The following is a 502,582-nucleotide window of genomic DNA, read 5'->3' as shown; positions in this document are numbered from 1 at the left end:
AAAGAAAGAAACAAAAAAAGGCCGGACTCTGTCAGCCCTAATCCTGCATCAACACTTGTTTTCAAGCCAAGTTTACAGTACATCGATAAAAACACTGCTGCAGTGATTAATGCGTTGTTCTCCATGGCATAATGATGATCAGTATTTACTCTCTGAGCAGCTCCAGTGAAAACCTCAGCCTTCATAACTCACACTCAAGGTTGTCTGAGAATATGAATTGTAAATCAAGTCCCCAACTGAAATTTGTAAGACGATGATTGCTGCAGCGTGGGCTTTAAATGGTATTCACTGGAGGTTGATGTTTACATAGACATCAAATTATTTTCCTGGCTGTCAGAAGCTGTAGGGAGATACTTTGGCTGCCACTGACTGACAAACAAACGCTGGTTTGAGTCGAAGCTGCAGGCTGTGGCTGGGTGCCAGCAGCTGCAGCTGGGGTTGCAGCTGACTGGTGCTGGCTGTAAGTTGAAGCTGAGGCTAACTAGGGCTGTAGGTGAAGGCTGATGCAAAGGGCTATCTAATAGATTTGAGACAAGGGTTGCTACACTCCCTGGAATTTAATTTGTGCTATCCCTGTCATTCTGGGTGATCCACAGTCCTCAATATGAACAGTTCTCAGAATTTTATTTAAAAGTTAATTAAGAAGTTTATTAAAGACTCAAATTAAAAAAAAGTACATGAATCATATCAGCAAAATGATCATGTTCCTGAGTTTTAGTTTTGTGACTTCTTGTTTTATGTTAAAAGTTTAACCTGGTTTACCTTCCACTTCCTGATTTCCTGACTGTCTGTTTTCCCGCCCTTTTTATCCTGCTCACTTGTGTTCAATCAGTTAATCAATTCCGGTGTTTTTAAACTTGTGTTTTCTCCTCATTCTTTGTTGGTTCATCTGTGTCTCGTGCATTTCTGTGTCTGTTCCCAGGACCTCTGTGTTCCTGTGTTTCCCCATGGCTTTATGGTTTGTCCACCATTTTTGTATTACTGTTTAGTTTTCTTGGATTCTCCTTGTTGCCTTCTTTTTGCACGCTTTTTTGTCACCTGCCTTTTTCTTACTTGCATTTTGGTTTTGGGATTTCAGCTTCGTTATTAGACCTGCCTGCCTCTGTGTGTCTTGTGTTTGGGTCCCTTTTTGATAACTCTAACAAAAATGGACTTAAAGCTAATATATTCCCTTGTGATGTAAAAAATAACACTACATTTAGCTTGTAACCTTGTATTAAGTTTCTTTAAAATGGAGATACTCAAGTAAAGAACAAGTAGCTCAAAACTGGACTTAACAGTACTTGAGTAAATGTACTTAGCTAGATTCCAACACTGTGTAACCCTATCTCAGATCAACTGTTGTACATGTCCTCATATGATTATGTTGGTTTTGCAGTTAAAAAGGATTTGCCCTTTATGCATGATCAGGAAAAAATGACAGATAATGTACAATTCCATTTTAATAACCATCAATGTTCACTAATTATTCTTTAACCGTATATTTAGCGGAAAAAATAACCTGAAGAGTTACACAAAGGATTACTGTATGTGGGTCTTTTATAGCACCTTGTGTTTCTTTTTATAGATTGTCTTTTGTACTTTGAACTGCCTTATTGTTGAAGGATCCTATGCAAATGAACTTGCCCTGCTATACAAGTAGAGGGCTGAGGCTGCAACTTACAGGCAGTGGCTGTTGGAAGCTGAAGATGGCTGCCCAAGGCAGAGGGTATTGGCTGGGAATGCAGATAGCTGTCAGATGTTGAAGGCAAAGGCTGCAATCGGAGGCTGGAGGCGGAGGGAGCAGGAACCAGGTGGTAAAAAAGGTTGCTGATGTGTGGCTTCAGGTGCCAATAGAGGCTGCAGGCTGCGACTGGAATGTACTGGCACTCAGGTACTGTGACAGGCATAATAAAACACAGAAAACATTAAATATGTTTAAAGCAAAAACAAAGTATTATCATCAAATTTAGGCTTGATCTGCTTTGGCATAATATGAAGCTGCTGACAGAGGTGGGGGCAGGAGCTCGCTGACAAAGGCTGTGATTGGATGCTGGCACTGTGGTGCTGAAAAAAAAAGGGATTGAACACAACAAACCTAATCAGCACATCAGTAAAACAGCATATTGGATGTATCCTGTTTAACTGTGTGGTAAAGATACACTTGTTATTAAACTGTTAGTGAATGTCATCTTACAAGTGGTAGTTGCAGGTGGATGTTGATGTTGGCTGTTGGAGGCTATAGGTGAAGGATGGAGCAGAGACATGCAGAGGCTGTGGTGGATTCTGGCTACCAAAGGTTCAGGTGGGGCTGTAGCTGTAGATGGTTACCAGTGGCACCAGGTGGACACTGGGTTTTAAGATAACTAGCAAATGCTGCTCATTTCAGTTGAGGTGGGTGATGACAGCAGTAGTTGGAGGTTGGGGATGCGGCTGGTTGTCTGCAGCTGGAGGTTGCACGCAGCACAAACTGCTGGCAGAAGGGGAGGCTTTTGAAGGCATTGTGTGGAGGCAGTAAAGGCAACAGATGGAGTTTGGTGAACCTGGCTGCCAAGGCCTGAACACAGAGGCTGTAAGTGGCTGGTGGAGGCTGTGGTTGCTGCTAGCGGGCTGTTGATGCAAGGCTGTAGATGGAGGATGGAGCAGAGGCATACAGAGGCTTTGGTGGTGTCTGGCTACCAAAGATTGAAGGTGGAGGATGTAGCTGTAGGTGGTTGCCAGAAGCACCAGGACACTGGGTTTAAAGATAACTAACAAGCCTGGGCCTTGGACTCAGGCTGGAAGTGGCAGGCAGAGGCTGCAGCTGGCTGGACAGGCTTTATATTGAGGTGGAGGTTGGAGCTGGCTTTAGAGGCTGGTTGTGGAGGTGGCTTTTTGAATGCTGAGACCTTAGGTGGAGAACAGGGCTGAGACTGCCTGCTGAAATGTTCAGGCGAAGGCAGAGGTGGAAGCAAAAGCTGGTTGGTTTATACTGTAAGCTGTATCTTGGCATCCCCAACATACTGCGTACAAGATAGCTGGCTGTCATATGGTCATGGTGGTGGTTGGGGTTGTGGCTGGCCCCTGGAAGATGTTGATGGAACGCCCGGGCCATTACTGAAATTCAGGATGCACAGGGTTGAATGGTTGAAGCTGACTTCTTCTATAGGCTGAGGATCATCCTGGAAGTGTTTTGTGTAGGTGAAGGCAGGATTTTGAGACTTATAAGTCTCATCTTATAAGACTTCATGTGTAGACTGTGGCTGCCGACACTACAGGTCGAGGCTGGATCTAGACTGGTTGGATGACAGAAACTAAGGCTTGGGCTGCTGGTTGTCAGATGCTGTAGGCTGGTGTTCAAGTTGCAGTTAGCTGCTACAGGACTACAGATGAGTGGTAGTGGCTGGACATTATTATTATTATTATTGTTTTATTTGAACAGGGACAGTGCACAATAAAACATTAACCCTGTATATAACAAGGAGAGATGCATTGCATCGGGTTCAAGCAAGTTGCTTTTTTCCACCCGTAGTCCCTGGGCAGGTAGATGGAACACACAATAAATTAAAAACAGTTATTAAATATTTAAAAATTCACAGTTGTGCAAAATTTCAATTACAAAGTTATGAATACACACATTCCCACATCATTAAAACAATTTAAAACAATTAACCCCCCTCCCGCCAACCTTTATAAATAAATATGCCCCCCCATCAAATACACACACATACATCCCCCCCCCCCACACACACACACACAAACTCACAAATGCCAGATATGTACATGTACATGTAGCCAGATCAGGCTGCAGCTGGCCTTCTGGAGGTTGCAGGCAGCACAAACTGCTGACAAAGGGTGTAGTTGGATGCTGCCACTTTGGTGCTGTAGGCTGATGTTCAAGTTACACTTTGCTGGTGGAGGCTACAGGCGGAGGCTAGTGGCTGGAGATGGAGCTGGCTGCCAGATACTAATGGTGGCAAGTGAGGCTTTGTTTTTTTTTATATACGATTTTATTTATATTATTCAATTATACAAGACAAGACAAACAACCACAGACTTGAGGACAGAACAAAACAAAACAAGAAAGGCCAAGCCAAAAATGAAATAAAACAAAACCAAACAAAAACACAATTGCTAAACACATCCAACAAACAGGTTCAATATCAGTGTCGTCATCTAAACCTTCAATACAGGTAGGAGTACATTCTCGCCAAATATCATTCCTCTTTATGGAACACCCCCATCTCAAGACCAACAAATTGATTAATTAATAAAAATTAAAAAATTAAATAAATAAAGAAAATAAATAAATATCATGTCACCCCCAAAATATTAGGTATTAGTATTCAGTGCCTGTAATACTTCCACCCATATGATTTCAAATTGGGTCAATGTATTTTTTTCCATGGCGATAGTTTTTTCCATGTTCAAATAATAACACATTTCTCTTTTCCAGTGTAGCAATGTAGGAGGGTGTGTGGATTTCAATCAACTCCCAATGTTTAAGTGGCAAGTGAGGCTTTGGCTGGATAACTTAAAGTTGAGGATGTATATCACAAAATGAGTGTGGCGTACAGCTTCGCAGAAGCTGCGATGGATTCTGGGCTGCAGGTGTTTGCAGTAAAATGAAGGAGGCGTGTGAATCTGTATCCAAGTTCTACTGGCTTCTTTGGAGTCATTATGAAACTAATTTGGGTTTGGATCTCTGAGAGGATCTGAATAAACATGTTTCTTCTTCAAATATTTACATTTCATGTAGTAGAGCTTCTACATTCAGCTAGCTTTGTTTCTTTTACTTCTAGGCTCCCATGGGCCTGGTTCACCTGAGATGTCCATGTATATAAAAGGAGGAAAGATTCCTTCTCCAATCAGTTCATTGACTTTCAGGAGTCCATCGTTTCTCTCCTCTTCAGTGACTCATGGACAGTTCAGTTTCTCCCACAGGCACTGTTCAGTCCTTTGTCCAAGACAGAGGCTCACCAGAGGTGTCTCACTCTGTAGGACAACATGGTCGTGGACACCAAGTGGACTCAGCTGAGGGGTGGCGGCCTGAGGAGCGGGGAATCAATTCCAGGACCTGAAGGAGGTCAGGAGCAGTGGGCGATGATTCGGTCTTTGGGATGAACTCTTGGACCTGCATAGGTTGAGGTGTAGGTTTTGACTCAGGCCAGGGTATAAAATTCTGACCTGAAGAAGGTGAAGAGCACACAGTTGCTGTTAGAGAGATGTCTCTACACATTATTAACAGAATACTTTTTATATTTTTAATACACTCCAAAGCTCCATTATGTTGGATTGAAAGACAACTCACAGGTTCTGTCCATTTTAAAGGTTCAGCCATTTATATTACTTTTGTTCCACTCAACAAACTATATAAGTAAGTGTAAGTGCATTTGATTTTAGATAGGTTAATAGGTTTAATAGGTAATAGGTTTATAGCTAGTATTAACCTGGTCAAAGCTGCCTGCTAGTTTTTCCTGAAGCAGGGTGGTCCTCCTCCTGTTCCTGCAGGGAGTCCTATCCTCCAAGCGAACAGGCATGAAACACTGCAACAATACATACACATTTACACACATAGCAACCAATAATTGAATTCACTATTTCCTGAACATACAGCATTTTGCCATGGACTGCATGGAAATGCCATCTGCTGGAAATAATTAAGTGCAAGTACTTAAGAATCATACTTCAACTTAATTTCATATAATCACTACATGCCATACCACACACAGGGCAGGAAGACCACATTTTTGGATATATTTGTGATGATCATCTGAGGAAGGCATAATTCCCAGCATGGACGTGCTTTTTATTGCTCTATATTTGCACTTTGATAACTGTAAGGAAGCTAAAACAGTCCAAGGCAGTTTGACTACAGGCCAGATTAACTACCGGGCTTGAGAGTATTGAAGATCAAAGTAGCATGGGATCATGGGAGTTGTCTGAATTGTTATACAACCATCACTGATAATTAAAATCTATCTACATGACACAGAAATGTTTAGTGACGAGGTCATGTATTAAAGTTTAATTCAAATTGCATTAGGTCATGTTCACCAGCTTCCTTCTTCACTCTCTGACTCTCGTGGAAGTTGTTGCGACAGACAGCCAGATGAAACGCACCGTTAATCTGAATGAATTATAGATTTTTATGGATCTTAGTATTGTTGGAAGCATCTATGATAATTTAAGTGCACAGCTCATTAAAATTTGTCTAGTAGTTTTTAGAAATTTCAATGCAGAAATATTACATAGCATATCTTTAATCAATCTCAGTTGTGCTTGTTTTTACTGTCTGCACCTCTGAAGCACATTTCAAACTTATATGGCCTGAAAGTAAGACCTGCACATGATCTTAAGGCTTCATATTGTAGAGGTGCCCTGAGATAAAGTCTGTCTCTGGTTTTGATATTTGATATTTAATATTTGATATTTAATATTTTTATTTATGTAACACTTGATACACTTGTGCTTATTCAAGTTATCACAAACATGAACCCATAATACATTTACAATGTACAGAGAGGGGTTACTAGGGGCCCACGGTAATTTTAGCCCCCGGGTCCTCTGATAGATTAGACTGGCCCTGGTTTGACAAACACCAGCATCACATCTAAGAAAGTTCACCTGGCAGCTACTTAGAGGAATATAGACCTACATTGTTCATTAAATTGGCAAAATCAATTTTTATATACTGTAGTTGTACATTTACGAATGTTTTTGGTCCATTACAACAAATGTTAAACACCTGAAAACAGGCCCTGTGCCAGACTATTAGTTTGAGCAAATCTTATGGTGTTTATTAACAGCTTATTATCAAAAGGCTAAAGTATGTGTGAATAACATTAATTAATCATCTGTCCCAGCTACAGACTACTGAAATATTGAGCCATATATAGATATACTGCACATGTCCTTTACAAGTTTTTGCAAACAAACATATGACCACGACCGTAATGTGATGGTGATATATATGCTACCAGTACAACAACAAATAGCACAGTCAAAGTCAACAATTAGCTGGTGAACAGAGTGGGACATTTAGCAGCTAAACAGCCAGATAATTCCCTCAGGAGTTGGTGCAGACTAAACCGGAGCTTTGGGAAAGTGAATATTGGACACAGATTCATCAGTTGGACAGAAACATGCATATAAATGAATATTTATCTGTATCTGCTGGTTGTAAAAAAAGGCAACTCTTTGCTTACAGGCTAGCTGTGTCCCTGGAGAAGGTGATAAAATGTCAGTGTTGCGTTTACAGCTTGTTTCAGCTGGGCCAATCTGTTATTGCAGGTTTTAGATCCCTACCACAGTTTATACTGTGCTTTTAGGGTGCATACGCTGTTCCAAAAAAATGCAATTATCACAAACTGAATGCCAAACAGTGAATGTGAATCTTTGAGACCCCCCTAAGGATCACCAGTTTCCGTTGGCAATCCTTGGTAATACAATGCATCACAAATTATCAATACAAATGTTCAGCTCGATGAGGTAAACTACAATTATTACATGATGTTCGCTGTTACATGATGATTGTGCTGTTGCATTGTTGGATATTTTAACAATGTGCAGAAGCGACAGATATGCTTTGAAAGCAGCTTTTTATACATTACTGTATCTGACAACCACACTCTTATTAAAACCTACCAAACCGCTTTGTCAATAATTAGCTTTGAGAGATATAAATTATCTCCGTGTTCATGCAATTCCTCTGTAATTGCCAGCAGCTTTTCCTGACAAGATAATCGATAGCCACTTACACAGGTACCTATTCATTCATGACTGTACAGGCCTCATGGAGTAAACATCCTCCAGACATGTCTCCATTTACCCTTGATCAATGAGTTCATATTATACTAGACAACACCCAGTCAATTGAATGAATGTGGGTGTCTACCGTGTGTGTCTTCCTCCCAGCAAAATGAATGTACATGACGCATGGTGAGAGACTACCTGCACCAGTGTCAGCAGGTTAGGGGAGTGAGATTTTACTTTGGCACATAAACACTTGACTTCCTTCCTTACTTACTGTTAGTTTCTTTTATTTACCAGCAATTGGCAAACAAACACAACTCTGCTTCCACTGAATAGAAATGCTCACCATTTTTTCCTGAATGGAAGACTTGATAAACCACATACACATGAAAGAGAGAGACTGACAGAGACAGGGCATGGGGGAGGAGAGGAGGGAGATAAGGGCTGATTGACCTTGACCTCGAGTTTTCAAGTGATGTGTTCAATAATGGTGATGTCACTTTGTATTTGAGAAGACGGACGCTGGAAGGATTTGTGACACTTGAGGCTCGGCACACACACACACACACACACACATAATTTGTATTTATACACACACAGGCTGGTGATGAGGCTGGAGCTCAGGCTCTGTTCTCTGGAAAGACTGGAGCTCGATGAACAAGCCCACACCGAAGCATGAGGAGCATTTCCAGTATCAGTGAACAGTCACTGCTGTTCACCTTCCCGAACACAATGAGAGGTGTGGGTGGTGTCGAGTGCCTGGGTCTGAGGGCAAACCATTACAGACCACTTCAGTTGACTGAGATGTTTTTTTGTCTCTTGAAAGGGCAGGCTGAATTGAATCATCATCTGAACAGAGTGAATGTTATGAAACCATGCAAGTTGACATTACAGCTGTATGACTATAGTCTCTAATGAAATTCTCTGACCCTCATCTGTAGTGTTTTTCTGATAATAGCTGTCGAACCGGAATATGAAGTGTTGTTGAGTATTTTTAACAACTCAAGGGACAAACCGTGACAGTCCTCTGCAGATTTCTTTCTATCTATATCTTTGTGCAATTCTAATGGCACAACAGAAAGCATAAACGAGTACACAAGAAAGAAGCATACAGCCTGTCCAGGCCATAACACATTGGCAAGGCTGCCCGAAGCGGGGCCTTTGGGCCAGAGTTGGCCCATCACAAGGTTCATTTTGGCCTGCCAGATTTCAGAAGAGAAAGGAATACGAAAATTAAAAAAAGAAAGATATGAACTGCCACTGCTTGCTGTAATGTGGCTGCTGGTGGTGGTGTTGTCGGCATACTTCAGTGTTCTCTTGGGTGCAGTCATGGGTGTACAGTGTGAACAGGAGGGGGCTGATCACACAGCCTTGGGGGACTCCAGTGTTGAGCACTAGCGTAGAGGAGGTGTGACTGCCAATCCAAACACTCTGGGGTCTGTTTGTGAGGAAGTCCAATATCCAACAGCGTTCTGATGTAGGTGTTCTTATTCTCAAGATAGGTTAATTAACACTATTCCCTAATTATGTTATTAGAAAAGATAATCCGGGCAGTATAATGCATTTCGTTCAACACAATCATTTCTTGCATAAAAGCTGTATATAATGTTATGTGCTCCACCACCCAGTGGCTCTGCACATGAGCTGCTGAGGCTTTGCTGCACACACAGTGAGGAGTGTCCATCCTCAGCATGCATCACATACTCAAGTAGTATCACTTCACTGACCTCAATTCCGTCAAATACAACATTTCAAATTTTAAAAGCAAAAGCAGTAAATTGGAGTCAATACCACATTAGCCCTGGCGGGGGGGGGGGGGGGGGGTCTAGGCTCTTGTACAACTGACTGGATGTTTTATATTCATGCGTAGCTGTATAGCTTAGTAAGATAGCTAGATAACAGACAGACTCCAACGTAGCTAAGTGAAATTAATTTGAGGAGGTGTAATCTCTGCTTGACAACAGTAAAGATGAATAAGAAATGAGTGAATGAACAAAGCATCCAGAGTCAGATGTACTCTGTAAGGGGCTTCAGAGCGAGCGCCTTGTAAAGAAACAGGGAGAGTGTCAAGTGGCCTTGCATGCAACATCAAAGATACATGAAAAAAGCAATATCTCAGGCTGATTTAAGGGATTTGCTTCTGAAATTCAGATTACACTGGCTCACTTGTCATTGCTCAAGGTCTTAAAAGCTCACACATGCGGAAAATATAACAGAACAAAGAGCAATCTAACACATGCTGCACTCGAGCATTAAACAGAATTGGCCCATACTGGTTAAAAGGGATAGTTATAAATTACAGTCCCTTACGGTGTGATTCTGATGGAAATCAACAGTCTCCCTTATTAGTATTTAATTGAACGCCATTCCGGTTATTAAGTGGTTGGTTTGTGAGCCCAAACGTGCCTACAAATGACACTGGTGCTGATCAAAAAAACCCTCTGCGTCTGTATTATTGATGAGCAGTTCATCGCTGCTGCTCATTTGTTGTATATAAATAAACAGTAACGTACAACACTGAGATCTCTCAGCTTTGCGCCACTATAAATAATGTAAACCGTTGAAAGCAAATCCAAGGCAAATATGAATGATGATGACGATGTATTTCAATTAACTGTGTGGAGAATGTGACACTGACATACAGATAATGAAGTATCTTACCTCCTCCTTGAAACACACCTGAAAAACTGCCAAAGTCACAAAAAGACATTTATCACTGAAGTGACAGCAAACAAGGCTCTGGCAAGTTTTCTTCTAATTTGAGAAGAATTTAAGGCACAGACAGGTAAAACATTTTTGTCCCATGTTCTGTTCACTTGCGATTCAAGGAACCTGAAGTGTTGATGAAATGTCCTCCACTTTTTCCCTCCCTGTAAACTAGGTCCACTTCAACCTCAGTGAAAATTTAATCTCCTTTTGGGAGAAATAACGCCGCACAAAGGAGGGCCGTTGCAGAGAAAGTTGTATTTTACAAGGACGCTTTGGTCACTTGATGTAATTGAGAGGGGATGTGCAGAGAGCTCACTCTCCCTATTACTCTCTTCCACTCCAGCCCCTTCTGCTTTACAGGGTTTCATCTTCACAACGTTATTGAGTCCTAAAACACACCTGCTCCCACAGTGCCATGGCCTCACTCTGCCACTAAACGATAAGTGCTTCAGCTTGTCTTTAAGACCGCGAGCTCTGTGGGAACTGTTGCTCCATTATAGCACTGTATAAAATTTTAGAAGGCTTAATGTTTATTTCTGCCTGCATGGTGCTGTCGTGCGCCTCATAATGGGTCTGATTTACGAGTGTGTGTGTTTTTTAGATACCACTGGTTAACACAAACGGTGACATTTTCACAAGCAGGGAAAAAGTGACCTTTCTGAAGATAAATACAGTGTGTGGTAATGTTACAAGCCCACTCCACACATACACTGAGGCTGTGAGACCTATCTTAGCAAAACAATTAACTATTGGACAAGATTATGTAAACCCTATTCCAAAGTTAACACAGAATGACTATGATCAAAACCTTGTTGAGTTTATCTGCACTGAGACAATTAAAGAGTCTGTCAACATTCAGACCTAAGGCTGCTGTGTGCTTCACTTGAGGTGCTTGTTAGATCATCTCACAACTTTAAACACGCTCTTTCCCAATGGAATCAGGAAAAGCTTTGTCTAATTTGCATAACTTTTCCAAAAAGACAGTCTAATTTTCTGACCCACTTTATGCAGTGATTTTGCAGAGGTGTAACCAGGATTTGAACTCAAGCTCTCTTTTTTCAGTCTTCAGAGACTATTTCCATTACTTTTCATGTGCGGCATCATTAACGCCTTTGACGGGAGAGTCTGTCCAAAAGTATGTGATTTTTAAAATTCATTCTGTCTATACAGGCTACAGAGACGCATAGAAGACAGAAGAATTCTTGCGTTCGGAGAGGCAGTTTGATGCAGACATTTCCAACCTGTAAAACACTTTTGCCTGCACAGCACACAAGAAATCTGACTTCTCTGGTAGAACATGTGTTTACATAGACTGTAAACTCTTTATACCAAGTGTAAACCAACAGTGGAAATAGAGAGGAGAAAGAATATTAAAACAAATTCCAGACACCCCAATATAAAGTCTTAAAGGAAAGGGACTGTAGCATCTGGCAGATTGAATTTTCTGCCAATCCCGGTGGGTTGCACCCGTTAATCCCTATTGAGAGGTTGGCAAAGACGAGACATTGGCGTGCGCATGACGGAGCTTCGGTCTAAAGAGCATTTAAATAAATGAAGGAATGAAAGTGATAAATAATACTTTATGCCACAGATTTAAGCAGGTTTACGCTAAAGGGCTAATTATTCTACAGTAATGAGTGTTTTGGAGCCAGAGGTGACCATACTTGGACAAGAGGAGACTATCCTGATTGGATCTTGCTGAGAACCCGCTGACATGTCGTGGTAATGATTCATCAGTGGAACTGAGGTGGAGTAGGTGAACAGTTTTAGGTTCCTGGGAATGGATTGTAAAAGACAACATCCAGCCCAGCCACAGTCTGTTTACCCTGCTTCTGTCTGGCAAGCAATACAGGAGTATCCACTGTCATTCTGCCAGACTACAGAGCAGCTTCTTTTCTCAGGCTGATCTGAATTCTTCTTAAACACTCCATCTTATATTTTATTTTAATGACCCACTCATTCATTCATTCATTCATTCATTCATTCATTCATATATATTTGGTTTTGTAAAGTAACAAGCATAAGGACTGCAAAATAATTTTGTGATAAAACCTTGTGTTGTAAAATTATAAATAATCCCTTGTGCCTTGTAGTAATGAACTTGCTTTTTCAATAAGAACTACGAGTAATAGATCATATTTTTTCAAATTATGTGTCTAACATTGCTGAGGACTGATGATCAGACAAAATGTCAGAGGACCTAGTTTGTTTGAAGAATACTGAGGCCTTTCATCATTAAACCTTGCTTTGGAGTGTTTGCTGTGTCAAACTACATAATAAATCTTTGAGACTGGCATGCTGTCACTCCTCTTCCCATAGAGCAAAGGAAACACATTATTCCCATGTCTCTCACACGGGCCTTCTGAAAAAATAGAATCATCATTTCAGTCAGTCTGATGTTAAAGACTTAACCCACTTCCTCTTTTGGACACATTCTGGCCACGATCTTGTTGAGGTGAAGCCCTAATGCGGAAAATGTTATTTCTGGAGGGAGCCCAACAAGGCCGACACAAGCGGCTTGATGAACAGTGCTGTCGCAGCAACAGCATTAATGTGCAGGCTTTGGAGAATTATGATGAGGTTAGCTTAGCGCCTAGTGGAACGCATAATGCCAGCGATATTTGTTTATATCACTTTGAGTTTTAATGAGAGGGGAATAAGTTATTGAATGGCTCTGTGTTGTGGCTGGACATCAATATAACAATGTTTCAGTCTGAGAAGTTAGGAGCAATCGATTATAGTTTTTAAGGTCAAGCCCGCATCGTTCAGTCCTGTGAGTCTCCTACACACATGAGGTGTGGAGGGAAATAATACCTCTAGATTAAGTGATTTACAATGTTGTGTGTGTGTGTGTGTGTGTGTGTACATGAGTCCGGATGAATGTGTGCATATATGAATGGATAAACTCCTTGAGCTTCTTCCGATCTCGTCCGTTCCTCCTTGCTGTCCCCGGTGGGAGTGGATTCATTGCAGCACACTGCACTCCAGTGCACGCGTCCCATTGGACTGACTACCCCTTCATCTCCCTCTCTGTGTGACGGTTGAAATGGAGACGTCAGTGCAGCAGAGTCAGTGGAGCTGCTGTGCTCAGGCTCCAGTTACCTGGCAGCACATCTTAATTCTCAGCAGTCAGAAGTGAGGCGGTGAAGTGTGTGCAGGGGGAAAGTAAAGCTTACTCTGTGGAACCTGGACAGAACAAACAGAGCCAGTTAATAGATTTAACAATTAAATCTGCAGTTCCTTTGAACTGTAAAAGGAGAATGAAAGAGGATTCTGATCAAAGAAAAGCAGGATAATGATTTACAGTAGAAAGACAGTTGATGGTGTTACATCTCTAGACAAACCACATACTCCAAAGAACACCAAAAAACAGCCTCCGCCCAAACTATAACCCCCCTTGTTTTCTTATTTTGTTTGTGCTACCCCCCCTCCCCACATCATCTCTCTCTGCTATTGCAGATGCTGTATAAATAAGCAAGCAGTTTGCTGCCAGTGTGCGAAATTGTTCTTATCTGTCTCTGCCATTAGAGAGTGGGTTCTATTATAAAGCCTTGCATTATTCAGTGAGCCTGAGAGACTGATCATTATGGATTTCAGCCCTTTTCCACACCAGCCCCTAGAGTCCAGCTCAGGCTGCCAGCTGATGCATGCGTAGATCTGACCTTGTGCTCTGTAACTTTGAGTGGAAGGGGGAATGGGTAAGCTCAATGCTGCGTGTATTCCCGCCAAGCATGGAGGCAGAACATACCAAAAACTGGCTGCAAACTCCCTCCAATGTACTTTGTTTTTTTAAAATCAAATCAGTGAGTTTGTGAAAATAAAGTCGACCTTAACAATATTTCTACAAGAGTACTGGTTTCCAAAAGTTCCTGGCAACAGATTCAATTAGTAACACTCTGGAAAGCTCAGTAAAAGCTGATTGACATATAATGCAATTTTTTCTCAGTGTTACAGCAGACTTAGTGGCAGGCACATGGTGAGAATGAGAGAAAACATGGCTGAACATATGGTGCTGCTGCGTGGGATAGGAGATGAATATTGAATATATATACTGTATATGTTGCACGCTGCTCATCACTTACTGTAACCTGACTGTATCAGAGAAGGGCTGTCTCCTGGGGAGCACTGCTCAGCTTGATCATCAACATTAAATCGTGCATATCAAAAGCATTGAGAGCTGCTCTACTTGCACCCATTTGGTAAACGAGCATTGCATTACTGCTGGTCTGCTGCAGATACTGAATGAAGCATTACCTGTTGTTCTGCACATTTCAGACTATGAGCATTAATGACAAGTATTGCTTGGTCTTTAATGTGCATGTGCTGAGATAAGGATTTGTGAGGCTACATGTCTGTCATGGGCCCCAGCAATTAGACTCTGCCATTAACCATTTGTTATATGTGCTGTTTCTTGCCTTCAGCTTGGCACCTTGCTGATTACAATCAATGATTAAACAAATTAAGGCGGACTGCTGGGTCAATGTCCACCCAATCTTAGCCAGCGGCTGCCGCAATGTCATGCACAAGTCTAAAACCCCTCTTGAAAAGCAACGCAACAAAATTAAAGACCTGCTAAAAATGTTCGCCTTGCACATTTGTTTCCTGGGTTCCGCTTGACGGCACAGTTTTAAGCAGCGCTCTGCCACACTGATGCGACAGAGAGGGAGAGGTCGTTTTTCTCAAAGGCAGGCGGTAACTCTTCGGCTGGCAGCAAACCTTTGACTGTTATAGATAGACACCATTCTGGGACAAGCAGCACAGTGGTTAATAACAGTGAATATAGCCTACTTTTACTGCCAGAGGTAGACAGAGACAGCGTAGTGGGCATTCAATAGAGCCTGAGCCTGATAGTCATACAGGAAATTTGGCATTTTACTTTTTTACTTAAATGAGGTTTCAAGTAACAAGAAGACCCATCATAATTTAGGGCCTACTCACTCCATTTTAAAGAATTAGTTTCCAATATTTATACTGACTTGCATATAATCTATTTGGTTTTTACAAAAAAGAAAAAAGGCTTTAAGACATTTTAAAGAGGAGTTGATTTGTGTTTTATAAAACTGTTAAGGATTTAGATACGTTTCCTGTCTTTAACAACAGCTGGTCATCAAATACACTATTTCTAAACAGTATAGCCTATTGAGCTTGCTTGAAAAGGAAAGATGACACACATTTCCCCACAAAAACACACATATAATGTAGCTCTTAGGGATGTGTTAAAAAATAAAAAGTGTTGTCCCTGAGCTAATGCAGTACATGCCTTAAAATTTAAATGTAATTATGTGTTGTTTTAAGAAAAGATGTGTTCAAAACAACACATTTTAAATAGGTTCTGCATCAGCTCAGGGGCAGCACATGTTTCTTTTTATTCTAACACATCCCTACAACCTTTTTGGTTTGTTAAAAAAAAGTTGACTCATTTCTACTGTCTGTCTCTGGTGCTATGAGTGATGAGGTAAGAGTGCTGTTTCCTGCTCATATTGCTTCATTTTTACAATTTTTTAGAGGTAAAGAAAGAAGAAAGAAGTAGTAAAATATAAAAATAACAATAACAAGATGAAGAAGAAGAAGAAGAAGAAGAAGAAGAAGAAGAGGAAGAAGAGGAAGAAGAAGAGGAAGAAGAAGAAGAGGAAGAAGCAGAAGGAGAAGGAGAAGAAGAAGAAGAAGAAGAGGAAGAAGGAGAACAAGAAGAGGAAGAAGCAGAAGAAGAAGAAGAAGAAGAAAAAGAAGAAGAGGAAGGACAAGAAGAAGAAAACGAAGAGGAAGAAGCAGAAGGAGAAGAAGAAGAAGATGAAGAAGAAGAAAGAAGAAGAGGAAGAAGGAGAACAAGAAGAGGAAGAAGCAGAAGAAGAAGAAGAAGAAGAAAAAGAAGAAGAGGAAGGACAAGAAGAAGAAAGAAGAAGAGGAAGAAGGAGAACAAGAAGAGGAAGAAGCAGAAGAAGAAGAAGAAGAAGAAAAAGAAGAAGAGGAAGGACAAGAAGAAGAAAGAAGAAGAGGAAGAAGAAGAAGAAGAAGCAGAAGCAGAAGAAGAAGAAGAAGAAGAAGAAGCAGAAGAAGAAGAAGAAGTTAACAGTATTTCAGAGGTCTTCAGTCTTTTACCCATCCTGCACTGTAATGCCCAATAAAACTACAGCGGAAGTTGATTGCAGTGTTGCGCGCTGTGCGGTGTTCTCCTACGTCACTGCCATCACTGATGATGCGTTATGATGATCTCTCCTCCACCTCATTTATTCATGAGGGAGCCGCGGGGGTCGTTAACTAACAGGTTGTTGAATTATTTGGAAATCTAACTGCTCTCTCTTGTGGCGCTTGCGTCTTGCTGTGGTGAGGCTTCTGCCATGAACACATGAGAGGAGCCCAGCTGCTCTGCCAGGCTGTGTGCCGCCTCAGAGCCACTTTGTTCGGCTTTTTCTCTGACATACACCTCCTCTGTGTCTGGTTCTCTGCGGTCAGAACCAGCGGGTTGTTCTTACAGAGCGGGCCCTACACAAGTCAGATGTGACACATGTCAGTAGCCTACGTGTTGTGGGAAAAGTGAGTGGCTGCTTGTATTGTAACCTCACTGACAAGCACACGTTGCAGCCCCGTAAGCCACACTCTCCGTAACGATGACTGTACGGAGAGAGGAGGGGGGGGGGAGGGGGGACTCCGACCGTGGGACCCGCTCCTCCGGACGGTGAGGAGCGGCTTTCATTTAAGGTGGACCAATAACTCCGCCACATGACGCGTCCATGGGTTACTAGAAACCCATTCTGTTAGGCTGTATTAAAGGAGCACTATGTAGTTTTGGGGAAGACATTTTACTCAGAAGAGAAAGATCTTCATTGGCTGATAAATAAACTCTTCCGTTTCATGACTGAATGTGGACCCTGCCACCTTTCTAGCTTCAAACTTTTTCCCTCTGAGAACAGCTGTGTTTTTCAATTATGGGGGAAAAACCCACACTTTTATCAAGTCATTGTAGTCTGGGGTCCTTTAAATTTCATTTTGCTGTCAAAAAGCAGAATAATCTGTGTAATTAAACCTGATTTCAGCGCTTGTTTCAAGAATTGTGTTGATCTCTATTAAATCCAGTGCCACAACCTGCTTTTATTTCTTTGGATGTTGTTCACACATTAATCCATCAGTGACAGCAGTTTATATGTAACACTGAAAAGTGCATACTGCTGCTTTTACTTTCAGGAGTACAGTATGCTGATAAAAGTTCTTTACTTTAGCCTACTTAAGTAAGTTATTTTCATTCGTGTACTACTTTTACTTCATTAAAAGACTTCGTTTGTTCCACCTCCACTGCAGGAGTAGTAGTCCACAAATCCCCTCTACTACACAGCCGTGGTGTGTAGGCGCTCTCCGCCAGTGGGAACTGACTGTGTGGGTGCTTCGCAAACAGTGTGGACGACCTTAAATAAGGGGCTGGACTCTGTAGGTACAGCAGAACCCGCTGCCTCCCCTCAGTGATGCAGTGAAGCTGCGCTGCCTTATGTCCGCTATATAAAGTGCACACAGCGAGCAGAGCCCACAGCTTCAGTGGACAGCTCCGTGGTGCTGAAACCTCAGAGACGCCTCACGTTCACCGGCACACTCCAGCGGCGACACATGACCGGAACCATGGACGGATTCTCGTGGAAACTTTTTCTACTTTCTTGCCTGGTTGTTGTGGAGAGCTCCGCGCAAGACTTCGGACAGACGCAGTTTATTTGCACGTCGGTGCCCAAGGATATGGACTTGTGCACGGCCACGATGCAGAACAGCGGTCCGGCGGAGGACCTGAAGACCACGGTCATGCAGCTGCGGGAGACCGTGCTGCAGCAGAAGGAGACCATTATGAACCAAAAGGAGACAATCAGGGAACTAACGTCCAAGTTGAGCCGCTGTGAGAGCCAGAGCCTCCCTGCGGCGGGACCCGGCGGGAGACGGCCGGGGTCCAAGAACACGATGGGGGACGTGTCCCGGGGCACCACGGACACCCTGGCCCAGCTGGGACAGACCTTACAGACGCTGAAACAGAGACTGGAGAATCTAGAGGTAGGCGCGCAGCAGAGGGCAGGGCTGAGCAGGTCAAAAGTTAATTAAATTAGCCCTCCTGCTGTTAATGAGAATTCATTCTCTTATACAGAGCTGCGATGTTGTTCTGGCTCCGTGCACCTCTGCTCGGAGCCACATGTGTTTTAGTGCGTCTTTTTTCTTGAATGAGAAGCATCATGTAAAGTAAACCCAGCGCAGAGCAGCTGCCTTTTGAATAATGTGACGCAGAACATACAAACAAACAGACAGTGAGGTTAGGACAAGCCTGTGAGCTTCACCCAGAGCAGAGTGTGTCAGTGAGTTTAACACCAGGCAAAGTATTGAGTGAAGTCCTCTAACCCAGTGTGTGTCTCTGTGTCCGCTGCAGCAGTACAGCCGAGGGAACAACACCGCGCAAGCCAACAGCCTGAAGGACCTGCTGCAAAACAAGATAGACGATATGGAGAAGCAGGTTCTGTCCCGGGTCAACACGTTAGAGGAGACCAAGCCGGTCTCCAGGAATGACTCCGATCAGCGGAACAGAGTGGAGTCCACGCTCACCTCTCTGCACCACCGGATCACGGACCTGGAGAAAGGTGCGTTTGGATTTCGAGGGCGAACAGAGTGCGAGCACGGGACGTGTATGGCATTGGATGAGGCTAAACAAGATTAGGGGTAATTTAATTGGTTTTTAAGCTCAAGGACGCGCCAGACTTTAGGAGAAAAAGAACTCTTCAGTCTTGGAACCGTTTACGGTGCCGCAACATTCCCGGTGCGCACAGATAGTGTGAGGGAGGAGAGGAGAGCTGCATTGCTTTGCATATCTCAGGACCTGTTAGCGCTTGTGCTTCGCTGAGTTTATGTTTTTCACAGCCAAACTTGCATATGAGCCTGTATGCAAAGGAGGGGGGGGATGATTTGGCAGGGGTCAGGGGCACAGAAAGTTTGCAGGGTGGGCCTGGCACTGGCGCGTTCTGGAGGCTTGTTCAGCTTTTCTGCACATGCAAAATGCGCGTGCGTAAATTGAATTTCAGAGCTAGGGAGAGGCAGGAGAGAGAGAGCCCTCCTGTACAGGCGAGAGACAGAAAAGCACAGTGTTTCATATTTTATGAGGTTAATATGCTGAACAACCTGTTAACTCCTCAAAAAGCTTTGTTTTCCCTCCATTAACAGACACTTTAATCATATAAACCCCTTAATCTTCATCACACCCTCCACTTAATCCCTGAATACATAAACCAGATGCTGAAAAATACTCCCTGTTTTTAAATAGCTGAATGTTAAATATGACACACGTGTAACCGACTGATCTCACCTACAGGTAAAGAGACCAGGCCGACTGATAAGTTCCAGCTCACCTTCCCCCTGAGAACCAACTACATGTACGCCAAAGCCAAGAGGAGCCTCCCTGAGATGTACTCCTTCAGCGTGTGTCTGTGGATCAAGTCCAACGCCTCGCCCGGGGTCGGGACACCCTTCTCCTATGCCGTCCCGGGTCAGTCCAACGAGCTGGTGCTGATCGAGTGGGGGAACAACCCCATGGAGATTCTGATCAATGACAAGGTAATGAAAAAGTGATTATCGCGGATGAATACATTTCTTTACCTATGCGTGGCACCATTGTGGCTTTTTGCGTTTACATGTGGCGTGCTGATGTGCGGAGCGTTGTACAGTTAGTGCAGGAAGTTATTACACTTTGTGCTCGGATGAGTCAGAGTTAGCCGACAACTCCCCTGTGCCAGAAGTGGAAGTGGAATAAAAATAGGTGCTAAGGTGCGCAACAGAAGGCCTTTTTATAGAGGACAGAAGTGATTCAGCAGGAAGAAGAGAAGGTGTGGAAGGGATGTGTTTTCAGACGGGGAGCGACTCTGCTACTCAAGTGTGATGGGGGGGATTGTTAACGGGTGAGAATAATATGTGACTGATGTAACGTCTCTGCTGCAGGTTGCAAAGCTGCCTTTCCTCATCAACGACGGGAAATGGCATCACCTGTGCATCACGTGGACCACCCGTGACGGGATGTGGGAGGCTTTCCAGGATGGCGTGATGCGAGGCAGTGGGGAAAATCTGGCACCTTATCACCCAATCAAACCGGAGGGAGTGCTGGTCCTGGGACAAGAGCAGGTGGATACTCATATCAATCAATGATTGCAAATAATAATCATAATCCTGAGATGAGTATTCATTTAATTTTGGACAGAGATTAACCATGGGAATATTTATTTATAAGGAGATTGTGGAGGCATCATAGAAGTGCCTAATTAAGGCGTTCTAGCCAAATGAGTGTGCAATTTACCATCCCAAGGTTGGAAAAAATAACAGTGCGTCATCGGGTTGTCTGAATTTTAACAGGGAGACGCTACTTGAGATTTATTTCACAGAGATAATCGGTTTGTGGCAAACATGGAAGGCATATTCATTATTAACAGATCTTTATGTGCTCAAGCATTTGGCCAAATTACACTGTTAATTTAAAATCACTTCATGATTCCAGCAAAATATAAGATAGGATTTTTTTTTCTCCATCCAGATAACCTTTGCAGAATAGGCTGCTGACACTTACACCCTGCACAGCTTTCATGTACACTGATGACCAACACTTGTCTGCGTTGTTCCACAGGACACGTTAGGAGGAGGCTTCGACGCGACACAAGCCTACGTCGGCGAGCTAGCAAACTTGAATATCTGGAGTAGGAAACTTTCTATCGCCGAGATCTACAACTTGGCGACCTGCAACAGCAAAGCACCGGCCGGGAACGTGTTCTCCTGGACGGAGAGCAACATCGAAATATTTGGCGGAGCGACCAAATGGACCTTCGAGCCTTGCCGTTCGCTCAACTGAACTGCATTTCACCGGTCAAGAAAGGCCTCTCTGTATTTCTGAGCTTTTGTCGTTCATGTCTTCATTTGACGTTTGTTAGAGACTACTTAAGTTATTGGTAAGCTTAAATCTGGGATTTTTATCATTCTTAGGTATTTATGTGCAAAACAACACTTTTCATCTTGAGGGAAAAAAAATCTAATTCGTCTGGAAGACCTCGGTGAGAAAGTACTGCTATTCGTTGCTCCTTTTTTTCCCCCTCGGACGTTCAGTTGAAAGCACACCTAAGCTTTTCATTTGGCTTATTTTGGTCTTGGACTGGCAGCTGGCAATCTGCGCCTTATGTTTGGACAATTCACAATCCAAGTGAGGAATTACATAATCACTCCCACCCCCTTCCCCTCTGGTGAGTGGGAGATTACGCTGTCCATCCAATTCTTGTCAGTGTTTGGCGCTGTGAAGTGATGTCTGACGCGGTCCAGCTCCCTGTGAAGACCCCCACCCCACCCACCTACTCTCACTACCCCCACCCCCACCACCCCCACCCCTTCACTCTGCCCCGCCCCTCCGGAACTTGCACTGTGACTGACGAAGAGATCGCCAGGAGAGGAGGGTATGTTGAAGGACACTGCAAAGTCAGACTGTGGTACAAGTCAATTTGTAATCGTTGTTCGCTTCAAGTGTTTCTGTAAGAATGTCGTTAACTTGCCAACATTGCTACAAAGCCTGGGTGCCTTGGGCTGGTACAAATATTCAGCACATTTCAGTATGTTATAAGTTGCAATTTCAATGTTTATTGGTTTCTGTTTTCTTTTCTGAGCTGGGTTGAGTTCCTTGCTCCTCTGGTAAATGTAATTTAATTACAGTTTGTTATCTGACATGATGTGTTTTGGCAGGTGTTTGTACTACTCTGTATTAGGAATGTTACAGTATTTGTATAGTAACAGCATGAATGACAGAGTGCTGTGAAGGCATTGTTGAAATCTGCTTTACTATCTTCTCTGGGTCTGGGTTTTTTACTGTATTGTTATATGCTCCAAGCATGGCAAAACTGAGAGATGAAGAATTTAATTTTTGTAATAAAATTGTGATACTTAAATGTCACAGTGCATTCCTGCTTTGGTTGTGTGCATGAAAGCATGCGAGGGAAAAGAGTACGAGGTCGTAAAGGGAGGGAAGATGAGAAAGGTGACGCAGAGAGAGAGAGAGATCAGATACAACATTTTTATCACGTTCAAACTTTACACAGGAGAACTAATTGCCCGATGAGTGAAATGTCCAAAGGCAGTGAAGGTCACAAAGAGGGCGCTGGAGACGAGAGATGAACCGGCGTGGGTGCCTGTGAGTTGTGAGCGCAGTGACTCTTTTCAAGCCGACTCCAGAAAGAGAACCCACTCGCTGCTTTGTTGTTGTTGCTGCTGCTGTGAGATGCAGCGCCCGCACTAAAGACAGCGAGGCTGTCGGAGGAGAAAAGTGCTTCGTCATATCAGCCGGTTCAAGTGCCGCCTCATCTAAAAACTACAGCCTGACTCTCATTATCAGTCTGTTCAGACCTGTTGCGGTAGCACCTAGATGTTGACAGTTCCTGCATTTAAATGAGACACTTACTCAAGTGTCAAGTGGTGAAAGCAATACATCAGAATAACACAATGTGTCCTTCCACTATAATAACACGTTGAGGTGTTTCACCATGAGACATTTCAGGAAAGCTCCTCACAGGGGCAGCTTTTATCTGTTTTACAGCAAGTATTCTCTTCATTTAGGAAACCTCTAGGTCCGTTAAGTGACGCTGAATAATGTTTGTTTTATCTAAGAAGTTCTCTCCTCAGATTCTGCTTCTCAATAAAATAATTGGGCCTTGACTGAGGTTTTGGGTTAGGGAGCTGTAGCTATAGGTTCTTGCAATTTTTCTGTTCAACTAACTGTTGTCTAAAGCTTGACTTAGGGGATTTTCTGTCATTTTCTTGAAGAGAAAACACAAACCGACAATTAAAATGCCGACAGGGCTCACACTTGAAAATAAACTTTCATCTCTTCCACTTTAATGAACACTTCAAACATTTTCAGTGTTTCATATTCAACCGACATTTCAACCACTTTCAGCTTTGATACTGTACGTCGGCTTCGACACCGCAACGCATTTTCACGCTTTAACCGACACTTCAAGTGCTTTCGTTGCTTGCATACCAACTGAAACTTTACCGTTTACAGTGCACACACCTGTTTAAACTTCATCGGAAATTTAAATTGCTGTCATTGTTTCCAGTTGAATTGACATTCCAGCTGTTTCTTTTTTCTTCCTTGCTCTCGACAGTTCAATGCCTTTAATGACATACACTTCAACTGATACCTCAACTGATGTCTCTGTACTCTTTAATGCTTAGTTCAAATACAGTAAATACAACTGCCTTAAGTCTTCAATTGAAACCAAAATTTAAATGACTTTTTAGCTCTCAAACATCGACACTTCAAACCCTTTCAGTGCTTCAACTTCTTGTCACTACATTGAGTTTTTAGGGAATGAAGTTCTATACCTCGGTGTGGTTAGCTCATGAACACATTATATGATCTGAAACTTTATTGGGGGTTTCAGTTCGATACATTTCGGTCTTGACCTTAAAGTGGATTTTCTTTAGCTCAGAGAATCTGTATCACCTGCATCTCCCATGATGCACAGCGGACAGCAGCTAGGGTCAAGAGCCTTCAAAAGTCTGACAAGGCATTAATACAAAGAGCGAATTTCTGTAGCAGCATTAAAAACACACACACACACACATACACAAAGGCAGAAAGCTATTCATTCTGTCCCTTAGCCACATGGGCAGATGGCTCCCAAAACACTTGGATTTATCAGCCAGTAACATTTATAGAAAATAACAGGACAGCTAAAGATGGCTGGGTAGCAGCCAAAGTGCCTGTCCAACCATGCTCATGGTTTATTAGAAAGTTTTGGATAAAAAAGTGCATGCTAAAAGTCTGTTACATAAGAGAGGAAAACCCTTCTGTCTTTTTAGTATTAAACAGGTTTTTTTGCATGCACGCTATAAAGGAATCCACATATTAAAAAACTTTTAGACCAGCAGGTTTTTCTATGACTGTTGAGTGAATACTGGCTCAAGCATTAGCAGAGGGGCGGATAAACCACGGTCAGATAAGCCTGCCTGTTATTTTGACGCCGCCACACCCAACACCACTCAATGGTCACATAGTCTTAATCGCTATGTCTGCTTACTACACTCAGCTAATGCCCTGCCGGCATAATGCTGCTGAGCCCCGACAGAATATATTGCTGCAATGCAATTGCATTTGTGCCCAGACACTCCTTTGTGCAGAATTTAAAGCACATAGACTAAAATAGATCCAGGTGGCCTTCAGGATGATCTTATGTCTTGTATAGACACAAAGATCAAGCCACCTCTTACATGAACGCTCTAGACTGAAAACATTACATGATGAAATGGTTGAGGTAACACCTACCCTCGCTGGCACAGAAAGCCAATCGATTACAGTTTAATTGCTCCATACAGCCTTGGCATAAGGTCTATGGAGGCCACATAACTAAAGGTACAAAGCAACTTCTTAAGGGTTGTTAGTAATGTTTCTGTTTCGAAGGTACAGTAGTTTACATAATGTTCTGCTGGCAGAGCACATATTTTAGGGCACCCGCTGAGCTGGCAATATACAGTCAACACATACTGTAGGTTATACTTGAGATGAGGAGAAGGTGTCCTACTTTACTTAAGACATCACCTTATATCTTTATACGTTTTCATAAGAATAAGAGTCTACAGCGATGTTAGCTGCTCTGTGAGACTGTACTAATGTACAAAATAAATTGTCTGTCACTGCTTACATACCAACCGAAACTTTACTACTATTTAAAGCAGCATTATGTAAAAATCTGCATTTTGTGTGATTTGGCGTTCCCCACAGTTTCTGAATGCAACACCACTGTCATAAATACAATGCTCAGGTCTGTATCAGATTGTCAGATGTAATCTAGGTGCTTACTACAAACAATAGTCATCACATCATAACAATGTTATGTCTTGAAAACTTAAAGTAAACATGTATGTAACACTGTGATCCTACCCTACCAGTCACCCTTTTACAAGACTCTGTACCACTGAAATGATTCTGAAGCTGTTATTTTAAGGTGAAAAAGTTGCATCATATTGCCTTAAAGACCTCATGCTAACTTTCACCCAGAGCACACTGAATGACTTCACAAATGTATGGCAATCCATTGAATAGTTGTCGAAATATATGTCTGGACCAACCAACCGACAGATAGACCTGCACTGCTATTTCTGAGAGCTGGTTAGCATGCTAACTTCAGTAAACATCTCTGCAGCACAAGACACAGATGTCTCTGACATCACGTCAACACTCTTGTTAATTCATTTTTTTGAATGTTTTAAAACTAACATTCTGGCCACATCTTACAAATTGCCCCTTTAATCAGAGAACTTTAGAGGCGCTGGTGTCTCACAGCTACTAATTAGTTTATCAGAGTGATCAATCTCGGCAAGAAAGCAATTTCATTTCCAAATATTTCAAGCTATTCTCAACAATAAATTCATGTAAAATAAATCGGCTATAAAACAACTTGCCTGTTTGAGCTAAGAAAATCTTGAACCCAAATACATCAAAAGCTAAAATTACAACACAGCCCCTAAACCACTATGCATGTAGCTGTTACACATTACCATTTTATTATTTATTGTTGGATAACTTTACTTTTAAAAGCATGTTATAAGATTACTGTCATTAAAGAGTAACTTGGTACGTTACTGCGTTATCCACTGAGAAAAGTAAAGCGTTAGAGTACTTTAAAGTTACCAAAAATTACGGTAAAAGTTGTCCAGTTATATTGTCCAGACAGTGTGTAGCCAAATGTACATATACCTTTGAATGTACTGACTCCGCAGCCTAACAATAGAGAAGACAGACACATTAAAACACTTACAGCTCTTTATTTTGCCAACAATCTGACAGTGAACTGGGCAGAGGCATTCAGTATTAGGCACAGCTGTCTCAATGAAAACAATATAACACAGGCCTTATAGCCTAGTTTATGATGTTTACCACCAGTATTGTGGAGCTGTGTTCAGCCTGCAGATGATTCTTCAAATCTGAAGTAGAGCTGACGAGCACTTATCCTCCAGGCACGACTTGTATTTCACTGTGGTGTTGTTCTTGTCCTTTTCGTCCAAAAATTCTTAATAATGGGAATATTTCCACAAGGTTAATGCAGTCCTCTCTGCCATCTCACATCACATCACTCGTTACAACAAAAAAGTGATCCGAATACTCTAACGGATTACTTTGTAAGAAGTTACCCCCGACACTGCACATTACACACATTAAACCGAATCCCACATGAATTGTGATTAATTTCATTCATGATGTCAACGTAAGTGGATTCCACAGATTTATTCCTGTCCTTCCTTTATTCCAGATGTACAGCCGTCATAAGAAAACATGAGGAGCGAGCATTTTCAGAGATGAGGCCCCCGGAGTCAAGCCACCAGAGACAGATAAGATTCATGGTGCTGCGTTGTATCAATTCCTCCATGGAGGTTGTTTTTTTCTTTTGGGGAGATAGAGTGGATAAAGACGTGACATCTCTGCTGACATCTCATTAATTCATAAGCTGTCCCCCGTGGCAGAGGCAAGACAGGAATAATGTTACAGTTCAGAACTGCAGCAGTTTCTCTTGTTAACGTAGGGGTGACAAAGCAGTAACATGTAATGAGACTTTGGGTGTGCCATGCTCAACAAATAAAACCAAAGTGAATGTCTGCTGAAAGAGCATGTGTTCCTTCAGACATCAGTAAAATGGTGAACCCTTTGGAGTATCGACAGCTTGCTTGTTTCCGCCGCTGGAGCTGTTTCACGTTGAGCTCCAACACTTGAAATGGGAAAAGGGATTTGACTCACAGCAGATTTTGTTGAGTGCCAACATCAAGCCTTCTCCTCAGAGGAGAGGGAGAAAGAAAGAAAGAAAGAAAGAAAGAAAGAAAGAAAGAAAGTCTCATCTTCTTCCTCTTCTCTCCTCCTCTATGTTCTCCTCCCTTGGCGAGAGCTCCCAGGGACAGCGGGGAGTGGAACTTGTGGCATTTACTGATCAGCAGAAGCTTCCAGGAGGGGTGCAGGGAGGATAATGAGGCTTCCTGGGCAGGCTGAGATCAAGGTGGATGTAGGCCACGACAGGAGGCGGCTCCACTGGTCAGGACTCACCGAAGGACCAAAGACTCTCCTCTAAACGATGACCTGTCATACAAAAAGCCCCCACTTTTTTTGGCCAGCTACTTTGAACAACTAAGGAGTTATTGCTATCTGTATGTAGCCTGGATATCACAGGCGTGTCTCAGTGGGTTTTACAGGTCCACATAAGCAGCTGTTTGCAAACCATTCCGAGGAGAAAAAAGAAAAAATGGTTACATCGTTAGCACGTGTGGAGGATCTGGAGGTGGGAAGTGACACGCAAGAAAAAAAAAAGAATTTTATAGCGGTTAATAAAGATACAAAGTGCAACGGTAAATTGTTTATTGTATACAACACTGATATAGTTCCCTTAATATAACAGCATACTTTCACTTAATCCAGTCCAATCCTTCTTTCTGCACCGTGCTGGCCTCCATTAGCTCCTGAGGGAACATCTGATTTTGTAGCTTCTAACTGAATCTATTTCGTTTCTCTCATCCTGGTTGCACTTTAAACACCTGCCGTGTTTAACTGTTTCGTCGTGTTCGATGATGCTGCTTCATAATTAAACCTTTTAAATGACTAAATAACAGGGGGGCTTTTATTGTGAAGAAGTTACAGGCAATGAAACTTGTTTGTAACTGAAATAGTGGACCCACTTTGCTCGCTGTGATTCTTCGATAGTACTGTGGGGATCAAGACAAGTGTGCCAGCATACATAGATTTGATAAGTGACAAAATATGTTACCGATATACAGATGTATATGTCTCATGCATATGCTTGTAGATGTGATGTATATCACCATATACTCATATTATATACCTAATCAAAGTGCATCCAGAAGACATTAAAGCTGGTATTTTGTTTGTTTTGTTTTCAATAACATTTTTTAATTAGAAACATGGTTTACTCCAGAGCTGGACGTAGCTATCGAGTGAGACATCTCGCTTTCTTCTCATCTCTGTTGAGAGTTGCTCATGCTCCTTACCGATTGGCCAGAAACATCAGGCTATTGACAGTGAAGTGCTTTACTAAAAATATGTCTCAGACCGTCAATCCTGAAATATAAATTTGACAATGAAAACCATTGGTTAAACCATGCATGGACTGACAAGTACTTGTTTGTGTTATGGTCATCTCCAAATGCCAAGGAATATGTTTAATTTGCAATGGGTGGGTTGCAGCAATTAAAGAATATAATATTCGGAAAAAAACACCAATCTTTGTGGTCAAACTTTCCTGAGGGTTTATTAGATTTTCAGAGCTCACAGTGATTTACTGTGGTTCCTGAAAGCAACCTGTAACTGTTGTGTGCAATGCTTGTGCAAACTTTAACCACTGCATGGCAAAGAATTCCTTAGCGTGCATGTTTTCTTCATTCTTCATATAACATTGATATGAAATGCCAAGTTTTGTTTTTTGTTTTTTTAGCTGCTGAGCTGCAGAACTGTGGACCGTCAGAGTCAGGGCTGAACATCGTGGCGGTATGAATGACGATGGGTTCACTTACAGTTGTACATGACATGCATTTGAATGGGGATGCAATCGGTTCGCTTAGAAAAAAGATCTAGATAATCAGTGACTAAAATTTAATTTAAATGTTTTAATTAATATCACTAGATAACTGCCCCAGGGCTCCAGGTCCAAATGGAATCGTTTGCCTCAGGGCCCCCTTACAGGGTAATCCAGCTATGTTCCCTCATAACTGCGCTGTATAATATATAATAAAAGTAAATTAAAACAACAAAATTAAATATTATAATCACTTTAATGAGAGAACTATATAAAATAATAGAAACAGTAGTACAGTTTTAGTGTAGTTTGCACTAATAAATAGCCCAAATGTATAAATGAACTAAAAGAGAAAATGAGGCTGGTTCAGTCTGTGTGCAGCTTCCCTGAGGTTGGTTTGCCTGCCACCATTATAATTTTATCCTAATTTGACCTCAGAGCGTTGATTTAATGGTTTGATTGAAGTCAACACCTCACATTATTGTATCAATCTAATTGTGTTTTTGCTTATTAACACTGTTGATACTACTGCATGTGGTTGTAGCTGTCAACCTCATTTAATGACCCACAGGTAAACTTTGTGAATGTGGGATAGAGTGCTTTGAGATATCAGTATCTATGTGAGCTTGCTTGCATCCCAAACAAGTCTGGACAATCCTGACAATTCAGGCCGCTCTTTGAGATGTGGAAGCCTTTTGAAGTGTGCGTTTGATCTGAAACCCTGCTGAGTTATACCCGGCTCTCCATAGACAGACGCTGTTGCCTGCGGTTCTGGGGGCTCTCAGGTGTTTCCTCCCTATGTTTGTAATAACTTTCTCCCAGGTGAATACAGGTTTCCTCGCGGTCTCTGTACATCTCTAAAAAAGTGTTTTTCATGAATTTGAGCTCATTTTCCATTCGATTCAGTTATTTTTTTTTCATTTTACGAAGGACATATCAAAGGACATAAAACAAACACACATACATGAACGGTTTGTTAAGTTCAAACAAAAAGGAAAGAAAAACAACCATTCGGTCTTGACTGCGTATGAAGTGCCATCATGCCACTTCCGATCTGCTTTGATTTATTAATGTGCCTACCCTTAACCTACTGCCACTTACCCCTCGCTGAATCCTCAATGAAATATGTATGGCTGACGCACGACAACAGGATGTCAAAGAGGAAGCCTGAGGAACACTGGGGAAGGTGAAGGGGAGGAGTCTTTATCGTCAGGAGTCCTGATCTCATTTGAAAGGTCGTCTCGGGTGAACTCCCTCATGGAAATAATACTCTGTGAGGCAGACAAATGTGATGGACTCATCAGAGGAGAAGGAGTGATTTGCACTGGGAAACTTTTCATCAAATCCAAATAAAAATGAATACTTTAAATAAAAATTGATAGAAGTAATAAAAGAATACAGATTTGAACTATGAAGGCAAGATAATTAGTAAATCAACATTGAGTAATGTAATTTTAATGAGACAATAAATGACAACTATTCATGGGACTCACCAAATATACAACTCAGCTGTAAGCTTTTTGATTGGTCACAGCCTATAATTGAATTAGATCATCTTTACACTTGGAGGACTCTAAATGCACTACAAGTAACCTTAACCTGGTTATGAGATAGTTTCAGTTTAATTCTGATACCTCTATATGACCTACGTTGAAAGCAAACAAAACCATCAGTGAGAACATAGGCTATTTCCATAAAGTTATTAGAATTATTCTAATTGCTAGTCACTGGGTCGGATTCTGACAGTTGGATAAGTAATAAAATAAAAAATATTTGAATGGCGGATTGCTGAGGATGAATTGTAGAAGCATTAGAAGCATAAAAGTATTACCTCATCACCGTGAATCCTGCTAACAGTTGTGTTGAAAAAAGAAAAAATAGTCTTAAAAACACATTGTGTCTTTCTTTCATTTGCTTTCAAAACAAATGTATGTATTAACCAGATCATCATCTTTACGACAGGAGGTGGTGGTGCTTATGCTTTTGTCCACAGGGGCTGCCAGAATCAACACAAAATGAAAGTTCCTTGTAGCTGCTTTAAATGTACTCATTTAAAGTTAGATATTAACAGCAAACAAGTTACAAGTTACAAACAAGTTATTGTTGCATTCAAATGTACTTAATAATGCCTTTGTCTCTAACTGTAATGGAGTGAGCAAGTTGATTGTAAACAAAATCCTGTATATCTTTCGTGCGCAAGGCAATTCAAAGTGCTTTACATATGCAATACAAACAATAATACTAAAAATCAGATGATAAAAACAATAATACTAAAAACAGATGATAGTCAGCAAGCAGCTAAAAGGACACAAAAAAATAAAGCAGTAATCATGGTACACAAAGTAAAAGCAATAAAACTAACAAATTTGATTTATGAGAAAATTAATTAAGAGAAATGGAAAACAGGTGTTTCTTTAGCTTAGATTTAAAAGTAGGCAGCATAGTCCTCAGCCTTAGCTAAGTTGGCAATTTGTTCCACATTTGGCCAACATATACGCTAAAAGCAGCTTCACCATGTTTGCTTTTGACTCTGAGATCAGCCAGTATTCCAGAACAAGACGACCTAAGAGGTCTGAAGGGTTCATACTGAGTCAGGAGATCTGAAGTATTTTGGGCATGCACCATTCATTGATTTATGGACAAGTGACCAAATTTTGAAGTTGATTCTGCAGGAAATGGTAGCCAATGCAGTGATCTGAGAACTGGAGTAAAATGCTGAGCTTTTTTGGTCCTGGTTATCACCTTGGCAGCAGCATTCTGGATCAGCTGAAGCTGTCTGATTGCTGATTTAGACAGACCTGTAAACAGTCCATTGCAGTAGTCCAGCCTGCCAGGGATACATGCATGTACACATTTCTCTAGATCATTTCTAGACATTACGTCTCTGATGCTTACAATATGTTTTAGGTGATAGAAGGCTCATTTTGTCATGGATTTAATGTGACTGCTGAAATTAAGTTCAGGATAACACCAAGGATTCTGACTTGATTTTTACACTTCAAGGACTAACTATAAAGGTGAGCACGGGCTTTCCTCACATGCGTCCCTCATTAGCCCCCAAAACAGTGACTTCAGTTTTATCCTCATTCAGCTGGAGGAAAATCCTGGGACATTCAGCTGTTTATTTGTTCAGTGCACTGTCTCAGGGAGTTTAATGTGCCAAAGTCATTCGGTGAAACTGCTAAGTAAATTTGTGTGTCATCTGCGTACATATGAAAAGAAACAGTGAATTAAAAAAAAAAAAAAATCAACTAATGGAAGTATGTAAAGATTGAACAGCAGGAACAACAAGAATTGATCCGTGCGGAACTCCACACGTTATTGGGAGATGCTCTGATGTGTGGCCAGCAACTGATACAAACTAGTCTCTGTCCTGAAGGTAGGACCTAAACCAATCGAGGACCACATTCAAGAGACCAAACCAGTCTTTAAGTCTGTCAATAAGTTTGTTGTGGTCAACTGTATCAAATGCAGCAGTAAGGTCGAGCAAGACGACTACAGAGGGAAATATTTTATCAATTCTTAAAGCTTGGTTAGAAAGTGAACGTGTGATCGTCTCTGTCAGGTGCTGAGGTGCAACGAGCTAGGTGCCAGTTGTGTTACACTCTCTTTGATGAATAGATTTTCATAATAATACATCACTCATGCTGTTAGAGTGTGAATAAATTACTCAAGAAAAATGGTTTGAAGAGGGCAGATGTCATGGTCCTGTCATTTCTGTTTTCTTTTATTTGTGTTTTGTGTTGTCTTGCTCTGTTTCCCTCCTGTGTCCTTCTGTTCCCGTGCTCCTCCCCAGCCTGCTTTCCTCTCCCTTCACTGCTCTGCATTAGCTGCATTAGTCCTGCCCTTTTTCCTGTGTTCTTCCCAGTCCATCCCAAGGAACCTAAAAAAGAAAGGGTTATTACATCAACAAATCTTGCTTAGGGGCCAGCTGTGGTGACAGCTGTATTGAAGTCAATGGGAGATGCACGGAGAAACACACTAAAACCCAACATATCCACATCGTATGAGTTAGGATAAGACAACGCCTGAGAAAAGTGAAAGAACACACTTCAGAGAGTAAGTTAACAACTGATTTTTTTTCTTTATCAACACAGTTGTCCCTTGATTACATTTGGGAAAAGCTCTTGTCTGTAGTGTATTTGCAGTCACATCAGCAATATTTGGTCAAACCTGCCTCATTTGATCACAGTATTTTCAGTCTTGTGTGTTCTTTCATTTTCTGGAGGCATTTCTTCATCAGAGGTCATACGACGTAGACATGTTTTGGTGTGTTTCTCCATGCATCTGCCAATGACTTAAATACAGCTGTTACCTGCACCTCATCCCTGTGTTAGTTTTTGTATAAGTAAAGTGTTTAGTTCAGTCTTTGTGGAGTCATCTGTTGTGTTTTCCTGATCCTGCTGTTCAGTTATCCTTTTCCCAGGGTTTATCTTGAATAAAGGTTCTGCAACATGGCCTGCCGTTTCTCGTGTTTGGGTCCACCTTCTTCTGCTTCAGTTGGAAAAGGGTGATGTCACATACTTCCAATCACCAATCAGGCGTGGCGACATCTGAATCAGAATCTGATGACTGTTGGAGTTCAGTCACTGTTGATCTATTCACCTCAAACTCAGTGCTGATTACCTCAGTGCTGATTAGCTGATAAGTTCATTTTTGAGTGTTGAATGCTCAGTACATAATACCTTAAGGTATTGATCTTTTAACTATAATTGGTGCTTATTTCGTCATGAATATTTCATGTTATAGAAAAATACCTGAGGCAATATGTTTAGGGGCTTTAATATCTTATAACTGACATATTCATTTAATTCATATTCATGGATCCACAAAGCAAAAACTTCTATGATGGAAATTATAGATAGAGATGAACAGTTTAAGGAGTAAAGTGACACACTGCTCCTGGTTCTGCACTGTCTTCTGTACTTTCAGACTTTATATTCCTGTTTCTCTCCAATCCTCTCTCTCATACTCCCTGCTCCTCCTTCATCATCTTTATTCCTCTCACTGTGAACCCAGCTAAGCAGGGATATGCTTTTTCTTTATTTCCCCCTCCCGCATGTTCACCCTCCCACATTCCCCACATTTCACTCCCTCTCACATGTTCCCTCCCTCACTGCCTTCCCCTCTCTCTCCCTGTCTCTGGGGAGCCAGTTACAGCCCATATCTCACAGAAACAGGCCATCCACCAGAGGAGGCCAGTGATTTCCATATCGGGGAGGGGGGGAAGCCTCACTGTGTTCTGCTGCATTGACAAAACCTACAAGAGAAAAGGGTGTGGACAAGAAGATCACAGAGGGGATTAAAAGTAAAAGTAAGGGAGACAAGAGAAAGAAAATAAGGTACTTCAAGATGAGAAGGTCAAAAGGTCTAAATATACGTTCTGGACTTGTCTTTTACTGCCCCCTCCTCCCTCCCAAAGGAGCTAGTGAGGTGTAGGATGAACTGTAAATGGGATGATGTAACCTCCCAGGGGGGTTAAGTATAGGGAGTGATCACATATTCAAGGTCAGCACTTATAAAGTGTCCTCGGATGAGTTTTTGCGACCTCAAGATTAACACCGCAGCTCTCCCTTGAGTTTTGAGGACTCTAATGTTAGGGCTCGCCCTGTGATCAGCGCCCCGAGGAGGGGGAAAGGGATAGTGTCACAGAGGGGGAGAGAAAGAGGAAGATGGTGGGGGAGAGATCCGTACATAAAGCAGATAGAGAACGACAGATGAGGTGAACGGGAAAGACGGAGAAAGAATGAGAAGGCGTGAAAGAGAAAAGGCAGATCAAGTGGAGCAAAGCGAGGCAGACAAAAGGCAGGGGGAGAGAAAGAGACGGGAGAGGTTATGAGAGGCAGCGCATCAGGACGACTGTGAGGCAGAGTAGATGCTGCCACTGGGAACACATACATATTCCATCCCTAAAGCTGCCTTTCTTAGGAAACACCAGTACCCCTCCTCTTCTCTCTATTTCTCACCCTCCCTCCCTCCCTCCCTCCCTTCAGCTGCCTCACTCCTCCTCCATCTCTCTCTCTCTCCCTCTCTCTCTCTCTCTCTCTGAGAGCACCGCAATAGCAGTATGAATAATTGAACAAGCCTGAATCGGGATTGAGAATTTCTGTTGCGGTTGTGTCTGCTGGTGCGGCAGGCAGGCAGGCAGGCAGGCAGGCAGGCAGGCAGTCGGGCATTCATGACAAAAACAAAACAAAACAAAACAAAACAACAAAACATACAAACACTATCACTGACTCTCCTGTTTGCTTCAGTATAAATGTGAGAACATGTAAACACACTCTTTCACGCACACACGGCCAGAGCTCGCACTCAGTAAGTAGCCTGTGTTTCTGTCTCACAGTGGGGATTTAAGTAAAAGGAGAATATTCAGCTACAGATGTAGTGGAGCCTTTTTCAGCCTTGTGTGACATTGAGCTTATGTTCAGAGTCAGAGTCTGCGAGGAAGAGAGAACAGGAGTTGTTTGATATGAATATTCCCAAGCAGATTTCCACTGAAGGGGGATATCCATGCAGGATAGGATCAATTGGTTTTCCCAGTGGAGAAGAGCGAGAAAAAAAAAAAAAAAGCATATGTAAAGGACAAAAGTTAGAAATGCACTGCATGAGATATGTATGTGAGAGGAAAGAAGAGACAGGAGTGCTGCAGTGTGTGTGTGTGTGTGTGTGTGTGTGTGTGTGTGTGTGTGTGTGTGTGCGTGTGTTTGTGTGAGTGAGGGACAGAGAGCTGCAGTGGATGTGTAAGCACACAGCCTGTGTGTTTGTGTGGACAGAAAACAGACTGAGTACCTGCTTAAGTGCCTGTGAGACGTGGAACAGAGGGAAATGTGTCTGTGTGTGTATGAGCAGGAGGGTGTATCCGCACGGTGTTCTCAGGTCGGGCCACAGCTACAGCATGTGTGTGTGGGAATTTGTGTATGCTCCAGTTCTAGCTTAATTGGCCCAAATCTGCCATTCAGTGAGACCGGTTCCTCGCCCCTCCATGTGGCCTCCTGGGAGAGATGGAACATAAGTGACACATTAAACTAGCTCTCTCTCTCTCACACACACACAGAAACACACAAACACACATGCACACCTGCCCACTCACCTTGCCTCCACCTGGGAACAACGCCAACGGGTGTGCAAAGTAATTAGGTCAACTGTGAATTGTTTAATGCATATTTACAAGTATATATTATACACACACACACGCACACACATACAAATTCTTTCATGATATAACATTTTACCTGCAAACATTTGAATCTCAATGTTTGAAAATAGGAATTTTACATGAGGAAGTTGTGAAACTTCATCAAAAGTGAGTTAAAGTGATGAACAGTATGCAGGATTACTTTTTCCTCATAGATGTGGTTCTCAATCCTACACACCTTTCAGCAAGACTTAATGGTATACAAGAACTTTGTCATGATTACTATCAACATACATTAAAAACCAACAGTACATGCGTGCATAAATACACAAACACACACATACACAGTGGCACATGCACATGTATGTTTTAATACTCACGATAGTGCAAAGACAGTATTACCCATGGCTGTGGCACAGGAGGTAGAGCTGTCATCCACTAATCCAAGGGTTGGTGGTTCAGTCTCAAGCCGCTGCAGTTTACATGTCAAAGTGTCCTTGAGCAAGATACTGAACATCAAATTGCCCTTGGTGTCTGTTCCATCAGTGTGTGAGCATGCGTTTAAATGGATATGCGATGAGCAGGTTGCACCTCGCTGGTAGTCTCTGCTACCATTGTATGAATGGGTGAATGCTGACTTGTGATGTAAAGCGCTTTAAGTGGTGGATAAGACTGGAAAAGCACTAAATAAATGCAGTTGTTTTACCATCCATCTAACTCTGCAGGTAAGTCCAAAGAGTGGTCTATTGGAATCTTGGTCGCAATCTGTATTACATTGTACAGTGCTCAGTGGTGCAGTGGTTAGCACAGTTGCCTCATAGAAAGCTGGGTTGAATCCAGGCTGGTGCAGGGCCTTTCTTTGTAGAGTTTGCATTCTCCTTGTGCTTGCATGGGTTTTCTCTTGGTGCTCTGGTTTCTCCCGCCATCATAACATTCATATTAGATGGCGATTATGTGATATAATTTAGAGCAAAAAATTGTATCTTCAGGATCTCAATCACAACACATTCTAACAGCATCCATATCATTAACAATAAACAGTTAGCGGATTTTGATTGATTTACTAATTGATTTACTTACAGGTGGAAACCGAAAAACACAGATCTTAACATTATGATGTGTACCGTCACAGCTCTTTTGGTTCTGCAACGCCAACATGCTGTGTAAACTGACACACTGGAGCAGCTTTATGCCGGCACTGCATTAGTTAGCAGGTGCTATAAACCAAAGTACTGGACAAATACAAAGTGATGCGATGTGATGATGATAGGAGAAACCAAACTTTATCGCCATCCATCTACAGTAACAATTGTTGACACATTACATTTGAAACAAAAATGTCAACCTCATGGTGGCCTTGAATGAAATGTGGAACGATTACTAAGGTCATTAGGCTTCATCAGCGTGGAACCATGGATGTCAAAATCTTATAGATTTCAAGACATTTCACAAGATAAATGAAACTTTAACCTGCTGGTAGTGCTAGCTGAAAAGTCAGGGATCATCAAAGTCATTACAATTTATCTTCTGAGCACTGATCAGTAGCACATTTCATGGAACAGACATTTCACTCAAAACTACAACCCTGCTGGTTGGGCCAGATGAAAGGTGCATCAGAGGAAGGATCAACACAGGTAACAGAATTCATCCTCTGGGAACCATGAATATCTGTACAAAATGTCATGGCAATCCATGTACCGAAAGACCAAAGTGGTAAACCAACTGACTGATTGACATTGCCATTGCTTGAGCCACACCGCTAGCATGACTAAAGCAAGAAAAAAATAAAACAAGATTCGGCTGTTCTTTTAAAAACCTACATTGTAGATGTGCAATGTTAATGTCTGCCAATGTATTCTGCGTAATGTCAAGTCATATTGCTCATGGTTAGTTTGTAAACATAGCTAAGAACTCCTTAATCTCAGAGTTTTGAAACAGGCTGTCTTTGGTTGCTAAACCTCCACATCATCTATTGGTGGATATGTCTCACAGTGAATGTGATCAAGGACCATTTTTGGACAGAAAACTAAAGATTTTAGAGTGTTTCTCTCCTGACTGCCCATTTATGTCTGGGAACAACCCAAAATTGCATAGTGTAGGAGGCCTTAGTGAAAGAGTGATCAAAACCCATGCAGCAGAGAGCAAGATATCCTGACTTAACCTGAACTCAAAAAACACCTGGTCCTACATTTTTACATAATGGCTCCCTGGCTTCTCTTTGTTAGATCCCCCCTAAACAGCCATGTCTTTCAAAATTCCCAATTTGTGAGGCAGCTCCTCTGTTATGCTTGTTGTCTACAAACCCAAGTTGAGATGTGATATTTTATTGTTAATCCAGTGTAGGTGTTTAAACTGAACAGAAGGTGAGTGATTAAACTGTACAGCAGCATTACAGCTGCAGATGTTAGGCTACTCTAAATCGGACATGTGTTGTATTTAAATACTAATGCAAAGCCAACAATTAGAGAAATGAAAGCAAATTCCTGCTGCTGAATGAGCTTTTTCTAAAATGCATGCTGCATACTATTACGCTAAATCGACGAGGGCTAAAAGAGCTAGCCAGCCCACCAGTGCAGCTATAATGCTAATGAATGCCCTCGTGGTAATTACAAACACATTGCAGCTCATTAGGTGTGAGGACTGTTGGCTTCACATGATTCATCTCTACATAGAGCCGTACTGGCAAGGATATTGTTTTGAGTGTTGCTACTGCAGCAAAAACATTACATAATATAACATATAAATAAGTTGGAATTACATAAGCAAGCAGAGAGATGCAGCAACTTTTTCTTGGATCAGCGGCTAGGGACTGAGAGCTGGCAGATGATGGAGGGAAACAGACAGAAAGGAGGGAATCAAAGCGATGATTCAGCAACTGTGTGAAAGCCAAGCCAAAGCCATGTGGCTGCAAAGCTCACAATGACAAAGGAAAGGGAGCGAGAAAGCGACTCTTAAATGTAACCTAGAGGAAAGGACGTAGGTTCTCCTTGGATAGAAGAGCTTCATGCTGAGAGACTGAAAACATGAGAGGAGATGGAAAATAGAGAGGGATGCACAGAATGAGGGAGTGGAAGACAAGAGAGGTGGTAAAGAGGGAAGATATAGGACAAGACAATCCATACTGATGTGTGTCTAATATCACGTGCTCACCCACTGTATGCATGCTATACTGTAATGGATGAGAAGTTCATTTAGGCTGAGAGAGGGACAACGAGACAATCAGTCATCAGTCATGTGATGGAGAGGGATATAGTTACAGTATCTTACAGTGAGGTCTCTGCATTATTGTAGTGCTTTACATCACGGTCACACAATGCTATATGTGATTATATGATATGTTATATGACACATTTACTATTTTTGCTCTGTCTTGGGATATGACACCAAGCACTATGTACTCTACGGCCTGAGAGAAAATCTGAATTGATTTTACCAGCAAATGTTGCCTGTGTAGCCAACACCTGATATAGCTCGTACTTCTGTGCTATAGAGTGCCATTGTTATAATGACACATTAGTGAGTCACTTTGTTGGATTGGGTTACAGTTTTCCACATTGTGATGAACATGGACACTGTGGTTTGAGTCCACATACATTGTCCTACTGTAAATACTTTAGTGTATTAATCCACTGCAGAAAATAGTCCACAACAACTGCTCTACAATACAACTAATTGCAAGGAACTACAGTGTAAAACTACAGCTACCCAGCTGTTTTATACAATTATTCAGACTTTTTAAAGAGTGAAACTACACTTTTTTTTTGTTTGCCTGTTTTTACAAAAATCTTCAGGAACCAAATGTGCTCGTGACCAGGGAGGGAAGTGGTGGGCAGAGTTGGGTTAAGTAGCCTAAGACTGTTCTCATGTAAAAGTACTGTAGCTTTTTTATAAACACTTACTTGAGTAGAAGTAAAAGTAGTCATTATATAATTTATTTGAGTAGTGAGTTATTTAAAAAAGAAAAGTCTTGTTTGTTGTGGATCTGACTGGAATGATTTCAACCACAGATGATGTTCATCAGGTAAAGAAGTGAACAGACACCTGTATTTATTTGTGACACCATAACAAATCATTACAAAATCTGCCGCATATACACCAGGACAATATTACCAGTCTATATCTCTCGAGTATGATCACAAACTATGACAATATTATACACTATTATAAATAAAGTTTCTTGTTACATTATTTGGTTGTTGTCTCCTGTTTTATCTCATGATTTGGCAAATAAATCAGCAAATCTTGTGTATAGTAGAACGTTCCTGTTGTGTCAAAAAGTATAAAAGAGTGTCCACAAGTTATAGTGTCCTTAAGTTCAATCATCAGCACAGATCAGGTGTGAGCCCCCCAAATACAGGTCTGTCCAAAACACTATATCAGTCATGTCCACCTTCGTGTGCGTAATTCGGTCTCTACTTCTTCAGGTTACACCAATAAGCATGATGCATGGCACTTGGCACTCACACACCGATAGCTTGAATATTTACATTAGGGCAGAAAGCAGGAGCAGTAGCAGTAGTTTTGAGGCATGATATACTGTGTGTATATATTTATTAATTATAAATGTATTATTATAAATGTATTGCAACAACAGACACACTCACAGCTCTCTGTGAGCAATGGGTTCTCTGATCTTCTACTGACTTCATACATCTGCAGCCCACTGTGCTGTGCACTATTAATTCAGCTGTGAAGATTAGCGGGTAGCGCGATTTGAAAGCCATACTCCTGCTGCTTTCAACGGAGTCATGTGGAGGCGTGGCTGTGGTAGGATCCATAACAGAGCACCAGCAGACCTAGGACGAGCTGACCACCTGCCTCTTAACGGAATGTGCACCAACGCATAAAATAAAAAATAAAAATAGTGTTATGTTTTGTGCCATCGTATCCAAATGTATCAGAGTAAAAGTACAGATTTTTCTCAAAAAACCTGCTCAAGTAAGAGTAAAAGCTAAAAAACTTTAGAAAACTACTCCAAAAAGTACAGTTTACCAAAGTTACTCAAGTAAATGTAACCCATTGCTACCCACCTCTGGCAGTGGGACTAACTTTCTTTTGGTAGTGGTATATAATGTATTTTTGGGCATTTTTAGGATTTTATTAGATAGTAAGAAATAATAGGATAGATAGGAAATAAGGGAGAAAAAGACATAGGGAAGACAGACATAAGGCAGAGAAAGCTAATATTTTGATAGCCATGCTCCACTTTGAGAACCACTCCGTTAAGCCACAGAAGCACTCCTTGCTCCTGACTTTTGGATGGGATTTTTTGATGGTAAGCAAATATTGAATAATACATGTAAATAATGCCTGATTCATCCTTTAAGTTCATGGACCACAGCTGGCAGGGACATGTTACTTTTGTACGCCTGCCAAAACATTTGCTATTGTTTGAAATATATTTATGTTGGAGACGGACACACTCATGAGGACCCCCTGATCCCTCAGAGAAGAAGGACCTGAAAGCTCTTTGAGTCATGAAAGTCACATTCCAGTAGAGCATTGTTTTTTTAGGTCTATCTGCTCGTTATGACAGGAATACAAACTGCATTACTACAGAGGGCTTTGAAAATCACTGGAACCCTCCATGTTACAATGACTCTGATTACTCTTGATCAACACATTAATAACCCTATCATGTGAATTAAGTTTTTTTTTCTAATATTAATGATACACTGCAACTTTGACAGGAACAAGCACCAGCTCCTTATACACAGCAATGTACTATGACAGAGATGAATGAGCCCGAGCAGAATGACAAAAATGATTTAAAAGTATCTTTATCCACAATGCAGGCATAGATTTCAGATTAAAATCAAAGGGAGTAAAATCCTAAAAAAAGAGCAAAAGCATCCTCATGTTGCAACAATCCTCTAGGAGTGTGTTGATGCTCTGCAGCAGAACATGACCTCATGAACCAGAGACAGCTACACATGGGATAAAGGCCAGCCTATTCCCTGTTTGGTTTCTCCCAGACCCCCTTACCAATTACTGCACTGATATCCCAAGGAAAGACAACTTGAGCCCTATGCACACTGCAAAAATCCCTCGGCTCTCTCTAACCACACACAGGTAGTTCACAGATTCATTAAAAATCCTTCTTCTGGTCTTCTCTCATGTGCACATCTCCCTTAGGGGACCTCTGAGAATCTCTTCTCCTCTCTACTCCACTTAACTGCACCTAAAACTGACCTTCAAACTGAAGAACAAGCAATAGAGTCTCCTTACGAGGGCGTTCACCAGCATTCAAGACACAGTTTGTCATGTACGGTCATGGAAATGAAAATCATGCACTTTTATGGAGAAATGATTAGTCTGAGCAGAAACTTTTTACATACAGAAAAAGTAATACATGTATAAAAATGTAGAACATGTAATAAGAAACTGAGAAAAACTGTTAAAGGAGAGTTAAATATTCAAACTTAACAAAAATATTATATTAAAATGTCAATGATTTTACAGAAATTTCAACTTGTCATAACGGGACAAACAGGTGTGAGTAATGATATTAATTACCTGCTGGCTAGCTGAGCCTCTCTGTGTAGTGTTTGCAGGTTGTCTCCATGTCTGCGTGGGTTTTCTTCAAGTGCTCCGGCTTCCTCCCACAGTCCAAAGACATGCAGGTTAACTGGCAACTCTAAATTGCCTGTAGGTTTGAATGTGAGCATAAATGGTTGCCTATCTCTGAGTCTGTTCAGACCTGGTATCAACATCCATCCTGAGTAATCAGACTACAAGTCGACAGCTCTACTGTAAGTAGCCCTAAATGCACCTTAGGGGTGTTTCACACCTGTACTTGAGAGCCAATCATTCAGACCACATTCGGCAGTGGCCTGGGACCACATTCTTTAAGCAGCGTGTACGCACATTTGTCCTGGATCACACTGCGGTCGGCCTACTCAACTGACCTCCTCTCAGAACAACCACAAAAAGCCACAATAACAGGCAGAGAGGATTACACGCTACTTTCCACATAGGTCAACTGTAATGTAAATGACATGTTTGGGCTCTCTTAATCTGCCAACGTTGGCAGCAGATGTTTGTAAACACCCTGAGTGTTTCAACGGAGCACTGAACAAGTAGCTCCGGATTCCCTTAACAAATCATGTGGTTTTAAGAGTTGTTGAGTGTGGACAAACATAACAAAAATTTTAAAAGGGCAATGACACATTTTTAAGTCATTTATGTCTTCTTGTAAATTTGGACTTAAATGCAATACATTAAGTTGTATTACTTACCCCCTTTTTCCTGCTCACCTGTGCTCCTGTGCTCCTCTTTAGCCTGCTTTTCTCTCCACACCTGCTCTGCATTAGCTTTGTAAGCCCAGGCCTGTTCCCAGTGTTTTTCCAAGCATATCAACTCCTTCCCTACTCTTGTTTCCTCTACTCATTCCCCTCACCTGTGTTTCTCTGCCTCTCTCCATCTGCACTTCATCCCCTCGTTGGTTGAGTTTGTATAAATCCAGTCATTAGTTCAGTCTTTTTTTCTATTCATCTGTTGTGTTTGCCTGTTCCTGCTGTTATTTTGAACAAAGGTACATCCATTGATCTGCCTGCCTGCCATCTCCTGCATTTGGTTCCACCTTTTCTGTTCTGTGTGACAGGAATGACTTATTTGCACACTTAATAGCACCAGGCCCTTTTTAATGTGATTAGTTTCCGCTGTGCCTTTCTTGCTGCGACATGTCAAAATATCTGCTGTAAAAAAAACTTCTATTAAATCAATGAGTTCTTGATTGTCCTCACAAGAAAAACAAAAGCATTCATTGCCTAGAATTACCCATGTTTGTGTGTACCTGACAAGGACCTCAGGCAGCTGTGGGAATCATGAACATTATTTGTCAGAAACAAAGCTGGAAGTAGCGTGAGAGACTCTTACTGTATGGAGGAGGTTGGGGTGGATGGTTGGGCCAGCAGAGTGTGCAACTTGTACTCCATGTAGGTCTTGATTTAACTATGGCCTGGATATGGATATGGATATATGTTTTATATCTAACCAAACCTTAAATCTGCTTTAACCATAATTAACACATATTTTATATATCAAAACTGTGTGTATATAAAGGTGTCAAAGTGGTGAACCTATAGATAATTATCAGCCATCTCTGCAGTCTCTACAGAACATTTTATTGTCAGTTCATTGTTTTGGTTTTTTCGGTCTCAGCTCTGCTGTTTAGGTTCACTCTCTCAGCTCTCGTTAGCCTCATTTACACACACAACAGGCGGCTGTTTATAGTGATAAAGCCTTGATACACCCACTGTGTACCCACAGCAGACAGATAAAGTTAGCAACAAGCTAATGAAGATGAAGAAGTAGCTAAGAAGCCACATTTCCCTCAGGAATCGGTGGAAATCAAAACAGTGTCTGCTCTGTGTCTGCTTGATGTCTAAATAAGCACCCGTGTGCTGACAAGTACTACTTGATGATAAGATGTCAGTGTCATGTTAACAGCTTGTTTCTGCTGCCTGACAAATGCAACACTATCACTGGAAGCGAATGTTGATATTTGCCCACTGTGCAAAACCCTGGAATAGGTTCAGTATCGTTTTTAAAATTCTTGCATTTTATTATACCTGCATAAGGCCACCATGATTAAGGTTGGGCAAAGATCTTTGTTTCGATTATTTTAAAAGGTTAACCTGAAAAGTTAACATTGATTTCAATTAATCTATCACTCTAACCTCCACATTTTCTCTGTCACTGAAGGTCATACTTCCTGCACTGGACGTAAATCAGATACACTTTTGATTCCAGAGTCTCCCATTATGGACGTAAATACTAGAAATACTTGGCTGAAGAACCGAGGCAGCCATCAAATAAGAAAATGCTTACGTGGGTTATTTGGAAGTGACAAATGATGTTTTTTGTTGTTTGGAGGACCTGTTACCAGGGAACATTCAAAGAAAAAGGGGCATCCCTGTGCCTTGTTCATCTTCTGTGAAGCTCTTCATTATTTGCGTCTTTGCCACTTTAATCTCTATCCAGCTGAAAACCAGCAAGAGGCCCAGGTATACTGTAGCCTCTACAGGAGAGAGGCACAGACAGACATACAGTTAATATTTCATGTCTGTAGAGACTTTGAGCTCACAGAGAGCTTGGGACCACATGAAACACTGTTTGATGGTTAAACCAAGTAGTGAAAAACCAGCTGGAGAAAAACCCCCTGGGATAAAAGGGACTGAAAGCACTTTGTCTTTACTTTCTCTCGGAAGTCATTCATCTGAGAGAATTGGAGATCTTTTTGGACCACAGAAAAGGAAAGTGTAAATCTCTACCCAGTCCCCATGAGTCTGTGCAGTCGGGTATACGGTATGTGACAGTTTGGCTGCTTACATACTCACCAAAATACAGAAGATGCTGTTTTGTTTGTGTTATGTTAAAACTTATTAAATCAATCAACAAACCCAGGATTAAAGGTCTGGATGAATAGCAATGAGTTACACAGAGCTAGTTGTTGCTCGAGACTGTTCGTGTACAGTGTGAAACCAGAAGTTAACATTTAGAACTTTTAACTTACTAACCTAGTGAAGTTACATCACTTACATTACAGTGCCTATAAAAAGTATTGGATTTTTCCCCTTTTATTGCTTTTATAAATGAAATCATGGTCAATATAATTTGGCTTTATTTGACAAAAAAAATGCAAAAATAACCTTCTTTAATGTCAAAGTGAAAACAGATTTCTACAAAGTAATATGAATGGATTAAAAATATATAATGTAAAATAAGTGATTGCACAAGTATTCACCCCCTTTAAAGTCACTGACCTAATTCAACAGAGGTCCAGCCAATTGGTGCTAGTAGTCTCACAAATAGTGACATGGATATCTCCTGAGTGCAGTGAATGTGTCTCAAGTGATTGTACAGTAGTATAAAGACACCTGTGTCTGAAGGTCCAGTCACTGGTTAGTCAGTATTCATGGCTACAGTAACACCATAAAGACAAACAACACTCCAAGCAACTCTGTGAAAAGGTTATTGAAAAGTATAAGTCAGGGGATGGATACAATTTCCAAGTCAGTGAACATCCCACAGAGTTCAGTTAAATCCATCATTAAGAAATGGAAGGAATATGGCACATGTGTAAATCTGCCTAGAGCAGGCCGTCCTCACAAACTGAGTGATTGTGCAAGAAGGAGACTAGTGAGGGAGGCCACCAAGACACCTATGACTACTCCGAAGGAGTTGAAAGCTTCAGCAGCTGAGATGGGAGAGACTCTGCATACTGTCACAACTGTTCCCCAGGTTCTTCACCAGTCAAAGCTTTGTGAGAGAGTGGCATAGATAAAGCCACTGTTGAAGAAAACTCATTAAATCTCCACTAGAGTTCACCCAAAGGCATGGGGGAGACTCCAAGATCAACTGGAAGAAGGTTATTTTGTCTGAGGAGACCAAAATGGAGCTTTTTGGCCATCAGACTAGACGCTATGTTTGGCGGACACTAAACACTGCACATCTCCACAAACACACCATCCCCACCATGAAGCATGGTGGTGGCAGCATCATGCTGTGGGGATGCTTCTCATCAGCAGGCCCTGGGAGGCTTGTAAAGGTAGAGGTAAAATGAATGCAGCAAAATATAGGGAAATCCTGGAGGACAACCTGATTCAGTCTGCAAGAAAACTACGACTTGGGAGAAGATTTATTTACCAGCGAGACAATAACCCAAAGCATTCAGCGAAAGCTGCACAGAAATGGTTTAAAGACAACAAGGTGAATGTTCTGGAGTGGGCGAGTCAAAGCCCAGACCTCAATCCAATAGAATTTGTAACTGGACTTGAAAAGGGCAGTTCACACCTGATCCCTGTGTAACCTGACAGAGCCTGAGCAGTTTTGCAAAGAAGAATTGAATAAAATTGCAACGTCCAGATGTGTGCAGGCCTGATTGAGACCTATCCACACAGACTCAGTGCTGGGATTGCAGCCAAAGGTGCATCTACTAAATACTGACTTGAAGGGGGTGGAAACTTATGCAATCACATATTTTACATTATATATTTTTAATTACTTTGTAGAAATCTGTTTTCACTCTGACATCAAAGAGGTTTTTGTTTTAAGTTATTTGAGGCTTAACTTGAACTTAACCTGAACTGTCTTGAACCAGTGACAGTTTACTTGAGACTGGACTTGAACTTTCTTGAATTACCTGAGACATCTGAGAAACTTATCTTGATTGATTTGAGACTTGTCTTGGAACTTGGACTTGATTTGAACTTGTTGAAATTAATTTGAGACTAGCCTTAGACTTTTGTCAATTGCCTAAAACTTGACTTTAAAGGGGCTCTGTGTAACGATTTGTAACAATTAACATGTATTAATCACTTTTTTATTGGCCATATGTGAGCGGATTGTACTGTGACATGAAAAACAAGACCTTTCCCGTCTCTCTTGGTTGCCTACACATGCCTTTGGATTTCTTTGTGAAAGACTATGCATGTTCTCGAGCGCTGCGTCTCAAGTGCTGTTGCTCTCTGCTCCGCTAACAGAGAGCAACAGGAGCTAACGTTAGTTTAGAAATGGTGTCTGCAAACATAAACTAACAACCACAGTTTCACAGAACCTCTTTAACTTTTTCCTGTTTTCTACAGGACATCAGAGGTCATTCTGGGAAATATAAGAAATCACAGGCTGAGGCAGAAAGATATAAGACAAGTTATTACGCAAAGAAGTTGAATTTCCAGATTGATTTTTTTTTATGAAAAACTTGCAAAGGTTTTTTTCCCCTTAAGCTTTCCTCTGCTTCTCAGCATTGTTGTGTCTCTTCAAAGACTAAAGAAAAGTATTTTCAGATTAATGCAAACTCCCCTGCAAACCCTCTCAGTCTGTCTCTGGAACTCGTTGACTCCAATCAAAAGAGACCTGAACACTTTTCTTTTTACAGACAGTCACGGCTCTGACCTCTGTTTCACTTGCTATTTGGTGTTGCTGCAGATCTGCTAAAAACTTCCCAAGGGCAGCCACGCTTTTGGGCATCATTTGTCCTGGGCAGAGCTTCAAGAATTCAACTGATTGCTGAATCATTTATTTGAGTCTTGTCATTGCTTTCACAGACTTTATTTCCCCATGGTGAATGGAAATGATAAAGATGGGAGAGGTCTCTGCCCTTCGTGTTAAAGACAATAATGGTACATTAATCAACTGGATGGACTTCTACAATTTCTCATGTTTTTTTTATCTTGTTTTACTCTCTCTTTGTATGGACATTGAGGGGCTTCTCCCCATAACAATGATTTTTTTCCTTTGAGAAAGCACTCATCATTATGTTTCTGCCTATTATGATTTGCTATATTTTATCTTGTGTCAGTGGAAGAACAAAAATCTTAAAAATGGTCTTAACTGAACTGCTACTTGGCTAATTTAATTGAGAACATCACTGGTGTCGAATCCATTAATGTTAAATCTATGTCAGCATTATGAGCACAAGCTAAAACTAAAGTTGCATAAAGTATTAAATTACTTTTAATCCACTTTACAGCAAGTTACAGAGATCAAGGCCAGAACTTTTAAAACACAATTTTCATCCACAAAAGACAAGGGAAAAAAATAACTTTTCGACGCCAAATGAAACCCGGGGACAGGCAAAGAACATTCATAAAGATAAGAAACATATTTAAACCTTTGAATAAGAAGACGATAAAACGGAGGTCATAGTTGATTGTGAGCCAAAACAAGCCAGCTTTTGAATGGAGCAGACTGCTGAGACTGCTGCTGAGAGAGCAGTGGCAGAGCTGTCAGAGAAGGACAGCAGGATCGCTGCCCTCTGTCAAAGACCTCAGGCTCTAAATAACGAAAAAGCAAAGATGTCCACCCAAGTTTCAACTGCTCAGGGCCTCTGGAACTCACAAAGTGAAAGCGAAGACAGAAAGGAAGATAGAGGGATGCAGATGGGAAAACTGTGGAGCAAAACAGAGAACAGGAAAGAGAAGCAGCTGTCAGATTCCTTCTCTGAGTGTCAGTTCCTTATAGACCAGTGAGATAGATAATTAGAACAGAGATCCAACCAAAAGGTCTAGGTCTGTGATAGGTAATCTATCACAATAGAAAATCCTGTAGCATTAATACTGCTTAGTCATTGCAGTTCCTGAATCCATGCTGTAGCGGGTACACTCTTAATTTAATCTCCATTCTTTTCTAATTCTTTTTAGCGGTCCATCCAGCAAAGGACAAATGCCCTGTGTTATGCACAGTGACATGTAGGACTACTCTTGCAGATTTACTTCACCCAACAATGACCCAGCTGTATCTGCACGTTGTCACTGGGCTTCTGCTGCTTGACTTCAGGGAGGAAGGATCATTATGAAATTAGCATTCGCAACAGAAGAGGGGCACATTTTGCATTTAATAAAGGCCCACAGTCTATAGGGTGAAACAGCTACATAATTACACATTTTGAGTGAACTACTCTCTATTCATCACTCCATCCACACATTAAAATTGACAGCTACTCTCTTACCTAATGGTCTATGGACCAGTAGTTTTTTGTTAACTGTCTCTTTTAACAGCTGATCAGATGGTGTAGGCCACCATTGTACAATTAACATTATTTGTCAAAGGGCAATAGTGCTGGTTCTGCACGGGCCTAATGCATGAATATTACTTACTGTTTATTAAAGATGAGGTAAACATCTGTAGCTGTCTTTTCTGGACCAGGGCTCTTTGATTACAATTTCAATTGAGCCAGATTTAAAAACCAGGAAATGCAGATGGGCCAGACTACAACACTACTACAACTCCCATCTTTAGCTGAGTGAAAAACAATGTTTTTAATTTGGAGCATTATTGATTTAGACATGGGGTTTTTTTTAATGCAGGGCCTCTTAGAGGTTGCTTCTGGGCAGGATGTGGCCCACATGCCACAAATTGAATATGGCCAGACCTAGACTGTCTGTAGCTCAGTTTAGACTCAGACACTGCTGTGAAAAAGTTTACTTAATCCAGTGCAATCAAGTTTTGATGAGACATATACCCTATGTGAAGAAAGTCATGTTAACTGGGGGAAAGGGAGTGTTAATCATATATACTCCATTGCTCTCTTCTATTGCCATATCTCTTCTGTCTATTGCCCTGGCCCTGTAGGAAAAGGTCATGTTAATCATGTAGCTGTTTTCCATTCCTTCTCTCCATTGCTCAATCTTCTCTCTACTGCCCTGACCAGAAGAATATCTGGTTACAAATTACATCAATAGAAACGAGTCTCGGTGGGAGTGTTTTTTAGAGAATAGAAGAAGATCTCAGAGAAAATAAAAGCAAGCGTCCTGAGAGCTCCGATTCAGTGGGGCTCCAGAACCCATTCAGGTTTGTTGGCGGTGCTGACCAGAGAACACAGTAAACTCTCTTTACAGAATCAGAACATTTTCCACACTTAGCTTTAGCTGTGGGTCAGGGCCAGCCTATCTATTAAATTATCAATCGATCAAACTGAGAGTAAAACCAGACTACAGTTTTTGGTTCAGATTTTCAGCCTTTACATTGGGAAACCAAAATGTTTTTCATTGCTGTAATCAAACATTTAATCCCTGATCACATCAGTGAACACTTGATCAAACTGTTTAAAATAGACTTTTGGCGCAAATGTCTGATTAAAATATTCCTTAGTTGGCCTCAGTTACCAAGCACTTCATATGATATCAGCACATTTTATGTATAGTGCAGCATGTAATATAACCTGCCATCCTTCTCAAATGCCCCAATCAGTCCATACTGTATCTACAGTATTTGCCCAGTGACCTACACTATGTATATCCCTCTGATGTGGGACGGGACTGCGGTCTACACCAGCTGATCCTCTGACCCCTCCTGCTGATCAATACTGCCCCATCTGACCGCTTCTATTCCTGGCCTCCATCCCTGCAGAGTCAGCCCCCGTCCCCCCTGCCCTTCTTTTCCGCTCACCTCGCTGGGACCGGCCTGGCACTGTGGTGCCCGCTGCCAAGTCTGACTCATTTAAAGAGAGACACTCAGTGACGACACATTATACGCAATATGACCCGTGACTCTGTGTGTGCGTTACATTGTTTCCTATTTCCATATACAGTCATATGGTGACATCTTACTATATAAGTGAACATAAAACACAATCCAAAGCCCGCAGATATTAACAGATGACCAACACTCAGAGCAGATCAGAGAGATATGATTTATTTACAAAGTTCCCAGTGTAAAAAGCTGAGTGACCCAAAAATCTAATGAGAACAGTGTATAAAAAGAGGCAGTCTGACCCATATCCAGTTTAAATATGGGGCAAGTACATAAAAAGACACAGTTAATATGACGGTGTCTTGGCCAAGACTAAAACAGCTGCGCTTTTAAAAGCACTTGAAAGTTACAGAACGCACTCTCTCTCTCTCACACTAAAACACACACTCTCTCAAACACACACTCTCTCATCCAAAACACACTCGCACGCACATACACACATAAATGCCTGAGCAGTGGAACAAGTAAAGCAAATGAATCCCCATTATCTAATTAGTAGGAGCCAAGTTATGTTTTTTCTACCCCACTGTTTATCTTTATAAAAATGAACTTATCATCGTACAGTCCCTACAACCAGGTGATTATATTTAAGTAGCCCATATTAATGATCAAAGAACTATTTTTAGCAACTGATGAAAGCAGTTAAAAAATAATCATCAGCAGCAGCATGCTCTGACCGTCAATCACAGTGTTTACAAAACTGAGGATTAACTTAACTGTGATCATGGACTCAAAATAGAACGAGGAAAAGATAGGCTAAATTATACAGTAGTGAATGACTCCAGTCGAACTTTATTAGCTAAAAGTAGGCTTGTACTCTCGCTGGGGAGCTTCATGATTAATGAATCAAAATTAACTGTATAGGCCAATATTTGCTGTAAGCATTTAAAAACATTTTATTGCAAAAGTATTTTGGTATATGATAGAAATAATTGAATAAATGGGAATTCTAAACTTTAAAAAGTATTTTACCTTCTCTCTGCATAAATTGCACAAAACGGTGCGTCTGTCATGTTTTTTTGAAGCCCCACTGCAGTGTATTTTGGTATTTTTATGATCTTTCCTGACCATGTTTTATATTGTTTGACAAATCAATTTGTGCTTAAACTTAAAAAAATGCGAGTTGGTTACGTCAGGCCGGTGTTTGCCACCTGCAACCTGCAATGCTTCCAAGTGTACCAATCACAATTGTTGCGGTCTGCGTCACTGTGACATGCAGTTACATTTCCGGCGAGGTGCACATCAGGCTACAGCATAGTGCAAGCGGCTATGCCGTGGGTACCGCGTCAGCTCAACAATTAACCACATCCCATTCTTGGTTTGAGAAAGAATGTTAACAGTTAGAAACTGGCTACAGTGGGACTTTTAAATTCAGTGGGCCGATGCTCAGCACCATCTGGTCATCTGCCTCCATCATGTTTACAAGCTGCTAGTCAAGGGGTGTCATGGTGAGTGCTTTATAACGCGTTATATTGATAGCCGTAACTCTTGCTGAAATATTGGACTGATTTGCATGTCAACATTAGCTTTCTTTGCCAGCCTGCTCACCTAACATACGCTTGCTGATCTGACAGCATTCAGTTGTGGAGTTTTAAGTGTTTTATGACACACACAAAAACACACACACACACACACACACACGCACACACACACACACACACACACACACACACACACAGATAAATTACTTTCTGGAGGTTTCTGTAATTGCTGGGATTGCTGAGTTCCTGAGATCCTTTTGCTGCATCGTTTGCAACCTGAGAAGAGACAACAAACAAACAATTAATGCACTAAATATATACAAAACTTATTCACCATATCTACAATATTCACAGACAAAAACGAAACATAGTTTTAAAGCTGTTATTCAGCATACAGCAGCTGCTCTCAGCTCAAATTACAGCTCAAAACATCAGAGATATACAGCCTGGGTCCATATCTCTGATGTTTTGAGCTGCAATCTGAGCTGAGATAAATCTCAGAATCCCAAAACCTCAGAGTACATCTTGAGACTTATTCCTGAAAGTTTTATTATGAGACAGTGGTAAAATCTGGAGTGTGGAAAAAATAACCACTTTCCACACTTCACACCTACTTGTGTAGGTTTTACCTCTATAGGGTGTATGTATAAAGATGATATTTACAAACATCACACAATTTATATAGGGGACTGTAAAATCAGCACTGATTTCAACACTGAAATCAGCCCCGTCCTACATTAAAGTTTCACAGTAGAGATGCACAATATGGATTTTTTCAGCCGATACTAACAACCAATAACTTCACATTTTTGTATTTGAAAAAGGAGTTCCTAACCTGTTATTTAAGCACAACTGAGGGTAAGAAAGGATAAAATGTAGTGAGCAACGATGGATGATTTAACATTTCATAGCTCAAATAAGATTTATCGTGTTAAAACCAGACTTTCTCTCTCATCTCAGAACCCTTGCAGAATATGTATTGAAAATTGCAATCATGTTGTTATTGACTTCTTTTTCTTCTCTGTTTTTATTGTTAGATCGTAAACCACCTTTAAAGGTCCAATGTACAACATTGAGCTTCACTAGCTGTCAGGAAACAAGTATTTGCAAAGTAAAGATACAGAGTAAAAATGTCCTGAGCAGAGACTGACTCTCCCTCTCTGTGTGTTATTATAACGAGTATTATTATTATATTATTATTATTATCATTATTATTATCATTATTATTATTGAGCTTCTCTGTTTTTTGTTGAGGAGCCAGTTTGGCCGTGCTTGTGTGGGTGCATGTGCAACCCCCTCCCTTTGGAACTGTTGGACTGCCTCATTTTTAGAAACAGTGAGCATGGTTGTGTGTGTGTGTGTGTGTGTGTGTGTGTGTGTGTGTGTGTGTGTGTGTGTGTGTGTGTGTGTGTGTGTGTGTGTGTGTGTGTGTGTGTGTGCGTGTATGTAGTCTGACTTATGCCACTTTTGGGGACAAACACCAGAGTCAAGATTGCATCTGCATGAAAACAGCACTGGAGTGCGTAGATGTTGCATTTGTTAAGTCATGAAAGCACTTTGGCTAAATATAATTGGCTCCATTAATTGGCTTTAATTTCACCAACACCTATAAATAGCAGATCGTATAAATGTCCTTATATCGGGTCCTAATGATAAATTATCAGCCTGATATATATTGTGCATTCCTATCTACAAAATTGCTGAATCTTACGATATGAGGCTCATGTTGCATATCCTTCATGGAGAACATTGGATCTTCTCATCCACTGTCCAATTTCTCTCTTAACAACACACTGTTGCATGCAATGCACCATAACAATGTGAACTTACAGTATTTTGTTAAAATGCATCCTGTTCTCCCCAGTATTATAGCCTCACTATTACTTGAAACAACCTAATTAAAAAATAACAGGATGTAAGACCCGATAAAACATTTTACCTGTTGTAATAAAATTGAATTATCTTCCATTATACAGCTGACATCCATCCAGGACGACATGATTGTACAGGTTTTAGTCTTCTGTCACTGAGGACCTTCGCTGTGGGCGTCATCTTTATGACATGCACAAGAACAATCAAAGTTTGATTTATGACTGCCAAAGTTGTTGGCTCTGACAAAAATCATCACTGTGGCACAGCAATACAATAAAGTGTAACACTGTGAGGACATGGGGTTTCTGCAGGGACTGCATGAGTCCTCCTCCACATCTTGTACAAGGTCAGTCTCAAATATTATTCATTTTTGTCAGTACAATCTTTCAATAAGCTTACCGTCATCAAGCATTCCCAAAACATCTCTCTTCTTATAGAATCGCTCTGCCAGACATACGAGTAGAGACGTCACTCTGAGAATGATTGGACATTCAGGAGTAAGTGTCTGTGAGACGCTTCATAAATACAGGCCCAGATCTGTTTCTGGGAAAGCATCCAGATGCAATAGTATGGAAGATGTTTTTAACCAGTGACTCTCATTTACTTATCAAAGGTGTTTTGTTGTATACTTGTACTGTTTTGAGTACTTCTGTAAAAAAAAAATCTGTAGTTTGACTTTTACTTAACTAATTTTATCACAAGTAATGTGCTACACATTGGTTACAGAGAATAAACAAAAGTCACAATAAACTGTATGAGAATGCAACAAATCAGCAGCTGCAGCAGAGCAGAAGCTACTAGTGTGTCTGTGGATGCAGGAGCACAGAGCTGCAGAGAGAAGACACTCTGTACTCAGCTGACACTCAAACACACATGTTGGTCGAGTGTCAGAGGGGTCATGTTTCAGTTTGTGTCATCTGGGTCCTCACATACTTGTCAAACGTAACAGCAGGGTGTGTGGAACAGCTATCAGTTCAAGAACATGACAAAAAATTCACAACAACACTATATAGTTAAGGATGACGTCATCATGGGTTAATGTTGCACACATAATTGTGCCTTGGCATAGTTACAAAATGGTGCATCTACCTTGATTAATCACTGGATTAGTGCACCACCCGGCAAGCACAGTAAGTGACCTAAATGAAACACACCCGCTATGCTGGTGAGGCCAACAGGTGCATGCTGGGTCTAGCTAAATGCTAAATGCTGCCTGAACTTTAACCTTCACAGGGTGTGCTGCGTTGTAAGTGTATGCTGCGCGGTCTGTAAAAAACTGCAGTCTCTCCCTGGCCCATATATGTGTGTGTTAGTAGCTGCAGCCACTGTGGACTTGATATAGTGCGTGCATCTCTGTGTTGTCTGCTTTGGTGATGTTTTATTCTACTGTTGATTCTTTATTCAATTTATGTATCATAATAATGTGCAGACTTCATAGTTTTGTCCTCTTCTTGTTAATTCTAGTTTATGGTGAGCAGACTTGCATTTCCATAGCGCTCTTACAGCCTACTGACTGCTGAAAGCGCTTCACAACACTCGTCACAATCACACATGCATTCACACACTGGTGGCAGTGGCTGCCATGAAAGGTGTCGACCTGCAACCAATCTCGAGAGGGCCTTTAGCGTTTTCTTTTTTTGCATTTTTAACAGCCATGGTAGGGGAGGGTGAGGCGAGGGGTGTTCTGTTGGCTGCTATCTGCAACTTCACCACTAGAAGCCACTAATTCTTACATACTGGTCCTTTAATTTAACATTTAACTGACCTGCTTTTTACATTTAACTCAGTACATTTTTTACACCTGTGCTTTTAATTGAGTCAAATTGCTCTAAAGTAACAGTACTCTCACTTGAGTACAGTACTGTAGTTCTCTTTTCATCCCTGATTTTAGCTTAGAGGTGAGTTTACACCAAGGGGTCCTCATCAACACAGTACCACACACATTATACTACCATGCCACAGCTATTTCTGTGCTGTAACAGCAAAAACTGGAGGCTAACAGCGTGGCCCATTAGCAGCCTCCATCATTATTTTTCCCCAAACTGTGGAGGCCTCAGCCTGCCTCCCCAGTTCAGTTAGTGTGGGCCCTACAGCAACACAACACAAAGCAATTTGCTCTGAATAGCCACCCAGGACATTTTCAGTACATTACAGAGGCAATCAGCATCAGCAAGTAAACTGGAGGAGAGCGACACTGAGCGACAGAGCAGCAGAGAGAAAACAGAATCGGGGATTGTGAGAATGATGGATAAAGAAATAGAAAAAGAGAGAGGCAGATGGAGAATGAGATGGAGAGCTGTTATCATGTTGCAGACGGCCACAGTGCCGGTCAGGGGCTGAAGGGGCAATAAAAGGGCAGCATAACACAGTCGTAATAGCAAGAGAGCGGCCATTACATAAGGCTGACTCAGGGTCAGACGAAGATGAGGCCCCCTTGCTGTGTCCACAGCAGCCCAGGTGCTGGAGGGGCTCTCGGTAGACCCGATGTTAATATACTGCAGGACATATTAGTTATTAGATATAGACACATTATGTCATGGCTGGTGATTATGGAGCACTATTATTAGTTTTGTTGGTGGGATTTTATGTGTGTGTGTGTGTGTGTGTGTGTGTGTGTGTGTGTGTGTGTGTGTGTGTGTGTGTGTGTGTGTGTGTGTGTGTGTGTGTGTGTGTGTGTGTGCATGTGTGTTTGATGACTCAAGCAGACATATTTGTCCTGAAAACTCATCTCTGCAGGTGAATATACACAAACACACAGCTTGTTTCTTCACTTTTCATACAAGTAGCAGCTTTGTGCTATGTTACCAGCACTGTTAAGTCCTTTCTTGTATTACCATGCAGCTCAGTAAATAGATCATGCTCCTAACAATACCAGCGTTAAAGATGATTCTGGTTTATCACAACTTGGGTCTCACTGTCATATTTAAGGCCATTGTTGTATCAGTACATTTAAAGCTGAAGTAGACAATTCTACAGAAAGATAGTTGATTAATGATTCCCAGGTCATCAAATACTGACACTTGGTTGGTCAGTGTCCCGGTGACCATACAGTTCCATAAATGCTGCGTCTGTAACTGCTTGTGGTCCTACTGTATGTACACAGCCGTCTTGACACCCAAGGTAAAATGGATGGCACGAGATCATCCGATGTCCAAAGCCACGAGTTCAGCAGGAAGAGACACTTTTGGTGTAGTAACCAATAGTTGTTCGTCAGAGACTCCACCACCTCTGGACTACTCTGTTCCATACACACAAATAACAGACAAGGACTCAGATGGTTGGACGGCTCAATCTGGGCCATGTCCCAGTTAGACAGAGGATGCCACAGTCTTTCATGTCCAGTTGGAATCCAATCCTCATCCGGAGATCATTCATCCTGCTCCTGACTGGTGATGCTCACACCAGCTCATCTTTCCTGATGATCATGGCCGTAGCCAGCCACTAGGTCACCAAGGTCCAGACCTCGGTAATTATTTCACAAAGAAATAGAAATTTTTTTTATACATAAAATGAGAATTCAAAAGATGAGCTCTGTACATTATAACTGTACAATCAGGAGTTGAAAGGTCTCATCGGTCCTTTAAGTGTCTGTGTGGCAGCACTACTTTTATTAATGTAATATTTTTAGAAATTCATGCACATTACGTTAAGAGACTGTTGTTAGCTGGTCCCAGGTCTGCTGGCACTCTGTTGTTCTACCACAGCCACGCCTCCACATGACTGTTCAAAGCAGCATAATGGCAGAAGCTGCAGCAGGAGGACGGCTTTTAAACTGCACTGACCACGAACATGTACAGATGAATTAGCAGTGCACAGTGCAGCAGGCTGCAGCTGTGAGGTCATCAGAGCACCCGGCAGACAGAGAGCAGTAAGTGTGTCTGTTGTGTTAAAACTTATAAGTTTAATATTATAAATCATACATGCTTCAAAACTAATGGTTCCTGCCTTCTGCCATAATGGAGCTAAATATTCAAGCTAATGTGCGTAGTTAATTATTAACACTCATTGGTTTAGCCTGATGAAGAGACCAAATTATCCACATGAAAAAAACTACTGATGTAATGTTTCAACCACAGAGGGTCTTCATGTAAAAGTGAAGACATGAAGTCACATGAGTCATTTGATATGAGACATTTTCAGAAAGATAACAGACTGATGTGGACACATCTCTAATCTTACTGTCTTCATGTTACTGGACAGAGCTAGATGCCAACATTTTGAATCTCTTTATATATATTTTCTGACATGATAGACATGATCTATAATGCTCACACAAAAAATTTGCTAAACTATTTTCCAGATCATAATATAATATATGAGACAACAAGCAAACAATATCAATTTTAACTTAACAGATTAAAATAATAATGTAATATTGTGTTCACCCTTGAGAGATACAAACTGGGAATATTATCCTGGTGGACAGTCGTGGTCTGCAGTTTATGATTTCTACGGTTCTCAATTTTCTGTGATTGAATGAGTTGAACACAAACTACTATTTTACAAAAAACATTAATGAAGTTTGGTTGACAACAAATAAGCCTACCTGTTTTTGCAAAGTAACAGTACTTTTACTTGAGTACAGTTCCACCTCTTCCTCCGCTGACTCAGCATATTAAACTGACAGTTGTCAATAAGACAGCTAACTGTGCGGGAGAGACTAAATGAAGAACAGAGATGAGGAGAAACCTGACTGTGGATTTTTTTTCCCTAAAGAATAGGTAGGTATTAACAGATAACAGCTCAATAAAAAAAAAAAAATTTCTAAACCCTGACTACAGCCCTGCTGATGATCAGCTGACTGCTTGTTGTTTGCACCAAGGAACTGTGTTGTAGTGATTTCACTGCATTGCCAGATCTTACAGCACAGCACTATCAGCAGTTTCATTTCGGAACTATTCTTTCTATCGTACCACACCCAACAACTTTATCACCGTGCATAAGGAAGTGTGCATCTACTCATGGACGACAGACTTGTGCAGCCCGTTCTCAATACCAACAAGTCAAATTGAAGCTAAACGTCACTGACCAAGCTGCTGAATTTGACAAGCTGGGAGTGAGAACTCGTGAAAGCCTGGGATGTTAACAATAATGCCATCCTCCTTGGCTGAGCTTTAATGGTAGGTAGCTTAATTATCTTTGAATAGATGCACGCTTCCTTCTGCACGGTTATATGGAAAGAAAATAGTTTTACATGAAAATGCTCTGTGGATTACCTTGAATAACTGGGTCATGATTTCTGGAAAGAGACATTGCTGTTGATTTTTTCAAATGTTTCTGTTTTCTGTGTTTTCAACACCACTAGAGAAGGCAGACATCTCTACGACATGATATCTTCAAAACTTGGTAACCGACACCAAAACAATCTAGATGGATAAACAGCACTACAAGTGAGAGTAAGATCATGTATATTTGAGGTGAACGTTTCCTTTAAGACCTTAGTTGTCACTGTCACCACAAGTGTTTCCTAAACAACCGAGCAAATGGCATAACTGGGATTTCTGCTGGTGAATAAGTAATGAGGTGAATTGCTGATTTGTAGTGGTTTCCCCAAACATTTCCTGTTGTCACAGAATAAAGACGCTGCAGCTGCTCTGCATCTGTTCTAACAGAATGCAGGAGGCGGGAGAACAAAGAGGAAAAAGAAAGAAGAGGGCGTCATCTCCTGCTTCTGTGAAATATGAATCTGACAATGAATGATGATCACAGAGAAAGTATGGTTTTTACTTATCTGTATTTCATAGAGGAACTTGATGTCTTGTTTTGCTTTTCAACTCGTTATGTCGTAGCAGACGTAAAGCTGCTCAAGCATACGACGCTGCAAACCCTTGCTTTTGAAAATGTAGCACAGACAATGTCAGGTTGACACTGACATGATGAAAAAATAAATTGACCCAGTCCAATTTCTTTCTCTATTTCCCCTCTGTCCCGTCTGGTCTTAAAATACACACTACTTATTGTAAAAAATATCCTCACTGTGAACAGTGGCCTCATTTTTTACACACATGCTTGTGGCGACACATTTGTGCTATTAAAAGCTTATTGTTGCTAAAAAAACAGCGTTTGACTTCTGGAAGCGACACCTTCTTGAAAGTGTACAGCAGGGCTTTGGTGACTTATGACTCAGGCAATTAGAGTTGGGGAGTGTTATTCTAATAGGCTATTATGCATCTTTTCTAATTAGATATAAGAAATGATGCATGAGGGGGGTATTACAGCTCTAATTATAGGCAGGGAGCATTTTGAATTATAAAAATATATTCAAGGATTATGTATTTACAAACACACATACATGAATATTAGTTACTTACAGATGATTTTCTGTTCTAATAGAAGGCTGCAACCAGTGTGGTGTCCTCCACGCTCTGCTGTCAGACACACCATGAGCTGTGTGCCAAGCGATATTGTGCCTTCAAAAAGGAAAGCTTCTAGTTCTTTGAAGGGTCAAGAAAGAGGAACTCTATTGAGTCCCAAATTATTGAAGTCGTGGCTACCAGTAACCTGCGAAATAAAATAGAAACTCAAATAAACAAGTGATAGAAAGATGCTGAACTGCTGGCCACAGTGTCCTGGCTTAATGTGACCATCTTTAACTTGAAGCTTCGCTGTGGTGTGTTCATTTCTATCACATAAGAAAGATCTAAGTATGAGAGCAAAAAGCCACAAAATGTCCCTGATGAATTAAAAGAAGCACAATCACTGGTACAGTCGTAGCTGGCACCGAGTTGAAAAATACACACTAACAGCATAGCTACTAAAACCTATTTCTACATAGTCCTAATTTAATACTGACAACTCACAAGTCTTGATATGAATAGACTGGATTGCTGCATTTCATTCGACTAAAGTCACTCATGAACTGCAGCTCATTCAGAGTTAGCCTCAGAAACCTGCGTCGGCTATTTGTTACTTTCCATCTTCAGAGTTCAATTTCAGTTCAATTTCCTTCTTTTCATGTCCAAAGCTTGTCTGGCTCCACAGCACACATCAGACATGCCTTCAGCTTACAAACCCAGCAGATCTCTCATGTGTCATGGTACCAGCCTCCTCCATCTCACCAGAGCTTTCTCCAAATCTAATGAGAGAATTCAGATCCGAGCAACTTGCACCAACGTTGTTAATCTGCCTGATGTGTCTCATATTTCCTTCAAGATAGCAGATTTATAGGCTCGATTTATTTTAAAGCGTCCTTTCTGATCCTCTTGATGAGGAATTGAGCTTTGAGCTCCTCTGGCTTAGACTTTAATAGGCTAGTTTGTGTGTACGGTATGTACTTTATTTTGTCTTACACTGAAGTTAATCTACAGTAAAAACAACCTTTACATTCATTTTATTGATCTCATAAAGTAAGCAGTGTTGTTCTTCTATATTCATTTTCTTTTTCTCTAGGGCTCGTGTTTTTTTCTCCTTCTCTACCCTTTTTGTTTTAATGTTTTATTACCCTTTCATGCACTTTAAAATGCATTTGTATTAAAGAGCACTCTATAAATAAACTTCAAACCGATTGCATCTTGATTTCATATTAAAGGGTGGCGTTAAACCACTTCAAAAGACTTACAGATACTCGGAGGATTAGAGCTACCTTCCATTAAGCAGTTAGGGAGGCTGGGCGATGCAGAGATAGAGATGAAAGGTTTGACCTTTGACCTTCAGCAGTCAGGTGTACCGTCATCTCTGCTGACCTGTCTGACCCGTATGTCTGCGCTGGACGGCCAAGGCCAACTCTGCTTTCATTAGCCAGCCACAGTCAGTTGGTCTTTCCGACACACAACATAGATGAATAACAGAGAGTGAGAACAGCTCAGAGGGAGCCAGTAAGGATCTGTGTGTCACTGAAAGCTGATGGGAACAGTTTTATATGGGTTTAAGGCGTACAGTACATACAGTACGGCTGTAGCAAATGTTTTTCTCAAACAAACTCAATGTGGGTTCGCTGGTCGATCAACGGAGGGTAGAAACAAGTTACATTTACTCCATTACTTGTATTATTGAAACTTTTAGGGGTAATTTCAATGCAACATACTTTTTAGTATAAGTATTTTAGAGATTTTAAAGTAAAATAATTTATTTTACTCCACTTACATTTTGGTACATTTGGATACATTCATCGTGCTTTATTATTTTATGCATTTATTCACATTACGTTAACAGGCTGGGGGTCTGCTGGTGCTGTGCCAAGCCTCCTCATGTTCATAGCAGAATAATGGCTGGAGCTACTGCGAGAGACCAGGATGATTCGGAGGATCGTGGCCTCACTTTTGTCTTTACTCTACTGCACAATTCTGGCTTTCAAATAGAGTTGTTATGATACTGATACTATACCCTATATATTACTACATTTGTGTTCTTTTTCAGATATAACTGACAAACCTAGATAATTAAAATAAAGTTCAATGACATTCATTCTCTGTATGTATTTGGTCATGTTTTACAAAGGGTTTAACCTGAGCCGGGCCATAAAGACCTGCACTAAAACTGAATTGATAGAGAGCAGTAAGAGTGTCTGTTGTGTTAACGCTATTAAGTTTAATATTATACTATATGTATACACACACAGTACAGTATATCAAGCTGTAAAACTAGTACTACTGCTGCTGACATGAGATAAATATATTAGAGATAACTGTGTGCTTCTTTGTCACTACATTAACCACTAAACATGAGGTGAAATCAGGTATTTCCTGGCCACGTCTGATACAGAGACATTCATTCATGCCATTGTTTCATTCAGATTTGATTGTTGCAGCTAAATTTCACCATACTACACGTTTGAGCTTCACTTCAGTGGCTTCCATGTCAGATCATACATTAAGGTGCTTCTGATGACTTATAAATTTGTAAATGGTCTCATCCCTTCATATCTGTCTGATCTCATTATACCTCATATCAGATCCAGTGCTCTACTTTCTGAGAATACACTGCTCCTATCTGTCCCCAGAGTTAAAAAAGAAGCCAGCAGGCTGCGGGGCCTTTTCCTATCGTGCCCTTTTTGTCTGGAATAATCTCCCTGTTTTTATTAGACAGTCTGACTGTCTGTTAGAAACTCATCTTTTCATCCTAACTTTCAATTAGCTCATCCAACTATACTTCAGGCCTTGTCCTTGTTACTACTATCCTTTCGGCAGTCCTGTCTCAGTCTCAATGAATCTGTTAACTTTGGTATCTGTGGTCCACAGGTTTTATTCAGGATTTTTCATTATTTGAATCGAGGGTCAGTTGGTAGGGCGTGCGCCCCATGTGCAGAGGCTGTGTCCTCATAGCAGCAGCCCAGGGTTCGAATCCAACCTGTGGCCCTTTGCTGCATGTCGTCTCCCCTCTCTTTCTGCCCTTTCCTGTCATAATCTCTGGCTGTCACTATCATAATAAAGGCACAAAAAGCCACAAAAAAATGTTTTAAAAAAGAAAATGTTCACATGCTAATACACTAAACTCTATGGTGACAATGGCTAACATTACTGTCACTACCCAGTCTGAGAATTGCCACGCCATGACAGGCACCGGTACCCCAAAATAATCATTAGCAACTGTAATCATTCTTTTCATTCATTTTTTAAGAAATTATGCAAATCCTCTTGTGGCACAAAGCCCTCAGACAGACAATGTGAAGAATCTGCTGGTGGTGGTGATTGCTGCATCGCCACCATTATTATTGTTTATCCACTGATCTCTGATGGTTTTGGTGACAAGTGACAATGACAACAATGACGTCGGCGTTAACCTGTGTACTCTTATTGATCACTGTATTTACAATTGGCTGCTGTCTGCAGCCCAAATTGCCCCTCAGGGACGTCAAAGCTTTACTTTACCTGCCAAGGTAAAGGTACCAAGGTAAAATCTTTATGCTAATTAGGGGGGATTGAGCTGAGAGCAGTGTTGAAACAGATGACCCTACAAATCATTAAGAGATAATGAGCCAAACCTACAGTATCATTTACATGATATGTGCAAATAGCCTTCATTTAGATTAGCATATTACTGCGCTTCCCTCTTACTGAGCATAGTAAGTGATCAGTCCTACCATTATGATTTTATCTGTTGGTAATTTAAAACGGGGCCTCAGTGCTGTTGTGGTCAGAACAGAAATATGAGGCCAACGAAAAGAGAAAGAAGTAGGAACACGAAGAAACACAACGTGCTGTACAGGCCTGTACAACAGCTGGCTTCTGGCTTTATTGATGTGAAAAAATACATTTACACATCATGGCACACCCATGGCCACACACACACAAAACCACACGTAGGTACTTCTGCAAACGCATGCATACAGAAACATTTGCACACAAAACCCCCTGAAGTCAGCACATTTCTAGATGGTAAACAAGCCTGGGAGCTGCTTAGCCATGCTGGTCAGGCTTCAGGCATTACTAGTGCACATAACATGAACCCCCCCCCCCCCACACACACACACACACACACACACACACACTCACAGGGCTGTAAAGATTAGCAATATTTTCCCATTTCCTCTGCAGGGCAGACGGGAGAGCAGTAGATCTTCAGGGGGGCTGAGCCCTTCACTGGTAATAATCTCCTTTACACTTCACACTGCCAGGGAGATGAATCACGGTGGATGCTATCACTGTGTGTAAGGGAGGGAAGGGGGCCCTGATGTGCCATGTGAAGGCCAGCCGTTATGTTCCTTGAATGTTTGTGTGCCTTTTGTGTGTGTGGATTCTGGGGGGCAGAGAGAGGCCAATGATCTTGTTCAGATATCATCAGAAGAGCTATTTTCACTAATAAAACTACAAAGTGAAGGAAAATCTCAGAGACATACCTTCTATATAACAGCTTTACTCAGCTTTTCAGATGGATACACACATTGGACTTTTCTTATAAAAGAGATAAGGCAGGCCACACGTCCTGATAGGTATGTACACATGTATTTTAGTGCTTTCTGCCACCTACACATCTCATGCAAAAAAATGCCATTAACTATCTCTTGGGGATAGAACTCATCTGAAATGTATAATCCTTCACAATAGCATAATTCAGTGTATTTACTTTCTGTAACTACCTCTCTAAATGGTAGCTTTAATTGGCTGTGGCAGAGTCCGACGTTCCTGTGCTGGTCTCAGAGATTCACATGAAACAATACAGCATGTCACATCTTCACCGTTTGCTGTTTGCTGTTTGCTGTTCACTCTTACTGCTAATGCTAACTAACTAATTTATGGTAGGGCTGGTCGACAAGGTCTTAGTTTTGAAAATATATCCAGATGCAGTGGTGGCACTTGCAGATTTTAAGTATCATAAAAGGGACATTCATAATATTAAGTGTGCGAACCAAACCATGGCTCTGCTGCACATCACAATATTCAGTGGCATTGTTCTTGGATTCATACTGACGGTCAGAATGCAGTCAAGCTCATTTTTCCCCGGGCTTTACATAAAACACATGCGTACTGCAAATGCTTTAGTGTGGGGATGCATCTATGTGCCATTTAGATTCATATAAACCTTTTTAAAATGTGTGCACACGCCAGGGACTGGCCTCAAGGTCTTTTCTTTTCACTCACATCCAAAACCTTTACAACTTCATTAAAGTTTACACTTTTTTACTCAACCTTTGACTAAACAAATATTGAGTTAAGTTAAGTTAACTTGTCCTGAGTTTCTTCTGGGCTCAATATTCTTCCTTTGGGAGCAGTCTGATGAAACAGAATCTCATGAAAATGCAGACAGCTGCTTTGGTCTCATATTCTTACCGTCTTATCATTTCCATAATAATTTTATTATTATATGAGTCTTACTCGCTTTCCCCATCACCACATTAAACATGATATTGTAGGTTAAATCATGAATGGATAAAGAGGAAGATTGTGATAAACTCTTGATTAATTTGAAATAACTGTGCATGCAGATTTACTACTGAGACGTCAGCAGCGATAAAATGGAATTGACGAACATGCCACATGATGTAGTTTGCGGTCTCAGATCCACACTGTGTGACGTTAGCGGTGACCTGACTGATGAGGACATGGCAGTGTGACAGAGACACCTGTCATCGAGCCGGTCCCCAGGAGACGCTCTACCTACGCAAACCGCTGACCGACTTCTAAAGGAAAAAAAAAACAGAAACACAAAAATTTATGGGCAACATCTGCGGTGTGGTGACAGGCCGCAAGTCAAGATCAGAGGGTGAGTTTTAAGAACTTGTGCCTTCATGATTCAAACTGACATCCACAGCATATGTCTTAGGAGGTGACATTTCTATTTATGACAGACACTTATAGCCTCGTAACACCACTACATTACAGTACATTTACTCAAGAATTTAAGGACAACACTGTAATTGTTACTTTATTGTTACTGAGTATTTATATTTTATGTAAGTTTTAGAGAGATGTTCATTCAACTGTGAGGTCATTTTGGAGGCTGCAAACCGCAGCCTGCAGCATGCTGATGAACGGTTTTGTGTACTGTAAGCTGTTTCTATTATTTACTCCTCACTTATTGATATAAATTGGGTGGACAAAACCATTGGAAAAATGGTGTATGCATATGCATTAGAAAAAAAAAAAATTATATAATTTATATTAATGTAACACTCTGAAAGGGGACATTGTTTTTAATTAGTACATTTTGCTGATAATATCTTTAGTTAAAGTTCCAGTGCGAAGGATTTAGTTTCATGTAGTGGTGAAGTTGCAGTTTGCAGCCAGCTCAACACCCTTGCCGCACCCTCCCCTATATGTGTCACGACCCTCTCTAGAGCCGGTGTTTGGTTTGTTCGTTCTGGGCTACTGTAGAAACATGGAGGTCCAACATAGCGGACCCTGTGTAAGAGGACCTCTCTAAATGTAAAAGGGTCATGCTATGGTAACGAAAACCCAATGATTCTTAATTTACTAATGAAAACATAATTTTGAAAATGTTATTATTTTTTTTGCCCTCAGTCCCCCTAAATCCTACACATTGGACCTTTAAAGAGTAGCTTAAAGCAACATTATGTAGAAATTAGCTTTTTGTGCGATTAAGTGCCCCCCACAGAGTGCAACACCAGTGTCATAAATACAAATCCCAGGTCTTTAACAATTTGCCAGACGTAATGTAGGTGCCACAGGGACACAGGGTGTGTCAGTGCATCATGACATTAAAATGTTGTACTTATACCTGTTAGGACTACTTGACATTGTGGTGCTGCTACTTTTACTTAAATAAAGGATCTACATCCTTCTTACACAAGTGTGTAATAGCAGCACAAGCAGGTACTAGTCTGTGAATAATATGAACTTGTTAAGGACCCATTGAAAATGAGTTAATGCATGTTACTGAGCTTATCCTGCAATGGAAGTGTGCAATGGTAGTATTACTCCTTAATCCCACTGGGCACATATGACCTCGCGTATGCAATGTATTTGTGTTCTGTCCGCCACGTGGCTTCATACCCTGATGAGAGTGTTTCAGAGGCGGAGCATCAATCCTGCCTGATATTGCTGACTTTGTCAGACTGCGTTTATTTTGTCATTTTCCGATGATTTTTGTGCTTCTGTCATGGATCAGTAAGCTACATAGTTAAATGGTTTCTTTTTATTTGACTGGTTTTAAGTGTGTTCAGTGTTGTTATTTTCTACTTTGTTGTGATGTAGATCCTGAGTCTGCTGAGGATGCGCTTTGCCATTCCTGTGACTTCCTGCCTTGCTCGATCTGCTCTAGAATGGCCACGATCAGCTTTGGAGGCCGTGTTGCAGCCAGAGTGCAACGCAGATGTGCCCGGTGGAATATGGGGTTTAGGGTAGTAGCATTAGTAATTGACAGATCGTATCAGACGTCAATAAGATGAATTTGCAGTTGTAGTAGTAGCAGTCATAGAAATGCATACATCACACAGTGAAAAAAGTCTGTATTAATGGCATTTTCAGTGATTGTATAATATTTCATTCTGACACACCAAACTCAAAGTCAGCAGCAGAGACCAAACCCTGCTGGCAGTGTTAACAACAACAGCTTGCCTGCTGAAGCCCACTGGCTCTTTCCCCAAGAGAAATTATTTGCAAAAATCTAATATTACCCTCTCTTCAACCAGTGGAAGTGAAAAGAGCAGTCTGTTATAGTGGTGGCTGACAGGCACTGGGGGGTTGTAATTTCTCTGTACTTTTAATATCATATCTCAAATGTTCATGGAGGTTCATACTTTATACACTCAATTCGCAATCATTTGTTTCAACCTTGACGAGAATCTTTGCCCTGCTCTCATCATCTCCCACTGGCCATTAAACTAACCTTCATCAGAGCCATTTCTTTAATGACGTACACTGACCTCAGACCTAGCTAATCACATTTGACTTAACTGTCCCTTTAAAAACAGCGAGACATCCAGACTTATCAGGGATTCCACAGAGAGAGAGAGAATCAGTGAACAGTGAGAAGTTGAGTTCTTGTTGGCTCTCGTCTGTCCGTCCATCCATCCGTCCGTCTCTCTCCCTGGTTTCTGATTGGGTCAGCGCGATACGATTCACTGCCATGCCTGACAGCTGCGTACCACAGTGACAAGGTGATGGAGTGAAGGCCGATTTAGAGAGAGACGGAGCAGGAGGGATGAGAGAGAGGAAGGTACAGGCAGGTGGACATAGAATATCAAGGTGGGATGACAAAAGAAGCGAAGGAAAGTGGAGGAAGAGAGGAAAATAAAGAAAGAGCAAAAGGATGTCCAGGAAAGGAGAAGGTAGAGGGGAGGAGGATGTGGGAAAGATAGAAATCAGACATGTACAAAGAGAGATACAGGAGGTTTGAATTTGCCTCTCTGACAGTAAAGCTTTATAAGGCAGCTGAGCCTTGACACTGAAGGGTAGGATGAGGAAGAGGAGGAGAGACGAAGGTTCCCTCTGCTGCACCCCGTCAGCGAACAGAACTGACATAACGAATAGTGCAATCTGTGCACCTAACAATCTGCACCACTGTCTATTCAACAGCCAAGATTTACCACCATCTCCAGTGTGCTCTGTATGTTCTGTGACTATGTAGCATTATGCCAGGCTGTCGTTCATTATTTATGAACATAGCAGATGTGCATGCACAGAGAATAAAAACACATTTGTGTGACATTTGAGTTTGAAGTCAAATATTTATCATTGATTCACTTCTCATCCTGCCAACAAATCACACTCTTGCCTCGCCTGTAGTAAAACACCATATTACTCTGATGCAAATGAGCTGTAGTGGGTATGATGCATGGAATTGGATGCAGTATCTTCGGGAAACTCGCAGGTGATACAAGCCGCCACCACTCGTGTTGATGTACTCCACACCGAGACGCACATTACGCCTTATGAATGGCCTGGGAGACGAGGCATTACGGTGGGCTGCGGTGAACAAGCCCAGAGGCCACGGTTTCTTTATAGTGAGTAATGATGTGTGTGAGTGAGCGGAGGCGTATATGCGTGTGTATGTGTGTAGGAGCTGATGCTTTTCCCACAATGACGAGTGAGCGTGACGGCATATTGGAAAAAATAAATAAATGAATAAAAACCACCACATACTTGTGAGCACTAACACACAGATACAGAGATGAGTATTTCTGGGGAACGGTGTGAATTGTGAGTGATTAAGAACGCATGTGAGAGGGATAACGACACCGGAGCTACTGATCAGAGAACTGAGATGAGAGGCTGATGCTGCAGATCAGCATGTGATTATTTCAGGGCTTGAACCTGTGAGCTGCATCCATTATTTTCTCAGGGGTTATGGTGAGTGTTTGTGGCCATAAGTATGTATGTAAATAAATATGACAGACAGACAGATAGCAAGAAGAGAGGAAAATCAAGTGTAGAAAACTGTTAGAAGGACCACAGCCAGATCCAAAGAACTACTGAAGTCCAAGTTTTTAAAATTTTCTTACGGGTAGAGCTTGACTCAACTCAACTCGCCTTTTTTTCTCCATTGTGGATTATTGATCGAGGTTCCAAGCGAGCAGCCAATACTGAAAGGTTACTTGAAAACACTGCTGACCACTGACTGTAAATCAAACGCGTGTTTCTCAGTCTCTGTGTGGTAAATGTGCTGGGCAACCCAACACAGAGGCAGAGTTCACTGAGGAGGTGCTCGGGAGTGCTCTGGGCAGATGCCTATCGAATGCTCTCTGTAGGAATATTAATATTCATCAGCCAACTGTGATCAATAACACAAACACACTCACCCACTCACACAAACATATGCACTAAGTTAAACAAACCAAAAAAGCCCCCATCTCTCCAGGTATTATTTCCTGAGATCTCAGGAGAAGATTGATGTGATGAAAGAGCTGCTTACTTTTCAAGTAGTAAAAATAAAGTAAACATGGCTTTAAAGAGTCCAGAGTCATCATAACTGACTGTGTTGTCTGAGTATTTTTTAGAGGTGTACCCTGGAATCATAAAGCAGTTTGAGGGAGGGTAGAAGATTTTCCGAGGCAACTACTGTATCATCAAAACTCTAGACTTGCTAACAGCCCCATGAGACTTCAATGCTCATTGAGCACCATAATACATTAATTATAAAGTAACATCATACAACAAATTCTCCATTTGGCTTTACAACTTGTAAGAAAATATCCTGAGGGTTGCACTTTGGTTGCCTGGAGGTGACCAAAATCATGAAGGTGTGAGCCATAATTATACATTTACACATCTGGCCAGTAGTTGTGGGTATATTCAAGGCTGGATTACCAATCAGCTGAAATGGGCAACTGCTCTGGGTGACCCCAATGGACACAGACTGTGTAGCAACTGGTTTGTAGCAATTCAGTTGTAATGTTGGGATTATGCACCACTGAGTTACAATATCTACAAAATGGATAAAGACCTTAAAAGAACAGTTCACACAAAATTTTAATTTTGTCATAGCTATTCTCCCCAATGCTGAAGATTGGGGGAAATTCTCATAGTCCAAAAACATTTCTGGAGCTTCTCCTTAACAACTGGGGCCGGTTGTACCAACAGGACCAAGTCGGTCAAAACTTGTCGTTCTAGCTAACCTGACACGCTGGTTCCACCATGGTTGCACCATCTACACAGAATACATACACGATGACGTACTATCAGCTAAGATATTGGCAATGATTTGTCGCCACAAAACAGGGCTGGAGATGCCATGACACTTCCCTCGAGACCCACTAATAGCAAAATTAAACTGCAGTAGCCAGGTTTCAAAGTGTAGAGGGCAGTCGCTCTGAACATTAATAACACAATATGTAGAATTCAAATACTGTCAAGATATGAGCCTGAATCAATCAACAACACTACCAAACACCCGTATGCATTGTTTTTCTGCTTTAACAAGACATGTAATTTATCTACTCACAGGGTAGCTGACACATCGGTTAATAAGACAGTGGGAGATTGTAAACATTGTGACATCACTTTTCAAGCAGTTGTGAAACAACACGGGAGATTTTCTTTGGTGTTGAGAAGCTGCAGCCTGCATTCACTGACAAACACAGTACATTTACTGTTAGAATGACAACTTACTGCTTAACTTTCTTCTCTGCTCCGCTTGTATTCCCCGGCACTTTCTGCCACTCCTTCTCTCACTCCACCACACACTCGCTATGCACATGAAAATATGCACTGCCCTATTCCTTAAAGGAGCTACACCACTCTTAAAACAAATGTGTCCTAGTGGCACACGCTGCTGCTACGCAACAGCCATAGTCACGTAGCATTCACGTGGACACACATCGCTTTGACCAGGTGTTGCAAGACTAGCATAGAGCAACTGATGTAGGAGCCATTCTATCCTATGTAGGTCCCGTTTTATTACCTGATTTTGAGGGCCCCATCTTGAGAAGGCGGTGTCAAAATATAGTTTTAAGACTTGCATTAGATATTAAGATATGCAAGTGTTTGTTTGCAGCAAATTGGTGAATTTCATTACGTTTCAAATTAACAGCAAATCTGAGTTCTATAATATGTCAGCATAGGAATACTGTAGACAAATGCATAAAACTGCAGAGTGTCCTGGGTTTTAGATCCCTGTTGGACTAACTTCCAAACTAACAGCTAAACTAGTGGCTGTATATAGAACATACAATGAGGTCTTTCAAAAGTGAATTTAACATTCTGATCATGTGTACAATGCACACCTGGCAAACAGCTCTTGAATAGTTTAACACATAGTTTCAATGTTACATCACAAATCTAAGGTGAGAATCTCATTAATGCCTGAAGCCTGCAGTCAGTGGGAAAAGGCTTCCGAGAGCGTTAATCCCACTCCTGACGAAGCCGAGCATTGCTGCTGACTGAGGCACCTTACAAGCGGGAGCCAAGCGGCCTGCTGGCAGCGATGATGGAGTTACTAAGCAGGGGTGGACTTCACATAACAGCCACTCAATGAAAACAAAAGCCCTGGCCCTGTCTGCTGAGCCTCTCTTCGCCTCGCCGGAAAATCTAATAACCGATGTTCGCAGCTTCTCCTCTGGCTCGTCCAAGGCTGACGCGTCCTTATTACAATAGATCGGCTACAATTGATTTGTCTTTAGGAGCCTAAGGGAAACAAAAAGGCCCCATTGATTTTCTGGTTTATAGCCAGGGCATGTAAGAAGTTCAAGCTTGTGGTGAAGTGCATGGCAAGACACTTGGACGCCTAGTGTACGCACGGGAGGGCTGCAGGGGTAAAGACACAAAGGTGGTATGTGGGATGTTGGTGTGAGTGTGTGCGCTTTGTGCTGAAGCATCTATTGGAGATAAACAAGGCCATTTGTCTGGTACTGCAGCAGCTCACCTGTCGTTATAACTCAAGTGGCAGGCAGTGTCAGCCCGGTCATCTATCAATCACACGCACATCAGGATGCTACAACAGAACAAGACGCTACTGACAACGCTGGTGATAAGGTACAACAGTGTGGGGGGGGGGTTTGTTAGTTTAGAGTTAACAGAAAGCACAAAACACAGGACACACACACAGTGCTTCTGTTTGGATTTAACCTTGAAGACAGAGTATTGAATCTCATAAGTGGATTAATAAATGCTAAGCTTCATTCAAGGACACTTCCTGGACACTCTTCTCTGGTATACTCTACATTTTCACATTGCAGCACTGAGACTTAGCTCTCAATATTTGGTAACACTTTTAGCATTTATACTTTTCTTTTTTTTTTTTGTGCCTTCTGAGAGAACATCACCATCCGTAATCAATTAATTACTCTCTCTCCTTGAGGTAGCTCTCCGTCTCGAAAAGGTTGGTGACCCCTGCTCCAGACCCACTCCTGACACATTATACAACTGGCTGAAAACTGGTGGGTAAAGTGACCGACATGTGTAAAATTGGCGGAGGACCCCTCCCTCATCAGTAGAGATGTTCCAATAATATTTTGCAGCTTATGAATACTAGCTACTTGTGCAGCAAACAATTGGTGAAGTTGCAGGTGTTACTTAATAATTCAATTATGTGGTAACAGATCAGTGCATATATTAGTGTACTCCAGTATTTAAGGAGGTATCGGAGACATTTCAAACTCTGGTAGCTGTATCAGAACAACCCTAGTTATCTATGTATAAAGCTCCAGGCTCAGTGTGACTACCCCTCAGTGACATCATCTGCCAGTCGTAAAAAGGCCACAGGAAAAGGTCAAAGCATGATGGGAGCACAGAGAAACAGACAAGTGAACATCCTATTGATTAACTCGTCTATGTGTCTTTCTACAGCTTTGATTCATCTCCAGACCTTTCTCGTGCCGTCTGAACACAGCAGTGTGCTGCTTGGATCCACAATGTGACTCACACAACTGCCACAGGTGAGATTTACAGTAACATGACTGCTGGAAATGACAGCATCGTTACGATGGGCTGTTTGTGGGAAACAGGGACACTAAAAATGACCACTGTCGGGCAGCTAGAAGGATTTTTCAAGTTTCAGACTCGTGTCCGAGCACGACTCCCTAGGTTTACTGAAATCCACCTGAAGCTACAAAAGTATCTGACATGAAGTCAGTACAGGCATCAAACTGAAAATGTTATTTTAGGAGTACTGATATTTGTTTTGTGTGGAAGCTGAGAGCTGTTTATCTCAACTTCACAAGCTAATTATTTTGTTTTCTCACCATAACAGGTACATTTATTACATTAACTCAAGAAAGCAAAAAGCCAATTTCTTCAGATAACAAGATCATTTATCCCAAGAAAACAACTTTCAGGAGGGTTAATGAGGCGACTTCCCATGAAGTTGTAGCTGGGCTAGTCTTCTCCTTAAATGATGAGGACTGAATTAAATGTTATCTCTAATTTCTGCCTGTGTTAGACCTTGACTGAAGCCCGTCTGATGTGTTGATCAATAATGGCTACTCCTTGGTCTGACAGCTTAAATCAGTTGCGAGAGTTGTCAAGACACGGTCTATACATGTTGGCATGGCAGTCCTGATCTCTGATAAACAAACTTTTGCTTTCCTGTGATAGTGGGTTGATTATGTTATTATCTATATATTATATATATAACTATATATATAATATATATATATCTTTATATTATCTAAAAAAGCTTGTTTTTCGAGATAATGAAACAATTGACTCATGATCTCAAGATAATGGCATAAAAATGATTGTGAGCAGGGCCATTCTTGGCTTCCATAGTTTTATAAAGTAAAAAGTAAAATAAAACTGAGCTCTTACTCTTCAGTGCACAGAGATGTTGTCTTTGGCAAACTGTCTCTACCTGTCAGTCAGAAACTAAATGAAGCAATGTTTGCTGCCACTTGTTTTCTTCATCTGCCCCCTCCCCAGACCCCAACCATTCATTCCTCCACCCGTTTGCCCTCTCCCTCTGTCGTCCCATCTCTCATTCCTGGGGCTCAGCGATTGTTCTTGTTATCGCTGAGGAGAGCACGGGGGCTTTGTGTCAGTGCGTATGTGTTTGACGACGAGGCGGCGGTCTTGAAAAATGAGGCAGATGGTGGCAATTTATCAACACTTGAGCGGCGCTTGGTGGCGTTCTGGCAGAGGGAGGTGAGGCGGCACAAAACGCGACACTGAGGGTTTTTCTTTGTGAGGCTGGCCATGATGAAATGGATGCGGTTTCTCCTCCGCTGCATCAAATAGACAGGGGGGGGGGGGGGATAAAGAGAGAAAAGGAGAGAGAAGGGGAGAGGGAAGGGTCTTTCCTCTGTCTGCAGGCTTCCACTTCCACATCAAGCAGCGGCTTTTCTCCCTCAGCAGTTCCCCCTACATCATCTCCATCACCCCCCTCCTCCTCCTCCTCCTCTCGTCCCAGGGAGTAAGACTTTAAAGGTTTGCTCTGCAACTGTGCAATGCGCACTTTTTCCCTCTCCCCTTTTTTTTCTCCTTCCTTTGCAATTTGTATCTCTGTTGGCGTGGAAACAGATGACAGAATGCCGATAGAAATGGGGAATGAACAGGGAGAGAAACTTTTTCACAGTCCAATGATGCCATGTCAACTCTCGCTCCCACCCACCCCTTACACCAACTTTCAAATCATCTCTTGATTAATCGTCCTCCCTCCCTCTGTGCCGTCTTCCCCGTAAATCAGCATGCAGACACACACAACCCCCCTAACCACCCTTACACTTTCTGACCTTCTTGCAATTTATCTCCTTCCCTATCTTCCTATCATCTCTTCCCCCAATTCCCCACTTCAATGCGTAAACACACAAATACACACACATAGGGTACACTACTGGCCTAACTCAATGCCTGCAGCCGCCTCAGGCACGCTGTCGAACTCTCCCCACTGGGAGGGACGCACTAGGGGAAAGACTTGTCGTGCCGACTGAGGGTTCAAGTGATGAATAGCAGCCTAGAAAAACAGAGAACGGGTACAAAAAAACCCCCTCTTGGCCGAAAGTTGTCCTTCACTATTTCAGAAAACACTAATGACTCCATCTGGTTAATATCTCAACAAAAAGCAGAATGTGCCCATGATTTCATCTTACTGCCAGATAAGGGAGGAGTCTCACAGAACAGATTAGAGAGGGCTGTACATATACAAAACACAAACAGATTTTTGATGAAGCCGAGCCAGAGAAACTGGAACAAATGAGGGAACAATAAGTGGGGATGGTAAAACAAGGACAAAATAAGAAAAGGAAACGAATCAACAGAAGAAACGCCTGGGGAGAAACAGAAAAAAATGGCTTTATCATAACTCTCAACTCACAACATCTAATAGAACAGGGAGCATTTTGTGTTTTGTGTTCATGAACATACAAACAGAGAGAAGAACAATGAAAAGACAAACTTTGAAAGGTAGCACAGAAAACTGCAATGATGCGGTCACTTTTAAATTACTTTGCACTTAAACGATGAGCTGGGCTGCTTGACTGTGGTCACTGCTGCATACAAAACAGGTTGACTTGATATTGCCTGAGTTAATGGATTCTCTATGTATTTGTTTTCTAGCTAGCAGATGTGCCAAAAAACTGAACTTCTTTGGCCAAAACTGTGGATTTACAACTGAAATGAACATGTCAGCCACAAATGGCCTGTTCAGCAGAACAGAGCAGTCGTGTTTCTGGGCTCCTCCTGAGGGAAATGTCTGGCTCTTAGGTTGCTAAATGCTTGACATGTCACCAGCTAGTTTCTAACTTTGTCTGTGTCTGTTGGGCAGGTCCAGTACAGTGGGTTTATCACAGCTTCTTCAATGACACAGCTGCTGCTGGGAAAAGGGTTGACGAGACGGATGAGACGAAGCCAAAACAGTGTGTTTAAACTGACAAACCTGCTAGAGCTATGAGCAGCTGAAGAGTTGTGTGATAACTGCAACATAGTCTCATAATCAAACAACTGAATAAGTTGACTGCCGCTGACCCCCACGACATATCACCGTTCCCGAAACAGCATGACTGAGAGCGTACCAGTGTCAAACTGTGCCGGACCTTTGTGTACACTTTCAGTTTGGTTACGTTTAGACTCCCAACGCAACTGGTCGAGGCAGATGACCGCCCACCATTTTCACTTTTCATGTCATTTGATTCAAAGTAGAAGCTGAAGCTTTATAGGACTACTCTGATTTAATACAAGTTCCATCTTATTTTGGCCTTTTTGTAAATCACTTCTGACCACTAATTGCTGAGATCTGAAAACGAGGCCAAATCCAACACAGAAAGCAACACAAGCAATCAGACAACCAGATATTTCTTAAGGTACTGGTGTGCAGTTTAGCTATATCATCTAAACCGCTTTATTTCGAGGTAAAATGCCAGTGATAATCTTTAGTTGCACATGAAAAGTAAATGGATAAATTAAGGTTTGGATAGGTAGTTGAAAATACCCTTTTCTCAAGAAAAGTTGGATTTTCTGAATTCACAGTGTGCGTGAGAGAAAGAACACGAGTGCAAGGAGAAGAGAGACACAGAGCTGGAGACAGACGGAGAGAAAAAAAATATCATTAAAGCTTTGTGCCCCTGAGTCACCTGAACATGTTTTATTTACTGTCCCTTAGAAGCAGAGTTGGCGTCAGAACTGTTTGCTCCACAGTCTGGGTCAGTCCGTGCCCAGCGCCTGATACACACAGCCAGAGGCTATGGTCCTTCAGGACACACAGGAGCCACACACACACACACACACACATACACACACACACACACACAATGATTTAGATTACTTTGAGATACCCTAAAGCGTGACTATGTGTATTTTGAAATAAGAAATAACACATTCTGTCTCTTACTAACTAAAAGATGAATTTATAAGTAATGTAACCAACCATAATAGATTCAGGGGTGTTGCTGTCATAGCCTTATGTGGTTGTGTGTGTCGTTTGTATCGGCCACACCGTAATTACATGTTGTTACATTGTTGATGTTACATTGTGTAAGAAGCGGCTGTAAAAAGTGTATACATTTTTTGAGCGTCACATCCCCCATGAAACCACTGGTTTAACTATCATCATTTGAGCCATTACGTCCAAGAACATTTGGAGAGTCTTGAAGAGCTGCAAGATTAAACCAGAAAGTTAGCCAGCTCTGTTGGTGGAAGTTTCTAGTACGCATGCTCTATCAGCCCCACAACGCAGAAGATCCGGGTGATTTTATAGCCGGGAAGTCAAGCCATCTTGGCTGAGCAGTTTTTATAGGAATGAATGTGGCTCTGCCTCCAAAACTGTTTCCAGGTTTAAATGTAACGTCCTTGGGTTTGACCGATAGCTTATGGTTGCTAATGTTAGCTAACTTACGGATAATGAAAATAACACCGTTGACTCAGTTTTCTGACTCTTCTCTATTTAATTTATCATCATCCTGTAATTTGTTGCTACATTAACTAAACCCAACATATCAAACCAATTAACATAACGCTAAATAAAGCTGCAGCTACATCCGTAGTGCCCAGTACAACTAAGAAGAGGGGGTAAAGAAGCCAACCGGAAGTCCAACATGACAAGACCTATGACCAAAAACTCATGCACACACATCTTCATTTATCGTGGCCCAATTTGTCAATCAATCAACCTGAATACCTCTGAGGTGATGTAACGTCAGTCGGACAGTCAATGTCATACAGTGGTGAAACATAATGGTGTTTCTGAGAAGGAAGAGAAGCACAGGCGATGAAACATTCACTGCCTCTGCAAATCAGTCCTCCAGTTCATACTGAGCTGGATAGTACCTCCAGCAACAAGCTGTGTCCTTGTAGCACTCTAACTTTTTAATGAGAGTGTCTGCTCCCAACAGAGTGCATCGGTCCAACCTTGGGCCGACTGCCTCTGCATCATTTTCGATGACATTTGAGAAATGTATTTGAAAAGGGCAGTAAAGTTTGTATAACAGCATGAAGTTGATTGAAACAGTCTCCATGGTTCAAACTGAACACTCCTGATGACTTATTAATAGTGTGGGAATATGTGACGATGGTATTAAAACTGAGATAACAAACCGTGAATAACTCATACATAATAAAAGCAAAAATAAAGTTATTGTTTTTGGGGGCGTTCTGGTCGTCCGGTGGTTCAGGCGCATACCAAATCATATTTTTCCCAGTTCCAATTCCAGCTGGGACCTTTGTTGTGTATCATGTTTCATTATAGTACTGTTTAATAAAATAAAGTGCCAAAAAAAACATTTTTGTAGAGTTACTTCAATATTTTATGAGTCAAATTTAATTGAATTATCATCTAAATATAAATTCGACCAAGTGCAAAATCCAAATCCAAAAGCAATTATTTGAAGGTGAAATATGTGAAAAACAGCATTATAATGAAGTCGTGCAGCGCTGCAGAGATGCACTGGCCCATCAATCTTGTTCTCCAGATGTGAGTCTACATGTTTGTTTGGTACAGACCCCAATAGATGTCACATCATCATGATTTTAACTGTTTGGGGTTTTTTTCAGTGAAAATGAAAATTGTGATAGCAAAAACTATAATTCCCACAAATCATGAATCATATTACAGTCACAATATGTGTCAAAATAATCATTTTTCTTTTTTTTTACAACTGTACCATGAGGTGCAGCCCTAGTCAAAAGCTACAAATTGTTTTTGTGTGTTTGATAAAAGGGCAAATAACACTGCGATAACACTGCCTCTTACACTCAACTAAAATCACTCTCACAGCAGAAAAAACCTACTGGTTAAAGATAATACATTAAAATATAGTAAAAGACAGAGCGCCCATTAGCTCAGTTGGTAGAGCAGGCATCCCACGTACAGAGGTCTTGTCCTCGCTGCAGCAGCCCCGGGTCTGAGTCCGACCTGAGGCCCTTTGCTGCGTGTCACCCCCATCTCTCATCCTGTTTCCTGTCATCTCTGAAGCTGTCCTATCATTAAAGCTGTGTAAAGGCCAAAATAATAATAAATTATTCTTTTTTAAAAATAAAGGAAAAGAAATAATGAAAAATAACTTGAATCAATTATTTCAAACAAATTTCTTTTACTTCCTAATTTGTGTTTGTTTTTATTTTATCATTTCTTGGACTTTTGTTTTAGTTAGAATGAAAGTCTACATTGTGCTAACATGTTGCATATGTTATTACTTTAACAAGGTACGGAGAAAATAATTATTTTTAACAAGAGAATGATAAATGACTAATGTGTTTTTTTCCTGTTGTTCTGAAGATGAAATGCAGGTTAAAATATCTAGCAAACTGCAAAAACAAAGAGCTTCCATCTTTGTTGTTTTATCAATGTAAACTAACGAAATTCAAAAGGTTTTACGTAGACAGACGGAGAAAAAGTATTTTCAGACTAAACAAAAAGTCATGTTTGTTTAGTCTGAAAATACTTTTGGTTAAATAATAACTGACTGCCTTTGTAATTCCAATGACTTCTGGTCTGTAAGATAAAAGAAACGCTCTTTTAAAAAATGTTTACTTTGTGCTGTTTTTAATTAAACAAATCATACAACAAAGACAGCATAACAGAGGAAAGGGGTTGTAGAACTCTACTGTTTCTATCTACTATCAACTGTTATTAATGTAATCTACTGAAAAGTACAGTTTTTCTACAGGGTCATTCCAGACCAACTCCTACATATATGTATATTGATAATGGGAGAGTCGGTTGATGGCTCATGTTCACTGAACCACTCTTTCACAATTTGTCATCTTGGAATATGTCCGTGCCACCAGGGAAGAAATCCATTGATGTAAAAACCTGGTCATTCAGTATGTTCAGGTAGTCAGCTGACCTCATGTTTTGGGCACATAACGTTGCTGAACCTAGACCTGACCAACTGAATCAACATAACACGGCCCCCACAGGCTTGTACAGTAGGCACTAGGCATGATGGGTGCATCACTTCATCCTCCTCTCTTCGCACCCTGATGCCCCCATCACTCTGGAACAGGGTAAATCTGGACTCATCTGACCACATGACCTTTTTCCATCGCTCCAGAGTCCAGTCTTTATGCTCCCTAACAAACTGAAGCCTTTTTCTCTGGTTATCCTCACTGATAAGTGGTTTTCTTAAGGTTACACAGCTGTTTAGTCCCAATCCCTTGAGTTCTCTTCACATTGTGCGTGTGGAAATGCTCTTACTTTCACTATTAAACACAGCTGTGAGTTCTACTGTTGATTTTTTTATGATTTGATTTCACCAAATCGACCACACTTCTCCCTTGAAGATGATGGTTCACCACTGTGCTTCCAGGTTTTAATAATGCGTTGGACAGTTCTTAACCCAATGTTAGTGGTTTCAGCCTTAGCTGTGCTCTTTGCTTGATGCAGGCCTATAACTTGACCCTTCTAGAAAAGGATTAACATCTTTTCCACGACCACAGTTGTTTAAGAAATGAGAAGCTACTCGCTGCATCAGTTAGGGTTAAATAACCTGTTGCCAGCTGAAACATACTAATCACTGCAGTAATTATCCAATGGAAGGCTCTTACCAATTTGCTTAGTTAAATCCAGGTGGTGATTTTTTTTTTTTTTGGCCAGCAGTGTATTTATTGTAATTACATTCAGTAGTTTTATTTCGTAAGACCTGTACTGTATTGTCTTCAAGGTTATCTATCTGTGTGCTACCTATATAGCTATAGGATTACAAGGTCCCATTAGTTTAATAGAGGTTTTTACATGATTTCTTTCAAGAGAATCCGTGACATGAGCTGGGAGGGACCCGGTGAGTTGGTGTGGGATGACCCTATAGTGTAGTTATCAGCAAGTAAGCAATCAATAGCAGTAGAAGTTAGATCCTGCATATCACTCCATCACTCGAAGCACTGATAAGTTTTTATCCCGCTGCCTTGACTCCTCGCTTTTTCTCTCCAACACATGCATTGATTTTTCACACTCTTGCTCCTTCCCTCCTCCCTTCTCCACCCCCGTTGTTTCCCTCCTCTGTTCGGATCTCTTCATCTCCTCTCCTGCTGCTCCGTCTTTCATGTCTCCCTCCTCTCTCTTTGACAGAGACAGAAACTCCATTTCTCTTCCTCTGCCACCCAGGGGCACAGGCCTCTGTCCGCTGTCGAGCTCCCTGAGACTATCTGCAGGTGAATGCTGCAACGAGCTCGGCCTGTTACTGTAGAGCTCAGAGCTACAGTAAAGATTTTTAACCTTCTTCTGTCTGAACAAGAATAAGTGTCTTAACTCACAAAGAGCCAGTGGCCTGTCCGAAAACAATTTAATGCAAGATTGCCCACATATAGAGGGCTCATGAGGAAGATCCATGGTGACAGACAAAGTAGACGTCTTCAAAACAATAGAATGATTTAGGGTAAAGAAACCAATGATCTACTGTTTCAAACTGAATATTTTATGAACCAAATTAGTAGGAGAATGGATGACATTTGAAGGAGGAGTGCTGGTTTCTTTAGGTAGAAATAGGAGTGGTTTCTAGTGATAGATTTGTCACACACCAGGGGGCAGATGTATAAATGATGTGTATGCGCAAAAACCACACGTATTCCTTTTCCCACACATAAGCTGGTATTATAAGAATGTGCGATGAGAATGTGTGTACCTCGTGCGTACTTCAGACCAGCGTTCACATGCTTTTCTACAGACAGCTTGGAGCAAAGTGATGACGTGGACATGAAGTATAAGAGGAGATGTAACATTGGAGCAAAACATTGTTTGAGTTGTTTGTCAGTCGATTGTGTTATTATGTTTGCAGTCTACAGAATGTTCAGAAGAATCTCACTCAGCAGCCCATTTATAAACCAAGTTATTAAATTATATAAATTATCTATGACTGATCACTTTGGTCTTATGTTTTTTATTTACATTGGAACCATTACCTCCCTGTTAATGATCTTTTTTCACTTGTTAGTTGTTTCAATATGAGCTCTATAGAATAATCATCAATCATCACTCTGACGTTTAATAATGATGATTGAGATATTACTGCGATGAAGGTTTACAGCGCTGCTAGAATCCTGCTGAGAGTACGCAAATATGAGCACATCACACCCATTCTCCACTCACTACACTGGCTACCCATCTCCGCTCGGATCGACTGCAAAGTCTCCCTCCTCACATTCCAGTGCATCCATGGCAATGCCCCCCAGTACCTCAAAGAACTCCTCACCCCCCAGACCTCAGCACGCTCACTCCGCTCCACCAACAGCTACAGACTTCTCCCCCCAAGGACTAAGTGCCGCACACTGGGAGATCGAGCCTTCTGCTCCTCTGCTCCTCCACTGTGGAACACCCTCCCAGAACACCTGAGGGTTCCACAGTCGATTGATTGTTTTAAAACGGGCCTTAAAACGTACCGTTTTAAAAAAACTTTTAATCTGTAATCTTGCTTGTGTTACTTTGATAACTGCTTTTAACTCTGTTTTAACTTCTTTTTCTTTTTTGTTGCTGTTGTAGCACTTTGAGATTTTTGTTAAATATAAAGTGCGTTACAAATAAAATGTATTATTATTATTATTATTATTACAGGTACCTGTGCGGCAGCCATGTGAAATGGTCATGCATAATCACAGCTGTTCTGGTGCTGTTGTACATCGCTGATGAAACACAGTTGTTTAACTGCAGCGTGCTTCTATTTTTCCATTCTTCTAAATCTAATGAGGTAGAGCGGGCACAGGTATTGACTGACAAACATGTTTCAAGGTGTGTAAAGTGTGCCAGTTATCACGATGAATCAAGCGAAGCGGGCAGTCCCTGCAAACTACACCTACATGTATGGTGTTACTCTCCACGGATTTTCACTGAACTATATTAAGTCGTTTTTGAGGGAATCCTGCAGACAGGAAAACAAACCTTCCTAATTAGTCCTGTACCTGCCAAATGTTCAGCTAACTGTCTTGGTGATGATGATGCACAGATACAAATTATAGTCCCGCTATAATGTAAATTAAAGGCATCATACACAGTATTTTGTCGGTTGCTGTTTGTAAACACACCACTCAAAGGCACAGTTAACGATTATGGAGAAAGATAGATGATTTTTGAGTCTCATTCCCCAGGCGTCTTTGGGCTTAGACACAAAGATCAACTATTTTTCACCAGAAACACTGACGCCCAGAAATGTCCTCACACAGCATATTAATAGGAAAATAAGGGAGCTGAGTCAGAGGGCAGGGTCTATGCTGACACTGACACCACAACACACTTCTAGTGGTACATCAGTGATGATAGAGAGGCATTATATTTGGATGAAAATCCTGCATAGTATATCTTTAAGGGATCACATGCCTGACGTGTATAGCTCACCAGCTGTAGCTGCAAAGGTACAGTGTGTCTGATCGAATGTGCCTGCGGCCTGGTGAGAGTGAGAGGGCAAAGCTGGGATAAGGCCTATAGGAACCTGCTGCAGCCCTGCCTACTCAGCACAAAGCCTCCCTCCCTGTCTCAGTCTCTTTGTAGAGAGGCTGATCAAAGACCCGGGCGCGCTCAGAGGATTCACCACATCAGGGAGCTCCGGAGCGGATGAACACGGACATCCCATTATGTTTCCCAGTGGGGTACGCTGAGGGATGTGAGAGCGCACACACCCTTGTGGGCCTGCGTGTGAGCAACTGTGAACAAACCTGTGGGTGTGAGCTCACACGAACAGCTGCACCTCGGCCTTCTTCGTTCGATTCTGCGCACGTTTGCAAACACTCGGGTTTGGAGGGTGAGAGTTTTTCGAGGCATCTGAGTATGCCAAGGGTCTGCGGCTTTGATCGGTAATGAGGAAGGTAGGGTTGAACTGAGCGGTGCTGCCTGTTATTTCAGATGAGAATCACAGGATCAAAGGACTTTGCTCTCCACATCGCTCCGTCTCTCTTTCTGCCTGTGTGTCTCTGCTTAACCTCAAGCGTCCTTCACTCACCTCTGCCCCGTCACACCCCTCCGAAAATGCAGAGAACTTGTCAAAGGCTCTTACACCCTTAAACTTCCCTCTCTGCTGCAGTGGGGTGGAGGAGTGGACTGTCAGTGAAACGCTTCAAGCTCCCATCTTCGAGTACAAAAATGAATCCCAAGCAGCTGCAGCATTGCTGCTCTGTTGCTGACCTCTGACCTCCCTGCTAAGGGATAAAGTTAAAGAGAATGTTTTGCTTACAGAGACCAGAACCTGTGCTGTGTGGACTACACAGTGTTTGTGATGTGTACGTTTAATTTCACAGGTATGATTGACTATTAACTATTTATTTTAACCTACCTTTGCCCCTACAGTGCCCCAGCTAATGAGGCAGATAGAAGAAATTTAGAGACAAATAAATGAAATCCTCAGTTTTCTGGAGACACCAGAATGTTGATCCTCATCTAAAATAAATTTGCTTAATTTAAACAGCAAATTAGATGAGAATGATTAGGCTTTCTATCAGGCTTTACTTTAGGATTTGGGGAAAATCCTCAGTGAGTCACTTGCTGTGGCTTTTAAGCCTATTTTAAGACTGGGTAAATCACTCATCTCTCACCATGTGCTAAGGTATCACACATACAAGTTATTTCTGTGTGAGTGTGTACATCAGAGTGTGAGAAGCCACTTGTGTGTGATGTATTTTGTCACTTACCTCATTGTTTGACTCATGTATCTGCAGCTGGGAAGTGTATGCGAAGGTATTCTCTGGAGCGACAGTCGGCCTGTGGATGAGGAGAGGGAGGGCGAGGATGGAGGGAGCCAGACACGGAAAGTGAGAGAGAGAGGGAGGGGTAGATTCACATTTAACAAGTTGTCAAAAACTGCTCTTGGTTGCTCAGCTGCATGAGCATGAACACCCTAACACACTGAACATGTTCTTCTGAAGCTGAAATTAAAATTAAGTGCCTTGATCCTGACTTTACACAGAACAAACAAGCTCCTCTGTTTGCTGCCAAATATGACAAACAACATAAATCACTGCGTGATACAGTCGGCTGTTTGTAGAAATGTTTTCTAAGGTTCCGTAGCCCCTCTAAAAATCATTATGAGATTACAGTGTCCCTGCTCCTGTCCCAACAATTTTATGATGATGGTTCCACAAATGACAAAAATGCATCATGAAAGTGTTGCTGCTGGTTACTCAATGGTTCTGTACAAACCAAAACTCATGCTTTGAAGATGTGAACATCAATACAAGCAACATGGCACGAAAGTATTAAAATGTAACTTAAGTTAATTGAGGGATTCTACTCACAGTAAATGGGTCACACATGAACTCTTTACCTATTCATGTGGTGCTGACGCTTATGTCTCATGAAGTCATCACAACTTTGGTTTGGGTCATCAGTCAAGGACTTTGTGACCGGGACAGGGTCAGAACTTAAAGATGTTAATGGGATTCCCCAAGGCTCCATATTAGGGCCTCTGCTTATATTTTGTTACCCGTAGCAGAACACCCTCTGCTGACCCTGATGGGACAAATCTTTTTATTGTCTAATAATTTAATTAAATTTGATTTGTCTCATTCCCGACTCGTCAAATCCTGATGAATACTAGGACCTATCACAGAAGCAGTTTTGACTAATTTGCCAGGTGTTTACCTGTCTGTCTTACTGTCTGTTGCCAAATTTTGTCAGCACGATAGCGTCACAACCGTCCAAGATGCAGTCACGAAACTTAACAGATGTGTAGCTGAGATCAAAACTGGTTTGAAGATGGGTCTGGTCTGACCCATGATTACTGAGTACTCATGAAGTAATGATTGATTAGTCATGGGTCAGTCATGGGCTGGTGTGATCCCATCCAGGTTTCTGTTCAAGTTTGCAAGGTTTTTTACTCTTCCACACCCCAGTCTCTGCCATTTCCGTCCTGTAGGTATGATCATTATCTAACTTTCATTTATAAATTTCCTGGACACATTTAATTTAGTTCCATTTAAAATTGCTTAGCTTTCAGTGCACATTTTGCCTGCATTAGGCCTATGTTAAAATTAGTGGAGCAACTTGGATGTTTGATAGCTTAATAGCACAAAATATCACCTGCATTAGAACTTTCTTTTAATGGTTTCCTATGATATTGTGTACATTGTCCTATAGTGTTTTGTAACCCTCGAGACTGCTTAAGATAATCTGCCCTGCTGAATACTTTTGTTCACAGCCAAGAGCTCTGTTTGGTATACTGGTCTATATACTGAGAAATAGTCTGTCATTAAATATCAATCTGACAAAACTATTCTTTTCATTCTTGGGACTATGTTAAACAATTAGTATTCTCACTTCATCATGTTATGGGTGTGTTTTATAGATCAATAAGTAAACAATAAATCAAATTAAATCTCTGCAATTTGGAAGACGCGGACAGTTTGCTACTATTAACTGTCACAATGCCAAAAGCCCCAAAAAATAAAGCCTAGTTTGATTACATTTGGTCAGTTTGTGCTGTCTTCTTCCTAACAGCATCAGAAACAAGTTGCACACACCAGCTGTTGATCAATGTTTTGATTCAGTGAAGCTGTTTGAGTTCATAAACCTGGTCTCATCTGATCAAGCTGCCTTACTCAGTCATTTGATGCTGGCTATGCCATTAAGATGTGAATTACTGGCAAGAACTTGTGTTTGTGTGTGTTAAAGAGTATGTGTATGAATGTGTATGAATGTCACACACACACTCTCCATTATAGTCTGATGAATGTGTGTGTATTTTGTAGAGAAACACTTTTGTATCATTAAAAGTGAAGCTGCTATATCAGATAAACCACACACAAACACACACAGAAACACACTAATTGAATCAACTCTTTGCTGCCTGGAAATGCTGAATCATACCGATTACAGTATGTTTGTTCAGACCTCCACATATGAAGTGCCTGTGGTGATCACAACAAGTGTGGCAAACAATGTTAAACCTGCAGTGGCTAACAAGCTAACCTGCTGTACTGTTCTCTGTCTGCACAGATTAGTGCTCTCTGCTTAGTGGGAAAATTACTCTTGAACCATTGGATCGGGGCAAAAGCTACAGCTGGAGAAATGTTGGAGACCTAAAAACAGAATGGAACAGAAAAGCCAGCTCTACACTGCTGATTTACATCATGGCAAGGTGGAAAATTGGGACCCCATAGATGCTTGAGCTGGGCATGGATGTGGACCGACACACAGCAAGACCAGAGACAACAACAGTAACACCGGGCCATCCGCCTCATCTGTCATTCCCTGATTGAGGGACACAAAGTTTAATTCATGAGCAATTAAATGCACCCTTGCTGAATGTAATACACCTAAAGATGCAATATGTAACAACTGGCTACCTGTTGAAGATCACTCCAAACAAATATGGGTCAGCAAATCACCAGAGTAACCACAAACTGCTGCTCACTATTAAGGGTTTCACCAACTTGTCAAGTAGTCGACTACTATAACCACTAGTCGGCGCTGTAGGCAGCACTCAACTAGTCGTGGAAAAAAATGGCAGCTACCACAGCAGAGGGCGCTGATGTGCAGCTGCAGGCTCCAGCTAAACATCTGTACGTATGGAAGTACTTCACTGAAGATGACACCAATTCCACAACAAGAACACGTCTGCTATGCATAACCACCTAAAGATGAAACACCCGCTGCCAAAAGCTAGCAATTAATGTAACTTTATATACCGTGCCAAACATGGGTATAAGGAGTCAAAATATGCGTACGCGTTTATGGTGTTTACGTGTTTACATCAGTCATCAACCTAGCTGCTAGCTGAGACAAGCGGCTACATCACCTGGATGACAACTGCTTATTCTGTTCTTCTTTTGTTTGGAATAACTGCTATTTCTGTTCTTGTTGCTTTTATAAAATGTGATCCTTCATAGTATGACATGTCACAGGCTTGGACTGTCTGCATTATAGAATAAAATGTTTTATTGTTCCTCTCTCTGTGTCTTTCTTACATAATGACAACTCAACTAGTCAACTGCTCTCATGAAAAACTTGGCAACTAAGTGTTGTAGTGCCAGGGTGATTTACAGTGGCTCTGACCAGGACTCTGAGTCCAGGGACAATGAAGACAGACAGGCAGGCAGACGGGGACATGAGGTGTGAAGCGTGAGAGGATCGAGGATTCTTATTTAAATGTTGGCCCTTTTAAATTAAAATTCTTACATGGATATTACATATTGCACCTTTAAGTAAGTTCTGGCAGTGACAAGTTCTCACACAGGGCTGAATGACTTTTGACCTTGCAGGCAATCACTGTCGGCAACCCAAGTTCACTGGATTTGTCAAATTCCATTCTTTTTTCTCTTAAGCCTCTGTCTCAGATATGAAATGAATCCATCCTATGATATAGCTTTTTTCCTCACAGTATCACAGTGTCTGACTTCACTTACAGATATATACATTTTTCCACGTTGGTAATATGCCAAAGATATTGCAGAATCAGTGACATCTTTTAAATCAATTCTCAAACCTTTTTACACACTATTCATTTAATTATTTCCAACATATCCTATCTGTTTTATTATTATACTTGTCATGTTGTCCATTATCTGGATAATAAAGCAAAAGGCCTTTATCACTTTTACGCTTTTTTGCTGAGAGTTACAGAGGATGAGAAGATCAATACAGCTGTTATATCTGTCTGCTAAATCTCAATTCAGCCAGCAGCCAGTTAGCTTGGGGAGTTAATTACTGAGCATTAGAGGAGCTGGTCAGGGGATTTAGTTACTTGTTGTTAACTGTTTCTCCCTGTTTTGAGTTTGTTTGCTATGCTAATCTAACAGACTGCTGGCTCCAGCTTAATACTTTAGGTACAGACTTGAGGGGGTATCCATCTTCTCTTCCAATTCTTGGCAAGAAAGCAATATAAGCTTACTTCCTAAAATATCCAACTATTCCCTTAAAGCAAGAGGGAATGTCACCAAGGCAGCTGCTCGAGAAAAAAAAAACCTCAAGACAAAAAACCCCAAATGTTTAGACTTGTCTTTTCACCAAATCCTCAAATCTGGCAAGCTGACAAAAATCTGTCCAATAAACCAGCAACTTCTCATCGCCAGTAAAATGTATTTACACGCCTGCTTGGCTTGTAATTAGGCAGTGTGAACCTGAACAAACCTTATAAAAAATGCAATAAAGAAAATTGCTCACTCTGGTTTGAAGCGCCATAAATTATCGCTCTGCACCTGACATAGAAAAACTGGAGGGAAAAAAGACGGTGACGGCTATGCTGCTGCAGAACAAAGAAAACCTCCAACTGATGTGTGATCAGTTCAGAGCTGGCTTCCTCTGGCCACGGTCCCGGGCAAGGTGGGAATGCACAGGTGAACAGATGTGCATTGCTGGCTCTCTGCAGGGGCTTTTGGTATATTCAGGCCACACACATACACACATGTAGAGGTGTCTGAGTCCTGGCTTTGGTCCACTGGCCTGGGGCAGGTCTTTATCCTCCAGCCCCCCAAAGCCTGTTAAGCCCTGCAGCTATGCCAGTCTGCCCTAACCATTCAGCCTTTCTATATCCTTCATTCCTTTTTCCAAATCATTTTTATAATTCTCCTTCTCCCTGGAATCCACCTTCCCGCTCCTTTCTTTTTTTTGCACCAAATCCTTTTTTATCACTCTAATCATTAAATTTTTTTCTCCAGATCTCTGTGCTTCCTTCACACACCTCTCATGCACACCTCTCTCTCTCATATCCACCCCAGGGTTGCTCTTTCGTTTCCATCCAACTTTCCTCAAATCTCTCTGTGGAGGTCCAGAGTCCAGTGACTGCAGCACCAGAATGTCAGACAGCCATATATTAACATTTAGACAGCCTGAGGGCCCGAAGGGGAGCTCCAGTTTAAATCAGTCACATCCTCTCTTCACGTTCAGAGAACTTCCACAACCTGACTGGTACAGCTGGCACCGGTGGAGCGCCGGTGTCAATCTTCATGGATGTTTTACCCCGTCAGTTGTCCAATGTGGCTGTTTTATGGCTATGGAGGCTTCTCTTTTTCTCTCCCTCTCCCACTTCTTCCTCTAAGACCTGCCTGTTTTCTTCAAACTCCACTAAACACATATTGTTGTGTTGTCATCAGTGTCAAGTCAATGTGACGTTACAAGTTCTCCACAGAGAATTTAGCTTAAAAGGAAAAATGGTACCATATGTGAACCATTGCTATCACTGTGGTCGGACCTAGCTTTTATTCTCAACATTGATTAATCCATAGATTATTTTTTCATCAATTGTCTGTAAAACTTTCAACACATTGTGAGGAACCTGTCAAAATTACCCAACATAATTTGCCCGAGCCCAAGGCAGCGTCTTCAAACGCTAGTTTTTGTCTGATGGCTAGTTCAAAACCCGAAGGTGTCTGAGAGCCCAGGGCAGTGTTGGGCAGTCAGTCAGTTTACAACGGTCCAGACTGAAACATTTCAATAAATACTGGATGAACTGCCAAGAAATGTTGCCCTAAGAAGATGAATCCCAATGACCTTGCCATTTTCTTGACTTTTCTGCTAATGCTTCTAGCAGGGAAAGATTCCAGTTTGTCCAGTACTTTGGTTTATGACCAAATACCTGAACGCTAATGACATCAGCCTCTCTAACTGTGAGTCTGTGAACAAAGATGATGAATATGGTAAACAATATACCAGCTAAAAATTAACATTAAAAGTTAACATTGTCGTTGTGAAGTAAGTAGCATTTAGCTTTAAGTCTACAGACTTTTAGTCCTGTTGCTTCACAAATAAAAACAAATAATCAATTGACAGATCAAAATTGTTAATGGTTGAAAATGGATGACTTCTAAAACTGCCTTGATCAATATTCTTTATAGACAACTGATTAAATGACTATGTGACAACCTCACAGAGAATTAGCACCCAACTCTGCAGATCCACTCAGCTCTACAGAGGGTTTCAGCATCTTTAAGCTCATTGTTTTGGTTTTCCTGCCCACAAACTCTGCTCTACTAGCTCTTGACTAGCTAGTGAACATAGTGGAACATCAAAAAAATACATTTTCGAAGCTTTAAAAGAGGCATCTGTTGACACCTGACGCCCCATGGATGTAGTGATCTCTTGATCTCTGTGGGAATATTGAAGATAAATAATGATTCAACTAGAATTACCACCTTGTGGTTCTTTGCCTCTGTGCACCAGTCAAGTTGCTGTTCGTGAGCATTGGTGTTGAATAACGGCCAGACATTTTTTTGCAGAATACAATGATGTCACAGTGAAGTTGACCTTTGAACTTTGACAACCAAAATCTAATCAGGCTATCGGTGAGTTCAAGTAGACATTCATGCCAAATTTGAAGAAATTCCCTCTTGAGCTATTGTATTCACAAAAATGGATGGGCAGGCAGATGGCACAATTAATAAAATCATATAATGAGCCCCAAATTTATTCCAGTAACTGCCTCCTCAAAAAACAGAAGAGAAGGGGGATCCGTGTGACCAGAAAGAAACACTGGAAATTTCTAGTTTCCAAGTTGTGTCTTTTCTCTCACACTTTACAGTCAAACTTTGAGTGAGTGTGGAAAATGCAGCAAAGTGAGACATATTAATATTCACTGCTGGGATAGCAGAGCAGCGACAGGGTGGAGCTCAGTGATGGTGTGAAATCCCTGTAAGGATAATCCTTCGTAGTTAGCACATCTCAGTGGCCTCACCGAGTCTCGTACTGTTTGTTGCAGTCACGTTTGTGTGAGCTGGTGTGTGTGGACGTACGTGCTGGCATGGCGGCATGTGTGAGTGCGTATGTGTGTGTGTACTCGCTAATATGAGCTTTGTTTGTGTTACTGCAGAGGTGACAACAACCAAAAATACACTAGCTCTGCAGGCCTGAATTATTCAGAGAGGGGAGATGGAGCAGCGGGGGGTGGGGGTGGAGATAGATGGATGGATGAGAGAAGGCGGCGAGAAGAGAGACTCCATACAGTGAGAACGTACAAAGTTGGGGAGAACGAGGAGGTGAGAGAGAGTTGAAAAAGCGGGGACTCATCAAAAGCAAGCCACACACACAAGATACACACATACTGGTTGTGGTGACATATGAGAGAACACACACACATTCGGAAAAACATACATTTTGTTATGGCCTGCTGGGGTGCACAACGCAGTCGTGCATCTGCAGACTGCAGCGCTAAAAACAAACACAAACAAAACAATAAAACCAAAAATCCTTGCTTCTTAACGGAAATATATCCAACTCTTCACAAAACACAAATCAGCAATAGCTCTCTCTGAAACACACACACACACACACAATGCCTTCTCTTTTTCCCCATATACACACACACACAATGCGTTCCCCAATCTCTTTTATTCTGGGCATGCAGGCTCCCCATCGCCTATCACTCACATTGAAATTCCATCTGTTTTTGCAATCTGGGAGTGCAGCTGTGGAGCTTTTACATTTCCTGGGGGTTGGGGGTGGGATATGTACACTTTCTTCTTAGCAGGAAAAGTGTACACAGTATCTAAAGAACTGTACAGTACTGTGAAGAAGATGTTTTAAGCATGGGGGGCTCTGCAGGAAGATTGTTTTAAGGCTGCCATCGATGAACGTCAGCCACACAGAAATACAAGTCAAAGCCTTACTACTACTACCATACTTCCAGAAAACAGAGTGCTAGAAAGCTAGACAATCTTTTAACTTTTAACACTCTCATATGAAGTAATTTAACAGAACCAAAAGGCACACGTGAGGCACAGAGAGCCCGCAGTGTACAGGTGACGGCTGTAGAAGGGCAGGGCAAATAATTAGCGACTTCCGCTCAGTGCAAAGCACTCAGACAGAGAGGAGAGGTCTGGAAATAGGCTGTTACTGTACGTCTCAGGCAGCTCCTCAGAGTCCCATTACGAGTAGATGTTTTCCCATCAGTGTGTGTGAAGGAGGAGGAGGAGGAGGAAGAGGAGGGTAATGGATTTTAGGCCGGAGATAATGACTGGGAGACCACATGTAGCGCAGGATGACACATATGACACAACAATGTACAGAAACTTGCATCAGACTGAAGCTCCATCGTCATCCAGATTGTTCTGCAACACGGTTTGCTATTTTAGTCTAGAAGATTTTTCATCTGAGGAGGCTTTATCAGTCCACTAAAATGACAAAGCCTCCTGAATGAGAGGTCAAGTGTGTTCAAGTGGAAGACATTTTTACCTCGAGATTCTCATTAATCAGTCGCCTTGTAGAAATCATTATGAAACAGGAACGTTGCCAGTGCTGAACCAGCTTTGTAACACTACAATGTTGGTAGTTAACGCAACGGAACGATGTTAAACTTTTCTTCATTATGCCTGCATCATGAGCCAAATGATGCAAAGTGTGTCTTCTGGAGGATTTTCGTGCTGATGTAGGGGTTTTGGAGCTTTTGTTCAAAAGGGAACACCACAGCCTTGTTCTCGGTTTTCTCTGATCATGTAGCACCAATTTCATACACATTGTTTAGACTTGTATACTGTTTTTTCAGCGTTGAAACACTTCTTTAAGCAACATGACTGAGAGGTAGTGGAATGGAGCCACAAACAGGAAACAATGTAAATGTTTTCTGGTAAGCTGTTTATGTCTTGTTTTTACTTTTGAGATAGAAACCACTGAAGTATTCATCTTTGACATGTTAGAACATTCTGGGACAGTGGCACAAATGAAGAGAAGTGTTGTAAAGCCAGCAAACGGACTGACAAGAATGTCACTTACAAAGCAAGATCCATCTGAAGTTTGCTGACACTGACTGACACACTCACATCACACTAGGTGAGGCTAACGCAGCAAAACCTCTGAGCGTACGGAACTGAGCGAGGGAGTGTTATACAGATCATCAACTCAACATTTCATTTGTAGGAGGAAAATTGTGTTACTGTTTTATAATGTGATGCTGGAGCTGTAGAATCACTTTCAAATCTATTCTCTGATGTAGAGAGCACAGTTTGATACATTACATGAAAATGCCAGAAGGAAGCGCCTCGGCAGCGCGGTGGCTACAACACATGCTGCGTGGCCTTGGGTACATCGCAGTTTAATTTCTGCCGGTGACCTTTGTTGCATTTCATACCCCTCTCTCTCCCGTTTCAGGAAATATTTATTTTTCTAACGCCTCGTATTTTTGGACAAATGCAACTTTTTTCCTGCTGTCGATGTTTAGGCCATTAAATATTTGTTATCACTGTATTAAGACTTTACAAGAAATGTACTTTTTGTTTATTTTGGCCCCTCAAGAGCTACCTGAAGCTGCTAGATTCATAAGCTTTTAAACTGCAATCCATTACAACCATTCTTTGCTTTATTATTATTTTTTTTTACCAGGTCCCTAAAGAGCCGACAGACAAGCCCGCTGATTCTAAGTGAGCAGCGCTGACAGAGCAGCAGTGTGTTTGTCAGGGAACATTAGCTGAGAGAGAATTAGGTTTCACTTCTACTGCTGTCCATTAGAGCTTTTAACCGACTGACTGAAGGAAGGAAGGAAGAGCAGGAGATGTGTGTATGCGTGTGTGTGTCTGTGTGTACACAGTCTGTGGGAATGTGTACAGGTTATCATGTGCGTCTATGAATGGACACGTTTTGTGTGTCTGTGTACAGCAGGTCTGAGCAGGCGGATAGTGTGACATTTTGTCCGTATTAAAAGGAAAACTAAGCAAAAGCTCTGAGACTGTTGCTGGTGTTAAGTTTGATATGTTGAGTTTGAATACAGTTTTTGACTTCCACAGGAATTTATTTAAAAAGAACAAAAAAATATGTCTTCACACCTGAATGTGTGAAAGAGGAGTCGGAGGGAATCACAACTTGAATAAAAGTCTAAAGACTTGCCGCTCTTATATAAACCAGCTGCGACAGCAGGGCTGGTATTGTTTTTAGCCTTGTGAGACTGTGTGTGTGTGTGTGTGTGTGTGTGTGTGTGTGTCATCACCACAGAATGTGGTTCAGGAGATACTAATGCAGCAGGAACTATCACAGAAGCAGTTCTGAGTGTTTTTACCAGGTGTTTATACGTCTGTGGACAGATGTTAGTCAGTGTGATGGCGTCTTCATTCTGCAAGATGCAGTCGAGAAACTTTACAGGTGTGCAGCTGTGATCGAAATGAAGGCTGAGTTTCAAAGACGGAAGTCATACACATACTGTATGATAAAAGCTGACCATGTGAGGATGAGTATACTGAATACATCCGGCCATGTTGAACTTCAGTTTGTAAAATGTCAGAAAACAGTGTTGTGTGTCCATCTGTTTCTCGTAGCTTAAGGCAACATCCTCATGTGCCCTGCTTTGCCTAACAAATGATAAAAAAACAAATAATCCCAAAGCTCAAAATGATATACAACTGAGACAGCTATCAAATCTTTGCATGAGAGAGGCAGAACGCAGCAAAGATTTGGCATCTTCCCTTGAGAAATGCTTGTTATGTAAAAGAGTGCTAAAAATGTTATTTAAAGAAAGGTTTCGCATGGTCTGACTGGATCATTTATCCAGCATCTATGCTTAGAGTATTGAAGGATCTCTTATGATGCTTGTGAGTTTTTTCACTTTGATTCCGAAAGAAACTTCTTTTAAAAAACTGCTCGGTTTAAACCCAAATCAAAGGTTGTTCATCCTTAATTTATTATTGCAAACTTTACTCTCCGTGTATGTTGAGTTGTCTCCCTGACTGCAGACAAAGTGTATGTTTTTGCATGTTTTTTTATAGAGCTTCAGAGGAAGCTTCCTAGGGAATATTTATAAAATCATGGAGCTGTAAAATCAGCGTTACAGTGAAGCCGGCAACCTCAACAGAGCCATGCATGAAAAGAGCACGCAGGCTCAGCCAACGACAGCACCTTAATAATGTCGCAAACCACACATAATGCTTCTACATGGACGGGATGGGCGGCTACGCAACACCTCTCTGATGTGTCAGCTTCCTCTCTCTGACCTTTGCTCATCACCGTCTCACTGTGACACTGACCACAGAGTAGAAAAGCAGAGGATGAGTTGAGACAGGTGTCTGCTCGTCTTCTGCCTCCCATAGCATGCTTCTCTGAGGCTTCATCGAGGGAAGCGCGGGACACAAAAGGAGTGTGAGAATTTAATGGTGTGAGGGAGCACGGCCGAGATGGGGCGTGAATTAGTTTGAGCCCGCGGTATATAAGATTCTGCTGCAGTGCTTTCACACATGAGCCTTGACTGCAGGATCCAACCATGATGTCATCTTTTTCTTTCATCTGTCGCTCTCTGAATCTCTCAAGCTGTGGAAGGCGGAGTTTATTTCAGTCAGGATGTGAAGGGAGAGTATTTTATTAGATAAAGAAGAGAGGGCTGGAGGAGAACGGAAGAAGAAACAGAGAAGGGTTCATTTGCACTCTCTGTTTTAGAAGAACATCCAGCTGCTGTCGCTCTGTGAAGAAGATCACTTTACTTCTGCAAGGCAGGATTACTGAGGGGTAAATCTACAATATCTGACATCCTGTACTGAACCTAATAATCACATGTACTGTCAAATAAATCTAATTTCCAACTAATATTTTAAATATTCTTCAGGGTTAAATATTAAGATGTAATTTTAAGGACAAAAGCAGAGCTGAAACATTGTCAGTTAATTGATTAGCTGATCACCAGGACACTGAATGATCATGGATTATCACATTTATCGCATTTCTGCAGCTTTCTTACATTTTATTGATTATTTAATATGAATAGAACAAAAAAGTCAATCAATCATGATCTATTAAAAATGTAATATGCATTGTAAATTGATTTCATGACAAAAGATTAAAAAAAACACAATGCTTTACTATCTAAACACGAGAATGGTTCTCAGCAGAGCACATACCTCCGTTAATTAATTCAAGCCTAATCTAATATCAAACTCACTTTTAATTTTGAGCCAACCATAACTGCTTGACCATAATTCAAGATCACACAATCTGTAACAGCCCACTAGAACAAAACAATGCAGATAGAATTATAATCTCCAGTATGGAGAATAACAGGTGTTTAGGAGCAGCATCAAATTGTACTCACTCGTACCAGCCACTTAAATATGCCAGATTTTCTTCAGCAAGCTCCATGCATTATTCCCTGAGAGAGTGGAAATGAAAAAGCTCTCTCTCTAGAAAGTGAGAAAAGGGTCGAGGATCCGTCTTTTATCTGGATCTGGTCTTATTCACGTTTTACAGGGTTGGAGTTTGGTTGCTGATTAGCAAACCAGACCAAAGTAGCAGCTGCAGCAGTGACAGTGAAACACAACTCATGAAGGCAATTAAAATACTTGAAATAGCAAAATGAAATGAATTTTTGTATTTGGGTCATTCCATGCCGTTCAGTTCATGTCATGGATTTTCTCCATAAAAAAAAATCATGTTGAAACTTCTATTAAATTCATTGGACCTTGAAAAATCCTACAGCTGTACTCCAAGTATGTTGTAAGTTATGGATGTTTGAAGTTCGGCCCTCTGAGCTAAATGTCAGCATTTTTGTGATTCTTTGAATGTGTCTTATAAACTTCATCATTTATTTTTCACTGGACTGGCTTGAAATTTATCCGAGCTGAAAAACACACTTCCAGGGTTTTTTTGACTGTAGATTTTTACAAGAAGGATTATTTTAATTTCCTTGAAACGGTTGTATGTGGAAGTGATGATATTCATTGAATATATATCAAAAATTCTAAAATGTTTTATCACTCCTTCATCGAGTGTGATTTTTTGAAATTGACATTGTTTTCAAGTTTGTTGTAATGTCACAATCAGTAGACATGTGCACTGTGTTGACTTCAAGGTTTTCTATCTGTCTGAAACTTATTGAGACCATTTTTCATTGGGTTCATGAAATCTGCATGTTACAGCTTGTAATTGCTTGCTTCACATCACTATTGCATATAGGTGATGTCATCCTGTTCTGTGTGTCTGGACAAAATATTAATCACTGAGCTCACCGCACATATAATGTGTCACAATTTCAAACTCTCTGAGCTCACATCACCTACAGTATACCTACACCTACTGTATATGCAACAAGCTGTAACTTGTACATTTCCAGAACTCAATGAAACAGCCTCAAAACTTTTTCTTTGTAAGACGTAGACATCATCACTGTACAAATATCTACTCGTGAAATAAAACCAGTGAATGTAACATTACAGCCAGTGAAAAGTGTGAAAAATGAGCTGATTTAAAAACATTATTAATGATGAAGGAGTGATATTGAATGTTTTATATTTATATAATGAATATCAGTCTCAGGGAAATTAAAATAATCCTTCTTGGGAAAATCTACAGTTTTTCAGCTCAGAAGCTGTGTTTATATATCTTCTGGATGTGACAGAACTACATTAATACTACACAACCAACCAAAAAAAAAAATTCTTCTGTAACCATTCAGCAAAAACTATTTAAATGAATGACTGTTGGCAAGTTTAATTAGGGTCTTTGGATGTTCGGGACAAATTTCAACCCAATCCAGTGACAAATGAGCAGCTGGTGAGGTTCAGAATACAGATACAAGGAACCACAAAAATGCTGAAATCTAGCTCAGAGGACCAAACTTCAAAAAGTCACAACTTCAAAAGTATTTGGAGTACAGCTGTAGGATTTGGCATGATATGACCCAATTTTATTCTCCAAAATCCAATCTGAGATGATGACATCATCTGGGTTATTTTCTGAGATTTAACACAGCTGAGCAGTACTCACAATAACCCAGCCCACCTCTGCTTGTCCTGGCGGTGAACCTTAACTAGACATATACCCCAGCTCAATCTTCTGTTAGCGGATCTGCACACCTGTGTGTGAATTACCCTCAGTCTATCATAATGAGTGTCTGGACAGAGGGGCAGAACACTGCAGCTCTTCTCGTATCTTCAAACTTCTAAAAGACAACTGTTCTGTAATTCAGACAGTGTTCCTGTCAGTTTGAAAGCTTTTGGAGTTTTCTCTGCAAGTTACGACTGAGGTTCCACAGGCCTGAGGGATGTGAATCTCGCTCTACCCGCGAAAGAGCGACGTAAAAACAGGGTTCAACTCCAAACATGACACTCGTCAGAGGTAGATCTGTGAGGGGTTTTTTCTGTGATGTCAGCAATAGAGAGAATAGAAAATATCTGTCAGAGTGAGGGGGAGAGAGCCCAGGGAAAGAGTGGGAGACGGGGGGACAGATAGTGAATGTGGAAGTCAGGGAGAGAAAGGAAAACAGTTGGATAGAGAGGAAGGTGCCAGCGATGGGACAGAGGAAGGTGAGAGTGTCCCCGGTTCTCCCTGGTGTCCACATTCAGACCCTGCTGCGTTCCTCCTCCTCCACCAGCTTAACACATCACACTCTCACTTTGATGAAATAAACACACGCAGGAGGGGATGAGTTAGCCACTGCTGCTGCAGCGCCCCTAGAGAAAAACTGATTTTGAGATATGTGTGTGTGTGTGTGTGTGTGTGTGTGTGTGTGTGTGTGTGTGTGTGTGTGTTTTCTGTGCAGTGGAAGTAAAAGCACACTGAGCAGCAGCAGCACAGCACAGCCTAGTGGCAGACAGAAAACAGAGCCTGAGGCAGGAGGAGGATCGGTTCAGGTACAGTTAAGGTTTTTTTCTCCTTCACCAACGTGACTTGTAATAAAGTTTTTGAGCCTAAACTTTTAAGACTGTCTAAATATTACTCATTTGACACAACTCACGTAGTGGCAGATTGAGAAGTAGTAGAACTATTTTTTGTACCTACTTATTTATCCCAGCATGCTCTTGGGGCAGGGTATAGTATAAATGGCAAATACTTTTAAGAGATACCTAAACAGTGAACTTCAGTTCATTTCAGTTTATCGTTTTGTCTTAAACTCAGCCAGAAACAGGAAGAAAAAAACAATCAATTATAGCATAATGAACCTGATGCAAGAACATTTTTATACTCTTCTCCTAAAAACCTCTCACTGTTGTTGTCAGGCTTGTGTTCAAAGTTGGATGGCAAAGTCTCTTTAAGGGAACCGATTTTGCACATCTGTTTAGTATTCATGGGAAGCTCTACTACATTAAGTGTGTGATAAAAGTTGTATATAGCCTTTTATGTGTCCAGTGGGAGTCAGCATCAGCTGGGTCAGAAGACTACAAGTTGACAATGAAACAAATCTCCAGATGTGGAGGTAGACAGGATTGAGCTGACCAGAACTCAGTAGCCCGCCCCTCATCTCTGATTGATGCTAGCAGCTCGAGGATTCATTAGCTGCTACTAACATAACACACCCAAATCACCGAAATAACTGTCAGCAGCAGAGTTGCATTGTGGTTAATGTGGGAGCCATATTTTGGCAAGGAAGAATAATGTGTGGATTTAAAAGACGATAAGCTTGTGTGAGATGAACTGGGCCTCGACTGGACAGTGGAGGTGATCAGACGGCGGCAGCAGGGGGCGGTGACAAAAAGCTGTGGACATTTTGTCAGCAGCCTTCAGTCTGTACAGGAAGTCACAGAAACACTCACATCCTGTTAGATCTGATTCTGATGTATTAAAATGTTATCAGACCCATATATCAGTTTGTAAGCAGTCTCAAGTTGTTTTCATTCAGGCCACTATGGCCTTTCACAAACTTGCTTGCGAACGCTCATATGGATGTGCCATCCTGGAGGAGCTGGACTACCTGTGCACCCTGACAGGGTTGCAGGTACGGCCTCATGCTACCAACAGTGACAAGGACACTAGCAGAACAAAGACACTAGAGAAGAATCAGTCAGGAAGGATAAAGAGAGAGCAACTGTCTGTGGCCACCACGTGTAAAACCAGTTTAGACAGTCGTGGCTTCACATGTACAGAATCATCACATCCTACTTCCTAGAAGTTTTTGTGTTGTTAAATCCTTCTAATTAAGTCTAATACACAATACACGTACAACAATGAAATAAGTTTTAAGTTGAATGTATTCAGTCTCTCTGACTACTAGACATCACCATCAGCCACACAACATGCATTCTGCTAACAGAGAAAAACCTTCAACATCAGACAAGATCTTGATAAAGTTAAAACCTCCCTATTGTCGAGTCTTTCAGTCATTTAAAAGCAACTGCAGCGCCTGGCACTAAAAGCAATGGCCGGCTCGATTATCGTTGCCAACGTGTGCATGGCGTCAGAGCAGGTCGGGATCGAGTCTGACACATATCTCCGGCTCTGTGGCATCAGTTTGAGCCTTTTTTTAAAATGGTACTTTACGAGTTTGATAATATTACAATAGTGTAATGCTAAATCAGAGAAGTTCTCTTTCAATAGCACAAACGTCATAAATGGCTCCTTTTAATATGATGAATGACACCTCTTCATGAGCACACATGCATTTGTGAAATTTGGTCATTAGCAGAACTGACGTGTCACCTAGAAGTAAAAATAAGTACTACACAGTGAGATCAGTGTCTGGGTGTTGAGAATCAGCAGACAAAAACGTAACTACTGTGAGTAGTGTTTCAGGGGACTCACAAATTAACTAAATATATACAGCTATCAAGGCTGCGTCATCACAGAGCTGTACCCTGCCAGATATATACAACAGTTTGACATGAAGTTATACAACAGAAAATGGCCATAATTTAAATATAACGCTATCAAGAAGAGGTGATGAAAGAACACATTCCATTATAATGTACTTGATGTTGTGGTGTTTGGTGCTACAGACGATGTTCAACGGGACAGTGAGCTGCGTAAAGACCCTCAGCTGCTGGAGTGAGACGACTACAGGAGTGCTGGAGTAGTTACACCAAAACACTCAGCACTGGACATAAAGGGCTGATATCAAAAATCACTGATATGATGAATACAAATCTTATATTAAGTTCTGTTTTAATGAAGTAACATTGCCAGATTAAACCTTATATTCATTCAGGTGAAGGTATTTGAATTCCTCAAGCAAACAAGTGTTTGCTGTAAACCTTAAAGAAAGGCCGACGATGTGTGCATGGACAGAAGTTTTATCACTTTAGCCAAGATAGGGATAAAATAAATGATCTGGCAGAGAAAACCTATTTGCTACATGAGTCATGAAATCCTGTTGCAGCCTGAACCCCAGGAACTGTTACATGTTACACAGGGAATCAATATTTTACAGACACCCGTGTTCCTGTGAAAAGCCTCAAAACAATGATTCCACAGTTTGTCATCGATTGTCTCCACTGGACAGACGAGCGTATTCTTCCTCAAGATATTCCCTCTTTGTTTTGAGGATGGTGATGGAGACAGCTGTCTAACGTCTCACATACGTACGTAGCTCTTCACTTGGTTTATTTATACAGGTTTTGAAACACTCGTCTGTATTTTAGATTTGAAAATATCAAGGACTGTCTTGTTGGCAACAAAAAAATGGAAAACACACGCACAGCATTATGAGAGCAAGTATTTTTATGAGTATTGTTATCAGAACTGTTCACACAAATACTAATGTTGCCAAAACAGACACAATTTTGAAACAATAGCGGTTGCTCTTTGGACCAGCCCCTGTGTTATTGTCAGAAACATGGTTTTCTGTATTTCTACTGTAATAAAAAATGAACCACCCCCAAACAGAGCGTCCCTTACTTGGCTGTGTTTATTGTTCCCTCCATTTTTACAAGTCTGCAGCTGAAAAGCACCACATAGCATGATGCTCGCACCTCCTCCCTCACAGCAGAGCGCTGTTACACAAGTCATGAGCAATGCTCGCTTTCCAACTTCTACAGTCAGTGTTTCCAACACAACACAAGGAGTTCAACATTTGCTTCTTGCTCAGCCTTTTCTTCAGGACGGACTTCCCTGTAACCACCCTGATTGTTGAATTCACTGTTGACTCGCAGTGTGTGTGTGTGTGTGTGTGTTTGTGTGTGTACCTGTCTGATGGGCTCTGGGACCCGGTAGCGGCAGCAGGAGTGTGTGAGGCGTACAGCTGTGTCCACACTGATCTTGTGGCCGACGGACACATACACGGGCTTGGAGCTCTTGTCGGAGCTCCGCAGTGCCTGGACACAAAGACAAACAGCTCCAGTAACTCTCTCTCTCTCTCTCTCTCTCTCTCTCTAGTTATCGTCGCACACATTTTGTTGAGTTTGACTTTTAGTTGGGTGGGTGTTCTTTGAAGTCAGCAGCAATAAAACAACACCTCCGTTAAGAGTATTTGTTTCTTTTTTGTGTGCGTCTGTCCTTTGCCGCACCTTTCCGAGCACTTTGCCTGAGGCGGCTGTGAGTGGGAAACTGTCTCCTCCTTTCTGCAGAGCAGCTATCTGTGGAGGCAAAGAAACACAAAATCAAAGTCAAAGAAGATGTACAGCATGCCAACACGAACAGCAGTGCACTGGAACAGACTATTAACCTGCTGTGGAGGCTTCACGCTCGTCTTATTCTTTAAACTCAGTGACTCGACTGTCCATATATTTGGAACAGTGGTATGTTTCAAAACTCCACGTTTAGAACAAATATAGTATTTTCTGAAGGATGCCTTTATATTTAAATGTTGGATTAAATACTTAAAGGGGACTGTTGTGCCTTGGCAGAGGTAAACACTCTACTGAGTGCCATTTTAGTTTTAGATTTAAATGATGAAACTTTGTCCATTTAAAAAAAAAAAAACTTCAAGTACAAGTCAATGTTTTTTTTAAAAACAACTTTTGTCACCTTTTTTCCCCAAAATGCTTCAATTATGTTTTGTTTTATGCTCAATAAAATCATCTAGATCTATGAGTGAACGAGCTGTACCCCGACACAAAACAGAGTAACTAAAAACTGTAATTATCAATATTAATTCATAGATGTGAGCATTTTTAGTGCTTTGATTTTGTGCATGAAAAATGTTAATTTTTTAAGGCTTTTCTGTAACCTGACAGCTCAAAATATTAGATTTACTATCCAACTGCTGAATTTATTCCAGAAACCCTGAACGACTAATGCAGATTTTGTCTGTTTTTTGTTAATATCAAACCCAAACTTTGAGATTAAAATCAGGAGAGATAATCGCCTATATAGGTTTCATATCAAGGCTGATCTGGCCATATTCTGAAGGATCGTATCAGCTATAAAAGAAACAGGACAAAAAAATCGGATCCTTTCTTTACTGTGTTTTGTCCACCTCAGCCTGCTGCTGTTGCAGCACACTGTATGGCAGTAGGGATCTACAGATGAAAGAACGTCCACAATAGTGCCAAAACAAGGTGTGCATAAGTCAGGCTGTTATTCCCATGTGTCAGCTAATCAGCTGTCAGTAAATATAAGCATCAGATTGGCCTCGGTAGATATCTATATACTAATATTCATTTGTTTCCATAACTGAATAAACAAGCTGTTCTCAGAGGAAAATAAGGTCCCAGAACACTGTTTGAAGCTAGAAAGGTGGCAGGGTCCAGCAAATATAAACTGAGTAAAACAAGTTTCAGTCAATAAAAATTTCTCTCTTCTGATTAAAATGTTTTTGCTAAAACTTCATAGTGCACCTTTAAAGGACTCAGGATCTGGATCAAATCAGATGTGGAAGATTCATTATATAACTAGTGGATGAATTTATGCTCTATCTCTCTATCTATGCTTTGGCAACGTAGTTCTTGTAACAGTCATGCCAATAAAGCAAAAGGAATTGAATTGAATTGAATTGAATTTAAAGTAACTTCACTTTAAAAAGATCTCTTCCTTTTATTTCGATGGGGACTGAAAGTTTTTGTCTCACAATCGAAGAGACAGTGCAAAGTCAGATGTGGTGATGTGGGCCGCTGTTGACAGGTGTGCTGTGGGTTATGGGCCAGAGCGATGAAGGGAGCTTAGCCTCCATGATGGATGGGGTGTCTGCTCTACTATGACTGATTACAGCAAGCAGCCAGCGGGGAGACAAGAGGGGCCGCACAGGGCCTCCGATCCTGGCTGGGATGAGGCCAACAGTGTGTGTGTGCGTGTGTGTTTGTGTTTGTGCATTTGGTTCGGTGAGGGAGAGGTTTGGCTCCTGTGAAGCGAAAGCAGGCCTGAAGCCAGAACAGCAGAAGTCGGAAAGACAGAGCAAGTCATCAATAACACACTAGTTTGAGTTACAGCCAGGCCATCAGTGAGAGAGAGAGAGAGAGAGAGAGAGAGAGAGAGAGAGAGACAAAGGCAAAAGGTGGAGAAAAAGAAAAAAGATGAGATGGGAGAAAAAGAAAGTGAGGGGGAGAAATGGGATGAAGGAGAAGAGAAGGAGGGAAACACTGCAGGTGAAGAGAGAGAAAGACAAATACAGAGGACAACAAGAAACTTCAACAACAAGCAGGGAATTTATCACAAGTGTAACAAAGAGGACAAAGAGGAAGAAAAGAAACATCCTTTCTCCTCTTTCACCCTCTCTGTTTTGTCTCAGACTCAGATTAAAACACACAGCACTCCCTCTCCTCTATTCGAGCACAGACAAATGACTCTTACATCTTCTGGGCATTCAGCCTCAAGTAACATAGAGCCACTGAACAGGTAGAGGCAGGCTGTTCTGCTCAAGGACACTTCAGAAGGATGAAATCATCCTTTAATGGACACATTGTCTGTTGAGAGGACCTGAAAAACTAAAAAAAGCATAGTGTTTCCATCTGTTTAAAGACTCAAGTGTCATTTTCCTGCACTGGAGAGTTTTCTGTAACCCCAGTTTCCTTTTTTTCTTGATTTAAAGGTCATACTGATAGCATTTCTTCCCTAAAAACATGAATATGATTGTGAATTGACAATATAAAACATTATGTCTGGTCCAAAACGATTGTTTTGTTTATGTCTGTGTAAGAATTCTGACATTTGGTTCCAGCTTCTAACAAGGTTTGTGAGCCAATAGCATAACACCATTGGTATCACGTGGTAACTGTGTTTCGTCAGCATCAACGTCCGTGTAGTGGCCAGTTTGTGGGGAAAAAAAACAAAAAAACGAAAAGATGGCTGAGCTCTGAAGCGTACTGTGCTGCCCTATTCAAAAGAAGCTAAAGTTTGCTTGTTAGTGAACCGCTCAAAATCTATAACACTGCAAAACTAGCTCTTTAGATGATGTTTTAAATGATGTGACTACACGGCTAGCATTGCAGGTAACCACGTTTGAATATTTCGAGATTTATATCATGTTTATTCATTTCAATCTTTGGAAGGAGGTAAATAAGTGTAAGCACAAGTTTTAAAATCGGTCAATCGGCACAATTACCAAAAGTACAAAAAGTAGGTCACGTGGCTGTGACAGTGAGTCACTGTGGCTGTCCGCTGTTTGCTAACCGCTAACCGCCTGCTGGCTCCAGCTCCATACTTATTGCACTGAGAGACATGACAGTGATACAGATCCTCTCATCTCATTCTCAGAAAGAAATCATGAGCATACTGAACTGATACATACAGAACTCTTTTGTAAGAAGAGTTATGAAGGCTGAATATAAGCCTGAAATTAACTTAAATTAATCCATAGCAAGACAGTCTCTCTAACCACTTGGTCATTGTGCCAGGACTGTGTCTGTACTACACATGCACACAATGCCTGTGTCTGATAAAGACATCACAAACACCTTTACTCTCAAAGCACGCACATTTAATTACAGCGACTGAGAGAACTTTCTCTCAGTAACCTTCAGAGACACTTCTCAGACTGCTTATTGGTTTTTAAAAAAATTCTGGCTTTTTTTAAAACCCTTTCAGATATCTAATTGAGTACGGCAGCATCTCGCTCGTCAGAGGTACGTGCTGGTGTGCGTGTTCATCCGCTGAAGGCTAATCTTATTTCTCAATATCTAATTTTGTGAAATTTGGTAGGGAGCCTGACATGGCTTGCGTTTCACGGATTACTTCACAGCTAATTTCCCACCAAGCGCTCAAACGCCAAAACTGGTGTTGACTTCAGTTCTGTGCGCGCCTGTAGACAAATTAGGTGGAGCCCCAGAGAGCGACAATTACATCAATATGGACGGGAGGGGGGGTTCTAAGATGTCATGCACAGAGAATGATCCAAAGCTAACAGCTTGAGTCCAAACGACTTAAAAAGCTGACGATACCTGATAGCTTAAGTGAACATGTCCAAGCCACTCAGATTTTGGCACAGATAGCATCAGTGGATAAGTGAGACCGCCTCCTCAGAGGTGACCATGTTCTGTGTAAACAAAGAGATCAGGTTCGTCCCCTCAGCAGAGACGCACCAACATTTTCTGACGCCAAAGCCACCAGCACTAATTGAGGGAGATTGATACACTCCTATGGAGAATTGGATTAGCATGTTACATTAACTTCATGAAGACTGCTGGGGTTATAAGCAGCGAGTCTTTGTGCCTGCTAATTGAGTTAGCAGTGAATTGGATGATCGCTACAGTCGTCCACGCTGGTTCCCTTTGAAACCATTGAGTAGTGCTTGTCATCAGCATTACAGGAAATGTCCATCACGACTCTTCTACATGCCATCAATAAATCATTAGCATGATGACATTAACCTCAGGGAAACACTTGAGCTCAGTTATTATCAGTCACCTCAGAGCAAAAAAACAGGGTTCAAGCCCTTTCTGTTTCTCTAGTTTCTCTTGTTTCTCTCAGCATGTTTGTGTTGGTTTGCTTCAGGCATGCGCCCCAAACACTGCAGATACAATTTTTAGCCATTTTCCAGAGGGATGACAGACGTGTGTTGCTGCATCTCAACCTAACTGCCAGAATAAATGTTGGCAATGTACATTACTGCAAACCAGATCTGTTGAAACTTTACATTTCTCTATGTTGCACCTTTTTGTGTTTTTAGGTTCAGTTTTCTAATTCATGTTGTTATGGTTAAAACACAGTCTCGAACAGCAGTCACTGGCTTGGCTGCTTTCTCACCTGTAACCCCACCACCCCCACCTCTGGTTATGACAGTCAGGTCATAAACATGTAATGAATATATGATGACACATTTTGTAGAAACGTCAACATGGCAGGTAGCCTATGACACGTACGAATGTGAACGCATCAGTGGTTTGCATAAATGTTAACTTCCAATGTTTCATTCTGGCGACCGGGCTGTGCATACGCATATAAGCGAGTGTACAAATCTAATCAGAAAAAGAAAATATCTTTAATAGAAATCATGAGCAGGATTGAAGAGTGTGACAGTCTGAACATCAGCTGCTCAAATCAAAGCTCATGGCAGCAAATAAAAGTGTTTACTCTGTAACTTTAGACTCCAGCCAGACGCCTGATAATCAGGAAGATTTAACTTTAACTTGTTTCCATTCTCTCCCCAACAGGTCACTGAGGCTCCACACTGAAACAAAGTGAACATTTGCATATTAATGAAACCCAGTTCCTGCTGTCCCCCAGGTATACTTTGACCAAAAGGTATTTGCTGCAGCTTGATTTGTATTCAAAAAGTCACATTAGCATTAGCTACACATGGAGGCCTCGGCTTGCAATAAAAGTCACACTGTCAAAACAGCATACACACTAACACACACACACACACACGCACGTACAGAGAGCAGTGTAAGTGTTCCAATGCACGCACACACACACACATTTAAAAAAGTAATTGAGGATTCTGTCCTTTCTTTGCTTTTTTTTTAGAATGCAGGCGGCAATAAACAAAAGAAAGAAGAGATTTTACTTTGATAACTTATCTTGAATAATTTATCTATTGACTCTTGTCAAGGGTGGCAGCTCTTTTACAGACACAGCATATGTACACGGCAAGAGAGATCACATAATGAACACATAAAGCTGTGCAGCACAGCACGGAGAAAAATAGAGTTAAAAAAAAACCAGAGTAAAACTGAGGTTAAAAGGTAGTCCTAAGTTTAGTCTCACCTGTGACTGGTGTTCTTCGTTCTTGTACACACCCTGCACCTGCAGCAGGTTCTTGGCCACGCCCACACACGGCAGCCCTGAAAGCACTCCCAGATGACACGCCAGGCCGAACTCTGCACGGTCCACAAAGTGACATGTCAAATCCGGACTAAAACCAAACTCAAACCCAAAACTTGGGTTGCTCTAGACACAAGTATTGACTTGTTGTTATATAATAAATACATATTTCATGATTGCACATCGCCAGCCTGACAAGCATAAAAGAACTGCTGAGCCTTATTTTAAGAGAAAGACAAGACAGCTTGCAGAATTTATCCAACTGACCTACACAGCTTGCTGGGCTGGCCTTGAATTCTTAATTATTTTTTTTAAAGAAGCTCATTGTTGGATCTGAATCTAAATATTCAATGTAATAAGATGACATTAACTACACATTCACACTGAAATGTTTGTCAGGTGTGTGTCAGACACACTTAGGATAAGACGTTACTTTGTCTTGCTCTCCTCTTTGCTCAAAGGAAAAGTCTGTGTATTTTGAGAAATATGTTTCTTTGCTTTCTCACCAAGAGTGAGATGAGATTTATTTCAATCTCATGTCTGTGCATCAGGTACAGAGCTCAAATGAAGCGGGTTAGTCACGCTGAGCATAAGGACTGAAAGCGAGGGAGACAGGTAGCCTGGTTCAGTCCAACGTGGACCAAAAAAAAACACCTTTCTAAATATTATGTCTTGTTTGTTAAATCCATACATCAACACACAGAAACAAGATTTATATCATCTCACTCTCAGAGAGAAAGCAAATTAACATATTTCCCATAATATTGAACTTTTCCTTACTTGAGGGCTGCTATCGGGACCACTTTACATTTTACTGAACAACCTGGGTTATTGTAAACAACTTCAGCCACACATGGCTCGGGGGATCTGACAGCATTAGACATTTCCCCCTGTCAGAGTAGAACAAGTGTGAATATGTTTTTAATGATAGCTTGATGTCAAGTGTCTTTGTCAGCCATTACACTGAGCCAACAGAGATATAGTCATACAGCTGGCAAATGTTGCATTCACATCATATCGTTTAAAACATAATTATGAGCAGCCGAGTGGGGTATGACGTTCCCGTCAGCCTCTGGCACATCATTCTGAGTCTGTAATTTCTGACAACGCCAGTGAAAGAGCATGTCAACAAACCGTTGGCAGAATTGCCAACAGTCTACAATAGATTTAGCAAATTTTACAAGGGCTGCACACTGCTGTTTTATCTCCAGGGTTAGCACTTCAGCTAACGACTGTGTGAACAATCCCAATTCAAAATGATGGGTGATTTTTCTGTGAATGCATCTTAACACTGAAATGGAATGTGCATGTTGTTATTATCATTGATATGTTATTAATTACAACCACGTTTTGCCAAGAAATATAAAAATGTTTGTTGTAAAAATGTCTAATGCACGTTTCTCTGTATGTCAGTGAACGCATGCTGCCATAAAATCAAAGAGAAAAAGCACAGGACAGCTTGGCTTACCTCTGTAATGGAAGAGACCATTCCCATCAACAAACACCACCTGTTGAGAGGGCACACGACATTTATTTCCCTGTAGTACGAAACAAAGCGTGGCATGTAAAGTATGTGTTTGTAAAGCTCTCTGAGCTGCTGCACTGTTCTGCAGGTTTAATGAGAACGGTTCTAAGGTTCTCGACCTTTTGACGAGTCGTACAGTCGCAGGAGCACGAGCACAGCTGTAATGAATAATGTTAATCAAGGCTGCTCAGAACCTTCAGTGGAGCAGAGGCATCGTTAACGTTATTAGTTCCACCTGTGTGAGTCCTGATACAATAAGTTAAAGTGCCTGCTGTTGAACTTGTTTTCTCCTCATCTACAGTCTACTGCTTCCTAGTTGAAACCTCCAGCTGCTGACCTCCAAACATTCCAGCTGCACGACGACAAGCGTTAACAAAAAACTTGGCTGACTGTAACAAAATGATGTCTCTTTGGAAGGTGTGCACACAGATGAACCCTCAACAGTGAAGCCTCCTTGCGAATATAACTGAAATGGAGGAGGGGAACAACACATGAGGTAACAGACGCCAGTCTACATTTTATTTAATGGCACTTTTTTACTTGGAGATGTGTGTAAATGTTACATTCACTCACCGTAAAACAAATACTGTAGCCTACAAATGAGGGGTCAACAGATACGGCTTTATCAGGGCTGATACCGATACAGATTATTAGAAATCATATTCATTTTCAGTAAAAATGAAAATCTTAGTGTCAAAATTGATGGAAGTGATGGAATTTACCAGAGTACAATTTACTCAAGTACTGTTTTGAGTACTTTACATCTTCTGCTACTTTATACTTCCTCGCCGCTACATTTGTTTGATACATTTAGTTACTAGTTACTTTGCAGAGTCTGATTATTCAGTGTTTATAGTTTATAAATTGCGACGTGTTACCAATCAGATAGTGTTGTGGATGGGACATTGTGTGAGAGGAGACTGCATCAGAGCCAAATAAGCACATTTTTAAATTAGTTTATTTTATTAGCAATCTGAAAAATCACCTATATTGATAATCGGAAAAATGTTTAATATCAGCCTGATAATCGGCCTGGTACAAATATCTACTACCGTACTAACATGGGTGATGCCACTGTTGTGTGACTTCAGACACCTGCTCCCTCATGAAGTTGAGGTAGATGGATTTGCCCTGCGTTTACAAGTCGGAATTCTGACTTCGCGTGGCAATCCAACTTTTTCGAGGAGGAAGACAGAAAATGTTCTCGTCACAAGTTGTCTGGAACGCAGCATATGACCCCAGCTGCTGAGGTAGAGTGCGAGACAGCAGAGTCTTTAGCCTGAGCTTCAAAAGTTAAAGTTGGTTAGAAACAAGAGCCTCAAACTGATATTCTGACTCCTACAGCTCCCGATGAATTCCTGAAGCCAAAGGTGACCCTACAGACATATTTCATCATCAAATCGTAAGTCACCATGAAGAAGTCACTTCAAAGGTTGCAGATAAAGGGAGCAGTGACTGCATCTGTCCAGGGCTAAATGTCAGGGGAAGAAAAAAGCATGTGCGTGTGTGTGTGTGTGTGTGTGTGTGTGTGTGTGTGTGTGTGTGTGTGTGTGTGTGTGTGTGTGTGTGTGTGAGATAGTGCACATGGTGGATGCAGGCGTGTATGTGTGTGTTTCTGCATACCTGTGTGCACGGTGACAGAAAGAGAGCGATAGAGTAGGAGGAAGCGAGGGAGGTGTGTGGGCTGTGACAAACAGCAGTGAGTGGGTGAGGATGAATCCGAGGTGTCTCTTTGAGAAACAGTGAGATGGTGAGAAGAGAAAAGCTTTGAAAAAGTAGCTGCAACTCATTCTGTGGGTTTTAATTCAAAATGAAACCAACCAAGGTTTACACCATTTAAATAGTGTCAGTGAGTTGTCAGTCTTGTTGTGTGTGTGTAATCAATAACTCAGTCTATAACTAATCTCTTCAGTTCATCCTGAATGCCCCAAATATTGAAAATGACCAGAAACCCCAAGTCCTATCTGTACTTTAATGATTGAGGCTAGCATTTCAAGCCAATATGCTAATCTTAGCATGCAACGTTAGCAAGCTTACAGTATGCTTTACAGTATGTTAACATGCTATGAGTAAAACTAATACTGGCACTGATACATATGCATGTTAGCATGCTAGCTTTAGCATTATAATCAAAGCTCACGCATTTGAGAGATGTATCGTTCTTCTCGTCTCTCGTCACTCACTCACTTCACAAAATGTTAAAAATGTTCTCCTATAAAGTTAACAAATTTGAATCCACATTACAAAAGTGAAGACAGGGCTATGTGCACACACAGGTTGATGACCCGTTTAAGGACTTTTCTGCACCTGAGAAATCATGTGTGTCATCAATGTGTGTGTGCAGAAGCTGACCTGAGGCAGAAGTTCAGGCTGGTTCCCCTCCAGCCGCTGCAGAGCATCCAGGAGGAAGGGGGTCTCTCTGAAAGCCAGGAAGCCAGCTACATAGGGGGCCGTCAGGGTCACCATCTGACTATCCTCATACAGCACCTTGGGAAAAACAGGGGACAGAAACACACTGCTGAGTGGTTATAGACTCTGCGGTGATCATAAAGCTATTATTTTTTCTCCATGGGTCCAACCAAACCTGTTTGACTCCTGTAAACTGCCCTAAAGGCAGTGAGTTTGGAAACATCTGTGCTCCTGAATGGCGCTCAGACAGTGTCAGGGGTCAGGTGCCGCATGCTTCGGACAAATGCGTCCACCCCAGTGTATATGTAAGGGTGAGTTCACAGACTCACACAAGCTGTGCAAGATAATCACCAACATCCCCCATCTGGCACAAAATGGAACATCTGTTGCTCATTTCATCCAAGGCTGTGAAAATGTACAGAAACTAAATGCATCTTTTTAGGTTACCTGCTTAAAATAAATTACATATTTTTTGTCAGCATACATATCTGCTCTGTAAATCTGATGTCCTGTGTTCTCCTATGAGAAAATAATCAATGGTCCATGCTCTATATTTTTGGTTTCACGATGGCGTTACCCTGTCTGTGCATGTACCAGCTGCAATGCCCGTAGCCCTCCCTCAACACAAAACAAAACTTATTTTTGTATAGCCAATCAAATCTGCATATACTTACACTTTAACATATTAGCTTTATCGCTAATGTGCTTTCTAGCTAATGTCTCCTCCTACTCTAAAAGCATGTCTTGCGTTGAACAATTGCATACTGAAACAACAAACAAACAAACAAACATCTACTGGACAAAATATTCCACAGCTGATGTAAATTTGGCACATTCAGCACACTGAGCACAGTGAACAGCATAAAGCTAACATGCAAATGTCAAAGTTGGCTAATTTAGTTACTAAATGAGTCTAAAGTGTGTGGTGGTCATCATTCAAAAACGCTGCTGCTAACAGGACACTGTCTGTCCATAGCTCTAAGCTGTAGTCACCAGTTAGTTTATTACCTCCACAAAGGAGGATATAACACAAAAACTACAGCACAGATTCACATGAAAACTTGGATGAAGGATAGGTCTCAGCCCAGAAGAGACCATGTAAACTATTGGTGCGGATCCAGATAACAGGATGGATTTCTCTTACTTTCTTATCATCGTGTGGGGGCTTTTTTTTTTTTTTTTTTTATTTCTCGAGGCATAATATCTGGATCTTGATGAAAAAAATCAGGTATATTTGGGGGGCTGGTATCTGTGAGTGAGTACAGAGGGGGACTGTTGGGCCTTGGTGGAGGTATGAGCTCTGCTGAGTGCCTTTCTAGTTTGCATTGTGTCTTCGTGCCCCTGCCTCCTCAGCTGTCAATCAAACATGTACAATGGCTTTCCTATCAAAGGCTTTGGGGCTAAAGGAGAATATCTGATGTTTATTTCCAATTTAGTGTTTCCCCTTTCAAATTAAAAATATTTAGTGTAGATTTGACAGCAAATACAGGGAAGATTAATTGTGAGTTCAGTTGAACCTTAATAGATGAAGTTTGATTCTATGAGACTAAACCATGGTTGGTGATAGTATTTATAGAAAGTGCTAAAACAAAAAAACGACTGTCATTTCCAATGCTTACAACAATGAGATTGCCAAACTGACGAGACTCTACAGTGGTATGGTCTCTTTGGGGTTTTGCGAGCACAGCCTGCTGGATTAAACAGTTTTAATGGAAAAAATACATTTGTAAGTATAATCAAAATGTTCCAAACACATTGTGATGCTCTGGAGCTCGAGCTGTCACCTTTGGCACAATTTTAAATCATTTCCTTTTCACAATGAGATTATTTGCCAAGGTCTCTATCATCCAGTACAAAACACCTTTTATTAAGGCCTGCAGCAGCAGCTACAAGAGACATGCCATCAGAAATGTTACCTTCCATTCAGTATATGTCAATGTCGTATTTCTGACTGCAGCGAGCTTCATCCCTCTCTGCTGTGAGAGGTTATTGGCAAGGATTTTAACAACTAAAGTTATTCTTATATTTATTCTTCTTATTCTTCTATTTATTTTATTTGCAGTGTGCTGATGTCATGTTTGAGAGTAGACTGTGCAATAAAATCACTGCAGCAATGTATACAATGTGCATCATGTGTGCAGTATTACTTAGTGTCACACATGGCCTCAGGTGGCAGTGTTGGAGTAAATTGAAAGCAAGCAGGGAACATAATTCCATTATTGGACAACATTTCTGAACAACATTTCATTAGCCTCGTTGGCTTCATGCATCAACAACGTGCAGTGACAAATGTCATTAATTATAATGGGCTGTACGATGAGAAGGTGCCAGCAGCCCATGTTAATGCACAGATAAATAGCAGGAGCGATGAATGCTTGTGAAAGGCTGTACAAAAAGTAAATTAAATGAAAATTGGGACCGCCAAGGTCTTGTCACCAGCCACTTCAACAAGACTTGACCTTGAGCTGTAGTGTATATTAAACCTCAGCTCTGCTGTGTATTAATGGGGCTTTTTTTGGTGCTATAATTTAGTAAGATTGGATTAGACATCCACGACTATTAAAGTAAAGAATATTAAAATTCAACACACTTTTGGGACTAAACATTCACATTCAAAAGCCCCTTTGAGTTTTGTCGGGTTTTTTTAATAGATATTTAAAAAAAACCCGACAACAGGTATTTCATAGTTCTAAATGATATTGAAAGGTACATTTACAATGCATTTTGCATTACTTCAGCATATTACTACGTATTCTATATTATTTCTATCCTCCTCCCAAATACAACTTCAGATAGAAGAGACAGAAAAAATGACTGCACCTGAGGCCTGCACTACGGAGCAAGTTCACTTTAAGTTTATCTCAGGTTAAACTGGGGTACATCACGCTTGCTCCGCAGCAGGTTATGTTCAAGATAACACATCAACACTTATAAAAGCACTTGCCATCTGACCAATCAGTTCTCAGGAAAATGGCATTATCATTCATAAAAGGTCCTGTGGAGCTCGGTGCGTAGATCGTGAGAGGTGAACTTGTGCTTTTCCTGTTGACTGTAAGTAATGTCAAAGCCATTTCATTGTGCTGTTTTATACCAACGTGATCCTACAACAGAGACGGATTAAAGCACGAAGCCTCGTACTTGTTTTACCTAAAAGACATGAAAGTATCGCCTTGAATTATGTTTTTATGTAATTATGTTGTTGTTGCCAAGTCCGTTTGACACAGCGGGGATTGCAGCTGTAAGAATAAGGCTATGAATGTCATACATGCCACAAGAATACATCCAAGCAACACATTAATTTAACTGAATACACAAAAAAACAGCCCAAGTGGCGAAAAAGGTTTTAAGTTAAAGGTTATTTTAAGATGATAAGCCCAAAATACAAAGATTACTTTGAACATTTGTTTGACATATAGGTTACCTCAGTTTGCTCAGTTGTCATCACATAACGTCAGCACAGGGCTGAGATGTTCATATGTAGTACAGTGAGCTTTTTAGCCAAAAGTCTGTAAATGGACTTTGAGTTTAGATATTTGTTGGCAAAACTTTTTATCGGACAGTTTGTCTCTTGTAACATGTCATGCAGGTCAAGCGTGAATGTATAAAGCATTTATTTGTTTCTAATAGTTCCTGTTGTTACACGCATCCAGTTAATCTGGTCCAAATACTGTCAGGCTATACAGAACAAGTAAATGAGTACTATGCCAGATTTAAAGTGATGTGCCCTACTGTGTGTCATGTAAAACAGTAAAGATAGCCCTCAAGTAGCAACCTGAAAAGACATCAGGAGGAAGCAGAATGATAAAAAAATATATATCTCCTTCCAGGTTTTGACAGTGCTACTGCTGGCCATTGCTTTTCAAAAACCCTTTATGAATGAACAACAAGTGGAAATAGATACAGGACATCAAAAAACATTCATTTTAGGAGTCAAATATCCAGGAAATTCATACAACTATACGCAGGATCACTGGAAAGGCAATAAACATGAATTAAACATCTTTTTTTGGGATAAAAACGTTCATGATCAGAGGGTTGCAGTCAGAATCTCATGGGAGAAATGATCTTCTATGGTGAGAGAAAAAAACAAGCTGGCAGCCTTGGTGAAAGTATGAGTAATTATCTGAAGTGTGCTCACAGTCCTGACACAGCCAGCCTTCAAGAGCATACACAAGTATTATATGAAGTGATGACGTGGCAGCAGGAAACAACTTCCTGTGACCTTGCATTCAACAACAGTTAGACTTTTGTAACAGTTATTTAGCAAGACTACTTTTAGGGGAAAAGAAATGTTCTGATGATATTCTGTATTTCACATCATGATTCATTGGTATATCTTCATTGTATGTGTTTAATACATTCTGAGATTGTGTTTCTTGTCTCTATCGTGAAAACATGACTTCTGTCGATACTGCTGCTCTTCCCACCTGTCACCATGAGAGGCCGACAAAGCTCGTAGATTGTCGTGTGGGAGCTCACCTCCAGGTCGGGGTAGCTGAGCACCACGAGCTGGGCGCAGGCGTTGACGTCGTCCCCTTTGATGAAGGAAAGATCCACTCCTCCAACTCTCTCCAGGCCCGAGAAGTCTGGACTCCTCTGCCAGTCCTCAGTGTCCTCCTCCACCACCTGCTGCCTGAGACGGGCCTGCTCACTGCACAGAGAGCAGAGGACTGAGTCAGAGAGTGTAATCACAGGACAAACGCAGGGACACTTTACTCAAACACAGAACAAACATCTAGTCAAAATATACAATCTGTACTTTTTTATTATTTAATTAATATAGTGACTTCTGAGACCAGGAATTGTGAGCTAGGAGGCCTGTGTCCTGCATTAATACCCACGGCTGTGCATGTCAACACACAGTGTCCTCAGCACACACACACACACACGTTTGCACATCTATACTTGTGAGGACCCTCGCTGACATAATGCATTCTCCAGTTCCTTATCCTGACCTTTACCATCAGAACTAAATGACTAACCCCAACTCTAACCTTAATCTAATCTTGTACTACTGATAGCTGTAAAAAGTGCACGCACACACACACACACACACACACACACACACACAAACACATAATAACACAAATATTATGACATAATATGACAAAACTCTAATCTTATACAACAGATAGATGTAAAAAGACACACACACACAATGCCACAGATCCGAGCTGGAGATAGCAGTGCAGCATAAGACCATAATATGGGACATGATGTCATCAGTGGCCTTTGCCATTACAAACTCACAAATCAATGGCTGCTGAGGACTGCTGACACACATCCAGAGCTGCTGTCACAAGAGTACAGTCACAAAAGCACAAACACAAGTCTAACTGTCAGCACATTAAGGAGCACTGCAGGTCTACATGTTACACCGAGCTGCTACTTCAGATTAGCGAGTGACAACAGACAGCTACACCGTGGAAATACTGTAAACTCCAGTGGTGTCAGTGTGAAGTTACTGTGTATTTTGAGTTCAGGTGTATAAATGTGTATAAATGTAGGAAAAGCAGTCCGACCTCTCCCACTGCTTCACCAGATCCTCTGCAGGAGAAGCAAACATCTCCATCAGCCTGCTGAAGGCTTTGAATGACGAAAATCAACTAAGAGGAGTAAACGTGTGGTTCACCTCCAGTCGTGTTTTGCTTCCGTGTGTGACGTCACGATGAAGGCGGAGCCTACGTCCGGCGTCAGCGTGGTGTTCCGCGGTTCAATCCTGCCATCTAGTGGTCTGAATGGTACATTACACTGTAAGATGACACCAACATTTTGTCATACTGATACTGCAGCTCTATGTCAGCTGTGTTCTGTGAGCTGGACTAGGCTGCTGAACTTGTCTGTCAATGTCAGGACAGGACACCTGAAGTAGCCTCTGTTTAGATCTGGAAAAGCATGTCACAGTTTAGCATCACTGATAAGACAAAACAAAGTATGATCTGATAAACTGGCTTATTTGTGATTAAAACAACAAATAGATTGTGACAACAAAGGTACGGGGGACGTGTATTTATTCATTTCAGCAGACTTGACTGCAAATAAAATCTCAACTGATGATCTGTAAACTGTAGGAAGGAAAACAGATTGGAATATGAAAATGTGTTTTTTCTTTTTTAAAAGGAGGATTAGTGATCCATTAGACTAGCAAGGCTTGTCAAAGGGCAGGTATGCTGAGAAAGAAAGGTAACTGAAAGACAGGAAATCTGTATGGTCTGACACCGACATGCCCACTCATGGGAATAATCCATCAGAGAGAGGAGACACTCAAAATGCTTGATGCAATCAGGTCTGACATCTAAAGGTAATATATAATGTGATGGATATAGGAGAATCAGGAAAGGATGTGGAGGCAAAAGTGAGCTTTCAGTAAAACCATTTTAGCAGTGAGAACTGTTTCAGCCATGGTTGTCAAATGGTCAAGGTCTCCTCAAATTTTTACTTTCTCTTTACACTATTAAATAAAGGCAAAAATGCCTCAAATCTTGAAATATCTCTGTTTAGTATGTGTACCTCAGCCCCCCGCTCCTCTTTTTATGTCATCTCCAAACATGGAATTCATACCTTCTTCCATGTGGGCGATACTCAGTTACATGTGCCTTAAGGCAGTACATCAATCAATCAATCAATCAATTTATTATTTAAAGTGCAAAATCACCATGGTACATGGTCTCAATACACTTTACAGTAAAAACAAGAACAATAATAACAGACATAAAAATAAATAAAACAATAGTAAAATAAAACAATAGTAAAACACCAGAGGAGAGTGATAAAATTAGTTAGTGTTAACCAAAGTATTGGGTAAAAAGGTGTGTTTTAAGACGAGACTTAAAAATCGCAGTGGATGTAGCGTCTCTGATGTCTTGTGGAAGGCCATTCCATAAGAGAGGAGCACGGTAGGAAAAGGCCCTGCCACCAGATGACTTTTTACTGATATATGGGATGACCAGGAGGTTTGAACCAAGAGAACGAAGAGGACGTGATGGAGTGTAGGGAGTGAGTAGTTCTGTTAAATACAGTGGTGCAAGTCCATTCAAGGCCTTATAGGTTAAAAGAAGAACCTTAAAAACAGCTCTAGCTTGAATGGGCAGCCAATGTAAGGATGCCAGGACCGGAGTTATGTGGCAAAATTTACCTGTTTTCATTAAAAGTCTAGCGGCTGAGTTCTGTACAAGCTGGAGAATCCTGGTAGTGCAGATGGGGAGGCCGGAAAAAAGGACATTACAGTAATCTAAACGGGAGGACACAAGGGCATGGAGAACCACCTCGGCGCTACGCAGGGATAGAGAAGGGCGGATTTTGGCAATATTCCGCAGGTGAAAGAAAGCTGTTTTGGTGATTTCTTTGATGTGGGACTGAAAAGTCAGGGTTGGATCAAAAATAACACCGAGGTTTCTGATGAGAGTGCTTTCAGAGATAAAACAACCGTCAATATTGAGACCAAGACCCTGGGATAAGTATTTATAATTATTTGGCTTGATTACCATCAGATCAGACTTAGTAGTATTGAGCATGAGAAAGTTGTGGCTCATCCAGATCTTGACTTGATTTACACATGTTTCCAGATTCAGTATTTGAGAGGGGTCATTAGGCTGCAGTGGAATGTATAGTTGTGTGTCATCGGCATAGAAATGGAACTGTATACCGTATTCAGCAATTATTCTACCCAGAGGAAGCATGTAAATACAAAACAGCAGAGGGCACAGGACAGACCCCTGAGGCACACCAGCTATAACTGTAGAGCATTTGGACAAGGAGTTATTAAAACTGACGCATTGTGTTCTGCCAGATAAGTAGGACTGGAACCATGAGAGCGCCAGCCCATGAACACCAACATAATGTTCCAGTCGGTCCAGAAGCACATAATGATCTACAGTATTGAAGGCCGAACTTAAATCAAGAAGCAAAAGTAAGGAAGCTGATCCAGAGTCAGCAGTAACAAGTAGGTCATTTACTACTCTAGTTAGGGCAGTTTCAGTAGAGTGACAAGAGCGGAAACCAGATTGTAATTTTTCAAAGAGGTTGTTGGCAGAAAGGTGGGCAGTCAGTTGATCAGCAACAACTCTCTCAAGTATTTTGGAGAAAAAGGGGAGAGTGGAGACAGGTCGGTAATTAGCAAGAACCAGAGAATCGCTATTGGGTTTCTTGAGGAGTGGTTTAATGATAGCAGATTTATAGGATAAGGGGACACACCCCTCACATCACACCAGTATTAGGAAATTGTAGCCTAGCCTGACTGCTGTGAAAAAATGGATGCTGTATGACTTCCTATGTTTAAATTCTGGTGGGTCATTGGTGCTGCTCCACAGATGGAATTTCAGACAGCTTTTTGCTATGAGGAGATTCAGGTCAGCAGGGACAGATTATCTTGTGTGATCATTACTGAAGTCAGTGATGCAGCAAACACGAAACCCATTTTCACAAGTCTCATTAATTAACAAGTCATTAAAAAGTGGATGCAGCCAGCAGCAAAGTGATTACTAAATGTAGGGGGACACATTAACACGATTTCAAGCAATTAAAATATTTCGACAAATTGGACATGCCACAGGTTTGGCGACAGATGCATTTTTTAAGTTCACCGTCTCAGTTTTGTTAAAAGTTAACTCAGTCTTGACTTCATTCACCATTACATGAGCAGAAGTAGCAGACACATAGAAAATGCAAATAAATGAGACACAAGTGCATGTATTTTCTCATAATTCAAGTTTAATGTTTTCAAAAAATGTAAAGGCGCCATATTCTCAATAATTCAACAATGTACTTTACATAATTCCTTACATCAAGGTAAAGAGAAGATATGCAACGATGTCAGAAAGAAAAGCAGAGAGACAGACAAATGTGTTGAACAGACAAGACAAACAGTTATAGCCCTCATTTATCAATGAGATCTGATGAAAAATGTGCATGTTGTAAGAGCTAAAGTCAGAGAAACAGGAGACAGCAGACCATGGGAGTTTTATGTTATTTGTAACAATGAATTTAAGCAGAAATTAAATAAAAACATCCGATCTGAGTACACTTCTTTATGCCTATGGTTTCAATTAGGGTCCACTCTGCTCTCTAAGGTATACACAATGAGAAGTGTTTAAACACAAAACAGCAAAACGGCAAAACTGCGAGTGCACAAGTGACAAACAGTAAAGACAGAAAAAGAACAAGAGACAAAAGGAAGTCTAAGAAGTACTTAAGTCTGGAACTGATGTTACCTGTTTCATCATCAATCAAACTACTGGAGAAATGTAGAATAACCAGATGAAGGAAAGTTAGTCGTGTGGTTCTAGACATGCTTCAAAGAGTGAGAAGAGGCCGAGTGGAGAAACACACCTGCCGCAGAGGCAGAGGGAGTGTTTACACAGATTTTACAGGCATATCTTTAATCCCCAACATTTCTAACATTCATTCTTTTACACCATCACACACACTTAATAGCCCACAATCTGAGCAGGTCCTTTTTCTCAGTAAAGCATTTCATGTTATTGCAGTTTATGACATAAAGTTACCACAAGTTAACCCTCGACCTTTCATTCATATTTAAAAACAAGCCGTTTCATGTATCAAAAACAAGATTCAGGGCCAGTATGTTCAGGAGTCTGAATGCCTCTGTCTTATCCAGCTCGTTTGTTTTCTTTTTGCCATCAGCTGCACTAGGTAACCATGGCAACAGCACACGATGACTCTTGGCAATGGTGAGCATTTCTGCCCTCTACAGGGAGTCAGATCTATGTGAAGTCATCAATGCTTACAAACCTAATAAAGTCTTTTTAAAACAGTTGCATGGATGTGTTGCATTTAGAAATGTTCATTAAGTTCACAATCACTCATCTATTACAGTGGTGACCTTGAAAAAAAAAATCAGGTACGTTTCTAAGTGATGCTTACAAAGGCTAAAATGGTATTTTTATTGACACATGACTCTTAAAATGGCTATATCTTAATCTTTAAATAATAGATCTGTAAACCCAACCACCACGTGAGCATGCAGTAACGCACCACACTGCGTCACCCCATCAAGTACTCATCTCCAAAACACAGTAACAAACTCCAACCAACACTAGCACGTATACAATATCATATGTTGTCTACTGGTGCACCATCAAATGATAATCACAAAATAACATTCATCCCTAATGCACACTGAAATCTAAATCACTCTGGAAAATAAGTAGAGAATGATGGCAGTTCTGCCCAATTACATCACAACCCTCCAAATTCAGGCATCAGTAGCACATTCACAAATCAGTAAGAAGGCATTTCCTTTACAACTTGATTTTGACTAGAGTTTCTCAAATCGCGCAGACCCTGGATAGAAAAGCAAACCAATTGCTGTCATTTCAAGGAAAATCCGGAGAAAATCTGGCAAGTTATTTTGTTTCTCTCCTAACAGAATGGCAACAGAAACAGGAAGCGATGATGTTCAGCTGTTTACTGGCTGTTTGCTCGTCGGCCTGCCTGTACGACAAAAAGTTCACCTGCAATCAGCACCCACGATCCTCCACAAACATCTCAATGATAAATAGAAATATTTCACACAGTAGAAAGTCAAACTCGTGTTATTGCTTTTAGCGGATTTCTTCGCCAAGAGTCCGACCCAGGTCAAATATCCAAATGCTTTTCAACATGTGATAAAGCCCTCGTGAGACAGACGGGTGGGGTGTGCCACATTAAGATAGCAAAATGATTGACAGAAAGCTCACACAGCCACGGGAAAATATCTGAATGCCATTTTCTCGTCAACTGGCGGCTCTGCTGACACCATCTGCATCGTCATGATTCAGTAAGCTCCACCCGTTCCGTTGCACCATGCGGTTTGAAAAACAAAATTATTTGCAGGTGATATTCGACCCAGGTCTAGTTCAGAGTTTACCTCGCCCACACACACACCTGACCTATAAACAATTTACCAGATTTAACAAACCCTCTGGTAATATGGCAAACACTGTAAATTTTTGCATGTTATCAAACGTCCATGTGTTTATGTGTGTGTGGTGTTGTTTGTCTGTAACAGCGCTTCCAGTTTTTCAGCAAGCACACAAGAATGAGGTATGTGTCATCTCAGTGCTGTAAACGTGTCTGTAGATGTAAATGCATATATGTAACAGCGCTTCCAGTGTGTTCATCCGGTCCCGTAGCTCCCAGGATGAGAATATTGCTTCTTTCAGTTTCCGGTGCCACAAAGGCACCGAATTCATCTCCCGACCTTTAACCTTTCCCCCCCGCACGAGACACCACGAAAACAAACATTCTGCTAATGTTTTGATTCAAACAGCTGCCCAGCAGAGATGCCAGGCACAAAAAATATATGACCTTTGTGCAAAAATCAGCCCTTTAAATGTACACACAGTCTGTTTTTTAATTTTTGCCTCAGATTTTTAAAATTCTTTGTCTTCCGTTTGTGCAAGCATGCTTCAGTTCCATAGAGACTGGCTGTGCAATAGGAACAGAGTCCAAAGACGATGAGGAAGGGCAGGAGGAGAGTTGGCTTCTGTGTTGATGGTAAGGGCAGTGGAGGGAGGGGGGATTGTGGGAACTGAAGTCCTCGGCTTCCAGTTTCTACCTGGAGATCATCGAGCTGGACTGCGACTGGCTGGAGGAGGTGGTGGCGGCGCTGAGCTGAGAGAAGCCGCTGTGGCTCGACTCCAGGCTGGTCATCGAACCCCTGAGGTGAGAGACAGAGATCCAAAGAACATGTGAGCGGACACACTTCACACTCTGCAGCTGGCTTTACAGGTATGCAACAACAGAGCAACTACAGTTTGCCAAAGACTAACTAAGTGCATTCTGTGTGCACAACTCGTGCTCATGATGCAGAACCATGCAGCCAGGTCAAACATGATTCACTCTGTGTGGCACACAAGGCTCAGGCTCTGCCATAGGCTGTAACAACCAACAGTGTGTCAGGTAGAGGAGGGTTGAAGAGTGAGAGCACGTCAAAATGACAAATACTTTGCTTGTTCCAGTGTTTTCAATCATACTATGGAGAGGAAAAACAGTTCTTGTGGAAGTTCAAGGTGTTTGGTTGAGAGCAGTAGCAGATCCACTCCATCTCATATATTAGACAAAAAAGCCTTGCATGCTATGGCTTCATTGCAAGTTTTTAAAGGTTTAAGCTGCCTATGGCAAAGCATGAAGCATTTTGTCCTTTTCTGTATTTTTCTACATCAATTTCACAAGTTAAACTGAGTTTTGATGCATTTTTAACAATGTATGTAGGCTGCTTGGTTTTAGTTCGGAGTCAGTATGAGGACAAGATGTACATTTTGTACTAGATTGTAATTTTAAGTAAGTCCATGTCTATAATAAAAGATATGTTCCTACATGGTGCATGGCAACACATGCATTAGGATGTGTTGTATAAAGTTTTAAAAGGACATTCAGCAGGCTTCTATTGTTTCAATGTGTAAATACATATTTAATTAACATCTGATATCTTCTGGGTATATCTATTCAGCTGTGTGTCTTATATATATATATATATATATATATATATATATATATATATATATATATATATATATATATATATATATATATATATATATATATATATGTGTGTGTGTGTGTGTGTGTGTGTGTGTGTGTGTGTGTGTGTGTGTGTGTGTGTGTTTTGTATACACAGTATCTTAGGCACAAACTTTCTTTCAGGATGAATTAAGCTCCATCTTTTCTAATTTTCCAGTTGGCAGAAAAACCCAAACCCTAATTTCAACAGCCAAAAATTAATTATTAGACTCTATGGTATTTAAAAAGGGCAGCATTCGTGAAACACGATACAAGCCTTTCTTTGGTTAGGTCCCAAATAGATCTTCTGTTTCAAAATGTGCTTGCATCTTATGCATACTGTATGTTCATAGTTGTAAAAGCAAGAGATGAACGGATGTTATTTCTTTAAAAAATATGTAGCCATTCATTTTCAACAATGCTTGTCAAATATTTCATGTTGTTGATGTGATTATAAACAGGTATGATACTTGAATCTGTACAGTATTATTTCAAGCTGCAGCTAACAACTATTTCTATTATTGAATAATAGGATGCTCGGGTTGTTTTTTTTTTTTTTTATATGAATCAATTAATTGTTTAACCTAAAAAAAAAGTAAGAAAATGGTTGAAAAAAGTCAATGGAAAGTTCCAATGTGGGTCTTTTTCTGTCAGAAAAATGGTAAAAAACCAACCAAACAAACAAACAAAAAATAATATCGCTGCTGTCCTGTCATATTTTGAGTGTTTAGAATGTGTTTTTATGTTGCTGAGCAGTTACATTACAGACATGGCTACCTAAATTCCAGATTTTTAGTTCAGGTTGGTGTTTTGAATATTATGAAATGTCAGTCTCAACCAGAAATGACAACCACTAGCAAAACATCCTGTTAAATGCTACTAGAATGAGTTAGATGATAATTTCAAGTATGTTCAAATGAAACGGTAGGTGCACTGAAAGCAAAGTGAGATTCAGTAAGTTGGTAGTACAAATGGATGAGTGCCGAAAAACAATAGAAATGCCAGCAAATGTCACTGTGCTGTGAGTAGGTATAAAACTGCATATGTTGGTACTGAGAGCTAGTGTGTAAAACTTAACCCAGTCTGGGATTCTTGATATTATTAGTCATGCAGGCAGGGTGACTGAAGCCAGCAGCTCAACTACAGGATTCTATCTTCATTGTGAACAAAGCAACAACATCCTGTTAGCCAAGGCTAACAAAATCCATAAGCAATAACAGATGCAAACAAGCATCTCTTTGCTGCATTACAAGCGTGACTGCCATGAGGGGGGCCATTCAAATTAGCAGGGATAGCAATGAGTGCTAGTGCTAAAGGAGAAGGGGCAAACACTGAGCCACTTACAAACTCTGCACATCACAGCAAGCCGTTCTTCACAGGAAGAAGACAGAGCAGGAGGAGGGGGAGGAGGAGGGGTGGTGAGCGATATTGGACAGAAAAGGCTGGATTAAAGGAGTCTACAAGGGAGGAAAGCATCCTCATCTCAAATCACTGGGGCTAAAAAACTCATGATGCTCCAGAGGCTTTCCATGGTGTCATTTAAGCAACATTATAGACTTAATCCATTCAAATACCAAATGTCATACGTGGCACTATGTGGTAGATTGTAGAGGGGAAAAACTGAAAGAAGGCAGGAGTGAAAAATGCAGTCATAAAGAAGTAATGTTGGAAATTAAAACTATCACAACATCATGGTAAAACACCTTAAAACAGCAAAAATATGGCCACAAAAATACACTTCACATGTATAGCATGGACACAAATGTATGTCTCTGTATTTTACACTTTTACACACACACACACACACACACACACTAAGAGTTACTAACCTAAAGTCCTCAGAGCCCAACACCTCGGTGTAGTACATGACTTTACACTTGTGCGACGACACTTGCAGGGTGGCGAGCACGTCGTCCACTCGGGGCAGGTTGGTGGCCGAGCAGGCTGGCATGTTGTGGAACTTCCACTGGAGGATGTAGAAACCTGGCCACCGTGTGATGTGAGAACCCTGAGGACAGGACAGATTAAAAGTATACAACGTCAAAGCCTGACAAGCAAAAATAACCCCGGAAATATATTTAAATTGGCATAACTTCAGGACCATATTAGCATCAATTCATGATCCTGCCATCTCACCTGCACACTCTCGCCCTCCTTGCAGGTCAGCGGGGACTCCACCATGCTGTAATCCTGCCCCAGCGTCCATGACTTGTCGATAAGCTGGACATTGTTGCCTCCTGGGGATGTGATGCCGTGGGCTGCCAGGGCTTCTTTACGTGGAGGCTGAGGGGCCCGCTTGGAGTGGTAGATGTTGAAAACCACATCGCCTTTGCACATGTCAAAGTCCCAGGTGATTACTGAGGAGGCGTCGATGATCTCAATCAGAACCTGGTTGGTGAAGAGAAGAGGGAGGGAAGACAGACAGAGTTGGAATTAAATGATGTTTCAGGAGAGAAACCCAAGAACTAAACCAAAGCAAGGAGAAACATTGTTTTTCTCTCTTTAGCTCTTATTTTTCTACACACATCCTTTTTTGTTTAAAGAAATAATGAAGAAGCACTATGGCTATGAAACTCAATCATAACACTAGATTTTTACCTATAACTCAGATTATTTGATTCCTTTTATGTTGAACCAGTTAAATGTGGCAAAGAAAAGGCAACATCTGTAACAAAAAAAAACAGTTTTCATCTGTTTGTGAGGTTCTGGGCTCATTAAAAAAACATTTCCAGAAGGGTGATTTTGTATGACGATGCATCTGTGCTTTTGGTACATATTATGTACCCGATCACATTTGTGTCACATCTGAATTCAAAAACCCCAAAGAAATCATCTACCACATACAACCACTAGATGGCAGAATGTTCAACAAAACCATCAGAGAAATCATGCAGCTCTCTAATGTCCTGCCCTACATATTCAGTTCAGACCTCACCGCAGGCTTCCCATCATTTCCTCTCACTTTGGTGCTCTGTGTTAAGCCTCACCTCGTGTGGCGCTCCCTTGAAGACGCTGGCGCTCTGGTAGATCGTCTCGGTCCACAGGCGGACATCTTCGTTCTCCAGCTCCTCGGCCGTGCGGTACATCGACTTGGGAACCAGGCCACCTTCTGGTACCTCACACTGCAGAGGAAAAGCATGCGCGCAGACAGACACACATACACAGAACTGGGTCAGTAAAGGAGATCTCAATGTGGGTGGTGTCATGTCCCAGAAAACTTTTATTCAAAATTAAATCATATTCTCAAATGATAACTATAAATCTTCATCAGACACTCACCATACACTCTCCTCCCAGGAAGTCAGGGATAATCTCCTTGTCTATGTAGTCCACGAGCCCTCCAGGACCCTGGTAGTCGTTGCCTGCATAGATGAGGAACTTCTTGCGGGTGTTTTCATCAATGAATGGACTCACCTAAGGGTAGAGGCAGATGAGGATATTGGTTATGGACACACCAAATTAGTAGTAGCCTAGTTATTCCATGGCAAAAATGTAGGAATTACAGTGATAAGAGCGGAGCAGAATGTGTGTTTGGTGTGGATGTATCCTGAGTTACCAGTTTATAAAGCTTGTGTTTTCACTTCATTTTATGGTCATTTTAATGGCTATTGTTATACATCATACTTATGTCAAAATTTGTGAAAATGAGGGTGGACTGCCACTGAGAGAATAATCCCCTCCTGGTTCTCACCAGTGTCCAGAGGACAGGGAATACTCTGGGAGCCCTCAAGATAAGCAGCCGTCCCAGAGTCTCTGGGTAGTTGGCCTCCACCACCTCGATGATCCTCAGCAGCGCCTTGACTCCAGGTCGCCACAGGTGACGCATGTTTAGCCCTTCCAGGTCCACCAGGCACGTCCAACAGCTACAGAAGAGGAAGAGAGAGGATTAAAGCATGGATAAATGCATGCCACAAACACACACTCAACACACACAACTGGGCTGCAGCTTCCTTCCGACACTTAGCACCTGTCATCCTGAAGTGAGGCTTAAGTGGTGAAGGCAACGCTTGCTAATTCTGGAGCCCCCCTTCCTCCCTCTCCCTCGATCTGCTCTGGCTGAGGACTGTGTGACGTGACAGCCATTCATAGTTCACATGCCTTCCTGCTTGGCTCTTATCCCAGCCACCTCCCCCTGTTTGAGAGGGCTGATGGATGACAGATACCATCTCCGTTCTCTCCTTCTCACTCTCTCCACTGCCATCTCAATCAGGGCACTCAGGGAAGAGCCTTGTGCATTCTTTCCATTTTCAGGGAGATAATTCTCCTCTGGCCTTACTCCTGCTGAGTGTGCATCTGTGTTGAGGCTACAACAGCTGAACTCAATCCAACGAGCTTGTATGCTGCCTCATGGTCAAAAGAAGAGGATGCTTTTCATCTCCCATTTAATTCTGTATTTCTATTGATGTACAACCACATTTAAAGCTTTTACAATTTACTGAGAAATTAATGATTGATATAGGGCTGCAGATGAAGACCATTTTCATTATCACTGACTAGTGCATGGAGCCTATTGAAATTGTAAGAATTATCATCTATATTTGTACAATTCAATCGCATTTGTGAGGGGCTAAACATGCTCAAAAATCATCAAACTTTGCAAACACATCAGAAGTGGTGAATAATTTCATGTTTTATGGGTCTGTGCATGGGTGTGGCAAAATGGCTCCATACCGGCTCTATAAAATTTAAATAAGGGAGCCCTCGCAGTAGGATTTGCCTATGAAATTTGGTAGGTATCTGTATCATGTCCAGACTTATAATATAGCTTCTAATAGCCATACCCTAAACCCAACAGGAAGTCAGCCATTTAAAAATGTACAGCTCAACCTTTGCACAGTTTTTGCCATTTTTCAGTTTGATCATGACTTTTCATTGGACGTTGTAGTGGCAACATATTATTCACCATGAAACAGAAAGTTGTTGTTACCCAAAAAAAACAGTTTATAGTCTGAGAAGCTGAAACTACAGACTGTTGGCTTTTTTGTTTGATAAATGGTTTGACTAATTAGATTTTTTTTTCCAGTTCTACATTAATGTACTGAAGGATTACCTGATGGGTCGGCCAAACACCTTGGTGTTCTCCTCGCAACGTCTCAGACCCTCCTCATTAATAGACAGCACCTAAAATGACACACCATGAACTCAGTGATCTATTGGCATCTTAAGTTTCAGGCATTCATCTCACACTGGTAACCGGAACAAATCATAAACAAGCAGGCTATTTATATATGTACTGTACTATATACATCCTGGTGTTAATTCACGTGTCAGGTCGTGCCAGTGCACATTAATTCCCCAACCTGTAATCCAACCACCAACGGCCTGACCTATAAACTTATTGACCTACACTGTTACACACAAGCTAGAAGTGTGTTGCAACTTGTGTTACTTACATGTCTGAGAAGAGACTCTTCTCCAAGAGCACGGACAAGTCCTTTGGTGTCCATCTGGCCCAACCTCAGGATGTACAACGGACGACCATCTAGAAATAAAGAATAAAAAGGAATAAAGCAAATATTTACATGACGTATCACAGTATTTACATTTTGCAAGGCTTCATGTTACATGGAAAGATTTGCACAGTTTGCCTGTCTGTTCTTGTGTTGTCTAAGACCATAAGTGACAGTGTACACTGAGAAATGCTTTCATGTTTGGTCCCCGTCAATCCCTCACAAATAGAAAGACTGAAATGAGAAGATAAATTGTTCACTGATGTGGGAACATAAAAGTCCCATAAATCTGATTTATAGTGTCAACAGTTACTCTCTGTTCCAAAAAAGGAATCCGCAGCATGCAGCAGAGTATAGAATGTGACTTTGTGTGAGTGTGTAAGCTACTGGGGTAACCAAGTAGTGCCGACAAATTGGACTAATGTATAATTCACTTGCATGGCTAAAGGCTGTGGGTTTCTACGAATGACTTTAGATCAAGTGTGTGTGTGTGTGTGTGTGTGTGTGTGTGTGTGTGTGTGTGTGTGTGTGTGTGTGTGTGTGTGTAACTCGAGTCTGTACAGAACTGGAAGACTGAGATCTTCCTCCAGTTAACAGTGTAAGTATAGCCAGCTCTGACATATGTGTATGTGTGTTTGCTAATGTATGCACACGTGAGATTGTAGCATGTTTAAAAGTTCAACTGTCTTGAAGTATGGCCGTAGATGTAGATGGGATTTTTTTTTTTGGCTTACACAGAAAGCACACACTGGTTCCCTCTGTCAAGGCCTACCTCTATCATGGTGGTGCCAGCCCCCGGTGTAGTAGTCCTGGAGGACCTGTGGTGAGGTCCAGGTCTCCAGCAGGTAGTCCACCTGGTGCTGCTTCCTCCAGGTCAGCGACTGGCACAGGATCTCCCGGGCCTTGTCCATGTTGAAGTCCCTGGCGCGCAGGAAACGCAATATATGTTCGTCCTTAGGGATCTGGAAAGTAAGGGGAGTGTTTAGCTGTACTGGGTTTGTAAACAAATTAATGACAAAATAATAAAAGAACAAAACCTTTCACAGCTGTCACCACACTGCCAAGGTCACTGTAAATTGGCTAAATTAAATAGAATGCCAGCAAAAAACAGGTCAGTCAGCCATATAAGCATGTAAAAAGTTGCCTTCCCATCAGACTGAATATGAATCAAAACTTACTTCAACCTGACTTCGGTCATATCATGTCACTGATGATGATTACATTTGGAGGTGGACAGTAATGTCTTAGGTCATCATACTTCAAAATTCCTATTTTATTTTCATCATAATTACAAACACTGCCAAACACAACATTACCTTTCCCTTGTGTGTCTCCTGCAGCCATTTGCGAAGTCTGATTAGACAGCTCTCCTGCAGGGGGGTCAGGTCACCTAGGTAACGTTTGATATAGTCTGCATCCAACTTATCTGCAACACAAAAACACAAATCCTCCAATTAACATTATTCAGTCAAACACAAGGTGAATTAACATACGGTATACACCTTTAATGAAACCAAAACCACATAATGTTTTAATTTCTGTGTCAATTCAAAAAAATAATAACCACCTTTTTTAGAACTATTATCCCAATGTGCTTTTCCTCCATAACTAAGTAATTAGCCATGTTTAAAGTGCTACTTTAGTGTTAGTACAAAGATTTTCACAATTTGCAAGAAGTGATGGCCCTAATTTTTTAATCATCTGTTGGAACAGACCTTCAGGTGTACCGGCCAGGATATCTGTCAGGCTGTCTGCCTGAAGTGCGCTGTTGTCCTGCTTGGTGTCCTGAGAGCTGCTGTCCTTAGCGTCGGTGGGCAGCGGGATAGAAACAGCGGGTGTGACTGCGAGTTTGGGAAGGACTGGTGGGCTGGTGGCGAGGCTGGTTGGCCTGGGGAGAGGCAAGGGAAGGGAGGAGGGAGTCCAGCGTGGCACATGGGTGATCCCTTCATCTTCTAGCTCCTTCAGGTAGAACTCTATGATTTCTTTTCCCTGTGAGAAACACAAGTGAAGAAGAGTTACAGTTATAGCAAAATAGCGGAATAGGCTGTGAATTCAAGAAAATAAGATTGAAGAGAAGGGTTTGGAAGACAGACCAAACAATACTCCTAATACTATATCTTCAGATGTACTTCATTCAAACCAAGAAAGGCTAACCATTACCAACTAAAGTGTCAAGTAATGGAAACAGAGGGAGGAAATAAAGGGATGCATTCAACATTGCCCACATCCGTTCTGAACGAAGGCAGATGACTCACTGAATCCACAGCAGAAGACCCCTGTCCACTCAAAGAGATTATACAAGCTTATGTATGCAATTATAGCATGAGACGGACTGACTGACTCATGCTTTAGAAACACTGTAACACCTAACTTGATAAAATAGACTGATGCCAGTTCTCAATAATCCACACAGCACCCATAATGCTGCATTATGTAACCATCTCATCTGCTGTTAACTAATGTTTCTGTGCATACACAGAAAATACAAAGGAAACATGTACATGTAATGATTTGGTTTAACAGAACACACAGACACACACACACACCTTTTTGATACTGCTGGCGTACTGCTTCATAGCAATCTTTTCCACTGTACTCTCAAAGCCGAAGAAGGACTTGATGTCCAGACTCGCCGTCTGCTCAAAACACGTCCAGTCCTCATTGTCCGGATGAACCTGTACCAACACACAATAACATGCACTGTATAATATACTGTATACACATGCCGAAACAACATGTTCAGGTTACTATGGTAACCACACACCCAGCTTCATGGTGACGCACACAGAGAGCAATTTTCACTCTGTGCACTGTGAGTGGGAGTGTGTGTGTCAGTCTGTCCATACAAAATTAGCCAGTCCTTTACACATGAACAGTTGAACAGAGCTAAAAAGGACAGCGTGAAAATAGACAAGATAACACATGTTTCTGGTGTGCAAAGGTTATGAGAGGCGATGTTAAATGAACAGAGATTCTGTATTGGTGCTGGGCAATGTCAATAATATAAAGTTGAAAAATTTCCATCCGTCTTTCATTTGATTATAGCTCTGCTATTGCCACTCTATGGGTAAGGTGCTTGAGATGAAAATGTGTGTTTTATATGAATGTCCTGAGCCCAGGGCTGATCCTGAAATTTATTGATGGATTGTATCGGCGAAAATAAAGCTGATCAAAATCCAAAACATTCAGGTGGCAGCTGCTCATTTATAGCTTGCACTGTATAACCATGAGTGAGTGTTTTTGTAGTCCCAACAAGTCGAACAGAATGGTAGGTCTCTCTAGCAGGTAGCTTGAAGTCACTTTAATTCAGGAGCTGCAATTCAGTAAATTCAACCTTTATTCATATATCAATAATTTAAGCTCTTCAGCGTCATAGTTTTGAATCAGAACCTTCAGTATTTGGACCAAGAAGCTGGTCAGAAATACGGTGCGTCAGATTTCGTATGCTACATGTATTATTTCAGTAATAGGATCGACCTCAGAATCGGCAGATACCAGATATTAAAGGAGTCTGCTCGGGATCAGGGCCATATAATTTGACATCCCAAATAATTTGAACCCATTTTGATTCGGGCAACTACATCATTAAATTAACAAAGAAGTCAAGAGTTAAATGAATTCTGAAGGCACTGTGCTGGTAGCTTTATTACCCTTGGCTACCAAAATATTTCAGCTTTAGCCAGGTCCATTAGCTCTGTCTAATTGAGCTGTCCATTCTGGTTACCATTAGCACAGTGCGCTAAAGCACACAATAAGAACCTCTATGCGGCATTGGACCTAAAATTAGCACTCTAGTTGGTTGGAGGCTAATACGATGTGCTTGACCTCATTAACTCAGAGCACATCCATTCATGAATACGCAGATCTGAAGTTAGAGTTAAGCATGCAACGCACAGCGGGGTCAGGAGAAAAGCAAAGACATGCTGATTTCAGATCTGCATTTTAGCGTGGTTTGGCAGAAATTAAGGGGTACTGAATGATTCAGACAGAGATGGGCTGATACAGCGAGCAACATACTCAGTGCTAGTCATAACATGGCTTTCTCTGCAGGGAAGCAGGGAGGAGATTAGAGAAGGCACAAACATTAACATGGGTGTGCTGCTGGCCATTCAGCAGCTGAACAACTGCTTTTCAGAATGCGAGCATGTTTGCTCATTTGTCTGCGAAAATATACGTGTGGTTCTGTATATATACATATAGATGTGTGGTTCTGTATAATGCAATGGGCTGACTATGTCATGAAAACTGCCATGGTCAGGGTTTGATTTTCTCTTTGGGGCCATCTGTAATACAAATATACAGACTTGTGTGTTGTAAGCAGATTTTGGACACAACCTGCACTAAAGGAAACAAGGGTGTGAATGCTACTGACCGAATAGCAGCAGGTCTCATGGATGATGACCCTGTTGGAGAAGGTCTCATTATGGGACTCGATGTGAAGTGTCCTCTCATTTCGGTTCAGCGTGTTTTTCTGGATGAAGTAGACGTAGTCCACACCCGCAATCTGTAACACACACACACACACACACACACAGTTACAAGATACTAAATTGACATGAGACACCAAAATTAAACTTAAGGTTGCATTTTAAAAAACTACTGTATGTACCTAGAGCTAAAATGTAACACATACAAATGCATCATACCCTTTTGAGCAGGCGCGGGGCGTCAACATCCAAGGCACAGCGGCGCTCAATCTTTTGGGTAGAACCGTCCTCGCTGTTTTCCTCATCCACCACGTCACTCGCCACAAACATGGGGATGAGGTGACAGGTGGGGAACCGGCGCTCATAGGCCTGAAAAGAGGAAAGGAGACTTATCAGAATCATCAGCTGAAAAAGTGGTTTTCAATCTCGGGAGATATCTTTTAGGTTTCAAGTTTCATTCTAGCAAATGCAGTAGAAGAAAGACAGAGGTTTCAGTAAGTGCAGTGTCATCTCTCTCCATGCTGTGCAGAGGGAATAAATATCTGACAACAAAGCTTTAAAAAAAAAAAAAAAAAAACCTTATAAGAAGGGTTGTTACTGTATGTGGTCTACAGTGTATTAGTCAAGTAACTTGATGCTTTATCATTCTTTTCTACATAGCGTCACAGCAGCTCACCAAATTAAAAAAAACAAACTCTCGCTGGGCTGGTTAAATTTAAGGGTTAAAAGAAAAAAGAAACCTTATATGGCTGCTCATGTTCCATTTTGGTATTACAACAACACATTTTCTAATTCAAAAACAAGGTGTTTCAGCAGGGGGTAAAGTTTAAAACTGCCTCCTAAACATGGTATTCTGCATTTGGTTAAGATTTTATTTATAAAAGGCAATGCTGATGTTTAATTCAATAGGCATTACTGAAAGGCTCAGGATAAATACAGCCTAAAAATACCACACAGCAACAACGGGTTTTGTAATGCCAGCTCACATAAAATTCATTAGAAAAAGTTCACAGACTCCTAAAGTATGCAAGTATTGAGCTTAGAAGGACTGAAGAATCTGAATAGGTGGGCAGAGAATAGCTCTCTGCAGCAAACAAGTAAGAGGCAAAACAAAAGCTCCTTCAACTTTGCACCGTTCCAAACTTCTCTTGAGCTAAGCCACAGCAAAAATGGCCCTGACTCAACAAATGCACCTCTTAATTCCTTTACACAGAAAAGGGCTGGATAGACAATAAGCGGTGCTGAGCCCAGGTGCAACACTCCTGTCTCGCAATTATGTGTTCTTAAAATTTTGCATAACATTGACAACCTCAGCTCTTGTACAGAGGCCAGCCAGCTGTTATGCAACAAGGCTTCGGCTGGCATAATGTCAGCAGCAGCACCCATTTCTTCCTCTTCTTTATCGCTGCCATTCCATTCCTCCATCTTGGATCTGATTGCTGTGCTTGCAGAACTGGTACATCTAAAACACTACACCAGACAGTCAACAGCCAAGATTAAACTGAGTGATGTTCTTGATAGCGTGTACTGGAGACACAGCCAAAGTTAGTCATAACACTGAGCTGGTCTGAGGCGGTTATGTCATGTCTCCCAGCTGCGAAAACCAACCGCATATTTCCTCATTTTTAACATCTTGTATGAATCAATGTTTTTATCTATGAGTGAATGATGGAGATTTTACAAAGAAGCAGGGAAGAAAAGACATCAAGAAAGACGAGAGAAACTACCAAGATGTGGGCAATGTGACGGTACGATCACATCAGTTGCAAAACTTCCATCATCAAGGGGGACAAAGACTGGAATTAAACAGTATTGCTGAAAATAACAGTGCCTGAAAGATGAGAGCAGGGACAGATTGTGAGAGATCAACTGAACGAGTGAGTGCTGCTCACAAGACTTTTGGGGTCGGCTGAGTTGGTGTCAGCTGAGCCTCACTGATAAAAGAGCTGTGTTCTAAGGAGCAGAGGACAACCCATGTGTCTTGGAGCTTGTGCGAAAAAAACCCCAAACAGAAATCAATGTTACACATACACAAACCTAAGATAGAGCTTAAAATTCAACAAAGCACAACGGAAAGCTGAATATTTGACTATCAAGAACCACTTGTATCAATTGGTCTGACAATAAAACATTTTCATGTTTACACATAAAGAAACAAACACAAGAGTAGGTTGAGACTGTTTTGCATGTGGAACAGCAGCCTTTGTCCTCTGTCAGAGTAGGCAGTCAGTAGGGTTCAGCAGCTCCTGGCATACCGCTGCCAGGGCTACTCAGCTGCCCACTGTCCACTGACTGAGCGAATGCTGAGCTCTGTTTTTCTGCCCCGATGCTCTGGAACACTGGGCGCAGGCTTTGTACTGCCGTCAGCACAACAGCACTGACTGTAAACATCAGTTTCAACCATTAAAAACAACCACAGGTCAACAACAAACTCAACCTCAAATGCCATGTACAGTGAAAAACACCACCACTTTTCATTCAAACAATGGGCTTACATACTGTACGAAAACATAGGGTTCACTTCACATGAAACAGTAAACCATAAAGAGGAACAAAACGCCTCCATCAGAGCCTTGCTCTGCTTCATGAATAACAAACTAAATCAAACAAAAGGTACAACTTTAAGCGGCCTCTTGTGCACCGATAGCCCCCACTGTTTCAGTGTTAAAAACAGGAAACAGGAAGGTCAGGATACCAGGTTATTGCTCAACAAGGGAAGGGCATGCAGTTGGTTTCTCGAGATACATAGTGACCCAATCTGGTCACGCATCTGATCATTTGACTGACTTGGTTGTTAAAAATGTACTATTAATTGATGTCCAAAAATTCTCTGAATCAAACTAACAACTATGAAATTGGTCTGGACAACAGGCGTCAACAGGTGCCTTGTTCATTTTTTGGCCCTCCGATTGCTTGATTGACTTTGACTTTTGAAAGCATCTGTTGCACAGTTTTCATTTGACCTTGTTTTAGTCAACAAACCTTGACACTACAGTCCACCTAGGATGTGTCAGCTCATCTTTAACAGGATCTAGTCTACAGCCATCTTCTTTGACGCTCTCTATAAAACCAGTCACACGTCATGTTATTAAGTGTTCTGCAGACATGACCCAAAATACACAGATAAATGCAAATACAACAGTGTCAATATTCAGGTCATTTAACTTATCCAGGTAATTACTTGAGTCTATATTGACCTACAATCTAATGTTGCAAACAGTGTTGACACTGTATTTACTGAAAGAGTATCACAGAAAGACTAGGCGCAGATGACTTGGGGGATGGAGTGAAGCCCTAAAACCTGGTGATTAATCGGTTGAATTCAACCACAGATAATGGATTCAACATTGCCGGGTGTGTGCTTAACAAAAAGCTAACAACAATGAGCTGTGTACCTGAGAAATGTGTTGCTTTATTAACTTTATGGACATCCACACCAGATTTGACGTAATTTCTGAGTAAGCATCCAAAGCAGCAGTTTAAAAGCAAACACGGACCTGCCCTGTGGTCGGTGGCATGAGGAGCAGGCATTGATGACACATCAACCCAAACAGACATGGTAACCTAACTCCACCACGGTACATATTCATCCTGAAAGGCTTTATCACGCTAACACAGAGAACAAATAACAAAACCTTTTTCGTTGGGCAGCTGGAACAACTGTGCATGTATCCTCCAGTCACCATGGTGATACATTTGGACGGACACACCTCAATTGGCCAAGCCATGACTAACGGTTTCTGGAATTTGGCTGGGGATTTAATGTGCTTTCCATGGGGCGCATGAGAGAAATTGTAAAAAACAATACATGGTTATGTAATCCCTTCCTGCATACACTGAAAACATTTTCCCATTCGGGCAACAGGGAATGTGACTAAGGGCATGGGTATGGAAAACAAGATGTGTCTGGCTCAGGGAGGTAGCTTCAGGAAACCCAGGAGTTCCAAGGGGATTCATAATACATTTTAAGACTAGTACAAAGGGCTGCATGGTGCATGTATACGTGTGGAACGTACTACCGGGCAAGAAAACAAGAGCGCTGGCAGGCAGCCCAGCCATTATCTGGCTTGAACTTACGGCATAAATAAAGAAACTTAAATATAGTTGCAAGCATGATCCAAACAAATACAGGAAAAAAAGCTCTCTAGGACATACCAATGCTTTTTTTAGGTTTGAGTAATACCTCAACTTAACCTTCAACAAATTAAGTACATGAGAAGTGTTTTGGACATTTTTCAAAAAGGAATTCCTAATTATCTAATTCCAGCGCCTTTGTGGATGTGCTGCTTTTCTGTTTTATATCACTGTAAAGAGAACATCTCTGGGTCTGGGAAACTCCATTGAGCATTTTTCACAATTGTTCGATGTTTAATTGACCAGCCAAATAAATGGACAAAATGTGACAATTGCCATTAGCTGAAGATATAAAATAATGCTACTTTTTTTTACATTTATGCAAAAATCATTAAAAAATGTCTTACAGGAGATGTACGATATACAATTGGGAAGATAATTTATCAGCCTGAAATTGGGAAATTGATATTATTGGGTATTTATTGTATTAGTGAAATTTTAGCTGATTAATATCAATAATAATATGAAGCCAAATTGCTTTTGTGGACTTAACAAGGTCAGCATCTACACACTCTGACACAGTCAATGGCAGTATGTACCTTTACAGTTGGTTTGCTATCTGCCAATAAACACAGAGAGGAAGAAGAAGGAGAAGAAACCCAAGTGCTGCATGCAATACCAGTTTCACGAGGGTTCTGAAAAGAGGGAAAAAGTCTACGTGTTTTAACAACACATCTTAATAGAGCTACGGAATATTAAATCTGTCATCCTTGCTCTCGATATCTCAGCCTTTCTACCCCCAGGTGTGTATCATCTACAGGTTATGAACTTCTTTCTAAAATACAAAAATGTGAAATTATCGGTTATTTTCTATTTATCAATATCCACCATGAGAAGCAGGTAATTACCAGTTATTGGTAGGAGCAAGAATGAGTTTGCACTAAGCATTTGAATGGTTGACCTGGTTTCACTTGTACAGGCTGAGAGCAAAATTATATATTTACATCTACTGTAGGATATGTAGCACATTATTAGCCAACTACAATAAGTGTGCGGGAACACTTGCTGGTAACAATGCTGCTGGGTCATATTGATAGCCACAACACAAGACAGTCACAATAAATACGGGCCTACAAGATAAATGAACTGACATTTACAGCATAGGCATGCAAGAGCAGAATTTATTTGTAACTCTACATTTATTGTAAACTGTATATGCATGAAAAATTTGATGCAATGTTTCTATCCATGTACAAGGAAGTAGAGGGAGCCTCAAGTTCCAGAAACATGAACGTACTTGATAATAAATTATCTGGTACATCGGGTTTCAAACGGCTGTCGCATGGAGTTCAGTTACGCAACCAAAAACCACTACCACAAGGCTTCTCAGTATTTGTGAGAAGGACTGTTCTCCTGTTACTGTCAGACTGCAGCTCGTTGGGTGTGTTGCAGCTTAGATAATGCCCTTTTCTTATCTAGTCAATCCTTAAAGTGAGATGCAGGTCAATCTCTTATGGGTAAGATGAAAATCCTTGTCCTGTAGGTCTCCTAGGACCAACACTCTGACCGCAGAACACTTCCAACTTCCTCAGCAGCAGTGTCACATCTCTGGAGCTTATGAAAAAGGTTGTGTAATAGAGACAGCAGCCGCCCAGAGGTCAACCTCTGCTATTTTTATCAGCTGACTTTTCTGGCGCCCGGGAAAATAGGAACATTTTGGTCAGGAGCACTTTCAAGATTAAGATACTTGATGAGGACAGCTTAGAGATGAAGACCAAACATACCGCCAAACAAAAGAAAGTCGATACAGCTGCATCTCCAAAGTACTCATTCACAAGAAGGAGAGTAATTAATTTTATAAGAAAGCATTCTATTTAGTAGGTTCAATCATTTTAATGAGCAAACTATGCCATTTGTATCTCACACATGCAGTCTTGCTGATAAATGAGGCCCACTGTCAGACAACATTCATACAGCCATGCATTTAACTGCTGCTTTTATCCAAAGTAACTTACAAAAGGTGCATTAGGTGCATACATTGCTTTAAGTGCTAAATTCAGAACATTTTGCAACTAGAATACTATATAGTACTGTAATACAACTAGAATAACAGTAGAGAGCATAACTCGACAGTCCCTTTTAATTCAATCTAGACCTATTCAATAACAAACTCGATAGCCTAATATAATTCGTAAATTTTAAACAACCCATAACTGCTAAACTATAATTTATGCTCACCAGATCTAAAATCTGCGTCATATCGTGCTCACTCATAGATACCAGCCACCAAAATATGTATCTTCTCCCCATCAAAATCCATACAGTATTCCTTGAGAAATTAACGAAAATGTTGAAAAACAACATACAATGCTAAATTGCAATGGTAAAGAAAGTGAGAAAAAAATCCTGGAACCATCCCTTTATTTGGATCCATGCTTAAAGTTAATTAGGTCTATTCTGAGCCAAGACCTATCCTCCATCCAAAGGGTTTCATGGAAAGCTTCAGGGTTTTTTTTGTAGTCCATCGTTTTTGTGTAAAACCTACCAACCAACAAACAGACAGACAGACCGACACAGGTGAAACATAACCTCCTTGGCAGGGGTAATAACAGATAGAGGGAGGAAAAGGGAGATTTTTCTTTCATTTTTTTGATGGGCCAAGGTACAGTTTGAACAGGTGACTTTTCAGTTTGGCGACGGAAGATTTGTCGAGTTTCTGCTGTGAACATTGTGAAGCCAGGACTGCAAAGTGTCATGGTTCTTTTGAGCAGTTTATGAGTGTTCCTCATAGTGAGCAAGCTGAATGGCAGTGGTAAAGCGTAGAGGACAGGCTGGGGTGTATGTTTGACCATGTCCTGGATGGAGGATGGTTCAGCAGACAACCAACAACACTGGGAGTGCTGCCACACTTTAGGATTTCTCTGATGCTGTTCTCTGATTTTTCTCTGAAATGCCCAAACGCTTATTACATCACAAATACACAACACCCTTGACGTCAGATGCAAACAAACCGGGCATTGAGTGAGTGCTGCTGGCAGGGGTGTGACGTCATTAAGCCAATGTTTGTTGAAAAAATCATTATGGGCTCCCACCAACCACCTCAGGCAATCCAGGCCGCTGACCTGTTGGGAACGTCATTACAAAGGTTTAGATCAGACACCAGCCCAATCAAATATTTATATTTTCGTTGGGCATTGTCCGCAGTGCGTGTCCAAAAAATAAATTTGACATACTCAATGTTGCTTGCAAAGAGGATGTCAGGATGCTATTTGGTGGACACTCAGGGTCACAAGAACAGAGACCATCAGGCCTGCATACAAGTGATCCACTCCTGGCTGTCACTGGGCACCTGCAGGATTAAGTGCGGGCAAATGACAGATAACACATTCTTTCATGACAAGTTGTCTCACATACACCACCCGCTTCTGTAAATAATGGTCCTTACGCACAAGACCTTGCTGGTATTTGTTCACATAATATCAGGTGAACAGGTTATAGAGTGTGAGGTATAGAGAATGGCATATGGAGAGGAAAATTCCTCCTGGTTTTCATTTCAGAGAGCAAAGCTATAAACTCCAAACTAGGTCATTGACGAGGATGGGGGGGAGAGGAGGAGGGAAGTCACTGAACAGGCAGCTTGAAAATTCTGGGTTTCTTCTAACTAACTCGGATACACAGGGAAGTGTGAAAGACAAAACAAAAAAACCCAATGGTGTTACGTGATTACTTAAGATATATTATACATCAGAATATGTAGAGAAGACAGGTTATTCTGATTTATCAGGGTATGAGCAATGATCAGGAAGAAGGATAACGTCTCACCTTTTTTTTCCAGTCCAGCTATAGGATTGGATTTCATTTCCTTTCCTTTCCTGACATTTCAATTACTTTATTAATACAGTACAGTTAATACAGCTTCTCCAGAAACGTCACAGTTATCCAGTGCCAAAATCAAAACTATTTGTTTTGACTGTAATTTACGTTTTTTACTTGTGCACTTAACTGTGCCTTTTAAGAAACCTCATTACGTTTTAACATGCCGTGTTGTCAGGAAAAACATTTTAAAGTTTCATTTAAAAGACTGGGCCATTTCGGTACAACAGCCCAAGGAAATTAGGTATTTAAATAATAAATACAGACAAGTATCATGAGAAAATGATTTCACTAAAACATTCTGCTCCCAACCCCTAGTCATTTTTCAACATATGTCTGAATGGAATTCATATAAAGAACAAAACCAAATTCTGTGCAATTCACAGGCTTTACATGAAAACATTAACTAGTAGGTCATTGTCACCCAAAGCATTTTTTAATATTTCAATACTTAATAGTGAAAAACTGACCCTCACTTTAGCATCAACATTTACAGCTGTGTTCATATCCTTGCCATAGCTTTGGCTAGCTCAGTAGGACCTCAGATTGGTCCATTAAGCTTTTTAACAAGACTGGTTTCACTGCAACTCATGTCACTTTCTGACTCAATGTGTATAGACAAAGCATTTGAATAGGAAGCCGTCCATGTGAGCTTAAAAGAGGTGAAACCACTCCTGGGAAAACATCCTGTAATGTGTGCGCAGCCTTGTCCCTATTCTCCATAGCTGGACCAACCAGTTCAACACACTGCACTGCAACATGATAGGGGCCATGGACCCAGCCTCCAGTGTTTTTATAGCACTAAAACCTAGTTATTTGTACAGTGCTTAACAAGTATTTGTTCTATGGAAACAGACTTAAATGTTTTGAGCAGCTGCATCTAAGGAGAGAAATGAAAATGAAAGTGACTGTGATGTAAAAGGTACGTCATGGCAAATCAACAGTAATCAAAGCACTACCTATAAACAGGCATGATGAATATTTTCTCCACCCACCAGGTCAGCATCTGAGCGTAGGTGTAAACTGGATGTGTAGTAGGAGAAAGAACAAGCTCCTGATTGAACAGATGCAACAATAGAGCCTTTGGTCACTGCATGCCATATCACCCACTTCTCTCCGTCCAGTGATCTCACTACTACAGTGTGCATTGTAATGGCAGAGCTGCCTGGAACTACCAACTTGGAAAGAGGAGGGGGAAATTCTTCCAAGTACACAGACCTTATATAAATTCAACGGCCCAAATATTTGGTGGGCCACGCAATATGCTAAACTGTAGCACTGTAGGTTATGCATGCATGACTGGATATATGTACGCACCAGGGAATAGAAAGCAGCAGGACGACCATCTGTCGGCTATCAAAAAGTCATCACAGTAAAAACAAGAAATGCTGAACTGTATGCATTTTTGCTGGTGAAATGCTTACTGACACATAATTCTGTCAAAGTAAGCAGCTCATTAAAAGTTAGCTCATTAAAAAACATACAAGACCTGCTGAGAAATTGATGCTTCCAAATGATGAAATGGAGCAATGTCCAAGGACACATTTCAATGCCTGAGGACACTTTTCAGTGGGATTCATTTTGATTTAATCAAATCTGAATGCAGTATGGAATCTGCTTATTGAATACACAACCTTTTCCAGTCTCTTATCAAATCTATTAAGGTTTCGGTTTCAGCAACTATCACTAACAAATGTGACTGACATTTAGAGAACAAACAATAGAAATAAAAGAACAAAAGTGAAGACAACATCTGTAATGTTATATATGTAAAAATGATGTGAACACATTATCTCTTCAGACATTCAAGATGATAAACTGTGTCCATAAGTGTGCAGCCCTAATCATCACTCTCACTGGATCAAACCACTGCATACAAGTCTACGAGAATTCCTCACAAGCAACGGGGAACAGGAAACTGTAGCATTATTATTATCCGTCTTTACAGTAAGGGAAAGAGAAGTGCTGGCAGAGCATAATAACTGCCTGTTCTACCCCCACTGTTAAGAATCATTTTATTAGTTGTGATGAAACTCTTTTTGGTTTTGGGAAATGCTGCTCAAGATTCTTGAGCATCTTTTCATAGTAAGATTGAGATAATAGCCGTAAACATAGATTCAAACGAGGGGAGAGAGGAGGGCTGCATAACTGTTGATTTTTGATCACTGCTCTTTAGAAATTAACAGATTTCTCCGTGTGAGTATGGGATGTGTGGTGAGAATGTATACATAACTGAAGGGAAAAGAAATGTAATAGGGAAGGCTACTAAGTCTGTATGAGGGTTTACACACTGTCATATGATTTCAGATTAGTCCTGTCTCATGAAAGGTAGTGTTACCTTTCCGCTCTATTTGTGTGACAACACTCTTTTTGGATAAACATTAAAACCGCCACATTATCAGAAAAACACAGCAGCAGGCACACAGGCAAAGAATGTCATAGTATACTGTATACATCCTGTTAACGTCACAGAGCTGTCGCATTGATATGAGTCACTATCCATTGCCACACTGAAGCATAATTCAGTGTAAAATACAGTAAAGGGTCATTGTGTAAGAGAATGTGCGTACTCATTCATCTGTGTCTAGCAGGGTGAAGCAGTGTGGGGGTGGGGAGCTGTTCGGGCAGCATCTCGACCTTGCAGCAGGAAAGAGGGTGAATGAGTGTCCTGGTGATCAGTGAATGAAATCAGCTCCACAATTTTTTATAGGCTCTCAGAGTCACGTGGTGAGGGCGGTACAGTCCTTTATTAATGCCATTTGAAGCAGCACGCCGGACGATAAGCTCCTCTCCCCAAGGCAGGCCATAACTCTTCCCTGATTTTGGCACACAGCATCTAGCTGAGTAAGTGAATTACACACTGCAGGCAAAGCTCTGACAGATTCATTCAGAAGAGTGGATGGAAATTCTCTGAATCAGAAGAGACAGGTGCAATGCTGAGAAAAACTACCAAGGAGAAAATGGTACATAAACAGCTAAATCAGCAAACGTTTCACAGGAACAGGAATACTAAATATCCTTGTTGATATCAAATATCCCCTGTGGAGCTCTGTCTGAATAACTAGTATGAATAAAGTGTCATCAGGTTTCATTCTATTTGTCTGTGCTCTCTTTTGCAGGGGGCCCTGCTGCCATGCTAATAAGGATGGTGTGAATTGTTAAGATGACCCCATTTCTCTGTTCAGGCAAGGCTGACATGACGGTGAATCTATGCTTGTATGAGTATGCGGTTCTAGAATTGAGACCATTAGGAGAATACGAGCGACAGACAAGGAAGTAGCTCACAGACGGATTAAAACAATAGAATAACACCCGGGATGCTTCTGTGCCAGAGAATTGGGCTGCAAAAGCCTTAACCAGACCTGGCTGTAAGTGGGTCAGGACATGGTGGGACAGGATGTCACCCTGGCAAGGCCACTCTGCGCTTAGCCAGACTAGACAGAAAGAAGGGGGACAGCAGGATGAGCCAAGTTTAGAAACACTGGCTTGGCAGTAAACAGGCACAAAACAATCAACACAATCCGACACATAGAAAAACATGCTAGGGATGATCCACATATACTGTAGTCAGTTATAGGAGTCATGAGGAGCTCAAAGTAGTTCAGCTCCCAGCCATTATTCATACTCCTACAGCTGCTTCTTCAAACATAGTAAGCTAGCAATGCCACTTTGCTCCCACCCATTATTCAAGCAATGCTAGAGTGAGATTTTTTACCAAACTTTTAAAATATTCCACATCTTTTATACACCATTGGTATTATTAAACTTAAAGCCAGCAATACAGTTTAGCATCAGCTATACAACATCCAGCATTCACACCTATTTTGCATGATGGAAGCTCAAAATTAATTTTTAAACATTTCCTGTAATCAGCCATGATCCAGCATGAATGCTACTCTCATGTGGCTTGCTGACAGAGAATGTTGCATGAACCAGTTTTTGAGAGACTAGATAATTACAGAAAGCATGCTAAAATGCAGGTCAGAGCAGCGGCCTAAGACATATTAACAACAGCTGGTCAAGGTTTCTGTTAAAAACGGAATTCCACTGTTGGTCTTGTTTCTTTCACCTGCCTAAACACCTCATACATGAACTGTGACACAGAGTAGCTCATGGAACCCTGGATTATGAGACACAAACATTTTCAGTAATACACTGAGGGCCTCATTAATGAGCAACTTGTTATAGAGAGAACATGCCTCAGTCCACCTGTGAAGGAGGTGTTTGTAGTGCCCTATGTTAACTGTTGCTTTCACCTTAGGGAAACTATGTGTGGGCCCCACAAAAAGGGAAACTTTGAAATCCAGACACTCTGAAGTCGCACAGTTGTTTCCCAGAGGCTACTGTGTTGGTAGACAGAGCTAAGCCTAATAAGTGGCTGCTGCAGTCTGGGTCACTCTGCCTTACCCTTTCATTCTCTTCTTTTGGCCTCTCTTTTTGTGGCAGTTCAAAACAAATGCTTTTTTCAACATTACAAAGTTTGTCCAATGACACTTTTGTGATTGCTATTTCAAGACAATGTAATCTGTGTTTGAGACTTAGTCTGTTGCCATGAAAACATTTAGTATCCAAAGTATATGATTTGTTAACATTAATGCCACTGATAAAGAGGATTTGGTCACTAAGAAGGAAACATACCCTATTGCTGATGGTGCCAACAAGTCCAGCAGGAATTACACTACCATGGCACATCCTGTTCCTTCGCCCGTAGAAACTCTACTGGGACAGGGGCAGGACCAAAGCGCTTTGTCCTTGTGGATTAGCTACAGTCCCATACGTTTCCATGGAGCAGGTTAGGCTTCGATAGGCTTTGACTCACTTAATACCCCCTCTCTGCAGCATGCGTACTAATCTGGGAGTTTAGGAACTTTAGGGATAGTTATTGTCTTTTATGTTCAAGTGTAACAGACGGCATCAAGTTAGCAATTTTTTCCTATTCCAGGGCCAGCCAATTTTTTATTCCTGTTGCGGCTACTGAAGTCATTCTTCATGTGTGGATGTGTTCCAGAAGCAACTGTCCCTTCAGGCCTGAAACAACAGCGAGAGGGGTATTGTGTTGTGCTTTTGACATTCCTATGTGACTCCCCGAGGATAGACTAGAGGCTCTGAGACTGGACTGCTGCGATAATAGCAGTAACTGCATCGACTACATTTCCTGTTATTGAGATGCAGCAGCAGACTCATGGGACCGTGGCTGCTGCTGTACTTCCTTACTTCAGTGATACTCCACAAAAAAAAACAAACAAGCCAACTTTAGTAAAGGTCAATACAAGAACACAAGTGTATTTGGGTGCTTTTGGGGCTGCTCGTACAAACCCAATAAGCTGTTGTTGGTACACAGCTATCGACTGGCACAGCTCTCGGAAGGATGAGACTGCTGTTGACCGAGTTAACGTTATCTACAAAGGAAGTTCAGAATTTCCTATTAGGGTACATACTGAAGATGCTATGATGTGCATTTTACTCTGGCACCATTCTAATTTAGTCAGTACTTTCAGGCGTTGGCCTCTTGACATGCAATCCTCAACATCAGGCGTTCCTGCAATAAATCACTTAGTGGAACATTTCAGCAGAAGCTTTAATTAAGTGTCATGTCTAGTCCTGTCATGTTTACTTTTTGTTGTTGTACGCCTTTTATCACTCTTGCATTCTCAAAGCACTTTCCAATAGCCACTAGTCAACTGTAAACAAGTTCAGTAACCGCACCCAATGACGCCCAAGTTTTTTAAATGGATTATCTTGCTTTATTAATGTCCATATTACAGTACACTTGATTGTCTTTAAATTCAATTTTAGATCAATCAATTGTATTAAGATAAAGTATGTCATAATTGTTGCAGTTAAAAACACAGACTGTAAAACCATTAACTGTTAGGTTTAAAGAAGACTGTCAAATGTGCCAAAAGCTGTCAACAGCGGGAATACTGGGAATACAGTGTTCAAAGAAGGGTACAATAACAACTGCAGAACAAAAACAGCTGAGGGGCATCTGAGATCCAAGCATGACTTATGCAACGGTACATTCAAGCCACGGCAGTGTTAGCCAGAGGTTGAAATACTTTAATAGCACCTGTCAGTGGGCCGCGTGGTTCCTCAAGACCGAGTAAAGAGAGGCTGGATTTCATTTAGACTAAGAGAATGCATTCAAAGACATAAACAGAGGAATGTAGAGCCTTGGTTTTCATTCTCAGGAGAGTAAATGGGATTTCAAAGCACTGACAGTATCCAAACAACACAGTCAAGAGGAGAGAACACCAAATTCCTCAAAGCTAAATGTCAAATATAATCCCCCAACAGACGAAAGGGAGAAGCCATTACTGGCAAATTTTCAGAAGCCTCTGACAGAGGAATAACAGGGTTGAACTGAGTTATATTGCCCAATCAAGTAATGTGTATTATTATCTGCATGATACTTAGGCCTGACTGAACTATATGTATGCCTCATACACACCAAAAGTAAAAGCACTCTTGACATTAAGCAGCTCATTCTTGTTAACACAGTACATAAACAGTACACTGACTATGTCAATGCTTACTGGTGGTTTCCCACAAATACAGGATGTTGTTACACTTCTATGCTGCAATGGTGACAGGCCTGCTATAGAGGAAGTGAGAGGGTTGAGATTTCACTGGGTTTTCAATAAAAAGAGCCAGCAAGTGTTGTGACGCACCATTAAGTCTGCTCTGCAGTGTCTGCAAAAATACTCACTGCAGAGAAAAGTCACAAGTAAGGAGAATAATCCAAATGCACCAAACTCAGTTTCAAACTGACTGAAATGTACATTTGATTCTTTATTCACAACAAAGTCCGACCACATTGCTTGTGTCTTAACCATTATATTATACATCGCAAAGCAAACATTGTCTTTTCTATCCAACTTTTAACATACACCTTATCCATTGCTGACCTATTTAATAAAAAAACACAAAGGGCAACTCCATTAGTTTTCCAAAAGTAGGCCTGTTTCATCCACAAAAAGCCTGGGAGGTAGGTCATCTCCAGCTTACAAATCGTGCAAGTCAGCTTTGTTATTATCACCGTTTCCCCCTCTTCAGCTGCATGTGTAAACCCAGGTGTGTAGGTACCAGCCTTCTATTTATAGTCAGCTGTTCGCCCAGTGCTCAATCCAGTCTGTGCTAAGCAGATTTAGTCTTACTGCATCCTATTTCTTGTCGGTGTAGAAAGCTGATTTCCATTTAAAGAAAGCAGCACCTGTCTGAACCGTGCCACGCTAATGACATGACAGGCTGCTAAAAGGAAGTATTTCCTAACTAATCTACAGACGATCAGAGGTCATTTAAATGAATAATTCAGGAGCAGCCACACATTGGTGAAATCTTTTGACTAGTTAGACGGTTAGGCTGAAATCATGGGTTGCATAATCAGTTCAGGACTCTGCAGGCGTGCTCTCACACCACAAACAGCAGCTGAGGTCAAAACATTGCTGAGTAAATTATCCGTCCACTGTGTGATTAGTATAGCATCATACACCGTAGCCTGTTATCCTTTTCTTTTAGACTGTATTTTAAAATACTAGATCTCACTTAAACACAAGTGTGGAAACAAACGGATAATCTATTCTCTCATATTCTTCCACACGCCCAGTGTCAGCATTAAACTACGGTAGGAAGAGACAATACACTACAGGGACTCAATCTGCATTTTCTATTTGCTGGTAGCTGGAGCATTTAACCACTGAATCTGCCATAACTGTCCTACAGCACAAAATTTTAAGCAGCAAAAGCATACTAAGAACACTGTTGAGAGGGCCATTTGAAAAAAAAAGAAAAAAGAGAGGGATATGCAAACCCACAGTCCCTCTCTCTGCACTCAACACTGGCACTCATGCTTGAAAGGGAACAAAAACATGCTGCAAAGCAGTTGCTAAAAGCAATTCAAGGAAAGCACTGAATTTTTTACACTGCAAATGGTCTACCATCACCAAGTCTGTGGCAGGACCCCTGTTTGACATAACAGCACAGCTATGTTGTATATTCAGATGCTGAGTGTGCAGATGTACAACACAATAATTTTACACCTTAGTGAACAAAGGACAGGTGTTAAACCTTGAGATGACAGAAAGCTAGGTGCTATTTCACTAGCCCACATGACCTAAGAGAAACTGTGTGCGCGATGTGTGTCGGGGGAGTATAGCCTCTTCATCTACACAGATAATCACTGGTGTCCTTGTTTTTCATATTTCAACTGGAAAGATGTCTTTAAGACACCTCTCTCATTGTAGTGTTGCTGCAGGTCTTTCAGATCACTAAAACAAAATTGACAGTGCAGTGAGCAAACACCTGCTTCAAACTTGCCATGAACATTAGAATAATAATGTGGGAACACATTTGCCTTCACCATTTTGGTTCTGTGAGCCAATCACATGCAAGCTGTGTAATTCATTCAACGACTCCTTTTTTCTGGGGGTGACCTCTGAAGCGCCCACCAGCCAGCATTACATAACGCTGCATCTACGAAATTGCAATATTCATGTGGCCACAGGGCTGACTGCGAGTACAGGTAAAGACACTTACCGCCATCACCAGCTCAAAGGGATGCTTGTACACCCGCACGGGTGACTGATACTTCTGCACCATGGTGGGGATTACAGTAACACCAACAACCTGAACAAAAATGAGAAGAGATCGATCAGAAAAGAAAGAACACGCTATCAGAGCTGCAATGATTAGTTGTCAATCAAGCGTCAACTTTATAATTAAGACTAATCAGTTTGAGTAATTTCTTCAAGTAAAAAAAGTCGAAATTCTCAGATTCCAGCTTCTTAAGTGTGAATATTTCCTTTTTTCTTTACTCCTCTATGAGAGTAAACCGAGTATCTCTGAATTTAAGGACATTGTATTGGGCTGTGGGAAACGCTGATCGACATTTTCCCCATTTTAAAAGGACCAAACAATTAATTGATTAATCGAGAAAATAATCAACAGATCAAGCAACAATGAAACCAATTGTAGTTTCAGCCCTAAACTCTATAATCGCAAGCATTTGTGAAAGATAAAAAGCTGATACAAGGGGCTGCATTTCATTCAGTCTTGGCATCACCAAAATAACTGTGTGCCGAGTGCCGAAATGGCAACATTATAGCTGCATCTGCCCCTGCGACAGGACACACAGCATGTAATTACGCAAAGGTGTGTTTTTGGCACACTGCTTGAGTGATGCCAGGTGCTTGTGTGTGACTGTGTGTGCTGGCAAGCAGCCCTATGAACTACAAAACCATGTATAGTGATGGGCTGTGGAGGGGAACTCTCCTGAGCCATGACCGAGGAGCTCACTGATCAATGGATGCAGCATTTCCCGCTCATTTATCAAACAGACTGTCCCCCTGCAATGGCTGTTCACTGCAAACTACTGGGGCTAAAACTAAGCCAAGACCATCTAACATCTCTGCAGAAGCTCAGGTCACAGCTACACACCACATACTGCATAATGATAATAAAAAAAGGGGCAGGAGCTGCTCATTCTTTATCATGTAAACAGTACATTCCACATAATGGAGCATTTGGGCAGAGGCTAGAGAAAAGGATGAGACAGAGTCAAAACATATGCATCAAAGGAATCTTCTAGTCAGGTTAACATGAATGCGTAAAAAAAAGACTGATGCCCAATCTGTATGTTTTCATGAAAAACAAACAATGTGGAGTACAGACAGGGTTCTGCTAACTCCAGGCAATTTAGGAGAGGTGCAAAGTAAAGTGGAACTTCATGTTCTGTGTGTTCAGCATGCTGACACATGCCTGTTACTCCAGCTATGCAGTGATGGGTGCATGGCTGCAAGGAGGGGTGTGAGCTAACGTCCCAGCACTACTTACAGAGGGATCAGGGAAGACAGACTAATAATAACCGGGCGACACAGAATACAAACAGGTCGCCACAGTCTTCCTCTCTAAAACAACACATATCTAACGTTTGCTACTGCAGCACATTATTACCGTCATGCTTCAGGATCTGTCAGCAACTTCGGAGAAACGTCAAAACAAGACATTAACGTTAGTTAAAAGCAGCGGTGTTCATTAAAAGACCTCAGGTGGCACACGTTCAAAAACCACAAAGCATCCAGCGAACAAACCGTTCAGCACAATGGTGTGTTTACTGAATGCTTTGTCTCTCTCTGAATACCTGGCGTGATAAGCATCAGTTAATAAGGTATCCCATTATTGTTTCGAGTGTTTGTGTTTTGGTGTGTTATTTCCTCAGGCTATCCTAGTGGTACATTTAACTAATGCCTCGTGTTTTAACTGCTTTCGTTCTTTCAGTCTTCTCCTCTGATGTACGTTAACAAGAGTCGGCTCAAGCGTTTGACAGTTAAACCGACTCACGTCTGGACAAACAAAATGCTTGTAGTTAATCTCTAAATGTTATTTTGCTAGTCAAAGATGAAAAAGAAACTGACAAGCAGCTATTGTTATTTTAACACAACCACCTTGATAGTGTTTAACAACACTTGCCACGCCGACTTGTTAACGTTAGCTTACACAACAGTGTCGGCTAAGCCCACAAGCTAGCGCTAACTTTACAAATCGCTGTTAACTAGATGACATACAAATCAAAACTGGTGCTTACCGGTGGATCAAAGAACTAAATAAACGGAGGTTGGTTCAGTCTGGTTAGTCGTTGTTTCTCCTGAAAGGGCTATCCGAGTAAACTCTTGCCATTCCCCTCCTCGGCTCCTCACTTCGCCGGGTCCGGATGGTAAACTGAAACCAGAAGCTAACGATAGTTAGCTGTGTTGTGCTAGCTGGTCATGTAGCCGGCGTAAGGAGAGAAAGCTAGCCGCAGGACAGTCCCCCTGATAGCCCAACACTGACTGGCAGAGTCGCAGGGGTGATATACTAAATGTGCTCAACAGTCCACTGTTCAATCTCGCCGAAACGGATGAAGTGTCGGTGCAGGAGGACAGTATCCTCTCTCATACTCTCCTCCTCCTCTCTAAGTCATGCCTGTGATGCCATCGCTCCTCCCCGTTTCTCTGAGCTCAGTTTTTTTCCACCTCTCAGGGCAGCGCAGGCTGTCGTGTTCACAAAATCCTGTCTGACCACATCTGTTCAAGTGAAGGACAGGCACCAAGGGACGGTCCTCTCTAAGCAAAGCAAATAACCAGGGGAAAGGAGAGTACAGCTAAAGCCATGACAGCATTGTTTTATTAAAAAAAATAACTTAATAGTGCCGCCGTTATAAACAGTGTGCACAGATTATTTGTAGTTTGATTTTGCTCAGCAGATTAATATCCAGCGCAGTGTGATGAATGTTGCGTGTCTGTAGATCACGGCACAGATTTACTGAGTCACCAGGGGGAAACTATGTGACACTGACATTTCACAAAAAAAGGTAAGGTCCATAGTCGACACTGAGGGTGACGTCGACCTACTTAAAGGGTAAGGCCACCAATTTTAGACATTAAAGTGTGTTTACAGGTTTTGGGGAGTACTAATGCCTTAATGGCTCCAGATGAAGCTGTATGTAATCTGATGAATTGCAGTGATGTCACTCAGTGGCAAAATTGCATCATGGATAATGTAGGCACCAGGTTTTGAAAAGCAGTCCACTGGTCTCCCGTTGTACTCCTGCAACACTGTTGGACTCATTATCGTCACAAACAAAATGTTAAAAACTGATATAGCAGAAAAAGAGATATCGCCTTTTTCATTCAAATCCATCTTCTTCCTTTTCAATTCTGGTGCCTACATTTACCCACAATGCAATTAAGCCACTGAGTGACATCACTGGAGGCAATGTTTCAGATTACATGCAGCTTCCTCTGGAGCCACAGATGGCTTTATAATGCCTTTATTCGCCATATGCAGTAGTACTGCCCAAGACCTGTAAACACATTTTCATGTGTAAAATTGGTGGAGTTACCCTTTAAAGGGGCATTACAGTGATTTAGATTTTTTTCGGCTTTCGGTCCCGTCGTAATCTAACCTTTACATTTAACATCAGTGTACATTTTCTCCAAATGAGACACATCTTTGTTTATGAAAATGCTCCAACCTTATTTGTATCTCTTGAGTTAGAGTTTAGAGCTTTACTTATAAGATGATGGAAAGCAAGTTTTTTGTTTGTTTGTTTTTTTAGCTGTACAAGATGATATGAAGTGGTGTGTCTTTCCCAGAGGAGCATCTTTGGTTTCAACTCCCCTTACAAATGTGTGACCTTGGCGAGCTACTAAACCCCCAAGTACCTTGTGTAAATGGAGACATTCCATAGGTAATCAACGCTTGTGTTGAAATCTGATAGTTACTGTATCACTGACATGTACAACGAGTAGAGTTAACAAGTCATCTTGTATATGAACCAGCTAATTCACACAGCTGAAACACAAGACCTCTGCTGTTGTAAACCTTTAAACAGGAGTTAATTGTAAAACGTTTCCTTGCAAGCCACCCGTATTAGAATAATAAATGTAAAAACTAAAAAAATAAAGCAAGCAATTTATCAATTAACACATTAATACATGTAGAAGTATAGACCAAAACATTTGTATAAGCTGTAAGATGTCTTCATTTCAAACTGCTTCCTCTGTTGTTGCACAAATATGTCTGGACTTTGCTGTGGCCTGTAAGCTTATGTGTAGTTCTCAGAGTTAAATACACTCACATCCTAATTATGTAAGCGGTTTAGCAGCGATGGCGGTGGATGATAGCATTAAGGCGATTGTGTTTCAAAGGGCATGCTAGTTGAGTTTGTACAGCTTAAACAAAGGTCTGCAACAACACCAAATGTTAAAGAACAACAGCAATAACAATAACAAAAGTGATTGTAAGGTTGCACAAGGTCTGACTGGACAATTTGTCCATGGAGAAAGTGATCCCCCACTGGGATTCCATTATAAAACAGTAAAACTTACGGTGGCCCTGGAAGTCAAAACACAACAACATTTGTTGTTGTGCTTTGCCAAATGTTGTTGTTTTTGGTTAAATGTTGTGTTTTGTGAAATGTTGTTGTGTTTTGGTAAACATTGTTGTGTTTTGACCCTCAGGGCCACCGTAAATACATCATTATACCCTTACTATGAAAACAGGCTGTGCCAGTAAATACCACAGCTTTGGTTTAGATTGAATCAAGGTCACAAAAGGTCATCATGTAGTGTGTTGTTCAGTGGTTCAGTGATTTTCACTTGGGCACATAAACACAACATATGTATCATTAAGAGGAGTGACATCTCGTGTTCATATACGATTCTTCTTCACAGCATCATTCCCTTTTCTCTTGTATTACTATTCTCTTTACTACCTGCACCTTCAACTGTCCGATTAATGCAGGAAGCAGGGAAGTCATGTTTATACATCATTACATGAGGTGCATGCAACCATCTGGAAGTCTTGTCCTCAGTGTGCTTGGTTGTTGGAAATACTATACATGGTGAGTTCAAGACCTGTGAAGGATCTTTCAAAAGCAAAGATACTTATTCATGATGGCTTAATGTATATATCTCAATGAGAGTCATTTGGAGAACAAAAACTGTCAACAGGTGCTTGCATATTTTTTTTTAATTTGCTGTGCAGTTTGTGACCTTTCAAGAAGACAAAAGAAAATATTGCATGTTTGTATTGAAAAATAAATGATCCATGGTATCACCTTTTGAACATTTTAAATGGATGTGTGCTGTCCCCTAGTGGACAATGGCTGCATCTACAACAACATGGATTTAAGAAGGTTATAGAAATAATGAGTTCAACTGTCATTCCTTTATGTCATCATTTCTGAGGTGTCACCTCTCTTTCCTATCATAAATGATCATCTTCAATCCACTTTACCTGTTTTTACTCTCTCTGCTGTTTTCGCTGTCTCAACTGCCAGTGTCAAGGCCCTGTCTACACCCATCCACACTCCATCACTCAGTCTTAAACCAGTTTATGTTTGTAGTCATGCTTGCACCGTGGTTACAAGAATGACAGTGTTGGTTTATCCACCAACCTCAATATTTATTAGACAGATTAGACAGATCCCCTGACTTTCATTAAATGCCACCGGTGGGTTCGAGTTTCAATTTATTCAGTGAAATTTATCTGTTGGTGTAAGAGACATTCATGACTCCAGACTAGTGCCATGAACAGGTTGGCATTAGTGGTTTGAGGTAAAAATGTCTAAGCAATTATTGGATTGGATTGCTATGACATTTGGTGCAGACATTCATAATCCCCTCAGGATGACTTGTAATAACTCTGGTGATTCATTCAAGCTCAGTTTTATCTAATACTTTATCTAATAGCCTCAGCTAGCTTATACTTTACTTTAAGGACCAGTTACCGAATGTTAGCATGCTAACACACTAAAGTATGGTGAACATGGAAAACATCAGTATGTTTTTGTAAGCATGTTAGCATTTAGCTCAAATCCCCACTTTGCCAAGTGCCTCACAGAGCTGCCAGCATGACTGTAGGCTCTGTCTTGTTTGAAGCAGCTGTAAGCTTTGTTGACATTTTTGCTGACTTCCTGTCTGTTCTGCAAATAGAAACCCCCTCGCTGCTCTCTACGTTACCACATGAAGGTGTAGCTGTAATCACCAGACATAACAGCAAACAGGGAGATCCTGCATATTGAGTTCTTTGTTCTGATTGGATAAAGTGGGCAGGAATTTTCTTTTCTCTTTTACTGCTGGAGCAGGAGTAGAGACACGGGATACTGACCCATCACTCTTTAACAGTGATTACTGTTGGAATATAGAGAAAGTTGAAAATGTATCACTTACAGCAGCTTTAATATAAAACAAATCATAGTATTTTACAGATAGGAAAAGGCAAAAGGTAGACGTGAAATATCAAATTCTGAGACTAAATTTTAAATCCAATCTGTGCAAGAGAAACACAAACATTTGTTTAATTAGCCTAGAGTTGGTGTTGGTAGTGATGGCGATGATAAAATAATGATTACTTGCAGTTAATAAGGACTGCAAGTAATGTAGCAATTATTATCATTATTGATGACTCAGTTGACTGTCTTCTTGATCAGTTCATTAATTGGTCTGTCTATAAAATGTCACAAAATACTTGAAAGTTCCCTAAATAATTTGCATACACCATGTTTGTCTGACCAAGAGTCCAAAAAATCCCAGAACTTTCTGTTTACCATCATGCATGACAAAGGAAAGTACCACATTCTCACAAGTTGAAGCCAGTTTTTGTTTGTTTGTTTGATTGTTTGTTTTTTGACTAAATTACTGAATAATTTAGCTGAAATTATTATTCCATTATCGTAATAGTCACAAATTTTTCTGTCTATAGACTAATTGATTGCAGCTCTGCAGCCAAAGCACATTTCAGTATCATTTCAATATCATTATCAATATCAAAGCACAGCCACCAGGGGGACTCAATAATACAAGACAACAATGTAATTTCCAGTAATCTCAGGTCGATGATTCTTTAATGATATAAGCAATTATTAATGTTTGCAGAGTGGTTCAGAGTGGTCATCATTTGTAGCTTATTTTGAAGTAACTTAAAGACTGGACCAGATGAAACACAAAGGCAGTTTTAAAATCAAAAGTCCTGCTTTTTAAAAATTAAAATGTCTAGATATTAGATATAATATGGAGAGGGCTGAAATGGCATCAGAAACTTGTCCACTGGCAACGGCTGACACACACATCTCGCCACAGTGGGACACAGTGATCCTGCAGGTGTACGAGCAGAGAGCAGCATGAGAGCAGGAAGTGGTTTTCAGAGTACGACAAACCGATCTCAGTAGGAAGCGCAGACGCGCATTGACAGGAAACTGCTCTTAACAGTCAACAGCCCTTACACCCACAGGTATCTGATAACATGTGGACGCTGTCTGTCTTTCACTGAAAGACTACTTTATTGATCACAGGCAGAGCTTTACATTACACCTTTGTTGGAGAGCAGAGATGTTGTCCTTGGTTATTTATGTCATTCAAATTCATACAAGTATACTTCTGACCCATTTATCTGTTAGTCACTCTAAGTATATTGATAGATTTCCCTTAATAATGAAGATTGAAGTGTGAATAGGGGTTGTACATGTATTCAGTAAAACACTATCGTTTTACTGAATATTAAACCACATTTCACACACTCATACTGCGACAGACTAAATGACTCAAGAACTGACAGACAAACATGTGTGTACGTGCTGTTGGGTTTGGGTTCTATGCCAGAATAAGTCTGATTTTTTTTAAGACATCCTGGGTCAGGTGTTTAAGAGGACATCCAAGGTGAATCACGGATTAATTTGGAGAAAAACCTTAGCCAATAAAGCAGAACAGGAAGTGAGGAAGAAGGGAAGTATTAAGTGAAAACATAAAGAGCTGAAAAAATTGTGACATTTCTGTTGGTAAGAGAACTTCTCTGTGCCATCGTGAGTGAGAGGAGCTGGAAGGTGCAGCAAAGCAACCACATTCAGAGCAGCCAGTCGTGTGCTGTTTGCCGGATGACGTTTTGCAAGACAGGAAACGAGAGAAGCAGTGAAATAGAACTAGTGAAGGCAAAGAGTCATTTGTCGTCCTCAGCAACCTTCAAGATAGAATCAGAAGAAAAGCAGGCGAGGTCTCCTATGAAGGTATTTGAATTTTGTCTTATGCAACCTTGAGTCGAGAGACAAAACTTGGAGTCTTGAGTCTTGCACACACAAAAAAAGTTTAAATGGGCACCGAGGAGAAAGATTTAGAGCCTCCAGCTCAACAACCACCAAAGGAGCAGGAATCACCAGAGAAGGAAAAGGAATCTTCTGTGGAGCCTCCTCAAGGTCCAACATCTGAGACTACCGACCCCCTCAACACATACAAGTGGCACACCGGTTCCAAGGCAACGCTCGATGAGGTGAAAGAAGAAGGAGAAGGAGGAGCAGCTCCTTCCACATCTACAATGGATAGGATTCAGAAGGCCTCCACCAACAAATGGAGCAAAATGCAAAACTGGCGTAAGGCCCTGAGCGAGGACAATGGAGACAAGAATTCATCCAGTGGGAAAGGTGGAGAGGGAGCCAAGTCGGATAAAGGCGCCAGTGGAACCAGAAAGAACCCCTTCAGAAGGGCCCTGTCCGAGCCTCCTGGGTCACTGTTTGCAGCCCTGACTCCCTCCTCCAACTCTGCCAATTCAGCTCAAGCAGCCTCATCATCAGCTGCTGCAGAGGCCTCAGGGGTCTCCTCCACCGACCCTTCACAGAGAGCAGGCGGAGGGGCACTCTTAAAAAAGTACCTGCGGACTGTGTCCCAGAAGCTCAAAAGGCCCAAGCTGCAGACTCGGAGCAGCACTCCCAACTTACTGCCAGGTAATGCCAAGTTATCTCAAAGTACACACTCAAATTTTATTAACCTTGTCCTTGTCTCAGTCCTTCAAGTTCATGTTTGAGATGAGCACAGTAGTTGAGATGACAAATCTTGATATTTTGAACAACAAATAAGAGGAAGTAAACAACCTTTTGCTTTCACGTAGCAATACGGTTACCCCAGGTGGTTCAAGCATGATTTCCTTAAAAAACTAAAAGCAATGTAGTTACTCCAAACAAGCAAAAGAATCAAAAACTAGGAAGGAATTATTAAAAAAAACCTTTATTGCAGTTTTACATTTACTGTATATAAGAACATTCAGTGACTACAAGAGGTGGGTTGTGTGTGACTTCCTTTATAGTGACACGTGGTAAATATCTAGTGCCATAAACAAACTCAGAAGATAAAATAAATAAAACACTTCACAACAAAAGCTGGCAAACTTAACAATAAGATGACCTTAAGGATGAACTTAATAACTAGGTAAGGTACTGCATCAAAGTTAAAAGAATAAAACATAGAATGACATTTACAAATCTAGTTGCAATCAGTTAAAGATTATTGGGGTTAAATTTGGGGAAACTTATTTACTTTACTTAAATTCAAACTGGAGATAATGGAACATTTAATTTGAAAATCATTATTCAAACAAATTTCAAGCAAAAGAGCAGAATATAAAGATCTTGAAAGAAATATTAAGAATTCCCAGACATCACTGGCTTGACCTATCATTGAATTAGAGCATGAAAAACAACTTTTGTAATTGTGATGGCATCTTGAACAACAGAATATGCTGGTTTCTAATTTTTCTATTTTGGGTTTTCTCTGTTAGTTGAGTGAAGTTGTGATCACACATAATAAACTGAAATGGGGATAATGGTAAAAATGACACCTGCAACACGTCAGCATGTTAACATTGACATAGTGAGCATGTTTGCATGCTGCCGTCGTCATTTAGCCCAGCCTCACAGAAAACACTAGTGGGGTTCTAGACTCTTAATATACACCCCTCACCCCACAAGGTTTTGGACAGAGCAGAAGGCCAGATATAGGTAACAGTTCGCCCCTTTTTGAAGCCAATATTGACATAAACACAAATAAATGTAAACTTAATGACTGCACTAAAACCTCATCTTTAAGATTTAAACGCAAATCAAATGTTCAAATCTGAGCATGACAACAGATCTGCTTCACTGATAACTTCAAGAAGCCACTTACTAGTATTCTTAATTCTTAGTATATAATACAGTTTTCAACCTAACACACTAATATGTACTCTAAATATTCAAAACTGTAAACTGTAATCATCAAAATAAAGACAATATATTTATACTACTCTATACTACTTTTCCACATATGCAGTAGAACTCCCCAAGTCCTGTAAACACACTTTGATGTGGAAAAATGGTGGAGTTACACTTTAAGCAGGGCTGTAACCCCACTCTATTCAAACCATTACTGGACAGTACCAACATCTACTTGTCTCACTTCTTTAGGCACAGAAATTAAGTGTCTGTTAAATGCAGATGATCTGGTCATTTTCTCTTCCACTGAAAAAAAAACCTGAGACCTTCTTCATCGATCAGACTCTGATGGCTCACATTAAAAAGACCAAAACCATCACTCTCTAAAAAAGGTCAAAACTGAAGAGAAGTTACCAAGAAATGAAATGTAGCTGAAACTGAAGAACAACAAATCAGCATATCTCGATTTACAAACCACTCCCCTGGGAAACTTCCGCTCTGCCGAGAAGGAACTGCACTGTATGATACAGAGATGTGTGGCTCCTTATTAACAAGAGACGCAAAAAATCAAAGTAAAAACCCTTCACACAGAGTTCAAGAGTGTTAAAAGAAATAAAAACATTATTTCAGGACTCAATTAGGTCAATATTCTTTACTTTTAAGTACCAATAAAAGATTGGTCCAAAGTCCCTTCAGCCAGCTGGTACTGAGGCCTGTTGAAACTAGGCCAACATGGTGGCAACTACGGGAAGAGATATGAAAAGTTAACAGCAATACTAAGTGAATATTTGGGCCTCAGCTGACAGTTTACTATGGCAGACTACCTGACCACTTAACTGAGAGAAACATTAGCAACACAGACAACAATCATCTGTGCATGAGATTTTATTGGTTTTATTTATTTTATTTGACTTTACTTTTATTGTTGCAATATTTCATTGTCTATCTTTCCTCCATTGATCATAACTCACATTTCATTGCTATTTGCAGTTACTTAACTGTTATTTAATTAATGTCAATCTGTAAATTATTGTTATTTAGCAAAATATGTCAACCATCATGTCATTTAAGCTTATGAAAAAAAAGAAAACCCAAAGTACCATGAAAATACATGTTGAAGGGCATGAACATAAAACTTTTTTTTTTTTAAAGCGACAGAGTAACCACAGGATGTGCGCAGCTCCTCCTGGTGTGTCATAAAAAGAGAACGATAGCATCAGAAGCTCTGGCAACTCCACAAATAGGAGTGGCCAAGTGCTGTGTAAGATAAATGCCATCATGCCATAATTATATAGAGTCAGTTCTCCAGCGTTAGGGAAATTATATCATTTATTTTGCCAAATGTCTCTACAGTGTGATTATATGGTGTGGATATAGCTCTTGCAACAGTGTCAGTTCTCTGTAAGCTGTGCAGTAATCATATCTGTGTGTTTGTGTGGCAGAGGGGGGTGAAACACCATCACCTGCACATGCCAGCATTACCCTCCAAAGACTCCCATGGGCCCCACCTCAGGAGGTCCCCTTATGGGACATTAACAACTGCATGCTTGAAGATGGACAAATTCTCATCTCTCCAGAGGAAGAGGTACCAACACACATACACACCCATCACCAACTTACATATTTAACTGAAAGAGCGTGTGAAAAACATAACTCAGTCGAAAGGTGAAAACATTTCCACTGACAAGGGCACAAACAGTTTAAAGACTTCAGTGTGTGTGTGTGTGTGTGTGTGTGTGTGTGTGTGTGTGTGTGTGTACGTGCATGTGTGTGTGCATGTGCATGTGTCTTTCTCAGCCAATGATGTGGACCCGAAACCGTGTCAGCAGTTGCCTGTCCAACCTCAGCATGCAGAACCTTGTAGATATCGACACAGGTTAATACATCACCCACACACCCATACATGTAAATTAGGCAAAATAAAAATAAAAAATTATGTATTTTAAATTCAGTGAAGACCATCAGGAGCTTGGGCATATATGGAAAGTGCAACAACTACTGACATCATTACAACACTAAGTATGATTCCGCAGGCAGCCACAGAGGAAATAGCTGAATGTTTATGCGTGCGAGTGACTGTCAAATTGCTTCCTCTAAGTTTTTGGGGAAGATAACATCGCGCCTGGGTGTTCTAGCAGTCCAATAAATGCTCAGAGAGAGACACGGGGAAGGCTTAGTCAGTATCTGCTTCCATTCAACTCTGGTGTTTTGCATAGAAGAGCTCTGCAACTACACTGTGGAAGTGACTTATGCTGGATTGACCGTGTCACCAACAACATATGTTAATGAAGAGAGGAGGGCATAATTTAACTTAAAGGGGCAGAGATCGAAATAACAAGACTGTGGAACACCTCTGGGCTAAATGATGGGATTTAGACGCTGGATTGTTTGTGGTGGGACTTTGGGTAAGCAAACGAGCGAAAATCTGTCTGACAGTACTCTACGCTGTAATCTTCTACATTCACTGTCTGATTTTAAAGATATCTTTCCCTTCAAACTGAAGGCTTTAAAAAAGTGATTCTTAAGAGACCACTCATGGGAAATCCTGGCTGAATGTAATTGTTTTAACTTAACAACTTAACTAACTTTGAAATGGGTTTTAATGATAGAATTTTTGCTGGTGAAGTTTAAACAAGATGTATACTTTATTCAGATAGCTGCAGTTCCAGCTAAATACCACATCCTGTATGACTTAATCTTGAAGTATTTGCACATCTTACAGCCTTGACTAATGTTTTAAGGGTTTACTCTGTCTTCTTTGGAAGTGCAGAAATGTTTGCTGGCAATGGTTGTGGAGCTGTGATAACATAGATTTGGATAGTTGATGGCTGGATGACTCAGAAAAATATAATAGGAACATACAAAGTATCGACGACAAACCCTACATGTAAAAGACATGAGTTGGAATATTGGAAAACACTGACATAAAAATGACATTTTTGGTTCATTATCAATATTACAGAATTCATTTTTTTCCTGATAATTAGAATGCAGCCCTGACCACATGGGCCTGCCGGGTGGGCCTCGACCAAAGAACCAAGATGGCGGTGTGAGGGTGAGTATTTTACACACCAGAGATAATAATCATTCTGCTTGCCCTGGATTTCCTGTTTATTTAACACATAATTGCTCTCATACACCGTGCTTGCCTTCTTCACTCTTAGGGACTGATCAAACGACGTCTCGAGAGCAAGGCTAAGAGGAACAGCAACACCCAAATGAATCCAGGACTAAGCAAAGGAAGCAGGTAAAGTTCATCATAGGCTAAAGATTGTCAGCTTAATCATCTGGGAACCCTGGATATCTGTTCTGAATTTTATGACCATCCATCCAGTAGTTGCTAAGACATATCACAAAAAACTCCATAAATATTAACTTCATGGTGGCACGTGAGTAAAACTCACAGAGCTCACCAGAGTCAGTAGGCTACATCCTCCCAGGACCATGAATGTCTGCACAAATATAATGACAATCAATTACCCCTTTTCAACCAAAGCAGTTCAGGTGCTGGTTTGGAGCCAGTGCCAATCCTGGAACCAGTTCTTTGTGTTCGGACAGCCAAAGAACTGGCTCTCAGTGTAAAACTAGTTCCAGAGTAGCAACACAGTGCTGAAAGAACCACTTCTGTCAGGGGCTGGGGCAGGGTTATCATGACCAAGGACCAACTACAATCAATGTAGTCCGCCATAGTTGTTCATAGCAATAATGGGAAATTGGAGATTTAGACTTAGACTTTATTATCCCAAGAGATAATTCCTTTCCACAGCACCGTACCCATCAGACAGACAGTACATACAACAGAGGGTTTACAAAGACAGTACAAACGACAACACACAGTCAAAACGCAAAAATACCAAACAACAGCAGATGTATACAGTGATTGAATGCTGTGACTCTCCTGTGGCTCTCATGCCCGTGGAAAAGAAAACTGGTTCTTAAGAGGTTCGCAGGTTCAGCCAACTCTGAACCACCACTAGCACCAGCCCAGAACCAGCACTTGGTTAACTTTGGTTGAAAGGGGGTACATGTGATCTTCACATGATGTTCCATTTTGGACTTACCACAATGACAGGAAAGAAGTGACTCTAATCGATCAATACATACAGCTGTGGTCAAGTTTACATACACTTGTAAAGAACAGATTTCAGTTCCAATGATTTCTACTGCTCTCATTTTTTCTGTGATGGAATGACTGGAACACAAACTACTTTGTCACAAATAAAATGTATGAAGTTTGGTTCTATAATGAATTTATTATAAGTTTTCTGAAAATGTGACCAAATCTCCCTGCTCAAAAATATACATACAGTAACTTGAACGATCAATTTAGGTGATTATAGACAGTTGTGTCAATCAAATGTTCTTTGCAGTATGGCCTCTTAACTTCTTCTGATCGATTCTGATCGATAACAGCTGGTGACTTTTCTGGGCCCATTTTAATAGAGCTTGTTTGATACACACATTAGACTCAGCCACAAACACTACGAAAGGAAAGTCTAAGGAGCTCAGCATTAATCTGAAAGATCACATTATTGATTTTAACAAGTCAGGAAAGTCACTTGGAGCCAAATCAAAGCAGTTACAAGTCCCAAGATCAACTGTGCAAACAACTGTTTGTAAGTATAAAGTGCATGGCACAGTTGTGTCTCTACAGTCAGGAAGAAAAACGAAACTATCACCTGCTGCTGAGAGAAAACTGGTCAGGATGGCCAAGAGTCAACCAAAAACCACCAATAAGCAAGTGTGCAATGAATTAGAAGCTGCTGGAAGTCCACAGTCAAGCGTTTTGCATTAACATGGGCTGAGAGGCTGCTGTGCAAGAAAGAACAAAACACCTTATAGCTCGACTGAAGTTTGCTGCTGATCACATAGAGAAAGAAAAAACCTTCTGGAGGAAAACTCTGTGGTCAGATGAAACAAAGATTGAGTTGTTTGGCCACAATGAGCAGCAATATGTTTATATGTGAGAAGGTGAGGCCTTTAACTCCAAGAACACCATACCCATTGTCAAGCATGGTGCTGGTAGTATTATGCAGTGGGGCTGTTTTGCTGCCAGTGGATCTGCTGCTCTAAAGAAAGGAAATGGAATAATGAAGGAGGATTATCTCCAAATTCCTCAGGAAAACCTAAAATCATCAGCCAGAAGATTATGTCTTGGGTGCAGTTGGGTGTTCCAACAGGACAATGATCCCAAACACATGTCAAAAGTGGTAGAGGAATGGATCAATCAGGCTAGAATTGAGGTTTTGGAATGGACTTCCTGAATGAACCAAATTTCATGAATGTTTTTGTGACAAAGTAGTTTGTGTTCCACTCATTCCATCACAGAAAAATGATAGCTGTGCAAGTGTATGTGAACTTTTGACCATGACCGTATATCAGGTGTGTGAATACAATGTAACTTTTAATATTACCAACGCTCTGAAGTTCTACATAGTGCTAGTGTCCCATTGGTGTGACAGTGTAAATTTTATTACCCTTGACAAATCATGGTATTTGACACTTATCACTTTTATCAATTCCCTTTTGGCTGACATTTCTACTGTGTTTATTTCTAAGGCACTATGGTTCCCGGGAGTCTGTGTCAATTCCAGTCAGTCCAGTGGGCAGTCTGGATCTGAGTGCAGACACGAGCACTGTCATCAGGCCAGTCCACAGCTCCATTTTGGGGGAGAAGTACTGCTTTGAGGTACACTTTGACTTGTGCTCCCTGAGGTTTCTCAAGAAGCATCATACACTGGCTTCCACTGTGTCAAGATAAGGAAATTCCCTAGTAAGGCTTACAGGATTCTGTTTGTTTCAATGTACTTATAGGTGATAAACTCTGAGAACACCCACTGCTTTGGCTGCACCTCAGCTGCCGAACGTGACCGTTGGATTGAAGACCTGAGACGGGCTGCCCAGCCCAATAAGGTAAGTCATTAGCTATCTGTGCTAAAAGATGTGTTATGCAAAATCAAATTGCAAATAAAAGGAGCTAAATACATTATTGTTCACAGGATAACATCGAGCGCACAGAGAACTCTCTGAGTCTGTGGGTAAATGAAGCTAAGGATCTGCCACCCAAACGGCGTTATTACTGTGAGGTACACCTGGATGGGACTCTCTTTGCCCGCACCAGCAGCCGAGTTGTCGGCAAGCCGTCTAACCGATCCAGCCTGGCAGGGGACAGCTCTACAGGATCTTCAGGAGGCCTAGTGGCAAGCGGAGGTGTAGCTGGAGGGTGTCAGTTATTCTGGGGTGAATTCTTTGAGCTGGACAACCTGCCGTGCATCTCCCAAATCGCCCTGCACATCTTCCGTGAAGAAGATCCCAAGAAAAAGCGTCACTCCAGGGACGAGTCCAGTCTGCACCCTCTGGGCAGCGTGGCCATACCTTTAGATGAGATCAGAGGGAGGACCTATCAGGAGAAGTGGTATCCCATCACTCCATTCAAGGCTTCGGGCACAGGAGGGAACAAAGAACTCCTGGGGCCGCAGGCTTCTCTCCGCATCAAGGCCCGTTTCCAGAATTTGCAAGTGCTGCCCATGGAGAAGTACAAAGAGTTTGCAGAGTATGTTACGGTGGACTATGTGGAAATGTGCACAAGCCTGGAGCCAATTCTGAATGTGAAGGGAAAGGAAGAGCTGGCAGGAGCTCTAGTCCATGTACTACAGAGCATCGGCAAAGCCAAGGTGGAGATTCAGTCTGAAATAAAATGCATAGTTTGGAAATCCCACAATGGGAAAACACAAGTCAAATGTAATTTAATTTAAAAAATAAAACGACAAAAGAATAACCACGTGTTTTTTTCATTAAATGTGTCTGCTTCAGGAGTTCCTGATTGACTTGGGCGGTGCAGAAGTGGAGCGTCTTGGAGACAGGGAGGCACTGATCTTCAGAGAGAACACACTGGCGACTAAAGCCATTGATGAGTATATGAAGCTGGTTGGCCAGAAGTACCTCATTGACACACTGGGTAGGGAAATCAAAGGTGGCTTCCTGTGAATGGTGTTGGTTTTTGCTTTGTTTTCACTGTACTTTCTTTTTCACTGCAGGGGACTTTATCACACGTCTCTACGCCTCGGTTGAGAACTGTGAAGTTGACCCGCGTAAATGCCCTGCATCTGAACTGTCAAACAACCAAAAGCACTTGATGGAAGCTTGTGAGGAGGTGGTGCAAAAGATTATTAAGATCCATGGGTGAGAGAAGCGAGGTCATCATAGACAAATATATAAATGACAAACATGAAATGTTTAGGTTAGCTGATGAAAAAGTCAAATTCACAGGTCTGATGCTTGGCATGTTTCTCACCTTCAGATCCTTTCCTGAAGAGTTGAACAAGATTTTCTCTAGCTGGGTGGAGCTGTGTGAAGACCAGGGCAAACCAGAGATTGGCCAGCGTCTCATCTCTGCTTCCCTCTTCCTTCGCTTCTTATGTCCTGCTATTCTCAGTCCTTCTCTTTTTGGCCTGACACAGCCTTATCCAGAGCCAAACACCCTGCGTACCCTCACCTTAACCGCCAAAGTTATCCAGAATCTGGCCAACTTCACCCAGTGAGTATTGTCATATCTGTTGAGACAAGATTGAACACATCACTTTGGTGCATTTATAGCTGAGAAAAACATATTTTGACAAGCTGAAAAACAAGTATTCTACAAATGTATAGACATTTTCTTAATTTACTTGAGGTAAGTTAAGTAAATTAAATTTTTTGTTCGGATTCAGGTTTGGAGAGAAGGAGGAGTACATGCTCTTTATGAACGAATTCCTGCAGCAACACTGGGATGGAATGAGAGGCTTTCTACAAACAGTGTCCAATTCAGACACCGAAATCCCAATGACTTCCTTCGATGGTTATGTGGACCTGCCTCTGCGCTTGGCTGTGCTGCATGGCCTGCTGGTAGACATCATCTATCAGAAGGATCAGGTAGGACAATACCAACGAGTCCAGTGTAGTAGTTAGTTGTAAAGGTTTGTGTAACCCTCAACGCATTATCATTTGTGTGTACTTGTACTTGTGCATGATTGGACCAGAGGACAGTTAAGCATATAGTTTTCCATACACATGGGTCAGTTTGGAGAGTCAGATGCACAGGAAATATTGCAACCTTGACCATTTTAGGTGTGGCTGCTAGCTTTACTCTATTGGGCCTGAATGTGCTAGAAAAGAGATACTTCATATAACATTTTGACTGAAATGTCACAAGGCAAAAGAGTTTGTAGCTGTTCTGAATGGTGGGGTGAAAAGGCAGCCATCATAGATCAAGGTAATACGCAACAATCTTTAAATAATGGCTCACATTTTCAGACATTCTGTCCTAGAAGTATTCAAAGTGTTACACTCAGTTGTAAACACAAAAAGTGTCAAAAAATGTTGTTGTGTAGTGAGCAGAGAAAAAGACCTAGAGAGTTCAACCCCTTTTTACTCTCTCACATCCACACACCTGACCAACCCCTTTGTGTGAATGTTGAATTGGCAGTTTCAGAAAGTAATGGAATTATACGTTTGGTTTGGATTCTGACTCAGGTTTGCATGTACAGCTTGCCTAAATGACTTTTTCCTTATCCATACAAGGTATCAAGATACTAATGGCATCCTTAAAGAGTGTACTTAATGGGAGCTAACATGCAGCTTGTTTCTTCCTCAGGACACAATTGACAAGCTGCACCCTCTGCCTTCAATTCTGAACCAGATAACAGACTCCCTGGGCCCTGAAGCACCTCGAATCCTAGTTAGCAGGTATGTTTTAGACCTGTATCTTGTTTGGCTTGTCAGCAACTTTTGATGTACTACGAATTTGAACATGATGCTTTTACATGTTACTTAAGCAACATGTTGTTGAAGGTTCTCAGTCATCCAGGTCATGGTAAATCTAGGTGCTGTATCGTAGGCAACTGGATTTGTTTTAGTTTCTTGAAGACATTTCACCTCTCATCCAAGAGGCTTCTTCAGTTCTAACTAACTGGAGGGGAGTTGCAGGCTTTTAAACTATGTGTGGGAGTGTCCTTACAGAGTTGTTAAGGACACATGTGAGCTCTGAGTTCCAGAGTCCTTAGGGCCACTTGTGGGTCGTTGACCCAACTGGCCTTCATGTGGGTTGTTAAGGCTAGGTGAGCCCAGGTGTGAATGGTTGTTAAGCTGTCTGGGGAGTGAACTCAGTACTGCATTGTAGGTGGGTGATAAGTAATGTCTTAGGCCACCTCCACTGTTCAAAGACTTAAGCAAGTGCTTTCTTGCAGTGAAATGGGACAAGCCAGGCCAGTGTACATTCCTCCTAAAGACTTGGGCAAATACAGCCCTCACCAATCATCCCTTCAGCAGCTTCCTGTGGACTCCAAGGGCCTACGAGATGGGTATGACTTCATGTCTGTAACAATGTCAGATTGCCCCTTAATTTTTTGTACCAATAATCCACCTTGTCATACATTCAATTTCTGCCACTTATCCAGTATGGCTCGTGGTGGCTACCATGCAGGTAGGCCAGACTTCCTTAGATACTAGATCTCCAGCTATGTACCCCAGATCATTTGGTACTCCCAAGCCAAATGGCATATGTAATCCTTCCAAAAGGTTCCTCGGTCTCCTCACAATTGGACCTGCTCAGATACCTCCACAGGGAGTGTCAGGGAGACATCCTAATCAAATGCCGAACCTTAACTGGTCCTTCTCAATGTCAAGGTGTAACTGTTCTATTCAAAGCTCACTCTGGTTGTCTGAGCTGTTTACCCTATCCAGTCACATGTGTCCACAGCCACGTTCTTTACACAGAGGTTAGAAGTAGATGAAATGGTAACTAGCATTGCATTCAATAGAGTGCTGACTCAGCCAAGGCCCAACAGTTTAATTCAATTAAGCCTAATCCGATATCAAACTCAATTGCCCTACATCACTCTAAATTTTACACCACCCATAACTGCTTAACCACAATTTAAGCTCACAAGATCCAGGATCTGCATCAAACGTCACCCAGATAGATACCAGCCACCTAAATACACCTGCTTTTTTAAATCAAGATCCATGCATTATTCCCTGAGAAGAATCAACATAAATGAAGGGAAAAAAATCAATGTTAAAGAAAGTAAGAGCAAATTCCTGGAGCTGTACCTTTATCTGGATACGCACCAAAAGTTAATGGGGTCTATTCTAGGCTGAGACCCATCCTCTTTCCAAGTTTCATGTAAATCCCTTTAGCAGTTTCTCTGTAATCCTGCTGACAAACCAACCAACATACAGACATGGGCAAAAACATGGGCCTCTTGAGAGAGACCAGTACAACAATCACTTCAGCAATAGTAGAAGTGATAAACTTAAAATTAAAAATTTAAATCCTAAACAATTATCATAGAAGGATACTCCTGAAGAAACTTTAAGCATTTAGGACATTATATGCACCATGTGCAAAAGAAGTTTCACTATATTTTACTGCAACAAGTCTGTGGTTAGTATTATCAGTAGACAACACTGACTGGCAGGTAGCCTTTTATTTAGTTCCAAATACATAAATTCACATAGTGTACAGTACAGTAAATGTCATCATTTGATGTAAGCACTGAAATGATTAATAAATTAATTTATTTATTTAACAGGGATGTCAGGACTCGGAGAAGTGTAAGAGAGAGAGAGAGGAGGCCAGTAACCAGAACTCAGAGTGCTCCACACAGACGTCCTGGTCATGCAAAACATACCATGAAGAGGCAGACAAGTTCTGAAGCTCTGCCTACAGCTGACCCGGAACAAGAGATGGAGCCCAACCAGCCACATATCTCATCACCAGAAACTGTGAGTAAAAGAGGAACTGTGACTCTCTGCTATTTTGGCTCAGATCAGATCATGTGTTCGTCCCATTAGAAAGAATCATGTAAACAATCTTTGTTCTTGTTACAGAGAGCCAGTATCAAACGTACACCTGCACCAGTTCCCTGGATCAAAGTCAACCAGAACAGGGAGTCAAGGGAGATGAAGACTGAGAATGAGCAGTTAAGCGTACTGGACAGAGTATGTCAAAACTTCTTCTCTCTAAAGTGACATAATTCTGTCTGTATAGTGTATGCCTTCAGTATTGTTTCATTAAATGTCCATTTTTAATTTACATACCAGCATGCCCAAGAGCTGTCAGAGCTTCGTCTGGGAATAGAGAGGGTGACAGAGTGTGAGCTGGACATGGCAAAGCGTCTGGAAGACTTCATCATCCAAAGCCAGGACCAGAATGCAATGCTGCAGGCTGAGGTGAACGAGCTCCAGCAACTGCTGGCTGTCCGAGAGGAGCAGCTCGCCAGTGCCACCTTCAGGTGAGATAGTAAATGTTCATGTTTCATTTGTTCACATTTGTATCCAGTTTTAAAGGAAATATATTCATTTTACATGCATTCTTATGTGCTTTTTATGCACATGTGTCTTCATACTCTGTCAAGTCTACATTTTATAACTTTCATTCATCTCATAAAGATTAATGAAGCCGTTGATGGTTGATTTGGATTGGGTACAGACAGGCAGTAGGGAGGGCTGTGTTTTGATGGTTATTACTAATTATCAGTAAATTATTTTATGTTTCCATATAATTTGTCACTAAGGTGTGCTTCCCTTTTCTAAGTAAGTTTCTCTTCTATGTGTTTGTCACAGGCTGGGTGTGATTGAGGAGGAGAGGGAGGACGATGAGAGGAAGCTAAGTGTTGCCATTGCAGCAGCCGAACGAATGAATGTCCTGGTAAGACAGACAGAGAAAGCCAGTTACCGAGCTTTCTTAAAGAAAAAGTTCAACTCACAATTCACTTTTTTATCAAGTCAACCACATGTCAGTCAAAATTGACCATCAAACACCGTAGCTTATCCTGTGTGGTTCATTACTATACACCGGCTAACTTTATCTATTAGTAATTTTAATAGCTACAAGTTGAAAAGGATTTAATTGTCTTCAAACAAACACAAGGGTTCTGAAGCCGAATATTTGCACTATACTTGTATCCGACGCACAAACAGTTTTAGTGGGGAGAATATGGAAGATAATGAAATAAACAAATATTACACATTTTGGCCCCACAAACTTGGATCATGCTGCAAAAGCCATTGAAGACACCCAATGTGATGCTAATCTAGGGTCCTGAAATATAAATCAAATTATCTGAGACTTGAACTGTGGTTGAATAGATGATGAACTAATTCTAATTTTGGACTTTACTCATGTACTCTATGTTCATGCAGTTGTTATCAGTTTAGATGCAATGCATCTTTTTGAGTATATTTACTGTGGAGGTATTCATAGGTGTGTTTTATGTTTTAACAGGAGGAGCAGTTTGCAGGCCTGGTGAAGGACCTCCACCAGCTCACTGAGGCCTACAATGGTGGTCAAAACAACATACAGCATCCTGAAAAGCCACACATAAACAGCAACTGAACCCTGACAGTAAAAGATATGACCCAATGTGTAAATAAATACATACATTATATAGAGTTAATGTGGAAACCACTGCCTCAAGTCACAATTATGTATTTTTCTGATTAGATGTAGGCTTATTTTATGAAGATATTCAGCATGGATGTAAGTAGACAAACTCTGACTGAGTTGAACATGAATGCGACAGGATTTATCTGCATTTCAGCTTCACTGTATCTTAGCTACAGATGTGTTTGACTTGTAAACATTTCTGATGAATAAAAGAATTTCAACCTGGTGTGTTTATCTCAGTGCATTCTGCAGTGAGTTACTTTACTTTAGTTTTGAGGTGTTTTTAGCCCACTTTAATTGAATTATTATCATTATAAGCTGAGAAAAATGACTTCTGTTGCACTTAACACTGTAAAATGGGACCACCACGAGAAAGCGATAGTGTAATAAAGTGACTGTAAATGTGATTTGCTTTATTGTTGTTTTATTATAATTTAAATAAAAGTCCAAGAGTTAGATACAGCAAATCAAAACATTTGTTACATACATTTTGCAGTTTTGATTAATTAAGTCACATCATCATACTTCTAATTCAGCATCTCATAATTCTGACAAACTATTTATGAAATCTTGTTCTATCATTCTTGACATTTCATAGCCCTTTTATGAGGAGAATGAGCCCCCATATTTTGGTTTCCAGGATAGAGTATGTTTCACATGAGCATTTTACTATCTTTGGCAAGTGCTATACAAGGACATTACATTAAAGGTGCACTACGTAGTTCTGGCGAAGACATTTGAATCAAAAGAGAAAAATCATCATTGACTGATTTTATTTTTTTGCCTTAACAAACTAAATAAACAAACTATCTTCTTTTTTTGTGACTGAATAATCAAACAGACCTTGAAGAGCAACACAACTGTTTCACTTTTATATTTGACGGGTGAGGACTGTGCTGGGGACCTTATTTTCCGCTGAGATCAGCTTGTTTATTCAGTTATGGGTACAAAATATATTTCTGAGTTTGTATTTTTACCTCAGAAATACTGCAGTTTTTAAATTGTGAGTTTGAATTTCTTCTCAGAAAAACTACATAGTGCCCCTTTAAAGAGTAGCTTACTACGACGCTGTGGAAGAGAGACAGAGAAGGCAGCGATAGAGAGACAGAGGGCGGGAACAACCTGTGACTCGTCACAATCTCGATACTGGACCAGTGCAGTGAAGTCACCTCAGTGACACCTCACTGTGGGAAGCTGAGGTCCGGCGTCGTCGAGCTGGACTAAGTTACGCACCACTCACCGTGTACTCGAGGATTTAAGGTATTGTGGAAGATTTCGTCGAAATATATGAACGCGTTTTACTTTGCGAGGTGACTGTTCGCGTTTTTAAATGTGTGAATGTAAATATGAATGACAAACTCGACGCGAAATGTTAAACCTCGTCTCGAGATACGTTCAGGGATTCACCGACTGCTTTAATTAACATTAGCCGACTACCTTGCTCACAAAAGTACGACAAATAAGAAGAAAATCACCGACACCGCATGATATTTTGCGTTGGAACTAAATTGAAACGTTAAGTCTGTACTTTCGTTTTCTTGTAACCTACTTGATAAGTTAAGTTTCGTTTTTCCCTCCCAGCCTCTGACGTCTCATCATGGCCGAAAAGGAGTTTTCTCTGATGAGTCTGGAGGATGAGCTGACCTGCAGCATCTGTCTCAGTCCCTTTGACTGTCCGGTGACCATCCCCTGCGGACACAACTTCTGCCAGGACTGCCTCCTCGCCACCTGGAAGGACACCTACAGCTGTCCTCAGTGTCGGACCCTCTTCGCCACCAAACCGGAGCTGAAGAAAAACACGGTCCTCAGCAGCGTCGTTCAGACCTTCAACCTGAGGTCGAGCAGGAGCGAGGCCAACCTGGTCGTAGAGGAGAGCAAGGCTGAGAAAGCTGATGTGGTCCGCTGTGATACATGTATGGAGGCAGAAGCGTCCCAGACCTGCCTCACCTGCATGGCCTCTTTCTGTGAGGAGCACCTGCGGCCTCACCGGGAAAACCCAATTTTCCGTCTCCACCATCTGAGTGAACCTGTCGGGGACCTGTTGGAGCGCATCTGCCCAGACCACCACAAGCTGATGGAGTTCTTCTGCAGCCAACATGGCCGACCAATCTGCAGCATCTGTCTCCAGCAAGTCCACAAAGGCTGCACCTTCATGTCTCCTGAGGAGCAGAGGAACCTGAAAGAGGTGTGTGTTTGTCAGTTAGTTTAAAGGGGCAGTTTACCCAAATCAAGGGGGGAAAAAGTCTAATTTACCTCTAGTGATAACTATGTGTAGTATAGTTAAGGTGTTTTTGGCCAGGTTATGACATATCCACCTCTTGGACTAAGCTCCAAATAAGTTAGTAATTAGTCTTTGTAAGAAAGGATTCTGTGCAAAAAGTAGATCACCATCCACTCTGAACTGTATCTGGCTGAATTAACTGAATGTATCATATTCTTCTGTTTGAAGTCGGACCTGAGAGGCAACTTGGGTTTGCTGGATGGGAAAATTAAAAAGAATGAGAATGTTGTCTCTCAAATGAAGAACATGGAGAACAAGCTCAAGGTAATGCTCAACATTTGACAGTTATTGTAATATTCACATACATGGGAAAACTAGTGCATTGAAAGAAGAAGAAGAAGACGCTTAACTAAAATTAGAAATACATGAGTTGAAAAAGACTGTACACTAAATTTGACATGATTATTATTGACTGATAATGTAGGAGGGATTACTGTAACGGCTTCTTACTGGTGTGCATACTTAAACACGAGGATCCGAAAACCATTGAACAATTTATTGAGTGAGGAGTGGGGTAGATACATGGATGAATAATTTTTAATACTGTGGATCCTCTAAGCTAAGGAAGGAATCCTTTAAGCCTTCACCAGGATCAGGTTTAAACTTTTTCTCACAGGTAACTATACTTAGTGGCTCCAGCACAGTGCAAAATGTACCTACATAAAATTCAGCAATACTCATACTCAAACAGCTGTAAAACATTACATCATGATTGGTGTGGTAGCATAGTCTTAAAAGGATTGAACAGAACACACCCAGTCCTTACATAACCTCCCCGTCTCTTATCTCCTACTCTGTGCACAGGTGAATTTCTCCAACCACTCCTGGTCGAACAGAATTGACATTCAAGCATGAAACTCTTAAACCATGATTCCTGTTCATTTTCAATCGATAACAATGAGTTTCTGTATTGTGTTTAAATAATTTTGTCTTGTTACTGATATGTTGGTGGATCCTCTCATGATCCTCCCCTAGGACTCGGCGACCAACAGGAGGAAGGCTTTGGCAGCTGAGTATCAGCAGATGCGGGATATGTTGGCCCGAGATGAGCGAGATGCTCTGAATGCAGTGGACCGTGAGCTGGAAAGTGGTCAGACCAAACTCAAAGGTCTCGTGAAGAAGTTCACTGAGAACATTGATATTATGAGCAAAGCTAAAGAAGATATCCACAGTCTCCTGAGTCAGTCCCAAACTCTCGCCTTCCTACAGGTGAGACACCTGTGATCAATTTGCATAGTATCGCACATTTTTTTAATAAAAACTATATAACCAGTCCTGTATAATGTCAGTTAAGTGTTTACTAGTGTTGAAAAATGTTCACACTAGGGATAAGATTTTATCTACAAACCATGGTATAAATAAGGCACAAGAATATCTCATTAAAACTTTGAGGATTGACCTTATTTAATCTCTGCATATGCATTATCTAGGCTGTTGTTAATACATTTTTGCTCCAGAAAACAACATTGTATTCCTCTCCTCACAGGCTTCATTCAACCTGCCCGCAGCCACTAACTTTGAACCTCACACTCCTCGAATCAACCTGGACTCCAAGAAGGTGACAGCAACGCAAGTCTTTGCTGCTGCACTGAAGGAGCATCTGACAGAGATCTTTAAACAGCCTGTTGAGGCCAGACTACTCAAACTTAAACCAGGTGAATCTGCAGGAACATTTTTAGTGAGAGATTATACCTGTTGAGAGGTAAAATGAAGCCAACAATGTCCAACTTAAACCAGGCGACAAATAGTGGTCAGATAGTACCAAATACATCAAATGTCAATTTTATATGAGAAGATGTATTACGAAAGTATAATGAAGCCAATCATCATCATTTTTTTTGCAGAACTTAACACCAGCGTTGTTGTATCAGGTGAGATTGTGTAATGGAATACTGGAAATTAAATCAAAAGTTGACTTTAGTTTTGTGTTTTTGGACTAACCGTTTGAAATTCAGAGAAGATAAAAATGTGTTGCCTTGTGTAGTCATTGTACCTGGGATCTTCAGGGACAGCTGTAACTCAGCAGGTGGAGCAGATCGCCCACTTCATGCAGGGTTGGTGGTTCGATCTCCAGCTCCTCCTGTTAACATGTGATGTGTTTATAAGTGTATATAAATCCAGTCCATTTACCATTCACAGATGAAAAAGCAGTTCCTGCCTCAGGAAGTACTGGATCTCAGCAGGAATCTGGTATGTTCACAACATGTACCTATGTAACAAAATGTTTGCCAATGTGTATGACAAAAACATTTGTGGATTTTTGTATGTCAGTACATAACTGCGTTGTGCATACTGAATCTCTGAAGTTTCAATAAGATACCTTCATATGTCTTTGTCTAGCATATATGCTCTTTGAGAGGGTTAAAAAAAAAAGTCTTAACAAGTTTAGTAACACATGACTCTTCACAATGTGATAAATCAAAATGTCTTCTCACTACACCATCCTTGTTTTATAACTACCAGAGCCTCAAAAGCAGAAAAGAAAGCCCAGGTCCCACAGTCCTGGTTATCCACCCAACCTGCGACCATACCAGCCATTTCCTGTGCCTCTTTATAGGATGCATGAGGGCTTTCATCCACCCCCGTATTATCAGGGTAAGTCACCAGGCTCTTATAGTGGTCTTCCATTTAGGGCAGGACAAAAGACAAATAAGTAGGGAAAAAAACTTATGAGAAAACACAATATGAGTAGTTATGGAGGAACAACTCAGGAATGCTGTCATAACATTTTTAATGAGTAGTTCCTGAGTAATGCTTTATTCAAGGACTCTCAGTAGGAGTCATTACTTGTTTGCACTGCTCTGTGGCGGATTCACTGTTAATCAGGAATAACTCATGAAGACAGAACACACTGAGGGATACTATATTAATAAATCATTCAGCAATGAGTTGTTCAGAAGTACCTGTGACTCCAAGAAAAGAATACTTTCTTGGTGAGCTGCTTCCTGATAAACCACAGAGTGGCACAAACTAGCAATGACTCATTAGTAATTACGTAATCATTAGTTATTCTTTTTACTACTGCTAACTACTCATACTGAGTAGCTACCAAGTGGTCCCTTATTACCTCATGATTACCTTACTATTACCTACCATTTTTAATAATCATGAAGGGGTGTGGCTCATCATTAACTTCTATATATTCCTCAATTCAGAGATCTCCAGGACCTACTCATTAACAATCCATTAATTGTAAAATAATTCCTCAGTCATTCCTCAGTAACTACTCACATTTTTGTGTAACGTATTGTAAGACTGGACTGGTTTCAGTTGAATGAAAGGTGAAACCTCTTCAAGAAACTGAATGTCCAGTTGCCTACAATATAGCACTTAGAATAGAATTGCCATGACCTGGCTGACTGAGAACCTTCATCAATGTATTGTAAGATGTTGCAGATGTTGGTGCATGTGCAAGTTTTAGTTGGAGATGTCCAATTTTGGCCCTTTCTTTTCCTTATTTCCATTTCAGAGGCACACTGGGCTCCAGGGCAGCCCATACTTCCCAGACCCCTCAGTCCAGGTTCTCAACCCCAAGCTCAAGGCTCAAAGAAGAAACCTCAAAGTGAGAAATTGTCAATTCTGTAATAGACTTATAGACGATGTAACAATTAATGACCAGGTTATTCGGTACATCTAGCTGTAATCAATGTTCTAATGCAATACATCCTTAATAAAGGCTGCAATGTTCTGTTTTTGAAAGATAAGTTAATTCAACGTAACCGTCATATTGGAGGCTATAGTTTTGGTGCTGCTAAATTGTATTGTGTTATACTGAGACATGTGTATAATATTTTGTCCACCCCATTTATATTAATGAATGAAGTCTCCCATGCAATGTGTTACTGCAACTACCTGGTAATAGATAATGGCTGAATTTTCATTTTTGAGTGAACATTGCCTTTATTTTCACTGCAGTTAAAAACTAACATGTTTTTTATTTTTATTTTATTTTAGAACAGACCAAAAAAGCACCCCAGTCCACTGAAGCCAATATGGGAAATAAGAATAAATCCCAATCAATAGAGAACCTGTTGGATTTTGGAGAGAAAGACAAACCCAGAGGCTGTACTCCTGGAGCTGAATTACTGAAACCAGGTAGACACCACTCACCATCCACTGAAAAAAGCTCTTCCTCTGATTTAGCATTGCAACATTGTCGGACTAATGATGGTTATTAACAGAATATATTGTATATCAAAGTCTATGCAGCAGAACCTAAGATATTTACTGGACGCAAAATCCACGAAAGGCTTCACACAGCTGTATTCACAAATGAATGCTTGCATCTAGTCATGCAGGGTTCATTGAGTTGCTGGACAGCCTGAAAAAACGGGTTGAATTTTGTGGAAGTTCAGCTCTAAATGAGGACGGAAGAGTTGGCTGTGTTAACAGTGTAGTTTTTCTCAGTTAAGTCTACTTCTTTATGATGCCTGCGGAGATGTCCTGCCACAGTTGTCGTGTTGCCTGTGGACGGGTATGCTACACGCGCATAGCATAGCTTACAAACTGTGGTTTTCTTGTCGACAACGCAAACGTTGTTGACATAACTCACCTGGAACGCAAAATATTTCCACAAAGTAGTTCAGCCAACTTCGCTGACATTCATCACCGGAGCAAAGAGCGTTGAAGAAACCAACAGACTGGTCCTTCCTCACGCTGTCCGCCATCACGCTTCCCTCCATTTCTATCAACCTTTTCTGCTTCAGTCATTGTTACTCTTGTGGTTTGCGGTTATTTTGTGACTTGATTTGTACAGTTTACAGCCTTCTATGCTGTTGCTCCTGGATTTCTTTTTGTATAATGATGCAACTAATAAACAAAAGTGCGGTGATTCGACTGACATAATACAAGTCGACTCGAAGTCTTCACGACTGATGATTCGAATCAATTCAAGTTTTAGGGGGCATCCTTACAAATGCCAGACATACATTGATGACACAAAGTACTATTATTAATTTAAAAATGCAGGTTTTCATACCAACATGCATCCCAAGTTGCTAGAAAATGCACCTTGAAAATTTGGATTAAACATGATATGTAAAACTGGTAGTTACCCTTTTAATTTTTGAAAGCTTTCACTTGAAATCCATGATCCTGATGACTCCTTTTTCTGTCTTCTGTTGTAGAAACTTCCAACATTCCACCAGACATAACATCTGCTGAGAAAAGAACTGAACTTCTGAAATGTAAGTAGATGAGTGTAGCAGCTATATTTCCCTGTTAATGATAATAGCAACCATGTTTTTTATGTAAATGGTCTTTTCTTTCTGTCTCTACCAGATGGCACGGTGCTCACATTAGACCCAAAGACGGCCCACAAACGCATCTCCCTGACTGAGGACTTCACTAAGGCCTCTGTGTCAGATGAGCACATAAACTACCCTGATTCCCCTGAACGCTTTGCAGTCTGCTCTCAGGTGCTCGCCTCAAAGGGTTTCTCCAGAGGGCGCCACTACTGGGAAGTCCGACTGAGCAGCAACAACTTCGTTGGCATCGGCTTGGCTTACAGCAGCATTGACCGCAAAGGTCCCACCAGTCGACTGGGCCGCAACGCCCAGTCCTGGTGTGTCGAGTGGTTTAACGTCAAGCTGTCCGCTTGGTATAACAGCAGTGAGACCGTGCTGGTCAATCCCAATCCAAAGCGTGTAGGTGTGCTGTTGGATTGTGAGGAGGGCACTGCTACGTTCTATAACGTTGCAGACAGGGCATATCCCTTCCACTCCTTTGTGTTCCCCTTTGCTGAAGCGGTGTATCCAGCTTTCTGGATTTTCTCAAGTGGCTCTAACATTACATTGTGCAAGCTGCAGGCATGAGGAGCATATGTACATAAATGGCATATGCAAGAGCACAGTCAGCTTGTTGTTCTACCTTCTCTTATTAATAATGCAAAAGAAAGCTTTTCAAGTTGCATTTAGAAATCCAGTCTTGAATGGTTTTAACAGTGAACACTTGAGAATATATATACAAAAAAAATATGCTGCACATACCCAACGTTTAAAGTGGAAAACCAATGTTGTCTGTGCAGTTGCAACTGAATGGCATATTTGTGGTGTCTGGATGGGTTAGGTGAAACAATGATTAACTCCACTATTAGTGCTTATTACTGCTAGTACCATTCTGTTAGGTCTGCTTTATACCAAGGAAATGAAGGAATAGATGGTGGTGGTTATTCTCAACAGTTACTGGCATCATGTAGCTTATGTCCTTAGCTGTTGTTGTTAGTTGTGCTTGCTGTGATTTACAGCTGCTGACTGTGGGTATGTGACCATAAAAGTGCTTCTCAAAACAGAGTAAAAGCAATATCCTTCTGTTTTTAAGTCAAGTCATTGTGACTCACTTATATGTGTGTCACTTCATAAAAAGTATTTAGAAACTAGGTAAAAAGCTAGGAAAAAGCTCCTGTTTAGAAGGAAACAAAATGCTGTATTTCATGGCATGAGCAGGGTAAATGATCAGGATGTTTTTTCAATAACCTTTATTGTAACAGATACAGAAAGTATTCATCAAGCAACCAACAATATAACTAACTACAATGGATATCAGTAGAGTGCATACCTCCGCCAAGGCCCAGCAGTCCTCTTTTGTACTCACTCATAGATACGAGCCACATAAATGCGCCTGATTTCTTTTTAGTCAAGATCCATGTACTACACCTTGAGAAATTATTGAAAATGTCAAAAAACACTCAAATACACGTTAAAGAAAGTGAGGAAAATTGTGTCCGTCCCTTCATCCAGATCCTCACCAAGAGTTAATATGTTCTATTCTCGGCAGAGACCCATCCTCAATCCAAGTTTCTCGAAAAATCTATTCAGTACTTTTTGTGTAATCCTGCTGACAAACAAACCAACAGACCCGGTGAAAAACATATCCTCCTTGGCGGAGGTAAAAACTCAGGCGGGCTGTCAACAGTTAGTTTCAGCCGGGTGTCTTGATGGAATGAAGCTGGGAGGAGCAGAGATTTGATCTACTTCCTCCTTTTCAATGCTCATAACAGAACGAACACACACACCCACACTGTTCACTTTCTGTACAGCATGTGTGTGCTAGTGTGTTTCCTGTATTTATATGCAGATTATTTACACCACATTGTAGAATGGTTGGGAATACGACTGGATAAAGAAGTAAATCAATCACATCCCTCTCAAACATAGGTCATTACAATTGATATGATTGGAATGATTGCTTTGGTTTATGTTGGAGTTCGAAGATATTTTTTTCATATCGGTCCATTTCAATATGTGTCACGATATGAATAATTTCTGGAGACCTTACAAATTCCCTTAAGCTTAATATTCTCTAATAGTAGATTCGGAAATTGAAAATGACTAAGAACTGTACAAGCTGTGAACAAAAACATTGAATTCTTCTTGGTTTTTGCCGACACTCAAAAGTTTCCTCTGAAAAAGTGCTTGTTTATTCAAGCTATCTGTCTGACTTTTGATATAAAAACATAACATGCAGTTAAGCTAACTCAACTAACCCCATTAAATGGGTTTTACATTCCCTAAAGATTCCCTTGTGAAGGGCCAGAAATCGAGTTGTCGGGCCAATGTGATTGGCTTTCCATTCTGCACAAGCAGTGTACCCTACAGACGTATTGAACCTTCTAATTTTCATCTTGATGATTTTTTTCATTGATATAAGCAAATGTGTTGATTGCATCACCCAGCTCATTTCCTTAACTTTTTGACTGATAGGCTGATGAGAAAAGAAGTCATATAGACTCTGTTCTTATCAAGTTTTGACAGTCTCTTTTTCTTCCTTTTAACTATTTTTCATGGCATTTTGCCTTGATTGGTGGAGTTTGAGCCAGGAAATAATAAGAGGAGAAGGAAGGGATAACATGCAGCGATAGTCCTTGATTTGAACCTTGGATGTCATGCTTGCATGGAATGCCCCATAGAATACAAAGCTGTGCTATTTATTTTATGTCAATGGCAGGCATTAGACCAGCCCAACAAGCCATCAGAATGCTCTGTTGGCTTTTTGTAAGGTGGTTGGACGCAAGTTAGATGTTTAGTTTCACAGGGGTAAATTATTTGTTGTTATACAAAGTTTACTCTGGCCTGTAAGATGTGTTTGCTAAGGCACACTGGTGACATTGGTTACAGTGGCTCATTTCCTGCATTCGGCAACACTGGAGCACATCAGTGGTTGGTCAGTGTCCCTACTGGTCACTTTGATTTAGACTTACTACGAGTGTGCTCATCTTGCAGGTGCTAAATGGTGTACTAAGCTGTGGTTGTCAAGCAGTATAGATCTGTCTATGCAACATACAGTACATTAACAGTGAAGTCGGTTTGAACACAGTTTGAAAGCAGTTCTCTTTGTTCGTTCTGACAAAGGAAGCCTAAGTACTAACCTCACTGTATTTAAAGCAGCACTAGGTAGTTTGGACTCATTACTACCCCCAGCTGGTTGAGAAGCACAATTATCTGTTACCAGTGTCGTAAATACTGTCGCTGTATGAGCATCCCTGGGTAAAATGAATACACGTGAATTTGTTGACGGAGCTGGCATATCACGAAACACGCCGCTTGGGCGTGAATGTGTTTAGTAACGTCTGAAAATATAACTATGTTTTCAGGAGTTACTAAATACAATCGCAAGTTGACGTTGTGTTTGGTGTAATAACTACAACCAACTTGGTACGACAACAGTAAGTAGCGTGTTAACATTACTGATAACTACAATAGCCTAACGTTACCTCCCGACCACACCGTTCAACAATTACATTGGTTATCTGCATGAACTAAGGAATCTGCAAGCTTTCAAGACAAGACGATCATAGTGTTTTAGTAAGTTAGTCATCGTTTACAGTCACTACATGAAAACGTGCAAGCTATCTGAACGGACAGTTTAGATTATCTCCCGGCTTTATTACGGTTATAAACTGTGGACAAATAGTGCCCCACATAACAACAAATCAACTCAAAGTAAAAGTCGGTAAGATAATAAATATGTAATATGTAATATGTAATATATGATATCCAGTGGCATCAAGGCTAGGTCGCCATCAGTCTTGAAACCCATTTCTTCTTTGAGCTTGCAGTGCTTGAGTGTAAGCACTTTAGGTATGAACCTTTATTTTCAGGTGACATGCCAATATTTAAAGGTGCAGCACATCACCCCAAAGTCTGAAGTCTAAACCTGTATAGTGAAATCTACTGTTTTCACTTTGCCGTTGCTTATCACAATAGAGAATTCTGGTTTGCGAAGCTTTGTGAACCTACCGAGAGCATTCCCAAACTATAATCAGTGTCTAATTACAGATATTGTGTTGACACTGGTTTACTCTCACTACCAACCATCATTTTCACAATGGGCGTGTCTTTGCATAGCAGACTACAAATAAGATAACATTCTTCCTGCAACATTTGACATTATTTCCTATGGCTTCTGTTATGGCTTGTAAAATATATCCTAGATCAACCTCTGACTCCTGTGGCTCACAGATCATTTTGCTTTTTGTTGTTTATGCTGATCTTCAACTGAAATATCGTTCATGGTTCTTTATCTTCATCTATTTGGGTCCCATTGCATTGGATTTGACTCTGTTAAGTTAACATTAAACCATCCTATGTGTCATAGACACAGATTAGATTAACTATGAATATATGTATGTGAATGAGTATTGATATATTAGATGTAGTTTAATTGACATAATTTGTATTACACATTAAGCAATGATTGGTATCAATAAAACATGTTTTTCTCTTTCGCACACTTGTCTTTTGTCTTTGTTAGAGGCACAGGTAATTTAAGGAGCAGTCCAACATTTGAGGAAATTTGTCTTTTGCTGTCTTACTAACAGATGACAACATTGACATCAACTGATCCACAGAAACTACATTTATTTCTCAAAATTATTCTTTATTCTGATGAAGATTTAGAGGTCCATATTCCAAACCAGCCCTCAGTGCTTCAATATCCTGGAATATTGGTTTTACTGTCGCTATCAATAATATTCCCCAGAGGTCTGACACTGTTGAGGGATTCATACACACACACACACACACACACACACACACACACAGAGTTGTTGCTTTGTAAGTGGTCATGAGTCATCTAGTCAGCGGCAACACAGTTACTGTCTGAATGTATGGCAATGAGCTGGTGGCAACTGCACAAGCACAAGGTATGTGGGGGTAAAAGTAAAATATATACAGTATATACATATATATTGTGTAACGTTAGTGAACGTCCTGTATATATAGATAGTACGTGTCCGATGCTCTATACGTTTAATTCTATAAGAAAGTGATCAATTCTAATCTGTTGTTTTTCATGGTTATTGATTTTATAGGTATTTCCTTAAGTTTCTGTTTTTAATTTGCTAGTTTCCTTTTGTTTAGGCCTGATGCTTTTATTTTGAAAGCGCCACGCAGCCGTGTAAAAAAGCGCGCGCAGTAAACAACCGGTGTGTCGGAGCTGCGTGATACGCGAACGGAAGGAAGAGGTTTCGAGCTAGCGATCTTGGAGCAACTTCTTTGACAGGACCGAGTGATAGACAGGCGGATGGCGGCGTCGTCAGCAGGAAGTGAACGAGGGAAAAGTAATCGTTGAAATGCGGGAAATTCAAACCGAATTGAAGATACTTTCTTGACGGCAGTTGAGCACGACTACTCCGTGAATGGATCAGAAGTAGACAGTTGGGCAGGCATGGATTATGATGAAGGGAGAGATGAAAGGAACGAGGGGAATATGAGGGGACGGATGAATGAAAGAAAGCAAGGAAAAGGGAGTAAAAGAGTAAGAAATGATAATGATGAGAGATCTGAAAGTGAGGAAGAAGTGCAGGAACAAGTTCAGAGGGAAAGGACTGAGAAGTGTATTGTCATAATAAGGTTTAATGAAAAGGGTCAAGAAAACATGAAGAAAATCAACCCGTTTGTGTTAACAACAGCTTTGGCAAGCAAGATAGGGGAGATAATATATGCCAAGATCCTGAATGATGGCAACCTATTTGTGAGATGTGCGAATGAAGAACAACTTGAGAAAGCACTTAAAATAAAGGAGATAGGGAAACTTAAGGTGGCAAGCACATGGAGGGTGGGAGCACAAAATGGTGGTGGATGTAAAGGAGTAATTACTGGGGTGCCAATGAGTGTGAGTATGGAGGAACTAAAGAGAAGTCTCAAAGGAGGAAAAATAATGAGTGCACTAAGAATGAAAGCGACCAAAGAAGGAGTGAAAAAGGAAAGTGAAACGGTACTGATTGAATTTGAAGGAGAGAATATACCAAAGAAGGTGTTCCTGGGTTTTATGAGTTACCCAGTAAGAGTATATGTGCCAAAGCCACTGAGGTGCTTTAATTGCCAAAGGTTTGGACACACAGCCCAAAACTGTAAAGAGCAGAGGAGATGTGCTAGGTGTGGGGGTGACCATGAATATGGAAAGTGTGGAACAGGGGTGCAACCAAAATGCTGTAGCTGTGGAGGTGCTCATAATGTGGCATATGGTGGATGTGAGGTTATGAGACGGGAAAATAAAATCCAAAAAGTAAGAGTGGAAAGAAGGATCACATATGCAGAAGCTGTGAGGGTGTCAAGAGATCAGAACAATGTTACAAATGAACAAGGAGCAAGGGGGAGTCAAGAGCTACAACAAAGCACAGAGGACAGGGTTTATGTGGACAAAAGGGCTTTAGTAACATTCATTGCAGGAGTGATTAACAGTACGGCTGAAGTAAAATCAAAAAATGATGAAATTCAGCTGGTTGTCAAAGCAGCAGTGAATCATTTGGGACTAATGGGACTGACATGGGAAGAAGTGAGGGAGAACCTCACTAATCAGTCAAGCCAGGAAGCATCATGGATTGCTTAATACTAATTATGGTAATTCTATTACAATGGAATGCCAGAAGCTTACTGGCCAATGGCCAGGAATTCAAGCATTACATTAGAGAAATGGATGTAAAACCGGATGTGGTATGTATACAGGAAACCTGGTTAAAACCAACCTTAGATTTTGTGGTACATGGATATGCAGTAATAAGGAATGACAGGAATCATGGAGGAGGAGGAGGTTGTGCAACACTCATCAAACAAGAAATCGCATATAGGGTATTGGAAAAGGGAGATAATCAGGAATACATAGTTGTGGAAATTTGGGAGGGAGAGGAGGAGGTGGTTATAATTAACTACTACAATCCATGCAAAAGGTTGGATTTGGATATGTTACTAGGGATACAAGGACAAAACAGACGCAAAGTGATATGGTGTGCAGATTTCAATGCTCACAGTACAATGTGGGGGGGTTCACATACAGACTCAAACGGGAAAGTAATTGAAGAGTTGATGGAAGATAGGGATTTGGTCTGTATGAACGATGGTAGAGGAACAAGGGTAAACATAACAACAGGCACTGAATCTGCGTTAGACATCACATTAGTGTCTAATCCCCTGGCTGGAGTTAGTAACTGGGAAGCTTTGACAGCTACAACAGTAGGCAGTGATCACTATCCTGTATCATGCTCTGTGGGAGAAAGAGTGGAAGTGAGCCCAGGTGGTAAAATCTCAAAGTGGGTTTTTGGGAAAGCAGATTGGGATAAATTCCAGAAGTTGAGTGAGGAAACAATGACAAGGATTGACATTTCTGGAGAAATAGATACATTAAATAATCAGGTAACATCAGCAATTATTATGGCAGCAGATGAATCTATACCCAGGAGTAAAAATAAGATGAAAAGAAAACTGGTACCATGGTGGACAGAGGAGTGTCGTCAGGCGGTAAGAAACAGAAACAGAGCATTCAGACAAGTTAAAAGAACCCATAACATGCAGCATTTGATTAACTATAAGAAGGCACAGGCAGTGGTCAGAAGAACGATACATCAAGCTAAAAGGGGAAGTTGGAGGAATTTTAGCAACAAAATAGGAAGAACAACACCGGTGGGAGAGGTATGGGGAATGATAAAGAAGATGGGAAGAGACACAAGGGAATGGGAATATCCAGTTGACATCTGAGGAGGTAACAGCGGTCTCCAATAGGGATAAGGCAGAGATCATGGCCAAGTCATTCACAAAGATACACAGTTCAGAAAATTTGTCAGAAGAAGGGAGAAGAAGAGAAACAACAAAGAATCAACATCCAGGTGTGTTAGACAGAAGGGAAGAAACAGGTGATATAATTGATAAAGCATTCACTTTGGCAGAGATGGTGAGAGCAATAAATAGATCAAGACCAACGTCTCCAGGGAAAGATCAGGTATGCTATGTTATGCTGAAGCATCTAGGGGAAGGAGGGCTCTCGAAGTTGCTGTACCTTTATAACAGAGTGTGGGAGGAGGGAAAACTACCAAGCACATGGAAAGAAGCAGTAGTGATTACAGGCCAATAGCACTAACATCAAACATATGCAAGATAATGGAAAGGATGATAACAGAAAGATTATCATATGATATTGAAAAGAGAGGAATGCTGGCAAGTTATCAGAGTGGGTTTAGGAAAGGAAGACACACCATGGACTCAATAATAAGGCTAGAGACTGAAATAAGAAAGGCCCAGGCAAATAAAGAATCAGTAATTGCAGTGTTTTTTGATATAGAAAAAGCCTATGACATGATGTGGAAGGAAGGATTGTTAATCAAGCTGCACAAAATGGGTGTTGGTGGGAGAGTTTTTAACTGGATAAAGGATTTTCTGTTTGGAAGGAAAATTCAAGTACGGATGGGATCAGACTTGTCAAATCAATACACGGTTGGAAATGGCACACCACAAGGTAGTGTGATAAGCCCGCTACTTTTCATCATTATGATCAACGATATCTTCTCTAAGATACCAGCGGACATAGGTAGATCACTATTTGCGGATGATGGGGCCTTGTGGAAAAGAGGAAGGAACATGGAGTATTCAATCAAGAAAGTACAAGGAGCAATTAATGAGGTGGTGGAGTGGGGTTACGATTCGGGATGTAGGTTTTCAGTAGAAAAAACTCAAACAGTCTTTTTCACCAGGAAGAGAATTAAGGAAGGGATGAAACTAAGGATGTATGGGAAAGAATTAGAAAGGGTTGGATCATTTAAGTTTTTGGGAGTTGTTTTTGATTCACGGTTAACATGGAAAGACCATATCAGGAGAATAGAGGAAAAATGCAAAAAAGTAATAAATGTGATGAGATGTTTGACTGGTAGGGAATGGGGAGCAAGTTGCGCATCATTAAAAAGTATGTATGTGGCATTGATAAGATCTGTGTTGGACTACGGAAGTGTTGCATATGGATCAGCAGCCAGGTCTCATGTAAAGAGACTGGAAGTGATACAGGCACAGGCACTGAGAGTATGCAGTGGGGCTTTTAAAACATCACCAGTGCCTGCACTGCAAGTAGAAATGGGAGAAATGCCATTGGAAGTGAGAAGGATGCAACTGATGGCAAATTACTGGGCTAATTTGCAAGGACACAAAGATTCTCACCCCACAAAAGGAGTGTTGCAGGAGTGCTGGGAGAATGGGAGAAATCAGAGGGATAGTTTTGGTCGAGTAGGGAATGATATTGCCAAAGAATTTGGAGTAGTCGATATGAGGATAAGCCCTTTAGTAGTTTATCCGGTGGTGGCTCCATGGATGCTTGTGTGGCCGGATATAGACTGGTACTTGTTAGAGGTGAAAAGGAAAGGTAAAGGAAAAATTGATTTGGTAAGTGCATTCAAACACCATGTTCTGAAAGAATATAGTGATTTTACACAGGTGTATACTGACGGTGCTAAGAAACCTGAGACAGGAGTGACAGGGTATGGGGTGGCAATACCAGTAAAAGGAATTGGAATCAATAGAAGAACATCCAATAAATTAGGCGTTTACACAGTGGAGATGTTGGCAGTATTGGTTGCACTACGGTGGGTGGAAAAAACAAGACAAGATAAGGTGCTGATATTCTCAGATTCAACCTCAACCCTAGCAAGTATAAGGTCATTCCATTCAAAAAGCCGTCAAGACATACTATACGAAGTCCTTTAGTCAGTCACAAGAATAGCAAATCAGGGAGGTCAGGTAAAATTTCTGTGGGTTCCAGCGCATGTAGGAGTGAGGGGGAATGAGAGGGTGGATGAGTTGGCAAAGAGGGCCCCAAAGAAAGGAAATATAGAAATGCAAATTAATATCAGTAAAGCAGAGGTTAAATGTGTAATCTGGGAAAAAACCAACCAAATGTGGCAAGAAAGGTGGGATAGAGAGGAGAAAGGGAGACATCTGTATCAGATTCAGAAGAGTGTCAAAGTAAATAGGGTAGGTAGTGGAAACAGGAGAGAGGAAACTGTGTTAACAAGGTTGAGGTTGGGGCATTGTGCACTAAACAAAACACTGAAAATGATAGGGAAACATCAAACCGGTTTGTGTGAGGGTTGTCAGGAAGAGGAGTCAGTGGAGCATGTGCTTCTACAGTGTAGGAAATACAGGGCACAGAGAGAGATGATGAGGAATAATCTGAGGGAAATAGGGGTGCAAGAATTCACATTAAAAGGATTACTGAGTATGGGTGAGAGAGCACAGGTCCGGATACTGTTAGCTTTCTTAAGGGATACAGGGATTTTTCATAGGATATGATGGATAAGTAGGAGTAGGGTGCTAGGGTGACTGACTTGATTGTAGTTCAGGGTGTGTGTGTGTGTGTGTGTGTGTGTGTGTGTGTGCGCGCGCGCGCGCGTGTGTTCTATCATTTATTTATTTATAGTCATTTGGTTTGGGGTTTGTTTTGTTCTTGTTTTGTTTTGTTTAGTTTTGGTTTTGAAGGGAATCAGATTGTGAACCTAAGTCTATTGTCTGATCCACACTCCGGAGCAGAAGGTGGCGGTAATGCACCATTAAGCTGGATGCCAACCGCCGTAAAACCACAAGAAGAAGAAGAAGAAGAAGAAGAAGCAGGACAGCTGTCGTGCCAAAAAGTGATCGTCTGCCAGAATCTGATTTCCGGCCGCGGGAGCGCGCACAGCAGCCCGTTGAGCGGTAGCGTTTAAACGTCTGGTTTTCTCTGGATGAAACGGTCATGATATGCAGATACACACAACTGTACGTCCGCAATTATAGCAAAGGTATGTGTCTTAGAAAGTTTAACGTTTGTTGTTACGTAATTATCACAACTGTGGCCAAAAGAAGTGGAGTTTGTAGCGAAATCAGGCCTGACAATTACGTGATAGACATGTCCCTATGTGCTTGGTATGTCTGATGCCTTTGTTTAGCCCTGTCTTATGAATTAGACTGTAATGAATGTGATTTATAGGTGTGGATTTTCAATAAAGAAATGATCACTTTTGCAATTATCCTCGTGACTCTGCATTATCTTTTATCTGATCTGGGCTCTACATTTGCTTCCCATGTTTGGATGTGTCTTGTACATCTAATATTCTTGTTTATGCCTACTCTTTGGAGACAATACTATGAAAGACATGATTAGGGAGGGTTACATAAGCCTATAAAATAACAGTTTTCACCTGCCAAAAACTGATTGAAGGCATAGTAGAGCTACTGAGAGGTTATTTCTGCCTAAATATGACTTGATCTCATTCTTGAGCTTCATAATATAAAGATCTGAGCTCACAGGACAGCTTGAAAATCTTTTAAAGGACCATTACAACAGAAAATGTGCCTTTTCACCTGCCAAAAAGTGATTGAAGGACATATACAGTTATTGAAAAGTTATTTCTGCCTAAATATGACTTGATCTCATTCTTGAGCTTCATAATATGAAGATCTGAGCTCACAGGACAGCTTGAAAATCTTTTAAAGGACCATTACAACAGAAAATGGGCCTTTTCAGCTGCCAAAAAGTGATTGAAGGACATATACAGTTACTGAGAGGTTATTTCTGCCTAAATATGACTTGATCTCATTCTTGAGCTTCATAATATAAAGATCTGAGCTCACAGGACAGCTTGAAAATCTTTTAAAGGACCATTACAACAGAAAATGTGCCTTTTCACCTGCCAAAAAGTGATTGAAGGACATATACAGTTATTGAAAAGTTATTTCTGCCTAAATATGACTTGATCTCATTCTTGAGCTTCATAATATGAAGATCTGAGCTCACAGGACAGCTTGAAAATCTTTTAAAGGACCATTACAACAGAAAATGTGCCTTTTCAGCTGCCAAAAAGTGATTGAAGGACATATACAGTTATTGAAAAGTTATTTCTGCCTAAATATGACTTGATCTCATTCTTGAGCTTCATAATATGAAGATCTGAGCTCACAGGACAGCTTGAAAATCTTTTAAAGGACCATTACAACAGAAAATGGGCCTTTTCAGCTGCCAAAAAGTGATTGAAGGCCAAATACAGTTACTCAAATGTTATTTCTGCCTAAATATGACTTGATCTCATTCTTGAGCTTCATAATATGAAGATCTGAGCTCACAGGACAGCTTGAAATTCTTTTAAAGGACCATTACAACAGAAAATGTGCCTTTTCAGCTGCCAAAAAGTGATTGAAGGACATATACATCTTTATAGATCTTTATATTATGAAGCTCAAGAATGAGATCAAGTCATAATTAGACAGAAATAACCTCCCAGTAACTGTATTTGGCCTTCAATCAGTTTTTGGCAGGTGAAAACTGTTATTTTATAGGCTTATGTAACCCTCCCGAATCATGTCTTTCATAGTATTGTCTCCAAATAGTAGGCATAAACAAGAATATTAGATGTACAAGACACATCCCAACATGGGAAGCAAATGTAGAGCCCAGATCAGATAAAAGATAATGCAGAGTCACGAGGATAATTGCGAAAGTGATCATTTCTTTATTGAAAATCCACACCTATAAATCACATTCATTACAGTCTAATTCATAAGACAGGGCTAAACAAAGGCATCAGACATACCAAGCACATAGGGACATGTCTATCACGTAATTGTCAGGCCTGATTTCGCTACAAACTCCACTTCTTTTGGCCACAGTTGTGATAATTACGTAACAACAAACGTTAAACTTTCTAAGACACATACCTTTGCTATAATTGCGGACGTACAGTTGTGTGTATCTGCATATCATGACCGTTTCATCCAGAGAAAACCAGACGTTTAAACGCTACCGCTCAACGGGCTGCTGTGCGCGCTCCCGCGGCCGGAAATCAGATTCTGGCAGACGATCACTTTTTGGCACGACACCTGTCGGTCGGGCATCGTACTTTTTGTTTGTTTAGCAGCTGACCGACAGAGATAAGAGCACAAGGTTTGTCGATATTTCGTTTCTCATTGTGGTTGATATTGAGTCACATTATGACGTGTTTTTGTAGTTTTACTCACTGTGTGTAAGCTAGCAGGGATGCTGCGCTGGCTCGATGGACCTTAATTTCAACCCCGTTAACAAGCAATCAGCATTCCTCAGCTTAGCCAGGTGCCCAATTAAAGGAAACCCGAATAAATGAGTGTAAAAGCAATGGATGCAGATGCTTCCACCCAGATCACGGCATAGTAGGCCTTCAATTAAACAATTAACATCCACTCGTGTTATGTGTGTAACAATGCAGAGCAGGTCAAGTTAATTCTGATTTTGTATCTAGATGGCAAAAGATCTAAGTGATTTTGAAAGAGGCTTCATGGTTGGAGCACGGATGACAGGAGCTCCAGTCAGAAGTAGTGCTGGCTGTTTCAGTATGAAACAAGACACGTGCACTTAGCTGTATGGAACAGACCTCAGTAAGAAGGGTAGGCACTTGTGGTCGACAGCCTGATTTTGATGAGTGTGATGCTCCTGCATTAGTGCCACATGTAAGGAAAAGCAAGAAAGAACAACTCTTCTCAGGGAACTGAGGATGTCAATGCAGGACGTCATTAAAGAAATCACCTAATATTTACATCCCAAGGTGCAGTGCATAAGTCCCCATTACAAAGATGAATGCATATTTCAGGTTCAGTGGTGCAAAAACCACGAGTGCTTGATCTCCACAATGAAGGGATCCGGTGGCACTGAAGGTATTTCAATGCCTGAAGGGGTTTGGCAGTCAATAGGAACATAGTTGTGCCACAGGTAAACAAAATGTTGTCCTTAAAATTAAGTGTGATTTTCCCCTCAGCTTCATCTGATGTCTCATCATGGCCGACATGGAAGAGAGTCAGTTTTCTCTGATGAGTCTGGAGGATGAGCTGACCTGCAGCATCTGTCTCAGTCCCTTTGACTGTCCGGTGACCATCCCCTGCGGACACAACTTCTGCCAGGACTGCCTCCTCTCCACCTGGAAGGACACCTACAGCTGTCCTCAGTGTCGGACCCTATTCAACACCAAACCGGAGCTGAAGAAAAACACGGTCCTCAGCACCATTGTTCAGACCTTCAACCTGAGGTCGAGCAGGAGCGAGGCCAACCTGGTCGTAGAGGAGAGCAAGGCTGAGAAAGATGATGTGGTCCGCTGTGATACATGTATGGAGGCAGAAGCGTCCCAGACCTGCCTCACCTGCATGGCCTCTTTCTGTGAGGAGCACCTGCGGCCTCACCGGGAAAACCCAATTTTCCGTCCCCACCAGCTGAGTGAACCTGTCGGGGACCTGTTGGAGCGCATCTGCCCAGACCACCACAAGCTGATGGAGTTCTTCTGCAGCCAACATGGCCGACCAATCTGCAGCATCTGTCTCCAGCAAGTCCACAAAGGCTGCACCTTCATGTCTCCTGAGGAGCAGAGGAACCTGAAAGAGGTGTGTGTAGTTGAGGTGTAATTTTCCCATGTTGCTCAAGTCAGAGGACATAATCCAAAGAACATGTTGACAACAATTTCTAAGTCTTCTAAGTGAACCCCCTTTTCTCAAACCGAAAATGAGGGTTAATCCACATGTTGGCACTTAACCTGTGCGAGGGCTCCGTGTAAAAAGGACCATGATTGTCTGTGAGTTGTGTGTCCCTGAATAATCTCCAAAGTAATGGAATCCTTGCAGATAATAAATCATTCTCTGTTTGCAGTCCGACCTCAGAGGCAAATTGGGTTTGCTAGATGGAAAGATTACAAAGAATGAGAATGTTGTCTCTCAAATGAAGGACATGGAGCACAAACTAAAGGTACCTCTCATTTAATATATTATTCACATGAATGGCGGGAAGAACAGAAATTCAATGAAGAAGCTTGATTTAAAAAAAATAGTGATTTCTGTTCATTTGCAATCCATAACTGTGAGCTTTTGGTATTTTTATTATTTCGTACTGATCTGTTGATCGATCCTCTCATGATCCACTCATAGGACTCAACGACCAACAGGAGGAAGGCTTTGGCAGCGGAGTATCAGCAGATGCGGGATATGTTGGACCGAGAGGAGCGTGATGCTCTTAACGCAGTGGGCCGTGAGCTAGAGAGTGATCAAACCAAACTCAAGTTTCTCATGAAGAAGTTCACCCAGAACATTGATAGTATGAGCAAAGCTAAAGAAGACATCCACAGTCTGCTAAGTCAGTCCCAGACTCTGGCCTTCCTACAGGTGAGACAGCTGTGATCTATACGCAGTCTCTGGAAACTGGTTTAAATATTTTAGTTAAATGTAAGGAAGGCAAAAGCTGCAGTGAAAATACATTCAAGTAAAAACCAATACAGCATGTGTTATAAGAAGGTTTGCAAGTATAGGATGACATTTGATACCCTGCACAGGTATGAAATTACTGTCTGAAACTGACTCGTTTGCTAAATTTATATCTGAACCCAATCTTAATCCAGTTGAGATTGTTATTTTTTGCCTCAAGCATTGGATGCACACACACACACACACACACACACACACAGAGCTTTACTGGTGTTATACAGTGTGTGGGCATACACTGATTACATTACTTGCCCAATGCCTCCATTGTCGTTTTGCCTTTTAAATAAATAAATTGATACTTAGACGATGGACGCTACAAACTAAATTTTGTAGTGCAAATGGGAAACCTGATAATGTCATGAGAGAGTTGGTTACCTCCATGAGGATTTGGAGGTGCGCATCCTGTCGCCTGCAGCTCTTCATCTAACTGCTCCTTCTTGTTCCGTTTCTCCTAAAGATGTTATAAAACTACTTCCTGACATATTTTAAACTGATCCGCTGTCAACAAATGCTGAAACATTGTTTCTTTCTGTAGACTCATTTCAGATGATGGTGACAGTGCTTTATGTGGGCCAGTACTGAGCCCTTACCCTTTGGCGTACCATGACTTTTTCTTGTGTACCTGCATTTCTCACAAGCTGTCAGTACTCTTTATCTTCCCTCTCCATATAATAGCAGTAACGCTGAAGTGCTGCGAGGCGTACCAAAGTGCTGCCTGCTTCCTTTTGGTGATCACACGTGACCACACAATCTATATGCACATGAGATAGGATGACTGGCTGAAAGGAAACACAGGAATAGGCCCGGTGTTGTTCATTTGGATCACAGTTTTACCTAATATTTCTTTATCTTGACTGTTTTGAATGAAACTTTGTACCATCATAAAACCAACATTGTATTCCTCTCCTCACAGGCTTCATTCGACCTGCCCGCAGCCACAAAGTTTGAACCTTACATTCCTCGAATCAACCTGGACTCCAAGAAGCTGACAGCACCACAGGCCTTTGCTGCTGCACTGAAGGAGCATCTGACCGAGGTCTTTAAACAGCCTGTTGAGGCCAGACTACTCAAACTTAAACCAGGTGAATGTGCAGAGAGAGATTCTACATGTGGAGAGGTATTATAAAAGAAAAAGGCCAAGCATGTCCAACTCAAACCCGGCGACAAATAGTGGTCAAATGAATCAAATGTTGACTTTAGTGTTCATCTCCATGAGGATATTTATTGTAGCTGAAAATCTAAATACAGTACAGCATGTGGCTATAATCAAATACTTGCCCATGTGAATGAAAAAAAACATTCACACACTTTCTGCGTAGGCTGTAGCTGTAAAGTCACAGGGTGGAAAAAATGCTAAATTTGTGGGTTTTTGCTTGTCAATATGTGCATATTGTTGTCATACTAAAAAGTCAAAGTCTAAAATACCTTCATACATGTCCGTCAAGCACATATGTGCTTAGGGGTAATAATTGTAAAACAATTTGACTGTCATGTATCACACAATGTGATAAAACACTTAAACAGTGTACAAAATGTCCTCTCAATTCAGCCTCTCTGTTTCACAACCAGATGCTCCAGAGCAGAGAGGACAGTCCATGTCCAGCAATCCTGGTTGTCCACCTTTCCTAGATTATAAAGAGCCCAATGGCAGCTGGAATCCATCCCATTATGGACAGGGCCAGGCACCAGGCTCTTACAGGGGACCTCCATGTATGGCAGGACAAGGTAAGATGAGGTGAAGGAACTTAAAAAATAAGGAAAGGTCATTATGTCACTGAATTTTGCTCTTGCTGGGGCCAGACTGTGGTGCTGGCTGTATTGAAGTCAATGGGAGATGCATGGAGAAACACAGTAAAACCCAACATGAAGAAATGCCTCCAGAAAATGAAAGGACACACTGCAGAGAGTAGATTAATGACTAATGAGTTTTTTTTTGGGGGGGGGGGTTTGAATGATTGACAGAGCTGATAATATTGTGATCAAACAGGGCAGGTCTGACTGCAATTAAACTGGGAACAGCAAATCTACAATGAAATTTGACAGTATGGACAGCGCTGCCACTGTCAGAGACAGAAACTAAACAAATTGTCACTTTTCAACCAAAACTTAAAACATTTAAAATGCTGGTGCAGGGATATTGATGTCAGTCATAATAGCCGAAGTTGCATCAAGAAAAGTGAAGCCAATCATGTCAGTTTAGTTGCAGAAATAAAAAGTGGCAGGGATTTTGGTGGAATCACATCAAAATTTTAAAGTATACCTCAAACTGGTGCCTAGTTGTATGGTGGCACAGTAATAGTTTAAAGTGGTAGACTAACACAACATTGTAATGTTGCAGCTTCTGCCTCACCTGAAATCTGGTGTGTTCATCTGTCCCGCACACATGCTTGATGATGTGTGGTTTAAAAAAACAAAAACAAAAAAACAGACGAGCAAAGCTTTGACCATCCATTAACTGTTCAACAATAAAAAGTCCTTTTTTTATTTTTTATTTTTCTGCCTATTTCCATTTCAGAGGTACAGTGGGTTGCAGGACATCCCAGACTCCCCAGGCCCCGCAGTCCAGGTTCTCAACCACAGGCAGGCCCAAAGAAGAAACCTCAAAGTAAGAAAATGTCAATTCAGTAATGGACTAATAGATGACGTAACAGTTTATAGACAGGTTATTGGGTACATCTCGCTGAAACAAATCATTCTGGTGAAATAAATCAGATTATAACTTTATAATGCTCTGAATTCAAGAGATGTGTTAATGTGTCAATTTGTAAGATATGGCCAGAATTTTCACACATTAAACAGAAAAATACAACCGTACAATTAGACTCGACATACATTTAAAAAAAAAAAAAAACCTAAAACAGTCTTGGTTGTAAGATGTGAAAATATGCCAGCTCTTCATACCATATTTTGCTGCTGCTGAAGCCTGACTTCCTCTCTCTCTACTGCCACCGCATGCCTCTCCTGAACTTGTTTTCCAGCTATATTCACTGGGACGAGGTTGAGGTCGGTAGAACTGACCCCTGTTGACCGCAGTGATTACGGTCATTATTTTATTTATTTATTTTTATTTTTTAATTGGTCATATTGGAGACTGTACTCTTGGTGCTGCTGAATTGTACTGCGGTATACCAAGACGTGTGTATAATATATTGCCCACCCCATTTATATCAGTTAGGAAAGACTATACACTGTTTCTACCTGGTCTACTTTTTTAAATTAATGTATGGCTGTCAATTTTCTTAACCCATTTTCTTTTTCTTTAGAACAGACCCAAAAAGCTCTGCAGCCCAATGTTGCTAACGTTGCTAACAATGTTGGAAATAAGAATCAAGCCCATTCAGTGGAAAACCCGTTTGAGTTGGGTCACAAAGACAAACCCAAAGGCCGTACTCCTGCAGCTGAACTCAGAAAGAAACCAGGTAGACACCAGCCACTGAAAAGAGCACTCCACTGGTTTAACATTGTCAGTCTCATGACTGAGAATTAAAGGTCTAGTGTGTAGGATTTTGTGGCATCTATCCGTGAGGTTGCAGATCACAACTAACGAAATACATCCTAACTTCTTGCCTCACCCTCTTCTACCATGGCAACTAAAAGCTAGAGGAACAATCTAGGGCCTCGCTAGAGCCAGTGTTTGGTTTGTCCATCCTGGGCTACTATAGAAACATGGCAGATTCCACACCTGCTCCCTCTGTAGAGAAAATAGGCTCATTCTTAGGTAACGAAAGTCCAACAATTCTTCTTTTCAGTGTGACTATTACAAATGGAGACATTATTGTGAATATTCTAATTCTGCCAGTGGTCCCTCCTTAATCCTAAACACTGGACCTTTAAGAAAATATACTGAATATCTAAATTGATTGCCTATATTATCCACAATACAACATGCCTGCTGACAGTTCAGCTGTTATGCTAATAGTGGTGGATGTAGCCTGTAGCCTGCGTTATTATGGATCTCACCCAAGGTTTCACAAGACCCGCCCTACTCTGCCTCTGATTGGTTTGCTTTGTTGGTTATGTTCTTTATGCTTGACTCCTTGTCTTCTTCTGCTCGTATCAAGCCTGCCGGGGTCACTCATCCTCTGAAGCCGCTCTTCACCGAGTGTCTGGGCTCGTTAGAATTGGATAGAGCGGACAGGTTGTCTGCCTTGCCGCTGCTCACGGCCTGTCCGCTTTACCTCAAGAGCCCAGAGACAGCTGTAATCCTGTGTCCACACCCCTTGGGTGACCTGGTAGTTCGTTAGGAGTTGGTTAACTGTATTTTCAGTGGCTGCCTGGTTAATGGGTTGTGCTTGAGTTTTTCTCCCAGTTGTTTAAAGCAAACAGCCAGCAGTGGAGCTGACACAGCGGATTGTGAGCCATAGTTGCCCTGGTAAACACACCACTACAACTGGCTGTCACAGCTGTGTTAGGTAGAGCGAGCCCAGAGACTGACAGTGAAGCGCTGCTCAGGAGGATGAGTGGCCCCAACAGGAGCAGCAGAAGACCGGGAGAGAGGCAGAAGAAGTTGGTGTATAGTAAGTTTGAGTCAAGCATAGAGAAAAACCAACCAATCGGAGGTGGAGTAGGGTGGGTCTTGGGAGAACCCTCATTGGCTCCATAATAACGTAGAGAGATAGTAAAGATGAGGAGCAGGCTACAGAGATCTGTTAAGCTCACTTCTTTCTAACTCAACACCTCATGATTTACTTAATTGTCAAACTTGTAGTCTTCAGCCCCAACCCATACTGACTCAAGTGATGTCTCGTGGGGCAATTTATCAGACTTTGCACAAAAGCTTCATATGACTTTTTTTTCACATACACATCTGTAAACAGCTTTTCATGTGTAAAATCGGTGGCTGCCTTTTTCATGCCACAGCACCTGTGATTTCATGGCCATAGTGTGATGTTTTTACGTTGTCCTTTGCATTCTTGTGAATGCCTCATCTGAAGAATGCCTTAAGCGAATTTCTTCCAATTTGGCAAAAAAGGTTTCTGGCCCTAACTCAATAATTCATATGCTAATTTTGGCAAAGTTTCACACAAATGTCTAATTGGATAAAATAATGACGTGATGACATTTTATATCCAAAAGTTCAGCTTCACTGTGACACAATGTTCTGCAAAAACACTTTGCCCATTATTCAACGCCATAACTCTGAATGCTGAATTGGTATTCAGACGCTCAGTAAGGTGGGACGAAATATCGATACAGCAATATATCATATTGCTTTCCCTTGTGATGCGATTATTAATGCAATACACAAGACAGGCAGGCACTCTAAACAGATTACCCTGACAATTTGTGGTGTAAACGCCTGTAAAGTAAATTTACACAGGTTGAAATGAATTAGGTGAGCTATAGTTGTATCCTTCCTTTTTAAACATTTAAATTCCAGAATTGTTCTTCTCTCTGGAAGTTCAGCATTTTGCCAGTTTATGGCTGTTTTACATTGGAATGATAACACACATGGACATGGAGAAGTTGCAGTCTGTGTGTATTATGGAGGCACTAAGCTAAGACTCTATGCAATTTTTTATACATTGTTTCATGTCAAATTTAGTGAAAGTGACACCACAATGCAATTAATAAACATACAATCCCTGCACTTTGCCTTTTTTTGGGGGTATTTTGCGTTCTTCAGTTAGACAAATAGTGTGATGCACCACTGGCTGATTGTCCAAAGTATTGATTATCACAGAATCGCTGTTAGCTGATACTTTGTTATTCCCACCTTAAAGCTGTGCTGACTGGTTAGGTCTTCTGTGATGCCAGGTTGAACATGTGTGCGAAGCACAGCAGTTTTAGCGGGCAAGCACGTGAACACATACAAGAAATTTGACTGTTTTTTCATTTCTCTCAATTAACTTGGACACTTATAGACACACAGTTGGCATCCACCACAAGCACAATGGTTTTGCTGATACTGAGCTTAAGGTGATTGTTGTTGCACTATGATAATATAGTGATGACTTCCTTTTTGCCAAGAACTACACCTAAGACTTTTAATAAAATGTCTTTTAAAGTCTTTACTATATAGGCTATATTATCCATTTGCACAGACATAGATCTAAGCTGCAACTTTACAGGTGCTTGTAGGCATACAACTGTATACACACACAAATGATAATTCTAGCTTGTCTTCCATTGTAGAAACGTTGGACATTCCTCCAGACATGACATCTGCTGTAAAAAGAAGTGAACTTCTGAAATGTAAGTATATGATTGAAGTAGGTATCTTTCCCGTATGTGATAATAGCAAACATGTTTTTTATGTAAATGGTCTTTTCTTTCTGTCTCTACCAGATGGCACAGTGCTCACATTAGACCCAAAGACGGCCCACAAACGCATCTCCCTGACTGAGGACTTCACTAAGGCCTCTGTGTCAGATGAGCACATAAATTACCCTGACTCCCCAAAACGCTTCACTGTCTGCTCTCAGGTGCTCACCTCGAAGGGTTTCTCCAGAGGGCGCCACTACTGGGAAGTCCGACTGAGCAGCAACAACTTCGTTGGCATCGGCTTGGCTTACAGCAGCATTGACCGCAAAGGTCCCACCAGTCGACTGGGCCGCAACGCCCAGTCCTGGTGTGTCGAGTGGTTTAACGTCAAGCTGTCCGCTTGGTATAACAGCAGTGAGACCGTGCTGGTCAATCCCAATCCAAAGCGTGTAGGTGTGCTGTTGGATTGTGAGGAGGGCACTGCTACGTTCTATAACGTTGCAGACAGGGCATATCCCTTCCACTCCTTTGTGTTCCCCTTTGCTGAAGCGGTGTATCCAGCTTTCTGGATTTTCTCAAGTGGCTCTAACATTACATTGTGCAAGCTGCAGGCATGAGGAGCATACTGTATGTACATAAATGGCATATGCAAGAGCACACATACACACAGCTCATTGTTCTCATTGTTCTACTTACAGTCATTTATAATGTTAGAAAAATTCTAGTTGCACTTAGAAAGCCAATCTTGAATGGTTCTGACAGCAAACACTTGAAGATATTTAAAAATACTTGGTCCAAAGAATTTTCATATCAAGAGGCTGACCAGTTGTACCGCTAACAGATTAAGATGGATAACCAGTTTCATCTGTACAGCTGCAATTGAATGGCATTGGGTGGTGTTGTGTTGGGCCAGGTTAAACAGTAATCTCCACTATTAGTGCTTGCTGAAAATAAAGGAATAGATAGTGGTTATTCTGTGTTGCTTGAGAATATTAGTGCACAGATAGGTTGAAGCGTTACTACTGAAACGTAGGTCAACAGTTCATGGCATGTCATAGCTCTTGCCCTGAGCTGCTGCTGTTAGCTGTGCTATTTGAGATTAACAGTTGCTGACTTTGTTGTTTTGTGACCACAAATATCAAACGGACTTCTCAAAACAGAGTTTTGTTTTTTAAGTCAAGTGTTTGTGCTGCACCTGTGTGCCGGGCACCTCTGTAGTATTTAAAAACAAGATTAAAAATGTTTTTAAAGCTGTATTATACAGCTGATCAATTATTTAGAAGGGATTAAAAGAGTAACCAACATTATAACTCAAAAGTCAGGCGGGCTGTTGGCCAGACAGTGTCAGCCAGGTATCTTGATGGGGTGAAGCTGGTAGAAGTGGTTGCTGGGTTTCCTTGTGTTGGTTTCAATTTTCAGAGATTTTGATCTACTTCCTCCTTTTCTATGACCATAACAGCACAAGCATGTGTGTGCTTGTGCGTCTCCAATATTAACTGTGCAGATAAATAAATTGTAGAATGGTTGTGAAATTACCTGGATAAAGAAGTTAATTTATGACTTAACTCTCCAGTAGGTACAGTGTTTTGATGTGAAGTCAAATGATAGGAGAGGAAGGAAAGGGATGACATTCAGTGATGTTTCTTGGCTAGAGTTGATCCTGGGATGTCATGCTTGCACTGAATGCTCCTTAGAAAGACAATGCTAATAGAATGCTCACAAGAAAAGGTAGCAGCTGCTAGCTTATTTACGCTTGTTATTAGGGAACAGGAGTAGAGTAGAGTAACTTGCCATTTCAGCTTGTAGGTTATAGCTTGGAGGTTGTTGTTGCTGTTTCATGTAGTGGTGGAGGTTTCGAAAATTGGAACAGACAGAGAGTGGAAGGAAGGGGGAATAGCTGTCCAATGATAGATTTCATACCAACAGTCTACATCCAGCAAGTCAGACTGTGAGACCAGGTATGTTCAGTTGGTTGCAATTTGCAACCACACTGCAAGATGCCACTAAATCCTACACACTGAACCTTTAAATATGAACATGTATGTGATTGCATTGAAATTGGTGTCAAGTTTGATCAAAATAAGTTTGTATTACAAATTAACCAATGATTGTTATCAATAAAATATGTTTCTCTCTCTGACACTCATAGTCATTTGTATTTCAATTTTGATTGTAATTATTATCTGAATTCTTGAGTTAAGGCCTAAAATCAGTTTTGTGAGGTCACAGTGACCTTCAGCTATGACCTTGGCGCCACCAAATTGTAATCAGTTCATCCTTGAGTCAAAGTGAATATTCGTACCAAATTTAAAGACATTCCCTCAGTGCGTTCTTGAGGTCTGCTGCTCACAATAATGGGATGCCATGAGGACACAATGGACCTTTGACCACAAAAATCAGTCAAAGTGAACATTTGCACCAAATTTGAAGACATTCCCTAGACACACAGACAGCCCGAGATTATGTACATTCTTCTGGGGTTGTCACCAGGTGCAGTGCATAAATAGTGGTCATAATGTAATCAGAGGAAGTGTTACGTGATATCAGTTTATATTTACCCCATTTACCCTTTTTTGTTGTTTTAAAAATTGTACTGTAATAATACATTTATTATCACTACTTGTTGTGTTAGATTTTTTTATCAACTTAAGTCCTTGTGAACATTACAAGTTTGAACTTCTGTTTGTTATTTATGGCCTGTATGCCTCATTGATCTGAGCTTATATATCTTGAATTCGAGTTCTAAAAAACACAATTTCTGGATTATTTTGACTATAAGAAATAATCAGATGAAACATACTATACTGTTTATCACGGACTACAAGGACATTTGTTTTGAAACCATTTTAATTTTTTATACAGTCACACTAAGTAACACCTGTTGTGTTCCTGGTCAAAAGTGACTGGGAATATTTTATTTGTGTACAAAGGAAATTATCCCAAAACTACACTTGACAATATGACAATATTCCAAGATCAATGTCCTAATACATTAAAGAACAACTAACAAGAACAATAACATTACAATGTTCATCAGTCTATCACGTGTATTTGCCTGATAACAGACAAAAACTGAAAACTGATAACAAAATCAGGCTTCTAGACTTGGAGTGGGTTAACTCAAACTTCAATGGTGTTTTTTTCTCATGCACATGTTGGACAATATGTGCAGGTTGTTGCATGTGCCTTGCAAATATATGCATTGCATTTATGGCACGTTATGCTTGTTTTCACATCTTTTTGTCACCTCTCTCTCTTGCAGCAAGTGATCTTGCTTCTTCTCAGATGGTATTGTTGACGTCTTGTATCACGGTTGTCAAAGCAAATCACCTGTGACAACATGTGAAATTTCTGGAGTCACATGGTGGCCCGAAAAATTGTCCGACCAGACTCTGCATCCCATAAACTGCTGGTAGATTCGTTTCTGGATCTGTACACACCAGTCAAAACCAAAAAACCCACGTATGCTTTGATGTCTGTCTGGGTTACCTCCTTCCAATTGTCTTTGTAAATCCAGTCTCCAAGTTGGTCATGATCACCACTGTGGTTTCGATGGACTCAGTCAGGAACAGTTCAAAGCAGGATTTGATGTCATCAATCCGGGATACGGCATATTTTGTAGGTCCTGAGGTCATTCTCAGGTGGGGATGAAGACCACGATATGTGACAGCAACCTCAGCATGGCCATCCTCTTCATCACCGGATTCCTCCCCATCAGTCATTTCTTGGTCTGGATTATATCCTGTGTCATCTTCAATTCCTGACACTTCCTCCTCTAATCCATCCTCACTGTCAGTTTCCTGGCCTCTCTCCTCCTCACCAGTGTGGTGATCTCATATATATATCAAGAGCCTCACTTATGGTATATTGATCTGCCGTGGTGCTGCCACACAATGAACGCATTATAAACCACAACTACGAGAAAAGTTCAATATTACTGAAACTATGTTGCAGCTGTCTGCGAGGACTGCCAACAGGTGCTGTTCCTGTGGGAGAAGACTAGACTGTGCTGGGCAAAGGTTCCAGTAGTGGTTGCCAGGGAACCCAAGGTGTGTGTGTGCGCGCGTGGGTGCGCGTGTCCATCTGACAAATGAGGATGTAAGCCTACCTGAGCTCAGTTTTTTACACTAACTGTAGTCTCCCCCATTCATTTCTAATCATTTTGACCGGGGACACCAAGAGTGTACAAAAGTTGAATAAAACACACAAAAATGTATGCAAATTGATACAATTTATTTTGTGCGTTGAAATCCTCTTTGTGGACAAAGCCACGGAATCTTTGTTCGGTCTGATCAAATTAATTACATTTTTTAGAGATAAGACTTTTAAACCGGTCAAACCAGTTCCTTAAGTTTAAGGAACTGGTCGAGTTTCATGGTGATCTGTTAACATTTTTATGGAGTTGACGTTGATACGCGCGCGCGCACACACACACACACACACACACTTGGCTGTATCAGTCCTGAGTTATTCAGCCAGCTACGGAGCCTCCTCCGCACTTGACTGGCGCTAGCTGCGCTCGCACTAAAGGTAGGCCTGCGTCGGTGTAAAAGCAATAATGCCTTGTTTAATAGCGCAGGCAGCCGTTTGTAAGTAGACATTATGTGTGATGACTGTTACATGTATTCCTGCCGTGTGTGGATGCTCATTCATGCTGCTGGCTCGAGGAGTGGCTGCGCTGCTACGCAGTAACATTAGAAATGTGTTTCTTTCTCTATTTTTTCCTGCTCGCGGTATTTAAAGTCCTCGGTGTTGTTTTCTTCGTTCATGAAGAACAAAGAGTGAAACAGGAGAAGGATAAAAAGTTTTTCATTTGTTTTTTTCCGGAATGTTAAGTTTCGTTTCTCCCTCGCAGCTTCATCTGACGTCTCATCATGGCCGACATGGAAGAGAGTCAGTTTTCTCTGATGAGTCTGGAGGATGAGCTGACCTGCAGCATCTGTCTCAGTCCCTTTGACTGTCCGGTGACCATCCCCTGCGGACACAACTTCTGCCAGGACTGCCTCCTCTCCACCTGGAAGGACACCTACAGCTGTCCTCAGTGTCGGACCCTGTTCGACACCAAACCGGAGCTGAAGAAAAACACGGTCCTCAGCAGCGTCGTTCAGACCTTCAACCTGAGGTCGAGCAGGAGCGAGGCCAACCTGGTCGTAGAGGAGAGCAAGGCTGAGAAAGATGACGTGGTCCGCTGTGATACATGTATGGAGGCAGAAGCGTCCCAGACCTGCCTCACCTGCATGGCCTCCTACTGTGAGGAGCACCTGCGGCCTCACCGGGAAAACCCCAAATTTAGTGTCCACCAGCTGATTGAGCCCCTCGGCGACCTGTCGGAGCGCATCTGCTCGGACCACCACAAGCTGATGGAGTTCTTCTGCAGCCAACATGGCCGATCAATCTGCAGCATCTGTCTCCAGGGAGTCCACAAAGGCTGCACCTTCATGTCTCCTGAGGAGCAGAGGAACCTGAAAGAGGTGTGTGTATCAGATATCAGATGAGCCTTTTTTATAAGTTGTCTCCCCCATCATTGTTAATGACAGATAAAACTTGTAGGGTGGGAAGGTGTCAACTTTATTCAGCTTCTGAAGAGAGACATTAGAGGACCACTGCAATACACCTGTTTATAAACGCATGTTAGCAATATGAAAACATTTAAGTGTAGAAGAAGACACTTGGTGCTGCTGTTCAAAGAGCATACTGCAGTTATATTGCAGATGGTGTGCACACGCAGTAAAAAAAAGTGTTATTTGCATTGAGGCTGTGGTGAGGAAGTGAGCAGGGCAGGTGACATCATTGTCTGTGTACAGACAGCTGTGTTTTATGTCTGTCTTGTAGACCGACCTCAGAGACAAGTTGGGTTTGCTGGACGGGAAGATTGAGAAGACTGATGCTGTTATGTTTCAAATTAATGACATGCAGTGCAAGCTGAAGGTAATTTTCACCTGTTAGATTTCCTCCATTTTATAAGAATAGCAAACAAATAAAGTAGTGACTCATTTACAAAAGAACTAGTGACGGCAACTACATAATATCAGTATTTATATCTATTTACTTGTCCCTGTACTTACTGCATCTGCGGCTACTGTCATGATCCTCGTCTAGGAAGCAGCTACCAAGAGGAAGACAGCATTTGCAGCTGTGTTTCAGCAGATGCGGGATATGTTGGCCCAAGAAGAGCGCGATGCCCAACATGAGGTGGACCACGAGCTGGAGATGGGTCAGAATAAACTTCGGGACTTCATGAAGAGGTTAACTGAGAATAATGAGAACATGAGAAAAGCCAGAGAAGATATCAACGGTCTGCTGAGTCAATCCCAAACCCTGGCCTTTCTGCAGGTGGGGTGAACATTGTCACAGACAGATGAAGGAGGGGAGGGGGGAAGGGGGATGAATGAAAGTTTAGCCTAAAGACAAACGAGGGAAAGGTGCCTCAATATTGAATGCACTTGGAATATATGTCTTTCAGGTTTGTTTAAAGGGGCCCTCGTCATGCATTACTGAGACAACATGACTGAGGCAGAGAGAGGAATTGACCAACTGTTTGAATTAAGTGTTATTTGGGTGCATGCTATGTTTCAGCCACCACAGAATTAAAATGAATATGAAGCATTTTAACAACAGCTGCAGAGGTTAGTCAGTTAACAGAAAATAAATCAGCCATTTTCATTTTTCAAACATTTGGTGGTTCCAGATTCTCACATTTTTGGATTTCATGTTTTTCTCTATTATATATGATTAAATGTCTTCGGGTTCGGACTGTTGGTCAAATTAAACAAAAAAAATGTAATACATCAGCGTGGGCGGCTGGATATTATAACAGGTGTTTGTCTTTACTTTCAGGATATTTTATTAACAGAGTGATTAATTGAGAATATGTGTACATTTTTGCATCCCCCAGTGATGCTGCCAAACCCTACACCTATTACATCCTTGTCTTAGATGACTTGGTTAAAAACACATCCCATTAATAAGTGTTTTCTTTCACTTGTTCCTCACAGGCTTCATTTGAGTTGCCGAGGGTTACAAAGTTCGACCCTTACACCCCTCGAATCAACCTGGACTCCAAGAAGGTTATGGCAACTCAGGCCTCTGCTGCTGCACTGAAGGAGTATCTGACCGAGATCTTTAAACAGCCTGCTGAGGCCAGACAGGTCACACTTAAACCAGGTGAATGTGCAGGAACATTTTTAGTGAGAGATTTTACATGTGGAGAGGTATTATGAAAGTATAAGGAAGCCAATCATGTTCAAGTGTTTTGCAGGACTTAAAGGATAAGTACCGTTTTTTACAACCTGGACCTTATTTCTGGCAAAACATATGGTCATTTACTCACCCAGATAACTTTGGTGTCATTCGGCGTCGTTCGGACGAAATTAGATCCAGTGTAGCGGCGATATATCCATATAATGGGAGAGACGGGGCAGCGACACACAGCCTCTATATAACGCATTATCTGCCACGAAACTAGTTAATTTCACCAATATTTTGTTATGAAATGCTAGCGCTATTCCCCTCTGAGTCCGGGCTCGTCCGTTATCAACATCCGGGGTCAAACTAGCAGTAGCAGCTACAGGTAAACAAGCCGCGCTGTCGCGGGTGCGCGCGCAGCTCAGAGACGACATCTTCCAGGTCAGAGGTAGTAGGTCAACCTACAGACCCCGGATGTTGACAATAGACGAGCCCGGACTCAGAGGCTAATAGCGCTAGCATTTCATAACAAAATATTGATGAAATGAACTAGTTTCGTGGCAGATAATGCGTTATATAGAGGCTGTGTGTCGCTGCCCCGTCTCTCCCATTATATGGATATATCGCTGCTACACTGGATCTAATTTCGTCTGAACGACGCCGAATGACACCAAAGTTATCTGGGTGAGTAAATGACCATATGTTTTGCCAGAAATAAGGTCCAGGTTGTAAAAAACGGTACTTATCCTTTAACACCAGGATTGCTGCATCTGCTAAGTTGGTTCTGAGTAGATACAAATATTTCCCTTATGTAATCATTGTACCAGGGGACCTCAAAGACAGCTGTGGCTCAGCAGATCGCCCGCTAAATGCAGGGATGGTGGTACAATCTCCAGCTCCTGTTCACATGTGGAAGTGTTCTTGAGCAAGACACAGAAACCCAGTGGTAGCAATGTAGCTTGCTGCCATCGGTGTGTATGTGTGAGGCAAACTGTAAAGCACTATGCATTTACCATTCACAGATGAAAAAGCAGCTCCTGTCTCAGGAAGTACTAGATCACACCTGGAATCTGGTATGTTCATCTCTATAAAGTTGTTATTATAGCAGAAAATCGAAATACTGTTCAAGATGTGCCTATAATGAGATGTCTGCATGTGTGTGACAAAAAACATTTGTGTGTGTGCGTTATGCTGAATCGCTGACGTTTTAATGAAATAACATTGTAAATCTCTCAAGCACATATGTGCTTTGATAAGGGTAAACATTTTAAAATGGTTTGACAAGCAATTTGTAACACGACTTTTTACAATGTGTTAACACTTAGAAGTACAAAATGTCTTCTCATATCAGTCTCCCTGTTTTCAGAACAACCAGATCACCCAGAGCAGAGGGGACAGACCACATCCAGCGGTCCTGGTTGTTCACCCTTCCAGCCATTCTTCCAGCCAGTTCCTGTACCTGTGTATATTGGGCAACATGGAGGCTGGAATACACCCCAGTATGGACAGGGCCAGGCACCAGGCTCTTACAGGGGACCTCCATTTAAACCAGGACAAAAGACAGGTAAGATAGAAATCTTAATGATCAGGGTTTCTCCCAGAAGCCACCTCTCATACAACCCACAACACACTTTATGGAAAGAATTGCTTTTTTTTCTACTGAACAATGTTTATAACATTAACTTTAGTAAAATAGATGTAAAATAGAACATTGGGAACATGTCACTATTGATTCCTGTTGCACAATACAGCTGTTAAACAAATACATATTCAACATTCATCATTTTTGGAGGTTGTTCCTTCATTGAATCCTAAAAAATATGGTGTACAGGTGTTGTTTGGTTTTTCATTAGTTAATGCTGTGCACTAATTTGTCAGTCATCATAACCATTCATGTACTGTATATCAAGTTCAACATGTCAAAAGTTTACTGTAGCATGTCAGCCCTTTTATAATGTCCCGCCCCATCCAGGCTGTGATGAAAAGTGATGGCGAGCGCATTGCCTTAGTGAAAATTTCAACACGTTTCCAAAAAGCTAGATAGCTAACAAGGCAGCCGAACCCAAACCTTGCTTATCTTATCCTTTTTCCTCTTTCCGATTGAGCAGCATAACTTGGAACAGTTGAACTGGTATCCCTGGGCTCACTGGTCTGCTCTGAGCTATCCAGTCTCTTCACATGATAGTCAGTCGCATGATAATTACCTAAAAGGGTGTTTTCATCTGTTGGTGACACCAGATCACTGAAGTCATCAGGAGCCATATCTGTATCCAATATTATATGTGTTGTTTTATCATAGTCAAGAGTTTGCCTTTTGGTGAGTGATGGACTGACTGACATTCACAAAGTCACGCTGCAACTCTAGAAAAAAGTCTTAAAGCCATAAAAATGTTTGTTCTTGTTTTGTCTTCTTTCTTATACAGAAAAGAAAAGTGATACCGGTCACCACTCCTCCCACAGTATGTCATCTACCTTTTTATATTCTTTTGCACACTGAAATCCGATTTGATGACTGTTATCTTGTTGGTCATGCGCACAGTTATCAGGCTAGGTCTATTACTCAGACTACTGATGTAACAACATCTTGACCTGATGCACGTTCTTGCATTATTGACACATTGTAATAAGACAATCAAGAAACTGAGTGGCTTTGTGAGTAAGAAACAATGCTCTGTTTCATGTTTCTCCTTTTAGTTTTTGTTTGTTGGAGGAATTAAACTGTTCAAAATTATAATTATCGGTATCACAGCATTTAACAGATTCTCTGAATTTTCACTTGTGTATGAAACGTGTTGTACCACTGGCCTGTAAATGTGGGATCTGAATTTGAATCCTGTTTGTATTTCTACAGGAACTGTAGTTTGAGGTGTGGTTGTTTAACTAGAAATGTTGCCTTCCACTGAGTAAGATGTCACATGAGTTTAGTGTAGCCTGCAATAACCATGTGTAACAGGTTAAGCAACTCCCTGTTTGCAGCCTTCTGGAGAACAGTGGAGTCAGCAGTGGACTCAAGTTCACAGGGAACTTTCCAATAAAAACAGCAGTTTATTTACCTTTACTACCTGAATTAGCTGTATGCCAAGATGTTAACTAACTCTGGTTGCAGTTTGATATCTGTTTGTCATGTGGCACTACTCTCATACTGTGGAAGAACTACTTAAGAAAGCTTTTTGTATATTTCCTTTAGAACAAGACAGAAAGCCCCCAGGTGCTCCAGGAGGAAAAAAGCCAGGTGGAAAAGGATCCGACTCCTCTAAGAAGGACAATCCTAAAAGCCATCCTTCATCAGGAAAACCAACTGGACCCCATCCACGGCCGCATAAAAATAAATAGATGCAGCAGCAGATGTATTTGCTTCTTGAGTCCTGATACAACAAGTCACTATTACACTCTGTATGCTAAATAATGTAGAGACTATGTGTCTAGGAAGTTGCATAATTATATTGTTGTAAGTGCTTAGATAAACTTGGATGTGGTGGAATATTGGGTGGAAATGCAATCCCTTTCTTTAGTATTCCTCCATGGCATATGTAAATGACAGTTTGCAATGTGTTTGATGTGTGTTTTGTCATTCTCTGATCCATACACCTTCACCTTGTCACGGTTAGCTTGCCTCCCAGAACCTCATGCTGCGCTGGAGGCTGACTTAGTGACCATCAATAAATTACCCTGTTGTCTGTTTGATGTACACAAAAACAATGTTTCTTTATGCTGATTTGATATGATTAAAAAGTATTATAAAAATAATAGTAAACTGAGATCATGTAGCACAATTATTTTGATTGATTTCGGCAGTTTTTCAATAGCTTGCGGAAGCTATTGAATGAATGCTGAATTTTCATTGTCCCATTCAGTAATACAATTCGCCATTGGTTTAGAGTCACTGGGTCACATGACATGTAAGCTATTGAATGAAAAGCTGAATTTTTATACTAAATATTGATATAGAATGTCTGTCAAAAATCAAACACAAAGCTAGCTTCTCTGCAGTCGAGTGCCGCTGATTTTGCAGGTTACTGGGGTTAACATCAGTTTTTATACCTAAAATTAAGTAATGTTCAACACAACTCAATGAAAACAGACACATGGCTTGTATAAGAAAATATTTATGGGAATGTCTTCAAATTCAAAGCATTGCTTCATTACATTCGATTCAATCAGAATAGTAATTGTTTTATTGTTAACAATAAGCTAGTTTGCTTCCAGACACAGTTACTTTGTCTTGTCATTTCTCTATAGCAAGGGTCATATAAGGCTTCCTTTTAGGACCATGTTGAAGTCAAAATGATAGTTATCATGTTTTCTTTACATTCTTATCAGCCTTTAAGGTTCTCCTTTTTTTTTCTTTTTTTTAAACATATTTGACAGCAAAGAAGTAAGCCTATCAAATATATTAATTAATAATGAAAGCATTTTGGTACACACAACACAGCAAAATGTTCCTTGCCAGATTGATACTATATAAATACTGCTATACATCTGCCAAGATTTAACAATAAACTGAATTATAGGTTGGGGAGCATTCAAAAATAACATCACAGTCATGTCCCTCCAACCGTAACAATAAAACAAGTAGGCAAAAAAGTCTCTAGCCACACTTAGCAACCTTATGAGGTGAAATAGTCGTAACACTCAAAGGAACAAATGTGTTGACCACTTAGCTGTTAAATCCTCATCAGTGGTAGGGCGAACAGTTTTGATGGCAGTCCAGAAAAAAGGCCAAGCTATGTAAATCAAAATTAAAGTGCACTGGCATTTTTAGTCTCTGAATTACCTGTAATTTCTGTATCTTTTTAGTTAGCACACAAGCTAGGCAGTCACCACTTTGTGTGCAGTTTAATGGGCACATGTTGTACAGTGGGCTTATCTGAAAAGAGCTTCCAGCTGCTGCTGGAAACAAAATGATGAGCGGTGACATTCAACCAAAACAGAATGCTAAAGCACTATGTATTCTGAGGGGAACTGTGCAGTTGGTGATTGTCTCTGGGTTCATTACTGCTAGTGACACATTTCACATTACACAGAGTAATTTTAATCAATGTTAAAAGGGCTCTGTGTAGCAATTCCTTTACATGTTTTATCACTTTTTTATTGGCCATATGTGAGCCGATTGTAACGTGCCCTTCCCCATCTTTAGCATGTTGGCATTTCATTTAGCAGTCGTTTCAGAAACTCATGAGCGGGAGAAAAAAAAAAAGTGTTTGATGAGAACACATTTGACCTTGTGGTGATGCTAAATAAACACTAAGGTTTAACAAATCACCACAGGCCAAATTGCACCATTATTCATCAAGCGGTTATCAAGGTATTTTACCCAGAAACAGTCTTCTGAACTACGGCCATGCTGCGAGTGGGCTAAAAACCTGCGTTTGAAGTTACATTTCAGCAAATTCAGTGCAACACAACACACAAACTCTGGTAAACATGGATAAGGTAAAAGATCAGACAGGTGTCCTTGAGCATGAACACATTCACCAAACAGAGTGTGATGAAACCATGAAGCTTGTTAACCTGCGAAGGAGGTGCATATTCCAAAAGCATAGGCATCACGCGGCTAAAAACTGATCCCTGTTCAGCCTTTTGAGCGCCAAGTTGGCTCCAGGTTTCAGAAAGCGTTAACTAACATTCTACAGACTTTTCTGATATGGCTGTGAGCAACAGGCAATTTCTTATTCATTATGCAATAAACAGGACAACCTCAAATCAATTTCCCTACAAGTATGCAATTTGACAACACAAATGACCTCTTGCACACATTATGTAGAGCACAGGACAGATTGAACCAACAAAACTAAACAGATCGATGTCTGCGGGACAAAACACAGAAAAGCACATGCAGGATTGTAATGAACGGCAGAGGTTTGGGTAGAAGACAGAAAATACTGTCTTTAGTCTGCCACCTTGTGGTGACCATTGAGTAAAACAAGGAGGACTTGGATAACATAAAATAACAACATGGGACAGCTTAATCTCATCAGCAGTTATCACTATCGGCAGCAACATCACAGGTCAACATTAAGGAGTCATGTATGTCCTAAGCAGTGTAAGGTATTTGTCAGTGTAAGTGCCAAAACAGTGCAGCACAAAATATGTAAACAGGAGAAACTATGTAAAGAGGAAAAACAAAAGGTTTTACATGGAGGCAAATGAGTCCTCTGAACAGTTACTTGGCAGTACTTTCAAAGTAAACAGGCTGTTCCCTGTTGCTCTTACAGGAAATATATTTTCAAGACTGTATCTTAGTACAATCTGAGTGTTTGGCGAGCCACTTGAGACAGTGCATCATGAAGTGCTTAAACCAGCATCGACGTCCAGTGATTGACAACACATTGCAGTTTTAACCGAGCCTTTGCTCTACCGCGATTCAGAGACCCTATGGCCGACGCACATTTCAAAGCCTTATCTCAGGTGACAATGCAGGAGATACTCAAAATGATCAACATGCCTCAACAGATATTCTGTACACTTTCACCGTCTATCATTTAGAGCCCAAAATGTGTTTGCTGTTATTTGTGCTCTTGTTGGAGTTTAAAAAAAAAAAAAATCACAAATGGGCAAAAAATGCTTCACGTGCACCTTCAGCCACTTCACATTCATTGCGACTGCTCCTGTATTTACTACTTCATCACCCGCTGTTGATGGAGACATGGCTTTGAGGTTAACTGGTCAATTGAACCTGGGCAACTTGTTAAAAATGGCTCACTGATACCTGCAGGGCTGCACTGGGCATTCACTGTAAATGCAGTATAATAAATACAGTATAGTCAACTCTAGATTTCTATGGCACAAGGGATCAGTGCAAATAAACAGCAATCTTTCTCTAAAACATGTGTCTCCTCATGACTGTCCCACCTGTGGAGAGGGAACTGCCTGAGCTCTGCGTTACAATATATGGGGAGTGTGGAGAGAAAAGACGCAAAAACAAAATCACACCAGCCCATTCCAACACGGAGCTTTCTAACCCCTCTGGAAAACATATGACATGATTTGAGGAAAGGATCTTCAGGGAGGGCTAATGAGTGCCGCCGCAAACAAGGGATTAATAAGAAACTGGGCTGCAGAATGAAGACAGAACCTAAGATGAGAAAAGCCTCAGATCACATGATGCCTGAGGTGGGTCATGCACGAGCCGAGGCCGGCCCCGGGGGCCTGGGTGAGTCGTGAGGGGTGGGGCTCTCTGTCTCCGAGGCGCTGGATTCGTCGTCGTCATCGTCCGTCTGCTCGGCGCTGTGGTACAGCATGAGGGCCTGGGTCTTGTGGGTGATGGTGACGGTGCAGGGACCCTGGGCCCACGGTTCCCCGTCCACCTGCATGGGCATCTTGGAGCTCTTGAGAACAAGCTGGAGAGAAGAGGATAACACCAGACGCCTGAATATGACATAGGGGACATTTGTACCTGGTGCTCACTGATGTTTCTGATCACAACTCTGTTACTGTGGATACAACTACAGTACAGTACGAGTTTATACATTTTTACATTACAGTGCAGGCTGCTGCCAAACACCTGAACTTCTGCTTTTCATGTAGTATTTTATATTAACTACATGTATAACATATGCCGAATGTACAAAAGGGCCAAAATAATTAAATATTAATTGCAGACAGTGTTTCACAAAGTTTATAAAGCGTCTCCTAACTCAACAACTCACAAAATTGAGGGAGTCTGGGGACTTTCTCTACAGGTGACAAAGAAGTTACCTATATTGGTAACCGTTTACTGTATTTGTAAAAGTTTGACTTGTTCACCTTCAGTAAAATGTTGTTATTCAAATACCAGTCAAATGAGCTCCTCCATATTTTCTCTTGTTGTGCTTCCTGTGGTTGTCATGGTCACGCTCAGATGGCTGTGCCAAATACCCATGCAGGTGCACAACAGTGGCTGCCGTCCTCTCTCTCGTTGCCTTTGCTATCATGTTTGCACTGATAAATAATGGAGGTGGCCCTGTAAGGCTGAATTTCTTTATTTCCTTTAAGTGCTGTATCGTAGTTCATCCTAAGGACAAACACCCAGGCATAGACAGAGTAATGTAGTTTATAGTGTTCGATGCAGCCAGGACTGCACAGATTTGTACATGGGGAGACAAAACAACCTCTCCATAAACGAATGGCACAACACAGGAGGGCCAACTCCTCAGGTCAGGACTCTGCTGTCCACTTACATCTGAAGGAGACAAATCATTCCTCAAGGACAACAATGTAAACATCTTGTCCAGAGAAGACAGATGGTTTGAAAGAGGAGTAAAAGAATCCATCAATGTCAAACTGGAACGACCGTCTTTGAACAGAGGAGGTGGACCATTACTTATCACCCACCTACAATGCTGTACTGAGTTCCCTCCCCAGACAGCTTAACAACCATTCACACCTAGCCTTGGCAACCCAAATGAAGGCCGGTTGGATCAACAACCCATAAGTGGCCCTAACAACTCTGAAACTCAGAACTCACACCTGTCCTTAACGACTCTGTAAGGACACTCCCACACAGAGTTTAAAAGCCTGCAACTCCTCCAGTTAGTTAAACTGAAGAAGCCTCTTGGATGAGAGGGGGAACTTCTTCAAGAAACTGAAACAAGTCCCGTTGCCTAGGACACAGCACTTAGTATTACCATGACCTGGATGACTGAGAACCTTCATCAACATCTTTATTTCCTTTAATTTCAATAAATCATTAGATTAGGCTGTTTTAAGTGTTTTTAGTGACTGGTCAATGGAGGATTTTCTTTTCCAGAAGCTTACCATGTGAATAACAAAATCAAGTGGTGTGAAAACAGACCAAGCGTATGAGAGCACATGCAGGAGCTGATTAGCGTGTGCTTAATCAGATTAGTTTTAATTAGATTCTCAAGTGCTGTGATGAGGCAGATGGCAGTAAAAACTCATTTGACTCCCTCATTGTCTTTCCATAACTACTTATTGAGGTAAACAGGAAGCAATGAGGCAGAACAGTGTCTGTGTGTGTGTTGCCTCACCCTGACGGTGTGGGCCTGTCCCAGCCGTACAGGATTGGCCAGCTTGACCTGGATCTGGGCACAGTGAAAGGAGCCAAACACGCCCACCACCTCCAGCAGACCGTCATCCAGCCTGCAGGGTGAGACAGGAAACAACGCTGCTGCTCATGTTGCTATGGTAACTCGGAGCACTTGATATAAACACTTGAGTAAAAAGACCAGAGAATGAACGAAAACTAGGTATGAGTTATGCTTACCGTGTGGGCGGGCAGGGTTCATCCCCCATACCCTCCCAGAGTCTGCAGCCTCCACCCCAGTAGCCAATGTTACAGACAATGATGCCCTCCAGACTGGGCAGCGCCACCCTCTCTCCATCCAACTCCAGCTGTGGTAGGGACACACACACACACACACACACACACACACACACACACACACACACACACACACACACACACACACACACACACACACACACACACACACACACACACACACACACACACACGAGTATCGGTCAACTTGTTATATCGATTTTCCTTTTTTTATTTCTGCCCTTGCGATATTCTCACAGAAATGACACATGCAGATGCAAATGGACACTAAGCAAAGACAATTTATCCTCGGCATTGTCCAGAATACAAGAAAGCAGTACAACAAGGAAATATAAGGTTGTCACAATACCAGAATTTTAAAATTTGATACACAACTAGTAATTTAAAAAAAAAACATACACGATACCTTTTCCAATGCCTGGGCACAAAATAGGATAATTTAAATGTTATTTTTTAAATTCATAACCTGCAGCGCTGGTGCAGAAAAAGTCACACCAGGGTTGACAATCTGATTGTACATCAGTTTTTGTTAGTAGTAATGACACTTTTGAGGAACCTACTCTCCAGAGAGTAGCGCCGTCATGCTAGATTTTTAAGGCCGATACCAATATTCAGCAATTATTGCAACAAACATTAATGATAAGGACTGCTCATATTTGGTTAATAAATAGTGACCGAAGTATGTTGTGAGCATTTTACATTGAAATATAGAGTTGAAAATCAAACTAAACAGTAAACTTTCAAAGTACTATCGCAGAACCTGACAAGATAAATGTATTAAAGTTAAGGCTAAAGGATATGCACAAATGCAGCCTTAGCTTAGCTTACCATATAAAGACTGGAAGAGAGAGGAAATAGCTAGCCTAGCTCTTACCGAAGTTCAAAAATACTTCTACCAGCACCTTTGATGGTGAGTGGTGGTGTATTTTTTATTATTTTTTAAACGTTAGCAAAAGCTAGGATAACTGTTCCCCCCTGCTTCCAGTCTTCCTCCTAACTCTTACCCTTACCATATTTTCTGGGCATTTAATTTACAATAAAGCACAAATTACTGATAAACAATTTACAAATATAAAGGTGTATAGTAAATATGGAGCTAGAGGCAGCTGTCAGTTAGCTTAGCTTGCCATATAAAGACTGAAAGAGAGGACATAGCTAGCCTAGCCCTAGCTCTTCTACCAGCATTTCTTCACCTCACTAATTAACATGTTTTATGTTTGTTGTTTAATTCTTACACAAACAGAAACATAAAAGTGTCAAGCTGTCGTTTTATGGTGAGTAGTGGTGTATTTTTAGGCTAACTGTTCCAGTCTCCTGCTAACTCTAACCTCAAAGTAAAATCCAGCAAAATATTTTTTTTTTCCATCACCACAAAAGCAAAATTTCATTGAGAAGCAAGCTCAGGCATAATACAAAAACTCTAACTGCTATTTAGAGCACGAGGAAGTGATTTTCAGCAAGAATATCACAAACGGTGAAAACTGTACCTCAATCCTCTTATCCAGATCCTTACATTCCTGCACTAAACAATCTTTGGTGCCATACAGGAAATAAACAGCCTGGTGGAAAAAAACAAACACAGTGAGGAAACAGACAGCCAGCATATTCAGAGGACCTCAGTATTATTATTCAAATTACGTAAACATGTGCATGTGATTCAAATGAAGCGGTTCAGACCTTGTTGATGATGCGGCTGGAGAAGAAGGAGGGTGTTTTCTCTCGGTGGGTGTGAAAGTTGAGTGCCATCAGAGCGTCAGGCCCCACAGAGAAGTAGTTGTTCATGGACAGAACCTGAGAAGGACGTAGCACGACAGGGAAGTGTTTTATATGTACGCATACTGAAAATACTGTTTTATATGCATTCATACTGTAACACACACACAACACACACAAAGCCTGAATAACAACATATGTGAAGGTAAAGATGAGACTACATATAGATAAAAAGAACTCAAAACTAGAGCTCTAACGTACCTTTGGTTTACGAAAGTAGAGGCCTTTTGAGGCCACCTGCACTTTCCATCTGAAAATGATTGTGGAGGTTATCAGCAAGAACAAAAGGAACACAAACAGAGCTGTAGATAAGAGTTTATAAATGCAGAGGTCAGGGGCCCAAGATGGCAGAATGCAACCTTCCTCCCCCAGAGAATTTGAATTTGAATATTTCTTTTAATTTGGTTAGCAATTATTTATATATTTATTTATTCCATTCCCACAGTCTAATGCCTTTTCCACACTGACATGAATACAGTTACATACAATTCTGGTGGAGAAATACTGAATACTTTAATTATCTATTATTTGCTTAAAAAGGTAGAAAACCTTTAATTTAGGTCAAAACAATGTCAAAAAAAGGTGACTTCAGTGTCCTAAATGTTACAGCTACAACCCTGCACACATTGAGCCAATCAACACAAACAAATTCTGGATGCCAACAACGTCCTTTAACTAAACAAAGGTCCTATATTGTAGAAAGTGATATTTCTTTTTTGAAGTCTTTATTATTATAATTATTATAATTAAGCAGGTCTAGGTGCGTTATAAACACTGTGAAAGTATGAACACCGTCAATCGACGGAGTAATGCAAACAGCCTGTATTCAGAAACTGTGCCATCAAACGAGCAGTCAGGACTTCTGTGAGGTTGTGATGTCACAATTACAAATTCATCAAATCTCAAATATAAGTATGAACCATAAAATGAGCATGGTATGGGGTCTTTAAGACTTTTTGAGAACTTTTAATGCCACTTATTTCATTAAAAAAACCTCTTCCATAGCTTCTAGACTGAAGAACATTGCAAAAACACTAACTTGTAAGACTAATAACACAATTAATGAGCTGGTGAGATGACATACTGTGGGAGACTTGTTCCCTTAAGAAAAGACTGAAAACAGTGTTACGGCCCACCTGTCCATTTTAACCACCTCTGCATCAAGGACGTTGCGGAGAACCTGTTCCACAGGGATCTCTCCGGCGTACCCGGCACCCCAGCCCAAAGTGTTGGAAAGGTCATTTCCTGTCCCGAGCGGTAGGATGGTCACCCGTGGCAAAAACTGGTCTTGGCCCTGACATGAAAATATAAGAGCAACAGGTTATTAACTTGGCACAGAGAAGTGTTGGCACACAAAGAGAGAAGGAAGCAATGCCGCACTGTACGGCTTAGAAATGATGATCGAATGGAACGAAATCCTTCTCATAGCTCAGAGGCAGTCCCATTTCACCTTCAGCTTCATGCTGTCAATGGCATCCAGCACCCAGCCCACTGTGCCGTCACCCCCACACACAAGCACCCGGACACTACCGGGGGGCAGCAGGGTGCACAGCTGGAGGGCTTTGGAGGGGGCCAGCTCAGACAGGTCAAACACCTGGAGGAAAGACGAGAGACAGTTTGAGTCTGTGCAGATATTCAACTCTGGGCTCAACCCAAAACAGATGACAACTAAAGTATGATTTAATGTAAATAAGTGAAGGGAGAGAAGCTGCAGACTGACCTGCACAGGATTCAGAAGGGTGCGAAACTCTCCCAGCAGAGCCTCCCCCATGTTGTTACCACTCCGCGTGTTAGCCAAGACCAAAACTGGAGTCCAGCCACTGCCACAGCAAGATGCCAGCTGCAGAAACACACACACACACATCAGCGTTACTTAGAACACCTCTGGGACGCTGCTCAAACCCGGCCCATTGTGCACCGCGATCACATCTTCAGCACCTTGCCGTACTCGTCGGGGTGTCTGCGGCGGAGCTTGTTCACATGGTAGAGGTAGTGAGGAGGGATGATGAGGCTGTGGAACTCGCCCAGGTCACACTGGTCTGCGTCTGCCACGCTGTGCATGCAGTCATCGTGCACTGTGGTCTGACACCACACACACCTGAAGGAGGGACAGAGGGACACAAACCTGTTAGAAAAGCAATTTTTAAAAACACACACACAAAAGCAGTTCCACAGAGCAACTCTGCATTCTTACAAGCTGCAGGGGAGCTGGTCCGTCACTGACCTCTGACCTGTGAAGCTGTCATTATTAGCATTAGCAAAGCAATATGAGATCATGCCAGCCAGTGGCCTGCCACACCAAAGAGCAGCAGCAGTCCATTAGAGCAAATTAAAGACAGATTACAGGCACGGCGCTGTGGCCCATTACGATATTGAAGTGTAAAGCCGGGGGCTCTCATGCAGTAACCATGCGGCTCTCCGTGGGTGCAGCACACACACAGCTGCTGCACCTGTAGCACCACCCACGCTACCTGAGGTCGCAGAGCTTGGGCTGGGTCCCGCACTGCTGCTTGCACACTACGCAGTAGCTGGCGAGGGGGACATTTCCGCGGACCCAGCGGTGCTCCATGGCTCCGTCGGGGCGGGAGGGGGCCATGATCTCCTTGCACGACAGGCTCCGGTCGGCCCGGCGCAGGCACTGCTCGTCTGCGCACACCCCGCAGCAGTCGCAGAAAGCCCCTTGGAGGATGTGCTGGGAGCAGACGCAGCAGTAGGTGGGCTTGTTGAACAGGTCCGTGTAGTGCCAGCCGTGCTTGCTCTTGCGAAAGAAGTCCTTCATGTGCGTTTTCCGCTTGGAGCGCTGGGCGCTGCACCACAGGGTGATGATGACCGGGACCACGACGGCCAGAGAGGTCCAGAACAGGAGCGTCCACTCCTCCCGGGAGCCGCAGTCGTCCTGCAGCTCGTCCCCCTCCTCGTACATCGCTGCTGGACGGTAGCGGAGCGATGGGGTGATGTTGATGAGCGGAAACCAGCACAGAGGAGGTTTATGTCAGACACAGTGAGCGGACACTGAACACACGCCACGTTTTCCCTGCGACACTCATGATCACACACACCAGCCGCGTCCTGGCACCGATTTCAGCTGAAATCCAAACATTTTGTGCCCAACTAGCTGTAAACAAGAAGACAACGATGTGACGTTGGGCCAATGAGCTACCTCGCTACCTTAGCTTCAGCAGAGAGTGTTTCGGTGTCAAGATAACTGCGTCCAGCAACAGCGAGAGCGCACATGCGTACAAGTCTGAGCCCTCTGCGTGCAACCAGAGGAGGAAGCAGTGTTCATGTCCACCTGATCCCTTTATATAAGTCACATGATTAGTCATAGTACGCTATAATAAAGCATACTCATCAGTCAGTAAGCCTTACATTCACAGTTTTGCCACAGTGAAGTTATAGAAGTATTAGACACAGAGTGTGTCGGGCTGAGAGTAGTGAAAGTATGTTGTGCTGAGTGGCCTCTGTCAGTGGTGGAGGAAGTGCTCACAGCCTTTATTTAAGTAAAAGTAAAGATGCAATGATGTAAAGAAATACTCCAGGAGAAGTGAAATTTCTGCATTCAAAGTCCAACTTAAAGGGGCTCTGTGGGACTTCTGTGTGGTGCTGGCCCGCCTCCATTTCTAAACAAGCGTTAGCCACTGTTTCTCCCTGTTAGCGGAGAGCAGAGAGGTACCGAGACGCAGAACTCGAGAACATGCATGAGGTCACGTCCTCTGGATTGTCATAGAAAGTGACACACCAGTCCAGAGAAGATCACAGTCCAGCAGCAACTAAACAAACCGAGAGACGAGGAAGGTCTCATTTGTGACGTCACGGTACAATTCCCTCACATATGGCTAATAAACAAGTGACTGATACATGTCATTTGCTACAAATTACTACACAGAGCCCATTTAAGTAAAAGCCTACAATGTCATTAGGATAAGATCATTCTTTCTCGATCCCCCAAAGTGGAAATGTGGGCGCTACAGCAGCACAAAGACAGAGTAAGTACAGCTAAAGTATAAATAAATTAAGTTAAGTACAGTTTATGTAACAGGACTATGGTGCCATCAGCTCAAACTGTGTACACCAGAATATCATATGATATGATTATGTAATTACATTATACTTATATTACATTGAGCTGAGGTCATACTGTTTATTGGATTATGTACTAGTTACTATCTTGGTATTAATATGGAAAATTACTAGTACCAAAAAATGTCCCAATGACTGGTGTATTATTATATATTACATAATTAGATTGTTAATAGTGATGCATCAGTGCATGAGCAGAATTTGGTTGTAATCAGATGATTAACGGGAGAGGAAAAGAAGTTCTCCTACACACCCAGCTCATCTTTGCTTCTTTTCTCTAGTCTGTTGTTTTTGTGAAATATTGGATCGTTTGCACTCATTGTGCCTCAAGCAAGTCTTTAAATGAAGTTTAAAGGGAAAACATCACTTTAGGGGAAGTGCTAACGAGTCATAGACATCTGAAACCTGTGATAAGAGGCTTTTTGTAGTTTATCTTATGGTTTTTAATTTCACATTTTCACATCTTCATGTGGAACCTACAACTGTCAGATACATGTAGAGATGTTAACAAGTACAATACTTCCCTCTGAAATGTATGTATAAGGTAAAAGTTTAAAATAGCATAAAAATATTCAAGTACAAACTTTACTTTACGTCAAAATTGTGTGTAATCACATTACTTTAGTAACTCTACCTTCCATTATACAGATGCATGTTTGACTTGGCCATCAGGCACAGCCACAGTACACAGTGTTCTGTAACAAAAAGAGTCACTTCCTGTCTGCCTGAGGACATTTAAGCAAACAAGATAAATAGCACACGCTACATTTCACTTTTTCTATCATCTCTGATTCTGAGCTCCTGACTGAGTGCTGCTGCTCCTCAGCACGCATGCGCTCTGCGCTCAATGTGAGCTTAGAGCGTGTTAGATAATCACACAGAGAGAAAAGGAGCTCTCTGTGCCCCAGGAATTAAACAAAACTACATTATCACTAAAGTCCACACGGTACTGGAGACACAAGGGTAATGCACAGGAAGCAGCCAGAAGCGGAAGTGGAAACGATGACGCACAATGACGTCGTCCCTCGGACGTCACTGGCAGTGCTCCAATCCGGCACTGAATAGATAAATAAAACACAAGAAACAATGAAGGATGATACGTACAAAGATAGGTGAGTCATGGTAACATACGTACACAACACACAGATGACCTTGATTTCAAATTTAAATGTAGATAAAATAAGAGATAACATCTTATAATTGGGAAATGTAGTCACTGTATGAGCGAAGGACAGGGCAGAGAAAATAACACATACAACACAATCGAACAACTAACAACCATGATGTAGGACATGACAGACAAAATAAACTCACTGATGAATAAGATAGCCTGGACTAGTCTGGTCATGGCCTTAAAACCACATGTGGACGCAGTCCCTCTACAACACATGATCACAAAATAAGATCCTAATAGGGGCCTGCCTTTTCAGATTACTTTAGTGGTGCAAAGCCCAAGGAGAAAATTGCATATAATCAAACAATTAAAACAAACTAATAAACCAGGCTCATAGTCTGGGGCCCCAGGACAGTTACCCACCTCACCAAGACCTGTCAACGTCTGCACACATCACTTCACATTCACACACCGTCACCCTGATTTAAAATATAATATAAAAAAACACAGAAAAGGCTCTACTTCTTCATGAAACTTAATAGAAAGAATCCTGACTAGAAACATCACAAAATGCCATGGTTTGGGCACGGCCCAGGACAGGAAGACTGTACAGCAGGTGATTAAACCGCCCAGAACATCACTGGTACCCATGAGTATCAGTGACATCAGTGAAGTGAGATGACTGCACAGAGCCCAAAGGATACTAAAAGACAACACCCACCCCAGCCACAGGCTGTTTACCCTGCTGCCACCTGACAACAGATACAGAAGTATCTGCTGTCGTACCACCAGACTACAGAGCAGCTTCATTCCTCAGACTGAGACTCCTGAAATCATCATCCTCAACACACCACTGTAATTGTTGTTCTTGTTTCGCATTAACAAGATTACAACTATTCTCGAAAGTAGATCACATAAACATTTCTGTACTGAAACATTCGACTACCCTGAAACATTATAGTTTGCATACTCCAAGACACTCGCAGGACACAGTGAGGTACCCACTGAGTTGGATTATTCTTTTTTCATCAATCGTTTTAAAGAAACTGATCCTTAAACATTGGAAATCCACACACCCTCCCACATCACTACACTGGAAAAGAGAAATGTGTTATTATTTGAACATGGAAAAACCTATCGCCATGGAAAAGAATAAATTGACCCAATTTGAAATCATATGGGTGGAAGTATTACAGGCACTGATTACTTAGACCTAATATTTTGGGGGTGACATGATTTTTATTTATTTACTTTTTTAATTTGTATTAATTAATCAATGTATTGGTCTTGAGATGTGGGTGTTCCATAAAGAGGAATGATATTTGGCGCAAATGTACTCCTGTATTGAAGGTTTAGATGACGACACTGATATTGAACCTGTTTGTTGGATGTGTGGAGCAATTGTAGTGTGTTTTTTTTTTTTTGGTTTGTTTTATTTTAGTTTTGGCTTGGCCTTTATTGTTTTGTTTTGTTCTGTCGTCAAGCCTGTGGTTGTTTGTCTTGTCTTGTATAATTGAAAAATCTAAATAAAATCGTATAAAAAAAAGAAATGACTAAAACAGCCTCAGAAGCACCCCAGTTCCTAAATGACTGTCTGCATCGCCATCTAGTGGACAACCTCTATACTCGCATAAATAGATCTCATGCAGAAGGTGTTCAATTGTTCCTCCAAAGTAGTTATGCAACTTTAAAGGTGTAATATGAGTAAACATAAATTATATTTCTATATAAGTTAATGTGTCATCACTTATGGTGGTTTACTGTGAGCATCAATGATATCAGGAGTCCAAACGATACTAAAAGACAGCAGCTCAGGGACAGCCTTGTCAGCCTCTGGTAGGCAATACAGAAGTGTCTGCTGCTGTTCCATCAGACTACAGAGCAGCTTCTCTCCTCAGGCTGCAACTTATACAAAACAAAGGCGCACGTGTTGCACTTACTTGTGGAATAAGGTTGAATATTTGTCAAATGCATGCCAGTCTCTGCTGGCTTGATGTTAAGCACAGATTGTCATATTTGTTGATGGTATTTCTTAGAAATATTATAACAACTGCCACATATTTTTAAATACAAAATTATCTTTTAGTTCAGACATACATAATTACTCAACTCGACATGCTGCTGGAGGTTATTTTATTTTACCCAGGGCACTTTCTCAATGTACAGTATTATATAGAGCTATGAAGGAGTGGAATGCCCTTATGAATTATGTTATACAACGAAGAAATATGGTTAGTTTTAAAATGAAACTAAGAGATTATTATTTGGATCGTAATTTTGACCATTAGTATAAATCTGTAAATTAGGTCTTGGCATCCTTGTGTGACAGGATACATAGTAAACGTTGTGTAGCGATTCAATGTAGGAGCTGGTAATGTCTGTTAGGTGTTTGTCTTGGATGTTTTGTTTGTATGTGTATGTATTAAGTATGTGTTTTCTGTATGTATTTTTGTTTTTATGTATTAAGTATGTGTTGTTTGTTGATGGTTTGTATTTGTCACTTATGTAAATGAAAGACCCCAGGAAGAATAGCTGCTGCCTCGCAAAAGCTAATGGGGATCTTAATAAACTAAACTAAACTAAAGGCTGTGAGACTCCTGAACTCATCCACCGTGCTGTACCTAAAAAAAATTATGTTTATTTTTATGTTTTCTTATTTATTCATCCATTTTCTATCATTTTTGTGTGTACTTCAGCTATCATTTATTGTATAATCCTGGTTGTGTAATGATAAATCAATTGAATGTCTTAGTAATTTGAGCAGGTATGTGACAGTTTTGGGTGACGTGCAGGAGGAGGAGGAGAATTTCCCCCTTCAGCCCCTCTGGACTCTGGTCAGGACCTCAGAACAGAGAAGGCTCAGGCAGGAAAAAGGTGAAGAAAATGAAGAGCCTGGTGGTGTTTCTGTTGTGCGTGGTCCTGCTGACGATCTACACAGGTAGGAAACTCTGTAGGATTCACCTGAGGAGAGCATTAGCCTGTCACACTGAATTATGGGGTGACCTCTGAATCAAAATAATACCTTCCTTCACTGGCTTCAGGTCAGTTGAGGACAGAACAGAAAAAGGATGATGTTATTTTGGATAGTTTTGTTTGAATTAAGTGCATCTTTCTTGTGTTGCATGCATATGATTTGATGCAGAATCAAGAAAGTGAAATTATGTACCATTATTATATTTTCTTTTGCACCAGCTGTTGCATTTACACGTACAACTGACTGAATTTCAGCATGCATTCTTGCTCTGAACACAAATGCAATTGCACAAATCCTCACCACAGTTTTGCTTAATGAGATAGCTCAGAATGTTTTGCCACGTTGCTGTTAGGGCCCAGGCAGCAGCAGCAGCAGCAGCAGCAGATCTGGCCTTGTGTTGACAGAGCTGGGTTCATTCACAGCAGCTCCCTCTGGCAGGAGAGGGAGAGAGAGCCAGCCTGGCTGCCTGCTGGGGTCACGTGCTGCATGGGCCGGACTCCCTGGGGAGTGAGGAGGATGAATGGGCACTTTGTTACCTTTCCACCAAGTCCCCTGCCTCCCAATGCAGCCCTGGGTTAGAGAGGGAGACTGTGTGTGTGTGTGTGTGTGTGTGTGTGTGTGTGTGTGTGTGTGTGTGTGTGTGTGTAAGCAGCTCCCCTGGGGCTCGCGTTGGCGAATAAACAGCCTCACATGGACAAGCCAAACAGATCGGGTCAGCCACAGCTCACTAGCAGCAGATAGTGGTGAGAGGTTGATTCATGGGTCTGAACACAGCGTTCAGTGAGAGGAATGTTGTTACTCTGATTAGCCAATACCCTGCCAGCAAGAAAACAGCTGTTGTGTTCATAGAAAAAACAAAATAACTCAGACTCAGAGAGGACTGTCTTAGTTCCAGAGTCTTATGGAAAGAGGAAGTAAAACGGAGGAAACTGCTGACACACTCACATCTACAAGACTAGAACAGTCTTGTATCTGTGCTGTTTATCAATGTATTGATTCTGGCCTTTCTCAGTACCAGTAGAAAAAATGGATGTGTGTGTCCCAAGACATCAGAGTAAACATTTCATCATCTTCCTCCCTCCCTCAGATGCCAACCCTATCATCAAGGAGAGCTTCGCTAAGCAGCTGCTCCGCAGCAAGAGGCAGGACCGACCATTGAAGGCTGGCTACCCTGATGAGCCAATGAGGGTAAGGTTCAGTCAGAGCAAAGAGCACAGATACATTATAGACACATGGTTTGACTAATGAGTATTGATCACACTGAGTCCTGTAGCTGTTGGGTAACACCATTTTAGCCTTCTTATTCAGTATCTGAACACTATATGAACAATGAATTATAACACTGTGATGCAGCTGTAGGCAATTATCATTCCTCATATGAAGCATCCATTACTGCTGCATTAATCATTAATGAATGCTTTACAATACACATAAAATAATTTATAGTGTGTTATAAAACATTTATTAAGCGTTTATACACACACAGGTGGGTTTAAACTGTTTTAATTGTATTCCAAACTCGTGCAGAGATATCATTACATATTTGATTGCAACTGTATTAAATCACTTTATGTCATTAAGCACTCATTATCTGTTTATACAGCAATTACTGATGCTTTATATGGGGAGTTTCAGTTGTTTAGAATTACATTAATAAATGTATAAAAGACCTTATCTGTTTACAATATATCAATAAAACCATTTTCAAAGTTTACATTTATAAAGTGTTAATAGTCTAATGCTTAAAAATGCTAAATAGAGATTTAATGTTAGTGTCTTTTCAATTTTTTTACTTTTAAAAAAAATGTTTTACATTAACTTAATATATTTCCATAACTGTACTTATGCGGTCCTCAAAAGGGAATAAGATCCCAAGAACAGCGTTTGTAGATAGATATGTGGCTGCTTAGAAGGGCCCTGCAAATATAAACCAAGTACAACAGGATGACATTATGCCGGCCCTTATTTGTTTATTTAGTCTTGAAAATTAATCAAAGATTTTTTTTTCTCCTATAAAATTCCTACCTAAAAACTACAAAGCGCACCTTTAAAGCAAAGTGGCAAAACAAAAATCAGACAAAGACATTTGAACCAATGATATCAATAATATATAAATAAATAAATAATCACAAAAAGCTAAGTCCTATGATAGATATTACATATATAATTTATCATTTAAATTCTAATTCTAAATCAATTAGAAGTCTGCCATGTGACGCAGCATTGTGGAGGGAAAATCATATAGTGACATAACCTCCTCTGTCATTATAGAGTCTTGCTGACTTGCTATAGAAAACCTTCACTGCAAAACTTCAGAATTTCCTCCAAACGATTAGAAGTAAAACTGTGTTTTTAATAAAAACATACAAATCTGTCTTTAGGCAATCACAATCTGAATCACCTCATTAAATTTTGCACTGTTCACCTTAAGCCGTCGTCCCTGTCCTTTCTGAATGACTGTACTGACCTGCAGAACCTGAAGCAGCAGTATCATTAAAGTCATCTCTCTCCATGCATTTGTGCATTGTACTTCTTTCATTGCATCCATTCATCGTTGTTCAGGTCTAAACATGTTTCCCCCTGTTGTTTAGCTCCACTCATATCTGTAATTTCACTTTGCGCTGTCATATGCTGTGGTGCTGTTGTGGTGTAATGCAATCATTTAAAGCAGATAATGAAACAGCTTTGAGTCACTTGTGTGACCCCCCTGAAACATTCAGATCCACTTGTCTTATCCACAGACCATACATTTATCAGCTTTCTTGTGTTGCTTCTTTTTTATTGATTTTTCACCTCCACTTTATTTGCCTTATTACTCCCCATGCAGGAGCACATGCTTCACATGCAGGCTCTGGATCAGAGGGCCCAGGAGACCAACATGGAGAACTGGCTGAACCCCCACTGCCCCCCTCGCTGTGACAGGAACTACGGATACCCCGTCTGATGATGGTGATGACTGAAGTCAACACAAGTGTCCACTTTCATCGCAACCCCTAAATCCATACCGTACATGAATGCAACCCTGTGCACATACTGTGCCCCATAATCTGAATCCAATCCTTTCTTTCAGAATGACACAAACACTTTGAATAACAGATTTCACAACTTTAACTCTTTAATCTTTTTACATTTTTAAAAGGACACCAACGGCTGCTGCTACAAGGCCTCACTAAATTCATCTCAATCTGAATGTGAACCTTGCCTTTTTCTCCTTTGCATTTGAGTTATGTCTTTTGATGTTGGTATGGCCAGCCTGTTATTTCTCTTCCTGTTTTCTGTGATCTTATCGCATCAGCACAGCAGGAAACCTCAGAAACCTGTCAAACTGTTTCAGAGTCAGGCTCAGATAATGTCATTTCCTTAACACTGTCAGGTGTCTTATTAAGTCCTCTCGAACTCAAACTGGTTTAAAAAACAGCTGTATGTCACTGTTACCAGACACTTACAGTAAGACATCTATTGCACATGTCTAAGCTTCCTGTTTAAGTAGAAAAGGAAGAGATACTGTGAAAGATACAGGATGACCTGGGGGTTATTTCATAATTTATATAATATTAGCTTTTGGAATATTACTCAGTCATGCCTTATTTTACACTATAAATGAATAAAACATTCAAAATCCCACATTGGTCTTATCAGACTGTCACTCTGTCTCGCTTTGCATATGTTTCCACCTATTGTAAGTGAAATGTATTACATGTGTGATATGATAGAACATTCAGATAATGTCAGGGTTTGAACTGATTTTCATGCTTTTTCTTCACAGTGAAGGACCAGGAGGGACAGCATGGACTCAAGATAGCAGCAATGAAAAATCTTGAAGAAAGAAAAAAAGAAAAAAATCTCCCTCTCTCTCTTTCTGTCTCTCTCTTTCCCTAAATATGACCATGTGAAGACTGTTGAATAAACGGTCATGCATATAATCTCACTGTATTACAGCTGTGAAGTTAAACCTGCATTTATTTTCCCAACTGTGCATCATGTATCATCACAGAGTGAAATGTATTGATAGCGAGTATAATCCCAATAAATCCAAATGCATGAGTGCTCAATGGTTGTGTCATGTTATTATTACAAGAGGAGGAGGAGTGAGGCTGAGCATAGCACTCAGCCCGTTTCTGTTTGGTATCTCCCTGTATTTGTGACATGATCCTGACGTTATGCGTGAACCCGCTGGATTAACGCATAACGTCATCCTGTGCAAATATCAGCTAAAAAATAGAACATCATTTCTATTTTTACCATTTTGTGCCGCTAAATTAATAATCAGTGACCCTCATATCCAGTTACCTTTAGGATCAGATGTGTAATCAAATGGACTCAGACACAGTAAATGATTTAATTCGGTGAGTGTCACTGTGAACCTCTGCACTCAGCAGACGCAGCCGGGTTGGAGGTTAATGGCTGTATGCAATATGTAAGGTAGAGCTCGCACGGGCCTGGAGATGGCTCGGCTCTGAGGCCGATTATACACGTAGCTGCTTATGTGACTTACGTGTTACGGATAAATATGGCGGCGCCGCACCTGTAAGGAGCGGTGAAAGGTAGGTCCGCCAGGCTGCACGGTCAGGCCTGTTCATGAGGACCCGGTCAGAAAAACAAGCTGGAATAAACGCAGGCTGTTCTTAAAATATGTCCCATTCGCAAATGTGCTCAGACTATGTGGCCCTGGTTAATGATATATTGTCCCTATAGAAACAAACATTCGATGGGCCTGTATTAAATTGCCGCTTATTCTGAAATTGGATTAAAAAAATAGGCTAAAACAGAACAGCCGTCGGGGCCTATATGAATGAAAAGCTGCATTTTTTACGTCATTTACTAGTGAATTTAAATCCGCCTGTAGAAAGCAGACCTGAGGACACGACGCGTGTTTAAATTAAATACTCACAGCAGGTCTGTGGGCTCACAGAAGACTGTGCGCTTTTTTCTTTAAAAAAACTTTAAGCAGAAATTAATGTAGGCCTGCTGCGAAAGGCTTATATAATATTTTCACTCGCGCCGGAGGCCTTTACCTTTTACTGTCTCATAGCTCAAATCACTCTTAGTTTATAGGAATTTTAAATAAACCATTCCCCCCGTGAGATATAACAGAAATTGAAGCCGTTAAAATATTTAAGAAATTGGAAAATGGCCCTAAAGATTTAGGTGGTACGTATGGCACGCTGACTGCAACGTGTTCTGATCAAATGCATTATTTCATTTCTGGGTTTCCTTCAAAGATGATTTAAAGGGTCCGGTCCGACGGTGCTGTGCTGAAGGCAACAAAACACGAAGGTAACGAAATGAGAAAATTCAAAGGATTTATTGAAAAGCGTCTAAAAAGCAATTTTACACCAACTCTTTAATTATTACATTAAAGCTTCATGAACGTTTTCTATGAAAATGTAAAATATACTATGTTAATGGAAAAATGTAGTTATATGCACAGAGTGTTGAATTTATTCATTTATCTTACAATTTGAAATGTTAGACATTACAAACTCCCGAGGTGGACTCGGTCTTTGAACACAACACAAACGGATTATTTCTTTAATACTTTTGAATTCAAAGTGCTTGAGTCAATTTTTAAATATCAACCCCGTTGAATTGAACAGGGTATATTCAGTCTAATTGGTTCAAATTATAGTGGAAATATTCAATCCACAGACTGACTTTAATATCTAACCGTTGCCTTGCTTCTCACAATTTACTAACATGAGCTGAGGCTGGAAGATATGAGTGAAAAAATACATTCTAGTTAGTTACAGTTGCAAAACAGGAAAATTCACAAACTCTGTACAGAAAGTAGCCTGCTGCTGCAAAGTAAACAACTCATTCATGTTTAACCAATGCAAGTTGTGAAATTGACTTCATTTGATTTGGTCAATACATTAAACAGATGTTCAACTTTATAATATATACACATATGCACAATATGTAATTTGTTTTTATACATAACATACAAAAACTGCTTTGCCTAACAATCACACTATGACCTATAAACTTCAGAGAAAAGCAAAGCATGGGGTAAAGAAATCAGTCCATCATCTTTTGCCTTTGAAGAAGCCTTTAGAAGTGCTGCTCTCCTTGATGGTGACGGTCAGGAAGTTGGTGGTCACGTCCGTCACCAGGACCTTCTCCACGTTGCCGAGGGAGGGCCTCCACGTCACTTCATCCAAGTCGACGTCGAGCCTGGTAGGGGACGGCCTGTCCAAGAAGTAAGGCTTTTCCATCTGTGGCAGCTCGGTGGGGCGACTCAGGCTCTGGCTCATTTTGGACTGGTGCTTGAAGTGTGGAGGTGCCAGGTAGCTGGAGCTGTCCTTAGTCCTGTGAGTGTCCGTGTCTGTTCTGTGTGGGTGCAGGCTGCGCTCTGAGTAGAACTGCTTGTAGGAGCTTCCACCGGAGATTCCCCGGTTGTGTGTGTGGTGATGGTGGTGGTGGTGATGGTGGTGGTGTTTATGACCGTGATAGTCTGGATGTCTGTGGGATACTTTGACCAGCCTCATCTCCTCACCCCCCTGGAGCTTAGCCAGTTTGTGAGGGATGTGGCTCACCTGCTCCTCTGCTCTCCTCTTGTGGGGCTCAGAGACCGCAGGGCCACAGCTGCTGTCCTTGAAGCGGGGCTTCGGCTTTGGGCCTCTTTTTTTGGGTACATGGATGAGTCCTTCTGGACCGGTTTGCTGAAGGGAAGTCTGCTGGAGCTCACGTGTGCACAGCTCTGACGGTCGGACACGGACGCTTTCTCCGCGGTTGACAGTACTGGGTGGGAAGATGGTGGGAACAACGGCTCTCAGGCCCTCTCTGGCCCTGGGGGTGACAATGGGCTCTGGGGTTGGGTAGGTGATGTGCATCCCTCGGACTGCATCGCTCCTGAATTCATAGGACTTGGCTTTGACTTTAGCCTGAGCCTATTAGAAGGTAAGAAAATAAGAAGGAAATGAATATTCAAAATTGTATGATAATAAAAAAAACACTACTACATTATAATTTCTTATTTCTTAGTCATCTTAACAGGCCTTTTGACATGTCTTAGTAAGAAAGCCATGACAGTGTGACAGTGAAGCAGCAAGCACAATACAAGGACCCTGAAAGTGAAGCAGCTAAATTGGCTTAATTAACTTTATTATTCACACCTGTGCAAACTGTTACATGCAAAAATATCTTATAAAAAAATCTCTACTATTAACTTTTTCTATTACTGCCCACACGTGACTTTACACATGATGCATCTAACATTTTAAACATGTGACTGAATGTGTAGCAGGAGTTGCAAACATATACAACAAGGCTTCTGCATCAACATCTACAACAACAAACAGTTCCAGTCAGGCCACCGTATTTATTTAGCGCAATCCCACTACCCGATGTATAACAACAGGCCTGTCAACGGAGATCCTGGTATTTAGTTCAAGATTAACTGTCGGTCATTAAGCAATTTTCACGGTTGGTTGTCCTGAAAAGCTGAAACCTCTCGCTGACCGCATCAGGATATGACGCTTTGCTAAACCGATCTCATTCACGTAGGAGAACTTAATGACATACATATTAGTTAAAAACGAATTATATTAAAGGGTTAAATAATTTGAGGTCGCTTCAATGGCAGCTTATAAACAGGAGTGACTGTTTGTTAAGGCGTTTATTAGCCAACACGCGCAGCCACTAATTGATGCGCTGTTTTAAATATGCGTAATTAGCATCACTGAGGAGTACTGCGCGTTTACGTAAACTCAATGAGGTGGAGATGAATGTTGACACGGTTTAAGAGAACAGCTGAGATACCAGAATACACATGGGTTACACAGTGTGCGACAGTCTGACCTGACAACACTGTCGCGTGCAATTCTTTACAAAAAAACACTGAACACTGCTGCTAAATTTACCTTAAGCAGAAATGTCTTGGGTTTCGGTCCCCTCTTTTTAGGCCCATAGAGCTCCCGCTCACGCTCCCTGTGAAAAATATAGTGACAGACACCCATTTTGAGTGTGACGGGAGCAAAGTGCACCGAGGACACCGTATATTTATTGGACATGTTAACGTTCAGTGGCTCTGCCCGTGAAGGCCAGCCCAGACATCTTACCTCTGCTCAAAAGCGGCAAACAGGCGCGAGTCCAAAATATTTTCCTCTGGCTCCCAAGTGCTGTATCTGTGAATTAAAACATGAAGTTTTAGGTTGAGGAAGCGAACGCTGACATACAGTATGTGGATGGCCACACAGCGTTAGCCCGCGAGCTAAAATCTCCATCGTGCTATACACCTCAGTTTTAATCCGGCTGTCTCGCTAGCTTTGGCGAGCTAACGACAGGCACAGCCGAGACAGCACAGCACAGCCGCGGGTTGAAAACATGCAGGAGGCACAATGTAGCAGGCACTTACTTGGGAGACCAGCCCTTCCATTTCACAAGGTATTCAATCCGACCCTGCGTGCCATCAGAAACAAACAGAAATTCATTAGCTTGCAGGGCAACAGTACTATTAGAGAGCGGTGTTGGTGCGTGATATTCAACGCTTTGGGAGAAAAGAGGCACGTTACATCTCATGCTTACCTTCCTTATCCTCCGTTTGATGATAGACTCGGCAGCGAACACCCTCTCCCCGACGGCAGACAGCTCCATGTTTACTCCAGTGCTACCTACCGTTAGCTTGGTGGACGCTAACGTTAGCAGAGCAGATATTTTTCTCCAGTCCCAGCCACTCTGAATTCCCGACAGACCATAATACTCCCGAACGAATGGACGTCAGCGCAATTTTTTACAGCGTTGCTAAGGAACCGCAGTCGGTGGAACCTCGATGAGAACGCCCATTGGTCGAGCCGTTGCTACGTGCTCGGGTTGCTAAGTGAGGGGAGGAGCGTGCGCCTGTGTGAATTCTTTCGGGGGGGAAATGGTGGCTTTTTTCCCCGCGCGGCGGGTGAATCATTTCGCGCAAGTTATGCGAGATATTCAAAAATGCACGTGGTACAGCAAGTAGTGTGGTTAAATGCCCGCGACAGTGTCGTCCGGCAAAGAGGGAAAGCAGGAAATGATAAGGCTGTTTGATTTAAGCGACAGCGCGAGCAACTGTTGGAGAAACCCCTCATTTTCGTTCGGTCTATCCAGCGATGGATCTATTAGCTGATGCAGTAAAGTCGCTCGGCAGAGGTTATTGTAGGCCTGTTAGTCCATTAGCACAGACAGTCCGGGTGAAGTCGTTATAAATGTATCGCCTGCCCGCATTAAATTCGTTCGTCCTGCTGTCTCAGGCCGACACAAAGGATCAGTGCACTTCTGCCAAGCAAAACCAAGCGCTATTTGTGTTCATATTACTTCATCTAAACACCCTTTAGCCTTTAATTTTGAAGGCAAAGTTTGAAGACGTGCTGTTTATTTAACGCCTTTATTTATGGCCGTTTGAAATACCTCCGCTGTAAATGCAACACATTTAAATCAAAGGCTGTCACCGTGTTAAACACAGATATGGGTTCATGGAGTGGTCAGCTTAAAACAAAAAGATCTTGAGTCGGGTGATATGACAGCATAACACGAAGTGACTGTGTTTTATAGAAGGCTACGACAGCAAAGCTTTTGATGTGACGCAAAATGAAACCAGAAAAGATCAGCTGATGCATGCGAGCAGGCAACAGGGATGCTTTTCATATTTATTGGCCTTACGGCAAGATGTTGCCTGTCACCTCCCTCTCTACTCATCCTCTGAGTGATCCGTTCAATAAAACACATTCAAACATGTTGCGGTTTGTCTGTGAGATCTCTCATACATAAACATTAACAGCTTTAATGTCGGAATTTCCTTTTTCGATAACGATGTTCGCCTACTCAACAAGAGTGATCTGCAATTGCGGAAATAATCTGTAGGCTGTTTGGCCTATTTTTAATACACCAGCCAACTCAATAAGAGAGCCAGAATAGAATAGAGTTAAGACCAGAGCAAGGAGGGAAATGTCTTTTTCTTTTTTTAAAAAAAATATAAACTGTAAACCTTGATTTAATAAAACAAAAAATAAAATCATATCCAATCCTTATGCTGAATGTAAAAAAAAAAAAAACAGCACAAAAAAGAAAAACAACTGAGTCACAATGACGTGGCTGTGTGTCATGAATAAGATCACTGTTTTGTTCAGTCCACAATCCACAGGCCGACAGACAGCCAACGCTGCTCAGCTCAGAAATAAAGACAGAAAAATATATAGCCTTTATACTGTGAGAGGCATTGGCTCAGCAAATGCAGACAATAGGCGGCAATATTGAATAAAATAAATCATTTTAATTGATGATGATGATGATGATGATGATAATAATAATAATAATAATAATAATAATAATAATAATAATAATAATAATAGCCTAAAAGGTAGGAAATAGAGGAAACAGTTTTATAAAATAGGAGAGTTACGGCTCAACAGACAGATATTTTTGCAAATATTCAGGCTATAAATCAGGAAAATGATTCACAATGCCGGATAATTAGTTTAATTGTCTGAGGTGAGTGAAAAGAATATATCTCTGTTAAACCTTTAAACTAGGTTATTCGTTATTTATTCATTTATTATTTCAATTTTATTTAAATAATCAGAAAACAACTCAAGTCTTTTAATACGACTTCTTCATGCAGCCCGAACGGTTCACTGCCAGCCTCATTTCTCAGAGCGCCGAATAACCAACAGTCAGGTTAATTGATCACGTGTATAAACACAACACGCCGGTATTTTCCTGCACAGAACAAAGGGAGAGTGAGAAAAGGCTTAAAGCAGTTTTTAAACAATGCAATGTCGACAGAGTCACATACAAATTAAAATATGGAAATGTAAATACAGCAGTCTCCTGCGAAGCTAAATATTTGATCTAAAGAATGCACTGACAACCCTAATTTAATATGAGACGTGTCTGTCTGTAAAGGCCTAACAAAGTCAGCGGACTTTCTGAATTAGATACAAACAGTCGGTCACCAGGACCATCTCATGAATCAAACAGTTTCTTAACTTTATTCAGTTTGTCAAGAGGATTCAATATGTTAACATGCATTTCAGAGAGAGCCGAAAAAAATGCTCCTTTGAATTAATGATAAAATCTTCAGCAAGATGAAACAGAGAGATTGTATTAAACGGCTTTAACGTGATTTACAAGACAAGAACAACACTGACCGACGGGAGAGAGACCCGGGCCGACGGCCTCATTTAACAGCTGGTTTATCCCGCAGCTAATGTATAAATTCCTGCAGTGATGCGCAGAGATCAAGACAAAACACATCGGGGATATTTAAGGGTTAATGATTTATTACAATGGCCAGTGACATATTTTCATCTGGTGTGCTTCACTGGTCGTCAGAATATTTAAGTTCGCAGATGCAGATGATGAATTAATTGCTGTGTGTGCAAAGTGCACGACGCCAGGCAGACTGCAACTTCTCCCCTCTTCTCATCTGATTCTCGTCAAGGTATCAAACGAATCTCATGCAGTTGATATGTGATATCACACAAAATCTATTCGTTCAGCCCAACAAATAGAAATCCTGTCCAGAAGAATGGAGCTCGGAGTCTCCAAGGATCACAGTGTCTGCTACAATAACTGGGATTATTATTCAAATAAACCAGATTAATTTCTTTTAGAGGGAGAGGAGGGAAAATCAATCACAAGTCATTTCATCAAACATTTGATTTTTGGACGATAAGTACATTTTATACAGATCTAGCCTGTAAAATGCTTCATCGGAATATTGCAATGGACGCAGAGCATTGACTAATGCCTGTGAAGCTACACTGGCTATTTCCTGAAGGACGTTTGTCTCATAATGACATGATTGTAGGACGCAGTTTATAATTGCAGTCATTATTCCAGTCTTCCCTGCCGTATTTTTTCCCACTGTACCAACACTGAGCACAGACAGAAAGGGAAGACAGACGCACCTCTCACTCTGGATGCGATTGGTCTCGGCGCGCCTGCAGTGCAGCAGTGCTGCCGCCGTTTAAACACCATTGGTTGGCTTGTATCCGGGCAAGACGCGGGTTCTTGGTGTGCGCACAAACGGGAAATCCCTGCCGCACCACAAAGGCAGTGATATGGAAAATGCAGTAATATGGAAAGAGAAAGATGGAGAGAGGGTAGAAAGGGTGGCGCATTCTTCGACCCCTGCAAGCAAGTTTGATCAGGTTTTATTGTGAGAGATGAGATCATTCACACAGTGAAGGCGCGGAGATCTTGATATGAAACAACCAATAGCGACTGATATTAAAGGGTATTCCTCTTTTTCTTTCTTTCTTTGGGTCTTTCTCTTACAACCATCCCCGCCAGACCTCCCTGTTAGGTTTAATCTACTTATTTTAAGGTAATACGCGCCAATTGGAAAGGTGAGGAAGGGCAGTTTTATCACTGAGGGTCTTGTCTTGTACACACAGGTAACCATCATGCATACCAGCTTTAAATTTGGTATTTGCAATTGAGTGTTTCTCAAAAAATAGATTTCCACAAAGGCTACAGATCGCTGGTGAAAGCACCAGGCTGGTCTATTTCGTCCATTACGCACTGCCGCCAATTATCTCCACCCTGAGGATGACCGGATAATGTGGAGACACTAAAGCCCGCACAGGCCCGTGAACCTGTCTTCACTGGTGTTCAACCACATCTGCGGACAACACGGGTGCGTCAGTCACTGCGGGATAATTCGAGGGTTAGTCACCTGTTTGTCACCAAACTGGATACAGCTGGGCTTCCACGGCAGGTTACTGTTAGTCATTGTGAAAGCAGCTTTCAGACTGCCATTTTAATCGCAGTAGTGTGCGCCCTATGTGCTCTCCAACGACTCAACGACAACGAATTCTTGAGTCATTCTCACAGCAGGGTTTGTAAAAAAAAAACTCCCGAGATGATTTTTGTCGTTAGCAGCATGGACACATTTTCACAGAATAAAGGAGCGCAGGCGTTTATAAAAAGACGAGCTCACAGTGAAGGTTATTTCTTTGCACCTGCACGGTCATTCCTGAGAGGACGGCTGTTGCGCGTTCAGCTCTGATTGTTTTGGAGCAACACTCATAATTCCTGAAGGCTATCCAACACATTTTACGCGTTGCAAAACGTTGCGTTTGAGCGTCCGCCCTTATTTATCTGGGGAGACTCGACTAAAATCTGTGGCGCAGTTTTAAAACTAACACTATATTTCTATTAAAACGATAAACTGCAGGCCTACTGAAGGGGGCTGAGCAGAATGAACAAAAGCTTCTGAAGGCTCCCTGGATATATCTAACGTGCTTGTGAAATCAACAGCACGCTACCTGTGTGTTCGTGGCGCACAAGCCGGTCTGTCAGAGACCACGCAGGCCTAACTCAGACATGCACGCACATATTCAGCATGAGCTGGCAGATAAGAGGAAGAGGAAAAGAGGGTGGATCACGAACACGACGACTTCTTACACCTTTTTTATCCACTTCTGGTTTTATTTCTCTGACAGGCTCACACAGCCGACTCAAGTTTTACAGTTTGTGTGCCTACACGGGCAACAAGCAAACATACTCAAAGGAAATGATGTGGTCTTAAATCCTGCGGGGAATTTCCCGTCGCAGCTTCCTCAGCCGAAACTGTCGCAATTACTTGTGCGCTGCAGCAGCTGCGAGGCGTTTCACAGACACGAGAGAGAAGACGGTGGATGGAGGAGAGGGAGGACAGCCATTTTCTCTGCCGTTTCTCACATTAACGCGCACGGAAAGCAGTTTTATTGGCGGGGCTCGCAGCAGAGGAAATGGTCGAGAGCCGCCGTCTTTATCGCGACGGTCGTCGAGTTACACCGCGGGTCATGTGTTCAGAGCGTCGGGAAAAAGGCGGATATCAGTGTCCTCAACATAGAAAACACACCAGAGGTTCCGTTCAAACGGAACAGCAGCAGTGTGTCAGAGGGTTGTGGACAGGACGCAGCTCTCCGCACACCTCTGCCTTAAAACGCGCCCTCCAGTTATTCCTCAGAGCAGCAGCTGTCTGCCTCTGTACATGAGCGGCTGGGCTGTGAGGAATAGGACACCGTGAAAACACTGGAAATAAAAAGACTCCGTCCTGTTGTTTAAGATGAACCTGGGGTCGAACCTGCAGGTCAAGCAGAGAAATCAAGTCTCCCCCCGCTGCGCGCCTCTCAGCGTGTCAGGAGGATTTATCCAAGAAACATCTGACATGAACAGCTGTCCAGGTCAACACGATGAGCTCTGAACGACTGATATCCCCCTCAAAGACACGTTATACACGTTATACAATCAATGGTGGACTGATTGTCCTTATTTAATATGCAGCAGTTAAATTATTATTATCCAGTCACCTCGAGATCTTTCAGTTTTCTTGGAGTTAGACTAGAACATACTTTATAGGTCTTGGGATGAGATCTTCTTGCTTTTAAAGACCAGGATTAAACCGCAGACTTCCCCTTCACTCGCTCTGTGGGCCTGTTTAACGCGTTGTGAATGATTTAAATGAATGACGAGGCGTTGCTCTCCATGTGTGGCAGCAGACCAGGCCTGACCTGGAGCTGCAGTATGCATACGAGGCAAATAGTTGGTCCAGGCAGCCATCTGAAAATAAACTCACAGGCTCTGTAATAATCCTCACGGCCCGCAGCCTACACACACACACACACACACACACACACACACACACGCAGTCACGAATATAGCCATGTACAGATTTGGAAACTTATGAGGTAAGGTTAGCCTTTTAACAGCCTTATAGCTGCCGCCCATTCTGCTTAAAATCTTTAATTCTCCGTGGGAAGCCAAGGTCACATGTGAGGTTGGACAGCAGCCATGAGATTTCCGTTTTTTTTATTTTTTATAAGTATAAACAGAAACACGTTGCACACAAGTCCATGTACCACTTGCAAACAATTTTATTATTGCAAAATGTATCATTGGAAGCCTTCATTTTTTTTTTTTTTTTTTAAAGTCTGCACACAAAACATCAAAAGTGCATCTGATCAACGTTCTCACAGAGTAGGTCAATGCACCTCAGATCAAAAAGTGCTGGAGGGGGGCATGTATGACACAAGGGGACAGGTCTGACCATGACAATAATGTGTGCTTTGTTGCAAAGGTTACTCAAAATGTGACGCCAAGATATTCAATCCTGTACAGAACAGCGAACATGTCAGGGTGCCAGAGAACAGAAACATGAAAAACTGATTCATAGAGCACCCAGCTGGTGGGACTAATCTGTTGGATTACACAGCTCAACTGGCAGTGTTAACACAGATTTACGACTGATATAATTCAAATGAAAAATGGCATTTTTAGTCACCGCGCTCCTGCAAAACATGAAACAAACAGTCGCAGGATTGTAAAATCGACTGTCTTAACAGAAGTGACTTGTGCTCTGTATCAGATCTTGAGATGCATGAATCAAAAAACACTTAAGCTTTGAACAGAGATCAAATAAAAAGAGCGTATATCGAACATTAACCGTTAATAATCTTTCATTTTTTAAAACAATCTCATTTTCCCTTTCAGCAATCCAAATCACATTTATCGACAGATAGGCGCTTCATTTTTCTTTATCCGCTTGTTTAAGCATGCCTAATGGCATAATCTGTCCAAGCAGCATGCATCCTTGTTTAAATCTGTCCATCTGTTAACACACACACACACGCACACGCACTCACACACGCGCTCACAGACACAGTGTAATTTACCATGTTTCAATATAATTTTTCTTCCTTACAAAATTCTCCATAAAGCCTCCATTTGTTGAACAATATCTGAGACAGACAGCTGAGTGTATAATCAAATTACATCCATAGAAAAGTGAAGAGTATTTACAAGAGTTAAGAGCATCTTTAACCTAATTTTGCTGTTTAAACTCAGTTTGAAATAGCTGAAATTAGATACTGCAAAGTCTCCACAAGGAACAACAGGTGGAGCTTATAAGAACAAATATGCAAATAACGCAATAAAAGATCTTCTTTAAACGGAACTATACAAAATGAAAACAACATCAAGGCTCCATTTGTACATTCAAGCATCTGAAAATACAAATATATCTCACATACATTTATACAGTTACACAGTTGGTACCCAGTTTGGTTACGCCGTTACGTATTCCTTAAACGTGACTGTGAGGCAGTTTGTAGTAATGTCTGTGATCACTATATTCCCAAGGAAAGGCTGGAAAGAGGGAAATGTCTCCTCCTTTCCCTTTTCGTGGTTAGAAACAGACAATGTATGGACTTTGTCCTCCTCTGTAGTCTTTTGTGTTTCAGTCTGAGGTTCTGTTTGTGTGTCCGTTTGTGTTTCAGCTCGTGTGTCTGTTTCATCCTGTGTGTGTGTTTCAGCTTGTGTTACAGGTTCTCCTTGTGTATACGTTTCAGCCTCGGTAGCCTTAGGCCTGGACTTGACAATGCTCAAGTCCATAGGTTCCTCTTGGTCTGCATACCCACAGTCCTGCAGTCCAACATGACTCTGGTGTCCGTTTTGGTGGGTGCTGATGCTTTGGGTGTGTGAAGGTACAGCGTTAGGAGCGCTGATGCTCCTGGAACTCAAGAACCTCTTACTACTCCCATGTCCCTCACTGTCCGTGTCAGAGAGGTGTCGCTTTGGTCCTTGAAATCCACCTTGGCTTCCTCTTTTGTCCAGAGAGGAGGGAACTCCCCTATCCAAGGGCAGGGAGAGCAGATTAGGCTTGGTTGTCAATTGTAAAGGCTGATCCGCTGGAAGCTGCCCCCGACCCCTGACCTCGACATGTTTATCCTGTTCCGTCACAGTTGGCTCCATTTTGGGGGACTGTTCCTTTTCTTTGGGGCAATCCCTGTTAAATACAGAAGTGGGAACAGTTGGTTTGTCTTTGGGGGTTTTTGCAAATCCGTTCATGAGGCCAAGCTTCTTGACAAGTCTCATCTTCTCAAGGTGGTTCTCCGAGCTGTTGTCAATTCCTTGTGACGGCTTTTCCGCAGTATCAGAATCGCCATTTTTTATCTTAGCCGCTTTCATTCCATTTTCCATGTACTTGCTCATGACAATAACAATTCGCCCGTTCTTGTTTTTGTTCTTCACGATCTTTAGCTTGCTGTTGCTGCCACCGTTAGACTGTGGTGAAGCGTCCTCTTTAGGTTTGACCTTCTCTGGATCTTTGTTGCCATTGAGGTCTGCTGGAAGCTTCTTCAGCTCCATCGTAATATCCTTGACTTTGGTCAGGCAGCCGGAGTCCTTGTCCCGGACCCACTTTTGCTGCAGCACTGGGGGAAGGTTGTACCCCTTGTTGGCCAGCTCTGGAGCTTTTACCTCTCGAGGTTTAACAAAGATGGGCTCATGCACCTTGAGGTCCGGCTGGTAGTGATGGTGCTTCTTGCTGTTGAGCTGATAGTAGAACTTCTTGCCGTTGGCCTGCTGCTCAGTCTCACGCTCTCTGCACAGTGGCTGGTACTGGTGGTGTTTCTTGCTGTTCAGCTGGTACTGCTGGCCCTGGGGACGGAGCATCTGGATGGGGCTGGTCTTCTGACAGCTGTCCTCATCCAGAGACGCTTCATGGAGGTCAGCCAGAATACTGGATCTCCGGGCGAAAGAAGGAACCTGTGAGAGCAAACAGTAATTTGTGTTATTAAAAAAAAAGCACAACTCAATCAGTATTGCTTAAAGATTTGGTGAATTTCTTGTGTTTTTACATCGGTATTGAAAGTTAAAGGGCACGCCTCTCTGTAGGGCATTTGATTAATGGTTCAACTGTCTACAGTATCTATACATGTGTCTGTGTCAGGCTACAACAAAAAGCCATGGTTCCTTGAGGCCCATGAGTTGCACTGAAGAAACTGTGCTTGGAATGTGTGAAGGGGCTCTTCTGAGGCCCCGACGAGCACACCGTTTATTTCAGGGGCCTTAGTCCATGTTCACACAGCCCTCCTACAGTTCCTGAGCAGCTCTTTCAGCCACGGGCCTGGCCGTCAGAGTGACATTTCAAAGTGTCTCCTGTGGCTGTGACCTCAGCTCGGAGGAATGTCACTGGCTGCTTTGTGTCCCGTCATTGACTTTATCCCATGTGTTACCACCAACACCCTCCTGAGAGGAACAAAAAACACTCCTCTGAGGGGTTCCCCTGGCCTTTAGACCGGTGATTGATGCACTAAATGTACGATTCACAGTCTTTTAGTGACAACTGTTAGGTCAGGGATTTGGTCTCTATAAAATTTAATGGAGATAATATCTTCCTGCATATTTATTGCTTGTAATACAATTTTCAATCCTACTACCCAAGTTAAAGGGGCTCTCCACTGATTTTACACATGATACCCAGTTATCATAGGGGGCTAGAGCGCTACCTATGAAAACAGTTGTATAGCTTTTTTAAACTTGAGAAAATAACTTATTACAGCATGCTTGAAATCCATTCCTTAGTACAAAGTGGATGTGTTGAGTGGAATGTAGGGCTGCACCTAACTATTGTTTTCTTGATCAATCGATTAGTTATTTGGTCTATAAAATGTCAGAAAATTGGTGAAAAATCTTGATCAGTGTTTCACAAAGCCCAAAATGATGTCCTCAAATGTCTTGTTTTACCCCCTACCCAAAGATATTCATCGTAATGCCATAGAAGAGTAAAAGAAAAAGTAGAAAATATTTACATTTTAAATGTCACAATCAGAGAATTTGGATGTTTTTCTTTTTCTTACTAACCAATTATTAAACTAGTTGTTGATGAAATTCAAAGTTTACAACTCATCAGTTAATTTTTACAGCTCTAATGGAATATGGTTCTTACTAGGCAGACCAATGCCTTACAATGCATTTGAGATGCATTAAGGGAAATGCAGGATCCAGCATTTCCAGAGCTTGAGTCTGTGGACTAAAGTCAGGATATCTCTGCCTTTTGCCGCTTTAATTTTGACAATTATTTGGGTATTATTTCTGTTTCATGTGAGTTCCCCAACTTCATGGAAGTGCAATATTAAATCCCTGGAGTGCCCCTTTAAATCTGCCTTGGATCAGAAATTCAACATTGTTTCTACATTGCTTCCTGGGATTTGAGGGGAAATTATCCCTGAAAATGTTAATTAGGGCTGCACAATTAGTCTAATTCTCAAAATCGCAACATGGCCAATCACAGAAGCTGTAGTTTTTTCTTTTTATAAAGGTCAAATGTGTGGCAAATAGCATATCAATGAAGGAGTGGGGTGCTGCAGAGATGCAGAGGCCTACACATCTTGTTAAACACATGTCACATCATCATGATTTGAATAATTTTTTCAGTGAAAATGGAAAATGTGATGATCATTCACACTTATTGTGAATCATATTGGAATCATAATCTGTCAAAAATAATTGCAATATGGTCTTTTTTCCATATCCTGCAGCCCTAATGATAATCAAGACAAGTAGTATTGTGTCACCTGAACCAGGAGGTGCTTGGGCTTGGGTCCTCTCTTGCGATATCCCATCAGCTGCTCTTGACGTTCCCTGTGGGAGAGGAAAACAGCAGCCAATCAGTGAAACCATCTCATAGAGATGAGTCGCCGTTGCATGGCAACACAACGTCACGGGTGTCTTCCTCAGGCTCAATTAGAAAACATGGAGCCCATGTTACAGGTTGGAGTTACACTTCCAGATGCAAAGTGACATTCATTCAACACAGATGAAAAGCTCAAACATCTTATTATCATGTTTTTACATTTTCACAGTATCCTAGCCTGCCTTCAGATGTAATACCTTATTACACTTGTCCTTAACTGCTACAAAAAGCTAAACAGTGGCTTCAAATGAGGCTTCTTCCACCCCAAAACAACACTTGTTCTCCTCTGTAATGTCTAGATCCAAGGCAAAGGATAAAGGCCAGCCCCTCTCTGACTTTCCTTAGTCTCCATGCAAGTCTCTCCAAGGCAGTAACTCAATACCGCAGACAGGAGTGATGTCAGTCCCCTCCCCCACCCTCCTCCCTCACATCTAATTACAATGACGACTCAGTGTATTTTCATAGCCTGGCATTCAGACGATTTGGCTCCCCGGAGAGACACGCAATTAGTTTCAATAAAATCCCTCCTCTTTGCAGAGAGAGAGGTAATTGCAGAAACAGACGCAGAGTGATGTCGATGTTTTGCTTTAACGTGTGACCTGCACCTGAAAGGTTGATATAAGCAGAAGCTGAGGGAGGCTCAGAGAAAAGCCAGTGACAGTTTTGCACGCCATGCATGCAAGAAATTCAATTACACTGTCCTTCATGTGGAGCTGTCTGCTCAGTCACTCATCACACCATTTAGCAATTAGCCAAGCAGTTAATTTCACCATGGTAGCCCACTTTAAAAAACACGGACACAGTGTGCTTTACTAATAGAGAACATGAGGTGTGGAGGTTACTCTTGCTCAATTTTCGAGATGATGCATTCACCTCAGATCTAACCAAACCGCTGTTTAGTTCCTTGCTCACATTAATCTTCACTTCCTCTTGCCTTTCCCCTACATGATGCGCAGATTTTGAAAAGACTTGCGCCATAATTTAAAGTCGTCCTCCACCCAAAAATGTATTTTGCTTATTGTCATTCCACCTGAATGCTTGAGCTTCACTGTGCAGAGTTTGATACCAGAAGGCTGTTTCCACATTCATTGGCTGCATCTGTGCTAACCTTAAATCTGAGTTCAAGATGTGGATGTACTAACAGGACTTTGTTACGTCACAGATGGTTTAGAAACCAATGATGGTCCAAAATGCAACTTACACAAGTGTGATGCGAAATCTTGAACTGGGGTCTGAAGTGTGTATGTGTGTAATTAATGTTGCACGTAAGTACAGAGAGATAAAAGTGTACCAAATTAAACAAGCAGAACTTTTGTGTTGCTAAACTTATCGTTTTTAAAGATCAATAATAAGTGGTTCATCTCTCATGTGGAAGAAGACACAGGTGGTGTATCTGGTGTCTGTGTGGTGGGACAGCAGGTAGCCCATTAGCATGATAACCTGATGCTCAAATAACTATCCTGTTACAAAAAGTAGATGCAGCGTCACAGTGTGCTCTGCTAACTCTGACCTGAGTTTAACACTGACTTGACCCTCTGATGGCACCTATGTTAATCCTAATCCAAACCTGCTGGGAGCGGAATATCCGCCCCTTTATCTAACACATATTACGTAGTTAGTTTAGTATCAACATGAGATTATCCAGGTCGAGTGAGCTGACAGTGTCACCTGTGAGTAAAACATACAGAGAATTCCTACTTTAAACATGCGGATGCGTAACAAACACTTTGTGCATTGTGTGAAGAACTGGAAATGTAGACTAAAGTACACTTGTTTGTGTAACTCATATCTTGGACCTCAACACTTGTGAGTCCTGTTTATCCAACCCCAAACTCACCTGTCTTGGAAAGCATCCAGCAGCCTTGGGTCCAGGATGTTTTCCTCTGGTTCCCACGTGTTGTATCTGTTCAGAGAGGAGAGGGTGAGCAGGGAGGACACACTGGCCCGTCAAAACAGTGGCAGACATTAACAAGCACCAACCCATGACTTATGAACCCTCCCATGACTTATAATTGTTGACGTGTACATGTGTAAACAACATGCTGAGACACTTGCACTCCCTGTGGTTGCACGTGTAATAAATCATGAGTAACTTTTACGCACGGCTGTAGGGGGAGGGTGTGTGTGGGGATACAATGGCACAACCTCCACTCAATTGCAGATATATGGTCGTTTCTTAAACATAGGGTTCAATTATAGACACATCTCCCTTTAATTGGCACACTGGGGATTGCATACATCGTAAAACCACATCCATCATCGGGGCTAACGCGTCGAGCGCCCAAAGCAAGAACGCGCAACCGCCCATTTGCGCGCCCACGCTCGCACGGATGAACACATTCGCGCACACACACTTCAATTTTGAATGTTGTGTTATCATCATGAGTGGTGCCGTTATGTTTGAGGAGAGGACTTACTTTGGAGACCATCCTCGCCACTTGACCAGATACTCAACCCTCCCCTGTGAATGGAGAGAAACGGGAGAATCAGCGTAACGTTACTTTACGCAGCAATATGCACTCTGCAATGCACCGTCATCTCAGGAATTATTTGATAGGGGGGAAAAAAATAAAACATATATCCGTGAGAAGATGAAGGACAACCGGAGAGAAAACGATGCTCCTGTGTGTAAAAATGTCCTTCGGTGCTCTTGTGACAAACCTTTCTGCTGCGCTTCTTCTCGATGCTCTCCACCGCAAAGACGTGCTCTCCCGCGGCGGGTAGCTCCATTTTCCGATGCAAGAGAAGCGGCTTCTTCTTGTCTTTTTCCCCTCTGCTTGTGCTATCCGACACCTTATCCTCGCTTTCGGCCCGTTTTTTCCTGCTGCTCCTCTGATGTGAAACACAAGAGCCCCCCTCCTCCTCCTATTTTCACTGCGTCTCTTCCCTCGCTTTCCCCCTCGGAGAGACTCGTTCTGCAGGCGAGTTGGAGCCGCAGCTAGAAAACACTTCATGCAAATAGCCGTTGGCGTGACGTCAGACGAGGGGGAGGTAATAGGGGCGGGGGTTGTTCCCGTGCTGCTTTCAGGTGCCGTCGGAAAAAGTGGAATCACGACTGCGATCGCGTATGAACGTGTAACGAAACTCTAATTACATGGGAAAAGTCCGTTTTTCTATGAAAACTGATACAGTGAGGTGTGACATTTAATAGGGAGTATGGAAACCATGGCAACGACTGTTTGGAGCCGTTAAAAGGAAATAATTACACGTTATTTCAGCTGCTGTTTTATCTCTACATTTGTATCTTGGTGTTTTTATACTTGAACTCATGCTAAAACTTTAAGTCACTGTCTGCATATACAAGACATTTGTGTCTATAGGCTACATAGCTTATTAATCCTTATTTATTAACATACACTTGGCACCCGTCATAAGATCACAAGTGTATAATAAAGGGAGTCCGGAGAATTTTAAGTTTTTCACTCCAGTTGACTTCGCTCAGTCTTCCCTCCGTGTGTACAGAGGTGTGCTGGTGTTTGATGACAGCTTCCGTCTTGTTTGGCTGTAAAGAAAAACCCACACCCACTCCACCACTCAGGAATCCGACCACAGATAATAATCATACTCATAATCATAATCATATTCTTTCCCATATCCGACCGAAGGCAATTCACTTCGCAATAGATCAATGGTTGACTTGCAGTTCTCCAAAGTACGAGCTGAGATGAGAGCCTGAACGGCACATGTCTCCCTCCTGTGTCGCTGCATGTGAAGCGAGATCTAACTGCAAGAGGGTGCTATGAAAGAAGAGAGTGTCTCACTCCGGACCGTGATGGCCTCAGTGTGCTGCTCACCAACTCAAATGTGGCAGCACGGCGAGGCCTTCAGCTCAGCGCTGTGTTTGAAGAGCCCATGAGTAGGCTGGCTTCATTTCAGATATTGTGCTATCTGTGCGCGTTCAGCACCACCCACAGAGCTGCCCGACGTGTATTTATGAGCCGGGGCTCATGATCCCGCTGGGTTTACTTGTCATTATGAACAACCAATATCACAAAACGAATTCTTCCATCTGAAAAACTCACGGCAGGCCCAACCAACGTCAAGGCCAGAGCCGGTTAGACACTGATTTATCACCGCCACCATAACAAGGCCTCGTGTATCACGGAGGATCCTGGTGAAATAGGACAACAAATTCCACCCGATGCCTCTGTAGCATCGGATAGAGCCGCCTCTGTTGGATGATAATGCGCCATGAATCATTGCCTGTGTCAAGTTAAATTGCGGCCAGAGCCCGGCCGCTGTTTTGCGCATTACGATGAATAGATTTCCATATCCTCTCTGAGTCAAGGTCACACAAAGAGATGACATCTCAGATGGCACCGTGTCGCGGGGATTTTCCGCTGGATTTTCGCGGTGTTAAGAGATAGCCCCCTGGTTGTGTGGCGGCCGATGTAGGTCAGCATCCTCTAACCCCGCCGGCTTTAACTCCAGCGGGGTTATTTCTGACTGCGGTGCCCCCGAGAGGACAGGCACCAGCCGGTTCCGTTATCACTTGGCACGGAGAGCGTGCAGACATGACTCACGGAATGAACCAGCTTAGGCCTGATCTGGAGGGGCACACAGACCTCTGGCACCAAAACCTTCAAATTCGTCAGGAAACCACGGTGCACACGGTTGCGCTCGAGTACAAATTATTTTAAAATGTTGGCGGACAAAGAGAGGCTCACAAATGGCACATCCAGCTGTTTACTGCCACTGGCTCCTATAACCAGCTGTTAATTATTATTCATTACGCTTATATCTGCGGCGTGGGCACGATTTCGATGTGCCGCTTTCAAAATAAAAACGTTAAATTGTCTTTTCATCCCTCGTCGCATTGTTTCATTCGCTTGGACCAAATAAAATTCAGCAGCTGAAGGGTTAAAGTGCAGGGTTACCGCAGGCTGCGGCGCTCGGCCTATTGCAGAAAGGCACGACTGTCTTTCCTTATAAGGCAATGAGCGCACATCGGCGGCCGCATGTCACACGAAATAAACGACTCCAACGCATCCACACTTGTCTATTTGCTTTGAATGGCGTTTGATGAACTGTCAGATGATCCATTTCTTCTTCACTGGTTCTCTCTCTGCAGCGCGGCGGGGGCTCGCGCGCAGCAGCTTCGGCGCGCGCACTGGGGCGCAGCGCCACGCACAGAGTCGGCTAATTCAGCTGCGTCATTCCTAAATTAACGACGAGCGACAGAAACACGCTCGTCCATTAAACATCTGAGGGGGTCGATGGGAGGTATAGCTATCAATAAACACTGGCCACGGAGCTTTATCAGGCGAGCACGCGAGCGCCCAAATGTCACCTGTCTGCTCCTCAGCCCGCCGCGCAGCGTGATGGGCTCAGTGTTATCAGTGTTCTCAGTATCACATCTGCCATCTAACCTGATCACATATTAGACACGAGCCGCGGACAGGCGGGCTGTGGACTGCCAAAGGTTGACTCACAGAGCGTTCACGCGACAGTTTCGTCTAAATGTAGGAGCTTTGGAACATGGCACGTGCTCCAGGGGCGGATGGAATGTGATGCAGCACGTGCGCGTGTCATTAATGGTACACACAGAAACTTCACCTGAGCGGCGCCGCAAACTGTCACCGCTAGTGTTTTAACATTTTACTGCGAGATTTTAAAAACACTAAAGAGAAAGGAAAAATCAGCAGGTGAACACACTCAACTCCAAACCTGCCTCTGTTCATCCAGCCGGTTAAAGCTCGACTCATTCCAGCAGAGTTCGATGACAAAAGGAGAACAGTGTGTGGGGAGTTTATTATAAAGAACGCACGTAATAAGAAAACAAACACGTGACGCACAGAAGCGAACGAGCAGGTCTTCTGATAATTCCGATGCAAACCCGCAGTCATATTTGTCTTCATCTGATCTCCTCCTCGGGTCATCTTTCAACAGGAAGTTCAGGGAGTGCAGTTTGTTTATTTCTCTGTCAAAATATGAAGATCCTTTTCTGACTTCACTGTTTTCATTCTTTGATTGATGGGCGCGAAAGTGTCTGTTCCATAGAACAGGTGCGAGCTGCCACACGGTGAAACTCACTTAATTACATGAATAGACTTGCTGAAGATGATCGTTTTCCTTCAGTAAATGCAGCACAGGCGACAGGAGACATCTACAGAAAATGACAGACAGGAGCTTATTTTAAAGATTATTTTGAAGGAAGGAAATTTAACAGTCGCCTCTTTTACATTGGACAACCCTGGCATTAATACTTCGTTAAAACTATGAGTTAAAGAAGTCATCATTTTATAATAAATCATTGTGTTTCAGCCTTTGGCACCTTGTTTTTCACCTGTAGCTCAGGTGCTTGCAGAGTCATTCCTCAGTTTTAAGTATGTAAACTTTCGTCTGCGCCTTTTACAAGTTAGATAAGACGATGACGCACCTCTTCTCATCTGAAGCACATGACTGCTGCTGAGTCTTTATGTCATTAAGGGAGAAGTGCAAATGGAAAAAGTGACACAGTGAAAGAAAGAAATAAGTTATTGATAACCTGTAAGGAGGAGTGAAGCACACGAAGCGAATGGAAAAGTTTGCTGTCTTAAAAATGTTCAAATGCTCTGTCAGAGGTGTGTTTGAGACGCCCGACAGTTTGACACAAAGCATCATTTACAGTAAATGTGTTGTGCTGAAAAGAAACACACACACCGTTCACCAAAAACCCTTCTTTGAAACATGAGTCGAAGGGGAACTGAAAATCTACAAGAGTGTAGTGAGGGGCTGTTAAAGGGAGGAGCAGCAGGTGACCGGGAGAGCTGATGTTTAAGGACACAAATACATGGATCCATGGATCCAGGGCCGCCACAGCTCACCCCGTCAGTTAAGGACATCTGATTAAGATGACATTTTCCACGTAGGAAGAAATGACGCTCTGTCTGCGTCACAGCACTGGACTGCGGATCAAATGACAGCAGGGGAAAAAACAGGTGGACGGAGGGAAGACAAGGTGTCGTGAAGCAAGGTCCAGTGGAAAAGATGTGATTAATAACAGTATTGTTGACAAGAAAGCAGAAATGTAGATGTTTAACCACTGAAGAATAGCTCTCTCTACAGCATGGCGTCTCTTCAAGGCTTCTGACCATTTTGCTTCAGTAAGAACTGAATTTACTGGAGGTATTTATTAATCTAAAATGAAAAGATTTCTGATTATAATTATGTTCCCCTGCAGAACATCTAAGTAGTGATGAAGAAAAATGCTTTCTTGTAACTTAAAGCTTTCAGATAATTTAATACATTTAAAGGTTTCCTCCAGGAATCCACAACATGGCACCTGACCAGAGGATGTGACTGAGAACCTGCTGTAAAAGAAAGGATAAAGGACTCCGTTATATAAACCAAATAATTCAAGACTTTAAACGGTTTCAAACTATCATATTTTAACCTCAGCTGAAAGACTACACACACTCCTCTATAGCAAAACCTGTTAGACAGACTCAGAATGCCTGATGCCTTACACAAAAACAGGACTGTTTCCTTAACAGCTCCTCAAAGTCTGACATTTAAAGCTGATCTTGCCCTGAGTGCTGTGAGCTTAATGTTATTTTAAGTATTAAAACAGTGCAAAGGTCACAGTTGTGCTCCGTCAATGGTCACAGCTTAACAGCCCCAACTGTCATCACTCCATTTCACTGTTCGTTTTATTCTCAGCTGAGACCCACGCAACAAGTGCTTCAGCTTTTCTCTTTTTTTCTTCTCAAAGATCAAACAGGTGAGTCACCGCTTCACTGCGGGCGGGCTTTAATGCACCTTTAACAACAGCTCAGTTTGCGCTCATGACGTCGTTTATTGCTTTTTGTAGCAGTGACGTGCTGGGAGAGAACCACAGAGCTGGATTAATGATGCTGGAAACTGCAGAGATACTTGAAATTGTTCATTCTGACACATTTGTATTAATTTTTGAACAAAACACCTGTCACAGATTTTATTATTTGATTTGACACCTGATTTTGTAAATGATTGATGGCACACAACTCAATCATGTCACTTTTTAAAAATGAAACGTAAAATGTCTGACGACGAGAGGTTTGATCACTCAATCGTCAGGATTTTATATTTATCAGACCGCTGATGGGCTGGATCTGTCTTTATAATCTGGTGTCAGTAGCAACAGTGACACACGTCTGTTGTTCCAACCTAGACACACACGTGTGGAACTGCTGTGGTGCGTTTTAGGCTGATTTAAAACAGCAGTGGTGTTAAATGAACACACACCTCTAACATCACACGTCTTCAGAGATTTGCCTCTGTAGCAGCCACAAAAGGAAAAATGTAATCGGCAGAGCTGCCTCTATACAATTTGATTTCCCACTGCGTGTTGGTGAGTGACAGATGTTTGTAACCTGCTGAGGTGACACAGTCAATTCTTCAGGATTCATGAAGTCACGCTTGTCACCTCCTCCTCTGGGTCGTGTTCGAATGTTTTTAGAGACGCACAAAGCGAGAGCTGCACATAAATTAGGAGATTCAAGACACGATTCTGACATTGAAGGTTTTTTTTAAAATTCTGTAATGTAATGACGCAGAAGTTAATAGGTTCACATGACTCATGGGTGAAGTGAGTCTCATGGGAGGATTTTTCGCTCAAGCTCTCGACGGTCTTTGTGCTTACGTCAACAGCGCTCGTGCTCATGACATAAGCTGTTTGCGTCTCCTCTGCATTTACAGAGTAGGGGGAAAGATCTGCATCACAGTGACTCAGACTCCTATCTAGACGTGATAAAGATGTGTGTGTGTGTGTGTGTGTGTGTGTGTGTGAACGTCAGAGGCAGGTAGCAGTCATGACTGTCTGTGCAGTGACCGCTGTGCTCGGTGACTCACAGAAGGAAAGTCTATAATGGATCTTGCGTTGATAGTGACGTGGGTTAAGCCTCCCTCATACGCCACGCACGCACGCACACACACACACACACACACACACACACACACAAAGTGAAACTATTTATCGTATCTATGAATTTTGAGTATCTGCGGTCCATCGGGAGTCAACACTGCTTCTCCTCGCCTGCTTGACTCACTCACAATCAGCTGTGCAAAATGATGTAAGCTCATGAATGTGAACATTGATTTTTAGCATTCGGTTCATAAGACCAGCTTCCATTACCAGCGCAGTTCCTGGCACAGCATATAAAAACAAGAAGCCAAGTGGGCAACAACAGGTTGAACCATAAAGTGACGCTCACTGGCCTGTTATTACTCCACCAAATGACTCCTGGGAGGTGTAGCACTTTGCAACAGCATCCTCGTCTGCTACCCCTTCAAGGCCAATTGTGCCAATGAAGAGCGGCATAATTGTGCGTCTGGCAGGGAGCGGCGTGGGCGACATGTGTGTTGCTGGTGGGGAGGCTGCAGGAGAGACAGAGACAGCAGCTGAGTGGAGTCTGGCTCTGGAGTGGACACATGGTTTCATTAGATGGTCAGGTCAACAGGTCAAGCAGAGAGACATGTACACAACATACACCACCAGTCAGACAGACACACACACACACACACAAACACACAGACACACACAGACACACACGTGTGTATAGGTAGAACAGGCAAGGAATTCATTTGGCTGGCAGAAATCCTGGGAAAATAAGGACACGTGAGAAAGTCACAGAGAAGCGCCAAGCAAAACTGAGCTGGAACATGTCATAACCAGACGGCCAATTGATTTAAAGCTGGGCAGCCTCGAAATAGTTGTTTATACTGACACACTATTTCCCACAAGTCCTGGCAGCCTTTTCCCCCTGATGCCTTCTACCATCATTGTTAAAATGCACAAATCAGCATCAATAGGTGCTTTTGTTTTGTTGAGGATTTGATTTGTTGAGTCAGGCAGGCTAAATGTTTTTGGGAAAGCAGGAGAGGGGCTCTTAACTTTCACTCACTGCAGATTTGAATTTTATAACATTCTTCCCCGATGAGATTGATTGTAATATTTCAACAAGCAAGACGGCAAATAAGAAAACTAAGAATTAAATAAATGGCGAAATCATATTCCAACCAGTTACCTTGAAACACATGTTTACAGACAAGTCTAACAGTTTGAGAACATTAAATCATCCTGAAATGCCTCATATGCTATCATTATCGATGCTATGAAATCTTAAAATAGTTTGACGTGTTGGTAAGAAAGCCACTGAAGTCACGGCCATTGAACAAGTGATGCTTTATGGGAGGTTAAAAAGATGCACAGATATCAAATTGCAAATATTTAGCAATTCTGTTTTACCATCTTAGTTTCCTGCGAGTTTTATCAATCAGAGCAGTCCCCTGTGCAAAATATTGAGCTGTACATATATGTAACAAAACTCGCTTCCTTATACCTGGTTGTGAAGATGCAGACATGTGCGACAAACGTGTCACGTTTACCACCAGAAGTTACTGCTAGCGTGCGAGGCCATTCCCTGATATTCTGCACGGAAGTGGGGAAACAGTTTTGGGCTGCACAAATGAAAGTAATCGAGTGAAAAACACTTTTCTACAGATAAAGGCTGTAGATGAAACGCGTGGACATCAAACAAACTACCATGACGGAGGCTGTAGCATGCAGATCTCTTACTCAGTGCTGAAAGAGGCAAGGGAACTATTCATAGACGGTTAGTGGTAACGTTACTGTAGCATCAATCACAAAGTGATGAAGGCGTGCATGCCTCTGTGCGTGTGTGTGTCGAATAAAATGTTTAAACATGGTGTGCAAACTTTATTCAAAATAACAAGCTGGATATGTAATAAAGAGCGTGTGTGTGTGTAATGACAGAAAACAATCATACTTATTTTTTGCAATTTTCACTTGCTCCCACAATTTTATTGCCAAAAAAACTATAAAATGGAGATGGGATGTCTTGTGACATGCATTGCAAATTTTAAGAAAAGCGGCCATGAAATCAGCAATTTTAGGTCGCAACGATCCCAATAAAAGCCTGGGAAATCATGGAGGGACCAGAAAGGACCGGGCTGGTTGAGCAGACATATTTGGATAGATGAATTTGAGACAACAGCAGCAGGACAGACTGCAGAATCAGGTGAGCCACCTTGAGGGGCAGCTGAAAGTGACAGTGGAGGACCTCAAGAGGGTGGAAAACCTGCTAGGAGCCCACACATCAGGAGAGACAGAGAGTCAGAAGATGGAAGCTCTGAACCGGAAAGATGCGTGGAAACCCAAACGTGACACCCTCAGAGAGGAACGTCCAGAGAGAGCTTTCTGCAGAGAGCAGCTGGCCGCCAGAGAGGAGGCCTTCAAAAAGGAGCTCAGCTTCAAAGGAGGAGAGAAGTTCCAAAAACAAGCTCACTGAAAAACAGGACTATGAAAAGGAGCAGCTGGGAAGCACTCCAGAGAGGATCAGGCCGGCCAAGATCAGAGATTCTGAAAGGAGCAGAAGAAGAAGAGATTCAGGTATCCTGAGAACAAGAACCACGATGGCAGGATCCTCTCTGACGTCCTCCACATGCACTACAATCACACTCATCTCCTGCACAGCCACCATCAACCCTCCCTATCTGATAATTATTGGAAATAGTAAATTCATGTAAATATGAGACAATTATATATGTATGTGCCTGCAGGCTTTCTGCCAGAACCCAAACAACTGCTTAGTTTAATTAAAATGAGGCTACCGTTGTATAGCAGAAGGAGATGTTGTTTGCCCACAGGTGATACAGCCATCCTCTTCTACTAGACAGATGGAGGCACCACAGGAAATGTCCTGCGTGATCCCAAATGTTTTGGGTGAAGATGAAAGAATGAAGCTCACAGTAAAGATATTGTCAAAGTCTTGAAGTTGAGAAAGTTGCTCAGTTTGATGTGTTAAAAGTGGATAAAATGAAAGACAACTGCACAGATGGCACCTGTTTTTTTCTCCACAGCTTTAGGGAGTCCTGTCATACTCATCACCTCAACCGCTGTAAGCATTTTAATGTAGAGTAGATGGAGAAAGACATAAGCAGGGTGCTGGGGTGATTTAAAGTTGTGTCTTGTGAGAGGCACAGCAACAAATGGATCATACTACTGTATGTGTCAAGCTTAACAAAAAGCTGGGTCCTACACTTCCCATAATACAACTTGATAGCATCTTTCTTTAGACTTCCTATTTCTGGTAAATGCCCCTGTCTCTCAAGATCCACACTTCCACGTTGCAACACAGGCTTTCTGTCAAATATCTGTGGTCTCTAAACTACCATGACCAGATGAGTCTGTTCGGGGGGCCCAGGCTAATCCCAACAACCAGCACTCTTAGGATGGAATAATAATTAATCTGTGATAGTTTGAAGATATTTGATTTAACACAACTTTATTTAAGAGTATGCCCCAAGTGAGTACCAATATCAAATAAATTCATAAAGCCCATTAAACGGGACTGATTGAGGGTCACAAAACGAGCGAACAATGCAGAAACCAGTTGATACTTTAGTGGAATAAACTTCCAATTAACAAAATAACCAACACCAACTGACATGCCGTGAACCTGGGCTTCTGGCTGGGCTCCTGTGACATCACCATGTTTATTCTCACACTTGAGAGCGCAACAGCATCTCGCCATCAGTGGACAAAGATTAGACAGTTTATGGTGAGGGTTGTTGCCTTTTCCTACTTGTTTATTTTCTATTTTTTTTTTTTCCTTCAGTGTACGGTACAGGTTTTTGTGCATGTAAAAGGTCTTGAATGTTAAGAGGCCCAAATTCTGTGTCAACAAGAGCTCCCGTCTCCCACAGAAAACACTGCTCCTTCGATATGTCTCCTTGATGTACCTCCCAGTCGTTCTACAGGATGTCATACATCACTGGAGTCATCTTCCGCAGGGGTTTCTTGTCTTTGGGATGTCCCAGGCCAGCAGACATCTCCAGGAAGGCTTTTTCAATTCTATGCTTTACTTAAATTCAAAATGTCACTTCCAGCAGTTTGATAAATACAAACCCCGGCCTACTGAGGCTCCTCTTGGTGGAAACAGTTTTTCTGCCTGTTTTGTCAGAGATATTCCCCCACATAAGTGTTAATGATCATTACAAAAGTGTAGGAAGGAGCCCTGGTCTTTAATTTAAAGGACTGACACGTAAACCTGACATTTCTTGTTAATGTTTAAAGATGCTTAAGATATTTCAGTTGTGATGTGTGTCACATCACACTGTTTACATTTGACCTGTTACACACAGTCATAAGAACACACTATCAAACAACAATGAGATCCTTTCAAAAGCTGTGCTGAAATCTGATCTGACTCTTCTGACTCTTAAAATGAATGCCAACCACAGTGTGTGCATATGTGTTTATGTGTGTCTGTAGTCTTGACTGAAAGCTTGCCCGAGAGGAACCTTGAAGTCAGCCGCATGAGAGGATGCCGATATAGGAGCGGCCTCCCTTCCGGCTCCTCTGGCAGCCTTCTCCCCTGTTGGAGCTGCTGCCGAGGCAGCTGGAAGCCAGAGCTGCTGTGCAGGCTGATGAGACCCCAGCCCGGAGATAACGGCAGGAAGGCGCTGTGTGAGGAGGCGGAGGAAGAGATGGAGAAGGAGGAGGACTGCCTCCCTCAGCCCTAAAGACATAGCCGCATCCCACTGAATCCATCCAAGGTGACAGCGAGAGAAGTGGTGGTGTGTGGTGGGCCTTGGGCAGGGCGATGCAAGGAAGGGAGGTGGAGGCTGAAGGATAGGGGAGGAGGAGAGGAGTGAGAGTAGATTTTCTCACTTATTGGCTTGTGTTTATTGTGTGTGCGTGTGTGATCATGTGGTGTAAATGTTAAGAGCGGCCTGCAGCCATGCTGACAGTGCACTGCAGGGGGTGATTAGGGCTGTGCCATCCATCTCACAGGCTGACTACAGCAGCAGCAGCAGTAGCAGTGGTGGTGGTGGTGGTGGTGGTAGAGAGAGAAGGGGCCTGTTTGGAAGACATGATGGAAAGGAGGGAGGGATTACTAGCCAACGCTGATTAGCTGGCAGCTTAACGACACGCTGTGTTTTCCATCTCATCGTCAGCACATGACCTGGGGCTGACGGGGGGAAATGAAATGGTATTTTTGATTATTTGCAGAGAGAAAGAGAAAGTGGAGTAGGCCTGGTAGCTGGGACATGAATATTCAATTCAGGCAATTACAAGATGTCCTACTTGGAGAGGGATAAGTGATGTGACACTTTACTGCCGTGAATGGAGTCATTTTATGGTTCATTTTCTATACATAATCTCCAATGATTTATTTATGAGTAGACATAATTTCTTTTTAATGTATTTCTGTTTGTATTTATTTATATATATTTTTTACATTTCTGTATGCATAACAACATCTGGAGTCCAATGTTTTAAAAAATCCAATTAAAGAACCCTGATTTATTTAGGTTGTCTTTATTCAGTCAACATTTGAATAAAAACACATGGCAGCTATTAAAGAGTCCCCGTGATTCTTCATAATAATGACATCGCTGTAAGTTTTATCATTTAAAGTGTCTTCTTTTTGATACTGTGCTACGTTTTTGTTGTCTAGTGTAAGCCCATTCAGTCTTGGCTATGTGATGGTAAATCAATCAAACTAGCTCAACACATTATTTGTCATCTTTTTTCATTAAATCGTGGTTTGAGCGAAAACATTTTTACAAATGTCCAAATGAAATAAATGTCAGTAAAAGTCATGCAGGAGAAGAGCTGCACTGCCAGGACCAACTGCACGATCTCAATCCACTTTTCTATCAATATGACTGACTGGATTCAAATGGGCTGTTTTTATAATACGAACGTTCTCCATACATTTTATTAAGCCGACGCCATTCTCTCAGAGATGAATGTGATTGTGGCGTGGTGGTGACTGACTGTCGTGCTTAGGAGGATGAATGGCAGCGGCGGATCTGTGTTTTCTGGCTCATTGCTTCGAAATGACTCTCCCGGTGTCATTGTCAACGAGAGCTGGGAGAGGGAGGATCTTTATCTTTCTTCTCTCCTTCTCCTTCTCCCTCTCTCAGCCTCGGCTCTGTCTTTTCTCTCTCACCTCGCCCTCGCTCTCTGCCAGGCTTTCTTTTCATGCCTCTTTCTCTCTCTCTCTCTCCGTTCTCGGAGCAGGGAGCTCCCACGTCACCGCTTCCCTGGAGCTGCTGGAGTGGGGGATGGGAGAGAGGGAGAAGGGAGGAAGGGAGGTAGGGAAGGAAGGAGGAGGGAAGGGAGGGTGAACAGATAGTCTGCCAGGCTCGTGGGGAGGCGGTGGAATTCTGCAGGTTGCCACGGTGAGCCAGTCGATAGTGCATTGAGCCACTTAGCTGCCACATGCACAAACCCTTTCTCTGCCCTTCACCTGTTAGACAGAGGAGTGTGTGTTGTGTGCATGTGTTGTGTGTCTGTATTGTTTACTAAACCCCGCCCCCTTATTGTTGCTATGCCTGCCAAGCTTTCCTTTCTAGGATGGCACATATGCAGCTTACAACTACAACAGTGGCAGATATAACTCTCGATGCTGACTTTAATATAATAGGTTTGTGATTTCAGTCCGTGGTAGAAAAAGGCAAACTTCTCATTTGTTGCTGACAATTTTTTTTTTACTAAAATGACGCTGGCAGAAAATATATCAGCTGTAGCTAGCTAGTTATGGTTAACTAGTTGGTGTATATAACCTCATAGTGAAGCTATGTAAACAAACGCTTGGAGAAGCAACACAGAGACTAAAATGAATGCTTTGTTGTTCAAATAATTTGGTTGAAGAGTCAAGGGGCCGGACATTTACAAATTCCCTGTCTGACCTGTAAAACTCAGAATTGAAATGCGTTAAAGGTCAAATTTGTGAGAATGCTGCCGTCCCAAAGCGTCAGTATTTGACGAGATGGGAATCAAAAATCAACATTCTTACAAACCATCACCACCAATCTAACAAATAGGACCTTTAAAACAATGCACTTATTTTTTTAAGTATACCAGGAAGAAATGCATGTATTTTTATTTTGCAGGTAGGCTGTTAGTTTGAATCCCTCTGCTTAAGCAGTCTGGGTTAAACTCTTATAATGGAATATGGAGTATTTTCTGATTAGCAACAGACATAACCAATATATGGGCTAATTAGCCTATCAGCAAAATAATCAGTTGGATGGGTCTGATGTAGACTAAGCAAATCATGTTTTGGGTAAATTCTCCAAATACGAGAAAGTGAAAGACAGAGCTGCTCATGTTACGTTACCCTAGACTCTGACTGGCTCCAATGCAGTGAATGTGCCTGTACCTGACTTTTTTACACAGCTGTGGTGCAAAACACTAGCAGCCATTGTTATCTATGCAACCTTACACATGGGCTGCATCTTGAGATGTGCCATCATTGGTTGACATGTCAATGAATCAGGACACGCCACCGTCCCAGCCGCCAGCACACGTCACCTCTACAGAAAAGCAGAAACGTTATTACATCCTCTGGCCTGATAAGCAGTTGCCATAACTACATTTTATGTTTGTATGACAGGTTGGGTGTCACCATTACATCATTACACAGCAAGTGTGTGTTGCATTTCAGCCCACAAAATAATGGTATTCTGTCCCTTGGCGTTGGCATTAACACCAGGTTGCTTTCATTAGTAAGCTCGTTAGCCAGGCATGCTTAGATGAGCAGCTAAAGTTACAACACAGTTTAATGAATCCCTTCTATTTTTGCACTTAAATACACCATCTGTCAAAGTCTTTGCTAAATATCAGTCATAGTGACATACAAAGTACTTGAACGTACTGAAAACTCCAAACAAGACAGACCTGCTGTGCCTAGTTACAGTCACTAAGCTGTTACTGGACAATAGCTATCAGTAAATTACAAAGAACTCATAAACAAACTGATGATCTGGACACACACACACACACACACACACACACAGTCCACATCTATTATCCGCCCACCAGCAGCAGCAGCAGACAGGAACCAGAGCTCACGAAGGCTGCTGTAAGTTGGATTAATGTTCAGTGGAAACTTCACATCTATGTGTCATGAGGACGACCCGCCTGTTTTTATTGTATTTTACTCTCTCACTCTCTCTCACTTTGTGTGTGTGTGTGTGTGTATGAGCCCACCTTTGCAGGCATTGTGTTTGTATGAATATTCCTGTCTTTTGTGTGTTATGGAGCGCAATAAGTATGCGATCAATATATGCATGCAATTGTATTTGTGGCAGAGAGAGAGAGAGAGAGCGAGAGAGAGAGAGAGAGAGAGAGAGAGAGAGAGAGAGAGAGAGAGTGAGAGAGACTATCTGCTAACTCTTCCAATGTCATGCAAATTACGAGCTCCGGGCCTGCGCTGAGGGAACAAGGCCACTGATTAGAGTACCTTGCACTGTTGCTGCGCGCCACTCAATGATGTCCTGTGGGGGAGCAAATTTGCTTATTGTGATTGAATTTTATTTTTTTGGAGGGTGCTACATGGTGTGGGGAATGAGACTGAAGGGAGAGGACAAGGACAGGAATGACACAAGGAATCTGAATGGGAGAGTGAAAATGGCTGCCATGCTGCAAGAGATTCAAGAGCCGTTTAAAGAAGGAGGGTTATTACTGAGTGTTTTTTTTGTTTTTTGTTTTTTACTGGTTTTCCAAAGCAAAAGGAGGAAATACTTCAAAGATTTTTTTTCCTCATAATTCATGAATTCAAAGGATAAAAAACAAATTAAAAAAACACATCAGTGAGCCACACTGTTGAGTGCAGCAGTGTTCTTTTAATGTGTGACCTGTTCTTCCATTACAATGAGCATAGGGACTGTAGTTTATTTTGAGTCAGTGTGACACACGGCGTCCTGCTGCTGTACTCATTAATGCACCAAATGTGTATCAATACACCACTGAAAATAGTCCCCGACAAATGCCTTATTTTCTCTTTTGTTTGCTGAAAAACATTTTGCCAAGCTGTGTTAGGAAATGACTGAGTTTTTTTGAAAGAAAAAAAAAAAACAAAACATTTTATGCTAATCAATAAAAACAGCTTGCAGTGTTTTGATAGTATCTTGTGATCCTGATTAAAAACACAATTTTAAAGCATTTACATGCAACGCACTGATCAGCAAAATCTGTTTGCATTTCTGTGACGTTTATCATCGCTACTGCTTCAAAAGCACGGATTGAACAGAACTGAAGTTCATTCTAAAACATTGCTAGAGAACAGAGAAGTGCAATAAATGGATATTTCAAGGAGGAAATAGAGGACAAAGCAGTGCAGTATTAGTTCCTGCTCTCGGTGCCCTTTCAGCGCCGCCGCCTCTCTGCTGCTGGTATTAATCACCGTTCTTCACAGCTCTGCCCTCATCCCTCTATCCTCACCCACTGTATTCAACTTGACCTTTTCCTTCTCTTGGCCGCTTCCACTCAGAACCCAGGAGCCTTTTGATATGTGGGAACATTTTCTCTGACCAGACATCTCGCACCCTTGGTTACACACTGGAGGAGAGGAGAAAGGGGTGGCGGGGGGTGGGCTGGTGAGAGATAAAGTGTGAGAGGGACAAAAAGAGAGAGTGAGATGGGAAACAAGGGAGAGGAAGAAAGAGAGATGGACAGAGAGGGGACAAAATAATTTGTTTAAAGACAAATTAGCACCAGAGATGTTAGCTTGAATTTAAACCTTTCTTTTAAGGAGTTATTTCAGGTTTTAGTCTCAAAAATGCTGAAATTAAAATAAACAGTTACATTCCTAATGAAATTAATATCCCTATCCATCTCATACAATGTTTCTGCAAAAGATCTACAAATTTCTTTCCAACCTTTCATCACATAATATTGGAAATTCCACTTACGGTTGTGGAAACAGTGATACGTAGATAGGAGAGGGATGGATAACCAGAAATAGATAGAGATCACAAGAGAGAAAATAAGGCATTAGATCTTTTTAAATACACATTAGTGTGAGAGATGGTGAGAAGAATTAGATTTGATTCAGTGGGAGATTTTAAAATTACACTTGAATTTCACTCTGAGTCAAAGAGCTGCAGAGCGATAAGAGAGGAGGAGGAGAAGGAGACAGGATTGAAGCATTAATGCCAAATTAGCAGGAGTGGACCTGAGAGAAATTAGATTAGATTCAGATGCCGAGGGAGGAAAAATTGGAATTATCCCTCAGATCTGTAAAAAGTATTGAGTGGAGGAGCGAGAGATGGAAAAGGGAAAGAAAAAATGAGGGGAGGGGGGCTGTAAGAATGAGAAGGAATTTTATAAATGGAGACGGAGAAAAGCTGTTCTGCTTTGGCACCGGCTCTGTTGAATGAGCCGTCCTCTCCATCCAACCCTCAGCTCACCTCTCCAGCCCTCCTCCCTGTCCCCTCAGTGTGTTAAAGACCCCATAAATAACTCGTAGTCCCATCCAGACACACAAAAGACAACAGGACACTCTCCTGCTGCTGTTTCATTTCAATGCTCTCTGCTCTGCACTGCTGTATGGAGTCAGTTAGAGGCTGAAAAACATCATTAAAAACCAATAGCTTCCTTTTGACGCGCACTCTCATCCTCCGCCCCCCTGCATTGTTGTGTGTTAATCATGTTAAACAACACAGTGTTTGTCTACAGCACGTTCCCCATAGGCCCAGAACAGGTGGCCATTAAAGGGGGTCAGGCTCATTTGGGGATCAAAAGCTCGTTAAGTGCGAGTTTAGTGTGTGTGTGTCATTGAGGCACATAAAACTGGCACGAGTGTGGAGAAGATGATGAGAATAAACGTCAGCGTGAGGACACAAGTGCACAAAAGACTAACATGAGCATACACAAATAAATGCATGCATGCATACACACACACACATGACTGAATGCTCAGCCTGTACAAAAGCCAAGTGGCGGAGCGGAGAGCTGCTGAGGGGCCAGAGAGGGAGGGCTGTCTGCAGATTCATAACTTAGAGGCCTTGTGCAAGTCCACACAGCCCAGAGAGAGAGACAGAGAGAGAGACAGAGAGACAGACAGAGAGAGAGACAGAGAGACAGACAGAGAGACAGACAGAGAGAGAGACAGAGAGAGAGACAGACAGAGACAGAGAGAGAGACAGAGAGAGAGAGAGAGACAGAAAGAGACAAGAGGCCAATCTGGCAGCGAGAGACAGCAGCACACATTCACTGGACACACACACACACACACACACACACACACACACACACACACACACACACACACACACACACACGTGCAAGCGCTTAACGGACACAGATAAACGTGCACATGCTTGTGTGAGCACACACGGGAATGAGCATTCAGAGGCAGCCATAAATATGTACAGACACACTCTCACTCTCATACACACACACACACACACACACACACACACACACACACACACACACAGGGAGAGAGGGTGGCGTGGGACCAGGAGGTCTTGGCTGTGTCTGCTCCACGTGTCTGAGCTGTCCTTGGGTTTCCGGCCCTCTCAGACAGCCTGCTGATTTATGACACAGATCAGTGTGTGTGTGTGTGTGTGTGTGTGTGTGTGTGTGTGTCTGTGTGTGAGAGAGAGACTGTGTGAGGGTGTGTGTGTGTTTCAGGTTGTTTGAGGGAAAGACTTTACGAGACAAATATACTGTATAATGCATGAGGAGCGAATGTACAATGTATACTTTATATATGTAGAGAGCGAGAGAGAGAGAGAGAGAGTGTTAATTATTTCCATCTTTGACTTTTAGACCAACACGCCTTAAATGATAATTGAGCGTCACTACAACCTGGGTTTTGCAAAGACTCTAAATCTTACCCAGTATTTTTTTTTTGTAATCTAATTTCTAGTCAAAACTATTTCATTACACTTAATATAAGACACAATCATGTAGAACGTAGCACCATCACTAAGAAATGCTACATTAATACTTAACTAAACATCAGCTGATAGTTATTTCACTGTAAACAAACAATGAAATGCTTCATACAATTTATTAAGTAATTGTTTATTTTAAAGTTGCAACCAATGTTTATAATACTTTGTAAATGGTTGATAAATACTGTAAAGTTCATCTGTAAACATTATTTGAATGGCCATTATAGAGTTACAACTGATGTTTATAAGCCTTTACAGATGTGTAACAAATGGTTTATAAAACACTAACTTAAGATTAATTAACTATAAATGAACCATTTACTACTGATGATTATTATAGAGTGTTACTATGGCATTCCAGTGATCAGGACTCATTTTAAATATATTGTATTCAATTTTTTTTTTAAAACATATTTTTGAGGTGCCATTTTATTTTTTCCAGGGAAAGACAGTTTTACCACAAGGTCCACTTAATAGCTGTTTTGGAGCTTTTGATTGTATCACATATATTGTTTTACTTTCAAGCCAACATGGATTAGAAGTGATGAAAGTACTGAGAAAAACACTGAAAGATGAGCATTTATCATTTGCTTTCATCTAACGATGACCTTGTGATGCAGTTGAAAGCTCTACCACGGCTACAAAGTGGGCCTTGTAGTGATGTTGTTTTTGTTTTTGAAGTGTAGGTCATCGTTTCTCTCAAACAGTCAGACAGGTTCAAGGCATGGTCAAAAGTATGAAAGACCAAAACGTCTATGCAGTAATTACACCTCATTGTACAGAAAAACTGTGTGAACACAACTATGGTAAATACAGTAGGCCAAAGTTGCACAAGGAAGTTGGAGTGTAAACTGCATGTGTACATAAGCTTGACTGACCTGGGGCTTTGACTTGACTTCTTTCAAATATGTCATGAATTGGAAGGATCCTTTAAAGGAACAGTTCACCCAAAAATGATGAGCTGTATGGAGCCATTTTATGTTTTTTATTCAGTTATTTTCTTATGTTTTAAAACAAGTCCCCATCTACTTCAGTTTTGCTGTGAAGCTCCAGAAATGTTTTGTGCACCACGAAATTTCCCGACTTCCCATCAGCATGCAGGTGAGTAGGTAATGACTGAATTTATAACTTATCCCTTGAAAGACAGCAGGCTTGTCATCTGAACAGGCCTGTGCTTTCCTACAAGGACAAGTCAAAATGTCCGCTGTGGATAAGACCTATTGTTAAAATACGATATAATGAGTAAAGGCTTTAAGACAACTTGCAACCTAGATTCAACAGTGTGATTAATATTCATACAAGTGAACTATTCTGTCAGACCGTGTCCTATTTTGAAAATAACAGCTACGTTTCTGTGATCAGCTGGGAATTAATTTTTTACATACAATAAAAATAATTTAAAGAGCAAATGAGTAGTCTACTCTGCATTACAGAAAAACACACTGCTAAATCTTCTGCTTTGAACCAGTGTTGGTGTGAATGTTTTTAGTGTACTGAATCTCTCCCAAATGACGTGCAAACCCAGCAGGTTTGGACGGACTTAACATGCATTTTAATTTGTGTGCCATGGGGTTCTCTTTGATATACTACTATTTCTCATGTGCAGCATGTGTCAGTGGAAATCTTTCTCTCATTTGCATACAGTATCATTAAAATATTTTTCCCACTTTGCATACAGAATCATTAAAATGAGCAACTATTTGCATAAGAGTGTAATGTGTGGTGAGTGCATGTAAAAAAGATGTGTGCTTGGAAATGTGTGTGAGATTGTGTGTGTGTTCGCAAGTCAGTGTGCAGAACCATATGTTTGTTAGTATTTTTCCACAAGGGGTTTGCATCTGCATTCAGGTCTCTCTCACTCTCTGCTTCTCTCTCTCTACTCCACACACACACACACACACACACACACACACACACACACACACACACAGAGGCCTGCAGAGGGAGAAATGGTGCATGGGAGACGAGAGAGGGAGAGGAGCAGTGAAGCGTGAATTATGGATTTTGAAGGATTTCCCATTGCTGCAGGAGTGTGGATACACTAAGAGGGCGAGAGAGAGGGAGAGAGAGGGAGAGAGAGGGAGAGAGAGAGAGAGAGAGAGAGAGAGAGAGAGGTAAAGTCAGATAATGAGGGAAAAAACAAGAAAGGAAAGACAAAGACAGATACAGTGGGGAAGTGGAAAGAAAGCAAATATCCATGCAGGTTGAAAAATCCTGGAAGGAAAAAAAAGCGCTCCTGTGTATTTGCTTTCGGGAGCTCTGGGGGCAGGTAAGAGTGAGCGGGAGGTGAGGGCAGGCATGCTTGACCAGTTCAACACCTCTTTTTCCACAACTTGGACTTTCTCTTGCGCCGCCCCTCTCTGTCTTTTTCCCTCAGGCCACTGTGTGAAATGAAGCAGAGTCAGGTGGTGAATGCTAAACCATGTGTGGCAGCGGATCAAAACATTTTTCTGGTAGAAGAGTTTTAACACAGCCAGTAAGGTGCTGGATAGCTGATAACCTCCACATATGTCTGCTGTGTGTACGCACACACACACACACACACACACACACAGACACACACACACACACAAACACACACAGACACACACACACACACACACACACACAGATCTAAGGTGTTGCCGGTTACAGATTAGATTTAGTGTCGTATGTTAACTGCCAATCTAAACACATTCCACTCTTCTCTGTTGTTCTCATCTCCTTCACTTTTCTTTAATATGTTCTGCTTTTCTGGAACAGCACCTCCAAAACCTTGCCAGCACACACACACACACACACACACACACACACACACACACACACACACACACACACACACACACACAGAGCCAATGCGGGGTTTCTGCACATTTTAATGACCGTCCCATTTGAAGGCCACTACCCATCTTCCATAAAACAGATACTTTAATTATTTCCTTTCTTGATAACAGTTTCTACTAAAGTCTGAAATGATTGATTAGGATCCACTGGGCTAACTCATTGATTGAGGGAGAGTTAGACTGACTCTTCAACTCTGTGACCAACAAGTTTGGATCCATCCGTCCATGTTAACAAACGTTTACAAACTACAAAATGATTTCAAGTAAAAAATAAATAAAATAATAAAATCTTCCTTGTTAATTAGCATCTGTGCTAATAGCATTCCCAATAAAACCGTATGAGTAGGAACAGGCCTGCAGTTTACTGGCAAGACATTCCTTAAAAGAATGGTTCAACATTTTGGAAAACATGCTTAACAGAGTGGTGTAGTCTGTAGTGCTAAAACCCAACTATGGTTAGCATTTTTGCACACCCGATTCCCTCGTCTCAAAGTATATGAGATCTTTGAATTGTTTGTCAGGTAAATGCCTGAAATAAGGACTGTGTTCACCGCAGGCTTAAGATATTTACATGTCGTTTCTACGACATAAAATACATCATTAAATGTCCCACAATTTCAGTCTTCAAAATGTTGGTTGCTAACAAGTAGCTAAATGAAACTACAGAAGTTGTCACAGACATTTAACGTCATCACGCCGAACACGGAGACTCATCTACTCATTGGTCCGTCTTGACAGGCTGACTTTAGTTACAAACTATTCTAACTCTAACTTTACAACTTGCAGATTGATCAGTTTACAGAAAGTGTGTATAGTATTTATGTAGTAAGGTGTTTAGTGGTGGTGACGTTTAAGTCACGCGACTGCAGTGTATTCTGTTTACTGCCTAAAACATGTGAGCATCATAAGCTTGTGTTTGTCAGATGTTATTTTTGGCGTTAATCCAAAAATCCAATTTAAAAATCCCATAGGCTTTTTGTCAAGGGAACGATGCTAACTTCCGGGTAAGCCTACAAAAATACTTTGTCTCTACACCACTCTATTGCAGTATAGAGCTGGAAATGGGATGAGGTTAGTGTGCATTGTGTGTGTAACATCGAGGCCTTACAAAAATGGTGAATAAATTCATGTTTAGGCTTCTTGGCTTCTTCTTTACTCCACAGGGGCCTTCTTACTATAAAGGAAGGGATCTCTGTCTGTCCGTACGAATGTCTGCCTTTTGATTTTTTTGTTCATATTATCAGCCTCACACTTTGCTGTTGTGAGGACCCAAGGAAGTGCAGTGTCAAGTGTGGAGAAGTTTGGATGAGTCGTTCTTGAGGAACACTAGAAGAGAACCATCACCCTGCATGTGTGAGTTGAATTGACTCATCAATATAATTGACGTCGTCAATTTCGCTAAAGATGCGTTCCAAATATATTTAGATTGTTTATTATAAAGTTGGTTGAGACTTTTAAGATGTGAAATGGAGTTTTAAAAAAAGTCCTTTTTATTTCATTTTTCTAAAATTAAGAACTTTATTTTAAGAGGCACATTTTTCAGAAGCTTTCTGCTATATTTCTTATTTCAAAATGCGGCCGTTTATTACTATCTTTTAAAAATATATTTTTGGGCTTTATGGACAGGACAGCCTGAGCGATGACAGGAGATGGGATGAGAGAGAGGGGATGACATGCAGCAAAGGGCCACAGGTCAGACTCCAACCCCTGGGCTGCTGCAGTGAGGACAAAGCCTCTGTGCATCAGACAAGTGCTCTACTAACTGAGCTACCAGGGCACCATGCAGCCCTTTATTGTACTTGAAATGAGAAACAACGTTTATTTATTATGAGAGCATTGTTCAGAGTCAGTTGTTGACTACATACTGATCTTGATACAACTACTAGGCTACTTCAGTATGCAAGTTAGACATTATGCAGTTCTGGACCTTGAGGAGCACTGCTTGTACCAAGGAAGGCCCCAAGACATCTAGCCTGTCAAACCTCACAGAAAGGGGAGGCGTAGCCCAGCCATGAAGTGGCCATGCCCCTCATGGACTACAGAGCCTTACATCTATAGGCCAGACGTACAACCTCCATAATCCATAGGGACAGTCTCTGGCAGCTTATAGGAAGTACACGAAGGATATCCTCTATTTTGAACCCCGCTGTCCTACTTACATACACATGCAGAGTCCGCCCCGGGCATACTGTGTTAAGCCTTTGCTCCTCCACTGAGGAGAATTGAGATGGGTGAAAAACCAAAAGCTTCACTGTAGGATATATGTAGGATACTTGTAGGTTGACTCCACCACCACTGGCACATAGGCCAACTGGCCAACAGTCAGGCCTTGGTGAGTCTGACTGCAAGCAGGAAGGGCGAATGGACAAAGGCTGTAAGTCACTTAAACACTTTGCTGTGGTTAAAGCCAAGACCAATGCTGTTTTCTGTGATATAAACTGTATCCTCACTGCCTCCATAGGGTCAAATGTCACTTTGAATGATACATACAATGGACATAAAAAGTCTACACACCCCTGTTAAAATGCCAGGTTTTGGTGATGTAAAAAAATGAGACCAAGATAAATCATTTCAGAACGTTTTCCCCTTTAATGTGACCTATAACCTGTACAACTCAATTGAAAAACAAACTGAAATTTTTTAGGGGGAAAAAAAAATAAAATAAAATAAAATAATGTGGTTGCATAAGTGTGCACACCCTTCAACTAATACTTTGTTGAAGATTTTATTACAGCACTCAGTCTTTTTGGGTAGGAGTCTATCAGAATGGCACATCTTGACTTGGCAATATTTGCCCACTCTTGTTTGTCAAAACGCTCCAAATCTGTCAGATTGCGAGGGCATCTCCTGTGCACAGCCCTTTTCAGATCACCCCACAGATTTTCAATCGGATTCAGGTCTGGGCTCTGGCTGGGCCATTCCAAAACTTTAATCTTCTTCTGGTGAAGCCATTCTTTTGTTGATTCGGATGTATGCTTTGGGTCGTTGTCGTGCTGAAAGATGAAGTTCCTCTTCATCTTCAGCTTTCTAGCAGAAGCCTGAAGGTTTTGTGCCGACATTGACTGGTATTTGGAACTGTTCATAATTCCCTCCACCTTGACTAAGTCCCCAGTTCCAGCTGAAGAAAAACAGCCCCAAAGCATGATGCTGCCACCACCGTGCTTCACTGTGGGTATGGTGTTCTTTTGGTGATGTGCAGTGTTGTTTTTGCACCAAACATACCTTTTGGAATTATGGCCAAAAAGTTCAACCTTGGTCTCATCAGACCACAACACATTTTTCCACATGCTTTTGGGAGACTTCAATTGTGTTTTTCCAAAATTTAGCCGGGCTTGGGCGTTTTTCTTCGTAAGAAAAGGCTTCTGTCTTGGCATCCCTACCCCATAGCCCAGACATATGAAGATTACGGGAGATCGTTGTCACATGTACTACACAGCCAGTACTTGCCAGAAATTCCTGCAGCTCTTTTAATGTTGCTGTAGGCCTCTTGGCAGCCTCCCTGCCAGTTTTCTTCTCGTCTTTTCATCAATTTTGGGGGGATGTCCAGTTCTTGGTAATGTCACTGTTCCGCCATATTTTCTCCACTTGATGATGACTGTCTTCACTGTGTTCCATGGAATATTTAATGCCCTGCAAATTCTTTTGTACCCTTCTCCTGACTGATACCTTTTGACAATGAGATCCCTCTGATGCTTTGGAAGCTCTCTGTGGACCATGGCTTTTACTGTAAGATGTGCCTAAGAAAATGTCAGGAAAGGCCTTCTAGAGCAGCTGAACTTTATTTGGGGTTAATCAGAGGCACTTTAAATGATGGCAGGTGTGTACTGACTCCTATTTAACATGAGTTTGAATGTGATTGGTTAATTCTGAACACAGCCACATCCCCAGTTATAAGAGGGTGTGCACACTTATGCAACCACATTATTTTATTTTTTATTTTTCCCCCTAAAAGATTTCAGCTTGTTTTTCAATTGAGTTGTACAGTTTATAGGTCACATTAAAGGTGGAAAAAGTTCTGAAATGATTTATCTTGGTCTCATTTTTTTACATCACAAAAACCTGGCATTTTAACAGGGGTGTGTAGACTTTTTATATCCACTGTATGACATTATTAGATTGGTACTACTGATGCAACAATGCGTAGGTAGCATTAAATATTGCAGCTTGTTGAGGTGGATTTAGTTTTAAAGATCACCACCCAGACATACAAAAATTCTCTAATGTGTGTCCGACATGGTTTTTGCAGGAAAAAAAGTATAAATCTTTTAAAATGGCGCCTACTTATTTTCCCTTATTACAAATTCCAGAATATATGCATATGCAAATATTTTTCATTTCACAAATGTAACTGCTGAACATCGCACAATTTTCCCCACTTTAAGTCCAGGATTGGCTTCTAAACAACTTGTGATGTCAAAAATCAGCCCGTAGGCCTGCCTTAAATCAGACTTTCAGTGAGCACAGAGAAAATCTTAAGACGTTCAGCAATAAATGTGAAAACAGCCTTCTAGTGTCAAACTCTGCACATACATCGTTCTACACAGCGAAGCTCAATTCGACTGTTAGAACGGGAAGAAAAACATGTTGACTGGAGGAGAACTTTAACTTTTCAACCAGTTAGGCATTTTAGTCCAGTGGTTCAAAACCTAGTTAACATAAAGGCTAGATACAGAGGAAAACAGCAAGTTAAGCTCTGTCTAAAGAAGGACATAGTTACAACTGCCCCTAAAACTACAACCACAAATATTTAAGAGTATTTCCTAAAATTATTAACTATTAACCTGGCCGGGGGCCCCGGAGCAAATATGAGCTGTTGGCCTCTAGGCCACCCACTGCCTGTATCCTGTTATCTTCAAGTAAACAAATGAAGCGTAACTTTATTAAGTAATATGTAGTTCTTAAAACAACTGTTGAATTAATTGAACAGTTAATTGACAGCAAACTGACAGCAATTTTGATGATTAATCAGTCATTCATCCAGCCAAAAAACCCAAATATTGAATCTCTGCTGTTTCTCAGACGTCAGGATTTTCTCTACTTCTCTGTTTTATATCATTGCAAATTGAATGTATTGAGCACAGTGTTAGTTCAGGCAGAGGGATGAAGGTGCATTTACATTGGCTAACTGGCATCAGCTTTTTCATTCATGCTTTACAATCACCGTCTGTGTGACTAACAGCTTATTTATCATTTTTATAATGTTCATATGTGCGTATTACTTGAATAGGGATTTGCTCTCTCAGCAGAATCCTTGTTGCTGCTCAAATCCTTTAAGAGCTCCCTCAAACAGCAGAGCCTTTCCTGCCAAATCTAACTGCATTACCATTAACTATAAATGGTCATTTCCTTGATGAGTGATTGAGTGTCTCTGACTGAACTTAGCTAGCATGATTACGAGCCTGACAAGTATAGAAATGCACAGACATTCATACCCAGCTGTTGAAATGGTGCACATATCTGCAAGAAATCCTTACATATTGTTTTTCCTGGTATTATCTGAGGAATTTGGCTTGGTTCTGTCCACAGTATGCCACTGCCCAGAAACCTGTTAGCAGACAGGAAATTGTAACCAAGAGCTTGTAAAAATATATTCCTACATCCTCCAGTGAGCGGCACGACATACGTCACCATCAGCAGGTGTTGTGTCATTTCTGCCATTAGCTCTTAAGTAACAACAGCACACACACACACACACACACACACACACACACACACACACACACAATGTTTGTTTTGTTAACAGAACTGAAGAAGTGTGTCATGGTCTTCCACTACTGATCCAATGTCCCACACACACGACTACACACGAACACACACACACACTAAACATACAGTATTCTCTATGGCTCATGCTGTTTGTCCCATTTAATGACCCCTTCAGGGAAGAAATGACTGAACTGACACTGACTTTGGGACACACTGTCCTGAGGACATTTAGTTCATCTCACATTTCTCTATATGGAGTTTACCTAAAAATAACGACTGCAACTCCACATTAGGATATACCACACTAAACGTCTGTTTTCATTCCTGAATGACCTCTATGAAGGACTCGTGCCAGGTGAGGAAAGGGGGGCAGGTGAGGTAACTGTAAAGAGACTCTGTGGTGTTTCTTTGTTTTCTCCCAATCAAAGAGTGGTGGACAGTGGATGGTGTCACTTTTCTTTCCACCTTACTCTCCATTCCTTAAACCCATAGAGGTATTCATTTCCTCATGGAGGTGGAAATTTATGACTTCCAGCCTCATGATCAGATGTCACTGTTGGACGCAATAATTGCAGGCTGTGTGTACATACCAAAGATCGACAGGGATGGATCAGACATGCAAAAAGATTCTTTCTCATGTGGACAACAAGAGATGACAGAAGGTGTGATGTGGATGAGAACTTGTGGCCATATGCAGAATACAGGGTTGACTAGCTCTGTTCTATTTCTATATCTATATATATATATAATAATATGAAAGTATGTATAGTAAATATGTATAATTTTGTATTGTGGTGCTACAATTAGTTTCATTTTGTGCATTTCTGGTTCATTTTGTGACAAGTACTGTACGGTAGCAAAATCCACGTTACTTTGGTTCATGATAATCAAAAATAAAACAAACGATAAAAGATTAAAAAAAAGAAATAAATGTATTTATATATTTTACGTAATACTTTTACAAAAACAATATTGATACTAATTGCAATGTAATCTATTTTTAGAGATTTTGATGTTCCTTGTATTATGAATGACAAATGTGTTGGGAGACAAATGACAGCACTCAGGAGCTGATTCTCAGATGTGTATGAAGTGTTTTGGTTGCATTTGTGCTTTTTGGATGTGAGAACTATTGTGCTGCGCTGAAAAAATTAACTTGGTATATAAAAATGTGTCTTAGCAATTGTAAAAAAAAAAAAAAAAAAAAAAAAAGGAATTAAAAAACAACATAAAACCTTTTTTTTTAACTCAATACACAATGACACATAATTACCTTAAAAACCCAACAAAAAAGCTGCTTCCTGTTATGAACCCTCAGTTAACATGCTTTTTAATACTTCTCACTGCTGTTTGCTGCAAATGATCATCATATCATATCATTACGTATTCGCATATCATGTTTGTGCAGTTCAAATATTTTAATTTGAGGCAATACAATTTTAAATGTGTTTAATTCTACTATTGTGCCTTTAAGCATTAGTCTTCAGACAGTTCATCTAACGTATTTTGCTGCCTCTGAGGAAAGACATTTCTATCAAGCTGCAAAGGGTCGAAAGTGTCTCTTCACATCCTTCATGCAGAAACCAGGCACCAAATCATCTGTCAAGCAGACAAAATCACTTTAAAACCCCAATTAATTCATTGGCAATATATATTTCTCTTTCAAGGCAGCACATTTTTGTCTGATTTTTAATAGGGGCAAAAAGAAAAAGCCTCAAATGTAATTACATATGAGACTACACTTTGAGATAAAAGTCATTTAAAATCGGAAGGTAAAAGCAGTCCTTTGGGTTTCGCAGGGACCTAATTTTAATAATTAAAAGACAAAATACAGACATACGGGAGAAAACCTAAAATTATAACATACAGTATGACAGCAAAAAAGAATCAGCAGGCCAGAAGGGCGAACCATATGGTAGGATGAAAGATTTAGTGTTGAAAATGTAATTTAAAGGGTGAGATGCAGCAGGATATAAAAATCTCCTCCACAGTATGAAATGGATTCTTATAACAGCTTAGTATAACATGAACACAGTCGTGGAGAGGCATACAGACTGTATACAGTAAACCACCTGTGTTGTTTGTGTCACGCACAAAACCATCAAAGGCAGTACTCCCTGTCTCATGAGTCCTTGAAGTAAACACAGCTTGTATGTGTGTGTATGTGTGTGTGTAGCAGGTAGAACGATCAGTGGAGCAGAGAGTAAGCACAGGTCTGGATCAAACTGGCCTGAGGCAACTTTAAACCGCACTGAGCAGAGCCAGCGACTGCAGCCTTCATACTGGATGAGTCCCCAGCTCCACTGAGGCTCTCCAGAGAAGAGTGTGTGGTTTGTGTGTGCGTGTGTGTGTAGTGGAGAATAATAATCATAGCCCCTTAGATACACTTCAAACTCAGCCAGACGTGTCATCTCTTAACCACGGAGAAAAGTGTGTACACGTGTGCGTCTGACTGTGTGTGTGTGTGTGTGGATTTGATGGGGGAGGTGGAGAGGAGGGCGAGTGTTGTTCAACGTCTCTCTGTCAGAGTCCCTGGGAGAAACAGACTGTACTCGCAGCTGGGGAAAACATCGGACAGGTGTGTGTGTGTTGCTGTGTGTGCGTGTACGTCCGTGTGTGTGATTCACATGTGTCCTCCCTCCTTCCTCTCTGCTTTGTTTACTTCTCTCTCTGGACCAACACATCATCCACAGAGCTGGAGCCAAATGACTCTGCTGGTTGGAGTCCACGGCGAGTCAACACCGGCAGTTATATAAACGTCATGTGCAGCGCGTCCTTATCTCAACCAATCTGCTGTGATAAAAGTTTTATCACACAACTGCACCACGCCCCATCCTGATGTTGTTAACTAATGTGCTGATGGCACAATGTTGGTTGGAGGTGTAAAGGTGAATGATATGGTGGGGGACCAGGAGACAGGAAGAAGGGGCAGGGGTCACTGTGACACAGAAGACTGTTTGGGATCGAACACTGACAGATAAATGTGATTCAGTGGTGGTGGTTTTTCCATGGCCCCCTTCACAGGGAGGTCAGAGAATAAACAGTGTCCATGGACCATGAAGTGAGACAACCTGCATTCACTGTAGAAGAAAATATTTTCCTCTTTTTGCAGGAGTGAAATTTTTGTCTTTAAGTAGGAAACATCATGTATCATCGAAGTAATTTCACATGTGAAATATTCCCAAACATGCACAAGTGATTATCAGATATATCACACATCAAGTGTAAGACATCACTTGTGAAAAGATAAACAAACATCAAACAGAATTTCACACATTGTCAGTTCAATTCATTTCATGTGTTTTTTCATATTTCACATGTGAAATATAATATTTTCAGAAACTTGAATATATGTACTTTTTTTTAAGGAAAAATACAATCTTGTATTTAATCCAAACGAGGGAATGGTGGAGGACACCTCAATGCAATACAAGTAGAAAAGGAGTGTAGTTCTAGTTTTGAATGTTTTGCTTTAAAGTATTTTAAAGTGTTGAATAAAATGTTATGTAATATGTCTTTTGTGTGTTTCTATCTTATAATCAATGATCAACATTAGTTAGATGTGATTTGATTTCCATAGATTAATAAATAGAACCTTGACACATGTAAAAATCAGCATTTTAAATTCTAGATTTTAAATAACAAAAAACTGCAGAAAATGTGCTTTTACTGCTTTGAAACCTTAAATGTGAAGCTGACTGTGAAGCTGAATGTGAAGCTGGGGGATCATGCATGAATCATGATGACACAGCAATTTTCAACTATTTCAACAAACCAGAAAGAGGAAGCTACTTACATCACAAGCTGTTACATAACCCTAAAAAATAGAGTTTTCACACGTTAGACTTAACTGCCAATCTTTTGTAACGTTTTTAATTCATGTATGCATTCATGCAGAAATCTGTGTGATAAGACTGAGTGGGCATATCACATTAAGCTAAACTTACCACCAGTATGTGGTCGTTTGAGGTATGTATGGAGAATTTTAGTCTTCTCTTTACATCATTTTTAGTCAGCACTTTGAATGCAATATGTTGACAACAAGATTTAATCCTCAGTCTAAAGGGCCTTTTAGCAGGCTACCATTCCGTAGGTTTGCTAGTTAAGTTAACTAACAGTACGAAACAGTTACACATAGCAGATAGTATGTGTGAATGTTAAGTAACAACTAATCTCTAGGTAGCAAGTTTGTGTGTTGCAACCCATTTTAATTTATTGATCTAAATTATTCATCACTTCTGTTCTAAGTAGGCTAATTTTAAACTTAAGAACTGCTGGTGCAACTGGCTCCTGGTATCGTGCATGCTCACTAGGCCTGGGACAATATGAAAATGTCATGTCACAATGACCCAAAATAATTGCTATTCATGATATTATTACAAAATCATCAACATATGTTTGAAACTCTCAAAATGGTATTTTACACCTGTGATTTTCCTAACATGGCGAGTTGAAATATCTGTGTGACAGAGGACTATCAGACAAACTTAAAGCAGCATTTTGTAAGTTTTTACCTTAAAATAACAGCTTCAAAATCATTTTGACGGCACAGTGTTGTGTAATAGGGTTACTGGTGTCTCTGTCTCGGCCACTTCCCCCATCACTTGTAACCTCAGGGAGAAGGTAGGATCCCGGCGTTACATACATGTTTACTTTAAGCTACAAGTTGTCAAGACAAAACATTGTTATGATGTGATGAGTTGTGTTTGTGGTGTTGTAGTAATGCAGCACCTACATTACATCTGACAAGTTGCTACAGACCTGGGGTTTGTATTGACGACATCAACTCCACCAACTCCTGAAAACAATATCTGGCTCTTGATAAAAGCTGATAAATGCTCCAATGTGTTCACCAACTAGTTTCTTACATCGCAGGCAGTGCTGTGCTTATCATAGCTCATCTACTCTCATCTAAAAAACAACAACAACAACAAAGACCAACTGCTGTGGCTGGTAACAATGCTGATTAGAGTGGAGTTTATGGGTTAAAAGCTCTGTACAGCTACAGTGGAGTAATAATTATCTTTGACTCAGAGCTATGAGCAACACCTTTCACAATAAGTCAATAAATCCAATGTAAATATAAATTATTGCAGCTTTAACTTTGGCCATGTCAGGCATAGTTGTTCATCATCTCTCTGTCCTTCACATGAACGCTGCCGGCTTTTGGACTTTATGTAAACACACCGCTGTGCTCGGTGACAGTGAGACGTCTGGTTAAAGGACAGTCTTCCTACTCACTGTAGCGCTGCACAAGCAAACACACTGTGGTGCTCAGTGGTAAATCACACTCAAAACACATAAACACACCCTCCATATTGAAGTCGGTGCAGAATCACATGCGCAGTCTCGCACACTGTGGTGTTTTCTGAAACAACACTGATGTGTGAGGGAGTCATGGTTCACTCCACTTTAACTCTCTAAATCACATTTCCTTCTCTTCTCCTTCATCCCTCCGTCGTTGTTAGTGATGATGACTCAGAGGAACGGTGAGTCACCACACCCTCCAGGTCTCACAAACACACACACACGCACACACACACACATGCACACACACAACCTTAACACCCTTATTTCCTTTAACTGGAAGCAGGTTCCCCTTTTCAGTCAGAGAAATATTTTTGTTTTCCCTCCCTGGTTCCCTTTGCTCCCCTGGACTCTCTGGGGTGCTGTGTATGTTTGTATGTGTGTGTGTGTGTGTGTGTGTGTGTGTGTGTGTGTGTGTATGTGTTAATTAAAGTTGGGAGGAGAGCTTTGGAGGAGGAGAGAGTGAGCTGCCAAAGACTGCTGTATAAAGTAAACAGGCAGACACACAGTCACATGCAGACAGCGTACGCACACACATGCACGCACACACGCGCGCGCGCACACACACACACACACACACACACACACACACACACACACACACACACACACACTGCAAACTTCCTTTAACCCACTCTAAGTACTGTAAGAGTATGATTAACTGCAGTGGGACGGTTCAGATCAGTCATAAAAGTGTAAAATACTTTACTTTCCTTGTATTTATGATTAGCAACTGCACTTAAACACACAAACAACACAACAATTAACCCTGAAACACAAAATGTTTTACACGTCCTTCTTTCTATCTCATGTTTTGTAAGCTTCAAACTTGATAACATTATATGTGGAGCCAGTTTGAACATTATCAGAGCTGGCAGACACACAGTGTAAACTTTAAGTCCTCCTGAGTTATTCGACCACAGTAGAGTGGCTGTCTTGTAACCGGCACAGTGAACACACACACCAGTGCAGCAGCTGTTCTGCTTTTCCCCTTTTTGTTGAGCAATGACTTTACAGACATCTTCGGCCTCAATGTTTTCCACCACGGAAACTCAACCCTGCAGTATCTGGAATCATGTTTTTATGGAGGCGTAAAAAAAACAAAAAAAAAACTGCACATCTTTGAAAAACACGAGATAGCTAAACCATCCCCGTCGTCAGAGTTAAATCACTTCAACCATGAACAGCAGACAATCAGCCAACACTCCCTTGAGAAGCGATCGGTTTGACCACAAACCTCAAGAATGTTGGGGTGCTCACAATGTGTAAACCGTTTTAATCAAATGTACCACACCAAACAGCCATATATCACACACAAGCTGAAGGATCTTAACCTCAAAATAAATCTGACAGAGAGCAGTTATGTGGTGTGAACACAATTTTGAACACAATGCGAAAAACTCTCACTGCTAGTTTGCATATTTTCTACTTGAAGATCGGGAGTTCACTGAGTAAAGCGAGCGCAGAGGTCCTGGCAGAAGCCTCAGAGAAAGAAATGATACAATTCTGAAATGTGTCACCACAAATCTGAAATTAAATCTGTTTTTTCTTAATTCTTGAAAGGATATTGAAGATAAATGGCTCTCATCCTACATCAGAAATTCCCCTTCTCAAGTGTCTCCCCTCTGCACTCGCTCTCTTATTCCCATCTCGCCCTGCAGCCTTTCAGCCGTTTGTTTCAAACTGGTGCTTCATGTACTTGGACTACAGGTCCGAGAGAGCGTTATTATGCATTCAAGCCCTGTAAAGAGTGGGATACGGAGTGTGTGTGTGTGTGTGTGTGTGTGTGTGCGCGGTGAGCCACTCTGCTTTCAGTGAGAGAAAGACGGAGAGGGACAGAGAAGGGGGCTTTAACATGCAAATCCCTCCTGCTGCTTTATCTGCCTCCTCTCATATCGTCCATAGCAACACGGATATGGGCCGTAATGAGGAGGACACACAGGTTAACAGCGCTGAGCTGTCTCAATGGGTGTAGTTGACACGTCCTTCATGTGAACACACGCTCAGCACACACACACATAAACAGCGGTGTGTTATCAGAGAGACATCAACGAGGTATATGTGTTAGCTTAAAGCCATAAACAGACGGCAGCAGGACAGGGCGATTCAGTTGATAAGCCTTGTTGGACTGTTGGCAGCCTGAGACTTTATACACTCATTTACACGCTCACACACTCACACTCACACACACACACACACACACACACACACACACACACACACACACAACCTCTCTCCCTCTCTTTTATCTGACAGTGCCGGGCTGATTCCGATTTATGAGCGTATTAGCACCATTACCCGAACACGTGTCAAGGCGCTGCTTTACTAAGGAGGCGGAGGGTCACGTTTGACCGCACTTACACATATGCACCCACAAACACACACACCTACACACACCACAGCGGTTGGGGAGGGTGAATGAGAAAGAGGGTGAATGGTATTTTTATTTGGATCGATTGCAGCTGGTTGTAAAAAGGCCGACAATGTGCCAGACAACAAGGATACGCTCAAATTTTAGCAGCTATTTGAGTCTGTACTTGCAGTCGGACTTTAACTGATTTTAACTGAGCACAAACACAGTTAGATGGAGGGTCTAAAGAGGAATGTACTGTATAAGTCTCTGTGAGAGAGAAGCAGGCCCTGAGATAATGGTCACTGGTCTGAGGAATGCTCATGTAATAATGTGTGCAAAATGTAAAGGAGGGTGATCAAACAGAGGACTTATTTACGTACTACTTCTATAAGTGGTAATGAGCAAGAATTTAAATTTAATTTAGTTTTGGAACATCCTTGCTATGAAGTAGAGCTGCAAAAATCAGTTGAGTAATCAATTAGTGGAGTCAGATGAAGATTTGCAACAGTTTTTGATAACGGAATAATTGTTTCAGTCATATTTCAAGCAAAAATGTCAAAAATCTGCCCGTTCCAGCTTCTTAAATGTGGGGATTTGCTGCTTTTCTTTGACAAGTATGACAGTAAATGAGAGGTCTTTTGGTTTTGGCCTGTCGGTTGGACAAAGGAAGCAATTTGAAGATGTCACTTTGGGCTCTGGGAAATTGTGATGAGCACTTTCAACAATTTTCTGACAAAGATTGATCGAGTAATTACGTAAAAAATCGGCAGATTAACCAAGAATGAAAATTATCCGTGCTGTATAAAATACCCAAAAGTCTACTTGAGTAAAAGTGAAGATATCGTGTTCAAATATTATTTTCCCATGTCATCCACACAAATAGCATTTGAGTAAAAGTATCTGACATTAATTGCACTTAACTATCAAAGGTACAAGTTAAACTTATTATACGTATATCTACATTTACAGATAATTGGATCCAAAGTATCAGAACCAGTGTTTTCTTAACCAATTACCAATAAAATAAAATAAATAAATAAATGCACTGCTTTGGCTCTGATGCAGCATGTAATCTGTAAAGTAACAACTAACTGGAGTATGAGGTAGCAGCAACTGGAAATACTCAAGCAAAGAACAGGTACCTCCAAACTGTACTTTACTAAGCACTTTAATACATTTCATCACTGTTTTCATCACTGCTTTCACTCTGCATTTGCAGAAAATGTGCAGTTTTTATTTATTAAGGGCGATGTAACATGAACTAGTGTGATGTAAAAGTGACAGGTTAATTCTCCCCTGCAGTCCCTCGGCTGGGGCTAAAAGAAGAATGATAAGAAGCAAAGCAAGACGAGCAGCAACAAAAGCAGAAAACACATTGAAGCTTAATTATTTCCTCCAGAATTACAACATGCTAACTCTTAAGAGTGACTTTTCTGAGATGAGTCAAGTAAATCTCACAGTGTTGACTTTTGAATCATCTCATAGTATTGAACTAGTTTCTAATCATTTTGACTTGCAATGAATGAATTTAATATTTCATCCCTTTTGTTCTTTTCCATTGGGAAATGTGTTTCCATATAAACAAGATGAAAGCACATATGCTGCACAGAGAAGCACAACATAAATGAAAAGAAACCAAATAAAAGCCGTTCTTGAACAGGCAGTCACATGCAGAGATAACAGTCGCGCCTTTACAACAACAGCTGAGACGAAACATAACAAAGGATTACAGAGATACAGCTGCACGAGTCAATACTACAAGGGCAATGCACACACAAGACAAGGCAGCACATGTATCACATCACATACACACACTTCAAATGCACTTGTTAGACATGGGTAAACAGAAGACACTTGATTTATTTTTAAACATCATGTTGCTATGTTGTCATTATGTTGTCGCAATCATTTCTCTAGTAACCAAAACTTTCTGGGTTCTCAAGAAAGACTGTAGAAGAAAAGGAAGCTTTTCAACATGTGGTACTTCAGGGTGTTGTGTATTTTAATTCTGCTGTGTGATGTGATGCTTGAAAAGGTTGATCAGCTACACTAACTTCCCTTAAAGCTATGAGGTGGTCACCTCTATCAGCAGCTCCAGTGTGTCTGCTTCTAGTTTTCTTTACAAACGCCATTACTAGGGCAGCGCAATTATTCAAGATATTATGGAAAAGACAGTAGTGAATGGCAATAAATACAATATCCAAACACAGATTTTTTTAATGAGGCAGAACAGCAGAATACTGAGGTACTGCAGTGCTGCAGAGATGCCCTGGCCTACAAAACATTTGTTTGATAAAGGCACCAACAAATGTCATCATGATATGAATGGATTTTTTATTTAAAATAAAGAAGATGTCATTCTCACCAATCGTGAATCATATTGCATTAATTGCAATATCATCTTTTTATTGACCATATTGTGCAGCCCTAGTCATTACAAAGAAAATGCAAGTTTGTTGAACATCCTCTCCAGACATGTTTAAAGACATCCAAAATACTTGGTCTGATATATTTTTTTTCACAAAAAAAGTTGTTAAAAAATTCTTAAAATGACATCTACTTTACTCCTTCACTAAAAGAAATCCAGAATTGATGAAAATGAAAATATTTCTCATTGCCGCTTGACACAAGATGTCTCCTACTTCCCTCAAAACTAAGTACTGTATATGTGTGCTGGAGATTAAGACGCTGTGGTGTAAGTTAGATGTTGGATCATAATTGGCGTCTAGATGTGATGTCACAAAATCCTGTTTGTATGTAAAGTGAGATTGAGGTTGAGCACAGAGGTATAGCAGATACATGTTCCAAATACAAGTGAAGTGAAGCCAAAAGTGTGCAAGGAATATTTTAAAAACCGTGGTGTTTTGTCTTTACCACACATTTTTAAAGGTAACGTTCTCTTTTTTTGTCACGTTGAGTACCCAGTTTTATTCGGAAATTTCAGGAAAAGCATAATTTCCAGTTGTGCCAGAGAAGATTTCCTGGAAACCCCACTTGTGTTTAAACCTGCAAATATGTAGCTTACATTAATTGCATACTGTACATTCATTCAGTGTTGTAACATGTATCCTAAAGTCTTACTTGAGTATAAGTAAAGATATTGTGTTAAAATGTTACTATGGTAGGAGCGAAAGATATCCAAACGATTAGTACTTGGGTAAAGGGCACAGGTAAATGTACTGTAAATTATACATATAATTACATGTATGTATATACTGATACTATAGTTCGACTGATTTTCAGAATCAGTTTTTTTTTCTTTTTTAAATGTGATTGTTGATAAAATACATTAATCTTAAAATGTGCTGTTTTCGCTCTGATGCCACATGCAATCTGGTAATTCAAGTTATCAAATCCATGTAGTGTAGTAAAAAGAACAATACTCTAATAAAATACTTTAGTACAGTACTTGAGTAACTGTGCTTAGATCATTTCCATCGCCGCACTCATTGATAATAACATTTTGGTTTCCTGCTAAATATTCCATCCTAATTTTGCGGCTTATCTCTTCTTTGAGTGAAAACAAATATCCTTGACTAGCGCTGTCACTTTTTGCAGCTCTAAGCACAAACGAGCCCGTCTGGTGCGGCTGCCTCCCTTCAGACATTGAAACATCAAACATCCAGAAGATGACAGGCACACGGTAGATACACACCACACACACTGGGATGTATGCATGCTAAAACAACAGTGTGGCAGCTAGCGACCACCCTGCTGGTAATAATGAGGGTGCAGAGTGGCGCCTCGGGCCGTCCCTCCAGCCTTGAGGAGGGACGAGGTCTGGCTGTGGCTCCCTCGGTGCGTGGGGATGCATCGCTGGAATCATTTAATTCATACCGTAAACGTGACAGGGTTAATGAGTGGCAAAGAGAGCCTGGGGACCAAGGGGGGGCTGCGTGGGGGGGTGGGATGTGTGTGTGTGTGTGTGTGTGTGTGTGGATGGGTTTGTAATGTGTGTGTGTGCGTGTATGTGGGTTGGAGGGTAATATTTGTGTGTTTGTTGTGGGTATGGTATGAACATGATAGGCCGAGGCCAGGCTGCTGTACCCTGCAGTTTTAACTAATACTCTTTAATTCTGGATGGCTTACAGAGAAACTCCTGGAAAATGGCCGAATGGCAGCATTAGTGGTACATTTGGGAGTGTGTGTGATAGTTGTGTGTGTGTGTGTGTGTGTGTGTGGAAAGAGGTAGAGAGGGAGAAAGAAAGAGACAGAGGTGGTTCAAGAGTATCAGGTTTACAGGGAGACAGATGGCGAAGGCTGGGTGTAGTTTTTGTTTTTTTGGTCGTCATTGGTTTTAATTACCAACAGAATCTAGATACACACACACACACGTGTGATCATCAAAACACAGACCCCAAGCAACAGACTGCATGCACAAAAAAACACCACACACACAGAGCTGTCATTCAATGCCCTCTCCGACAACAGACCGCTCAAATGTTGCGATCAGACGCTGGCGGATGGGGGAGAGGAGGGAAGGGAAGGGAGTGAAAGAGAGGTTAGGACGGAGGACAAAAGCACGGCGCTCTGCGGAGGAGAGAAAAATGAGTGAGGACTAAATTGGCTGGGTGGAGTGATGGAAGATGGAGGGGAGAGGAGAGCGAGAGGCCGATGGTGATGGATGAGCAAATGGTGGGCGCCTGATGGGGGAACGAGGGGGCAGAGGAAGGGAGGAGGTGATGTGATTCGCGGGTCGGAAGCACCAGAGAAACTCCCCCCATACCTCAAAGCTCCCCTCCTTCTTCTCCATTAACACACTGTGCAGCCTGGTAACACTAGCACTTATTGTGTGTGAGGCGTGCAGTTTACACTCGCCTTTGCCCCAGACAATTAAATCTGGCATCAACACACTGGATTGCTTTCACCGTGTAGGTGCACATGATGTTTCTCTTCCTCTGAAGGAGGTGTAAAAACCTTACATAAAAGAACAAAAGGCTTGAGATTTAAGACTGACAATACGAGACATACACCGGATGAATCTCATTAATGTGCATCATAATTCAGTTTTATCAACTGGGTTCCAAAAATGAACCCTGTCCTGTGTTCGTTTTCATGCTGGGGTCCCAAAAAACAGCTTGTCGGCTCCATCAAAGCTCTAACTGTGGTGACATTAAGGCCACCAGTAGAAAAACAAAGGCCTCCCCCCTTTCGCTTCCCCCCTCCTCAGCCTCCATCCCTCTCTCCCCAGGGACACTATCAGGACATGGAAAGGTCAGGGGTCTGGTAGCAGACACACACACACACCAACACTGAATGTCACACACATCTACCTGCTCACACAAAACAACCTGCAGACACAAAACAATCATCTCTGCCATGTTGCATCCTCACTGATCAATTAAAAAGGCCTCATTTGAAGCTCTGCAGAGTGCACTAATTGACGAGGTTCATCAATAAGTCAGTCTGACCTTTTAAAGCTGCGTCCAGTTTGTTTTTCCTCAGTTTCACTGATGGTGAGACAATTACCAACATCATTCTCAGCTTTTCCTCTCATTTGCTTTCCAAACTTTGACCACTTTTGAAAAATGAACATTTAGTTTAGATAGAGTTTAGACCTGACTAATCTCGAGTTTTACTTTAATTTCTGTTTGATCAATATCACTCCAAAACAAATCGAACAGCAAGTCAGTACTGCAGTTTATTTACCAACATGAATCAGTGTTACTGTCTGGATGAAAAATATATATATATAAACACTATTTATCATCAATACAGACAAATATGTATGATGATGAAACTCTTAATTTTATCAAACAAACTGGATATGTTTGTTTGTTACAGTTGTCACAAGTTGGGAAGGTGAGTAAAAAGCTTTTATTTTGGTGAAGATTTTTCAGAAAAATGCTTGTTTGTTTCTGTGACTCAAGTGTAAATGTACTATGTGAGATCCAGAATAGACTGCTCAAGACGAGTTGACTCTAAAAATCTAAATTCTTTTTTTCAAAGAATACCAGGTATTTTCTATCAGAAAATCGGATGCTTAAATGTGAAACTTGAATGCAGTGGTAGGTGGAGACACTAATTGGAACTAGGTCTCCATCATCTCTTTAAAGGAGATGTCAACAAAGAGAAAGGCGCACAATTACTGAAGTCATGACGGCTCAGCTTCTTTATAAAAACCCAGAGATTTGCCCCAATGGTTGAAATTCCTTCCTGCACTGTCTTGTGGGGAAGCAAACCTGCATCTCAGATCTCAGCTTTGTTCCCTTTTTACCCATTTTCCTAAACCAAAACCAGGCTTATGACTCTCAGGAGTGTGGAAAGAAACCTGGTGATCATTTAAGTTTTTTTCCTGTTTTTGGTTTATGGTGTCCAACCAACAAAAATATTGAAATAAGAAATTAAATATTCCTTGACTACCAGCCATATGTCTACCTGTTGCATCCATCTATTGTTTCTAAATGTCTCGCATAAATGTCATTCTTATTGTTTCAGTACTGTCTCGCTGTGGAGCTTTTGTTGCTTTAACATGTACATACATTTCTCTCACACTGCGATGTACAGTTATTGAAAGTGTTCAGTATAAAATCTATTTCTGTAGCCTGTACTTTCTGTCAAACCATTAAATGTGTGTGCTATTGTGAGATTAACGATAAAACTCTCCCTCTCTCTGGGTTGTGTGTTGGCTCTGGAAGAACAGGTCCCCCCCCCTGCCTGATACAGTATCTACTTAAATAACACATCTCATTAAGCCTGCTGACTAATGAGGTGATTAGCCCCGGCTACCAATAACTAGCGTTAGCCTAGCGTAGCGTTAGCGGCTCTCTCCGAGGATTTAAGCGCAGTGATTCAGATGGAATGGCTAATATGGCTGGTGGTTCGGGCTTTTAATTGCCTGAAAGCTATTAGAACTAATGTGCAGATATGTGAGGGACAAATTACTTTAATTAGCCTGTGTTAATGTGTTTGCTCGCAGAAATATTAGCACATAACGTCAGCAGGAGAAAACGCAAAGAGCAGCAAAGAAAGGCTGGGTGCCCTGCTTTGGATTACGGTGGAGAGCCTCAGAGTGTGTGCGGTTGTGTGTGTGTGTGTGTTAGCAGCTCTTCGGGAAGGACAGGGGGGCCTCGGCAGCAGTGAAGTGTGCCACAGCTATTTATAGGCCCAGTTGATTGCAGATTTATTCTCCTGGGAGGCAGTAACTCAGAATAGTGTGTGTGTGCGTGTGTCGTGGGGAGGTGCAGGTTATGAAGAAGACCCACTGTGGGAGGAACAGCTGTCTGTCAGGAGGAATCCGTTGGTTAATTTCCTTTGGGGAGGAGGCAGAATTGAAGACTGAGACGAGACGTCTCTGGCTACGGAAGCTGATCGTTTGTCTCTCGGTCGAATCAAATGAAATCTTTTTTTCCTTTGGGTTTCAAAAGAATTTCATTTTCATTTTCCTGTTTGATCCAACTTTCATTTAAAAAAAAAAAAAAAACAGTCAAATCACAGCCATCATTTTTAGATTGATGACAGTGCAATTTTAAACAATTATTAAGGGGGTGTTACAGGCCGAGGAAAACACCTCCTTTAGACCCCAAAGAAAACCCGTCTGTTACGTTCAATTAAGCTCTTTCTTCAACTGAAGTCGAACTGAAATATTCTTTAAATGCTGCTGGACAAAATAAAGGCCTTAAATGAAAAGGAGAGGAGATGGCTAAAGAGGCTAATTTAACCTCTAATAAACTTGCTGTTATTGTCTAGTAGAAGTCTGGAGACAACATGACTCTAAATGAGGCTATTTAAAAGGTGGTGTTACCATTTTGTACACTGTGTTCCTACATAGACTTGTGTTTGTCTTTGCTGTGGTCAGGGCTGCATGTGTACATCGAGGAGGAAGAATAAAGCAGCAGAGTAAACAAGGAGGTGCATGAGGCTGGATCCGGCTTTTGACAGGGGGATGGGAAATACTGCGGCTGGCGCAGTGAATTAGATGAATTCCTGACTGCTGGCATTTATGGCACAGACAGCGGTGAGCAGGGCAGGAGGGGAGGGGAAAGTAAAGCCGATGTTGACACGTTAAACAAAAGCAACGTATACACAGAAGGGCACATGCTCGCTCATGGTATTGTGATTATTATTACTGTGGTTTTTTTGAGTGAGATTCTGTCTTCTCACTTGTCCTGACACATCTCTCTCTGCGTCTTTTTTTTTTTTTTTTATTTCTTAGTGGATTTCAAAAGCTGATCCGACAGAGACAAAGAGCCAACAACAGCCTCAGAATTGTTTGGCTGCTTTCAGAAGGACAGAGTAAAAAAGAAGTGCATCAGGCTTAACCCCGTCTCTTCCTGAGCTCTGTGGACCGAGTGGCAGGCAGACGGTGCCAAAAAATGTGAACAATGCCAGCGAGCTCAGCACTGGTTTAAATGAGCCATTCAGAGGATGGAGGCTGTTAAAATTAAAGGTCTGAGCCTGATTTATAGTGTGATCTGACACAATATTCTCTTTTGTAGCGTTTTAAAGGAATGATTGAGGTTTTCCTCACTATTAAATTCATTGGTTAAGCTTTTAATAGACTGTATATGAAAGCTAAACACAAGTTGTACATGTATGTTGGTGCTGATAAAAGCTGCACAAAATGAACTTTAATTTAAACTTTGGTTGTGACTGGCTAAAGAAGCTCTGAAAACTTAGCTCTCGGGCTGCTAAACATTCTGAAGACTGAAGAACACGTGAGCGAACAAAAAATGTAGCAGTGATCTCAAATCAGTGAAGGTTTAAGTTGCAACAGTAATGAGCACTTACTGGCCAGCAAAAACACACACCACTGTGGCTTGTGGGAGGACAAAAAGAGTGCTGTTTACAGTGACAATGAGATGACTAACGAACAGGCTACACACACACTCTACACCCCTGATGTTGTTCCAGAGGATCGGGCCTGTGCCTTGGTGCGGGATCATGTGTGCTGAGGCCAGCCTGGCAAAGATGCTGGTGATGGATCGCGTGAGGCTGGCGAGGCTGGCAGGGGCTCCTCAGAGTGGAGCGATATGCCAGACGACCTGCTGCCAACAAAGGCAGCGTTACAAATACCTCACATTAGGGGAATTATGTCTTTATGTGCCATCCAAACGGGTGCAGGAGCGAGACAATGGCGTGAGGGAGATGGCGTTTCCGTAACAATTAGCTGCATGTTAATCTGTTTTTCCTCATCTTTTTCTTCCCTCTTTCTTTGTGCCTTATGGGTCTTAGTGCACAAAAACAAGAACAGTGGGGTAACGGCGAAAAACAAGACCGAGGCAAGAATGTGAAAAAGCAAAAAGGCTCTGTAAAATGAAATAAATCTGTTTTACAAAATGACTTCAGGGGAGAGATGAGCAGATACTGAATTGTGTGTCTGTATTAGAAATGTCTGGTGATGTTATCTTCTCAAATGTCTGAAACCCGCTCTTCAAGCTTTAAAAAGAAACTAGGATGGACTATAATAACACACATGTACACAGAAACACAGGATATTCCCAAACAGACAAGTGAAGGTGAAGGTTTCTCACCCTTCACTTGAGTGCAAAAAAGACCTGCTGCCCTTTAAAATGCAATTTCCTGAAACAAGACACATGGACCAAATTGTGCCGTGTTTTTTCCTCCTCTGCCCGCCTATTACTGCTCGTAGAGCTCTGTGAAAGCCCTGGCCAGGCTTTCCGCAGGCACTTTGGCAAGCATGAGCATCCAGTCTATTTTTCTCGGATAAGGAGGGGAGGGAGGGGGGCTGGAGGAGGTGGTGGTGAGGGGGTGGTGGTGTTTTTGTCTGCCCATGTGAGAGGGAAGGAGGAGGAGGAGAGGACGGAGAGGAGGGGTGGATAGACAGAAAGAGGGAGGTATGTTAGAGGGTAAAGAAGAAGATGGTTCAGCAATGTGGGAGCGGGGGGGCTGTAGGCTGTAGAAAAAGACATAAACAGCTAATCAATCAGCATAGAAAAGAGACGGAGGTGCACACAGCGGAGCAGAGATGGAGACGCACACAGACTGACAGATGGGGACAGAGAGGGCGGAACTCGTCTTCCTCTCCCTGCACAGCTGGCAGATCCCTGTTTTTCTGTACGCACCGCTGTCCTCTCCCCTCTCCCTCTGGACATCCTATCTGCATGTCTGTATGTCTGGACCCTGGCCGTGGATCTAGATGGTGATGGGACATGAGCTCAAACATCCTCTGTGTGGTCAGACTACCACCCACCCCACCACTACTCCTACCCTGCAATTTAATCTCCCACTGGAGTCTAAGTGTGGTTATGTTTTTGTTTTTTTTAGGTTGGGGGTCTCAGAGGAGGAACGGGAAGGGCCACTGAGAAGAAAAATAATTCCCACAGCAGCTCAGGTTCTCCCCACTGATACAAACACACCTCACACACCTGCATTTGTCTTTTTTTAATAAATAACCAATGTGACTGGCAACACTTTTTTAAATTCTGAGATTCCTCTATATAAATACATGATCCCGTCTAAATAAATTCTGATGTGCATTAGTCTTTGTTTAAAGGGGTTTGAAATGTTTCCCTTTAGAGAAGAGCCCATGACCTTTAACATGGCTGCATCCTCTCCTGCTGCTCTCAGAGAACACAATGACTGAAAGCCCAGTGGACTTCTATAGCCTGAAGACTTGCTATTTTGGTGAGCTAAATTAGGAGGCCAAAAATGGCATGAGGGGCTGTATTATTGTCCCATTTTTCCTATAATAATGTTACTTCTTTGTCCTTTGAAATTTGAAAATGATGTCACAGTTCTCTGACAGAAAGTGTCATTTATCCAGACTTTTCCTGCACAACGCAAGTCAGAATGTACCTGAATGTTTGCAAGACAATCCTCTCCACTTTGACTACAGAGAAACAACTGTGATCCTGAAGAGGAAAAAAAACGGCTCTTTGAATGAATGAATTCAATGAATGTGTTGAGAATAAACTCAGCCTTGTGAGAGAACCCACCTAAAAAGGTTTTCCAGGTTACTGCAGATTCATAGGTAATAAAAAATGTCATTGTTGATGATGTTATTTCCTTTTATCCTACACATCATTCTTAGGGTTAATTTTTCCTATAATTGGCCTTTTTTGGGAAAGTGAGCAAATGTCCATGTTAGTACACTAAGCACTTAAGTAAAGGGATGACCGCCAATCCAAACTATCTGGGGTCCTTTTTTTGAGGAAGTCCAATATTAAATTGCAGAGCGTGGCACTAAAGCCCAGAGCGTTAAGTTTTCCAATCAGTTTCATGGGTATGATTGTAATAAATGCTGAACAGACATCAACAAACAGTATTCTGATGAAGGTGTTGTCATTTCCAAAGTGGGTGAAAACTAAGTGGAGGGCAGTAGATATGGCATCCCCTGTGGATTTTTTGGCTCTGAATGCAAACTGGTGAGGGTCCAGGCTGGCTGGGATGTTGTTCTTGATGTGGCAGAGAACCAGTTTCTCAAAGCACTTAATCAGAATGGGGGTGAGAGCCACAGGGTGGTAGTCATTAAGACTAGACACTGCAGACTTTTTAAGTACAAGGACAATAGTGGCTGTCTTGAAGCATGTGGGGTAAGTTTCCCATCACAGTGACATGTTAAAGATGTCACTAACACACAGCCACGGATGTTATCAGGCCCAGCTGCTTTACTCACATTCACACTCTGCAGGATTTTTCTCGCATCTGCTGTGGGCACTGGGAGTGGCCAGTGCTTTGGTGGTGGAGAAGTTTGGCGGCTGACTCTTTGAGTCAAAGGACACATGGTTTGAGTAATTTCATAAGCTTTCTATCTCTTCCTTTGTAGCCTTGGGTGGAGTTCGATCTTAAATTCAAACATAAAAAAAACTGAGCTATATAAGCTGAAAGTGAATTAATTCTGTCCGGAATTGTCCAGTTAGAAAAGCTTGAATAGATGTAAAGTCATGGACGGGAACCCTGCGTTTTGTCCACCGAATGAAGCACGAGTTTGTGAAAAAATGAATGGGCAAAAGCTTCAAGTACCTGACTCGTTTAGGAGCTTCTATTATTCTGAATATTAAACTGACAAAGATGCTGGAAATTAATTCAGTTAATACATATTGAAGGGTAAAACCACCTTAACCCACTTTACCCACAGAGCTCAATTATTCTCAGACTGAGGTTGGGGAATGTCTTTGTCATTTAGTGCTTCATAATGTGGGAGCTGAACTCCAGTGAGATTTCAACTGTGAATACAGGCTATTGAAAAAAAACACTGCTTTATTCCAGGTCCCAAGGACTTGGATATACATAAGCACTCATCTAAATGTAACTCACTTTTCCCTCTTTAGGCAGTGATTTAGTCTGACAAGGCTTCCAGACTGGAGGTCAGGGTTTAGCCACCCCTTTATATTCCACTGTATCACTGCACCAAAGCAGATTTACAACAGGTGGAGCGGCTTGTCTCGGCCTGGCACAGCGCCCAGTCAGGTTGACTGCACATGTGACATGTGACAAAGCAGAGTGTGGCTGCCTCTTGGTCACGTTTTCTATACCAGGTTTCAATTTGCCCTGTGAGTGAAAACAAACATTTAGCAGGGCTTCTTCATGTCTGCTTGTTACTTCTTGGATGTTGATAATATGCCTCTACATAAAAATGTGCCATCATATTGCCCTGTGGCTGTTATAGCTTTAATTCAGTAATTTACTTGTATGCTGGTGCAGAGGCCACGCTTATTTCTGTTTATTTTTCACATTTCCCCTCCAGGAGACATTTAATGTGTCTCATTTTCTAAAAGGGAAAAATAGGATGTGATTGCCAGCTGCATTTTAGGAGCAGCTATCATCTGTCATGCAGTGAAAGGACAAAGAGAAGCCCCTCACTATCTGTCCCGTTGTGCTTTACACTGCTGCTCTGATGGCATTTACATGTCAGCCAAATAAAACAGGCTATTTACATGTGAGCGCTGCTGACATAATGTCATGTGGCATCTCTTTATAGGCACAGTAGGCAGGCACAGTGATTTATTGACTGCATGTACTGAGAGGCAGCGCATTAGTGTAGGATTATCCAAACACTTTTATTTCTAAAAGCAGAAGCTATTTATTTGCACAAAATGCAGCTGAATTTTTTTTTTCATCATCAAGAACTTGTCTTTTTCAGACGTATGCAGCTTTAAATAAGGCTCTAAAACACCACTGCTAATCTTTCAGGTAACTTTAGCACTGTCACTCTCATCGAAATAAGACATTTAAAGCTGGAGTACTGTAAGGGGTGATAGGCTGACTGCCTCACAATCTTATTGAGAGAAGCCTTCAATTTTCTCAGAAATCAACAGGACGCCTACCTTTCATCTGCACTTGGAATAACCAACGTGAGCACACAGAGACAATATGGATGCCTGTTAATACATCAAAGTCAGATAAATGGATGTTTTTCCACAACTTAACCCTAAAAACATCCACTGGGGTTTTTATTTGTTTCAGATTTAGAGATTGAAAGTGTAAATTTGAACATTTTTTCCATTTTTGCACCAATTATAATAACAGACAGTAGTGAAAATATAGCCATAAAAGGAACGGCACAACAACAAAAAAAAGAAGTGAAATATTCAGAGTAATGATATGCTCTGAAAGAGCGGGCACACTTTCAAACGGATTAGCTGACAGCTTCAAAGATGACCCACTCAGTAAATACAGACACTGTTTGTCTGTGAGAACGCTGTCCCTTGCGAGTGTGTTTGAAAGTGTGTGTGTGTGTTTGTGTGTACGTTGGTTGTAGCGGACGTGCGCGTTTGAGGCGTGGGCTGCAAAGTGAGCAAGAAAATACATGAGCGAGATAAAAAAGATGATGAGGGGATCAAGATGGGATGGAGAGAAGGGAAGAGAGAGGGAGAGGGAGGGATGGTGGCTTTTCTTTTGTCTTGAGCTGCAGCCTGTTTCATTAGCACACCAGCCAGCTCCCCTCCTCCTCCTTGCTGGCTCCCCAGCCCCAGACGGAGAGCCCAGTTACTGTCCTAATGGCAGCTCTGTATTCATTATCACCTCCGCATACGCCTCCACCCCCCCACTCTGCCCGGGATGGGGGGCTGCGGTAATTGATAATTAAAGAGCAATAACACAGCGGTCAATGCAATCTCACCGCAGGAGCGCCTGAGACCCCCACCTCACACACACACACACACACACACACACACACACACAGAACACAACAAAAAGGTTGCACTGATCATTGTGATAAATGCACAGATGACTTGTATACATTCATACAAACACACACACACAGAAAAATATGTGATCTCTTGGCACAAACACTAAGAAACACAGCATAATGTGTGTCCACAAGTTTGCATGTAAATGCAATAAACACACGCCCACACACACCGCTGGTAGCCATCTCAATAGCCACAATCACACACCCAGAAACACACCAACACACAGAAGAGGAAAACCAAGCAGAGGAGCAGTGAAGAGCAGAGCCTGAGGAGAAAAAAACAAAACAAAGAGACACACATGTTCATTTAGGGGAGCAGGCAGATCAATGCATATACATGGAAGCGAGGACACAGCACTATTGATTATGAATGGTGACTATTCTCTTCTATTGGCAGTGCCAGTGCCTGTGTAGAGCTTATTAACATCTCGTTAGTCAGCATGTTTCATGAGCCACAAATACCTCCAACAATTGTGGCTAATTAAAGTGCTGCTCACATCCATTCAGGACACAACAAAACACTGAAACTGGACTTTTGCCAAAGGCAGTGAAAACACACGAGCAACAGTGCTGCGATCAAACACTTTGTCTGTGTACATTCGGCGTGAGTGTATGTGTCAGTGTGTGTGTGTGTTTGTTAGATCAAGTTGTCATAGAAGAACCCACACACAGACACACACACACACACACACACACACACACAGACACACACACACACACAGTGACAGAGAGACAGACAGAATTTATTAAGGATGGCGAGATCCCTCTCTCCTCTTGAAATTCGTTTAGCACAGCGATGAGGATTCAATCTGCTGCTTGATACGGTATGTGGGATGTAATTACAGAAAGAAAGAGCGAGGCAGAACTTCCACTGATTAGAGAGAGAGAGAGAGAACTAATGATTATGTATGTACTGTATGTGTCCGTGTGGGAGAGACACAGGTGACAAACCCTCTGCACTATGAACACTACAGTTTCTGGGTGATGTTAAAGGAATGAAACATATTTGAGACTGCTTGTATCAATAGGTTTTGGATTTCTAAAGCCTTGTTTTTAAGAATCTGTCCCCTCCCTTTGCTCTTTGTGTGCCTGAATCTGCCAACATAAATGATACAAACCAAAAATGCACTTTGTAAAACAGGACTCTCCAGAAAAGGGCTGAGAGGACAATGAACAATTGCGAAACATGAGATTTAGCATTTTGGATATTTTGGTTAGGAGCCAACATCATATTAATCCAACTTGGAGTTTATATCCGGTGTCAAAACAGACAAATGAGATGATTTGTGGAGGGATGAGAATTAGAGCATATGATTTAAGCTTTAAAACCAGAATAAATGTTTGTATAAAAAGATTGTCTTCGTCTAAGAAGAGTATATTTACATATGTAAATACACAGTATCTCATAAAAACAAAGGAGGTTTTATAGAAGACAAGATGAATTCATATCCTCATTTAGTCTCTGTGCTTCAAATTGCGTTCAATATCACTTTCCCTGCATAAGACTGTATTTGGAAAATTGCTTAATCTGAGAGACTTTTTTGATACTCCAGAATATGAAGATGGAGGCATTAACATAATGATGGGCCATTGTGTAGCCTACTTATATAGTTTCCAGGTGTGAACAGCTGTCCTAGAACCGAGGGTCTAAGTATAGACGGTGTGAAGCCCTTTGAGGTAAATGTTAGGTTTGCAATTCTGGCCTACACAGATAAAAATGGACTTGACTCGTCGTTTACAGACACATTTAATTTCTTCTCCTTGCATATACCATTTGTCGAAACATCACAGCAGTTGCACCTCATTAAACTCATTATGTATAACAGTTGAGTTCCAGCTTCATCTCTCAAGGTCTCACCACGTTAATCCTCCTTTTTTCTGGATTTATACATTAGTAATCCTATTCTGTTGAGAATAAGACCACAATTATCCTCTGCCTACACTTTGAACCCTCATTAAATCAGTAATGACTGAGGCCTTAATCATGTGCGCACAGGTCGTGTGCAGGCCCAACGTTTAACTGTCTGTGTGATATCTGTGACATGTGTTTCGCATTTTGGAAACGTGCATGTAAACTCCTTGGTGAGCAAACTATCAGGGAACCCCACTGTGCAAGATGTTACAAGTTACTTTATGGATGTTTTCGGCCTGACACACACACAACGGAACACTTGAAGGTTGGATAACCAAACTATACCAGGGTCTGTAGGCCAGTGGTCTCCTTGTTTGAGACAAAAGTGGGCAGAAAAAGAGGCTGACAAATCAAATCATGTGAGGAGGTGTCACATTTCTCAGTGACTGACAGCTTACGAATGACTGACTGACAGCTATTCCAGCCAATCAAACGGTCGAGGAAACATCAGATGAAAATTTTAGACAGATTAAAAATCATCCTTCCAATCACATCCCCTCTTCTCCATCTTGTTACTTTCCTTTTCCTTTTTTTTTTATAATTAGCTCATTTAAATGCAAATGACTTGGCTAGGTGCTTTTTTAATAAAGACACACAGAGAGGGAAGAAGAGCAAATAAACAGGACGAGAGTAAAGATGGTGCATGAGAGAGTGTATGAGTAAACGCATATGGCAGTGCATGTGTGAGTAGTTGTGTGGGAGAGCCATATGCTGCAAAATGGCAGCCCAGAGGGGGTGAGAGACTGATGAAGATAGAGTGTGAGAACTGGAAAGAGAGGAAAAGACAGAAGGGTGAATGCATGAAAGAAAGAGAGGACAACATGGGGAGAGAAAAAGTGTGTGTGTGTGTGTGTGTGTGTGTGTGTGTGAGTATGAGAGAGATAGTTTTGAGACTAGATTGAGTGCAGCAGAGCTGTCAGAGCGCTGCGTGTCACACAGGGTAGATGAAACCTGACATACTCCGGCTATCGCCCACTCCTCCCTCCATCATTCTTGCTCTGCGGCGGAGACCGTCCCTCTCAGCCCTTTTCTGGAGAGTGGTATTGACTGCGTCGGTTCGATGTTGGCTATTTCCATTTTCTCCTGCGGGGAAAGAGGAGACAAAGCAATAGAAAGTGTACTTCACTTTCAGCGCGTCCGAGGGTGAAACCAGAAACTCATCACTCACTGTGACACTCTCTATCTTTTCACTTTCCCTCACTCTGTGTGTGTGAGACGCTTTTTATATACACACTTGAGCAGCTCCTAACACAGACCCCCCCCCAGACACACACACACACACACACACACACACACACACACACACACAAAAAGCTCTGTGTAGTTCATTCCCACGGGGGCCCAGATTGGGAGAGGGCATAAACAAAGCCAGGTACAGCAGTCCATCTCTACCTCACTCACTCACACACACAGACACGCGCTTACATATGAATAACATATAGACACACACTAATAAATAAAAGTACAGTCTTATTGAAACTTATTTACATACAGACGCAGACATATACTGGCAGACCACACACATTTACAGAGGAAGAACACGCACACCGACATACGCACAAAGACATGCACACACCTCTGAGCTCAGCTGTGTGGAATGAGGCCACTTTGAAGTGCTTAAAAATGTCCTCCCTCCATCTCCACCACTATCCGCTCCCTGCGGGATGTCTGCTACGGCAACAACCCCCCTCCCACCCAAACACACACACATAGACGCACACACACAAACACACACTCCTCACTTTTGGTCCTCACACACATATGCATGTATGAATATAAGCACGCGTCAACACAAAGAACAGCGTTACCCCGCGTGACCACAGCATTGAAATCACCTTGCTCTGCTCCGATAGCATTTGACAGAAAAATACACAGACACACAAACAAACACACACACTCTCTCTCATACACACACTTGTCCTACATGAAAGCTAATATATAGAGTAATGCACTGAAATGACTTTGGGCTCTTTGGTACACAGATTGAGGGAGAGGTTCAAGGAAAAAATTCAGGGAGATCTCCTCTTACAGTCCACTCATGTTGTTCACTGGCACTAAAATTACTGATGTGTTTTTTAAGGGTTTGCTCATTAAAATCATGTTCAGAAATTTCCATTGGCCTCTAGTTGAATCTTACCATACATATACTGCATACTGTAGTTTTTGTTGAATTTGTCCAAGTTTTAAGAATGTGTTGTTGCTACTCCACAAAATCCCGAGAACATGCTGTTAGCATTATTCATATGGATCATGTCCTCAATAAGAAAGTGGTTCCATTGACAGCTGTTGACAATGTGTGAGTATTGTTAAATTCTCTAAAATGGTACTTGAAGTCTATTCACCACAAACATCTCAAAACCAACAGTATAGTTATGCGTTTCATGTCATTTGTGTGAGCTGACACCTTAAAACATATTATTATTATACATTATTACGTATGTTATACAACATGATTTAAATACTAGATACATGATGCAAAAGCGGGATACGTAAGTATAAAGATCAGATGCTCAGATGTCTTCAATGTGTCCCTATTAGGATGGTTCATAATATTATTAATGATCTTTTTTTTCTATTCAAGCAATCTACACTTTCAGTTCATCTAATAAATAAGCTGAATGTACCTAACCTTGACACTGGCGACTGATTCAGTTATAAAACAAAATGGCGCTCAATACCCTTGAGTTAATGCAATAAATAACACTCAACAGGCTGACAGCTCCGACTTTAATCCTCATGTCATTTTAGCCAACACTTGCCATCATTTACTTTTGCACAGTATGTTTTTCATTTGTGGCATGTAGCAGATTTTAGTTTTCAGATTTTAGATTTTTATTTATTCTACACCACACATCGTGGTATGGAGTACAAACATAAAACAAAACCATAGTACAACAGTAAACAACAAGTTTATAAAAATACTTTATAATTAAAATTATTATTTACTGTACAAAATATCTTTGGTTTATCAATCTGCAATAACAGCATAAGTTTAAACATACACTGAAGTATTTCAGCAGGTAACTAACTCTTTTGGATATCAGCAATCCGTGTTTTTTTACTCAAACAAAACATGATATTCATCCAGGCAATTGTCATCACATAAAGTTATTAGAAGCTCAGAGATTACAAATAGCCTGTATGTACCTCCTATTTTCACAAAGTCGGTTCCTCAAACCACTGTTAAATTCACTACATAGATCACGTGATGACAGACTCTGGAGTTCAAAATACCACTTCTGCTAAACCGATTTTTCGACCTCTTGTATCACCTAACCCCTGACGGAAACACTGACTTCTGCTGGACTCCAACGTGTGACATTCAGAGCTAAGGACGTCACCATCCACCTGACCACTCTCACAGTTCTAGTTCAGCTTGAGGGATCTCACCTGGTCTTAAATCACACAACACTGCCCTGGATTTGATCCCTGCCATTTGCACTGTAATCAACCCTCATGTCGGCGTACACACATTCCTTCCTAACAAGCAAGCGGAGGTCGATACTACATCCTCTAATTCTAGCCCGCAGGCACACTCAACATCCGGCCCCAAATCTAATTTTGCCCCAGGCTTTTTTGGGGGCCATGTCTGTCAGAGCAGGCAGCTAGTTGCTTCTATTTCACAGGTAATCTCTCCTGTATTGACTTAATGGGTCCTGGCTCTGTAATAGAGGTCATTTAGTGCAATGGTTTAGTGCTGTGAAAGATTATGGGCCAGAGTGGGGCTTACCAATCCTAATGTTACATTTTAGCTGCAATTTGGGGATATTTACACTCTTCCTTCAATCCCCGAACCCCTGTGGTCACCCCCCCCCACAAAAAAAACCCCTGGAGTAGCACTCAAACAGCCCCTGGAGAGCAAAGATTTACAGGATCATCTTCCCATGTGTGTGTATGTGTGAGGGTGGAGCGGTTTGGGGATGGCTGAGGGGTATAGATTGATTTGGTTTTGTTGGGTGGAGAGGATTTGCACCACAACGAAGCTTTAGCTCTTTGAAAGTCTCTCTCTCTCTCTCACTCTTGATTTCTCTCCCACTCACTTCCTCTTTTCAATAGGGACAGGGAAGTAATTAACAGCTACTTAAATTCCCTTGATGGATTTTGTGGACAGAGGAGAGAGGGGAAGGGGGCAGTATAGTGAAAAACGGGCTCTATCCTCTTAATGCCGCCATTTTCAGAGAGTAATTTTGTCCTGGAGAATTCTTTTAAAAGAAAAAAAAAAATCTATTTCCTGATGTGGCATTATTCAGTAATGAAGCAGAATAATACAAGAAGCTGCTAATGCATTATAAAAACCTCTTTGCATTTATGCTGCCATTGATTGCATCAAAATTTCAACTCCCCCTCCTGTCTGAGAGTGGTTCAGCATACAGCTGCCTTGTCTCACACACATGCTTTTAATGCTGATCAATCCACTTCCAGCGTTTTCTCTAAATCAAACTCTATTTCCCATTGTTTACTCTCTAACCTACAAGTCAATGAAAACTGAGCTGCTGACTCTCCTCCCGTTACAAACTAAAATCAATTACGAACACGTTTTAAAGACTCACACCACAAGCATAAATCAACTTCCTGTTGACATGTTCCAACTTGTCAACAGGAAGCCAATAAAGCCTTGATTCCTGACGAATACTTGTTTAACAAGTCAATCACAAGCGTAGTTTACTCCTCTGACCAAGGAGTAGTCCCCAGATGGAGACAGCAGCACTTCCTGTCAACATGTTTCTGCTTCCTCCCCGGCCCCCTGTGCTAACGGCTGTGTCATGTGTGTCAGGGCTGCCAGATCAGATGTCCCTTGTCCTGCGCGGATATCAAACCAGACAATGGACCTCCTGCTGCAGGCAGAGAGAACGCCGTCTACCCAGAAAGCATTCATTTCCCTTCTCGGGCTAATCCTCCATCCCAGGAGAGAAGAGCAGGAGGCTAATGAATACAGAGGAGGAAATGTGAGTCTGGAAGGCGCTGCGAGCTCCACGCCATCAAACGCACAATATCTTTACATACATATACTGTTCATTGTTTGGATAGAATTATGGATGCATCAACAAACCCACAAATATACTGCTCTCTCTCTCTCTTCCTCTCTCTCTCTCTTTCACCAACACACACACACACACACACACACACACACACACACACACACACACACACACACACACACACACACACACACACACTCATTTTGTTCAGCTCAACTGTTGGTCATCTGTATAAATATTCAATGCAATGTAAGGGGAAACGCTTTAATGTGCAGAGCCACACACACACACACACACACACACACACACACGCACGCACACACAATATAGTCATGTAAAACCTATCCAAGATAGGATCAGCAGTTAGATAAGTCTCATTATGAAAGAGTATGATTATGGAACTAAATCGGCCTACTTTCCACACAGGTGTGTGTGTGTGTGTGTGCGTGTGTGTGTGTGTGTGTATATATATTGCGTAACTGTGGCAATGAAATATTCACTGTACATCAACCTCGACTAATCTTATGCTGTTATGCAGGCAGGAGGCTGGAACACAACGATTTGTTCACAGAGATAATTATCTATTTATGTTTGTTTATTTGTTTCTGTCTTCTTTAACATTCCAACTGTTATTTTTCAAAGACAGAGAACGATATGGCTGACATGCGCCTCGTTAGTCAACTAGATGGCATTCACTGATGTCAGTGGTGGATGTTAATCTGTTGTGTGGATGTTAATCTGTTGTGTCTTATTCAATTTGCGCTGGGTGCACGTGCTGCCCGACCCAGGCCTCCTGGTGGACCGCAGCCATTACTTGCCATTACCAGAAAGGTCACTTAATGGTTTCTTTTACACTCTATTACTTTTCTAAATGCTTTTACATTTACATTTGATGACATCAATTTATTTTCCAGAGTCCTTTTAATTTGATTTATATTTTAAGTTTTATATATTTGTATGATTGTGCTCATTCACAGATATATAATAAGGGCTGACTGACTTTAAATCAGGTCAGTTATGATTTTATAAAGAGGATTTCTCTGTTATCCTCACACAGAGCAGAGAACAAAATAACAAAAACTAAATAAAAAAAATAGAAACATCTATTTCCACTGGTGATTCACTAATGGTCACTGCTATTGTGTTGCTACAGTGACCCAGTTCCAACCCCCCCATTTAACACTTAACTTTAACACAGCACACTGTATTTATTTGTTTTTATCCTTTACCAGAAAGATCAGCTTGTCTCAAACCAACTGTGTGATATCATGGTATTAGTTGTAATGTGAAGGGGCAGAAAAAGGGAAGAGTCTTGATTCTGTAAAAGTGAGGGCTGACACCTCTATCACTACCTGTCCAGCCAGAAGCCTGTAATCTACCTCCATCAGGTGTCTGATAGCTCTGCATATAAATACCCACCATTACCGAGAGCCCGGCAGGGGACTGATCGAACACAGGCTGGAGCCGTGGCCCTCCTTAACACACACACACACACACACACACACACACTGCAGGCACAAAAATATCACATCCTCAACTGGTAATCACAAGCAAACGTTCTCAAAATAGAAGCAATAACTTCTACTCAAAGCCAATATATAGATCCAGTGAAGTGTAAAAGGCCTTGGTAATGCTTTTAGGCCCTAACTGAAGAGCTGTGTGTGTTTGTGTGTATGTGTGGATTGGGGGTGAGAGTACCAGGGCCATCTCAAGCTGAGGGACAGATGCCTCCTGACTGCCCTTCCCCTGGATCGATAGCCCTCGCTCTAGGTTTTAATTAGCTAATCAGTGGAACATGGGCTTTTAAGCGTGGTGGGAGAACGTGGTTAAAACCTGGCGTCAATACCTATTAAAATGGCTGCCTCAGCTGTGGCAGTGCAGGCGAGGCCATTGGCTCACAGCCATTGTCTTTTATGGCATTCGAACCAGCTTAATGCTGTCATGAAACTCAATGAATAGCTGGAAGGGCAGGGCAGAGTTAAACAGCAGGGAAGGACACAAAACCGCACAGAGGTATCTGCTCATGGGTGTGTCACAAACTTGCTTTACTCTCCACTGCAGTTGTGAAGTCAGAATTATTTTATACCTTTTTTTAGAGAACATGTACATAGAAAAATATTTTTTTTATATTTTGCATGTATATGATTCTACTGTTATTAGTGATTGTTTCCTTTATATTTTACACAACAGTCAATCCAAGCATCAATATAAAGTCTTACTGTTGACATTTGCTTCCATCGGGCTGACACAGTTAAGCTGACTCTCTAGTAGTAACTGGTCGGCTTACTGTACCAAAACAATGTTACACTCTGTAGTAATGAACTTGCACTCAAGGAGGATGTTTGTTGGCTTAGGAAACAACAAAACCATGCCCGGTGAATCTTGGCTGAATCGTCCTGTGACAGGCCGCTGTGTGTACTTGTCACATTCTGTAAATATTGTACCAGAGGGATTAAGATGGAGTGACAAACCACCAAGAGACAGGCCAAGTATTCAGCAGCCACTATGGGCTATTCTGCTTCTGTGTGTGTGTGTGTGTGTGTGTGTCCGAGGTCAGTCTGGGGAAGGGTGTGTGTGTTAATGAGTTGGGATGACATGTTTGCTTTGTGTCCAAATGCCTACATGTTTGTGCGTGATGTGCACGTGAACGCCCACGTCAGAACCTTAATTTATGAGCTTGCTGGGCATGTCAGCAGGCCCACTGTGCTTGACTCTGCGCCATGTATTTGTATATGCGCGTGTGAGAGTTAGTGTGTACTGGCCACATTCATGTTTACCTTGAGCTTGAGTCTGGAGGTGGTGTCTGAGTTGGGGTGACAACATACTGTTGGTTTTCCACCTGTGGTCACCAGTCAACTTCCAGGACAGCGCAGGGGCCTCCGGATGAAAACATACTGAGCCAAGGGCGAGAGAGCGAGGGGGACAGAGAAGTTATTAGTAGATCCTGTGAAGCATGAACTGTTTGCATATTGCAGCTGATGCAACGTAAAAAATAAAAAAAGTAAAAGTAAACTCTACAAGATCCAGAGTGGAAACAAGCAGGCTTTGTTACCTATGTGACACTTTCTGTTTCCTCTCTGTTTCCACACTAACCACTGACTATCTCTGGGACAACTCCCACGTAGCCATCAGTGGCCTCTAATTAGAGTTAAGTTTGATTTAGCTCCACTGTGATGATATGGCGCAGAGTTAGAAAAACACAACTGATGCAACCCAGAGCAACTGTTTAGTCTGTCACGGTTCAGACACCATCTGCATTCCCAGCTACGACTCAAACCAACTATGCTTCCACAGATTCACTGCATGTGCTCCTGCATATGTGTACACGCACACACACACACACACACACACACACATACAAACACTTGTCAAGTCCTTCTACTAGAGAAGATGACTGCAAGTGGCATAAGATTGCCTGCTTTGACAGTCTATAGAATATCACTGTGAATGACACCACACTGCACACTCAGTCTCAGGTACACTGATTATTTTCATGAAGTGCACTGATGAGGTGAGTCAAGCTAAAGCCATTATTCCTTATTGATTTCCCTTTTGCCTTTTTATAACCACTACAAAGGAAGAGATATAGACAAACAGAGTGTGTGAGAGTGTTTTCAAAGCTTTGAGACAACAAAGATGTGGATTGTGAAATGGAGCTGGGCGATAGTAAGTAAGTACATTACATTAAAACCTGGACACAGTGTTGGAGTAGGAGCACCATTCATACCTGCGAAAGGGCCCAGTGGCCCACGAAGCCAGAAAAGCTTGACTTCCCGGCTTTAAAATAACTCAGATCTTCTGTGATATTGGGCTGATAGAGGGGGGATGGGCTTCAAAATCATATATCACAATACATTTGATCAAATACCTTGGTATCGATATTAGAACAATATTGTAGGGATGACTACTGGTACTTTCACAAAATATTAATAAAATTCGATTTTTAATAATCATCAGTAATGTAGATATAATGACTAAGTGGGTAAAGGCAAATATTAGAACAAGTAGAACAGTCTGGTAAGTTAGAAAACTACATTACTTCAATGTAATGACAACATTTATGCCAAGTCATGATGTGGCAACACCCTGAAAACAAGATACAACAACATTATAATATTGATATACTGCCAGGCCCTACTGTGACTTTCACTGTTGTACATTGAATGCACATGCTTTTTTTTTACAACATCAGTTTAAGGCCATTAGTCCATCAGCTGCTGAGCAGTTTACCTTGTGTGTCATCAGTCCAATGCACAAAGTACAGATGCAAACACTACGGGAGTCCCAGCTTTACTACAAGGGTTCAAACAAACAAGGCACTGTCACTGTGAGACTTGACTAAAGACTTAAACCTTTAGACCATATCAGCCGTTACAAAACACTGTGGTGTGCTGGCTGGACTGACTGGCTGTTTTGTTTCAGATACTGCAGTCTGGCTCCACAGATATATTAAAGAAGAATTGTGTGTAGTAATTTGGGATAAAGGGAGCTCTGCTGAGGTATAATCCAGCACGAGGCGTATTTGAAGGTTGGTTTGTAACAGAAATATTTAAGATGCATCTTGAAGGGATAATTACAAAGTTCTTGTTGGATTAAATGCTTTCCCCCAGAGCAGCTTCAGCTGAAGCAGAAGGTTCAACCAAGGACTGCCTTTTGTGGCCTGAGAAGAAATGTTTCTCATTTGAAAAATCTGCTTTTATGTCTTGTAGAGGGCTGCCCTTCAAAAGTATGATCTGCATCGCTTTCAGATAAGATCTGTTTCATGGAGTATAGGGAGACATTTTTGAAAAGTATCTGCAGCTCTTTGCTTTCAGTAACAGCTTCCAAAGCTTACAGTGATGTTTGGATAGAATGTTCTGAAGACAAAGCACGTTGTCAAAACTATTTTAATTATGATTGGATGTGAAAGACAAAACCCTTTCCTTTAGATCACAACCAGAAATAAGCATTCGCAAAATATGATCAAACCAGATAATAATCAATTACTTACTAACTCAATTATCTGAACTCAGATTTAAACATGAAGTAAAAAAGCTAAAATGTGATTCAATTCAATTTCTATCACTATACTAACACTATGCTATATAGCCATGCACGCTGTTTGCTTTGCCACATCATCCACCTGCCACAGTGCATGAGCTCACCAGCACATTACAGCTTTACAAATCCACAACTGCTTTTATGAGGTGCGATTGCTTGGCCCAGAGAACTCTGGGGAATTCAATATTTTTTCAAAGGCATAATACACACCGGTGTGGAGCAATAAAAGAAAGAACAACAAAAGTGTCCATTTTCACTAGAAAGGAGCAAAGGAGGGAGAATGAGGGGATTGGTCAGAGAGAGAGAGGAGAGGGAATGAGTGTGTGTGTGGGTGTGTGTGGAATCGCTCAGTGCTTTAATATGATGACACCAGGCTGGCCGAGGCTATTATCAGTCTTGTAGACGGCTCTGAACACAGACAGAGAGGCAGAAAGAGAGAGCACCCCCACTTTAATAAAAGGGGCCCTTTGCCGTTGTCTGATTAGAAATATCATTTCCTGATGCCCGATTTTACCTCCTTTAAATTGGGCAGAGCTGAGCACGGATAGACTGTATATAATAAGCTGCAGGGAAGAAGGACGGTAAAATAACTGAGGTGATAGACAGGGAATGGCAGCAGTGCCTGCTCGCACGGGCTAGCACACACACATAAATGTGTACGTGCACACACATCTACACTGCGGCCATGCACTTGCTAAACCTGGTGAGGTGCAGGTGCTTTAATCTAAATCAGCTGCCTCTGCTTTGATTTCCTTCCATGAGTTTAATCTCCTGCCTCTTCAGCCTGTCCCTCAAAGAAAACACAGGCATAAATAAACCAGCAGCTTTCAGCGGGACAACACACACACACACACACACCAGGTGACCTACATAACAAACCTGGTCACCATCATTAACTGCAGTATCTTCTTCAGTGTAACTCACATTATCCACGTGTTCACTCTGTACCTGAGATGATTGTCATGTAATGTGTATTCCTGTGTGACTTCGACCAGCGCTCTTTCATTGCTATCACTGTGATTGTTACTGTCAATTAGTATCATCATAATTATTCATGAGGCTAATTATCATGTCATTTTTCACGTGTGTATGTTAGCATCACTGCCACAGCAAATAGATTATGATCACTATTATTAAATGCTTCATCTCTCTATGCGTGTGTGGGTCTTTGCATGATTACATTATCATCATGAGGAGAAATGGTCGTTTTGGAATGAAACAGACACTCCTTCCCAGCTGAGTGAGGGAGATGGCCTGATAAGTGGGGAGGTAATAAATAGCCTGATCCTGCCGAGAACAGCATGCCGACAGCCGCACACACACACACACACACACACACACACAGTCCCTCTCTCACTCTCTCTCTCTCTCTGTTCGGCCCCTGTGGCCAAAAAGGCATCTGCTGCTCATGCTGATGTCATCTGGAGATAATAACTGGGCCCAGCGTGGCACCGGGCCACAGCCAGCGTCTCAGACCCCCTCCACGCTGCGTGGGCTTACTACGATCTGGCAACCCGCATCTGGGGGCGGGGGTGAGGGGTGGTGGACTGAAGACCTGGCAACCTACAGCTGGGGGGGCTAGGTTGGACGGGGGCGGGGGTAGTGGCGCTGGAGACATGCAAAGCGTAGCCGCTGGGCCGGAGGGCACCAGCAGTGAACAAGTTACTCTGGGTGTGTTCAGGGTCTGGCAGCCCACAAGTGGAGTGGATATACAGTTTTCTCCCCCACTACGAGCCAGACAACCTCAGTGACTGTAGAGAGGAGGGAGCTGAACTGCCTGCAGCAAAGGGGGATTTTTCTTTTTTTTTTTTTTTTTTTACAAACAACAGTGACTGTAAACTGGCAACAAAGCCAACATGTAAACACACTGTGGATTGTTGCTTTTGGGTGCAGAATGTGTGCCATGTTGTATGAGTGTGCGCTTGTGTGGTTGGTGTGTGTGAATACTGAAGGAAAGACTGCATAACTGGAGATTTAGCATTAAGCATATTTATTAATGGTCCAAGGTGTACACCTCGCCTCTTGTGCAATGTCACCTGGGATTGGCTGACCGTCAAAGATAAGCAGAATAGCTAATGGATGGATAGATGTTGTGTATTTAGGACTCAAGAGAGATTCAAGAAGACAGAATTGTGTAACTATATAATACAGTTAGGGCCGGATCTACTAAGATCCCAAATTGCTTGTACTAATCTGTGTGGGCAATCTAGAAATTTGCGTGTGGGGTTGAACCGCGGTTTGCGGGCGATTTACTAAGAGTGATTGTGTTAATGACAACAGGTGCAAACGTGTTGGAGACATGCCTATTTAAATGAGGGTTTAGCGTGTTTCGTGGTTTTCAGCATGGCGAGTTTGAGAAAGCGCAAAGTGAAATTGGACCCTTTGGAATTAGAAGTGTTGGTAGAGGAAGCGAATAAACATTTCAATGAGCTGCAGCAAAGGAATCTGACGGTCGCGCAAAGGAACGCCGTGTGGGAGAAAATCGGTGAAAAAGTTAATGCTGTTGGAAAAAACAGGAGAACAGTGGATGAAGTGAAAAGGAGATACCCAGACATCAGAAGAAGAACAGAAGAAAAATTGGTGTATAATAATATAAATATAATAATAATAATAATAATAATAATAGTAAACTTGTAAGGAGTTTTGTTATTGCAGGTATTGGGTGACTTCTTCTCGTAGCTGGCTCCAAATCCGCTCTGAGTTCCTCCAACAGCTCCGAAATGGCAAGGCTGGATAGGCGATATGTTCTAATGATAGTTTCCTCATTCATCCCAAAAATGTTCACATGAGGGTGAAAAATGTGTTCTCGGCGTCTCCTTCTTGCAACAATAACCGCAGCCATGTGTGCGCAATTACGCATACAAACCGTTTGCACCTCCCTTTGAGACGTGTTAAATATAGACGCAGTTTCTATTGGCAAATTGCTTTCAGGTTTGATAAATCACTTTGCGTGTGCTAAATTAATATATTTACATTTTCTCCACCCACAACACGCACCTTTGACAGACGCAACCCTTTTTGCGCACTGTCAGTAAATCAGTTTGTAAATTTTTTTGCGTGTGCAAGCAGTTTGCACACGTTTTAATACACGCAAACCTTTAGTAGATCCGGCCCTAAATGTACATGAAAATATTTTGCGATCACCTGTCAGTTTAATGACAACTAAAAACATATTTGACTCCAGCTACATTACTGTTTACATCTTTGACTAATTATTTGCTAACTTCTCCTTTGTTTAATTGCCTTTTTTAATGTAATTTTAAAAATGTCTTATGTCTTAACTGGGTGTAACAAACTGTAACTGCATTACTTTCAGTTAAAGATAAAAATAAAACAAGCCTTACGCATTTGTGATTTTTTTTTTTTTCAGTTGTATCGAACTCGTTCCACACTGTGACTTCTTCCAACTCTCAATCTTCTTCCAGTTGCCATTATGTGATGTTACACACAGAGAGATTCCAAGCAACCTAAAATTAAATACCCAGCTGAACACTATGTATAGATGTGTGAGTGTATTTCTGTTTGTAATGACGCTGTCCGCCCAAGAAGAACCATGGGATCAAAATGTTAACACAGTTTATGACACTGCAGCAGTTCCCTAACCTTAATCAAGTGTTTATCACTGTAAATATGATGACCTTGATGTTTCTCTGAACCCGACTGATAAATAAATATTTTGGCTGGCGTGATCACTCTTTTTTAACATGGCGCCAAAGCATCACACAACTGGGTCAGGGTGACTTACAGAGAATCTGTATACCAAGAATAACAAGGGCTTGGATTGCGACTCCCAGTTCCTATCAGGAAGTTGATGCTAACACATACAGAAGCTAAAAAAAGGGTGACACATATGTTCCCTTTCTGGCATTCTGAAACACATGATGTAAATGTCATCATCACATTACCATGGCAATATGTACACAGTTCTGAGTAAACTTTCTTAAGATTCCAGCATTTCCTTCTTCTCTCTGACTTTCATATTCTCCTGCAGCAAAGTACATACACACACACACACACACACACACACACACACACACACACACACACACACACACAGATACACACATACATGGACCTGCAGCATCATGTGTACACTGTACACAAATGCACATGGACCTTCACACACTTCCCACATACACACACGAGAGACACATTTCGAGTGAGCTTGTTCATAATGCACATAATGTACAGGACCCACAGACACGCACACAACTCAAACTGACATTACGTTACCACAAGGTCAGCCACTCCGGCCATAATTCACCTTACCACAGTCCTCTGTGGGTTGGTAAATCTAGCTGTGTACATCACTGAGGTAAGAGCACAGTATCTGTTCACCGGCCTGATGTGCTGAAAGGGGCTGAAACAGGAGAACAGAACAGAGGAATTGAGTTACTTTGGACAGGATGGCTCCCTTCCCTGCCGCCCACCTAAACTGCGGTCCATTATTGGAGCTCTTAAAGGAGCTAACAGGCGTCAATCTGCCCATTTGGACAGCAGCGAGTGGGTGGACTATTAAGTGGCTGCCTGGATGGCCTCTCCTATTGTCTTCCTCTGTTTCTATCTCACTGACACACTCAACCCTTTCCCCTGCTCCCTTGTTTCCGCTTTTCATTGTTATTTCTTTTTACTGTCAATCTTAATTACCTGCCCATTTATTTCTTACTGCCCTTTTCAATTCTACCTTTAGCTTGCACCTCCCATCCCTTACTGTCTTTATCACTTTTTACCTTCATCTGCCTCTCTCTCTGTCTGTTTCTATCTGTGTCTCAGACCTGCTTGTCTGCTATCTGTGAGCATCAAACCCTCGGTGCTGTCTGCGTCTGTGGAGTAGTAGGAAGCCTTGAAGACGAAGAAATCAAATTGTCTGCTAGCAACTAATTCCCCCCGACATCCACTTCAGCCTGGCTGTCTTTGCCCGCATCCTGGAGGGAGGAAAGGGGAGGGGGAGGAGGGGAGGGGTTGGATGGAGGGTGCAGCAGGGGGAGGCTGTGGAGGTAGTGAATGTGTGTGTGTGTGTGTGTGTAGAAGAGAAAGTGTGTGTGTGGGGGGCAGTTGGCTTGAGGCGGATTCTGACTCCCTGTGCTTCATGTCAGATTGACCATGGATCAACCTGAGGCTCAGACCTCACCACAGCATAAATTCACAATACATGTGCACATGTGCACACCTGCATACACCTGCACACACACGTATGCCATGTACACCACCCTTACACACACTGCTACATTTCTTCATGACTAGGTCTGGACAGGCTTACAAACAAGAACTCAACGTAAGGACTACAGATCCTCCTCTTAAAACCACAAAGGGAGCATTAAAATTAGATTTTTTTTTCTTTTTGTTGAATCCTTGCAAGCATCAGTGAATCACATAAACAGCTGGAGGTTAAATATTACTACATGTGGAGCCAGACTGATACATCAGAGGGCCTGTTGATTACAGAAATATTTGCGTTACTAATAGTCAAGATTCTAAACACAGTGCCTCCTCATCTTTGATTTTAAATAATCTGTTTACTTAAGTTTAAAGCTGCAACTAACAATCGTTTTCAGGATTAATTGATTAATCATTTCATTCATTTAATATAAAATGTCAAAAAGGTTGTGAGAAATGTTCATCACAATTTCTCAAAGGCCAAAGAGACGTCTTCAAATAGATTCTTTTGTCCAGCTATCAGTCCAAAACCCAAAGACTTCATTTACCTTCAAGAATGACACAGAAAAGCAGCAAATCCTCACATTTAAAAAGCTGAAACTAGCAAATGTTTGATATGTGTGCTTGAAAAATGACTGAAATGATCAATGGATTATTAAAATTGTTAGCAATACATTTTGTTCAACTAACTGCAGCAGCTCTTACAGGTGATAAAATCTAACATCAGTTTAAAATAATCCAAGATGTTTTAGAGCTGCTGCTGTAGAACTCTGCAGCATGTAAATTCAATGTCACAGATGTGCCTGCAGACAGAGTGTTTACTAAACATATAATCTGTTCAACATGCAAAAATACTGCATCCAGTAGATACCATGTCAGAGCTTATTGTTGCAAACATGCATGTGTAATATAAAAAATAAAACATGGCTGATACACTGTCAAATCATCAGCCTTTTTACTCAAAACCAGCGTCAAGATAAAACAATAAAATTCCTTGTAGAAGTATACAGCCTCGGTTTGTCTATGGATCTCAATAAGCCTCTAATTGCTGTTAATCTTCATTCAATAATTCAGTGTAACAACACTCTTCATTTAGATGCTACTACATGCTACTCTTTGTCTGAAGGCTTCACTTCAAGTTGACTCTGTAACACACTCCTGTACACGTTCACGCAAGGGTTCATGTATCGGTTGATCCCTACATTGAGACAAAGCCCATGAAATGAGGTAATAACAGGAGACCTCCAGTCTCGTCATTATCTGTGGTTTACTGTGAGTAAATGACATCATTATCAGAGGCTATTGATTGTCTTCTGGCCGGGTGACAGCAGGTCAGCTAATAGATGGTGGTTATTCCAGCCGAGGCTACGTTTATAGACTGGAGAGAGCTTAAGACCAACACATTAGCGCTTCAGTGGAGACAGGCAGTAAACTACAAGATGTGATTATCGAACATACCATCGACATTATGTCTCATATTTATATAAAGACTTTGCGAAGAAATTAAAACACCTCTGCCTACATGAAACTGCTCAACACAATTCAGCTATTTCGGTAACAGCCACAGCCTACATGTACACTCAAAGAAAGACACGCCTGTACTCACGCACATGTGCATACCCACGCACACACAACACAGATTTTATCTGAATAGATGGGTTAAAAGACCAAAACACATAAGATCCTGAATGTCTGTAATGTCTCTATGATACTTAAAAAATGTAAATTATTGATAATTCATTAAATTAGATTTTATTCCATCAAAAGCAGTTCAGAGCCATTTTTGAATTTCATGATTTTTGTGTTACATGACCAATCGACCATGTTCCAACAAGCAGGATTTATAGGATGTGACAGGCTTTATTTGCCAGCTGTACCTTTATGTATTTCTTCTCAACTGTATCTCTCTGTATTTTCCACCTACTGCTCCATACATTATTTATGAAAACCTTCTTCATTCTTCTTTCTGCACCTCGTCTCTCACCGCTCCAATATTTAAGAGAGACTTATCCTGAAATTGTGTTTTTTGGCTTTTGTTCTGCACAACTTTTGTGTTGGCCAGCTCTTTCTCCTTTGCTCTCTGTACCCACTCCTCTTTCTTCGTCCCTCTCTCTTTCCCTGAATCTTTCTTTTCCCAGCTGCGGTTTAGCTGGCTGAGTAGGACGGTGCTGCCAAGTGGTCGGACCATCACCGCAGTGACTCTGACCCTGGCATTGTGTATCTGTGACTCTCTCTGACCTCTGGGTACAATGGCTCCACTCACAACCTTCCAGGCTGCCTCAACCCTCACTGTCAGCCAGAGAATGGACGGGGAGAAAAGAGCCTGTGATGGAGGAGGGCGGGGGGCAGAGTGAGAGCAGTGGGAAGAGGGAGTGAAAGTATGTGTGTATGTGTGTGTGTGTGTGTGTGTGTGTGTGTGTGTGTGTGAACATACATGATGTGTCGATAAGGTATAGCAACAGCAGTTCTCTTGTTTCTATTGCAAAAATGCACGTCACATGAACCATAATATTCTAGGAATTTAATCAAGTACTTATGCCAGATACTGTCCATCCACTGCTGTTCCAGCCATCAACACCTACTACACACCTACACCTGCTGAAATACTGAAATCCCAGAGAGCACTTTCTATAGACGGGCATTTATATCAGATAGAAAATTCTGGATACGTTTATGACCATTTAATGAACATTTCCCTTTGTTCAAAAAATGGAATGGATCGGATCATTGCTGAAATTTAATACAATGTTCTGTGAGTCTGAACACGAATGTGTCCGGACAAGTTTGTAGTAAATGATCTGAGGAACAGATGCCAAACATCCTGTATATGCCTGTTCTCATTCACTGTCATGTTCTCTTTTACTTCTAGTGACTTTTCATTTTAAAACTCAATTTTGATTGATGTGTGCTGGGGTTTTTAAAGTTGGCATCCTTAAATTCTCTTAATTAATAGTCATTATTTATAATGTGTGCTGGAGTATTACATAGCCAACAAAACCAAGATTTACTTTTTTTGTTACTAAGAAAATATGATGGGCTTGTCGTGACAAGTTGAAGGTGAAGATGCCAATAAACTGACATGTTCACCAGAAGAATGATTTCACACCATGTATATCTATTTTCACAAACTGATGTTAAACACGAGCCCAGTGTCACACCGTCTCACGCTGTCTGATGTACTGTATTTTACAGGTTTTTTCTGATTTAAGTAAACAGCAGGTCCCACACAAATCTTTCATTACTGATGGTGATATGCTTAAAATTGTAGATTCCAGTTTTAATTTGCTATAATATGTATTCCTGATTGTTTGATAGAATACTAACACCAGATAACAGATGTTTTTTATACTACAGTGGTAAGCTAAAACACTGATATCAGTCAGTTCATCGGCTCATTGTTTCAGCTTAAGACTCGAGGATTTGGAATGGCACCATGGGATATATTCAACCTAAAACACTGGCTATGTTCACATGAAATGATCAGGTTATATCAAAAAAGAGTCCATCAGTCCCTCTCTACAGCAACAAGACACAATTCATCTTGTAAGGCCTCCTTTTTTTTGCTTTGCATGTGTCTTTTGTACATCCATTTTTATCTACATTCTGGCTTTTCTCAAGTTTCCTAAATATCCTTTCAGTTTTTGCATTCCACTTCTTACATTTCTGCTGTGATGTTTGCAGCATTTATAGATTCTGAGTGTAATATTTGTGCTTTTTATTTGCTACATGTTTTGATTTTGATTTAAAAGTTGTATTTTCTGAACTGCAGCTTTCACATAATTCTCTTGTCAGCGTACTAAATGTGTCAAACAGTCACACATGTTACACGAGACTGGCTGCTAATGCATTACCTGTAGACTAGTTAGTATAACTTTTCATTGTAACATTACATCTCACATTTACCTTTCTGATCAGACGCAAGGGTAAACATGTTACAAAACGAGAACTTATGCAAGAGACTGGGCTGTGCTGTGAAGCTGCGTGCATGTCTTAAGGGTTCAAAAACAAACTTGTGATGATAGATGCTAGATTAGCTGTTGATACAGCACCTGTACTAAGAAAGTGTTGACTGAGCAGAGTTCCCATGAGGGCTTAATCCGTGCTCGTACACAGAGAGGCAGGGCTGCCCTCAAGGTGAGCTCTGAGTGTGAATGAGTGTGGGAGGCAGACAGATGAGTGCAGGAGAGACTCACACATGGGTTTGCAGCCACTCCTACAGTATGTGCCGTGTTTCACACCATGCCAGGTCATCAGAGGGTCAGCGCTCTGCAAGAGGGGGGAGAGAGAGAGACATTTTTGTTTCTGTTTTAAAAGTTAACTGCAACTACAATAATGATTAAATTCATAACAATCAGCTGCACTTTGGGCTTTTTTGGTGTTCAAATGGCTTTCTAACTAATTGTATCTGCTATTTTCAATGACAAAGCTATGATAAACCTACTGTACATTAAATGCCCAGCATCCAGTGACAAACACACAACGCTAGAAACCACAGTAGCAGGTAAAGAAGAGCCAGATATTTCTCTAGGCGCTGCTTTTCAATCCTGCAAAAATGCAAACCAACTTGAAAGCACATAGCAAACAAAGAGCCTGTCAAATCCTTTGATAATGGAGAGTGCTACGAGTGACACATTCGTAGTTCGGTGGCATCATCGCCACATGATTGACAACAACAGAAGAGTGTTTATTATGGATCCAATCACAGTTCTTACAAGACTAGCTGTGATGGTGTGTTGCCCTGCCAGCAAACACACCGACACCTTCGGCCTCTGTGCCAGTCGTGCTGTTCCTCTCGGTGTCACTCATCCTCTGGAGCCGTTCTTTGCCGTACTATCTCTGGGCTTGTCTGGGCAGAGTGCACAGGCTGGCTTTGCCCGCTGCTGCTCCGCCACCTGGCCTGTTTGCTCTGCCCGCGAGCCAAGAGAGACTGCAGCTAGGACAGCCAAAGTGGTCGGCGCAACCAACTGCGGCTCAAAATCCACTGCACCAGCTCTGCAGCTGGCTGTGTGTTTTACAACCCAAACCAGAGTGAGAAAGTGAGTGCTGACGGAGAGGAAATTGTGATTTTAAAAAAGCAGGTCAGCTTGCCGTTATGGCAGTAATTTAATTTATTTGCGTGACTGTGTGTTTTTCATCGTTTTAACATAATTACAACCTGTGTGCTCTGATAAAGTGGTTAAATTCAAAATAGAGAGGTTCAACCTTTTTTCGTCTTGTCTTTGAAGAATATAAAAAAAAATAGGACAGGTCATTAAAAATTATCAATAATTATCGATATCGGCCTACCGTAATAGGCTTTTCAGACGTATCGCCCTGGCCTAGTTTGTACACACCCACACAGTCCTGAGCAGGCCTCCAAGTAGGCTAAATAAGTAAAAACACCTGCGTAGGCCAACCATGAGTAGAAATCAGCAAAGGTGTTTATTGCTTACCAGTGGCAACATGGAGGGAAAATCATCATGTACTCATCATTTTACTATAAAATCTTTTTATCAATTTTTATGTCAGTTTGGGTTAGTGTGCTCTTCTTTTATAAGCCTGTAGCTCTGTCCCTATAATCGCAGCACATGCACTCACTTGCAACTTGTTTGTTAAAGTTACAATGTTCAGCTTTTGTTGAAAATGTTTTGGAGAGGTGCTGAGAGGTGTTTCAAATATTCAGTCTACCCTCATTGCTATAAATGGCACGGACAAAATATTGGAAACAAGTCTCATTTTAGGGTAATAAGGCATAAGTCATTTTTATGATACTGCTCGAGCAAAATTCGACAAGAATATTCACATCCATGTATTGCAGCTAATATTGCAGGCGGTTAATCGCAGTTTTTTTCCTCCAAACTGTAACGGTCCTTGTAGCACTGTACTGAAGAGCAGAGCCCTATTGTTTTTAATTAACGTGACAGTTTTACTCTCACATCAAGAAGAGCGGAATTTGGCAGCGAAAGGCGTCTCTGACCGGAGTATGAAATCGCTCACACTTACAGCACACAAAGACATGGCTCCTGGCTGTAAATCTCACACAGACAGAAACACATAAAACACACACATATGGACATAGACAGGCAAAGAGATTTGCACATGCACACCAGCCAGCACACACTCACTGTGATTTAGGGTAATTGCAAATAACAAGCCTTCTGCTCTGACATCTAACCTCTATCAATTAAACATCAAATATTCTCCCCAACAGTTTTGCTGCCAAACACATTCTTCATTCCTTTAATCCCAAAAGCTGAAACTCAACCCAGTTAAAACGCCAGTGGAGAGCGAGAGAGAGAGAGCAAGAGACAGGGGAATCAAAGCATGTTAATCGAGCCCTACAGTGCAGTATGCTGTGTGTGTGTGTGTGTGTGTGTGTGTTTGAGAGAGACAGTGCAAGAAAGAGAAAGGGAGCCAGAGTAGATGTGCATGTAATCATTTTTATTCTTCAACCCCCACCTTCTCTTTCTTTCCCCTTTCCCCAGCCAAGGTCTCTCTCTCTCCCTCTTTCTCTCTCTCCATGTCACTGTCTTTAATGCACTCTGACAACACACAAATCACTGGAGTGGTTTCCCAGCAACAGGAGGGAGGGTTTGGGGTTTTGGACCCTGATGGAGCCAAAAACGTCTTCCAGGAGAGGAAATTGATTCAGTGGGAAGTCTTAAAAAATCCTTCAGATCCAGTCAATAATCAGCACCAGATAAAAAAGCGGGGAAGGTGTGTAGGGGGTGGGGAGTGGGCATTGATTATCCTTGCTTCTACCCAGTACACGCAGGCAGTAAAATCAAGAGCTGGGAAACAGCCAGAGAAACAGCACGGCAGTCTGATGAAAGACAGTGGCGCTTGAGGCTTGTGGTCAGAAATCAAAGTGTCCCCCCTCATCTCCCTCTGCTCTTTCCTCCCTCAGTAGGATCCATGTTTTCCTCTCCCAACCACTCCTCCCAACCCACATTCATTTCTCTCTGCCTCCCCCCTGTGGACTCAAATGATCATGGCAGCTCCTTTAGCTACAAGATAATAAGATAATCCTTTATTGATCCCCAGAGGGGAAATTCAAGTGTTGCGGCAGCACAAAGACAAAATAGCAAGTAGGTAATTCCTCAATTAGTAAATGTGAACTGTAACTGATTAGAGAGATTCTTTTGCCTTTAAGATTCAACAGCTCATTATTTCCACCATGTGGTAACACTTTACAATCAGGCATACTAAGATGGTTTACAAATTTAACCAATTCCTTGCTGTTAGTAATAATTTGCAGATTAGTAATTGTCCTTTATGATGAAAAGTAATGAAAACATTTGGGTTGCCAGGTTGTGAACTATGGCTGCGGTGGTATATGACTTTTAGGGTATACTTATCTACTGAATTATAAATTAGTTCCACAGAAAACTTCTGCTTTGCTGTGAAGGAACTCAAAGAGATGGCAAAAAGGCCTTTCTATGCCATCAAGCATTCAGTTCAAATCCAAATTTTAATTTGACAGACAGCGAACTTACCTCTCATTTTGGGGGGAAAAGAAAAAAAAGTGCAGTGATATATTTACTTACAACTTACACGATGCTTAGCCTACATGCCTGACATTATGGCAAAGGTATACGCTGACGAGGTCTGAGGGCAAAAAGGTTTTCAGACATTTTAGCCTTGGCTAAAGATACACTGTCTGGCAATCCTACATTTAGCACTTGTGTCTCAGAATATGAACAAAAGGCAATTTTTCTATTCTGTTTTTCTAGTGGTTTTACTTTTTGTTAAACAAAATAGAAAGTGACATTCAAATCATTTTTAAAATTTCGCTCAGCCCTTTTACCCATGAAAAAGAAAAACGGCTTGTGTTTCAATTTAATTTTTTGAATTTTAAATAGAAAATTAAACAAACACAACATAAACACCCATTTCTGAATAAGAGTTAAATGACCAAAAGATCCAGCAAAAGAAGTAGAATACAGATTTTGGAGGAACAAAATTCCCTCTATATGTTTAAGTCTTTTATCAGTAAATACCCATGGATAATGGATGTTCTGAAGACAGTAAGCTTCCTATATGATGGCTTGTAGGCCAGCAATGACAGATGTTACATTTCTTATATTCCATTTTTGGCACGAACAACATCAAGCACATTTCCCCCAGGTCCTGATAATAATCTTGTCTAATCTTAAAATTAAACCTTTTTCCAATGGGCTGTAAGCGCTCTAATGATTTTACACGCATCACATAAAGTTATGACTCACATTTGTACAGGCCTGCTTAATATTACTCTTGAAAACACACAAACTCACCCTGTCAAATAAAGGACTACTGATTTGATTTAAAGAGAAGTATGCATCTTGCATGAGATGACATTATTTTTGTCTGAGAAAAGGATCAGAAATCTGACTTCGATCTCAGAATTCTGAGGAAAAACTTTAGTAATTAAAGGTCTGAAATTGTTTACAGAATTTCTTGAATTCTAAGATTTAAGTCAGAACTCTGACTTTAATCTCAAATCTCAAAAGCTTGTGTCTTACGTGACAGTCACTCTCAGATTGAAGGACCATATTTATCATTTTGAATGATCAAAAGGCCAACGGAATCATCACAGAACGACAGCACGTCGTGACACTTCAACATATTCAAATGTTTAAATGTGTGTCTGACTTTTTCGTTTTTCTCTGAGAAAAAATTGAGAATTAGTTTTAAACAGATGCCACAGGAAAGGGCATCAATTGCACAAGTGAGGTCTACTCAGCAAAGTTAATTGTGACCACGGCTTTTTATTGCAGCTATTTTTCTGATTCTACTTGTACTGTTGCACCTCGAGCTGTTGTTACATGTGAATTTCCCCGTTGTGGGATAAATAAAGACAATCTTAATCTTAGTCAGTGAGTACAAATAAGAAACATCACGCTCAACTCACGTATATAGCTTCAGTACAGAGTGCTGAATCCCTCTTGTAGTGAATAAACAAAAGAAAAATAAAAGACATCTTTGGTTTATTCTTGCCACATGGACATTCTGGGCAAAACGCCCTTCTTACGCGTGTATTCTGGCAAAATCACAGTGAAACTACACAGGTGTGTTAGTCAGTGAGCCAATCAATAGGATGGGACATAAAAACGTGGAAATAGACACACCAGGAAAAGAAACAGAAGGAAAAGAAAAAGCCGTCAAAGTGACTGTAATATACAATGCTACTCTAATGTACAGATGTGCCACACATACCCTTCTAGCAGGACAAGATGCTGTGGAGAAGCCACAAACACACTGAAGAGGGCGGAGATGGAGACAGACCCTGCTTGAAGGAGGGTGACAATTGCCATTTGTTACTTACACATAAAATTCTTATGCCACTTTTGCATCATACACCATTATTTTAATTATTGCACATTTGAATGAGCTTGCCTGTGATTATAAACATGGAGTGAATTATTTAAAAAAATAATTAGGCTCCTTGTGCACTTCAGCCCACACAGTCTCTATGTAGTTATTAATTCAAGCCCACTGTCTAATCAGGACTTTTGTGATTAAGAATCATCATGTCTTATTAATTTTGCTTATTTATTGACACCTTCTGCGCAAGGTTTATCCTGACATGCCACAATGATGGTTATTTTATTGTTTTGCTAGAAACATAAATGTTCTCTTATTCAACAAAAATAAACAAGATTATTTTCAATTGTTTAATCCTATGTCTTATCTAGCCTATTTATAAAATAAATCTATGACAAAAATAAATCTAAAATTTCCAAATCTATGAACCCCTTGACTCAAATCATCTGAATCTACTCATCTTCTACATTTTTGCAGGACATAAACACTTTCTCAGGGCAAGTAAACTGTGTTTGAGCAAAGTGTCTGATCAGTCAAGTTTGGGGGGGAGTTAGCATCGCCCTAGACTTTGAGATGAGGAGATTCATTCATTCAGGAGAGAGGAGTGAATGAAGTAAAGAAAATGTCTAGCAGATGATAAGTGATAATGAGTCTCGTCAGAAAGTCTTTGGCGCGTAGACTCTACAAGGAGATTTTGTGATCGAAGGGCGTCTGCCCTGAGCAGCAGCAAGAAGAATCCCCCCATGGAGTCCAGACACTGGTGGTGGTTGATGACTCTTCTGGGTCCGATCTGCGAAGACTGGGCAGTGATGTGGAGGTAGAGGGTGTGCGCAAAACAGCATCATGATTGAAATAGAGGCAGGAGACAATCGCTTTTAAAAAGCCAGCAGCAAGATGATAGGCTAACAGTGAAGGTGTGTTGCTGTGCTATTAGCTAGATGTGCCCGGCTTAATTGAGCCGCTGATATGAATTGATGGCCCCAAATAAGGACAGGCAATTATGAGTGAACATGAGTGAGAGGGTTGAATGAAGGAAAGGACTGAGCATGCAAAAGAGTAGTCTTCCTGTGTGAACTTTCACTAGAGCTTCATTAGGCAAAAACATTTTATAACCAGGCTTTTTTTTTTTTACAACATCTGATTATTTTACTGTACCTTCACACTGTAATGTCTAAATTTAATGCAGGTCTGAACCATCGTATATAGATCTAACAGTAGGCTTCTTGCACTTTATTGGACACATATGAGACTAAAACTATGAATGTCAGCGAGGTGTGTTGGTGTTTCAGCCTCAGTCTTGAAGCGCTGCTATATATTTTACAAGCCACCAGTTGTACAAGGTACAAATGTAACCGTTTCCGGAGTTTGAAGCCCAGAAGCTTGTCTTTTTGGGCACAATTAAAAAGAAAACCCCAAAGCTCTATAAGGCTTCTCCTCTCAACATTATTTTCGTTTCTTTCAGCTTTTCAGGCTGAGCTGCATGCACCAGTCTGTCTCACCCCGTGGAGTTGAACAGGACTGATGAGAAAAATCGGACATACTGAGCAGTAAGTTGACTCTGGGATCCACAATGTCGAGTATGACGTAACATGGTTACTAACGTAAATGTCTCTCTGGAGCGCTTTGTTCTAAAGCAGGGCTGATACGACCTTTAGTGATGCTCAGCTTCCACATGTAAAATTCTATTGTGGATTCAATGTTATTTTCCACAATTAAACAGTTACTCTTCTGCACTACAACAATCTTCTCCATCTGTAACTATCTCATCTGGTTCTTCCTTTTCTCTTGCCCTCTATCCTCCTCTCCCCCTCTTTGCACTGACAATCACACACAAACATATACCACCCATGCAGCCAGACGATGACATAAAGAGAATATTTATGACGCAAATAAATGTTGGATGAGTTTGTGGAGAATCGACATTTGATAACTGTGGCCTACTCCAATACACCGCTCAGCAATGTGAAATCATTCTGGAGCTCTTGACAATGTGGGCAAAATAGTAGCTGACTCAGCATTACAACTATGTGGTCTTGAATTCTTGGCTCTTGCTTTCTGTCTCGCTCTCCTTTTCTCTCCTTCTTTGTGCTGTCAACCAAAAGGCACACTTAACAACACAAGTACTTATAATGAAGCTCTAATGAAAGCTCCGACAGGAAGACTTCTCTTTCACATGCTCTGTCCTTCATTTATTTCTCATATGATCCTTTCATACCAGCCAGGAACATCAGCGACACACCTTCACTGTTAGCCTATCATCTTGCTGCTGTCTTTTTAAATACGATTGCCTCCTGCCTCTAGTTCATTCATGCCGCTGTTCTGCGTGTGGCCTCCACCTCCCCATAACCCCCAACTCTTTGCAGATTCACCTGCTTCATCGTTTCATCAGCCCATCTGTCTCAGAAGAGTCATCATCCAACACCAGTGTCTGGACTCCATGGAGGGATCCAGATGCCCTTCGATCATGAAATCTCCCTGTAGAGTCTAAGCACCAAAGACTTTCTGACAAGACTCATTATCACTTATCATCTGCTGTAACATATCACACATCATCTGCTGTAATAAACATTTTCGTCACTTCATTCACTAGTCTCTCCTGATTGAAATATAATAAGAGGTAGGAAGAAGGGGGACAATCAATATCAATTTTTAACATTATTCTGATTAATAATTGAGTTGCTGTGGGCAATGCAGTCAGGTACCATCAAAACCTCTCATCTGAACCCGGCTCATCTGAAGCCGGCTGTTTAGCTATACAAATACTGTACATCCATCTATGGCAAAATAACATTTTAACTTTGTAAAATCAATTGCTTTTTGTTTCTATGCGGTAGCTTATGACTAGTCCCGCCAACACGACAGCTAGCTAGCTAGACAACACATTTTAAGTGCATTTCAAATGTTGGAAACACATTCTTGGTAATATTGTAGTTTGCTAAAGCCATAACATTAGCTAAAGTAGCTGTTACGTGAGCTGGTTGAAATAGCTCTTTAGATAATTATAGCTGACTGAAGTAGCTAACATTAGCTAAACTAGCTAGCTAGCCACAATTTGCTGAGTAATGAGCAGGCATTTGGACTGTCTGGCTGTACTTATGTATGTCACACCGGTGGCCTTATTAGCTTCTTTATTTAATGTCACAGAATTAAATAAAAAAAAAGAAGCTGTATTTTATTTTAATGACATTCAACTGACAGCTTACCTGGAAACCACTGGAGCAGTATCTGTCTCTCTTGGGAGCATGTCTGCTGCTGCTGCTACTCTGCGGGTCCTGCCACCTCCACCGCCTGGGGGGTGGGGCAGGGGGGATTATAAACCCCTGGGGATAAAAATAAATCCGGAAATAGTAATGCGATTCCAACATTATGCTTCATGGAAATTATGATCTTTAAACTTCTAATTAGGTAAAACCTGTAGCAGAGGCAGAAATCATCGCGTGGGTGGGCACAGAGAAAATTAGGTGGGCCAAGTTAACCCTATTGGCTAAAATAGGACATTACAACTACTTGCCTGAATGCACATCAGTTTAATTAAATGAGCCACATCACAGGTAATGTTACAGGCACCAAGAGGAACAATAACAGCATCACATACTGTAACCCAGTGCAGCCACCACTTGTTCCCAAACACACACAGCTGACAGACGCAACAGCATCCCTATCAAGTGCATGGATACAAGTACACATCAGCAACAACATGCTCAGTAACCTTAAATATTAGACTTCTCACAATCTGGTATTTGCTAAATGCACCACCAGTTTAAAAAGTCTGACCTATCAATATCATATGGTAAACAAGATCAGACCAGATTTTGTTTTTTTACATTTTTTATTGGTTCCCTGGTCAGATAGTTGACACACTGCTGTTCAGTGGATGACCCATCATGAAGCCTTCTGATTGGGTGGGCATGTGGTGCCACGTGACAGGGTCAAACTTTTAAGTATTGCTACATTTTTTTAATATTGTCAATGACACACACTGCCAAAAAAAAAATCACAGAAACTGCAAGGCATGTCATGAATAGTTTTTGAATAGCTGGCAGTTATGTTTTAAGAACTGAATGTTAATGGCAGCACCATGTAGAAGAAAAGGACATCCAGTGAGAAGAGCGGGGAAAGAACTGCGTTAACATGTCAACATACAGGATACAGATCAGATCTCTCATCATGTAGACTTTCATCACCTTGCCTGCAAGATTAATCCTTAAATCGTAAACTTAAACTACTGTAGAAGAAGAAACATAATGTTACAATTCATTTACCTCACACTAATTAATATAAAACTTATAATCACAACAGACTGTAGCAATCTAAGCATAGATGAAGATTATGACAGATCCCAGAGCATTAAAAGAAAATCCCTCATAGTGGGAAATGATCTACAACATACTGTAGAGATACAGTACATACAAGTCATTACAGTATGTTTAAATGATAAATGTCACCTCACATCAGTGTTTGCTTTCAACAAATGCCTCAAAAAGGGAGGCAACACAGTAAAGAAAATGTTTCTGGGTAAGTGGTGGTAAATAGTGATACAGCTTCATAAAATCTTCAATAGCACAGGTTATTGCACATTATAGAGTTCTTCATACACCCAGTTACTCATTAGTATCATAGATACATACATATGTTTACAAATATTTCTTGTAAAACTTGTTTATAGTCTTCTGAAATAATCATATTAGCCAAAAAAAGACCCCGAAAAACCTACTGTCTTTTTATTATTTTTCTATTTTCTAAGATTCCTCTCTGTTCTGTCCTCTAAATCACCACAGGTCAGGCTCCACCCAGACGATCTTCTTCTGCTCCTCCCAGATGATGGTACGCAGGCTGGTCAGCAGGGACGTCTGGTCACACCAGGAATCTGGAGCCACACTGTGATACAGACAAGGCAGCTTGTCGAGCAGCGGCTCCTCGCTTCTTGAACACGCCAGCAGCTGCTCCTCTGACTGGCCGTGACGCTGCAGCTTGGACCTGCAAATTAAGAAGATGTATTGATTTAAAGGTTTTTAAAGTATAGGAAGAATGAAGGAAATAAAGTGAATGGCCATTATTGGATCTATTTTCTGTTCAAATGTAGACAAAGTGACATCATATTAGTACGTTTCTTCACTGCTCCGATTGCGTTTGACGTCACATAGACGAGTTTGACGTCTAGACATAGAACTGTCAGCAATCATACTTGAAGACGTCGTCATTGAAAAGGCAGAGATACCAGTTTTTCCTGTAACAGCAGAGACCACATAGCAGCCACAAGAGGACATCGCTTTTGTTTTGTTTTTTCCCTTCAGTGTCAAAGTGCTCTGATTTATTCTCATGCTCTCTTTTTTAACCTACAGTAGCCTATAACACAAGGCTGGTAATCAGATGATTAAGTTTGTCAGGGGGTTGAACATCATCCAGGAAAACATAATATTGAAGTAATGATAATAGAAAAAGTAGAATACATTGAACATCACAAACCGATGATATGATACAGTGCATTCAAAGGTTGAACACACATTTAAAGTTACTGTAAATCATTTTATATGATGCAACATGGAAGAGAAAAGTATCCACTGTACTGTCTTAAGGGTCTCTGTCATTGGTATCGCTATTTTATTGTTTCATTTTTATTACTGTTGAGTTGGAGATTAATTTTCCTTCCTGGTTCGCAGCAACATACACACAACACAAACTGTTTAACAAGATCTGTTGTGTACTAAGATGAATATAGAGGCAACAAATGACTGAAGAGACAATGGGGATATACTGCACAGCATATAAACACTGATTAAGAGTGAATGTTTGCATTGTATGATTTGTACTGTCCCCTTTCTTATCTATGGACAAAATGTATCTCCAGAGCTTGGAAACTATGCCAGATATCAGCGAGGTCATCAGTGCACATTCCTCTCCCTGAGTGCTTGTAGTGATTATCTAAACATGATATCAGAGTCCTGAGCAACAAGCTGAGCTCAGTCAGCATATGCCCAGAGAAGAAGGAGGAGTAGAATTTACCTGAGTTTACGTGCACTACGTGCAGACTGGCCAATGAAGATGATAATAGGGAAGATATCAGCCCGGTGCAGTCGACGCACGCAGTCCAGACCCAGTGGTAGCACACAGTGAATCCCCTGTAGGATGAGGAGGATTTTTTAATTTAAATTAAATGCTTACTTTTCAATTTAGAAACACATATTTATAAATTAATATCATTAAAAAATATTTATATTTATATCAAGGTAAATAAAAATGGCAGATGCTGTTTGCATTCGAGTGGTAACCTACAGTAATGGTCAAAAGTTTACATATGCTCTTTAAAGGGTATGTATATCATGGCAGTCTCAAGTCCCAATGAATTCTACAACTCTCATTTTTTCTGTGATGAATGAGTTGAACACAAACTACTATGTCACAAAAAACATTCATGAAGTTTGGTTCAGTAATGAATTCATTATAAGTCTTCTGAAAATCAGACTGAATCTGCTGTGTCAAAAATATACATACAGCAACCTGAACGATCAATTTTAGTGATTATACAAAGTTGTGTAAATCTAAATGTCTTAGCATGGCCTCTTAACTTCTTCTGAGTGATTCTGATTGATAACAGCTGATGACTTTCTGGGCCCATTTTAATAGAGCTTGTTTGGTACACACATTAGACTCAGCCACAAACACTACGAAAGGAAAGTCTAAGGAGCTCAGCATTGATCTGAAAGATCAAGTTATTGATTTGAACAAGTCAGGAAAGTCACTTGGAGCCATTTCAAAGCAGCTACAGGTCCCAAGATCAACTGTGCAAACAACTGTTTGTAAGTATAAAGTGCATGGCACGGTTGTGTCACTGCAGTCAGGAAGAAAATGCAACTATCACCTGCTGCTGAGAGAAAACTGGTCAGGATGGCCAAGAGTCAACCGCTAACCACCAAAAAGCAGCAATGAATTAGAAGCTGCTGGAAGACAGGTGACAGAGTCCACAGTCGTGTGTTTTGCATCAACATTGGCTGAGAGGCTGCCGTGCAAGAATGCAGCCCTGGCTCCAGACGTGACACCTTAAAGCTCAACTGAAGTGTGCTGCTGATCACATGTCACAGAGTTGTAGAAATCATAGGAACTCAAGACTGCCACAATGTGTCTATAATAGAATCTGTGTTTGTGCTGAATGTTCTGACCTTCTTCATGACTTTCACGACACTCTGCAGGGTGTAGCAGCAGTTTCTTCCCTGCTCACACTCCTCCAGGATCTCAGACCTCTGCAGTATAGCTGCATGCTCGCTGGAGCTCAGCACCTCTGTAGAGCAGAGGGGTGGGGAAGGAGGGAGAAATAGAGAAGTAATGAGGTTGTATGGTAAGATCAAGTCACAATGATGTATATTTTTACAAACACACATAACACAAATTATGGCAAGGCAACTTGAACTTTAGTTTTTGCATCATCTAACTATAAAGTCTGTCTGTCTGTCTGTTATTTTATCTTCAGAACCGTCCATCTGATCTACTTTGCAGGTTTTCTTATTTGATTTTCTTCATCATGACCTTGTAATGATCAAATGTTCCCACAAAGATCATCCGGTTTTCATTTGATCTTATCGCTGCAGAGAACACTGACACACATTTCCTGTCTGTATAGCCTCAATGATTTTTATTACTATTTATTCACAAAGTTTATTTCCATCCTTGTTTGCAGCAACAGACAAACATGAGATCTGTCAAGTCAAACAGACTTATCTGTCAGCACAGGAAGCTGCGTCCCTCCACCGTTCCTAAAGATTTGTCTTCAATGACACATTAAATATAAACAGATATAAAAGCTAAATGCTCAGCATCTCTTACCAGGCTCACAGAGCTGAAAGCCTTGCCAGCCTGCCAGCTTCTTGTTCAGCGTGCGTCCCAGGACGCTGGGCAGCAGCAGGACAGGCCTGCAGATGGGTGGGTAGTGGGGGGTTACCAGGGTGTAGGGCATGAGGGATAAACAACTTTTGGCTGCAGATGTGTCACCTGCATAGGAAGTAATATACACAGTGAAAAAAACAAACATTAAATAGGTTTAGCACACAGCAGATTCAAGAGATAATGAAGGAAGATGTTATACTTCTGTGACTGTGCTCTTGCAATCTATTGTACCTGCGTCCGTGCTCTTGGTCTTCTCCTCCTCCACACTGACCCATAGTGGGTTCCTTCCCTGGCGCCCAGTGCTGACAATCCTCACTGTTTTCTTGTTATTTTGGGCCACGGCACGCCAAAACTGGTAAGAGAGTGGGATAATACCTGGAATGAGTTCACAGTGACGTCTTGGATGGGGTCACACTGAGTGGCAGTCTTTCAGTTTATATTCACCTTTTGAGACTTCTTCTTTTGAAAGCTCATCTCTTCAATGGCTCGAATCAGAAGTCGCTGTGCCCTGTGTGACCAGGAATTCATTACAAATTTCCGGTTTCAAGCATTCTTCCTACCTATGTTTGCTGACAAGACACTGAACTGATCCTGCTCCCCACATTTCTATGCTCTATATCAGTGTACCAACCTGTAATAGTTGGGCACAGTTCCACTCTGCAGGTCCAGTAGCTGACAGCGGTGAACTTGGCTGGCGTGCCATGAGTCCTCAGTGCCAGCGGGTCGTGTGTTGGTCACATGAAGGATGTCATTGCAAGACACGGCCAGGGTTCCGTTGGGGCCGGCAGGAAAGGACATGTTGACACGTACGTAGAAGGAGTCTCCGGTTGATGTCACATTGCTCTGCAGCTGACGCAGCAGTGCCTCATAGTCTGAGAAGGCAGAGATGGACACTACTGAAGCCACTGTATATCATATTTATATCTTGTACACAGACAGTGGTAGCACTGTTAGTCATAAAGGTAGTGTGTTACACATTACTTGTTTCTTTTTTTTAAAAATGAGACAAGAAGAAGAAAAGGCATGTTTGGTCTGCCCATTATGCGTATAACTGAAGAACTTTAGGAACAGTAACACATTATATAATATTGCTTTACAAGTGAAATGTAAAATAACACAGACTAATGTTTTGTGCTAACTCACACCAGGCTGTGTTTGTTTGTGATGCCCTTGTATATAAAAAAAAACTGTTTAATAAAGCTATTCAGTCGTATTCAGTCTCAGTGTTGTGTACTTCGAAGAACACTGCAGCTCAGCAGTATTTTTGAATGATGCAATACAAAGACTCGTAAATACAGCAGGTTGACCATCAACATTATATCCTGTTGCTATTTTTAACAAGTCACAGTTACGCGAGCTACCTCATGTGGCAGCTGGCCATCCCTTTAATCTCATGAGATACAGCCTGCTCCCGGCAGGTCTCATATCAGATGAAGCCATAAACATTTATTTCCAGATAATGCCAAGTTGCACTCACTGTGATTTGTTATATCACAGTCCTGCCTTACGACTTTGCTCTTGCATGCATGTTTACATATGTTTGCGTAGGTGTGTGTGTGCAAAAGCTATTTTTTTCCTGAAACTTAAAATTGCAAAGTGTAGCAATCCCTTGTTGTGGTCCCAATGCCCCTGTACTGCAGCAAGGCACACAATGAATTTGTTTTAAAGATGTAGAAATGTAGTCTTATATGAATTATTTTATCATGACACATTAAATTTTGGTTTCAAAATTTTGAAATTGGAGAAATGTTTCAGAGTGGGATGTAACGTCTTCACAAAAAAGTATAAAGAAATGATTTATGATGAGACATACCATCTTGGTAACAAGGAGCAGAAAGTGTTAAATGTACACGCTGTGGGACATACCATCTTGCCTGGGCCGAAGGGAGAGGTGACAGATGCCCCTGACCTGGCCGAGAGCCCACATGGCTTCCTCTAAAGTGGAATCCTCCAGCACCATCCTCAGAGCCTTCTGGTTCTGCTCGTACTTCACCTATAAAAGAACAATACCATGAGATACGCCCTCATGTAGGCAGAGTGATTAGAATTAGTGTTTAAAACACAGTCAAACCCACCTCCACTATCTGTGCCCCAGGGCTGATGCCGACAGTATGGGCAGCGCTCCCCTCTGTCACCTGGTGCACGAACACTCCGGTCTTATTGCCTCCTACCACTGCCAGCTGGCTGAGCAGGGCCTCTCCCTGTAAGGAGATGCTGAGCAGGCGGCCATTGATGCGGATTGCTTTCTGACGTGAACGCATCAGGAAGGGAGGAGGTGAGGTTCTTGACACGCTGGTGAGAGAGCAGATTTTGATCATTGCAAAGATTCTAGTTTTCTGACATGGAAAGGAAAAATTGTATTTCTCGCAGACCTCAGGCAAAATCCATTCATACTTTACAGAATATACAGCTATAGTGCGGTCTGTCAGTGGTAGGACAATGATTCAGTTCAGTAGTGGCTCAGGACTCTAGCACATTGGATTTGAAGTAAAACAATTTTCTATGAGTTAAGGTGCTGGAACTCAGCTTTGATGTGAGGACGATTACATTAGACAAACAGTGCAGGAATTGTTGTGTGGTGTGCTCACACTAGTCGCAGGGCTCAGTGATTCTCATTGTCATTTGGTTGGTTCACCACTTCAGCCCAGACAGAAGTATCTCAACAAATATCAGATGGATTGCCATGAAATTTGGTTTAGACACTGACTTCAGTGATCCCCTCACTTTGTATTGATCTAACATGGTTGACTTTTTTGTCAAAGTGAAATGTCTTTACAGCAACAGTATTGGATGGATCGCCATGAAATTTGGCAGAAACTTAAAAACTTGTAACAATTTACTGTTCCTTTAACTTAAATCTAGTACCAACATTGGTCCAATACTTTTATTTTATAAGTAAATACCTGCTAAATTAATGACATTCCTATCAGCCCTTAGGTTTATGTTGTGATTAGCACCAATTATGTCTAAGCCAACCGTGATGTCACCCATTGGTTTGTGGATCACTGTTTTGAAGACCAGGGTTTGGGAAGTACGGCCATCACCATCTTGTTTTTGGAGACAGAAGTGACCCTATTTGGATTAGAGGGTGGAGCTCGGAGAGACTGATTGGATCTGACTGAGATTCCGAGAACATGCTGTGGTAGCAACTTGTCAATCAAAAGGTAGCCACTCCTAAAAGCATACCAGTTTTAGATTAGATTAGATTAGATTAGATTAAATAGGCTTTATTTGTTCCACAACAGCAAAAAGAATCAGACAAATACGCATAAAGTTAAATAGAAAATAAATAGAAAAAAATAAGATATTTACAAAAAACAAAGTGAGTGGAAAGTGATTGTTCAGGTAGTGCTTGAGTTAAACAATCTGAGGGCTGTGAGGATGAATGATCTGCTTTACTCTAAATGGGACCATAATTTACTGAATGAACATCATGCTGAAGGGAAGAAGACTTGAAACTAGTGACTGAGACCATTAAGAACCAGGGTCATTCTCTCCATAGCTTACACACAGTCACACTGATTTTTACAACCACTGGACTCGCCCCCTGCTGGCCATTAGAAAGAATGCAGGTTCCAGGCACCTGGGCATTGGCTGTACTGTTCAGACCTGGAAGCTCTGTTCATATTTTATACGGTAAATGTTGCTAATTAACAAAAGTTATCAAGCTAATATGCTAAACTAAGATGGTGACATTATTATAGCTGCTAAACATCAGCATGTTAAAACATCACATCAACAGCATTTCATTATGTACAACCTCATAGACCTGCTAATATTTTCTGGACAATATAAAGTAAACCTAAACAAAGTCGTAGTGAATAATTAGTAGTAAACGTTTTACAGTAAATCATTTTCTGAAGTCAGTGACCCACAGATACAGTGGACACTTCCCTGTTGACGCTCTGCCAGAACGACTGCAGCCATGTTTACTTTTGCCTTTATCAAGTGAAACACATGCTCCGTTGTTTAGATGGATTGAGGTCAGAGGACTGACTTGGCTGGTCAACAACATTGCACTGCACATTGAATATTTCACCGTTAATAAAAGGTAATAAGAGTGACACCACTTGAGTCAGCGTCCTTTGGGACTAATGACTACAAGTTTGAAAACGTTACAAATCTGGGGGTTCAAAGAAGCGAGCCTACCAGACCTCTGTAGCCTGCCCCTCATCTCTGATTGAGGCTAAAGGCCCCAAGGTACATTAGCTGCCACTAGCATAGCACACCAGAATCTCCTGCTCAACTGTTGATGGTTGAAAGACATTGTGGGTAATGTAGGCGGCAGGTTTTAACAAGAAAGAAGAATGTGTGGAAAATTAGGATATCACTGGTTCTGCTGAATAGATTCTGATTCTTTTTAGTTGTAGCAAAGCAATGCTAAATTGGAGGAGTACTGTTTTAAATGTGAGAGTCACCACTTTAGCCTCATTCACGGTCTCATTTCAAACCCAGTGTGCCGACTGAATCAAAACACTGAAAATGATACTGCCACATTTTCTTACTGTATATCTCATATCAGGATTTATTATTAAATCTAGGTCAGTACACGGGCTACAAGGTGTATATGCAATGTGTAACTCGGTAGTACTGATTATGGATGATTCATTTACAATATCTTTATTACCCTCTATCAAGTTTATGGTATGGCTTGCACGTCCTTCAGTTTAAAGTATATCTCACACATTCAGGTAGGCTGCTGTCTGTTCTACTCAATAACAAAACCTCAGTAATCTGAGAATCTTCATTCATAACAATGTTGGTCCAGTGGACCGCCTCACCTATCAGTGCTGGAGCCATTAGAAGAGGAAAGCCTGGGCGTCTGCTTGTCTTCACTCCCCACTAAACAAAAGAGAGGCTGTTTAATGATTTGGCATCAAGGTTGTTTCCCTGGAAATAATGTGCCGGAGTTAATGTGTCACTTTACAGCCCTGGCAAAGGTACAACGCTGAACAACAGCTAATGAAAGGTCATGTCACACAACAGCAAACCACCACCCCCTGCACATAGAAACACAAACAGACTCACAGACACCCACTTAAACAAAGAAAACTCATTTGTTTTCTATACATACTGTCGGGGAGAAACACAAAGTCCTCCAATAGAGAATCAGTGTCCGCTGTTTCCAAGCTTCAAGAGAGAAAAAAAGACAACAGCTACATGAAATACCTCTATCAGATTTCTCTCTTTATGCCTCTGTCTGCACAAACAAACACTGACAATGCTAAGTTTAGTACTTAAATAAACAAAGTAAATGCTGTGTCATGAGTATCTGCTGCACTACAATCAGGGACTGGTTTGGTGGGTAGGAATGATTATGGCCTTATGATGACAAAGCTGAATCTTTTGTTCACACTTGGGAACACAAAAGTTCCATTGAGCAGTGACGCAAGAACTGAGGAGCCTGAACGAAAACCTATACAGTCTTTTGACAGTATGTTCTTGTTTGTCTTGCTCCTCAACACCCTCTGTTTACAGCTTTCTATATTTAACTCATGATCACACTTATTTGTATCTATCTTGGTACCATCTGATCCCAGTTAGGCCCCTCGTATTTCTGTTAATCATAATACACCTGGATGCCATCATGCCAACAGAAAGGAATGCAGAGGTCAGTAACACCATCTAGTCATCCTGTCTGGAAGGTCTGCTGCCAACAGCCTTGAACTAATAATCTATTTTTGAGTACAAGCATTAACACAAACACACAGTGACATTAACTGTGGAGGAATGCGGAAACAAACGCACCTGCTGTCTGCATATAGAGCTTCCTCCCTTCTGCGGAGAGACTCTGGACCGGGGGGTTCTGCGTTTCGGGATCGGACACTACTGATCACAGCATCTTCACTCTGCAGACATACATATAAGAACCACATGGCATACATGTAAACACAAATATGAATTCATTACATTATAAAAAAAAGTGCAACAATAAAGAAAATATTGGGCAAAATGATCAGTCTTAAGTATAGTGACTGATAAAAGTAGATATAAAGTCTACAGGTGCTAAAACAATAATTTAGAGCTTTTATACAGACACCAAAAATAACTTTTTTCAATAGCTAAGTTTGAGAAATACAAAGTTTCATTTTGAAAAATATGTTAAAACTTAATATACAAATCTTTAATGTTGTTGTAAAGGATAAGGCTGGCCCTATTTAACATGTTTGTCCCACTATGGCACTCAGCTCCAACCCCATTGGTTTCTACCGTAAACATTCATCTAAATCTAAAGACATATTGCAAAAGCATTATTTTATTTTAAGATAAATGAAAACATTTTCTGTGTAGAAAGATCACTTTTTTTAAATGAACTTGTAGAAAGGTGCAGAATGAAAGTATCTCTTTTCCTTAAAGGTGCACTATGTAGTTTTGGGGAAGACATTTTAATCAGAGGAGAAAGATGACTTTTGACTGATTTTTAAGCCTAACTAAATAAACAAACTCTTCGTTTTCATGACTAAATAAAATTAATAAACAAACTGACATTAAATTCCATACTGTTTCACTTTGTGTATTTTTGGCGGACCCTGCCACTTTTGTAGATTCAAACAGTGCTCTGGGGACCTTATTTTCCCCTGAGAACAGCTTGTTTATTCAGTTATGGATACGATAAATATCTTTTATAAGTTTGTATTATTACCTCATTCATATTATAAATATTAAAATTCCGAGTTTGAACTTGAGGGGGCAGATGGTTTGAACAGCAGCAGAGTTCTGACATGAATGCAATGGTAGGGGAGAGACGGAAAACCACATTTAGTGGCTGAATGTTATTAATAACACCTTTAAGAGCCGAACTCATTTCCTAAAACAGTTGTTCACTGCAGATGTCAGCAAATGTTACTCAAAAAGGAGTAAATGGTGTATTCGTTGGGATCTATCTTCAGAGTCTGTGGGTATTTACAGTAGCTTTGGTCTATGTGGGTTTGACTGTTCATCACAATGAAGGAACATGTCACCCAGTGCAAAGGTATTGCTCATTTATGTGGTTTTTTTCGAGATCTGTGGCACAAAGGAATACATGTATCAGACACATGAGACTTCCAAAACAAAGATAATATTTGTTGGTAGGATCAAGTCAGTGGTGGCTTTAGTTTACTGTACTTGGTCAGAGTTAAAAAAGTATTGCTCAATACCCAGAAGCTAGTAAAATAATCGCTGACCTCTGGATGGCAGGGACTGAGAGACATGGGATTGAGTGCATCCATGCGGCGTAGTCTAGGACGAGATGGGAACTCGGAGTCCTCACAGCTGGATGTTGGGCTCCCCCAGTCCATGTCCTTTGAAACAAACACATTGCACTGCATTAACATTATTAGCTCTGTATGTGTTGTGTGTTCATTAGAGCTGATACAGTTTGTGTTTGTGTCAGAAATTACGTCACAAGTCTCCAGTTGTTCTATGGGGCTGTGTTTGGTCTGCAGGCTGAAGACTCGCTCTTGGACTTCCATCAGCTGACACCTCAGGGTGTCCTTCTCAGCCAGGACGCGGGCGATCATAGCCTGGGCCTCATCTCTGGACAGGTATGCCTAGAAGCAAAAGTTCATATTTATGCTAAATTGTACTTCATTTTACAAAGAATCCACTGCGTACAGGCACTCCTTGTTTGGAATTCATGTTAAACAAGGCGTTGTGTGTAGAAACCAAACCACCATGACAACCATTATTGCTTAACTTGCAAGGCACCAGCTGTAACTCAAAACGTGGATATCCACATGTCTCAGTCATTCATTGTTTGAAAGAATAAGTATCAATGCACATGCCTCCAACAAGCAAGGTGCTGGTATGCAGGATGTTGTCAGTGTGGCGCCTGTGGCTGGCAGCCTTCGATCTTTTGACACATTCTTCGGAACACGACAGCTCAGGAACAATACATGAATGATGCTTGAGTCATATACTTCTCTCTCTCTTTATAATATATGATAGAAACCCCCGTACTGCAATCATGCAATCAGACTTTGAAGAAAGATTGCTGCATATGTCTTTTAAGGACAAGTGGTAGTGACGCATATGGAGCTGCTTTCTTAATCTTAATTCTCCAGTGTGTAGGATTTAGGGGGATATATTGGCAGAAATTGAATAAAATATTCATAATAATGTTTTCAGTTGTGTATAATCACCTGAGACTAAGAATTGTGTTGGAGTCACCTCAGAATGAGCCCTATGTGTCTACAGAGGGAGCGAGTCCTCTTCCACATTGCCCGCCATGTTGTACTGCCGTGTTTCTACTAGGGCTGGGATAAGTATCAGAAGTTACTTGTTTGTTGTCGAGCATATGAAATACTGCACATGCCTGCAAGTATGAGCACACACGTTTTTTTATGGTAAGCATGTAAAGTGCAACGGATTCTTTGTTAATATAATGTTATTGCGGTTACGATGATAATTTCCCTGAGACAGTTAATGGTAATTCCCATGATGTGTTGGCATCGAGCTAACATGGATAAACTTGGATAAAGTGGGCAGGGATACTAGACTAGATACTAGATTTATTTTCCCTTCTACTGCAAGAGCGAGGGCGGAGAGTCATGGGTTACTGACCAAACACTCATGCAACACATGATATGGAATATAGAGCTATTGAATACTTATCTTAATAAAAGATCTATCACTCATTGCAGCTTTAAGCTGTAGTGCTCTAAGAAATAAGTAAATAGTAAATAAAATAGAAACACACATTCTATTATAATTAATTCTTGATTGGAAATGAGTTGAACAGTGTGCAGAAGTATTTTGTTCAGATTTTGTCGGCCCTTGTTCTTCTCCCACGCACCTGTCAAAGCACAGGTGTGCAAAAGCTTTACTCTGTGACTCTGCCAGTCCTTTTTTAAAAAGAAAAAGCAAGGTGCGCCAACATCACAACTGCTTCATGCAGGTCCTGTGTGTCACACATCATTCAGCAAGCAAGCATGATCCACTAATTACATACAGGAGCTGTCAAGTAGTATTGGTCCTGTATTGTGGGTTACAGCACAGCTCCAGTGGAGCAGCTGGCAGCTACAGTATGTGATTTGCTCATGGAGACCTGACAGTTGTTAGGGAGTGGGTGGATATTTTGTATCATTATTCTTGGAAGACAAGCCTCAGTAATGTTTAAAAGAGCAACTGGAATACAACGTGTTTATTTAAGCATAAAAGTAACGTAGTATATTTCCAGAAGGGGAGTCAAGAAAGCTGGTTGATATTTGATAGTTTCCACAACAACACTGCTGACACCCGTCTGCTTTACATGTCAACAGAAGACACACAAACAACATGATGTGATGGAAGATATGTTCCAGGCAAGACATATAAATACATCAAAAGCAGAAAATACTACTTGGAAAGTTTAAGTGATGGGATCGTCATCAGTTTCCTACCTGGTCTCTCTCTGCCTGCAGCTCTCTCATCTGGTTCTGGATCACAGTATTCTTCTGCTGGTGCATGTTACAGTCCAGGGTCAGCTGCTGCACCTGCAGGCTCAGGCACTCCTTCTGATCCAAGAGCTGAACGCAAATACACACACATTACACCAATGTGGCCTCAAGTGTTTGCAAGACATTATTAGTCATGTACAGGATTTGTTGAGCAAGTGAATGCACCGCTAAGGCACACACGGACACTGTTCTCTCTCAGGTGACAGAATGCTCAGAAAGTAGCTTTAGTTTGAAAAATCCCTCAGGAGAAAGGCCTTTGCACGTCATGACACTGTGTAGCAGTGGGATCTTCAAATGGCACTTTCCATCATAGATGTTTGGCTGAATTTGCATGGTGTTTCCCAATCCATGACGAGTGAAGCACAGAAAAACACACACACATACACACCCCTTGCTTCTCCTTGAGCAGCTTTTCATTCTCCTCTCTGTAACACCTGAGATGCTCTGCAAGCTCCACCTGGCTGTCAATGGCCTCAGCCAGGTCCTGGGCCAGGATGTCCTGACGAGCCTGATGAAGACACAGCAGTGACAGGAGATGAGACACAGACGTAAAGACACAAGTGGCTGTTGAATCATTTACTGTCTGTAGATTATCAGCTAACAAGAGAAAGATTAAATGATTAGTCTCACCGGGTCCAGTTTTTCCACCTTCACCTGCTGGCAGGGCAGACTCCTGACTTCCTCTTGCAGTTGTGGCGTCTCAGTACGAGAAACACACCTGAGGGAGCGTCGCTTCTGGAACTCATTCTCTGTCTGTGTCTTCTGCAGCTCAGTCTGCAGCTGATACACCTGCCAAGAACAACAATACTGTGATTAATCCCACTATATATTTTTATTTGAATTAATCAATTAATTAATACATTATGGTCTATAAAATGTATTGAAAAATGTGACCAGGAGCCAAGGTGACGGCCTGAAATTGTGTGTATTATCTTACCGCAGTCCCACAGTCGTCAAAGGTATTCAATATAAAAGAGGAAAGCACCACACACTGGAGAAGCTGGGTCTGGCTAATCATTTTCTTTATATTACTTGACGATGAATAGATTATCAAAATGATTGTAGATTAATTTCTTGTCAATCAACTAACTGAATCATCAAATAATTGTTCAGCAAAAAAGTTGCTACGCTTTACATTGAAGTCATCTGTGGTCTGGAAACAGAATGTTACAGTTGTGGCTGGAACAGAGCATCAGATGTTCAGTATCACCTCAAAATGATCTTTGCTCTTTCACTGCATACTGAACCACCTGACTGAAGGAGTGCTCCAGTGAAGAACCCTTTCATGTATGAATTATTAAATCACAAAGAACTCTTAAAAGTCATGCCAAAAAAAATCCCCCCCCCCAAAGATATGTCATTTTGAAGGAGACAGTGTCCATCTGCATCAACGGTATAAAACGTGATTTCTGGAATAGATGTTGCCTCCTTTTATTCTCAGATAACCTGATTAGTAATAACTACATTTTTACTACATAAGAGATGTTTGAAATACTTTTATCCAGATTGTGATAATATTCTTCTTGTACATCTTTTGTCTGTGACTAAAAATACATCTCTCCACTCTAGTGGATGTTATGCTCCAAAGAGTTTAACTATTTATTAGACCCTCTGTGATGGGTAGAAATCTTTCAAACTCTGTGCCCCCTGATTGAACTGAAACAGTAGGACCTCTGCTATAGTATAGTCTGCAAGCCCAAGCTGAGGTTACTCGAATGATATCGCCGAAAGCTCGTCCAGAGCCACAGAAGACATGATGCAAATCTTTACAGAGGCTGTATTCACAGAGCCTCCCCAGGCATACATGGGATAATCTTCTCAATCTACATCCAGATACACAGCTCACATTTCACTTCTCTAACCCTGACCTTTTGAGGACTTTCCCCTGAGATCACAGTTTTGTGTTTCAGGGAGGAGAGATTCATTCAAAGTATTTCTGACTGAAAAAAAAACGGATCACTGACCTGCAGGTTGAGGTCATGGAGGCGCATGCTCACAGCAGATTTTTCCTCGATGGCTGCTGTGTAGCGCATATACACGTCACACTTCTCATCCTTCAGCTTGGTGACCTCGTGCTGCAAAGAACACAAGTGTCTACGCATGCGATCATTCTCCGACTGAAGGCGTCTGGACTTCTCCTCCTGCTCAATTAACTGCCTAATCTCGGACTCCAGGGAGGCACAGCGTGTACTCATTCTGCTGGCCTCGCAACGCGCCTCCTGGAGCTCCTTCTGCATCCCTGTGACTGCTCTGATCAGATACTCCGTCAGCTCGGAGTACTTTATCAGGCCTGTGGGGAGAGCAACACAAGTCACACACACACCAAGAGAAATAAAGAGACACATTTTAAAGTGTGAGAAGACCTAAAAGCCACTGACCGCTGAATCTTGAGGGCTCGGTGCTGGGTTTGCGTCCGGTGACTTGGGTGTACAGGGTCGGGTAGTGGATCATCAGGCTCTCCAGCAGGGCCACAGCACCGTTCCTTCCCTGGGTCCTCAGCAGATCCAACATATAGCCTGGAAACAGTAGAGAAACATTGGAACTCCAACGCTAACCTTTCAATCAACAGACTTCACCTAAAGATATGACGATCATTAAAGGGTGACTCCGGCAATTTTAGACATTAAAGTGTCTTCACAGGTCTTGGGGAGCACTACTGCATATGTCAGAAAGTAGTATAAAGACTTATGTGGCACCAGAGGAATCTGCATGTAATCTGACAAATTGCCTCCAGTGATGCCACTTAGTCATTAAATTGCATTTCGGGTAATGTAGGCGGCAAGATTTAAATAAGAAGGATGTGTGGAATAAAAAGGTGATATCTCTGGCTCTGCTGTATCGGTTTTGATCATTTGTTTTTACGTTGTCCATAATGAATCCAAGTCTTATAGGGAAGTAATGCTAGGCCACCTGACTGTTTTTCAGAACCTGGCGCCTGCATTACCCACAATGCAACTTATTCAGTGGAGGCAATTTATCACATTACATGCACATTACATTGTGTACATTACATTCCGCAATAACACTCCTCAAGAGCTGTAAACATACTTTGTGTGGAATTGATCTAGTTGTTAATTTTTTTAAATAATTTTTTTTTTTTAATTATTGATCAAACCAGCAAGGAAAAAATGAGTTTCCTCTTATTTCAGAAGTTAAAGCACTGACTTTTCATTTCACACTAACAATAGTTCTTGGCAATTTGAAAAACCATCTTAATAAACAGGAGAATCACACTCTCAAACTCTGTCAAGTGACATCACATGCTGGTTTTACCAATAAAAAGTTGATCTCTGTACTGAAGAGTTGCCGGAATCGGCTCTTTCTCTTGGCAAAGTACTCAACAGTCAGTGCAAACTTATCAGGTGCGGTAAGAGATAACAGCATCCACTCAAACAGGCTTTCAACCCGCTCTACAATCCAAAGAGCAACACGGTCAGCCGGAAGTCTCACTTGTTCTCATGCTGCGGTTGGTGAGGTTGTGGCAAGACACAATCTCGTCCTCGTCCATCTCTGTGAGCACCCTGGCCTGCCTCAGGTACGGGATCAAGATGCACGGCCGCACCCCCAGTGAGATCCGGTGGCGGTTGTCGTTAATCAGTTCCCACAGTTCCTCCTCGCCCATCTCTTTCAGGTCCCGACCCTCAGGAACACACTCCCCTGCCATCCCGAGTGCGCCGTGCGTGTCCGATAGAGAGATGGCTGCCTGCCGCCTCGCTGCACAGACACCTGTCACACACTCATTCCTGGAAGAGGAGAGAGCAACAGGCTGACCAGAGGCAGAGCAGCAGTATAAAAGGGCCGGGCTCTTTCCACGCCCCACGTGGGTGTTTGTTTCAAAGCATGTGTGTGTGTTTACGTGTGGGCGTGTGGGCAAACCTGTAAGACAAGACCTCTGTGAGGCAGAGCAGCAAGGGGCGGGAGAGGTCGGCGCAAACACGTGCTGGTGGAAAACACAGCTGAAAAACAGGCTCACACACACGCACGCGCACACACACACACACACACACACACACACACTCACTCACTCAAGAAACAGTCAGTGAGCCACACATATTGGTCTTTCATTCACACTCTTTGTAATGTTTGTTTGCTTTCAGCAGCCCATTCAGAACCTAATTACATCATAACTCTGTGTCGTTGTATTGTTACCGAGTGCAGCCAGATGTGTTTGTTGAATGGAGTCAACCCGCAGCCTAACGAACAGAGATGATCACTGACACAGACACATCCGACGACACGAGAGATCGCCTTAATAATCCCTAATCACAGTGGAGCAAACACACACACACACACACACACACACACACACACACACACCACTGCTAACGGGAGCAAACACTGAGCTCTGAAGTGCAAAGTCCTTTGTTAAAAAAAGGAAGTAAGGGCGGGGGCGTAGCCGACATGCTTTGTCAGCACAAGGTCAGAGAGTTCCACACACTGTTGGCTAACTTACCATCTTTGAGTGTGAAGTCACTGTTTATGGTATTGTAAAGACTGTATGCAAACAAATGGAAATTAACAAGGCAACCTTACTGTAAATGATGTACCATAAAGACTTTGGAGGATGGAGGAAATCTAGTGCGCCCACCAGCTACAGGAAATATGGAAATGAATACATATTTTAACTGTTGAAATTAATTAAAGGATAATGAATAGTGCTTGAAACACCCAGGGACACAAAAATGACATAAAACTTACATTATATCATAACTGTACTGCTCAGCACGGCAGCGCATCACCTAACAATTTTGTATCAACAACAAAGAGGATTAAGAAAATATGATCCTCTCGAAAAGAGCTGCTGCCTAAAGTCACAATCACACACAATCTAGTATTCTGTAACCCGACCAGCCTGTCAACAGCACAGAGCCTGCTTATCTGTCTCCATCGTATCATTTCATAGAGCGCAGCCAATTGAACCCTACCAGGGATTTCCCCATAGAACATCTACGATAACGTACAAGGAAAAAGTGCTATAATAAAATATGAACAGGTGGAACAACAGAACTTGTATCCGGAAAACATCTTTATAATTACTTCCTCAGATATTTCACTGCACAATATTGTTTATATATAGATGTCGTTGTTATTATTATTAACATTGTTACTATAATTATTTCTGCATATTCTGAACTTTGAATGGGAGCAGCTGTAGCATAAACAATTTCCCCTCGGGATAATAAAGTATTTCTGATTCTGAAGACGAAGAAGGAAATAAGAAATTGGTAATTTCACCACAAAGTTCTCCTCCACACATACATGAACTCTCTCCATGGGAATACACTACACATACTGGTTTGCTACATGTTCACTCAGACCTCATGAGTACCAATGTCATGAATACCAAAGCCTTCTACAGAGAGGGCAACTATGAGTGTGGCTGACATGGCTGGAAGGAAAACATACCAGCGTAGTTAAGTCTTTGAGTGTGAACAAGCCACTTGACTTCAAGATGAGCACAAACATTCTTTGTATGAAAAAAAAACAGTTAGCTAAACAAGCAGTTACAGTTTATGCATCGACTAAGGTTTTCTGCATAAAGTGGAGAATTTTCTAATTGTCTTCGTGGGGGAAAAACACACACAAACAAACAAAGAATATGAGATGTTTCTTGCTTGTAAAAAGTGAAAAGTGAAAACAAATTGGACAATGGAACAAGTGAAAATGTCTAAAAACAGGTGAAACCCACTGAAATGTTGTTTCCTTGGTGATTGTGTCTCATGGTAAGAGTGATAAGATATTTTGACTAGAAATTAGACAAGCATACCAGTTGAAGGGGTGTACTGTAGTTTTGGTGTAAGTAATTCAAACTCAGAATTTTAATATTTACAACATTAATGAGGTAAAACAATGAATAAACGAGCTGTTCTGGTCCCCAGAACACTGTTTGAAGCTTGACAGGTTGCAGGACACGTCAAATAGAAACAAAGTAAAACAGTATGAAATGATGTTGTCCTTTAGATCAGTTTGTTTATTCAGCCATGAAAATGAAGAGTTTATTTTGCCTGTTTAGGCATTAAAAAAAATCACTCAATGAAGATCTTTCTTGCCCAAAAACTACATAGTGCACTTTTAAGATTTGAGTTTTTGCAGTGTAGCTCCTTAAAGTTAGTCTATGTAACTTTTCCTGAAAGGCAGCCATTGTAACCAAAAGTAGCAATAACAAAAATCATCTGAAAAGTACTGTAACAGTAACAAAGGCATAATCCCAAAGTCAGTGAATTGACTCAGTAATGTCAGATACATCAGCAGCCCATCTAAAGTTTGCTAACCTCAGTCACGACAAGCTACTGTCACAATAGAGCAAAATAAAGTGTATTTTATTGGTTATGAACGCAACTTTAAAATTTTTGACATGAAGAAAGTTGTTATTTCTTCTTTCAGTCTGTTTCAATTTGTAATCCAATCACCACAAATGAACCCGTCTCTGGGCTGGACCTGGTTTCGATCCAAGAAGCAGTTTTAGCATAATTATTTGACTACGATGGTTCGCAAGTATCCTGAGAATATGACAAAAAAGTTGAAATATTGGACAGCACGGGTTAACAATTCAAAATGGCCAGTATTTACATTTACAAAGCATGTGCTTTTCTTTTTCATTAGCATACTGTATGCTAAGATGATAAAAAATGGATCTGTACCTTGCCTAAAGATACAGTGTACTGTCAGAGTTTACGTGTATGTCATATATTTACGTGAGAAAAGCGTGACAAGCAGTAAAAGGAGCCGGAGTTCTTTGTATTAGCTGCCTGTTAAGCTATGCTCCCCCGGGTGTTGTGGAAAACCCAGCACAACAGTCACAGCATGAGATGGAGCCGGTTCCACAGCATTGCATGGACAAGGTTTGGTGGCCACCCTTACAGTAGCATCTTATTTGTAAGAGTTGACATCACTTGACGTATGTGATGCCGTCAAGGACAGCCTGCGGCTTCTTGGGCCAGCTCTGTAAAACTGCCAGATATTCAGTGTCAATCATGATAGGTGTAATTACTTTGGTTCCAAAGCAGGGTACAAAATAATCTCCACCCATGGTAAATGTGCAGATGCTGTGTTTTATAATGCACTCCCACACAGATAGATAACACCATAGTAATTCAATCATATTACAGATTCCAGCTCTAATTGATTTCAAGTCATTAAACAGAATAATATCGCCCTATCTAGTCAGCTCTAGCTTACTGTATGTTAAATAAATTTCCAAGTACCCAGAGTCCTTTGTTCCTCGGGGCCCTATGTTCCCAGATTTATATGGCACATAACAGGAACATGACAAACGGTTCTATTCCCAGGGTTCAATGTTCCCCAGTTACATGTGTGGTCTCCCAGGGCCCTATGTGTCCAGGGTACAATGGTCCCAACCAGGGTTATCTGGCCTGAACACAATAGGAAGGTGAATGTGCCTAAGCAGAATATTGAACTGGGAACGTTTGACCCTGAGAACATAAGACTCTGGGTAACTTAGGCTTGGGAACTTAGGACTCTAGAAAGGTAGGAGCCTGGGAACATACATTTAGAGCCTTTGGAACATACTGTAGGACCTTGAAAACGTAGAGCCTGGGGAACATAGGATCTTGGAAATTTAGGACCCTGGGAACTTAAGACCTTGGGACCATTGACAGGCTCCCCAAAATGTGTGGAATGTGCTGTGTCCACTCCAGCTCTCTGAGGACCAACAGCGGGTCGAAGCAAATCATTTGATCACATAATCACGTCATTGTAAAGGGTAGGGAGAAAGTAATACAGAATATCCCAAACACCCTTTCTCAACATATTCTGGGATGGGAGTGAAACTTCAGAGGCCCCAAATTTCCAATCAATCATCCAGATCTGCCACAATAGTTTTTAAAAACATCATAAAGACAGTGAACATCTATGAAATATGATCATATTGGCCTGGCATAGGATTTAAAGAGCTAAACCGTGCTGCTGTCTTCCCTTTATTTAGCAACTGAACAAATAAAATGTTTATGAGCTCAACACACAATAATACTGAAAAGTTTCAGTTATCCAATTTTCATGTCATTGCTGCACTAATGGTTGGGACAACGTCACTAGCAACCCTACATATGTTAAACTAAACTTTTACCTTTTTAAAGTTTCCATACTGGAAACTGGATTGAAAAAGTCAAACACTGGGAGGAATTTAGTTATTTTTAATTGATGTTTATTCATCACACTGTTTCACAACGAATATTTCACTCAGAACATTAACATTAAACATTACAATAACATTAAAATAAATAACCTCAGGTCAACACTTAACTAATCTTTCCCTCTCATCTCCACCTAATTTTCTCTGCACTTCTTCTCCTGTATCCTCCCTTCACTCTTGGGGCGTCTCCTGCTCCAGGGCCTGTGTGCGTGCTGCCAGTGTTTGTGACACCCTGCGGAGAGCCCCCTGATGCTGGGGGAACTCCTCACCCACGCGGTGCAAGATGGTGCTGGTAGCGTGCACACGCTCCGTCTGGCGCTGCAGAGCAGCTTCGATGGATTTACTGGTGGACAAGGCTCGGTAGCTGCCCTGACGCACCTCCTGCAGCTTCTTGGACCGGTTCTGCAGAGTCACTAGGTGGGTAAAGTTCTAGATGGAGGGAAGGATAAAGAATGAGTGTGGATATGCTTTGTGCTTTCACATGCTAAAAAACATACACGGGGTGGAGGTGGCGAGTAGTTATTTCTGGTATTCTTGTCAAGTGGGAGTGGTTTTCATGAGTGGAAACTGTGACGTTCAAGTCAGAGTTACTGGCAGAAGACTGAGGCTGCATATTTCTATTGTGAACAGAGACTGGATTGACACGTACCAATTATCATTTATTACTTTGGTAGCTTCAACAATTAAGGCGGTGCACTTGTATTATATTTAAAGACAGCAAAGAGTCAGTAACACACACAGCTAGGGCTGAACAATTAATCAAAATACGAACAAAAATCACAATATGGACAAATGCAATATCCAAATCTGGAGCTGCATTTTTTCGATAAAGGAATTATATGTCAGAGCATACCATTATAAATAAGGCACTGTGGTGCTTCAGAGATGCTGTGGCCTGCAAATCATATGCTCCAACATGCTTATTTAGTACAAACCCCAGCAAAAATCACATCATTATTATAGATTTTTTTCAATGGGAATAAAATTCAAAAATTACCATTTCCACTACAATCACGACTCATATTGTAATATATGTATATATACAAAACATTGGTAGAAATCGGCATTTAATATGTTGTCATGCAGTACACTGTAGTATTTGCTCCTCACCCTGTGTTTGGTCTCCTGGAGATTTACGATGTCATGGTCAAGGTTGTCGCTGGTGCCACACAGTTCTATCAGGTGCTGCTTCTGCTGTGCCAGCCTGTCGCTCAGACTCACCTTGCTCTCCTGTAGTTCCCTGATCATCTGCTCACACTTTACCACATGCTGAAGACATACATACTGCATATAAGATAATTGTGGAACATGCTTCAGGCACATATGCAGATACGGTTAATCAAAGTCTTTTACCTTGTTTGCGTCCTTAATCTTGCGCTTCAGGCCATCTAATTTGAGGTTCAGCCCACCCTTTGTAACCTTTTTGCGGGAGCTGTGGAGCATGGCCTCCCTGCGCAGGACGAGGGTCTCCCGTCTGGCGACTGTTGCTTCACTCTCTCTCTGCAGCTGCTCTGACTGCTTCATTATCCGGTTTAGTCGCACCTGCGAAGACACACATGGAGTCCAAACTTACTAAAACAAGGTGAGAAAACATGAATAAAGGCATGCAAAATAACTGGGCTAGGAAGCCTTATTGATTTACCTTTTAAAATTACTTTAGAGGCCCAGTTATTCCTTTTAGCCCACTTTAAATTTTTGCTTTACCTTAACCACTATGATATTGTTTTGGATGCTATTCTACGTCTGAACGTCTGAGCTTCTAACAAGCTGCATATTAAAATAAATGGTATGCTTTTGATTCGACAGTCATTAAATAATTTAAAATATGTACTGCAGCTAAAAATACAACTATTACAGACCAAATCACAGTGATGTTGCGCAAACGGTCACTTCCGGAGACAATTGGCGGTTGATTTGCATTGCAGATTGATAGGTCGAATCGGTAAACCTGTTCATTTCTGTTGTTCTGTGGTCCGACCTTTCTGATGTTTCTGCTGTACTTGTTTTATGTACTGTGTTGCTTTGCTAGCGTCTTTGATAAACCAAATTTACCAAATAGCGACATCTCACTGCCAGTTGGGCTGCTAGTCTTGAGTAAAGTCAAGCTGACATTTTCCTTAAGACTGTGGCCCAACAGGTAAATTAGGTCCCGAATGTAATCTTAGTGAAAGTGTTGTTATTATATGAAAACATCATGCATATATTTTAGATGAATGAGATGTACACATTTTGAAATAACATCACATAAACAAAAATTACATTGTTTGTAAGTTACATGAGGCAGGGGTTGCGTAAACAAACATTGTGACTTGCTCTCTCTCTCTTTCTTTTAAATAAAATGTGAGGTGGCAGGTTAACAATGGATCTCCAAAACCACGTTCACACCCCTTTCTGGCTTTTGTGAGCAATGTGAATTTATATTATTGGTATTTAGTCCCCGGTCAATTACCCCTGCAGTAGTCACAGTTATTTACTGCCTCCAGCTCGGTGATGTGACCACAACATCTGAGTGAACATGCTCATCTACTCTCCTTTTCAGGTGCGATGCTATGATGTGTGTTGAAGTTAAGGCTGTTGGCTTATACTCATATAAGACAAAACACGTCTAATTTAAAACATTATTGCTTAAGACTTTTTAAAACAAGTTTGACGTCCTCTGGATGTATTCTATATGATCTGCTGCTTTCTTCTGTTCCCTGTTCCTCCAGCTCAGTCATGATGACAAAGGGGACACACAAGGGGGGAAAGAAACAGAAAGGCAAACTCGTCCACTGGCAATATGAACAGAGTTCAATGCTTTTATTTTACTGCCTCTGTGTACATACATGTATGCACATACAAAGGCATACAATTGGACGACAGCTCACGATTATCGTGACTATACTCATATTGTGTGCAGTGTGTTCACCTCCATACGGTGTATCTCAGCCTTCATCATCCGGATGTCTCCCTTCACCTCTGAGTCCACAACTGAACGTGTCTCTTTTATAAGCTGGGTCTTCTTCTGCCACAGCATGATCTGCTGCCTGTTGGCCACATGCACACAACAAAGGAATGAGCTGTTTATGTAGGATGGAAGAAATCATGAAACCAGACTGATATGAGCTGTCAATACCTGATGCCTGTTTTCATTCTAATATATATGTTTTAATTAAAAACATCATCAATATTTTACATAAGTATGTATGATTGCCATACTGTCATAGAAACAGAAAGGACAAAAAAAACAAAAAAAAAACGAAAATGCGACTGACTCAGCCTCCACCAGACAGTTGAGGAGCATCTCTTTCTCCTTCTGCTTCTTCTCATGTTTCATCTGCATCTCGATCGACTCCCGCTCTGCTTCCTGAAAACGTGATATCATATTTAATAATCACTTACTATTAAAACTGAAAAAAATAGAACAATATTAAAAATGAGTAGAATCATGTAATGCCTTGAGTCTGTGAAGGAAATCCGTCTCCATCAGGGCGTTTTCCTGCTCTAGTGCCACACTGAGCTGTCCGTTCTTGTTCAGCAGGGTGTTGAGCTTCAGCAGGTCTCCTTTCAGCATCTTCGCATTCTTTGCTAGCTCTGCATTCTCACGTTGCTCTGCTTCCATCTGACCTGGTGGGGTTGGAGTTAGTTTAATAGTATGTACGAGCGCGCAGGTCAGATTTCACTTCAGCATGTTTGACTAGTTTTACTCAAAAAACAGCTTATTTAGAGATGTTAGACTGAAAAATAATTCATTTAAATACTTAAAACTTCACACACAGTTACATCATTAGACACGTTGTCTACTAGTTCATGCTCACAAGTGGCCTGCTTATAACTAACTGGCAACTGAATGACCTATTTGTGCATATGCATGCTTCTTTATAACTACATTACGTACTGTCCAAGCATATTTTCTTTTGCCGCATGGCAGTGTACTCTGTCTGCAGTTTGAGCATGTCCTTGCGGTTGGCTTCTAACTCGTGGGTCAGTCCTACTTGAGTCTCCAGTCGTTTCATCCAGAACCTCTGGTCGCTCTTGATATCCGCTGCCAGCTCTGTATTTTGAGCCATTAACGCCTGTGCCTTGATTTGCTGGGGACTCAGATCCTCATGCTGGGAATGGAAGCACACATCGCAAAGGAAGGGTGTGATTTTTATGTCCAATTCCAAAGATAGTTTCTAATTTATTTATATTCCACATACAAAAGAGACAACCAGGAATTACTGCTTCCCCAGATTCTCTCACCCCAGTGCTGGCTACGATCTGATTGATCCGTCTGTTGTAGCCGGTGATAGTGGACTGCTTCTGCTGGATGAGGATATTAAAGGAAGAAATATTAGCCTGTTTGGACGTCAGTAACTTGTTGTAGTTTGCAATCTCCTCATCGAGGGCCTCCTGGGTGATGGCTAGGCTGTCCAGATGCTGGCCGACCTCGCTGCTCTCCAGTGTCATCGCGGCTACATCGTTCTCCAGCTGCCGCAACTGAGAGATCTAAAGGGGAAGGAGAGACGATGAGCAGGATAAAAATGTCATGTCTTTGTGTATCCTATCAATAGCATATCCTACATGTGTTGCTTGTGCTGTTTTTCAGTGTTCTATCTTCACCACATTATACTTCTGCTTTCTTCACTGCTCCATCAACACTGCTCTCCATGTTCTGTTCTGTGCTCTGATTAGAAGAATCAGAACACATGAAGTTGAGTTAACTTGTCACAAGGAGCACTCTGGTATTGAGCCATTTTGGCTTCATGCGCCAATGAGCAGCTTTCATAGGAATGAACTGGCCTCCGTCTCCATGGCTGTGTCCAGATATAATTAACGTTCTTGGCGCAGAGGCATTAAATAACCCTGGTGATGTCATCAGGGTTATCTCGGTTTGAGATGTAAAATTTTAAACAGAAAGGCTGAGTAACAAACTATAGGAGGGGAATTTTAAAAAAGTGGGTATTTAATTAGGCAGGTCTAATTAAAGATTCCATTGAGTTGCATAATGGGGAATGTAGGATCCAGCTTTTTGAATCTGAATTCTTAGTGTATTAATTAATCAGTGAATTACTACTTTAAATAAGACAGGCCCAGTTTGAAACCATCATTTGATAATGTACCTTGCACCTTCTGACTGAATGGCGGTTAACCTTCTCACAAGGCTTTCCAACAGCCTGAAACTTTCATTGAAAAACGTTGAATGCTTTGTTTAACTTACTAAACCCCATCTTTACCTTCTCCGTCTTGAGTGTGGCTATCTTGCTGGTGAGGTTTTGGTAGTACTTGGCAGGCCTGTTGTGGATGAGCTTCTGCTGCATGTAGGTCATGATCTTGTCCTCCAACTCCAAACGCCTAGCACTTTCATTATCCAACTGCCTCCTCTGATCATTCAATTCAGCCTGGTGGGTGCTTGCTTCCTAGAACAATAAAGGAAGGAAATTGGAGAGTAGAGTGGTTACAGTGGGAAAGAGAAGGCAGAAGGACATTGTAACAGTACACCTCTCTGGATAAATTAGGAGCAGAGCTGTCAAAACAGAAGTTCTGGCTACCTTAGAGAGCCTGGTGAGGGTGCGCTCTGTCTCCTTCTGAGTGCGGAGGCAGGTGCTATAATGGGCCTGCAGGGCCTCTTGCTGGGCCTGCTTCTCACTGATCAGCTTTTTATAAGAGGCACAGTCCATCTGGGACCTTTTCAACTGCATCGTTAATGTCTCATTTTGCTCCTGTTCTTCAGCGGTGGGTTTCTTGTAGCTTTCAATCGCTCTGTCCAGCGAGATCAACTGGTCCTCGACAGTGCTGAGGAACACAAAGATAGCAGTAAAGAATGAATTGATGGATGCTTCTATTTTGATTTGTTCCCTTTCTGTTTAAACATCCTACAAATATTGTGTTGTGTTTTCTACATATTTTCTACACACATCTGCATATTGGACACATGATTCGCATTTTATTACAGTGGCAGTAATTTATATTTTCATTTCCCCTTTGTGCTCCAGCCTGAATCGCAGAGAAAACAATCTGTCAATTTAGAGAGACACCATCCATCGTTCTCACCGCATGGCCTCCTGCATGGCGCTGAAGGCCTCATCCCGTCTCCCCAGTCCCATCAGACTGCTGCTCCACTGCTGCAGCAGCTGTTTACGTGCCATTACCAGAGATTCCATTTCCATCTCAGCCTGCACACAGACATGAGTGGACATGTGTCAGGAGAATGGATGTTGTCTTCATTCTTCACCAACACTCATAGAATAAGACAATATGCACTGTATATAAGAGGCTTAGATTTGGTTCAGCAAATGAAAAATATGCTGTTTTGAAGGGAATCAGTGTATGGTGACAATGGGGTACCCTTTTTTTGCTTAGATTTAGTTGTGTGAGACAGTCCATCAAACAGTAACTGACAACAGACAACAAGGATAATACAGCATTTGTGATTATAATGATAATAATGGTATATAATGTCATTAAAATCACAAATGCTGTATTATCTTTGCTGTCTGTTGTCAGTTACTGACTGTAACTGTACTATACTGACAATTTTTAATCATTGTTTGATGAATGTTAAAAAAAAAAGCGCTAACCAATATCTTAAAGAGATATACTGGTACTTTTAAACCTGGGCCATACATCTAAATGTTTGAATGATTAATACTTACCAAAGATTTTGGAATTCGTTATTCTAACAACATTACGGAAACGATTCTTACAGAGATAGACCTTTTTCAAAAACAGGAAAAAAATAAAATATGATCCTTTTTGTAACCAGAGACAAGTCTCGCTCAAGGAGAAGTCGCACTCTGAAATCTTGCTGAGAGCTGGGTTGTTACAGTTGTTGCCTCATCTAGATTGTCAAAATCAGTTTCCGCCATGACTCTGGAAATAAAGTCTTGTTGGCAGTTACTTTAGGCGAACTCTAAACTCCAGTCTCCAACTCTGACTAATGTTTCCACCATTGTCTTCCTGCAACAACTCACATCTTGCAAGGTTTCAGAATGAGACTGCTTCTTGAGCAAGGCTTTTGTTTCTGGTCTGTCTCTGTAAGAATCGTTTCTGTAACATTGTCAGACATGTAAAATAACAACCTTAGCCTGGACTGACTGAATTCTACAGCAGCTAACAGCAAACAAAGTTTGTGACTAGCTGCTGAAAACAAGCAGCACTTAGCAGCTAATGAGGCAGAGTTTTATCTTATGATGTGAGATTTTATCTGGCCAAAAATACAACTAAAAATTCATGCTTATCCACAGGGTGTGTGTGTGCAAATAGACTGTGTGATAACACGTAAGCCATAACAACATCAAAGGGTGATTATTTGCCAATGTTTTCTTTACACCTTGTGGTCCCCAAGTGATCGAATAATATATTAATGCAGCTTTAATCTTTACAGATTCCTGCCCATCAATGCAAATGGTTATAGATGGGCTGGAAGATTTTGGAGAAAGATAGATTGTTGAGTCTATTTCCCAGGTTGTCAAATACAGAGTATGTGGTAATGAGACTCAACAATCATCAGTCTTTGGCCAAGGATTATCAACACCACTTTTAACAGAAGCACTCATTTATAGCATTTGCTTGGTTATTAAAGGCACGTTCAACTTACAGACGTACTATACAATGTCTCGTGCCATAATATATGTAGTTACCTCAAAGAGAGCCTCTTTGGCTGCCTGTGTCTCCTCTGCTTGAGCACTGGTCTGGGCGTCATACATGGCTGTCTGCTGCGTCAGCCTCTCCTTATCCTTTGTCAGACGCGCTACATACAAATCCTGTCGACACAGGAGTATTTTCAATCAATCCCAATGAATTAATCAATGATAAAGCCTGAAACAGTCAAAGAATTGAGAAATCTGATGTTTTCAATGTGCTAGACTTGAGCCTGTCCACCTGCTTCAATTTTTGCTCTTCAGCCTGGATCTTCTCGGCTCCCACTTTGTGTCTGACGTTCTTCATGGCTTTCACATTAGAGCGCAGATCTTCACTGAGTCCTTGTGTGAACTCGAGATGCAGGTTCAGGTTGTCGGCCTCAGCCTGCAGCTGGGACACTATAAAGAAAGGTACACAGGAGTTAACGTTAACACCGCTTAAACCTGTAGCTTGGAAACATGGACTGACACAGGTGCTGTTTGTTGTTGCTGAATCAGTACTGTATATACAATGGACAAAACTACAGCTGCAAATTGTTTACATCTTAGGCTTAACTATTCAATCCTTTACACAAAAATTTGATCCTAAGATCTAATTCATTTTAATTCAATTCAATAAACTTTATGTTGCAATTTGAACCTGTGTTTCAATCCAAATGGCTTCTACAAAGACAATCAATGTCTGCAGCTGTGTCACTTTTCAGAGATTAATTTATCATCAGAAGCAGAACAAGAAAAGTCACAATAGGCTGAAAAACTCCAATCTGAGGTAATCTGCTCCAATTTCTGATAACCCTTATACATTACACTCTTGGGTGTCTTTGGCTGCACAGACAAATGTGTGTAGCTCTATGCAAAGCTTAAAATTGTGTAATATTTACAATACAGAAGCCAAGTTCTTTGCTCACATTTGCAATATTTTGCTCATATTTCCAAACATATTGTTAGACATAAGAATCATCATGGGTAAAATCAACAACCTTACACTGTTGATTAGAGTTTAAAGTAAATGGTTCAACACAGTTGAACACCAAATCGGAGGCCAGTCTCACCATAAGCTTTGGCTTTGCTGTCCTGACTGGTCAAACTGGTGAACTGGCTCTTCATTTCCTGCAGCTGATCCTGTGCCTTGCGATGTTTGGCTTCGGCCTGTTCCTTGGTTTGACGACGGTCCTCCAGCTTGGTCCGAAGTCTGGCCAACTGCTTTTGAACCCTAAAATTCTCTGTTTTCATCTCTAGTAAATGGCTGGCATCTGCCTTCTCCAGTGCCCCCTGAGGCAGTGAGAAAGAGAGAGCACAGGTAAAAATCAGAGAACAAATCCTCAAGATAATTATATCTATAATTATATCAGACAGTCTGTTTGATTCTGGTTTCCTGATACCTACACACATTATTTGTCATATACATTTTGTGCCAGTTACATAAGTTTGATTTGTTATTGTTATAATTGTTATGCTGGATACAAAATAATGTGCAAAAATAGTAAATATATACAATTCAACAGCACCATCTTCTGGACATACTGAGACCCTATATGTGTAAAGTGAGGACATGTTTACCAGTATGGTTGTGTGAACTACATGTTGTTTGTTTTTGTGTATGCAAGTACTAAAAGAGCAACTGTTTTAAAAGCCAATCAACCAAACAAACAAAATAAAACAACGGGGGGAAAAAAATGCACAGATGGATATTATTTGTTGGAAGAAAAGCTGCCCACCTTTTCCTTCAGGGCAAGGTTGATCCTCTCCAGCTGCTTTTTGAGCTGGCTGTTCAGAGCAGCTTGGTGCCTTCTTACCAGAGGCTGTCAACAGATCAAACATGGCATCAATGACATAATATAATGTTTATAAACTCACTGTGCTACAGATGTCTATGACTAGAAGCAAATACATGTCTATGTAGCATTAAAGGGACAGTTCTCTTAAAAAACAAAACGCATATTTAATCTATATTCTACTTGCCATCTAGATTGTTTTGATGTAAGTTGCTGGGTTTTGGGGATATATAGAGATGTCTGCCTTCTCTTGAATATAATGGAAATAGATAGCACTCTGCTTGTAGTGCTCAGAGCGCCCAAAAATACATTTTAAATACTCAACAGCAGTGTTACTTTAAAGAAATCATGAGCGGGTTACTCAAGATAATCCATGGACCTTGCTGTAAGCAGTTTCATGTCAGGACTATTTTCTTTCTACCTAACAACACCTACCACCGGCATCACCGCCCAGAAGGAAGCATACATCAACTCATGGATGAGATGCTTGTGTTTATGAAAGCAGGATGTAAACATTAATGGCTTCCTCCTAAGTTGTTGAGTTTTTTTTTTAATGTATCATTTTGGTGCTTGGAGCACCACAAGCTGCGTGCCATCTAGTTCCATTACATTCAAGAGAAGGCAGACATTTCTGTGGCCGATATCTCCAAAATTTGGACACTCACACGAAAACAATCTATGGATAAATATCACTACAGGGTGAACCGTCCTTTCAACATAGCTTGGACAGCACAAGGTAACCTTTAGCTAAGTGTTACTGGTGCACCTAATACACTAATGTACTAGACACATAGATAAGACAGTGATACCATTGTTCTCTTTGAGGAGCTGTAAGACATAATCTAGTCACTTAATTAACCATGATTGCATAAATATTAAAGGAGAAGCTACAGACATGTTCAGAGTCAAGAACAATTAACTCTTCCTCCTCCTCCCCCTCTGGCAGTGGCTCCTGATCCTCCATATCATCTGATGTGTCAAGGTTTGAGAGGTAAGGTATCGATGGCAGCTGAGCAACATCTTCTTGCTCTGAAACACAGAAAGTAAAAGATGTTGATTTAACCAATCAACAAATTCCCTTGTATACTTAAATATGGTGGAGTGATGTAGAACTTGTTAACATGCACTTGTTAACATGGAAGTATTCTGGTCTATCTTTGCCTGTCTAAGTCTTGTAGATGGATATATTTGTGTTTTCCTCCATATGTTGATGTCTGCCTTTGTTATTCTATCCGTCTGTCTGTCTGTCTGTCTGTCTGTCTGTCTATCCATCTATTCATCCATCCATCCATCTATTTATTTGTGGCAGCAACAGAGTATTCATCCGCACCACTGTGGTCATGGTTAAGCTGTGGCGTCGGATCACCATCCTCTGTTCCTGACTGATCCTGTGAACCACAGTGGCACAAAGACAGAACGCATGTATGAATGACAGTGATTATGGTTCAGACAGTATGTAATGTTAGACACACCTTACATATCCAAATTTTATAGGAGCAGGCAGTTGTTCTTGCATAGGACTGACAATATATGCAGCAGTTTAATAGGTATGAACTCCAGACTACAAGCACAACATCACCACACGTGGGCAAAAGATGGAGTAAATATCCCCATATGTCCATATGGAGTTGATAAAGGAATAAAAACACTAAAGCAAAACTAGCCCTCGGATGACATACTGTACCTGAGCAGGTGGGACATTCGCTCCACTGTCCTCAGCTCTCTCGTCACCTCCTTCCTGCAGCTCTGTGTCGCTCTCCTCTTGGCTGGGCTTCTCCTCCTTTCCCTCCTCCTCACCCCCCTCACCTCCAGCGCTCTGCATTGCAGTTTTGCTTACTTCTGACATGTCTCTTCTCTTCTCTAACAAAAAACCCCAAAAACCGTTAAAGTTAAAGTTACGGAACAACTGATAAGAAAAACACTGTATTTCTTCCAGCACATACTATTTTTGTTATTTTTCACTTGAACACTAGGCAAACTAGGCCGACCGTATGTGGTTGACAGAAAAAACACGAATCTCTCGAAGCAAACATTAACGCTAACATCAAACTAGCCTAGCTAACTAACGGTAACTTGGCAGCCGTTGACCAGGTTCAGCTAGTTAACGTAGCAGGTAAAGGAGCACAGACGGAGAGGAAAGCCTTAACCCACACTACTGATAGTGGGAAGCAAACCTTTGCTATTGAACACATGTAAAAAAAAACTACAGTACAGACTAAAACATGAATAATGACTTACTTTATATCGACAACACAAATATAATTTACGGACCACCGGAGAAGAGTCAGTGAATGGTACGCGCCCTAGCGTTACTAGGCAACCGTCAACTTCCGTTGAGGGAGGCGGAAGAGAGCCGAGGTCACGCCCCTTCCCCTTGAACCCAACAGGACCGTAAGAATGATGTACTGTCGTCAATGGAGGGGAGACAAATACCGTTCTGGTCCGGTTTGACTTGTGCCAATAACACATGATGTTCGTCAGTTTAAAAGATAATTCGTCAGTTCTGCGAGCAAGCTAATGTACACGACCAGTTCTACAATGTTTATGTCACTAACGCGACTGCTGGCCGTGTAGTCTTTATATTTACGTATTTTCAGTCTTCTCCTTCATTAGTTTTATGTCAAAAAACAAGTTTTGGTTGTTTGTATATGTTTAACTGGAAATAAAGCATTTCAGAAGGTGCTAGTAGGCAAGTTTGTACTGTTACTACTATAAGTAGTGTAATTGACAGACACTTGTAACATTGCCAATTTTGTTAGTTAATTTTGTCTGTCATTTTTGTTTTATCCACCCAACACTATATCATGCATTAGAAATCATATTCCAATAATACATGATAGTAAAACGCTGACAGAGCTTTATTTCAATGTAGAGCAAATCAATACATACTGACCACATGCAAGATGTGCATCTTCATTCAGAATGCAAAAAGTAAAGCAAAAAACAAAGAGGCTTTCATTAACAGAGATTTATTTTGCTCTATAAATAAGGCAGATACACATAATCACCGAATTTGGCCTTAAAATTACGTGATCATTTTAGAAAGTCATTAATAATTCACAGATACAAATCATGGCATGTCTTCATATATCCTCAAAAAATCTCATGTCATTCTGTTTTTATTCCAAAGTAGACAAAAATACAACCACAACCCACTTAATGTAGTCATTCAAAAACAAATACTTAACAAAAAATTAACCAAGGCATAAAGGGAGACGATCATTCAGAAAAAAAATCAATTTTGTGTTACAGTGCTTTAGTATCCTAAGAGAGAAAAAAAAGTAAGAATGCCTGTAAACAATGTTAATGCAGGTACTGTAGCACATTTGTAAATATTACCTCACAATGCTTTATCACTATAGGATGTGTACCTTGGAGCAGAGAGATCTGGCACTATAGGCCTAATCAAAGGACTTTGGTTAAAATTAGAAACATGACACAGTTAAAAAGATGTTTTCAGGAAGGGAACCTGTAGATAAGGCTTAACATTCTTGGCAATAGATGCTCTGCTAAACAGTTAGTACCTTAACTTCATCCAATTTTGTACATAAAGTATGGCGGCTAGAGTCTCTTTAAAGCACTGTCACGGATCAAAGTTGGTCATTTAAATTCACTTCCAACGATATTATCATCAACACCATGAAGTATGAATGATTTATAGATAAATACACCACCTGGTACTCCATAAACAGAACAATTGAATGACACATCTGGAAAAAGATATGATGAGATAGTGTTTATCATATACAAAACAAAAAGAAAACTTGTACTGGTATTTTTGTGCAATAATTTGCATACCACAGTCAAAATGTGACTGGGTAAAAACTCAAACAATAACAATAGGATCAAATACTATTCTTACATACATTCAATAGATGTGTTAGAGGCCTCGTATGTCTCAGACATACAATTTATACAATATCCTAACAAGATCATACTATAGCCTGCGTAGCATTTCAATCATTGCACTTAATGTGTTTGTGTATTTGTCATTAGTATGGAATTGACATAATGAATGATGCTTTTTGTAGATAATGTATGTCTACTCTCAAGCATTATTTCCATACAGACATGGATAAGGGCATCATTGGCATAAGAAAAAGGAGCTCTTGGCAAATGAAGGGAGGTGTTCAGGGTGTGGTCACAGCACAAACAAATACTGTTAACTGTTAACACCTGTACAGAAGCCGCTGACATAAAGCCACTTAAAGGTTTAATGTTTCATAGAGTAAATAAACCTAACATCAAGTATCGGAGCTTTTCCAGTACACTTCTTTTTATCCTGCTTTCACTTTAGTCTCTCTCTCTCTATCACACATTAATCATTCAATATGAAATACCTCCATTTCAACATGTTCTAAATCTCCACTGGAATAAATGGGCTACCATGCTCTATCTCTCTCTCTAGCCTTAGCAGAAATGTGTCACCTGCAGGCTGTAAGGTATCTGGTGAATGCTTTCACATCAATGGACATCACAGGACATCATGTCATACTTATATATCCCCATAGATTCCCCTTATTCATTTAAAGTTACCCCAAATCTGAGCGAAACATGACTCTCTTCACATGTCAGTGCCTATTCAAAAGGTCTGTGCCATTTTATGACTCCTTCAAAGACAATCACCTTTTCTTCTGGCAAGATAAATACTACTGAACAGAGCAGCAAGCAACAGTTTGTCTTTAGTGTTTCCTTGGGGCGAGTCTACCTTCTTCCTTTAAAATTCATATGGTCTCCTCTATGGTGAGCGAGAAACTCACTCACTCAGGGAATGTATTTATATTACAGTAGCGTCTGACCTATCGACTTTGGCTCCATTTCCCATTATGAGACTTCATAAGCTCTAAGGAATACTGTAAACAATCTTCATGGCTGGCTGGTGCTGTTCCTCTCTGGCTAGAGAGGCTCTGGGTCCACTGCTGAGCTAACCAATGGTCCGCCAGCTGTGCGTTGGTCCATGGCAGAATGCATGATAGTCAGCCATATATCGTCCATGTTTGGCATCACAAAGATTTTCTAAAAGAGGGGAGAGAATGATGGGAGAGTGAGTGGTCTCTGTCCACCTTTAGTATTCTTGACACGTGCTATGTCTTGTAATTTGACACATGAACAGGAAGCACATAATAGGTAGTGTACAACTTATATTTATCTAACATGTTTTAAGTCTCTTATAAGATCATTCTAGGATCATAGGAATATCATAAAGATGACCAAGGACTTTGAAATTCTTAATGTGTTTAGCGTGTAATATTGCTGAACCAGGAGCATAATATAATTCATCTTTTGAATGTATGACGGCACACTCATACCATCTTTTATAACATTAAATTATGGCCCAAGTGCAATTAATTTCAATGGAATTACAGCAGTGGATCACGTGGTGATGTCAACTTCGATTGAAAGTTTGAATTTTACTTTTGTCCATTAAGTATATTGTGTTTGTTTATATGTAGGGCTGTAACAAACAATCATTTTCATTATCTGGCAATCTGCCAATTTTTCACAAATTATTGAGCAATCGTTTTGTCTATAAAATGTCAAAACATTGTAAATAAAATGCTCATCACAATTTCCCTAAAGGGATGACATTTTTGCTCGAAAATGACTGAAATAGTCAATTAATTACAAAAATACTCTTTCGACTGACTGATCGATTAATCATTGCAGCGCTTTTTATGTCTCAACAAGTTTGGTGAACTTTCTGGTTTGACCATCACTGTGTCTCTGAATAAAAGAAAAACAACTAAAAAATAGAAATGTCTATCAATACCTGGAATTCCTGGTCCAGTTTTTTCTCTATCCAGTCTGTAACATGAGCCAGAGTGACTTCTCTTTCTCCCAGTTTAGGTCGTGCCTTCAGTTCCAGGTGAGGCGGTGTCCTGAAGCCGTACCTGCAACAGAAAAGGTTGAAAGGATTTACTAACAAAAACACTATTAAGAGTTGACAAATGAACACATTGTAGCAACAGCGTGTGGTCACCACCAGTAGAGGGCAGTGATGTATTAAACAGTGTCACGTGAAATGTTTTTCAATAAAACAGGCAGTTGCAGAGGAGAATGGAGTGGAGTTCTGAGTACAAATATCCTTATTGTGTGTTCCTCATACATTATCCAACTTTATTAGAAATAAAAGTATGTCCCTTGTTACTAAGCAACTGTTGACACAAGACAGGAAATTGGATAATTAAGAGTCATCTGAAAGCCATTGCCATCAACAGAGTTGGCTGTGTTTTCCATCTCTCCATCAGAAGGATGTGATTATTTGCCACTCCAAAAGACAATAAAATTAACTTAGCACAGCATTCCAAAAATTACATAGCAGAGAAACAACACTTCCTTCACGTACCATATCCTGTCAGTGGGTGGAGGGGGTATGTTGACAGCCAGCGTTCCTTGAAGTTCCTGCACCTCCACTGTGAGCAGAAGGGGTGTGTTGGACACTTCCTCCATCTTCTTTTTGATGAACTCTGTTTCTGTGGCCTTCTGGAAGTATTTGGACTTGGTGATCTTGTCCACGAAGCGCATGATCTTGCTGGGTTTGTGGCCTCCAGCCCAACTTTATTCAATAAAAGCAGAGTTACAGCCATGAAATCTAATGAGACATTTTTCTTTTATTTAAAAATGGAGAGTGAAATTATTTAATAGTGAATTTCTAGCTACGTCTGCCAACATATTTTCTCCACCAGAAGGTTACATATTCATAATAATAAATCCTCTTTCTCGTTTGTCACTTTTTTCTTAAATGATTATTTTAGATCTTTTTTTTAAACATTCCATAATCCTGTAATAATTTAAATGGGTTGAGCACAGATAATGTATGTAAAGTCATTCTCACCCCTCAGCTCCAGCGCAGTCATTTGAGAGCTCTGAGGAGTCTTCTTCATCTGATGAGCCTGCACTGGATGACTCTTCATCACTATCAGCCAGGCAGTAAGTGCGTGGCCTGTATCTGAACACGCATAAACAACCAAAAATGAATTAGGGTGAGCACACACAATCACACACACCTACATACATGTTCTGCTGTGTTTCTGAATTCTATGGTGTTGTACCAACAAAACAACGCACAAATGAGGTGTGGCAAAAGTCAGAGGGTGCAAACCCATGAATGCCTAGATGCACAAGCACTAAACACAAAAACTAAACAACATGTCTTCTGCAGTGATTCAACTTTCAGATGTTATCTGATGTGAAACTGAATTTAACTTGTTTCCTTATGAGGACTAGAAGAAATTAACTCATTTCTCAAAAGTCTGGCCTTGAGGTACTCACTGTAATTTATGAATGCACCAATCCAACATGGTAGATTGGTGAGGGCACAGACCATATTAAGTGGATCAGTTACATTCATGTAATCACGGAGGGCCAATGACTCAGGTTTAGTGCAGCAGTATTACATAACATACACTGAGGGAAGAGCGACTATCTAAATTGCAATCATTTTTACCAAGTTTTGAAATGCCCTGTCAACTATATACAGACTTCAAAAGGCCCATGAATTTCTCCATTTGCACTATTATAACACGCACTGCATGAAAGATAGTTATTCTGTAGCACAAGCTCTTAATCTGCTGAGCTGCTTACTATAACTTATGTTGCATTTTTTGAGATATGTTACCCAAGGATGAGCTGCATGAAGTCATTCATCTAATCAGCATAGCTATTTAGTTGGCTGCATCACTCTACTGGTATATTAAAGAGGTCATATTATTATTATTTTTCTCATATGGTGCACTGCTGCAGCATCCCTTTTCTTACTGCGTCTTGAACACTCTGTTTTAGCTACGGAGTGAGACATCTCACCTCTGTTCAATCTTTAGTGAGAGTTGCAGAGAGATGTAGCCAATCAGAGGTAGAGTAGGGTGGGTCATGCAGATCAAGGTAGTGTGATCCAAAATAACGCTGCTACAGCTGGTAACCATGGCTACGGTACAGCCTTACATGTTCCAAGCCCAATTCTGATACCGAAACACAGGCAGAACACCAAACCACCTTCGCAACTAAGACTGGAGCAGGATGTTTTAAAGTGGTAAGTTATTATTTTGTCATTTACTTCAACTTTGCAATTTCTCTACATCACAGTAGCAACTGTATGTCTACTGACTGACTGGAGCGTATATATTTTATAATATATATATATATATATACATTTATATAATGCCTGTTACAAAGTGACGCTCATAAGTTACGGAAGTAAAAGCTTGACTCCAAACCAGGCGTTTCAGGCAGTGCAGATGTAGTGTTTTCTGTGGGAGACAGTAACTCCCTTTGGCGTGGACTTTGGGATCTTTCACTTTGCAGACCTTTTACATGCAAAAAAATGCTACATAACAAAATAAAGGAAAGGCAAAAACCCAAAAAGCATAATATGACCTCTTTAATGTCGTGCGGACTGGCTAGTCAATTAAGTTATGTGAAGTATGTAAACAGAAGTAAGAGGACAATAAATAACACAATCTCTAAGATTCGACTGAAAAGTAGATTGTGGAAGTCTTCAAGGTAGATCACGATCTAAAATCGTCATCTTAGATTGCCCAAACCTACACTGAGGTATTGGTATCGTGAGGGAAAGAGTTTGATTAATGCATGTTGGGAATGGATTTGGGGGATGTGAACAACCAGAAGCACTGATGACAGTTTATTAAGAAGATGAAGCATTGAGGGAATGAGACCCCAAAACTACAGACGTACAAAACTAGAGAATGAGAGATGAGCAGAAGAGATCACTGTTGGAAGTCAAGCAGCACTCACCAAGAGCAGAAATACACCCGATTACCAGCCGCATAAAGGTACAATCCAGAGGGCAGAGAGGGAACAGCAGAGAAAAGAATAGAGAAGATATCAAAGATATAGAACACTGAATAAGAGCTTGACAGACACCTGACAGAAACGTATCATTTTAGTGTCACATCGAGGGGAAACGGGCATCTAATCCAACCCAGCAAACCCTTGCGACTTTTCTAGAATGTCTGTGTGCTTTATTTTAATTTCTTACCCATCTTTGCCAAATTCTCCTAAGCGGACGCTCTCTCCCTCCTTGCCCAGGCGAATGAGGTTCATCTTAGTTTCCAGGGTCATCAGGAAGGAACCGCTGTAGGAGATCTCCAGGTCAAACCACAGACCTACAGGAACACAAGAGAAATGTTGATCTGAGACAAAATAAAGGAAGTGAAAGTGTAGAGGGGAGGATTTTAGGGATATGAGCTAAACATGCAGCAAAACAGGTACTCCACTGTCACAGGCATTATGCAGTACCATTACACAAATCTCTACCATCTTAAATATCATCATATTGTCCAACCCTATATACGATTGTATACTGTATGTCCTTCTCCCTGCTGGTTAAATCGTCCAGCTCTCCCTCACTCCTTTGTTTCCCCACTTCTCAGAGCCTTCCTCCACCGTTCTGCCCTTTCTGTGGCAGTGCTCTTTCGCCTAAGCATCACAGAAGTGGGGACCCCGACAGATTCTATTTTCTTGATCTCTCCTCTTAGACGAGAAAGACTCAGCGAAAGACTTGGCGACGGGAGGGGGGAGAGAGAAGGAAAGATCACAAGGTCCTTTGAACAGAGGAGAAACAGTTGTGGGGGTGGGCAGGCAATCTTCCCCCTCAGCCGTCGTTTGATATCAGCAGGGGGGGGCTGGCTGCATAAACAGCACTCTCCCTCTCTCCCTCTATTCATTTTAACTCTGCCCTCCGAAACCTGCTGTAATCTGGGTTATACAAACTCCTCAAAAGCCTCAATCTAAAGCCTGACTTCCATGGGGCAAGCTATGTGTTTCTTTTTTTTCCCCTCTCTCTTTATGCACAAGATCACAGGATCACATGTTCCTGTGTACAAAGAGCCTCAGCTCACAGATCATAAATTGGGTGCGGTCTCTCTTTACAACACTGGGAGGCAGCAGAGCATGACAGATGATGCTGGAAAGATGGCAGAAGGATGGAAGTCATAAAGGAGTTGTTAAACAAAATAGATTGTACTTTGCTGCAACTAAGACATATGTGCATGTATGCCAGGCAAAAGTCAATAAAGTGTCTACAAACACATGAAGCAACTGCACAGTTATCAGTCCTCATTGGGAGATTTTACAAGATAACCTAGAAACAGCATACTGGTGCATGAATAACTATGGCAATGGCGGCGCATGCGTCAATGTATTTTTTTAACTGTTATTTTTTTTTGGCTTATTGCTGAAACACATACTGCCTATGGCAGCATTCATCAGCATTAGAGAAGAAATCACAGGTTTGGATTAAAAGCAGCAGACTTTGAAACGATCCCTGCCCATGGCATCTTTCGACCATTCTGACCAACTGGACTGCCCCAGGAAGGAAGAGAACTGGGATAAGAGTCATGATAAAATGCCTAATGTCCGCAGGAAAACAAAATGAACAAATGGGACTGGAAATCAGAGACTGTTGTGCCTACATCTTTACAGCGGCCTGTCTCCACCAACACATCTTGGCTCAAACTGCTGTGCTCGACAGGCGGACCGTGCTCCCAGTAGACAGAGTGCAGGACTATAGCAGGTTGAGGAGATGTGGACTCTGTTTACTTCATTGATGCTTGGTGCTCAAACATAGTCAAAATGGATGAACAGTGTTCACTTGATGTCGAGTTTATAATATGAATATGCCAACAATGTTAACTGTTGTTCAGATGGAATCAACAAATGTAGTACAGGAAGGCAAAAACCACAAGGACTAACAGCACTGAGACTGGGTGGCCTCTACTCACTGCTCTGTTGAGGCCTGAACACCAGCTGGTTGGGCTAAATGACGTGATAATGCATGAGTCTGGTATGCCAGAGAGAAAAACAATCAGAGTGAGAGCGAGTCAGAGAGAAACAAAGTGGGAGAGAAATGAAAACCGAAAAAAAGGATCTTAAAGCAAAACAAACAGACGGTTAGAAAGTCAGAGAGGGTTTGAGAAAGCACCAAGTAAAAATAGATTGCAGTCAGACAGGGTGAACATACTGGTTCTGCTGAACCCAGTGGGCTTAGCTCTACCCGCCCTGGGGTGCATGGAGGACTATGTCTGGCTGGGTTGGGGTTTATGTAGGGCACTGAGGAGAGGAGAGCCTCAGAGCAAGCTGCAGGACCGGGGCAGTGCTTCTTTAATTGTGGTGAGGCCATGTTGTTAGGACAATGTATTGAACATGCGGCAAAGAAATGCCTTCACACTTGCAGGGTGACTGCATGTTTGCGTCCAGAAGTGGACATTAGAGAAAGAGCAGAGGCAGACGTGCATGCACAACAAATGTGCATCAACACAAACAAACATACAAGCATTCAGGGAAAATTCCTGGTGGACATAGGCACACATACACAACTGGAGAGGTCCATTGATCCATTACACTCAGCATGCTTGTTCCAGGAAGGAGCGAGGTGAGATAAGGCAAAGGCAGAACTTGAGATGCCTAAAGGATACAGCCACTAACACCAGTGGAAGATTCAGAAGGAAAACTAAACTGGCCATTTCCATTTGAAGTCTTCCAACTACCACTTCAAGGTAAAACTCAAACATTGCGTAGAAAACAGAAACATGTACACAAACATTTACAACTAAATGCATTTAACTTTAGCCAAGTATAAAGCCAAGATAATAAGTCTTTTGTTTGGAGCTCATACCTATTGTTTCCTGCTTCCTTTCTCTTCCAAGAAATGTGTCTGATAAAATGAAGCACTGTTTTAGACTGACAGTGGGTGATCTGGTTCTATTCATTTGCAATCTGTTACAAAGAAATCAAATACATTTGGCACCATATTGCAGTTTCTGAATTAAAGTGTGATTAAAGCTAATGACCTATCCACAACAAGAACAAAATGGTGGTCTGTGTACACTGATTTTGTTTGGAGTGGTTGTTGAGGTGTGTTTTGCTCTGAACCGTTCCAATAAATGCCGTTGCCGTCTCAGTTGGAGATGCAATCAATTGTGGCTCTGATTATAGGGTTATGTGAGTGCTGCAGTGATAAAAATGAGGCAGTGACTCATAGCACAGGAGGGAGGAAGAGAGATACTGAGAGTAAAGCGTGAGTGAGGACACAAAGAGGAAGATGAAATGAAAGGGAATGCAAGAGGAAGAGGAAGACAGTTGGAGACTGTACATATGAAATGGATGAAGAGAGATATGTGGCAGAATGGAAGAAAGAATGAGAAAAGCAATGTGGAACAAAGGGATGGAAAACTCAATGCTGATGCACGTCTGAACGATCATAGAAGGATTCCTCTAAAAAGGACATACAAAGCTCCTTCTGATCAAAAACTAGAGCACAGTGAGCCAAGAAGCACTGAAGTTTTCAGCACTTTTTGAGCCTACATAGTTGTGCAAGGCAGCAGGCAAATCTACAGTTGCTCACAAAGCTAAGCCTCAATTTATCCATTCCACAGATAACCATAAGACCTGCTAAAGTGCTTAGGGCTTGGCTGTATTGTACTCAGCTAAGAGCTCACTAACCAATCAAATTCTATTACACTTCTGTAAACACAGCTTTCAGGAATGAAGTGTTTCCCAGCATCTGTAGTAGATGAAACCTTAGGTGAAGGAGATTTCTTCATATCATATCAGTCCAGCACACGTGCCTTTTTGTAACACTTAGCAAGCTGTCCAGTAAACAACAATACCCTACTGAACTGTGAGTGTTGTTACTTTTGGTCACACAGTCTGGCAGGAGCTGGAGAGGAAGGGAAACGTTGACTATATTAAGCAAGCTGAGAGCCCACAAGTAATGAGCATGGCTTCCTAACCTCAAGGGCACCACTGCCTGACGAGCTGAGTGGGTGTAAGTGCATGCTACGCTCAGTGTGATTCACAGTAAACCTCTTGTACATGAGCTGACTGAATGAAATCTTATTGTTTTGAATTGGCTCTAGTTTACTATTGTTCAATTATAGGATCTGATCAAGCACATGTTTTTAGTTTACCATTACTATGATGATCAATGTTTGTGTGTATTTTTACCTAATGGATTTCCATTTCTGGCATTTTAAAAATGTATGGAGTTACAGTACGTAATGCTGATGCTGACTGGCACGTGAATAAAAGTCTTACCACAAGCAACACATCAGAACAAGATGATGATGTGAGCCTTGCTGCTCTGCTACATTATCAGCATTCCATTTGGTCAATAGCAATGTCGCATTGTTTGGACAATGTCTGGACAATTTTTTGTTTCCTTCAATGGAGTTATGACACCGCTGTTTTTTTTGTTTTTTGGAGAGTGTGTCAGAGTCATCGAGACACAGCCTCTGTACTGTGATCTTATTAGTCACGGTGAGAAGGCTAGAGAAAGAATGGGTGCAGAGGCCGGTCATGAGACAAAATGTCACTGCTGTCCATGTGTGGATACATGAAGTGGATTACGAAAGTATTCATCCCTTCTGACATTTTACACTACTTCTTGTACGTCAAGTTTGTTAGAATTGAATGATTCGGATATTTGGAAGGATTGTGACAAAGCTCTGATTTGTTACCTATGTGCACTCAGTCAAGCAAATGAATTCAACTCTTTTTCTGGTCTTTGTTTACACCTCTGAGCAGGACATTAAGCAGTTTGCGCACTGAGTGATGGAAATTGTTAAATGTGGCATGATTCTTGCTTTTAAGAAGCTTTGTCTTGTTTACTTCACATACACTGCACATTCCCCTTGATGTCATTAGCCACTTCCTCCTGTGTTACTTTGTCCACAGCTAGAACCAGGCCAGGGTGCAAGCTTACGACCTCCTCTAACCAATTTCCTGGGGAAAACACGATACTGCAACTACTTAATATGTGTAAACTCAAGGGGTGTACACTTAGCTCACGAGCTGAGACGATACACGATACTGGGTTCAAGAGAACAAGACGAGATGAGATTTTAACACAAACAAAAAGACTTCTTAAAAATTGTATTCGATTGAAAAGTCACCAAATGCAAAACAGTGCAGGTTTATTTTGAAATGTTTCAACTAATAATCATCTTTTAACGAATGTCACTGCAGATTTACATTCTGACTGTGTATGAATTATCATATGCAGTAAAAGACACAAACAATATGAAAGCACTGTAAAAGGTTTTGCCACAAACTCAACTGACTGGCTTCTCTCCTGTATGATTTCTCATGAGTCTCTTCAGACCTTACAACTGTGTATCAACTATGTGTGAGCGTCTAACTTCTAATTGAAGCTGTGTGTGACCTTCTACCTGAACTCCTTTTTACAAAGTAAATACAGTATAAATAACAAAAGTAAATAACACAAAGTTTTTCTTAGTCTTATTTTTCAAGTGCAAATAATAAGTGCAAACCATTATCAAACTACTACGCTCTCAATACTTAAAGTACAAACAGAGACTGACCAAATATCTCTTCAAGCATGATACAGAGCTGAGAGCTGGCTACAACTCATTGCCCTGCCTAAAGTATGGTCATGTTCTTTTTCAAGAATATAAGCATGTCTAAGTTTTCTGGCAGTAGTTGAGACCTTTGGGCACTAACTATGTCTCCTGCAGTTGAAAAGACACGCTCACTTGGAACAGAGGTAGCAGGAATGGAAAGGTATGCTATCTTTGTAGAGGTCCGGGACCACTGTGCGAGTAATATGTGCGTGTGATGGGATGGTGTACTACGGTTCTAATGCGTGGAGGAGTCGATGATTTCCCACCATGGAAAATGGCCTCATATCAGCTGCAATGAAAACACTGATCGTTATTGCCGTGGCTCTAGCACTTGACTGTTGAAGTTGAGATGCAAAGGCATATTTGTCACCGTTGTCTGGCCTTTCAGTGTTTTATTCACAGGTGTGGTTGATTTTAGCAGAGAGCTGCTGTGGTTCTGTAGGTGACTTTGCATAGTGGTCGTGTTAGCCGCGGCACTATTTTCTTACAGTGCTTACATATTGCTTGTGTCTTGTCTGTCAGTCTGTCGCCGTTTAATGTTTCTACTGGGTACCCAAAATGCTGCTACACAAACGATTTAAAATATAGGGGGATCTTGTATGCTAAATTCGATTTCAACGTCAGACTCCGTCATGACTCCTGCTCTGACTGTTATGTACTGATATCGCGAGATAGCTTTTCACCTCAACGAGAAACATTGTCATGTTTTCATATCGCCCCTGGTAAACTCAATATTAAAGTTATCCTGATGGACACCTCGCTAGCATTAACACACATTTATCTTTCTTATCTCTCATATGAACATGGCTAACTGACTGACAATCAGTGCAGGATTGTTTTGCTTTCAAACCCTCAAGCATGCTGTGTGGATGAGCGAATACTAGATTGACAGGAGACTTCCCAGAATATAGTGCAAAGAGCTCCACATACCACCCAGTTAGTGTTACTGGCCAGACATGCCAGTATCTCTTTACAGAAACCACCGTGTGTGTGTGTGTGTGTGTGTGTGTGTTATGATTGAAATGGATCTCTCTCTTGCCTCGGTAGTCAATGGAGGGTTTGGATGCCCCAACGATTCTGGGAGTGGCCGAGCCCATGTCCAGTTCTGTCAGGGTTAGCTCATTCATGAAGTAAGGCAACTGAAAAAGACAAAAGCAAACAGCTGAGCTGAACACACTGTGTGTGAATAATTCACTTGTAAATTATGATATAACCCAACTGGAGAATGGATACACAAATCACGAAATAAATAAAGCTCATGCACATACACACTTAAGCATGGATGACACACTCTGCACTCCACCACACCTTATAATCAGCTGTCTCTACATGCCAGTCCCTTGTGGACTGAACTGTGCTGAGTTTTTGTACACAGACACACAGACCAAAGCACATTATACCATCAAGCAAAACAGGTTTGGTTGGCAGACAGGATCAGAGAAAGACAGTAGGATGAAGGGATAGAGGTATTTCTTTCTCTGCTTCTGAACCCTCTTGCAGAGCCACACAGAGATACAAATTGACATTTGGAGAGCTTATCTGTTAACTTTTTACGTAATCACTACTCTTAATTTTTCTCTTGTCTGCCTGTTTAAATTTCCAGCACTTTTAGCGTGCTCTACTCACCCGAATCTTGCTGAGCTTCATCTGAATCTTCTTGGAGACCAGTTCAGCCCAGTAGGGCTCACTCAGGAAGTCCCAGACGACCCGACCAAGTGCTGCATTCAGCCAGGCAACAGTATCCTCCCCATCCTCGTCCCCAGTGGGCTGCACCTGAGCTACAGTGTTGCTCTGAAGCTAAAGACACGGGCAGGAAAATTAACATAAACATTCGGAGAAAACAATATAAATCTCATATCAGGATTCTAAACAATTCTATATCTATACAAGAATATGCAACATATCAGTGGTTTGTGTCCTGAGGAAGGAAATTAGAAAGGATAAGGTGTTATACACTACCTTCTTATCAGCCCCGGGGCTGCTCTGAGGGCTCTGGAGAGCAGGGCTGGCAGCTGCAGGGCTGACTGCCAATGGTTTTGGCAGTATGGAGGCCATGTATACACTGTAATCCAACAGTGGCTTGGTTTTGGCACTGCCTGCTGTTGTTGAGGAGGCTGCAGAGTCCTTTGACCTGGGCTGAGATGCCAGTGCTTCATCCAGACTGCTGCGGCTGCTGCTGCGACTGTGGGAGCTCAGAGCTGTGGGCCACAGTAAAAATCAGAGGAAGGTGAGGAATTAGATGCCGCACTCACAGTTCTTGCTGTTTCTAAACTCCTGAAACTTCAGACTGCCATTTCTCCAGCTGTATAGTGTATGAATATTTTCCTATTTAACTACGTACTGTAATCATATAATATACTCTGCCACTTTCTACTATTTGTAGTAGTATTTGTTTATAGTTTGTTTTATGTATATATTTGTGTTATGTATATAGTATAGTAAGCATACAAGTATACATGATAATATCTTATCTTCATTTTACAATAGTTTATCTTTACATTTCATCTCTAAATCTTATAACTATTATCTTTCTCTCTTTCTTTGATTTTCTTACCAGCTATAAGCTAATCTATATAGGGCCTAAAGTTAACCTTGATCTTTGAGCCTAACTTACTAAATAACTATTTAGACAATTTTAGCCTTGAAAAAAAGGACAAAATAAACAACAAAAGAAAAAAGGTGACATTTTATTTGAAGGGGCGTGTATAAGACTGATATTACACCATCATAACCATGACATGACCCCTCTTTATGAATGTTTATGACTGCTGTCAGTGTCATTCAGTCAATTATATCACTTACAATGCAAAGCTGACATTGTTTGAGAGTCTAACACTCTAAGACTAACTAGGTAACGGTGGATAGCTACAGTTAGCAGCAGTAAGTGTTTAGCTCATTTTAGCTTTAAGTGTAAAGTTCCTCAATCATCTCGGTACCTATTCCCCCTCATCAAACTGGCCTTATAACATTTTATAACATCTTAATGACCAACTCCATATTATAACACTTTAATTGAAGTAAAAATATATATATTCATGACACAGTTATAATAGTCTCATGACAGTTAGGTCTGATAGTTAGGCCTGCTATTATATGTTTACGGCAGGGTATGCGGTCTTGGTTAATTGTTGACCAAATGACACTTAATGACAACAGTGATTAACATTCACAAAGACTCCTTCATGTTCAAGATCGTCATTGCATGGTGATGATGTAATCATGTCAGCATTATGCACAACCCTTCACATATATTATCAAAGTAGTATTACCAAAGAAAAATCTGTTTTTTAAAATTGTCATTAGTTCTGCTCACCACTCTTAGTCCCTGCAGCACTTGACACTTTCTTCAAGTCCGCCTTGAGTGCAGAAGCTGATAGAAACCGCTGGAACCACTCCTCTTTCTCCCTTCCCGTCCTTCCAAACAAATAGAGGGTCAGGTCTCTACTGGACGAAGATGACCCTCGCTCTTGTGCTTCTCCGATCAACTCTCCTCTGTCCTTTGTATTGAAGCTGTCAATGGCCTCCAACCTGTCACCCTCGGCCTTTGACATGAAGTCATCCTGTTTGCCAAGTTCAATGCAGATGGGGTATTTTTTGTTCCATAAACGCTTCCTAGCCAGGCTCTGAGGCATTACATATACCTGGGGGAGGATTATGGTAGACACAAAGTTGTATTTCAACAAATTTCCACCATGTTTTATCTCTTAATGACACACACAATTGTTTCCATGCTGTAGTGGTATCTATGTTACAATGTGGCATTGCTTTATGAAAAGCATATTCTAATGAACAAGCCTTGGGCTATACTTAAATATGTGTCAATTTACTTGTGTTATCCTTCACAGGATTTCATAGTTTCACAGGTAACTACAGTTGACCTTTCACAGAGTTAGAGGAACATTTGGGAAACAATTTTCAATAATTCAACTTTCAACAAATTTAATGATACTAACAACATACTTTGCTGTTGGTGAGGTCATAGATCTTCTGACTGATGAAGTTGACATCAGGTTTTGGTTCATTATGTGCAGCACGGCGCGCAATGTTGTGGTTGGGTTTAGACAGACGAATAATGGAACCCTCCAACCGGACGAACACAGAGTGTGTTAGTGTGGCATGGTATGTCTCTGGGTCATAGTTTGAAATCTCATTCATCCAGCCCTGGGAAAGAGAATAACATTACAATCTACCATTACATAATGTAGATTACATTTCAAGGATTAAGATGCATAACAATCACGAGACAACGGTTTCAATTTGAAATTCAAATGAATACATTTTCCCATTTAGATGAGCCTGTCTTTAAAAATACAATTTGTATGTGCTGTGTGTGCTTTTCAGCATCTGCTTCAGAAATCAATTTTAACAACTGCAAACAAAAAAGGTACCAGGCCAAAATTATGCCTGGAAATTGAGGACACAGTAAATATCTGCTCACAGTGTGTTGTTACCCACATATCATTTTTCTTCGTGATAGAAAATATTACCTGTCTCTAGGAACTTCATACTGATAAGAGAGTGTCTTGTAAACCACTGCCTTTTCAAGTGGAGACATAACATTTTGCTGTCATTTGCTTTCTGTGAAAGACTTTGAAGTTCCTCTGGCTAAATTCAGCCCAGGATCCACATCTAGTTTGTTTGCTGTGTTGTCACTTCAATGCAAAAACTTTTAAATAGCATGTTTGCCTTTATTCACAGTATTATACAATATACATACAGCTATGCACAGTGCACTGACAAATTCAAATTCTCTTTCATTTTAAAAGTTCATCTATTGAGCTGAATTTGTAAAGATGAACAAATAATTGATTTTATGCCCTGTCATCTAACTTTTCAAATTCTTCTTAAATTATAGGTGTATTTTAAAATAACAGCTTGCCCTTGTCCTGGTGGATTTTTCCAGGTTAGGGTTTGGCAACATCCTTTATATGGAGAGAATGTTGTTCCTTTATTATTCAATCAAATAGAATAGATTTGAAACCAAAAAAGAGATTTGAGAGCAAAAGAGAGTAATTGGCAATCAAAACATTTTTTTTTGAGATCGAAACAGAACAGGTTGCAATTGAAAAAAATAAAATAAGAAAGCATATTTCTTCAACTTCAATCAAAACTAATGTTTGTAAGTAAAAACATACAACCATTTTGCTTATAAATCAGTCCTCTTTGCTTTCAAGTTAAAAACCTTTGCTTGCAAATTCAACTGCACTTGATGGGCGGGGCCTACGCTGGTGGATGAGAGAAGAGTTTCTATTGGTTGGTTTGACCTGGCTCCAGTGCCAGCTACGCCTTCCTCATTACACCCACTTCTCCCTTGTGCTGTGCTGCTTGGAGGTAAGTTGATTGCCTGTTGCTCTTGAAACGTTTCCCATAAGTAATGAATTGCGCTATATATCATTGGCTACAGCCTGCCGTACATTCACAACAACAACAATTCACGCACATATTTCTAACCAGCCAGCATTACTGGTCTATAAAGGAGCAGCTGCATCAGACGGTCCGACTTAAATGACACTGAATGATGCTTTTGACCTCCGAGATGTAGAATGTGTAGGCTATAGAAGAGAAACGCAAATTTCAGCACCACTGATCTGTATAATCAGACCAAAAGACATTGTTAAATTATTAGCCACGTGTGTTTGTTGACATTAGAACAGCTGTAGTGAGAACGGAGCCGGGGGGAGTAGCAGCAGCCCGCTACACAGTGGAAACTGGCACCGCGTTCAGCGGTAGTTTAGTAATCCACGGTAGTACTGTTGTGTAGGAACCGTGACATGTTGGCACCGCGAGTACCATGCAACACTAAGTGTTTAAATCACAGCCCTACGTTGTATACGCCTCCCTGTAATTCACTCACTCATTAGGCTACTCTGCTCAGGCCGTGACTAGCAGAGACAACAATGTTGCTGCTAATCAGTGTGCTTGCAGCAGCAGGGCATTATAATTCATTACTTCTTGTTGTTGTTGTGAATGTACGGCAGGCTGTAGCCAACGATATATAGCGCAATTCATTACTTATGGGAAACGTTTCAAGAGCAACAGGCTATCAACTTACCTCCAAGTAGAGCTTAGATCAGGCCCAAAAAATCAAGCCCAACCCTACCCGAGCACGTTGTGTCCGAGCCTGGCCCGGCCCGACACATTAACTGTAATTATGAGCCCGAGCCCGATTTAAACCCGACAATTTTTTAATACGTGGTGTAACAGTCAGAGTTATTCAATGTAGCGCCACTAGGTGGCACCTCCTTTTGTCTAGTGGGTAATGTAACCTGTACGATGAAGAAGAGCAGGTGTACTTCCGCTCCCCGTGAGAAAGGATACTGCCGACAGAGCGAAGACTCACCATTTTATTGTGTCTTTATTTAGTAAAGTGTTGGTGCAAGAACCTCGGCCTGGATCGTTTGCGTATGCCTATAACATCTAGTGCCGTTGAACTTGCAGCTGGTACAGGACAGTTGATCGAGGGTAAGTGTGCAGGCTATTGAGCTAGCTGTGTCTTCTTTCGTCATGCTGCAAGGCTATTGCAGCATGACGAAATCAATTTAAGGAAGTCTGAAAGATCACTGACCTTATAGATATCTGGCTCCTTAATGTCCAACTTGGTGAGATTCCACAGCTTCCGATGGTTTCTAGAATGTCTGAAACTACTGCCAGAAGATTTTGGTCCAGTTAGCCACACAACACCAATGGCTAAAAGGAATCCCAGTCCAATCCCAAGCAGCATGCCTCCTATGTAACTGGGCAGAGGTAATACAAAATACCCATAGACCAGGACAGTAAGGACCATGAGAGTATAGTGGGGAACACTAGGTGCTGGCTCAATACTTTCAGATTCATCTTCACTGCAAGGTTCAGTACTACCACTTAGTGGCACTTTAGTTTGACTCCCAGTACCGGTGTAATCAGTTCTATCAGCGCCATCACATTCTGTGTCAGTACCAGTCTCAAAGTCCTCACTGTCCAGGATGCAGTAGTCTTCATCGTCTTGTTTAGCAAGAGCAGACATAGAGTATTTGTCCATTGACATGGAAAGTAAAGATGATTTGTTGGGGCTCTTTGTGTCAACAGAGAGAAGAACAGGTGATTCAGCGGTACCAGAAGCCCCGCTGTTGGGGCTCTCGGCCTCCCAGTCACTTCCTTCTTCCTCCTTGATGCAGTAATTGTTGTTGCTTTCCAGGTGCCCATTGATAGCAGTGATAGTGGAAAGTTCTGTGGCACTGGCAGAGAGGGGCTTGGGCCGATAAATGCTGCTGCTTACCAAGCTGTTACTCTTTTCATCCATGATCTTACTCAGCAGTTGGAGCGGTTCAGCAATGACCTCAGACAGGCGACGCTTAGTGTCTTCAAATTTTGCCTCAACTTCTGAAACTTTGAAAAAGCTGCGGTTATCTGGTGAGGTTAATGGAGATGAAGGGGCAGTTTTAGAATCACCAGCTGACGATATGGTAGCGGAAGGCATCCGGGATTGTGTAAATTGCTTGAAGAGTTGCAGGTTAAGGCGGGGCTCTGGAAGACGGTAGGATGTGGTGGAGGAGGAGGTGGTGGATGAGTCCTGGGATGTATCTGAAGATAAAGATTTGACAAGAGTTTTCATCAGATGCCTATGCCTTACTGTAACAGAAGGGATACTATCACGAGACTCCATGTCAGATGAGAGAGACTTCACTAAGCTGAGGAAGGGTTTTTCACTGGAGGGAAAGCTCAAAGATTTAGTCGGATGGGAATTGGAAGTTGAGCCTTTTTGCTCATCCAAACGTGATGACGGACTTTGTGTGGGAGAACTGTTAGCTTGTTGTCTAGAAATTGGAGAAAGTCTGGATGATTCAGGAATGACAGCAACCTCAGCTGCAGAGTCCAATGGCACCCCATTGAACATCTCCTCACTTGCTTCTAGGGCTGTCACAATGTTTGAGTCATCCTGAGTAGCTGAGGTAGTTGTCATGCACAGCTCTTCTTCCTCCTCCTCCTCCTCCTTCCCAAGAGCTGAGAAGTGGATGGTGATGGTCTCCTTTGATGGCGATCGCTGGACATGGAGCTTGGGGGACACAGCAGGGGGCTGTTTTTTTGTGGAGTGCGCACTCTCTGCATGGCTAGGATGCCGGCTTGTCATTGCAGTACTCCCACTGAATTGCAGTCTGCAAAGAAGGAAAAAGAGATGACACTAAATTAGAGGCTGGAATAAAGTCAATTCATTGAGAACTCGATGATCAGAAAAATCGCCAAGCGATTATTTTGATAATCCTTTCAGTCATTGTTCAAACAAAAGTGCCAAAGATTCTCTGGTTTAACTCAAAACTTTATGATCTGATGATGGACAGGGATGGTAGAGTTCCCAGGTGGGAAGCCAATGAGGGATCACCTCCTTATCAATACACTAGCAAATCCCCAGTGATTGATCTGAGTCACTGCACAGAGGGGAACTACTAGCAGGTTATAAAGTGGCTGGCACCTCCAGGAAGAGACCCAAGTGCAAAGAATTTGGCATTACCACTTTGGGGGTGAAAGGTTGAATAAACTAAAATTATAAAACTGGGAAGATGATACATCCAATTCTCAAAAGACAACCTTTAGTGCCAATAAATTACTGAGTCACTAAACATCTATCTAGTAAGGGAAACAACGGTACACTATGTTAATTATGCTACTTCCAGACAAAATTTTTTTATTTGTATGTGTGCCTGAGTGGGTGCTGACAAATGCAGTGTTGTATCTCTCAACCAAATTGGTTGCATCAGACTTCATTTCAGAAGCAATCAGGCATCTTAAATACTACAGACACACAAACACACAAAATGATTTGAAACCTCAATCCCACTCACCGCCTGCTGACACCTTTGCATATCTACCTCAACTGCTAAAATATGCATCAAAATCAAGGAGCCCAAATAAGAAGCAATTATATCCACGATAGCTGGTCTAAAACAAGAATCAAGACTTACTAGGCGTATGCATGCGGCAGGTACCTTTTGGAAACAAACCTCATACTTGACATATGGACAAGAAAGACTTTACAGAGGTATTTAGATTACTGAGAGTGCTGCAGTTTCCGGATGATATAATATCAGTTGCGTGCTCTAGCTTTTGCATACCATTTACTTTTCCCCATTTTAAACCTTTGCAAACAAACATACAACAATTGCCACAATGTTCCCACAGCCTTGACAGGCGTTTATAACTTAATACTATATGACATCTGTATAACAACACAGCCTTCAATGGCACATGGCCAGAGACAACAGGCATCAACCAAAGTCCAGATAACAAAGTAAGGTTAGAATGATGTAACATTGAATAATGATGCCGTTTATAGGGTGTCACAACAAGTCGCCTGAAGCACTCCAGATGGTCAGTGAGCAGCAATTTATGGAGAACAGAGAAAAAAGATAAAACCTTATAGAAGGTAGATTAATAAAGTAGGTAGAAGATACAGTAGATACGATATATAAAATTTTAACTTAAGGAAAAGCTCACTCAGTTATTAAAGAGGAACTCCACACATTTTCAAAAGTCTGTTGACAGGGCTTGGGGAGGACTACTGCATAGGGACAGGGCAGAATATCAATATTATTATTGATTATTGCCAGTGTGATATGACAGTGTAAGCTGTCTTTTGGATATCATTATATCGCGCTTTGTTTTTACCTGGTTTTAAAGGCTGCATTACAATCAAGCAATTGAACTTACCTGACTGTTCAACTTGTTCTAGTACTTGTCTTTACCCACTTAGTCATTATACTGTATCTATGTATCTAAAACTAACACTTTTCAGTGGAAGATAGAACTACTTTTAGGGTTGTTGGGAAAAGATCAGTTCAGCAAAAGTAAGGCACAAGGAAGTGAGTGCACCATTTGTAATTTCATATTGTTGATGCAAAAGTAAGAATTTGTGTGATCATGGATCAGCCTTCAGACTTCCAGATCTTCAAACTTAGCATACAGGACATCTATGGCTATGAATTAGGTCTGCTACTACTGCAAGCTGCCCAGTGTAATAAAGCAATGTGTTTATGATAGAAAGGGATTCATGCTTAAGCTGTACTTATCCTCATCTAACATATTTCCCCATTCCCATTCAATAGTTATGTGGCATGTGCAAAATCTTTGACATAAACTTTAGCTGAATACAGATACAATCTTCTGCACTGTTGTGACAGTTATGCAAGGATGTACAGTCTCAGGCAACAGAACATGATCAAACTGTTGCCTCCATTCCCATTTATGTGACATCGTACCGTAGTGAAAATAGAGTTATGTTAATGTCTTGTTGACATTTGGCAATGGCATCCTTGTGCCTTGTCTGGACAACAGAGGTGGCATGAGGTCATGCTGGCTCACTCATATACAGACTCAACTTGGCCACTCATTGTCACATGGGTCACGAGTGAGCTTGTTACCCAGCCAGGCAGTCTGCCAGCCACCTCTGTCCCTCGCTAGCCAGCCTTCAGTCAGCAGCAACACAATGAGGCCATTCTAGTGGACCGCCAGTTAGACATGGATTTCATTTTAACATAAAAGACTCAAAGAACCTAGCAGTATTTGCCAACAGCACATTACTATTAGTGATAAAGTGGGCAAGTATGTATGTATGCGTTTGTGTGTGTGATCTATAAGCTGATTCTGTCCCTCTATTTAACACTATGGATATGGGACAAACAAACAAAGCAAAAGACTGGGCATGTATGTTGCCATGTTTAAGCATTTGACACCCAAATGTGTGTATGTACACACTGACGATGAAGTCCCTGTTCGTCTCGGGATCCCAGGGCCTTTACTTGAGCCAACAGACTAAGTGGACAGTACAGAATGAAATCCAGCCATTGAAGCTGCTGAAGCTAATTACAGAAGCGAGCCATCCTCATTAACCCTAATGTTTTGCAGTCATTAGAGACATGTTCACAGCTCACTTCTGTGTCAAGCAGCACACACTGGTAATGAACATAGAGGCTCACAGAGCCATCACACTTAACGAAAATATTAATGCACGTGAACTGAAAAGGCCTTGCTCATTAGAACATTGCAGTTATAATCAAGAACTAAAAACTTATACGCCATGTCTCAGCAGAAAACATAATGGGTGTAAAATCAAGGTGAACATTTTTCACAAGATATATGACAGTATTTTCAATAAACATGAAAAAAAATGCCCTCCCAGTATCACCCATGTACACAGTAGTAGAAATGTAAGTGGAACAGCTCAAACATATGGTTCGAAACTTTCACAAGTTAACTTAGCCTGTATGAATTCTTAAAAGCAAATACGAGTTATGTTTACATTCAGTGTTACCCATAAAAATGCATCAGGTGAATTCTTTTGGTCTAACAGTTGTGTTAAATGTATTTCATATATCATAAAACATTTGCAAAGTCTACAGAATTTTAAATCTTTACTTGGTAGCAAATTTAACATTAGTAATAAGGAGTATAAAATATATAATATGATCAAGTGCAATGCACAATCACAGAAGCTGCAAGTTTTTGATAAAAGTAAAATGTGCTGTAATGCTGCAAAACCCTATCAAATGTCACATCATCGTTGTTTTAGTAGTATTTTGAGAGAAAATGAAAATTGTGATGCAAAATGTATCATCCTAATGAAAATGGTCATTTCTGTCAAAATAATTGCATTTATTATTATTATATAAATTATAATTATTAATTTATTTATTTTACCATATTATGCATTGTTTAAACAAGAATGTCATTAAAAATAGCACAACATAACATGTACAGTGTAAATGGTGGTCCCAATTGACATGGCTAGGCTTTCTGTCTGCCATGCGGAAACTAATGAGTTGCTTTGAGAGCAAACTGCTGTCCCCTTTGTTCTCAGTTTTCCAAGAACAACACCCCTGACCTCTATTGTCTAGTCAACAAAACACATCTCAGAATGTACACACAAGGCTATTACCAGAATAGTTGTTACAATTAAGAGATAATAATAGCATGACCACACAAACACGAAACAAAGAATTAGGAAAATCAGATAGCTGGTAACTGACAATCTGTGATTAAATGAAAAATACAGGCTACAACAATTTTTTGAAAGGCAGGCATTTAGTCATTTTTTCGATTGCAATTACAGTATTACAGTTTGTTTGTATTCTCTCCTATATTGGGCCAAAAATAAATACTTAAAGCAGAGAAAAGTTTAAAAATGGTCAAAGTTTCAACCAAGAAGAACATCTACAACAATTATACAGCATAGTATGATAAACTTGGTCCTAGTCTCGCATTTTAACAAAGGTTAGTGTTCTTCTATTGGTGATTTAAACATACAGTATGTAATTTCTGCCATTAAAGGTTTTTCAATCAAAACAAAACAAACATGTTAGTAGCATGTGATCATGGGAGTTGTTGTCTACACTGTTAAACAATTTGTTTTAGTTCAACAATGCTGGAAAAAATTATTTGTGGGTGGACTTTTAACAGCGCCAAAGGAGACAACGATCAATGCAGCCACAGAACATGTTGCCTTATTAGTGAGTAGTGCAACTGTCAGTTTTTCTTGACTAGGTGACCTCTTGCTCTTGTGACTTTACTGTTCTCTCTACCAATAACCACAGAGTTAAATATAAGTTCACAACAATTCTCTACAGATTTCACAATGCCATAATGGGAAATGTGGGAAGTCCCTAACTGAGGAAGAAACATCTAAATGTAGTCGGATGAGAAAAAGTGGATCCACCAAAAGAGGAAACAGGTATTTATATCATAGATAAATGAAAAAGTTGACGAAGGTCAAAGTATGGCACAAAAGACAGCGCATCTACCATTGTGCAGCAAAGACAGGGAGAGGCTTTGTCCTCACTATAAAAGAAAAAGAACCCCGCTGATGGAGGAAGCAAAAAAAGCAATGAGGGAGAGTGAAAGAAGACAAGATAAAACAAGAGTGAACAGACAGACATTCACTAGATGGAGAGCACAAATGGTGTGTCAAAGTCTGTTCCACTGTTGAGATGTGTTTCCTCTGACCAACAGGACATGAGACGGTTAAAAACCGGCATTCTTTCTACTCGATCATAGAGTAACAAAACCTGGCTACTTATTACAGAAATAGGTGTTTTCATAACACAGAGATTTGGGTTCTTAGGTCAAAATGGGAACATTACAGTTGTTTTTTGTTTTGGACAGTAGCCAGGCTGCTAGCAGTAGCCATGTCGCTATTGCTGTCTTTGCAACAACTGCACCAAAAGTAATATCAAAGGAAACACTAAGGCAACATTGTCTATTTCTGCTTTAAGATTGAACCTATATTGAACCTACTAAAGGTATAGGCAAGAACCACCATAGCTGTGCGATTTTCCTGACTGGATACCCCATGAAACAAGAGTCCAATTAGACTCTAGTGGAAGCTGTGTCCAGTGCCCCAGGCAGCTAGGCCACTAAAGGAGTACGCTTCAAATGAAAGTCATCCCCATACCTTTCCACTGTTGGGATGGCTGCGCCTGAGAAAACAGACCTACTTCACGCAGTGATTGGAGAAGTGTAAGAAAGTGTACGCTGGGTTTGAATTTCTCTTTCAAGCTCCATTTTAAAATCTTCACAACTCTTGTTTCCCAAGGACTTGTGACACTGTGGAATGCACCCTTTTAAAGTTGGTTCTTTATTACATTTAGAGAAAGTACACCATTTTGAAACCAAATTGTTTCTTTAATAACCCAGTGGGAAAGAAGCACACGTGTGTGATCCCTTGTCACTGATCAGTCATATAGTATGAAAAACACAATGACAGTAAGACTCCTAACTATAAGGCAGAAGGTTGTGTAGTGTGAGCAGGACAGGAACCGAGTGACTTTGAAAGTCATGGAGTGTGCTCAAGCCATAACTGAATCCACTCCGCACAACAAACTACACTAGAGCCTTGGACCAGTTAGGAAGCAAATATCAGTCAACAACTCTTTGCAGCTCACTTAGGAGTGACCCTGTGTCATAATAAACACAACTGTTATGTTAATTGCTGCTATGTGATTATGGAAAAGACATGCCACCTGAGAAACACCAGTACTCTTCACAGTCAACAACAATGGTCAATCATCACACATATTGTGTCCTGTTTCCAGAAGGTAGACAGTGTGTCTGTGTAGAGACTAGGTAGTATTCCTGTTAAGCTATCTGATTCCTGGCTTCATTATGGAAATGTTTACATTAAAGCTGAAACAATTCATCCATCATTTATATGTTGTCAACTATTTTGATAATTTGGTTTGAGTTAGGACGAGTTGAAGGAGAAAAATAATTCCTTTGAGGACAAGGATGAAACATCTTGGCCAGAGAGGACAGATAGTTTGAAAGAGGAGTAGAAGAATCCATCTATGTCAAACTGGAATGACCATCTTTGAACAGAGGAGGTGGCCTACGACATTATTTATCACCCACCTACAATGCTGGACTGAGTTCCCTCCCCAGACAGTTTAACAACCATTCACACCTGGACTCACCTAGCCCAACAACCCACATAAAGGCCAGTTGGGTCAACGACACAAAAGTGGCCCCAACGACTCTGAAACTCAAGAGTTCACGCGTGTAGTTAATGACTCTGTAAGGTCAAACCCACACAGTGTTTAAGCTCCTGCAACTACCCTCCAGTTAGTTAGAACTGAAGAAGCCTCTTGGATGAGAGGTGAAACTTCAAGAAACTGAAAAGTCCAGTTGCCTACGATACAGCACTTAGTATTACCATGACCTGGATGACTGAGAACCTTCATCTACTTGGTTTGAGTTAGTTTTAAGAAAATGTTTGAGAATATTTTTCACAAATTTCTGAAATTTTATAGAGCAACTAATTAATGTATTCATCCAGAAAATAGTTAAAAGCCCAGTCTACAATGAAAATAACCCTTAGTTAATATGCACATATAAGCATGTATTTTGATGTCAACCTCCTCCCATTACTGTTCCAGCTCTAACTGTACATGCCCTTGGAATATCCACAGGACTGGCTGACAGTGTTTCCGGTGTTCGCAGCTCAGTAACCACACTGTAGGGGTATTTTTGCAAGTCATCATGCCTGTAACTTTCTGCCAATACAACACCACATGCAGCCTGCTCAGAGCATTTCAAATGCCATACACCACTTCTTCAGATGACATCAGTGGCATTAAGAGGATGCTTAAGGGACAGATATTAAAACCACAAGAGAAAAAGACCTTAGATAAAACCCTTGCAAAAACCTGCCTCACACATTCCCCAATGGAGGACATAATGAAATCCCAGAGCACAATACCTTCTCCAGGTTGCCTAGGAAGGGATTAGAAGAAGTCACACTTTAAATCCTGCTGTTTATTTGCAGTAGTAATGGCTTTCCCTGTGCTTACACTGACAGTTTAGCTAATGACTCGTCTCACAGCTCAGTGCTCACATTAATGCTAGTGCCAACATTATAGTAGCTAAAAGTTCACACCCCTGAAGGGAATGAAAATCTACAAATACCTAATATCTGCATAAGGATTATATGAACTTTTGTTTGGGGGTGTAATTCAAAATTAAATGTGCCCGTGGGACAAAGCAAAAACATGACTACAGATATTTCTGTAGAATGGCTCTTTGTGCGCAGTTGAGCTTTCTCTCATTATGTGAACACTCCAAGCTCTATTTTGTGCTTTAACAAGACGATAAATATAAAAAATAACAATAATCTTCAATCCCCAGTTATGCAAGTCTGGTCTGTAATGTGCCTCCATGTTTCTCATTCTTCTGCTCACTCTTTGATTCTGTAACCATAGAAATAATACAGTGTAGGGCTACAACTAATCATTATTTTCATAATCGATTCATCTGATTATTGTCTCACTCTCTTTTTTCAATTAGTTGTTTGGGCCATAAAATATCAGAAAAAAGCCCTAGATGACGTCATGTTCTGTCCGAAACCCAAAGATATTTGGTAGATTAGTCATTTGCCAAAATAGTTGGTGATAAATGTCATTGTTGACAAGTGATTAATCAACTAATCGTTGCAGCTCTAATACCTTATAGATGAGTAAGCAGAGTCGTATGGTGGCGCGTAATGAGTCTAACAGCATTAGCTGAAACAAAGATGTGTGTGTGAGTATTTGTGTATGGGCATGTCTGAGTGACTAAGAGGCCGTGGTAAACTGCTAAATGCTTTTCAGTGTCCTTTCAGATTCCACGTTCTGGAGACAAATAAACAATAGAAGCCCAACAGAACTGAAACTGTTCTCAAGAATGCTGACAAACTGGTGAGACAGGTGGGGATTGAATTGTCAGGCGGTGAGATCATTATGGGTATAAACTCTCCTCTGCCAAATAGAGCACACTGTTATCCTGCAAGGCCACAGTTAGAACACAAACCTGAAGTACTCCATATTGCACTGGCCTCAAAAATAATCATTGCAATCAAGCCTCACTGCCCCTTTTGTACTGCTACTGCCTTAAAATACAAGAAAATTATTTAAAAAAAACATACAAAAAAAAACAAGTATTGAATTCAAGCAACTTGTTGAATAAAAGTGTTTTCTTCTATTTGCTAATATTCAAACAATCGGAAGACAAGGCTATGACAGATTTGGATGAGTTAACCCTTGTTCTCAAATGGCCATCAGGATTGTTGAATTGCTCATTTATTGTCTGCAATGGGTCAGCTGTTGGATCACAATTATGAGAACACAGTGGCTTGTTGCGAGCATGTGACAGAGTGAGGAAGTAAAAAAGAATCCTGTATTACAAAACAGAGAGGAAAAAGGACTTTAACACTTGGCTTTCATAGCACAGTGAGCCTAGCTTTACGCAACCACAACTACCCAGACCATAAACATTACAGAGAACATAAAGAAGCCTTGTGTTTCAGAATGAAATTAATACTCTTTAAGGTTCAGCCCATCTCAAACCATGTCAGTTCACTGGCCCAGATGTTGTTCATGTTAAATAATGCACTCCTCACTTAACTGCTTAACCCCGTCAACAAGCCCTCATTACTTTTAAATGAACTCCTCGGCTGCAGTGGTGACAAAACTGTGACAGAGATTAGAGATCTGCCTCTGCTCCAGTTACAGATAGTGACTCAGTCAGCCCAAATGCTGGCTCCCACAGGACACACATCTACTTTTACAAAGTTCCTCCATTGCTATTTCCGCTACACTTCAGTTACTATTCAATAACCTTGGAGCAGCTAGGCACATGTACAGTTCTTAAAAACAAGTCAGCCATTAAAAACAAGACAGTGTTTTTATTGCCTGCAAGAGGTCAAGCATGTAATCATGCTTTGCAGATGGCTATCAAGACAAACCATGGCTCTTTTTATAAGGCCCCAGCTGGGTGCTTGGTTTAGTTATGGTTTATATTTCTGAGAAAAATAATGTCAGCAGCTACACTGCATCTCACCAGCACTTAGCACAAGTCTGAACTGTTAAAAAAGCATAAAAATAGGGACTAAAAGATTCCTCCAAAAACAAGTCCCAGTGAAACTAAAACCTTCAAGTCAACACAAGAACATGTGAATGGTGCAGTAAGTCAAACCACAGTCTGCATCCAGACCTTGGGGCTGTCATCTGCCCAGCTGGCCACATCTGGTGGAACCCAGGATAGGGCCGGGACCAACTTTCTGCATTGTTTCCAAAAAGACTGTTCTGTTTCCCCAAGACAAGCCAAATGTCGACATACTTAATTCATTTATTTCCGCAAATGAAAATAAGACGATGACACAAACCACCACAGTTTATGTGATTGTCTCAGAATGAACCTTTTCTCTGGAGGATTGGGTTTGTTGATTTTTTCTGTCTCTCAAGACATTCACCACACCTTTAGCTGGCTGCCTTAGCTGTCTGGAGTAATTATATTTTCACGCCACCCAACAGTTTCACAACAGCAGGGTTTGATGAGATGAGAATAAAAGATTGTAGCGCTGCAAATAAAAAGTAGAATGTTGTTTAATAGAATTTGTCCCTCTTGACAGAATGGATCAGATGTATCTCTCCTAATAATCAGGATTCTCATTTAGCAATAATTGTGCACTCCTGGCCAACAATACACCAACCAGAAACTGAGGAAAGCAGTTCTCAGCCAATTGTTATCAAGTGTGAGAGCAGGACACTGGAGACTGAAATGGTCTGTGTTATATCTGGAAGATCATGAATGAATGTTTGAAATCTTAAAGGAGAAGCTTTAATCTTATGAAACGAGAGCTGCACTTTTCCTCAGGGCTCAAATTAGCACCGCAAATGAATCCACTGATGCTTAGACATCTTTTTTTCCCAGTATTTTTGCTCTCACACAAAATGCTGCTTGTGAACATAGTGCAGCTTTATGAATAATGTCTCAGTTTCAAGTGAGAAACTCTGAAGTTATATTTTTAGACAGGCTATATTTAAACATCTTCCCACCTCCCACCTCGCTTCTGTCTCTTTCCTCTGGTAGGGATTATTATGACGGGAGCCAGATGAATGGTAATGTCAGCGCGCAATGGAGACACCACCTGAAAGAGGCCTGTAAACACTGCTGGCTGACACATTCTCCTGATGTCTCGGTAATGGTCATTATTTTAGTGGGTGGAGAGGTGGGGGAGCAAAAGCACCTGTCTGCATCATCAGTGAGGCTTGCTGGCACCTGTATAAATGAGCTCAGGAAAAGAAATGCTAAGAAACATGATAAAAGCCATCCAAGTAATTAAAACAAATATACATATCTCGGCTTTAATATGCTGCACTGGCCTGTGCACAACCAATATCTTATTGACAGACAACATAACTGTCTATAGAAATCCACAGACACACCCCTACAAGGAATTCTTGTAAGATCACATGTCCAACAAAGCCTTGGACATTGCTCTGATAAAAAGTTGCCTCAACAAGCACACACTCATGTGACAATAGGCAAAGCTTATTGCCTTTGCATTGTTGTCAGGATTGCCAACTGTGTCAAGCTGGGACAGCTTTTATGGACAAAGACATATACCATCTATTCAATAAAAAATGTGATGGATGAATTTTCTTAATCAAACAAATCTGTCCAACTGTAGACTAGGAAACTTAAGCGTGACAAGATGGTTGAATAAGCAGTGCGGAAGTAACCCTGAAGCAGGTCACCAACCCCCCCTTATAATCAAATCAAAAGGCTGTATTGAATTAATTTTAATCCAAATAAGCCTCAAGTCAGGAGCCAGAAAACTGTGACATGTTCAAGAGTCAAAAGCCAGATAAGGTTAGCATATGACAGGCGACCACGTTTCATGTAGGTCTCGATCACAGGTAAAACATTGGGGAAATATAGTTTAAAATTGTAAGTGGTATTACTGTTGCCATCGCAAAGAAAACCAGAACGCTTTCTTTTCTCCTCAGAATATCAACTACCAACAACAAAGGACAAAACGTGAGTTTATTCATTCTTTTAGTGTATAATGGAGACATGAACGCAAGTAGAAATGGCGCTGCATCACCAGTCAGCCGTAGTTTTTGTGGTAGATTTCCTGTCCGGTGGCAGACAAAATAGAATTGTGAAAGCGGGATTTATAGGGAACAAATATAAACACCGATGGTGTCATTATTTTATAGCCTTTACATTGTGCAATCGACGTTTACTTCAGAACTTTAAATTGAAACAAAAAACTTTTGCCAGTTTACGTAGACAAATGGTCTCAGATGGTTCACTGAAAATATACTCTATTGTAAGGTGTCACTGAACTGTATTTTATTGGGCAGTTATGAGGGGAAGAGATCAATTTCAGCAGTGGTGTGAATATACTGTAAGAACAAGTTGGTTCAATTGTCATGTTAATTCAGTATCAGCTGTCCCTATCAGGGCTAAACAGATAGCAAGAAGCTTTTTTTTAAACTTGAAAACAAATATTTTACACTATCTACATTTCAGTGGGTCGATGATTTGACTGAGCCTTGATCAAAAATGAGAAAACTTCAGTTTTATAAAAATAGGCTCGACCTGGTGAGAACTTGGAAGGCCATAAAGTGAGTCAAAGCTATGAACAGGTGTACAGTCAACAGGGGTGTAGGCCAAATCCTACGCATAATATGATAAGCAGCACATGTTCCCCGTCTCAGTGTGAAAGATTAATATGACACACACATTTGAGGAAAATAACACCGGTGAAAGGTCACCACGCCTGCTGCTCTCTGAGCCTCCGTCTGTCTGTCACAGGTGTTAAAATCCTGTTTTTGTTTTCACTTTTTCTAAGAAACTGACACCCTCCCCACCCTTTCTAACATGACAGCTAAGCACACACAGTGTACTGATACCATGTTTACCAGGTGTCAGGTAAAGGATTATTTTATTTTTTGATCAACAACAAGTCCTATAAATTTGTGCTTTATTATCAACACAAAACAATGCATTTATCCAACCAACAAGTGGGGTTTGTGAGTGTGTAGCCAAAGCCTGATACAGCCATATAAATACATTTTTGTGTGAAAACTATTAATAAAAAAGTTAATTAAAAAAGTAGCATTTGGATGAATATTTTGGGCAATTCCACCAAAACCAACACTATGTTGAGACATACCGATAAGAGCGTGACACACATTTTGTCAAAACATTTAGCAGCTAATCATCAGTATAAAAAAACTCTTCTAAATCAGTGTAAACTGGATGGATGTCTCATGTGTAATGACGTCAGCTCAATCTGGAGCGTCACCTTTCCACCGATCAAAAAAGCACTCACTATTATTTGGTGTTGATCATAAAGAATAAGTAACCCAATTACATGTAAAGCTTTAAATAGTTTGAAGGCATGTGCTATTTGAGGCTTTTTGTATACAGACAATTGTTAAAAGTAGGTTAGTAGTTCTTAGGTTTTGTCTTGTCATGGAATTTGCTGATAGTGAAAAAATGATAACTGCAGACTTATCTTTTAGCCCATCCTGTTGTGTTCATGTCAATTTCTTATCATGCAAGTTGTTTTCAACCAACCATTAACTGTTTTTTCTTTTAACTTCACATTCGACATTAGAGCTGGGCAATATGGCCTTAAAATAATAATAAATCATTTTCAGACTTTATCGCAATGCATGATGTATCTTGATTCTTAAAAATCTCCTCAAAGGCAACTTTCCCTCTACCAAACACCTTGATATCAATATTGTGCCAATATTGCAAAGATGGCTGTTGGTACTTTCACAATATATTAACACTATGACATTTTTTTGGATAAATAATCATCAGTAATGTGGATATAATAACTAAGTGGGTTGATTATTAGAACAAGTAGAACAGTCTGTACTGGTAAATTCAGAAAATGGCATCACTTTACTGTAATGCAGCCACACACTACCATATCAATTAATAGTGATATATTGCCTGGCCCTATTAGACATCTGAATTTTTGTCATTTCTGTGTCAGCTGTCATATGAATGTATTTTCACATAATATTTGAAATATTATCTTTGTGGGTTTAATATTACGCCTTTGACAGCATCACTTTGTTTCTGAACACCGCAAATCCAGAATATTAGTTTGGGCGTATGTAGGGCAAGACCAAGTGGTTAAAATCAATATCATGTCTGGAAAATATGGCAAACATATATTTTTTTAAATCACATAAAATAACCAAACTGATGTTCAATGTTCAATTTCATGTATAAACTTTTTTTGTTCAAAATACAAAAACTTTCCGGTCTAATTTTGCTGGTGTTTAATCACATCTTACATGGAAGCAGTTATATGAACAGAAATAGATAAAAGATAAAACAATCATTACATTACAGCACGTGTAGTGACTGTAAACATCAGCTTACAAATTAGACTAAAATGTTGTTGGACTTTTATGATGTCAGCCTTAATATCTACAATTCACAGCAGTCCTAAATACCTCTATCCAAAACAGAAACACCAAGTGTTGTAGGATATCCACTGTGTTAAAGTCTCTTCTCCTTAATATTCACAGCATCACCAGCATGTCATACATCTCAACCACACAGATTGTGTGTAAAATTTTCAATATGGACAGTAGTCTATTCACATTACACAAGATGTGGTAACTCGTGCTTTATGCAAACCTGAAAGTCAAATCACCATTTACTGTTGTTATTGACTAAACAGCTCAGCAATGGTTTTCTGGACTATCATTTGCCTGAACAAATACATTAGGAAAGGAAAGATACTGCAGAAGTGCAAGGGTCAGGCAATAGCAATATACCTGAGACCCGCAAATGATCCTGTGATAAAATATTACGTGGATAAGGAGAGGGACAAAGGGAACTTTAGAAAGTCAACATCATCAAAAAGCATGGCCTGGTGTGTAGGACTGGAGGTAAAGGGGTGCCGATCCTGTCTGCAGATTTTATGACCAATATATCATCATTACATGACATTGGCCCCAAGATATCAAAGCATGTTTATTGGTCCAAAACAATATACACAGGGGCAGCAGTTGGAGCCTTATCCCCAGTAACACTAATATGATATGTTGAAATTCCCTTAGCAGACACTGAACTCTAACCAGTGTTCCTCTGTGATGCATTCTCTTTTTTACGTAAGAGCAACAGTTTCATGCGAAAAAAATCAAAACTGTGAGAGGAAAAACTAGCGAGGCCACTGTAAACCAGTTAAATGGGAAGAGGTCATTAGGCACAGAAACCTTGCATAGCAAGTTACTTAACATTTTAAACATACCTTGAGGTCAATGTGTGCCAAGAAACCTGTAAAACACCTTGCTGCTATTGACTTCAACCATCCATACTTCAGGGCTTTTACTTGTAGGCTGTGACGTGTAACTGTAGTCCCACATTTCAAAGGGAAGCCTTGGCCTTCATCTGGAAACTGTTTGAATACAAAACAAGTCTCTCTCTTGTTTTGGCATGTCAGGAAAAGCTCACCAGCATCACTGCAGGTGATTGACAAAGATGGCAATTCTGCTCTTTGCAAAGACAAACCAAATATTTTGTGATCTCCCACATGTCTGTTTTCCCTCATGTTAAGAACATCATTTGATATAAACATTGCTTGGATCCCTGAAAGCATTTGTGCACACAGATCTTTCTATATTCCGGCCTTTGATATTCATTCTCCTGAGCTATATTTGTTCCTGAGCTCTCCCTTCTCTCTCTATCTATCTAGACTTTGCCCTCGCTGAGGTCATTTGTAGCTCAGGAAATGGATCAATAATGAGTTCAAATTTACTGGCAAAGTGCTTACCTAGTATCCTCAGTGCCATTCAATCCAGCCTGGGACTTGCATCTGCCTACTGGAGAGTCAGGTTTCACATGTCCAAGATGCTCAGGAGGCTGCTGAGAAACACATCACCAGCAAGAGAAATGCAAAATCATTACAGATTTAAAAACACAAACAGAAACTGACAATATAGATATATATTTGCTTCTTGAAGATAAATTAGTTACATTGCTGGCCTTTGGGTACAATGTTTGTAGACTGTGACTTAACATATGGCAAAGAATAACAAGCGTTTGATGTAGCATTTACCACATGGATGTCGCTGGAAGGAGTTACATCGGCTAATAGCCTACATGTGCTAACGTGGTCTAAACGGGGACTTTATTTCAAGCTTTATTAGCAGAAACCTAGCAACGACTAGTGAAACCAGCCCGTCTTGTGATGTGGCGAGATAACAAGCTAACAACAGCGTCAACTGACACTTTCTCTGCCATTATTATTTTACATATGAATTTGTATGAAACTGTATAGAAAAACTGATAAGCCTGTAAAAGAAAACTAAACTATTTAGCTACACACTGTATTTGTTTTAAAGTCCCTGCTGACGAGGTCATTTCACCAAACTCGCACAATGTTTTGAGAAAAAAAAGGCATGTCAGGAATAGCTTACCGTGTCCTCGGGACTTCATTTCTGTCTCGATACATGGAACAAAATTAATCTCCCACAACGAGTCAAAAGGCTTTTCTCGACACTATAAAGTACGGTAGCGTTTGTGTTATCAGCTCCACGTACCAAGTTGAATCGACGGCTCGTTTTCTCGCTCAGCCTGTTGACAACTGACTAACTGGACTCAGTTCCTTAAAGAAAAAACGTAGTCAGTCTATCAAGGCCGGAGTAATCGAAACCGAGCAGCGGGGTAACTGGTTTGCAGCGTGGTCGAGGATTGTTGATCGATTTCTCGACAAAGCCTCTTTACACGCCTGGAGAGCAGATGAGGCAGATGTGAGAAGGTAAACACTGTAAAATGTAAATAAGTTCGGCTGTTACAGTGTTGCCCACTGCTTTCTGGCTTATCAATGCAGGAAATAAGAACAATATAAAAGAGTTTGATAATATTACCAAATCTTCAGGACCTCCACGAGGTTATCAGCCTTGGTTAAATCTAAAGCTTGCCCTAAAAATACCAATCATTCAACATTAATTACAAGTTATTTTTACGGTTTTTACCTTGTTGTCTTTTTACGTGTTTATCCTATAGGCGGATCAATGTAATGTGCTGCGTAGCTTCTTTGTGTGAATAGAAACTACAGCTATTTAGTCTTACTTAACTATATAACAGTAAAGTTGTATATGATTTGTCTGATTAAAAACCTTCAAAATAAAACATTGTTGATCCATATGCATTTATGCTGTAGGAAACATTTATATTTTCTGCACTTAAAGTCAAATCCTGTGATTTAAAATAGGCGTACATGCTAATAGAGTGTTGCCACCTAGTGTTACTGAATCGCAACTGCTCTCATTATTATTTGAGGTCAATGTATGATAATCTTGAATAGGCTGAGGTGAAGTGATCGGAAAGAAAACATCAGACTTGAAATGTTCAAGATTTCTCAGTGATAAGACAGAAACATTTTTATTATTAAACTGCACTATTTGGCGTCAGTTTCCACTCATATTCTTAGCCCCATATTCTAAATGATAGTATATGAAAGTCAACAGTTCATATTTTAGTACATAAATGTATCAGTCAGTCCTGGTTACTGTTCAGCTACCCCAAGAGTACATACACCATGTTAGTATGTCCATAAAGGATGCTTATGAGTCCGTGCACCTGTCACAAAACCCAGGTTTAGTGGTTGTATTTCATGTGTGTCATCATAAATGTCACATTACTCGTTCACATGTCAGTTAAACCAATCCCATTTATAGAACTCACCAGAATGATACGGCGCGATCATGATGATCACGTTTTAAGTTTAATATAACACGTTAGCTATAGCTATAAGTTAGCAATCTATAGGTCTAGATAGAGAGTTTGATTACACAGCAATGCTTAACAGCAAAAATATGTTTTCAGTTTGACACCAGGCATGATTTTCTTTTTTTCAGGGCAATACATGATAAACTTCACAGGCAATACATTTATCGTGTTATTTCATGTGTGATTCCTGTCACACAACAGTTTGATGGAGAAGGCAAGGTCCACGGTATAAGCTAACAGTGTGATACTGGCAACCACTGTTTCCATGATGACCAGTTCTTCACTTTTGTTGCCTGATTGTCCGAGTTCTCTCAGCTGCAGTATCTTGGTAAAACAAATTACTGTGGCCACCATGTAGAGCAACACCCCGATCAGACTGAAGGCAGCCAAAAATCTGTCAAACGGTAGAAGACATTGACCGGCAAAGTCACCCAATATAACCACCATTGTGACGAGAGACATGAGGACACACACACCGTATGACACGCCAGAGACCCACAGCTGCCACTTGTGTACTCCATTAGATGGTAGATAGACCGCCTCCACAAACAGGGGTACCATCTGACAGCCTCCCCAGAGTTGGAGAATCTTGAGGAGACCAGGCATGCTGCCCATGTAGCCTCTTTGCTCGTGAGCTTGGCTGCAAAGAACGTAGGACTCCGAGGTGTAGGCAAGGAAGGTGAGACAGGAGGCCACAGCAGCCGCCACGGAGTGCGGCGACAGACTTCGATGGTTCATGATGATCCAAGGGAAAACCACAGAGGCACTTAAACACATCAGTGCGCCTAAGACTGCCACGGTCATAGTCAGGTTCTTCCAGGATATTGGGATGAGGCTGTGAAACTGGATGACACTGAGAATGTGGATAAGGAGTGTGAGGGTGAAGAAGAAGCACCAGGTGAACATGCAGAAGACCTTGAACATGGTGTTGAGGTGGTCAAGGTTTAACTCCGAATGTTTCAGCGAGGCAACAAGACTGAAGGTGGCACAGCTGGATAAGACTTCCCATGTCCTTACCAAAAAGAGGGGACTGGTGAAGTCTCTGGCCTCTAGGACAATCACAGGCATCCTCGCAATGTGAGCGATCTAGTATCCTTGAAGACAAGATATACTTGGGTGCGTCAAACAATATTTCAGTCTTAGTTCCTCTAGATTTGTTTTTCTTTTTAAAATCCAGTGATTTAAAAACTTTGTCAACAAGTATATCCAACAATATGATGAAGAATAGTCCAGTGCAGTCCATGGAAATAGTCACCTCAAACAAACCTCTTGAACCATCAGGTTTAATCAAAAAGACATGCCTTCTCTCTGTTCTGTTCACCAGTGCTCCATCCTGTTTACACGCTCAGTAAAACTTACTATCTCTTGGAATATATTTTGCAGCACCGTTGCTGTCAAGAGAGGCCTCGCCTACTTCCTTTTTGAGGTTGCTGCAGTGCTTTCAGTCTCACTGGAGGTAGGTGCAAAGGACCACAATAAAACTATATGCAAACAAAGCTATCTTCCTCCCACCCTCGATTCTCATGAAATGCTCTTCCTTTTTCTGGGGTATTGAAATATAGTGGTTACAGGTTCTTCTGACTCAACAGGCGTTTCTTTACCACCGCCTACCTGCATTTTCTCAATCACTTTGACCTCACTGTTGGCGGCATAAAATATGGCCACAGTTAGTTGTTAACAGGTTTGAAGCTGACTGTGGAGTGATTGCGTTGGGACAAGGTCTGTTGATTTATTGAGTGCTGTGGACCATTTGAGTGAGGTGTTGCAGAGGATCTGGTTGTGGGTGTGGAACTGCTCAAACCTCAGGGGAGAAGAAGCTGATATTGTGAAGAACATGTCTACCTCATCATTTGACAACACTTGGAAATGTCTTTGAGTTGGATGAAAACGAGTGTTGTTTGGATATCTGTGCGGGAGAAAGCAGCAAGCTGTAAATCTTTTACTGTCTGAATGTATACATGCATGGGAACGCCTTTGTCTTGTATACATATGGGCGTGCATGCATGCGCCTACACTCTGAAAAGGTTTCCTATGTTGGATCAATGCATGCCTGTATGTTTGTGAGCATGATTTCATAGAACACATGCAACTATGTTTCCTGTGTGTGAATGCGTGTATTTAAACAAGCACCGAGTCCTCTGAGGATCCCAGCCAATCACTTTGCCTCTGTGTATCGGCACACCTGCTCTCTGTGTTATAAATAGATGGTGGATACATCAATTCCCTCGTGTCACACAGCTCAAGTTCACAAAGATCTGTTTTGACAGAAGGGAAGAAGACAAACTGCACAAAGACAGACGATAGTTGATAAACAAGGCAACCTGCTACTATACAGTCATGGCTGTGATGTGTGTATGTATTAATGAAAGTTAAGATAAAACCAATCAATTTACCAGGATACAGGCTCAGTTGTGCACCTCATTTAAATCATGTCATATTAAAATATGATGCATTCCTATTCATGTATTCCTTTTATTACAGATGTACTCAAATGTGCCAAAAATAAAAATACATCAAACTTAAAACAACATTGTGGAAACAGTTTCCTAGTAATGGCTGATCTCCTTTGTTGACAGCCACCCTGCCACTTAGAATTATTTTCCCCAAATTATTTTATCAACACTAAATATTAATAATGATGCGTTCATAGAGAAACACAGAGGGTGTTCTGACATATATCATAATTTAATCATACAAATAATCAAAATGATTTTCTTGGAAGTATTTATGTATTAAGTGAGTAAGACAGCTTCACATTTGCAATCATTTCTCAATGGAACTACTTCCCCTCTGTGGTCACAATATGAATTGCAACTTTTTGGAGGTCCCAGAACATTTGAGTTGAGTTAGAAGGCTGCCTGTTGTACAGATGAAGCAGCAGCAGAGGGTGAACGTCTTCATATTATGAACACAGATGCAGAGGAATGAAACCTTGTCTGTACAAACTACAAGCACTTTACTTGCAGAGTACAATACTGACAACATTCTTCATCATTATGTAGACAAATGCACATACTTAGCATGTTTATTACATGTATGTATTTATTATACATAACATTTCTGCCTGTTACAGTTACACCCTTACAAGAATATTTCCTAAAATTAAATAAAAAATGTTGTTTATACTTGATGGTGTTGTGACAATCATGAAATAGTACTTTCGGTTTTAATGAAACGAAACTGAAGGAAAAAAATACCGAGGACATGACCTCGGTGTCCTCAATGAAGGCTACGGCCCTGCTAAACCTTAGTCTGAAAATGGCCATTTCCAAATTTAAAGCAGGACTATAAGTGTTTATAAAGACAAAATTTGAAGGAAAAAGTGGATGCTCTTTTTTTCAACATTGAGCAAGGGAGTCGGTATCCCTCAGTCTGCCTTAGTTCAATGTGCGATAGTAGTTGGTGGTGAGTCTGAGTGACTGTAATTTAGTCTTTTACAGTTTTTATTTTACATTACATATCACCATTTTACATCATGGTTAACTGATGTTTTTCTGCATAACGCACAAACTCAGCATGTTCACGACAGGGTTCACTATATAGTTAACAGTTAGCTCGCTGGCTTTGTTGCTTGGTGCCTTTTGTGCAGGTGAAGAGGCGGGACTTCACTGCTGCATCTGTAACAAGTAGTCATGTTCAGCACTGACTGCAATAAAGTACTTCAGATGACATTTACACAAAACTGCCAGTGGAGCTGTCAGTGTAATTTCAGCTCAATGGAACATAAAAGCAATGTCGGCCTATGATGGCTTCTCTAGTCCTACTGTCAAACAGTATACAGTATACATTCACAGACACAAACAACTATGGCATTATAGTGCTGCCTGAATGTAATTAAGGTTGAGGTTTCCCTCACAAATGTAACTTTCCTTTCATAACAGTACATTTATTTGGCAGACAACATTGTCCGAAGTGACTCACAATAAGATTCATTCAAACATTAAAGGAATGAGAGCTAGATGTTATTGTTATGTCAAAAATTGCAATAGTTTCCCTCTAAATTCAACTCAAAGCAGTACTGTAGTACTGTAGGGGTATTCAATTAACACAGTTACCTACTGTACTTTAGATGACTAATTATTCTCTGTATTATAAAAATATGGAACTTTTAGATTAAAGGTTTTTCTATGAAAAAGTACTCTAAGTGGAATTCACATGCCACTAGAAAATAATTACAATTGTGTGAATAATTTCAGACTGGTGCTTAATCACACAATATAAATGTCTAAATATAATAATGATGTATTAATCAAGCATTTACAGTAAAATCAAACTTCCTCATTCCAGTGAAAGAGGTCGACTGCATGAGACAAAGTGTGAAACACGTCAGATGAGCAAAGACCAAACGTGTGACATTTTGTGTGATCATTTCAAACATCATGTGATTCATACTTATAGAGACTGTTTTGTTGTGTTTTAAGGTGGGATGCATCTGCAAACTTGCAGCGCTGACAGGGAGCACGCTTCCATCATGTGAAAGCGGAAGTCTTGTATACATATCTTGAAATACTGTAAGAACTGTGTTTCAGTGTGCCATTTGTTCAACCAGCGTATTTACAGTTACTCCACTGCTTTGGATCTCTAATTATTTTACACTCCATTATAATAAAATAAAGCAAACATAAAATGTGAGATGCTTACATATTCACCCAGTACTGCATGTAAGTCATTACTGGTGTAAGTCTTTTTGAAGTCACATATTAACTGGAATGGAGATCACCTGTGTTATAACAAAACCTGCACTTTATCTCGAAGGTGCAACATGATTTTCTAACAGCAAATATAAACCATCAAAGGCAGTGGTTCTTTAGCATTATAGTTCTTTATAGTTCACTAAGCAATGAGTTATTTAATTGAATACACTTATTCAACATATTGTGCAACTTTTCTTCCTACTTTAAGCTAAAGTTCCACATAACAATGACACAGATCAAAATGAGGCACATGCAGAGTATATACAAGTGCAAAGTCTTTACATTATATACTGTAAATATGAATAAACAGTATTGATTCTTGCTCAAAGGAACCTTATTACAAACATGAAGTGGGTTGAAATGGTGTGACTGAAAAATGTTTCAAGTTAAATTCCTAATATGCACTACAATAAATGCACTGCAAAACTTAGTTCCTCATTTTAGGAAATGAGCTTGACCACATAAGACACAGTGAGAACTGTGAACGTAGACTGAACGAAGGCCAAATGTGTGACTGATTTTGGTTCTTGTGGTTAGGAAACAGGGCACCACTGTTGCTGTGATGGGGCACCATATAAAGTCAAAAATAAAGAGCGTGTACGCTTCTCACATCTTCTTCTGCTGAAGAGTTGCAGCTAACACAGATATTCAGTTTACGCATACCACATTTTTCTTCTTGTGATGCTTTTTGTAGGCCTTGTTAATTGTTGCACACATTATACAGTGTATACATTTACAGACTGGTAAGTAGTGTTTTAAAGTGGAATGCATCTGCAGACTTGCAGAGAGCACAGTTCTACTGTGTGACACAGGAAGTCTTGTGTACATCTCTGGAGATGACTGTTTTGTTCTTTATAATCCCTGTTTCAACTGCATGTTTAAGAACTTAAAGCCTGAATCACAGTGGGTGAGGTTAGATTTATTTTTTATATTTTTTTTAGAAAAACAGTAAAAGACAAAACCAGTCTAATCACACAGACGTATTGTCACTAGTGCAGACAACTGTTTTAAGAAGTCAATTTTGAAATGAGGTCACCTGTGTGTAATCAAGGTGAAAAGTGATCTGTAAGTTCCATTTGCTGGTTAGTGAATTTCCTTCTTAACTTGTTAAATCACATCTCAGCGATTAAAGTTTTGGATCATAATGTTCTGCAAAAAAATGTTATGGTCATTAGACTCACTGAATCACTGCGATGGCGTGCTACCAACAACATTCACTTGTGAGTAGAAAAGTGGCAGTTGATTGACATTGTGAAGAAGATTGTGAAATCAGCAAACCTGTTATTTTCTTTTGTCATTATCAGCTGTATCTGTAATGTGTAGTGATATACATAAAGTGTAACACAGTGATCTGACCTATATGTGTTATGGTGTTATGTGTGTTATGGTGTTATGTGTGTTATGGTTTGGGTTTTTGGGTTAGTTAGTCTCCTGTTTTATTTTTTAAGGTTCATTGTAATGTGTCATGTTGTGTTACTTCCTACCCTTTGTCTTGTTTTCCCTCCCATGGGATTGTCCTGATTAGTTTCACCTATGCCTGATCAACCTCATGTGTATTTGCTCCATGCATTGTCTGTTTTTGTGGCTGTTTTCCCTGCTCACCTGTGTCCAATTAACTACAGAATCAGTGAAGTTCAACTAAATCTGTTGGCTTCCTGGCACGGACTTGTTTCTTCAGCACAGTCCACATGTTCTCGATGGGTTCAAGTCCGGACTCGGGAGGGCCATTCCAGGACCTCAATTCTAGCCTGATTGATCCATTCCTTTACCACTTTTGATGTGAGTTTGGGATCATTGTCCTGTTGGAACACCCAACTGCACCCAAGACCCAATCTTCTGCTGATGATTTTAGGTTTTCCTGAAGATTTGGAGATAATCCTCCTTCTTAGTTATTCCATTTACTTTCCTTAGAGCACCAGATCCACTTGCAGCAAAACAGCCCCACAGCATAATACTACCAGCACCATGCTTGACAGTAGGTATGGTGTTCTTGGGGTTAAAGGCCTCACCTTCTCATCTCCCAACATATTGCTGCTCATTGTGGCCAAAAAACTGAATCTTTGTTTAATCTGACCACAGAGTTTTCCTCCAGAAGGTTTTTTTCTTTGTCCATGTGATCAGCAGCAAACTTCAATTGAGCTTTAAGCCTCTCAGCCCATGTTGATGCATAACACACAACTGTGGACTAGACTGATTTGATTGACACAACTTTCTATAATCACCAATTGATCGTTCAAGTTGCTATATGTATATTTTGAGCCGGCAGATTTGGTCATATTTTCACAACCAAACTTCATTAATGTTTTTTGTGACAAAGTAGTTTGTGTTCCAGTCATTCCATCACAGAAAACTTGAGAGCTGTAGAAATCATTGGAAATCAAGATTGCCTTGTGGCCATTTAAGTCTGATCTCTCATTGTAAGTGGGTGTGAAGGAAGTACAAACGTCACTTAATTTTACAGCAAGTTTAACACAGAGGCTTACTGGTTAAATGTAAAATGTGTGAGAATGAAAGAGGCAATCAAGACTCCACCTCCAAAGCAACACTATAACATGGGTCAGATACTGCAAGCCACTGAGCAGAGCTTGCTGTCAGCAGTCACGGTAAGACCCCTGAGTTATCTATCTGAAACTCATAGTTCCTTTTGACTTATCATTCACATTCAATTCTTAATTAGCTTAGTGCAATCCAATTTATATTGATATTTTATATTCAAAGTTTGCATTGTTTACGTGATTCTGTCAATGCCCTTTTATAGCCTCTCATTGTTTAACCCTTTCATACAGATGGCAAGACTGTGGCTTTTCATGCTCCTGTGTTGGGCATGGAGTCCTCCATGTCTGCCCTCCAGTGTAAGTGTCATTGGTACACCAGACCAGTGTGAAAAGGCTGGCTTTGTTCCTGGTTACAATCTGGGTGGAGAAGGCTTCGACATCGTCACAATGCAGCGGAAAGGTGCCTATGTCATCGACACTGAAACATGGAAACTTCCTGATGGCACCTGCAGGCTGTATGGAAACACCTACATGAGTGGAGAGAAGCAGAAGGTCCCAGTTGCTGTGGTGGACTGGAGAAGCTTCCCCAAGTGCAGTTTAAAGGTCTCCAGTGTTCGCTATGAGTCGGTCGAATCTCTTGTCAATGATTCCACATCTTCCGTGTCCAATAACTGGAAACTTGGCCTTGAAATCCCTGTCGATCCCTCTGTCACTCTTGGGGTTGGTTTTGGAGGTTCCCACTCCAGAGATGCAATCTTTGGCATGCAGAAGTCAAAAGGAGACCACTACACCTTCTTTCGCCATTCTGTCTACTGTAACTTCTACCGGTGAGTATGTGGACAGATATTTGTTGTCTTTTCATAGATAACTCTGAATGTATTTGGTTTATTCACTGAGAAATGCTTTATTTTACAGTGTTCTTGACAGTATGCAAAAAATGACAGCAAATTTGCTTAAGACAAAGAGAGCACTAACAGTGACATTTGAATAAAATGGGACTGTGATCGACTGTAACTAATTTGTATACTTCATGTGCTTCACAGCTACAGACTGGCAACAAAACCTCCACTGAGTCATGAGCTTCAATCTGCTGTGGACTCCCTTCCTTCATATTCATGTAATACCGCACAATCATATCGCAGTCTGATCGACACATATGGTACACATTTCATCACACAAGTGTCTCTAGGAGGAGAAATAAAAGCAATCACTTCCGTCAAGACCTGTCAGGCAACCATGAATGGACTGTCCGAGACAGAGGTCAATGACTGTTTGTCAGTTGAGGCCTCAGCTAGCTTTGCAAGTTCTGCCAGTATTAAGGCCATGTATGAACACTGTCAGAAAGAGAGGGAGAAGTTAGGCTCAGGCCAAAGTTTCAGCAGTGCATTTAATGAGCGTTACACAGAGGTCATTGGTGGAAATATTAACGGTGCTGATATTCTCTTTGATGGGCAATCAGACCCCTCAATCTATAACAACTGGCTCAACTCTCTGAAAACCATTCCTGATGTGGTCCAATACAACCTTAAGCCCCTGCACACCATTCTGCCAGGTGGTCATCCGGCTCAGGCTGGACTGAAGAAGGAGGTAGAGCAGTACATCAAGAAAAATGCTGTGTTGAGAAAATGCTCCGAGACCTGTCAGATTGGGCACAGATCCAAGACAAGGGACCCTTGTGCTTGTGTTTGCAACAGCAATCAGAATATTGCGTCTAACTGCTGTCCTGCTGGGAAAGGTCTGGCAACACTGAAGGTCTTCAGCCTTTATGCAAATGACCTGTACGGTGATGTGTGGACTGAGACTGATGGTTCAGTTGAGGTGACATACGATGGTCAGAGTAAGCGCACTGCTATCATAAGTGACGATGACTATCCTAGATGGTCAGAGACATTTGAATTTGGTCCCATCAAACTTAACATGATAAACAAACTTAAGTTCAGTGTTTATGATGAGGATTCTTACTGGGACAGTGATCTGCTTGGTGAGTGTTCAGTTGATCTGCGTCAAGGAAATGTGATGAACAGCTGCATGTTAAATCATGGCACCTTGTTTTTCTCCTACATAGTAGAGTGCGCACCAAGTCTCGGTGGTGACCAATGTCAAGAGTACATACCCACCCCTATGAGTTCCTCTTTGGCTAAGGCCTTCTATACCAGAAATGGTGTCCTCCTTGGGAAAACTGGTGAGCAGTGTGCTGAACCAGTCAGTCAGTCAGGCTAAGGTCAGCTGGTGAAATGAGATAAGGTCCCGATAAGGATTTGATTTGATGATGATCTTGAATGTGGCTAATAGCATCTTTTGAACTTTGACTTTCATAGTTTGCCTTTTGTTTTTCAAATATAATGACATGTATCCTCAATTTCTTCTGCTTCTTTCTTGCTAATAAAGCATCGACAAAGACAACACAGGTGTATGTCTGATTTTATATATAATAAAAATACTGTGTAATGTTGTGGTTTATGTGTAAAACTGAAATACATAGTAGTTTGTTTGTAGCCTAACATTAGCTTTTTTCTCTGCACTTCAAAAGTCATAAAAGTAGTGTTCAGATGAAGATTATCTTTCTGAACAATACGTGTAAGTAATAATTAACTTGTATTTGCCACAGAGCTTATTTTTGGTGATATTCAAAAATCCCATAGGCTTTTTGTCAAGGGAACTAGGGCAATGCAAACTTCCAGGTTAGCCTTCAATAATATGTCATACCTTACAGCACTCTATAACACTGTGCAGGAAGTTTTAGTATTTGTCATGCAAGACACTTAAAGTCACAATTAAAGGGTGTGCTTCTCAGTCTATTTATTTTACTTTTGTTTTTATTAGTTATTTTAATTTAAACTTAATATACTCGTCTTTTACCTACCTTTACCAGTGTATTTCAATGTCTGCCTGTGAGGTACCTTATACCTCTGGTTTTGAAAGGTTCTTTATAAATAAAGTTTATTATTATTATTATTATAGCCTGTATTTGAAAATGTAGCCTACTGTATTATGTGGGGATCAAACCAAGAAAAATACTTACCTTAATAATTCATGGCACTCTTAGTCAGAGAACTGTCTGTAGTGGAAAGAAAAACAAAAAGCTTTTCACATTACACACAAGCAGTTAGTATTTCCAAGTTAGCATTAGCAATAATCCTTGATGTTACCTGCTACATTCCTGTGAGCAGCTAATGCAAACAGAAAGTAATATTATATCTCATGTAAGAAACACAGAGTTGTCGATTGATTATTAATGATAGCTAAATTAGCTTTCTATTCAGTTACCTGACTAAAAGCTAGCAGATGCCTATTTCCTCGTATTAGCACCTTAAATTAGGATGTCAAAACTGTCTAAAATAATGTGCAAGCACTGAATTGCATTTAACACTGTTTGACCACAACATCGTCGCCTCACTGTTCTTTCTCAGGGTTGGGTGAGGTGTTGCTATCAGCCTGCCCGCTGCCTCTCTCTGGTGTGGTCCAGTCTGACCCAAAAAAAAAAAGAAAGACACCAACAATTTCTGCCTGGGATCAGATCACCCCTACATCAATTTTATCACACAACAGCATGCTCAGATGCCCAGTAGATGATGCTTGGGTTGACATGGCTACATATAATGTTTACATAAATAACCTAGCACCTTTTTCATATCATAATCAGGGGGCTGACTTTGAACAAGACAGCTCTAGATTTCATGTGCTAAGGTTGGAATAGGAACAATTTGTGCATGTTTGTGTGTGTGTGTGTGTGTGTGTGCGTGCGTGTGTGTGTGTGTGTATGTGATTAAGCTGGTCATCAAAGATGTTGTGACTGTACACAGTAGCAGCATGGATAAAGTATGTGCAGTTTGGTTGAAAGGCATAAAAAATACTGTTGAAAGTCTGAAGCGGTGCAGCACTACAAGGGAGTGTTAACTGTAGACATGACATATTCTAGATGGAGATGTAATGTATACATATATGCACTCATACATGTGTGCACTTAAAAAAGGATATAACCCGTGTCATGAAATGCAATTAAAGGGTGTGTTGTATGATTTGTGAGATGTCATGTGTCATGTCATCATTTGAAATGTTTTTGTGATGGGCAGTGTATAACATTGCTTACTTTACTTTATTAAAACTAAAGCAGGGCCTCAGTTGTTGAGGTAACCAGCCAGTCAGTCAGTTTTAAGCATACAGCAGGACATGAAATATACATCTTACCCTTAAATCTACCCTTATTTTAGCAACAAGTGAGAGACAGAGAGAGAGAGGCAGTGGAGCATAGGGCTGGAATATAACCCCGGCCTCTGTGGTAAGGACTCAGCCTTTGGTAAATGGTTGATCTCAGTGCATGCGCTCCAGCAGGTGAAGTAGTGGGCCGCTCCTGTGTTTTTACACGCTGTGACATCGTTGGTCGGTAATGTTTTCACCTTGTGAATCTGTGTGTGAGTCATTACGTATAAATGTTGTCCTGGAGACACTTTTTGAATGCTCTTTGATCAATCTGTGGACAGATTTTGCCAGTGTAAAAACATCAAAACCATGTAAAACACAGTCCCAAAACTTCACAGGTGTGCAGTTGAGATCAGAATGAAGACCAAGTTTAAGAAGGCTGTAGTCCAAGCAAGGGGGCTGAAATTAGGGGGTTAGCCCCCTCAAACTTTACACCACTGGCCAACATTTGTTTTGATAGAGTCATAAAAGTTCACAGTTGTGGAGTTGAGATCAAAATGAAGGCCGAGTTCAAATATGGGTGTGGTTCGACCCATGAGTACTGAATACTCATGTAATAATGTAGTAAATCCAGGGCTGCTGATTTGTGCCGATTTGTGCCGATTTGTGCCTAGGACAAATAATCTCCAAAGGCCCCACAGCATATTATCTTAAAGTTAGACGGGTATTTTGGGCCCTTTTATGCCCTCTTGTGACTCAGGGTCTGGGACAACTAACCTGGTGTTCCCCCTGGTTGGTGGTACTGAGTACTGATGGGTTCAGAAGGCCACCAACCAGGAAGGTCAGGAGCTACAATGAAACACTGGACTTCTGGTTAGGAGATTAAGATGGGAGAAGGGTAGTCTTAGTTTCATGATATGTGATATATTTCACATATTTTCTACATCATTGTGGGATGGCTAACATAAAATCTCATATGATGATGAGATAAAAAGTTAAGATAAATATGCTTTGAGAAGACAGAACCATGATGACACAACTTGATTTAATTTACTTTGACACCTTCTTTTGTTTTAGGCTATTCACTTTACTAATTCGATTTTATGAGTAGTTGTGTGCAGCCAGTATTTGTCCAAAACATTGTGTATCCTCACAACCACAGCAGCACCTTTACTGATTAGGTTATGGATTTCAGAAGAGGTCTCACAACTATGAGATAAATGATATTGTAGTGTAAGATCTTTTCTCATGGCTATTTTGATAATTAACTAATTTAGAAGTCATAATCTGAGGATAAGGTCTCCGTTTTCATTGAAGAGTATTGCAGCACAATTATAATATTTTCAAAATAAATTAAATAATGTAACTGTAGTGTTTTGTGTGAAGAATATTTCTCTTGTCATCTATAAAAACATGTGCTTTCCCTGAGTTATTAGCTTGTCAGGTTTTACCAGCCTGTAGACCCTGGGACCAGCTTGCCACACTACTGAAATCTGTGAACTACCACAGATATACTGGGCTGATAACAGTGTTTTTTGCAACAGCTTGTCAGATGTGCAACAGACTTGTATGGCCGCAGTATCACATTTCCACCCAGTCTTTGACCGAACAGCATGCTGTGGTCATAGATAAAATGTTGGTAAACTAAACAAAAGAGTAAAAGAGAAGTATGTGTATGTGAACTAAGTGTTTAAGTGACCTATGGTTCTGTGCTTCTTCCAAACTTCTACACAAGTACAGATTCACTTCAACCAACACATTTTTGATGTGTTGTTTCCTGGTAGTTGGAATAATGCACATTACATTCTCACTGATGGATTGACTGTGAGGGACCCGTAATTAGTATTCAGCTGCGACTTCTCAATATACATAAGAACAGCTAATCATCAGTTTATCATAGTAAAAGGAGGCGGGAGTCTATCAGAGCATGTACTGGATGTTACAGTAAACAGTGATGGGATGTAACAGATTGAATTTACTCAAGTACTGCGCTTAGGTACCATTTTGAGGTACTTGTACTTGACTTGACTATTTCCATTTTCTGCTACTCTATACTTTCACTCCACTCCAAAACAGTTTTTTTTTATCAGCAATCAGGTGAAACCAAAAAGATTACAATCCCAAAAAATGCTAAATATCAGATATGACAATTGGTCAATGTTAATAATATGATTTACTTTAACTTGTACCTTTGATAGTAAATTTATTGCCAGGAAATTACTTTTGTTACTTAAGTTAATTTAATATCAGATACTTTCATACTTTTATTCAAGTACTATTTGTATGAGTGACTTTCACTTTTACTAAAGTAATATTTGAACATGAGATTTTCACTTTTACTCAAGGATGACATTTGGATACTTTTTACTACACTGACAAGTAAAGAAAATGTTCCAGTTCACTTAACTTGCATGTTTTTGGACTGTGGGAGGAAAAACCCCACTAGGAAGGGGGCCAATTCTGTGGGGCCAAATAGTTGAGGGCTGCAAGACTATGATTGATTTCATCTGCAAAAACACAAGGCAGACTCACAAGGCAGTTCCACATGTCTATAGTACATGGTCTGCTCATAAAGAACCTGCTACCAGCCGTGCTTTTAATTGACACTACATTTGCACGACAAAAAGGAAGTTGTTCACAACAGATACGATTAAACCTGATAGAAATCAGCTGCAGTCGGACCACAATGTGAGCTTCCCCTTTTTTTAAAACTGTTTTCTTAGGCCATAGCCTACAGCTTGTCACCTCAACCTAGATTTGTTGCACCATTTCTATTTCATTCTCAATGTTTTCCCAGCACCAAGCAGGAATTCAGACTGCAATCCACCCTGGGTTAAAACAAACGCATGGGGCTACATCGGTGGGGGTATGTTGTACAATCCAGTAAGTCCAGGTTTGAACATGGGCCTTGGTACTGATGCCAGCACCGGTGACCTCCACTATTATATTGAATTATAATATATATTGAATTTTAATTCAAATCATTGCATCACACCATCCCACTCAAAATCAACAAGGTGAAGCCTGACAATTTTTTTCTCCTAAATGACTAAAATCATCAGCATGTAGCTAATCATTTTTCCAATTTAGTCAGCATATGATTATATCATTAAGGCCCAAAGTACCGTCGCAGCATTGAGCACCAGTATCCTCGAAGCTGCTTACTTTGAAGAAGACAACACTGAGTTTCTTGCAAGAACAAGGTATAACAGTGGTTGTGTGTGTCCGGATGTGTATTACTCATGTTGAGGGGACCTAAATATGTTTACACTGACACATTGTGGAGGCTCGTCTTCCTTTTGGGGAACCGACGCAAGTCCCAATAAAGTAAATCATAAAATCTCAGAGTGAAGACTTGGGTCAAGGTTAGGATAAGGATTAGGGTAAATCTCAAGAAAATAGGGTTAGGGTTAAGAATTATGGTGTGTATGTATACTGGCTATCAAAGTTTTTTCACTCTTGTAGCAGCATGCATTAAGTGTGAACAAACTTTATTGTATTGTTTTTAGGTTAATATACACAAAAACACTGTAAAATATACTAGAATATGTTTGTGTGTTTATATCATATAGAAATAAAACACTGGACATTGTGGATTAACAGGCAGCCAGCCAATGATTTAAATATATTTCTTGACCATCAACAGCTGGCTTGCTACACCCAGCACACCTTGTGGTTCAGACTCTCCCAACACTCAACCAAATGTGATTTGTAGCTGTGCTGATGACACATGTAAGTCAGACAAATGTAGAGTCACAATTGTCTTCTTACAGCTGGGGCTGGAAGGGTTAATGAGAGAAAAAGACAGAATTAAGACAGTGTTAAGTGTAACAGTGTGAACGTCTAGCACACAATCCAGTTAACGTTGTCTCTCTGAAGGTTCTCTTGTGGAGTCTAGTGTTTAACAATGCATTTCTGCTATAACACACACTTTTCCACTGATAGTTTACCTCAGTTTGGTCAGTTAGTTTAGGCTCTGTTTTCATCTAAGGAATCAATCATTTCCCACAGTCAAGTCAATGGCACCATCTTCTGGACAAACTGTATGGACATAATGTAGATACAATTGCTAACCCACGTTTCTCTATACCGAGTTGACTTTATCAAAATTGTTTTCATTACAGACATGCAGCTCAGCACAACAGTTGATCTGACATGCACAAATACAAACAGAACAAATACACCCACATCCCAGAATCAATTCTTACAACACTGACAACATTTGCATCCCAACATTAACTGTTTATCGCACAAAACTGTAAATTTGACTGCAATTTGTTACATTGTGCAACATCTACATCTACAAAGAAATAATAAACTAAACACTGAAGGCCTGTTTTAATTCCCTTATGACCTCTCTAAAAGACTTGTGTCAGGTGAGCAAGAATCCAAAATATTTTGTTATTGTATGGGGTGATGTGGAATTCCACTTTTCTCTTCCAGTCACCGAGTGGTTTACAGCCCATTCAAGGATGGTGTCACTTCCACCATGTCACAGTCCCTGTTTGTAGCAGATATCATCTTAAATAACTTTTTCCAACTGTACTAATGACCAGTGATATCATTTGTCAATACTGAACAAATTAGGGTATAGTTGTCCAAATACACACTTCTGGAATTTTAATCTGTCCACTGATGAATGTATGTATTGATAAAGGGACTGAAATTGATCCACTGGTGTACCTGAAGGAAAAGCACACAACAACCAAGGAAGTTTTTAAGTGATACAGAGAAGAAGGAACTGAAACCCAAACAAAAGAGAGAAGGTCTCTCTTGATTAATGGAGAGAGGAGAAAGAGAAAGCTGTGCTAAAACAGGCAAAGAGGTCAAGAAAGAAGAGTCATTTATGTAGCTGTGTCAGGATATTGGTAACAGTCGCCACCTCATTCTACAAAACCATTTAGTTGTTCCTCAACACAAAGTATCACATTGAAAAGGACAAAACGTATTTATGGAATAAAAGTTTCCTCATCAGGAAAACAGTAAAGCTGGGGCATTTGTTCAAACAATAAAAACAGTGGTGTCCAAACTATAGCCTGCAGACATTAACGGCCAGACACCTTCATTTTATGCTCTTATACTTTTTCCTTATTTTACGGAACACTAATAAGATGTAATAAACTGAACAATTTGCCAAATAGGCAAAACTATAAATAATATGGCCTTTTATTAGTAAACAAAGGCAGTCATACCCTAGGTAAAATTATAATACGTAATAAGATACTAGAAAAAAACTAGAAATAATGTAAATTGTTAGACAATTGTTACTTTGTTTAGCTTTAGCTTTTAGGTAATTTTGCACTTTTTGGGGGGGATTCTTTGGTTTTTGAACTTCTTCAGCTTCTTCAGCCTAAAAGCTAGTTTTTTGTTCCTAATTCTGCCTGCCTCTTGGGTGTTTATGCATTTGGGTCCTCACAATTTTTGTCAAAACCTGACACAAATGTCAGCGTTACATACGCGTTTACCTCAAGATTCAAATTTTCAAGACATAACATTGTTATGATGTGATGAGTTCTGTTTATAGTTAGCACCTACATTATGTCTGACAAGTTGTTACAGACCTTGGTTTTGTATTTACGACAGTGGTGTTGCACTCAGAAACTGAGGGGGGCTCAAAATTGCACCAAATGTTGATTTCTACATAATGTTGCTTTAAGGCTAAGCAGTGCACCCCAGTTGCTAATTCTTCACTCAAATTAGTTCTAGAAACATCATTTAAAGGTTTGGTGGCTTTCAGCTGAATGCGTCCAAGGTTACCACGGGTAGAAGCTAGCTTGCCATTAGCTGTAGTGATGATTTGGCAACATCACAACAACAGCAGAACATAAGAAGCAGCAGGCTGTGACTCATGCTGCTCTCTGTATTAGCGTTGGTGGTAGCTAGCTTGCTTCCCTAAACGATTTAGTGGGAGGTAACAGGCTTACATTTCATATTTGCTGTGTGCATGTTCTGCTATCACGTTAACTAGCTCCGAGCCTTGTCACACATTTTGCTGCTCTGATCAGTTGTTGGTCTATCCAGTTGTGTCCAGAGGCGCCAATGTATAACACCCCCTCAAATGTTTACATTGTTATTCTTAAAGACATTATTTTGTAATGCTGTTGCTGTGGATGTAGGTCAGGAGTGGTTTCAGTCTCAATGGAGGTAGGCGGTGCAGATGATCACAATAAAAGTTTTATGCAAACAAAGCTTCATTATCTTCCTCCCATCCTCGATTCCTATGAAATGCTCATCTTTTTCCTGAGCTATTGAAATATAGTGGGTGCAGGTTCTTCTGACTCAACTACATTACAGTTACTTTACATTACTACCACCTGCCTGCTTCTTCTCAATCACTTTGACCTCACTGTTGGAGGCATAAGTTGTGGTCACAGGTAGTTGTTAACATGATGTTTGAGGCTGTCTGTGGAGCATTTGTGTTGATTTGTTGAGTGCTTTGGATCATTTGAGTGAGGTGTTGCAGAGGAAATGGTTGCTCAACCCTCAGGGGAGGAAAAGCTGATATTGTGAAGAACATGTCTACCTGATCATTTGACAACACTTGGAAATGTCTTTGAGTTGCCTGGATGAAAACAAGTGTTGTTTGGATATCTGTGTGGTTTTACTGTCTGAATGTATACATGCATGGGAACGCCTTTGTCTTGTGCACATGTTGGATCAACCTGTGTTTGTGTGCATGCATGTTTTCATAGGACAGATGCAAGTATGTTTCCTTCAGTGCGTGTGTGCGTGTGCGTGTATTTACACAAGAACCGAGTCCTCTGAGGATCCCAGCCAATCACTTTGCCTCTGTGTATCGGCACACCTGCTCTCTGTGTTATAAATAGATGGTGGATACATCAATTCCCTCGTGTCACACAGCTCAAGTTCAAAAACATCTGTTTTGACAGAAGGGAAGAAGACAAACTGCACAAAGACAGACGATAGCTGATAAACAAGGCAACCTGCTACCACACAATCATGGCTGTGATGTGTGTATTGGGGGTTTGGATTAATATGCCAACGGCTTAATTAAAGTTCAGATGTAACCAATGAATTCACCATGGTACAGTCAACACATATAATGCACATGATTTCCCCAACAGAAACTAATAATAACACATTTTCTTTGAAAATGTGTTATTATTAGTTTTTATCTGAAATGTTTTCATTAAAAAAAATCGTATTGATTTAGTTGTTCTTGGGCATCCATCTTTCAATTACCCGTAACTCCTTATCCTTTGCAAGGTCGTGGGAGGGCTGGAGCCGATCCCAGCTGACATTGGGGTGAGCAGCGGGGTAGACTACACCCTGGACAAGTCGCCAGTTTATCACAGCGCTGACATATAGGGACAAACAACCATTCACATTCACACCTACTGACAATTTAGACTGACCAATCACCCTAACTTGGATGTTTTTGGATTCAGGGAGGAAGCCGGAGTATCAGGGGTGAACCCACGCAGGCACAGGGAGAACATGCAAACTCTGCACAGAAGGGCCCTGCAACAGTCAGGTCCCAACCCAATGTGCCGCCATGCTGCCCTGTTCTGTTCCTGTTCTTGGGTACATTAACATTAAAGATTTCTAACTCAGAAGTCTAAAGATTTGCACCTCACATCTCTGGTCATATTTGCATGGAACTAGTGCCCCTCTGTGGTACGAATATGAACTGCAACTTTTCAGTAGACCCAGGATATTTGAGTTGAGATGTCTGTAGTACAGCATCCTCAGCATCCTCAGCACACATACAGTATAACTGACATATCACTAATGGTTTTGTTTTGTGTAACACAGAGAGGTGGAAGAAGTACTCAGATCCTTTACTTACATAAAAGTAGTAAAACTTAAGTGTAAAAACAATTCTTTCAGAATATTAATGAGTGAATGAATAACTGAATATAATATTACTGTGGATTCATTTACATAGTAGCAGGATTTTATCATTACCGCTGGTTACGTTTGATAAAGGGACGGATCCAGGAATTTTTTCTCACTTTCTTTGACATTGCGAGATGGGGCAACATTTGACATTTTCGTCAATTTCTCAGTGACTAATCCGTGGATCTGGATGAAACAGGCATTTTTAAGTGGCTGGTATATATGAGTGAGTACAATTTGATGCAGATCCTAATAAAAATCTGCATCTAGCAGATTAAAATATACAGGCTATCGGGCTTGATATTGGAATAGGTTTGATAGAAAGAAAGGGGAATGTTGGGCCTTGGCGGATATATGTGTTCTACTACTTACTAGTAACTTGTAACTGCTTTCTGAAAAAGTACAGAATTTTCCACCGAAATGGCATGAAGTAGAAGTAAAAAGTTGGATAAATTGAAAAGTACAAGTACCTGATAATGTTCTTAAATACAGTACTTCTGTGAATGTATTTCTTTTCATTTAAACCACCAAATAGTTTGTAATATTTACTAACACAATGTTAGTTAGAACAAACAAACAAATCTTTGCTGTCACTTGAAATCTTGTAATTACAATTTGTTAACTTTCAGATTGAAACCTAAATTGAGGGGTCACTGAGAAAGTGAACTTTTAAAAAAAGGGATCATCTTAAAATTTGTGTGACAGTCCACTCATCTTCATCTTGATAAGTTTTTTTTCCCCACAAATTCATTACTTATAGCAATGAAGTTACTATGGTGACATTCACAGTCATGGTATACTTACCAGAACATAAGACAGTGTTAGGCTATAAAGGCAAAAAGTACAGTGACAGGGTAGTCAAGTCCTATAGACATACATATTTACAGACACAAACACAGATAGCATCACAGTGCTGCATGGAGATAATCAAAACATCGACATGTATGACAAAAATAAAAAGGAAGTGTATGCAGAGGGGGGTGGTCTTGCTGGCAACTTTAGAATACACAGTGACACAGTGAAGTGTTGCAGTTATTATTTTTTTAAAAGACAGCTCTTGTATCAATTACTGAATCCTACTCGTTTCTCAGTAACTACTCACAGTATTCTGTCTGTGAGTGAAGCTGTATTAAAAATCAATCTATAAAGACATTTAAAAAAGTAAATAAAACCCAATGTGAAATCTCTCAGATCAGCAAAATTGACTCTTTGCTTCTTATTTTTCATAAACAGAGCATTTTTGGAAGGACCATTTGTACAAAATGAAGCATTGTGCACTCTGATGGGACACTTCTGTCATGATTTGGATTTTGTGGTGGCCTTTTTTGTGGTTTCTCAGTGCTTTGTGTGTTTGTGGAGGTGCTCTGGAGGAGCTGGCTGTGGTTTCCTGATTGGCGTGGAGCTGCTGACTCTCTCACACACCTGCAGTGCATTTGGTTCAATCAGCTCCATCTTAAGAACCCTGGTCTTCGGCTTGCTTGCTGCCAGATAATTTTGTCAATCAGACGTGGTACATGGTCCTCGAGTAGCGCTCGTTTTTCTTGAACCTCTCTTGTTTCTAGTGTTTTTGGAAAAATCTAATTTTGCCCTCTCTTCCTGCCTGCCAGTGTGAGAAGACCTTCTCTGGAACCAGCTTTTGCCGCACCACTACCGATCCTCCAGTACCTCAAACCTCTGAGCTTCTGCGTTCACTCACTCAAGTCCTCCACCTGCACCACTGTGAGTCTTGTCCTCTACGTCAGTCGGGTCATTTTCGGAGCCTCAACCTGCCTTCATCATAACAGCTTCAACCGAGTGATTCAATAAAACCCTTTAAACCTTCCTCAGTCTTGGTGTCCGCCTCTGGGTCCTACTAACATCTGCTACTGAGCATAACCACTACAGCATTGATCAATCCAACAAATTCACAGATAACAAAGTTTGCTTCTTACAATGACCTCTTTTTTTATTATTATTTTATTAGTATTTTCATTCATCATTTCATTTATAATTCAATTCCCTTCAGCACAGACAGAGAGCAGTTTCATTATATGACAAAGGAAGTCTTGTGTGCACCTCTAGAGATGATTATCATTGATTTTAATTGACAATTGCAATGTTTAAGTGCTATAAGTACTATCATCAAGTGTGACAGTTGTTAAACCACAGGGTATTTACTATAAGGTTCTTTCTCATGTTTTATTGCTGTACACAGAATCCCAATGGATGCAATTAAATTTTCTTGAACGCAAAAAGAAGACTCTTTAATGTAATGGTATAACGAGATTTTTATAAGATAATCTAAATAAGTGAACAGAAATAACATTTATTCATAGGACAAGCGATCTGCAACCAGCCCAACAGCTTGTTTGTCATTCTCTTGCTTTACTAGCTAAAACCACACCACAGCAACTGGTGATTATAGTTTTTACAAAGTGAAGTGGATATAGGAATGAGGAGGACACTGGTTTGGGCAGGTTGGTTGAGCCAAAAGAAACCTGCAGCAAAAGTATTGGAAATTGTATATATCAAGGCCCTGCATGCCTCAGTTTAATATGAGCTGGGTCTGGATCATGATGGCAGCAGCCTGACCAATAACGCATACATGCAATGTGAGGAATATTGCAAAGACCAGGCCTCAAGAACACCTCCGAGTAAGTGGGGCCCAGAAAGTGAAGTTTCACATGGTGAAAAAGTGACTTTTCTTTTGTGAACCAGATTGATTTTTCTGAGCGGTCATCCTGTATGAAGGAATCAACCAATTATGTTGGTGGACGTCCTGTCAAAACTTCAATAATACTGGCGGGCCTGTTGAATGTTTATGTTTGTGATCACACTGAATTACATGAGGACAAGGAACACAAAGTTAGTTTGTCTGAAAGTTTGGTGTTTTAAGGTATTAATACATCTTAATGGACCGGACCAGACTAGAGCCATGGGACAGGCCGCTGAGATGAAATCGATGAATGCAGCCTCTCTCTCCCTTTAAGCAAACTGATCAGTGCTGCAGTGAGACCCCTGGTGGCCCTCTTGGATCTCTGAAAGCTCCTGCCAGTCCCTGTCCTGCTTTGTCTGCCAAGTATCATTTCAATATGATAATATACCTGTGTCGCAAATTAGCTTATTGGAACATAAAAATTTGTATTGCTGCCACTGTGACTAGTGTTGAAGCTAGTTATTCACAAGCGAGGCCTTAAGACCTGCATCAACTTTCATAGAGCAACAGGCTTTCACAGAGACACTATCTTTCCACCAGGATTTTTTTTTTGTCACTTTGTCCATACATGTCCAATACTGCTGCTTTGTCCTGTGGCGTGCCTCAGGGATCTGTCATGGGTCCTATATTATTTGCATTGTACATGCTCCTCTTAAGATGATGTTATTGGCACATTTAAAGACATTTCCTACGACAACTATGCTGATGATATCCAGTTGTATGTCTCTTTCAAACCAAATGAGATGGATAAGCTCGTCATTTTGAATTATTGTCTGATGGCCATTAAGGGTTGGATGGCAAATAACTTCCTACAACTAACCTCAGATAAGACTGATGTCCTTATCATTGTTTCAGACTACATAGTCCCTAAGGCAGCTCAGTGTATTGGTTCCTTGTCTTCCACTACACTGTCTAGTCTTGGATTTATTTTTGATCGAGCCATGTCTTTTGATAAACATATCACATCATTAACACACACGTTTTTTCAATCTGAGAAACATCGGCAAACTCAGGTCTATTGTTTCACAGCCTCAGCTGGGAATGATAGTTCTTGCTTTTATTTCATGCCGGTTAGACTATTGTAATTCCCTTTTCACCTGCCTCAGCAAATCACCCGTTGATGTCTTCAATTAGTCCAGAATGCTGCGGCAAGGCTGTTGACCAGCTCTAGCAGAATGACACACATCACGCCAATTTTATATTCTTTACACTGTTTTCCTAACTTTTCCTGTAAGGTTAAGGATGAATTTTTAAGGTTCTTGTTTTAACATACAGAGCCCGTCAGTCTCAGGCTCCTGTGTATGCGCATTACCAAGCTGCTCCAACCTTACAGTCCCAATATGTCACTTAGATCCTTGGACCAGGACTTACTGGTTGTGCCCCGCCCTCATCTGAAAACAAAAGGTGATCGTGCTTTTGAAACAGTGTAGTGATGTTTGCTCTGTGAGAGATGTTGAATAAACTTCACTTACTTACTTACTACATACTGGGGAGGTGCGCGAGTAATCAGCTGGTCAAATGTTGCCACCACTAATAGCTGGGCGCACAGTACTATGCGAAAAATCCCATGCAATCACTCTTGGGCTGTCAGCAATTGGAAGTGGTGGTGGCTTAAAGTAGGGATTTTCAAATCTTGTCCAGATCAGATTTTTCAGTGCCATTCTGAAACCATAAAAAACCAACAGTGCACACACACACACACACACACACACACACACACACACACACACACACACACACACACAGTACATTCAGTACACACACAAGATCAGCACTGTATTATACTACACAAAGGGCCAGAGTTACTATATTCTAATGACACGCCTAAAATGGGCTGCTGTGTTATTGGATAAATATTGTTGTTTTATGGGAAATCTCTAGAAAATTTAAAAAACTATGTTTACAGATCTGTAAAATGAGACATTGCCTCAAAGAAAAAGTGAGGTGGACATCCTGCATAATGAGGACTTTTATTTATGATACCACAGTTACACTTTCATGGTAATACTAAAAACTAAGTAAGTCAAATTTTGAAAAAAAAAAAAAAAATTTTGAATGCAGCATCTTTTAATGAATAGTTTTGCTTTGTGGCGTGACTATATTTCCTCATACACCCTCCTACAAAGACAAATATGGACACATTCTGCACACTTCCCTTTCTACATTATTTTTTAGACACAACATGTTTCTCTGTTATGTATTATGGACTAATTATGGGTAATATTATGGGTTCAGTCAATACTCTGCAGTAAAAATCATATTCTATGTCGATATTCATGGATTAAAGGTAAGTATATATTGTCTGACCTTTGTCAGGATAGACCGGACCATGTCATACCTGGTGGAGTGGGAGAAAGTGGCCTGATGTTCCACTGTTGAGAGAGCAGAGGATACCCGGTCCAAAGTGGCCATTGTAACTCCAACAGACATTGCGCTGAGTCTCCTGGATTACATGTTCAAGAGAGGGCGTTGAGGAAGCACCCAGAAGCCCTGAAGGACCCGGGGGACCTCGATCCCCACCTCTCGTGGAGAGAGTGTTTTGGAGCAAGAAAAGTCCCTGATGCTTCTCTCTTAGGATCGCCGTGTTTCTGCGTGAGGCTGAGGAGTTTAGGATCTCTGTAGGTTTGGGTCATGAAAATTAATTTTAGAAGTTTTTTTTTTTCAGAATATTACGGACATGTGTAAAACCACTGTAATTTAAAGGTCCACTTGTAAGAAAGTTAATTTTTGAATTTCATTCCCAACCTGTCAAATGCTGACGATGTTGGCCAACCCAAGTTGAGAATAAGTAATTAATCTGTGGTAAAGTTTTCGTTTTAACTGTTGCGATACGTCCAGTGAGAGTGAGTGGTAATCTGGCCCAGCGTTTGAAATCATCTTTTATATTTTTCAGCAGAGGGTTATCATTTTTTACATGTTTCCTGTTTTGTGTATACACAGATTTCTACACCTGAATATACACTGAGTTTTATACATTTGGCCCCTGGTGCCTACATTACCCACAATGCAACTTAGCCACTGAGTAAACACGACCAAAACCTGTAAACACACTGTAATGTGTAAAATTTGCGGAGTTACCCTTTAAGAAGGCAGCATTATGCTTGTAAAGAACGCACCTGTAGGGGGCAGCAGCATGTTCCTCTGACAGGACAGCTGAGTGGAGGAGGGTGCCACTGGACTCATGAATGAGTCTGACATCTAAAAAAACAGATACAAAGTGTCTTTCACTTCCTGTGCTCCCAGGCATGTCCTACTTACATTTAGGCTAATTATTTATTTTGTTTGTTTTTTACAAATGAAAAGCTCGGGGGGCAAAACAAAACAAAAGGCCATGCTGATGTCTGCCTGTCATTTGGTGAACTCTCCTCCCTCAGAGTCCAATCATCACATGCTGCCAGAGGAAAGGTCAGACTCACTCTGTCCTCTTTTCATTCACGCTGCTCAACGCCGTGAAACGTTTTCAAGGAACCTGTGGGCGCAGATGTTCAACTGAAAGATCCAAAATGAGTTCCTTTTGGGAGAAAAACTGTCAAATCTGCGTCTGAAGGAATATTTCTTGACGATAGCGTTTGACGCACAGCGCGTTTTTTTTGTGTGTGCGTTGTCTTCCACTGAGTTTACTGTGAACGACGGGTAAATGGAGTCATCTCTGGAGTTTTCCAGCTCTTTGGGCAGCGTGTCCTCCCTGCTGACCCGCTACAGGACCTTTAAAGTGCTGGTGATAGGAGACTCCGGGGTGGGGAAGACCTGCCTAACATACCGACTCTGCGCAGGAGAGTTCCCCCGGAGAGTGGAGGCCACCATCGGCGTAGATTTCCGCGACAGACTGCTGGATATCGATGGAGAGAAAATTAAGGTAACTGGTGTCGTAATTTTTTCATCGCTTAAAACAAAAGTGAAACAGTGGATAACTGAACAGGCTGATTGTGCGCAGGACTGTGCCAAAAAGCTGTTTTTACGCACAGTGGATGATCTTCAGGTCCTTTTGTTTGCAAATGTTAACAACCTGACAGCTAATAAAGTTATCCACAAAATGATGACTTTTCAAGGTTGTATGTCAAACACAAATTTGCAAAGAATTGAATGCTGTTCATTAACCCTCTCAGCCTGGACAAACTTAACAGAAACCTTGAAACCATCAGGGACTCCATGTGCCAAAAGGCCATAATATTCCTGTTGGACTCCTGCAGGTTATCTGAGAGTGTCTGTGCTTTTAAACCATGACTAATACGGCATTGTTATCTCCTCTGTTAGCTCTGAATATTCCTACGGGCTCTTTTATTAATGTCCTGTCCTGCAGCGTGGCCCTGCTGAATCCCGACTCAGTTATTTGTCCCGGACAGAATGTGAGAATTCTCTGGATGGCAGAAAGTCAGCAGACCTGCCTGTGTTTGCAGAACTAATGCAGCCTGTAAATCACTGTGGAGATGACATGCTTGATTTTAGTGGCATGTCATCTGTTTACTTCAAGAACCTCGTAGATTCACCTAATTCTGCTTTGATTTTGAATCCTGCATATGGTGTGATACTGTACTGTAGGTTTGAAACCCTGCTGTGCGTGTGTAAAACTGTGGGTGTTAGTTGGTGGCTGCTGTTTCCTGAGTGTTTTGAAATAATGGCCACATGACACATGAAGTGTCTGTCAGTGGTGACTGAGGATTTGTTTATAACTGCAGGCTAGAGGAAGAGGGTTCAAGCTTTGTTTCCACTACATTAATGAAATTGATGAGGAAATTGGACAATCCTTCATGTATTTTGTTCGGAGTGAATGTGTAGTTTCAGAAACATGTGACGTTCCTAAAATATAAGTGGATGTTAATCAGAAATGTTTTTTCTTTATACACAGTAACTTATTATTTCACCAGAGCAAGACTTGTTTTTCACAGACCGTAAGTCTTCGACAAGTCTAAACACAACCACAAGTCTCAACAACAAAGACAGGTCTCGAGACAGGTCTCACAAATACAAAGAGAAGTCTCAAGACAACAAAGACAAGTCTTAAGACAACATAGACAAGTCTTAAAGGATAACTACCGTTTTTTACAACCTGGACCTTATTTCTAGCAAACTATATGGTCATTTACTCACCCAGATAACTTTGGTGTCATTTGGTGTCGTTCGGACGAAATTAGATCCAGTGGAGCACCGCGTATATCCATATAATGAGAGTGATCCGGGCACCGAAGCGCAGCCTCTATGAGCATTATCTGCCACAAAAACTAGTTCATTTCACCAATATTTTGTCATGATATGCTAGTGCTATTCCCCTCTGAGTCCGGGCTCGTCTGTTATCAACATCCGGGGTCAAACTAGCAGTAGCAGCTACAGGTAAACAAGCCGGGCTGTCGACAACCTCCAGGTCAGAGGTAGTAGGGCAACCTACAGACCCCGGATGTTGACAATAGATGAGCCCGGACTCAGAGGGGAATAGCACTAGCGTATCATAACAAAATATTGGTGAAATGAACTAGTTTCGTGGCAGATAATGCTCATAGAGGCTGCGCTTCGGTGCCCGGATCAGTCGCATTATATGGATATATCGGCGCTACACTGGATCTAATTTCATCCGAACGACTCCAAATGACACCAAAGTTATCTGGGTGAGTAAATCATCGTATTTTATGCTAGAAATAAGGTCCAGGTTGTAAAAAACGGTAGTTATCCTTTAAGACAACATAGACAAGTCTTAAGACAGGTCTCAGCTCAAACCAAATTTCAGATCAATAAATCCAAGTCTCTAGTTGATTTTGAAAAAAATTGTTTCAAATCAATCAAGACAAGTCTCAATCCAAATCTATGTCTCCGGTCAATTGAGTCAACCCTCATGTCCCTTGGATCGGCTCCAAATTGATTCTTCATAAGCAAATTCAAGTTTCCCAGGTCTTGGAAGGCTGGCAATTAAAATAACTCTGCATGTCGAGACTTTGTTTTCAAATCTGTGTTCGTGTATTTTATGCAGAAAAGTTATTTTGTACGCTTATGTTGTGTTAAATGTCTCTGTTACTTTAGAGAGAGTCACATGGTTTATCATTGATGTGAATGACATTTAGAACTTCTTCAAACTATTACAGGCGAGCAGCGAGATCAGACTATAAGATCAGTGTGTTTATTCCTTTTCTTTGTTCCTTCTCAGAGATGACTCATTGCATGTTTTTCTGCCTCTTTTGGGTTATTTCAACACATGTTTTCCTCTTCGTGCCTTCCTACTTATTCATTTCCTCTTTTTCACTTTTTTGTCTTGGCTCCCCCCCCCCCCCCCCCCCCCCCCCCCCCCACAGTGGTGGCCGTTGAAAAGAGCCTACATGCCAGTCTCTCACTTTCTCCTCTCGTTCCCTCCCTCATCACCAGCTCCAGCTGTGGGACACAGCAGGACAGGAGCGTTTCAGAAAGTCCATGGTGCAACACTACTACCGCAACGTCCACGCTGTGCTCTTCATATACGATGTCACCTGCCCTGCCAGCTTCAGCGGCCTGGCGTCCTGGGTAGAAGAGTGCAGGCAGAACTCTCTTGGTCATGAAATCCCCAGGTAACTAAATCAGCTCCCTATGTACTGCTGCTTACCAACAGAACATGAGGCTTTGGTTTAAAAACGAACCCTTCCAATTCAGTCAACATCTTCCCTCATGTGTCCCTTTCTGCTGCCGATACCCTTCCCAGGTTCCTGGTGGGGAATAAGAGTGACCTCCGTGACCCCCGCAGGATTGAGGGCCAGGTGAGCCAGGAGCGGGCGATTCGCTTCGCCAGAGCCCACAACATGATGTTTTTTGAGACATCCGCCAAAAACCCGCCAAACAAATGCGTGAGCGGTCGACAAAGTGATGGGGAGGTGTCGTATAAGCAGGATAAGGTGGAGGACATCGTTGCTGCTGTTGGCGGCAAACTGAGGAGGCAGAAGAGACCTTCAGCAGCAAACGCCCCGGTGCACAACGGCTCCTTTAAAATCCTGAACAAGAAAAGATCAGACAAGGAGATGTGGGTCTGCTGCTGAGAGAAAGATGGAACTGTTTCAGATGGAAGAATGTGACTTTTTGGCTTTTAAGGAGTGTGTGACTGATTATGAATGTGTGTGTGTGTGTGTGTGTTTGTGTGTGTGAGTGAGAGAGAGAGGGAGTAAGAAAATGACCACGCTGTGTATTATATTCATTGTTGACCAAAGCTCAAAAAATGCAAACCTTTTACATTTGAAATAAAGTTGCTGTTGCTCCCACAGAACTTTACTATTTATACTGTTTATTTGTGACAATACCTGCACAATAAAAGACTGTGAACGTAAACGTATTTGGTGGCGGTTCTGATCCAAGTGACCTTGTACGGCAGTGACTGTCTTTCTTTTCAGCATGTGTGGTCTCAGTGGGAGCTAACTGTGACTGCGCTCATAGTGGTTTAAATTCCTTGAAAGATGGACTGGCTGAAGTGAGGCATCCATGTTTCTTCAGAATCTTCCACATTATATCGTGCTAAGACAGAAAAATCTGTTTCTCTGTCAGAACTGTAACTTGAATGTCAGACAATGTAAATTACACAAACTCAGATGTGAAATGAAAATAGCAAAAGTGTATGCAGGCTGCAGGATAATTACTTAGTGGACCACACTTTAACCTGCATCATGTAGACACTCATGATGTCATGGTAAAAAAAGTAGTATGAAGCCTTTTGTGGCTCCAGAAGAAGCTGCGTGTAATCTGATAAATTGCTTCCGGTGATGTCATTCAGTGGCTGAGTTGCATTGTGGGTAAGGCGCCAGGTTGGAAAAGCAGTCCACTTGTGTAGCATGGCACTCCTATAACACTGTTCGGCTCATTATGGACAGTTTTAAAGCAAATGATTAAAATCGATACAGCAGAACCAGACCTTATTTATTTCACATCTTCTTTTTCCAATTCTGGTGCCTACATTACCCACAATGCAACTCAGCCATTGAGTGACATCACTTGAGGCAGTTTGTCAGATTACATGCAGCTTCTTCTGGACCCACAAATGGCTTCATACTACTATTTGTGTAAACACACTTACCCTTTAAAGCCACTTTTTGACCAACATGGAACCGGCTTCACTCTGATTTGCACAACTAATTTTGAACCTCTCAGACTATAAAAGTTTCCTTTGACTTGAAGAGCAAACCAAAGTGGAAGTGTCATCATCTACAGTTCATTGTGAAACACTCTCTATTGACGACACATTCTTGATCACAGTGCTTCCCCTCAAAACTGGCTGATTCCTGAGATAGCACAAAGATTTCACGAGCCTTGAACAGACTGGTTCCCCCAGTCGTGGAATCATCAAATTTAAATCTCACTGCACAACTCTTCCCCAGCAAAAAGTTTGTTCACCCAGCTTTTCTTTGGCTATCCTGCCTTCCTCATGACGTCCAAACCGACTTATGTGGATCATCAAATAAACCGTTTAAGTTTCCACCTGGATTGTCTCATCAGTTTTACAAACAGAAGGTTATGCCATTATAATTATATAAGTGATGCCAAAATTAAGTAAATTTTCAAAAACACGTTGGCTTTAAGGCACATTGGGATGGCAGTTAGAACATCCCCAGTTTCCGTAGTGTGACATATTTATGTCACCTTAAAATATTTGATTGGATAAATGTATGCATATGCCACTGAGTGCAGGATGAGTCGTTAGAGATAGTTCAACACAATGCAGGAAGAGACAACAGAGTAATTTTGATATGTCAATACTAAAAAAGTGCCTCTTTTAACATATATTTGACAAACTGAGAGGTAGCAGAGCCCTTAGTGCAGGGACACAGGATGAAAACTTAGAAAATGTGTCCTTCATCTCACTGTGACTTCTAAAGAAAAAGCATTTAAAAAATGTTGACTTTAAATCACCTTTAAAATTTGAATTACCACAACGTCTTGCTCACTTTGACAAGAATTTCTCTGTCCTGACTTACTATATGTTGCTCTGTATATAAGAAACTTTAATACAGTGGTGTTATGATCCAGTATGATCCAAAGGACTGTGTCCAGATGGACAAAACATCACAGCAGTCACGCAGTTGTCTTGTGCAGCAGATGTGTGGGTGCTGGAAAGTTTATCACATGTGTCGTGAGTTTGTGTCCAATCGATGATTCAGAGGTCATCACATGCTTCTGCTCGTTGGTGTAGACAATCCTGTCCACGAGAGGCACGGGCAGCTGAGTGTGTGTGTACATGCAAGTGGCACATTGATGCAACATTCAACAACCAAGTGATAGGTGTCTTTGACTCACGAGAGACAATAACTGGAGGAGAGAAGAGGAGGAAAAGTCCCACAGCTGTTCTCCTGCTATAAAAAAAGAGGCATTCCAACAATTTTACACATCAAGATGAACTGACTTATCAAGGAAAGCATGGCTCAGCTTGGGAAGAGAGGGTGTGTGTCTCTGAAGGAGCTTTAGGTGATGTCATCAGAGTTATTTCAGTTTGGGCATTACAACCTTTGAACAGAGAGCCTTACTTTACCAGACTTACAAACTGGGTGCGTGGACTTTGACGCGGGAGTTGTAAGGGATCATACACATGTAATTATGTTAATTTCTCTTATGTTTGATCATGATGAATCCTGTACATGTAACCTTTGACTGAATGAACCTTGGCCTGATTGCATAAATGAAGGTATTGTTGCCCACCTGGATGTCATCAAGAGATCCTGACCTTTGGCCTCTGAGCCCTTTGTCTTGACAGACATGCAAGATTCTAACTGCAAGCAGCCACCTCAACCTGAGAAGGAGGACCGAGCCAAGGCAGAGAGACAGAGAACACCTTCCCACCAGGTGCATATTACAAACTGACATTTGTCTTGTGTACATTAAAGCATTGAGTCAGAGTGGGGTTACAAAATTGCCACGACAGAATTTACCTGGCAGGAAGGCTCTATTGAAAAGACACTTGGAGTTGCACTACGGGAAATGGGGCATCCAGTGTGTAGGAAATAAAAGTCAGGACATCTCCATGTCTGCTGCTTCGATTTTCTCTTAATGTTCTGGGATTGTGATACCAATGGATCAAATGGCCAGATTTATATTGTTTTACCCAAAGCAGTTTACAGCTCAGCTGATCTGTTTTAAATGAGTATTCTACCTAAATGTATGTACACTGTTAACTGGCTTTGAACTGTATATGAATGTTGTCTTTTTGTATTTATGTAATGTTTTTTATATTAATGTGAACTGATGTAATAGTATGTATATTAAATAAAGGCCCCAGGAAGATTAGATGATTGCCATGGCAGCAGCTATTAGACATCTCTCAAATGAACAAATAAACAGAGCTCAGGACCTGCTCTACTGCATGAGCCGCTCAGCATGAAGTGACTCACTTTAAAGTCAGACTATGTCACTTTTGAACAAAGCCAAAACAAAGTCTCCCTCTTACAAATGAAAAGTTGAATTAATCAGCAATAAACACTTCCTTTTTCAATTCAGTACTCTCAGGGGTTTTCCTTCTTCAGCCTTACTTGGTCTTGTATGACCAGTGGCCAATGGGGGCTAATGGCTAATGCTTGCAATCTTTAGACACTGCAGTTAAAGAACATTACTGGGTTACTAGCTGAGTTTATTACTTGTTTTATTTGTGCTTTTGTTAGCCTATATCATGTTTAGCATTAGCATTATTCTGTGACTGTGGTCCTTACTTTGGAAATGTGAATATGCAAAACAGTTACAGAACCAAATATAGTACCAGCAGAGATAAATAGACTGTCACAGATGGTTAAAGCCACCTCATTTACCCATCGGTGATGTTTTACAGTACATGTGTGATCTGTTGGTACATGTCTTGGTAGCGTCCTCATGCCCCTTTATCCACTGGAGGGCGACAAAGACACGCTTTGTGTTTGTCAGCAATCCTGAATCCTGCTTCAGATGTAGTCAGTCAGTGATCTGTGCCCAACTTAACACTTAACACCCTGACTACATTAAAAACGATATCTGTGGTAATGTCACCTCTAAAGTATTTTGTCTGGAGATGTTTTTTCAGCAGCACAGATGTTACTGAATGATCATAGAAATATTATAGGAATACTGCAGGCAGCAGTGTGTCTCTATGATCTTCTTGCTCCCCTGTGACCACATATTGGCTCTTGTCACTTTGATCCCGACAGTGAAACTACTCTATAGAGTACATAGGCTCCAATTTAATGTAGAATAGAGTATTTATAGCATATAGTTTAGAGAATATTATTATCATTGGAGTGAGAAAAAAGGCAATTACAAATCCGCCTGCTCTTTAGCACTATGGACAGGCTCCTGATATTTCAGAGTAAAAGTCGGGCTCATTGATTCTAACATGTCTTGTGATCATCAATGAGTCAGACTAGATGAACTAAACACTGCTACTAGGGGATGGGGAGAAGGGATGGCAGGTTAACAAGGTGAATGCATTTTGGTCATTTTGCTAACAACCCCCCCCCATCCCCACACAAACTGCCTTCTGCCTGTGGTCAGCTGAATAAGTGCAGCATTTCTAAAGGTCACTCATGATGTTTTCTACATAAAGAGACCGTTTCTCCCAGAGCCAGTCCGAGCCATGCATGATGCAGGCCCACAATAGCTCTGGGACAGTGTGTCTTATATAACTACAGCTCACTGTGTCTTTCCATGCAACCACATGGGTCTGTAATCCACTTGAAACCAGCGTAAGAGATGTCTGATCCTCTGCACACAAACAGCAGTCAACATGACTGCATGTCATTTTAGGCGAAACTTCATTAAGTGGGTTAAGCAGCATGCCACTTTCCAAAAAAAGGTGCAAAATCTGGCCCAGAATAAATGTCAGATCAAGTAGTATAAAAATGATGTCACTATAAATCCATAACATAGCAAGACAGACTAGTTATGCTGAAGTAACCAACAACAAAACACTGACCGTTTGCCTGTAGAAAGTGTTGGACCCTCAGAACGACAGGACTCTGTCTTCTGATTGGCAACTACATTCTCTGTGCTGCATGTTTAGGCGGAACAATAGTACACAAAAATAAAGAATACCAGGCAGAAAATAAAATTACAATTATTCTGTTGTAGATGCATCATTTAAAGCAACACTAGGTAGTTTGGACTCATTACTACCCCCAGCTGGTTGAGAAGCGCAATTATCTGTTACTAGAGTCGTAAATACTGTCGTTGTATGAGCATCCCTGGGGAAAATGAATACACGTGAATTTGTTGACGGAGCCGGCGAATCACGAAGCCTCTTTTGGAAACATCAAAAACATGAAACCTCAATCGAGTGCCAACAACAAGCTCGATTCAGAGATAGCAGTTGGTAGTTTGTTAGCATATAGGCTGCACAGCACATTAGCATGCTAGAATTATTCTCATACCGAGTTGGTTATAGTGATTGCACCGACTAAGTTACTTCCAAAACACGACGCTTGGGCGTGAATGTGTTCATTAACGTCAGAAAATATAACTATGTTTTCGGGAGTTACTAAATACAATCGCAAGTTGTGACGTTGTATTCGATGTAATAACTACAACCAACTCGGTATGACAACAGTAAATGGCATGCTAACGTTACCTCCCGATCACACTGTTCAACAATTACGTTGGTTATCTGCATGAACTAAGGAATCTGCAATTTTTCGAGACAAGACGTTCATAGTGTTTTAGTAAGTTAGTCATCGTTTACAGTCACTACATGAAAACGTGCAAGCTGATGTTGTGTTTGGCGTAATATCTACAACCAACTCGGTAGTCAACAGTAGCTAAGTGGCATGCTAACGTACCGATAACAACAATAGCCTGACGTTACCTCCCGACCACACTGTTCAACAATTATGTTGATTATCTGCATGAACTAAGGAATCTGCAACTTTTCAAGACAAGACGATCATAGTGTTTTAGCAAGTTAGTCATCGTTTACAGTCACTACATGAAAACATGCAAGCTATCGAAACAGACAGCATTAGATTATCTCCCGGCTTTATTACGGTTATAAACTGTGGCCAAAAAGTGCCCCAATGAACACCACATAACAACAAATCAACTCAGTAAAAGTAAAAGTCGGTAAGATTATAAATATGTATATATGTAATATATGACTTACAAATCCAGTAGCATCATGGCTAGGTCGCCATCAGTCTTGAAACCCATTTCTTCTCTCAGCTTGCGCCACCGAGTGTAAGCTGGTCCAATATTTATCCGTGTCCGGGCTCGTGTTCTATCACTTTCTCTTTTTCTTTTCTTCGCCTCCTCAGACAATACCTTCTTGGCTTTTTTAGCTGGCTTGGCCATGGCGTTGGTTTACAAAAAATCCAAGTAGCTGCTGGCTAAATCCACCGGGGAATAAATGTGCCGTAAAGCAGGTCGCACTAGACTTCTTTACGTCAGGTATGTACCTACCCGCTCTGGGAAGTTACGCAGTGCGGTTTCTGCCGGCACGACCCGCCTCAGGCTGCAGAGGCGTCACCGTTCATCCTATTAACCGTTTTTCTACCACTTAACTGAGTTTAGAAACATTATTTTAAGGTCGAGAAACTACCTAGTGTTGCTTTAATCTTTCTCCAGATCATACATGTGGTGAAGATTTCTACGTCGCAACAATCTCCAACTGAAGAAAATGTTGCTTAACATTTTCTCCTCTATTTCATAAACATAATATTTTTTATTTAACATCAACAAGCAAACACTTTGAAAAGGTGAGTAAACAAGTAAGTACTCTAACACACATGTTGGATTACAGGGTGTCTCTTTTCAGTGTCTCTTTCTTCTTCTTTTCCATCCACTCTTATGGCAATAATTAAAGACTAAATGTCCATAGTCCATTCGTATAGGAGTATAAATAGTCCATTGAAGTATTGGTGGGCCCCCCAGTCTTCACAAAGGGACAAGGACATTTACACATTGTTTCCACAAGTAAAGTTCCACATATTCTGTCCACACAAGTGTACATGCTACTGTTCTTCTCTTGTTACCATGTGTACTACACTATTGTCTTCACCTTAACTACGTGCTCAGATAACAAACCATTTCTGTGCTCATTCTTATTCTATTAAATAATCAGATTGCCTGTTTCAGCAGCAATATGTGTTTCTAACACTAGGAAAAGTGCTGCAACATCACCATGACTGTCACTTTTATTAAACAAGGGCCAAAATATCAACTAACCAGTTAAATTATTCAGTTGCGTAGGCGTGACTCATTGTTATAAAAAGAATACATGAATGATGATCTGTTAGAGGGGACATGGCTGATTCTGCAGGGCCTTTTCACACTGACAGTGCAGGTCTTCAGCAGCTTCAAGGTTGGTTGGCTGAGCTGGTCATACGCGTAGAGACGCCTACGCTGTCTGACTCTTGCAGGTCTCTCCCTCCTTGTGTCAGGATCACTCCCTTCCTCCTTGGATTCAGCATCCCTCTCCTCATTCTCAGGTTCAGTAGCAAGGACATCAGCCTGTTCCTCCATGCTGTGACTCTCCTGTTGTGGATTATCCTTAGGTATGAGTGCCTCCTCACACTCATCTCGTGTCCTCATCCTAGGGCAGAATCCCTCTGCTGCTGTGTTTAGGGGAGGATCAGCCCACCTCGCTGCTGTCCATACCGGATACTCCTCTTCACTGGGACTGTGTGAGTCTGTCAGGTAGTATTACATTTGGCTTTCTGATCTCATCTCACAGTTTGCTTCACTTTTTTCCTTTCTCTTTCAGGTCGGGGTCACTGACCTCTGGCTTTTCAACCAGGTAGGGGCATGGCAAAAGTATGTTAAGATGTAACACTGGTTTTCTTGCTGTTCCTTGTAATGGTTCAACCTGATATCCAGAGCTGTCAGGGCCTTTCCTCCCTCTGATGACATACAGTGTGTCCTCCCATTTACTACACAGCTTCCCAGGGCCACCTCTGGGTGTTAGATTCCTCACCAGGACAGGATCTTGTGGCTCGACGGTGGAGCTCCCTGTGCGCTGATTGTAGTTTGTCGTTCTTCTTCTGGCACACTTTTTCATGTTTTCCATTGTAATAGCATACGCTTCTTGCATAGCTTCTCTCCACCTCTCTGCATAGCCTGCGTGACTCATCCTCTTGTCCCTTTGTAGAAAACATTAGATCGACTGGCAGGGTCGGCTCATGACCAAAGAGAAGGAAGAATGGAGAGAATCTCGTCTATTCGTGCACAGTTGCGTTGGTGGCATGAACCACCTTATTTAAGTGCTATTTCCAGTTTGACTTTTGAGCTTCCTCAGGCGTGCATAACATACCTAACAGTGTCCTGTTGAAGCCTTCTGCTGGATTGCTTGGATGGGAAACCAAAGCACATAATGAAGTCATCAGAGAGTTTTCTGGCTGCAGTCTTCCCCAATATGTCCCTCGTCACATGTGCTTGTGCATATATATGTGTTCTTCACCTCCCTTGCTTCTCTCCAAGTGTAATGGATGGATATGTGTTCTTTTTAGGACTAAGACTCTGCTTATGGCTGGATCTGCATTTTGTGCAGCCCTGATGTCTTCCACTGCAAGAGGCTTAATTGTCTCAGAGATGCTGCTCCCATCTGGCAGTACAGCATTCAGCAACTTCCTGATGGCACTACTCTGTACATTCCTGCATGATTTCCTCAATGGGCTCTGGTTTCCAAGAGAGGAAATCTGCATCTCGATTTGCTGATCCAGGTCTGTATTTTAGAGTGAACCCGTAATCTGCAAGTTCTGCCACCCAACGTTGCCCAGTGGCATTGAGCTTCACTGATTTGGTGACGTATGTTAGCGGATTATTATCACTGTACACAGTAAAATAAGGTGCATGAAACAGGTAGAAAGCGCTCTATAATGGCCAATTTTAGCCCCAGGAACTTTGCCAGGTTATAGCTTGTAGTTCCTTTCTGCCCTTACAATGTTCTCGACTGTACGCTATGACTCAAAGTGCTCCCTCTTGCCGCTGGAACAAAACTGCCCTTGGCCCTCCTTGAAGGCCTCCACATGGAGTACAAAGGGCTTCTCCAGGTCCGGCTACATCATAACAGGTGGTTTTGTAAGCTGATTTATTATCTTGTTTCATATGTCTTGGTAGATATCTGTCCACTGAACTGGGTTGGATGGTTGCAGCTGAGCAGATTGACAGCCAACTCCCATTTTCTTTGGATTGGTTTTCTGCTCAGACTTGGGTTTTGCCAACAGCTCACATAGGGGTTTGGCTGTCCGGGAGAAGTCTAGTATGTAGGATCTGTAGTAACTGAGGAAACCCATCAGCTTTCTCACCTCTCGAACAGTGGTTGGTGTCTCATGTCTCAGAGCTTGTACTGATATTTTGTCCCACTCCTGTTGGGAACATGCAGTTCTTGCACACAGGTTATGAAAGAGCGCATCACTCGCAATTTTAACTGCTCTTGATTTTAGGTTTATATTCAATTTGCATCAAGCGCATTTGATTCTGGATGCTGACATTTAGCTCTATAGATTGTAGTCCGCTTTTATATAAATAATGATTGTTGGCGGTCTTCGTGGGTACACTTTGTCCCAGGACGTCTTATTGTGAGCAGGACCACACTGAGACCAGCTATGCCCTGCAGAAATGTAACCCCTCCTGAGTATGAACCACTCTCCTCCTCCAGCAGCTCACGCACTCACTGTGTGCAGAGATGTGCTTCTTGGCATCTCGCTTTAAGTCAGACCACTTTTTTTAAACTCCTCTAAATCGAACTTGTGGCGTTCACCACTTCTGTCACTTTCTGCCATTCTACTTGCTTCATTTTGTTGCTAATGCCAGAAATTAAGCATGGGGTTTGATAAATCTGACGAAAAAATGTGTTTCTTGTTTTGTGTAAACAGATTTCTACACCTGAATAACACAGAGTTTTATACATTTAGTAATGTAAGAACTGGATATATTTTCAGTTGACCTTACTTGCTCTCATCACCCCTTTAGAACTTGGCCACACAACCAACACCTCAACCACTGTGAAAGTTCACAGATCAACATACTGTGTGAACATTAATGTTAGTTTATCAACAGATGGTCAGCTGGGCAACAAGTTTGCAGAGCAGTATCACATTCCTATCTGTCAACAGAACAGTTTCCTGTGATCACAAACAGGGTGCTGGTGAACTTGTGAGAGTGAGGCGAGTGTTGTTGGTGTGAACTGATGTTGCTCATTGGCCAGTCATTTCCACACAATCAGTGATAAGAGTTTATTTTTTTGTCATCATTTATGATGGTGCATCTTCAGTGCTCTTGTGAGAAACTCACAAATAATTCTTTGTGACATTGTGCATCCATACATTATTCAACTATTCTGTAGTGGGCTGCTGGAGCCTAACCCAACATACGTTGGGTGAGAGAGTGTGTGGTGGGTGCTGTTGGATTGATGGTGGAAGGATTATAACTTATTATAAGGTTAACACATTTACAGTATAGGCAAACAAACACATTCACATTCACATTGCAACTGTTAGACTGTCACTGACTGGAAAACACCCATGTATTTTTTGAGTAATATCAGTTTCACACTGGACACAAATCCCAATTGCACTCACTGACATGGAGGCATGCAGGTTGAAAACAAAAAGTGAGCTTTAAAGAGCTGATGTCCAATGTGAAATCCAAAGTCCAAAACCAAAAAGCAAGTAACAAAAGACAGGCAAAGGAAAATCCAACGAAAGAAATAAAGAAAAATACAAAACTGAGGACAAACCAGAAAACCCAGAGGAGCAATTCAGAGACAGAGGGAACACTCAAGGACCGGGGAACAGGCACAGGAGATGTGAGGACGGAAACAAACGAACCAACAGAGAGTGAGAGAACCACACAGGCTAAAATACAAACAGGTGGAGAGACACTGGGAACAGGGCAGCGCCAATGAGACTGATCTGAAACAGGTGAGCGGGGGAGATCAGGCTGGCGAGGATAACAGGAACACAAGAGGGAAACAGAACACTGGGAACACAGGTGAGCAGGAAGTATAAAATGACAACAAGACACAAAAGGATTTAACTACAACATAAAACAGGAAATTACTAACCCAAAACCATGCCACACTTCAAATGACTCTGCAGTAGTCTCAGGTGTTTATTGACATTTTTTGTACTTCGGAGACTGAAGTAAAAGATATTAAAGAAAAAAGTGAGATGTCTCACTCAGCAACTTCTGTTAACAGCTCCAGAACAAACAATGGGTTTAAGTTAGAATGTAATTGATTAAGACTTAAAAACAAGTTTATCTGATGAGGTATATTATCTGCTGCTTTCTACTGTTCACTGTTTTTTCCCAGTGCATTTATGATGATGAATGTGAAAAAAACCCCCAGAAAGGCAAGCTTGTATGTGAAAATTAAACTATTTTAAGTGGGTTTATCCAAGCATATACATACTATAGGAGTGGGGCGTGTGAGTGTGACGTCTTCGAGAGGCGACGTTGTTGTTGTTACTGAGTTGGTGGAGGTGGGGAGGAAAAATAAACAGAGTTTGTTGGTTAGCTCCAAAGAGTACATGTTCGTGAGTTTTTGTCAGCAAAGAAAGAGGGACTTTAGACGCCCTTACACTTCGGAACGCTACAATACTAATTTTCAGTTAAAAGTGGTATAAGAGTCTGACCATGCTAGTGGCTCTGTGAGGTTATACTTAGGCACAGTGGTGCCTTGCTAACATGCATGCTCAAAATGACAATTCTGAGACAAAAGCTTTCACACAGGCACATTCTAAAGTGAGCTAACCCTGAGTGGCCCTGCACAGAGCAGGGTTAACCCTGCGTTTGTGGGGTTATCCCCAGAAAGTTAACTAAACATGAGGCTGAAAGGGCCGACTATAATGTGCCCTCACAGATATTTAACACAGGGCTAGTAAAAATGTGAGTGTGAATCGTATAGCCCTGGGCTTAGGTTAATTCTGGGTTAACAATCTATGTGTGTGAAAAGGGGCTAAGTTATCCCAGGGCCATCCCATGGCTAAAGATAGCCCTGTGTTAAGACTATGCTGTGTTAAAAGCCCTTTAGTTTAGCTTTTTAGCATGTTTAGCAACACTAAACACAAAGTAAAGCTGAGACCGATGGGAATGTCATTAGTTTTGCAGGTCTTTTTTCATCAACCAAAGGATTTGACAAATTACACAGAGCAGTTTCCTGTTATCACAAACAGGGTGCTGGTGCGGGTGAGGCGAGTGTTGTTGGTGTGAACTGTCACACTTACTGCGCCACTTGCTCATTGGCGGAGTGTTTGTTTCCACACAAACAGTGATAAGAGTTTATTTTTTAAAAAATTATTTATTATTATAAATTATTGTTTGTCATCTTCTATGATGGTGCATCTTCAGTGCTCTTGTGAGAAACTCACAGATAATTTTTCTTAATAGCACAAGACATTGTGCACATTATTCAACTATTCTGTAGTGGGCTGCTGGAGCCTAACCCAGCATGTGTTGGATTAGAGAGTGTGTGGTGGGTGCTGTTGGATTTATGGTGGAAAGATTATAATTTATTATAAGGTTAACACATATACAGTATAGGCAAACAAACACATTCACATTCATACCGATGTATTTTACACTCCATCCACCAGTTTGTAACACAGGCTTTTTGTTGATCAGGGTAATATCAGTTTCACACTGGACAAAAACACCCAATTACACTCACTGACATGAGGCAGGCAGGTTGAAAACAAAAAGTTTTACTCCTACCCCTCGTTTACGAATGAACCTGGCCCTTCAGAACAGAGCTACAAGAGGTAGTGGTAGAAATCCCCCCTATGAAAAGGCATTAACCCTTCAAGACCCTCATATATAACAAGTCTTGCACTGTGGTGATATCTTGTGTTACTGTGTCAATCCCTGGGTTATCATATTGCCATGTGCAGTTTTTTCTGATGGAGATAGAGAAGCATCAGACCACCATCAAATTAAAAAGAACATTGCTCTGTTACTGGCCGCCAATGTTAGCAGTGCTTTAAGGTCTAACATTAGCAACCCGTGCTGCCACCCTGCCAGTCTGCACTGATGCTAGAGGAGCGGTACGAATGGCAGCAACTTCACTGCTGGACTTTAGTTTAGATTTTGGATGACAAATGCCATCAAATGGGGGGATGCAACATTGAGATATGTCAAAATGTGGGAATGTCATGCACAAAACAGCAATAAGAATGTAGCATTAATGAGCTAGCTAGTTAGCTACAGAGACAGCAGCAAACTAGTCGCGAATGTTTTATACTGGTTATAGAGAAAAGGACCATAATACATTGAAATGGCTAAATACAGTAAGTACTGATGTATATTTGTCCCTGTAATATCTATATATGTACGGTGTTTTTTTTTTTTGTATATGTCTAGGCTTACATTTTATGCTGTTTATGAAGGCAAAACTACTTTGACGAGTAATAGTGTCAAATTGTCTTCAAGGTTGTCCATATGTCTCCAAACTTCAGCAACATGCTGACTTTGTTTTACTATAACATATGGACTACTTTTTACATATTCCCAACTGTTTAAACCAGCATCCTTTCTCTGTCACATTCTTTCATTTCTTATGGCAACAATATCAACATAGCGCTGCAAAAAACCCCTTTATTATCTTTATTTTTCATCTTCATACGGTGTGAAGTATGGTGAAAATGTGTGAATGCAGTGGGTTGAATATAAAACTTTCTAGAATTTGATAGATTAGATTGTCAGTAAAGACTCCACCTCCAGGACATTGATACTACAATATAAGTCAGACTTCGAAAACCACGGACTGAGACCGTGCCATCCACAGTCAAGGTAAGACACCCAAGACTTCCCCTCTTTGTTACCAGCATTTTGCATTAAGTATTTTCATCATCTTCATAGTTTTTCCAAATTAAAAGCAATTTGTACCATAACTGTATATTCACAGTTTGCATTATTGAAATGTCCATGCCTTAAACCTTCTGTTGCTTTGTATTTCTTTCATACAGATGGCAAGACTGTGGCTTTTCATGCTCCTGTGTTGGGCATGGAGTCCTCTGTGTCTGCCCTCCAGTGTAAGTGTCATTGGTACACCAGTGGATTGTCAAAATGCTAAGTTTGTCCCTAGTCACAATCTGGGTGGCGAGGGCTTCAACATCGTCACAATGCAGCGGAAAGGTGCCTATGTCATCGACACTGAAACATGGAAACTTCCCGATGGCACCTGCAGGCTGTATGAAAACACCTACATGAGTGGAGAGAAGCAGAAGGTCCCAGTTGCTGTGGTGGACTGGAGAAGCTTCCCCAAGTGCAGTTTAAAGGTCTCCAGTGTTCTCTATGGGTCGGTCGAATCTCTTGTCAATGATTCCACATCGTCCGTGTCCAATGATTGGAAACTTGGCCTTGATTTAACTGTAGCCCGTCCTACCCCTGGTGGGGTTAGTTTTGGAGGTTCCCACTCCAAAGATGCAATCTTTGGCATGCAGAAGTCTAAACTAGACCGCTACACCTTCTTTCGCCATTCTGTCAACTGTAACTTCTATAGGTGAGTATGTGGACAGATATTTTTCTTCTTGTCATTAACTCTTAATTTACTGAATTATGGTAGATATTTCACAATTGTGCTGTTAAATGCATAGTAAGCTGTACTGTATGTATTTGAAAAATAATGAGGTATAATGATGTAATTTAGCTTGAAGTGAAAAACATGAGCACTGCTTTCACAATTTACTTATTTGATCCCTGTGCTTCACAGCTACAGACTGGCAACAAAACCTCCACTGAGTCAGGAGTTTCAATCAGCTGTGGAGTCCCTTCCTTCATATTCGCCTAAAACTGCACAATCATATCGCAGTCTGATTGACACATATGGTACACATTTCATCACACAAGTCTTTTTAGGAGGGGAATTGAAGGCAGTCACTTCTGTCAAGACCTGTAAGGCAACCATGAACGGCCTGACCCCGACAGAAGTCAACGACTGTTTGTCAGTCGAGGCCTCAGCTAGCTTTGCAAGTTCTGCGAGTATTAAGGCCATGTCCAAACACTGTGAGGCAAAGAAGAAGAAGCTCTCTATCTCGAGTTTCAGTAGTATGTTTAATGAGCGTAGCACAGAGGTCACTGGTGGAAATATCAACAGCGCTAATATCCTCTTTGAAGGAAAATCCAACCCCTCCATCTATAACAACTGGCTCAATTCACTGAAAACCACTCCTGATGTGATCAAATACAGCATAAAGCCCCTGCACACCATTCTGCCAGATCGTCATTCTGCTCAGGCTGGACTGAAGAAGGAGGTGGAGAAGTACATCATTGCAAATGCTGTGTTGAGCAAATGTTCAGAAAGTTGTAAGATTGGGCACAGATCCAACAAAAGAGATCCTTGTGCTTGTGTTTGCAACAGCAATCAGAATGTCGGGCCTAACTGCTGTCCTGCTGGGAAAGGTCTGGCAACACTGAAGGTCTTCGGGCTTCGTGCAGTGGGTCTGTACGGTGATTTTTGGGGTCATACAGATGGTTCAGTTGAAGTTAGATATGGCAACCAGATAAAGCGCACTGGCATTATTAAAAACAACAACAATCCTAAATGGTCGGAGACATTCGAATTTGGACCCATTAACATGAAGGACAAACTTGTGTTCACGGTTTATGATGCGGATTCTTACTGGAACAGTGATCTGCTTGGCCGGTGTTCATTTACTCTGCGTAGTGGGAAAGTGACAGACACCTGCATGTTTACCGATGGTACCTTCTTCTTCTCCTACATGGTAGAGTGTGCACCAAGTCTTGGTGGTGTCCAATGTCAAGACTACGTACCCATCCCCATGAGTCTCTCTTTGGCCAAGACCTTCTACACCAGGAATAGTGTCCTTCTTGGAGAGATAGGGAAGCAGCCTCCTGAAGTCGGTCAGTCAGGATGAGATCAGTTGCTGATTTAGGATGGAATGATAAAAATGCCTGAGATTTGATTTCATGACAATTATTTTGCAGTAGTTGCTTTTATCTCTTTTGCTTTTAGATTGTTAATCTTCATTTTTCTTTGACGTCTGTGTACAAAAACAATTTTATATCTTTGTCATCATGCAAATGTATAAACTGTTTTGTGAGACACTTTATGCTTAATTCTTTGTAACTTGTCACATAATCTGCCAGTAAAGCATCAACAAAGACAACACTGGTCTCTGTGTGATTTTATGATTCAAAACATATCCTGTCATTTTTTTTAATGCCTAAGTCTTGAACTTACTGATAATTGAAGAAACATGCACCTGTGTCCTAATGTTCATGAGGTGTAAATACTTACTGACCCGACTGACAATACTGTGGAAATGTTGGCTCCAGTATGAACGATCTGAATTTAGTGCTGCTGAGAGAAGACCATGTTGATCACTGAACATTTACAGTAGCGCTCAAATTTCCAATGACCCAAAAATAGCTTCCTAATGTCAGATGCTAATGTATATTCATCCTCATTGGAACTGTGCAAGTTAAGGATGACAAGATTTGATTCAAAAGGATTTGAGAAAAGAGAAAAATTGTGTACAAAGTCTGTACATGACAAGCCCACATTAGTTACATTTTCTTTTATTTATTAGGTGGTCATTGTGGTCCAACATACAAGGCTAATCATTGAAACGACAGACAGTAACCTCTGCTGCTGACTTTGAACAAAGACAACACTGGGTTTAGTCTGCTGGGGCTGGAGGAGGGATAAGCTATTTGTGCATGAGTATTTACAGTATAATGAAGCTGGCCATCAAAGCTTTGTCAGTGTATACAATAGCAGCATGCATCAAGCGTGCACAAGCTGTCGTCCTTGGGCTGACATGCATAAAAAACACTGCAAGTATTCAGCTGTGTACCGCCAAATTGGATTATTAACTTCCTATACACACATTTACTAGTACACTGTAGTTAAACTTCTTATATGTTCGAACTATTGAGTACACTGATATAGAGAATTAGAATCAAACGTTGATTCAGGACTTTAACTCTACTGCTCATACTGCAGCTTGGTTATATGAGCTAAAAGGATTATTTCCTAACCTGACATGGTGTAGTAATGATCCACTACAGTAGTCATAACACAGCCAAATTATCTGCTGTTTCGGTGACCTTTTCTTTTTTGTTCAATGTTACTTACTGGGATGGTAGCCCTACTATTAACTGATACATTTACAGGCTTGGGGTATGACTGTATCACCTAAAAAGTGGCCTAAAAAGTACCCAAAAGTAAAGATATAGGCTACAGTATTACTTTTGTAGAAGTGAAAGTCACCAATGCAGTACTAAAGTAAAAGTATCTGATATTAAATGTACTAAAGTATAACTAGTATAAAAGCAGAGATAACACTTAATTATACACAAATTATATATATACTGTATACTGTAGCCTGTACTCGATCATCAGATCCAAGATTCAGCTTTATTTTCAGCATCAGTGTTTATATTATCTGATAAATAAATCAAATTAATTAAAAAATGTGCAACTTGCTCCGATACATCATGTTATCTGCAAAACTAAAGTTATCAAATAAATGAAGTGCAGTGAAAAGAACAATATTTGCCTCCAAAATGTAGTGAAGTGGAAGTATAAAGTACCTGAAAACAGAAATACTCAAGTATAGTACCTGAGTAAATGAAGCCTCTTTAGTTACATTCCATCACTGCCTAGGCGCCAGATGTTTTTAGGTTCATGCTGAGCTTGCTGCTGCACACATGGTTTTGAAGTGATTAGAGATGTCCACGTATCCCTGATCAGATCTTTGCTCAGTTAATTTTTTAAGGCCAGGTTTGTTGTAACGGTTGTAACAGTTGTAAGTAGTAACTATCTGGTTATTAAAAGGCCAGGATCTCAGCAATTATTCCCTAAAGAAATAGGCCTATATTTTCATATAAGAAAGAAAATTTATAAAATCAGCATTATATATTTATAATCAGGTGCTGAAAGGTATGGTCAGTCATTTAAGTGTCTTTGTGGCAGCACTACTTTCATTCATCTATTATTTTAGAAATTCATGCACATTACTTTTAGAGACTGTTGTCAGCTGGTCCCAGGTCTGCTGGTGCTCTGTTATTCTACCACAGCCACACCTCCATATGACAAAGCAGCATGGCTGAAGCAGTCAGCAGGGCTTTAAATCGAGACAACCACTAATATTATGTATTTACAGAAAAATTAGCAGTGCACAGTTCAGCAGGCTGCAGCTGTGAGGTCATCAGAGCACCGGGCAGACAGGAAGCAGTAAGTCTGTCTGCTGTGTTATAACTTATGCTTTCTGCTGTAATGTAGCTAAATGTTCATCTAAACTGTGTATTTCATGAGTCTTGTCAGTGGTTTAGCCTGATGAAGAGAAAAGCAGAGACCAAATTATGCACATGAAAACAAAAAAATGTATCAGTAGTTTGTCTTTTGTGTGTGTCATGTTTCAACCACAGAGGGTCTTCATGTAAAAGTGAAGTCATGAAGTCAGATGAGTCGTCTGATATGAGACATTTTCAGACAGATAACAGACTGATTTGGCCAAAACTCTAATGTTATTGTCTTCATGTGATTGAACAGACCTATAACACACATACACATAAATTGGTAGGCTACTGATTCTCTGGGTCATAACATAATATAGGAAACGACAAGCAAACAATATCATTTTAACTTAATAGAGTATAAAAATGTAATATTTCGTTCACATTCGAGAGATACAAACTGGGAATATTGTCCTAGTGTATATGTGGCATTTTATAGTCAGGAGATGATGAATTGATTCATTTCATCAGTAATAAATACAAATGTCTGTTCACCTCTTTACCTTCAGCTGGAAAATCTGTGGTTGCAATAATCGGATCAGTGAGATACACATCAAATAAAGAAGGTAGTGTTTTTTCTTTTTTCTTTTTCAAGGTACGCATGACTCAAGTTATTTTTTCAATATGAACCTTCGTAATACACTAAGTATTTATTTTGATCACTACCTTTGCTTCTACTCGAGTAGGCCTTTTTGTTTTTGCAAAGAAACAGTACTACAGTATACTACTACAGTATACTTGATACTACAGTTTTTGTCTACTCTACCCATCTCTTCCCAAACTGTCTGTGCATATTAAACTAACAGCTCTCAATAACACAGCTAACTGTGTCTGAGAGATTGAATGTGAACAGAGATGAGGAAAACCTGACTGTGCATTTGGTTCACTAAATAATAAGGCAGCAGAATCAGGTATAAACAGAAAACAGCTCCATTAAAAAAAAATTAAATGAAATTCTGGATCACACTAACTTATAAAAACTGGCTATGGCCCTGGTAACAGATGTTACTGTATTAATAATTGACTACAGGGTCATTCCATGCAAATTCACCCACAATTCAGAACTTTTCCCAGTTCATGTCATGGATTTTCTGGAAAAAAATTCATGTTGAAACTTCCATTTAATACACGACACCTCGCAAAATCCTTCATCTGTACTCCAAATACTTTATATTCTTATAAGAATATATTTATAAATACTTTTTTAAGTTATGAATTTTTGAAGTTTGGCCCTCTGAGCTAAATTTCAGCATTTTTGTGATTCTCTGTATGTGTATTCAACAATCGCTTATTTTTTTTTGCTAGATTGGGTTGAAATTTGTCGTGAACATCCAACAGACTCTCAGGAAACTTGGCAACATGTATTCATTTAAATAGTTGTTGCTGAATGGCTAAATAATCAAATTAATAACTGGAAGTCATTTTTTCCCAGAACAACTAGTTTTTACCTTCTTACAACCAAATTTAATAACCAGACAGTTACTACTTACAGCGTGTGCTTCGTGCTAGCAGGGTTAGCCAATCGCTGAACAACAGGCTCAAGGGCTGTGTACTGTGATCCCAGCACATTGTTGTCATCGCTAACCATATGCAACTACTGTACCTCATGTCTGTCTCACATGTTAGAAAACAGCTAACATTATCATAATAAACATAAACAACAAACATGGCTACTGCCTGTTGTCACCGCTGTCAAGCTAGCATGTTGGTCTTGGGAAATATTAGATGCACTTTTCTCTTTCATTCTTGTGTGACTAGCGTGCTAATATCTTTTAGCAATATATCTGCCAGACATTCACAATAAGTGTTGAGTCAGATAGGCTGAGGCCTGTGACAGCCACAGAAACTGAATTTTTTACTTTTATTTGTAGAGCGTTTGATTCAGTAAATGTTGTCAGCATGTTAATGGATTTGCTAAAAATAAAACAAAAAATTGCCTCTGGAATGATTTACCAACCATAGCATAACTGTGTGTTAAACTATTAATGTGTCATGATGTTAAAGCTGGAGTGTGTAAGTTATTTCTGGCGTAATTTGGTCAAAACTCAAAAATAACCTTTCAGCATATTGTAATTCATGGTGTTATGACAGAACACTGCACATCTGGGTCTCCTCTTGGCTCTGTATTCAGGCTTTAAAAATCAGTGCAGTGACGGCAGTGTTCAGCAAATCACCGTTAATTTTACAGAGCAAGCTGTTTTGGGCGTTCCTATTGGTTGCTCAACCAAAGTCAAATATTGGCTGCTCTGCACACCCCTAATACAGAGGACGTGTGCCGTATAGATATGGATGTGACAGTTATTTATTTTCAGGTTGCGGTGAAAAGAAAGAAGTGTCTGAATAAAGTGGTTGTCTCCGATAGTCGGTGCATGTGGGGGTAATTGTTAACTTTGGCGTTATATCTTTTATTATTCTTAGCATTCACACCTCTTTCCCGTGATATATAAGTGTTGCTGTTGTCATTAGATTATGCTGTATAAGTATCATGTCAGTATGACAAATATCGTAGCGTTATTAGTGCCAGACATGTAGGCTATGTCATGCTGAGACGTTAGCAAGAAATAATTGTTGTCGGTCTCTATCGCTCTTCTAAACAATGCAAAAGTAATGTTTGTTTGTTCATGCGTTCAATTTGTTCACGAGAGAAAGGTAAAGTACTTTCTTAACTGTAATTCGGCCACGGCAAGTGTATGACAGAAAAGCTCCGACGTGAATATTCCTAGCACTAGCGTGCGTCCACGAGTGGAAAGTGAAAGTGTGGAGCTACGGAGTCGAAACGAGAGGGGAGGGGGGAGCGCAGTTGTTTCCATCCCAGTCTCATGCGTTTTTCACATATTCTACAAACTCCAGCTTTAACACTGCTTATCTTTACTGTAAGTGGTCACAGTTACTGTGATATAGTGATGCACACAGCAGAGGCAATACAAAGTCCAATATAGATAGATGCTGTACACAGTTGAATAGATCATGATACACAATAAAAGGAAAGCAGAAGGAGTATTGAGATCCACCCCTTTATCCTCACTTTCCTCTCACCTAGTATCAAACAATGACCCCTTTACCAGAACCCATTATTCAGACTCATCCGCTCTTCCAAAACAGGTCATCTTAGTTCTTCAACTTGACAATCTCCTGCTGGTCCGGCTTATCCACACCCCATTCCTTTCTCCTTCCCTTGCTCCTGGAAGAAAAGAGAAAGAGACGAGGGGATTTGCCTCACGGTAGGTAGCTGTTTTATGTGAAGCATATGAGAAAAGAGAGAAGAAAGGAGAGAGGTTTTTTGGTGAGGCTTGGCAAAGAGAGCCAGGAGCCCACTTGAGGAGCAGTGGGTCTTAGAGCTGGATGATTTGTTTGGAGAAGCCCTCTCCAGCCAAAAGGGGGATTAGCTGCGCACAGGTTCCCATGGAACCAAGACGAGGTGGAGAGGGCTTTTGGAGGTTACCACACCCCTGCATGACTGCATATGCATGACGGCATGTACACACACACACACACACACACACACACACACGCGCACACACACACACACACACACACACACACACGCACACACACACACACACACACACACACACACACACACACACACACATGACCAAAAACACTTTATCAATGATACTCCACTACAGTGGAGAGTTGGAGAATGTTTAAAGCAAAACACGATGAAATCAGTGATCTAGTAGATGATCGTTCAGCATTAGTTTGTATTTCAGACTGTGAGGGTTTGTCATTGCTGTGTTTGAGATGCTTTCTGAAGGCAACACTTCATTGAGATTAGAGGCTAATCTTGAGGTAAGAACATGAGCAACGTGAAACGGCTGAGGCTAACACAAAGGTTAAGAGTTCAAGGTCTCAGTGGGCTTTTTTTTTTTAAACTGAAGACATGCTGACAAGTCACAGCAGGAAGAGCACAGGTGTAAATGATACAATTAATGATGGCTGAACAAGTTGCTTCGGTTTAAGGGTCCTGGTATTGTGCATGCTGACTCACTGTCACACTGTAATGGCTCACTGGGACACTTGAATATAACAGAGCCAGTATTAAAGTTATTAGTAAGACCTGTGCTACTATGACATGGATGGACTGGAAAACACATTTTATGAAGTCAATGTCTATAATGGATTTGAATCATTAGTGTAATGGACTGTATGTATAAAAAAAATTTAATTCTAAAGTGTTTTCTTGCATTGACTTCATCTTATTTTTAAAATTTTTGTTAAAGCAAACAATGACCACTCATAGTGACTCATATCCAGTTTGTAATGTTTTACATCTGCCTATCACACAGGGATTTCATTACTTTATTTAAAGCACCCAATGGCCACTTACAGTAACTTATAATCACATTATAATTGTGATTATGTGTTATAAAATGATTCCAGAGCATTACAACGATGATAATTTGAATCCACTATGATCCTCTCAAAAATAGTGAGTGACCAGCAATGTTGAGGTATAGATGCTCGACCTTATAAGTCTGTCACGATTATTGTTATAAAGCATTTTGAACTGCTCATAACTATAGGCACTCAATATAAGTATGTTTGATGATATTGGCACCATAACGAGTCATAATTATTGTTATAAAGCATTTTGAATTGCTCATAACTATAGGTACTCAATATAAGTATGTTTGATGATATTGGCACCATAACGAGTCATAATTATTGTTATAAATCATTATTAATATTCATGAGTGCGTATAACTGTAATTCGGCACCACTTTAGGTGTATTATAACGCATTTTAAGTACGTTTATAATGCAGTACAATGCATTACAGACATGGGCTTTGTAGAAAGTGTTATCAAAATAATCATCATGTTTGTATTGTATTTGCAGCATATTTTTGACATCTCTTCTTTATTTGAGAATTTTTTTGATTTAAGTATTTTGTACCATATTATTTACATATTTGACAACAAGTTGCATCGATTAAGTACCCAGCATGAAACACATCTACAGTATTACCAAGTGGAATCCCAGAAAAAACAGCCCCTGTTGATTAAAGGTGCACTATGTAGTTTTGTAGAAGAAACTATAATCAGAAGTGAAAAATCTTTGTTGACTGATTTTTTTTTTATGCCAAACAAATAAACAAACGTTTTGTTTTCGTGCCTGAATAAACCTGACTGACCTTAAAGGACAACAAATTTAATTCTGTTTAACTTTGTTCATATGTGGCGGACCCTGCCACCTTTCTAGCTTCAAACATTGTTCTGGGGAACTTATTTTCCTCTGAGAACAGCTTGTTTATTCAGTTATGTAAAAATATTTTTGAGTTTGTATTACTACCTCATTAATATTGTAAATATTAAAATTCTGAGTTTGAAATTCCAATACTACATAGTGCCCCTTTAACACTGGAACTCTCCTCTCTCTCCATGGTTCCTGGTTCTCCACTGTACAAGACGGCTGCCAGTTTATTAGGTACACTTTCTAAAACTAATGCAGTTTAATCCAACAGTCCCTGCAAAAAATCCTACCTTCAAAACATAAAACTAGGTTGAAATTAATATATTATCATGTGACTCAGATTTATTTCTTATTTTATTATTTAAGTATCACTTTACCCCTCTAATAAAACACACAGGGAACTATTAGCTAATTATTTCCTAGCGTGTAGGGCAGCCTATATGAAACTGCATCACATTGTCTCCACTGGAAAGGCACTTTAACACGTTTTCTTGCACACTGGACAACCTATGGGGGAACCAGATGGCCCAACAGTGTTCATGGAGGATATAATGTTGAGTTTGTATTGAAACTTGTTCAGAGCGATTCAGCTGATTATTTTGCAAGACTCTGGTGGTGGTGCTGTTGAATTATATTGCATTGAACTGACAGGTGTTTCTATTATTTTGACCACCCCATTTATATCAATGAGGGTCGGCTAAAGTTCAAGGCCTCATGAGGAATGTCCCGTCCACAACCTCACAGCTGTACATTTTCAGCGCCTGCTCACAGTAAGAGGCTGATGGAGATGCTGTTGGTTCATCAGCTGTGGCTGCTGCCATCTGCTGGACCAGCCATAGAATTGTATCTTTGTGTATGGTCCTGAGTTAAAGCATTTACCATGAGCTGAAGTTTACTATGACAACACATTCACAAAAATATCAGTAAATGATGGATTGTGCTGAAACTTACAATTTCTCAATATGTCAATATTCTTAACCTGATCAATACTTTTATTGGTCGTACGTGTGTTAACAGAACCTGAGAAATGTTCCCACTGTCGGTCTGTTGCCTGGCTACATAAGTTTAACCTTTTCTCTTTTCAAATATCTCCAAAGTTGTTAAGTGGGTTTGAGATCTGTGAAGAAAATAATAAAGATGTGCTCCTTTCTCTTGCTTGAGCCCTGATCAGCCCGCTACATGGTGGTTTTGGTGCATCTTTAAGGTGATTGTCCCACTGGAGAAGGAAGGAGAGGAGGTCTAATTTTTCACATCACGTTACAATCTGCTCACATATGAAAAAGTGATTAATACATGTAAATTCCTACAAATTGTTACATATAGCCACCTATATATTTGATTGTGCTTCAGTGTTATTTTTAACCTTAACGTGTAATTCTCCTTGAATAAATCCTTCAATAGTCAATGAACAGGTTTCAAACTTTTCTTCCAATATTTCACATCTAGTTTTTGTTATTAACATTTCAGATTTGTTCAATTAAAGTTCTCTAAAGTGTGCTGAAAGCTAAAAACTTAAAGGAGCACAGTCAGTATCTGATGTTCGTTGACAGAACTAAAAAAATATAGTATAATATGAGTAAATTAGAAAAATGTGTGTTACTGAATCATGTGAGAAAACTTCCTCAAATATGTGTGAAAAGACATGTCACCAGCCCGGCTTTATATCAGTTGTATACACAGGAGCTCTGTTTCTTCATGCATTCATGCTTTATATCATCTGTGGTTTACTGATTAAGTTTAAACCTGTCACTTCTTCCATAAACCTTCTCGTCTCAGTGACAGCTTGTACATGAGTTAACTTCATCACAAAGCTGTGAAGACAAGAAAGTGTTACACTCAAACCTGAAATACTGCCTATATGGGTCTATGACTGTAATAGTGTAGCTCGCATGTCCAATGCCGGTGGACCCCCATGGTGATCTCGCCATCGAAGCAGCTGCCATGACGACTGCCCCTCCCACCATCGTCTCACCCAGTTGCTGTTGCCATCCACTGCAACCTGGGAAATCTTTGGTGCCTTTCATCTCCCAGTACCACCCCAGCAGAGGATTGAACAACTGGTAGCACTACTGTCAACACCTCCCAGTACATGCCACGGACAGCTCAGCTTAGCCTTGTGGCAAACATAGCGCAGATTAGCATGCCAGCAGTTCTCTTCCCAAACATCTCTGACAGCATTAGCACATGCTAAGTCAAGGGCGTACGTGAGAGCCAGCTGTCAAGTGGAGGGAATTCCTAGTGCTTCACTCAAGGTCGCTCCCACCATTCAAAGCAATGGTGCTCTGTCATGGCTCCCATGCTAGGTGTTAACTCGGTATCGCTAACAGTTTAGCTTGGATGTCCTGGCATGTTTGAAAGAAGGTCTTAACTGGTGCTTTACGTTCACACAGCTGGGCTACAGTGTGTGATCGTCACCTGTCATACAACACAGTGTGTCTTATGAGGAGGTCACAGGGAGGGAACCGGGACCATACGGTGCCTATTATCTATGGGAAAATGGCAAAAACTGTTTAAAAAGAACACAGTTGTCCGAAGTTCAAACACAGAAGGTCTCAAGCTGGGACAGATGTTGGCAGACCTGACAGGAAAAACTAAAAGTCAAGTATCAAGTCCTTGATTGAGCAAGTATAATTTTACATGCTGAGTGTTTTGTGAATTTCTTTTTGTTTTGCAAGGTTTTGACCCTTGAATGGAGAGCCTGTTCCATACAACTCCACCATAACTACAAAAACACATCAATGAATCACATTCTTGCATTGGGTGACATGTTGTATTTATTTTGACTTAAAGATATAATATGTAACATTTCGGCATTACAATGTATAATGATGACTGGACCTTTGTTACATACACTGCCGGGCCCCAAAACAAAGTCACCACCTGGATTTAAAGGACAGTGGTGAACCATCATCTTCGAGGGAGAAATGTGGTCGGAAAAAAATCTTGAATGATCATGATCAGAGATCACTTAAACATTTAGTGAAATCAAATCATGATCAAAAATCAACAGTAGAACTCACGGCTATGTTTAGTAGTGAAAGTAAAAGCATTTCCAAATGCACAATATGAAGAGAACTCAAGGGATTGGGACTAAACAGCTGTGTAGCCTTATGAAAACCACTTATCAGTGAGGATAATGGGAGATAAAGGCTTCAGTTTGCTAGTTTGCAACTTTCAAGCTCTTTGACATGCACACAAACGTATATAAAACACTGAAGGAAAGGAAAAGCATAAGAGGTCACCTTTAATCAGAATAACTCATTTCAGTAGTGTGGGATCATGGGAGCTATTGTCTTCATTGTTTAACAGCCACCTTTAGCAATAAAAAACTATCTGATGTGAATTTTCATGGATGCAGAAATGTTTTAAAGTTTTATTTGCGTTACATTCACACGCTCACCGACTTCCTTCCTCGCTCTCAGATGTGTCATCCGATGTTTCCCCAGACGTAATACTGGCAAAATTCTAACCCAGAAAGGTGACATTTCTGTATTCGCACAGCTGACATTCATCACTCTGCATGCAAGTCCAACACACACCTGTGCAGTGAGCAGGGCCGGAATAGGATGGGTTGGCTTTAGACAAATTCAACAATTCATGCTGATTTTAATTACAGCCAACAGGGCAGTGCATGCGACATTAAAGGCATAAAACACGCAGGACTACGTTTCAGACAAGTCGTCCTCTCTCTATTTCCCTCCTTTGTCACTCTTTCTAGTCCTCCCACCCTCGGTTGCCCCCTCCTTCACTTTAATCCAGTGGCGGAATTTCACTCGACAAGTGATCAAAGACCAGTCGCACGATGCCAGGTGCGGCTGCAGCTTCAACCGTTGACAACCACCTAGCAATTTTTCCCCCCTTCCTTTTCTCTTCTCTGAAAAAAAAAGAAAAACCTAAACAAAGCTTGGCGAACTGCTGTGTGTGTTTGAGTCTGTGAAAAACAGTTTCTTTCCCCACCTCCATTATTTTTTAAGACTTTATTCTTTTTTTTCCAGAGGGGGAAGGAGGAATGTTTTTTTTTCCGTCTTTTTGGCACTGATCTGTGGTACCTAGTATCCCGTCCCCCTCAGCGCACTGTGTGGTGGCCGGTTTGAAGAGTTCTGTGACAGTAAATTACGGCACTCTTGAGACAGACGACCAGCAGGAGTTGCGGAACAGAGAGAGGATGCACGGCAGGGATTAGGCTTTATTAAGACTCAGCCACCGCGGATGGGCACAACAACACAGCGTGCAGGTGTGTGTGAGTGAATAAGTGAAGGATACAGCACAAAGTATCTTTCTCAATCTATAGGTGGTCCCCCAGTGAAGTAAGATACACATCAGCTCTAATAGGTATCTCATGTCTAAAAGTGTTGCTGTACTTGTTTGGAAAATGTCACCACACTATATTATTATATCTATATACAGCACTGGCTGTACAAATAAACTATATACTGGTGATGTGTTGATGCTGATACTTAAGGGAGCAGACATCCATCAGGCTCATATGATGGTCTCATTTTTAGATTTTTATTGTTTGTGAGTGACTTCTAGATTTATTTTTTGTTCATTTTCTTGAAGTCCCACGTTGTAATTCTTTGATACAATATGTCTTGGGTGAAAATAAAAAACGTGATATCGCTGTATTTCAGCTGGAGTGTAGGAGGCTCATTACACAGGAATGATACTGACTTCATGGGACGGATGGTACAGAAGAATGGCTTTATGTTGTCGTTCATGTCACCTAAACAGCTGTATGACTACAAGGCTGCACATTTAATTGAAATTATTCACATTGCAGAATCTCCAGTGGGTTTGATGAAGGTAAAATGTGTGACAAACAGCATTATAATGAAGTAATGTAGTGCTGCAGAGATGGCCTGGCTGACAAATCATGTTCTCCAACAAATGTGAAATGGAAATCACTTTGGGGACTTTTAGATTTAGTCTTAGTCTTTGAAAATGCTTATTAGTTTTAGTCATTTTTATCCTTCATAGTTTTAGTCGGCGACCCATTACATTTTAGTCAACTTTTAGTCATTGCTTTCAGTCAAAATGAGTCATGTTATTATTAAATGTGTTAGGCTAGTTATAAATGTTACAGCCGCTATACCTGATGAATATGTTATATTCTTTTTGTGACCTTTTTAAGAGAAAATATTTGACAATTTAAGAACAGAATGAACATTTGCTTTACTTTCTTGTACTCTATTTAAACATTCTTGAATACTGAGCCAGCACTACTTTGAACAGATAACTTTTACTGTAGTATAATGTGATAATAAATCAAATAAACAGTTATTTATGAACATTTTTTGAACATGTCTTTACAGCCACGTTCAACAAATCGCTATTAGCAACTCTATAGTGTTGTAAAGAAACGTTAGAAACGTAAAACAGATTAAATTATTACTCACAACAACAATAAAAAACCCCACTGGCATCACGTATGAGTATACTGCAGACTGCAGCATGACTAAACATACAGTACATGGGTTGATAACCGTTACCATTGGTCAGCTGAATATTTAGCTATGAGTTCATGAATTCTGTCTGAAATGGTGAAAGCATCAAGCTGTCTGTCAGAAAATAGCTGAATTAATAGCCTTATTACTGGATGTAGTTATACTGTACTTGAGTCTTAGCATATCTGACTGACAGCTTGGATGATGCTTTCACCCTGTCAGACAGAATTCATGACCGCATAGCTTACTAACGGCTATCAACCCATATCTGTATTTAATTAACTCTGTGTGGGCTCCTGCTAGCGTAACATACCTGAGGTAGATGGGGAAACGGGAGAGGAACCACGAGCTAGGCTGTCAGAAACTGTCTGTATGTGATGTACTTTCGCTAGATGTTTTGAGGGATTGCTCGTGTTCCCGCCCTTACATGCAAAAGACTTGTTGCACTTGTGGCAACGAGCATCATCTACATGGATCGTGAAGTATAACCACACTTTTGAACGTTTGGCTCTCTCCGCCATTGCCACTTTGAGCAGGTCTGTGTGTCTCTGTCTGTGCCGGCATGTGTGCGAGAGTGACGGACAGGCAGTGATCTGGTTGGTTTAACTGAAAGAGTAAACGCCCGTAGTCAGCTGATTAAGAAGTGGGGAGAGAATTATGAATGAATTATTATATGAATCACTTTGTAAGAAAGTTGACTTTTGAGACTCGTTCCCCTACTGAGTCTTTGGGATGGCGACTGAACCGACCTACAATATACACTGTGCTTTCTTTCTAATTGGGCCTTTAAGGTAGTGCTCCTGGTTGAACGTACAGTGAGCTTCATAACAGCATATCCATTACATTTTGGGTTTAATGACAATGAATGACGTGACTGATGTGGCACATTCACATTTGTTTTGTTTGGAATTGGAGTCAGGAATTTTCATTTTCTCAAGCACAAGGTCAGATATATCACAGCTTTCCCTCTTGTAATTGCGACTTGCATGTTGACGTGAGAGCTAATTAACTCAGAATTATGGTAACTCCAATACGACATGAACGCAACATAAGCAGGTGGTAGACTTACTGAGTCGCCCTGTGCCCTCTGTAATCAATGCATATGTGTGTGAGTGAGCCAACCTTGCATATATATTCATATTGAACTTGTTATGTTCTGCGGGGGGAGGTTACTGACAGGTAGGGAAGCAAGTGAAGCATGGTCGGCCCTCCAGCTGTCGTGAACACCCTCCCAAACATACTTTTTAACGCTCCCACATCTCCTCTCTCATCTCAGCACTGCTGTGTCCAGCTGGAAGCTTTAAACCACGCCAAACACACACATCTGCACACAAATCCCTGCACTTGAGAGAGTTGAATAAGTAGAGGTCACTTCACATTGATGGGTCAAAACAGTAGCTAAAAAGAAACTAGTTTATTTTCAGTTACAAAACCTTTCACCACTATTCCATCCTCTCATGAACTAACAGTGCAAGTAATGGGTGAATTTACGTCCAGAGGACAGGAAGACAGGAATAAGTGTTTGTGACCATACTACTACAAGTAAGGTAGGATTAGGGGAAAAGCATGCTCATGGACAAATAAAATAAAATAATAAACAAGATGCTCCAGTCTGCTGCATGGCGGTCTTTTCAGATACTTATTCAGAAAAATTCCCAACATTTCATGGTTCTGACTTCTTAGATGTCTTGCGGAGTGACTGACAAAACAAAAGTGGGCACTTTTCACTTTTATTTGTTCCCCTTCCTTAAAAAATATTCTCGCTCAACCACTTTTCTCCTTCTTCTGCAGCACTTGAGGATGGCAAGCAGGGAAACTCCACTGACCACATCGTGTTGTCCCACACTAGACGCCGCACAGACAGAAGAAGTAGTCAGACAGACTGGGATGTGTTGATTCTGGGAGAACACACTGTGGGCTGAGGGTCGCCACTGTTTCAGGCCCAAACAAAACTAAAATTAGCTCACTGGCCCTCGACAAAAGCCCATTGAAAGGCTTCTACCTACCCGTCTAGCATCAGATTTGCAGGTGAAGCGCTCCGTGGTCAAGTTAGCAATAATGCGTATAATATGCAATGTCCAGTTAAACTTTCAAAAAGCAGCTTGCTGACAAAATATTATGACTTTTGGACTGTTATTAACTTTGTGAAATGGTTTGCTTAGGTCTATGCAGAAAAAAATACTTGGTTGGGTTTGGCTTACTCTGTGTTGAAATAACTGCATTCAGTCTTGTAACATTAGTTGACATAAGTTACATCATTTGTGTATGTTAACTTACGTAATATAACTTAAAAACAAATTACTCTTGGCTCATATTGTCACACCAGCAAACACCAGTCTTCAGACAATTGTATGACCCACCCATCCCCTGACTTGACTTTTCCCGCTCTTTATACTACTGCACAAGAGAGAGCTACCTATAGGGTAACTATACAGTGGCTTGCTGTATTTGACGTGTTGGGTGTGAGAACAGGCTGCTCCTTCCACAGCAGTACATTGCTTAGCTTCCTACAGCGGTATCCTTGCTGCTTCTTCAAACTGGGGTGTGCTGACCGACATCTACTGTAGGTAGTACCCTGACTATAGAGAAATACAACAGGACGTCAAAACAACCTGAACTATCCCTTCCAAATGTCCTGCAGAACCATGAAAGTACGCTTGAAATAATTAGGACTGAAGTGTGGAAGTGTCCTCCCACCTTCTCTGTAATCTGAAATGTCATTGTGTTTTGACCCTCGTGGCCACTTTAATTACTTGGTGCGTTGGCAGTGAATGGGGCATTGGACATAAATCGTGAGGTGCAGCATCATCCAGTGTGAACATGTGTAAACTGCGGGCATACCTGGCCTAACCCTAACCCTCATCATTTTGCTTGTGACTGACAATTTAATGGAGACCATCTATGCTGTGTGACCCTGTGAAAAAACTAATCTGGAGGTGCGTGTGGGTTGAAAGGAAAAATTATTTTCAATTGCTGTTTGACCCAGAAGTTCAGAGCGGTTAAAGGGGACATGTGCCGGAAATTAAAGGAGAAGTTGAAACAAAGAGAAAAGGCAGTGCACAGGGACTGCAGATGGTGTGGTCCTTTTGAGAAATCGCTTGTTTTCCCCCGTTTGAAGAATCGGGTATGAGAGTAAATCTGACATAAAATTACCTTACTAAAAGAATATAACTCCGACACGTTGAGCGACTGAAACAGTGATGATCACATTAAAGAAAATCAAGCAAAAATATTCAGCCACCTCCTTTCAAGTTGATATGAAAATGGATTGTTGCGAAAGAGAAAAAAGGGGGCCAAAGAAGTCTTTTCTGGCTGTTAAATTGGATGTGCATATGACAAATTTCAAAGGCTGTCAAAATAAAAAAAAAAGGGGGGGAGAAGAAGAAAGGGTTGGAAAAAAATACATTTACATCATAAATGCACAGGTTCCCTTTCAATAGGCCTCTTCAAAACTCTGTCAGGCTTTTAATGGTAGGCAAGTTCAAAGTGGCACTAGACTCCCACTGCTTCCAGAGATAGAAGTAGAACAGTGTGTGTGTATGTGTGTGTGTGTGTGTGTGTGTGTGTGTGTGTGTGTGTGTGACCGCATCCGAATGTGGTCTCACACACACAGCAGCATGTGAACTAATACCTCTCCCCTTCTGTCCCAGATCCTCACTCCAAACCCCCTCTCGCTACTTGTGCCATTGTGTGTGTTTGTGCATGTGTGTCAGTGTAGGTGTGTGTGTGTGTGTGATTGAAGGGTGTATACAGAGAACTGATAGCAGCCACTTCTTTGTCATTCTCCTCCTCTGCCTCTGTGATCACTCTTCTTTTAACTATCCTCTCCCTCTTCCTTATCCACTTATACCACCTTCTCCGCTTCCATCCACTTCTCATTCTCAACGTGAATTCTGCTTCTCTTCCGCTTCCATCCCTCCTTCCTCCCAGTTTGTCCTGGACTGTTGGCGAGGGATTGCTCGAAATGGTGTCTTGGGGAACGTTGCAAACATAGTGAAAGCGCTCCGGATCCCAGTACCAGCCAGCATCAGCCAACCAGCCATGCCCCACGGTGATATCCCTGCATCAAAGCCACAAATCTTCCCCTTTTTCTTTGCCTCCCTCCCCTTTCTCTGTCTCTTTTTCCACGGTGGCACTTCCAGCGGCTCCGAATGTTTAAACTTCATATATCAGCCTCATTACGGAGCCTCAAAGCCTTCCATCGATTCTAAAGGCGCTCATTTGAATTTTTAATCACACGTATGTACGAGTGCTGCGCTCAGCAACTATCCGACGCAAGCGTGCACACACACACCCTGGCGCTCTCATCTCCGCTCCTTCAGCTCTTTCAAAGTGCTCTGCCTCTGAAGTTTTCAGGAGTTCAAACTTCCAGTCGGAAAAAAAAAAAAAGTCTCAGCTAATATTCCTCCGATGAGTTTGAATTTGGAGTGATAAGCGCGGGCACACAGTTCAGACTCCATTGTGAGCACAGTGGCATTGCTTGTGGGCGGCAGAGTGCTTGACTGGAGTTAACAGTAGGATGTGATTGCCTTGCCGAGGTGTTACTTTAGCGTTACTGTTCTCTTTGATGTCGAATGTGTAGTTTGAGCGTAGAAAATATTATATATAAAATATACACTTACACATCACTCAATCCCCTTGGTGGATGTACTGTAGCTATGTAGGGCCTACTCACGCTCATTTACCATGTGCATACAAAGTCCTGGCTAAGCTACAGAGAGACTTTGTCACTCAAGCAATAACAGGGAGAGGGAAAAAGAATCCTTTAGATCTTCCTGCAAGAAGTACACCTTTGAATCTGAATTTCCTTGCAGAAAAAAGCGCTTTGAAAATCTAATGCATAAACATTATCTTCTTTCCCCCACCCTTCTACTTCTTGCTCCCTCCATTCCCTCCCTTCACCTAAAGCGCACAAGCTTCTGAGCGACTTTGGAAGAACTTCCCTTTTTTAGAGTCCTCAGTAACTTAAATAAGAGGCGGTCGGGGATTTGGATATTGTTATGTCTCATCAAAGGCAGAGAGATCCTCAGCTATCCTCCCTCGCCTGTTCTCTTGCTGTCTGTCAACGCCCAGTCTTCAAGAAAGATGCTTCTCCTCAAGACTGATGTACTGTAATTTGATATATCCCCCGCTCCATCTCCCCTACTCTGGGGTTTTTTGAAAAATCTTTGTTAGGGCACAAGCTAGCTCAGGGGAGCGCAGGCGAAGATGTTAGCGCCGGTTCAGTCAGTTAGTTATCCTATTTTAAAACACAGCTACCAATGAAAAGGTTGCCCTTGGTTACTTTACCTGCAGCCTATTCACATAAAAATACACATTTTTGACGAACACCACTTTTTAAAGGGGGAATGTAAAACTTTCTTTACACAATTTTAAGGGTTCAAGACTGCATTTTCTCCAAAAGTCAATGATTATCTTGCTTGCAGAATTGGGTGCGACACCCTCCGCCAGCAGAAAGGAGACAGCAGGCAGAAAGAGGACTGCTGAGGCCACATGAAGAACATATTTCAAGTAGCATGAAAGAATTACAGCACGTTGTTAGAAAATGCCGCACTCACATTCTTCAGCCCAGTCGAATATGGTTTCTTGATGTGTCTTTCCGATCGACAGCAAACGCTGTCTCCGCCTTTTTACCTGCACGCAGTGGGCAACAGACAGTGAAGCGTGGGCCTTCCTGCTGTTGTCAGTGTTGGCTTTACTGCCTCTCGCAGTTCAGAGCATCATCAGAGCACCTCAGTTCAATGGATCATAATGAAAAGTCCAAAATCAAACGGGGACTGCATTTATTGGAACCCATGCAGGGTCTCCATCTCATTGGCTTATGGGCGCTGAGTTTGATTCAGTGAATGCTACCCATATGTTACCCCCCCACTCCCCCCCTCGCATGCTCTCTTTCTCCTTTCCACAAAACCGCTCGTACCCCCCTCCACTCCCCACCCTCCTCCCTTTGCACCTGCTGCTGTGAACAGCAGGATCCCAGTGTGTGTTTCTGTTCATCCCCCGCTCTTCTCCCTGCTCTCACCACTCCATCCCTCCATCCCTTTCTTTCATGTGTGCTCTGCTGTCAAGCCCAGCTGGATCAGGCCTGCCAGTCTAGTCACATGCAGTCTTTGTTGGTGTGGAAACAAGCAGTGCTAAACTCATGATGGTAAAAAAAACCTCTGTCTTCAATTTTGCGTGGCCCTTTCATGTCTGTGTAAGATGTAAGCCTTTACGTTCAAATAACATTGAAAGAGTTGATAGGTGCTGAGTTTTAGAGTGTAATTCTCTTGCCATAGTGCTGCAGTTACAGTAATATTCTCAATTTTCTATGCGTGTACAACCTACATGTCACATGGCATGGTTTTTATAGAGAAGAAATGTGTTCTTATGTTGCCTCACTCTTCCTGGAAAGTACACGGGCAGAGAGGAGACGGCTCGGGTGTAATCCTTAATTCTAACTTTAGTTTCCAGAGCTTCATCACTAATAGAAATAAACTGCCTTTTGAAAAAATATATATATATTCAGAGTAAGAAGCTTCTTGTCTCAGGCTGATGCAGAAAAACTTTCCTGCATGTTGAACTCTTGCAGGGCCCTCAAACAACTGCAGAAACATATAAAAGCTGTTCTTGTAGTTAGTTTCAGAATTTATATGAAGTTACTACTTTATGTCGGTAAAGCCTTCATGGCCTTCTCCAGAACATTGCTCTACTTACCTCTCTGACCTCTTAGTTGATGAAGCAGCTTTGCCATGATGCATTAGATTTGTCCGTGCCAAACTTCAGCATCCTAGGGTGAAAACTGTGGCCGCAGAAGGACAGGACAACTTTTGTGGACTGATCGACTGACAGAGCGATCCACAGTGCTGCTGGTCACAGCTAAAAAGCCTTTATTTAAGAAAGAGATGAAAAGATTATGTAAAGTGACACCAGATAAACAAGCCATTGCTTGTTGTCACCATGCTGAATGAGCCTTTCTGTTGTTACATTACATTAAACTTTTTCACTTCTCACTTCCATTTCAACATGCAAAGTATTTTAAAATTGTTAAACGTTAATCAGATCAGCTGATATCTTTGCTGACAATGATTTTCAGAAAATTGTCGCGTGCATCACTCTTGATTGCACACATACTCGTCAGTCAGGTAGACTCATAAACATCTCAGGTACATCTCATAAAACCAACAATATATCCATTAACATGTGCCTGAATATGTACATACATGTACATGTGTGTTGGAGTCATGCCAGCTGACTTCAGTCTCGCCCACACTCACCTGGTTATTCTCCAAAAGAGAAGAGATCATTTCACCCTTTGTCTTTGTTTTTACCTGACAGGTTTAGAGTGCACAGGACCTTGAATGAACTGTAGCTCTTACAATGCCTGACCTACTTTTAGTCATAATGCTACATTTGCTGATCTCAGCAATAGACCTTCTTCACAGCACACATTTGACTCATTATAGCAGGAAATGCACAGGTGAAAGACATTTCTGTTAACGATGGTTCAGATCCATGAAGCAGCAAGCGGTGAGAGTGAGCCACACCAGGACTGCAACTAGTTCACCTCAAGTCAAAGCAATCGTTATAACTATTATTAATCACACGTATTGTTCCTGCTATGACATGTTAAATTGTCTGCTGCAACAGAAGTCTATTACTTTGATCAATACAATAATCAGTAGAGCCACAACTGCAAAAATAAGTTGTAAATAGGAGTGAATTTTTTTTTGTACCATTTTAGATCACATCCACAGCCACATTGTGCAACTATTTAACAAAATGACGCCAAAACAATTCACAGAAAATCCGTTTATTTGTGTCTTTACAGCAAAATTGGTCAGTGGTGAGTAAGTGGCACAGAGCTAAGATTTCATGTCAGAAAGACATGGAATGATGTATGTCCCGGATGACTGTACAAAGACACAAATGTATTATTTTATAATGGATTGGTGCAGCCAGACCTTTCTCCAGTGATGGGACAGTATTGTGGAGATAGGCTTGGCTTTGCTTGACTAGTTCTGAGGTGACTGGCCATTGCGATTGGCGAAAGAATTGTGATTGCCAGCACTCACAAGAGGCACAACTTATTCATATTCTGCCGGTACAATCATCTAAAATGCAGGAACAAGGTGTTAATCCTAGAACCTTACAAGAACCTCTTAGCCTCCACAACTATGAAGTACTTCAGATGGAAAGATTCCACTTTTTCCTCAACCGCTATAGTTACTACTTGCTTTTCAGATTAAATAACACATTTACGTTCAAGTGACTAAGCCCTCTTGTGGCCATAGTCATTATGATGGGCAACCCTCTTGGCTTTTGACAGTTAGTCGTCTGTAGTTGGGGCCAATTGTCATGTTCAGACATCCTTTAATTGGCAGCCGTTCCACTAAATAGAGATTTCTCCGCCTGAAGTTCTCAGATGAGAAACCCAAAGAGGAAAAACATCCATTATATAAGAGTAAAAATTAAAAGAACTATCTTTATTCTTCTTTCCCCTACCATGATTATCTCTTGACCTCTCAGATTTCTCTCAAGGGGACTGAACCCTGGGTTGGGAGCCACTGGACTAAAATACTTAACAGCATATAAACTTTCTTTATCTCTACTAGCTTCAATATGATGCTGTCTGTTGCAGCCAGGTCTTTTAATGTGCCCCCACCTCATTTGGGAGCAGCCTGCCTACTGATACACACACATCCATGGAAACATACATACACACACACACACACACACACACACACACATAGACACACACACACACACACACACACATTTGCACATTTGCAAACTGTCCTCCTTCAAACTCCAACTTCATCCTAATTCCTCGCAAAACATCTGCCACGTTCTTGATGTTTCATTTACATGGGCAGAAAAAAGGGAAAAACATCAAAGATGAACACTTCAACAATCAGCTATCACTCAATTAGCGCTCGACAATTTCTCTCTCATGCACTCCAAAAGGAATGTGCAGAGGGTGTTGGAGAGGAGCGGCAAAGTCTTTGAAAAATCATACTTTTCCCTTTATCACTTCATCTCATAGCAAAACAATTTCTTCCTATTATCCTCACAGCAGGGGGTCCACTGTCCTGTAAAGGTGTACCGTATCGCTTTATAGGCAGAGAGGAGACGGCTCTTTTATTCTTTGCACCTTGTACCCCGGATACATTAAACAGAATCAAAGACGACATTTACATACCATTTGTGTTTCATGTTTGAGGAGTTGAGACAGAAACAGCGTTCATCCTGTGTGAAAGTAGGGATGCTTTGACTTTCTGAACTTTTCCAGAGAAAGACACAGGAGGGAGGGATGATTGAAGGGTGGATGGAGAGGGAGGGAGGGACATTAGGAGCGAAAGTACTCTCTCAAAGTTTTTCACTGCAATTTTCTTTTGTCATCTTGCCACCACTTCTCCTCCTTCTTATCCAACTTTACCATGAGCATGTCATAAATTAGTGACGGAGCCTTTGAATGAGATTCCCCCTTTTTTCCGTAGTCGCTGCCTGCAATCCAACATTACTGAACATTCCTCATGTCTGGAGTGCTTCATTACATACTTGACATGGTACAAGACACATTAGCATTCATCTTAGCTTGACTGATGTATGAGATGATGTGACTCCCACAGAATGAAAAACAAGATGAACTCATCGGGGTTTGTTTGATTCATTTGGTGAACATCTCTCTCACACCTGATATGTATCAGTAAAACATGTGCATAGAATGCTTCTACAATCTATTGATGATGCATCACTTCCTGAATTTTGACCAATGAAGTGAATCACCATGATGTCGCACTAACAGTCATTTCTGGATAGACAGCTTGTGGTTTATTTGCATTGTGGAGATATAAGAAATCATCACACTTGTTTATGTATAACAAGCAGAGATATTATAAGAGAGACAGACCCCTAAAGCATTTTGAATAGAAAAGTCTGTAACACCAGAGGTGTAACACCAGATCGCGCCCCTTCCCCCTAAAAGCCAATCGTCTACTTTATAGTTGCCGAACCTGGAACGACATCAGCCAATTGCATTGTTGCATTGAGCTCACAGTTGAGAATTATGACAGTCTCAGTCGATTTGGTGCAGCTGCAGATGATCTTCTGATAAGCTCGGAGCATTGCTGGATAGAAACCAAATCTACCTTAAAGCGACAGCTCACTGCCGTAAGGACCAACTGAAGTGCTTGTTTTTGGTAAAAAGCTGTCATGTTAGTCTGTGGCCCAACAGATAAATTAGGTCTGCAAATGTGAAAGTGTTGTTATTAATGAGATATGAAAGCATCAAACAGATGAATGAGATCTATACATCATGAAAGAACATCATGAAAGAACATTAAATTAAATAGTATGTATGCTAGTACACAAGGCAGCCATTGTCTACCCAGAAGCTATTGCAAACAAACATTGTGAATGATTCTGCAGAAGTCAAATAACATACTCATCAGTTACTGATCAGACACTTACTTGTTAGTATCACACAGTATATGTATGAAAGCTACTGCTGGCATGACCCAGATGAAGACGTCATTTTAAACTCCTTGCACCATGAATAAAAGAAAATTAAATAAAGGCATTTTAATTGTCTACGGACCCTACAGTGTGCCTTGGATCATTTTAAAAGTAGATTTTAAAGTAGTTTTTATTGAGTCCTGTAGACGTTGGGGGTGGGGTGGGGTTGCAAGTCATATAAATGTTGTGAATCTGAAATTGTTTCACCGCTTCCTGATCGATCAACAACTGAAAAGACAAAGGATAGTGGAAGTCCAGAGGCACATCTGGCCAAAGACAAAACAACATATCTGATAACCTGTTAGCTTCTGTAAAACAACAACTAACATTAGCATTCAACCATTTCCTTAAAATGTTCCGCTGTGTGAATATGGTCTATGTCATACAAAGTATCCAGAGTGTACCTGTGTGTGATCACTGCAAAGACCCAGCAATGCTTCTCCTCCATCGTCTTCATGTGCGTGGAATACGTCTGTCTTGGCGTAAGACATGTTCGCTGTCATTAACACTTCATATTAAAAACCCATAGCAGAGTTTGGCTCCTCATGAAGAACTGTCTGGGATTCCATATGGTCAAACACAGTCACACCTCTCGCAGCAGGAGATGTCCGTGTCTCCTCATGGACGTGACTCGTGTCTTATGATGCGATCGCGCCCCGTCCTGTGTTGCTCCCCAGCGGCCTCGGTGTTATTTTAAAGCCTGTCATTTATGAGCTGGTGCTCTACATTCTCCATACGGAGTGCGCCGCTATGTTTACATCCCTCCAGCTGTTTGTGGATGGACGTTTAACATCAGACGGTTGCACAGGAGTTCCCCTCAGACCTGTATTTGCCTTATATAAATACTGCATTTGAATGGGCGGTGCCACTTTTAAACTTTCACTCGATAGATGAGGTGGTATGTTTCATATGATTTAAATAAGAGTGTAGTGCAGGCATATACCGTAGACATCCTTTGCAGATTCAAAGTAGAAAATTATAGAGATTGTTCTTCAAGTTTTGGCAGCTACGCTCCCTGGTCACTTTAACAGGTCCACTTTGACAAGTTAATGCTGTCCCAGCCCTTAATGAGGTATGAAGCAACTACCAGACACAGATGCAGATGAAGTCAATTTGGTGATTTGATTTTTTATTGCTCAAAATCAACAGATCACATTGTCTCACCTTCTCTACTGAGACCTTCGAATCGAGTGAGGGAAAACTCCCATCAAAAAACCTTTTAGCTGGGGTGAAAAGGGAAGAAACCTCAGGAAGAGCCACAGAGGAGGGCGCCCTCTGCCAGGACAGACAGACATGCAAAAGATGGCACAGAATATACAGATTACAATGACAAGTAGATTATGAAATATTTGTAAAGAGTGTAGATCCAGGAGGACGACTGAGCAAGTTGAGGTGTCACCAAGTGGCACCAAAGACACATGACCTCCTCTCCAGCATGGTGACCTGGAAGAGGACATTCAACATGAAAAAATGATCTAATATGGATTCTTATAAGCTTGCTGACTGTGACTCCTTCAGATCTCTTCTCCAAATTGCTCATCCTTTGCTTGGGCTGCTCCGGTGAAGAGTCAGGAACGCTACGTCCATGTGCAGCGTACCATATCTCGTGGCGTATCTCCATCTCTCTCCTGTACGTCCTGGCATCTTCTTTGTAATGAGGTCTTGTAGCCATTCATTGAGTGATTTCAGAAAGTGTCTATGACTGCTCTTATCTTTCTTTGGCTCTTCGAGCTCTTCCATCATCTCCTCTGTAAGATTTCATTATTGACTTCAATTCATTTAATAGGAGGTGACTGGTCTTGGAGCTTAAATATCTCTTTTTTGAATTTAGCACATTATGATCTCTTCTACATTTAGATACATTTGGCTGGTAAAACAAAAGAAGTCTTGAACAGTCTACAGTCATACTGATGGTTAATATAACTCTAATGATGTCAGTACTGTACGTCCTTATCCATGGACTGGTTTTACTTGAAATCTGTGTTGATTTATCCCCAATAATAATAACATCCCTTTTATCAAGAATCAACCTCAAGATAGACTGTTATTAAGATTCTCTACTGTCATATGATATATTTTATACATGCTGCACTGTACTTTACTGCACTGTACTGAAGTAAATTTAAGAACCATTATTTGTGTAGCTGAAGTTTGATATTTTAGAGCTACATTGTTGTCAGAAAACTATTAAGAAAATGCCAATCAGTGTCACAGTGTGTGACATGTTCCTTCATTTCTGTTTATTGCATGTTTGAAATTATTAACTAACAGCAAGAACTCTCCTTTAAACTTTTCCTCTCACTTTGTTTCTCACTGCTAAACTCACTTTGCCAAATTTGAGCTCACGGTTGTAATGAATTCAACAACCATAAATGATCACAGTCTACTTTCGATCCAGACGTTGCCAAATATTCAGAGGTTTAGTTTCGCTCAGTGTGGGAGAACAACTCTCTGGATGTTGGAGGCAGATGTGTTTATCCAAGTCTGAACATCTTATCTTCAGGTATGTACAGTATAAGCTGAATTTGGTCATCTTGGCTCAGACAAAAATTTAACGCTTCTGCATCACTAATATTTAGGCTATCGGTGTCAACTCTGGCAACATGAAGAATGTTATAATCTAACTGAAAGCTCACCCCTGTGGAACCTCAACGATGTCAGTTAAGTTAGTAGCTTGCATTGTAATGGAAGTTATATTGACATGTTATTCCAGGGAATGGTTTGGGGGAGGTCTGAGAGGTATTAAGTAAGGGTTGGAATGTGAGCATGTTGCGGCTGCTGTGGTCCCATTGAACGGTGGTCTCTAGTGTTAGATAACAGTATTTAGCCTTTTTTCCAACACTCACAGGAATTTTCTTGCTGTGATCTGCTTTATCAGGTCTTGCTCCAAGGTATGAACACTCATCTATAGAAATTCTTAAAACAGGCAAACCTACAGTGAGATTCAGAGAGAGATACTATAGGGGCAGTGTCTCAAGGAAAGGAAAGCACACCACACCTCCACACTATACCACTGCTTATTAAACTACACATTACAGTCTAAAAGAACATACTTATACTGGCAATAGATGGTTTTCAGCTTCAAGGTATCATTATGAAGTAAACATCTATTGCACAATGTAATGGATATAAAATAATGAAACACTGCGTTTGCATTGGTTCCCTTTAAACCTCGCTATCACTATACAGCTTTGTCTGGCAGGTGGTCACCCGGGAAAAGGGAGGTCAACTGTCAATCCATTTCTATATTAGACTAAATTATTAATAAACTTACCTTTTGTCTTGTGTTGTTATTTATTTGACTCTGAAGAAAATAGCAACAATCCAGTTGTCTTTGCAAGAGCAGCGCCATCAATAGTAGCATTTGGCAATGGTCGGGGGAAAAGTTGTTTGCGTCCAAGATATTTTATCACAAGATGAATTGTGTACTGATGCACCGATGTGTAAGTTGGGAGAACAAACTCCCAGCTGGAAAGCAGCAATACATATTTTCAGAGTCATTTTAATGATCACTGTTCATTTGAATGTTTATTGTCCAAGTTTGAAGTCCTGTCACCACAGACTGTGAACACCACATGCTATGAGCCTCTCTGAAGTCTCAGATGCTGCAAGACCCAAATCAAGCTGCAGTTTCAACTGCAAGCACAATGATAATATAACTTTGACAATAATGAATAAAGAATGATCTGCACTGTAATGGCGCACCTACAGTACACCATCTAAAACACTTTTCAAGTCTTTGCACAGCAGATATTTTGACTTGTTGTAGCAGGAAAAGCACAGGTGTGACTAATAGTGAAGTGAAACTAAGTGGACAGCTGTAAGTAATTACCTCTGCGCTTTTACTGCTATGAGCTGTCAATATTTCTGTAGCCTATAGGCCTACAGTGGAATAAAATGCACAGAAAGCAATGGTTGCGTGGATAATAGCAAAATGATTCCCACCCCAAACCTGTGCATCTTAGACAATACTCCTGACATAACCTTTAAGGCACTCTGACCTTGAGTTGGTTGCTGCACTGTATCTTCCCGCTGCCTTCACATATTTGAGATACGTAAGTCATCAGATGTGGAGGAGAATTTCAACAGATGGAGTATCCAAGTTTCACCTACAGTATTAACACATTGTGTCTAAGTGCGAAATCGCACTGCAGTTCATGCTGTGTATGGAAGCCCACAATGTTCAATATCAAATAAATAAAAACATCATAATTATTGTAATGGATACTTTGATGACATGGTCCATAATGAATACTACAACTACTACTAAGATTTGTAACAAGTACTTGATAACATGACCTATAACAAGGAAAGTTCTACTACATGGATAACAAGCTCTGAAATGACTGCTGTAATAATATGAGCAGCAGGAGAATAGACCAGGAATAGCATATATGCATATATAGGATCATTACATCATTTATATTTAATACATACATACATAAATTAATTAAAGATGTGTAATAATGAAGAAATTATTAAAAATGACATATTTTTAAATGTTATTTTACGATTCATTGTATAACATTTTATAATAACGAGTTAAAGTTTAATATTTATTTTAAAATTATTTTGGAAAATAATTGTTTCATTTTTATATTTCAAAATAATTAATTTAATACTGAACCCCTTGGAGCCCAGTTGGGGAGACTGTGGTATCTCCTCAGTCTACTGGCTACCTGCCAGCAAGCACTACACAACAGTTTATCTCAATTTGTATTTATTTATGTATTCATTTATTTGGGGGGTGTACAGGGAGATTGTGCCAGCTTATAACAAAAGGATGATAAAAGGATGGCCTGATCCCTATCGTGCTTACCACTCACTGGAACACTATCAAAAAAATAAGCTAAATAAAATTAATAAATACATTGAAACAGCACCAACTTTAGTGCGTCCCAAGAAGAGGACTGGAGCAGGCCGGCTCCAACCACACGGCTACTGCAAGTGCAGGGAAAATGAGCGTCCATGAAGAGCTAACTGAGTTTACTGGGGTTAAGATACAGCCTTCATCCATCCAAATATATTGTCCTTTTATTGATTTAATTTGACTTTTCTGCTTAACTCTACTAGAATTAATATTTTCATATTAACAATGAATCAGACTCCAACACCTTTTACATCACACTGTGTGAAGGTGTCACCCAACTATACAGTTCATCTCATTTTGAGCGTCTTTACATTTTAACATCTTTCAACTTGTTGTTTTGGTTTTTACGGCCCACATCCTTACGTTTTCATTCAGTCATACGAATCTCATCATCATTGTCTGCAACTAGCTGCTGAATGAATTAGAGCATTTAGCAGCTAGAGACAGGTATTTTTTCTCAGGTGACAACACGTCAAAGTTTACACCTTGTTGTGTTGCCTCCAAGTGGCCAAACAAAATCAATGAATCCAGGTTTACGGAAGAAACGCAAGTCACGTTTAATATCTGTGCTGTTGTCATCTGAACGTCTGACGTTGTATTCATCACATTGAGGGTGTGGCCTGTGGCACCACCTCTCCCATCATGCCATGCACATGGGGCATGCTTCTTGCAGAGACTAAGTGGAGGCAAAATGTTCGTCATGTGCAGCTGCACCTGCTGTGCATCCACAGTCACCTTGACTCCTCTGTCCTCACACACTTACATGAGTCCTCAGTCAACATTAGCTCACTTTGAGACTCTAACCCTCCACCCTCCGTTTCCACTTTCCTCAGCCCCCTGCTCCTCCCGGTATTTAGCCTCTCTGTCTTCCTCTCTCCTTCCATCCTTCCCTCCACGTTCCTGCACCTTTTTATCTCTCCCTCCTTCCCTCCATTGCCCCCCTCAGGTTTAATGAAGTCTGCTCTTGTGTAATCTTCCTGCGATCGGGCCCTCTCACCTCCCCTCTCTGACTCAGGTGTGTCCTCCAACAGAGAGCCATTGTTCTCCGGATCCTCCGCTGAAGCCTGCCTGGCACAAGCACACACCTGCAACCAACAATGATACCTTTATTCACCTTACACACACACACACACACACACACACACACACACACACGTGAACTCTTCCAGGACACGCCGACATGCAGAGGAACGAGCTCTCTGACAGCATTTTGAGTGCAGAGGGTTTGAAATCACCTCTCGTTATCTCCGGTGGAGGAATGAGAAGAGAAAAAGTAGCCGGGTGAGGGAGGAAAAGAAAAGGGGGGAGGGAGGGGAGGAAAATATCACAGATAACATGGCCAAGTTGTTGTTTGCACATGCTGGTGTCATGTTTGATTACGTCGGACAGGGGATCAGCTGGGCTGGTGCACGGAGGAGGCAGCGCGCGGTTGATGTTTAGTACATATCAGTGGCAGAGTCATAACTCTATTAGCATTCTCTGGCTCATAGTTTGGTTTCACATGCTCTCAGGCGATACGTCTCAAAAATCAAAGGTGATCTCCGCGGCACAAAAGCAAGACGGGGGGATTTCCAATACACCTGCTGCAGTTTATGTTTAGGAAAATGGTCAACTAATCCTCTCTTTCCTGTGTCTACCACCGAAACCCGAAGTCTGCACCTTAGGGCAGAAAGGGGGGAAGGGACGTTGACGACAGGGGCAGAAGGGAGAGATAAGAGAGGGACAGAATGAGGGAAAAGGTGAAAAAATAGGGGGGAAAGGACACTGCACAGGAGCTAAGACAAGATAAAGGGAAAAATAAGGGGTAATAGAAGAAAGGAAGGGGCTCTGTCTCTTGTAGCTGACATGTCACATCAGCATCACCTGTTAGCGGGTGCAGGCCTGCAGGCAGGCTTTTCAAGGTCTCAGATATCTGTGTGTGTGTGTGTGTCCATGTGTGTAAGAGAAAGACGGAGTCAGCTCCCGTTGTGATAAGATTTCACCTTTACCGTATACAGTAAACACACCGTCTTGCCGGAGGATGACATGCAGACACCAGCCCCTCCACCCGTCCCTCAGGTTAGATGGTGAGTGTGTGAGGTTTGTCTTTCATGTCACAGCTGCACTGATCTCGAAGGCAACAGACCGTCCCATAAGGCTGTCGCCGTGCGTGTGGAACAGTGTAACTACAGTACACTGGAGTGTTATCTGTGCGAGAGAGCGACTGGGGTTAAATTAGGAGATTTGCTTCAAACCAAAAGAAGTTCACAACCTCAGCTTTTCAGCTCCAGTTCTTTGCCTGAACTCCAATTTGTGGTGGGAACACTGTAAAGTTGTGAAGTATTTTGAGAATAATCTAAGTGGGTTATATGCTTCTCTGACGTTGGAACATGGGGGAAAGGGGTGGGATATGAGTGAAGAGGAGGGGTATGGGTGGGGGTGGGTGTGTGGGGGGGTATAGGAGGCCTTTTGTAATTCTACATGTGACAGGAGCGAAGCGAGGGATGGAAATAGAACAATGGAAGAAATGCTGAGCTTCTGAGGAGGCCCTCAAAGACTTCCAACTCAGAGGCTGATAAAAGCCCTTCTACTTCATATCCCAGCACCCCCTCTTCTGTCTCTCAGACACACACACGTACACACACGCCGACACACACACACACCCATACACGCAGCTCTCTGAAGAGAATATCTTCAAGCTTTGTGCGCGTGCAGCTGAGCGACAGATCGCCAGGGTGTGACAACGATGATGGTTTCAAGCTGAGGAGACGTCTTGAAACGGAGTCACGGCAGTGTCACATCCTGATCGTGGCGTGATGAAAGTAGAGTAAACATGGTAAACATGCCAGGAAATTTTGGTCAAAACTCTGGGAGTGAGCAATACAATAGGAGGATGCGAGTGTCTGAAAAGTGAAACAGTCTATATCCACAGTTGGGTTGACAGTGGACTAACTGTACAGCGTCTCTAAGGCAGTCTGTGGGTGAACGGGATGCTGATTCATCTGGAATACTGGAATGTAAGCCGACACAAAGAATGATCTTATTACAGCAGCAGCATAAACCGGTTCGCTACTGTAAAAAACACTATCAACTATTCTATTCTCTATACATATATACAGGTTATATTCTCTCAGTATGAATAAATAAAATAACAGGCTGTACGCTGACATTAAAGTAGTGTGAAAGGTGTTGTGCACATTTGTCTCTGGTTCTTCAAGAACTGGATTCAGTTCACGACTCAAGTTTAGTTAATTTTTTTGTTGGTTTTTGGCAACATCACCTTGAACACAATGTTCATGCAACAGCCAGCTAAAAGTGGCATGTTGAGTTAAATGTTGTAGTTAGAGGTCCCGCAAGGCAGAACTTCTTCATTGTAAACTGGTCACATCACTGAATTCACTTTGTTTGGATTTGCCTTTTTGTTAGTTGTATTCATTTAGCATGTGTTTATTAATTTCATTATTAATTTAGTTTTTTCCAACTTGGCTCACAGTATTTACCAGTGTAGAGCAAATTATTAGTAACATAAGAATAATTTTAAAAAACACACATTAGAAAAATTGTAAGAGGAGTAAATAAAAGAACAATAGAAATAAGATACATTTAGGCAGAATAAGCCAAATTAAATAAAATAAATTAGAAAAGTTAGTATATAAAATGATACTGAGATATAATTAAAAGGTAATATTGTGCATGATAGCAGAAGTATTGCACCTGATATTGTAAAAGTAATAGTAATACTAAATGAAAAAGTGAATAAGTAATAGTATACATTATACTGATATTAATGTTTTCAATGTCCAATGTTTGCATATACAGTATATACATGTTACTTTATTAACTTCTCAACAGAATAAGTAATTAGTGACATTACTTCCTTTAAAGAACTCAAGATCTGCCACACCCACATATGACATCTTCTGTATTTGACACACGTAGAAACACAAAAAGATTTTTTTTTAAAAAATGAGCCTAATTATTTACTGATGATGGTCTTTAAATCTGTGCATCTGACTGAATGACCAGCCCCTAATGGATGCACAAGGTCACAAACAAAGGAATTGAAGACGACCAACATCTCCTGGAAACCCTGCAGTCAGAAATGCTTCATTCAGGAGCAGCCGGCCGTACTGTGACGCCACTATCTGGAATTAGCTGGCCCGGTCTTCCAGGAAATCCAGACACCAGTACACAACAGGCTGAACACACTTTGATATTTTGTACTGTTTCTTTATAATATACTGTACGTACGCAGGACTCCCTGAAAATCAGTATTAGTACTGATATTACCTGAATTTCTTTAATGTAGGGTAGAGTGGCCGGGTAACGACATAGACAAATAAGATAATTTAGGATTTACCAGGAGTATTTCTTCCTCTAGCCAACTCCCCAACCTGAAATGTGCATCAGACTCAACAAAAGATTTTCACAGTAGCTCCTTTTCTCCTAAAAATGTGTGATAGTGTGATGTGCGACTTGTTAGCCTGTTTCATGTGTCTGCTGCCTGACAGTGTATTTAGTGTCTGCACTTCACGCTGTTGCTAAATAACTTTCTCTCTTTATATCTTTCTCAGTTCCCTCCTTCTGAACCATGTTGAGAGAGGGAAGCTAATTAGAGTTGCACAGCCTTGGAAGTTGAGGAGTAGGGGGGATAGTTAGCTGGCGGACTCATGGCGGCTCCCTGTGACATGATTGATTTGGACTGTCACAGCGCTCAGCTGGGTGTCATTGCACGGCGACAAATAAAGGATTACATCGTCTCACGGTAACGCCCCCCCACCAACGCCGCCGCCATTGTTCGTCCCACATCAAAGCACAAAGGAGACACATTAGCATTTTTAATCAGAGGCAAGGCAGGGCGCTGCGCAGGCACCCAGCGCTGGATTGTTTCTTTAATCTCTGGGCACCCCCACTTCTCCTCTTAAAATGATCTCACCCAAAACACTGGGTTCACACACACACACACACACACACACACACACACACACACACACACACACACACACACACACACACACAGACCATCACTGCACACACATTTAGACAAACATACACTTTCACATATAAAGGGTCAAGCTGGGGGGTTGCAGTGTGACACAGTGGTGGAAAATTAACGAGACCCATCTGCAGTCAGACTTCAATTAGTACTTGAGAGTTTGCCCTCATTTCACTGGACAAAAAGTCTGCACTTTTTTCCAAATCTTTTTTTCAGCTCAACAAACGAGGGCCAGCAGAAGGGCCAGAATGCGTTTGTCCTCCTCTGCCTTGTGTACGGCCTCCTTTGGAACATGCAGATGGATAATTAGGGCTATACTCCTGGTGAGAGGACAAAGATGATGCTAATTCCATTCATAAAGGGGTCTTCCGCTAATTACACACAGAGTTGCTCTCTCTACTGAGTGAACAATTGCACAGCTGAGTGGTTAAGGTTAAAGGGAGCAGCGTTCATGTTTGGAATCAAACGAGATTAGCTCTGATTGGTGTGTCCCCTCAGCCCTCTCAGGAATAATTTAGCTAATAAAGTACCTGAACAACCTTTTTTTTTTAAAAGTCAGCCTGAAAGAGACAAAGTGAAGTAAAACTCTCTGTTGACAATTTTAGATGTCCAGGCACAATATCTTTTTTTTCTTTTTTCAAAACCTAGATTGAAGCAAAATAGCACAAAGTGAGGGATTTTATTTTTAATTTGGTGCAAATGAAATGCCTCACAGCCTCTCTTTTGTCAGTGTTTGGGCCTAAATAATGAGTGACTCATTAATCAGGAGTTGGATGAATAAAACAGAGGAACACAGAGGAAAGAGAGATCGGAGACAAAAGAGGAAGTGGGGAGAGAAATGTTCTGATGTAGTTTTCTCTTTCATAAACTGTGGTTTTACATTTAACCTATTAACAACTAATCATGTACACTGAATATTAACGCCGACTAGTTCCCAGGACACATCATGGGCTTGTGGACTGACTTCCTGTCATCTACAGGGGCATCAATCAATCAATCAATCATTTCACTGCAGTGTAAAAATGTACTTGAAAAGACAACTTACCTGAGATAAGAAACATGCCAGATACGACTGTGTGATAATACAACTGCAAGCATGCTATTTCAAAACTCTTCTTGGCGACACATTCAAGGACACTCTGACTTCCAAGAGTTGCTAGCCATACTGGTACAAAGACTGCATTCATGAGTGATATCACAAAATCAAAGGCAAACACTGAGCAAACATGCAAGTTGTCAAGAGTAAAAAATGTGATGGTTCATAGGAGCTGAAAGGAATTAAATAAATTATATTCTTGTCTATTTGGAACAATTCCTCCTAAAACATTTTTAGAATAAGCTCATAAAATATTTTTGAAATGCCTGATACAAAGGCAGCATTTCATAATGAAGTTTATCTTGAAGATTATTCCCATGGTGCAGAACAATAAATGTCAGTTTACTAAGTTCTAAATAAACTGTTTGGAACATTAAAAATTTAATCTATCTAGTTCATCTGGTATGATAGCTGATGAAAGCTAATGATAGCTGGTATGAAAGAACATAGGAATCATTGTTTCACAGTGATTGATACTTATCGAGCAGGTTTCAAATACCTGTCAGAAACCAGTGGCTCCAAAAACCCGGAAGTAAGTTAGCATTTTGCACTTCTGGTTACCTTGTCTCAAAATCAATGGATTTTTTTTAATGGGTTTTCAGTTAAATGCCAGAAATAAGATGCTTTCACATTTTGTTTTACGGCATAAAATACATCAGTAAATACACCAGGTATAAATAAAAAAAAAACAAGTGTCTGTGTCTTGAAAAGGCTGATATTTACTGACTAAACGAGACTACAGAGGTTGTCAGGGACATCAAACGTCATCACGTCGAACTCTGAGACTCATCTACTCGATGGTCCGTCTTTACAGAACTATTCTAAAGAGAGCAACAGTAGCTAACGTGGAGAAATGGAGTCTGCTAACATAAAGTACTGTAAGAGCAGAGAGGGTCGAGAGGGCCCCTTTAAACTTCAAAAATCATAAAAGTGATGTTCACAGAGATTTTTTCTGCAATAATCCAAAATCAAATTTACAAATCCCATAGGCTTTTTGTCGAGGAAACCAGGGCGATGCTAACTTCCGGGTTAGCCGCTAAAAAATACGTCAAAGTCAGGTGCAAAGTCTTACAAACACATGGGCTAATGTGCCCGACGCAGGCAGTTTTACATATGGCTTTACTTATTGATGTATTGCTACCTAATGACCTACAGTGTCAACCATCCTTTGGGACCATGTTGTTCTTGAAAAATCCTCACTTTGGCTCATACTCCACACTTGCAATAGAGGCAAAAATGAAGATCCCAAAACAATAAAAGCAAAGGAGTTTAGTGGGGCGGCTGGAAGAAACAGGCCTAATCTGCATGATCATCACTATGGCACGCGCTAGTGATCAAATACGGAGGGGGCTAAATAATAGATCACAATGGGGCTGTCACTGCCTTTTGTTTTGATGTGTGCACTGTGATGAGGCAGAGAATGTGCCTTGCAGTTTAACTTACAGACTACTGCTCATCTACAGTAGTGTGGCACATTTGCCCTGTCACCCACCGCACATGACTCGATTTGGGAAGAGAAAAGGAGCGGGATAAGAGAGAGCTGTCACAGAGAGAGAGACGATATGATCGCTACTAAAATTAGATAGTGATAACACTTTCTGGAGAGAGACTGAATGAAAGTGAACAAACTGTGGCAAAGGTTGTCTCACCCCGCCGCAACTGGTAAGACGACTTTGAAACTGTGACTATGATGTGCGCGGAAATGAAAGAGACAAAAATACAGGAGGGAGCAAACGGGCGCTGATTAAAATGTTGAGGAAGAAAGAGAGAAGAGGGGAGGGGAGAAAACAAACTCGAGTCATCATCGCTAATCGTGTTATCATACTTTGATGTGTCAGTGGCATACACAATGTATTTCTATCATTTATGACTTTTAGTGAACACATGATGGCAGAGGATTACATTTGTCAGTAGGGGAGGGGGCTTTGAAAGAGATATGCTAATTTAGCCAAGGAGCAAAAGAACAACATCAAATATGTACCAATGAATAGCCAAGGGACTTTCAAGTCTTAATATCCTTCAGAAGTGCTTTATCTTCCTACCACAACCTGCATTTACAGCACAAACAGGAAAAGAGCCAGTCGTAGCTTCAAAGCACCGCTGGTCCATGAGTTTAATTCCAGATCAGGCTCAATAAAGGTTATCAGCTGGACCACTAATGAAACAAAGGCAAGTGCACATATGCAAACGGTGTAAGCATGTTTTGCACCGCCCCCTCTTTCTCTTCTCCTCTCCCTCTCTTCTCCTTTTCCTCTCTCCTTCTTTCATGGTAGACGTTTGATTTTCTTCTCTTTTTTTTGCCAGCGTTTTAAGTTCTGCATCAAAGTGACTGGAAACAATACGCGACCCGCCTGACTCTGACTCTCTTCTTGCTCTCCCGCAGTCAGCGTTTGGAATCATAGCAGGGTGGTGCTTGTTTGATAGCTTGATAGTCATTTGTTTTGATCTGCGACTCCTTTGTCTCTGTTTGGGTCTGAAACAATAAGAGATTAGAACCCTAGACTGAGGGTGCAAGCAGAGAGAAAGAACAAATGCTCTCTTTCTTGTTTTCCTTTAAAGTTTGCTTCATTTTCACCACAAATCTTGCAATCTTTTTTTTTGCCTCCGAGTGACTTGCTGTGCTCTTAAAGCCCCCCAAAAAGCCTCTCTCAGAGGGTTGTTATGAGCTCGAGCAATAATGATTTTGAGCTGTTGCATATGCAAAGGTTGCCTCGCTAACTTTCCAACACACACTGACAACAGGCAAAAATTGGTTCCTGTGGTTCAGTGATGGTATCCCAATTATGGAACCATGAACACAGAGACAAGGGATGCATCACAGTGAGGAGAGTGGCAAATCGAATGGGGACCATATTAAAGATCTTTTTCTCCATCTTCACCATCAAACATCAAGGCGAGAGACAAAGCAGAACAGAAAGAGAGAGAGTGCAGTCTACCAGTAGAGGCCTTGACTGAAGATGAAAGCTTTCTAGGAATCAAAGAAGCCCCATCACTCATTATACCTTGGTGGGATGCCTCAATCCCCATTCACCACAGTCACAGCACAGGATGCCACACGAGAGGTGGACAGAGGATTGTGAAAGTCAAAACTTATCGGAATCCTTTCTTGGAACGACAGTGGGAAAACTCAAAGCCCAGACATCTCAAATATTTTGATTTTTCGTGGTAAAGTACCACTAATTCCAGCCTCACTTGGATGGGAATCGTCACAATGGGAATTAGAATGTCCAAGCTAGGATGGCACTGAAGACCGTATTCACACGGCGCCAATTTTTCTCTGACATCACAAAGCTCAGAAGTTGTACTGCTGAGTTCCACAAAGCAAATCCTATAAATACTGCAACTCTATCAATTCCTTGTCATTTTACTGCATCCTGATTGATCAGCTACCAGAAAGACAAGTGATAGTAAAAATCTGGAGGGACACCAGGCCATATTTCAAGGTAAAACTACATTTTCGGTAACCCATTAGCTTCCATCAGACAACACTTAGCGTTAGCATTCAACCATTTCCTATGATAAATGATAGGAAAGGCACAAATTAATTCTAAAATATGAACGCACATTCTGGGTACATTTATTAAAGCTTGAAATGAAACATACTGATGTAATCAAACAGTTATGTTAGCTAAAGTGGTTAAATGGTAACATTAGCTAATGGGTTATCAAATGTGGTTTTTTTATCTTGAATTGCAGCCCAATGTCCTTCCAGGTTTTTACTATCCATGATCTTTTCAGCTGTTCATCAATCAGGATGTGGTGAAATGATAAAAACTTTAGATTACATGCTAGTCAATTTTGGAACTCACTCATAAATAAATATGCACCTAAATATAGAATAGATTAGAAGATCTATGCATCATTCCCTGAGAATTTTTTAAAAAATGATGAAAAATTCCAATGTGAGAAAACATTTCTGGATTCTTCCCTTTATCTGGATCGGCACGAAAAGTAAATGGGGTCTATTTTGGGCCAAGACCCATCCTCCATCCAAGTTTCATGGAAATACGTTCAGTAGTTTTTGTTCAGTCCTGCAGACAAACCAACAAATGGACACAGGTGGAAACAAAACCTCCTTGGCGGAGGGAAAAATGACTGAAGACATTCAGTGAATAGATTCTGTGGCTGAGACTTTTGGCTGCGGCAAGGCTGAAGCAGCACCTTCCCCTCATATGAAAGAATTCAGACTCAGATATCTCTGTCTCTTTGCTCGGAAAGCCCAAAGATAAGGCTGTATGTAGAGACAGAGAGCTCCAGTGAGGGGAGCAGGAGTTATGGCGGGGTTGGCAGAGAGGTCAGCCATTTTAATAAGCAGGACACACAATCTGATAAGGACGTGACTCCACATTGACACACTTTGTCTCTTGTCCCGGACAGTCACCTACCCTGCCTCATTTCCTCCCATCATGCCTTCTCCCCCCTCTTCCCCACCTCCCCCCCGTGTCCCCTCCCATCCCTCTGTTGTTTCGTTTTATCTCTGTGAAAAATAATGAAAGCAAGCACTTGCAACCGCGTCTCCATTGATGTTCGAATACACAACCAGCAGATTCAAAAACACATTCTGGGATCAAAGTAAAAAGGGGAGGGGGGGGGAGGAGGGGGTGGGGGTCTTCTTCTTTCCAATGAAATTATGAGCGCAGAGGAGTCTCGGGTGCAGAGCTCATTTGCTAAGACTGTGAGGCAAATAGTCGTTAAAGAATGGCCTATAAGTAGGCATTAAATGGAAATGCCTGCGATTCCTGTGGATTAGCATAAGAACCTTTTCTTGCCAGGCCAGCTAATAATATTCATTTAAAATAAATACATGAGAAACGAATCTGTTTGAAAAGCGGGGCGATTGCACATATTTACTGAAGGGGCCGTCGAAAATGAAAGAATGGAGATTCACGGAGTGCTCGGAGGGATGTGGACTTGCGAATCGTCAGTTCTTTGAAGTTCCAGAGACTGGAAAATTAAAGTCTTTACAAAAAATTAGAGGAGGAGAAAGGTTTTATGATTCAGTAGGCTTGCCAGGGAACACAAGGCTGAGGATGTCAAGTACTCATAGTTATGTTCAATGAATGAATTAATTATATTTGTCGTAATCGTGCCACACAGCAGATGGTAACATTTGATCTATCACCTTTGGCAGCAGTGACTTCCTGTTGAAATGCTCCGAAGAACTTTGCCATACTGCTGCGAGGTTTTGTCCCTGATTCAGCATGTAATGGCATCAAAAGATGTGAAAGTTTTTATTTTGTTAGAAAAGTCTTAAATCTTTGACATGAAAAAGTGACTTCTCAGTAGTCCAAACACATCAGGCCTCTGTTGCTCATAGGTTCTCTGTTGCTCGTAAGTTCGTAGGCCAAGCCAATTAAAATGACCCCCCTACCCCCCGAAAAACAAACACACACAACACACACTTCCGCAGGGCCTTGTTTATATACCCTGTGTCAGCAAATGTGTCAATGTGTGTCCTGTGTGCACCGGCTTCTAATGATGCTGGCCCATCATGATGGCCCAGTCAGACACTGACAGCCAAGCGCTAAAGTGGAGGAACTCCAGCCGTTTCTATAGCTACTGTGGAGTTCAAAGGCGGCCATCTTTTTCCGAGCATAACAAGAGAAGAAAGAGGCCATCACAGAGCCGGAGACCAAAGACGACCTCCAGGGTTACACGTCAAACCTAGCCCCCGCGACCCACGGACCCTCGCAGCCCCCCTTACCCCATGGTGTGAAGGCATGGTCCCAGGATCTGTGGCTGGACTGTCAGAAGCCTCAGACAAGGTCAACAGAGCCAGGTAAAGATTCTCCTATCAGTATTATATTAGCCCACTTTCTTAAAGTCAAGGCTTTGAAGTGACACCAAAGTCTGTTGCAAGTATCTCTCATCTTATGTCCTTTTTTCTAAAACACTGCAGTGTCGACATTTCAAGCATCTTTCAGCGTTTAATGTCGAGCCTTTGATTTTTTTTAAGACACTAATTTTAACATCTTCAAGGGAGAAGTGAAGTCTCTGCATTTGGGTTCTTTTGTCTGCTGTCTTCTGCCCTTTCTCTCTTTATGATATGAAAAGATCTTAAAAGGAGAACTTGTTAAAAGGCGGATCTCCATCAAAAGTAATGCAGAATGTGCTTTTTGGTGACATTTTTGCTACTTGGCCATTTTAACATGATGCCTGTCATCCTAGGGCTACTTCTTCTGCGCTCCAAAAGAAATTCTACAAAGCACACAGACAAAGACTGCATTTCAAGAGGCAAACAAACTTAGATTGGGAAACCTTTGATAAATCATCATACAAAGTTGAACAGCAACCAGCACAGACTAAGACCAAAAACACTCCGTTGTGTTGTGAAATTTGGGGTATTCAGCATCGAGCATTGAGGCATCTGCCACACATCTGGAAGAGCAATCATTTCTTTTCTTTTCTTTTTTCCTGGGTGTAACTGAAGACATATGGATTTACAATAGTTATTGACGAGGGAGAGAGATAGAGGAGTGAATGTTGAAAGAGCATATCAAACTGAACAGTTTTCATCATTCTATTCAGTTGAATGTGAAGCTTGGATACTTAAAGGATGAGTTCAGATTTTTACAGGTCTGTCTTGTTACAAAAGACACGTGATATGCTTTCTGCCTGTATCTTCCTTTATATATTATCCACTGTACATATGCATATTACTCTGCACTTTACTGCTTTTTGCATACTACTCTGTGCCATGACGATATTATTATATTATATTGAGGGCTGTCAAAGTTAACGTCATAATAACGCATTAACGCAAATTCCTCTTAAGACCTAAATTTTTGTAATGCGCGATTAACACATACAGGTTATGACCTTTGGCCTTACCCGTAGTTTGAGAAATTGGGAAGCGATGCAGCAGAAACAAACCTCCTTGAGCAGAAATGGATAAAAAAAAGGGTCTTTTGAATGGCAAGTTCAGCTTCAAAGCCCTGCCAGATGGTTCTCTCCACAAGAACAAAGTTATTTGCATTTACTGTCTACGTGAACTGAGTCACCACTGGAGTACGTTGAGTCTCGAATACCACTTGCTGGCCGAGCACACAGCTGATGCAGAGAGCCCTCCTCCACCTTGCCAAAGGTAGACCATGGTGGATGGTTTAAAACGGAGATGCCTGAACAATGCAGGTCAATTAACATTGTTTGACTAATCTTTAGTGTACAGCTGGACACTACATTGTGTTAGTATTACTAAGGAATGCTACATTCAGGTCAGTATGCCGATCTGTTGTTTCTTGTTGGGCTTGAGTTCGCCATGTTATGTTTTCAGCATATTTCTTTAGCATACCTTTGAGGTTATTATGGAGAATATTCTGTTTTTGTCATTGTTTTGGATTGTTGCAATAATAATAAACATACATTTGCATGAAGCAAGCATATTTGTCCACTCCCATGTTGATAAGAGTATTAAAAACTTGAAAAAACCCTTTAAGTACATTTAGAACAGATAAAAAATGTGTGATTTATTTTGCAATTAATTGTGAGTTAACTATGGACAATCATGCAATTTATCGCGATTAAATATCTTAATCGATTGACAGCCCTTATTATATTATATTATACATTATCTGGCAAGGTGGCCAATCAAATACATTCCTGGTGAATTACTTTGTATTGTAAACACTATATTTCAACTGTTAACATCACGATCATTGCAATTGCAAATGAAGATCCACGTTCCCACACTTGTACATTTCTATATTAAAAACTGCTGTGTAGCGTTTTGGCATCTGATAAGCCTTCAGACTCTTGGATCTTTTACTCCAACTTGACTTCCTGGATCGAATTTCACTGTCTTGCCGGCACCTAAACAACTCACTCACACCACAGCAGCCCTCTGTGTTGTCTTAACACGGGGCTGTTTTCTGTCTGAATGAGGTCTGTGACAGATCATAACTCAGGGTATCTTCCACAGGTATTGGCTTACTAATAAGAGTATGTGATTTTTTTTAATCAACAGTGTTTCCATGTTGAGGGATACTTCCTGGTAGGATGTAGCTTTGTAGCAATAAAATACCTTCTTTATTTGAAAGAAAGGATTTTGACAGAACAAGATTTTTTGTCAGCAGCAGTCACATAAGTAGTGATATATATCTGCATCATGCATGGAAGTCTTCTGTTAAGACTTGAAAAACATCAAAAATGTCCATTGAATCTTGTTTGCCTCAACCTCAACAACACCCACTGTAACAGGTGTGCTGCAGCTCTAATGTCAATCTTGTCCCTTTTCCATCTTCCCCTCTCTGCTCCTTTTCCAGCCAAGGATACCAGTTTGTATCTATGTATGGAATCATCAAACAAAAGTGAGCTTCACATCACATCAGGTAAAGAAGGCATGCCCGGGCACTTCTAACAGCCTCCCAAAGATGCCTGTTTTAAGTCCTCACAAGAAGGCTGCCTCTCATTGAAGTTCAAATGGATAGCTCTCGGGCACAAGCTTTCCAGGGGGGAGGGAGGGAAGCTTGCTCACCTCTATACCAAACTCACACATCCTACCAGGGAGCTACGTGAGGGGAAAAAAAAAATTAAAAGTGCAGCTCATGGGCAAAGCTACTGATTCCTTCTTTTCTGTCTCTCAAGTATCCCCCCATCGCCTTTTATCACCCAGCCGCCCTCGCTGCCCCCATCCCCTCGAGCCACTATTGCAATGTCAACAAAATTGGGGCTGGGAATGTGGCCGTCTGATGAAAATCAGCTTGCTCAATGGGATCCTCACATGAAAAGAACAGCGCCTCAGCACAGATTTCCGTATCTTTCATTATGAGCCCCATCTATAGTGAAAATGAACTAATTGTCTAGTTATTGGTGCCTTGTTATCCACAGTGTGCCCCAGCTGAATGGTCTTTCGCCATGAGGACCTGCCAGTGAATAAAGACAATTAAACTACAAAGGGCGCGATTACAACTCTGCCACTTTGATGAGGGAACAATAATTCCACCAATACCAATCCTTATGAGTTCCTCAGGGTTAAACATTTTGGGGGAAACAGTGTTAAGCTGTATCAAATTAAGTCAGAAGGGGGAAGTTCATTTAATAGCTTGGAACTCCCGATCTCAGACTAAATATCTTTTCCCATGAGCCTTTGCCTGCTGCGCCCCTCCTCCTTCCCTGCAGTGAGGCCTAATTTTCCTGTTTTCACCGAGAAGATTTCACGGTTCACAAGATCAAAAGCTTGCATAAGCTCTGCGTTTGTTTACATCAGCCTACGCCCTGACAAATAAAGCACCGCTGACTATCTTTCTCTTTTGCTTTCCCGGCTTTCACTCGTCCTCCATCACACATGACCTCCCACCTCCGCTCACTGCACATGCTCTGCACTTTTTCTCCTTCCAACAATCCCAGGTGGATGGCAGGATAAAGAAACCCTTCTCTTGGTCCATATTCATGAGGTGATTGCAAAGAGTTAAGCTGAAGCCAACGCTAAACTGGGAGCCTCTGAAACTGCCGTCTTAGTCTGTGAAAGCGCTGACAACTTTGTCTCTGTCTCCACATGGTGCATTTTGACACAGCCCAAATGAGGTCCTTTGACATTTGAAATGGATGTGCGACAAGAGGGACAAAAACAACCACCAAATCAACACATGAATAAATAATCTGTTTGCCTTTTCACTGTCCCATTTTGACAAAACCACAGGCCATCCTTCCTGAAAGACGTCTGTGACTCATTTAGTGCTGAGCTGTTTTGAATGAACATGTCTCTTTGATGTTTGGCTGAGGTTTGACATGTCTTTATTGTTCTATTGTTTTATAATTTTCCACTGATTGCAGTCCCTTAAACAATAAAAAATCTAATATTATGTGAGCAAACATCTTGAACAAACTCGAACAAGCTTGAATGTTACATATTGCAATAATTAGTTTGTGTTAAAGTCTGTAACTTTCTGCACATTATCGCCCTCTGACCTTTAGTTGTGGTGGAGGGCTGTGCAGAGGCTCTGCTTGTATAAGTTTGTGTTTTTTCCTCCAAAACTCACGATTGCTTTTTTAATGGAATCAAAATAATGTTATGAAATGCAGAGAAAGCTTTGTTCGGCCACCATAGTTGCCAAATTTGATTGTGCAAAAAACAACAAATATAATAATAAAATATAAAATATAATATATGTTAATCGGGGAAGGTAATTACTGAACTGGAGTGGTAAATGTAACCTGCTCACACAACCTTGTCCCTCATCTTTGCACTTGTTCTTGAGAGCTGGAGTAGCCGGATGCTACTTTACAGGACCAGCTGCTGGGGAATTACAGAAATATAATGTATGACTGGAGAGATCTTACAGAACTGAGTTTTAAAAGGCTGTCTTATTTCCATTTGCTGTGGTTATTATCGTTGGTTCCTTTGGCAATATTTGGCAATATTACTCTCTTGGCCTGCAACATTTTATTTGTCACAAAGTCAATTTATTACGCACAAAATGCTTCAAGATTCACACAACATCATGAAAATTGGGTGAATGATGTCATGAATTTCAACAAATTTAATCCAAACAAAGGCAATAATGTCTGAAGGAGTCATATAGTGTCAAGATCCAGATTTATTACAATTGATGGTACCACATCAGTGAGGACAAGATGTGCTCATCTATCAACACTAAAACAGTGCTTCTTTCTTCTTGCTAGTGTCCCTCCTGCTCCACTTGTACTTGTATTGAGCATTGTCAGATGCTTTAAACCAGATACTCATAAAAAAAAACTCAAGACAGTTAAGAACTCATTTCTCAAAAGTGATTTGCTAGCATTGCTGGTGCAATGACGCAGATTGTGGAAACATCACATTTTATAAGTGATTGCTGCATGCAAATTGCAGAAACATCTGTGAGTCCTCTAGGGCTGTGGGTCACAACAGCCCGCCCTCATCATAAAAATGACCATATAAGTTGACTGAGAAAGCAGCTTATTATGACAAAATGTTGTCTACATTTCTTTTTAGGTGGAGACATAAAACTATTATAGCAGTAAAGGAGGAAGTCAGTTGATGTAGAACAAGCCTGATACAGTCCACATAGAGAGGAGGTGGGGGACAGCTGGTTGGATCAAACAAGCACAGGACTTTCACCCAGAAGGCGGCTGTTGGCGTCCAGTGTAAAAGTGAAATACAACAGTGAGTTATTTTCAAAGTAACTAAAAACATTAGGGACATTAAATTTCTGAATTTACACAGGTATGTCCATAACTGAGGTTACATAAGTAAGGTACTTATTTAAGCCAAACCACGATGTTTTCCTAAACCTAACCAAGTACAGTTTCCTTGACTAAACCAAACAAAGGTTGCTGGTAAGTTGCTCGGTCATGTCGTTTAGGGAACGGTGATGTATGACATTTTACTGGCAATAGATCTATTCTGTCGATCAGGAATGAGGATGTATCTGTTCACAAGTAAGGAGTTGAAGAGCAAAATGTGTGAGCAAAATTATCTGTGAAATGGGCTTCAGGCTGGTTCCAAACAAGAACTATTTCACCGAGGGAAGTCTGAGAAACAGACACTGCCATACATTGTGTGTTGTGCGGAAGGCTGTTATTTATTTCAATGCAATGCAAGGAGAGCAGCAAGAACAGGTGCAACTCGATAAGCCTGGAGAACAACTGAGAGATTGTGTGCCACGCTGCGTGTTCCTACAACAGACCGATGAATGTATTAATGATTTGTTAACTATTAACACTTTTTTTCCTCGAGTCAAAAAAGCATGACACAACACACTTTGTAGACATCAAAACCATCTGCAGTGAGATGACTTGGTGTCAGGCCCTCAAAATAAAGAGCAAGTGCCTCTTAATGACCTTGTGGTTTGTGCTTTGATGTTTAACAATCACAGAAGGTTCAAGGTCAATTGAAGCAGATAGAGATATTGATTTCAATAAATTTTACACATTAAAGCATATTTAATTCTTGGGGAGTACTACGGTGCCAAATTTTTGTGGCTTCAGAGGAAGCTGCATGTAATCTGATAAATTACCTCAAGCGATGTCACCCAGTAGCTAAATTGCATTGTGGGTAATGTAGGAACCAGGTTTTGAAACCTGATCTAGCATTGCTCTCCTATAAAACTGTTGGACTCTTTAAGGACCGTTTATTGTTTTATTAAATATAATATATCGCCTTTTTATTCCACACATTCTTCCTTTACAAAACCTGCCGCCTACATTACCCACAATGCAGCTTAGCCAGAGTGACATCACTGGAGGCAATTTAGTAGGTTACATGCAGCCTCTGGAGCCACAAACACTTTATACAAGTCTGTTCACATACGCAGTAGTACTCCCCAAGTCCTGTAAACACACTTTAACGTGTAAAATTGGTGGCGTTACCTTTTAACTAAGAGATTTGATTTGGTTTAAGGGTCTTGAAGCTTAAATCATGAATCATTAGCAGATGAAGTGCAGCAGTTTAAGTAGTAAACCAAATAACCTTCAAACTGCTGTTGCATCACAAAGAAGCGAAACCTGGAATCAGTGACTGATGATGTTTTACAGTGTAAGATTGTAAGGGTGGAGTTCCCTCTATATAAAACCAGGCCAACAGGTCCAGTAAATTCACTCAAGACCTGTACCTCCCACAATCTGTGGAAATTATGAGCATCTCAGTCAATAATACTTCCCACTGTGTATGTAAAGACTGCTCTCAAGCAGATTACAAGCCAAAGGTGTGCGAAGGAGAATGGAATGCCCCCCCAACTCCCACTCCCACCCCTACAAGGCAATTGGACAACAACCGACTCATGTGGGTAGAGGCTGGCACACCTCAGAGATAGAAGAGGAAGATGGGGGAGCAGAGTACCTGGTTCTGGTTCTCATGAAGGCTTTATAATGGCGAGACCGGTGCCAGCAGTTGAGGTGCCCAAGGCGTACGGAGTGAAAGAGCAGCAGGGGAGTGTGCACCAGAGAGGGAAACAGTATGTGAAAGAGGGAGAGTTTGAAGATGTTTTTTTAAGAAGCAGAAATGTTCACTTAATAAAACCTTCAGTCAGTCTGGCTGAATGTCCTTCAGAAGACCAAAACTACAATGTTTCTGCATAAAACGTGAGAAAACTGTTCTTGCTTTCATGTATATTTCTGTGCATGAAAACAGTGTTTTGTGTGTACATTTATGTACATATCCTGTTCCAAGGAAAAGCCTAACCACTGCCTGGGGAGGAGTCAAATTTGAAGATGATTACGAGAACGTATTTCCCCCTGCTCATCACAGGAAACAAACAGTCCGACTCTGAATTTAACTCAACAAACAAGAACCATATGCTCGTCTTTCCTCTCCCATCATCCCCTTCCACCACCCTCTTTTCCATGAGAAACATGTAAATACAAAGACCCAGAAACACATGTGGTTAGTCATAAAGCTGCAAATGTAACCCCCCCTCCCTTGTTTTTTCTTCTTCTCTCTGTTCCGCCCCCAGCCTCGACCTCCTCACCCAAGAAACAAACCCGCAAGAAGGAGGGAGTGAGGGAGAAAAGCTAAGGAACAGGAAAACAACAAAAAACAAGAACAAAGAATGTTGGAGGGGATCACAGCATTGGGAAACTGACTTAATTGCCTGTGTGTGAAAAGCAAAGGAGAAGAGGGACAAGCTGGCGACAGGGAGCCAGGAGGAAAAAAAAGACAGAGCTGCTGTGGGCTCCTGCAGACTGCAAAGCCATTTCCTCACAATGGTGGCCTCTTCTCGTGCCAGGGGGGGCATGTTGGCCCATCAGTAAGTGGCATGTGAGATGAAGAACACAAACAAGGAAAGACAGGGCCACTACAGTCCTCATTAGGCGATGACTGAAATATGTGGTTGTCCGTTAGCTTGTTGGGAGACGTTCAGTTTCCCTCGGAGGCTGCCACTTTGCGCCCGCAACTTTCTACCTCCTCATCCAACTTAGTCTCTTCCCATCATCAAGGCCGATTAGCCTAATCGTTTGTGCTTCAGGGGTAGTTATCTTCTTGGGTGTTAGATGAAAATGGCTTGCAGCTGGGTTGTGTACAGCTCAATCTCTAACAGGTGCTGGGCTCTGTGGGTAAAGAGTAAACAATGGTGGCTAAGCCCTGAGCTTTGCCAGGCAGAGCGTCTACGATGGGAAACAGTCGGGCTTGAGGGCTCACACACCCACAACCCAGGTGGTTTTCCGAAGTTCATTTAGGCATGTGTAAACCCTTGGCGTGGTTTAACTTGTTTTGGAGGGTGAAAATCTATGAAAAAATTAGAGGATGGTTTTGATAATTTTTGCCACAAACTGATCTTGTTTCCATCTTAGCTGCAAGGCACAAGAGATGAGAGAGGAGACAGTAGAGTTATGGAATCAATATGTAAGATATGGAACACATGCACAGTAAAATGTCTCATACATCATTATTTTGAGCAAGGTGATGATCCTCTATTCACCCTTAGCCTCTCCTCTCAATGGGATACCAGGTCCGTGAGAGTCACATGACTGCGTCACATGATGGAGGCCAGTTGTTATCCCTGTGGTGCCTGGGAGGCCTCCAAACCCAGAGTGGCCTCACCACACTTCCCACAGCCGTCTGGGGAATGGACTGCGGACCTGAAGGTATGTGTGAGGCACAACACTGAAGCACTGAGGCTGTCTCAGGATAAAAGCGCAGAGAAATTCCCCAGTTTCTAAAAAAGAGCTCAGTTCAATACTGTCTGCGGCAGCCACACCCAAGCTAGACAGCATGTATGGATGACAGCGTCTGGTCGCTGCTGCAGGTCCTTTGTGGTTCATGTTGGGGTCTTGGAACATTAAATTATTATTGAAACGGCTTGAGCTGTAATGTGGGAATATATTGTATACATAAAAATATTACTTTAACAATGCTTAATTTGTTCTGATTGATACATTCTGGTTAACTTAAAGTTGCCTTCCAGTCATAAATGTGTTTTTCTTCTTGTTCCTACAGTTGAATGTTTGAGCTTCACTCTGTATAATATACAGAGTTTGATACCAGAAGCCTGTTTTCACATTCATCTGCTGAAAGTATACATTTTCTCTGTGCTCATTAAAAATCTATTTTAAAGGCGAGCCTATGTAAATGATTTGTAGCATCACAAATAGTTTGGAAGCCAATCTTGGTCCAATATTCAGCGTACACAAGTGTGATGTGGAAAGCCTCCAATGCTCGTAAACTGAGAGTAGACTTGACAGTGAAGTAGGAGACATCTTGTGTCCAGCAGTTAAATGGACAAAATGTAAGAATTTTTATTTTGAAATATTAAAACATGAACTAACATCGTCAACAGAGCATGAAAAAACATTGCTGACATTACATCACAGACATCTATGTGCTGTATTGCAGAGATATCTACCAACGTTTGCAGGCTGGCCAGCCAGCCCCGACCCATCCTGTCTTGTTACAGCACTTGGTACTGCAAGAAGCAGTCTGAAAGTCCCCATCGTTTCAGTTGAGAGATGTAAAAGCAGCAGATATTGCTACTTAGTCTGCCAACAAAACAAAGTAAACTCACAAAATATCAAGAAATTACATATGTTCATACCTATTTCCCTCACTAAACAGCAAAATACAAACTTCAAACTGGCATCTGCCATTCTCAGAGGCTGTGTTCAGTCCCAGACTGGTGACCAGCCGTGTTCATCAGGAGGTGGCAGACCCTGGTCGAGCTGATCCCTGTTGACTGCAGTGACCCTCCCTGTCATCCTGTCAGATAATAGGGCCACTTAGCTCCACAGCAAACTGAGCTTCTTGCCAACGGCAGCTAGTCGCTACAGCCAAAGATAGATACAGCAAAGAGTGTAGTGAGTAGCAGCAGGTGATTATGCTGTCCCCAAACGTTTTGGAGCTGTAGATGACAGCATTTAACTTGTTAACAGTAACTTTTAAAGAGTGAGAATGAGTAGGTGCAATTTTAAGGATTTTAATGTTGTCATTATACCTTTATTTCTACAAAGTCATGTCAGACACACACAAGTTTTTTTTATGACAAATACAGAGTATACAAAGTGTAGGTGCACATGTGCACAGCAAAAGCAATACTGGAACAATTTCATTGTGTATTTTAGCAATTTGGGTTTAGTCTGTCTAAACTGAAGAGATAATTTTACAATAATCAAACTAAATCACAGACTGTATAGCCAGCTCCATGTCGTCCATCCACACCCAACAAAAAAGGAACAACCACAACAGCAAAAATGTAACAAATCTTGTTCCTGCAACAACAATCTGACTGCTCATTTATTTGAATGGCTACTTGTTGTTTGTGAGATTTTTGCTTCCAGTTGTTTTTCCAAATGAGCTTTTGTACTGCTGACACCAAAGTCATATTTTTGAAAGGAACTGTTTTGCTGCTTGTGACCAAAAAGGGAACCAAAATCACAGAAGCAGCCTTCACCTGTCACATATTTTAGTTATCCAGATTGTCTTTGCCACCAACATGACCGGACTTCCATGGCTTCAGTGTGGTGGTGGTTTATTGGTCTCATCTGTCCCAGATATAACTTTATGACCGGAGTATGTTTAGCTTCAAAGCCTTTTCTGACCCCAAACTCCAAACCAGTTCTTTGTTTGCATACCATGCTGCCCGCAATGTAATGTGGGCCAATGTGTTAACAAGACTCAAGGTTGCCATATCTTGACACATTAACATACTTTGTGTGTGTACAATGGCCCAAAGGGAGTTTGGTTCAAGTATTCATGTGAAAAACCACAACGCTTGGTATTTTTAGAAATGCCGCTCCCAATATTCAGGATCATACAAGAAAAGACGAGTCTGATGGATTCAAAATACACCACACACCCTCCAAACTGAGGCCACAGGCGAAGCCTTTCGAGGGACTGCATTCCGTTGGGTCACTGAGGAATGTGGACAAAGTTGCGTGCCACGGCAAACTTGTGTTATCGGATCATTCGGCCTTTCTTAAGTTCTAAACAATGGCGGTCCGAGTGGTGGTCGGCATAGACCAACTTTGGGCCGCATGGCATAATTCTATCTCTGTTCCTCCTCTTGAGATCTGAGACAGATACCGTCCTGTGGTGTTTACTGACGAAAGAACACTGCTAAATGGAGCTGTGGTTCACCGATCTGTAAATATGGCCCTTGCCAGCCAAATTGTTCCCCTTGTTGACAGTGGTTTGGGCCCGAAGCTCGATCTTGCCCAAAGAACACAGGCTTCCCTTGGGGGTGGTTTGAGACCCGACAGGGGGTAGTTAGACAAAATAGATAATGCCTATCCACTGCTGACACAGAGTTGGCAGAGGTAGAGAGAAAGGGAAAGAGACGGATGGATGCTCCTAAAATAAATGAACAAAAGTTGTCCAAAAAAGAGCACTCTTAAATCAGAGCAGAGAGGGCCTGAGAGCGATACGCTTTTCTTCTCTGAGTTCATGTGGACGGTCTTATAGTTTGATACTGTATGCATAGAACGCCTATCGACAGATAATCAGTGTTACCCACATTATTCAAGACTGGGAAAGTTCATCTGTGACCTTGACAGAAATGAGACCATGTATAACAGAGACACAGGTTACAACCCTCCTCCCATCAAATGTCTTTACTTGGGTCACATGATGACAACTGAGGCCCTTCCATTCACAGATGAAGGATGGCAGATATTTCTCTCTTCTTTAACTTTTCTTTGTCAAAGTACTTTTGATTTCGTGTCTTGTGGTGGCCTCACGGCATTTTATTAGATCAGAAGGAGGTATTTTTCTGAACAACAATTTCTTTCATTTTGTTATCACCACAGACCAACAGTTTAGAGTAAGTGTAGCTTGTGCAGATGTGCAACACAACAGCCAAGTGAAACTGGGATCTGGCATCTTCAACTTGTTGACAGATTTCTTTATGGCCTCTGTATTTTATTTGTTGCAAAATGGATAATAGCTCAATATCCAGGGGACTTTTGGCTCTCAATTAACCATGCATGCATCATGATGAATAAGCAGTTTCCGATAACAAGTTGATAGTTAATTAATTTTTTATTGACAATGAAGATTAAGTCATTTTAATCTCAGTTTTTTTCACGCATAATCTTCCACTGCCAGACTGGAGTTTCAGGTAAAGTCAGTAAAAAGAGCAGAGTTATGTATTTTCTCAACAGGCATGCATGCTAGTCAAGGTTATGTTGAATCTAGATGTTCCCTCCAGATAATGATCCCCCCACAACACCCTCACACCCACATACACATCACCCTCACAACAGAATGACAGAGAAACAAGATAGTTCAGGGAAGCTGGAAAGATAAGTAAACTTGACAACACAAGAGAAGGGGAGAGTGGGTGAGAGAGACAGACAGCCAGACTGGAGGGGGGAGAGAGAGAGAGAGAGAGAGAGAGAGAGAGAGAGAGAGAGAGAGATCTCCAGCAGTGCCAGTCGAAAGAGGATCAAGGTGGTTTTGGATGAGTTTCAGAGGTAAGCTGCAGTTAAAGCCCCTAGCTTGGACCGTTCACACGCAAATGCCAAGCCCCACCGCACACATCATGAAACATAAGACAACATTCAGGTGTTTGGTGACAGGAGAGGGGACAGCATCCACTGTTTGGGGTTTGTTTCAAGAATGCAAATGCTGTATCATATGCAGTATCCTTCCATCCTGTGGAGGAACTATTCTCATGTTGCACTTTGTGTCTTTTCCATCTAGCTGATACTGAAACTACAAACTAGCTTAAGTGCATGTTAACAGATGATTTCCATTGTATCAACATTCCTTTGAGTGGCCGGTGGTGACAAAATGTTCCTGTATGAAGAAAATAATGGTTAGATGTACAGTATTAAGAGGCAAGGGTGGTATTCTTTGCACTGGGTATGCTTGGGTAAAGCATTTTTTAAAAATATATTTACTTCGGTCCAAAACTCCCACAATATCCATTTGAGGATTACATTTACATTAAAAACACCCTTTGCAGGGCAAACATTTTCTTACTCTGGTGCACAATCCACAGCCCAGCTGGACTTTTTCTCTTCACTTTTTGATAATAAAAGCAGTTTTTAAACCATCATCATGAGGATCTTGTTTTACTATAAACTGCAGTGAAAATGTGACTTGTAACAGAAAATATAATAGCTGTTGGATGCATGAGGATATAAAATCCAAGTTGAATATTTCAAACAATCCGCTCTGAATATTTTTGGGTGAAAATGTAATTAAACAGACGACCTCGTCAGCATTATAGGACTTGTGTAATGTGACAGGTGTTCCTTGTAATGATGAGCCCACAGAGAATGATTAGCAGCTCTGACATTCCTTTCAGCTCTGTGGAGCATTTTTACCATCTTTCAGCTCATTGTTTTGGATTTACAGCCCACAAATGAATTGTGTTGGGTCAATTTCACTGCTCTTCGCACTCTGTTTCAGGCAGCAGGCAGCCATTTCCAGTGAAAAGCTCTGATCAATTAATACTACGCTACCTGCCTAGCCCCAAAAAGCAGACAGTCAACTTGCTGGTGACTATAGTGGAGCATTTAACCACTAATTAACCCAATATTTCCTTTGGGAGTTGGTGGAGACCAAAACAGAGGTTTAAGGATAACTACTGTTTTTTACAACCTGGACCTTATTTCTAGCAAAATATATGATCATTTACTCACCCAGATAACTTTGGTGTCATTTGGCGTCGTTCGGACGAAATTAGATCCGGTGTAGCGCCGATATATCCATATAATGCGAGTGACGGGGCACCAAAGCGCAGCCTTTATATAACGCATTATCTGCCACGAAACTAGTTCATTTCACCAATATTTTGTTATGATACGCTAGTGCTATTCCCCTCTGAGTCCGGGCTCGTCTATTGTCAACATCCGGGGTCTGTAGGTTGACCTACTACCTCTAACCTGGAAGATGTCGTCTCTGAGCTGTGTGCGCACCCGCGACAGCCCGGCTTGTTTACCTGTAGCTGCTACTGCTAGTTTGACCCCGGATGTTGATAACGGACGAGCCCGGACTCAGAGGGGAATAGCATGAGCGTATCATGACAAAATATTGGTGAAATGAACTAGTTTCGTGGCAGATAATGCGTTATATAGAGGCTGTGTGTCGCTGCCCCGTCACTCGCATTATATGGATATATCGGCGCTACACTGGATCTAATTTCGTCCGAACAACTTCAAATGACACCAAAGTTATCTGGGTGAGTAAATGATCATATATTTTGCTAGAAATAAGGTCCAGGTTGTAAAAAACGGTAGTTATCCTTCAAAGGCAAGTAATTATTGGACTTACATTCATCAGGTGAACAGAAACACGACTTGTGCTTCTGTTGCTCCGTGTCTGCTGGTGACTAAGCAACTGTTCATGTTCAACTTTATAGGATCACTCTTGTGTTTACAGATATTTGCAGTGCCCCCAAGTGGCCAAAAAATTCAATAGATTCAGGCTTAGGTATGTCCAGCTGGCGACTTGCTGATGGATAAATTATTGTTCCAGGACGAAACTCGCAATACCACGAAGAAAACTGATCACAATTTAAGTAACAAAGAGGTCCAATTAGAGACATTTTCATAAAGCAAAGATCCAGAACTACATATTACATTTAAAATTTTTGTTATAATTTAGTGCCGTAAAATATTTTATTTCCTGTCACTTAGTTCGGATTTCAGTCGGTATGCTCATAACATGCTCTGTGCTGTTCAGTGCGCATCATATTGACGCTTTTAATAATCACCAAGGTGTCAGATGTGAGTCATACTGATTTTGAACTGCCAAAAGGCAAGAAAATAGAAATGCTCTGTCAAAATGTAACAAATCTCACTAATTTGTCAGTTACAGGTCGGGGTCCAGATAGGATGGCACCTGGGTCTGGACTAGGACAGTGTTCTGCCTATTAGATAAAGTGATTCTGTCTATTCGATGTACTCTATTTGTCAAAATGTCTTCAACAAGACATCTGAATTGTATCACTAGAGTAAATTTTGTGCTATCTCATCTCATCATTTGATTAAGCATTATGTGATTCTATGAGTGAAATCAAACCAAGACGTTCTTGAAGCTTTGTATTACTGATTGTATATTTAGAAGGCGTGTGAATTCAGTGGTCCACAATCAAAATTTTAATCAAAAGACATTTTAAATGCTGCTTCCTCAGATGATTCCCTGCATTTATAGTGTCACTATGCTAATAGTTTAAGTTGTGAGGATGACATATAACCCGATGTATTGTTCCTTGATGTCCATAAGACTTCAGATGAGTACATTCAATTTCTTTTAACCTAAATATTTAAGATGGCGATAGCTTCCTAATCACCGCCAGCCTCCAATCAGGCCATTTGACCCATCTCCTCTCTGTTACTCACCCTTCGATTGTTACAGGAAATGAAAGTGAGCAATCCAACTAGCTTCTCTCACTCTCACTTTCTTTCTCTCTGCTCAAGCCGTCTATCTGGCACCGGGTTCCAATGTTTATGCATTTACTGAGATTGCTGGCGGGATTGTCAGAGAAAAAGGAGGGTTTATTTTTTTTTCTTTTCTCTCTTTCTTTTTTTTTCCTGTGCAATCTCTTGCCTTCAGAAACCATTAATGCCCATTCAACATCAACATCAAGGCACAGCTTTGATGTCTATTCTGGCAACAGACCTCTTTCTTTCTCTGCTGCCTGCTGCTCTCTCTCTGTCTCTCTTCTTCTCTCTATCCCCCTTTATCCCTTCCTCTTCCCTTCGCTCACTCTTTACGGTTACTGTACAATCAAATAATTAAACGGATTGTCGACAAAATGATTTTACCTGGCAATTAAATATGCAAAGCGAGTCGGCAAGCGGTGTATGAGAAGGCGATTAAAAAGGGGGCCCACTGCAAATCTACAAAGGCTTCACCAGCACAATAGGCAGCAGCCCCTGCCTGCCTCGCACACTAGCTTAGCCTGGGGAGTGACTGGTGCCTCTTTATACCAGTCTCACACAGCCATGTTTACAATAGCCCCGACCATGCTATGCCAATTACCACAATGCAAGGAGAAATGAATGCCAGTGTTTGGAGAAAAGACGGGGATGAAGGTAGTGGGTATGAGACATATGGGGTGTACGGGGCGGCGGGAAAGAAAAGCGTATGCTGCCGATGGAATCAAAGTCACACCACAGAAATGTTCACCATTGATGAAGAGACCCTGTGAAACAATTGTGTGTTTCACATTAAAATGTAAGTTTAAGGAGTCTAAAGTCAAGTCTTA

General features: G+C 41.2%; 19 protein-coding genes and 1 long non-coding RNA gene across 32 annotated transcripts; 10 read left to right on the top strand and 10 right to left on the bottom strand.

Annotated features, from left to right (window-relative positions):
• The first annotated feature begins 17,881 nt into the window (after positions 1 to 17,881).
• LOC311249264 (neuronal pentraxin-1-like) lies at positions 17,882 to 22,351 on the top strand. Its single transcript, XM_084340163.1, has 5 exons — positions 17,882 to 18,447; positions 18,815 to 19,022; positions 19,748 to 19,989; positions 20,371 to 20,550; positions 21,047 to 22,351. Exons 1-5 carry the CDS (start codon positions 18,019 to 18,021, stop codon positions 21,266 to 21,268), a joined length of 1,281 nt encoding a protein of 426 aa, XP_084196289.1. The 5' UTR covers positions 17,882 to 18,018; the 3' UTR covers positions 21,269 to 22,351.
• A 63,388-nt stretch (positions 22,352 to 85,739) lies between these two features.
• Positions 85,740 to 119,375, bottom strand: LOC311251130 (endonuclease V-like). The gene is made up of 8 exons (XM_084343449.1): positions 119,250 to 119,375; positions 118,207 to 118,378; positions 113,671 to 113,805; positions 111,262 to 111,301; positions 109,737 to 109,849; positions 104,162 to 104,230; positions 103,841 to 103,969; positions 85,740 to 85,811 (listed from the first exon to the last, which is right to left on the bottom strand). The coding sequence occupies exons 1-8, from the start codon at positions 119,297 to 119,299 to the stop codon at positions 85,755 to 85,757; spliced, it is 765 nt and encodes a 254-aa protein (XP_084199575.1). The 5' UTR covers positions 119,300 to 119,375; the 3' UTR covers positions 85,740 to 85,754.
• LOC311251137 lies at positions 111,633 to 113,749 on the top strand. Of its 2 annotated transcripts, XR_014621359.1 has the most exons (4): positions 111,633 to 111,814; positions 112,410 to 112,568; positions 112,663 to 112,720; positions 113,663 to 113,749. It is a non-coding gene; the product is annotated as an uncharacterized lncRNA (long non-coding RNA). The 2 variants fall into 2 exon arrangements; XR_014621358.1 differs by lacking the exon at positions 112,410 to 112,568.
• A 3,039-nt stretch (positions 119,376 to 122,414) lies between the features above and the next one.
• LOC311272474 (SEC14-like protein 1) lies at positions 122,415 to 155,080 on the bottom strand. Of its 2 annotated transcripts, XM_084378912.1 has the most exons (17): positions 154,635 to 155,080; positions 152,588 to 152,677; positions 136,325 to 136,474; positions 136,051 to 136,182; positions 134,225 to 134,353; positions 133,394 to 133,667; positions 132,995 to 133,104; positions 132,451 to 132,640; positions 131,622 to 131,710; positions 131,279 to 131,349; positions 129,920 to 130,091; positions 129,508 to 129,642; positions 129,216 to 129,350; positions 128,365 to 128,616; positions 128,058 to 128,236; positions 127,573 to 127,599; positions 122,415 to 125,386 (listed from the first exon to the last, which is right to left on the bottom strand). In XM_084378912.1, exons 2-17 carry the CDS (start codon positions 152,648 to 152,650, stop codon positions 125,281 to 125,283), a joined length of 2,214 nt encoding a protein of 737 aa, XP_084235038.1. In that variant the 5' UTR covers positions 152,651 to 152,677; positions 154,635 to 155,080; the 3' UTR covers positions 122,415 to 125,280. The 2 variants fall into 2 exon arrangements, with proteins under 2 accessions (XP_084235038.1, XP_084235039.1); XM_084378913.1 differs by lacking the exon at positions 127,573 to 127,599 and having other exon boundaries at positions 154,635 to 155,076.
• A 5,370-nt stretch (positions 155,081 to 160,450) lies between these two features.
• On the top strand, positions 160,451 to 175,198 carry rasal3 (RAS protein activator like 3). Of its 2 annotated transcripts, XM_084369847.1 has the most exons (19): positions 160,451 to 161,303; positions 163,988 to 164,130; positions 164,343 to 164,421; positions 165,533 to 165,600; positions 165,710 to 165,792; positions 168,105 to 168,234; positions 168,360 to 168,458; positions 168,545 to 169,219; positions 169,359 to 169,503; positions 169,583 to 169,727; positions 169,846 to 170,082; positions 170,255 to 170,456; positions 171,178 to 171,269; positions 171,770 to 171,883; positions 173,117 to 173,309; positions 173,415 to 173,525; positions 173,628 to 173,818; positions 174,150 to 174,234; positions 174,811 to 175,198. In XM_084369847.1, exons 1-19 carry the CDS (start codon positions 160,676 to 160,678, stop codon positions 174,919 to 174,921), a joined length of 3,531 nt encoding a protein of 1,176 aa, XP_084225973.1. In that variant the 5' UTR covers positions 160,451 to 160,675; the 3' UTR covers positions 174,922 to 175,198. The 2 variants fall into 2 exon arrangements, with proteins under 2 accessions (XP_084225973.1, XP_084225974.1); XM_084369848.1 differs by lacking the exons at positions 160,451 to 161,303; positions 163,988 to 164,130; positions 164,343 to 164,421 and adding an exon at positions 164,759 to 164,950.
• Positions 175,199 to 176,141: 943 nt separating this feature from the next.
• Positions 176,142 to 186,977, top strand: LOC311271115 (E3 ubiquitin/ISG15 ligase TRIM25-like). 2 transcript variants are annotated; one of them, XM_084376596.1, is made up of 12 exons: positions 176,142 to 176,232; positions 176,554 to 177,157; positions 177,422 to 177,517; positions 178,229 to 178,462; positions 178,740 to 178,908; positions 179,098 to 179,124; positions 179,393 to 179,443; positions 179,717 to 179,848; positions 180,723 to 180,815; positions 181,208 to 181,348; positions 182,380 to 182,439; positions 182,534 to 186,977. In XM_084376596.1, the coding sequence occupies exons 2-12, from the start codon at positions 176,570 to 176,572 to the stop codon at positions 183,064 to 183,066; spliced, it is 2,124 nt and encodes a 707-aa protein (XP_084232722.1). In that variant the 5' UTR covers positions 176,142 to 176,232; positions 176,554 to 176,569; the 3' UTR covers positions 183,067 to 186,977. The 2 variants fall into 2 exon arrangements, with proteins under 2 accessions (XP_084232722.1, XP_084232723.1); XM_084376597.1 differs by lacking the exon at positions 179,098 to 179,124.
• An 8,069-nt stretch (positions 186,978 to 195,046) lies between these two features.
• LOC311250030 (E3 ubiquitin/ISG15 ligase TRIM25-like) lies at positions 195,047 to 206,095 on the top strand. Its single transcript, XM_084341526.1, has 10 exons — positions 195,047 to 195,421; positions 196,266 to 196,881; positions 197,144 to 197,239; positions 197,419 to 197,652; positions 198,665 to 198,833; positions 199,321 to 199,476; positions 200,267 to 200,356; positions 201,015 to 201,170; positions 203,887 to 203,946; positions 204,040 to 206,095. Exons 2-10 carry the CDS (start codon positions 196,285 to 196,287, stop codon positions 204,570 to 204,572), a joined length of 2,091 nt encoding a protein of 696 aa, XP_084197652.1. The 5' UTR covers positions 195,047 to 195,421; positions 196,266 to 196,284; the 3' UTR covers positions 204,573 to 206,095.
• Positions 206,096 to 208,382: 2,287 nt separating this feature from the next.
• LOC311264228 (E3 ubiquitin/ISG15 ligase TRIM25-like) lies at positions 208,383 to 214,884 on the top strand. The gene is made up of 9 exons (XM_084364927.1): positions 208,383 to 208,485; positions 208,811 to 209,426; positions 209,788 to 209,883; positions 210,055 to 210,288; positions 210,951 to 211,119; positions 212,163 to 212,213; positions 212,507 to 212,704; positions 213,564 to 213,599; positions 214,328 to 214,884. The coding sequence occupies exons 2-9, from the start codon at positions 208,830 to 208,832 to the stop codon at positions 214,471 to 214,473; spliced, it is 1,527 nt and encodes a 508-aa protein (XP_084221053.1). The 5' UTR covers positions 208,383 to 208,485; positions 208,811 to 208,829; the 3' UTR covers positions 214,474 to 214,884.
• Positions 214,885 to 215,230: 346 nt separating this feature from the next.
• On the bottom strand, positions 215,231 to 225,388 carry dgke (diacylglycerol kinase, epsilon). Its single transcript, XM_084339819.1, has 11 exons — positions 224,668 to 225,388; positions 224,135 to 224,294; positions 223,917 to 224,036; positions 223,647 to 223,790; positions 223,333 to 223,490; positions 222,398 to 222,446; positions 222,101 to 222,214; positions 221,911 to 221,982; positions 220,346 to 220,473; positions 220,110 to 220,221; positions 215,231 to 218,480 (listed from the first exon to the last, which is right to left on the bottom strand). The coding sequence occupies exons 1-11, from the start codon at positions 225,117 to 225,119 to the stop codon at positions 218,259 to 218,261; spliced, it is 1,731 nt and encodes a 576-aa protein (XP_084195945.1). The 5' UTR covers positions 225,120 to 225,388; the 3' UTR covers positions 215,231 to 218,258.
• A 1,843-nt stretch (positions 225,389 to 227,231) lies between these two features.
• cUnh17orf67 (chromosome Un C17orf67 homolog) lies at positions 227,232 to 234,416 on the top strand. The gene is made up of 5 exons (XM_084343467.1): positions 227,232 to 227,388; positions 230,183 to 230,328; positions 231,452 to 231,552; positions 233,192 to 233,313; positions 234,131 to 234,416. Exons 1-4 carry the CDS (start codon positions 227,363 to 227,365, stop codon positions 233,306 to 233,308), a joined length of 390 nt encoding a protein of 129 aa, XP_084199593.1. The 5' UTR covers positions 227,232 to 227,362; the 3' UTR covers positions 233,309 to 233,313; positions 234,131 to 234,416.
• Positions 234,417 to 235,654: 1,238 nt separating this feature from the next.
• Positions 235,655 to 239,110, bottom strand: cbx8b (chromobox homolog 8b). Of its 2 annotated transcripts, XM_084383178.1 has the most exons (5): positions 238,891 to 239,027; positions 238,721 to 238,764; positions 238,425 to 238,490; positions 238,227 to 238,293; positions 235,655 to 237,254 (listed from the first exon to the last, which is right to left on the bottom strand). In XM_084383178.1, exons 1-5 carry the CDS (start codon positions 238,957 to 238,959, stop codon positions 236,391 to 236,393), a joined length of 1,110 nt encoding a protein of 369 aa, XP_084239304.1. In that variant the 5' UTR covers positions 238,960 to 239,027; the 3' UTR covers positions 235,655 to 236,390. The 2 variants fall into 2 exon arrangements, with proteins under 2 accessions (XP_084239304.1, XP_084239303.1); XM_084383177.1 differs by having other exon boundaries at positions 238,721 to 239,110.
• A 6,070-nt stretch (positions 239,111 to 245,180) lies between these two features.
• On the bottom strand, positions 245,181 to 252,768 carry LOC311250888 (E3 SUMO-protein ligase CBX4-like). The gene is made up of 5 exons (XM_084343018.1): positions 252,461 to 252,768; positions 252,217 to 252,260; positions 251,637 to 251,702; positions 249,681 to 249,747; positions 245,181 to 247,869 (listed from the first exon to the last, which is right to left on the bottom strand). The coding sequence occupies exons 1-5, from the start codon at positions 252,527 to 252,529 to the stop codon at positions 246,388 to 246,390; spliced, it is 1,728 nt and encodes a 575-aa protein (XP_084199144.1). The 5' UTR covers positions 252,530 to 252,768; the 3' UTR covers positions 245,181 to 246,387.
• A 6,216-nt stretch (positions 252,769 to 258,984) lies between these two features.
• Positions 258,985 to 330,469, bottom strand: LOC311271218 (uncharacterized protein). Of its 4 annotated transcripts, none has more exons than XR_014624375.1 (7): positions 330,341 to 330,469; positions 327,030 to 327,102; positions 322,046 to 322,118; positions 310,433 to 310,549; positions 303,637 to 303,759; positions 266,020 to 268,171; positions 258,985 to 259,135 (listed from the first exon to the last, which is right to left on the bottom strand). XR_014624375.1 is itself a non-coding variant. In XM_084376804.1 (6 exons), the coding sequence occupies exons 1-6, from the start codon at positions 330,379 to 330,381 to the stop codon at positions 268,065 to 268,067; spliced, it is 534 nt and encodes a 177-aa protein (XP_084232930.1). In that variant the 5' UTR covers positions 330,382 to 330,469; the 3' UTR covers positions 265,672 to 268,064. The 4 variants fall into 4 exon arrangements, 2 of the variants coding, with proteins under 2 accessions (XP_084232930.1, XP_084232931.1); XR_014624376.1 differs by lacking the exon at positions 258,985 to 259,135 and adding an exon at positions 262,399 to 263,407; XM_084376804.1 differs by lacking the exon at positions 258,985 to 259,135 and having other exon boundaries at positions 265,672 to 268,171.
• Positions 330,470 to 330,953: 484 nt separating this feature from the next.
• card14 (caspase recruitment domain family, member 14) lies at positions 330,954 to 348,398 on the bottom strand. Its single transcript, XM_084343289.1, has 21 exons — positions 348,311 to 348,398; positions 347,885 to 348,177; positions 346,813 to 346,950; positions 346,399 to 346,724; positions 345,065 to 345,223; positions 344,823 to 344,942; positions 344,378 to 344,503; positions 342,398 to 342,547; positions 342,182 to 342,298; positions 340,764 to 340,864; positions 340,090 to 340,145; positions 339,797 to 339,857; positions 337,091 to 337,307; positions 336,882 to 337,008; positions 335,647 to 335,887; positions 335,460 to 335,523; positions 335,247 to 335,367; positions 334,956 to 335,120; positions 334,295 to 334,413; positions 333,141 to 333,256; positions 330,954 to 332,114 (listed from the first exon to the last, which is right to left on the bottom strand). Exons 2-21 carry the CDS (start codon positions 348,096 to 348,098, stop codon positions 331,907 to 331,909), a joined length of 2,946 nt encoding a protein of 981 aa, XP_084199415.1. The 5' UTR covers positions 348,099 to 348,177; positions 348,311 to 348,398; the 3' UTR covers positions 330,954 to 331,906.
• A 4,174-nt stretch (positions 348,399 to 352,572) lies between these two features.
• ccdc40 (coiled-coil domain 40 molecular ruler complex subunit) lies at positions 352,573 to 364,316 on the bottom strand. Its single transcript, XM_084377828.1, has 19 exons — positions 364,204 to 364,316; positions 363,650 to 363,825; positions 363,296 to 363,353; positions 362,861 to 362,994; positions 361,909 to 361,992; positions 361,243 to 361,462; positions 360,432 to 360,589; positions 360,191 to 360,313; positions 358,602 to 358,723; positions 358,100 to 358,343; positions 357,785 to 357,967; positions 356,811 to 357,056; positions 356,464 to 356,677; positions 356,023 to 356,192; positions 355,841 to 355,932; positions 355,495 to 355,612; positions 353,940 to 354,128; positions 353,697 to 353,855; positions 352,573 to 353,015 (listed from the first exon to the last, which is right to left on the bottom strand). The coding sequence occupies exons 2-19, from the start codon at positions 363,809 to 363,811 to the stop codon at positions 352,758 to 352,760; spliced, it is 2,934 nt and encodes a 977-aa protein (XP_084233954.1). The 5' UTR covers positions 363,812 to 363,825; positions 364,204 to 364,316; the 3' UTR covers positions 352,573 to 352,757.
• Positions 364,317 to 364,918: 602 nt separating this feature from the next.
• LOC311274603 (testis-expressed protein 2-like) lies at positions 364,919 to 400,277 on the bottom strand. 4 transcript variants are annotated; one of them, XM_084382412.1, is made up of 14 exons: positions 400,082 to 400,277; positions 399,436 to 399,524; positions 398,914 to 399,060; positions 382,909 to 384,475; positions 380,304 to 380,504; positions 379,657 to 379,984; positions 378,303 to 378,541; positions 377,970 to 378,140; positions 377,383 to 377,482; positions 370,961 to 371,087; positions 368,801 to 368,914; positions 368,312 to 368,521; positions 367,736 to 367,856; positions 364,919 to 366,981 (listed from the first exon to the last, which is right to left on the bottom strand). In XM_084382412.1, the coding sequence occupies exons 4-14, from the start codon at positions 384,448 to 384,450 to the stop codon at positions 366,862 to 366,864; spliced, it is 3,273 nt and encodes a 1,090-aa protein (XP_084238538.1). In that variant the 5' UTR covers positions 384,451 to 384,475; positions 398,914 to 399,060; positions 399,436 to 399,524; positions 400,082 to 400,277; the 3' UTR covers positions 364,919 to 366,861. The 4 variants fall into 4 exon arrangements, with proteins under 4 accessions (XP_084238538.1, XP_084238537.1, XP_084238536.1 ...); XM_084382411.1 differs by lacking the exon at positions 398,914 to 399,060 and having other exon boundaries at positions 399,436 to 399,527; XM_084382410.1 differs by lacking the exon at positions 398,914 to 399,060.
• Positions 400,278 to 401,102: 825 nt separating this feature from the next.
• On the bottom strand, positions 401,103 to 402,716 carry LOC311269128 (myeloid-associated differentiation marker homolog). Its single transcript, XM_084373140.1, has one exon. The coding sequence runs from the start codon at positions 402,462 to 402,464 to the stop codon at positions 401,571 to 401,573; it is 894 nt and encodes a 297-aa protein (XP_084229266.1). The 5' UTR covers positions 402,465 to 402,716; the 3' UTR covers positions 401,103 to 401,570.
• A 5,066-nt stretch (positions 402,717 to 407,782) lies between these two features.
• On the top strand, positions 407,783 to 410,976 carry LOC311251088 (perforin-1-like). Of its 2 annotated transcripts, none has more exons than XM_084343368.1 (3): positions 407,783 to 407,869; positions 408,877 to 409,412; positions 409,629 to 410,976. In XM_084343368.1, the coding sequence occupies exons 2-3, from the start codon at positions 408,877 to 408,879 to the stop codon at positions 410,803 to 410,805; spliced, it is 1,713 nt and encodes a 570-aa protein (XP_084199494.1). In that variant the 5' UTR covers positions 407,783 to 407,869; the 3' UTR covers positions 410,806 to 410,976. The 2 variants fall into 2 exon arrangements, with proteins under 2 accessions (XP_084199494.1, XP_084199493.1); XM_084343367.1 differs by lacking the exon at positions 407,783 to 407,869 and adding an exon at positions 408,618 to 408,693.
• A 15,452-nt stretch (positions 410,977 to 426,428) lies between these two features.
• LOC311267503 (ras-related protein Rab-33B-like) lies at positions 426,429 to 430,555 on the top strand. Its single transcript, XM_084370596.1, has 3 exons — positions 426,429 to 427,136; positions 429,629 to 429,807; positions 429,939 to 430,555. The coding sequence occupies exons 1-3, from the start codon at positions 426,918 to 426,920 to the stop codon at positions 430,267 to 430,269; spliced, it is 729 nt and encodes a 242-aa protein (XP_084226722.1). The 5' UTR covers positions 426,429 to 426,917; the 3' UTR covers positions 430,270 to 430,555.
• A 13,568-nt stretch (positions 430,556 to 444,123) lies between these two features.
• On the top strand, positions 444,124 to 446,270 carry LOC311269416 (perforin-1-like; the record flags this gene model as incomplete). The annotated part of the gene is made up of 2 exons (XM_084373556.1): positions 444,124 to 444,659; positions 444,870 to 446,270. 2 exons carry the CDS (start codon positions 444,124 to 444,126, stop codon positions 446,032 to 446,034), a joined length of 1,701 nt encoding a protein of 566 aa, XP_084229682.1. The 3' UTR covers positions 446,035 to 446,270.
• Between the last annotated feature and the right edge of the window lie 56,312 nt (positions 446,271 to 502,582).

The sequence above is a fragment of the Pagrus pagrus genome, assembly GCF_965226575.1.
Source record: "Pagrus pagrus genome assembly, chromosome: 2".
Lineage (NCBI taxonomy): Eukaryota > Metazoa > Chordata > Actinopteri > Spariformes > Sparidae > Pagrus > Pagrus pagrus.
This window is presented reverse-complemented; position numbering and strand designations above follow the sequence as displayed.

Coding starts and splice junctions, on each gene's coding strand:
- LOC311264228 (XM_084364927.1), top strand. CDS start 208,830: ATGGCCGACATGGAAGAGAGTCAGTTTTCTCTGATGAGTCTGGAGGAT. Junction 209,884..210,054: donor ACATGCAGTGCAAGCTGAAG/GTAATTTTCACC, acceptor ATCCTCGTCTAG/GAAGCAGCTACCAAGAGGAA. Junction 213,600..214,327: donor CGGTCACCACTCCTCCCACA/GTATGTCATCTA, acceptor TATTTCCTTTAG/AACAAGACAGAAAGCCCCCA.
- LOC311251088 (XM_084343367.1), top strand. CDS start 408,643: ATGGGTCAGATACTGCAAGCCACTGAGCAGAGCTTGCTGTCAGCAGTC. Junction 408,694..408,876: donor GCTTGCTGTCAGCAGTCACG/GTAAGACCCCTG, acceptor CCTTTCATACAG/ATGGCAAGACTGTGGCTTTT. Junction 409,413..409,628: donor GTCTACTGTAACTTCTACCG/GTGAGTATGTGG, acceptor TGTGCTTCACAG/CTACAGACTGGCAACAAAAC.
- LOC311269128 (XM_084373140.1), bottom strand. CDS start 402,464: ATGCCTGTGATTGTCCTAGAGGCCAGAGACTTCACCAGTCCCCTCTTT.
- card14 (XM_084343289.1), bottom strand. CDS start 348,098: ATGGCAGGGGAGTGTGTTCCTGAGGGTCGGGACCTGAAAGAGATGGGC. Junction 346,725..346,812: donor CGAGCCCTCAAGATTCAGCG/GTCAGTGGCTTT, acceptor CTCTCCCCACAG/GCCTGATAAAGTACTCCGAG. Junction 344,943..345,064: donor AGGTGGAAAAACTGGACCCG/GTGAGACTAATC, acceptor TGTCTTCATCAG/GCTCGTCAGGACATCCTGGC.
- cbx8b (XM_084383177.1), bottom strand. CDS start 238,959: ATGGAGCTGTCTGCCGTCGGGGAGAGGGTGTTCGCTGCCGAGTCTATC. Junction 238,294..238,424: donor TTTGCCGCTTTTGAGCAGAG/GTAAGATGTCTG, acceptor TATTTTTCACAG/GGAGCGTGAGCGGGAGCTCT. Junction 237,255..238,226: donor CCAAGACATTTCTGCTTAAG/GTAAATTTAGCA, acceptor ACCTTCTAATAG/GCTCAGGCTAAAGTCAAAGC.
- cUnh17orf67 (XM_084343467.1), top strand. CDS start 227,363: ATGAAGGATGATACGTACAAAGATAG. Junction 227,389..230,182: donor GATGATACGTACAAAGATAG/GTGAGTCATGGT, acceptor GGTGACGTGCAG/GAGGAGGAGGAGAATTTCCC. Junction 231,553..233,191: donor ACCCTGATGAGCCAATGAGG/GTAAGGTTCAGT, acceptor CTCCCCATGCAG/GAGCACATGCTTCACATGCA.
- LOC311271218 (XM_084376804.1), bottom strand. CDS start 330,381: ATGCTCCCAAGAGAGACAGATACTGCTCCAGTGGTTTCCAG. Junction 322,119..327,029: donor CATCTTGTCCTGCTAGAAGG/GTATGTGTGGCA, acceptor CCCCTCTTGCAG/AGCGCTGACCCTCTGATGAC. Junction 310,550..322,045: donor GAGTGGCTGCAAACCCATGT/GTGAGTCTCTCC, acceptor CCCTTGGCTCAG/TATGTTTTCATCCGGAGGCC.
- LOC311251130 (XM_084343449.1), bottom strand. CDS start 119,299: ATGGAGATGTTTGCTTCTCCTGCAGAGGATCTGGTGAAGCAGTGGGAG. Junction 104,231..109,736: donor ACGAAGAACACCAGTCACAG/GTGAGACTAAAC, acceptor TTGCCTCCACAG/ATAGCTGCTCTGCAGAAAGG. Junction 85,812..103,840: donor TCCCAGAGCCCATCAGACAG/GTACACACACAA, acceptor CCTCATCCACAG/GCCGACTGTCGCTCCAGAGA.
- dgke (XM_084339819.1), bottom strand. CDS start 225,119: ATGTACGAGGAGGGGGACGAGCTGCAGGACGACTGCGGCTCCCGGGAG. Junction 220,222..220,345: donor GAACCCTGCCCGCCCACACG/GTAAGCATAACT, acceptor CTCACCCTGCAG/GCTGGATGACGGTCTGCTGG. Junction 218,481..220,109: donor GACAGGCCCACACCGTCAGG/GTGAGGCAACAC, acceptor TCTTCTCTCCAG/CTTGTTCTCAAGAGCTCCAA.
- ccdc40 (XM_084377828.1), bottom strand. CDS start 363,811: ATGTCAGAAGTAAGCAAAACTGCAATGCAGAGCGCTGGAGGTGAGGGG. Junction 358,724..360,190: donor CCAAAGAGGCTCTCTTTGAG/GTAACTACATAT, acceptor GTCTGTGTGCAG/GCTGAGATGGAAATGGAATC. Junction 354,129..355,494: donor CTGAGATACACCGTATGGAG/GTGAACACACTG, acceptor GTGTCTTCGCAG/GTGCGACTAAACCGGATAAT.
- rasal3 (XM_084369847.1), top strand. CDS start 160,676: ATGGGCACCGAGGAGAAAGATTTAGAGCCTCCAGCTCAACAACCACCA. Junction 161,304..163,987: donor CACTCCCAACTTACTGCCAG/GTAATGCCAAGT, acceptor TTTGTGTGGCAG/AGGGGGGTGAAACACCATCA. Junction 169,728..169,845: donor AAGATTATTAAGATCCATGG/GTGAGAGAAGCG, acceptor TCTCACCTTCAG/ATCCTTTCCTGAAGAGTTGA.
- LOC311249264 (XM_084340163.1), top strand. CDS start 18,019: ATGACCGGAACCATGGACGGATTCTCGTGGAAACTTTTTCTACTTTCT. Junction 19,023..19,747: donor GATCACGGACCTGGAGAAAG/GTGCGTTTGGAT, acceptor TCTCACCTACAG/GTAAAGAGACCAGGCCGACT. Junction 20,551..21,046: donor TGGTCCTGGGACAAGAGCAG/GTGGATACTCAT, acceptor GTTGTTCCACAG/GACACGTTAGGAGGAGGCTT.
- LOC311267503 (XM_084370596.1), top strand. CDS start 426,918: ATGGAGTCATCTCTGGAGTTTTCCAGCTCTTTGGGCAGCGTGTCCTCC. Junction 427,137..429,628: donor TCGATGGAGAGAAAATTAAG/GTAACTGGTGTC, acceptor CCTCATCACCAG/CTCCAGCTGTGGGACACAGC. Junction 429,808..429,938: donor CTTGGTCATGAAATCCCCAG/GTAACTAAATCA, acceptor TACCCTTCCCAG/GTTCCTGGTGGGGAATAAGA.
- LOC311271115 (XM_084376596.1), top strand. CDS start 176,570: ATGGCCGAAAAGGAGTTTTCTCTGATGAGTCTGGAGGATGAGCTGACC. Junction 177,158..177,421: donor AGCAGAGGAACCTGAAAGAG/GTGTGTGTTTGT, acceptor TTCTGTTTGAAG/TCGGACCTGAGAGGCAACTT. Junction 178,909..179,097: donor ACTACTCAAACTTAAACCAG/GTGAATCTGCAG, acceptor TTTTTTTTGCAG/AACTTAACACCAGCGTTGTT.
- LOC311250888 (XM_084343018.1), bottom strand. CDS start 252,529: ATGGAGCTACCCGCCGCGGGAGAGCACGTCTTTGCGGTGGAGAGCATC. Junction 252,261..252,460: donor AGAAGAAGCGCAGCAGAAAG/GTTTGTCACAAG, acceptor CTCCATTCACAG/GGGAGGGTTGAGTATCTGGT. Junction 249,748..251,636: donor CTGGATGCTTTCCAAGACAG/GTGAGTTTGGGG, acceptor CCTCTCCCACAG/GGAACGTCAAGAGCAGCTGA.
- LOC311274603 (XM_084382411.1), bottom strand. CDS start 384,450: ATGACAAGCCGGCATCCTAGCCATGCAGAGAGTGCGCACTCCACAAAA. Junction 378,542..379,656: donor TGCTGCAGGGACTAAGAGTG/GTGAGCAGAACT, acceptor TGTGGCCCACAG/CTCTGAGCTCCCACAGTCGC. Junction 368,522..368,800: donor GACTGCGCTGGAGCTGAGGG/GTGAGAATGACT, acceptor TATTGAATAAAG/TTGGGCTGGAGGCCACAAAC.
- LOC311250030 (XM_084341526.1), top strand. CDS start 196,285: ATGGCCGACATGGAAGAGAGTCAGTTTTCTCTGATGAGTCTGGAGGAT. Junction 197,240..197,418: donor ACATGGAGCACAAACTAAAG/GTACCTCTCATT, acceptor ATCCACTCATAG/GACTCAACGACCAACAGGAG. Junction 197,653..198,664: donor AGACTCTGGCCTTCCTACAG/GTGAGACAGCTG, acceptor CTCTCCTCACAG/GCTTCATTCGACCTGCCCGC.
- LOC311272474 (XM_084378912.1), bottom strand. CDS start 152,650: ATGGTGCAGAAGTATCAGTCACCCGTGCGGGTGTACAAGCATCCCTTT. Junction 136,183..136,324: donor CCCCGCGCCTGCTCAAAAGG/GTATGATGCATT, acceptor TGTGTGTTACAG/ATTGCGGGTGTGGACTACGT. Junction 131,711..132,450: donor CTGGCACCACCATGATAGAG/GTAGGCCTTGAC, acceptor CTTTATTTCTAG/ATGGTCGTCCGTTGTACATC.